Consider the following 576,716-nt stretch of genomic DNA (forward strand, 5'->3'; position numbering starts at 1 on the left):
CCTCACATGCGCGTGCAAGCGTACACTCATACACACATGTGCACAGACACGAATGCACACTTCCTCACACACACATGCGCAAACAAGCCTACACTCAAATACACACGTACGCTTGCACACACGAATGTGCACTCCCCGCATTCCCCCTCTCCACGTGCACACTCAGACATGCAAACAGTCTCATTTGCCCTCTCCCTGCTCCCTGCCCCCTCCCTCGCTTTGCATCTGTGCCTCCATTTCTAAAACTCCTTCTGGGTTGGGTGTACCTCTACATCTGTTCACCCCTCATGCCAACAGGGGTGCACAGATGTAAAAATACACCCAACCCAAAACGATTTTTAAAAATTGAGGGACAGATTCAAACCAAGAGCCTCTTGCTTTGCATCCAACCCACAATTTCTAAACATGCTTTTTCCCCGGCTTTCACCCGGGTCTCCAGAGAGAGACACAGTATGGATGGAACAAAGGGCCATCCATACTGTGTCTCTTCTCTCCGGCCGGGGGGGGGGGGGCGCAGCCCCTCGTACTCGGCGCCCCTGCAAGGGTCAGTGGGTCTTGCCGAGGAGAGAGTTGATTTCTTTATCAATCATTGAAAGGGTGGAATGTGCCAAGTAAACGAGGGAGGGGCCGGGTGATTGGGTAACTACTGCCAGGTGGAGGCACTACCTAGAAGTGTGTGACGCTGCTCGGACAGCACCCCGCATTAATACACCAGGGGGATCAGAGCACCCCTTTATACCGCCCTTCTGCGGGTCGCAGGTCAGGGCAGGGTGTTCCCCCACAGTACTGGGAGTGTGTGTAACATCTCACGTGATGGTAAACGCAATGTGGTGTGGCTTATGACGTCACGACTCACCTGCAAATGGCGGGGCGTGGGGTTAGGCCTGATAAGGGGCTTTAGTGGGCTGCTAGTAGGCTGAGCGGGTTCGCAGGAGTGTGTCGGCAGGGAGTCTAGGAAGGGAGGCGTTCCTGTGTTATCTGGGAACACCACAGCAGGGCACCTGTTTCCTGGCGTCCAGCTGAGCAGCAAACCAATAGGGTAAGGGGCAGCCCAACGTTAATGCCATTCAGGCTGGGGTCCGACATCACTCCCATAGTTGTGTGATATTCATCCATGGCTTGGGCAAAGCAACCTCATAAGCAGAAAGGCAACCGTGGTCTAGTTCTCCTTACAGAGGAAGGGGCTGGGTGATAGCACACTAATCAAGTAATAGGGCAGCAGTGGCTGAAATGGCCGCCATACGCGCCCAAGGGGATACATAGCACGGTGGGTTTATGCAATCAGCGCTTCTACATAAAGGCTGCGCTAATGTTGAGGAGGGGCCACGGTCTCTGGCTGCTGCAGGATGTAGTTAGGAATGACAGGGGTCACCCCCGGACAGGGAGCAATACAGTTAACAAATGAAATAACAGGTCATTTACGTAGAGGGAGGGCTGGTGCTGGAAGGAGGCAAAAGGGGGCAACTTCAGTCTGGCTGAAGGGAATGTGAGATGGCCATATGAATGCGTGCATTGTATGGACAATAAAGAGAATGTAAGCAATGGGCAGCACTGTGACAAATCAACTTCCGGGGCACCAGTGGTCCAGAGATGAATATTGGTTTCTAAACCATCATTCAGCCCCACACCTCTAGTGCCACCAGAAGGGATCCACACAGATTGCAAACACAAGCAAATTATAAACATACTTGTCCAATTTTGGTAACATGGACAGAACGGCAGGCTTAACTCCCAAAGGTCGTGGATCGTTGGTTAGTTACAACACAGCAAAAATACAGTTATTACCCAATGATAAAAGCGACTGTCCAGTCAAGATTGTATAAAAATATCGACTTTATTATTATCACAACAGACAGTTCTAGAAACACAACGAAGTACAATCCACCCTGTAAAGGAATTGAGAGGACCAACAGTTTCACGAAGGAACGGGAAGCACTCTGGATACTGACAGGAGGGTAGTCAGTATATTAAATAATCACAACAGTTCAAGGATTCTTGGTTTCAGCACAAAGGGAGCAATGGGTCGTCAAATGTCTCTAGGCTCCTTTGGAGAAAAACCAAGGCGACAGAACCATAATGTACTTTGTCTGTAGATGTTCTTGGTGCCCGATAGGGTCGCGTCAGTTTCAGGGCGCTTTGCAGCTTCTGAGACAGAGTTCAAGATGGGAGACAGCTGTGGATATTGTCAGAAACCTGAAGCTGTCTCACCCGCCAGTCCCTGGGAATCTGTCATCCAGGCAGCCAGGACACGGCCATCGCTATTAGATCCAGTTCCTGGGGGTACACCAGAGCGGGAGGATCACCTCCATGAGGGATCTTCGGGGAGTGGAATTGGGACACCCAAGAGTAAGACGCAGTATCCCCTTCCCTGTAACACCTTTTCCCCATTTTACCATGTAGGATACCTAGAAGCTCAACCCCCTCCCCCCTTTACCGACACAAACACTTTCTCATAGGCAATTAATCGTGAGTGACAACGGACTAACACAAGAGCTGTATGCCGGACATGTCCCAACACAAGGGTCAGGCAGAGTCAAGCAAATATTGATAATTATACACACCTGACTTCCATCACACCAGCTCACATGGATAAAATGGCGGAGCACAAAAAAAGCACACTCTGAGCAAGGCAAAACGTACAAGGAAGCAGCATTCCAAGATGGCAGTTTAAACCGAGGAGGAAGACGGCGAGACCAGAGAGGGCTGCAAGGAGGGAACTACCCTTGACATTTTCGGAGAAAGACCAGGTATTACCACTGATGAAGAGTGCAGTGTGTGTGGAAGGTACACAGGGCCCTCCTGCATTGATAGCCAAGGCGGAAAGAAGCGATTGCCGCTGTGGTACTGTCGTTGGCTTCAACAACAAAGCACCAGTGAATTCAGCACAGACCGGACTGAAGATTGCAAGCGGCAACATTGTATGAGGGAAGATGACTCAGATGTGAGTGAACTTTATGAAACCAAAATATCTACCAAATATCGAGTGGTCCGGCGCCACGTGGGTGCTCACTCGAAGCTCTCCGGATGATATCCAACTAAGCGTGTGAGTATCATGGAACTGTGAAATGGAAGTGGTCCTGCAGCGGGTCAAGCTAAATCCCGTGCACATTCGAAAGTCTTCAATAACTTACAAACTGAAATTGGTCTGAGCCCGGCTGAGGCAGAATAATTATATAAAAGGGGATGTGAGCGCGGAAGAGGGGGATCTGGGGTGAACCATGAGTCACCCGAGAAGATATTGCCATTTCAAATGTGAACCCGACTGAGGGATGCCTGCCAACTAAAATTGGTCTGAGCCCGGCTGAGAGAGGCTAATTGTATAAATGCAGGATCTGAGCCCGGCTGCGGGGGATCCGGGTGGCGAGTGAATCGTCCGACTTGAATATTTGGAAAGGAGCTTTTTGTGTTGCTTTTGGTACATCAGGCCTTCGGAATCAACAGACTTTGTATGTAAGAGACTTTGAACATAAGAAACTTGGGCACAGACGGCCTTGATGTTGGTAAAAGGACTTGTATCCTTGTGCAGAAGAGGCCCAAGAGTGTGCTATGCTCGAGTGAATTGTCTTGTCCTGCGCTAAAAACGTGGGGAAGGGAGGCCAACGGCCTGAACATCCTGACTTATCATTTTGTGAACACTTCTGTCTTTTTTTCATGAACATTTCGCCACACTATTTGTAACTTAGCTGTAAGGATTGGCAATGGGTTTCTTTTAGTATAGGCCCTTTTATGTTGACAAGACTCGAATAGGGCTGCATTATTATCATTTTGATGGTCGTAGCTTGCGTCTATCTTAGATTCAGGTTTAGATAGGCGTTTTTCACACCCTTGATAACGTACGAGGAAGCAGCACCCTTGAACTGTGATAACTTGTGTCTGTCTTACTTTGATACCATGATTTCCTTACAGTACCAGGCGGCAGGCAGTTTGGCGGGCAAGGCTGGACGGACGGCTGCAGGCTGGTCTACATGGCGGCTTGGGGTCAGGAACCGCTGTCTCAGTGCTGGTCGGCAGTTCTGAAGCACTGGTCGAGGCATCTCATATGGCGTTAACGACAGCGGCTAACAACAGTCAGTGGTGAAGTCGGTTGCAGCTCGAGGGGCTTGACTGGCTCACAAATGTTCTTTGATGCGGATGCTGGTTGATGCTTGTCGATGCACTTCTAGCTTCTTCACTGGGCTCGAGTCATCCTTTAAGGCTGACTAGCCCAAAGCTGAGGAGAGTGATGCACGCAGCTGCCTTGTCCTTGGTTTGGTGCAGAGATTCTCTGGCACTTCCCACCTAGGAAGCTTGCTGCAGAGACTAGCAGGGCACGCTGTTTCCTGGCTGGGTACCTGTTCTAGAGCTGACTGCTGAATGCTTGTAGGCTGTGTCCACCCAGAGTACACAGGTCTATGCATATGTCATGTGGTGAGGATATGAAAATGTGTGCAGATTAGCCAAACACATTTTTACAGAGGCTGGTCTACCATTATTCAATTTTATTTAAAATTTCCAAAAAGCCGAGGCGAGCGCACACACTGTGCGGATGGTCAACTTCCTCACAGGCTCACTATGCAATAACTTCTCAGGAAGTTGCGAGGTGGAGTAGCTCAGCAATTAAAGTCTGGTCTTAATGAGCAAAACATGCAAGGTAAATCCCCACATGGACTGGAAAATACCGAAGCGAGAAGGTGGAGATGATCATGGTGAGTAAACGTGTCTGGGTCAATTAAGAAAAGGAGCAGGAAGGGAGATGAATGGTTTGTCAAACGTGAAGTCGAAAAACCTGAGGCCTTTGGGGTAACACGGACAGCAGAATGGTAAAATTTGAAATGAGGAGAAAGCAAATCCAACTAGTCAGAAATGCTGTGATCGGGCAACAGGGAATTAGATGGGCAGAACACGTGACTGCAGTAAAGGCAGGACTGGCTGAAGAAGTACCTCCAGAGGCGATGATAAGACAGCTCATGTGGGCAGATCTTACCATTGCCTATCACCATTAGTAAGTAATGGAAGCCCTCGGAGAGGGTAATGGCAAATGTTCTCTCATTGTGTTAAACCTGGGAGGACCGGGTAATTACCATAAAGAGGGGTTCACCCTTCGAACGTGCGTAGGGCCCGCCCATCACCCGACATAGAGGAAGCCCTAATACGCCCCTTGGGGTGCCTGGTACGGCGGAGCGGAGAGGAAATAACCATGAATGATCAGCCCCTTGGATAGCCTGGCACAGCGGGGGCAGTGAGGAATGACCATGAATGATCTGCCCCTTGGATAGCCTGGCACAGCGGGGCCAGCGAGGAATAACCATGAATGATCAGCCCCTTAGATAGCCTGGCACGGTGGGGGCGGAGAGGAAATAACCATGAATGTTCAGCCCCTTGGATAGCCTGGCACGACGGGGACGGATGGGAAATAACCATGAATGATCAGCCCCTTGGATAGCCTGGCACAGCGGGGGCAGTGAGGAATACCCATGAATCATCAGCCCTTTGGATAGCCTGGCACGGCGGGGGCAGTGAGGAATACCCATGAATCATCAGCCCCTTGGATAGCCTGGCACAGCGGGGGCAGAGAGGAAATAACCATGAATGATCAGTCCCTTGGATAGCCTGGCACAGCGGGGCGGAGAGGAAATAACCATGAATGATCAGTCCCTTGGATAGCCTGGCACAGCGGGGGCAGTGAGGAATAACCATGAGTGATCAGCCCCTTGTATAGCCTGGCACAGCGAGGGCAGTGAGAAATAACCATGAATGATGAGCCCCTTAAATCGCCTGGCACAGCGGGGGCGGTGAGAAATATCCATGAATGATCAGCCCCTTGGATAGCCTGGCACAGCGGGGGCAGAAATGTCTCTAAAGAGGGCATCCCCGTTTTCAGCTTCCAGCCCCAGCTGGCAAAATTAAGGAAGTCACAGTTCTTCCCATAGCCAAACTCGTCGTGAGTGGGAATCTTAGGAATGTTCGGGGAGCGGGACCTGGATTATGGAAGATGCAATGAGGTGCATTGAGAAACTATAGCTGAGGGGTGCAGGAAAGAAAGAAATGTGCAAGGGAACATTGCCACATTTTATTGAATTTAGAAGACACTTAAAGAGAGTGAGGTTGTGAATAGAAAGCACATTTTTACATTGATGGGGCAGCAAAGAGCCCATTTTTTTTTTTACCCTACCTCCTGACAGAGGCACGGTGACCAGGAGTAAATAGCCCCCTGTTAGCCCAGCACGGCGGGGCCAGAAAGGTTGGCTAAAGGGAGCACCCCCCACAGCTTGGTCGTCAATTTCCAGCCTTGGCTGGTGGAAAGGAAAGCATAACAGCGCTCCCCGCAGCCCAACAGCGGTGGCTGCCAATGTGTTTCGCCCTGAGCGGGAGGCTCCGGGAGGTTTGGGGATTGAGACCCTAAAATGCTTCCCAAAAAGTTGATAAGAACAGAAAGAGCTGTCTGTGTTATTAAAATGAATGTGTGTTTATGGATGTAGATATGTGATAGGAAGCCGCAGCCTTGTTGTGCCGCAGTAAGAAGCGTTTGGTCTGGCCCCAGTTATTCAAACAAAATAAGCTACAGAGGAATGGGGAATATGTTGGAGGGTGGCAGCAGGCAGTGCCCGACTGCCCACATTGAAGATATTGAGAATGGAAGCAAGAAACAGAGAAGCTGCCTGACCACAGAACAGGTCACTAGCCAACCATCATTGAAGGGAGATGGCTGTGAGGGTCTCAATGATTCAGGCCGGCTGATGGCATCTCTCTGGGTTACCCTGCAGACCATAGTGTGCCAGCCTGCTAAGCCATTACATGAAGGAGAAGACCACAAGCCATTCAGGCCTGGTCCTTCCCCAAAGGGAGCCCACCTGCTGAGTCACAATCCTTCTGCACAAGACCACAGGCAACCCCAGACATGTTGCAGCCTCATTGGGCATCACCAGTGGGCCCCATTCCGGATGTCACAAGCACAACGGAATCTATTTCTCTATTGGACATTTGGTTACTTTGGGCATCGTCAGTAAGATGTAGCTTGGGGTGCCAGGCAAGGCAAGCTCTGGACCCGTGTCTGGCCATGCCTGTCCCACTTGGGCTGCAGGAAAGGAGGCAGCTTAAACTGGAGACATTCACGTTCCTAAAGTTAATAGCACAGCACGCGAGCTTGCCTTTCTGAATGGAGCGCCTCTCCTAAAAGCTAAGACTGCAATCAAAGACTAGGGATTGGATATGAAATGTGTTTATTTTAAAGTTTGTATATAGCACAGACCAGGCCCTAAGGGGCACTAGAGCGATATATTGCCAGGTGTGAACCTTTGATGGACGATAGAGGAGAGGGATTCTTTGTGGGATTGCCTGGGTTCTCCTTCGGGGGGGGTTCTCCTTTCCTTGAAAAGGTATGGTCTGCCACGAGGGGAAGCCACTATGCCAGACTCTGAAACTGTCTACGCCAGGGGCTCCTCCCCCGCAACAACCGAGATAGGGAAAAAAGCCTGGATGGCTCAAAAAACCCTGTGACTGATATGATATGATATGATATGGCATTTATAACGCGCCTCTACACAAGTGTTTCAAGGCGCGACCAGGCAAGGGAGGGGGAACAGAGGGAAGACATAGACAACGATCCTACTAGGCCAGGTGTCATTCAGATCGCGTAAGTGCATGGGAAGGGGGAAGGAGAAAAGTGCGGGGGGGAAGAGGGGACAGTGCAGTACATGAGATACATTGAATAAATAAAACAATAATACAAAATATGGCCTGGCCAGCTGCTGGCAAGTGCAAAGGGTAAGTGCAAACGTCAGGTGTCAAGTGCTGGAAGAGGGACTGTAGGGATACAGATAAACAGTCCCCAAGTGCGGGGGTTGCCAGGGAGGCAGTGCAGGTGGCCAACTGGTGGGGGAGGTGACCTGGGCCTGAGACCAGAAGGGGCCAGGTAACCAGTGCAGTCTCAGTATCAGCCAGGAAATCTGCAGGGGGGAGGAGGAGAAAAAGCAGAAGAAAAGAGGAAGCATTTGAGGGGCTTCCGGAACTAGAGATGGTCCTCCTCAAGTTTCAGGGGGGCAGGGAGGCTGTTCCAGAGGGAGGCCCCAGCGAAGAAAGAGATCTACCACCAACCTGTTGCTTGGAGAGCGACTGACCCTGAGGGAGTTGGAGGTGGATGAGCGAAGAGTTCGAGAAGGAAGACATTTAGGAAGAGAGAGTTGAAGGTCCAAGTGCAGTAGAATGTTGGTTCCCAAAGCTGCAGAGTGGATTCCATGAGGAATATAATGCACGGGTACGAGAAGGTCAATCACGGCCAAATGGTGTCCCCCCCTGAGAGCCCCTCCCCCACAATCACCTGCAACAGGGCCTCCATTCAGAAAGTCCACTTTCACCTTCACATCTAGTCCACGTTTTTCAAAACATGGATTTCCTGCTTTGCACCTAAATTCTGCAGCATATATTGACTTTGGCCTATTCATTAACTGGTTGGGTTAAACTCCAGACTGTGAACTGTCCCTTTCCAGTAATGTCCAGCCCACTGTAAACAGTGACTGTTTAAAAGTGCTCAGAGGGTCAGGCACAGGCTGGGACCGTGTGCTGTGTAGGACAGCTCTCCTCATCTTGCTCTTATCTGTGAGAAAGGCACCCGTCTCACCTCTCTCCTGTCCGTGAGTAAGGCAGCTCTCCTCACCTCTCTCTTGTATGTGGGTAGGGAAGCTCTCCTTTCCTCTCTCTGGGTAGTGCAGCTTTCCTCACCTCTCTCCTGTGTGTGCATAGGGCAGCTCTCCTCACCTCTCTCCTGTCTGTGCATAGGGCAGCTCTCCTCACCACTGTCTTGTATGTGAGTAAGGAAGCTCTCCTTTCCTCTCTCCTGTGTCTGGGCAGGGCATCTCCCCTCACCTCTCTCCTGTCTGTGCATAGGGCAGCTCGGCTCACCTCTCTCCTGTTTGTGCAAAGGGTGCTCCCCTCAACTCTAGCTTGTCTGTTGGTAGGGCAGTTCTCTCATCCCTCTTGTCTGTGGGTATGCCAGCCTTCCTCCCCTCTCTCCTGTCTGCATAGGGCAGCTCTCTTCACCTCTCTCCTGTCTGTGCATAGGATATCTCTCCTGACCTCTCTCCTGTCTGTGCATAGGGCAGCTGTCCTCCCCTCTCTCCTGTCTGTGCATAGGATGGCTCTCCTCACCCCTCACCTGTCTCTGGGTAGGGCAGCTCTACTCACCTCTCTCTTGTCTGCACGTAGGGCAGCTCTCATCTCATCTGTGCATAGGGCAGCTCTCATCACTTCTGTACTATCTGTGCATAGGGAAGCTCCCTTCACCTCCCTTCTGTCTGTGCATAGAGAAGCTCTCACCTCTGTAATGTATGTGGAAAGGGCAGCTCCCCTTGCCATCCTCTTGCCTGTGCATAGGGCAGCTCTCTACACCTCTCTCCTGTCTCTGGGTAGGGCAGCTCTCCTCACCTCTCTCTTGTATGTGGGTAGGGAAGCTCTCCTTTCCTCTCTCTGGGTAGTGCAGCTTTCCTCACCTCTCTCCTGTGTGTGCATAGGGCAGCTCACCTCACCACTCTCCTGCCTGGGCATGGGGCAGCTCTCCTCACTTCTCTCCTGTCTGTGCATAGGGCAGCTCTCCTCACCTCTAGCTTGTCTGTTGGTAGGGCAGTTCTCTTCTCCCTCTTGTCTGTGGGTATGCCAGCCTTCCTCCCCTCTCTCCTGTCTGCATAGGGCAGCTCTCTTCACCTCTCTCCTGTCTGTGCATAGGATATCTCTCCTGACCTCTCTCCTGTCTGTGCATAGGGCAGCTGTCCTCACTTCTCTCCTGTCTGTGCACAGGATGGCTCTCCTCATCCCTCACCTGTCTCTGGGTAGGGCAGCTCTACTCACCTCTCTCTTGTCTGCACGTAGGGCAGCTCTCATCTCATCTGTGCATAGGGCAGCTCTCATCACTTCTGTACTATCTGTGCATAGGGAAGCTCTCCTCACCTCTCTCTTGTATGTGCGTAAGGAAGCGTTCCTTTCCTCTCTCCTGTCTCTGGGCAGGGCATCTCCCCTCACCTCTCTCCTGTCTGTGCTTAGGGCATCTCTCCTGACCTTCTCTTGTCTGTGCATAGGGCAGTTGTCCTCACCTTTCTCCTGTCTGTGCATAGGGCATTTCTCACTTCCCTCATGTCTGTGGTATTCCAGTCTTCCTCACCTTTCTCCTGTCTGTACATAGGGCAGCTCTCTACACCTCTCTCCTGTCTCTGGGTAGGGCAGCTCCCTCAACTCTCTCTTGTCTGTGCATAGGCTATCTCTCCTCACCTCTCTGCTGTCTGGGCATGGGGCAGCTCTCCTCACCTCTCTCCTATCTCTGGATAGAGTAGCTTTCATCTTCTCTGTTTGTGCATGGGGCCGCTCACTTCACTTCTCTCCTGTCTGTTCATACGATAGCTCTCCTCACCTTCTGTCAGTGTAGGGCAGCTCTCCTCACCTCTCTCCTGTCTGTGGGTAGAGCAGTTCTCACCTCCCTCTTGTCTGTGGGTAAGGCAGCTCTGATCACCCCTCACCTATCTCTGGGTAGGGCAGCTCCTCTCGCTTTTCTGTGTATAGGGCACCTCCCCTCACCTCTCTCCTGTCTGTGCATAGGGCGGCTCTCCTCACCTCTATCCTGTCTGTGCATAGGGCGGCTCTCCTCACTTCTCTCCTGTCTGTGCAGAGGGCAGCTCTCCTCACCTTCTGTCTGTGTAGGGCAGCTCTCCTCACCTCTCTCCTGTCTGTTGGTAGGGCAGTTCTCACCTCCGTCTTGTCTGTGGGTAAGGCAGCTCTCATCACCCCTCACTTATCTCTGGGTAGGGCAGCTCCCCTCACCTCTCTCCTGTCTGTGCAGAGGGCAGCTCTCCTCACCTTCTGTCTGTGTAGGGCAGCTCTCCTCACCTCTCACCGGGCTGTGCATAGGGCAGATCTCTTCACCCCTCTCTTGACTGTGGATAGGATATCTCACCTCACCTGTCTCCTGTCTGTGCATAGGGCAGTTCTCACCTCCCTCATGTCTCTGGTATGCCCGCTTTCTCACTTCTCTCTTGTCCGTGCATAGTGCAGCTCCCATCACCTCTCTCATGTCTGTGCATAGGTAAGCTCTCCTCATCTCCCTTCTTTGTCTGGCTAGGACAGCTCTCATCTCCTCTGTGCATAGGGCAGCTCGCCTCACCTCTCTCTTTTCTGTGGGTAGTGCGGTTCTCACGTCCCTCTTGTCTGTGGGTATGCCAGCCTTCCTCACCTCTCTCCCGTCTGTGCAAAGGGCAGCTCTTGTCACCTCTCTTGTGTCTGTGGGTAAGGCTGCTCTCATCACTCCTCGCCTCTCTCTGGGGAGGGCAGCTCCCCTTACCTCTCTCTTGTCTGTGCATAGGATATCTCACCTCACCTCTCTCCTGTCTGGGCATAGAGCAGCTCTCCTCACCTGCCTCCTCTATGTGGGTAGGGAAGCTCACCTTTCTTCTCCCCTGTCTCTGGGTAGGGCAGGTCTCCTCACCTCTCTCATATCTGTGCATACAACAGCTCTCCTCACCTCTCTCTATCTCTTGTCTGTGCATAGGGCAGCTCTTCTCACCTCTCTCCTGTCTGTGCTTAGGGCAGCTCACCTCTCTCTTGTCTATGGGTAGAGCACCTCTCATCACCCCTTGCCTGTCTGTGGGTAGGGAAGCTCCTCTTACCCCTCTCTTGTCTGTGCATAGGATATCTCACCTCACCTCTCTCCTGTCTGGGCATAGAGCAGCTCTCCTCACCTGCCTCCTCTATGTGGGTAGGGAGGCTCACCTTTCTTCTCCCCTGTCTCTGGGTAGGGCAGGTCTCCTCACCTCTCTCATATCTGTGCATACAACAGCTCTCCTCACCTCTCTCTATCTCTTGTCTGTACATAGGGCAGTTCGCCTCACCTCTCTCTTTTCTGTGGGTAGTGCGGTTCTCACCTCCCTCTTGTCTGTGGGTATGCCAGCCTTCCTCACCTCTCTCCTGTCTGTGCAAAGGGCAGCTGCCCTCACCTCTCTCGTGTCTGTGGGTAAGGCTGCTCTCATCACTCCTCGCCTCTCTCTGGGTAGGGCAGCTCCCCTTACCTCTCTCTTGTCTGTGCATAGGATATCTCACCTCACCTCTCTCCTGTCTGGGCATAGAGCAGTTCTCCTCACCTGCCTCCTCTATGTGGGTAGGGAAGCTCACCTTTCTTCTCCCCTGTCTCTGGGTAGGGCAGGTCTCCTCACCTCTCTCATATCTGTGCATACAACAGCTCTCCTCACCTCTCTCTATCTCTTGTCTGTGCATAGGGCAGCTCTCCTCTCCTCGCTCCTGTGTATTCATGGGAAGCTCTCCTCAACTCTCACCAGTCTGTGCATAGGAAAGCTCCTCTCACCCCTCTCTTGTCTGCGCATAGAGCAGCTCTCCTCACTGCACCCCCTTCTGTGCATAGGGCAGCTCTCGTCACCGGTCTCCCGTGTGTGCATGGGACGGCCCTCAACTCTCTCTACTCTGTGCATAGGAAAGCTCTCCTTACATCTCTCCTTTCCGTGGGTAGGGTAGCCCTCTTCTGTCTGTGCATATGTCAGCTCACCTAACCTTTCTCCTGTCTGTGCATAGGGCAGATCTCTTCACCTCTCTCTTGTCTGGGTAGGGCAGCTCTCATCTTCTCTGTGCATAGGGCAGCGCTCACCACCTCTCTACTGTCTGTGCATAGGGCAGCTCTCACCTCTCTTCAGTCTCTGGGTAGGGCAGCTCTCATCCTCTCTGTCTTTGCATAGGGAAGCTCTTGTCACCTCTCTCCTGCATGTGGATAGGGCTGCTCCCCTCACCTCTCTCTTGTCTGTCTCTCCTCACCTCTCTCCTGTCTGTGCATAGGGCAGCTACCCTCACCTCTATCTTGTCTTATCATAGGGCAGCTCTCCTCACCTCTCTCCTGTCTGTGCATAGGGCAGCTCCCCTCGCCTCTCTCCTGTCTGTGCATAGGATATCTCTCCTCCCCTCCCCCTGTCTGGGCATAGGGCAGCTCTCCTCACCTTTCCCCTCTATGTGGGTAGGGAAGCTCTCCTTTCTTCTCTCCTGTCTCTGGGTAGGGCAGCTCTCCTCACCTCTCTCCTGTCTGCGCATAGGGCAGCTCCCCTCGCCTCTCTCTTATCTGTGCATAGGATATCTCTCCTCCCCTCTCCCCTGTCTGAGCATAGGGCAGCTCTCCTCACCTTTCCCCTCTATGTGGGTAGGGAAGCTCTCCTTTCTTCTCTCCTGTCTCTGTGCATGGAGCAGCTCACGTCACCTCTCCTCTGTCTTTGCATAGGGCAGCTCTCCTCAGCTCTCTCCTGTCTGTGGGTAAGGCCGCTCTCATCACTCCTTGCCTGTCTCTGGGTAGGGCGGCTTCCCTCACATCTCTCTTCTCTGGGCATAGGATATCTATCCTCACCTCTCTCCTGTCTGGGCCTAGGGCAGCTCTCCTCACCTTTCCCCTCTATGTAGGTAGGGAAGCTCTCCTTTCTTCTCTCCTGTCTCTGGGTAGGGCAGCTACCCTCGCCTTTCCCCTGCCTGTGCTTAGAGCTGCTCTCCTCACCTCACTTGTTTGTGGGTAAGGACACTCTCCTTTCCTTTCTCCTGTCTCTGGGCAGGGCATCTCCCCTAACCTCTCTCCTGTCTGTGCATAGGGCAGCTCTCTTCACCTCTCTCCTGTCTTTGCATAGGGCAGCTCTCCTCGCCTCTCTCCTGTCTGTGCATAGGGAAGCTCTCCTCAACTTTCTCCTGTCTCTGCATAGGACAGCTTTCTTCACCTCTCTCTTGTCTGCTGGTAGGGCAGCTCCCCTCACCTCTCTCTTGTCGTTGCATAGGGCACCTCTCATCACACTCGCCTGTCTCTGGGTAGGACAGCTCTCCTCACCTCTCTCCTGTCTGTGGGTAGAGCAGCTCTCCTCACCTCTCTCCTGTCTGTGGGTAGGGCAGCTCTCCTCACCTCTCTCCTGTCTCGGGTAGGGCAGCTCCCCTCACCTCTCTCCTGTCTGTGGGCTGGGCAGCTCTCCTCACCTCTCTCCTGTCTGTGGGTAGGACAGCTCCCCTCACCTCTCTCCCGTCTGTGGGAAGGGCAGCTCCCCTCACCCATTTCCTCTGGGGCAGGGCAGCTCCCCTCACCTCTCTCCTGTCTGTGGGCAGGGCAGCTCTCCTCATCTCTCTCCTGTCTGTGGGCAGGGCAGCTCTCCTCACCTCTCTCCTGAATGTGGGCAGGGCAGCTCTCCTCACCTCTCTCCTGTCCGTGGGCAGGGCAGCTCTCCTCACCTCTCTCCTATCTGTGGGCAGGGCAGGTCTCCTCACCTCTCTCCTGTCTGCGAATAGGGCAGCTCCCCTCGCCTCTCTCTTATCTGTGCATAGGATATCTCTCCTCCCCTCTCCCCTGTCTGGGCATAGGGCAGCTCTCCTCACCTTTCCCCTCTATGTGGGTAGGGAAGCTCTCCTTTCTTCTCTCCTGTCTCAGGGTAGGGCAGCTCTCCTCACCTCTCTCCTGTCTGTGCATAGGGCAGCTCTCATCACCTCTTTCCTGTGTGTTGGTAGGGAAGCTATCCTCACCTCCCTCCTCTCTCTGGCTAGGGCAGCTCTCATTTCCTCTGTGCATGGAGCAGCTCACGTCACCTCTCCTCTGTCTTTGCATAGGGCAGCTCTCCTGAACTCTCTCCTGTCTGTGGGTAAGGCCGCTCTCATCACTCCTTGCCTGTCTCTGGGTAGGGCAGCTTCCCTCGCATCTCTCTTGTCTGGGCATAGGATATCTATCCTCACCTCTCTCCTGTCTGGGCTTAGGTCAGCTCTCCTCACCTTTTCCCTCTATGTAGGTAGGGAAGCTCTCCTTTCTTCTTTCCTGTCTCTGGGTAGGGCAGCTACCCTCGCCTTTCCCCTGCCTGTGCTTAGAGCTGCTCTCCTCACCTCACTTGTTTGTGGGTAAGGACACTCTCCTTTCCTTTCTCCTGTCTCTGGGCAGGGCATCTCCCCTAACCTCTCTCCTGTCTGTGCATAGGGCAGCTCTCTTCACCTCTCTCCTGTCTTTGCATAGATCAGCTCTTCTCGCCTCTCTCCTGTTTGTGCATAGGGAAGCTCTCCCCAACTTTCTCCTGTCTCTGCATACGACAGCTTTATTCACCTCTCTCTTGTCTGCTGGTAGGGCAGCTCCCCTCACCTCTCTCTTGTCGTTGCATAGGGCAGCTCTCCTCACTTCTCTTCTGTCTGTGCATAGGGCACCTCTCATCACCCCTCGCCTGTCTCTGGGTAGGACAGCTCTCCTCACCTCTCTCCTGTCTGTGGGTAGAGCAGCTCTCCTCGCCTCTCTCCTGTCTGTGGGTAGGGCACCTCTCATCACCCCTCGCCTGTCTCTGGGTAGAACAGCTCTCCTCACCTCTCTCCTGTCTGTGGGTAGAGCAGCTCTCCTCACCTCAATCCTGTCTGTGGGTAGGGCAGCTCTCCTCACCTCTCTCCTGTCTCGGGTAGGGCAGCTCCCCTCACCTCTCTCCTGTCTGTGGGCTGGGCAGCTCTCCTCACCTCTCTCCTGTCTGTGGGTAGGACAGCTCCCCTCACCTCTCTCCCGTCTGTGGGAAGGGCAGCTCCCCTCACCCATCTCCTCTGAGGCAGGGCAGCTCCCCTCACCTCTCTCCTGTCTGTGGGCAGGGCAGCTCTCCTCACCTCTCTCCCATCTGTGGGAAGGGCAGCTCCCCTCACACATCTCCTCCCGGGAAGGGCAGCTCCCCTCATCTCTCTCCTGTCTGTGGGCCGGGCAGCTCTCCTCACCTCTCTCCTGTCTGTGGGCAGGGCAGCTCTCCTCACCTCTCTCCTGTCCGTGGGCAGGGCAGCTCTCCTCACCTCTCTCCTGTCTGTGGGCAGGGCAGGTCTCCTCACCTCTCTCCTGTCAGTGGGCAGGGCAGCTCTCCTCACCTCTCTCCTGTCTGTGGACAGGGCAGCTCTCCTCACCTCTCTCCTGTCTGTGGACAGGGCAGCTCTCCTCACATCTCTCCTGTCTGTGGGCTGGGCAGCTCTCCTCACCTCTCTCCTGTCTGTGGGTAGGAAAGCTCCCCTCACCTCTCTCCTCTTAGGCCGGGCAGCTCTCCTCACGTCTCTCCTCTGTGGGCAGGGCAGCTCTCATCACCTCTCTCCTGTCATGGGTATGCCAGCCTTCCTCACCTCTCTCCTGTCTGTGGGCATGGCATCTCTCAACACCTCTCTCCTGTCTGTTGGTAGGGAAGCTCCCCTCACCTCTCTCCTCTGTGGGAAGGGCTGCTCTCCTCACCTCTCTCCTGTCTCGGGGCAGGGCAGCTCTCCTCACCTCTCTCCTGTCTCAGGGCAGGGCAGCTCTCCTCACCTCTCTCCTGTCTCGGGGCAGGGCAGCTCTCCTCACCTCTCTCCTGTCTGTGGGTAGGGCTGCTCTCCTGACCTCTCTCTTGTCTGTGGGCAGGGCAGCTCCCCTCACCTCTCTCCTCTGTGGGCAGGGCAGCTCTCCTCACCTCTCGCCTATCTGTGGGTAGGGTGCCTCCTCTCACTTCTCTCCTCTTTGGGCAGGGAAGATCCCCTCACCTCTCTCCTTTTAGGCCGGGCAGCTCCCCTCACCTCTCTCCTCTGTGGTCAGGGAAGCTGCCGCAACTCTCTCCTCTGTGGTCAGGCTGATCTCCTCACCTCTCTCCTGTCTGTTGGTAGGACATCTCCCCTCACCTCTCTCCTCTTAGGCCGGGCAGCTCTCCTCACCCCTCTCCTCTGTGGGCAGGGCAGCCCCCCTCACTTCTTCCCTCTGTGGTCAGTCTGCTCGCCTCACCTCTCTCCTTTCTGTTGGCCGGGTAGCTCTCCTCACCTCTCTCCTGTCTGTGGGAAGGGCAGCTCCCCTCACCTCTTCCTTCTGGGAGCAGGGCAGCTCTCCTCACCTCTCTCCTGTCTGTGGGCCGGGCAGCTCTCCTCACCTCTCTCCTGTCTGTGGGAAGGGCAGCTCCCCTCACCTCTTCCCTCTGTGGGCAGGGCAGCTCTACTTACCTCTCTCTTGTCTGTTGGTAGGACAGCTCCCCTCACCTCTCTCCTGTCTGTGGGTAGGGCAACTCCCCTCACCTCTCTCCTGTCTGTGGGTAGGGCAGCTCCCCTCACCTTTTCCCTCTGTGGGCAGGGAAGCTACCCTCACCTCTCTCCTGTCTGTGGGCATGGCAGCTCTCCTCACCTCTCTCCTGTCTGTTGGTAGGGCAGCTCTCCTCACCTCTCACCTCTGTGGGCAGGGAAGCTCTCCTCACCTCTCTCCTCTGTGATCAGGGCTGCTCTCCTCACCTCTCTCCTGTCTGTGGGTAGGGCGCCTCCCCTCACCTCTCTCCTCTGCGGGCAGGGCTGCTCTCCTCACCTTTCTCCCGTCTGTGGGTAGGGCGCCTCCCCTCACCTCTTCCCTCTGTGGGCAGGGCAGCTCTACTTACCTCTCTCCTGTCTGTTGGTAGGACAGCTCCCCTCACCTCTCTCCTGTCTGTGGGTAGGGCAACTCCCCTCACCTCTCTCCTGTCTGTGGGTAGGGCAGCTCCCCTCACCTCTTCCCTCTGTGGGCAGGGAAGCTCCCCTCACCTCTCTCCTGACTGTGGGCAGGGCAGCTCTCTACACCTCTCTCCTGTCTGTGGGTAGGGCAGCTCTCCTCACCTCTCACCTCTGTGGGCAGGGAAGCTCTCTTCACCTCTCTCCTCTGTGATCAGGGCTGCTCTCCTCACCTCTCTCCTGTCTGTGGGTAGGGCGCCTCCCCTCACCTCTCTCCTCTGCGGGCAGGGCTGCTCTCCTCACCTCTCTCCTGTCTGTTGGCTGGGCAGCTCTCCTCACCTCTCTCCTGTCTGTGGTTAGGGCAGCTCCCTTCACTTCTCTCCTGTCTGTGGGCCGAGCAGCTCTCCTCACCTCTCTCCTCTGTGGTCAGGGCAGCTCTCCTCACCTCTCTCCTGTCTGTGGGTAGGGAAGCTCCCCTCACCTCTCTCCTCTTAGGCCAGGCAGCTCCCCTCACCTCTCTCCTGTCTGTGGGCAGGGCAGCTCTCCTCACCTCTCTCCTGTATGTTGGTAGGGCAGCTCTCTTCACCTCTCTCATGTCTCTGTCACCTCTCTCTTGTATGTGGGTTAGGAAGCTTTCCTTTCCTGTCTCCAGTCTCTGGGTAGGGCAGCTCTCCTCACCTCTTCTTGTCTGTGGAGAGAACAGCTCTCCTCACCTCTCTCCTATCTGTGGGTAGGGCAGCTCTCCTCACCTCTCTCCTGTCTGTGGGTAGGGCAGCTCCCCTCACCTCTTTCCTGTCTGTGGGCTGGGCAGCTCTCCTCACCTTCTCCTTTCTGTGGGTAGGGCAGCTCTCCTCACCTCTCTCCTCTGTGGGTAGGGCAGCTCCCCTCACCTCTCTCCTGTCTGTGGGCTGGGCAGCTCTCCTCACCTCTCTCCTGTCTGTGGTTAGGGCAGCTCCCCTCACCTCTCTCATGTCTTCGGGCAGGGCAGCTCTCCTCACCTCTCTCCTGTCTGTGGTCAGGGCTGCTCTCCTCACCTCTCTCCTGTCTGTTGGTAGGACATCTCCCCTCACCTCTCTCCTCTTAGGCCAGGCAGCTCTCCTCACCTCTCTCCTGTCTGTGGGAAGGGCTGCTCCCCTCACCTCTCTCCTGTCTTCGGGCAGGGCAGCTCTCCTCACCTCTCTCCTCTTAGGCCAGGCAGCTCTCCTCACCTCTCTCCTGTCTGTGGGCAGGACAGCTCTCCTCACCTCTCTCCTCTGTGGTCAGGGCTGCTCCCCTCACCTCTCTCCTGTCTTCGGGCAGGGCAGCTCTCCTCACCTCTCTCCTGTCTGTGGGTAGGGCAGCTCCCCCCACCTCTTTCCTATGCGGTTAGGGCAGCTCTCCTCACCTCTCTCCTGTCTGTGGGTAGGACATCTCCTCTCACCTCTTTCCTATGTGGTTAGGGCAGCTCTCCTCACCTCTCTCCTCTGTGGTCAGGGCAGCTCTCCTCACCTCTCTCCTGTCTGTGGGTAGGGAAGCTCCCCTCACCTCTCTCCTCTTAGGCCAGGCAGCTCCCCTCACCTCTCTCCTGTCTGTGGGCAGGGCAGCTCTCCTCACCTCTCTCCTGTCTGTGGTCAGGGCTGCTCTCCTCACCTCTCTCCTGTCTGTTGGTAGGACATCTCCCCTGACCTCTCTGCTCTTAGGCCAGACAGCTCTCCTCACCTCTCTCCTGTCTGTGGGAAGGGCTGATCCCCTCACCTCTCTCCTGTCTTCGGGCAGGGCAGCTCTCCTCACCTCTCTCCTCTTAGGCCAGGCAGCTCTCCTCACCTCTCTCCTGTATGTGGGCAGGACAGCTCTCCTCACCTCTCTCCTCTGTGGTCAGGGCTGCTCCCCTCACCTCTCTCCTGTCTTCGGGCAGGGCAGCTCTCCTCACCTCTCTCCTGTCTGTGGGTAGGACATCTCCTCTCACCTCTTTCCTATGTGGTTAGGGCAGCTCTCCTCACCTCTCTCCTCTGTGGGCAGGGCAGCTCCCCTCACCTCTCTCCTCTGTGGTCAGGGCTGCTCTCCTCACCTCTCTCCTGTCTGTGGGTATTCATATCTTTCACAGCTCTCCCGTGTTTGTGCTCAATGCTCCTCTCATAAGGCTCCCATCTGTGGATTGAAAACACCTGACACCACTCTCCCATCTGTGACCCTTCACTGACCCCTTATCCTGATAGGCAGCGGAGGAGGCAGGCTCGCAGCCGCATTATAACAGGCATGTTCTCTCTCTCTGGCAGGAGGGCAGTCGCAGGCATGGCTCTCAGGTGCCTCACGCTCCATCTACTTGCCCTGCTAGTCTTGGTGCCCAGAGGGAGCCTGCAGCCACCGGGTGATGGCCAGGAAGGAGGTAATGTGGATCTAAAGCCTCTCCCCAACCCTCAGAGTCACACAGAGACCTTGGCCTGAGGTGGCCCCTTGAACAGTGGGGGCCCCCTGCATTGTGGGCTCTCCTAGGGTGTGCACCTAGTGTATTTCCTTTGCCTCGCTCCCATGGAGTGAGTGTGCAGCTGCTGGGTTGGAGTGTCTGAGTGAGTGAATGTTGGAGCCCTTTTGTGAACCTGAATATTTATAGATGGCGATGCACACTAGATTCCTACCACTTCGAAGCGCTTTAATAATACATGATATTATTACCCAATTGCATGCCATGGAATGTATTTGTCTAGGAAGGCTGGAGTAGCCCAACATGAATCGGTGCCATACAGCATGAACACATGTATGTGAGTCAAGTGCTCAACTCACTGAGCTATCTTATTGCACAATCTTAACATCCTGGCAGGGGCTGGTTATTCTGTGTCCTACCACCTGTTGCATCCACTGTGGTGGAGCTGCATGGCCACCCTCTCCTGCAGCTCACCTGCACTTGCATGCAGACACAGAATGCTCATGGATAAGGACGCTGGTGGGGTCTTTGCATCACTATCGGGCACTGCTGCGCCACCCCCTCGCTGTGCAGACCATTGAAACCTTTGACCGGGGCAAGACTAGTATATTAGTGTGGCACTTTCAGCATAAAACAGTATTTTACTGGGCAATAGTTGCATATATTTTGGGCACTTGAATTATGAAAATATGTCAAACAGTGGCAAAGGTGGCATATATTAGGGGAACAGGTATCATGAAAATGTGCTAAACATTTGCAAAACTGGCATATATTACGGAAACAGGTATCATGAAAATGTGCTAAACAGTTGCAAAGCTGGCATATATTAGGGGAACAGGTACCATGAAAATGTGCTAAACATTTGCAAAACTGACATATATTATGGGAACAGGTATCATGAAAATGTGCTAAACATTTGCAAAACTGGCATATATTACGGAAACAGGTATCATGAAAATGTGCTAAACAGTTGCAAAACTGGCATATATTACGGAAACAGGTATCATGAAAATGTGCTAAACAGTTGCAAAGCTGGCATATATTACGGGAACAGGTATCATGAAAATGTGCTAAACATTTGCAAAGCTGGCATATATTACGGGAACAGGTATCACGAAAATGTGCTAAACAGTTGCAAAGCTGGCATATATTACGGGAACAGGTATCACGAAAATGTGCTAAACCGTTGCAAAGCTGGCATATATTAGGGGAACAGGTATCATGAAAATGTGCTAAACATTTGCAAAACTGGCATATATTATGGGAGCAGGTATTGTGAAAATATTCTGAACAGTGGTAAAGGTGGCAAATGTTGAGGTCCCGGGCATCATGAACATTTTTTGTAAAATGCTTCAATGCACTATTGGTAACTTGGTATCGGTTGGATGTTTTCATGCAGGACTCCACGGAACAGATTGTAATTTGGAGGCACCGTTTGAACACATTGGGGGTCATTACGTCTTCCCTGGTCCGGAATAAATGCCGGAATCAACAGCACCAGTGATTGTGGCAATTCTATCCCATGGAGTCCTATCAAACTCCATGGGAATGGGATCTTACCGGCTCTCCGCTGCTCATGATAGCGCATATCGGGCGGCAAAGACGGTAAGAGCAGTTTACCGGTATCCTGCCAGTACTACCGCAGGATACTAGCAAACTCGTAATGGGACCATTATCTTAAAAATAGTCTTGGAGGAAAAGCCACCCAAAACCCCTAAATTAGGTCGGGCCTGGTCACTGCGCTTGCTCAGCAAATTTGGGAAAACACTTACAAACCTCCACGACTGTAGCATGGGGGCTAACCTAACCCCATTGAGTTCGGGACGCAAAACAGATGGGTTGAAATGCATCATGCATCTGGCTAGGATTGTGTGTTTGATGAAGGAACTTGTATGTGTGCATGAATGTGTGGGATTGCTAAAACCCAAGACTAGCTGGAAAGCAAGGCCGTGGAGAATAGGGGAAGCACCCAGGGTGATACAGGTAGGGTGCGGAGTAGGGGAGGAGGGGATCTCTGGAGGGAGGGAAGTAGGGTTTGAGTGATAAGCAAGAGTAGGGAGGAGCATGCCCTTTATGCATTTGTTACTGTTTCCATAGGAGGAAAAGGCCTGTTGTCTTGTGGTTTTCCTTCTTGCAATTCATTGTTTTCAGTCTAGCCATACTGAGACTTCTGGTGATGCCCTGGCCCCCGGAGATGGTGAGTTTCTCACCCCTCTAGAGTGGGCTTTGGTTTTGTAGTGATGCCCTGACCTCTGGAGATGGTGAGTTTCTCATCCCTCTAGAGTGGGTTTTTGTTTTCTACTGAGGCTCTGGCCTCCGGAGATGATGAGTTTCTCACCCCTCTAGAGTGAGCTTTGCTTACTAGTGATGAACTGGCCTCTGGAGATAGTGAGTTCTCTCCCCTGTAGAGTGGGTTTTGGTTTTCTAGTGAGGCTCTTGACTCCAGAGATGGTGAGTTTCTAACCTGTAGAGTGGGGTTTGGTTTTCTATTGAGGCTCTTGACTCGAGAGATGGTGAGTTTCTAACCTGTAGAGTGGGTTTTGGTTTTCTAGTGATGCTCTGGCCTCCGGAGATGGTGAGTTTCTCAGGCCTGTATAGTGGGCTTTGGTTTTCTAGTAATGCCCTGGCCTCCGGAGATGGTGAGCTTCTCAGGCCTGTAGAGTGGGCTTTGGTTTTTGTTAGGAAAGATTTCGTAATTGTAGGTAATTTTCCTTCCATGTGGCAACCCCTAAACTTTTTGCTGTTGTTTTTCACCTTGTTCTCGACTTTGCCAGAGAAGTGCAGCCTTCTGCCGCACTCCTCTGGGCTTTCGCTCCATTCTTACGGGGAAACTGACATGCCCTTAAGACAGTCAGTACCAGGAAACGCTGTTTTCCGTAGTTTCTCTTATCATGTTGCGGCTTTCGTGCAACATGACACAAGAGGGCACTGTAAGCTATGTTACTGCTCTCTTGGGTCTCTAGCCTTCTACAGGCCCTAGATACTCTTTTAGGATTGTAACTGATCGGTGCAAGTGATTCACGGACGGGAATGGTGGTAGCGATCGTTTCTTGTGTTTTGAGCTCCTTTTGGCATTTTAAGCGCGTTTCTCGCGCTTAACCCAAAATGGTGGCCTGGCTCCCAAAATGACCAGACCACGAGGCTCCTTTGTCCTGTCCGCTGACCGTCTTGCTCCCTTCACCTTCCCCAGGTCGAGCCGACCCGGGGCCTTCCTTCTTTGGGCATGTACTTTCCCGCGAAACACGGATGCTTTCGCGGGCTTCTACATGCCTGGTGTGTGCCTCCAGGATGTGGGCTGGGATGTCTGGTCCCAATACACATCCTGGGTGCCAGAGAGTCTAGGATGGTGTGAATGACTGGGACCACCGTGGTCCGTGATAGGTCCACGTATGGTGGAAGTGTTGATGAGCGGATCTCCCATTGGGTCCCCTCCGTTTTGGCGCGAAGGGAACCGTGGATAAGAGGGGGCTGGAAACACCACTACCATGTCGATCTCCTGAGTTCTCACGAACAAAGGAATACAGGGGCCAAGTATCCTGCAACCAAGAGGCTGAACCGAGGAATCGCTGGTGACTCGCTGAAGGACTGCTCCTCTACACTGCTGTCGCCTTGTGAAACCCTTTTCACCTTTGATCGAACCAGAAGGCCTGTACTGGTACTTCGACCCTTGGAATAGCGGGAACAGCTATTCTCGGCATCTTCACCATCTCCTGCTAGTAAGCCTTCGGAAGCGTCTCTGGGCCATCCAGCAGACTGACCAGCCTACACAGGAGTCTTGCTCTGTAACCGCCGCCAGGTTGTGTAGTATTTCGAGTCCTTGTCACTCTCACACGATTCGTACACTTGGCGTTCCCAGGTCTGAAGTGAGTAGTGTACATTTGGCTCAGATACACACGGCCGCTCCGTTGCCCTGCTGTGGTAACAAACTGTGCGGGTTCCTTCGTTTGGGATGTCTTTTACTCAACTCTGCTGCTGCAGACTCAACACGACAACAAGACGTCTCCTGCTCTTCTGAACCTGCCAGCGACTGAAACTGACGCGGAGAAGCCTGGGTCTGCTTGCATCGGGGATCGGTGAGTAGCATAGCTAGGAACTGGTCGCCCTCCTGCAGGAGCCCATAGCTTTTCCCCGCTGTGTCAAAACAGCACCCTTTTCCGTACTCGCGCTCTGCTTCTGCCCACAGTAGAGGCTGCACTTGAGTCGCGGAACTTTGTTCTTCTTCATTTGTGCACTAAACTGAACTGCCTGATTTCCCTCGAAGAGACCCCCCTTTTGCCCGTTGGCACCAGCGTGTGCAGGTACTTTTGAGCACAAGGCTCCACTCTTCATAGGGCTCGGACTTCCTTTTAGTTAGGTGCCTCGGAAGGCGGACTGGGTGTAAGCATTATTTCGCACTGCCTGTTTTCCTTCCCTTTTAGGTGGACTACACATTTCGTGCATCTAACGCTTGAGACTTGTTGTATTTGTATATATATATTGTATTGGTATGGTATGTGTTGGTTTACTAGAGTTGTATTGTGATTTCTCGCTACGGTCATTGTTTTAAAGGCCTTGGAATAAATGTGTATATATTTTTAATATAGCACCTGTTTGGAGTAGTTTGTAAGTGTCCTTGCTTTGTGTGCTCATTGCGGGCTTTCAGTCACCCTCACCCTCTTGAGACCTAGTCTTGACTGCCGCGATCGCTACCTTGATTGGTCTGGCTTGTCCAGAGGTTACCCTGTTCCAAGTAATTAGGTTGGCCTTCTGAACTTCTGCGCCACCAGGACAGAGTTCAGAAATCCGTTTTAACAAATTGGTGTACAGCGGTGGGATACGACTGAAGGTATCCAGTGTTGCGCATGAACTAAGGCATTTCAAGTTATTCCTAACAGGACACGTAGTGAATTGTTATAGTATAACTTTAAAAAGGCCATAGTCCTATCTAACAGTATGGAAACAAATACCTTGTTAACTTTAAATGCTTCCAAATCAGAAACATTGAAAAAGATGTGTGCGGAGAGAGGTGTTTCCTCTCAAGGCACGAAATTGGATATGATAAAAAGAAGCGTGGCGTGGCAAGAAGTGCAGCTTGACGCTATAACTTCTGAGGACAGTGCGGAAGGAGGTGGGGCTGCTCTCACTGGTAGAACCGACGGTTCTGCCGCTGCGCTGATCCATCGCGACCACGAGGACAGGGAGGATGAGATGTCTAATGTTTCCTCTGCCAGTGCTGATGGGAAGGCTATGCTTGAATTCAAGAAGCAAGAGCTGCGGTTTAGGCAGCAGGAGCTTGAATTCAGCATAGCTAAAATCGAACAGGCAGAAAAACAGAAAGACAGGGATCACCAGTTGGAACTGGCCAAGCTTCAGGTTGCAAATGGGTCCAAGGGTCCTGGACATGGGTCTGGGGCTTCCTCTTATCCATGTTTTCCGAAAGATCTGCTCAGTGTGTATGAGGAAAGGAATGACATTATGGACTGGCTGAATGCGTTTGAATATGCATGCGAAGTTCAACAAGTTGACAATGCTGATAAGATTGCTTGGTTACTCAGCAGACTGCCCCATTCTGGCTGTAGTGCCATTATGGAAATGTCGAAGGCTGAGCGAGCTGATTTCGCAATGTTATAGCAAACTCTCATTTTAAAGTTTGGGAAGACTCCGGCCCAATATTTGAAACGATTCAGAGAGTATAAGAAAAAGGAAGGTGGTACTTGGGTATCTTATGTCACTGAATCCTTGAAAAACTTAACTGGCTGGGTCGAAGGTTATAAGGTTTCTACCTTCGAAGGCATGATAAATCTTGTCATGCTGGAACACATTTTTGCTTCTTCTTCCCCGGAGCTTAAGCAGCATTTGGCCGATTCGAAGGAGATAGATCCTAAGAAGCTGGCCATTGCAGCAGACTTATGGGTGTCACATCGAGTGTCCCATAAGGACAAAACTCATCCTGGTAAGCAGGAGGAAGGGAAAAAGTCCAAAGATAAGGAGGGTGGAGAATCTGATAAATCTTCTTCTCATAAGGGCCACAAAAAGAAAAATAAGGGTAAGACACAAGAGAACTCACAGGGTAGTGGAGGTCAGCCTCCGAAACAGAACTCTGGTTACAATAAGCCTCCCTATGTAAACAGACCCAATGGATCTTGTTTTGCTTGTGGAGCAACTGACCACGTGAAGGGGGATCCCCGCTGTAAGGTTAGACCTTTGGGGGTCCACTCCGCTAATCTGGCCTTCTCCTCCTACGAGGAAGAAGAGATTACAGGAGCATCCTTCTCCTCAGACTCCTTCCCCAGCGGGATAGAAGCTGAGGTAGTTTTAGTGTCCCTGGGTTCCTGGGAGCCTAAAGTCGCAGAGGCTTATGCTAGGATTCCGGATAATACCAAGCACTACTTTAAAGACAGTGTGCTGATCAATGGAGTAGATACTCCAGCTCTTAGGGATAGTGGGTGCAGCCGCACTGTAGTGGATTCTACCTTGGTAGACTCAGAGGAAGTTGCCAGAGCTACTCTGATGCCCACTAAGTTGGCTGACGGCCCACTCCGTATGTTCCCAGTAATACCTGTAAATCTTACTTTAAATGGTACAGCAGTCAGGATTCCAGTGAGCATTCAGAGAAACGTCCCAGGAAAGGTCTTGTTAGGTAATGATCTCAGAGCTTTAGGGCTCGTGGGAGACACTGCCGAAAGACCCTACACACGGTCTCAAGCACGGGCAGCATTGGCCAAGACCAATACGCCGCCCCAGCCGAAGGGGAAACCCAAGGCGAAATGAGTCAACAAGTCAAGACGAGGGAAAGAGAATATTCCCCCGAGTTCGCCTACCACTGCGGTGGAGGAAGTTGGTCAATCGCCCGGGCCTGACGAGGAGGTGGCGATGCCTGAAGTATTTGACCACAACGACCATTCTGAACTAAAAGACTTGTTAGTTGAAGGAGGTCCTGATAGGGACGAATTCAGTAAAGGCCAACGTGAGTGCCCATCTCTGGAAGGCCTAAGGAGACAGGCCTGCTCCCAGCTTGAGGGTGAACCTCCTGGGACACATCAGATTTATTGGGAAGGTGGACTCCTGTATAGTGAGCCCACAGAGTCTACAGAAGGAGACCATAGGAGGTTGGTGGTTCCCCTTGCTGTTAGGCCCTTCCTCCTGCAGTTGGCGCATGAAGTACCCCTTGCTGGTCACCTTGGTATTAAGAGGACCAAGCAAAGGTTATCCATGCATTTCTACTGGCCCAAGATGGGGGTGCAAGTAGAAAGTCACTGCAGGAGTTGTGCCTCCTGCCAGTTATCTGGTAAGGTTGGCTCGACAATCCAAGCTCCATTGATACCACTCCCAGTTGTGGGAGTACCATTCGAAAGGGTAGGGATTGACATCGTTGGTCCCCTTGACCCGCAAACATCCTCAGGCAATAGGTTTATCCTGGTGCTGGTCGACCATGCAACCAGATATCCTGAGGCCATCCCATTGAAAACTGTAACTGCCAAGTCAGTTGCAAAAGCGTTGCTTGGCATATTTACTAGGGTTGGCTTCCCTAAAGAAGTTGTGTCGGATCGTGGCAGCAACTTTATGTCGAAGTATATGCAGGCTATGTGGAAAGAATGTGGGGTCACCTACAAGTTCTCTTCTGCATACCACCCCCAGACCAATGGTCTGGTGGAACGTTTCAACAGAACGTTAAAGAGCATGATTGGGGCCCTGGAAGAACCTCAGAGAAGAAAATGGGATCTTCTATTACCATGCTTACTGTTTGCCTACCGAGAGGTACCACAGGAGGGTGTTGGCTTCAGCCCCTTCGAACTTCTGTTTGGTCATCCTGTACGGGGACCCTTAGCCATAGTCAAAGAGGGATGGGAGATGCCCACTCCCACTGTTACTACCAAAGTAGTTGATTATGTGCTATGGCTCAGAAAATGGATGGTACTTCTGATGGGCTTGGCTAGTGATAAATTGAAGGCAGGACAAGCGCTGGTGAAATATTGGTACGACCAGAAAGCTTCCCTCATCAACTTTACACCTGGTCAGCAAGTCCTGATCATGAATCCCATAAGGCCTCAAGCTTTACAGGACAAATGGTCAGGCCCTTACACAGTGGTGGAGCCCCTGGGTGAGGTTAACTATTTAGTGGACCTTGGAAGGCCTGGACAGGCTCCAAAAGTGTTTCACGTGAATAGGCTGAAGGCTTTCGTCCCAAGAGTCGAAATCGCAGCACTGCTACTGGCTTCAGATGTTGAGGAAGAGGAGTCTGAACCTCTCCCCGACCTGTTCCAAAGCGGTCCTTCAGATAGCTCCTTTGAGGGTGTCCGAGTGGCCCCTCACCTAACTTCTGATCAGCAGGGTGAGGTGAAAAGTTTGCTTAGGCAGTTTTCCCCCCTGTTTTCACAGTCGCCTGGTTTGACACCTTGGTGCAAACATAACATAGACACAAGAGACAGTGTACCTACCAAAAGTAGGGGATATCGGATGTCAGACAAAGTACGGTCTTATATTAAGACCGAGGTCAACAAGATGTTAGACCTTGGGGTGATTGAACCCTCTAGTAGTCCTTGGTCCAGCCCTGTGGTTTTGGTTCCAAAGGCAGGCACTTCTGAATTGAGGTTCTGCGTGGATTACAGGGCTCTGAATGCTGTCACCAAGACAGATGCACACCCCTTGCCTCGAACAGATGAGCTGGTGGATACTTTGGGTGCCTCCAAATACCTCAGCATGTTTGACCTCACTGCTGGCTATTGGCAAATAGCTTTAGCAGAACATGCCAAGGAGAAGACAGCATTTTCTACTCCAGACGGACTTTACCAATTCCGGGTAATGCCATTCGGGTTGAAGAATGCACCTGCCACTTTCCAGAGGCTTGTGAATCATGTGTTGAATGGGTTGGACGAATTCTGTCTTGCATATCTAGATGATATAGCAGTTTTCAGTACCACCTGGGAAGACCATGTGAAACACCTCGGGATTGTGCTCCAGGCTCTTCAGAAAGCCCACTTGACCATAAAGGCTAGTAAATGCCACATTGGACAAGGCTCAGTGGTTTACCTTGGACATGAAGTAGGTGGAGGGAGGATACAGCCTCTTCCCAGTAAAGTACAAGCAGTACAAGACTGGCCTACCCCCACTACACAAACCCAAGTGGGAGCCTTCTTAGGACTCACGGGGTATTACCAAAACTTCGTGGCAGACTATGGCACCATAGCTGCCCCTCTGACTGCCCTCACAACTCCGAAGAAACCCAAGAAGGTAACTTGGACCGACGAGTGTGAGAAGGCCTTCAATGGCTTAAAAGACGCCGTGTGCCAGGCCCCTGTCCTAAGGGCCCCTGATTATCAAAGACCTTTTATCGTGCAGACGGACGCCTCTGACACTGGGATAGGAGCTGTACTATCACAAGTAGATGAGAAGGGTAAGGAACACCCTATTGGTTTTATTAGCCGCCAGTTTAAGGACAGAGGGCTCAGATGGTCCACGGTAGAGAAAGAATGTTTCTCTGTTGTGTGGGCCCTAAGGGAGCTGAGGCCCTACCTCTGTGGGACCCACTTCACTGTGCAAATTGACCTTAAGCCCTAAAGTGGCTAATGAGCATGCAGGGGGAGAATCCAAAGTTGCTTAGGTGGTCCATAAGTCTACAAGGCTTCGACTTCACTATTGAGCATAGGCCAGGTGTCCAACATAGCAATGCTGATGGGTTGTCCAGAATGTTTAACCGACCTGAACAAGAGACTCATCCAGGGGTGGATTAGTTCCCCCTGTCCATAGTCTGGGAGGAGCGAGTGTTAGGAAAGATTTCGTAATTGTAGGTAATTTTCCTTCCATGTGGCAACCCCTAAACTTTTTGCAGTTGTTTTTCACCTTGTTCTTGACTTTGCCAGAGAAGTGCAGCCTTCTGCCGCACTCCTCTGGGCTTTCGCTCCATTCTTACGGGGAAACTGACATGCCCTTAAGACAGTCGGTACCGGGAAACGCTGTTTTCTGTAGTTTCTTTTATCATGTTGCGGCTTTCGTGCAACATGACACAAGAGGGCACTGTAAGCTAAGTTACTGCTCTCTTGGGTCTCTAGCCTTCTACAGGCCCTAGATACTCTTTTAGGATTGTAACTGATCGGTGCAAGTGATTCACGGACGGGAATGGTGGCAGCGATCGTTTCTTGTGTTTTGAGCTCCTTTTGGCATTTTAAGCGCGTTTCTCGCGCTTAACCCAAAATGGTGGCCTGGCTCCCAAAATGACCAGACCACGAGGCTCCTTTGTCCTGTCCGCTGACCGTCTTGCTCCCTTCATCTTCCCCAGGTCGAGCCGACCCGGGGCCTTCCTTCTTTGGGCATGTACTTTCCCGCGAAACACGGATGCTTTCGCGGGCTTCTACATGCCTGGTGTGTGCCTCCAGGATGTGGGCTGGGATGTCTGGTCCCAATACACATCCTGGGTGCCAGAGAGTCTAGGGTGGTGTGAATGCCTGGGACCACCGTGGTCCGTGATAGGTCCACGTATGGTGTGAGTGTTGATGAGCGGATCTCCCATTGGGTCCCCTCCGTTTTGGCGCGAAGGGAACCGTGGATAAGAGGGGGCTGGAAACACCACTACCAGGTCGATCTCCTGAGTTCTCACAAACGAAGGAATACAGGAGCCAAGTATCCTGCAACCAAGAGGCTGAACCGAGGAATCGCTGGTGACCCGCTGAAGGACTTCTCCTCTGCACTGCTGTCGCCTTGTGAAACCCTTTTCACCTTTGATCGAACCAGAAGGCCTGTACTGGTACTTCGACCCTTGGAATAGTGGGAAGAGCTATTCTCGGCATCTTCACCATCTCCTGCTAGTAAGCTTTCGGAAGCGTCTCTGGGCCATCCAGTAGACTGACCAGCCTACACAGGAGTCTTGCTCTGTAACCGCTGCCAGGTTGTGTAGTATTTCGAGTCCTTGTCACTCACACACTTCGTACACTTGGCGTTCCCAGGTCTGAAGTGAGTAGTGTACATTTGGCTCAGATACACACGGCCGCTCCGTTGCCCTGCTGTGGTAACAAACTGTGCGGGTTTCTTCGTTTGGGACGTCTTTTACTCAACTCTGCTGCTGCAGACTCAACACGACGACGAGACGTTCCCTGCTCCTCTGAACCTGCCAGCGACTGAAACGGACGCGGAGGAGCCTGGGTCTGCTTGCATCGGGGACCGGTGAGTAGCATAGCTAGGAACTGGTCGCCCTCCTGCAGGAGCCCATAGCTTTTCCCCGCTGTGTCAAAGCAGCATCCTTTTCCGTACTCGCGCTCTGCTTCTGCCCACAGTGGAGGCTGCGCTTGAGTCGCGGAACTTGTTCTTCTTCATTTGTGCACTAAACTGAACTGCCTGATTTCCTTCAAAGAGACTCCCCTTTTGCCCGTTGGCACCAGCGTGTGCAGGTACTTTTGAGCACAAGGCTCCACTCTTCGCAGGGCTCGGACTTCCTTTTAGTTAGGTGCCTCTGAAGGCGGACTGGGTCTAAGCATTATTTCGCACTGCCTGTTTTCCTTCCCTTTTAGGTGGACTACACATTTCGTGCATCTAACGCTTGAGACTTGTTGTATTTGTATATATATTGTATTGGTATGGTATGTGTTGGTTTACTAGAGTTGTATTGTGATTTCTCGCTACGGTCATTGTTTTAAAGGCCTTGGAAAAAATGTGTATATATTTTTAATATAGCACCTGTTTGGAGTAGTTTGTAAGTGTCCTTGCTTTGTGTGCTCGGGCTTTCAGTCACCCTCACCCCTCTTGAGACCTAGTCTTGACCGCCGCGAACGCTACCTTGATTGGTCTGGCTTGTCCAGAGGTTACCCTGTTCCAAGTAATTAGGTTGGCCTTCTGAACTTCTGCGCCACCAGGACAGAGTTCAGAAATCCGTCTTAACAGTTTTCTAGTGAGGCTCTTGACTACAGAGATGGTGAGTTTCTAACCTGTAGAGTGGGCTTTGGTTTTGTAGTGATGCTCTGGCCTCCGCAGATGGTGAGATTCTCAGCCTTGTAGAGTGGGTTTTGGTTTTCTAGTGATGACCTGGCTTCCGGAGATGGTGAGTTTCACAGCCCTGTAGAGTGGGTTTTGGTTTTGTAGTTATGACCTGGCCCAGGGAGATGGTGAGTTTCTCAGCCATGTAGAGTGGGTTTCGGTTTCGTAGTGAACCTCTGGCCTCCGGAGATTGTGAGTTTCTCACGTGTATAGAGTGGGTTTTGGTTTTCTAGTGATGACCTGGCCTCCGGAGATGGTGAGTTTCACAGCCCTGTAGAGTGGGCTTTGGTTTTGTAGTGATGACCTGGCCCCGGAGATGGTGAGTTTCTCAGGTGTGTAGAGTGGGCTTTGGTTTTCTAGTGATGCCCTGGCCTCCGGAGATGGTGAGTTTCTCACCCCTGTAGAGTGGGTTTTGGTTTTCTAGTGATGACCTGGCCTCCGGAGATGATGAATTTCTCAGCTCTGTGAAGTGGGTTTTGCTTTTGGAGTGATGCTCTGGTCTCCGGAGATGGTGAGTTTCTCACCCCTCAAGAGTGGGTTTTGGTTTTGTGTTAGGAAAGATTTCGTAATTGTAGGTAGTTTTCCTTCCATGTGGCAACCCCTAAACTTTTTGCTGTTGTTTTTCACCTTGTTCTTGACTTTGCCAGAGAAGTGCAGCCTTCTGCTGCACTCCTCTGGGCTTTCGCTCCTTTACTTATGGGGAAACTGACATGCCCTTAAGACAGTCAGTACCGGGGAACGCTGTTTCCCGTAGTTTCTTTTATCATGTTGCGGCTTTAGTGCAACATGACACAAGAGGGCACTGTAAGCTAAGTTACAGCTCTCTTGGGTCTCTAGCCTTCTACAGGCCCTAGATACTCGTTTAGGATGGTATTTGATCGGTGCAAGTCATTCAGGGACTGGAATGGTGGCAGCGATCGATTTGTGTATTTTGAGCTCCTTTTGGCGTTCTGAGAGCGTTTTTCGCACTGAACCCAAAATGGTGGCCTGGCTCCCAAAATGGCCAGACCACGAGGCTCCTTTGTCTTGTCCACTGACCGTCTTGCTCCCTTCACCTTCCCCAGGTCGAGCGACCCGGGGCCTTCCTTATTTGGGCATGTACTTTCCCGCGAAACGTGGTTGCTTTCGCGGGCTTATACATGTCTTTTGTGTGCCTCCAGGGTGTGGGCTGGGATGTCTGGTCCCAATACACATCCTGGGTGCCAGAGAGTCTAGGGTGGTGTGAATGCCTGGGACCACCGTGGTCCGTGATTGGTCCACGTATGGTATGTGTGTTGATGAGCGGATCTCCCATTGGCTCCCCTCCGTTTTGGCACGAAGGGAACCGTGGATAAGAGGGGGCTGGAAACACCACTACCATGTCGATCTCCTGAGTTCTCATGAACGAAGGAATACAGGAGCCACGTATCCTGCAACCAAGAGGCTGGACCGAGGAATCGCTGGTGACCCGCTGAAGGACTCCTCCTTTGCACTGCTGTCGTCCTGTGAAACCCTTTCCTCCTTTGATCGAACCAGAAGGCCTGTACTGCTGCTTCGACCTTTGGAATAGCAGGAACAGCTATTCTCGGCGATTTCATCATCTCCCGCCAGTAAGCCTTCGGAAGCGTCTCTGGGCCATCCAGTTGACTGACCAGCTTACAAGGGAGCCTTGCTCTGTAACCGCCGCCAGGTTGTGTGGTATTTCGAGTCCTTGTCACTCTCACACGCTTAGTACACTTGGCGTTCCGAAGTCTGAAGTGAGTAGTGTACATTTGGCTCAGATACACACGGCCGCTCCGTTGCCCTGCTGTGGTGACAAAACTGTGCAGGTTTCTTCGATTGGGACGTCTTTTTTCTCTACACGACGACGAGGCATTCCCGGCTCTTCTGAACCTGCCAGCTGCTGCAACTAACGTGGAGAAGCCTGGGTCTGCTTGCATCGGGGACCGGTGAGTAGTATAGCTAGGATCTGGTCGCCCTCCTGCAGTAGCCCATTGCTTTTCCCCGCTGTGTAAAAACAGCACCCTTTTGTCCGTACTCGCGCTCTGCTTCTGCTCACTGTGGAGGCTGCGCTTGAGTCGCGGAACCTGTTCTTCTTCTGTTGTGCACTAACCCGAATTGCCTGACTTCCTCCGAAGAGCTTCTCCTTTTGCCCGTTGGCACCAGCGTGTGCAGGTACTTTGAGCACAAGGCTCCACTCTTCGCAGGGCTCGGACTTCCATCTAGTTAGGTTCCTCTGAAGGCGAACTGAGTCTAAAGCATTATCGCACTGCCTGTTTTCCTTCCCTTGCAGGTGGACTACACATTTCGTGCCTCTAATGCTTGAGACTGTCGTATTTGTATATATATTGTGTTGATATGGTATGTGTTGGCTTAATATTGTGATATTGTGATTTTCTCACTACGGTCATTGTTTTAAAGGCCTTAAAATAAATGTGTATATATTTTTGATATAACAACTGTTTGGAGTAGTTTGTAAGCGCTCTTGCTTTGTGTGCTCATTGCGGGCTTTCAGTCAGCCTCACCCCTCTTGAGACCTAGTCTTGACCGCCGCGATCGCTACCTTGATTGGTCTGGCTCGTCCAGAGGTTACCCTGTTCCAAGTAATTAGGTTGGTCTTCTGCGCCACCAGGACAGAGTTCAGAAATCCGTCTTAACAAATTGGTGTACAGCGGTGGGATATGACTGAAGGTATCCAGTGTTGCGCACGAACTAGGGCATTTCAGGTTATTCCAACCAGGACACGTAGTGAATTGTTGTAGTATAACTTTAAAAAGGCCATAGTCCTATCAAACAGTATGGAAACAAATACCTTGTTAACTTTAAATGCTTCCAAATCAGAAACATTGAAAAAGATGTGTGCGGAGAGAGGTGTTTCCTCTCAAGGCACGAAATTGGAAATGATCCAAAGAATCGTGGCGTGGCAAGAAGCGCAGCTTGACGCTATAACTTCTGAGGACAGTGCGGAAGGTGGTGGGGCTGCTCTCACTGGTAGAACCGACGGTTCTGCCGCCGCACTGATCCATCGCGACCACGAGGACAGGGAGGACGAGATGTCTAATGTTTCCTCTGCCAGTGTTGATGGGGATGCTATGCTTGAATTCAAGAAGCAAGAGCTGCGGTTTAGGCAGCAGGAGCTTGAATTCAGCATAGCCAAACTAAAAATCGAACAGGCAGAAAAACAGAAAGACAGGGATCACCAGTTGGAACTGGCCAAGCTTCAGGTTGCAAATGGGTCCAAGGGTCCTGGACATGGGTCTGGGGCTTCCTCTCATCCACGGTTTCCGAAAGATCTGCTCAGTGTGTATGAAGAAAGGAATGACATTATGGACTGGCTGAATGTGTTTGAGTATGCATGCGAGGTTCAACAAGTTGACAATGCTGATAAGATTGCGTGGTTGCTCAGTAGACTGCCCCATTCTGGCTGTAGTGCCATTATGGAAATGTCGAAGGCTGAGCGAGCTGATTTCGCAATGTTAAAGCAAACTCTCATTTTAAAGTTTGGGAAGACTCCGGCCCAATATTTAAAGCGTTTTCGAGAGTATAAGTAAAAGGAAGGTGGTACTTGGGTATCTTATGTCGCTGAATCTTTGAAAAACTTAACTGGCTGGGTCGAAGGTTATAAGGTTTCTACCTTCGAAGGCATGATAAATCTTGTCATGCTGGAACACATTTTTGCTTCTTCTTCCCCGGAGCTTAAGCAGCATTTGGCCGATTCGAAGGAGATAGATCCTAAGAAGCTGGCCATTGCAGCAGACTTATGGGTGTCACATCGAGTGTCCCATAAGGACAAAACTCATCCTGGTAAGCAGGAGGAAGGGAAAAAGTCCAAAGATATGGAGGGTGGGGAATCTGCTAAATCTTCTTCCCATAAGGGCCACAAAAAGAAAAACAAGGGTAAGACATAAGAGAACTCACAGGGTAGTGGAGGTCAGCCTCCGAAACAGAACTCGGGTTACAATAAGCCTCCCTATGTAAACAGACCCACTGGGGCTTGTTTTTCTTGTGGAGCAACTGACCACGTGAAGGGGGATCCCCGTTGTAAGGTTAGACCTTTGGGGGTCCACTCCGCTAATCTGGCCTTCTCCTCCTACAAGGAAGAAGAGATTACAGGAGCATCCTTCTCCTCAGACTCATTTCCCAGCGGGATAGAGGCTGAGGTAGTTTTAGTGTCCCTGGGTTCCTGGGAGCCTAAAGTCACAGAGGCTTATGCTAGGATTCCGGATAATACCAAGCACTACTTTAAAGACAGTGTGCTGATCAATGGAGTGGATACTCCAGCTCTTAGGGATAGTGGGTGCAGTCGCACTGTAGTGGATTCTACCTTGGTAGACTCAGAGGAAGTTGCCAGAGCTACTCTGATGCCCACTAAGTTGGCTGACGGCCCCCTCCGTATGTTTCCAGTAATACCTGTAAATCTTACTTTAAATGGTACAGCAGTCAGGATTCCAGTGAGCATTCAGAGAAACGTCCCGGGAAAGGTCTTGTTAGGTAATGATCTCAGAGCTTTAGGGCTCGTAGGAGACACTGCCGAAAGACCCTACACACGGTCTCAAGCACGGGCAGCATTGGCCAAGTCCAATATGCCGCCCCAGCCGAAGGGGAAACCCAAGGCGAAAGGAGTCAACAAGTCACGACGAGGGAAAGAGAATATTCCCCCGAGCTCGCCTACCACTGCGGTGGAGGAAGTTGGTCAATCGCCCGGGCCTGACGAGGAAGTGGCGATGCCTGAATTATTCGACCCCAACGATCATCCTGAACTAAAAGACTTGTTAGTTGAAGGAGGTCCTGATAGGGACGAATTCAGTAAAGGCCAACGTGAGTGCCCATCTCTGGAAGGCCTAAGGAGACAGGCCTTCTCCCAGCTTGACGGTGAACCTCCTGGGAAGCATAGGATTTATTGGGAAGGTGGACTCCTGTATAGTGAGCCCACAGAGTCTACAGAAGGAGACCATAGGAGGTTGGTGGTTCCCCTTGCTGTTAGGCCCTTCCTCCTGCAGTTGGCGCATGAAGTTCCCCTTGCTGGTCATCTTGGTATGAAGAGGACCAAGCAAAGGTTATCCATGCACTTCTACTGGCCCAAGATGGGGGTGCAAGTAGAAAGTCACTGCAGGAGTTGTGCCTCCTGCCAGTTGTCTGGTAAGGTTGGCGCGACAATCCAAGCTCCGTTGGTACCGCTCCCATTTGTGGGGGTACCATTTGAAAGGGTAGGGATCGACATCGTTGGTCCCCTTGACCCGCAAACATCCTCGGGCAATAGGTTTATCCTGGTGCTGGTCGACCATGCACCCAGGTATCCTGAGGCCATCCCGTTGAAAACGGTAACTGCCAAGTCAGTTGCAAAAGCTTTACTCGGCATATTTACTAGGGTTGGCTTCCCTAAAGAAGTTGTGTCAGATCGTGGCAGCAACTTTATGTCGAAGTATATGCAGGCTATGTGGAAAGAATGTGGGGTCACCTACAAGTTCTCTTCTGCATACCACCCCCAGACCAATGGTCTGGTGGAACGTTTCAACAGAACGTTAAAGAGCATGATTGGGGCTCTGGAGGAGCCTCAGAGAAGAAAATGGGATCTTCTGTTACCATGCTTACTGTTTGCCTACCGAGAGGTACCACAGGAGGGTGTTGGCTTCAGCCCCTTCGAACTTCTGTTCGGTCATCCCGTACGGGGACCCTTAGCCATCGTCAAAGAGGGATGGGAGATGCCCACTCCCCCTGTTACTACCAATGTAGTTGATTATGTGCTAGGGCTCAGAAAACGGATGGTACTTCTGATGGGCTTGGCTAGTGATAAATTGAAGGCAGGGCAAGCGCTGGTGAAACATTGGTACGACCAGAAAGCTTCGCTCATCAACTTTACACCTGGTCAGCAAGTCCTGATCATGAATCCCATAAGGCCTCGAGCTTTACAGGACAAATGGTCAAGCCCTTACACAGTGGTGGAGCCCCTGGGTGAGGTCAACTATTTAGTGGACCTTGGAAGGCCTCGACAGGCTCCAAAAGTGTTTCACGTGAATAGGCTGAAGGCTTTCGTCCCAAGAGTCGAAATCGCAGCACTGCTACTGGCTTCAGATGTTGAGGAAGAGGAGTCTGAACCTCTCCCTGACCTGTTCCAGAGCGGTCCTTCAGATAGCTCCTTTGAGGGTGTCCGAGTGGCCCCTCACCTGACTTCTGATCAGCAGGCTGAGGTGAAAAGTTTGCTTAGGCAGTTTTCCCCCCTGTTTTCACAGTCGCCTGGTTTGACACCTTGGTGCAAACATAACATTGACACAGGAGACAGTGTACCTACCAAAAGTAGGGGATACAGGATGTCAGAAAAAGTACGGTCTTATATTAAGACCGAGGTCAACAAGATGTTAGACCTTGGGGTGATTGAACCCTCTAGTAGTCCTTGGTCCAGCCCAGTGGTGTTGGTTCCAAAAGCAGGCACTTCTGAATTGAGGTTCTGCGTGGATTACAGGGCTCTGAATGCTGTCACCAAGACAGATGCACACCCCTTGCCTCGAACAGATGAGCTGGTGGATACTTTGGGTGCCTCCAAATACCTCAGCATGTTTGACCTCACTGCTGGCTATTGGCAAATAGCTTTAGCAGAACATGCCAAGGAGAAGACAGCATTTTCTACTCCAGATGGCCTTTACCAATTCCGGGTAATGCCGTTCGGATTGAAGAATGCACCTGCCACTTTCCAGAGGCTTGTGAATCATGTGTTGAATGGGTTGGATGAATTCTGTCTTGCATATCTGGACGATATAGCAGTTTTCAGTACCACCTGGGAAGACCATGTGAAACACCTCGGGATTGTGCTCCAGGCTCTTCAGAAAGCCCACTTGACCATAAAGGCTAGTAAATGCCAGATTGGACAAGGCTCAGTGGTTTACCTTGGACATGAAGTAGGTGGAGGGAGGATACAGCCTCTACCCAGTAAAGTACAAGCAGTACAAGACTGGCCTACCCCCACTACGCAAACCCAAGTGAGAGCCTTCTTAGGACTCACGGGGTATTACCGCAATTTTGTGGCAGACTATGGCACCATAGCTGCTCCTCTGACTGCCCTCACAACTCCGAAGAAACCCAAGAAGGTAACTTGGACCGACGAGTGTGAGAAGGCCTTCAATGGCTTAAAAGACTCCTTGTGCCAGGCCCCTGTCCTTAGGGCCCCTGATTATCAAAGACCTTTTATCGTGCAGACGGACGCCTCTGACACTGGGATAGGAGCTGTACTATCACAAGTAGATGAGAAGGGTAAGGAACACCCTATCGGTTTTATTAGTCGCCAGCTTAAGGACAGAGAGCTCAGATGGTCCACGGTAGAGAAAGAATGTTTCTCTGTTGTGTGGGCCCTAAGGAAGCTGAGGCCCTACCTCTATGGGACCCACTTCACTGTGCAGACTGACCATAAGCCGTTAAAGTGGCTAATGAACATGAAGGGGGAGAATCCAAAGTTGCTTAGGTGGTCCATAAGTCTACAAGGCTTCGACTTCACTATTGAGCATAGGCCAGGTGTCCAACATAGCAATGCTGATGGGTTGTCCAGAATGTTTTACCGACCTGAACAAGAGACTCATCCAGGGGTGGATTAGTTCCCCCTGTCCACAGTCTGGGAGGGGCGAGTGTTAGGAAAGATTTCGTAATTGTAGGTAATTTTCCTTCCATGTGGCAACCCCTAAACTTTTTGCTGCTGTTTTTCACCTTGTTCTTGACTTTGCCAGAGAAGTGCAGCCTTCTGCTGCACTCCTCTGGGCTTTCGCTCCTTTTCTTATGGGGAAACTGACATGCCCTTAAGACAGTCAGTACCGGGGAACGCTGTTTCCCGTAGTTTCTTTTATCATGTTGCGGCTTTAGTGCAACATGACACAAGAGGGCACTGTAAGCTAAATTACAGCTCTCTTGAGTCTCTAGCCTTCTACAGGCCCTAGATACTCGTTTAGGATGGTATTTGATCGGTGCAAGTCATTCAGGGACTGGATTGGTGGCAGCGATCGATTTGTGTATTTTGAGCTCCTTTTGGCGTTCTGAGCGCGTTTTTTGCACTGAACCCAAAATGGTGGCCTGGCTCCCAAAATGGCCAGACCACGAGGCTCCTTTGTCTTGTCCACTGACCGTCTTGCTCCCTTCACCTTCCCCAGGTCGAGCGAAACGTGGTTGCTTTCGCGGGCTTCTACATGTCTTTTGTGTGCCTCCAGGGTGTGGGCTGGGATGTCTGGTCCCAATACACATCCTGGGTGCCAGAGAGTCTAGGGTGGTGTGAATGCCTGGGACCACCGTGGTCTGTGATTGGTCCATGTATGGTATGTGTGTTGATGAGCGGATCTCCCATTGGCTCCCCTCCGTTTTGGCGCGAAGGGAACCGTGGATAAGAGGGGGCTGGAAACACCACTACCATGTCGATCTCCTGAGTTCTCACGAACGAAGGAATACAGGAGCCAAGTATCCTGCAACCAAGAGGCTGGACCGAGGAATCGCTGGTGACCCGCTGAAGGACTCCTCCTTTGCACTGCTGTCGTCCTGTGAAACCCTTTCCTCCTTTGATCGAACCAGAAGGCCTGTACTGGTGCTTCGACCTTTGGAATAGCAGGAACAGCTATTCTCGGCGACTTCATCATCTCCCGCCAGTAAGCCTTCGGAAGCGTCTCTGGGCCATCCAGTTGACTGACCAGCTTACAAGGGAGCCTTGCTCTGTAACCGCCGCCAGGTTGTGTGGTATTTCGAGTCCTTGTCACTCTCACACGCTTAGTACACTTGGCGTTCCCAAGTCTGAAGTGAGTAGTGTACATTTGGCTCAGATACACACGGCCGCTCCGTTGCCCTGCTGTGGTGACAAAACTGTGCAGGTTTCTTCGATTGGGACGTCTTTTTTCTCTACACGACGACGAGGCATTCCCGGCTCTTCTGAACCTGCCAGCTGCTGCAACTAACGTGGAGAAGCCTGGGTCTGCTTGCATCGGGGACCGGTGAGTAGTATAGCTAGGATCTGGTCGCCCTCCTGCAGTAGCCCATTGCTTTTCCCCGCTGTGTAAAAACAGCACCCTTTTGTCCGTACTCGCGCTCTGCTTCTGCTCACTGTGGAGGCTGCGCTTGAGTCGCGGAACCTGTTCTTCTTCTGTTGTGCACTAACCCGAACTGCCTGACTTCCTCCGAAGAGCTTCTCCTTTTGCCCGTTGGCACCAGCGTGTGCAGGTACTTTGAGCACAAGGCTCCACTCTTCGCAGGGCTCGGACTTCCGTCTAGTTAGGTGCCTCTGAAGGCGAATTGAGTCTAAAGCATTATCGCACTGCCTGTTTTCCTTCCCTTGCAGGTGGACTACACATTTCGTGCCTCTAATGCTTGAGACTGTCGTATTTGTATATATATTGTGTTGATATGGTATGTGTTGGCTTAATATTGTGATATTGTGATTTTCTCGCTACGGTCATTGTTTTAAAGGCCTTAAAATAAATGTGTATATATTTTTGATATAACAACTGTTTGGAGTAGTTTGTAAGCGCTCTTGCTTTGTGTGCTCATTGCGGGCTTTCAGTCACCCTCACCCCTCTTGAGACCTAGCCTTGACCGCCGCGATCGCTACCTTGATTGGTCTGGCTCGTCCAGAGTTTACCCTGTTCCAAGTAATTAGGTTGGCCTTCTGAACTTCTGCGCCACCAGGACAGAGTTCAGAAATCCGTCTTAACATTTTGTAGTGATGCTCTGGCCTCCGGAAATGGTGAGTTTCTCAGCCGTGTAGAGTGGGTTGGTTTACTAGAGTTGTATTGTGATTTCTCGCTACGGTCATTGTTTTAAAGGCATTGGAAAAAATGTGTATATATTTTTAATATAGCACCTGTTTGGAGTATTTTGTAAGTGTCCTTGCTTTGTGTGCTCACTGCGGGCTTTCAGTCACCCTAACCCCTCTTGAGACCTAGTCTTGACCGCCGCGATCGCTACCTTGTTTGGTCTGGCTTGTCCAGAGGTTACCCTGTTCCAAGTAATTAGGTTGGCCTTCTGAACTTCTGCGCCACCAGGACAGAGTTCAGAAATCCGTCTTAACAGTTTTCTAGTGAGGCTCTTGACTACAGAGATGGTGAGTTTCTAACCTGTAGAGTGGGCTTTGGTTTTGTAGTGATGCTCTGGCCTCCGCAGATGGTGAGATTCTCAGCCTTGTAGAGTGGGTTTTGGTTTTCTAGTGATGACCTGGCCTCCGGAGATGGTGAGTTTCACAGCCCTGTAGAGTGGGTTTTGGTTTTGTAGTTATGACCTGGCCCCGGAGATGGTGAGTTTCTCAGGTGTGTAGAGTGGGCTTTGGTTTTCTAGTGATGCCCTGGCCTCCGGAGATGGTGAGTTTCTCACCCCTGTAGAGTGGGTTTTGGTTTTCTAGTGATGACCTGGCCTCCGGAGATGATGAATTTCTCAGCTCTGTGAAGTGGGTTTTGCTTTTGGAGTGATGCTCTGGTCTCCGGAGATGGTGAGTTTCTCACCCCTCAAGAGTGGGTTTTGGTTTTGTAGTGATGCTCTGGCCTCCGGAGATGGTGAGTTTCTCAGCCGTGTAGAGTGGGTTTTGGTTTTGTAGTGATGCTCTGGTCTCCGGAGATGGTGAGTTTCTACATCTGTAGAGTGGGCTTTGGTTTTGTAGTGATGCTCTGGCCTCCGGAGATGGTGAGTTTCTCAGCCTTGTAGAGTGGGTTTTGGTTTTGTAGTGAAGCTCGGGCCTCCAGAGATGGTGAGTTTCTCAACTCTGTAGAGTGGGTTTGGATTTTCTAGTGATGCTCTCGCCTCCGGAGATGGTGAGTTTCTCACCCCTCTAGAGTGGGTTTTGATTTTATAGTGAAGCTCTGGCCTCCAGAGATGGTGAGTTTCTCAGCCCTGTAGAGTGGGTTTCGGTTTCGTAGTGAAGCTCTGGCCTCAGAAGATGGTGAGTTTCTCAGGTTTATAGAGTGGGTTTTGGTTTTTTTAGTGATGCTCTGGCCTCCAGAGATGGTGAGTTTCTCAACCCTCTAGAGTGGGGTTTGGTTTTGTAGTGAAGCTCTGGCCTCCGGAGATAGTGAGTGAACTGAGCCTAGGTAATATCAGAGTGCAACCAATGCATTAAACCCAATGCATCTAGAGAGTAGCCATGTACTGAATCTAGATCGTATCAGAGTGGAACTAATGCTTTAAACCTTGTGCATCTAGAGTGTAGCCATGTACTGAATCCAGGGAATATCAGAGTGCAACTAATGATTTAAACCTAGTGCACCTAGAGAGTAGCCATATACTGAATCTAGCGAATATCAGAGTTCAACCAGTGCATTTAACCTTGCACACCTAGGGTGTAGCCATGAACTAAATCTAGGGACAATCAGAGTACAACCAATGCATTAAAACTGGTGCAGCCAGAGTGTAGCCATGTACTGAATCCAGGGAATATCAGAGTGCAACTAATGCTTTAAACCTAGTGCATCTAGAGAGTATCCATGTACTGAATCTAGGGAATATCAGAGTGCAACCAATGCATTAAACCTAGTGCATTCACTGTAGCCATGTACTGAATCTAGGGAATATCAAAGTGCAACCAATGCATTAAACCTTGTGTATCTAGACAGTAGCCATGTACGGAACCTAGGGAAAATCAGACTGCAACCAATACATTAAACCTAGTGCATCTAGAGTGTAGCCATGAACTGAATCTTGGGAATATCAGAGTTCAACCAATGCTTTAAACCTAGTGCATCTAGAGGTTAGCCATGTACTGAGTCTAGGCAATATCAGAGTGCAACCAATGCATTAAACCTAGTGCATCTAGAGTGTAGCCATGAACTAAATCTAGGGAATATCAGAGCGCAACAAATGCATTAAAACTAGTGCATCGAGAGTGTAGCCATGTGCTCAATCTAGGGCATATCAGAGCGCAACCAATGCATTAAACCTAGTGCATCTAGAGTGTAGCCATGTACTGAATCTAAGGAATATCAGAGTGCAGCCAATGCATTAAACCTAATGAATTTAGAGTGCAGCCATGTACTGAATCTAGCTATTATCAGAGAGCAGCCAATGCATTAATTTATTGCATCTAGAGAGTAGCTATGTACTTAATCTAGGGAATATCAGAGTGCAACCAATGTATTAAACCTAGTGCATCAAGGGGTAGCCATGTACTGAATCTAGGGAATATCAGAGTACAATCAATGCATTCAAACTAATGCATCTAGAGAGTAGCCATGTACTGAATCTAGGGAATGTCAGTCTGCAACCAATGCATTAAACCTAGTGCATCTAGAGAGTAGCCATGTACTGAATCTAGGGATAATCAGAGTACAACCAATGCATTAAACGTAGTGCATCCAGAGTCTAGCCAATGCATTTAACCTTGGGAATATCAGAGTGCAACCAATGCATTAAAACTAGTGCATCTAGAGTGTAGCCATGTACTGAATCTAGAGAATATCAGAGTGCAACCAATGCATTAAAACTATTGCATCTAGAGTGTAGCCATGTACTGAATCTAGGGAATATCAGAGTGCAGCCAATGCATTAACTTAGTGCATCTAGAGAGTAGCTATGTACTGAACCTAGGGAATATCAGAGTGCAACCAATGCATAAAAATTAGTGCATCTAGAGTGTAGCCATGTACTGAAACTAGGGAATATCAGAGTACAACCAATGCATTAAACCTTGTACATCTAGAGAGTAGCCAAGTACTGAATCTAGGGAATATCAGAGTACAGCCAATGCATTAATCCTAGTGCATCCAGAGTGTAGCCATGTGCTGAATCTAGGGCATATCAGAGTGGAACTAATGCTTTAAACCTTGTGCATCTAGAGAGTATCCATGTACTGAATCTAGGTAGTATCAGAGTGCAACCAATGATTTAACCTAGTACATCTAGTGTGTAACCATGTGCTCAATCTAGGGCATATCAGAGTCCTACCAATGCATTAAACCTAGTGCATCCACTGTAGCCATGTACTGAATCTAGGGAATATCAGAGTGCAACCAATGCATTAAACCTTGTGCATCTAGACTGTAGCCATGTACGGAACCTAGGGAAAATCAGGCTGCAACCAATCCATTAAACCTAGTGCATCTAGAGTGTAGCCATGAACTGAATCTTGGGAATATCAGAGGTCAACCAATGCTTTACACCTAGTGCATCGAGAGTGTAGCCATGTACTGAGTCTAGGTAATATCAGAGTGCAACCATTGCATTAAACCTAGTGCATCTAGAGTGTAGCCATGAACTAAATCTAGGGAATATCAGAGCACAACAAATGCATTAAAACTAGTGCATCGAGAGTGTAGCCATATGCTCAATCTAGGGCATATCAGAGCGCAACCAATGCATTAAACCTAGTGCATCTAGAGTGTAGCCATGTACTGAATCTAAGGAATATCAGAGTGCAGCCAATGCATTAAACCTAATGAATTTAGAGTGCAGCCATGTACTGAATCTAGCTATTATCAGAGTGCAGCCAATGCATTAATTTAGTGCATCTAGAGAGTAGCTACGTACTGAATCTAGGGAATATCAGAGCGCAATCAATGTATTAAACCTAGTGCATCAAGGGGTAGCCATGTACTGAATCTAGGCAATATCAGAGTGCAGCCAATGCATTAAACCTTGTGCATCTAGAGAGTAGCCATGTACTGAATCTAGGGAATGTCAGTCTGCAACCAATGCATTAAACCAAGTGCATCTAGAGAGTAGCCATGTACTGAATCTAGGGATAATCAGAGTGCAGCCAATGCATTAACTTAGTGCATCTAGAGAGTAGCTATGTACTGAATCTAGGGAATATCAGAGTGCAACCAATGCATTAAAACTATTGCATCTAGAGTGTAGCTATGTACTGAATCTAGGGAATATCAGAGTGCAGCCAATGCATTAACTTAGTGCATCTAGAGTGTAGCCATGTACTGAATCTAGGGAATATCAGACTGCAACCAGTGCATTAAAACTACTGAATCTAGAATGAACCCATGTACTGAATCGAGGGAATATCAGAGTACAACCAATGCATTCAACCTTGTGCATCTATACTGTAGCCATGTACTGAACCTAGGGAATATCAGACAGCAGCCAATGCATTAAGCAGAGTCCATCCTGACGGTAGCCATGTACTGAATCTAGGGAATATCAGACTGCAACCAATGCATTAAACCTTGTGCATCTAGAGAGTAGCCATGTACTGAATCTAGGGAATATCAGAGTACAACAAATGCATTAAACCAAGTGCATCCAGAGTCTTGTCAATGCATTTAACCGTGGGAATATCAGAGTACAACCAATGCATTAAAACTAGTGCATCTAGACTGTACCCATGTACTGAATCTAGGGAATATCAGAGTACAACCAATGCATTCAACCTTCTGCATTTAGACTGTAGCCATGTACTGAACGTAGGGAATATCAGACAGCAGCCAATACACTAAGCCGAGTCCATCCAGACGGTAGCCATGTACTGAATCTAGGGAATATCAGACTGCAACCAATGCATTAAACCTTGTGCATCTAGACTGTAGCCATGTACTGAATCTAGGGAATATCAGAGTGCAACCGACACATTAAATCTAGTGCATCTAGAGAGTAGCCATGTACTGAATCTAGGGAATATCAGAGCACAACCAATGCGTTACACCTTGTGCATCTAGAGTGTAGCCATCTACTGAATCTAGGGAATATCAGAGTGCAACCAATGCATTAAACCTAGTGCATCTAGAGAGTAGCCATGTACTAAATCTAGGGAATATGAGAGTGCAATCAAGGCTTTAAACCTGGTGCATCTAGAGTGTAGCCATGTACTGAATCTTTGGAATATCAGAGTTCAACCAATGCTTTCAACCTAGTGCATCTCGAGTGCAGCCATGAGCATTATCTAGGGCATATCAAAGTGCAAGCAATGCATTAAACATAGTGCATGTAGAGTGTAGCCATGAACTTAATCTAGGGAATATCAAAGCGCAACTAATGCATTAAAACTAGTATATCTAGAGTGTAGCCATGAGCTCAATCTAGGGCATATCAGAGCACAACCAATGCATTAAACCTTGCGAATCTAGAGTGCAGCCATGTACTGAACCTTGGGAATATCAGAGTGCAACCAATGCATTAAACCTAGTGCATCTAGAGAGTAGCCATATACTGAATCTAGGTAATATCAGGTGCAACCAATGCATTAAACCTTGTGCATCTAGAGAGTAGCCAAGTACTGAATCTAGGGAATATCAGAGTACAGCCAATGCATTAATCCTAGTGCATCCAGAGTGTAGCCATGTGCTGAATCTAGGTAGTATCATAGTGCAAGTAATGCTTTAAACCTAGTGCATATAGAGAGTAGCCATGTACTGAATCTAGGGAATACCAGAGTACAACCAATGCATTAAACCTAGTGCATCTAGACTGTAGCCATGCACTGAGTCTAGGTAATATCAGAGTGCAACCAATGCATTAAACCTAGTGCATCTAGACTGTAGCCATGCACTGAGTCTAGGTAATATCAGAGTGCAACCAATGAATTAAACCTAGTGCATCTAGACTGTAGCCATGCACTGAGTCTAGGTAATATCAGAGTGCAACCAATGCATTAAACCTAGTGCATCTAGACTGTAGCCATGCACTGAGTCTAGGTAATATCAGAGTGCAACCAATGAATTAAACCTAGTGCATCTAGACTGTAGCCATGCACTGAGTCTAGGTATTATCAGAGTGCAACCAATGCATTAAACCTAGTGCATCTACAGAGTAGCCATGTACTGAATCTAGGGAATATCAGAGAGAAACCAATGCATCTAGAGGGTAGCCATGAACTAAATCTAGGGAATATCAGAGACAACCATTGCATTAAACCTAGTGCAGCTAGAGAAAACAATGTACTGAATCTAAGGAATATCAGAGAGCAACCAATGCATTAAACCTATTGAATTTAGAGAGCATCCATGTACTGAACCCAGTGAATATCAGAGTGCAACCAATGCATTGAACCTAGTGCATCTAGACTGTAGCCATGCACTGAGTCTAGGTAATATCAGAGTGCAACCAATGCATTAAACCTAGTGCATCCCGAGTCTTGCCAATGCATTTAACCATGGGAATATCAGAGTACAACCAATGCATTAAAACTAGTGCATCTAGACTGTACCCATGTACTGAATCTAGGGAATATCAGAGTACAACCAATGCATTCAACCTTGTGCATTTAGACTGTAGCCATGTACTGAACCTAGGGAATATCAGCAGCAGCCAATGCATTAAGCCGAGTCCATCTAGAAGGTAGCCATTGTTAGGAAAGATTTCATAATTGTGGGGAATTTTCCTTCCATGTGGCAACCCCTAAACTTTTTGCTATTGTTTTTAACCTTGTTCTTGACTTTGCCAGAGAAGTACAGCCTTCTGCCGCACTTCTCTGGGCTTTCGCTCCTTTCTTACGGGGAAACTGACATGCCCTTAAGACAGTCAGTACCATTTACTGGTAGTTTCTTCTATCGTGTCGCAGCTTTAGTGCAACACGACACAAGAGGGCACTGTAAGCTAAGTTACAGCTCTCTTGGGTCTCTAGCCTTCTACAGGCCCTAGATACACTTTTAGGAATGTATTTGATCGGTGCAAGTCATTCAGGGACTCGAATGGTGGCAGCGATCGTATTGTTTATTTTGAGCTCCTTTTGGCGTTCTGAGCACGTTTTTGCACTGAACCCAAAATGGTGGCCTGGCTCCCAAAATGGCCAGGCCGCGAGGCTCCTTTGTCTTGTCCACTGACCGTCTTGCTCCCTTCACCTTCCCCAGGTCCGGCGACCCGGGGCCTTCCTTATTTGGGCATGTACTTTCCCGCGAAACGTGGTTGCTTTCGCGGGCTTCTACATGTCGTTTGTGTGCCTCCAGGGTGTGGGCTGGGATGTCTGGTCCCAATACACATCCTGGGTGCCAGAGAGTCTAGGGTGGTGTGAATGCCTGGGACCACCGTGGTCCGTGATTGGTCCACGTATGGTATGTGTGTTGATGAGCGGATCTCCCATTGGCTCCCCTCCGTTTTGGCGCGAAGGGAACCGTGGATAAGAGGGGGCTGGAAACACCACTACCATGTCGATCTCCTGAGTTCTCACGAACGAAGGAATACAGGAGCCAAGTATCCTGCAACTACGAGGCTGGACCGAGGAATCGCTGGTGACCCGCTGAAGGAATCCTCCTTTGCACTGCTGTCGTCCGGAGAGCCCCTGTCCTCCTTTGATCGAACCAGAAGGCCTGTATTGGTGCTTCGACCTTTGGAATAGCAGGAACAGCTATTCCCGGCATCTTCAACCATCTCCTGCCAAGTAAGCCTTCGGAAGCGTCTCTGGGCCATCCAGTTGACTGACCAGCTTACCAAGGAGGTTGGCTCTGCAACCGCCGCCAGGTTGTGTTGTATTGCGAGTCCTTGTCCCTCTCCCACGCTTCGTACGCTTGGCGTTCCCAGGTCTGAAGGGAGGAGGGTTCATTTGGCTCGAATACACACGGCCGCTCCGTTGTCCTGTGCGGCAACAAAACTGTGCCGGTTTCGTCGATTGGGACGTCTTTTTGCTCTACACGACTACAAAGCGTCTCCTGCTCTTCTGAACCTGCCAGCTGCTGAAACTATCGTGGAGAAGCCTGGGTCTGCTTGCTTCGGGGACCGGTGAGTAGTATATCTAGGATCTGGTCGCCCTCCTGCAGTATCCCATTGCTTTTCCCTGCTGTGTAAAAACAGCACCCTTTTGCCGCGCTCGCGCTCTGCTTCTGCCCGCTGTGGAGGCTGCGCTTGAGTTGCGGAACCTGTTCTCCTTCTGCTGTGCACTAACCCGAACTGCCTGACTTCCTCCGAAGAGCTTCCCCTTTGGCCCGTTGGCACCGGCGTGGCAGGTACTTTGAGCACAAGGCTCCACTCTTCGCAGGGCTCGGACTTCCATCTAGTTAGGTGCCTATGAAGGCGAACTGAGTCGAAAGCATTATCGCACTGCCTGTTTTCCTTCCCTGGCAGGTGGACTACATATTTCGTGCTTTAAACGCTTGCGACTGTGTATTTGTATATATATTGTGTTGATATGGTATGTGTTGGTTTAATATTGTGATATTGTGATTTTCTCGCTACGGTCATTATTTTAAAGGCCTTAAAATAAATGTGTATCTATTTTTGATATAACAACTGTTTGGAGTAGTTTGTTAGCGCTCTTGCTTTGTGTGCTCATTGCGGGCTTTCAGTCACCCTCACCCCTCTTGAGACCTAGTCTTGACCGCCGCGATCGCTACCTTGATTGGTCTGGCTTGTCCAGAGGTTACCCTGTTCCAAGTAATTAGGTTGGCCTTCTGAACTTCTGCGCCACCAGGACAGAGTTCAGAAATCCGTCTTAAAAAATTGGTGTACAGCGGTGGGATACGACTGAAGGTATCCAGTGTTGCGCTCGAACTAAGGCATTTCAGGTTATTCCAAACAGTACACGTAGTGAATTGTTATAGTATAACTTTAAAAAGGCCATAGTCCTATCAAACAGTATGGAAACAAGTACGTTGTTAACTTTAAATGCTTCCAAATCAGAAACGCTGAAAAAGATGTGTGCGGAGAGAGGTGTTTCCTCTCAAGGCACGAAATTGGAAATGATCCAAAGAATCGTGGCGTGGCAAGAAGCGCAGCTTGACGCTATTACTTCTGAGGACAGTGCGGAAGGTGGTGGGGCTGCTCTCACTGGTAGAACCAACGGTTCTGCCGCCGCACTGTTCCACCGCGACCACGAGGACAGGGAGGACGAGCTGTCTAATGTTTCCTCTGCCAGTGCTGATGGGGAGGCTATGCTTGAATTCAAGAAGCAAGAGCTGCGGTTTAGGCAGCAGGAGCTTGAATTCAGCATAGCCAAACTAAAAATCGAACAGGCAGAAAAACAAAAAGACAGGGATCACCAGTTGGAACTGGCCAAGCTTCAGGTTGCAAATGGATCCAAGGGTCCTGGACATGGGTCTGGGGCTTCCTCTCATCCACGGTTTCCGAAAGATCTGCTCAGTGTGTATGAAGAGAGGAATGACATTATGGACTGGCTGAATGCGTTTGAGTATGCATGCGAGGTCCAGGAAGTTGACAATGCTGATAAGATTGCGTGGTTGCTCAGTAGACTGCCCCATTCTGGCTGCAGTGCCATTATGGAAATGTCGAAGGCTGAGCGGGCTGATTTCGCAATGTTAAAGCAAACTCTCATTTTAAAGTTTGGGAAGACTCCGGCCCAATATTTAAAGCGTTTTCGAGAGTATAAGAAAAAGGAAGGTGGTACTTGGGTATCTTATGTCGCTGAATCTTTGAAAAACTTAACTGGCTGGGTCGAAGGCTATAAGGTTTCTACCTTCGACGGCATGATAAATCTTGTCATGCTGGAACACATTTTTGCTTCTTCTTCCCCGGAGCTTAAGCAGCATTTGGCCGATTCGAAGGAGATAGATCCTAAGAAGCTGGCCATTGCAGCAGACTTATGGGTGTCACATCGAGTGTCCCATAAGGACAAAACTCATCCTGGTAAGCAGGAGGAGGGGAAAAAGTCCAAAGATATGGAGGGTGGGGAATCTGCTAAATCTTCTTCCCAAAAGGGCCACAAAAAGAAAAACAAGGGTAAGACACAAGAGAACTCACAGGGTAGTGGAGGTGCGCCTCCGAAACAGAACTCTGGTTACAATAAGCCTCCCTACATAAACAGACCCTCTGGGGCTTGTTTTTCTTGTGGAGCAACTGACCATGTGAAGGGGGATCCCCGTTGTAAGGTTAAACCTTTGGGGGTCCACTCCGCTAATCTGGCCTTCTCCTCCTACGAGGAAGAAGAGATTACAGGAGCATCCTTCTCCTCGGACTCATTTCCCAGCGGAATAGAGGCCGAGGTAGTTTTAGTGTCCCTGGGTTCCTGGGAGCCTAAAGTCGCAGAGGCGTATGCTAGGATTCCGGATAATACCAAGCACTACTTTAAAGACAGTGTGCTGATCAATGGAGTGGATACTCCAGCTCTTAGGGATAGTGGGTGCAGTCGAACTGTAGTGGATTCTACCTTGGTAGACTCAGAGGAAGTTGCCAGAGCTACTCTGATGCCCACTAAGTTGGCTGACGGCCCCCTCCGTATGTTTCCCGTGATCCCTGTAAATCTTACTTTAAATGGTACAGCAGTCAGGATTCCAGTGAGCATTCAGAGAAACGTCCCGGGAAAGGTCTTGTTGGGCAATGATCTCAGAGCTTTAGGGCTCGTAGGAGACACTGCCGAACGACCCTACACACGGTCTCAAGCACGGGCAGCATTGGCCAAGTCCAATACGCCGCCCCAGCCGAAGGGGAAACCCAAGGCGAAAGGAGTCTACAAGTCAAGACGGGGGAAAGAGAATATTCCCCCGAGCTCGCCTACCACTGCGGTGGAGGAAGTTGGTCAATCGCCCGGGCCTGACGAGGAGGTGGCGATGCCTGAAGTATTCGACCCCAACGATCATCATGAACTAAAAGACTTGTTAGTTGAAGGAGGTCCTGATAGGGACGAATTCAGTAAAGGCCAACGTGAGTGCCCATCTCTGGAAGGCCTAAGGAGACAGGCCTGCTCCCAGCTTGAGGGTGAACCTCCTGGGAAGCATAGGATTTACTGGGAAGGTGGACTCCTGTATAGTGAGCCCACAGAGTCTACAGAAGGAGACCATAGGAGGTTGGTGGTTCCCCTTGCTGTTAGGCCCTTCCTCCTGCAGTTGGCGCATGAAGTTCCCCTTGCTGGTCACCTTGGTATGAAGAGGACCAAGCAAAGGTTATCCATGCACTTCTACTGGCCCAAGATGGGGGTGCAAGTAGAAAGTCACTGCAGGAGTTGTGCCTCCTGCCAGTTGTCTGGTAAGGTTGGCGCGACAATCCAAGCTCCGTTGGTACCGCTCCCAGTTGTGGGGGTACCATTTGAAAGGGTAGGGATCGACATCGTTGGTCCCCTTGACCCGCAAACATCCTCGGGCAATAGGTTTATCCTGGTGCTGGTCGACCATGCAACCAGGTATCCTGAGGCCATCCCATTGAAAACTGTAACTGCCAAGTCAGTTGCAAAAGCTTTACTCGGCATATTTACTAGGGTTGGCTTCCCTAAAGAAGTTGTGTCAGATTGTGGCAGCAACTTTATGTCGAAGTATATGCAGGCTATGTGGAAAGAATGTGGGGTCACCTACAAGTTCTCTTCTGCATACCACCCCCAGACCAATGGTCTGGTGGAACGTTTCAACAGAACGTTAAAGAGCATGATTGGGGATCTGGAGGAGCCCCAGAGAAGAAAATGGGATCTTCTTTTACCATGCTTGCTGTTTGCCTACCGAGAGGTACCACAGGAGGGTGTTGGCTTCAGCCCCTTCGAACTTCTGTTCGGTCATCCCGTACGGGGACCCTTAGCCATTGTCAAGGAGGGATGGGAGATGCCCACTCCCCCTGTTACTACCAATGTAGTTGACTATGTGCTAGGGCTCAGAAAACGGATGGTACTTCTGATGGGCTTGGCTAGTGATAAATTGAAGGCAGGGCAAGCGCTGGTGAAACATTGGTACGACCAGAAAGCTTCCCTCATCAACTTTACACCTGGTCAGCAAGTCCTGATCATGAATCCAATAAGGCCTCGCGCTTTACAGGACAAATGGTCAGGCCCTTACACAGTGGTGGAGCCCCTGGGTGAGGTGAACTATTTAGTGGACCTTGGAAGGCCTGGACAGGCTCCAAAAGTGTTCCACGTGAATAGGCTGAAGGCATTCGTCCCAAGAGTCGAAATCGCAGCACTGCTACTGGCTTCAGATGTTGAGGAAGAGGAGTCAGAACCTCTCCCCGACCTGTTCCAAAGCGGTCCTTCAGATAGCTCCGTTGAGGGTGTCCGAGTGGCCCCTCACCTGACTTCTGATCAGCAGGCTGAGGTGAAAAGTTTGCTTCGGCAGTTTTCCCCCCTGTTTTCACAGTCCCCTGGTTTGACACCTTGGTGCAAACATAACATTGACACAGGAGACAGTGTACCTACCAAAAGTAGGGGATACAGGATGTCAGATAAAGTACGGTCTTATATTAAGACCGAGGTCAACAAAATGTTAGACCTTGGGGTGATTGAACCCTCTAGTAGTCCTTGGTCCAGTCCTGTGGTTCTGGTTCCAAAGGCAGGCACTTCTGAATTGAGGTTCTGCGTGGATTACAGGGCTCTGAATGCTGTCACCAAGACAGATGCCCACCCCTTGCCTCGAACAGATGAGCTGGTGGATACTTTGGGTGCCTCCAAGTACCTCAGCACGTTTGACCTCACTGCTGGCTATTGGCAAATAGCGTTAGCAGAACATGCCAGGGAGAAGACAGCATTTTCTACACCAGACGGCCTTTACCAATTCTGGGTAATGCCGTTCGGGTTGAAGAATGCACCTGCCACTTTCCAGAGGCTTGTGAATCATGTGTTGAATGGGTTGGACGAATTCTGTCTTGCATATCTGGGCGATATAGCAGTTTTCAGTGCCACCTGGGAAGACCATGTGAAACACCTCAGGATTGTGCTCCAGGCTCTTCAGAAAGCCCACTTGACCATAAAGGCTAGTAAATGCCAGATTGGACAAGGCTCAGTGGTTTACCTTGGACATGAAGTAGGTGGAGGGAGGATACAGCCTCTACCCAGTAAAGTACAAGCAGTACAAGACTGGCCTACCCCCACTACGCAAACCCAAGTGAGAGCCTTTTTAGGACTCACGGGGTATTACCGCAATTTGGTGGCAGACTATGGCACCATAGCTGCTCCTCTGACTGCCCTCACAACTCCGAAGAAACCCAAGAAGGTAACTTGGACCGACGAGTGTGAGAAGGCCTTCAATGGCTTAAAAGACTCCTTGTGCCAGGCACCTGTGCTCAGGGCCCCTGATTACCAAAGACCTTTTATCGTGCAGACGGATGCCTCTGACACTGGGATAGGAGCTGTACTATCACAAGTAGATGAGAAGGGTAAGGAACACCCTATCGGTTTTATTAGTCGCCAGCTTAAGGACAGAGAGCTCAGGTGGTCCACGGTAGAGAAAGAATGTTTCTCTGTTGTGTGGGCCCTAAGGAAGCTGAGGCCCTACCTCTATGGGACCCACTTCACTGTGCAGACTGACCATAAGCCGTTAAAGTGGCTAATGAACATGAAGGGGGAGAATCCAAAGTTGCTTAGGTGGTCCATAAGTCTTCAAGGCTTCGACTTCACTATTGAGCATAGACCAGGTGTCCAACATAGCAATGCTGATGGGTTGTCCAGAATGTTTAACCGACCTGAACAAGAGACTCATCCAGGGGTGGATTAGTTCCCCCTGTCCATAGTCTGGGAGGGGCGAGTGTTAGGAAAGATTTCATAATTGTGGGGAATTTTCCTTCCATGTGGCAACCCCTAAACTTTTTGCTATTGTTTTTAACCTTGTTCTTGACTTTGCCAGAGAAGTACAGCCTTCTGCCGCACTTCTCTGGGCTTTCGCTCCTTTCTTACGGGGAAACTGACATGCCCTTAAGACAGTCAGTACCGGGGAACGTGGTTTCCCGTAGTTTCTTCTATCGTGTCGCAGCTTTAGTGCAACACGACACAAGAGGGCACTGTAAGCTAAGTTACAGCTCTCTTGGGTCTCTAGCCTTCTACAGGCCCTAGATACACTTTTAGGAATGTATTTGATCGGTGCAAGTCATTCAGGGACTCGAATGGTGGCAGCGATCGTATTGTTTATTTTGAGCTCCTTTTGGCGTTCTAAGCACGTTTTTGCACTGAACCCAAAATGGTGGCCTGGCTCCCAAAATGGCCAGGCCGCGAGGCTCCTTTGTCTTGTCCACTGACCGTCTTGCTCCCTTCACCTTCCCCAGGTCCGGCGACCCGGGGCCTTCCTTATTTGGGCATGTACTTTCCCGCGAAACGTGGTTGCTTTCGCGGGCTTCTACATGTCGTTTGTGTGCCTCCAGGGTGTGGGCTGGGATGTCTGGTCCCAATACACATCCTGGGTGCCAGAGAGTCTAGGGTGGTGTGAATGCCTGGGACCACCGTGGTCCGTGATTGGTCCACGTATGGTATGTGTGTTGATGAGCGGATCTCCCATTGGCTCCCCTCCGTTTTGGCGCGAAGGGAACCGTGGATAAGAGGGGGCTGGAAACACCACTACCATGTCGATCTCCTGAGTTCTCACGAACGAAGGAATACAGGAGCCAAGTATCCTGCAACTACGAGGCTGGACCGAGGAATCGCTGGTGACCCGCTGAAGGAATCCTCCTTTGCACTGCTGTCGTCCGGAGAGCCCCTGTCCTCCTTTGATCGAACCAGAAGGCCTGTATTGGTGCTTCGACCTTTGGAATAGCAGGAACAGCTATTCCCGGCATCTTCAACCATCTCCTGCCAAGTAAGCCTTCGGAAGCGTCTCTGGGCCATCCAGTTGACTGACCAGCTTACCAAGGAGGTTGGCTCTGCAACCGCCGCCAGGTTGTGTTGTATTGCGAGTCCTTGTCCCTCTCCCACGCTTTGTACGCTTGGCGTTCCCAGGTCTGAAGGGAGGAGGGTTCATTTGGCTCGAATACACACGGCCGCTCCGTTGTCCTGTGCGGCAACAAAACTGTGCCGGTTTCGTCGATTGGGACGTCTTTTTGCTCTACACGACTACAAAGCGTCTCCTGCTCTTCTGAACCTGCCAGCTGCTGAAACTATCGTGGAGAAGCCTGGGTCTGCTTGCTTCGGGGACCGGTGAGTAGTATATCTAGGATCTGGTCGCCCTCCTGCAGTATCCCATTGCTTTTCCCTGCTGTGTAAAAACAGCACCCTTTTGCCGCGCTCGCGCTCTGCTTCTGCCCGCTGTGGAGGCTGCGCTTGAGTTGCGGAACCTGTTCTCCTTCTGCTGTGCACTAACCCGAACTGCCTGACTTCCTCCGAAGAGCTTCCCCTTTTGCCCGTTGGCACCGGCGTGGCAGGTACTTTGAGCACAAGGCTCCACTCTTCGCAGGGCTCGGACTTCCATCTAGTTAGGTGCCTATGAAGGCGAACTGAGTCGAAAGCATTATCGCACTGCCTGTTTTCCTTCCCTGGCAGGTGGACTACATATTTCGTGCTTTAAACGCTTGCGACTGTGTATTTGTATATATATTGTGTTGATATGGTATGTGTTGGTTTAATATTGTGATATTGTGATTTTCTCGCTACGGTCATTATTTTAAAGGCCTTAAAATAAATGTGTATCTATTTTTGATATAACAACTGTTTGGAGTAGTTTGTTAGCGCTCTTGCTTTGTGTGCTCATTGCGGGCTTTCAGTCACCCTCACCCCTCTTGAGACCTAGTCTTGACCGCCGCGATCGCTACCTTGATTGGTCTGGCTTGTCCAGAGGTTACCCTGTTCCAAGTAATTAGGTTGGCCTTCTGAACTTCTGCGCCACCAGGACAGAGTTCAGAAATCCGTCTTAACAGCCATGTATTGAATCTAGTGAATATCAGACAGCAACGAATGCATTAAACCTTGTGCATCTAGACTGTACCCATGTACTGAATCTAGGGAATATCAGAGTGCAACCGACACATTAAATCTAGTGCATCTAGAGAGTAGCCATTTACTGAATCTAGGGAATATCAGAGCACAACCAATGCATTACACCTTGTGCATCTAGAGTGTAGCCATCTACTGAATCTAGGGAATATCAGAGTGCAACCAATGCATTAAACCTAGTGCATCTAGAGAGTAGCCATGTACTGAATCTAGGGAATATGAGAGTGCAACCAATGCTTTAAACCTAGTGCATCTCGAGTGTAGCCATGAGCATTATCTAGGGCATATCAAAGTGCAAGCAATGCATTAAACATAGTGCATGTAGAGTGTAGCCATGAACTTAATCTAGGGAATATCAGAGTGCAACTAATGCATTAAAACTAGTATATCTAGAGTGTAGCCATGAACTGAATCTAGGGCATATCAGAGTGCAACCAATGCATTAAACCTAGTGCATCTAGAGTGTAGCCATGAACTAAATCTAGGGAATATCAGAGCGCAACAAATGCATTAAAACTAGTGCATCGAGAGTGCAGCCATGTACAGAACCTAGGGAATATCAGAGTGCAACCAATGCATTAAACCTAGTGCATCTAGAGAGTAGCCATATACTGAATCTAGGCAATATCAGGTGCAACCAATGCATTAAACCTTGTGCATCTAGAGAGTAGCCAAGAACTGAATCTAGGGAATATCAGAGTACAGCCAATGCATTAATCCTAGAGCACCCAGAGTGTAGCCATGTGCTGAATCTAGGTAGTATCAGAGTGCAAGTAATGCTTTAAACCTAGTGCATGTAGAGAGTAGCCATGTACTGAATATAGGGAATACCAGAGTACAACCAATGCATTAAACCTGGTGCATCTAGACAGTAGCCATGCACTAAGTCTAGGTAATATCAGAGTGCAACCAATGCATTAAACCTAGTGCATCTAGACTGTAGCCATGCACTGAGTTTAGGTAATATCAGAGTGCAACCAATGCATTAATCCTAGTGCATCCAGAGTGTAGCCATGTGCTGAATCTAGTGAATATCAGAATGCAACCAATGCATTAAACGTAGTGCATCTAGAGTGTAGCCATGAACTAAATCTATGTAATATCAGAGTACAACCAATGCATTAAACCTAGTGCATCTAGACTGTAGCCATGCACTGAGTCTAGGTAATATCAGAGTGCAACCAATGCATTAAACCTAGTGCATCTAGACTGTAGCCATGCACTGAGTCTAGGTAATATCAGAGTGCAACCAATGCATTGAACCTAGTGCATCTACAGAGTAGCCATGTACTGAATCTAGGGAATATCAGAGAGAAACCAATGCATTAAACATAGTGCATCTAGAGGGTAGCCATGAACTAAATGTAGGGAATATCAGAGACAACCATTGCATTAAACCTAGTGCATCTAGATAAAACAATGTACTGAATCTAAGGAATATCAGAGTGCAACCAATGCATTAAACCTAGTGAATTTAGAGAGCATCCACGTACTGAACCCAGTGAATATCAGAGTGCAACCAATGCATTGAACCTAGTGCATCTAGACTGTAGCCATGCACTGAGTCTAAGTAATATCAGAGTGCAACCAATGCATTAAACCTAGTGCATCCCGAGTCTTGCCAATGCATTTAACCATGGGAATATCAGAGTACAATCAATGCATTAAAACTAGTGCATCTAGACTGTACCCATGTACTGAATCTAGGGAATATCAGAGTACAACCAATGCATTCAACCTTGTGCATCTAGACTGTAGCCATGTACTGAATCTAGGGAATATCAGACAGCAGCCAATGCATTAAGCCGAGTCCATCCAGACAGTAGCCATGTATTGAATCTAGGGAATATCAGACAGCAACGAATGCATTAAGCCTAGTGCATCTAGAGAGTAGCCATGTACTGAACCTAGGGAATATCAGAGTGCAATCAATGCATTAAACCTAGTGCATCTAGAGAGTAGCCATGTACTGAATCTAGGGAATATCAGAGCACAACCAATGCATTACTGTTAAGACGGATTTCTGAACTCTGTCCTGGTGGCGCAGAAGTTCAGAAGGCCAACCTAATTACTTTCTTACATCTTTTTCAATGTTTCTGATTTGGAAGCATTTAAAGTTATCAAGGTATTTGTTTCCATACTGTTAGATAGGAGTATGGCCTTTTTAAAGTTATACTACAACAATTCACTACTTGTCCTGGTTGGAATAACCTGAAATGCCTTAGTTCGTGCGCAACACTGGATACCTTCGGTCGTATCCCACCGCTGTACACCAATTTGTTAAGACGGATTTCTGAACTCTGTCCTGGTGGCGCAGAAGTTCAGAAGGCCAACCTAATTACTTGGAACAGGGTAACCTCTGGACGAGCCAGACCAATTAAGGTAGCGATCGCGGCGGTCAAGACTAGGTCTCAAGAGGGGTGAGGGTGACTGAAAGCCCGCAATGAGCACACAAAGCAAGAGCGCTTACAAACTACTCCAAACAGTTGTTATATCAAAAATAGATACACATTTATTTTAAGGCCTTTAAAATAATGACCGTAGCGAGAAAATCACAATATCACAATATTAAACCAACACATACCATATCAACACAATATATATACAAATACACAGTCGCAAGCGTTTAAAGCACGAAATATGTAGTCCACCTGAAAGGAAAGGAAAACAGGCAGTGCGATAATGCTTTAGACTCAGTTCGCCTTTAGAGGCACCTAACTAGATGGAAGTCCGAGCCCTGCGAAGAGTGGAGCCTTGTGCTCAAAGTACCTGCCACGCCGGTGCCAACGGGCAAAAGGGGAAGCTCTTCGGAGGAAGTCAGGCAGTTCGGGTTAGTGCACAGCAGAAGGAGAACAGGTTCCGCAACTCAAGCGCAGCCTCCACAGCGAGCAGAAGCAGAGCGCGAGTACGGCAAAAGGGTGCTGTTTTTACACAGCAGGGAAAAGCAATGGGATACTGCAGGAGGGCGACCAGATCCTAGCTAAACTACTCACCGGTCCCCGAAGCAAGCAGACCCAGGCTTCTCCACGTTAGTTTCAGCAGCTGGCAGGTTCAGAAGAGCAGGGAACGCCTCGTAGTCGTGTAGAGCAAAAAGACGTCCCAATCGACGAAACCAGCACAGTTTTGTTGCCGCAGCAGGACAACGGAGCGGCTGTGTGTATTCAAGCCAAATGTACACTCCTCCCTTCAGACCTGGGGACGCCAAGCGTACGAAGCGTGGGAGAGTGACAAGGACTCGAAATACAACACAACCTGGCGGCAGTTGCAGAGCAGGACTCCCTTGTAAGCTGGTCAGTCAGCTGGATGGCCCAGAGACACTTCCGAAGGCTTACTTGCCAGGAGATGATGAAGTCGCCGGGAATAGCTGTTCCTGCTATTCCAAAGGTCGAAGCACCAGTACAGGCCTTCTGGTTCGATCCAAGGAGGAAAGGGTTTCACAGGACGACAGCAGTGCAAAGGAGGATTCCTTCAGCGGGTCACCAGCGATTCCTCGGTCCAGCCTCGTAGTTGCAGGATACTTGGCTCCTGTATTCCTTCGTTCGTGAGAACTCAGGAGATCGACATGGCAGTGGTGTTTCCAGCTCCCTCTTATCCACGGTTCCCTTCGCGCCAAAACGGAGGGGAGCCAATGGGAGATCCGCTCATCAACACACATACCATACGTGGACCAATCACGGACCACGGTGGTCCCAGGCATTCACACCACCCCAGACTCTCTGGCACCCAGGATGTGTATTGGGACCAGACATCCCAGCCCACACCCTGGAGGCACACAAACGACATGTAGAAGCCCGCGAAAGCAACCACGTTTCGCGGGAAAGTACATGCCCAAATAAGGAAGGCCCCGGGTCGTCTGACCTGGGGAAGGTGAAGGGAGCAAGACGGTCAGTGGACAAGACAAAGGAGCCTCGCGGCCTGGCCATTTTGGGAGCCAGGCCACCATTTTGGGTTCAGTGCAAAAACGTGCTCAGAACGCCAAAAGGAGCTCAAAATAAACAAAACGATCGCTGCCACCATTCGAGTCCCTGAATGACTTGCACCGATCAAATACCATCCTAAAAGAGTATCTAGGGTCTGTAGAAGGCTAGAGACCCAAGAGAGCTGTAACTTAGCTTACAGTGCCCTCTTGTGTCGTGTTGCACTAAAGCTGCGACACGATAAAAGAAACTACGGGAAACCACGTTCCCCGGTACTGACTGTCTTAAGGGCATGTCAGTTTCCCCGTAAGAAAGGAGCGAAAGCCCAGAGAAGTGCGGCAGAAGGCTGTACTTCTCTGGCAAAGTCAACAACAAGGTTAAAAAGAATAGCAAAAAGTTTAGGGGTTGCCACATGGAAGGAAAATTCCCTACAATTACGAAATATTTCCTAACACTCGCCCCTCCCAGACTATGGACAGGGGGAACTAATCCACCCCTGGATGAGTCTCTTGTTCAGGTCGGTAAAACATTCTGGACAACCCATCAGCATTGCTATGTTGGACACCTGGCCTATGCTCAATAGTGAAGTCGAAGCCTTGTAGACTTATGGACCACCTAAGCAACTTTGGATTCTCCCCCTTCATGTTCATTAGCCACTTTAACGGCTTATGGTCAGTCTGCACAGTGAAGTGGGTCCCATAGAGGTAGGGCCTCAGCTTCCTTAGGGCCCACACAACAGAGAAACATTCTTTCTCTACCGTGGACCATCTGAGCTCTCTGTCCTTAAGCTGGCGACTAATAAAACCGATAGGGTGTTCCTTACCCTTCTCATCTACTTGTGATAGTACAGCTCCTATCCCAGTGTCAGAGGCATCCGTCTGCACGATAAAAGGTATTTGATAATCAGGGGCCCTTAGGACAGGGGCCTGGCACAAGGAGTCTTTTAAGCCATTGAAGGCCTTCTCACACTCGTCGGTCCAAGTTACCTTCTTGGGTTTCTTCGGAGTTGTGAGGGCAGTCAGAGGAGCAGCTATGGTGCCATAGTCTGCCACAAAATTGCGGTAATACCCCGTGAGTCCTAAAAAGGCTCTCACTTGGGTTTGCGTAGTGGGGGTAGGCCAGTCTTGTACTGCTTGTACCTGACTGAGTAGAGGCTGTCTCCTCCCTCCACCTACTTCATGTCCAAGGTAAACCACTGAGCCTTGTCCATTTTGGTGAGGGGCCACTCGGACACCCTCAAAAGAGCTATCTGAAGGACTGCTCGGGAACAGGTCGGGGAGAGGTTCAGACTCCTCTCCCGCAACGTCTGAAGCCAATAGCAGTGCTGCGATTTCGCCGCTTGGGACGAAAGCCTTCAGCCTATTCACGTGAAACACTTTTGGAGCCTGTCCAGGCCTTCCAAGGTCCACTGAATAGTTAACCTCACCCAGGGGCTCCACCACTGGGCAAGGACCTGACCATTTATCCTGTAAAGCTCGAGGCCTTATGAGATTCATGATCAGGACTTGCTGACCAAGTGTAAAGTTGATGAGGGAAGCTTTCTGGTCGTACCAATGTTTCACCAGCGCTTGCCCTGCCTTCAATTTATCACTGGCCAAGCCCATCAGAAGTACCATCCGTTTTCTGAGCCCTAGCACATAATCAACTACATTGGTAGTAACAGGGGGAGTGGGCATCTCCCATCCCTCTTTGACGATGGCTAAGGGTCCCCGTACGGGATGACCGAACAGAAGTTCGAAGGGGCTGAAGCCAACACCCTCCTGTGGTACCTCTCGGTAGGCAAACAGTAAGCATGAAACAAAAAGATCCCATTTTCTTCTCTGAGGCTCCTCCAGAGCCCCAATCATGCTCGTTAACGTCCTGTTGAAACGCCGCCCCAGACCATCGGTCTGGGGGCGGTATGCAGAAGAGAACCTGTAGGTGACCCCACATTCTTTCCACATAGCCTGCCTATACTTCGACATAAAGTTGCTGCCATCATCCGGCACAACTTCTTTAGGGAAGCCAACCCTAGTAAACATGCCGAGTAAAGCTTCTGCAACTGGCTTGGCAGTTACAGTTGTAAATGGGACGGCCTCAGGATACCTGGTTGCATGGTCGACCAGCACCAGGATAAACCTATTGCCTGAGGATGTTTGCGGGTCAAGGGGACCAACCATGTCGATCCCTACCCTTTCAAATGGTACCCCCACAACTGGGAGCGGTACCAACGGAGCTTGGATTGTCGCGCCAACCTTACCAGGCATCTGGCAGGCGGCACAACTCCTGCAGTGACTTTCTACTTGCTCCCCCATCTTGGGCCAGTAGAAGTGCATGGATAACCTTTGCTTGGTCCTCGTCATACCAATGTGACCAGCAAGGGGAACTTCATGCGCCAACTGCAGGAGGAAGGGCCTAACAGCAAGGGGAACCACCAACCTCCTATGGTCTCCTTCTGTAGACTCTGTGGGCTCACTATACAGGAGTCCACCTTCCCAATAAATCCTATGCTTCCCAGGAGGTTCACCCTCAAGCTGGGAGCAGGCCTGTCTCCTTAGGCCTTCAAGAGATGGGCACTCACGTTGGCCTTTACTGAATTCGTCCCTATCAGGACCTCCTTCAACTAACAAGTCTTTTAGTTCAGGATGATCGTTGGGGTCGAATACTTCAGGCATCACCACCTCCTCGTCAGGCTCGGGCGATTGACCAACTTCCTCCACCGCAGTGGTAGGCGAGCTCGGGGGAATATTCTCTTTCCCCCGTCTTGACTTGTAGACTCCTTTCGCCTTGGGTTTCCCCTTCGGCTGGGGCGGCGTATTGGACTTGGCCAATGCTGCCCGTGCTTGAGACCGTGTGTAGGGTCTTTCGGCAGTGTCTCCTACGAGCCCTAAAGCTCTGAGATCATTACCTAATAAGACCTTTCCCGGGACGTTTCTCTGAATGCTCACTGGAATCCTGACTGCTGTACCATTTAAAGTTAGATTAACAGGGATCACGGGAAACATACGGAGGGGGCCGCCAGCCAACTTAGTGGGCATCAGAGTAGCTCTGGCAACTTCCTCTGAGTCTACCAAGGTAGAATCCACTACAGTTCGACTGCACCCACTATCCCTAAGAGCTGGAGTATCCACTCCATTGATCAGCACACTGTCTTTAAAGTAGTGCTTGGTATTATCCGGAATCCTAGCATACGCCTCTGCGACTTTAGGCTCCCAGGAACCCAGGGACACTAAAATTACCTCGGCCTCTATTCCGCTGGGAAATGAGTCCGAGGAGAAGGATGCTCCTGTAATCTCTTCTTCCTCGTAGGAGGAGAAGGCCAGATTAGCGGAGTGGACCCCCAAAGGTCTAACCTTACAACGGGGATCCCCCTTCACATGGTCAGTTGCTCCACAAGAAAAACAAGCCCCAGAGGGTCTGTTTACGTAGGGAGGCTTATTGTAACCAGAGTTCTGTTTCGGAGGCGCAACTCCACTACCCTGTGAGTTCTCTTGTGTCTTACCCTTGTTTTTCTTTTTGTGGCCCTTTTGGGAAGAAGATTTAGCAGATTCCCCACCCTCCATATCTTTGGACTTTTTCCCCTCCTCCTGCTTACCAGGATGAGTTTTGTCCTTATGGGACACTCGATGTGACACCCATAAGTCTGCTGCAATGGCCAGCTTCTTAGGATCTATCTCCTTCGAATCGGCCAAATGCTGCTTAAGCTCCGGGGAAGAAGAAGCAAAAATGTGTTCCAGCATGACAAGATTTATCATGCCGTCGAAGGTAGAAACCTTATAGCCTTCGACCCAGCCAGTTAAGTTTTTCAAAGATTCAGCGACATAAGATACCCAAGTAGCACCTTCCTTTTTCTTATACTCTCGAAAACGCTTTAAATATTGGGCCGGAGTCTTCCCAAACTTTAAAATGAGAGTCTGCTTTAACATTGCGAAATCAGCCCGCTCAGCCTTCGACATTTCCATAATGGCACTACAGCCAGAATGGGGCAGTCTACTGAGCAACCACGCAATCTTATCAGCATTGTCAACTTCCTGGACCTCGCATGCATACTCAAACGCATTCAGCCAGTCCATAATGTCATTCCTCTCCTCATACACACTGAGCAGATCTTTTGGAAACCGTGGATGAGAGGAAGCCCCAGAACCATGTCCAGGACCCTTGGATCCATTTGCAACCTGAAGCTTGGCCAGTTCCAACTGGTGATCCCTGTCTTTCTGTTTTTCTGCCTGTTCGATTTTTAGTTTGGCTATGCTGAATTCAAGCTCCTGCTGCCTAAACCGCAGCTCTTGCTTCTTGAATTCAAGCATAGCCTCCCCATCAGCACTGGCAGAGGAAACATTAGACAGCTCGTCCTCCCTGTCCTCGTGGTCGCGGTGGAACAGTGCGGCGGCAGAACCGTCGGTTCTACCATTGAGAGCAGCCCCACCACCTTCCGCACTGTCCTCAGAAGTAATAGCGTCAAGCTGTGCTTCTTGCCACGCCACGATTCTTTGGATCATTTCCAATTTCGTGCCTTGAGAGGAAACACCTCTCTCCGCACACATCTTTTTCAGCGTTTCTGATTTGGAAGCATTTAAAGTTAACAACGTACTTGTTTCCATACTGTTTGATAGGACTATGGCCTTTTTAAAGTTATACTATAACAATTCACTACGTGTACTGTTTGGAATAACCTGAAATGCCTTAGTTCGAGCGCAACACTGGATACCTTCAGTCGTATCCCACCGCTGTACACCAATTTGTTAAGACGGATTTCTGAACTCTGTCCTGGTGGCGCAGAAGTTCAGAAGGCCAACCTAATTACTTGGAACAGGGTAACCTCTGGACAAGCCAGACCAATCAAGGTAGCGATCGCGGCGGTCAAGACTAGGTCTCAAGAGGGGTGAGGGTGACTGAAAGCCCGCAATGAGCACACAAAGCAAGAGCGCTAACAAACTACTCCAAACAGTTGTTATATCAAAAATAGATACACATTTATTTTAAGGCCTTTAAAATAATGACCGTAGCGAGAAAATCACAATATCACAATATTAAACCAACACATACCATATCAACACAATATATATACAAATACACAGTCGCAAGCGTTTAAAGCACGAAATATGTAGTCCACCTGAAAGGAAAGGAAAACAGGCAGTGCGATAACGCTTTAGACTCAGTTCGCCTTTAGAGGCACCTAACTAGATGGAAGTCCGAGCCCTGCGAAGAGTGGAGCCTTGTGCTCAAAGTACCTGCCACGCCGGTGCCAACGGGCAAAAGGGGAAGCTCTTCGGAGGAAGTCAGGCAGTTCGGGTTAGTGCACAGCAGAAGGAGAACAGGTTCCGCAACTCAAGCGCAGCCTCCACAGCGAGCAGAAGCAGAGCGCGAGTACGGCAAAAGGGTGCTGTTTTTACACAGCAGGGAAAAGCAATGGGATACTGCAGGAGGGCGACCAGATCCTAGCTAAACTACTCACCGGTCCCCGAAGCAAGCAGACCCAGGCTTCTCCACGTTAGTTTCAGCAGCTGGCAGGTTCAGAAGAGCAGGGAACGCCTCGTAGTCGTGTAGAGCAAAAAGACGTCCCAATCGACGAAACCAGCACAGTTTTGTTGCCGCAGCAGGACAACGGAGCGGCTGTGTGTATTCAAGCCAAATGTACACTCCTCCCTTCAGACCTGGGGACGCCAAGCGTACGAAGCGTGGGAGAGTGACAAGGACTCGAAATACAACACAACCTGGCGGCAGTTGCAGAGCAGGACTCCCTTGTAAGCTGGTCAGTCAGCTGGATGGCCCAGAGACACTTCCGAAGGCTTACTTGCCAGGAGATGATGAAGTCGCCGGGAATAGCTGTTCCTGCTATTCCAAAGGTCGAAGCACCAGTACAGGCCTTCTGGTTCGATCCAAGGAGGAAAGGGTTTCACAGGACGACAGCAGTGCAAAGGAGGATTCCTTCAGCGGGTCACCAGCGATTCCTCGGTCCAGCCTCGTAGTTGCAGGATACTTGGCTCCTGTATTCCTTCGTTCGTGAGAACTCAGGAGATCGACATGGCAGTGGTGTTTCCAGCTCCCTCTTATCCACGGTTCCCTTCGCGCCAAAACGGAGGGGAGCCAATGGGAGATCCGCTCATCAACACACATACCATACGTGGACCAATCACGGACCACGGTGGTCCCAGGCATTCACACCACCCCAGACTCTCTGGCACCCAGGATGTGTATTGGGACCAGACATCCCAGCCCACACCCTGGAGGCACACAAACGACATGTAGAAGCCCGCGAAAGCAACCACGTTTCGCGGGAAAGTACATGCCCAAATAAGGAAGGCCCCGGGTCGTCTGACCTGGGGAAGGTGAAGGGAGCAAGACGGTCAGTGGACAAGACAAAGGAGCCTCGCGGCCTGGCCATTTTGGGAGCCAGGCCACCATTTTGGGTTCAGTGCAAAAACGTGCTCAGAACGCCAAAAGGAGCTCAAAATAAACAAAACGATCGCTGCCACCATTCGAGTCCCTGAATGACTTGCACCGATCAAATACCATCCTAAAAGAGTATCTAGGGTCTGTAGAAGGCTAGAGACCCAAGAGAGCTGTAACTTAGCTTACAGTGCCCTCTTGTGTCGTGTTGCACTAAAGCTGCGACACGATAAAAGAAACTACGGGAAACCACGTTCCCCGGTACTGACTGTCTTAAGGGCATGTCAGTTTCCCCGTAAGAAAGGAGCGAAAGCCCAGAGAAGTGCGGCAAAAGGCTGTACTTCTCTGGCAAAGTCAACAACAAGGTTAAAAACAATAGCAAAAAGTTTAGGGGTTGCCACATGGAAGGAAAATTCCCTACAATTACGAAATATTTCCTAACAATTACACCTCGTGACTCTAGAGTGTAGCCATCTACTGAATCTAGGGAATATCAGAGTGCAACCAATGCATTAAACCTAGTGCATCTAGAGAGTAGCCATGTACTGAATCTTGGGAATATCAGAGTGCAACCAATGCATTAAACCTAGTGCATCTAGAGAGTAGCCATATACTGAATCTAGGTAGTATCAGAGTGCAAGTAATGCTTTAAACCTAGTGCATGTAGAGGGTAGCCATGTGCTGAAATTAGGGAATATCAGAGTGCAACCAATGCATTAAACCAGGGCATCTAGAATGTAGCCAATACATTTAACCTAGGGAATATCAGAGTGCAACCAATGCATTAAACCTAGTGCATCCAGACTGTAGCCATGTACCTGACCTAGGGAATATCAGAGAGTAACCAATGCATTAAGCCTTGTACATCTAGACTGTAGCCTTGTACTTGACCTAGGGAATATCATACTGCAACCAACGCATTAAACCTAGTGCATCTAGAGTGTAGCCATGTACGGAACCTAGTTAATATCAGAGTACAGCCAGTGAATTAAACCTAGTGCATCTAGAGAGCAGCAATGTACCGAATCTAGGGAATCTCAGAGTGGAAACAATGCATTAAACCTAGTGCATCTAGAGTGTAGCCATGTACTGAATCTAGGGAATATCAGAGTGCAACCAATGCATTAAACCTAGTGAATTTAGAGTGCATCCATGTACTGAATCTAGGGAATATCAGAGTGCAACCAATGCATTAAACCTAGTGAATTTAGAGTGCAGCCATGTACTGAACCTCGGGAATATCAGAGTACAACCAATGCATTGAACCTAGTGCATCTAGACTGTAGCCATGCACTGAATCTAGGTAATATCAGGTGCCACCAATGCATTAAACCTAATGCATCGAGAGAATAGCCATGTTCTGAATCTAGGGAATATCAGAGTGCAACCAATGCAGTAAACCTAGTCCACCCAGAATGTAGCCATGTACTGAATCTAGGGAATATCAGAGAGTAACCAATGCATTACACCTTGTGCATCTAGACTGTAGCCTTGTACTTGACCTAGGGAATATCAGACTGCAACCAATGCATTAAACCTAGCGCATCTACAGTGTAGCCAATACATTTAACCTAGGGAATATCAGAGTGCAACCAATGCAGTAAACCTAGTGCATCCAGAATGTAGCCATGTGCTGAATCTAGGGAATATCAGAGAGTAACCAATGCATTAAACCTTGTGCATCTAGACTGTAGCCTTGTACTTGACCTAGGGAATATCAGACTGCAAACAATGCATTAAAAATAGTGCATCTAGAGTGTAGCCATTGTTAGGAAAGATTTCGTAATTGTAGGTAATTTTCCTTCCATGTGGCAACCCCTAAACTTTTTGCTGTTGTTTTTCACCTTGTTCTTGACTTTGCCAGAGAAGTGCAGCCTTCTGCCGCACTCCTCTGGGCTTTCGCTCCTTTCTTACGGGGAAACTGACATGCCCTTAAGACAGTCAGTACCGGGGAACGCTGTTTCCCGTAGTTTCTTTTATCATGTTGCGGCTTTCGTGCAACATGACACAAGAGGGCACTGTAAGCTAAGTAACAGCTCTCTTGGGTCTCTAGCCTTCTACAGGCCCTATATACTCGTTTAGGATTGTATTTGATCGGTGCAAGTCATTCAGGGACTGGAATGGTGGCAGCGATCGTTTTGTGTATTTTGAGCTCCTTTTGGCGTTCTAAGCGCGTTTTTCGCGCTGAACCCAAAATGGTGGCCTGGCTCCCAAAATGGCCAGACCACGAGGCTCCTTTGTCCTGTCCGCTGACCGTCTTGCTCCCTTCACCTTCCAAAGGTCGAGCCGACCCGGGGCCTTCCTTATTTGGGCATGTACTTTCCCACGAAACACGGATGCTTTCGCGGGCTTCTACATGTCTTTTGTGTGCCTCCAGGGTGTGGGCTGGGATGTCTGGTCCCAATACACATCCTGGGTGCCAGAGAGTCTAGGGTGGTGTGAATGCCTGGGACCACCGTGGTCCATGATTGGTCCACGAATGGTGTGTGTGTGTTGATGAGCAGATCTCCCATTGGCTCCCCTCCGTTTTGGCGCGAAGGGAACCGTGGATAAGAGGGGGCTGGAAACACCACTACCAGGTCGATCTCCTGAGTTCTCACGAACAAAGGAATACAGGAGCCAAGTATCCTGCAACCAAGAGGCTGGACCGAGGAATCGCTGGTGACCCGCTGAAGGACTCCTCCTTTGCACTGCTGTCGTCCTGTGAAACCCTTTCCTCCTTTGATCGAACCAGAAGGCCTGTACTGGTGCTTCGACCTTTGGAATAGCAGGAACAGCTATTCTCGGCGACTTCATCATCTCCTGACAGTAAGCCTTCGGAAGCGTCTCTGGGCCATCCAGTTGACTGACCAGCTTACACGGGAGTCCTGCTCTGTAACCGCCGCCAGGTTGTGTTGTATTTCGAGTCCTGGTCACTCTCACACGCTTCGTACACTTGGCGTTCCCAAGTCTGAAGTGAGTAGTGTACATTTGGCTCAGATACACACGGCCGCTCTGTTGCCCTGCTGTGGTGACAAAACTGTGCAGGTTTCTTCGATTGGGACGTCTTTTTTTTCTACACGATGACGAGGCATTCCCGGCTCTTCTGAACCTGCCAGCTGCTGAAACTAATGTGGAGAAGCCTGGGTCTGCTTGCATCGGGGACCGGTGAGTAGTATAGCTAGGATCTGGTCGCCCTCCTGCAGTAGCCCATTGCTTTTCCACGCTGTGTAAAAACAGCACCCTTTTGTCCGTACTCGCGCTCTGCTTCTGCTCCCTGTGGAGGCTGCGCTTGAGTGGCGGAACCTGTTCTTCTTCGGTTGTGCACTAACCCGAACTGCCTGACTTCCTCTGAAGAGCTTCTCCTTTTGCCCGTTGGCACCAGCGTGTGCAGGTACTTTGAGCACAAGGCTCCACTCTTCGCAGGGCTCGGACTTCCATCTAGTTAGGTGCCTCTGAAGGCGAACTGAGTCTAAAGAATTATCGCACTGCCTGTTTTCCTTCCCTTTCAGGTGGACTACACATTTCGTGCATATAACGCTTGCGACTGTCGTATTTGTATATATATTGTGTTGATATGGTATGTGTTGGCTTAATATTGTGATATTGTGATTTTCCCGCTACGGTCATTATTTTAAAGGCCTTAAAATAAATGTGTATATATTTTTGATATAACAACTGTTTGGAGTAGTTTGTAAGCGCTCTTGCTTTGTGTGCTCATTGCGGGCTTTCAGTCACCCTCACCCCTCTTGAGACCTAGTCTTGACCGCCGCGATCGCTACCTTGATTGGTCTGGCTCGTCCAGAGGTTACCCTGTTCCAAGTAATTAGGTTGGCCTTCTGAACTTCTGCGCCACCAGGACAGAGTTCAGAAATCCGTCTTAACAGCCATGAACTAAATGTAGGGAATATCAGAGTACAACCATTGCATTAAACCTAGTGCATCTAGAGAGCAGCAATGTACTGAATCTAGGGAATATCAGAGTGCAACCAATGCATTAAACCTAGTGCATCTAGAGTGTAGCCCTGTACTGAATCTAAGGAATATCAGAGTGCAACCAATGCATTAAACCTAGCGAATTTCGAGTGCATCCATGTACTGAATCTAGTGAATATCAGAGTGCAACCAATGCATTAAACCCAGTGCATCTACAGTGTAGCCATGTACTGAATCTAAGGAATATCAGAGTTCAACCAATGCATTAAACCTAGTGAATTTAGAGTGCTGCCATGTACTGAACCCAGGGAATATCAGAGTGCAACCAATGCATTGAATCTAGTGCATCTAGACTGCAGCCATGCACTGAGTCTAGGTAATATCAGAGTGCAACCAATGCATTAAACCTAGTGCATCTAGAGAGTAGCCATATGCTGAATCTAGGTAATATCAGGTGCAACCAATGCATTAAACCGTGTGCATCTAGAGAGTAGCCATATACTGAATCTAGGGAATATCAGACAGCAACAAATGCAATAAACCTAATGGATCTAGAGAGTAGCCACATACTGAATCTAGCTATTATCAGAGTGCAGCCAATGCATTAATCCTATTGTATCTAGAGTGTAGCCATGTACTGAATCTAGCTATTATCAGAGTGCAACCAATGGATTAAACCTAGTGCATGTAGAGTGTAGCCAAGAACCTAATCTAGGGAATATCAGAGTGTAACTAATGCATTAAAACGAGTGCATCTAGAGTGTAGCTATGTGCTCAATCTAGGGCATATCAGAGTGCAACCAATGCATTTGACCTAGTGCATCTAGAGTTTAGCCATGTACTGAATCTAAGGAATATCAGAGTGCAACCAATGCATTAAACCTTGTGCATTTAGACTGTAGACATGTACTGAACCTAGGGAATATCAGACTGCGACCAATGCATTAAACCTAGTGCATCTAGAGTGTAGCCATGTACTGAATCTTGGGAATATCAAAGTTCAACCAATGCTTTAAACCTAGTGCATCTAGAGTGTAGCCATGTACTGAATCTTGGGAATATCAGAGTGCAATCATTGCATTGAATGTAGTGCATCTAGAGTGTAGCCATGTACTGAATCTTGGGAATATCAGAGTGCAACGAATGCATTAAACCGTGTGCATCTAGAGAGTAGCCATGTACTGAATCTAGGGAATATCAGATAGCAACCAATGCAATAAACCTAATGGATCTAGAGAGTAGCCATGTACTGAATCCAGCTATTATCAGAGTGCAGCCAATGAATTAATCCTATTGTATCTAGAGTGTTGCCATGTACTGAATCCAGCTATTATCAGAGTGCAACCAATGCATTAAACCTAGTGAATATAGAGTGCAGCCATGTACTGAACCTCGGGAATATCAGAGTGCAACCAATGTATTGAACCTAGTGCATCTAGACTGTAGCCATGCACTGAGTCTAGGTAATATCAGAGTGCAACCAATGCATTGAACCTAGTGCATCATGACTGTAGCCATGCACTGAATCTATGTAATATCAGGTGCAACCAATGCATTAAACTGTGTGCATCTAGAGAGGGGCCATGTACTGAATCTAGGGAATATCAGATTGCAACTAATGCATTAAACCTAGTGCATCAAGGGAGTAGCCATGTACTGAATCTAAGGAATATCAGACTGCAACCAATGCATTAAACCTAGTGCATCTAGAGAGAGCCATGTACTGAATCTAGGGGTAATCAGAGTACAACCAATGCATTAAAACTAGTGCATCCAGAGTCTAGCCATTGCATTGAACCTTGGGAATATCAGAGTGCAACCAATGCATTAAAACTAGTGCATCTAGACTGTAGCCATGTACTGAATCTAGGGAATATCAGAGTGCAACCAATACATTAAACCTTGTGCATCTAGACTGTAGCCATGTACTGAATCTAGGGAATATCAGACAGCAACCAATGCAATAAACCTAATGGATCTAGAGAGTAGCCATGTACTGGATCTAGCTATCATCAGAGTGCAGCCAATGCATTAAACATAGTGTATCTAGAGTGCAGCCATGTGCTGAATCTAGGTAGTATCAGAGTGCAAGTAATGCTTTAAACATAGTGCATCTAGATAGCAGTCATGTCCTGAATCTTGGGAATATCAGAGTGCAACCAGTGCATTAAACCTAGTGCATCTAGATAGTGGCCATGCACTGAATCTAGGGAATATCAGAGTGCAACCAATGTATTAAACCTAGTGCATCCAGAGTGTAGCCATGTACTGAATCCAGGGAATATCTGAGTGCAACCAATGCATTAAACCTAGTGTATCTAGAGTGTAGCCATGTACTGAATCTAGATAGTATCAGAGTGCAACTAATGCTTTAAACCTTGTGCATCTAGAGAGTGGCCATGTACTGAATCTAGGGAATATCACAGTGCAACCAATGCATTAAACATAGTGCATCTAGACTGTAGCCATGTACCGAGTCTAGGTAATATCTAGTGCAACCAATGCATTAAACCTAGTGCATCTAGAGAGTAGCCATGTACTGAATCTAGATAGTATCAGAGTGCAACTAATGCTTTAAACCCTGTGCATCTAGAGAGTAGCCATGTACTGAATCTAGGGAATATCAGAGTGCAACCAATGCATTAAACCTAGTGAATTTATATTGCAGCCATGTACTGAACCTAGGGAATATCACAGTGCAACCAATGCATTAAACATAGTGCATCTAGACTGTAGCCATGTACCGAGTCTAGGTAATATCTAGTGCAACCAATACATTAAACCTAGTGCATCTGGAGAGTAGCCATGTACTGAATCTAGATAGTATCAGAGTGCAACTAATGCTTTAAACCTTGTGCATATAGAAAGTAGCCATGCACTGAATCTAGGGAATATCAGAGTGCAACCAATGCATTAAACCTAGTGAATTTATATTGCAGCCATATACTGAACCTAGGGAATATTACAGTGCAACCAATGCATTAAACATAGTGCATCTAGACTGTAGCCATGTACTGAGTCTAGGTAATATCTAGTGCAACCAATGCATTACACCTAGTGCATCTAGAGAGTAGCCATGTACTGAATCTAGATAGTATCAGAGTGCAACTAATGCTTTAAACCTTGTGCATCTAGAGAGTAGCCATGTACTGAATCTAGGGAATATCAGAGTGCAACAAATGCATTAAACCTAGTGAATTTATATTGCAGCCATGTACTGAACCTAGGGAATATCACAGTGCAACCAATGCATTAAACATAGTGCATCTAGACTGTAGCCATGTACCGAGTCTAGGTAATATCTAGTGCAACCAATGCATTAGACCTAGTGCATCTAGAGAGTAGCCATATGCTGGATCTATGTAATATCAGGTGCAACCAATGCATTAAACCTTGTGCATCTAGAGTGTAGCCATGTACTGAATATAGGGAATATCAGAGTGCAACCAATGCATTAAACCTTGTGCATCTAGAGAGTAGCCATGTACTGAATCTAGGGATGATCAGAGTACAACCAATGCATTAAACGTAGTGCATCCAGAGTCTAGCCAATGCATTTAACCTTGTGAATATCAGAGTGCAACCAATGCATTAAACCTAGTGCATCTAAAGTGTAGCCATGTACTGAATCTAGGGAATATCAGAGTGCAACAAATGCATTAAACCTTGTGCATCTAGACTGTAGCCATGTACTGAATCTAGGGAATATCAGAGTACAACCAATGCATTCAACCTTGTGCATCTAGACGGTAGACATCTACTGAATCTAGGGAATATCAGACTGCAAAAAATGCATTATACCTATTGCATCTAGAGCGCATCCAATGTATCGAACCTATGGAATATCAGACAGCAGCCAATGCATTAAGCCTAGTGCATCCAGACGGTAGCCATGTACTGAATCTAGAGAATATCAGACAGCAACCAATGCATTAACCCTAGTGCATCTAGATTGTAGCCATGTACTGAACCTAGGGAATATCAGACGCAAACAATGCATTAAACCTATTGCATATAGAGCGTATACAATGTATCGAACCTATGGAATATCAGACAGCAGCCAATGCATTAAGCCTAGTGCATCCAGACGGTAGCCATGTACCGAATCTAGGGAATATCAGACAGCAACCAATGTATTAAGCCTAGTGCATCTAGACTGGAGCCATGTACTGGGTCTAGGGAATATCAGAGTGCAACTAATGCATTAAACCTATTGCATATAGAGCGTATCCAATGTATCGAACCTATGGAATATCAGACAGCAGCCAATGCATTAAGCCTAGTGCATCCATACGGTAGCCATGTACTGAATCTAGGGAATATCAGACAGCAACCAATGCATTAACCCTAGTGCATCTAGATTGTAGCCATGAACTGAACCTAGGGAATATCAGACGGCAAACAATGCATTAAACCTATTGCATATAGAGCGTATCCAATGTATCGAACCTATGGAATATCAGACAGCAGCCATTGCCTTAAGCCTAGTGCATCCAGACGGTAGCCATGTACTGAATCTAGGGAATATCAGAGAACAACCAATGCATTACACCTTGTGCATCTAGAGTGTAGTCATCTACTGAATCTAGGGAATATCAGAGTGCAACCAATGCATTAAACCTAGTGCATCTAGAGAGTAGCCATGTACTGAACCTAGGGAATATCAGACAGCAGCCAATGCATTAAGCCGAGTCCATCCAGACGGTAGCCATGTACTGAATCTAGGGAATATCAGACTGCAACCAATGCATTAAACCTTGTGCATCTAGAGAGTAGCCATGTACTGAATCTAGGGAATATCAGAGTACAACAAATGCATTAAACCAAGTGCATCCAGAGTCTTGCCAATGCATTTAACCGTGGGAATATCAGATTGCAACCAATGCATTAAAACTAGTGCATCTAGACTGTACCCATGCACTGAATCTAGGGAATATCAGAGTACAACCAATGCATTCAACCTTGTGTATTTAGACCGTAGCCATGTACTGAACCTAGGGAATATCAGACAGCAGCCAATGCATTAAGCCGAGTCCATCCGGACGGTAGCCATGTACTGAATCTAGGGAATATCAGACTGCAACCAATGCATTAAACCTTGTGCATCTAGAGTGTAGCCATGCACTGAATCTAGGGAATATCAGAGTGCAACCGACACATTAAATCTAGTGCATCTAGAGAGTAGCCATGTACTGAATTTAGCGAATATCAGAGTGCAACCAATGCATTAAACCTTGTGCATCTAGAGAGTAGCCATGTACTGAATTTAGCGAATATCAGAGTGCAACCAATGCATTAAACCTTGTGCATCTAGAGAGTAGCCATGTACTGAATCTAGGGATGATCAGAGTACAACCAATGCATTAAACGTAGTGCATCCAGAGTCTAGCCAATGCATTTAACCTTGTGAATATCAGAGTGCAACCAATGCATTAAACCTAGTGCATCTAAAGCGTAGCCATGTACTGAATCTAGGGAATATCAGAGTGCAACAAATGCATTAAACCTTGTGCATCTAGACTGTAGCCATGTACTGAATCTAGGGAATATCAGAGTACAACCAATGCATTCAACCTTGTGCATCTAGACGGTAGACATCTACTGAATCTAGGGAATATCAGACTGCAAACAATGCATTATACCTATTGCATCTAGAGCGCATCCAATGTATCGAACCTATGGAATATCAGACAGCAGCCAATGCATTAAGCCTAGTGCATCCAGACGGTAGCCATGTACTGAATCTAGAGAATATCAGACAGCAACCAATGCATTAACCCTAGTGCATCTAGATTGTAGCCATGTACTGAACCTAGGGAATATCAGACGCAAACAATGCATTAAACCTATTGCATTTAGAGCGTATACAATGTATCGAACCTATGGAATATCAGACAGCAGCCAATGCATTAAGCCTAGTGCATCCAGACGGTAGCCATGTACCGAATCTAGGGAATATCAGACAGCAACCAATGTATTAAGCCTAGTGCATCTAGACTGGAGCCATGTACTGGGTCTAGGGAATATCAGAGTGCAACTAATGCATTAAACCTTGTGCATCTAGAGAGTAGCCATGTACTGAATCTAGGGAATATCAGAGTACAACAAATGCATTAAACCAAGTGCATCCAGAGTCTTGCCAATGCATTTAACCGTGGGAATATCAGATTGCAACCAATGCATTAAAACTAGTGCATCTAGACTGTACCCATGCACTGAATCTAGGGAATATCAGAGTACAACCAATGCATTCAACCTTGTGTATTTAGACCGTAGCCATGTACTGAACCTAGGGAATATCAGACAGCAGCCAATGCATTAAGCCGAGTCCATCCGGACGGTAGCCATGTACTGAATCTAGGGAATATCAGACTGCAACCAATGCATTAAACCTTGTGCATCTAGAGTGTAGCCATGCACTGAATCTAGAGAATATCAGAGTGCAACCGACACATTAAATCTAGTGCATCTAGAGAGTAGCCATGTACTGAATTTAGCGAATATCAGAGTGCAACCAATGCATTAAACCTTGTGCATCTAGAGAGTAGCCATGTACTGAATCTAGGGATGATCAGAGTACAACCAATGCATTAAACGTAGTGCATCCAGAGTCTAGCCAATGCATTTAACCTTGTGAATATCAGAGTGCAACCAATGCATTAAACCTAGTGCATCTAAAGCGTAGCCATGTACTGAATCTAGGGAATATCAGAGTGCAACAAATGCATTAAACCTTGTGCATCTAGACTGTAGCCATGTACTGAATCTAGGGAATATCAGAGTACAACCAATGCATTCAACCTTGTGCATCTAGACGGTAGACATCTACTGAATCTAGGGAATATCAGACTGCAAACAATGCATTATACCTATTGCATCTAGAGCGCATCCAATGTATCGAACCTATGGAATATCAGACAGCAGCCAATGCATTAAGCCTAGTGCATCCAGACGGTAGCCATGTACTGAATCTAGAGAATATCAGACAGCAACCAATGCATTAACCCTAGTGCATCTAGATTGTAGCCATGTACTGAACCTAGGGAATATCAGACGCAAACAATGCATTAAACCTATTGCATTTAGAGCGTATCCAATGTATCGAACCTATGGAATATCAGACAGCAGCCAATGCATTAAGCCTAGTGCATCCATACGGTAGCCATGTACTGAATCTAGGGAATATCAGACAGCAACCAATGCATTAACCCTAGTGCATCTAGAGCGCATCCAATGTATGGAACCTATGGAATTTCAGACAGCAGCCAATGCATTAAGCCTAGGACATCCAGACGGTAGCCATATACTGAATCTAGGGACTATCAGACAGCAACCAATGCATTAACCCTAGTGCATCTAGATTGTAGCCATGAACTGAACCTAGGGAATATCAGACGGCAAACAATGCATTAAACCTAGTGCATCCAGACGGTAGCCATGTACTGAATCTAGGGAATATCAGAGAACAACCAATGCATTACACCTTGTGCATCTAGAGTGTAGCCATGTACTGAATCTAGGGAATATCAGACTGCAACCAATGCATTAAACCTTGTGCATCTAGAGTGTAGCCATGCACTGAATCTAGGGAATATCAGAGTGCAACCGACACATTAAATCTAGTGCATCTAGAGAGTAGCCATGTACTGAATTTAGCGAATATCAGAGAACAACCAATGCATTACACCTTGTGCATCTAGAGTGTAGTCATCTACTGAATCTAGAGAATATCAGAGTGCAACCAATGCATTAAACCTAGTGCATCTACAGAGTAGCCATGTACTGAATCTAGGGAATATGAGAGTGCAATCAAGGCTTTAAACCTAGTGCATCTAGAGTGTAGCCATGAGCATTATCTAGGGCATATCAAAGTGCAGGCAATGCATTAAACATAGTGCATGTAGAGTGTAGCCATGAACTTAATCTAGGGAATATCAGAGCGCAACTAATGCATTAAAACTAGTATATCTAGAGTGTAGCCATGAGCTCAATCTAGGGCATATCAGAGCACAACCAATGTATTAAACCTAGGGAATCCAGAGTGCAGCCATGTACTGAACCTAGGGAATATCAGAGTGCAACCAATGCATTAAACTTAGTGCATCTAGAGAGTAGCCATATACTGAATCTAGGTAATATCAGGTGCAACCAATGCATTAAACCTTGTGCATCTAGAGAGTAGCCAAGTACTGAATCTAGGGAATATCAGAGTACAGCCAATGCATTAATCCTAGTGCATCCAGAGTGTAGCCATGTGCTGAATCTAGGTAGTATCAGAGTGCAAGTAATGCTTTAAACCTAGGGCATGTAGAGAGTAGCCATGTACTGAATCTAGGGATACCAGAGTACAACCAATGCATTAAACCTAGTGCATCTAGACTGTAGCCATGCACTGAGTCTAGGTAATATCAGAGTGCAACCAATGCATTAAACCTAGTGCATCTAGACTGTAGCCATGCACTGAGTCTAGGTAATATCAGAGTGCAACCAATGCATTAATCCTAATCCATGTACTGAACCTAGGGAATATCAGACAGCAGCCAATGCATTAAGCCGAGTCCATCCAGACGGTAGCCATGTACTGAATCTAGGGAATATCAGACTGCAACCAATGCATTAAATCTTGTGTATCTAGAGAGTAGCCATGTACTGAATCTAGGGAATATCAGAGTACAACAAATGCATGAAACCAAGTGCATCCAGAGTCTTGCCAATGCATTTAACCGTGGGAATATCGGAGTGCAACCAATGCATTAAAACTAGTGCATCTAGAGAGTAGCACGTGCTGAATCTAGGGAATATCAGAGTGCAACGACACATTGAATCTAGTGCATCTAGAGAGTAGCCATGTACTGAATCTAGGGAATATCAGAGCACAACCAATGCATTACACCTCGTGCATCTAGAGTGTAGCCATCTACTGAATCTAGGGAATATCAGAGTGCAACCAATGCATTAAACCTAGTGCATCTAGAGAGTAGCCATGTACTGAATCTAGGGAATATGAGAGTGCAATCAAGGCTTTAAACCTAGTGCATCTAGAGTGTAGCCATGTACTGAATCTTGGGAATATCAGAGTGCAACCAATGCATTAAACCTAGTGCATCTAGAGAGTAGCCATATACTGAACCTAGGTAGTATCAGAGTGCAAGTAATGCTTTAAACCTAGTGCATGTAGAGGGTAGCCATGTGCTGAAATTAGGGAATATCAGAGTGCAACCAATGCATTAAACCTAGGGCATCTAGAATGTAGCCAATACATTTAACCTAGGGAATATCAGAGTGCAACCAATGCATTAAACCTAGTGCATCCAGACTGTAGCCATGTACTTGACCTAGGGAATATCAGAGAGTAACCAATGCATTAAGCCTTGTACATCTAGACTGTAGCCATGTACTTGAACTAGGGAATATCATACTGCAATCAACGCATTAAACCTAGTGCATCTAGAGTGTAGCCATGTATGGAACCTAGTTAATATCAGAGTACAGTCAGTGAATTAAACCTAGTGCATCTAGAGAGCAGCAATGTACCGAATCTAGGGAATATCAGAGTACAACCATTGCATTAAACCTAGTGCATCTAGAGAGCAGCAATGTACTGAATCTAGGGAATATCAGAGTGCAACCAATGCATTAAACCTAGTGCATCTAGAGTGTAGCCCTGTACTAAATCTAAGGAATATCAGAGTGCAACCATTGCATTAAACCTAGCGAATTTCGAGTGCATCCATGTACTGAATCTAGTGAATATCAGAGTACAACCAATGCATTAAACCCAGTGCATCTAGACTGTAGCCATGTACTGAATCTAAGGAATATCAGAGTGCAACCAATGCATTAAACCTAGTGAATTTAGAGTGCTGCCATGTACTGAACCCAGGGAATATCAGAGTGCAACCAATGCATTGAATCTAGTGCATCTAGACTGCAGCCATGCACTGAGTCTAGGTAATATCAGAGTGCAACCAATGCATTAAACCTAGTGCATCTAGAGAGTAGCCATATGCTGAATCTAGGTAATATCAGGTGCAACCAATGCATTAATCCTTGTGCATCTAGAGAATAGCCATATACTGAATCTAGGGAATATCAGACAGCAACCAATGCAATAAACCTAATGGATCTAGAGAGTAGCCACGTAGTGAATCTAGCTATTATCAGAGTGCAGCCAATGCATTAATCCTATTGTATCTAGAGTGTAGCCATGTACTGAATCTAGCTATTATCAGAGTGCAACCAATGGATTAAACCTAGTGCATGTAGAGTGTAGCCAAGAACCTAATCTAGGGAATATCAGAGTGTAACTAATGCATTAAAACGAGTGCATCTAGAGTGTAGCTATGTGCTCAATCTAGGGCATATCAGAGTGCAACCAATGCATTTAACCTAGTGCATCTAGAGTGTAGCCATGTACTGAATCTAAGGAATATCAGAGTGCAACCAATGCATTAAACCGTGTGCATTTAGACTGTAGACATGTACTAAACCTAGGGAATATCAGACTGCGACCAATGCATTAAACCTAGTGCATCTAGAGTGTAGCCATGGACTGAATCTTGGGAATATCAGAGTTCAACCAATGCTTTAAACCTAGTGCATCTAGAGTGTAGCCATGTACTGAATCTTGGGAATATCAGAGTGCAACCATTGCATTGAATGTAGTGCATCTAGACTGTAGGCATGCACTGAGTCTTGGTAATATCAGAGTGCAACCAATGAATTAAACCTAGAGCATCTAGAGAGTAGCCATGAACTAAATCTAGGGAATATCAGAGTGCAACTAATGCAATAAAACTAGTGCATCTAGAGTGTAGCCATGTGCTCAATCTAGGGCATATCAGAGTGCAACCAATGCATTCAACCTTGTGCATTTAGACTGTAGCCATGTACTGAACCTAGGGAATATCAGACAGCAGCCAATGCATTAAGCCGAGTCCATCCAGACGGTAGCCATGTACTGAATCTAGGGAATATCAGACTGCAACCAATGCATTAAACCTTGTGCATCTAGACTGTACCCATGTACTGAATCTAGGGAATATCAGAGTACAACCAATGCATTCAACCTTGTGCATCTAGAGAGTAGCCATGTACTGAATCTAGGGAATATCAGAGCACAACCAATGCATTACACCTCGTGAATCTAGAGTGTAGCCATCTACTGAATCTAGGGAATATCAGAGTGCAACCAATGCATTAAACCTAGTGCATCTCGAGTGTAGCCCTGAGCATGATCTAGGGCATATCAAAGTGCAGGCAATGCATTAAACATAGTGCATGTAGAGTGTAGCCATGAACTTAATCTAGGGAATATCAGAGCGCAACTAATGCATTAAAACTAGTATATCTAGAGTGTAGCCATGAGCTCAATCTAGGGCATATCAGAGCACAACCAATGCATTAAACCTAGCGAATCTAGAGAGTAGCCATATACTGAATCTAGGTAATATCAGGTGCAACCAATGCATTAAACCTTGTGCATCTAGAGAGTAGCCAAGTACTGAATCTAGGGAATATCAGAGTACAGCCAATGCATTAATCCTAGTGCATCCAGAGTGTAGCCATGTGCTGAATCTAGGTAGTATCAGAGTGCAAGTAATGCTTTAAACCTAGTGCATGTAGAGAGTAGCCATGTACTGAATCTAGGGAATACCAGATTACAACCAATGCATTAAACCTAGTGCATCTAGACTGTAGCCATGCACTGAGTCTAGGTAATATCAGAGTGCAACCAATGCATTAAACCTAGTGCATCTAGACTGTAGCCATGCACTGAGTCTAGGTAATATCAGAGTGCAACCAATGCTTTAATCCTAGTGCATCCAGAGTGTAGCCATGTACTGAATCTAGGGAATATCAGAGTCCAACCAATGCATTAAACGTAGTGCATCTAGAGTGTAGCCATGAACTAAATCTAGGTAATATCAGAGTACAACCAATGCATTAAACCTAGTGCATCTAGACTGTAGCCATGCACTGAGTCTAGGTAATATCAGAGTGCAACCAATGCATTAAATCTAGTGCATCTAGACTGTAGCCATGCACTGAGTCTAGGTAATATCAGAGTGCAACCAATGCATTAAACCTAGTGCATCTACAGAGTAGCCATGTACTGAATCTAGGGAATATCAGAGAGAAACCAATGCATTAAACATAGTGCATCTAGAGGGTAGCCATGAACTAAATCTAGGGAATATCAGAGACAACCATTGCATTAAACCTAGTACATGTAGAGAAAACAATGTACTGAATCTAAGGAATATCAGAGTGCAACCAATGCATTAAACCTAGTGAATTTAGAGAGAATCCATGTACTGAACCCAGTGAATATCAGAGTGCAACCAATGCATTGAACCTAGTGCATCTAGACTGTAGCCATGCACTGAGTCTAGGTAATATCAGAGTGCAACCAATGCATTAAACCTAGTGCACCCAGAGTCTTGCCAATGCATTTAACCGTGGGAATATCAGAGTACAACCAATGCATTAAAACTGGTGCACCCAGAGTCTTGCCAATGCATTTAACCGTGGGAATATCAGAGTACAACCAATGCATTAAAACTGGTGCATCTAGACTGTACCCATGTACTGAATCTAGGGAATATCAGAGTACAACCAATGCATTCAACCTTGTGCATTTAGACTGTAGCCATGTACTGAACCTAGGGAATATCAGACAGCAGCCAATGCATTAAGCCGAGTCCATCCAGACGGTAGCCATGTATTGAATCTAGGGAATATCAGACAGCAACGAATGCATTAAGCCTAGTGCATCTAGAGAGTAGCCATGTACTGAACCTAGGGAATATCAGAGTGCAATCAATGCATTAAACCTAGGGCATCATGAGAGTAGCATGTGCTGAATCTAGGGAATATCAGAGTGCAACGACAAATTGAATCTAGTGCATCTAGAGAGTAGCCATGTACTGAATCTAGGGAATATCAGAGCACAACCAATGCATTACACCTCGTGCATCTAGAGTGTAGCCATCTACTGAATCTAGGGAATATCAGAGTGCAACCAATGCATTAAACCTAGTGCATCTAGAGAGTAGCCATGTACTGAATCTAGGGAATATGAGAGTGCAATCAAGGCTTTAAACCTAGTGCATCTAGAGTGTAGCCATGTACTGAATCTTGGAAATATCAGAGTGCAACCAATGCATTAAACCTAGTGCATCTAGAGAGTAGCCATATACTGAATCTAGGTAGTATCAGAGTGCAAGTAATGCTTTAAACCTAGTGCATGTAGAGGATAGCCATGTGCTGAAATTAGGGAATATCAGAGTGCAACGAAAGCATTAAACCTAGGGCATCTAGAAAGTAGCCAATACATTTAACCTAGGGAATATCAGAGTGCAACCAATGCATTAAACCTAGTGCATCCAGACTGTAGCCATGTACTTGACCTAGGGAATATCAGAGAGTAACCAATGCATTAAGCCTTGTACATCTAGACTGTAGCCTTGTACTTGAACTAGGGAATATCATACTGCAACCAACGCATTAAACCTAGTGCATCTAGAGTGTAGCCATGTAGGGAACCTAGTTAATATCAGAGTACAGCCAGTGAATTAAACCTAGTGCATCTAGAGAGCAGCAATGTACCGAATCTAGGGAATCTCAGAGTGGAAACAATGCATTAAACCTAGTGCATCTAGGGTGTAGCCATGTACTGAATCTAGGGAATATCAGAGTGCAACCAATGCATTAAACCTAGTGAATTTAGAGTGCATCCATGTACTCAATCTAGGGAATATCAGAGTGCAACCAATGCATTAAACCTAGTGAATTTAGAGTGCAGCCATGTACTGAACCTCGGGAATATCAGAGTACAACCAATGCATTGAACCTAGTGCATCTAGACTGTAGCCATGCACTGAATCTAGGTAATATCAGGTGCCACCAATGCATTAAACCTAATGCATTGAGAGAATAGCCATGTACTGAATCTAGGGAATATCAGAGAGTAACCAATGCATCACACCTTGTGCATCTAGGCTGTAGCCTTGTACTTGACCTAGGGAATATCAGACTGCAATCAATGCATTAAACCTAGGGCATCTACAGTGTAGCCAATACATTTAACCTAGGGAATATCAGAGTGCAACCAATGCAGTAAACCGAGTGCATCCAGAATGTAGCCATGTACTGAATCTAGGGAATATCAGAGAGTAACCAATGCATTAAACCTTGTGCATCTAGACTGTAGCCTTGTACTTGACCTAGGGAATATCAGACTGCAACCAATGCATTAAACATAGTGCATCTAGAGTGTAGCCATGAACTAAATCTAGGGAATATCAGAGTACAACCATTGCATTAAACCTAGTGCATCTAGAGAGCAGCAATGTACTGAATCTAGGGAATATCAGAGTGCAACCAATGCATTAAACCTAGTGCATCTAGAGTGTAGCCCTGTACTGAATCTAAGGAATATCAGAGTGCAACCAATACATTAAACCTAGCGAATTTCGAGTGCATCCATGTACTGAATCTAGTGAATATCAGAGTACAACCAATGCATTAAACCCAGTGCATCTAGAGTGTAGCCATGTACTGAATCTAAGGAATATCAGAGTGCAACCAATGCATTAAACCTAGTGAATTTAGAGTGCTGCCATGTACTGAAACCCAGGGAATATCAGAGTGCAACCAATGCATTGAATCTAGTGCATCTAGACTGCAGCCATGCACTGAGTCTAGGTAATATCAGAGTGCAACCAATGCATTAAACCTAGTGCATCTAGAGAGTAGCCATATGCTGAATCTAAGTAATATCAGGTGCAACCAATGCATTAATCCTTGTGCATCTAGAGAGTAGCCATATACTGAATCTAGGGAATATCAGACAGCAACCAATGCAATAAACCTAATGGATCTAGAGAGTAGCCACGTACTGAATCTAGCTATTATCAGAGTGCAGCCAATGCATTAATCCTATTGTATCTAGAGAGTAGCCATGTACTGAATCTAGCTATTATCAGAGTGCAACCAATGGATTAAACCTAGTGCATGTAGAGTGTAGCCAAGAACCTAATCTAGGGAATATCAGAGTGTAACTAATGCATTAAAACTAGTGCATCTAGAGTGTAGCTATGTGCTCAATCTAGGGCATATCAGAGTGCAACCAATGCATTCAACCTAGTGCATCTAGAGTGTAGCCATGTACTGAATCTAAGGAATATCAGAGTGCAACCAATGGATTAAACCTTGTGCATTTAGACTGTAGACATGTACTGAACCTAGGGAATATCAGACTGCGACCAATGCATTAAACCTAGTGCATCTAGAGTGTAGCCATGTACTAAATCCTGGGAATATCAGAGTTCAACCAATGCTTTAAACCTAGTGCATCTAGAGTGTAGCCATGTACTGAATCTTGGGAATATCAGAGTGCAACCATTGCATTGAATGTAGTGCATCTAGACTGTAGGCATGCACTGAGTCTTGGTAATATCAGAGTGCAACCAATGCATTAAACCTAGAGCATCTAGAGAGTAGAAATGAACTAAATCTAGGGAATATCAGAGTGCAACCAATGCATTAAACCGTGTGCATCTAGGGAGTAGCCATATACTGAATCTAGGGAATATCAGATAGCAACCAATGCAATAAACCTAATGGATCTAGAGAGTAGCCATGTACTGAATCCAGCTATTATCAGAGTGCAACCATTGGATTAAACCTAGTGCATGTAGAGTGTAGCCAATAACCTAATCTAGGGAATATCAGAGTGCAACCAATGCATTCAACCTAGTGCATCTAGAGTGTAGCCATGTACTGAATCAAAGGAATATCAGAGTGCAACCAATGCATTAAACCTAGTGAATATAGAGTGCAGCCATGTACTGAACCTCGGGAATATCAGAGTGCAACCAATGTATTGAACCTAGTGCATCTAGACTGTAGCCATGCACTGAGTCTAGGTAATATCAGAGTGCAACCAATGCATTGAACCTAGTGCATCTTGACTGTAGCCATGCACTGAATCTATGTAATATCAGGTGCAACGAATGCATTAAACTGTGTGCATCTAGAGAGTAGCCATGTACTGAATCTAGGGAATATCAGATTGCAACTAATGCATTAAACCTAGTGCATCAAGGGGGTAGCCATGTACTGAATCTAAGGAATATCAGACTGCAACCAATGCATTAAACCTAGTGCATCTAGAGAGTAGCCATGTACTGAATCTAGGGATAATCAGAGTACAACCAATGCATTAAAACTAGTGCATCCAGAGTCTAGCCATTGCATTGAACCTTGGGAATATCAGAGTGCAACCAATGCATTAAAACTAGTGCATCTAGACTGTAGCCATGTACTGAATCTAGGGAATATCAGAGTGCAACCAATACATTAAACCCTGTGCATCTAGACTGTAGCCATGTACTGAATCTAGGGAATATCAGACAGCAACCAATGCAATAAACCTAATGGATCTAGAGAGTAGCCATGTACTGGATCGAGCTATCATCAGAGTGCAGCCAATGCATTAATCCTAGTGCATCCAGAGTGTAGCCATGAACTAAATCTAGGGAATATCAGAGTACAAGTAATGCTTTAAACCTAGTGCATCTAGAGAGCAGCAATGTACTGAATCTAGGGAATACCAGAGTACAACCAATGCATTAAACCTAGTGCATCTAGACTGTAGCCATGCACTGAGTCTAGGTAATATCAGAGTGCAACCATGCATTAAACCTAGTGCATCTAGACTGTAGCCATGCACTGAGTCTAGGTAATATCAGAGTGCAACCAATGCATTAATCCTAGTGCATCCAGAGTGTAGCCATTTGCTGAATCTAGGGAATATCAGAGTGCAACCAATGCATTAAACGTAGTGCATCTAGAGTGTAGCCATGAACTAAATCTAGGTAATATCAGAGTACAACCAATGCATTAAACCTAGTGCATCTAGACTGTAGCCATGCACTGAGTCTAGGTAATATCAGAGTGCAACCAATACATTAAACCTAGTGCATCTAGACTGTAGCCATGCACTGAGTCTAGGTAATATCAGAGTGCAATCAATGCATTAAACCTAGTGCATCTACAGAGCAGCCATGTACTGAATCTAGGGAATATCAGAGAGAAACCAATGCATTAAACATAGTGCATCTAGAAGGTAGCCATGAACTAAATCTAGGGAATATCAGAGACAACCATTGCATTAAACCTAGTGCATCTAGAGAAAACATTGTACTGAATCTAAGGAATATCAGAGTGCAACCAATGCATTAAACCCAGTGAATTTAGAGAACATCCATGTACTGAACCCAGTGAATATCAGAGTGTTAAGACGGATTTCTGAACTCTGTCCTGGTGGCGCAGAAGTTCAGAAGGCCAACCTAATTACTTGGAACAGGGTAACCTCTGGACGAGCCAGACCAATCAAGGTAGCGATCGCGGCGGTCAAGACTAGGGGCCTCATTACAAGTACTCCGGTCCGGAATTAACACTGCCGGTAAAACCATACCGGCACCTTTTGCATGTCCGCGCAATCATGACCCGCGGCCCCGGTAATAGCACCACCCTAAACCGCCACCGCGGAAATAGGGTTCCCCTTAATTCCGCCTGCACGGAAACCCCTCCGTTACCGGCAACACGAAACACCGTGAGCATCACAACTAGCGCGGACACGGAAATACCGGGAAAAAAATGGCGGAAATACCGTGATCACGGTGGCGGAACCGCCGCCACCGCGAACATGGCGTTATACACTGCCGGCTGAACTGAATCAGGGCACAGGTGCACCAAATCAGCCCAGCTGGACCTAGCAGGCCACTGGGAGCCTACAAAAGGGCCACACCCAGCCCAACACAACACAGAACCATGCAGGCAGCAGGGCTAGTAGCACTGGGACTGGGCCTACTCAACCAACAGGCAGTACTGCACATGGTGGCAGCAATGGCGCAGAGGAGGAGGCGTAGGCGGAGGAGGCGCAGGCGGCAACCAGCCAACCCTGCAGCTATGGCAAACCCCATTGCCCAGCCAGCCCGACCCCGCCGCCAGCCACCAATACCACGCATCAGGGCCTCACCCTGGAACCTCACCCCAGGACAGATCCACACCCTATACCGGCTGGACCGTGCAACAATCATGCACATCACCGCCATGATTGAGGACAACATCAGCAGCCTAATTGACACCCCCACTGCCATCCCCCCCCTCTTGAAGGTTGTCTCAGTTCTGCATTTCCTTGGCACTGGCACCTATCAACACACGGTTGGTGAGCTGCACGGCATATCACAACCGTGTTTCTCAAAAGTCCTGGTACAGGTACTGGATGCCATGTTGCGCCATGTGTCGGAACACATAGCCCTACCCCGCACCCTCCCCGGGGTCATTGCCACCAAGTTGGCCTTCCATGCCATAGCAGGCATGCCAAATTGCATAGGCGCAGTTGACTGCACCCACGTCGAGCTGACAGTACCACATGCAATTGAGGCGGTGTTCCGCAATAGGAAACAGTATCACTCTTTGAATGTCCAGATGGTTTGTGATGCCATGCAACTGATTACACACTGCTGCGCACGTTTCCCAGGCTCATCACATGACTCAATGGTACTGCGGAATTCCACGTTGCCACGGTACATGGAACGCTATGCCGGACAAAGCACGTGGCTATTGGGTGAGTACAGCTGACGATGCTACAACCCTGTCGGAGTGGTGTGTGTGTGTCCAGGCAATGAGCATTGTGAGTGTGCCGCTGTGACCGCACATGCATCACCCCCCTTCCATCTACCAAATACACAGCGGATGCCAGACATCATGAAGGAAGACATGACAGGGCACCACAATGTGCCCGTGCACACGCTGCCACAGCCAATCCCGTCACTGTCCCATGAACCCTGTGCCACTGCAGACACCCACCCTCAATTGAAACACTGCCCCAAAAAGCACGAGAGGCGTGTAAATGATACGACGAGTATTTACTACTTCCGTACAGTGGAGTCACTCTGCCATGTGTGGACAGCACTGCACCATGACATGCACACAATCAAATGTCACCCGCAGGGCACAGCAAACATGCAAGTTAATGTGTAGGCCCATATGCAGTCAGCGACATTCCTCGTGATGGCCAAAACATACCTCCAGACACTGCATGGTTCATATGCATGAATGAATGATGATACAAGAATGCACAGCAGCAGATGAGGACATGATGCCACAAACACTGACATGTTCCCCCATCTACATCCCATGTAGGTGATGCGGGATATGCACTCACGCCATGGTTGATGACACCTGTACGGAGACCAAGGAACAGGCATGAAGAGGCATACAATAGGGCACATATCCGCACACGTGGAATGATTGAGAGGACATTTGGACTGCTGAAGGCCCGTTTCCGCTGTCTGAGCAGATCTGGCGGATCACTGCTGTACAGCCCAGTGAAGACGGGCAAAATCACGCTGGTATGTGCCATGCTGCACAATATATGCCTGCGCAGGAACATCCCAATGCCACCAGACGCAGATGAGGAAGATGGGGATGGGGATGGAGATGGGGATGGGGATGGGGATGGGGATGGAGATGGGGATGGAGATGGAGATGTGGATGGGATGGCACCGCCTCCCCCTGGGGGTGCACATGATGGCCAGAGAGCACGGGATGCCCTGATTCACATTTACTTTTGAGTCACAGCACATTCACAGTAATGCACAAACATGGTGACGACAATGAATTAATAGTTGCACTGCAAAATAAATGATCAATGTCCACACATGTATGTCTTGATTTGAAATGGTGATGTATTGATGTAATAACAACAGGGAAGAAGGTGCATTGGTTAGGGAAGCTGTACACCCGGGGCCACCCACCACCCAAACGTGCCCACCCCCACCCAGAGCCCATTGTCCAAACCCCCAAAACTACCTACCCCACCACCCAAACGTGACCACCCCTCTCACACCCTTGTAGTCCACATGTGTCCTGCACTGCCCCACACACATGCCATCACTTCCGTGTGCGCTTCTGTGCAACCTTGCCCAAGGGACCCGTTAGCCTACTCGAGCGCCTCCTTGGACTGGCAGTAGTGGAGCTGGATGGGGTGGTAGTGTTTGATTGGCCAGAATCAGGGATTGAGGGCATCCGTGCCAGATTTGCCTGTTGGCCAACCAACATGGCCTCCACAAGCCTGGAGGTGTGGTCATTGCCCTCCCGCACATGGTGTGCAAGGGTCACTATGGTGCTCGCAAAGCGTCCAATGGACCTCGACAGGCGACGCACTGAGGCGCTGTAGCTCTCCCTCTGCAGCCTGGATTCCTCTAGCTGCCTCTCCACCAGCTGGGTGAGGGTAGCCTGCTGGTCCTCCATCCGCTGCATGCGGGCATTCAGTTCGGCCATGGATGGGGTGGGCGACCTCATGGGACTCCCCAGTGAAGTGGGGCTGAACCCCAGCTCATGGAAGGAGCCCAGGTCTTCCAATGTGGGCATCTCCCCCTGTGGCCCCGTTTCCGAGTGCTCTTGCGGGGCACTGTTATCACTGCAGACCGCCCCCTCTGCAGTGCTGCTGCCTTCGGTGTTTTGTTGGGTGGCCATGATAGGTTCCTGTGGCACCTGTCTGGACTCAGCCAGTGTGGAGATGGTGGGGATGTTGGTGGTGGTGGTGGTGTGATGCACATCTGTAGTGGCTGGTAATGTGGCCAGAGGTGCAGAACTGCCGGCAGCATCCTCCTGTGTGGTGGCGGTGGCTAGTGTACTTGCCGATGCTGATTGGCTGGCCTGTTGTGCAGTATCACTGTCACTTGAAACGGCTGTGGGGACACAAAGGGCATGCAATTAGTGTTGTTGTGGTGGCAGATGGGTGCATCACATGCGTCATTAAGATTGTACATTGAATAGTGTTAGTCACATGCATCTGATTGCTGGTGTCTGCATTCAGTGATATTGGTTGCCATACGGATCATAATGGGTCCTTTGGCCCACACATGCACTGCCTGGGGGGGGGGGGTTGTTAATGGGTCCTTTGGCCCACACATGCACTGCCTGGGGGGGGGATTGTTAATGGGTCCTTTGGCCCACACATGCACTGCCTGGGGGGGGGGATTGTTAATGGGTCCTTTGCCCCACACATGCACTGCCTGGGGGGGGGGTTGTTAATGGGTCCTTTGGCCCAGTACTCACAACTGCATATTTACATGTGGCATTCATGTTTGGGCACTTACCGGCATCTGCAGGTGGGCTCACTCCTGCCTCAGCCTGCCCAATCCCATGGATTCCCTCTAGGTGGAGGACGCTGCTGCAACGCTCCTCCCATGCTTGCAGCCTCAGTGGGGAAGGGGGTCCTCCGCCTGTCCCACTGCTGCGTTGGCGGTGCGTGGAAATGAGGTTGCGTACCCTCAGCCTCAGGTCGTCCCAACGCTTGTGGCAGTCCTTCACGCTCCTCACTGCCACGCCCACAGCGGTGCACTTGCGTGCAGCTTCGGCCCACACCTCCTTCCTCCGCTGCTGTGTGGCACGCCGTTGGTCGGCGCTGAACAGCATCTCAGCATTGTCCACAATGTGCTCCACCAAGACGGTTAGCTCCGCCTCGCTGAAGCGCTGTTTGCGCTGCCTCTGAGCAGGAATCCTGGCAGACATGCTGGTGGTCCCTTTTGGCTTCTCAGAGTCAGGATTGTGCTTGTGCTGGCTCTGGATGGCAATGGATTGTGCTTTTATATGATGGCCGCCTCTCTGTTTCCTGTTTTGGCGATCATGGTATTTCCGGTTCCGTGTCCGTGGCGGCGGAGGCGGAAACGGGTTTTGCGCCACTTGTGGCTTCGTTATTTCCATTTCCGTGGGGTATTCCGTGACGGCGGTAACAACGTTTCCGAGTCCGTGTGGTGCGCGCGACCGACAGCGTGTAATCGTGCGGTTTTTCCGCACCCTTGCGGACACGGAAACGTTTTTACCGCCATCACGGATTTTGCACGGTCCCGGACTGGCAGGTTGTAATGAGGCCCTAGGTCTCAAGAGGGGTGAGGGTGACTGAAAGCCCGCAATGAGCACACAAAGCAAGAGCGCTTACAAACTACTCCAAACAGTTGTTATATCAAAAATATATACACATTTATTTTAAGGCCTTTAAAATAATGACCGTAGCAAGAAAATCACAATATCACAATATTAAGCCAACCCATACCATATCAACACACTATATATACAAATACGACAGTCTCAAGCATTAGAGGCACGAAATGTGTAGTCCACCTGCAAGGGAAGGAAAACAGGCAGTGCGATAATGCTTTAGACTCAGTTCGCCTTCAAAGGCACCTAACTAGATGGAAGTCCGAGCCCTGCGAAGAGTGGAGCCTTGTGCTCAAAGTACCTGCACACGCTGGTGCCAACGGGCAAAAGGAGAAGCTCTTCGGAGGAAGTCAGGCAGTTCGGGTTAGTGCACAACAGAAGAAGAACAGGTTCTGCGACTCAACCGCAGCCTCCACAGTGAGCAGAAGCAGAGCGCGAGTACGGACAAAAGGGTGCTGTTTTTACACAGCGAGGAAAAGCAATGGGCTACTGCAGGAGGGCGACCAGATCCTAGCTGTACTACTCACTGGTCCCCGATGCAAGCAGACCCAGGCTTCTCCACGTTAGTTTCAGCAGCTGGCAGGTTCAGAAGAGCCGGCAATGCCTCGTCGTCGTGTAGAGAAAAAAGGCGTCCCAATCGAAGAAACCTGCACAGTTTTGTCACCACAGCCGGGCAACGGAGCGGCCGTGTGTATCTGAGCCAAATGTACACTACTCACTTCAGACTTGGGAACGCCAAGTGTACGAAGCGTGTGAGAGTGACCAGGACTCGAAATACAACACATCCTGGCGGCGGTTACAGAGCAGGACTCCCTTGTAAGCTGGTCAGTCAACTGGATGGCCCAGAGACGCTTCCGAAGGCTTACTGGCAGGAGATGATGAAGTCGCCGAGAATAGCTGTTCCTGCTATTCCAAAGGTCGAAGCACCAGTACAGGCCTTCTGGTTCGATCAAAAGAGGAAAGGGTTTCACAGGACGACAGCAGTGCAAAGGAGGAGTCCTTCAGCGGGTCACCAGCGATTCCTCGGTCCAGCCTCTTGGTTGCAGGATGCTTGGCTCCTGTATTCCTTCGTTCGTGAGAACTCAGGAGATCGACATGGTAGTGGTGTTTCCAGCCCCCTCTTATCCACGGTTCCCTTCGCGCCAAAACGGAGGGGAGCCAATGCGAGATCCGCTCATTAACACTCACACCATACGTGGACCAATCACGGACGACGGTGGTCCCAGGCATTCACACCACCCTAGACTCTCTGGCACCCAGGATGTGTATTGGGACCAGACATCCCAGCCCACACCCTGGAGGCACACAAAAGACATGTAGAAGCCCGCGAAAGCATCTGTGTTTCGCGGGAAAGTACATGCCCAAATAAGGAAGGCCCCGGGTCGCTCGACCTGGGGAAGGTGAAGGGAGCAAGACGGTCAGTGGACAGGACAGAGGAGCCTCGTGGTCTGGCCATTTTGGGAGCCAGGCCACCATTTTGGGTTCAGCGCGAAAAACGCGCTTAGAACGCCAAAAGGAGCTCAAAATACACAAAACGATCGCTGCCACCATTCCAGTCCCTGAATGACTTGCACCGATCAAATACAATCCTAAACGAGTATCTCGGGCCTGTAGAAGGCTAGAGACCCAAGAGAGCTCTAACTTAGCTTACAGTGCCCTCTTGTGTCATGTTGCACTAAAGCCGCAACATGATAAAAGAAATTATGGGAAACAGCGTTCCCCGGTTCTGACTGTCTTAAGGGCATGTCAGTTTCCCCATAAGAAAAGGAGCGAAAGCCCAGAGGAGTGCGGCAGAAGGCTGCACTTCTCTGGCAAAGTCAAGAACAAGGTGAAAAACAACAGCAAAAAGTTTAGGGGTTGCCACATGGAAGGAAAATTACTTACAATTACGAAATCTTTCCTAACACTCGCCCCTCCCAGACTATGGACAGGGGGAACTTATCCACCCCTGGATGAGTCTCTTGTTCAGGTCGGTTAAACATTCTGGACAACCCATCTGCATTGCTATGTTGGGCACCTGGCCTATGCTCAATAGTGAAGTCGAAGCCTTGTAGACTTATGGACCACCTAAGCAACTTTGGATTCTCCCCCTTCATGTTCATTAGCCACTTTAACGGCTTATGGTCAGTCTGCACAGTGAAGTGGGTCCCATAGAGGTAGTGCCTCAACTTCCTTAGGGCCCACACAACAGAGAAACATTCTTTCTCTACCGTGGACCATCTGAGCTCTCTGTCCTTAAGCTGGCGACTAATAAAACCAATAGGGTGTTCCTTACCCTTCTCATCTACTTGTGATAGTACAGCTCCTATCCCAGTGTCAGAGGCGTCCGTCTGCACGATAAAAGGTCTTTGATAATCAGGGGCCCTGAGGACAGGGGCCTGGCACAAGGAGTCTTTTAAGCCATTGAAGGCCTTCTCACACTCGTCGGTCCAAGTTACCTTCTTGGGTTTCTTCGGAGTTGTGAGGGCAGTCAGAGGAGCAGCTATGGTGCCATAGTCTGCCACAAAATTGCGGTAATACCCCGTGAGTCCTAAGAAGGCTCTCACTTGGGTTTGCGTAGTGGGGGTAGGCCAGTCTTGTACTGCTTGTACTTTACTGGGTAGAGGCTGTATCCTCCCTCCACCTACTTCATGTCCAAGGTAAACCACTGAGCCTTGTCCAATCTGGCATTTACTAGCCTTTATGGTCAAGTGGGCTTTCTGAAGAGCCTGGAGCACAATCCCGAGGTGTTTCACATGGTCTTCCCAGGTGGCACTGAAAACTGCTATATCGTCCAGATATGCAAGACAGAATTCGTCCAACCCATTCAACACATGATTCACAAGCCTCTGGAAAGTGGCAGGTGCATTCTTCAACCCGAACGGCATTACCCGGAATTGGTAAAGGCCGTCTGGAGTAGAAAATGCTGTCTTCTCCTTGGCATGTTCTGCGAAAGCTATTTGCCAATAGCCAGCAGTGAGGTCAAACGTGCTGAGGTACTTGGAGGCACCCAAAGTATCCACCAGCTCATCTGTTCGAGGCAAGGGGTGTGCGTCTGTCTTGGTGACAGCATTCAGAGCCCTGTAATCCACGCAGAACCTCAATTCAGAAGTGCCTGCCTTTGGAACCAACACCACAGGGCTGGACCAAGGACTACTGGAGGGTTCAATCACCCCAAGGTCTAACATCTTGTTGACCTCGGTCTTAATATAAGACCGTACTTTGTCCGACATCCTGTATCCCCTACTTTTGGTAGGTACACTGTCTCCTGTGTCTATGTTATGTTTGCACCAAGGTGTCAAACCAGGCGACTGTGAAAACAGGGGGGAAAACTGCCTGAGCAAACTTTTCACCTCAGCCTGCTGATCAGAAGTCAGGTGAGGGGCCACTCGGACACCCTCAAAGGAGCTATCTGAAGGACCGCTTTGGAACAGGTCGGGGAGAGGTTCAGACTCCTCTTCCTCAACGTCTGACGCCAGTAGCAGTGCTGCGATTTCGACTCTTGGGACGAAAGCCTTCAGCCTATTCACGTGAAACACTTTTGGAGCCTGTCCAGGCCTTCCAAGGTCCACTAAATAGTTAACCTCACCCAGGGGCTTCACCACTGTGTAAGGACCTGACCATTTGTCCTGTAAAGCTCGAGGCCTTATGGGATTCATGATCAGGACTTGCTGACCAGGTGTAAAGTTGATGAGGGAAGCTTTCTGGTCGTACCAATGTTTCACCAGCGCTTGCCCTGCCTTCAATTTATCACTAGCCAAGCCCATCATGAGTACCATCTGTTTTCTGAGCCCTAGCACATAATCAACTACGTTGGTAGTAACAGGGGGAGTGGGCATCTCCCATCCCTCTTTGACGATGGCTAAGGGTCCCCGTACGGGATGACCGAACAGAAGTTCGAAGGGGCTGAAGCCAACACCTTCCTGTGGTACCTCTCGGTAGGCAAACAGCAAGCATGGTAACAGAAGATCCCATTTTCTTCTCTGAGGCTCTTCCAGAGCCCCAATCATGCTCTTTAACGTTCTGTTGAAACGTTCCACCAGACCATTGGTCTGGGGGTGGTATGCAGAAGAGAACTTGTAGGTGACCCCACATTCTTTCCACGTAGCCTGCATATACTTCGACATAAAGTTGCTGCCACGATCTGACACAACTTCTTTAGGGAAGCCAACCCTAGTAAATATGCCGAGTAAAGCTTTTGCAACTGACTTGGCAGTTACAGTTTTCAATGGGATGGCCTCAGGATACCTGGTTGCATGGTCGACCAGCACCAGAATAAACCTATTGCCTGAGGATGTTTGCGGGTCAAGGGGACCAACGATGTCGGTCTCTACCCTTTCAAATGGTACCCCCACAACTGGGAGCGGTACCAACGGAGCTTGGATTGTCGCGCCAACCTTACCAGACAACTGGCAGGAGGTACAACTCCTGCAATGACTTTCTACTTGCACCCCCATCTTGGGCCAGTAGAAGTGCATGGATAACCTTTGCTTGGTCCTCTTCATACCAAGGTGACCAGCAAGGGGAACTTCATGCGCCAACTGCAGGCGGAAGGGCCTAACAGCAAGGCGAACCACCAACCTCCTATGGTCTCCTTCTGTAGACTCTGTGGGCTCACTATACAGGAGTCCACCTTCCCAATAAATCCTATGCTTCCCAGGAGGTTCACCCTTAAACTGGGAGCAGGCCTGTCTCCTTAGGCCTTCCAGAGATGGGCACTCACGTTGGCCTTTACTGAATTCGTCCCTATCAGGACCTCCTTCAACTAACAAGTCTTTTAGTTCAGGATGATCGTTGGGGTCGAATACTTCAGGCATCGCCACCTCCTCGTCAGGCCCGGGTGATTGACCAACTTCCTCCACCGCAGTGGTAGGCGAGCTCGGGGGAATATTCTCTTTCCCTCGTCTTGACTTGTCGACTCCTTTCGCCTTGGGTTTCCCCTTCGGCTGGGGCGGCGTATTGGACTTGGCCAATTCTGCCCGTGCTTGAGACCGTGTGTAGGGTCTTTCGGCAGTGTCTCCTACGAGCCCTAAAGCTCTGAGATCATTACCTAACAAGACCTTTCCCGGGACGTTTCTCTGAATGCTCACTGGAATCCTGACTGCTGTACCATTTAAAGTAAGATTTACAGGTATTACTGGAAACATACGGAGGGGCCCGTCAGCCAACTTAGTGGGCATCAGAGTAGCTCTGGCAACTTCCTCTGAGTCTACCAAGGTAGAATCCACTACAGTGCGACTGCACCCACTATCCCTAAGAGCTGGAGTATCTACTCCATTGATCAGCACACTGTCTTTAAAGTAGTGCTTGGTATTATCCGGAATCCTAGCATAAGCCTCTGCGACTTTAGGCTCCCAGGAACCCAGGGACACTAAAACTACCTCAGCCTCTATCCCGCTGGGAAATGAGTCTGAGGAGAAGGATGCTCCTGTAATCTCTTCTTCCTCGTAGGAGGAGAAGGCCAGATTAGCGGAGTGGACCCCCAAAGGTCTAACCTTACAACGGGGATCCCCCTTCACGTGGTCAGTTGCTCCACAAGCAAAACAAGATCCATTGGGTCTGTTTACATAGGGAGGCTTATTGTAACCCGAGTTTTGTTTCGGAGGCTGACCTCCACTACCCTGTGAGTTCTCTTGTGTCCTACCCTTATTTTTCTTTTTGTGGCCCTTATGGGAAGAAGATTTAGCAGATTCTCCACCCTCCATATCTTTGGACTTTTTCCTTTCCTCCTGCTTACCAGGATGAGTTTTGTCCTTATGGGACACTCGATGTGACACCCATAAGTCTGCTGCAATGGCCAGCTTCTTAGGATCTATCTCCTTCGAATCGGCCAAATGCTGCTTAAGCTCCGGGGAAGAAGAAGCAAAAATGTGTTCCAGCATGACAAGAATTATCATGCCTTCGAAGGTAGAAACCTTATAACCTTCGACCCAGCCAGTTAAGTTTCTCAAGGATTCAGTGACATAAGATACCCAAGTACCACCTTCCTTTTTCTTATACTCTCGAAAACGCTTTAAATATTGGGCCGGAGTCTTCCCAAACTTTAAAATGAGAGTTTGCTTTAACATTGCGAAATCAGCTCGCTCAGCCTTCGACATTTCCATAATGGCACTACAGCCAGGATGGGGCAGTCTACTGAGCAACCATGCAATCTTATCAGCATTGTCAACTTGTTGAACTTCGCATGCATACTCAAACGCATTCAGCCAGTCCATAATGTCATTCCTTTCTTCATACACACTGAGCAGATCTTTCGGAAACCGTGGATGAGAGGAGGCCCCAGACCCATGTCCAGGACCCTTGAACCCATTTGCAAACTGAAGCTTGGCCAGTTCCAACTGGTGATCCCTGTCTTTTTGTTTTTCTGCCTGTTCGATTTTTAGTTTGGCTATGCTGAATTCAAGCTCCTGCTGCCTAGACCGCAGCTCTTGCTTCTTGAATTCAAGCATAGCCTCCCCATCAGCACTGGCAGAGGAAACATTAGACATCTCGTCTCCCTGTCCTCGTGGTCGCGGTGGACCAGTGCGGCGGCAGAACCGGCGGTTCTACCAGTGAGAGCAGCCCCACCTCCTTCCGCACTGTCCTCAGAAGTTATAGCGTCAAGCTGCGCTTCTTGCCACGCCACGATTCTTTGGATCATTTCCAATTTCGTGCCTTGAGAGGAAACACCTCTCTCCGCACACATCTTTTTTTAGTGTTTCTGATTTAGAAGCATTTAAAGTTGACAAGGTACTTGTTTCCATACTGTTAGATAGGACTATGGCCTTTTTAAAGTTATACTACAACAATTCACTACGTGTCCTGGTTGGAATAACCTGAAATGCCTTAGTTCGAGCGCAACACTGGATACCTTCAGTCGTATCCCACCGCTGTACACCAATTTGTTAAGACGGATTTCTGAACTCTGTCCTGGTGGCGCAGAAGTTCAGAAGGCCAACCTAATTACTTGGAACAGGGTAACCTCTGGACCAGCCAGACCAATCAAGGTAGCGATCGTGGCGGTCAAGACTAGGTCTCAAGAGGGGTGAGGGTGACTGAAAGCCCGCAATGAGCACACAAAGCAAGAGCGCTTACAAACTACTCCAAACAGTTGTTATATCAAAAATATATACACATTTATTTTAAGGCCTTTAAAATAATGACCGTAGCGAGAAAATCACAATATCACAATATTAAGCCAACACATACCATATCAACACAATATATATACAAATACGACAGTCTCAAGCATTAGAGGCACGAAATGTGTAGTCCACCTGCAAGGGAAGGAAAACAGGCAGTGCGATAATGCTTTAGACTCAGTTCGCCTTCAAAGGCACCTAACTAGATGGAAGTCCGAGCCCTGCGAAGAGTGGAGCCTTGTGCTCAAAGTACCTGCACACGCTGGTGCCAACGGGCAAAAGGAGAAGCTCTTCGGAGGAAGTCAGGCAGTTCGGGTTAGTGCACAACAGAAGAAGAACAGGTTCCGCGACTCAAGCGCAGCCTCCACAGTGAGCAGAAGCAGAGCGCGAGTACGGACAAAAGGGTGCTGTTTTTACACAGCGGGGAAAAGCAATGGGCTACTGCAGGAGGGCGACCAGATCCTAGCTATACTACTCACCGGTCCCCGATGCAAGCAGACCCAGGCTTCTCCACGTTAGTTTCAGCAGCTGGCAGGTTCAGAAGAGCCGGGAATGCCTCGTCGTCGTGTAGAGAAAAAAGACGTCCCAATCGAAGAAACCTGCACAGTTTTGTCACCACAGCCAGGCAACGGAGCGGCCGTGTGTATCCGAGCCAAATGTACACTACTCACTTCAGACTTGGGAACGCCAAGTGTACGAAGCGTGTGAGAGTGACCAGGACTGGAAATACAACACAACCTGGCGGCGGTTACAGAGCAGGACTCCCTTGTAAGCTGGTCAGTCAACTGGATGGCCCAGAGACACTTCCGAAGGCTTACTGGCAGGAGATGATGAAGTCGCCGAGAATAGCTGTTCCTGCTATTCCAAAGGTCGAAGCACCAGTACAGGCCTTCTGGTTCGATCAAAAGAGGAAAGGGTTTCACAGGACGACAGCAGTGCAAAGGAGGAGTCCTTCAGCGGGTCACCAGCGATTCCTCGGTCCAGCCTCTTGGTTGCAGGATACTTGGCTCCTGTATTCCTTCGTTCGTGAGAACTCAGGAGATCGACATGGTAGTGGTGTTTCCAGCCCCCTCTTATCCACGGTTCCCTTCGCGCCAAAACGGAGGGGAGCCAATGGGAGATCCGCTCATTAACACTCACACCATACGTGGACCAATCACGGACCACGGTGGTCCCAGGCATTCACACCACCCTAGACTCTCTGGCACCCAGGATGTGTATTGGGACCAGACATCCCAGCCCACACCCTGGAGGCACACAAAAGACATGTAGAAGCCCGCGAAAGCATCTGTGTTTCGCTGGAAAGTACATGCCCAAATAAGGAAGGCCCCGGGTCGCTCGACCTGGGGAAGGTGAAGGGAGCAAGACGGTCAGTGGACAGGACAAAGGAGCCTCGTGGTCTGGCTATTTTGGGAGCCAGGCCACCATTTTGGGTTCAGCGCGAAAAACGCGCTTAGAACGACAAAAGGAGCTCAAAATACACAAAACGATCGCTGCCACCATTCCAGTCCCTGAATGACTTGCACCGATCAAATACAATCCTAAACGAGTATCTAGGGCCTGTAGAAGGCTAGAGACCCAAGAGAGCTGTAACTTAGCTTACAGTGCCCTCTTGTGTCATGTTGCACTAAAGCCGCAACATGATAAAAGAAACTACGGGAAACAGCGTTCCCCGGTACTGACTGTCTTAAGGGCATGTCAGTTTCCCCATAAGAAAAGGAGCGAAAGCCCAGAGGAGTGCGGCAGAAGGCTGCACTTCTCTGGCAAAGTCAAGAACAAGGTGAAAAACAACAGCAAAAAGTTTAGGGGTTGCCACATGGAAGGAAAATTACTTACAATTACGAAATCTTTCCTAACACAGAGTGCAACCAATGCATTGACCCTAGTGCATCTAGACTGTAGCCATGCACTGAGTCTAGGTAATATCAGAGTGCAACCAATGCATTAAACCTAGTGCATCCAGAGTCTTGCAAATGCATTTAACTGTGGGAATATCAGAGTACAACCAATGCATTAAAACTAGTGCATCTAGACTGTAACCATGTACTGAATCTAGGGAATATCAGAGTACAACCAATGCATTCAACCTTGTGCATTTAGACTGTAGCCATGTACTGAACCTAGGGAATATCAGACAGCAGCCAATGCATTAAGCCGAGTCCATCCAGACGGTAGCCATGTATTGAATCTAGGGAATATCAGACAGCAACGAATGCATTAAACCTTGTGCATCTAGACTGTACCCATGTACTGAATCTAGGGAATATCAGAGCACAACCAATGCATTACACCTTGTTCGTCTAGAGTGTAGCCATCTACTGAATCTAGGGAATATCAGAGTGCAACCAATGCATTAAACCTAGTGCATCTAGAGAGTAGCCATATACTGAATCTAGGGAATATGAGAGTGCAATCAAGGCTTTAAACCTAGTGCATCTAGACTGTAGCCATGCACTGAGTCTAGGTAATATCAGAGTGCAACCAATGCATTAAACCTAGTGCATCTAGACTGTAGCCATGCACTGAGTCTAGGTAATATCAGAGTGCAACCAATGCATTAACCCTAGTGCATCCAGAGTGTAGCCATGTGCTGAATCTAGGGAATATCAGAGTGCAACCAATGCATTAAACGTAGTGCATCTAGAGTGTAGCTATGAACTAAATCTAGGTAATATCAGAGTACAACCAATGCATTAAACCTAGTGCATCTAGACTGTAGCCATGCACTGAGTCTAGGTAATATCAGAGTGCAACCAATGCATTAAACCTAGTGCATCTACAGAGTAGCTAGCCATGTACTGAATCTAGGGAATATCAGAGAGAAACCAATGCATTAAACATAGTGCATCTAGAGGGTAGCCATGAACTAAATCCAGGGAATATCAGAGACAACCATTGCATTAAAACTAGTGCATCTAGAGAAAACAATGTACTGAATCTAAGGAATATCAGAGTGCAACCAATGCATTAAACCTAGTGAATTTAGAGAGCATCCATGTACTGAACCCAGTGAATATCATAGTGCAACCAATGCATTGAACCTAGTGCATCTAGACTGTAGCCATGCACTGAGTCTAGGTAATATCAGAGTGCAACCAATGCATTAAACCTAGTGCATCCAGAGTCTTGCCAATGCATTTAACCATGGGAATATCAGAGTACAACCAATGCATTAAAACTAGTGCATCTAGACTGTACCCATGTTCTGAATCTAGGGGATATCAGAGTACAACCAATGCATTCAACCTTGTGCATCTAGACTGTAGCCATGTACTGAATCTAGGGAATATCAGACAGCAGCCAATGCATTAAGCCGAGTCCATCCAGACGGTAGCCATGTATTGAATCTAGGGAATATCAGACAGCAACGAATGCATTAAGCCTAGTGCATCTAGAGAGTAGCCATGTACTGAACCTAGGGAATATCAGAGTGCAATCAATGCATTAAACCTAGGGCATCTAGAGAGTAGCATGTGCTGAATCTAGGGAATATCAGAGTGCAACGACACATTGAATCTAGTGCATCTAGAGAGTAGCCATGTACTGAATCTAGGGAATATCAGAGCACAACCAATGCATTACACCTCGTGCATCTAGAGTGTAGCCATCTACTGAATCTAGGGAATATCAGAGTGCAACCAATGCATTAAACCTAGTGCATCTAGAGAGTAGCCATGTACTGAATCTAGGGAATATGAGAGTGCAATCAAGGCTTTAAACCTAGTGCACCTAGAGTGTAGCCATGTACTGAATCTTGGGAATATCAGAGTGCAACCAATGCATTAAACCTAGTGCATCTAGAGAGTAGCCATATACTGAATCTAGGTAGTATCAGAGTGCAAGTAATGCTTTAAACCTAGTGCATGTAGAGGGTAGCCATGTGCTGAAATTAGGGAATATCAGAGTGCAACCAATGCATTAAACCTAGGGCATCTAGAATGTAGCCAATACATTTAACCTAGGGAATATCAGAGTGCAACCAATGCATTAAACCTAGTGCATCCAGACTGTAGCCATGTACTTGACCTAGGGAATATCAGAGAGTAACCAATGCATTAAGCCTTGTACATCTAGACTGTAGCCTTGTACTTGACCTAGGGAATATCATACTGCAACCAACGCATTAAACCTAGTGCATCTAGAGTGTAGCCATGTACAGAACCTAGTTAATATCAGAGTACAGCCAGTGAATTAAACCTAGTGCATCTAGAGAGCAGCAATGTACCGAATCTAGGGAATCTCAGAGTGGAAACAATGCATTAAACCTAGTGCATCTAGAGTGTAGCCATGTACTGAATCTAGGGAATATCAGAGTGCAACCAATGCATTAAACCTAGTGCATCTAGACTGTAGCCTTGTACTTGACCTAGGGAATATCAGATTGCAACCAATGCATTAAACCTAGGGCATCTACAGTGTAGCCAATACATTTAACCTAGGGAATATCAGAGTGCAACCAATGCAGTAAACCTAGTGCACCCAGAATGTAGCCATGTACTGAATCTAGGGAATATCAGAGAGTAACCAATGCATTAAACCTTGTGCACCTAGACTGTAGCCTTGTACTTGACCTAGGGAATATCAGACTGCAACCAATGCATTAAACATAGTGCATCTAGAGTGTAGCCATGAACTAAATCTATGGAATATCAGAGTACAACCATTGCATTAAACCTAGTGCATTTAGAGAGCAGCAATGTACTGAATCTAGGGAATATCAGAGTGCAACCAATGCATTAAACCTAGTGCATCTAGAGTGTAGCCCTGTACTGAATCTAAGGAATATCAGAGTGCAACCAATGCATTAAACCTTGCGAATTTCGAGTGCATCCATGTACTGAATCTAGTGAATATCAGAGTGCAACCAATGCATTAAACCCAGTGCATCTAGATTGTAGCCATATACTGAATCTAAGGAATATCAGAGTGCAACCAATGCATTAAACCTAGTGAATTTAGAGTGCTGCCATGTACTGAACCCAGGGAATATCAGAGTGCAACCAATGCATTGAATCTAGTGCATCTAGACTGCAGCCATGCACTGAGTCTAGGTAATATCAGAGTGCAACCAATGCATTAAACCTAGTGCATTTAGAGAGTGGCCATATGCTGAATCTAGGTAATATCAGGTGCAACCAATGCATTAATCCTTGTGCATCTAGAGAGTAGCCATATACTGAATCTAGGGAATATCAGACAGCAACCAATGCAATAAACCTAATGGATCTAGAGAGTAGCCACATACTGAATGTAGCTATTATCAGAGTGCAACCAATGGATTAAACCTAGTGCATGTAGAGTGTAGCCAAGAACCTAATCTAGGGAATATCAGAGTGTAACTAATGCATTAAAACTAGTGCATCTAGAGTGTAGCTATGTGCTCAATCTAGGGCATATCAGAGTGCAACCAATGCATTCAACCTAGTGCATCTAGAGTGTAGCCATGTACCGAATCTAAGGAATATCAGAGTGCAAGCAATGCATTAAACCTTGTGCATTTAGACTAGACATGTACTGAACCTAGGGAATATCAGACTGCGACCAATGCATTAAACCTAGTGCATCTAGAGTGTAGCCATGTACTGAATCTTGGGAATATCAGAGTTCAACCAATGCTTTAAACCTAGTGCATCTAGAGTGTAGCCATGTACTGAATCTTGGGAATATCAGAGTGCAACCATTGCATTGAATGTAGTGCATCTAGACTGTAGCCATGCACTGAGTCTTAGTAATATCAGAGTGCAACCAATGCATTAAACCTAGAGCATCTAGAGAGTAGCCATGAACTAAATCTAGGGAATATCAGAGTGCAACCAATGCATTAAACCGTGTGCATCTAGAGAGTAGCCATGTACTGAATCTAGGGAATATCAGATAGCAACCAATGCAATAAACCTAATGGATCTAGAGAGTAGCCATGTACTGAATCCAGCTATTATCAGAGTGCAGCCAATGCATTAATCCTATTGTATCTAGAGTGTAGCCATGTACTGAATCTAGCTATTATCAGAGTGCAACCAATGGATTAAACCTACTGCATGTAGAGTGTAGCCAAGAACCTAATCTAGGGAATATCAGAGTGCAACTAATGCAATAAAACTAGTGCATCTAGAGGTTAGCCATGTGCTCAATCTAGGGCATATCAGAGTGCAACCAATGCATTCAACCTAGTGAATATAGAGTGCAGCCATGTACTGAACCTCGGAAATATCAGAGTGCAACCAATGTATTGAACCTTGTGCATCTAGACTGTAGCCATGCACTGAGTCTAGGTAATATCAGAGTGCAACCAATGCATTGAACCTAGTGCATCTTGACTGTAGCCATGCACTGAATCTATGAAATATCAGGTGCAACCAATGCATTAAACTGTGTGCATCTAGAGAGTAGCCATGTACTGAATCTAGGGAATATCAGATTGCAACTAATGCATTAATCCTAGTGCATCAAGGGGGTAGCCATGTACTGAATCTAAGGAATATCAGACTGCAACCAATGCATTAAACCTAGTGCATCTAGAGAGTAGCCATGTACTGAATCTAGGGATAATCAGAGTACAACCAATGCATTAAAACTAGTGCATCCAGAGTCTAGCCATTGCATTGAACCTTGGGAATATCAGAGTGCAACCAATGCATTAAAACTAGTGCATCTAGACTGTAGCCATGTACTGGATCTAGCTATCATCAGAGTGCAGCCAATGCATTAATCCTAGTGCATCCAGAGTGTAGCCATGAACCTAATCTAGGGAATATCAGAGTGTAACTAATGCATTAAAACTAGTGCATCTAGAGTGTAGCTATGTGCTCAATCTAGGGCATATCAGAGTGCAACCAATGCATTCAACCTAGTGCATCTAGAGTGTAGCCATGTACCGAATCTAAGGAATATCAGAGTGCAAGCAATGCATTAAACCTTGTGCATTTAGACTAGACATGTACTGAACCTAGGGAATATCAGACTGCGACCAATGCATTAAACCTAGTGCATCTAGAGTGTAGCCATGTACTGAATCTTGGGAATATCAGAGTTCAACCAATGCTTTAAACCTAGTGCATCTAGAGTGTAGCCATGTACTGAATCTTGGGAATATCAGAGTGCAACCATTGCATTGAATGTAGTGCATCTAGACTGTAGCCATGCACTGAGTCTTAGTAATATCAGAGTGCAACCAATGCATTAAACCTAGAGCATCTAGAGAGTAGCCATGAACTAAATCTAGGGAATATCAGAGTGCAACCAATGCATTAAACCGTGTGCATCTAGAGAGTAGCCATGTACTGAATCTAGGGAATATCAGATAGCAACCAATGCAATAAACCTAATGGATCTAGAGAGTAGCCATGTACTGAATCCAGCTATTATCAGAGTGCAGCCAATGCATTAATCCTATTGTATCTAGAGTGTAGCCATGTACTGAATCTAGCTATTATCAGAGTGCAACCAATGGATTAAACCTACTGCATGTAGAGTGTAGCCAAGAACCTAATCTAGGGAATATCAGAGTGCAACTAATGCAATAAAACTAGTGCATCTAGAGGTTAGCCATGTGCTCAATCTAGGGCATATCAGAGTGCAACCAATGCATTCAACCTAGTGAATATAGAGTGCAGCCATGTACTGAACCTCGGAAATATCAGAGTGCAACCAATGTATTGAACCTTGTGCATCTAGACTGTAGCCATGCACTGAGTCTAGGTAATATCAGAGTGCAACCAATGCATTGAACCTAGTGCATCTTGACTGTAGCCATGCACTGAATCTATGAAATATCAGGTGCAACCAATGCATTAAACTGTGTGCATCTAGAGAGTAGCCATGTACTGAATCTAGGGAATATCAGATTGCAACTAATGCATTAATCCTAGTGCATCAAGGGGGTAGCCATGTACTGAATCTAAGGAATATCAGACTGCAACCAATGCATTAAACCTAGTGCATCTAGAGAGTAGCCATGTACTGAATCTAGGGATAATCAGAGTACAACCAATGCATTAAAACTAGTGCATCCAGAGTCTAGCCATTGCATTGAACCTTGGGAATATCAGAGTGCAACCAATGCATTAAAACTAGTGCATCTAGACTGTAGCCATGTACTGGATCTAGCTATCATCAGAGTGCAGCCAATGCATTAATCCTAGTGCATCCAGAGTGTAGCCATGAACTAAATCTAGGGAATATCAGAGTACAAGTAATGCTTTAAACCTAGTGCATCTAGAGAGCAGCAATGTACTGAATCTAGGGAATACCAGAGTACAACCAATGCATTAAACCTAGTGCATCTAGACTGTAGCCATGCACTGAGTCTAGGTAATATCAGAGTGCAACCATGCATTAAACCTAGTGCATCTAGACTGTAGCCATGCACTGAGTCTAGGTAATATCAGAGTGCAACCAATGCATTAATCCTAGTGCATCCAGAGTGTAGCCATTTGCTGAATCTAGGGAATATCAGAGTGCAACCAATGCATTAAACGTAGTGCATCTAGAGTGTAGCCATGAACTAAATCTAGGTAATATCAGAGTACAACCAATGCATTAAACCTAGTGCATCTAGACTGTAGCCATGCACTGAGTCTAGGTAATATCAGAGTGCAACCAATACATTAAACCTAGTGCATCTAGACTGTAGCCATGCACTGAGTCTAGGTAATATCAGAGTGCAATCAATGCATTAAACCTAGTGCATCTACAGAGCAGCCATGTACTGAATCTAGGGAATATCAGAGAGAAACCAATGCATTAGACATAGTGCATCTAGAAGGTAGCCATGAACTAAATCTAGGGAATATCAGAGACAACCATTGCATTAAACCTAGTGCATCTAGAGAAAACATTGTACTGAATCTAAGGAATATCAGAGTGCAACCAATGCATTAAACCCAGTGAATTTAGAGAACATCCATGTACTGAACCCAGTGAATATCAGAGTGTTAAGACGGATTTCTGAACTCTGTCCTGGTGGCGCAGAAGTTCAGAAGGCCAACCTAATTACTTGGAACAGGGTAACCTCTGGACAAGCCAGACCAATCAAGGTAGCGATCGCGGCGGTCAAGACTAGGTCTCAAGAGGGGTGAGGGTGACTGAAAGCCCGCAATGAGCACACAAAGCAAGAGCGCTTACAAACTACTCCAAACAGTTGTTATATCAAAAATAGATACACATTTATTTTAAGGCCTTTAAAATAATGACCGCAGCGAGAAAATCACAATATCACAATATTAAACCAACACACACCATATCAACACAATATATATACAAATACACAGTCGCAAGCGTTTAAAGCACGAAATATGTAGTCCACCTGCCAGGGAAGGAAAACAGGCAGTGCGATAATGCTTTCGACTCAGTTCGCCTTCAGAGGCACCTAACTAGATGGAAGTCCGAGCCCTGCGAAGAGTGGAGCCTTGTGCTCAAAGTACCTGCCACGCCGGTGCCAACGGGCAAAAGGGGAAGCTCTTCGGAGGAAGTCAGGCAGTTCACGTTAGTGCACAGCAGAAGAAGAACAGGTTCCGCAACTCAAGCGCAGCCTCCACAGCGGGCAGAAGCAGAGCGCGAGTACGGCAAAAGGGTGCTGTTTTTACACAGCAGGGAAAAGCAATGGGATACTGCAGGAGGGCGACCAGATCCTAGCTAAACTACTCACCGGTCCCCGAAGCAAGCAGACCCAGGCTTCTCCACGATAGTTTCAGCAGCTGGCAGGTTCAGAAGAGCAGGGAACGCCTCGTAGTCGTGTAGAGCAAAAAGACGTCCCAATCGACGAAACCAGCACAGTTTTGTTGCCGCACAGGACAACGGAGCGGCCGTGTGTATTCGAGCCAAATGAACCCTCCTCCCTTCAGACCTGGGGACGCCAAGCGTACGAAGCGTGGGAGAGGGACAAGGACTCGCAATACAACACAACCTGGCGGCGGTTGCAGAGCCAACCTCCTTTGTAAGCTGGTCAGTCAACTGGATGGCCCAGAGACGCTTCCGAAGGCTTACTTGGCAGGAGATGGTTGAAGATGCCGGGAATAGCTGTTCCTGCTATTCCAAAGGTCGAAGCACCAGTACAGGACTTCTGGTTCGATCAAAGGAGGACAGGGGCTCTCCGGACGACAGCAGTGCAAAGGAGGATTCCTTCAGCGGGTCACCAGCGATTCCTCGGTCCAGCCTCGTAGTTGCAGGATACTTGGCTCCTGTATTCCTTCGTTCGTGAGAACTCAGGAGATCGACATGGTAGTGGTGTTTCCAGCTCCCTCTTATCCACGGTTCCCTTCGCGCCAAAACGGAGGGGAGCCAATGGGAGATCCGCTCATCAACACACATACCATACGTGGACCAATCACGGACCACGGTGGTCCCAGGCATTCACACCACCCTAGACTCTCTGGCACCCCGGATGTGTATTGGGACCAGACATCCCAGCCCACACCCTGGAGGCACACAAAAGACATGTAGAAGCCCGCGAAAGCAACCACGTTTCGCGGGAAAGTACATGCCCAAATAAGGAAGGCCCCGGGTCGCCCGACCTGGGGAAGGTGAAGGGAGCAAGACGGTCAGTGGACAGGACAAAGGAGCCTCGTGGTCTGGCCATTTTGGGAGCCAGGCCACCATTTTGGGTTCAGTGCAAAAAACGTGCTCAGAACGCCAAAAGGAGCTCAAAATAAACAAAACGATCGCTGCCACCATTCCAGTCCCTGAATGACTTGCACAGATCAAATACCATCCTAAAAGAGTATCTAGGGCCTGTAGAAGGCTAGAGACCCAAGAGAGCTGTAACTTAGCTTACAGTGCCCTCTTGTGTCATGTTGCACTAAAGCCGCAACATGATAAAAGAAACTACGGGAAACAGCGTTCCCCGGTACTGACTGTCTTAAGGGCATGTCAGTTTCCCCGTAAGAAAGGAGCGAAAGCCTAGAGGAGTGCGGCAGAAGGCTGCATTTCTCTGGCAAAGTCAAGAACAAGGTGTAAAACAACAGCAAAAAGTTTAGGGGTTGCCACATGGAAGGAAAATTACCTACAATTACGAAATCTTTCCTAACACTTCTAGAGAGTAGTCAAGTACTGAATCTAGGGAATATCAGAGTGCATCCAATGCATTAATCCTAGGGCATCTAGAGTGTAGCCATGTGCTGAATCTAGGTAGTACCAGAGTGCAATTATTGCTTTAAACCTAGTGCATCTAGAGAGTAGACATTTACTGAATCTAGGGAATATCAGAGTGCAACCAATGCATTAAACCTAGTGCATCTAGAGTGTAGCCGATGCATTTAACCTAGGGAATATCAGAGTGCAACCAATGCATTAAACCTTGTGCATCTAGACTGTAGCCTTCTACTGAACCTAGGGAATATCAGACTGCAAACAATGCATTAAACCTAGTGCATCTAGAGTGTAGCCATGTACTGAACCTAGTTAATATCAGAGTACAACTAATGCATTAAACCTAGTGCATCTAGAGTGTAGCCATGTGCTGAATCTATGGCATATCAAAGTGTAACCAATGCATTAAACATAGTGCATCTAGAATGTAGCCATGAACTATATCTAGGGAATATCAGAGCACAACTAATGCATTATCCCTAGTGCATCCAGACTGTAGCCATTTACTGAATCTAGGTAATATCAGAGCACAACCAATGCATTACACCTTGTGCATCTAGAGTGTTGCCATGTACTGAGTCTAGGGAATATCAGAGTGCAACCAATGCATTAAACCTAGTGCATCTAGAGTGTAGCCGTGTACTGAGTCTAGGTAATATCAGAGTGCAACCAATGAATGACACCTAGTGCATCTAGAGAGTAGCCATATACTGAATTTAGGTAATATCAGGTGCAACCAATGCATTGAACCTTGTGCTTCTAGAGAGCAACCAAGTACTGAATCTAGGGAATATCAGAGAGCAGCCAATGCATTAATCCTAGGGCATCTAGAGTGTAGCCATGTGCTGAATCTAGGTAGTACCAGAGTGCAAGTATTGCTTTAAACCTATTGCATCTAGAGTGTAGCCATGTACTGAATCTAGGGAATATCAGAGTACAACGAATGCTTTATACCTAGTGCATCTAGAGTGTAGTCATGTACTGAATCTAGGGAATATCAGAGTACAACGAATGCTTTGAACCTAGTGCATCTAGAATGTGGCCATGAACTAAATCTAGGGAATATCAGAACACAACTAATGCATTAACCCTAGTGCATCTAGAGAGTAGCCATGTACTGAATCCAGGGATAATCAGAGTACAACCAATGCATTAAACCTAGTGCATCTAGAGAGTAGAAATGCACTGAATCTATGGAATATCAGAGTGCATCCAATGCATTAAACCATGCGCATCTAGAGAGTAGCCATGTACTGAATCTAGGGAATATGAGACTGAAACCTATACATTAAACCTAGTGCATCTAGAGCCCGGCCAATGCATTTAACCTAGTGAATATCAGAGTGCAACCAGTGCATTAAACCTATTGCATCTAGAGTGTAGCCATATACTGAATCTACGTAATATCAGTTGCAACCAATACATTAAACCTTGTGCATCTAGAGTGAAACCATGTACTGAACCTAGGGAATATCAGAGAGCATCCAATGCATTAAACATAATGCACCTAGAGAGTAGCCATGTACTGAATCTAGGGAATATCAGAGTGCAACCAATGTATTAAACCTAGTCCATCTAGAGAGTAGCCATGTACTGAATCTAGGGAATATCAGAGTACAGCCAATGCATTAAACCTTGTGCATCTAGACTGTAGCCTTGTACTGAACCTAGGGAATATCCGACATCAACCAATGCATTAAACCTAGTGCATCTAGAGTGTAGCCATGTACTGAACCTAGTTAATACCAGAGTATAACCAGTGCATTAAACCTAGTGCATTTGGAGTGTAGCCAAGTACTGAATCTAGGGAATATTAGAGTATAACCAATGTTTAAACCTAGTGCATCTAGAGTGTAGCCATGTGCTGAATCTAGGGCATATCAAAGTGCAACCAGTGCATTAAACATAGTGCATCTAGAGTGTAGTCATGAACTAAATCTAGGGAATATCAGAGTGCAACCAATGCATTAAACCTAGTGAATCTAGAGTGTAGCCATGTACTGAATCTTGGGAATATCAGAGTGCAACCAATGCATTAAACCATGCGCATCTAGAGAGTAGCCATGTACTGAATCTAGGGAATATGAGACTGAAACCTATACATTAAACCTAGTGCATCTAGAGCCCGGCCAATGCATTTAACCTAGTGAATATCAGAGTGCAACCAGTGCATTAAACCTATTGCATCTAGAGTGTAGCCATATACTGAATCTACGTAATATCAGTTGCAACCAATACATTAAACCTTGTGCATCTAGAGTGAAACCATGTACTGAACCTAGGGAATATCAGAGAGCATCCAATGCATTAAACATAATGCACCTAGAGAGTAGCCATGTACTGAATCTAGGGAATATCAGAGTGCAACCAATGTATTAAACCTAGTCCATCTAGAGAGTAGCCATGTACTGAATCTAGGGAATATCAGAGTACAGCCAATGCATTAAACCTTGTGCATCTAGACTGTAGCCTTGTACTGAACCTAGGGAATATCCGACATCAACCAATGCATTAAACCTAGTGCATCTAGAGTGTAGCCATGTACTGAACCTAGTTAATACCAGAGTATAACCAGTGCATTAAACCTAGTGCATTTGGAGTGTAGCCAAGTACTGAATCTAGGGAATATTAGAGTATAACCAATGTTTAAACCTAGTGCATCTAGAGTGTAGCCATGTGCTGAATCTAGGGCATATCAAAGTGCAACCAGTGCATTAAACATAGTGCATCTAGAGTGTAGTCATGAACTAAATCTAGGGAATATCAGAGTGCAACCAATGCATTAAACCTAGTGAATCTAGAGTGTAGCCATGTACTGAATCTTGGGAATATCAGAGTGCAACCAATGCATTAAACTTAGTGCATCTAGAGAATAGCCATGCACTGAATCTAGGGAATATCAGAGCACAACTAATGCATTAACCCCAGTGCATCTAGTGAGTAGCCATGTACGGAAGCCAGGGAATATCAGACTGCAACCAATGCATTAAACCTGGTGCATCTAGAGTGTAGCTATGAGCTATATCTAGGGAATATCAGAGCACAACTAATGCATTATCCCTAGTGCATCCAGACTGTAACCATTTACTGATTCTAGGGAATATCAGAGCACAACCAATGCATTACACCTTGTCCATCTAGAGTGTTGCCATGTACTGAATCTACGGAATATCAGAGTGCAACCAATGCATTAAACCTAGTGCATCTAGAGAGTAGCCATATACTGAATCTAGGGAATATCAGAGTGCAACCAATGCATTAAACCTAGTGCATCTAGAGTGTAGCCATGAGCCTTATCTAGGGCATATCAAAGTGCAAACAATACATTAAACATAGTGCATCTAGAGTGTAATCATGAACTAAATCTAGGGAACATCAGAGGGCAACTAATGCATTAAACCAAGTGCATCTAGAGTGTAGACATGTGCTTAATCTAGGGCATATCAGAGAGCAACCAATGCATTAAAACTAGTGCATCTAGAGTGTAGCCGCGCACTGAGTCTAGGTAATATCAGAGTGCAATCATTGAATGACACCTAGTGCATCTAGAGAGTAGCCATGTACTGAAGCTGGGGAATATCAGAGTGCATCCAATGCATTAAACCTTGTACTTCTAGAGAGTAGCCAACTACTGAATCTAGGGAATATCAGAGTGAATACAATGCATTAATCCTAGGGCATCTAGAGTGTAGCCATGTGCTGAATCTAGGGAGTACCAGAGTGCAAGTATTGCTTTAAACCTAGTGCATCTAGAGAGTAGACATTTACTGAATCTATGGAATATAAGAGTGCAACCAATGCATTAAACGTAGTGCATCTAGCGTGTAGCCAATGCATTTAACCTAGGGAATATCAGAGTGCAACCAATGCATTAAACCTTGTGCATCTAGACTGTAGCCTTCTACTGAACCTAGGGAATATCAGACTGCACACAATGCATTAAACCTAGTGCATCTAGAGAGTATCCATGTACTGAATCCAGGGATAATCAGAGTACAACCAATGCATTAAACCTAGTGCATCTAGAGAGTAGATATGCACTGAATCTAGGGAATATCAGACAGCATCCAATGCATTAAACCTAATGCACCTAGAGAGTAGCCATGTACTGAATCTAGGGAATATCAGCGTGCAACCAATGCATTAAACCTAGTCCATCTAGAGAGTAGTCATGTACTGAATCTAGGGAATATCAGAGTACAACCAATGCATTAAACCTAGTGCATCTAGAGTGTAGCCATGTACTGAACCTAGTTAATACCAGAGTATAACCAGTGCATTAAACCTAGTGCATCTGGAGTGTAGCCAAGTACTGAATCTAGGGAATATTAGAGTATAACCAATGTTTAAACCTAGTGCATCTAGAGTGTAGCCATGTGCTGAATCTAGGGCATATCAAAGTGCAACCAGTGCATTAAACATAGTGCATCTAGAGTGTAGCCATGAACTAAATCTAGGGAATATCAGAGCACAACTAATGCATTAACCCCAGTGCATCTAGAGAGTAGCCATGTACGGAAGCCAGGGAATATCAGACTGCAACCAATGCATTAAACCTAGTGCATCTAGAGTGTAGCTATGAGCTATATCTAGGGCATATCAGAGCACAACTAATGCATTATCCCTAGTGCATCCAGACTGTAGCCATTTACTGATTCTAGGGAATATCAGAGCACAACCAATGCATTACACCTTGTCCATCTAGAGTGTTGCCATGTACTGAATCTAGGGAATATCAGAGTGCAACCAATGCATTAAACCTAGTGCATCTAGAGAGTAGCCATGTACTGAATCCAGGGAATATCAGAGTGCAACCAATGCATTAAACCTAGTGAATCTAGAGTGTAGCCATGTACTGAATCTTGGGAATATCAGAGTGCAACCAATGCATTAAACTTAGTGCATCTAGAGAATAGCCATGTACTGAATCTAGGGAATATCAGAGTGCAACCAATGCATAAACCTAGTGCATCTAGAGTGTAGCCATGAGCCTTATCTAGGGCATATCAAAGTGCAAACAATGCATTAAACATAGTGCATCTAGAGTGTAATCAGGAACTAAATCTAAGGAACATCAGAGCGCAACTAATGCATTAAACCAAGTGCATCTAGAGTGTAGACATGTGCTTAATCTAGGGCATATCAAAGAGCAACCAATGCATTAAACCTTGTACTTCTAGAGAGTAGCCATGTACTGAACCTGGGGAATATCAGAGTGCATCCAATGCATTAAACCTTGTACTTCTAGAGAGTAGCCAAGTACTGAATCTAGGGAATATCAGAGTGAATACAATGCATTAATCCTAGGGCATCTAGAGTGTAGCCATGTGCTGAATCTAGGTAGTACCAGAGTGCAAGTATTGGTTTAAACCTAGTGCATCTAGAGAGTAGACATTTACTGAATCTAGGGAATATCAGAGTGCAACCAATGCATTAAACGTAGTGCATCTAGAGTGTAGCCAATGCATTTAACCTAGGGAATATCAGAGTGCAACCAATGCATTAAACCTTGTGCATCTAGACTGTAGCCTTCTACTGAACCTAGGGAATATCAGACTGCAAACAATGCATTAAACCTAGTGCATCTAGAGTGTAGCCATGTACTGAACCTAGTTAATATCAGAGTACAACTAATGCATTAAACCTAGTGCATCTAGAGTGTAGCCATGTGCTGAACTATTTGTTTCCATACTGTTTGATAGGACTATGGCCTTTTTAAAGTTATACTACAACAATTCACTACGTGTACTGGTTGGAATAACCTGAAATGCCTTAGTTCGTGCGCAACACTGGATACCCTCAGTCGTATCCCACCGCTGTACACCAATTTGTTAAGACGGATTTCTGAACTCTGTCCTGGTGGCGCAGAAGTTCAGAAGGCCAACCTAATTACTTGGAACAGGGTAACCTCTGGACGAGCCAGACCAATCAAGGTAGCGATCGCGGCGGTCAAGACTAGGTCTCAAGAGGGGTGAGGGTGACTGAAAGCCCGCAATGAGCACACAAAGCAAGAGCGCTTACAAACTACTCCAAACAGTTGTTATATCAAAAATATATACACATTTATTTTAAGGCCTTTAAAATAATGACCGTAGCGAGAAAATCACAATATCACAATATTAAGCCAACACATACCATATCAACACAATATATATACAAATACGACAGTCTTAAGCATTAGGGGCACGAAATGTGTAGTCCACCTGCAAGGGAAGGAAAACAGGCAGTGCGATAACGCTTTAGACTCAGTTCGCCTTCAGAGGCACCTAACTAGATGGAAGTCCGAGCCCTGCGAAGAGTGGAGCCTTGTGCTCAAAGTACCTGCCACGCCGGTGCCAACGGGCAAAAGGGGAAGCTCTTCGGAGGAAGTCAGGCAGTTCGGGTTAGTGCACAGCAGAAGGAGAACAGGTTCCGCAACTCAAGCGCAGCCTCCACAGCGAGTAGAAGCAGAGCGCGAGTACGGCCAAAAGGGTGCTGTTTTTACACAGCAGGGAAAAGCAATGGAATACTGCAGGAGGGCGACCAGATCCTAGCTAAACTACTCACCGGTCCCCGAAGCAAGCAGACCCAGGCTTCTCCACGTTAGTTTCAGCAGCTGGCAGGTTCAGAAGAGCCGGGAATGCCTCGTCGTCGTGTAGAGCAAAAAGACGTCCGAATCGAAGAAACCTGCACAGTTTTGTCACCACCGCAGGGCAACGGAGCGGCCGTGTGTATCCGAGCCAAATGTACACTCCTCCCTTCAGACTTGGGAACGCCAAGTGTACGAAGCGTGGGAGAGTGACAAGGACTCGAAATACAACACAACCTGGCGGCGGTTACAGAGCAGGACTCCCTTGTAAGCTGGTCAGTCAACTGGATGGCCCAGAGACACTTCCGAAGGCTTACTTGGCAGGAGATGATGAAGTCGCCGGGAATAGCTGTTCCTGCTATTCCAAAGGTCGAAGCACCAGTACAGGCCTTCTGGTTCGATCCAAGGAGGAAAGGGTTTCACAGGACGACAGAAGTGCAAAGGAGGATTCTTCAGCGGGTCACCAGCGATTCCTCGGTCCAGCCTCTTGGTTGCAGGATACTTGGCTCCTGTATTCCTTCGTTCGTGAGAACTCAGGAGATCGACATGGTAGTGGTGTTTCTAGCCCCCTCTTATCCACGGTTCCCTTCGCGCCAAAACGGAGGGGAGCCAATGGGAGATCCGCTCATCAACACACATACCATACGTGGACCAATCACGGACCACGGTGGTCCCAGGCATTCACACCACCCTAGACTCTCTGGCACCCAGGATGTGTATTGGGACCAGACATCCCAGCCCACACCCTGGAGGCACACAAAAGACATGTAGAAGCCCGCGAAAGCAACCACGTTTCGCGGGAAAGTACATGCCCAAATAAGGAAGGCCCCGGGTCGCCCGACCTGGGGAAGGTGAAGGGAGCAAGACGGTCAGTGGACAGGACAAAGGAGCCTCGTGGTCTGGCCATTTTGGGAGCCAGGCCACCATTTTGGGTTCAGTGCAAAAAACGTGCTCAGAACGCCAAAAGGAGCTCAAAATAAACAAAACGATCGCTGCCACCATTCCAGTCCCTGAATGACTTGCACCGATCAAATACCATCCTAAAAGAGTATCTAGGGCCTGTAGAAGGCTAGAGACCCAAGAGAGCTGTAACTTAGCTTACAGTGCCCTCTTGTGTCATGTTGCACTAAAGCCGCAACATGATAAAAGAAACTACGGGAAACAGCGTACCCCGGTACTGACTGTCTTAAGGGCATGTCAGTTTCCCCGTAAGAAAGGAGCGAAAGCCCAGAGGAGTGAGGCAGAAGGCTGCATTTCTCTGGCAAAGTCAAGAACAAGGTGTAAAACAACAGCAAAAAGTTTAGGGGTTGCCACATGGAAGGAAAATTACCTACAATTACGAAATCTTTCCTAACACTTCTAGAGAGTAGTCAAGTACTGAATCTAGGGAATATCAGAGTGCATCCAATGCATTAATCCTAGGGCATCTAGAGTGTAGCCATGTGCTGAATCTAGGTAGTACCAGAGTGCAATTATTGCTTTAAACCTAGTGCATCTAGAGAGTAGACATTTACTGAATCTAGGGAATATCAGAGTGCAACCAATGCATTAAACCTAGTGCATCTAGAGTGTAGCCGATGCATTTAACCTAGGGAATATCAGAGTGCAACCAATGCATTAAACCTTGTGCATCAAGACTGTAGCCTTCTACTGAACCTAGGGAATATCAGACTGCAAACAATGCATTAAACCTAGTGCATCTAGAGTGTAGCCATGTACTGAACCTAGTTAATATCAGAGTACAACTAATGCATTAAACCTAGTGCATCTAGAGTGTAGCCATGTGCTGAATCTATGGCATATCAAAGTGTAACCAATGCATTAAACATAGTGCATCTAGAATGTAGCCATGAACTATATCTAGGGAATATCAGAGCACAACTAATGCATTATCCCTAGTGCATCCAGACTGTAGCCATTTACTGAATCTAGGTAATATCAGAGCACAACCAATGCATTACACCTTGTGCATCTAGAGTGTTGCCATGTACTGAGTCTAGGGAATATCAGAGTGCAACCAATGCAGTAAACCTAGTGCATCTAGAGAGTAGCCATGTACTGAATCTAGGGAATATCAGAGCACAACCAATGCATTACACCTTGTGCATCTAGAGTGTTGCCATGCACTGAATCTAGGGAATATCAGAGTGCACCCAATGCATTAAACCTAGTGCATCTAGAGAGTAGCCATGTACTGAATCTAGGGAATATGAGAGTGCAACCAATGCATTAAACCTAGTGGATCCACTGTAGCCATGTATTGAATCTAGGGACTATCAGAGTGCAACCAATGCATTAAACCTAGTGAATCTAGAGTGTAGCCATGTACTGAATCTTGGAAATATCAGAGTTCAACCAATGCTTTGAACCTAGTGCATCTAGAGTGTAGCCATGAGCCTTATCTAGGGCATATCAAAGTGCAAACAATGCATTAAACATAGTGCATCTAGAGTGTAGTCTGAACTAAATCTAGGGAATATCAGAGCACAACTAATGCATTGAACCAAGTGCATCTAGAGTGTAGCCATGTGCTTAATCTAGGGCATATCAGAGCGCAACCAATACATTAAACCTAGTGCATCTGGAGTGTAGCCGTGTACTGAGTCTAGGTAATATCAGAATGCAACCAATGAATGACACCTAGTGCATCTAGGGAGTAGCCATGTACTGAGTCTAGGAAATATCAGGTGCAACCAATGCATTAAACCTTGTTCTTCTAGAGAGTAGCCAAGTACTGAATCTAGGGAATATCAGAGTGCAGCCAATGCATTAAACCTAGTGCATCTAGAGAGTAGCCATGTACTGAATCTAGGGAATATGAGAGTGCAACCAATGCATTAAACCTAGTGGATCCACTGTAGCCATGTGCTTAATCTAGGGCATATCAGAGCGCAATCAATGCATTAAACCTAGTGCATCTAGAGTGTAGCCGTGTACTGAGTCTAGGTAATATCAGAGTGCAACCAATGAATGACACCTAGTGCATCTAGGGAGTAGCCATGTACTGAGTCTAGGTAATATCAGGTGCAACCAATGAATTAAACCTTGTTCTTCTAGAGAGTGGCCAAGTACTGAATCTAGGGAATATCAGAGTGCAGCCAATGCATTAATCCTAGGGCATCTAGAGTGTAGCCATGTGCTGAATCGAGGGAATATCAGAGTACAACGAATGCTTTAAACCTAGTGCATCTAGAGTGTAGCCATGTGCTGAATCTAGGGCATATCAAAGTGCAACCAATGCATTAAACATAGTGCATCTAGAATGTAGCCATGAACTAAATCTAGGGAATATCAGAGCACAACTAATGAATTAACCCTAGTGCATCTAGAGAGTAGCCATGTACTTAATCCAGGGAATATCAGAGTGCAACCAATGCATTAAACCTAGTGAATCTAGAGAGTAGCCATGAGCCTTATCTAGGGCATATCAAAGTGCAAACAATGCATTAAACATAGTGCATCTAGAGTGTAGTCATGAACTAAATCTAGGGAACATCAGAGCGCAAATAATGCATTAAACCTAGTGCATCTAGAGTGTAGCCGTGTAGTGAGTCTAGGTAATATCAGAGTGCAACCAATGAATGACACCTAGTGCATCTAGAGAGTAGCTATGTACTGAACCTGGTGAATATCAGAGTGCATCCAATGCATTAAACCTTGTACTTCTAGAGAGTAGCCAAGTACTGAATCTAGGGAGTATCAGAGTGCAGCCAATGCATTAAACCTTGTACTTCTAGAGAGTAGCCAAGTACTGAATCTAGGTAATATCAGGTGCAACCAATGCATTAAACCTTGTACTTCTAGAGAGTAGCCAAGTACTGAATCTAGGGAATATCAGAGTGCAGCCAATGCATTAAACCTAGTGCATCTAGAGTGTAGCCAATGCATTTAACCTAGGGAATATCAGAGTGCATCCAATGCATTAAACCTTGTACTTCTAGAGAGTAGCCAAGTATTGAATCTAGGGAATATCAGAGTGCATCCAATGCATTAAACCTTGTACTTCTAGAGAGTAGCCAAGTACTGAATCTAGGGAATATCAGAGTGCAGCCAATGCATTAAATCTAGTGCATCTAGAGTGTAACCAATGCATTTAACCTAGGGAATATCAGAGTGCAACCAATGCATTAAACTTAGTGCATCTAGAGAATAGCCATGTACTGAATCTAGGGAATATCAGAGTGCAACCAATGCATAAACCTAGTGCATCTAGAGTGTAGCCATGAGCCTTATCTAGGGCATATCAAAGTGCAAACAATGCATTAAACATAGTGCATCTAGAGTGTAATCAGGAACTAAATCTAAGGAACATCAGAGCGCAACTAATGCATTAAACCAAGTGCATCTAGAGTGTAGACATGTGCTTAATCTAGGGCATATCAAAGAGCAACCAATGCATTAAACCTTGTACTTCTAGAGAGTAGCCATGTACTGAACCTGGGGAATATCAGAGTGCATCCAATGCATTAAACCTTGTACTTCTAGAGAGTAGCCAAGTACTGAATCTAGGGAATATCAGAGTGAATACAATGCATTAATCCTAGGGCATCTAGAGTGTAGCCATGTGCTGAATCTAGGTAGTACCAGAGTGCAAGTATTGGTTTAAACCTAGTGCATCTAGAGAGTAGACATTTACTGAATCTAGGGAATATCAGAGTGCAACCAATGCATTAAACGTAGTGCATCTAGAGTGTAGCCAATGCATTTAACCTAGGGAATATCAGAGTGCAACCAATGCATTAAACCTTGTGCATCTAGATTGTAGCCTTCTACTGAACCTAGGGAATATCAGACTGCAACCAATGCATTAAACCTAGTGCATCTAGAGTGTAGCCATGTACTGAACCTAGTTAATATCAGAGTACAACTAATGCATTAAACCTAGTGCATCTAGAGTGTAGCCATGTGCTGAACTATTTGTTTCCATACTGTTTGATAGGACTATGGCCTTTTTAAAGTTATACTACAACAATTCACTACGTGTACTGGTTGGAATAACCTGAAATGCCTTAGTTCGTGCGCAACACTGGATACCCTCAGTCGTATCCCACCGCTGTACACCAATTTGTTAAGACGGATTTCTGAACTCTGTCCTGGTGGCGCAGAAGTTCAGAAGGCCAACCTAATTACTTGGAACAGGGTAACCTCTGGACGAGCCAGACCAATCAAGGTAGCGATCGCGGCGGTCAAGACTAGGTCTCAAGAGGGGTGAGGGTGACTGAAAGCCCGCAATGAGCACACAAAGCAAGAGCGCTTACAAACTACTCCAAACAGTTGTTATATCAAAAATATATACACATTTATTTTAAGGCCTTTAAAATAATGACCGTAGCGAGAAAATCACAATATCACAATATTAAGCCAACACATACCATATCAACACAATATATATACAAATACGACAGTCTTAAGCATTAGGGGCACGAAATGTGTAGTCCACCTGCAAGGGAAGGAAAACAGGCAGTGCGATAACGCTTTAGACTCAGTTCGCCTTCAGAGGCACCTAACTAGATGGAAGTCCGAGCCCTGCGAAGAGTGGAGCCTTGTGCTCAAAGTACCTGCCACGCCGGTGCCAACGGGCAAAAGGGGAAGCTCTTCGGAGGAAGTCAGGCAGTTCGGGTTAGTGCACAGCAGAAGGAGAACAGGTTCCGCAACTCAAGCGCAGCCTCCACAGCGAGTAGAAGCAGAGCGCGAGTACGGCCAAAAGGGTGCTGTTTTTACACAGCAGGGAAAAGCAATGGAATACTGCAGGAGGGCGACCAGATCCTAGCTAAACTACTCACCGGTCCCCGAAGCAAGCAGACCCAGGCTTCTCCACGTTAGTTTCAGCAGCTGGCAGGTTCAGAAGAGCCGGGAATGCCTCGTCGTCGTGTAGAGCAAAAAGACGTCCGAATCGAAGAAACCTGCACAGTTTTGTCACCACCGCAGGGCAACGGAGCGGCCGTGTGTATCCGAGCCAAATGTACACTCCTCCCTTCAGACTTGGGAACGCCAAGTGTACGAAGCGTGGGAGAGTGACAAGGACTCGAAATACAACACAACCTGGCGGCGGTTACAGAGCAGGACTCCCTTGTAAGCTGGTCAGTCAACTGGATGGCCCAGAGACACTTCCGAAGGCTTACTTGGCAGGAGATGATGAAGTCGCCGGGAATAGCTGTTCCTGCTATTCCAAAGGTCGAAGCACCAGTACAGGCCTTCTGGTTCGATCCAAGGAGGAAAGGGTTTCACAGGACGACAGAAGTGCAAAGGAGGATTCTTCAGCGGGTCACCAGCGATTCCTCGGTCCAGCCTCTTGGTTGCAGGATACTTGGCTCCTGTATTCCTTCGTTCGTGAGAACTCAGGAGATCGACATGGTAGTGGTGTTTCTAGCCCCCTCTTATCCACGGTTCCCTTCGCGCCAAAACGGAGGGGAGCCAATGGGAGATCCGCTCATCAACACACATACCATACGTGGACCAATCACGGACCACGGTGGTCCCAGGCATTCACACCACCCTAGACTCTCTGGCACCCAGGATGTGTATTGGGACCAGACATCCCAGCCCACACCCTGGAGGCACACAAAAGACATGTAGAAGCCCGCGAAAGCAACCACGTTTCGCGGGAAAGTACATGCCCAAATAAGGAAGGCCCCGGGTCGCCCGACCTGGGGAAGGTGAAGGGAGCAAGACGGTCAGTGGACAGGACAAAGGAGCCTCGTGGTCTGGCCATTTTGGGAGCCAGGCCACCATTTTGGGTTCAGTGCAAAAAACGTGCTCAGAACGCCAAAAGGAGCTCAAAATAAACAAAACGATCGCTGCCACCATTCCAGTCCCTGAATGACTTGCACCGATCAAATACCATCCTAAAAGAGTATCTAGGGCCTGTAGAAGGCTAGAGACCCAAGAGAGCTGTAACTTAGCTTACAGTGCCCTCTTGTGTCATGTTGCACTAAAGCCGCAACATGATAAAAGAAACTACGGGAAACAGCGTTCCCCGGTATTGACTGTCTTAAGGGCATGTCAGTTTCCCCGTAAGAAAGGAGCGAAAGCCCAGAGGAGTGCGGCAGAAGGCTGCATTTCTCTGGCAAAGTCAAGAACAAGGTGTAAAACAACAGCAAAAAGTTTAGGGGTTGCCACATGGAAGGAAAATTACCTACAATTACGAAATCTTTCCTAACACTTCTAGAGAGTAGTCAAGTACTGAATCTAGGGAATATCAGAGTGCATCCAATGCATTAATCCTAGGGCATCTAGAGTGTAGCCATGTGCTGAATCTAGGTAGTACCAGAGTGCAATTATTGCTTTAAACCTAGTGCATCTAGAGAGTAGACATTTACTGAATCTAGGGAATATCAGAGTGCAACCAATGCAATAAACCTAGTGCATCTAGAGTGTAGCCGATGCATTTAACCTAGGGAATATCAGAGTGCAACCAATGCATTAAACCTTGTGCATCTAGACTGTAGCCTTCTACTGAACCTAGGGAATATCAGACTGCAAACAATGCATTAAACCTAGTGCATCTAGAGTGTAGCCATGTACTGAACCTAGTTAATATCAGAGTACAACTAATGCATTAAACCTAGTGCATCTAGAGTGTAGCCATGTGCTGAATCTATGGCATATCAAAGTGTAACCAATGCATTAAACATAGTGCATCTAGAATGTAGCCATGAACTATATCTAGGGAATATCAGAGCACAACTAATGCATTATCCCTAGTGCATCCAGACTGTAGCCATTTACTGAATCTAGGTAATATCAGAGCACAACCAATGCATTACACCTTGTGCATCTAGAGTGTTGCCATGTACTGAGTCTAGGGAATATCAGAGTGCAACCAATGCATTAAACCTAGTGCATCTAGAGAGTAGCCATGTACTGAATCTAGGGAATATCAGAGCACAACCAATGCATTACACCTTGTGCATCTAGAGTGTTGCCATGCACTGAATCTAGGGAATATCAGAGTGCACCCAATGCATTAAACCTAGTGCATCTAGAGAGTAGCCATGTACTGAATCTAGGGAATATGAGAGTGCAACCAATGCATTAAACCTAGTGGATCCACTGTAGCCATGTATTGAATCTAGGGACTATCAGAGTGCAACCAATTCATTACACCTAGTGAATCTAGAGTGTAGCCATGTACTGAATCTTGGAAATATCAGAGTTCAACCAATGCTTTGAACCTAGTGCATCTAGAGTGTAGCCATGAGCCTTATCTAGGGCATATCAAAGTGCAAACAATGCATTAAACATAGTGCATCTAGAGTGTAGTCTGAACTAAATCTAGGGAATATCAGAGCACAACTAATGCATTGAACCAAGTGCATCTAGAGTGTAGCCATGTGCTTAATCTAGGGCATATCAGAGCGCAACCAATACATTAAACCTAGTGCATCTGGAGTGTAGCCGTGTACTGAGTCTAGGTAATATCAGAATGCAACCAATGAATGACACCTAGTGCATCTAGGGAGTAGCCTTGTACTGAGTCTAGGAAATATCAGGTGCAACCAATGCATTAAACCTTGTTCTTCTAGAGAGTAGCCAAGTACTGAATCTAGGGAATATCAGAGTGCAGCCAATGCATTAAACCTAGTGCATCTAGAGAGTAGCCATGTACTGAATCTAGGGAATATGAGAGTGCAACCAATGCATTAAACCTAGTGGATCCACTGTAGCCATGTGCTTAATCTAGGGCATATCACAGCGCAACCAATGCATTAAACCTAGTGCATCTAGAGTGTAGCCATGTACTGAGTCTAGGTAATATCAGAGTGCAACCAATGAATGACACCTAGTGCATCTAGGGAGTAGCCATGTACTGAGTCTAGGTAATATCAGGTGCAACCAATGAATTAAACCTTGTTCTTCTAGAGAGTAGCCAAGTACTGAATCTAGGGAATATCAGAGTGCCGCCAATGCATTAATCCTAGGGCATCTAGAGTGTAGCCATGTGCTGAATCGAGGGAATATCAGAGTACAACGAATGCTTTAAACCTAGTGCATCTAGAGTGTAGCCATGTGCTGAATCTAGGGCATATCAAAGTGCAACCAATGCATTAAACATAGTGCATCTAGAATGTAGCCATGAACTAAATCTAGGGAATATCAGAGCACAACTAATGCATTAACCCTAGTGCATCTAGAGAGTAGCCATGTACTTAATCCAGGGAATATCAGAGTGCAACCAATGCATTAAACCTAGTGGATCCACTGTAGCCATGTACTGAATCTAGGGAATATCAGAGTGCAACCAATGCATTAAACCTAGTGAATCTAGAGAGTAGCCATGAGCCTTATCTAGGGCATATCAAAGTGCAAACAATGCATTAAACATAGTGCATCTAGAGTGTAGTCATGAACTAAATCTAGGGAACATCAGAGCGCAAATAATGCATTAAACCAAGTGCATCTAGAATATAGCCATGTGCTTAATCTAGGGTATATCAGAGCGCAACCAATGCATTAAACCTAGTGCATCTAGAGTGTAGCCGTGTAGTGAGTCTAGGTAATATCAGAGTGCAACCAATGAATGACACCTAGTGCATCTAGAGAGTAGCCATGTACTGAACCTGGTGAATATCAGAGTGCATCCAATGCATTAAACCTTGTACTTCTAGAGAGTAGCCAAGTACTGAATCTAGGGAGTATCAGAGTGCAGCCAATGCATTAAACCTTGTACTTCTAGAGAGTAGCCAAGTATTGAATCTAGGGAATATCAGAGTGCATCCAATGCATTAAACCTTGTACTTCTAGAGAGTAGCCAAGTACTGAATCTAGGGAATATCAGAGTGCAGCCAATGCATTAAATCTAGTGCATCTAGAGTGTAACCAATGCATTTAACCTAGGGAATATCAGAGTGCAACCAATGCATTAAACTTTGTGCATCTAGACTGTAGCCTGCTACTGAACCTAGGGAATATGAGACTGCAAACAATGCATTAAACCTAGTGCATCTAGAGTGTAGCCATGTACTGAATCTAGGGAATATCAGAGTACAACAAATGCTTTAAACCTAGTGCATCTAGAGTGTAGCCATGTGCTGAATCTAGGGCATATCAAAGTGCAACAATGCATTAAACATAGTGCATCTAGAATGTAGCCATGAACTAAATCTAGGGAATATCAGAGCACAACTAATGCATTAACCCGAGTGCATCTAGAGAGTAGCCATGTACGTAATACAGGGATAATCAGAGTACAACCAATGCATTAAACCTAGTGCATCTAGAGAGGAGATATGCACTGAATCTAGGGAATATCAGAGTGCATCCAATGCATTAAACCTTGTGCATCTAGACTGAAGCCATGTACTGGACCTAGGGAATATCAGACAGCATCCAATGCATTAAACCTAATGCACCTAGAGAGTAACCATGTACTGAATCTAGGGAATATCAGAGTGCAACCAATGCATTAAACCTAGTGCATCTAGAGAGTAGCCATGTACTGAATCTAGGGAATATCAGAGTACAACCAATGCATTAAACCTTGTGCATCTAGACTGTAGCCTTGTTCGGAACCTAGGGAATATCCGACTGCAACCAATGCATTAAACCTAGTGCATCTAGAGTGTAGCCATGTACTGAATCTTGGGAATATCAGAGTGCAACCAATGCATTAAACCGAATGAATCTAGAGTCTAGCCATGTACTGAATCTTGGGAATATCAGAGTTCAACCAATGCTTTAAACCTAGTGCATCTAGAGTGTAGCCATGAGCCTTATCTATGATATATCAAAGTGCAAACAATGCATTAAAAATAGTGCATCTAGAGTGTAGTCATGAACTAAATCTAGGGAATATCAGAGCGCAACTAATGCATTAAACAAAGTGCATCTAGAGTGTAGCCATGTGCTTAATCTAGGGTATATCAGAGCACAACCAATGCATTAAACCTAGTGCATCTAGAGTGTAGCCGTGTACTGAGTCTAGGTAATATCAGAGTGCAACCAATGAATGACACCTAGTGCATCTAGAGAGTAGCCATATACTGAATTTAGGTAATATCAGGTGCAACCAATGCATTGAACCTTGTGCTTCTAGAGAGCAACCAAGTACTGAATCTAGGGAATATCAGAGAGCAGCCAATGCATTAATCCTAGGGCATCTAGAGTGTAGCCATGTGCTGAATCTAGGTAGTACCAGAGTGCAAGTATTGCTTTAAACCTATTGCATCTAGAGTGTAGCCATGTACTGAATCTAGGGAATATCAGAGTACAACGAATGCTTTATACCTAGTGCATCTAGAGTGTAGTCATGTACTGAATATAGGGAATATCAGAGTACAACGAATGCTTTGAACCTAGTGCATCTAGAATGTGGCCATGAACTAAATCTAGGGAATATCAGAACACAACTGATGCATTAACCCTAGTGCATCTAGAGAGTAGCCATGTACTGAATCCAGGGATAATCAGAGTACAACCAATGCATTAAACCTAGTGCATCTAGAGAGTAGAAATGCACTGAATCTATGGAATATCAGAGTGCATCCAATGCATTAAACCATGCGCATCTAGAGAGTAGCTATGTACTGAATCTAGGGAATATGAGACTGAAACCTATACATTAAACCTAGTGCATCTAGAGCCTGGCCAATGCATTTAACCTAGGGAATATCAGAGTGCAACCAGTGCATTAAACCTATTGCATCTAGAGTGTAGCCATATACTGAATCTACGTAATATCAGTTGCAACCAATACATTAAACCTTGTGCATCTAGAGTGAAACCATGTACTGAACCTAGGGAATATCAGAGAGCATCCAATGCATTAAACATAATGCACCTAGAGAGTAGCCATGTACTGAATCTAGGGAATATCAGAGTGCAACCAATGTATTAAACCTAGTCCATCTAGAGAGTAGCCATGTACTGAATCTAGGGAATATCAGAGTACAGCCAATGCATTAAACCTTGTGCATCTAGACTGTAGCCTTGTACTGAACCTAGGGAATATCCGACATCAACCAATGCATTATACCTAGTGCATCTAGAGTGTAGCCATGTACTGAACCTAGTTAATACCAGAGTATAACCAGTGCATTAAACCTAGTGCATTTGGAGTGTAGCCAAGTACTGAATCTAGGGAATATTAGAGTATAACCAATGTTTAAACCTAGTGCATCTAGAGTGTAGCCATGTGCTGAATCTAGGGCATATCAAAGTGCAACCAGTGCATTAGACATAGTGCATCTAGAGTGTAGTCATGAACTAAATCTAGGGAATATCAGAGTGCAACCAATGCATTAAACCTAGTGAATCTAGAGTGTAGCCATGTACTGAATCCTGGGAATATCAGAGTGCAACCAATGCATTAAACTTAGTGCATCTAGAGAATAGCCATGCACTGAATCTAGGGAATATCAGAGCATAACTAATGCATTAACCCCAGTGCATCTAGTGAGTAGCCATGTACGGAAGCCAGGGAATATCAGACTGCAACCAATGCATTAAACCTGGTGCATCTAGAGTGTAGCTATGAGCTATATCTAGGGAATATCAGAGCACAACTAATGCATTATCCCTAGTGCATCCAGACTGTAACCATTTACTGATTCTAGGGAATATCAGAGCACAACCAATGCATTACACCTTGTCCATCTAGAGTGTTGCCATGTACTGAATCTACGGAATATCAGAGTGCAACCAATGCATTAAACCTAGTGCATCTAGAGTGTAGCCATGAGCCTTATCTAGGGCATATCAAAGTGCAAACAATGCATTAAACATAGTGCATCTAGAGTGTAATCATGAACTAAATCTAGGGAACATCAGAGGGCAACTAATGCATTAAACCAAGTGCATCTAGAGTGTAGACATGTGCTTAATCTAGGGCATATCAGAGAGCAACCAATGCATTAAACCTAGTGCATCTAGAGTGTAGCCGCGCACTGAGTCTAGGTAATATCAGAGTGCAATCATTGAATGACACCTAGTGCATCTAGAGAGTAGCCATGTACTGAAGCTGGGGAATATCAGAGTGCATCCAATGCATTAAACCTTGTACTTCTAGAGAGTAGCCAACTACTGAATCTAGGGAATATCAGAGTGAATACAATGCATTAATCCTAGGGCATCTAGAGTGTAGCCATGTGCTGAATCTAGGGAGTACCAGAGTGCAAGTATTGCTTTAAACCTAGTGCATCTAGAGAGTAGACATTTACTGAATCTATGGAATATAAGAGTGCAACCAATGCATTAAACGTAGTGCATCTAGCGTGTAGCCAATGCATTTAACCTAGGGAATATCAGAGTGCAACCAATGCATTAAACCTTGTGCATCTAGACTGTAGCCTTCTACTGAACCTAGGGAATATCAGACTGCAAACAATGCATTAAACCTAGTGCATCTAGAGAGTAGCCATGTACTGAATCCAGGGATAATCAGAGTACAACCAATGCATTAAACCTAGTGCATCTAGAGAGTAGATATGCACTGAATCTAGGGAATATCAGACAGCATCCAATGCATTAAACCTAATGCACCTAGAGAGTAGCCATGTACTGAATCTAGGGAATATCAGCGTGCAACCAATGCATTAAACCTAGTCCATCTAGAGAGTAGCCATGTACTGAATCTAGGGAATATCAGAGTACAACCAATGCATTAAACCTTGTGCATCTAGACTGTAGCCTTGTACTGAACCTAGGGAATATCCGACATCAACCAATGCATTAAACCTAGTGCATCTAGAGTGTAGCCATGTACTGAACCTAGTTAATACCAGAGTATAACCAGTGCATTAAACCTAGTGCATCTGGAGTGTAGCCAAGTACTGAATCTAGGGAATATTAGAGTATAACCAATGTTTAAACCTAGTGCATCTAGAGTGTAGCCATGTGCTGAATCTAGGGCATATCAAAGTGCAACCAGTGCATTAAACATAGTGCATCTAGAGTGTAGCCATGAACTAAATCTAGGGAATATCAGAGCACAACTAATGCATTAACCCCAGTGCATCTAGAGAGTAGCCATGTACGGAAGCCAGGGAATATCAGACTGCAACCAATGCATTAAACCTAGTGCATCTAGAGTGTAGCTATGAGCTATATCTAGGGCATATCAGAGCACAACTAATGCATTATCCCTAGTGCATCCAGACTGTAGCCATTTACTGATTCTAGGGAATATCAGAGCACAACCAATGCATTACACCTTGTCCATCTAGAGTGTTGCCATGTACTGAATCTAGGGAATATCAGAGTGCAACCAATGCATTAAACCTAGTGCATCTAGAGAGTAGCCATGTACTGAATCCAGGGAATATCAGAGTGCAACCAATGCATTAAACCTAGTGAATCTAGAGTGTAGCCATGTACTGAATCTTGGGAATATCAGAGTGCAACCAATGCATTAAACTTATTGCATCTAGAGAATAGCCATGTACTGAATCTAGGGAATATCAGAGTGCAACCAATGCATTAAACCTAGTGCATCTAGAGTGTAGCCATGAGCCTTATCTAGGGCATATCAAAGTGCAAACAATGCATTAAACATAGTGCATCTAGAGTGTAATCAGGAACTAAATCTAGGGAACATCAGAGCGCAACTAATGCATTAAATCAAGTGCATCTAGAGTGTAGACATGTGCTTAATCTAGGGCATATCAGAGAGCAACCAATGCATTAAACCTTGTACTTCTAGAGAGTAGCCAAGTACTGAATCTAGGTAATATCAGAGTGCAATCATTGAATGACACCTAGTGCATCTAGAGAGTAGCCATGTACTGAACCTGGGGAATATCAGAGTGCATCCAATGCATTAAACCTTGTACTTCTAGAGAGTAGCCAAGTACTGAATCTAGGGAATATCAGAGTGAATACAATGCATTAATCCTAGGGCATCTAGAGTGTAGCCATGTGCTGAATCTAGGTAGTACCAGAGTGCAAGTATTGCTTTAAACCTAGTGCATCTAGAGAGTAGACATTTACTGAATCTAGGGAATATCAGAGTGCAACCAATGCATTAAACGTAGTGCATCTAGAGTGTAGCCAATGCATTTAACCTAGGGAATATCAGAGTGCAACCAATGCATTAAACCTTGTGCATCTAGACTGTAGCCTTCTACTGAACCTAGGGAATATCAGACTGCAAACAATGCATTAAACCTAGTGCATCTAGAGTGTAGCCATGTACTGAACCTAGTTAATATCAGAGTACAACTAATGCATTAAACCTAGTGCATCTAGAGTGTAGCCATGTGCTGAACTATTTGTTTCCATACTGTTTGATAGGACTATGGCCTTTTTAAAGTTATACTACAACAATTCACTACGTGTACTGGTTGGAATAACCTGAAATGCCTTAGTTTGTGCGCAACACTGGATACCCTCAGTCGTATCCCACCGCTGTACACCAATTTGGTAAGACGGATTTCTGAACTCTGTCCTGGTGGCGCAGAAGTTCAGAAGGCCAACCTAATTACTTGGAACAGGGTAACCTCTGGACGAGCCAGACCAATCAAGGTAGCGATCGCGGCGGTCAAGACTAGGTCTCAAGAGGGGTGAGGGTGACTGAAAGCCCGCAATGAGCACACAAAGCAAGAGCGCTTACAAACTACTCCAAACAGTTGTTATATCAAAAATATATACACATTTATTTTAAGGCCTTTAAAATAATGACCGTAACGAGAAAATCACAATATCACAATATTAAGCCAACACATACCATATCAACACAATATATATACAAATACGACAGTCTTAAGCATTAGGGGCACGAAATGTGTAGTCCACCTGCAAGGGAAGGAAAACAGGCAGTGCGATAACGCTTTAGACTCAGTTCGCCTTCAGAGGCACCTAACTAGATGGAAGTCCGAGCCCTGCGAAGAGTGGAGCCTTGTGCTCAAAGTACCTGCCACGCCAGTGCCAACGGGCAAAAGGGGAAGCTCTTCGGAGGAAGTCAGGCAGTTCACAGCAGAAGGAGAACAGGTTCCGCAACTCAAGCGCAGCCTCCACAGCGAGCAGAAGCAGAGCGCGAGTACGGCCAAAAGGGTGCTGTTTTTACACAGCAGGGAAAAGCAATGGAATACTGCAGGAGGGCGACCAGATCCTAGCTAAACTACTCACCGGTCCCCGAAGCAAGCAGACCCAGGCTTCTCCACGTTAGTTTCAGCAGCTGGCAGGTTCAGAAGAGCCGGGAATGCCTCGTCGTCGTGTAGAGCAAAAAGACGTCCGAATCGAAGAAACCTGCACAGTTTTGTCACCACCGCAGGGCAACGGAGCGGCCGTGTGTATCCGAGCCAAATGTACACTCCTCCCTTCAGACTTGGGAACGCCAAGTGTACGAAGCGTGGGAGAGTGACAAGGACTCGAAATACAACACAACCTGGCGGCGGTTACAGAGCAGGACTCCCTTGTAAGCTGGTCAGTCAACTGGATGGCCCAGAGACACTTCCGAAGGCTTACTTGGCAGGAGATGATGAAGTCGCCGGGAATAGCTGTTCCTGCTATTCCAAAGGTCGAAGCACCAGTACAGGCCTTCTGGTTCGATCCAAGGAGGAAAGGGTTTCACAGGACGACAGCAGTGCAAAGGAGGATTCTTCAGCGGGTCACCAGCGATTCCTCGGTCCAGCCTCTTGGTTGCAGGATACTTGGCTCCTGTATTCCTTCGTTCGTGAGAACTCAGGAGATCGACATGGTAGTGGTGTTTCCAGCCCCCTCTTATCCACGGTTCCCTTCGCGCCAAAACGGAGGGGAGCCAATGGGAGATCCGCTCATCAACACACATACCATACGTGGACCAATCACGGACCACGGTGGTCCCAGGCATTCACACCACCCTAGACTCTCTGGCACCCAGGATGTGTATTGGGACCAGACATCCCAGCCCACACCCTGGAGGCACACAAAAGACATGTAGAAGCCCGCGAAAGCAACCACGTTTCGCGGGAAAGTACATGCCCAAATAAGGAAGGCCCCGGGTCGCCCGACCTGGGGAAGGTGAAGGGAGCAAGACGGTCAGTGGACAGGACAAAGGAGCCTCGTGGTCTGGCCATTTTGGGAGCCAGGCCACCATTTTGGGTTCAGTGCAAAAAACGTGCTCAGAACGCCAAAAGGAGCTCAAAATAAACAAAACGATCGCTGCCACCATTCCAGTCCCTGAATGACTTGCACCGATCAAATACCATCCTAAAAGAGTATCTAGGGCCTGTAGAAGGCTAGAGACCCAAGAGAGCTGTAACTTAGCTTACAGTGCCCTCTTGTGTCATGTTGCACTAAAGCCGCAACATGATAAAAGAAACTACGGGAAACAGCGTTCCCCGGTACTGACTGTCTTAAGGGCATGTCAGTTTCCCCGTAAGAAAGGAGCGAAAGCCCAGAGGAGTGAGGCAGAAGGCTGCATTTCTCTGGCAAAGTCAAGAACAAGGTGTAAAACAACAGCAAAAAGTTTAGGGGTTGCCACATGGAAGGAAAATTACCTGCAATTACGAAATCTTTCCTAACACTTCTAGAGAGTAGTCAAGTACTGAATCTAGGGAATATCAGAGTGCATCCAATGCATTAATCCTAGGGCATCTAGAGTGTAGCCATGTGCTGAATCTAGGTAGTACCAGAGTGCAATTATTGCTTTAAACCTAGTGCATCTAGAGAGTAGACATTTACTGAATCTAGGGAATATCAGAGTGCAACCAATGCATTAAACCTAGTGCATCTAGAGTGTAGCCGATGCATTTAACCTAGGGAATATCAGAGTGCAACCAATGCATTAAACCTTGTGCATCAAGACTGTAGCCTTCTACTGAACCTAGGGAATATCAGACTGCAAACAATGCATTAAACCTAGTGCATCTAGAGTGTAGCCATGTACTGAACCTAGTTAATATCAGAGTACAACTAATGCATTAAACCTAGTGCATCTAGAGTGTAGCCATGTGCTGAATCTATGGCATATCAAAGTGTAACCAATGCATTAAACATAGTGCATCTAGAATGTAGCCATGAACTATATCTAGGGAATATCAGAGCACAACTAATGCATTATCCCTAGTGCATCCAGACTGTAGCCATTTACTGAATCTAGGTAATATCAGAGCACAACCAATGCATTACACCTTGTGCATCTAGAGTGTTGCCATGTACTGAGTCTAGGGAATATCAGAGTGCAACCAATGCAGTAAACCTAGTGCATCTAGAGAGTAGCCATGTACTGAATCTAGGGAATATCAGAGCACAACCAATGCATTACACCTTGTGCATCTAGAGTGTTGCCATGCACTGAATCTAGGGAATATCAGAGTGCACCCAATGCATTAAACCTAGTGCATCTAGAGAGTAGCCATGTACTGAATCTAGGGAATATGAGAGTGCAACCAATGCATTAAACCTAGTGGATCCACTGTAGCCATGTATTGAATCTAGGGACTATCAGAGTGCAACCAATGCATTAAACCTAGTGAATCTAGAGTGTAGCCATGTACTGAATCTTGGAAATATCAGAGTTCAACCAATGCTTTGAACCTAGTGCATCTAGAGTGTAGCCATGAGCCTTATCTAGGGCATATCAAAGTGCAAACAATGCATTAAACATAGTGCATCTAGAGTGTAGTCTGAACTAAATCTAGGGAATATCAGAGCACAACTAATGCATTGAACCAAGTGCATCTAGAGTGTAGCCATGTGCTTAATCTAGGGCATATCAGAGCGCAACCAATACATTAAACCTAGTGCATCTGGAGTGTAGCCGTGTACTGAGTCTAGGTAATATCAGAATGCAACCAATGAATGACACCTAGTGCATCTAGGGAGTAGCCATGTACTGAGTCTAGGAAATATCAGGTGCAACCAATGCATTAAACCTTGTTCTTCTAGAGAGTAGCCAAGTACTGAATCTAGGGAATATCAGAGTGCAGCCAATGCATTAAACCTAGTGCATCTAGAGAGTAGCCATGTACTGAATCTAGGGAATATGAGAGTGCAACCAATGCATTAAACCTAGTGGATCCACTGTAGCCATGTGCTTAATCTAGGGCATATCAGAGCGCAATCAATGCATTAAACCTAGTGCATCTAGAGTGTAGCCGTGTACTGAGTCTAGGTAATATCAGAGTGCAACCAATGAATGACACCTAGTGCATCTAGGGAGTAGCCATGTACTGAGTCTAGGTAATATCAGGTGCAACCAATGAATTAAACCTTGTTCTTCTAGAGAGTGGCCAAGTACTGAATCTAGGGAATATCAGAGTGCAGCCAATGCATTAATCCTAGGGCATCTAGAGTGTAGCCATGTGCTGAATCGAGGGAATATCAGAGTACAACGAATGCTTTAAACCTAGTGCATCTAGAGTGTAGCCATGTGCTGAATCTAGGGCATATCAAAGTGCAACCAATGCATTAAACATAGTGCATCTAGAATGTAGCCATGAACTAAATCTAGGGAATATCAGAGCACAACTAATGAATTAACCCTAGTGCATCTAGAGAGTAGCCATGTACTTAATCCAGGGAATATCAGAGTGCAACCAATGCATTAAACCTAGTGAATCTAGAGAGTAGCCATGAGCCTTATCTAGGGCATATCAAAGTGCAAACAATGCATTAAACATAGTGCATCTAGAGTGTAGTCATGAACTAAATCTAGGGAACATCAGAGCGCAAATAATGCATTAAACCTAGTGCATCTAGAGTGTAGCCGTGTAGTGAGTCTAGGTAATATCAGAGTGCAACCAATGAATGACACCTAGTGCATCTAGAGAGTAGCTATGTACTGAACCTGGTGAATATCAGAGTGCATCCAATGCATTAAACCTTGTACTTCTAGAGAGTAGCCAAGTACTGAATCTAGGGAGTATCAGAGTGCAGCCAATGCATTAAACCTTGTACTTCTAGAGAGTAGCCAAGTACTGAATCTAGGTAATATCAGGTGCAACCAATGCATTAAACCTTGTACTTCTAGAGAGTAGCCAAGTACTGAATCTAGGGAATATCAGAGTGCAGCCAATGCATTAAACCTAGTGCATCTAGAGTGTAGCCAATGCATTTAACCTAGGGAATATCAGAGTGCATCCAATGCATTAAACCTTGTACTTCTAGAGAGTAGCCAAGTATTGAATCTAGGGAATATCAGAGTGCATCCAATGCATTAAACCTTGTACTTCTAGAGAGTAGCCAAGTACTGAATCTAGGGAATATCAGAGTGCAGCCAATGCATTAAATCTAGTGCATCTAGAGTGTAACCAATGCATTTAACCTAGGGAATATCAGAGTGCAACCAATGCATTAAACCTTGTGCATCTAGACTGTAGCCTTCTACTGAACCTAGGGAATATGAGACTGCAAACAATGCATTAAACCTAGTGCATCTAGAGTGTAGCCATGTACTGAATCTAGGGCATAACAAAGTGCAACAATGCATTAAACATAGTGCATCTAGAATGTAGCCATGAACTAAATCTAGGGAATATCAGAGCACAACTAATGCATTAACCCGAGTGCATCTAGAGAGTAGCCATGTACGTAATACAGGGATAATCAGAGTACAACCAATGCATTAAACCTAGTGCATCTAGAGAGGAGATATGCACTGAATCTAGGGAATATCAGAGTGCATCCAATGCATTAAACCTTGTGCATCTAGACTGAAGCCATGTACTGGACCTAGGGAATATCAGACAGCATCCAATGCATTAAACCTAATGCACCTAGAGAGTAGCCATGTACTGAATCTAGGAAATATCAGAGTGCAACCAATGCATTAAACCTAGCGCATCTAGAGAGTAGCCATGTACTGAATCTAGGGAATATCAGAGTACAACCAATGCATTAAACCTTGTGCATCTAGACTGTAGCCTTGTTTGGAACCTAGGGAATATCCGACTGCAACCAATGCATTAAACCTAGTGCATCTAGAGTGTAGCCATGTACTGAATCTTGGGAATATCAGAGTGCAACCAATGCATTAAACCGAATGAATCTAGAGTCTAGCCATGTACTGAATCTTGGGAATATCAGAGTTCAACCAATGCTTTAAACCTAGTGCATCTAGAGTGTAGCCATGAGCCTTATCTATGATATATCAAAGTGCAAACAATGCATTAAACATAGTGCATCTAGAGTGTAGTCATGAACTAAATCTAGGGAATATCAGAGCGCAACTAATGCATTAAACAAAGTGCATCTAGAGTGTAGCCATGTGCTTAATGTAGGGCATATCAGAGCACAACCAATGCATTAAACCTAGTGCATCTAGAGTGTAGCCGTGTACTGAGTCTAGGTAATATCAGAGTGCAACCAATGAATGACACCTAGTGCATCTAGAGAGTAGCCATATACTGAATTTAGGTAATATCAGGTGCAACCAATGCATTGAACCTTGTGCTTCTAGAGAGCAACCAAGTACTGAATCTAGGGAATATCAGAGAGCAGCCAATGCATTAATCCTAGGGCATCTAGAGTGTAGCCATGTGCTGAATCTAGGTAGTACCAGAGTGCAAGTATTGCTTTAAACCTATTGCATCTAGAGTGTAGCCATGTACTTAATCTAGGGAATATCAGAGTACTACGAATGCTTTATACCTATTGCATCTAGAGTGTAGTCATGTACTGAATCTAGGGAATATCAGAGTACAACGAATGCTTTTAACCTAGTGCATCTAGAATGTGGCCATGAACTAAATCTAGGGAATATCAGAACACAACTAATGCATTAACCCTAGTGCATCTAGAGAGTAGCCATGTACTGAATCCAGGGATAATCAGAGTACAACCAATGCATTAAACCTAGTGCATCTAGAGAGTAGAAATGCACTGAATCTATGGAATATCAGAGTGCATCCAATGCGTTAAACCATGCGCATCTAGAGAGTAGCCATGTACTGAATCTAGGGAATATGAGACTGAAACCTATACATTAAACCTAGTGCATCTAGAGCCCGGCCAATGCATTTAACCTAGGGAATATCAGAGTGCAACCAGTGCATTAAACCTATTGCATCTAGAGTGTAGCCATATACTGAATCTACGTAATATCAGTTGCAACCAATACATTAAACCTTGTGCATCTAGAGTGAAACCATGTACTGAACCTAGGGAATATCAGAGAGCATCCAATGCATTAAACATAATGCACCTAGAGAGTAGCCATGTACTGAATCTAGGGAATATCAGAGTGCAACCAATGTATTAAACCTAGTCCATCTAGAGAGTAGCCATGTACTGAATCTAGGGAATATCAGAGTACAGCCAATGCATTAAACCTTGTGCATCTAGACTGTAGCCTTGTACTGAACCTAGGGAATATCCGACATCAACCAATGCATTAAACCTAGTGCATCTAGAGTGTAGCCATGTACTGAACCTAGTTAATACCAGAGTATAACCAGTGCATTAAACCTAGTGCATTTGGAGTGTAGCCAAGTACTGAATCTAGGGAATATTAGAGTATAACCAATGTTTAAACCTAGTGCATCTAGAGTGTAGCCATGTGCTGAATCTAGGGCATATCAAAGTGCAAACGTTGCATTAAACATAGTGCATCTAGAGTGTAGCCATGAACTAAATCTAGGGAATATAAGAGCACAACTAATGCATTAACCCCAGTACATCTAGTGAGTAGCCATGTACGGAAGCCAGGGAATATCAGACTGCAACCAATGCATTAAACCTGGTGCATCTAGAGTGTAGCTATGAGCTATATCTAGGGAATATCAGAGCACAACTAATGCATTATCCCTAGTGCATCCAGACTGTAACCATTTACTGATTCTAGGGAATATCAGAGCACAACCAATGCATTACACCATGTCCATCTAGAGTGTTGCCATGTACTGAATCTACGGAATATCAGAGTGCAACCAATGCATTAAACCTAGTGCATCTAGAGAGTAGCCATATACTGAATCTAGGGAATATCAGAGTGCAACCAATGCATTAAACCTAGTGAATCTAGAGTGTAGCCATGTACTGAATCTTGGGAATATCAGAGTGCAACCAATGCATTAAACTTAGTGCATCTAGAGAATAGCCATGCACTGAATCTAGGGAATATCAGAGTGCAACCAATGCATTAAACCTAGTGCATCTAGAGTGTAGCCATGAGCCTTATCTAGGGCATATCAAAGTGCAAACAATGCATTAAACATAGTGCATCTAGAGTGTAATCATGAACTAAATCTAGGGAACATCAGAGGGCAACTAATGCATTAAACCAAGTGCATCTAGAGTGTAGACATGTGCTTAATCTAGGGCATATCAGAGAGCAACCAATGCATTAAACCTAGTGCATCTAGAGTGTAGCCACGCACTGAGTCTAGGTAATATCAGAGTGCAATCATTGAATGACACCTAGTGCATCTAGAGAGTAGCCATGTACTGAAGCTGGGGAATATCAGAGTGCATCCAATGCATTAAACCTTGTACTTCTAGAGAGTAGCCAACTACTGAATCTAGGGAATATCAGAGTGAATACAATGCATTAATCCTAGGGCATCTAGAGTGTACCCATGTGCTGAATCTAGGTAGTACCAGAGTGCAAGTATTGCTTTAAACCTAGTGCATCTAGAGAGTAGACATTTACTGAATCTATGGAATATAAGAGTGCAACCAATGCATTAAACGTAGTGCATCTAGCGTGTAGCCAATGCATTTAACCTAGGGAATATCAGAGTGCAACCAATGCATTAAACCTTGTGCATCTAGACTGTAGCCTTCTACTGAACCTAGGGAATATCAGACTGCAAACAATGCATTAAACCTAGTGCATCTAGAGAGTAGCCATGTACTGAATCCAGGGATAATCAGAGTACAACCAATGCATTAAACCTAGTGCATCTAGAGAGTAGATATGCACTGAATCTAGGGAATATCAGACAGCATCCAATGCATTAAACCTAATGCACCTAGAGAGTAGCCATGTACTGAATCTAGGGAATATCAGCGTGCAACCAATGCATTAAACCTAGTCCATCTAGAGAGTAGCCATGTACTGAATCTAGGGAATATCAGAGTACAACCAATGCATTAAACCTTGTGCATCTAGACTGTAGCCTTGTACTGAACCTAGGGAATATCCGACATCAACCAATGCATTAAACCTAGTGCATCTAGAGTGTAGCCATGTACTGAACCTAGTTAATACCAGAGTATAACCAGTGCATTAAACCTAGTGCATCTGGAGTGTAGCCAAGTACTGAATCTAGGGAATATTAGAGTATAACCAATGTTTAAACCTAGTGCATCTAGAGTGTAGCCATGTGCTGAATCTAGGGCATATCAAAGTGCAACCAGTGCATTAAACATAGTGCATCTAGAGTGTAGCCATGAACTAAATCTAGGGAATATCAGAGGACAACTAATGCATTAACCCTAGTGCATCTAGAGAGTAGCCATGTACTGAATCCGGGGATAATCAGAGTACAACCAATGCATTAAACCTAGTGCATCTAGAGAGTAGATATGCACTGAATCTAGGGAATATCAGAGTGCATCCAATGCATTAAACGTAGTGCATCTAGCGTGTAGCCAATGCATTTAACCTAGGGAATATCAGAGTGCAACCAATGCATTAAACCTTGTGCATCTAGACTGTAGCCTTCTACTGAACCTAGGGAATATCAGACTGCAAACAATGCATTAAACCTAGTGCATCTAGAGTGTAGCCATGTACTGAACCTAGTTAATATCAGAGTACAACTAATGCATTAAACCTAGTGCATCTAGAGTGTAGCCATGTGCTGAATCTAGGGCATATCAAAGTGCAACCAATGCATTAAACATAGTGCATCTAGAATGTAGCCATGAACTAAATCTAGGGAATATCAGAGGACAACTAATGCATTAACCCTAGTGCATCTAGAGAGTAGCCATGTACTGAATCCGGGGATAGTCAGAGTACAACCAATGCATTAAACCTAGTGCATCTAGAGAGTAGATATGCACTGAATCTAGGGAATATCAGAGTGCATCCAATGCATTAAACCATGCGCATCTAGAGAGTAGCCATGTACTGAATCTAGGGAATATTAGACTGAAACCAATGCATTAAACCTAGTGCATCTAGAGCCTAGCCAATGCATTTAACCTAGGGAATATCAGAGTGCAACCAGTGCATTAAACCTATTGCATCTAGAGTGTAGCCATATATTGAATCTACGTAATATCAGTTGCAATCAATGCATTAAACCTGTGCATCTAGAGTGAAGCCATCTACTGAACTTAGGAAATATCAGACAGCATCCAATGCATTACATCTAATGCACCTAGAGAGTAGCCATGTACTGAATCTAGGGAATATCAGAGTGCAAACAATGCATTAAACCTAGTGCATCTAGAGAGTAGCCATGTGCTGAATCTAGGGCATATCAAAGTGCAACCAATGCATTAAACATAGTCCATCTAGAATGTAGCCATGAACTAAATCTAGGGAATATCAGAGCACAACTAATGCATTAACCCTAGTGCATCTAGAGAGTAGCCATGTACTGAATCCAGGGATAATCAGAGTACAACCAATGCATTAAACCTAGTGCATCTAGAGAGTAGATATGCACTGAATCTAGGGAATATCAGACAGCATCCAATGCATTAAACCTAATGCACCTAGAGAGTAGCCATGGACTGAATCTAGGGAATATCAGAGTGCAACCAATGCATTAAACCTAGTGCATCTAGAGAGTAGCCATGTACTGAATCTAGGGAATATCAGAGTACAACCAATGCATTAAACCTTGTGCATCTAGACTGTAGCCTTGTACTGAACCTAAGGAATATCCGACTGCAACCAATGCACTAAACCTAGTGCATCTAGAGTGTAGCCATGTACTGAACCTAGTTAATATCAGAGTACAACCAGTGCATTAAACCTAGTGCATCTGGAGTGTGGCCAGGTACTGAATCTAGGGAATATCAGAGCACAACCAATGCATTACACCTTGGCATCTAGAGTGTTGCCATGTACTGAATCTAGGGAATATCAGAGTGCACCCAATGCATTAAACCTAGTGCATCTAGAGAGTAGCCATGTGCTGAATCTAGGGCATATCAAAGCGCAACCAGTGCATTAAACATAGTGCATCTAGAGTGTAGCCATGAACTAAATCTAGGGAATAGCAGAGCACAACTAATGCATTAACCCTAGTGCATCTAGTGAGTAGCCATGTACGGAAGCCAGGGAATATCAGACTGCAATCAATGCATTAAACCTAGTGCATCTAGAGTGTAGCTATGAACTATATCTAGGGAATATCAGAGCACAACTAATGCATTATCCCTAGTGCATCCAGACTGTAGCCATTTACTGAATCTAGGGAATATCAGAGCACAACCAATGCATTAAAGCTAGTGCATCTAGAGAGTAGCCATGTACTGAATCTAGGGAATATCAGAGCACAACCAATGCATTACACCTTGGCATCTAGAGTGTTGCCATGTACTGAATCTAGGGAATATCAGAGTGCACCCAATGCATTAAACCTAGTGCATCTAGAGAGTAGCCATGTACTGAATCTAGGGAATATGAGAGTGCAACCAATGCATTCAACCTAGTGGATCCACTGTAGCCATGTACTGAATCTAGGGAATATCAGAGTGCAACCAATGCATTAAACCTAGCGAATCTAGTGTGTAGCCATGTACTGAATCTTGGGAATATCAGAGTTCAAACAATGCATTAAACATAGTGCATCTAGAGTGTAGTCATGAACTAAATCTAGGGAATATCAGAGCACAACTAATGTATTGAACCAAGAGCATCTAGAGTGTAGCCATGTGCTTAATCTAGGGCATATCAAAGCGCAACCAATGCATTAAAACTAGTGCATCTAGACTGTAGCCGTGTACTGAGTCTAGGTAATATCAGAGTGCAACCAATGAATGACACCTAGTGCATCTAGGGAGTAGCCATGTACTGAGTCTAGGTAATATCAGGTGCAACCAATGCATTAAATCCTGTGCTTCTAGAGAGTAGGCAAGTACTGAATCTAGGGAATATCAGAGTGCAGCCAAAGCATTAATCCTAGGGCATCTAGAGTGTAGCCATGTGCTGAATCTAGGTAGTACCAGAGTGCAAGTATTGCTTTAAACCTAGTGCATCTAGAGAGTAGCCAATGCATTTACCCTAGGGAATATCGAGTGCAACCAATGCATTAAACCTTGTGCATCTAGACAGTAGCCATGTACTGAATCTAGGGAATATCAGAGTGCACCCAATGCCTTAAACCTAGTGCATCTAGAGAGTAGCCATGTACTGAATCTAGGGAATATGAGAGTGCAACCAATGCATTAAACCTAGTGGATCCACTGTAGCCATGTACTGAATCTAGGGAATATCAGAGTGCAACCAATGCATTAAACCTTGTGCATCTAGACAGTAGCCATGTACTGAATCTAGGGAATATCAGAGTGCAACCAATGCATTAAACCTTGTGCATCTAGACAGTAGCCATGTACTGAATCTAGGGAATATCAGAGTGCAACCAATGCATTAAACCTTGTGCATCTGGACAGTAGCCATGTACTGAATCTAGGGAATATCATGCAACCAATGCATTAAACCTAGTGCATCTATAGTGTAGTCATGAACTAAATCTAGGGAACAGCAGAGCACAACTAATGCATTAAACCAAGTGCATCTAGAGTGTAGCCATGTGCTTAATCTAGGGCATATCAGAGCGCAACCAATGCATTAAACCTAGTGCATCTAGAGTGTAGCCGTGTAGTGAGTCTAGGTAATATCAGAGTGCAACCAATGAATGACACCTAGTGCATCTAGAGAGTAGCCATGTACTGAACCTGGCGAATATCAGAGTGCATCCAATGCATTAAACCTTGTACTTCTAGAGAGTAGCCAAGTACTGAATCTAGGGAGTAGCAGAGTGCAGCCAATGCATTAAACCTTGTACTTCTAGAGAGTAGCCAAGTACTGAATCTAGGTAATATCAGGTGCAACCAATGCATTAAACCTTGTACTTCTAGAGAGTAGCCAAGTACTGAATCTAGGGAATATCAGAGTGCAGCCAATGCATTAAACCTAGTGCATCTAGAGTGTAGCCAATGCATTTAACCTAGGGAATATCTGAGTGCATCCAATGCATTAAACCTTGTTCTTCTAGAGAGTAGCCAAGTATTGAATCTAGGGAATATCAGAGTGCATCCAATGCATTAAACCTTGTACTTCTAGAGAGTAGCCAAGTACTGAATCTAGGGAATATCAGAGTGCAGCCAATGCATTAAACCTAGTGCATCTAGAGTGTAGCCAATGCATTTAACCTAGGGAATATCTGAGTGCATCCAATGCATTAAACCTTGTTCTTCTAGAGAGTAGCCAAGTATTGAATCTAGGGAATATCAGAGTGCAGCCAATGCATTAAACCTAGTGCATCTAGAGTGCAACCAATGCATTTAACCTAGGGAATATCAGAGTGCAACCAATGCATTAAACCTTGTGCATCTAGACTGTAGCCTTCTACTGAACCTAGGGAATATGAGACTGCAAACAATGCATTAAACCTAGTGCATCTAGAGTGTAGCCATGTACTGAATCTAGGGAATATCAGAGTACAACGAATGCTTTAAACCTAGTGCATCTAGAGTGTAGCCATGTGCTGAATCTAGGGCATATCAAAGTGCAACAATGCATTAAACATAGTGCATCTAGAATGTAGCCATGAACTAAATCTAGGGAATATCAGAGCACAACTAATGCATTAACCCTAGTGCATCTAGAGAGTAGCCATGTATGGAATCTAGGGAATATCAGAGTGCATCCAATGCATTAAACCTTGTGCATCTAGAGTGAAGCCATGTACTGGACCTAGGGAATATCAGACAGCATCCAATGCATTAAACCTAATGCATCTAGAGAGTAGCCATGTACTGAATCTAGGGAATATCAGAGTGCAACCAATGCATTAAACCTAGTGCATCTAGAGAGTAGCCATGTTCTGAACCTAGTTAATATCAGAGTACAACCAGTGCATTAAACCTAGTGCATCTGGAGTGTAGCCAAGTACGGAATCTAGGGAATATTAGAGTATAACCAATGTTTAAACCTAGTGCATCTAGCGTGTAGCCTTGTACTGAACCTAGGTTATATCCCACTGCAACCAATGCACTAAATCTAGTGCATCTAGAGTGTAGCCATCTACTGAACCTAGTTAATATCAGAGTACAACCAGTGCATTAAACATAGTGCATCTAGAGAGTAGCCATGTACGGAAGCCAGGGAATATCAGACTGCAACCAATGCATTAAACCTAGTGCATCCAGAGTGTAGCCATGCAGTGAATCTGGGGAATATCAGAGTACAACCAATGATTTAAACCTAGTGCATCCAGAGTGTAGCCATGAACTAAATCTAGGGAATATCAGAGCACAATTAGTGCATTAACCATAGTGCATCTAGAGAGTAGCCATGTACTGAATCCAGGGAAAATCAGAGTGCAACCAATGCAATAAACCTAGTGCATCTAGAAAGTAGACATGTACTGAATTTAGGGAATATCAGAGTGCAACCAATGCATTAAACCTTGTGCATCTAGAGAGTAGGCATGTACTGAATCTAGGGAATATCAGAGTGCAACCAATGCATTAAACCTTGTGCATCTAGAGAGTAGGCATGTACTGAATTTAGGGAATATCAGAGTGCAACCAATGCATTAAACCTTGTGCATCTAGAGAGTAGGCATGTACTGAATCTGGGGAATATGGGACTGTAGCCAATGCATTAAACCTACTGCTTCTAGAGAGTAGCCACGTACTGAATGTAGGGATAATCAGAGTGCAACCAATGCATTAAACCTAGTGCATCTAGAGTCTAGCAATGGATTTAACCTTGTGAATATCAGAGTGCAACCCATGCATTAAACCTAGTGCATCTAGAGTGTAGCCATGTACTGAATCTAGGGAATTTCAGAGTGCAACCAATGCATTAAACATAGTGAATGTAGAGTTTATCCAATGCATTTAACCTAGGGAATATCAGAGTGCAACCAATGCATTAAACCGACTGCATCCAGACTGTAGCCATGTGCAGAATTTAGGGAATATCAGAGTGTAACCAATGTATTAAAGCTTGTGCATCTAGAGTGTAGCCTTGTACTGAACATATGGAATATCAGACTACAACCAATGCATTAAACCTTGTGCATCTAGAGTGTAGCCATGTACTGAACCTAGTCAATATCAGAGTACAACCAATACATTATACCTAGTGCAGCTAGATTGTAGCCATGCACTGAATCTAGGGAATATCAGAGTACAACCAATGCTTTAAACCTAGTGCATCTGGAGTGTAGCCATGTGCTGAATCTAGGGCATATCAAAGTGCAACCAAAGCATTAAACCTTGTGCATCTACAGTGTAGCCATGTAGTGAATCTAGGTACTATCAGAGTGCAACCAATGCATCAAACCTAGAGCATCTAGAGTGTAGCCATGAACAAACTAGGGAATATCAGAGTGAAAAGAATGCATTAAACCTAGTGCATCTAGAGTGTAGCCATGAACTAAATCTAGGGAATATCAGAGTGCAACCAATGCATTAAACCTTGTGCATCTAGAGAGTAGGCATGTACTGAATTTAGGGAATATCAGAGTGCAACCAATGCATTAAACCTAGTGCATCAAGGGGTAGCCATGTACTGAATCTAGGGAATATCAGAGTACAACCAAGGCATTAAACCTAGTGCATCAAGGGGTAGCCATGTACTGAACCTAGGGAATATCCGGCTGCAACCAATGCATTAAACCTTGTGCATCTAGAGTGTAGCCATGTACTGAACCTAGTTAATATCAGAGTACAACCAGTGCATTAAACCTAGTGCATCTAGTGTGTAGCCATGTGCTGAATCTAGGGCATATCAAAGTGCAACCAGTACATTAAACATAGTGCATCTAGAGTGTAGCCATAAACTAAATCTAGGGAACATCAGAGCAGAACTAATGCATTAACCCTACTACATCTAGAGAGTAGCCATGTACTGAATCTAGGGAATATCAGAGTGCAACCAATGCATTAAACCTAGTGCATCTAGAGAGTAGCTATGTACGAGTGTAGCCATGTACTGAACCTAGGGAATATCAGAGTGCAACCCATGCATTAAACGTAGTGCATCTAGATAGTAGCCATGTACTGAATCTAGGGAATATCAGAGTGCAACTGATGCATTAAACCTAGTGCATCTAGTGTGTATTCATGTGCTGAATCTAGGCAATATCAGAGTGCAACACATGTATTAAACCTAGTGTATCTAGAGAGTAGCCATATACTGAATATAGGTGATATCAGAGTGACACCAATGCATTCAAACGTGTACATCTAGAGAGTAGCCATATACTGAATATAGGGAATATCAGAGTGCATCCAATGCTTGAATGTTAGTGATTCTAGAGTGTAGCCATGTGCTAAATCTAGGTAGTATCAGAGTGCAACTAATGTGTCCAACCTAGTGCATCTAGAGAGTAGCCATGTACTGAATCTAGGGAATATAGGAGTGCAACTAATGCTTTAAACCTAGTGCATCTTCAGTGTAGCCATGTACTGAATCTAGGGAATATCAGAGTGCAATCAATGCATTAAAACGTGTGCATCTAGAGTGTAGCCATCTACTGAATCTAGCAAATATCAGAGTGCAACCAATGCATTACGCCTTGTGCATCTAGAGAGTAGCCATATACTGTTCTACGTAATATCAGAGTGCAACCATTGCATTAAACCTTGTGCATCTAGAGTGTCGCCATGTACTGAACCTAGGGAATATCAGACTGCAACCAATGCATTAAACCTAGTGCATCTAGAGTGTAGCCATGTACTGAATCTAGGGAATATCAGATTACAATCGATGCATTAAACCTAGTGAATCTAGAGTGTAGCAATGTGCTGAATATAGGCAATATCAGAGTGCAACCAATGCATTAAACCTAGTGTATCTTGAGAGTAGCCATATACTGAATCTAGGGAATATCCGAGTGCATCCAATTCATTAATGTTAGTGATTCTAGAGTGTTGCCATTTGCCGAATCTAGAGAATATCAGAGTGCACCCAATGCATTAAACCTAGTGCATCTAGAGAGTAGCCATGTACTGAATCTAGGGAATATGAGAGTGCAACCAATGCATTCAACCTAGTGGATCCACTGTAGCCATGTACTGAATCTTGGGAATATCAGAGTTCAAACAATGCATTAAACATAGTGCATCTAGAGTGTACTCATGAACTAAATCTAGGGAATATCAGAGCACAACTAATGTATTGAACCAAGTGCATCTAGAGTGTAGCCATGTGCTTAATCTAGGGCATATCAAAGCGCAACCAATGCATTAAAACTAGTGCATCTAGACTGTAGCCGTGTACTGAGTCTAGGTAATATCAGAGTGCAACCAATGAATGACACCTAGTGCATCTAGGGAGTAGCCATGTACTGAGTCTAGGTAATATCAGGTGCAACCAATGCATTAAATCTTGTGCTTCTAGAGAGTAGGCAAGTACTGAATCTAGGGAATATCAGAGTGCAGCCAAAGCATTAATCCTAGGGCATCTAGAGTGTAGCCATGTGCTGAATCTAGGTAGTACCAGAGTGCAAGTATTGCTTTAAACCTAGTGCATCTAGAGAGTAGCCAATGCATTTACCCTAGGGAATATCGAGTGCAACCAATGCATTAAACCTTGTGCATCTAGACAGTAGCCATGTACTGAATCTAGGGAATATCAGAGTGCACCCAATGCCTTAAACCTAGTGCATCCAGAGAGTAGCCATGTACTGAATCTAGGGAATATGAGAGTGCAACCAATGCATTAAACCTCGTGGATCCACTGTAGCCATGTACTGAATCTAGGGAATATCAGAGTGCAACCAATGCATTAAACCTTGTGCATCTAGACAGTAGCCATGTACTGAATCTAGGGAATATCAGAGTGCAACCAATGCATTAAACCTAGTGCATCTATAGTGTAGTAATGAACTAAATCTAGGGAACAGCAGAGCGCAACTAATGCATTAAACCAAGTGCATCTAGAGTGTAGACATGTGCTTAATCTAGGGCATATCAGAGAGCACCCAATGCATTAAACCTAGTGCATCTAGAGTGTAGCCGCGTACTGAGTCTAGGTAATATGAGAGTGCAACCAATGCATTCAACCTGGTGGATCCACTGTAGCCATGTACTGAATCTAGGGAATATCAGAGTGCAACCAATGCATTAAACCTAGTGAATCTAGTGTGTAGCCATGTACTGAATCTTGGGAATATCAGAGTTCAAACAATGCATTAAACATAGTGCATCTAGAGTGTAGTCATGAACTAAATCTAGGGAATATCAGAGCACAACTAATGTATTGAACCAAGTGCATCTAGAGTGTAGCCATGTGCTTAATCTAGGGCATATCAGAGCGCAACCAATGCATTAAACCTAGTGCATCTAGACTGTAGCCGTGTACTGAGTCTAGGTAATATCAGAGTGCAACCAATGAATGACACCTAGTGCATCTAGGGAGTAGCCATGTACTGAGTCTAGGTGATATTAGGTGCAACCAATGCATTAAATCTTGTTCTTCTAGAGAGTAGGCAAGTACTGAATCTAGGGAATATCAGAGTGCAGCCAAAGCATTAATCCTAGGGCATCTAGAGTGTAGCCATGTGCTGAATCTAGGTAGTACCAGAGTGCAAGTATTGCTTTAAACCTAGTGCATCTAGAGAGTAGCCAATGCATTTACCCTAGGGAATATCAGAGTGCAACCAATGCATTAAACCTTGTGCATCTAGACAGTAGCCATGTACTGAATCTAGGGAATATCAGAGTCCACCCAATGCATTAAACCTAGTGCATCTAGAGAGTAGCCATGTACTGAATCTAGGGAATATGAGAGTGCAACCAATGCATTAAACCTAGTGGTTCCACTGTAGTCATGTACTGAATCTAGGGAATATCAGAGTGCAACCAATGCATTAAACCTTGTGCATCTGGACAGTAGCCATGTACTGAATCTAGGGAATATCATGCAACCAATGCATTAAACCTAGTGCATCTATAGTGTAGTCATGAACTAAATCTAGGGAACAGCAGAGCGCAACTAATGCATTAAACCAAGTGCATCTAGAGTGTAGCCATGTGCTTAATCTAGGGCATAACAGAGCGCAACCAATGCATTAAACCTAGTGCATCTAGAGTGTAGCCGTGTAGTGAGTCTAGGTAATATCAGAGTGCAACCAATGAATGACACCTAGTGCATCTAGAGAGTAGCCATGTACTGAACCTGGCAAATATCAGAGTGCATCCAATGCATTAAACCTTGTACTTCTAGAGAGTAGCCAAGTACTGAATCTAGGGAGTATCAGAGTGCAGCCAATGCATTAAACCTAGTGCATCTAGAGTGTAGCCAATGCATTTAACCTAGGGAATATCTGAGTGCATCCAATGCATTAAACCTTGTACTTCTAGAGAGTAGCCAAGTATTGAATCTAGGGAATATCAGAGTGCATCCAATGCATTAAACCTTGTACTTCTAGAGAGTAGCCAAGTACTGAATCTAGGGAATATCAGAGTGCAGCCAATGCATTAAACCTAGTGCATCTAGAGTGCAACCAATGCATTTAACCTAGGGAATATCAGAGTGCAACCAATGCATTAAACCTTGTGCATCTAGACTGTAGCCTTCTACTGAACCTAGGGAATATGAGACTGCAAACAACGCATTAAACCTAGTGCATCTAGAGTGTAGCCATGTACTGAATCTAGGGAATATCAGAGTACAACGAATGCTTTAAACCTAGTGCATCTAGAGTGTAGCCATGTGCTGAATCTAGGGCATATCAAAGTGCAACAATGCATTAAACCTAGTGCATCTAGAGAGTAGCCATGTATGGAATCTAGGGATTATCAGAGTGCATCCAATGCATTAAACCTTGTGCATCTAGAGTGAAGCCATGTACTGGACCTAGGGAATATCAGACAGCATCCAATGCATTAAACCTAATGCATCTAGAGAGTAGCCATGTACTGAATCTAGGGAATATCAGAGTGCAACCAATGCATTAAACCTAGTGCATCTAGAGGGTAGCCATGTACTGAACCTAGTTAATATCAGAGTACAACCAGTGCATTAAACCTAGTGCATCTGGAGTGTAGCCAAGTACGGAATCTAGGGAATATTAGAGTATAACCAATGTTTAAACCTAGTGCATCTAGCGTGTAGCCTTGTACTGAACCTAGGTTATATCCCACTGCAACCAATGCATTAAATCTAGTGCATCTAGAGTGTAGCCATCTACTGAACCTAGTTAATATCAGAGTACAACCAGTGCATTAAACATAGTGCATCTAGAGAGTAGCCATGTACGGAAGCCAGGGAATATCAGACTGCAACCAATGCATTAAACCTAGTGCATCCAGAGTGTAGCCATGCAGTGAATCTAGGGAATATCAGAGTACAACCAATGCTTTAAACCTAGTGCATCCAGAGTGTAGCCATGAACTAAATCTAGGGAATATCAGAGCACAATTAGTGCATTAACCATAGTGCATCTAGAGAGTAGCCATGTACTGAATCCAGGGAATATCAGAGTGCAACCAATGCATTAAACCTAGTGCATCTAGAAAGTAGACATGTACTGAATTTAGGGAATATCAGAGTGCAACCAATGCATTACACCTTGTGCATCTAGAGAGTAGGCATGTACTGAATCTAGGGAATATCAGAGTGCAACCAATGCATTAAACCTTGTGCATCTAGAGAGTAGGCATGTACTGAATCTGGGGAATATGGGACTGTAGCCAATGCATTAAACCTAGTGCTTCTAGAGAGTAGCCACGTACTGAATGTAGGGATAATCAGAGTGCAACCAATGCATTAAACTTAGTGCATCTAGAGTCTAGCAATGCATTTAACCTTGTGAATATCAGAGTGCAACCCATGCATTAAACCTAGTGCATCTAGAGTGTAGCCATGTACTGAATCTAGGGAATTTCAGAGTGCAACCAATGCATTAAACATAGTGAATGTAGAGTGTATCCAATGCATTTAACCTAGGGAATATCAGAGTGCAACCAATGCATTAAACCAACTGCATCCAGACTGTAGCCATGTGCAGAATTTAGGGAATATCAGAGTGTAACCAATGTATTAAAGCTTGTGCATCTAGAGTGTAGCCTTGTACTGAACATATGGAATATCAGACTACAACCAATGCATTAAACCTTGTGCATCTAGAGTGTAGCCATGTACTGAACCTAGTCAATATCAGAGTACAACCAATACATTATACCTAGTGCAGCTAGATTGTAGCCATGCACTGAATCTAGGGAATATCAGAGTACAACCAATGCTTTAAACCTAGTGCATCTGGAGTGTAGCCATGTGCTGAATCTAGGGCATATCAAAGTGCAACCAAAGCATTAAACCTTGTGCATCTACAGTGTAGCCATGTAGTGAATCTAGGTACTATCAGAGTGCAACCAATGCATCAAACCTAGAGCATCTAGAGTGTAGCCATGAACAAACTAGGGAATATCAGAGTGCAAAGAATGCATTAAACCTAGTGCATCTAGAGTGTAGCCATGAACTAAATCTAGGGAATATCAGAGTGCAACTAATGCATTAAACCTAGTGCATCAAGGGGGTAGCTATGTACTGAATCTAGTGAATATCAAAGTGCAACCAATGCATTAAACCTAGTGCATCAAGGGGTAGCCATGTACTGAATCTAGGGAATATCAGAGTACAACCAAGGCATTAAACCTAGTGCATCAAGGGGTAGCCATGTACTGAACCTAGGGAATATCCGGCTGCAACCAATGCATTAAACCTAGTGCATCTAGAGTGTAGCCATGTACTGAACCTAGTTAATATCAGAGTACAACCAGTGCATTAAACCTAGTGCATCTAGTGTGTAGCCATGTGCTGAATCTAGGGCATATCAAAGTGCAACCAGTACATTAAACATAGTGCATCTAGAGTGTAGCCATAAACTAAATCTAGGGAACATCAGAGCAGAACTAATGCATTAACCCTACTACATCTAGAGAGTAGCCATGTACTGAATCTAGGGAATATCAGAGTGCAACCAATGCATTAAACCTAGTGCATCTAGAGAGTAGCTATGTACGAGTGTAGCCATGTACTGAACCTAGGGAATATCAGAGTGCAACCCATGCATTAAACGTAGTGCATCTAGATAGTAGCCATGTACTGAATCTAGGGAATATCAGAGTGCAACTGATGCATTAAACCTAGTGCATCTAGACTGTATCCATGTGCTGAATCTAGGCAATATCAGAGTGCAACACATGTATTAAACCTAGTGTATCTAGAGAGTAGCCATATACTGAATATAGGTGATATCAGAGTGACACCAATGCATTCAAACGTGTACATCTAGAGAGTAGCCATATACTGAATATAGGGAATATCAGAGTGCATCCAATGCTTGAATGTTAGTGATTCTAGAGTGTAGCCATGTGCTGAATCTAGGTAGTATCAGAGTGCAACTAATGCGTCCAACCTAGTGCATCTAGAGAGTAGCCATGTACTGAATCTAGGGAATATAGGAGTGCAACTAATGCTTTAAATGTAGTGAATCTATAGTGTAGCCATGAACTAAACCTAGGGAATATCAGAGTACAACTAATGCTTTAAACCTAGTGCATCTTCAGTGTAGCTATGTACTGAATCTAGGGAATATCAGAGTGCAATCAATGCATTAAAACGTGTGCATCTAGAGTGTAGCCATCTACTGAATCTAGCAAATATCAGAGTGCAACCAATGCATTACGCCTTGTGCATCTAGAGAGTAGCCATATACTGTTCTACGTAATATCAGAGTGCAATCATTGCATTAAACCTTGTGCATCTAGAGTGTCGCCATGTACTGAACCTAGGGAATATCAGACTGCAACCAATGCATTAAACCTAGTGCATCTAGAGTGTAGCCATGTACTGAATCTAGGGAATATCAGATTACAATCGATGCATTAAACCTAGTGAATCTAGAGTGTAGCAATGTGCTGAATATAGGCAATATCAGAGTGCAACCAATGCATTAAACCTAGTGTATCTTGAGAGTAGCCATATACTGAATCTAGGTAATATCAGAATGCAACCAATGCATTAAACCTTGTGCATCTAGAGAGTAGCTATATACTGAATCTAGGGAATATCCGAGTGCATCCAATTCATTAATGTTAGTGATTCTAGAGTGTTGCCATTTGCCGAATCTAGAGAATATCAGAGTACAACCAATGCATTAAATCTTGTATATCTAGAGAGTCGTCATGCACTGAATCTAGGTATTATCAGAGTGCAACCAGTGCATTAAACCTTGACCATCTCGAGAGTAGCTATGTTCTGAATCTAGGGAATACCAGAATGCAACCAATGCATTAAACCTTGTTCATCTAGAGAGTAGCCATGTACTGAATCTAGGGAATATCAGAGTACAACCAATGCATTATACCTAGTGCATCTAGTCTGTAGACATGTACTGAATCAAGGGAATATCAGACTACAACCAATGCATTAAACCTAGTGCATACAGAGTGTAGCCATGTAGTGAATCTAGGTAGTATCAGAGTGCAACTAATGCTTTAAACCTAGGGCACCTAGAGTGTTGCCATTTGCCGAATATAGGGAATATCAGAGTACAACCAATGCATTAAACCTTGTATATCTAGAGAGTCGTCATGCACTAATCTAGGTATTATCAGAGTGCAACCAGTGCATTAAACCTTGACCATCTCGAGAGTAGCTATGTTCTGAATCTAGGGAATACCAGAGTGCAACCAATGCATTAAACCTTGTTCAGTAGCCATGTACTGAATATAGGTAATATTATTAGAGTGCAACCAATGCATTAAACCTAATGCATCTAGCCTGTAGCCATGTACTGATTCTAGGTAATATCAGGGTGCAACCAATGCATTAAACCTAGTGCATCTAGAGAGTAGACATGCACTGAATCTAGGGATTATCAGAGTGCAACCAATGCATTAAACCTTGCACATCTAGAGTGTAGCTATGTACTGAATCCAGGGAATATCAGAGTGTAGGCAATGCATTCAACCTAGTGCATCTAGCAATTAGTCATGTTCTGAATCTATGTAATATCAGAGTGCAACTAATGGTTTAAACCTAGTGCATCTAGAGTGTAGCCATGTACCGAATCTAGGGCATATCAGAGTGCAACCTATGCATTAAACGTAGTGCATCCAAAGTGTAGCCACGTTCTGCATCTAGGGAATATCAGAGTATAACCAATGCATTAAACCTAGTGCATCTAGATTGTAGCCATGAACTAAATCTATGGAATATCAGAGTACAACCAATGCATTAAACCTAGTGCATCCAAAGTGTAGCCACGTACTGCATCTAGGGAATATCAGAGTACAACCAATGCATTCAACCTAGTGCATCTAGATTGTAGCCATGTACTGAATCCAGGGAATATCAGCCAGCAAACAATGCATTAAACCTAATGCATCTATAGGGTAGCCATGTACTGAATCTATGGAATATCAGAGTGCAACCAATGCATTAACCCTAGTGCATCTAGAGAGTAGCCATGTACTGAATCTAGGGACAATCAGAGTACAACCAATGCATTAAACCTTTTGCATCTCGAGTGTAACCATGTACTGAATCTAGGTAATATCAGGGTGCAACTAATGATTTAAACCTAGTGCATCTAGAGAGTAGCCATGTACTGAATCTAGGTAATATCAGAGTACAGCCAATGCATTAAACCTAGTGCATCTAGAGAGTTGCCATATACTGAATCTTGGGAATATCAGAGTGCAACCAATGCATTAAACCTTGTGCATCTAGCGTTTAGCCATGTACTGAATCTAGGTAATATCAGAGTACAACCAATGCTTTAAACCTAGTGCATCCAGAGTGTAGCCATGAACTAAATCTAGGGAATATCAGAGCACAATTAGTGCATTAACCATAGTGCATCTAGAGAGTAGCCATGTACTGAATCCAGGGAATATCAGAGTGCAACCAATGCATTAAACCTAGTGCATCTAGAAAGTAGACATGTACTGAATTTAGGGAATATCAGAGTGCAACCAATGCATTAAACCTTGTGCATCTAGAGAGTAGGCATGTACTGAATCTAGGGAATATCAGAGTGCAACCAATGCATTAAACCTTGTGCATCTAGAGAGTAGGCATGTACTGAATTTAGGGAATATCAGAGTGCAACCAATGCATTAAACCTTGTGCATCTAGAGAGTGGGCATGTACTGAATCTGGGGAATATGGGACTGTAGCCAATGCATTAAACCTAGTGCTTCTAGAGAGTAGCCACGTACTGAATGTAGGGATAATCAGAGTGCAACCAATGCATTAAACCTAGTGAATCTAGAGTCTAGCAATGCATTTAACCTTGTGAATATCAGAGTGCAACCCATGCATTAAACCTAGTGCATCTAGAGTGTAGCCATGTACTGAATCTAGGGAATTTCAGAGTGCAACCAATGCATTAAACATAGTGAATGTAGAGTGTATCCAATGCATTTAACCTAGGGAATATCAGAGTGCAACCAATGCATTAAACCAACTGCATCCAGACTGTAGCCATGTGCAGAATTTAGGGAATATCAGAGTGTACCCAATGTATTAAAGCGTGTGCATCTAGAGTGTAGCCTTGTACTGAACATATGGAATATCAGACTACAACCAATGCATTACACCTTGTGCATCTAGAGTGTAGCCATGTACTGAACCTAGTCAATATCAGAGTACAACCAATACATTATACCTAGTGCAGCTAGATTGTAGCCATGCACTGAATCTAGGGAATATCAGAGTACAACCAATGCTTTAAACCTAGTGCATCTGGAGTGTAGCCATGTGCTGAATCTAGGGCATATCAAAGTGCAACCAAAGCATTAAACCTTGTGCATCTACAGTGTAGCCATGTAGTGAATCTAGGTACTATCAGAGTGCAACCAATGCATCAAACCTAGAGCATCTAGAGTGTAGCCATGAACAAACTAGGGAATATCAGAGTGCAAAGAATGCATTAAACCTAGTGCATCTAGAGTGTAGCCATGAACTAAATCTAGGGAATATCAGAGTGCAACTAATGCATTAAACCTAGTGCATCAAGGGGGTAGCTATGTACTGAATCTAGTGAATATCAAAGTGCAACCAATGCATTAAACCTAGTGCATCAAGGGGTAGCCATGTACTGAATCTAGGGAATATCAGAGTACAACCAAGGCATTAAACCTAGTGCATCAAGGGGTAGCCATGTACTGAACCTAGGGAATATCCAGCTGCAACCAATGCATTAAACCTAGTGCATCTAGAGTGTAGCCATGTACTGAACCTAGTTAATATCAGAGTACAACCAGTGCATTAAACCTAGTGCATCTAGTGTGTAGCCATGTGCTGAATCTAGGGAATATCAGACTACAACCAATGCATTAAACCTAGTGCATACAGAGTGTAGCCATGTAGTGAATCTAGGTAGTATCAGAGTGCAACTAATGCTTTAAACCTAGTGCACCTAGAGTGTTGCCATTTGCCGAATATAGGGAATATCAGAGTACAACCAATGCATTAAACCTTGTATATCTAGAGAGTCGTCATGCACTAATCTAGGTATTATCAGAGTGCAACCAGTGCATTAAACCTTGACCATCTCGAGAGTAGCTATGTTCTGAATCTAGGGAATACCAGAGTGCAACCAATGCATTAAACCTTGTTCAGTAGCCATGTACTGAATATAGGTAATATTATTAGAGTGCAACCAATGCATTAAACCTAATGCATCTAGCCTGTAGCCATGTACTGATTCTAGGTAATATCAGGGTGCAACCAATGCATTAAACCTAGTGCATCTAGAGAGTAGACATGCACTGAATCTAGGGATTATCAGAGTGCAACCAATGCATTAAACCTTGCACATCTAGAGTGTAGCTATGTACTGAATCCAGGGAATATCAGAGTGCAGGCAATGCATTCAACCTAGTGCATCTAGCAATTAGTCATGTTCTGAATCTATGTAATATCAGAGTGCAACTAATGGTTTAAACCTAGTGCATCTAGAGTGTAGCCATGTACCGAATCTAGGGCATATCAGAGTGCAACCTATGCATTAAACGTAGTGCATCCAAAGTGTAGCCACGTTCTGCATCTAGGGAATATCAGAGTATAACCAATGCATTAAACCTAGTGCATCTAGATTGTAGCCATGAACTAAATCTATGGAATATCAGAGTACAACCAATGCATTAAACCTAGTGCATCCAAAGTGTAGCCACGTACTGCATCTAGGGAATATCAGAGTACAACCAATGCATTAAACCTAGTGCATCTAGATTGTAGCCATGTACTGAATCCAGGGAATATCAGCCAGCAAACAATGCATTAAACCTAATGCATCTATAGGGTAGCCATGTACTGAATCTATGGAATATCAGAGTGCAACCAATGCATTAACCCTAGTGCATCTAGAGAGTAGCCATGTACTGAATCTAGGGACAATCAGAGTACAACCAATGCATTAAACCTTTTGCATCTCGAGTGTAACCATGTACTGAATCTAGGTAATATCAGGGTGCAACTAATGATTTAAACCTAGTGCATCTAGAGAGTAGTCATGTACTGAATCTAGGTAATATCAGAGTACAGCCAATGCATTAAACCTAGTGCATCTAGAGAGTTGCCATATACTGAATCTTGGGAATATCAGAGTGCAACCAATGCATTAAACCTTGTGCATCTAGAGAGTAGGCATGTACTGAATCTAGGGAATATCAGAGTGCAACCAATGCATTAAACCTTGTGCATCTAGAGAGTAGGCATGTACTGAATTTAGGGAATATCAGAGTGCAACCAATGCATTATACCTTGTGCATCTAGAGAGTGGGCATGTACTGAATCTGGGGAATATGGGACTGTAGCCAATGCATTAAACCTAGTGCTTCTAGAGAGTAGCCACGTACTGAATGTAGGGATAATCAGAGTGCAACCAATGCATTAAACCTAGTGCATCTAGAGTCTAGCAATGCATTTAACCTTGTGAATATCAGAGTGCAACCCATGCATTAAACCTAGTGCATCTAGAGTGTAGCCATGTACTGAATCTAGGGAATTTCAGAGTGCAACCAATGCATTAAACATAGTGAATGTAGAGTGTATCCAATGCATTTAACCTAGGGAATATCAGAGTGCAACCAATGCATTAAACCAACTGCATCCAGACTGTAGCCATGTGCAGAATTTAGGGAATATCAGAGTGTAACCAATGTATTAAAGCTTGTGCATCTAGAGTGTAGCCTTGTACTGAACATATGGAATATCAGACTACAACCAATGCATTACACCTTGTGCATCTAGAGTGTAGCCATGTACTGAACCTAGTCAATATCAGAGTACAACCAATACATTATACCTAATGCAGCTAGATTGTAGCCATGCACTGAATCTAGGGAATATCAGAGTACAACCAATGCTTTAAACCTAGTGCATCTGGAGTGTAGCCATGTGCTGAATCTAGGGCATATCAAAGTGCAACCAAAGCATTAAACCTTGTGCATCTACAGTGTAGCCATGTAGTGAATTTAGGTACTATCAGAGTGCAACCAATGCATCAAATCTAGAGCATCTAGAGTGTAGCCATGAACAAACTAGGGAATATCAGAGTGCAAAGAATGCATTAAACCTAGTGCATCTAGAGTGTAGCCATGAACTAAATCTAGGGAATATCAGAGTGCAACTAATGCATTAAACCTAGTGCATCAAGGGGGTAGCTATGTACTGAATCTAGTGAATATCAAAGTGCAACCAATGCATTAAACCTAGTGCATCAAGGGGTAGCCATGTACTGAATCTAGGGAATATCAGAGTACAACCAAGGCATTAAACCTAGTGCATCAAGCGGTAGCCATGTACTGAACCTAGGGAATATCCGGCTGCAACCAATGCATTAAACCTAGTGCATCTAGAGTGTAGCCATGTACTGAACCTAGTTAATATCAGAGTACAACCAGTGCATTAAACCTAGTGCATCTAGTGTGTAGCCATGTGCTGAATCTAGGGCATATCAAAGTGCAACCAGTACATTAAACATAGTGCATCTAGAGTGTAGCCATAAACTAAATCTAGGGAACATCAGAGCAGAAATAATGCATTAACCCTACTACATCTAGAGAGTAGCCATGTACTGAATCTAGGGAATATCAGAGTGCAACCAATGCATTAATCCTAGTGCATCTAGAGAGTAGCTATGTACGAGTGTAGCCATGTACTGAACCTAGGGAATATCAGAGTGCAACCCATGCATTAAACGTAGTGCATCTAGATAGTAGCCATGTACTGAATCTAGGGAATATCAGAGTGCAACTGATGCATTAAACCTAGTGCATCTAGAGTGTATCCATGTGCTGAATCTAGGCAATATCAGAGTGCAACACATGTATTAAACCTAGTGTATCTAGAGAGTAGCCATATACTGAATATAGGTGATATCAGAGTGACACCAATGCATTCAAACGTGTACATCTAGAGAGTAGCCATATACTGAATATAGGGAATATCAGAGTGCATCCAATGCTTGAATGTTAGTGATTCTAGAGAGTAGCCATGTACTGAATCTAGGGAATATAGGAGTGCAACTAATGCTTTAAATGTAGTGAATCTATAGTGTAGCCATGAACTAAACCTAGGGAATATCAGAGTACAACTAATGCTTTAAACCTAGTGCATCTTCAGTGTAGCCATGTACTGAATCTAGGGAATATCAGAGTGCAATCAATGCATTAAAACGTGTGCATCTAGAGTGTAACCATCTACTGAATCTAGCAAATATCAGAGTGCAACCAATGCATTACGCCTTGTGCATCTAGAGAGTAGCCATATACTGTTCTACGTAATATCAGAGTGCAACCAATGCATTAAACCTAGTGTATCTTGAGAGTAGCCATATACTGAATCTAGGGAATATCCGAGTGCATCCAATTCATTAATGTTAGTGATTCTAGAGTGTTGCCATTTGCCGAATCTAGAGAATATCAGAGTACAACCAATGCATTAAATCTTGTATATCTAGAGAGTTGTCATGCACTGAATCTAGGTATTATCAGAGTGCAACCAGTGCATTAAACCTTGACTATCTCGAGAGTAGCTATGTTCTGAATCTAGGGAATACCAGAATGCAACCAATGCATTAAACCTTGTGCATCTAGAGAGTAGCCATGTACTGAATCTAGGGAATATCAGAGTACAACCAATGCATTATACCTAGTGCATCTAGTCTGTAGACATGTACTGAATCAAGGGAATATCAGACTACAACCAATGCATTAAACCTAGTGCATACAGAGTGTAGCCATGTAGTGAATCTAGGTAGTATCAGAGTGCAACTAATGCTTTAAACCTAGTGCACCTAGAGTGTTGCCATTTGCCGAATATAGGGAATATCAGAATACAACCAATGCATTAAACCTTGTATATCTAGAGAGTCGTCATGCACTAATCTAGGTATTATCAGAGTGCAACCAGTGCATTAAACCTTGACCATCTCGAGAGTAGCTATGTTCTGAATCTAGGGAATACCAGAGTGCAACCAATGCATTAAACCTTGTTCAGTAGCCATGTACTGAATATAGGTAATATTATTAGAGTGCAACCAATGCATTAAACCTAATGCATCTAGCCTGTAGCCATGTACTGATTCTAGGTAATATCAGGGTGCAACCAATGCATTAAACCTAGTGCATCTAGAGAGTAGACATGCACTGAATCTAGGGATTATCAGAGTGCAACCAATGCATTAAACCTTGCACATCTAGAGTGTAGCTATGTACTGAATCCAGGGAATATCAGAGTGCAGGCAATGCATTCAACCTAGTGCATCTAGCAATTAGTCATGTTCTGAATCTATGTAATATCAGAGTGCAACTAATGGTTTAAACCTAGTGCATCTAGAGTGTAGCCATGTACCGAATCTAGGGCATATCAGAGTGCAACCTATGCATTAAACGTAGTGCATCCAAAGTGTAGCCACGTACTGCATCTAGGGAATATCAGAGTATAACCAATGCATTAAACCTAATGCATCTAGATTGTAGCCATGAACTAAATCTATGGAATATCAGAGTACAACCAATGCATTAAACCTAGTGCATCCAAAGTGTAGCCACGTACTGCATCTAGGGAATATCAGAGTACAACCAATGCATTAAACCTAGTGCATCTAGATTGTAGCCATGTACTGAATCCAGGGAATATCAGCCAGCAAACAATGCATTAAACCTAATGCATCTATAGGGTAGCCATGTACTGAATCTATGGAATATCAGAGTGCAACCAATGCATTAACCCTAGTGCATCTAGAGAGTAGCCATGTACTGAATCTAGGGACAATCAGAGTACAACCAATGCATTAAACCTTTTGCATCTTGAGTGTAACCATGTACTGAATCTAGTTAATATCAGGGTGCAACTAATGATTTAAACCTAGTGCATCTAGAGAGTAGCCATGTACTGAATCTTGGGAATATCAGAGTGCAACCAATGCATTAAACCTTGTGCATCTAGCGTTTAGCCATGTACTGAATCTAGGTAATATCAGAGTGCAGCCAATGCATTTAACCTTGTGCATCTCGAGTGTTGCCATGAATTAAATATAGGGACTATCAGAGTGCAACCAATGCATTAAACCTAGTGCATCTAGAGAGTAGCCATGTACTGAATCTAGGGAATATCAGAGTGCAACCAATGCATTAAACCTAGTGCATCTATAGTGTAGTAATGAACTAAATCTAGGGAACAGCAGAGCGCAACTAATGCATTAAACCAAGTGCATCTAGAGTGTAGACATGTGCTTAATCTAGGGCATATCAGAGAGCACCCAATGCATTAAACCTAGTGCATCTAGAGTGTAGCCGCGTACTGAGTCTAGGTAATATGAGAGTGCAACCAATGCATTCAACCTGGTGGATCCACTGTAGCCATGTACTGAATCTAGGGAATATCAGAGTGCAACCAATGCATTAAACCTTGTGCATCTGGACAGTAGCCATGTACTGAATCTAGGGAATATCATGCAACCAATGCATTAAACCTAGTGCATCTATAGTGTAGTCATGAACTAAATCTAGGGAACAGCAGAGCACAACTAATGCATTAAACCAAGTGCATCTAGAGTGTAGCCATGTGCTTAATCTAGGGCATATCAGAGCGCAACCAATGCATTAAACCTAGTGCATCTAGAGTGTAGCCGTGTAGTGAGTCTAGGTAATATCAGAGTGCAACCAATGAATGACACCTAGTGCATCTAGAGAGTAGCCATGTACTGAACCTGGCGAATATCAGAGTGCATCCAATGCATTAAACCTTGTACTTCTAGAGAGTAGCCAAGTACTGAATCTAGGGAGTAGCAGAGTGCAGCCAATGCATTAAACCTTGTACTTCTAGAGAGTAGCCAAGTACTGAATCTAGGTAATATCAGGTGCAACCAATGCATTAAACCTTGTACTTCTAGAGAGTAGCCAAGTACTGAATCTAGGGAATATCAGAGTGCAGCCAATGCATTAAACCTAGTGCATCTAGAGTGTAGCCAATGCATTTAACCTAGGGAATATCTGAGTGCATCCAATGCATTAAACCTTGTTCTTCTAGAGAGTAGCCAAGTATTGAATCTAGGGAATATCAGAGTGCATCCAATGCATTAAACCTTGTACTTCTAGAGAGTAGCCAAGTACTGAATCTAGGGAATATCAGAGTGCAGCCAATGCATTAAACCTAGTGCATCTAGAGTGCAACCAATGCATTTAACCTAGGGAATATCAGAGTGCAACCAATGCATTAAACCTTGTGCATCTAGACTGTAGCCTTCTACTGAACCTAGGGAATATGAGACTGCAAACAATGCATTAAACCTAGTGCATCTAGAGTGTAGCCATGTACTGAATCTAGGGAATATCAGAGTACAACGAATGCTTTAAACCTAGTGCATCTAGAGTGTAGCCATGTGCTGAATCTAGGGCATATCAAAGTGCAACAATGCATTAAACATAGTGCATCTAGAATGTAGCCATGAACTAAATCTAGGGAATATCAGAGCACAACTAATGCATTAACCCTAGTGCATCTAGAGAGTAGCCATGTATGGAATCTAGGGAATATCAGAGTGCATCCAATGCATTAAACCTTGTGCATCTAGAGTGAAGCCATGTACTGGACCTAGGGAATATCAGACAGCATCCAATGCATTAAACCTAATGCATCTAGAGAGTAGCCATGTACTGAATCTAGGGAATATCAGAGTGCAACCAATGCATTAAACCTAGTGCATCTAGAGAGTAGCCATGTTCTGAACCTAGTTAATATCAGAGTACAACCAGTGCATTAAACCTAGTGCATCTGGAGTGTAGCCAAGTACGCAATCTAGGGAATATTAGAGTATAACCAATGTTTAAACCTAGTGCATCTAGCGTGTAGCCTTGTACTGAACCTAGGTTATATCCCACTGCAACCAATGCACTAAATCTAGTGCATCTAGAGTGTAGCCATCTACTGAACCTAGTTAATATCAGAGTACAACCAGTGCATTAAACATAGTGCATCTAGAGAGTAGCCATGTACGGAAGCCAGGGAATATCAGACTGCAACCAATGCATTAAACCTAGTGCATCCAGAGTGTAGCCATGCAGTGAATCTGGGGAATATCAGAGTACAACCAATGATTTAAACCTAGTGCATCCAGAGTGTAGCCATGAACTAAATCTAGGGAATATCAGAGCACAATTAGTGCATTAACCATAGTGCATCTAGAGAGTAGCCATGTACTGAATCCAGGGAAAATCAGAGTGCAACCAATGCATTAAACCTAGTGCATCTAGAAAGTAGACATGTACTGAATTTAGGGAATATCAGAGTGCAACCAATGCATTAAACCTTGTGCATCTAGAGAGTAGGCATGTACTGAATCTAGGGAATATCAGAGTGCAACCAATGCATTAAACCTTGTGCATCTAGAGAGTAGGCATGTACTGAATTTAGGGAATATCAGAGTGCAACCAATGCATTAAACCTTGTGCATCTAGAGAGTAGGCATGTACTGAATCTGGGGAATATGGGACTGTAGCCAATGCATTAAACCTACTGCTTCTAGAGAGTAGCCACGTACTGAATGTAGGGATAATCAGAGTGCAACCAATGCATTAAACCTAGTGCATCTAGAGTCTAGCAATGGATTTAACCTTGTGAATATCAGAGTGCAACCCATGCATTAAACCTAGTGCATCTAGAGTGTAGCCATGTACTGAATCTAGGGAATTTCAGAGTGCAACCAATGCATTAAACATAGTGAATGTAGAGTTTATCCAATGCATTTAACCTAGGGAATATCAGAGTGCAACCAATGCATTAAACCGACTGCATCCAGACTGTAGCCATGTGCAGAATTTAGGGAATATCAGAGTGTAACCAATGTATTAAAGCTTGTGCATCTAGAGTGTAGCCTTGTACTGAACATATGGAATATCAGACTACAACCAATGCATTAAACCTTGTGCATCTAGAGTGTAGCCATGTACTGAACCTAGTCAATATCAGAGTACAACCAATACATTATACCTAGTGCAGCTAGATTGTAGCCATGCACTGAATCTAGGGAATATCAGAGTACAACCAATGCTTTAAACCTAGTGCATCTGGAGTGTAGCCATGTGCTGAATCTAGGGCATATCAAAGTGCAACCAAAGCATTAAACCTTGTGCATCTACAGTGTAGCCATGTAGTGAATCTAGGTACTATCAGAGTGCAACCAATGCATCAAACCTAGAGCATCTAGAGTGTAGCCATGAACAAACTAGGGAATATCAGAGTGAAAAGAATGCATTAAACCTAGTGCATCTAGAGTGTAGCCATGAACTAAATCTAGGGAATATCAGAGTGCAACCAATGCATTAAACCTTGTGCATCTAGAGAGTAGGCATGTACTGAATTTAGGGAATATCAGAGTGCAACCAATGCATTAAACCTAGTGCATCAAGGGGTAGCCATGTACTGAATCTAGGGAATATCAGAGTACAACCAAGGCATTAAACCTAGTGCATCAAGGGGTAGCCATGTACTGAACCTAGGGAATATCCGGCTGCAACCAATGCATTAAACCTTGTGCATCTAGAGTGTAGCCATGTACTGAACCTAGTTAATATCAGAGTACAACCAGTGCATTAAACCTAGTGCATCTAGTGTGTAGCCATGTGCTGAATCTAGGGCATATCAAAGTGCAACCAGTACATTAAACATAGTGCATCTAGAGTGTAGCCATAAACTAAATCTAGGGAACATCAGAGCAGAACTAATGCATTAACCCTACTACATCTAGAGAGTAGCCATGTACTGAATCTAGGGAATATCAGAGTGCAACCAATGCATTAAACCTAGTGCATCTAGAGAGTAGCTATGTACGAGTGTAGCCATGTACTGAACCTAGGGAATATCAGAGTGCAACCCATGCATTAAACGTAGTGCATCTAGATAGTAGCCATGTACTGAATCTAGGGAATATCAGAGTGCAACTGATGCATTAAACCTAGTGCATCTAGTGTGTATTCATGTGCTGAATCTAGGCAATATCAGAGTGCAACACATGTATTAAACCTAGTGTATCTAGAGAGTAGCCATATACTGAATATAGGTGATATCAGAGTGACACCAATGCATTCAAACGTGTACATCTAGAGAGTAGCCATATACTGAATATAGGGAATATCAGAGTGCATCCAATGCTTGAATGTTAGTGATTCTAGAGTGTAGCCATGTGCTAAATCTAGGTAGTATCAGAGTGCAACTAATGTGTCCAACCTAGTGCATCTAGAGAGTAGCCATGTACTGAATCTAGGGAATATAGGAGTGCAACTAATGCTTTAAACCTAGTGCATCTTCAGTGTAGCCATGTACTGAATCTAGGGAATATCAGAGTGCAATCAATGCATTAAAACGTGTGCATCTAGAGTGTAGCCATCTACTGAATCTAGCAAATATCAGAGTGCAACCAATGCATTACGCCTTGTGCATCTAGAGAGTAGCCATATACTGTTCTACGTAATATCAGAGTGCAACCATTGCATTAAACCTTGTGCATCTAGAGTGTCGCCATGTACTGAACCTAGGGAATATCAGACTGCAACCAATGCATTAAACCTAGTGCATCTAGAGTGTAGCCATGTACTGAATCTAGGGAATATCAGATTACAATCGATGCATTAAACCTAGTGAATCTAGAGTGTAGCAATGTGCTGAATATAGGCAATATCAGAGTGCAACCAATACATTAAACCTAGTGTATCTTGAGAGTAGCCATATACTGAATCTAGGGAATATCCGAGTGCATCCAATTCATTAATGTTAGTGATTCTAGAGTGTTGCCATTTGCCGAATCTAGAGAATATCAGAGTGCACCCAATGCATTAAACCTAGTGCATCTAGAGAGTAGCCATGTACTGAATCTAGGGAATATGAGAGTGCAACCAATGCATTCAACCTAGTGGATCCACTGTAGCCATGTACTGAATCTTGGGAATATCAGAGTTCAAACAATGCATTAAACATAGTGCATCTAGAGTGTACTCATGAACTAAATCTAGGGAATATCAGAGCACAACTAATGTATTGAACCAAGTGCATCTAGAGTGTAGCCATGTGCTTAATCTAGGGCATATCAAAGCGCAACCAATGCATTAAAACTAGTGCATCTAGACTGTAGCCGTGTACTGAGTCTAGGTAATATCAGAGTGCAACCAATGAATGACACCTAGTGCATCTAGGGAGTAGCCATGTACTGAGTCTAGGTAATATCAGGTGCAACCAATGCATTAAATCTTGTGCTTCTAGAGAGTAGGCAAGTACTGAATCTAGGGAATATCAGAGTGCAGCCAAAGCATTAATCCTAGGGCATCTAGAGTGTAGCCATGTGCTGAATCTAGGTAGTACCAGAGTGCAAGTATTGCTTTAAACCTAGTGCATCTAGAGAGTAGCCAATGCATTTACCCTAGGGAATATCGAGTGCAACCAATGCATTAAACCTTGTGCATCTAGACAGTAGCCATGTACTGAATCTAGGGAATATCAGAGTGCACCCAATGCCTTAAACCTAGTGCATCCAGAGAGTAGCCATGTACTGAATCTAGGGAATATGAGAGTGCAACCAATGCATTAAACCTCGTGGATCCACTGTAGCCATGTACTGAATCTAGGGAATATCAGAGTGCAACCAATGCATTAAACCTTGTGCATCTAGACAGTAGCCATGTACTGAATCTAGGGAATATCAGAGTGCAACCAATGCATTAAACCTAGTGCATCTATAGTGTAGTAATGAACTAAATCTAGGGAACAGCAGAGCGCAACTAATGCATTAAACCAAGTGCATCTAGAGTGTAGACATGTGCTTAATCTAGGGCATATCAGAGAGCACCCAATGCATTAAACCTAGTGCATCTAGAGTGTAGCCGCGTACTGAGTCTAGGTAATATGAGAGTGCAACCAATGCATTCAACCTGGTGGATCCACTGTAGCCATGTACTGAATCTAGGGAATATCAGAGTGCAACCAATGCATTAAACCTAGTGAATCTAGTGTGTAGCCATGTACTGAATCTTGGGAATATCAGAGTTCAAACAATGCATTAAACATAGTGCATCTAGAGTGTAGTCATGAACTAAATCTAGGGAATATCAGAGCACAACTAATGTATTGAACCAAGTGCATCTAGAGTGTAGCCATGTGCTTAATCTAGGGCATATCAGAGCGCAACCAATGCATTAAACCTAGTGCATCTAGACTGTAGCCGTGTACTGAGTCTAGGTAATATCAGAGTGCAACCAATGAATGACACCTAGTGCATCTAGGGAGTAGCCATGTACTGAGTCTAGGTGATATTAGGTGCAACCAATGCATTAAATCTTGTTCTTCTAGAGAGTAGGCAAGTACTGAATCTAGGGAATATCAGAGTGCAGCCAAAGCATTAATCCTAGGGCATCTAGAGTGTAGCCATGTGCTGAATCTAGGTAGTACCAGAGTGCAAGTATTGCTTTAAACCTAGTGCATCTAGAGAGTAGCCAATGCATTTACCCTAGGGAATATCAGAGTGCAACCAATGCATTAAACCTTGTGCATCTAGACAGTAGCCATGTACTGAATCTAGGGAATATCAGAGTCCACCCAATGCATTAAACCTAGTGCATCTAGAGAGTAGCCATGTACTGAATCTAGGGAATATGAGAGTGCAACCAATGCATTAAACCTAGTGGTTCCACTGTAGTCATGTACTGAATCTAGGGAATATCAGAGTGCAACCAATGCATTAAACCTTGTGCATCTGGACAGTAGCCATGTACTGAATCTAGGGAATATCATGCAACCAATGCATTAAACCTAGTGCATCTATAGTGTAGTCATGAACTAAATCTAGGGAACAGCAGAGCGCAACTAATGCATTAAACCAAGTGCATCTAGAGTGTAGCCATGTGCTTAATCTAGGGCATAACAGAGCGCAACCAATGCATTAAACCTAGTGCATCTAGAGTGTAGCCGTGTAGTGAGTCTAGGTAATATCAGAGTGCAACCAATGAATGACACCTAGTGCATCTAGAGAGTAGCCATGTACTGAACCTGGCAAATATCAGAGTGCATCCAATGCATTAAACCTTGTACTTCTAGAGAGTAGCCAAGTACTGAATCTAGGGAGTATCAGAGTGCAGCCAATGCATTAAACCTAGTGCATCTAGAGTGTAGCCAATGCATTTAACCTAGGGAATATCTGAGTGCATCCAATGCATTAAACCTTGTACTTCTAGAGAGTAGCCAAGTATTGAATCTAGGGAATATCAGAGTGCATCCAATGCATTAAACCTTGTACTTCTAGAGAGTAGCCAAGTACTGAATCTAGGGAATATCAGAGTGCAGCCAATGCATTAAACCTAGTGCATCTAGAGTGCAACCAATGCATTTAACCTAGGGAATATCAGAGTGCAACCAATGCATTAAACCTTGTGCATCTAGACTGTAGCCTTCTACTGAACCTAGGGAATATGAGACTGCAAACAACGCATTAAACCTAGTGCATCTAGAGTGTAGCCATGTACTGAATCTAGGGAATATCAGAGTACAACGAATGCTTTAAACCTAGTGCATCTAGAGTGTAGCCATGTGCTGAATCTAGGGCATATCAAAGTGCAACAATGCATTAAACCTAGTGCATCTAGAGAGTAGCCATGTATGGAATCTAGGGATTATCAGAGTGCATCCAATGCATTAAACCTTGTGCATCTAGAGTGAAGCCATGTACTGGACCTAGGGAATATCAGACAGCATCCAATGCATTAAACCTAATGCATCTAGAGAGTAGCCATGTACTGAATCTAGGGAATATCAGAGTGCAACCAATGCATTAAACCTAGTGCATCTAGAGAGTAGCCATGTACTGAACCTAGTTAATATCAGAGTACAACCAGTGCATTAAACCTAGTGCATCTGGAGTGTAGCCAAGTACGGAATCTAGGGAATATTAGAGTATAACCAATGTTTAAACCTAGTGCATCTAGCGTGTAGCCTTGTACTGAACCTAGGTTATATCCCACTGCAACCAATGCATTAAATCTAGTGCATCTAGAGTGTAGCCATCTACTGAACCTAGTTAATATCAGAGTACAACCAGTGCATTAAACATAGTGCATCTAGAGAGTAGCCATGTACGGAAGCCAGGGAATATCAGACTGCAACCAATGCATTAAACCTAGTGCATCCAGAGTGTAGCCATGCAGTGAATCTAGGGAATATCAGAGTACAACCAATGCTTTAAACCTAGTGCATCCAGAGTGTAGCCATGAACTAAATCTAGGGAATATCAGAGCACAATTAGTGCATTAACCATAGTGCATCTAGAGAGTAGCCATGTACTGAATCCAGGGAATATCAGAGTGCAACCAATGCATTAAACCTAGTGCATCTAGAAAGTAGACATGTACTGAATTTAGGGAATATCAGAGTGCAACCAATGCATTACACCTTGTGCATCTAGAGAGTAGGCATGTACTGAATCTAGGGAATATCAGAGTGCAACCAATGCATTAAACCTTGTGCATCTAGAGAGTAGGCATGTACTGAATCTGGGGAATATGGGACTGTAGCCAATGCATTAAACCTAGTGCTTCTAGAGAGTAGCCACGTACTGAATGTAGGGATAATCAGAGTGCAACCAATGCATTAAACTTAGTGCATCTAGAGTCTAGCAATGCATTTAACCTTGTGAATATCAGAGTGCAACCCATGCATTAAACCTAGTGCATCTAGAGTGTAGCCATGTACTGAATCTAGGGAATTTCAGAGTGCAACCAATGCATTAAACATAGTGAATGTAGAGTGTATCCAATGCATTTAACCTAGGGAATATCAGAGTGCAACCAATGCATTAAACCAACTGCATCCAGACTGTAGCCATGTGCAGAATTTAGGGAATATCAGAGTGTAACCAATGTATTAAAGCTTGTGCATCTAGAGTGTAGCCTTGTACTGAACATATGGAATATCAGACTACAACCAATGCATTAAACCTTGTGCATCTAGAGTGTAGCCATGTACTGAACCTAGTCAATATCAGAGTACAACCAATACATTATACCTAGTGCAGCTAGATTGTAGCCATGCACTGAATCTAGGGAATATCAGAGTACAACCAATGCTTTAAACCTAGTGCATCTGGAGTGTAGCCATGTGCTGAATCTAGGGCATATCAAAGTGCAACCAAAGCATTAAACCTTGTGCATCTACAGTGTAGCCATGTAGTGAATCTAGGTACTATCAGAGTGCAACCAATGCATCAAACCTAGAGCATCTAGAGTGTAGCCATGAACAAACTAGGGAATATCAGAGTGCAAAGAATGCATTAAACCTAGTGCATCTAGAGTGTAGCCATGAACTAAATCTAGGGAATATCAGAGTGCAACTAATGCATTAAACCTAGTGCATCAAGGGGGTAGCTATGTACTGAATCTAGTGAATATCAAAGTGCAACCAATGCATTAAACCTAGTGCATCAAGGGGTAGCCATGTACTGAATCTAGGGAATATCAGAGTACAACCAAGGCATTAAACCTAGTGCATCAAGGGGTAGCCATGTACTGAACCTAGGGAATATCCGGCTGCAACCAATGCATTAAACCTAGTGCATCTAGAGTGTAGCCATGTACTGAACCTAGTTAATATCAGAGTACAACCAGTGCATTAAACCTAGTGCATCTAGTGTGTAGCCATGTGCTGAATCTAGGGCATATCAAAGTGCAACCAGTACATTAAACATAGTGCATCTAGAGTGTAGCCATAAACTAAATCTAGGGAACATCAGAGCAGAACTAATGCATTAACCCTACTACATCTAGAGAGTAGCCATGTACTGAATCTAGGGAATATCAGAGTGCAACCAATGCATTAAACCTAGTGCATCTAGAGAGTAGCTATGTACGAGTGTAGCCATGTACTGAACCTAGGGAATATCAGAGTGCAATCAATGCATTAAAACGTGTGCATCTAGAGTGTAGCCATCTACTGAATCTAGCAAATATCAGAGTGCAACCAATGCATTACGCCTTGTGCATCTAGAGAGTAGCCATATACTGTTCTACGTAATATCAGAGTGCAACCATTGCATTAAACCTTGTGCATCTAGAGTGTCGCCATGTACTGAACCTAGGGAATATCAGACTGCAACCAATGCATTAAACCTAGTGCATCTAGAGTGTAGCCATGTACTGAATCTAGGGAATATCAGATTACAATCGATGCATTAAACCTAGTGAATCTAGAGTGTAGCAATGTGCTGAATATAGGCAATATCAGAGTGCAACCAATGCATTAAACCTAGTGTATCTTGAGAGTAGCCATATACTGAATCTAGGGAATATCCGAGTGCATCCAATTCATTAATGTTAGTGATTCTAGAGTGTTGCCATTTGCCGAATCTAGAGAATATCAGAGTGCACCCAATGCATTAAACCTAGTGCATCTAGAGAGTAGCCATGTACTGAATCTAGGGAATATGAGAGTGCAACCAATGCATTCAACCTAGTGGATCCACTGTAGCCATGTACTGAATCTTGGGAATATCAGAGTTCAAACAATGCATTAAACATAGTGCATCTAGAGTGTACTCATGAACTAAATCTAGGGAATATCAGAGCACAACTAATGTATTGAACCAAGTGCATCTAGAGTGTAGCCATGTGCTTAATCTAGGGCATATCAAAGCGCAACCAATGCATTAAAACTAGTGCATCTAGACTGTAGCCGTGTACTGAGTCTAGGTAATATCAGAGTGCAACCAATGAATGACACCTAGTGCATCTAGGGAGTAGCCATGTACTGAGTCTAGGTAATATCAGGTGCAACCAATGCATTAAATCTTGTGCTTCTAGAGAGTAGGCAAGTACTGAATCTAGGGAATATCAGAGTGCAGCCAAAGCATTAATCCTAGGGCATCTAGAGTGTAGCCATGTGCTGAATCTAGGTAGTACCAGAGTGCAAGTATTGCTTTAAACCTAGTGCATCTAGAGAGTAGCCAATGCATTTACCCTAGGGAATATCGAGTGCAACCAATGCATTAAACCTTGTGCATCTAGACAGTAGCCATGTACTGAATCTAGGGAATATCAGAGTGCACCCAATGCCTTAAACCTAGTGCATCCAGAGAGTAGCCATGTACTGAATCTAGGGAATATGAGAGTGCAACCAATGCATTAAACCTCGTGGATCCACTGTAGCCATGTACTGAATCTAGGGAATATCAGAGTGCAACCAATGCATTAAACCTTGTGCATCTAGACAGTAGCCATGTACTGAATCTAGGGAATATCAGAGTGCAACCAATGCATTAAACCTAGTGCATCTATAGTGTAGTAATGAACTAAATCTAGGGAACAGCAGAGCGCAACTAATGCATTAAACCAAGTGCATCTAGAGTGTAGACATGTGCTTAATCTAGGGCATATCAGAGAGCACCCAATGCATTAAACCTAGTGCATCTAGAGTGTAGCCGCGTACTGAGTCTAGGTAATATGAGAGTGCAACCAATGCATTCAACCTGGTGGATCCACTGTAGCCATGTACTGAATCTAGGGAATATCAGAGTGCAACCAATGCATTAAACCTAGTGAATCTAGTGTGTAGCCATGTACTGAATCTTGGGAATATCAGAGTTCAAACAATGCATTAAACATAGTGCATCTAGAGTGTAGTCATGAACTAAATCTAGGGAATATCAGAGCACAACTAATGTATTGAACCAAGTGCATCTAGAGTGTAGCCATGTGCTTAATCTAGGGCATATCAGAGCGCAACCAATGCATTAAACCTAGTGCATCTAGACTGTAGCCGTGTACTGAGTCTAGGTAATATCAGAGTGCAACCAATGAATGACACCTAGTGCATCTAGGGAGTAGCCATGTACTGAGTCTAGGTGATATTAGGTGCAACCAATGCATTAAATCTTGTTCTTCTAGAGAGTAGGCAAGTACTGAATCTAGGGAATATCAGAGTGCAGCCAAAGCATTAATCCTAGGGCATCTAGAGTGTAGCCATGTGCTGAATCTAGGTAGTACCAGAGTGCAAGTATTGCTTTAAACCTAGTGCATCTAGAGAGTAGCCAATGCATTTACCCTAGGGAATATCAGAGTGCAACCAATGCATTAAACCTTGTGCATCTAGACAGTAGCCATGTACTGAATCTAGGGAATATCAGAGTCCACCCAATGCATTAAACCTAGTGCATCTAGAGAGTAGCCATGTACTGAATCTAGGGAATATGAGAGTGCAACCAATGCATTAAACCTAGTGGTTCCACTGTAGTCATGTACTGAATCTAGGGAATATCAGAGTGCAACCAATGCATTAAACCTTGTGCATCTGGACAGTAGCCATGTACTGAATCTAGGGAATATCATGCAACCAATGCATTAAACCTAGTGCATCTATAGTGTAGTCATGAACTAAATCTAGGGAACAGCAGAGCGCAACTAATGCATTAAACCAAGTGCATCTAGAGTGTAGCCATGTGCTTAATCTAGGGCATAACAGAGCGCAACCAATGCATTAAACCTAGTGCATCTAGAGTGTAGCCGTGTAGTGAGTCTAGGTAATATCAGAGTGCAACCAATGAATGACACCTAGTGCATCTAGAGAGTAGCCATGTACTGAACCTGGCAAATATCAGAGTGCATCCAATGCATTAAACCTTGTACTTCTAGAGAGTAGCCAAGTACTGAATCTAGGGAGTATCAGAGTGCAGCCAATGCATTAAACCTAGTGCATCTAGAGTGTAGCCAATGCATTTAACCTAGGGAATATCTGAGTGCATCCAATGCATTAAACCTTGTACTTCTAGAGAGTAGCCAAGTATTGAATCTAGGGAATATCAGAGTGCATCCAATGCATTAAACCTTGTACTTCTAGAGAGTAGCCAAGTACTGAATCTAGGGAATATCAGAGTGCAGCCAATGCATTAAACCTAGTGCATCTAGAGTGCAACCAATGCATTTAACCTAGGGAATATCAGAGTGCAACCAATGCATTAAACCTTGTGCATCTAGACTGTAGCCTTCTACTGAACCTAGGGAATATGAGACTGCAAACAACGCATTAAACCTAGTGCATCTAGAGTGTAGCCATGTACTGAATCTAGGGAATATCAGAGTACAACGAATGCTTTAAACCTAGTGCATCTAGAGTGTAGCCATGTGCTGAATCTAGGGCATATCAAAGTGCAACAATGCATTAAACCTAGTGCATCTAGAGAGTAGCCATGTATGGAATCTAGGGATTATCAGAGTGCATCCAATGCATTAAACCTTGTGCATCTAGAGTGAAGCCATGTACTGGACCTAGGGAATATCAGACAGCATCCAATGCATTAAACCTAATGCATCTAGAGAGTAGCCATGTACTGAATCTAGGGAATATCAGAGTGCAACCAATGCATTAAACCTAGTGCATCTAGAGAGTAGCCATGTACTGAACCTAGTTAATATCAGAGTACAACCAGTGCATTAAACCTAGTGCATCTGGAGTGTAGCCAAGTACGGAATCTAGGGAATATTAGAGTATAACCAATGTTTAAACCTAGTGCATCTAGCGTGTAGCCTTGTACTGAACCTAGGTTATATCCCACTGCAACCAATGCATTAAATCTAGTGCATCTAGAGTGTAGCCATCTACTGAACCTAGTTAATATCAGAGTACAACCAGTGCATTAAACATAGTGCATCTAGAGAGTAGCCATGTACGGAAGCCAGGGAATATCAGACTGCAACCAATGCATTAAACCTAGTGCATCCAGAGTGTAGCCATGCAGTGAATCTAGGGAATATCAGAGTACAACCAATGCTTTAAACCTAGTGCATCCAGAGTGTAGCCATGAACTAAATCTAGGGAATATCAGAGCACAATTAGTGCATTAACCATAGTGCATCTAGAGAGTAGCCATGTACTGAATCCAGGGAATATCAGAGTGCAACCAATGCATTAAACCTAGTGCATCTAGAAAGTAGACATGTACTGAATTTAGGGAATATCAGAGTGCAACCAATGCATTACACCTTGTGCATCTAGAGAGTAGGCATGTACTGAATCTAGGGAATATCAGAGTGCAACCAATGCATTAAACCTTGTGCATCTAGAGAGTAGGCATGTACTGAATCTGGGGAATATGGGACTGTAGCCAATGCATTAAACCTAGTGCTTCTAGAGAGTAGCCACGTACTGAATGTAGGGATAATCAGAGTGCAACCAATGCATTAAACTTAGTGCATCTAGAGTCTAGCAATGCATTTAACCTTGTGAATATCAGAGTGCAACCCATGCATTAAACCTAGTGCATCTAGAGTGTAGCCATGTACTGAATCTAGGGAATTTCAGAGTGCAACCAATGCATTAAACATAGTGAATGTAGAGTGTATCCAATGCATTTAACCTAGGGAATATCAGAGTGCAACCAATGCATTAAACCAACTGCATCCAGACTGTAGCCATGTGCAGAATTTAGGGAATATCAGAGTGTAACCAATGTATTAAAGCTTGTGCATCTAGAGTGTAGCCTTGTACTGAACATATGGAATATCAGACTACAACCAATGCATTAAACCTTGTGCATCTAGAGTGTAGCCATGTACTGAACCTAGTCAATATCAGAGTACAACCAATACATTATACCTAGTGCAGCTAGATTGTAGCCATGCACTGAATCTAGGGAATATCAGAGTACAACCAATGCTTTAAACCTAGTGCATCTGGAGTGTAGCCATGTGCTGAATCTAGGGCATATCAAAGTGCAACCAAAGCATTAAACCTTGTGCATCTACAGTGTAGCCATGTAGTGAATCTAGGTACTATCAGAGTGCAACCAATGCATCAAACCTAGAGCATCTAGAGTGTAGCCATGAACAAACTAGGGAATATCAGAGTGCAAAGAATGCATTAAACCTAGTGCATCTAGAGTGTAGCCATGAACTAAATCTAGGGAATATCAGAGTGCAACTAATGCATTAAACCTAGTGCATCAAGGGGGTAGCTATGTACTGAATCTAGTGAATATCAAAGTGCAACCAATGCATTAAACCTAGTGCATCAAGGGGTAGCCATGTACTGAATCTAGGGAATATCAGAGTACAACCAAGGCATTAAACCTAGTGCATCAAGGGGTAGCCATGTACTGAACCTAGGGAATATCCGGCTGCAACCAATGCATTAAACCTAGTGCATCTAGAGTGTAGCCATGTACTGAACCTAGTTAATATCAGAGTACAACCAGTGCATTAAACCTAGTGCATCTAGTGTGTAGCCATGTGCTGAATCTAGGGCATATCAAAGTGCAACCAGTACATTAAACATAGTGCATCTAGAGTGTAGCCATAAACTAAATCTAGGGAACATCAGAGCAGAACTAATGCATTAACCCTACTACATCTAGAGAGTAGCCATGTACTGAATCTAGGGAATATCAGAGTGCAACCAATGCATTAAACCTAGTGCATCTAGAGAGTAGCTATGTACGAGTGTAGCCATGTACTGAACCTAGGGAATATCAGAGTGCAACCCATGCATTAAACGTAGTGCATCTAGATAGTAGCCATGTACTGAATCTAGGGAATATCAGAGTGCAACTGATGCATTAAACCTAGTGCATCTAGACTGTATCCATGTGCTGAATCTAGGCAATATCAGAGTGCAACACATGTATTAAACCTAGTGTATCTAGAGAGTAGCCATATACTGAATATAGGTGATATCAGAGTGACACCAATGCATTCAAACGTGTACATCTAGAGAGTAGCCATATACTGAATATAGGGAATATCAGAGTGCATCCAATGCTTGAATGTTAGTGATTCTAGAGTGTAGCCATGTGCTGAATCTAGGTAGTATCAGAGTGCAACTAATGCGTCCAACCTAGTGCATCTAGAGAGTAGCCATGTACTGAATCTAGGGAATATAGGAGTGCAACTAATGCTTTAAATGTAGTGAATCTATAGTGTAGCCATGAACTAAACCTAGGGAATATCAGAGTACAACTAATGCTTTAAACCTAGTGCATCTTCAGTGTAGCTATGTACTGAATCTAGGGAATATCAGAGTGCAATCAATGCATTAAAACGTGTGCATCTAGAGTGTAGCCATCTACTGAATCTAGCAAATATCAGAGTGCAACCAATGCATTACGCCTTGTGCATCTAGAGAGTAGCCATATACTGTTCTACGTAATATCAGAGTGCAATCATTGCATTAAACCTTGTGCATCTAGAGTGTCGCCATGTACTGAACCTAGGGAATATCAGACTGCAACCAATGCATTAAACCTAGTGCATCTAGAGTGTAGCCATGTACTGAATCTAGGGAATATCAGATTACAATCGATGCATTAAACCTAGTGAATCTAGAGTGTAGCAATGTGCTGAATATAGGCAATATCAGAGTGCAACCAATGCATTAAACCTAGTGTATCTTGAGAGTAGCCATATACTGAATCTAGGTAATATCAGAATGCAACCAATGCATTAAACCTTGTGCATCTAGAGAGTAGCTATATACTGAATCTAGGGAATATCCGAGTGCATCCAATTCATTAATGTTAGTGATTCTAGAGTGTTGCCATTTGCCGAATCTAGAGAATATCAGAGTACAACCAATGCATTAAATCTTGTATATCTAGAGAGTCGTCATGCACTGAATCTAGGTATTATCAGAGTGCAACCAGTGCATTAAACCTTGACCATCTCGAGAGTAGCTATGTTCTGAATCTAGGGAATACCAGAATGCAACCAATGCATTAAACCTTGTTCATCTAGAGAGTAGCCATGTACTGAATCTAGGGAATATCAGAGTACAACCAATGCATTATACCTAGTGCATCTAGTCTGTAGACATGTACTGAATCAAGGGAATATCAGACTACAACCAATGCATTAAACCTAGTGCATACAGAGTGTAGCCATGTAGTGAATCTAGGTAGTATCAGAGTGCAACTAATGCTTTAAACCTAGGGCACCTAGAGTGTTGCCATTTGCCGAATATAGGGAATATCAGAGTACAACCAATGCATTAAACCTTGTATATCTAGAGAGTCGTCATGCACTAATCTAGGTATTATCAGAGTGCAACCAGTGCATTAAACCTTGACCATCTCGAGAGTAGCTATGTTCTGAATCTAGGGAATACCAGAGTGCAACCAATGCATTAAACCTTGTTCAGTAGCCATGTACTGAATATAGGTAATATTATTAGAGTGCAACCAATGCATTAAACCTAATGCATCTAGCCTATAGCCATGTACTGATTCTAGGTAATATCAGGGTGCAACCAATGCATTAAACCTAGTGCATCTAGAGAGTAGACATGCACTGAATCTAGGGATTATCAGAGTGCAACCAATGCATTAAACCTTGCACATCTAGAGTGTAGCTATGTACTGAATCCAGGGAATATCAGAGTGTAGGCAATGCATTCAACCTAGTGCATCTAGCAATTAGTCATGTTCTGAATCTATGTAATATCAGAGTGCAACTAATGGTTTAAACCTAGTGCATCTAGAGTGTAGCCATGTACCGAATCTAGGGCATATCAGAGTGCAACCTATGCATTAAACGTAGTGCATCCAAAGTGTAGCCACGTTCTGCATCTAGGGAATATCAGAGTATAACCAATGCATTAAACCTAGTGCATCTAGATTGTAGCCATGAACTAAATCTATGGAATATCAGAGTACAACCAATGCATTAAACCTAGTGCATCCAAAGTGTAGCCACGTACTGCATCTAGGGAATATCAGAGTACAACCAATGCATTCAACCTAGTGCATCTAGATTGTAGCCATGTACTGAATCCAGGGAATATCAGCCAGCAAACAATGCATTAAACCTAATGCATCTATAGGGTAGCCATGTACTGAATCTATGGAATATCAGAGTGCAACCAATGCATTAACCCTAGTGCATCTAGAGAGTAGCCATGTACTGAATCTAGGGACAATCAGAGTACAACCAATGCATTAAACCTTTTGCATCTCGAGTGTAACCATGTACTGAATCTAGGTAATATCAGGGTGCAACTAATGATTTAAACCTAGTGCATCTAGAGAGTAGCCATGTACTGAATCTAGGTAATATCAGAGTACAGCCAATGCATTAAACCTAGTGCATCTAGAGAGTTGCCATATACTGAATCTTGGGAATATCAGAGTGCAACCAATGCATTAAACCTTGTGCATCTAGCGTTTAGCCATGTACTGAATCTAGGTAATATCAGAGTACAACCAATGCTTTAAACCTAGTGCATCCAGAGTGTAGCCATGAACTAAATCTAGGGAATATCAGAGCACAATTAGTGCATTAACCATAGTGCATCTAGAGAGTAGCCATGTACTGAATCCAGGGAATATCAGAGTGCAACCAATGCATTAAACCTAGTGCATCTAGAAAGTAGACATGTACTGAATTTAGGGAATATCAGAGTGCAACCAATGCATTAAACCTTGTGCATCTAGAGAGTAGGCATGTACTGAATCTAGGGAATATCAGAGTGCAACCAATGCATTAAACCTTGTGCATCTAGAGAGTAGGCATGTACTGAATTTAGGGAATATCAGAGTGCAACCAATGCATTAAACCTTGTGCATCTAGAGAGTGGGCATGTACTGAATCTGGGGAATATGGGACTGTAGCCAATGCATTAAACCTAGTGCTTCTAGAGAGTAGCCACGTACTGAATGTAGGGATAATCAGAGTGCAACCAATGCATTAAACCTAGTGAATCTAGAGTCTAGCAATGCATTTAACCTTGTGAATATCAGAGTGCAACCCATGCATTAAACCTAGTGCATCTAGAGTGTAGCCATGTACTGAATCTAGGGAATTTCAGAGTGCAACCAATGCATTAAACATAGTGAATGTAGAGTGTATCCAATGCATTTAACCTAGGGAATATCAGAGTGCAACCAATGCATTAAACCAACTGCATCCAGACTGTAGCCATGTGCAGAATTTAGGGAATATCAGAGTGTACCCAATGTATTAAAGCGTGTGCATCTAGAGTGTAGCCTTGTACTGAACATATGGAATATCAGACTACAACCAATGCATTACACCTTGTGCATCTAGAGTGTAGCCATGTACTGAACCTAGTCAATATCAGAGTACAACCAATACATTATACCTAGTGCAGCTAGATTGTAGCCATGCACTGAATCTAGGGAATATCAGAGTACAACCAATGCTTTAAACCTAGTGCATCTGGAGTGTAGCCATGTGCTGAATCTAGGGCATATCAAAGTGCAACCAAAGCATTAAACCTTGTGCATCTACAGTGTAGCCATGTAGTGAATCTAGGTACTATCAGAGTGCAACCAATGCATCAAACCTAGAGCATCTAGAGTGTAGCCATGAACAAACTAGGGAATATCAGAGTGCAAAGAATGCATTAAACCTAGTGCATCTAGAGTGTAGCCATGAACTAAATCTAGGGAATATCAGAGTGCAACTAATGCATTAAACCTAGTGCATCAAGGGGGTAGCTATGTACTGAATCTAGTGAATATCAAAGTGCAACCAATGCATTAAACCTAGTGCATCAAGGGGTAGCCATGTACTGAATCTAGGGAATATCAGAGTACAACCAAGGCATTAAACCTAGTGCATCAAGGGGTAGCCATGTACTGAACCTAGGGAATATCCAGCTGCAACCAATGCATTAAACCTAGTGCATCTAGAGTGTAGCCATGTACTGAACCTAGTTAATATCAGAGTACAACCAGTGCATTAAACCTAGTGCATCTAGTGTGTAGCCATGTGCTGAATCTAGGGAATATCAGACTACAACCAATGCATTAAACCTAGTGCATACAGAGTGCAGCCATGTAGTGAATCTAGGTAGTATCAGAGTGCAACTAATGCTTTAAACCTAGTGCACCTAGAGTGTTGCCATTTGCCGAATATAGGGAATATCAGAGTACAACCAATGCATTAAACCTTGTATATCTAGAGAGTCGTCATGCACTAATCTAGGTATTATCAGAGTGCAACCAGTGCATTAAACCTTGACCATCTCGAGAGTAGCTATGTTCTGAATCTAGGGAATACCAGAGTGCAACCAATGCATTAAACCTTGTTCAGTAGCCATGTACTGAATATAGGTAATATTATTAGAGTGCAACCAATGCATTAAACCTAATGCATCTAGCCTGTAGCCATGTACTGATTCTAGGTAATATCAGGGTGCAACCAATGCATTAAACCTAGTGCATCTAGAGAGTAGACATGCACTGAATCTAGGGATTATCAGAGTGCAACCAATGCATTAAACCTTGCACATCTAGAGTGTAGCTATGTACTGAATCCAGGGAATATCAGAGTGCAGGCAATGCATTCAACCTAGTGCATCTAGCAATTAGTCATGTTCTGAATCTATGTAATATCAGAGTGCAACTAATGGTTTAAACCTAGTGCATCTAGAGTGTAGCCATGTACCGAATCTAGGGCATATCAGAGTGCAACCTATGCATTAAACGTAGTGCATCCAAAGTGTAGCCACGTTCTGCATCTAGGGAATATCAGAGTATAACCAATGCATTAAACCTAGTGCATCTAGATTGTAGCCATGAACTAAATCTATGGAATATCAGAGTACAACCAATGCATTAAACCTAGTGCATCCAAAGTGTAGCCACGTACTGCATCTAGGGAATATCAGAGTACAACCAATGCATTAAACCTAGTGCATCTAGATTGTAGCCATGTACTGAATCCAGGGAATATCAGCCAGCAAACAATGCATTAAACCTAATGCATCTATAGGGTAGCCATGTACTGAATCTATGGAATATCAGAGTGCAACCAATGCATTAACCCTAGTGCATCTAGAGAGTAGCCATGTACTGAATCTAGGGACAATCAGAGTACAACCAATGCATTAAACCTTTTGCATCTCGAGTGTAACCATGTACTGAATCTAGGTAATATCAGGGTGCAACTAATGATTTAAACCTAGTGCATCTAGAGAGTAGTCATGTACTGAATCTAGGTAATATCAGAGTACAGCCAATGCATTAAACCTAGTGCATCTAGAGAGTTGCCATATACTGAATCTTGGGAATATCAGAGTGCAACCAATGCATTAAACCTTGTGCATCTAGAGAGTAGGCATGTACTGAATCTAGGGAATATCAGAGTGCAACCAATGCATTAAACCTTGTGCATCTAGAGAGTAGGCATGTACTGAATTTAGGGAATATCAGAGTGCAACCAATGCATTATACCTTGTGCATCTAGAGAGTGGGCATGTACTGAATCTGGGGAATATGGGACTGTAGCCAATGCATTAAACCTAGTGCTTCTAGAGAGTAGCCACGTACTGAATGTAGGGATAATCAGAGTGCAACCAATGCATTAAACCTAGTGCATCTAGAGTCTAGCAATGCATTTAACCTTGTGAATATCAGAGTGCAACCCATGCATTAAACCTAGTGCATCTAGAGTGTAGCCATGTACTGAATCTAGGGAATTTCAGAGTGCAACCAATGCATTAAACATAGTGAATGTAGAGTGTATCCAATGCATTTAACCTAGGGAATATCAGAGTGCAACCAATGCATTAAACCAACTGCATCCAGACTGTAGCCATGTGCAGAATTTAGGGAATATCAGAGTGTAACCAATGTATTAAAGCTTGTGCATCTAGAGTGTAGCCTTGTACTGAACATATGGAATATCAGACTACAACCAATGCATTACACCTTGTGCATCTAGAGTGTAGCCATGTACTGAACCTAGTCAATATCAGAGTACAACCAATACATTATACCTAATGCAGCTAGATTGTAGCCATGCACTGAATCTAGGGAATATCAGAGTACAACCAATGCTTTAAACCTAGTGCATCTGGAGTGTAGCCATGTGCTGAATCTAGGGCATATCAAAGTGCAACCAAAGCATTAAACCTTGTGCATCTACAGTGTAGCCATGTAGTGAATTTAGGTACTATCAGAGTGCAACCAATGCATCAAACCTAGAGCATCTAGAGTGTAGCCATGAACAAACTAGGGAATATCAGAGTGCAAAGAATGCATTAAACCTAGTGCATCTAGAGTGTAGCCATGAACTAAATCTAGGGAATATCAGAGTGCAACTAATGCATTAAACCTAGTGCATCAAGGGGGTAGCTATGTACTGAATCTAGTGAATATCAAAGTGCAACCAATGCATTAAACCTAGTGCATCAAGGGGTAGCCATGTACTGAATCTAGGGAATATCAGAGTACAACCAAGGCATTAAACCTAGTGCATCAAGCGGTAGCCATGTACTGAACCTAGGGAATATCTGGCTGCAACCAATGCATTAAACCTAGTGCATCTAGAGTGTAGCCATGTACTGAACCTAGTTAATATCAGAGTACAACCAGTGCATTAAACCTAGTGCATCTAGTGTGTAGCCATGTGCTGAATCTAGGGCATATCAAAGTGCAACCAGTACATTAAACATAGTGCATCTAGAGTGTAGCCATAAACTAAATCTAGGGAACATCAGAGCAGAAATAATGCATTAACCCTACTACATCTAGAGAGTAGCCATGTACTGAATCTAGGGAATATCAGAGTGCAACCAATGCATTAATCCTAGTGCATCTAGAGAGTAGCTATGTACGAGTGTAGCCATGTACTGAACCTAGGGAATATCAGAGTGCAACCCATGCATTAAACGTAGTGCATCTAGATAGTAGCCATGTACTGAATCTAGGGAATATCAGAGTGCAACTGATGCATTAAACCTAGTGCATCTAGAGTGTATCCATGTGCTGAATCTAGGCAATATCAGAGTGCAACACATGTATTAAACCTAGTGTATCTAGAGAGTAGCCATATACTGAATATAGGTGATATCAGAGTGACACCAATGCATTCAAACGTGTACATCTAGAGAGTAGCCATATACTGAATATAGGGAATATCAGAGTGCATCCAATGCTTGAATGTTAGTGATTCTAGAGAGTAGCCATGTACTGAATCTAGGGAATATAGGAGTGCAACTAATGCTTTAAATGTAGTGAATCTATAGTGTAGCCATGAACTAAACCTAGGGAATATCAGAGTACAACTAATGCTTTAAACCTAGTGCATCTTCAGTGTAGCCATGTACTGAATCTAGGGAATATCAGAGTGCAATCAATGCATTAAAACGTGTGCATCTAGAGTGTAACCATCTACTGAATCTAGCAAATATCAGAGTGCAACCAATGCATTACGCCTTGTGCATCTAGAGAGTAGCCATATACTGTTCTACGTAATATCAGAGTGCAACCAATGCATTAAACCTAGTGTATCTTGAGAGTAGCCATATACTGAATCTAGGGAATATCCGAGTGCATCCAATTCATTAATGTTAGTGATTCTAGAGTGTTGCCATTTGCCGAATCTAGAGAATATCAGAGTACAACCAATGCATTAAATCTTGTATATCTAGAGAGTTGTCATGCACTGAATCTAGGTATTATCAGAGTGCAACCAGTGCATTAAACCTTGACTATCTCGAGAGTAGCTATGTTCTGAATCTAGGGAATACCAGAATGCAACCAATGCATTAAACCTTGTGCATCTAGAGAGTAGCCATGTACTGAATCTAGGGAATATCAGAGTACAACCAATGCATTATACCTAGTGCATCTAGTCTGTAGACATGTACTGAATCAAGGGAATATCAGACTACAACCAATGCATTAAACCTAGTGCATACAGAGTGTAGCCATGTAGTGAATCTAGGTAGTATCAGAGTGCAACTAATGCTTTAAACCTAGTGCACCTAGAGTGTTGCCATTTGCCGAATATAGGGAATATCAGAATACAACCAATGCATTAAACCTTGTATATCTAGAGAGTCGTCATGCACTAATCTAGGTATTATCAGAGTGCAACCAATGCATTAAACCTTGTTCAGTAGCCATGTACTGAATATAGGTAATATTATTAGAGTGCAACCAATGCATTAAACCTAATGCATCTAGCCTGTAGCCATGTACTGATTCTAGGTAATATCAGGGTGCAACCAATGCATTAAACCTAGTGCATCTAGAGAGTAGACATGCACTGAATCTAGGGATTATCAGAGTGCAACCAATGCATTAAACCTTGCACATCTAGAGTGTAGCTATGTACTGAATCCAGGGAATATCAGAGTGCAGGCAATGCATTCAACCTAGTGCATCTAGCAATTAGTCATGTTCTGAATCTATGTAATATCAGAGTGCAACTAATGGTTTAAACCTAGTGCATCTAGAGTGTAGCCATGTACCGAATCTAGGGCATATCAGAGTGCAACCTATGCATTAAACGTAGTGCATCCAGAGTGTAGCCACGTACTGCATCTAGGGAATATCAGAGTATAACCAATGCATTAAACCTAATGCATCTAGATTGTAGCCATGAACTAAATCTATGGAATATCAGAGTACAACCAATGCATTAAACCTAGTGCATCCAAAGTGTAGCCACGTACTGCATCTAGGGAAGATCAGAGTACAACCAATGCATTAAACCTAGTGCATCTAGATTGTAGCCATGTACTGAATCCAGGGAATATCAGCCAGCAAACAATGCATTAAACCTAATGCATCTATAGGGTAGCCATGTACTGAATCTATGGAATATCAGAGTGCAACCAATGCATTAACCCTAGTGTATCTAGAGAGTAGCCATGTACTGAATCTAGGGACAATCAGAGTACAACCAATGCATTAAACCTTTTGCATCTTGAGTGTAACCATGTACTGAATCTAGTTAATATCAGGGTGCAACTAATGATTTAAACCTAGTGCATCTAGAGAGTAGCCATGTACTGAATCTTGGGAATATCAGAGTGCAACCAATGCATTAAACCTTGTGCATCTAGCGTTTAGCCATGTACTGAATCTAGGTAATATCAGAGTGCAGCCAATGCATTTAACCTTGTGCATCTCGAGTGTTGCCATGAATTAAATATAGGGACTATCAGAGTGCAACCAATGCATTAAACCTAGTGCATCTAGAGAGTAGCCATGTACTGAATCTAGGGAATATCAGAGTACAACCAATGCATTAAACCTTGTGCATCTAGACTGTAGCCTTGTACTGAACCTAGGGAATATCCGACTGCAACCAATGCATAAAACCTAGTGCATCTAGAGTGTAGCCATGTACTGAACCTAGTTAATATCAGAGTACAACCAGTGCATTAAACCTAGTGCATCTGGAGTGTAGCCAAGTACTGAATCTAGGGAATATTAGAGTATAGCCAATGTTTAAACCTAGTGCATCTAGCGTGTTGCCATGTGCTGAATCTAGGGCATATCAAAGTGCAACCAGTGCATTAAACATAGTGTATCTAGAGAGTAGCCATGTACGGAAGCCAGGGAATATCAGACTGCAACCGATGCATTAAACCTAGTGCATCCAGAGTGTAGCCATGAACTAAATCTAGGGAATATCAGAGCACAACTAGTGCATTAACCATAGTGCATCTAGAGAGTAGCCATGTACTGAATCCAGGGAATATCAGAGTGCAACCAATGCATTAGACCTAGTGCATCTAGAAAGTAGACATGTACTGAATTTAGGGAATATCAGAGTGCAACCAATGCATTAAACCTTGTGCATCTAGAGAGTAGCCATGTACTGAATCTAGGTAATATCAGAGTGCAACCAATGCATTAAACCTAATGCATCTAGAGTGTAGCCATGTACTGAATCTTGGGAATATCAGAGTGCAACCAATGCATTAAACCTTGTGCATCTAGAGAGTAGCCATGTACTGAATCTAGGTAATATCAGAGTGCAACCAATGCATTATGCCTTGTGCATCTAGAGAGTAGCCATATACTGTTCTAGGTAATATCAGAGTGCAACCATTGCATTAAACCTTGTGCATCTAGAGTGTAGCCATGTACTGAACCTAGGGAATATCAGACTGCAACCAATGCATTAAACCTAGTGCATCTAGAGTGTAGCCATGTACTGAATCTAGGGAATATCAGATTACAACCGATGCATTAAACCTAGTGAATCTAGAGTGTAGCAATGTGCTGAATATAGGCAATATCAGAGTGCAACCAATGCATTAAACCTAGTGTATCTTGAGAGTAGCCATTTACTGGATCTAGGTAATATCAGAATGCAACCAATGCATTAAACCTAGTGCATCTAGAGTGTAGCCATGTACTGAATCTAGGGAATATCAGATTACAACCGATGCATTAAACCTAGTGAATCTAGAGTGTAGCAATGTGCTGAATATAGGCAATATCAGAGTGCAACCAATGCATTAAACCTTGTGCATCTAGAGAGTAGCTATATACTGAATCTAGGGAATATCCGTGTGCATCCAATTCATTAATGTTAGTGATTCTAGAGTGTAGCCATGTGCTTAATCTAGGGAATATCAGAATGCAACCAATGCATTAAACCTTGTGCATCTAGAGAGTGGCCATGTACTGAATCTAGGGAATATCAGAGTATAACCAATGCATTAAACCTAGTGCATCTAGTCTGTAGCCATGTACTGAATCAAGGGAATATCAGACTGCAACCAATACATTAAACCTAGTGCATCCAGAGTGTAGCCATGTAGTGAATCTAGGTAGTATAAGAGTGCAACTAATGGCTTAAACCTAGTGCCATTTGCCGAATCTAGGGAATATCAGAGTACAACCAATGCATTAAATCTTGTATATCTAGAGAGTCGTCATGCACTGAATCTAGGTATTTTCAGAGTGCAACCAGTGTATTAAACCTTGACCATCTCGAGAGTAGCTATGTTCTGAATCTAGGGAATATCAGAGTACAACCAATGCATTAAACCTAGTGCATCTAGTCTGTAGACAAGTACTGAATCAAGGGAATATCAGACTGCAACCAATGCATTAAACCTAATGCATACAGAGTGTAGCCATGTAGTGAATCTAGGTAGTATCAGAGTGCAACTAATGCTTTAAACCTAGTGCACCTAGAGTGTTGCCATTTGCCGAATCTAGGGAATATGAGAGTACAACCAATGCATTAAACCTTGTATATCTAGAGAGTCATCATGCACTGAATCTAGGTATTATCAGAGTGCAACCAGTGCATTAAACCTTGACCATCTCGAGAGTAGCTATGTTCTGAATCTAGGGAATACCAGAGTGCAACCAATCCATTAAACCTTGTTCAGTAGCCATGTACTGAATATAGGTAATATCAGAGTGCAACCAATGCATTAAACCTAATGCATCTAGAGTGTAGCCATGTACTGAATCTAGGCTATATCATAATGCAACCAAAGCATTAAACCTAGTGCATCTAGCCTGTAGCCATGTACTGATTCTAGGTAATGTCAGAGTGCAACCAATGCATTAAACCTAGTGCATCTAGAGAGTAGACATGCACTGAATCTAGGGATTATCAGAGTGCAACCAATGCATTAAACCTGGCACATCTAGAGAGTAGGCATGTACTGAATCTAGGGATAATCAGAGTGCAGCCAAGGCTTTAGACCTTGTGCATCTAGAGTGTAGCTATGTACTGAATCCAGGGAATATCAGAGTGCAGGCAATGCATTCAACCTAGTGCATCTAGAATGTAGCCATGTACCAAATCTAGGGCATATCAGAGTGCAACCTATGCATTAAACGTAGTGCATCCAAAGTGTAGCCACGTACTGCATCTAGGGAATATCAGAGTATAACCAATGCATTAAACCTAGTGCATCTAGATTGTAGCCATGAACTAAATCTATGGAATATCAGAGTACAACCAATGCATTAAACCTAGTGCATCCAAAGTGTAGCCACCTACTGCATCTAGGGAATATCAGAGTACAACCAATGCATTAAACCTAGTGCATCTAGATTGTAGCCATGTACTGAATCTAGGGAATATCAGCCAGCAAACAATGCATTAAACCTAATGCATCTATAGGGTAGCCATGTACTGAATCTATGGAATATCAGAGTGCAACCAATGCATTAACCCTAGTGCATCTAGAGAGTAGCCATGTACTGAATCTAGGGACAATCAGAGTACAACCAATGCATTAAACCTTGTGCATCTTGAGTGTAACCATGTACTGAATCTAGGTAATATCAGAGTGCAACTAATGATTTAAACCTAGTGCATCTAGAGAGTAGCCATGTACTGAATCTATGGAATATCAGAGTACAACCAATGCATTATACCTTGTGCATCTAGACTGTAGCCTTGTACTGAACCTAGGGAATATCCGACTGAAACCAATGCATAAAACCTAGTGCATCTAGAGTGTAGCCATGTACTGAACCTAGTTAATATCAGAGTACAACCAGTGCATTAAACCTAGTGCTGAATCTAAGGAATATTAGAGTATAGCCAATGTTTAAACCTAGTGCATCTAGCGTGTAGCCATGTGCTGAATCTAGGGCATATCAAAGTGCAACCAGTGCATTAAACATAGTGCATCTAGAGAGTAGCCATGTACGGAAGCCAGGGAAAATCAGACTTCAACCAATGCATTAAACCTAGTGCATCCAGAGTGTAGCCATGCAGTGAATCTGGGGAATATCAGAGTACAACCAATGCTTTAAGCCTAGTTCATCTAGAGGGTAGCCATTAACTAAATCTAGGGAATATCAGAGCACAACCAATGCATTAAACCTTGTGCATCTAGACTGTAGCCTTGTACTGAACCTAGGGAATATCCGACTGCAACCAATGCATAAAACCTAGTGCATCTAGAGTGTAGCCATGTACTGAACCTAGTTACTATCAGAGTACAACCAGTGCATTAAACCTAGTGCATCTGGAGTGTAGCCAAGTACTGAATCTAGGGAATATTAGAGTATAGCCAATGTTTAAACCTAGTGCATCTAGCGTGTTGCCATGTGCTGAATCTAGGGCATATCAAAGTGCAACCAGTGCATTAAACATAGTGTATCTAGAGAGTAGCCATGTACGGAAGCCAGGGAATATCAGACAGCAACCGATGCATTAAACCTAGTGCATCCAGAGTGTAGCCATGAACTAAATCTAGGGAATATCAGAGCACAACTAGTGCATTAACCATAGTGCATCTAGAGAGTAGCCATGCACTGAATCCAGGGAATATCAGAGTGCAACCAATGCATTAGACCTAGTGCATCTAGAAAGTAGACATGTACTGAATTTAGGGAATATCAGAGTGCAACCAATGCATTAAACCTTGTGCATCTAGATAGTAGCCATGTACTGATTCTAGGTAATATCAGAGTGCAACCAATGCATTAAACCTAATGCATCTAGAGTGTAGCCATGTACTGAATCTTGGGAATATCAGAGTGCAACCAATGCATTAAACCTTGTGCATCTAGAGAGTAGCCATGTACTGAATCTAGGTAATATCAGAGTGCAACCAATGCATTATGCCTTGTGCATCTAGAGAGTAGCCATATACTGTTCTAGGTAATATCAGAGTGCAACCATTGCATTAAACCTTGTGCATCTAGAGTGTAGCCATGTACTGAACCTAGGGAATATCAGACTGCAACCAATGCATTAAACCTAGTGCATCTAGAGTGTAGCCATGTACTGAATCTAGGGAATATCAGATTACAACCGATGCATTAAACCTAGTGAATCTAGAGTGTAGCAATGTGCTGAATATAGGCAATATCAGAGTGCAACCAATGCATTAAACCTAGTGTATCTTGAGAGTAGCCATATACTGGATCTAGGTAATATCAGAATGCAACCAATGCATTAAACCTAGTGCATCTAGAGTGTAGCCATGTACTGAATCTAGGGAATATCAGATTACAACCGATGCATTAAACCTAGTGAATCTAGAGTGTAGCAATGTGCTGAATATAGGCAATATCAGAGTGCAACCAATGCATTAAACCTTGTGCATCTAGAGAGTAGCTATATACTGAATCTAGGGAATATCCGAGTGCATCCAATTCATTAATGTTAGTGATTCTAGAGTGTAGCCATGTGCTTAATCTGGGGAATATCAGAATGCAACCAATGCATTAAACCTTGTGCATCTAGAGAGTAGCCATGTACTGAATCTAGGGAATATCAGAGTATAACCAATGCATTAAACCTAGTGCATCTAGTCTGTAGCCATGTACTGAATCAAGGGAATATCAGACTGCAACCAATGCATTAAACCTAGTGCATCCAGAGTGTAGCCATGTAGTGAATCTAGGTAGTATAAGAGTGCAACTAATGGTTTAAACCTAGTGCACCTAGAGTGTTGCCATTTGCCGAATCTAGGGAATATCAGAGTACAACCAATGCATTAAATCTTGTATATCTAGAGAGTCATCATGCACTGAATCTAGGTATTTTCAGAGTGCAACCAGTGTATTAAACCTTGACCATCTCGAGAGTAGCTATGTACTGAATCTAGGGAATACCAGAGTGCAACCAATGCATTAAACCTTGTGCATCTAGAGAGTAGCCATATACTGAATATAGGGAATATCAGAGTACAACCAATGCATTAAACCTAGTGCATCTAGTCTGTAGACAAGTACTGAATCAAGGGAATATCAGACTGCAACCAATGCATTAAACCTTATGCATACAGAGTATAGCTATGTAGTGAATCTAGGTAGTATCAGAGTGCAACTAATGCTTAAAACCTAGTGCACCTAGAGTGTTGCCATTTGCCGAATCTAGGGAATATCAGAGTACAACCAATGCATTAAACCTTGTATATCTAGAGAGTCATCATGCACTGAATCTAGGTATTATCAGAGTGCAACCAGTGCATTAAACCTTGACCATCTCGAGAGTAGCTATGTTCTGAATCTAGGGAATACCAGAGTGCAACCAATCCATTAAACCTTGTTCAGTAGCCATGTACTGAATATAGGTAATATCAGAGTGCAACCAATGCATTAAACCTAATGCATCTAGAGTGTAGCCATGTACTGAATCTAGGCTATATCAGAATGCAACCAAAGCATTAAACCTAGTGCATCTAGCCTGTAGCCATGTACTGATTCTAGGTAATGTCAGAGTGCAACCAATGCATTAAACCTAGTGCATCTAGAGAGTAGACATGCACTGAATCTAGGGATTATCAGAGTGCAACCAATGCATTAAACCTTGCACATCTAGAGAGTAGGCATGTACTGAATCTAGGGATAATCAGAGTGCAGCCAAGGCATTAAACCTTGTGCATCTAGAGCGTAGCTATGTACTGAATCCAGGGAATATCAGAGTGCAGGCAATGCATTCAACCTAGTGCATCTAGCGATTAGTCATGTTCTGAATCTATGTAATATCAGAGTGCAACTAATGCTTTAAACCTAGTGCATCTAGAATGTAGCCATGTACCAAATCTAGGGCATATCAGAGTGCAACCTATGCATTAAACGTAGTGCATCCAAAGTGTAGCCACGTACTGCATCTAGGGAATATCAGAGTATAACCAATGCATTAAACCTAGTGCATCTAGATTGTAGCCATGAACTAAATCTATGGAATATCAGAGTACAACCAATGCATTAAACCTAGTGCATCCAAAGTGTAGCCACCTACTGCATCTAGGGAATATCAGAGTACAACCAATGCATTAAACCTAGTGCATCTAGATTGTAGCCATGTACTGAATCTAGGGAATATCAGCCAGCAAACAATGCATTAAACCTAATGCATCTATAGGGTAGCCATGTACTGAATCTATGGAATATCAGAGTGCAACCAATGCATTAACCCTAGTGCATCTAGAGAGTAGCCTTGTACTGAATCTAGGGACAATCAGAGTACAACCAATGCATTAAACCTTGTGCATCTTGAGTGTAACCATGTACTGAATCTAGGTAATATCAGAGTGCAACTAATGATTTAAACCTAGTGCATCTAGAGAGTAGCCATGTACTGAATCTATGGAATATCAGAGTACAACCAATGCATTATACATTGTGCATCTAGACTGTAGCCTTGTACTGAACCTAGGGAATATCCAACTGAAACCAATGCATAAAACCTAGTGCATCTAGAGTGTAGCCATGTACTGAACCTAGTTAATATCAGAGTACAACCAGTGCATTAAACCTAGTGCTGAATCTAAGGAATATTAGAGTATAGCCAATGTTTAAACCTAGTGCATCTAGCGTGTAGCCATGTGCTGAATCTAGGGCATATCAAAGTGCAACCAGTGCATTAAACATAGTGCATCTAGAGAGTAGCCATGTACGGAAGCCAGGGAATATCAGACTTCAACCAATGCATTAAACCTAGTGCATCCAGAGTGTAGCCATGCAGTGAATCTGGGGAATATCAGAGTACAACCAATGCTTTAAACCTAGTGCATCTAGAGGGTAGCCATTAACTAAATCTAGGGAATATCAGAGCACAACTAGTGCATTAACCATAGTGCATCTAGAGAGTAGCCATGTACTGAATCCAGGGAATATCAGAGTGCAACCAATGCATTAGACCTAGTGCATCTAGAAAGTAGACATGTACTGAATTTAGGGAATATCAGAGTGCAACCAATGCATTAAACCTTGTGCATCTAGAGAGTAGCCATGTACTGAATCTGGGGAATATGAGACTGTTAAGACGGATTTCTGAACTCTGTCCTGGTGGCGCAGAAGTTCAGAAGGCCAACCTAATTACTTGGAACAGGGTAACCTCTGGACGAGCCAGACCAATCAAGGTAGCGATCGCGACGGTCAAGACTAGGTCTCAAGAGGGGTGAGGGTGACTGAAAGCCCGCAATGAGCACACAAAGCAAGATCACTTACAAACTACTCCAAACAGTTGTTATATTAAAAATATATACACATTTATTCCAAGGCCTTTAAAAGAATGACCGTAGCGAGAAAATCACAATATAACGATAGTAAACCAACACATACCATATCAACACAATATATATACAAATACAACAAGTCTCAAGCGTTATATGCACGAAATGTGTAGTCCACCTAAAATGGAGGGAAAACAGGGAGTGCGCAATAATGCTTAGACCCAGTTCGCCTTCAGAGGCACCTAACTAGATGGAAGTCAGAGCCCTGCGAAGAGTGGAGCCTTGTGCTCAAAAGTACCTGCACGCGCTGGTGCCAACGGGCAAAAGGAGAAGCTCTTCGAGGGAAATCAGGCAGTTCAGTTTAGTGCACAAAAGAAGAAGAACAAGTTCCGTGACTCAAGCGCAGCCTCCACAGTGGGCAGAAGCAGAGCGCGAGTACAGAAAAGGGTGCTGTTTGACACAGCGGGGAAAAGCCATGGGCTCCTGCAGGAGGGCGACCAGATCCTAGCTATGCTACTCACCGGTCCCCGATGCAAGCAGACCCAGGCTTCTCCGCGTCAGTTTCAGCAGCTGGCAGGTTCAGAAGAGCAGGGAACGCCTCGTCGTCGTGTTGAGTAAAAAGACGTCCCAATCGAAGAAACCGGCACAGTTTGTGACCACAGCAGGGCAACGGAGCGGCCGTGTGTATCTGAGCCAAATGTACACTACTCACTTCAGACCTGGGAACGCCAAGTGTACGAAGCGTGTGAGAGTGACAAGGACTCGAAACACAACACAACCTGGCAGCGGTTACAGAGCAAGACTCCCGTGTAAGCTGGTCAGTCAACTGGATGGCCCAGAGACGCTTCCGAAGGCTTACTGGCAGGAGATGGTGAAGATGCCGAGAATAGTTGTTCCCGCTATTCCAAGGGTCGAAGTACCAGTACAGGCCTTCTGGTTCGATCAAAGGTGAAAAGGGTTTCACAAGGCGACAGCAGTGCAGAGGAGAAGTCCTTCAGCGGGTCACCAGCGATTCCTCGGTCCAGCCTCTTGGTTGCAGGATACTTGGCTCCTGTATTCCTTCGTTCGTGAGAACTCAGGAGATCGACATGGTAGTGGTGTTTCCAGCCCCCTCTTATCCACGGTTCCCTTCGCGCCAAAACGGAAGGGACCCAATGGGAGATCCGCTCATCAACACTCACACCATTCGTGGACCAATCACGGACCACGGTGGTCCCAGGCATTCACACCACCCTAGACTCTCTGGCACCCAGGATGTGTATTGGGACCAGACATCCCAGCCCACATCCTGGAGGCACACACAAGACATGTAGAAGCCCGCGAAAGCATCCGTGTTTTGCGGGAAAGTACATGCCCAAATAAGGAAGGCCCTGGGTCGGCTCGACCGGGGGAAGGTGAAGGAAGCAAGACGGTCAGCGGAAAGGACAAAGGAGCCTAGTGGTCTGGCCATTTTGGGAGCCAGGCCACCATTTTGGGTTAAGCGCGAGAAACGCCCTTAGAACGCCAAAAGGAGCTCAAAACACAAGAAACGATCGCTGCCACCATTCCCGTCCCTGAATCACTTGCACCGATCAGATACAATCCTAAACGAGTATCTAGGGCCTGTAGAAGGCTAGAGACCCAAGAGAGCTGTAACTTAGCTTACAGCGCCCTCTTGTGTCATGTTGCACGAAAGCCGCAACATGATAAAAGAAACTACGGGAAACAGCGTTCCCCGGTACTGACTGTCTTAAAGGCATGTCAGTTTCCCCATAAGAAAGGAGCGAAAGCCCAGAGGAGTGCGGCAGAAGGCTGCACTTCTCTGGCAAGGTCAAAACAAGGTGAAAAACAACAGCAAAAAGTTTAGGGGTTGCCACATGGAAGGAAAATTACCTACAATTACGTAATCCTTCCTAACAGAGACTGTAGCCAATGCATTAAACCTAGTGCTTCTAGAGAGTAGCCATGTACTGAATGTAGGGATAATCAGAGTGCAACCCATGCATTAAACCTAGTGCATCTAGAGTGTAGCCATGTACTGAATCTAGGGAATTTCAGAGTGCAACCAATGCATTAAACGTAGTGAATGTAGAGTGTATCCAATGCATTTAACCTAGGGAATATCAGAGTGCAACCAATGCATTAAACCGACTGCATCGAGACTGTATCCATGTGCAGAATTTTGGGAATATCAGAGTGTAACCAATGTATTAAACCTTGTGCATCTAGAGTGTAGCCTTGTACTGAACATGTTGAATATCAGACTGCAACCAATGCATTAAACCTAGTGCATCTAGAGTGTAGACATGTACTGAACCTAGTCAATATCAGAGTACAACCAATACATTAAACCTAGTGCAGCTAGATTGTAGCCATGCACTGAATCTAGAGAATATCAGAGTACAACCAATGCTTTAAACCTAGTACATCTGGAGTGTAGCCATGTGCTGAATCTAGGGCATATCAAAGTGCAACCAAAGCATTAAACCTTGTGCATCTACAGTGTAGCCATGTAGTGAATCTAGGTACTATCAGAGTGCAACCAATGCATCAAACCTAGAGCATCTAGAGTGTAGCCTAAGGAGACAGGCCTGCTCCCAGCTTGAGGGTGAACCTCCTGGGACGCATAGGATTTATTGGGAAGGTGGACTCCTGTATAGTGAGCCCACAGAGTCTACAGAAGGAGAACATAGGAGGTTGGTGGTTCCCCTTGCTGTTAGGCCCTTCCTCCTGCAGTTGGCGCATGAAGTTCCCCTTGCTGGTCACCTTGGTATGAAGAGGACCAAGCAAAGGTTATCCATGCACTTCTACTGGCCCAAGATGGGGGTGCAAGTAGAAAGTCACTGCAGGAGTTGTGCCTCCTGCCAGTTGTCTGGTAAGGTTGGCGCGACAATCCAAGCTCCGTTGGTACCACTCCCAGTTGTGGGGGTACCATTTGAAAGGGTAGGGATCGACATCGTTGGTCCCCTTGACCCGCAAACATCCTCGGGCAATAGGTTTATCCTGGTGCTGGTCGAGCATGCAACCAGGTATCCTGAAGCCATCCCATTGAAAACTGTAACTGCCAAGTCAGTTGCAAAAGCTTTACTCGGCATATTTACTAGGGTTGGCTTCCCTAAAGAAGTTGTGTCGGATCATGGCAGCAACTTTATGTCAAAGTATAGGCATGCTATGTGGAAAGAATGTGGGGTCACCTACAGGTTCTCTTCTGCATACCACCCCCAGACCAATGGTCTGGTGGAACGTTTCAACAGAACGTAAAAGAGCATGATTGGGGCTCTGGAAGAACCTCAGAGAATAAAATGGGATCTTCTTTTACCATGCTTACTGTTTGCCTACTGAGAGGTACCACAGGAGGGTGTTGGCTTCAGCCCCTTCGAACTTCTGTTCGGTCATCCTGTATGGGGACCCTTAGCCATAGTCAAAGAGGGATGGGAGATGCCCACTCCCCCTGTTACTACCAACGTAGTAGATTATGTGCTGGGGCTCAGAAAACGGATGGTACTTCTGATGGGCTTGGCTAGTGATAAATTGAAGGCAGGACAAGCGCTGGTGAAACATTGGTACGACCAGAAAGCTTCCCTCATCAACTTTACACCTGGTCAGCAAGTCCTGATCATGAATCCCATAAGGCCTCGAGCTTTACAGGACAAATGGTCAGGCCCTTACCCAGTGGTGGAGCCCCTGGGTGAGGTTAACTATTCAGTGGACCTTGGAAGGCCAGGACAGGCTCCAAAAGTGTTTCACATGAATAGGCTGAAGGCTTTCGTCCCAAGCGTCGAAATCGCAGCACTTCTACTGGCTTCAGACGTTGAGGAAGAGGAGTCTGAACCTCTCCCCGACCTGTTCCAAAGCAGTCCTTCAGATAGCTCTTTTGAGGGTGTCCGAGTGGCCCCTCACCAAAATGGACAAGGCTCAGTGGTTTACCTTGGACATGAAGTAGGTGGAGGGAGGAGACAGCCTCTACCCAGTAAGGTACAAGCAGTACAAGACGGGCCTACCCCCACTACGCAAACCCAAGTGAGAGCCTTCTTAGGACTCACGGGGTATTACCGCAATTTTGTGGCAGACTATGGCACCATAGCTGCCCCTCTGACTGCCCTCACAACTCCAAAGAAACCCAAGAAGGTAACTTGGACCGACGAGTGTGAGAAGGCCTTCAATGGCTTAAAAGACTCCTTGTGCCAGGCCCCTGTCCTCAGGGCCCCTGATTATCAAAGACCTTTTATCGTACAGACGGACGCCTCTGACACTGGGATAGGAGCTGTACTATCACAAGTAGATGAGAAGGGTAAGGAACACCCTATCGGTTTTATTAGTCGCCAGCTTAAGGACAGAGAGCTCAGATGGTCCACGGTAGAGAAAGAATGTTTCTCTGTTGTGTGGGCCCTAAGGAAGCTGAGGCCCTACCTCTATGGGACCCACTTCACTGTGCAAACTGACCATAAGCCGTTAAAGTGGCTAATGAACATGAAGGGGGAGAATCCAAAGTTGCTTAGGTGGTCCATAAGTCTACAAGGCTTCGACTTCACTATTGAGCATAGGCCAGGTGTCCAACATAGCAATGCTGATGGGTTGTCCAGAATGTTTAACCGACCTGAACAAGAGACTCATCCAGGGGTGGACTAGTTCCCCCTGTCCATAGTCTGGGAGGGGCGAGTGTTAGGAAAGATTTCGTAATTGTAGGTAATTTTCCTTCCATGTGGCAACCCCTAAACTTTTTGCTGTTGTTTTTCACCTTGTTCTTGACTTTGCCAGAGAAGTGCAGCCTTCTGCCGCACTCCTCTGGGCTTTCGCTCCTTTCGTACGGGGAAACTGACATGCCCTTAAGACAGTCAGTACCGGGGAACGCTGTTTCCCGTAGTTTCTTTTATCATGTTGCGGCCTTAGTGCAACATGACACAAGAGGGCACTGTAAGCTAAGTTACAGCTCTCTTGGGTCTCTAGCCTTCGACAGGCCCTAGATACTCGTTTAGGATTGTATTTGATCGGTGCAAGTGATTCAGGGACGGGAATGGTGGCAGCGATCGTTTCTTTGTATTTTGAGCTCCTTTTGGCGTTCTAAGCGCGTTTTCTGCGCTTAACCCAAAATGGTGGCCTGGCTCCCAAAATGGCCAGACCACGAGGCTCCTTTGTCCTGTCCGCTGACCGTCTTGCTCCCTTCACCTTCCCCAGGTCGAGCCGACCCGGGGCCTTCCTTATTTGGGCATGTACTTTCCCGCGAAACACGGATGCTTTCGCGGGCTTCTACATGTCTTTTGTATGCCTCCAGGATGTGGGCTGGGATGTCTGGTCCCAATACACATCCTGGGTGCCAGAGAGTCTAGGGTGGTGTGAATGCCTGGGACCACAGTGGTCCGTGATTGGTCCACGAATGGTGTGAGTGTTGATGAGCGGATCTCCCATTGGGTCCCCTCCGTTTTGGCGCGAAGGCAACCGTGGATAAGAGGGGGCTGGAAACACCACTACCCTGTCGATCTCCTGAGTTCTCACGAACGAAGGAATACAGGAGCCAAGTATCCTGCAACCAAGAGGCTGGACCGAGGAATCGCTGGTGACCCGCTGAAGGACTCCTCCTCTGCACTGCTGTCGCCTTGTGAAACCCTTTTCACCTTTGATCGAACCAGAAGGCCTGTACTGGTGCTTCGTCCCTTGGAATAGCGGGAACAGCTATTCTCGGCATCTTCATCATCTCCTGCCAGTAAGCCTTCGGAAGCGTCTCTGGGCCATCCAGCTGACTGACCAGCTTACACGGGAGTCTTGCTCTGTAACCGCCGCCAGGTTGTGTTGTATTTCGAGTCCTTGTCACTCTCACACGCTTCGTACACTTGGCGTTCCCAGGTCGGAAGTGAGTAGTGTACATTTGGCTCAGATACACACGGCCGCTCCGCTGCCCTGCTGTGGTGACAAAACTGTGTAGGTTTCTTCGATTGGGACGTCTTTTTACTCAACACAACAACGAGGCGTTCCCTGCTCTTCTGAACCTGCCAGCTGCTGAAAGTGACGCGGAGAAGCCTGGTCCTGCTTGCATCGGGGACCGGTGAGTAGTATAGCTAGGATCTGGTCGCCCTCCTGCAGGAGCCCATTGCTTTTCCCCGCTGTGTAAAACAGCACCCTTTTGCCGTACTCGCGCTCTGCTTCTGCCCACAGTGGAGGCTGCGCTTGAGTCGCGGAACTTGTTCTTCTTCATTTGTGCACTGAACTGAACTGCCTGATTTCCTTAGAAGAGACTCCCCTTTTGCCCGTTGGCACCAGCGTGTGCAGGTACTTTTGAGCACAAGGCTCCACTCTTCGCAGGGCTCGGACTCCCATCTAGTTAGGTGCCTCTGAAGGCGAACTGGGTCTAAGCATTATCTCGCACTGCCTGTTTTCCTTCCCTTTTAGGTGGACTACATATTTCGTGCATATAACGCTTGAGACTTGTTGTATTTGTATATATATTGTGTTGATATGGTATGTGTTGGTTTAATATTGTGATATTGTGACTTTCTCGCTACGGTCATTGTTTTAAAGGCCTTAAAATAAATGTGTATATATTTTTGATATAACAACTGTTTGGAGTAGTTTGTAAGTGATCTTGCTTTGTGTGCTCATTGCAGGCTTTCAGTCACCCTCACCCCTCTTGAGACCTAGTCTTGACCGCCGCAATCGCTACCTTGATTGGTCTGGCTCGTCCAGAGGTTACCCTGTTCCAAGTAATTAGGTTGGCCTTCTGAACTTCTGCGCCACCAGGACAGAGTTCAGAAATTCGTCTTAACAGCCTTGTACTGAACATATTGAATATCAGACTGCAACCAATGCATTACACCTAGTGCATCTAGAGTGTAGACATGTACTGAACCTAGTCAATATCAGAGTACAACCAATACATTAAACCTAGTGCAGCTAGATTGTAGCCATGCACTGAATCTAGAGAATATCAGAGTACAACCAATGCTTTAAACCTAGTGCATCTGGAGTGTAGCCATGTGCTGAATCTAGGGCATATCAAAGTGCAACCAAAGCATGAAACCTTGTGCATCTACAGTGTAGCCATGTAGTGAATCTAGGTACTATCAGAGTGCAACCAATGCATCAAACCTAGAGCATCTAGAGTGTAGCCATGAACAATCTAGGGAATATCAGAGTGCAAAGAATGCACAAAACCTAGTGCATCTAGAGTGTAGCCATGAACTAAATCTAGGGAATATCAGAGCGCAACTAATGCATTAAACCTAGTGCATCAAGGGGGTAGCTATGTACTGAATCTAGGGAATATCAAAGTGTAACCAATGCATTAAAGCTTGTGTATCTAGACTGTAGCCTTGTACTGAACCTAGGGAATATCCGACTGCAACCAATGCATTAAACCTAGTGCATCTAGAGTGTAGCCATGTACTGAACCTAGTTAATATCAGAGTGCAACCAGTGCATTAAACCTATTGCATCTAGAGTGTAGCCATGTACTGAATTCAAGGAATATCAGAATACAACCAATGCATTCAACCTAGTGCATCTAGAGTGTAGCCATCTGCTGAATCTAGGGCATATCAGACAGCAACCAATACATTATACCTAATGCATCTAGAGAGTAGCCATGTACTGAATCTATGGAATATCAAAGTGTAACCAATGCATTAAAGCTTGTGTATCTAGACTGTAGCCTTGTACTGAACCTAGGGAATATCCGACTGCAACCAATGCATTAAACCTAGTGCATCAAGAGTGTAGCCATGTACTGAACCTAGTTAATATCAGAGTACAACCAGTGCATTAAACCTAGTGCATCTAGAGTGTAGCCATGTGCTGAATCTAGGGCATATCAAAGTGCAACCAGTACATTAAACATAGTGCATCTAGAGTGTAGCCATAAACTAAATCTAGGGAATATCAGAGCAGAACTAATGCATTAACCCTACTACATCTAGAGAGTAGCCATGAACTAAATCTAGGGAATATCAGAGTGCAACCAAGGCATTAAACCTATTGCATCAAGGGGTAGCCATGTACTGAATCTAGGGAATATCAGAGTACAACCAATGCATTAAACCTTGTGCATCTAGACTGTAGCCTTGTACTGAACCTAGGGAATATCCGTCTGCAACCAATGCATTAAACCTAGTGCATCTAGGGTGTAGCCATGTACTGAACCTAGTTAATATCAGAGTACAACCAGTGCATTAAACCTAGTGCATCTAGAGTGTAGCCATGTGCTGAATCTAGGGCATATCAAAGTGCAACCAGTACATTAAACATAGTGCATCTAGAGTGTAGCCATAAACTAAATCTAGGGAATATCAGAGCAGAACTAATGCATTAACCCTACTACATCTAGAGAGTAGCCATGTACTGAATCTAGGGAATATCAGAGTGCAACCAAGGCATTAAACCTAGTGCATCAAGGGGTAGCCATGTACTGAATCTAGGGAATATCAGAGTACAACCAATGCATTAAACCTTGTGCATCTAGACTGTAGCCTTGTACTGAACCTAGGGAATATCTGTCCGCAACCAATGCATTAAACCTAGTGCATCTAGGGTGTAGCCATGTACTGAACCTAGTTAATATCAGAGTACAACCAGTGCATTAAACCTAGTGCATCTAGAGTGTAGCCATGTGCTGAATCTAGGGCATATCAAAGTGCAACCAGTACATTAAACATAGTGCATCTAGAGTGTAGCCATAAACTAAATCTAGGGAATATCAGAGCAGAACTAATGCATTAACCCTACTACATCTAGAGAGTAGCCATGTACTGAATCTAGGGAATATCAGAGTGCAACCAAGGCATTAAACCTAGTGCATCAAGGGGTAGCCATGTACTGAATCTAGGGAATATCAGAGTACAACCAATGCATTAAACCTTGTGCATCTAGACTGTAGCCTTGTACTGAACCTAGGGAATATCCATCTGCAACCAATGCATTAAACCTAGTGCATCTAGGGTGTAGCCATGTACTGAACCTAGTTAATATCAGAGTACAACCAGTGCATGAAACCTAGTGCATCTAGAGTGTAGCCATGTGCTGAATCTAGGGCATATCAAAGTGCAACCAGTACATTAAACATAGTGCATCTAGAGTGTAGCCATAAACTAAATCTAGGGAATATCAGAGCAGAACTAATGCATTAACCCTACTACATCTAGAGAGTAGCCATGTACTGAATCTAGGGAATATCAGAGTGCAACCAAGGCATTAAACCTAGTGCATCAAGGGGTAGCCATGTACTGAATCTAGGGAATATCAGAGTACAACCAATGCATTAAACCTTGTGCATCTAGACTGTAGCCTTGTACTGAACCTAGGGAATATCTGTCCGCAACCAATGCATTAAACCTAGTGCATCTAGGGTGTAGCCATGTACTGAACCTAGTTAATATCAGAGTACAACCAGTGCATTAAACCTAGTGCATCTAGAGTGTAGCCATGTGCTGAATCTAGGGCATATCAAAGTGCAACCAGTACATTAAACATAGTGCATCTAGAGTGTAGCCATAAACTAAATCTAGGGAATATCAGAGCAGAACTAATGCATTAACCCTACTACATCTAGAGAGTAGCCATGTACTGAATCTAGGGAATATCAGAGTGCAACCAAGGCATTAAACCTAGTGCATCAAGGGGTAGCCATGTACTGAATCTAGGGAATATCAGAGTACAACCAATGCATTAAACCTTGTGCATCTAGACTGTAGCCTTGTACTGAACCTAGGGAATATCCATCTGCAACCAATGCATTAAACCTAGTGCATCTAGGGTGTAGCCATGTACTGAACCTAGTTAATATCAGAGTACAACCAGTGCATGAAACCTAGTGCATCTAGAGTGTAGCCATGTGCTGAATCTAGGGCATATCAAAGTGCAACCAGTACATTAAACATAGTGCATCTAGAGTGTAGCCATAAACTAAATCTAGGGAATATCAGAGCAGAACTAATGCATTAACCCTACTACATCTAGAGAGTAGCCATGTACTGAATCTAGGGAATATCAGAGTGCAACCAATGCAGTAAACCTAGTGCATCTAGAGAGTAGCTATGTACGAGTGTAGCCATGTACTGAACCTAGGGAATATCAGAGTGCAACCCATGCATTAAACGTAGTGCATCTAGAGAGTAGCCATGTACTGAATCTGGGGAATATCAGAGTGCAACTGATGCATTAAACCTAGTGCATCTAGAGTGTATCCATGTGCTGAATCTAGGCAATATCAGAGTGCAACAAATGCATTAAACCTAGGGTATCTAGAGAGTAGCCATATACTGAATGTAGGTGATATCAGAGTGACACCAATGCATTAAAACGTGTGCATCTAGAGAGTAGCCATATACTGAATCTAGGGAATATTGAGTGCATCCAATGCATTAACCCTAGTGCATCTAGAGAGTAGCCATGTACTGAATCTAGGGAATATAGTAGTGCAACTAATGCTTTAAATGTAGTGAATCTATAGTATAGCCATGAACTAAACCTAGGGAATATCAGAGTGCAAGTAATGCTTTAAACCTAGTGCATCTTGAGTGTAGCCATGTACTGAATCTAGGCAATATCAGAATGCAAACAATGCATTAATCCTAGTGCATCTAGATTGTAGCCATGTCCTGAATCTAGGGAATATCAGAGTGCAACCAATGCATTAAAACGTGTGCATCTAGAGTGTAGCCATTGTTAGGAAAGATTTCGTAATAGTAGGTAATTTTCCTTCCATGTGGCAACCCCTAAACTTTTTGCTGTTGTTTTTCATCTTGTTCTCGACTTTGCCAGAGAAGTGCAGCCTTCTGCCGCACTCCTCTGGGCTTTCGCTCCTTTCTTACAGGGAAACTGACATGCCCTTAAGACAGTCAGAACCAGGAAACGCTGTTTTCCGTAGTTTCTTTTATCATGTTGCGGCTTACGTGCAACATGACACAAGAGGGCACTGTAAGCTAAGTTACAGCTCTCTTGGGTCTCTAGCCTTCTACGGGCTCTAGATACTCTTTTAGGATTGTAACTGATCGGTGCAAGTGATTCACGGACGGGAATGGTGGCAGCGATTGTTTCTTGTGTTTGGAGCTCCTTTTGGCGTTCAAAGCGCGTTTCTCGCGCTTAACCCAAAATGGTGGCCTGGCTCCCAAAATGGCCAGACCACGAGGCTCCTTTGTCCTGTCCGCTGACCGTCTTGCTCCCTTCACCTTCCCCAGGTCGAGCCGACCCGGGGCCTTCCTTATTTGGGCATGTACTTTCCCACGAAACACGGATGCTTTCGCGGGCTTCTACATGCCTGGTGTGTGCCTCCAGGATGTGGGCTGGGATGTCTGGTCCCAATACACATCCTGGGTGCCAGAGAGTCTAGGGTGGTATGAATGCCTGGGACCACTGTGGTCCATGATTGGTCCACGAATGGTGTGAGTGTTGATGAGCGGATCTCCCATTGGGTCCCCTCCGTTTTGGCGCGAAGGGAATCGTGGATAAGAGGGGGCTGGAAACACCACTACCATGTCGATCTCCTGAGTTCTCACGAACAAAGGAATACAGGAGCCAAGTATCCTGCAACCAAGAGGCTGGACCGAGGAATCGCTGGTGACCCGCTGAAGGACTGCTCCTCTGCACTACTGTCGCCTTGTGAAATCCTTTTCACCTTTGATCCAACTAGAAGGCCTGTACTGGTACTTCGACCCTTGGAATAGCGGGAGCTATTCTCGGCATTTTCACCATCTCCTGCCAGTAAGCCTTCGGAAGCGTCTCTGGGCCATCCAGCAGACTGACCAGCTTACACAGAAGTCTCTGTAACCGCCGCCAGGTTGTGTAGTATATCGAGTCCTTGTCACTCTCACACGCTTCGTACACTTGGCGTTCCCAGGTCTGAAGTGTGAAGTGTACATTTGGCTCAGATACACACGGCCGCTCTGTTGCCCTGCTGTGGTAACAAACTGTGCGGGTTCCTTCGTTTGGGACGCCTTTTACTCATCTCTGCTGCTGCAGACTCAACACGACGACGAGACGTCCCCTGCTCTTCTGAACCTGCCAGCGACTGAAACTGACGCGGAGAAGCCTGGGTCTGGTTGCATCGGGGACCGGTGAGTAGCATAGCTAGGAACTGGTCGCCCTCCTACAGGAGCCCATAGCTTTTCCCCGCTGTGTCAAAACAGCACCCTTTTCCGTACTCGCGCTCTGCTTCTGCCCACAGTGGAGGCTGCGCGCTCTGCTTCTGCCCACAGTGGAGGCTGCGCTTGAGTCACGGAACTTGATCTTCTTCATTTGTGCACTAAACTGAACTGCCTGATTTCCCTCGAAGAGACTCCCCTTTTGCCCGTTGGCACCAGGGTGTGCAGGTACTTTTGAGCACAAGGCTCCACTCTTCGTAGGGCTCGGACTTCCTTCTAGTTAGGTGCCTCTGAAGGCGGACTGGGTCTAAGCATTATTTCGCACTGCCTGTTTTCCATCCCTTTTAGGTGGACTACACATTTCGTGCATTTAACGCTTGAGACTTGTTGTATCTGTATATATATTGTATTGGTATGGTATGTGTTGGTTTACTAGAGTTGTATTGTGATTTCTCGCTACAGTCATTGTTTTAAAGGCCTTGGAATAAATGTGTATATATTTTTCATATAACACCTGTTTGCAGAAGTTTGTAAGTGTCCTTGCTTTGTGTGCTCATTGCGGGCTTTCAGTCACCCTCACCCCTCTTGAGACCTGGTCTAGACCGCCGCGATCGCTACCTTGATTGGTCTGGCTCGTCCAGAGGTTACCCTGTTCCAAGTAATTAGGTTGGCCTTCTGAACTTCTGCGCCAGCAGGACAGAGTTCAGAAATCCGTCTTCACAGCCATCTACTGAATATAGCAAATATCATAGTACAACCAATGAATTAATGCTAGTGCATCTAGAGTGTAGCAATGTACTGAATCCAGGGAATATCAGGCTGCAACCAATGCATTAAACCTAGTGCATCCAGAGAGTAGCCATGTACTGAATCTACGTAGTATCAGAGTGCAACTAATGCTTTAAACCTAGTGCACCTAGAGTGTTGCCATGTGCTGAATCTATGGAATATCAGAGTGCAACTAACGATTTAAATCTAGTGCATCTAGAGAGTAGCTATTTACTGAATCTAGGTATTACCAGAGTGCAACCAGTGCATTAAACCTTGTGCATCTAGAGAGTAGCCATGTACTGAATCTAGGTAATATCAGAGTGCAACCATTGCATTAAACCTAATGCATCTAGAGTGTAGCCATGTACTGAATCTAGGGAATATCAGAGTGCAACCAATGCATTAAACCTTGTGCATCTAGAGAGTAGCCATGTACTGAATCTAGGTAACATCAGAGTGCAACCAACGCATTACACCTTGTGCATCTAGAGAGTAGCCATATACTGTTCTAGGTAATATCAGAGTGCAACCATTGCATTAAACCTAGTGCATCTAGAGTGTAGCCATGTACTGAACCTAGGGAATATCAGACTGCAACCAATGCATTAAACCTAGTGCATTTAGAGTGTAGCCATGTACTGAACCTAGGGAATATCAGAGTACAACCGATGCATTAAACATAGTGAATCTAGAGTGTAGTCATGTGCTGAATATAGGCAATATCAGAGTGCAACCAATGCATTAAACCTAGTGTATCTTGAGAGTAGCCATATACTGAATCTAGGTAATATCAGAGTGCAACCAATGCATAAAACCTTGTGCATCTAGAGAGTAGCTATATACTGAATCTAGGGAATATCCGAGTGCATCCAATGCATTCATGTTAGTGATTCTAGAGTGTAGCCATGTGATTAATCTAGGGAATATCAGCATGCAACCAATGCATTAAACCTAGTGCATCTAGAGAGTAGTCATGTACTGAATCTAGGGAATATCAGAGTACAACCAATGCATTAAACCTAGTGCATCTAGTCTGTAGCCATGTACTGAATCAAGGGAATATCAGACTGCAACCAATGCATTAAACCTAGTGCATCTAGAGTGTAGCCATGTAGTGAATCTAGGTAGTATCAGAGTGCAACTAATGCTTTAAACCTAGTGCACCTAGAGTGTTGCCATGTGCCGAATCTAGGGAATATCAGAATACAACCAATGCATTAAACCTTGTATATCTAGAGAGTCGTCATGCACTGAATCTAGGTATTATCAGAGTGCAACCAATGCATTAAACCTTGTGCATCTAGAGAGTAGCCATGTACTCAATATAGGTAATATCGGAGTGCAACCAATGCATTAAACCTAATGCATCTAGAGTGTAGCCATGTACTGAATATAGGCTATATCAGAGTGCAACCAAAGCATTAAACCTTGTGCATCTAGCCTGTAGCCATGTACTGATTCAAGGTAATATCAGAGTGCAACCAATGCATTAAACCTAGTGCATCTAGAGAGTAGACATGCACTGAATCTAGGGATTATGAGAGTGCAACCAATGCATTAAACCTTGCACATCTAGAGAGTAGGCATGTACTGAATCTAGGGATAATCAGAGTGCAGCCAAGGCATTAAACCTTGTGCATCTAGAGTGTAGCTATGTGCTGAATCTTGGTAATATCAGAGTGCAGGCAATGCATTCAACCTAGTGCATCTAGCGATTAGTCATGTTCTGAATCTATGTAATATCAGAGTACAACTAATGCTTTAAACCTAGTGCATCTAGAGTGTAGCCATGTACCGAATCTAGGGAATATCAGAGTGCAACCAATGCATTAAACCTAGTGCATCCAAAGTGTAGCCACGTACTGCATCTAGGGAATATCAGAGTACAACCAATGCATTAAAACTAGTGCATCTAGATTGTAGCCATGAACTAAATCTATGGAATATCAGAGAACAGCCAATGCATTAAACCTAGTGCATCCAAAGTGTAGCCACGTACTGCATCTAGGGAATATCAGAGTACAACCAATTTATTAAACATAGTGCTGTGTTGTGCCACATGGTCGCTCCAGACTACATCTGAACTGTGTTGTGCCCTATGGTCGCCCTGTTAGGAAAGATTTCGTAATTGTAGGGAATTTTCCTTCCATGTGGCAACCCCTAAACTTTTTGCTATTGTTTTTAACCTTGTTCTTGACTTTGCCAGAGAAGTACAGCCTTCTGCCGCACTTCTCTGGGCTTTCGCTCCTTTTCTTATGGGGAAACTGACATGCCCTTAAGACAGTCAGTACCGGGGAACGCTATTTCCCGTAGTTTCCTTTATCATGTTGCGGCTTTAGTGCAACATGACACAAGAGGGCACTGTAAGCTAAGTTACAGCTCTCTTGGGTCTCTAGCCTTCTACAGACCCTAGATACTCTTTTAGGATGGTATTTGATCGGTGCAAGTCATTCAGGGACTCGAATGGTGGCAGCGATCGTTTTGTTTATTTTGAGCTCCTTTTGGCGTTCTGAGCACGTTTTTGCCCTGAACCCAAAATGGTGGCCTGGCTCTCCCTAAATGGCTAGACCACGAGGCTCCTTTGTCTTGTCCACTGACCGTCTTGCTCCCTTCACCTTCCCCAGGTCGGGCGACCCGGGGCCTTCCTTATTTGGGCATGTACTTTCCCGCGAAACGTGGTTGCTTTCGCGGGCTTCTACATGTCGTTTGTGTGCCTCCAGGGTGTGGGCTGGGATGTCTGGTCCCAATACACATCCTGGGTGCCAGAGAGTCTGGGGTGGTGTGAATGCCTGGGACCACCGTGGTCCGTGATTGGTCCACGTATGGTGTGTGTGTTGAGGAGCGGATCTCCCATTGGCTCCCCTCCGTTTTGGCGCGAAGGGAACTGTGGATAAGAGGGAGCTGGAAACACCACTACCATGTCGATCTCCTGAGTTCTCACGAACGAAGGAATACAGGAGCCAAGTATCCTGCAACCAAGAGGCTGGACCGAGGAATCGCTGGTGACCCGCTGAAGGAATCCTCCTTTGCACTGCTGTCGTCCTGTGAAGCCCTTTCCTCCTTGGATCGAACCAGAAGGCCTGTGCTGGTGCTTCGACCTTTGGAATAGCAGGAACAGCTATTCCCGGCGACTTCATCTTCTCCTGCCAAGTAAGCCTTCGGAAGTGTCTCTGGGCCATCCAGTTGACTGACCAGCTTACAAGGGAGTCCTGCTCTGTAACTGCCGCAAGGTTGTGTTGTATTTCGAGTCCTTGTCACTCTCCCACGCTTCGTACACTTGGCGTTCCCAAGTCTGAAGGGAGGAGTGTACATTTGGCTTGAATACACACGGCCGCTCCGTTGTCCTGCTGCGGCAATAAAACTGTGCTGGTTTCGTCGATTGGGATGTCTTTTTGCTCTACACGACTACGAGGCGTTCCCTGCTCTTCTGAACCTGCCAGCTGCTGAAACTAACGTGGAGAAGCCTGGGCCTGCTTGCTTCGGGGACCGGTGAGTAGCTTAGCTAGGATCTGGTCGCCCTCCTGCAGTATCCCATTGCTTTTCCCTGCTGTGTAAAAACAGCACCCTTTTGGCCATACTCGCGCTCTGCTTCTGCTCGCTGTGGAGGCTGCGCTTGAGTTTCGGAACCTGTTCTCCTTCTGCTGTGCACTAACCCGAACTGCCTGACTTCCTCCGAAGAGCTTCCCCTTTTGCCCGTTGGCACCGGCGTGGCAGGTACTTTGAGCACAAGGCTCCACTCTTCGCAGGGCTCGGACTTCCATCTAGTTAGGTGCCTCTGAAGGCGAACTGAGTCTAAAGCGTTATCGCACTGCCTGTTTTCCTTTCCTTTCAGGTGGACTACATATTTCGTGCTTTAAACGCTTGCGACTGTGTATTTGTATATATATTGTGTTGATATGGTATGTGTTGGTTTAATATTGTGATATTGTGATTTTCTCGCTACGGTCATTGTTTTAAAGGCCTTAAAATAAATGTGTATCTATTTTTGATATAACAACTGTTTGGAGTAGTTTGTAAGCGCTCTTGCTTTGTGTGCTCATTGCGGGCTTTCAGTCACCCTCACCCCTCTTGAGACCTAGTCTTGACCGCCGCGATCGCTACCTTGATTGGTCTGGCTTGTCCAGAGGTTACCCTGTTCCAAGTAATTAGGTTGGCCTTCTGAACTTCTGCGCCACCAGGACAGAGTTCAGAAATCCGTCTTAACAAATTGGTGTACAGCGGTGGGATACGACTGAAGGTATCCAGTGTTGCGCTCGAACTAAGGCATTTCAGGTTATTCCAAACAGTACACGTAGTGAATTGTTGTAATATAACTTTAAAAAGGCCATAGTCCTATCAAACAGTATGGAAACAAATACGTTGTTAACTTTAAATGCTTCCAAATCAGAAACGCTGAAAAAGATGTGTGCGGAGAGAGGTGTTTCCTCTCAAGGCACAAAATTGGAAATGATCCAGAGAATCGTGGCGTGGCAAGAAGCGCAGCTTGACGCTATAACTTCCGAGGACAGTGCAGAAGGTGGTGGGGCTGCTCTCACTGGTAGAACCGACGGTTCTGCCGCTGCACTGATCCATCGCGACCACGAGGACAGGGAGGATGTAATGTCTAATGTTTCCTCTGCCAGTGCTGATTGGGAGGCTATGCTTGAATTCAAGAAGCAAGAGCTGCGGTTTAGGCAGCAGGAGCTTGAATTCAGCATAGCCAAACTAAAAATCGAACAGGCAGAAAAACAGAAAGACAGGGATCACCAGTTGGAACTGGCCAAGCTTCAGGTTGCAAATGGATCCAAGGGTCCTAGACATGGGTCTGGGGCTTCCTCTCATCCACGGTTTCCGAAAGATCTGCTCAGTGTGTATGAAGAAAGGAATGACATTATGGACTGGCTGAATGCGTTTGAGTATGCATGCGAGGTCCAGGAAGTTGACAATGCTGATAAGATTGCGTGGTTGCTCAGTAGACTGCCCCATTCTGGCTGCAGTGCCATTATGGAAATGTCGAAGGCTGAGCGGGCTGATTACGCAATGTTAAAGCAAACTCTCATTTTAAAGTTTGGGAAGACTCCGGCCCAATATTTAAAGCGTTTTCGAGAGTATAAGAAAAAGGAAGGTGGTACTTGGGTATCTTATGTCGCTGAATCTTTGAAAAACTTAACTGGCTGGGTTGAAGGTTATAAGGTTTCTACCTTCGAAGGCATGATCAATCTGGTCATGCTGGAACACATTTTTGCTTCTTCTTCCCCGGAGCTTAAGCAGCATTTGGCCGATTCGAAGGAGATAGATCCTAAGAAGCTGGCCATTGCAGCAGACTTATGGGTGTCACATCGAGTGTCCCATAAGGACAAAACTCATCCTGGTAAGCAGGAGGAAGGGAAAAAGTCCAAAGATATGGAGGGTGGGGAATCTGCTAAATCTTCTTCCCATAAGGGCCACAAAAAGAAAAACAAGGGTAAGACACAAGAGAACTCACAGGGTAGTGGAGGTCAGCCTCCAAAACAGAACTCTGGTTACAATAAGCCTCCCTACGTAAACAGACCCACTGGGGCTTGTTTTTCTTGTGGAGCAACTGACCATGTGAAGGGGGATCCCCGTTGTAAGGTTAGACCTTTGGGGGTCCACTCCGCTAATCTGGCCTTCTCCTCCTACGAGGAAGAAGAGATTACAGGAGCATCCTTCTCCTCAGACTCATTTCCCAGCGGAATAGAGGCTGAGGTAGTTTTAGTGTCCCTGGGTTCCTGGGAGCCTAAAGTCGCAGAGGCTTATGCTAGGATTCCAGATAATACCAAGCACTACTTTAAGGACAGTGTGCTGATCAATGGAGTGGATACTCCAGCTCTTAGGGATAGTGGGTGCAGTCGAACTGTAGTGGATTCTACCTTGGTAGACTCAGAGGAAGTTGCCAGAGCTACTCTGATGCCCACTAAGTTGGCTGACGGCCCCCTCCGTATGTTTCCCGTGATCCCTGTAAATCTTACTTTAAATGGTACAGCAGTCAGGATTCCAGTGAGCATTCAGAGAAACGTCCCGGGAAAGGTCTTGTTGGGTAATGATCTCAGAGCTTTAGGGCTCGTAGGAGACACTGCCGAAAGACCCTACACACGGTCTCAAGCACGGGCAGCATTGGCCAAGCCCAATACGCCGCCCCAGCCAAAGGGGAAACCCAAGGCGAAAGGAGTCTACAAGTCAAGACGAGGGAAAGAGAATATTCCCCCGAGCTCGCCTACCACTGCGGTGGAGGAAGTTGGTCAATCGCCCGGGCCTGACGAGGAGGTGGCGATGCCTGAAGTATTCGACCCCAACGATCATCCTGAACTAAAAGACTTGTTAGTTGAAGGAGGTCCTGATAGGGACGAATTCAGTAAAGGCCAACGTGAGTGCCCATCTCTGGAAGGCCTAAGGAGACAGGCCTGCTCCCAGCTTGAGGGTGAACCTCCTGGGAAGCATAGGATTTATTGGGAAGGTGGACTCCTGTATAGTGAGCCCACAGAGTCTACAGAAGGAGACCATAGGAGGTTGGTGGTTCCCCTTGCTGTTAGGCCCTTCCTCCTGCAGTTGGCGCATGAAGTTCCCCTTGCTGGTCACCTTGGTATGAAGAGGACCAAGCAAAGGTTATCCATGCACTTCTACTGGCCCAAGATGGGGGTGCAAGTAGAAAGTCACTGCAGGAGTTGTGCCTCCTGCCAGTTGTCTGGTAAGGTTGGCGCGACAATCCAAGCTCCGTTGGTACCGCTCCCAGTTGTGGGGGTACCATTTGAAAGGGTAGGGATCGACATCGTTGGTCCCCTTGACCCACAAACATCCTCGGGCAATAGGTTTATCCTGGTGCTGGTCGACCATGCAACCAGGTATCCTGAGGCCATCCCATTGAAAACTGTAACTGCCAAGTCAGTTGCAAAAGCTTTACTCGGCATATTTACTAGGGTTGGCTTCCCTAAAGAAGTTGTGTCAGATCGTGGCAGCAACTTTATGTCGAAGTATATGCAGGCTATGTGGAAAGAATGTGGGGTCACCTACAAGTTCTCTTCTGCATACCACCCCCAGACCAATGGTCTGGTGGAACGTTTCAACAGAACGTTAAAGAGCATGATTGGGGCTCTGGAGGAGCCCCAGAGAAGAAAATGGGATCTTCTTTTACCATGCCTACTGTTTGCCTACCGAGAGGTACCACAGGAGGGTGTTGGTTTCAGCCCCTTCGAACTTCTGTTCGGTCATCCCGTACGGGGACCCTTAGCCATCGTCAAAGAGGGATGGGAGATGCCCACTCCCCCTGTTACTACCAATGTAGTTGACTATGTGCTAGGGCTCAGAAAACGGATGGTACTTCTGATGGGCTTGGCTAGTGATAAATTGAAGGCAGGGCAAGCGCTGGTGAAACATTGGTACGACCAGAAAGCTTCCCTCATCAACTTTACACCTGGTCAGCAAGTCCTGATCATGAATCCAATAAGGCCTCGAGCTTTACAGGACAAATGGTCAGGCCCTTACACCGTGGTGGAGCCCCTGGGTGAGGTGAACTATTTAGTGGACCTTGGAAGGCCTGGACAGGCTCCAAAAGTGTTCCACGTGAATAGGCTGAAGGCTTTCGTCCCAAGAGTCGAAATCGCAGCAGTGCTACTGGCTTCAGATGTTGAGGAAGAGGAGTCAGAACCTCTCCCCGACCTGTTCCAAAGCGGTCCTTCAGATAGCTCCGTTGAGGGTGTCCGAGTGGCCCCTCACCTGACTTCTGATCAGCAGGCTGAGGTGAAAAGTTTGCTTAGGCAGTTTTCCCCCCTGTTTTCACAGTCCCCTGGTTTGACACCTTGGTGCAAACATAACATTGACACAGGAGACAGTGTACCTACCAAAAGTAGGGGATACAGGATGTCAGATAAAGTACGGTCTTATATTAAGACCGAGGTCAACAAGATGTTAGACCTTGGGGTGATTGAACCCTCTTGTAGTCCTTGGTCCAGTCCTATGGTGTTGGTTCCAAAAGCAGGCACTTCTGAATTGAGGTTCTGCGTGGATTACAGGGCTCTGAATGCTGTCACCAAGACAGACGCACACCCCTTGCCTCGAACAGATGAGCTGGTGGATACTTTGGGTGCCTCCAAGTACCTCAGCACGTTTGACCTCACTGCTGGCTATTGGCAAATAGCTTTAGCAGAACATGCCAAGGAGAAGACAGCATTTTCTACTCCAGACGGCCTTTACCAATTCCGGGTAATGCCGTTCGGGTTGAAGAATGCACCTGCCACTTTCCAGAGGCTTGTGAATCATGTGTTGAATGGGTTGGACGAATTCTGTCTTGCATATCTGGACGATATAGCAGTTTTCAGTGCCACCTGGGAAGACCATGTGAAACACCTCAGGATTGTGCTCCAGGCTCTTCAGAAAGCCCACTTGACCATAAAGGCTAGTAAATGCCAGATTGGACAAGGCTCAGTGGTTTACCTTGGACATGATGTAGGTGGAGGGAGGATACAGCCTCTACCCAGTAAAGTACAAGCAGTACAAGACTGGCCTACCCCCACTACGCAAACCCAAGTGAGAGCCTTTTTAGGACTCACGGGGTATTACCGCAATTTTGTGGCAGACTATGGTACCATAGCTGCTCCTCTGACTGCCCTCACAACTCCGAAGAAACCCAAGAAGGTAACTTGGACCGACGAGTGTGAGAAGGCCTTCAATGGCTTAAAAGACTCCTTGTGCCAGGCCCCTGTGCTAAGGGCACCTGATTATCAAAGACCTTTTATCGTGTAGACAGATGCCTCCGACACTGGGATAGGAGCTGTACTATCACAAGTAGATGAGAAGGGTAAGGAACACCCTATCGGTTTTATTAGTCGCCAGCTTAAGGACAGAGAGCTCAGATGGTCCACGGTAGAGAAAGAATGTTTCTCTGTTGTGTGGGCCCTAAGGAAGCTGAGGCCCTACCTCTATGGGACCCACTTCACTGTGCAGACTGACCATAAGCCGTTAAAGTGGCTAATGAACATGAAGGGGGAGAATCCAAAGTTGCTTAGGTGGTCCATAAGTCTACAAGGCTTCGACTTCACTATTGAGCATAGGCCAGGTGTTCAACATAGCAATGCTGATGGGTTGTCCAGAATGTTTAACCGACCTGAACAAGAGACTCATCCAGGGGTGGATTAGTTCCCCCTGTCCATAGTCTGGGAGGGGCGAGTGTTAGGAAAGATTTCGTAATTGTAGGGAATTTTCCTTCCATGTGGCAACCCCTAAACTTTTTGCTATTGTTTTTAACCTTGTTCTTGACTTTGCCAGAGAAGTACAGCCTTCTGCCGCACTTCTCTGGGCTTTCGCTCCTTTTCTTATGGGGAAACTGACATGCCCTTAAGACAGTCAGTACCGGGGAACGCTATTTCCCGTAGTTTCCTTTATCATGTTGCGGCTTTAGTGCAACATGACACAAGAGGGCACTGTAAGCTAAGTTACAGCTCTCTTGGGTCTCTAGCCTTCTACAGACCCTAGATACTCTTTTAGGATGGTATTTGATCGGTGCAAGTCATTCAGGGACTCGAATGGTGGCAGCGATCGTTTTGTTTATTTTGAGCTCCTTTTGGCGTTCTGAGCACGTTTTTGCCCTGAACCCAAAATGGTGGCCTGGCTCTCCCAAAATGGCTAGACCACGAGGCTCCTTTGTCTTGTCCACTGACCGTCTTGCTCCCTTCACCTTCCCCAGGTCGGGCGACCCGGGGCCTTCCTTATTTGGGCATGTACTTTCCCGCGAAACGTGGTTGCTTTCGCGGGCTTCTACATGTCGTTTGTGTGCCTCCAGGGTGTGGGCTGGGATGTCTGGTCCCAATACACATCCTGGGTGCCAGAGAGTCTGGGGTGGTGTGAATGCCTGGGACCACCGTGGTCCGTGATTGGTCCACGTATGGTGTGTGTGTTGAGGAGCGGATCTCCCATTGGCTCCCCTCCGTTTTGGCGCGAAGGGAACTGTGGATAAGAGGGAGCTGGAAACACCACTACCATGTCGATCTCCTGAGTTCTCACGAACGAAGGAATACAGGAGCCAAGTATCCTGCAACCAAGAGGCTGGACCGAGGAATCGCTGGTGACCCGCTGAAGGAATCCTCCTTTGCACTGCTGTCGTCCTGTGAAGCCCTTTCCTCCTTGGATCGAACCAGAAGGCCTGTGCTGGTGCTTCGACCTTTGGAATAGCAGGAACAGCTATTCCCGGCGACTTCATCTTCTCCTGCCAAGTAAGCCTTCGGAAGTGTCTCTGGGCCATCCAGTTGACTGACCAGCTTACAAGGGAGTCCTGCTCTGTAACTGCCGCCAGGTTGTGTTGTATTTCGAGTCCTTGTCACTCTCCCACGCTTCGTACACTTGGCGTTCCCAAGTCTGAAGGGAGGAGTGTACATTTGGCTTGAATACACACGGCCGCTCCGTTGTCCTGCTGCGGCAATAAAACTGTGCTGGTTTCGTCGATTGGGATGTCTTTTTGCTCTACACGACTACGAGGCGTTCCCTGCTCTTCTGAACCTGCCAGCTGCTGAAACTAACGTGGAGAAGCCTGGGCCTGCTTGCTTCGGGGACCGGTGAGTAGCTTAGCTAGGATCTGGTCGCCCTCCTGCAGTATCCCATTGCTTTTCCCTGCTGTGTAAAAACAGCACCCTTTTGGCCGTACTCGCGCTCTGCTTCTGCTCGCTGTGGAGGCTGCGCTTGAGTTTCGGAACCTGTTCTCCTTCTGCTGTGCACTAACCCGAACTGCCTGACTTCCTCCGAAGAGCTTCCCCTTTTGCCCGTTGGCACCGGCGTGGCAGGTACTTTGAGCACAAGGCTCCACTCTTCGCAGGGCTCGGACTTCCATCTAGTTAGGTGCCTCTGAAGGCGAACTGAGTCTAAAGCGTTATCGCACTGCCTGTTTTCCTTTCCTTTCAGGTGGACTACATATTTCGTGCTTTAAACGCTTGCGACTGTGTATTTGTATATATATTGTGTTGATATGGTATGTGTTGGTTTAATATTGTGATATTGTGATTTTCTCGCTACGGTCATTGTTTTAAAGGCCTTAAAATAAATGTGTATCTATTTTTGATATAACAACTGTTTGGAGTAGTTTGTAAGCGCTCTTGCTTTGTGTGCTCATTGCGGGCTTTCAGTCACCCTCACCCCTCTTGAGACCTAGTCTTGACCGCCGCGATCGCTACCTTGATTGGTCTGGCTTGTCCAGAGGTTACCCTGTTCCAAGTAATTAGGTTGGCCTTCTGAACTTCTGCGCCACCAGGACAGAGTTCAGAAATCCGTCTTAACACGCCCCAGACCATATCTGAACTGTGTTGTGCCCTATGGTCGCCCCAGACTACATTTGAACTGTGTTGTGCCCTATGGTCGCCCCAGACCACATTTGAACTGTGTTGTGCACTATGGTCGCCCCAGACCACATTTGAACTGTGTTGTGCCCTATGGTCGCCCCAGACCACATTTGAACTGTGTTGTGCACTATGGTCGCCCCAGACCACATTTGAACTGTGTTGTGCACTATGGTCGCCCCAGACCACATTTGAACTGTGTTGTGCACTATGGTCGCCCCCAGACCACAGTGCACTTAGCCTGTCCCTGACGGCATTTAACCTGTCTCTGATTGCATTTAGCCTACATATGATTGCTCCGTCTAGCCTAGAGGTACCCGACTCTTGCAAACCAACTGCTCGAGCCTAAAACCAGGCCACAATGATACTAACTTTTATTTACCTGTCAGCCTTTTGGACCACAATGCCTAAAGTAAACCACTATCCGAGGCCCACACTACAGGGCATACTGCCCGTGGATGAAGGACTCTTAACCCCCCCCCCCTAGAGCCCAGCCTTCAACTTTCACACTCACTTATTACCCACCAATCACTAACATACCTTCCCTGTGACATTGCAAATAGAAACGCAAAACTACGTTCAAGACTACCTAAAATTTACGAACCATTAGCTAGACTCAATACCTCTTGCAATAGAAGTAACGCTAACATCCGAAATACTCCTCCTGTAAAAATTGACCTCCATCGCAACAACCGCCTAAATAAGCAGCCCAACGCTAATAATAGCATACCAAAAACGAAAAGTAATGCCACCCAGGCCACAGCAAAGCCGAAAATCCAACTGAAGTGCGCCCTTATTAATGCCAGGTCACTAATAGCACACGCTACCGAAATTGCGGATCTCATTCAAATAGGAGACTATGACATCTTCGCCATAACAGAAACTTGGCTGCACCAATCTGCAGGACCTGCCCTAATGCTTGCCTTACCCCATAATTACACCATACTTAGAGAAGACAGAGTCAACTCTCGAGGAGGTGGCCTAGCTATTATTGCTAAAAATAATCTCACCCTAAAAACTGAATCAAGTTCAACGACTAACTCGTGCGAATCATTAACTGCTAAACTCCTCGCATCTCCCTCTCGAACTATTACTATTCACCTTATCTATAGACCACCAGGCCCTATTGGCACGTTCGAGGAGGACATTTCCACAATCCTCTCAAACAACCTAAAAACTTCATCCCAAGCTATCCTTCTGGGAGACCTAAACCTAGGCTACAATGACCCTAAAGACCTGCAAGCAACTAATATCACTAATGTCATCTCAGAATTAGGCTTCTCCCAAAAAATCCTGCAACCCACACACGAAAAAGGCCGTATACTTGACTGGGTTGCTGACTATAACTGCAATACAACGATTGTCGATATCACCTCACAAATCTGGACTGATCATGCACTGATAACTTTCCTCCTAAATGTTAACCTGGCCCTACCTATTGAAAATGCTCTGGCTCCCCCCTTGCCAACCAGAAACAAAAAACTTATAACTACAGAAAAACTGCTACCACTCATCCTCCCCAGATTAAACTCTCTACCTGACTTATTGGACACCTCATCACTAGTAAATGAATTCAACTCTTCCATGGCTACTGCTCTAGATACTATTGCCCCACTGAAACTGAGAAAGAGCAAGCCCAGAGCCCACCTAAACACCTGGTTTACTCCTCACCTCAAATCTCTAAGACTTGAAAAACATAAATGCGAATCTGCTTGGCGACTAACCCCAACAGAGACAAATAAAATTACACTCATCAATGCCTCCAAGATTTACAAAAATGAAATAAAGAAAGCAAAAAGAGATAATTTCAACAACAGAATACTGCAGGCCAAATCTGGAACGAAAGAACTATTCCTTATACTAAAGGAACTAGAAAACCCTATTCCTGTCCAAGATAACTGTGACAAAAATAAAATATGGTGCTCGAACATCCAAAAAGCACTAAATGACAAAATTGCCACACTCCAAACAAAAATTGAGACAAAGAAACAGAATATTCCACCCTCAACTAACCCAAGAGGCAAACCACCAATCAGCACTAAACTAGACCATAAATTTAACTTCTCGAAAGTAACTATACTCGAAACTGAAAAGATAATACTTTCACTCAAGCCATCCAATTGCCGAGGCGACCTATGCCCAGCCCAACTAATAAAGGACGCGGCCAGAGACCTCTCCCCATTCATTTCTAAGCTTATTAATGCCTCCTTTGCTTCAGGCACTATACCAGATAACCTCAAGCAATCCTGGGTCCTCCCCCTCCTAAAAAAACAAACACTGGACCCATCCATCCCGACTAACTACAGGCCTATCACAACGGTACCCTTCCTGTTAAAAATCCTAGACAGGGTAGCCTACCTGCAGATCCAAAAACATCTGGAGCTGCACCACCTTTTAGGCACAAGACAATCAGGCTTCAGACCCCAGCACGGAACTGAAACCGCGCTCATCGATCTTAAAACTCAGGTTGATGAGCTGAGAGACTCTGGAAAGATGGCCCTACTCCTCTTACTGGACCTCTCTGCAGCCTTCGACCTAGTGGATCATGATGTGCTATGCACCCACCTAGAAACAGCTGCCCACTTCTCCACGCATGCCATCGCATGGATCAAATCATTCCTAACCGGTAGAACTATGAGAGTCTTCTCTACTTCGGCTGCTGCTGACCCTGTATCCATCACATGTGGAGTCCCACAAGGTTCTTGTGTCTCCCCCACTATGTACAACATCTTCACGAAGCCCGTGTTCGATGATCTAGATGATCTGGGTGTTACCTACACTAACTATGCGGATGACACTCAGATTCTCATACCACTTTCAGGGGATTATGAACAAGATTTGGCCTTGGTGAACAAGACCTATCTCATCATTCAGGCATGGATGGCCACCCACGGGCTATGCCTGAATGATGACAAAACAGAACTTATCATACTGGGGAACAAACAAAACATCAATAGATTAAAAGAAGAATACTCCTCCTTCGTCATAGACGGCAACACTATCAAGGTGGCAAAAGAGGTAAAAACATTAGGGTTTTACCTTGATTCCCACCTCTCCCTAACCAAACAGGTGAGCGCAATGGCATCCAGCACCGCATATACCTGCAAGCTGATTAGAGCCGCAAAACCATACCTATCCACTGCCAACTGCCTAACCCTTGCTCGAGCATTAGTGCTGTCGAAATTGGACTATTGCAACGCACTATACTTAGGGGCCAATAAACATACGCTGCAAAAGATTCAAACACTACAGAACAATGCTCTTAGAGCTGCCTTAGGAATTCCAAGAAGGGAGCATATTTCAGAGGCTAGAAGACAATCCAACTGGCTCTCCACAGCGGACAAAATCAAACTCAAGACAGCTTCTCTAACTTTCAAAAGTATCAACCATCTAGCACCCAAATACCTAGCTGCTAAATTCAACAGAAAAATCTCCACTAGACCCACCAGAGAAGCATACTCCAACCAGTTAGTGATACCCCCATTTAAACTAAGTACGGCCGGAGGAAACAGCTTCCCGGTCAAAGCTGCCCAGCTTTGGAACTCCCTCCCGCCCGGCCTGAGATCTACCCAATCCTACGCCCTCTTCAGATCTAACTGTATCAACTGGATCAAAGAAAATGACCGATAGTCCCGCCCTACACTAGCATAACTACTGTCCTACAGACGTACTATGCACATAATTATATACTCTCTATCTTCCTACTGCATATTTCCTGTACATATTATGTTATATGTTTATATTATGCACAATGTATATTCTCCTTACTGTCCTGCATTATGTAATTTCTACGATGTATAACCACCACTTGTAAGCATGCGTAACCTGTAAACTTTAAAGTATCCTTGAACAACGCGCCCGGTTACCCTCGGGTTTGGTGCGCGCTATAAATAATAAACAAACAAGCATCTAGATTGTAGCCATGTACTGAATCTAGGAAATATCAGCCAGCAAACAATGCATTAAACCTAATGCATCTATAGAGTAGCCATGTACTGAATCTATGGAATATCAGAGTGAAACCAATGCATTTAACCTTGTGCATCTCGAGTGTAGCCATGAACTAAATCTAGGGACTATCAGAGTGCAACCAATGCATTAAACCTAGTGCATCCAGAGTATCGCCTGTACTGAATCTAGATACGATCGTAGTGCAACTAATGCTTTAAACCTTGTGCATCTAGGGAGTAGCTATGTGCTGAATCTAGGTAATATCAGAGTGCAACCAATGCACTAAACCTTGTGCATCCAGAGTATCGCCTGTACTGAATCTAGATACGATCGTAGTGCAACTAATGCTTTAAACCTTGTGCATCTAGGGAGTAGCCATGTACTGAATCTAGGTAATATCAGAGTGCAACCAATGCATTTAACCTTGTGCATCTCGAGTGTAGCCATGAACTAAATCTAGGGACTATCAGAGTGCAGCCAATGCATTAAACCTAGTGCATCCAGAGTATAGCCATGTACTGTATCTAGGGAATATCAGAAAGCACCCAATGCATTACACCTCGCGCAATTAGAGTATAGCCATGAACTAAATCTAGGGAATATCAAGCACAACCAATGCATTAAACCTAATGCATCTAGAGTGTAGCCATGTACTGAATCTAGGTATTATCAGAGTGCAACCAGTGCATTAAACCTTGACCATCTCGAGAGTAGCTATGCTCTGAATCTAGGGAATATCAGAGTGCAACCAATGCATTAAAACTAATGCATCTAGAGTGTAGCCATGTACTGAATCTAGGCTTTATCAGAGTGCAACCAAAGCATTAAAACTTGTGCATCTCTCCTGTAGCCATGTACTGATTCTAGGTAATATCAGAGTGCAACCAATGCAATAAACCTAGTGCATATAGAGAGTAGACATGCACTGAATCTAGGGAATATCAGAGTGCAACCAATGCATTAAACCTTGCACATTTAGAGAGTAGGCATGTACTGAATCTAGGGATAATCAGAGTGCAGGCAATGCATTCAACCAAGTGCAACTAGCGATTAGTCATGTTCTGAATCTGTGTAATATCAGAGTGCAACTAATGCTTTAAACCTAGTGCCTCTAGAGTGTAGCCATGTACCGAATCTAGGGCATATCAGAGTGCAACCAATGCATTAAACGTAGTGCATCCAAAGTGTAGCCACGTAGTGCATCTAGGGAATATCAGAGTATAACCAATGCATTAAACCTAGTGCATCTATATTGTAGCCATGAACTAAATCTATGGGATATCAGAGTACAACCAATGCATTAAACCTAGTGCATCCAAAGTGTAGCCACGTACTGCATCTAGGGAATATCAGAGTACAACGAATGCATTAAACCTAGTGCATCTAGATTGTAGCCATGTACTGAATCTAGGGAATATCAGCCAGCAAAAAATGCATTAAACCTAATGCATCTATAGGGTAGCCATGTACTGAATCTATGGAATATCAGAGTGCAACCAATGCATTAACCCTACTGCATCTAGAGAGTAGCCATGTACTGAATCTAGGGACAATCAGAGTACAACCAATGCATTAAACCTTGTGCATCTTGAGTGTAACCATGTATTGAAACTAGGTAATATCAGAGTGCATCTAATGATTTAAACCTAGTGCATCTAGAGAGTAGCCACGTACTGAATCTAGGTAATATCATAGTACAACCAATGCATTAAACCTAGTGCATCTAGAGAGTAGCCATGTACTGAATCTAGGTAATATCAGAGTGCAACCAATGCATTAAACCTTGTGCATCTAGCGTTTAGCCATGTACTGAATCTAGGTAATATCAGAGTGCAACCAATGCATTTAACCTTGTGCATCTCGAATGTAGCCATGAACTGAATCTAGGTAATATCAGAGTGCAACCAATGCATTAAACCTTGTGCATCTAGCGTTTAGCCATGTACTGAATCTAGGTAATATCAGAGTGCAACCAATGCATTTAACCTTGTGCATCTCGAGTGTAGCCATGAACTAAATCTAGGGACTATCAGAGTGCAACCAATGCATTAAACCTTGTGCATCTTGAGTGTAACCATGTACTGAATCTAGGTAATATCAGAGTGCAACCAATGCATTAAACCTTGTGCATCTAGCGTTTAGCCATGTACTTAATCTAGGTAATATCAGAGTGCAACCAATGCATTTAACCTTGTGCATCTCGAGTGCAGCCATGAACTAAATCTAGGGACTATCAGAGTGCAACCAATGCATTAAAACTAGTGCATCCAGAGTATCGCCTGTACTGAATCTAGATATGATCGCAGTGCAACCAATGCTTTAAACCTTGTGCATCTAGAGAGTAGCTATGTGCTGAATCTAGGTAATATCAGAGTGCAACCAATGCACTTAACCTTGTGCATCTAGAGTTTAGCCATGTACTGAATCTAGGTAATATCAGAGTGCAACCAATGCATTTAACCTTGTGCATCTCGAGTGTAGCCATGAACTAAATCTAGGCACTATCAGAGTGCAACCAATGCATTAAACCTAGTGCATCCAGAGTATAGCCATGTACTGTATCTAGGGAATATCAGACAGCACCCAGTGCATTACACCTCGCGCATCTAGAGTGTAGCCATGAACTAAATCTAGGGAATATCAGAGCACAACCAATGCATTAAACCTAATGCATCTAGAGTGTAGCCACGTACTGAATCTAGGTATTATCAGAGTGCAACCAGTGCATTAAACATTGACCATCTCGAGAGTAGCTATGTTCTGAATCTAGGGAATACCAGAGTGCAACCAATGCATTAAACCTTGTGCATCTAGAGAGTAGCCATGTACTGAGTATAGGTAATATCAGAGTGCAACCAATGCATTAAACCTAATGCATCTAGAGTGTAGCCATGTACTGAATCTAGGCTATATCAGAGTGCAACCAAAGCATTAAACCTTGTGCATCTCTCCTGTAGCCATGTACTGATTCTAGGTAATATCAGAGTGCAACCAATGCATTAAACCTTGTGCATCTAGAGAGAAGACATGCACTGAATCTAGGAAATATCAGAGTGCAACCAATGCATTAAACCTTGCACATCTAGAGAGTAGTCATGTACTGAATCTAGGGATAATCAGAGTGCAGCCAAAGCATTAAACCTTGTGCATCTAGAGTGTAGATATGTGCTGAATCTTGGTAATATCAGAGTGCAGGCAATTCATTCAACCTAGTGCATCTAGCGATTAGTCATGTTCTGAATCTATGTAATATCAGAGTGCAACCAATGCATTAAACCTAGTACATCCAAAGTGAAGCCACATACTGTCTCTAGGGAATATCAAAGTACAACCAATGCATTAAACCTAGTGCATCTAGATTGTAGCCATGTACTGAATCTAGGGAATATCAGCCAGCAAAAAATGCATTAAACCTAATGCATCTATAGGGTAGCCATGTACTGAATCTATGGAATATCAGAGTGCAACCAATGCATTAACCCTACTGCATCTAGAGAGTAGCCATGTACTGAATCTAGGGACAATCAGAGTACAACCAATGCATTAAACCTTGTGCATCTTGAGTGTAACCATGTATTGAAACTAGGTAATATCAGAGTGCAACTAATGATTTAAACCTAGTGCATCTAGAGAGTAGCCACGTACTGAATCTAGGTAATATCATAGTACAACCAATGCATTAAACCTAGTGCATCTAGAGAGTAGCCATGTACTGAATCTAGGTAATATCAGAGTGGAACCAATGCATTAAACCTTGTGCATCTAGCGTTTAGCCATGTACTGAATCTAGGTAATATCAGAGTGCAACCAATGCATTTAACCTTGTGCATCTCGAATGTAGCCATGAACTAAATCTAGGGACTATCAGAGTGCAACCAATGCATTAAACCTTGTGCATCTTGAGTGTAACCATGTACTGAATCTAGGTAATATCAGAGTGCAACCAATGCATTAAACCTTGTGCATCTAGCGTTTAGCCATGTACTGAATCTAGGTAATATCAGAGTGCAACCAATGCATTTAACCTTGTGCATCTCGAGTGTAGCCTTGAACTAAATCTAGGGACTATCAGTGTGCAACCAATGCATTAAACCTTGTGCATCTTGAGTGTAACCATGTACTGAATCTAGGTAATATCAGAGTCTAACCAATGCATTAAACCTTGTGCATCTAGCGTTTAGCCATGTACTTAATCTAGGTAATATCAGAGTGTAACCAATGCATTTAACCTTGTGCATCTCGAGTGTAGCCTTGAACTAAATCTAGGGACTATCAGTGTGCAACCAATGCATTAAACCTTGTGCATCTTGAGTGTAACCATGTACTGAATCTAGGTAATATCAGAGTCTAACCAATGCATTAAACCTTGTGCATCTAGCGTTTAGCCATGTACTTAATCTAGGTAATATCAGAGTGCAACCAATGCATTTAACCTTGTGCATCTCGAGTGCAGCCATGAACTAAATCTAGGGACTATCAGAGTGCAACCAATGCATTAAAACTAGTGCATCCAGAGTATCGCCTGTACTGAATCTAGATATGATCGCAGTGCAACCAATGCTTTAAACCTTGTGCATCTAGAGAGTAGCTATGTGCTGAATCTAGGTAATATCAGAGTGCAACCAATGCACTTAACCTTGTGCATCTAGAGTTTAGCCATGTACTGAATCTAGGTAATATCAGAGTGCAACCAATGCATTTAACCTTGTGCATCTCGAGTGTAGCCATGAACTAAATCTAGGGACTATCAGAGTGCAACCAATGCATTAAACCTAGTGCATCCAGAGTATAGCCATGTACTGTATCTAGGGAATATCAGACAGCACCCAGTGCATTACACCTCGCGCATCTAGGGTGTAGCCATGAACTAAATCTAGGGAATATCAGAGCACAACCAATGCATTAAACCTAATGCATCTAGAGTGTAGTCACGTACTGAATCTAGGTATTATTAGAGTGCAACCAGTGCATTAAACATTGACCATCTCGAGAGTAGCTATGTTCTGAATCTAGGGATTACCAGAGTGCAACCAATGCATTAAACCTTGTGCATCTAGAGAGTAGCCATGTACTGAGTATAGGTAATATCAAAGTGCAACCAATGCATTAAACCTAATGCATCTAGAGTGTAGCCATGTACTGAATCTAGGCTATATCAGAGTGCAACCAAAGCATTAAACCTTGTGCATCTCTCCTGTAGCCATGTACTGATTCTAGGTAATATCAGAGTGCAACCAATGCATTAAACCTTGTGCATCTAGAGAGAAGACATGCACTGAATCTAGGAAATATCAGAGTGCAACCAATGCATTAAACCTTGCACATCTAGAGAGTAGTCATGTACTGAATCTAGGGATAATCAGAGTGCAGCCAAAGCATTAAACCTTGTGCATCTAGAGTGTAGCTATGTGCTGAATCTTGGTAATATCAGAGTGCAGGCAATTCATTCAACCTAGTGCATCTAGCGATTAGTCATGTTCTGAATCTATGTAATATCAGAGTGCAACCAATGCATTAAACCTAGTACATCCAAAGTGAAGCCACATACTGCGTCTAGGGAATATCAAAGTACAACCAATGCATTAAACCTAGTGCATCTAGATTGTAGCCATGAACTAAATCTATGGAATATCAGAATACAACCAATGCATTAAACCTAGTACATCCAAAGTGTAGCCACATACTGCATCTAGGGAATATCAGAGTGCAACCAATGCATTAAACCTTGTGCATCTAGCGTTTAGCCATGTACTGAATCTAGGTAATATCATAGTGCAACCAATGCATTTAACCTTGTGCATCTCGAGTGTAGCCATGAACTAAATCTAGGGACTATCAGAGTGCAACCAATGCATTAGACCTAGTGCATCCAGAGTATAGCCATGTACTGTATCTAGGGAATATCAGACAGCACCCAATGCATTACACCTCGCGCATCTAGAGTGTAGCCATGAACTAAATCTAGGGAATATCAGAGCACAACCAATGCATTAAACCTAATGTATCTAGAGTGTAGCCATGTACTGAATCTGGGCTATATCAGAGTGTAACCAAAACATTAAACCTTGTACATCTAGCCTGTAGCCATGTACTGATTCTAGGTAATATCAGAGTGCAACCAATGCATTAAACCTAGTGCATCTAGAGAGTAGACATGCACTGAATCTAGGGAATATCAGAGTGCAACCAATGCATTAAACCTTGCACATCTAGATAGAAGGCATGTACTGAATCTAGGGATAATCAGAGTGCAAAGAATGCATTAAACCGTGTGCATCTAGAGAGTAGCCATGGACTGAATCTAGTTAATATCAGGGTGCAACCAATGCATTAAACCTTTTGCGTCTAGAGTGTAGCCATGTACTGAATCTAGGTAATATCAGACTGCAACCAATACATTAAACCTTTTGCATATAGAGAGTAGCCATGTACTGAATCTATGGAATACCAGAGTACAACCAATGCATTAAACCTTGTGCATATAGAGAGTAGCCATGTACTGAATCTAGGGAATATCAGACTGCAACCAATGCATTAAACCGTGTGCATCTAGAGAGTAGCCATTTACTGAATCTAGTGAATATCAAACTGCAACTAATGCATTAAACATTGTGCATCTAGACAGTAGCCATGTACTGAATCTAGTGAATATCAAACTGCAACTAATGCATTAAACCTTGTGCATCTAAGGAATAGCCATGTACTGAATCTAGGGATTATCAGACTGCAACCAATGCATTAAACCTTGTGCATCTAGAGAGTAGCCATGTACTGAATCTAAGGAATATTAGAGTGCAACCAATGCATTACACTTAATGCATCTAGAGTGTAGCCATGTACTGAATCTACGGAACATAAGAGTGCAACCAATGCATTAAACCTAGTGCATCTAGAGAGCAGCCATGTGCTGAATCTAGGGAATATCAGAGTGCAAGCATGCATTAAACCTAGTGCAGCTAGAGTGTAGCCATGTGCTAAATCTAGGTAATATCAGAGTGCAACCCATGCATCAAACCTAGTGCAAGTAGAGTGTAGCCATGTACTGAATCTAGGTAATATCAGAGTACAACCAATGCATTAAACCTAGTGCATCTATAGTATAGCCGTGTGCTGAATCTAGGAAATATCAGAGTACAACGGATGCATTAAACCTAGTGAATCTAGAGTGTAGCCATGTGCTGAATCTAGGCAATATCAGAGTGCAAACAATGCATTAAACCTAGTGTATCTGGAGAGTAGCCATATACTGAAACTAGGTAATATCAGAGTCCAACCAATGCATTTAACCTTGTGCATCTTGAGTGTAGCCATGCACTAAATCTAGGGACTATCAGAGTGCAACCAATGCATTAAACCTAGTGCATCCAGAGTATCGCCTGTACTGAATCTAGATACAATCGTAGTGCAACTAATGCTTTAACCCTTGTGCATCTAGAGAGTAGCTATGTGCTGAATCTAGGTAATATCAGAGTGCAACCAATGCACTAAACCTTGTGCATCTAGAGTTTAGCCATGTACTGAATCTAGGTAATATCAGAGTGCAACCAATGCATTTAACCTTGTGCATCTCGAGTGTAGCCATGAACTAAATCTAGGGACTATCAGAGTACAGCCAATGCATTAAACCTAGTGCATCCAGAGTATAGCCATGTACTGTATCTAGGGAATATCAGACAGCACCCAATGCATTACACCTCGCGCATCTAGAGTATAGCCATGATCTAAATCTAGGGAATATCAAGCACAACCAATGCATTAAACCTAATGCATTTAGAGTGTAGCCATGTACTGAATCTAGGTATTATCGGAGTGCAACCAGTGCATTAAACCTTGACCATCTCGAGAGTAGCTATGTTCTGAATCTAGGGAATATCAGAGTGCAACCAATGCATTAAACCTAATGCATCTAGAGTGTAGCCATGTACTGAATCTAGGCTATATCAGAGTACAACCAAAGCATTAAACCTTGTGCATCTCTCCTGTAGCCATGTACTGATTCTAGGTAATATCAGAGTGCAACCAATGCATTAAACCTAGTGCATCTAGAGAGTAGAAATGCACTGAATCTAGGGAATATCAGAGTGCAACCAATGCATTAAACCTTGCACATCTAGAGAGTAGGCATGTACTCAATCTAGGGATAATCGGAGTGCAGCCAAGGCATTAAACCTTGTGCATCTAGAGTGTAGCTATGTGCTGAATCTTGGTAAGATCAGAGTGCAGGCAATGCATTCAACCTAGTGCAACTAGCGATTAGTCATGTTCTGAATCTATGTAATATCAGAGTGCAACTAATGCTTTAAACCTAGTGCCTCTAGAATGTAGCCATGTACTGAATCTAGGGCATATCAGAGTGCAACCAATGCATTAAACGTAGTGCATCCAAAGTGTAGCCACATACTGCATCTAGGGAATATCAGAGTATAACCAATGCATTAAACCTAGTGCATCTAGATTGTAGCCATGAACTAAATCTATGGGATATCAGAGTACAACCAATGCATTAAACCTAGTGCATCTAGAGAGTAGAAATGCACTGAATCTAGGGAATATCAGAGTGCAACCAATGCATTAAACCTTGCACATCTAGAGAGTAGGCATGTACTGAATCTAGGGATAATCAGAGTGCAGCCAAGGCATTAAACCTTGTGCATCTAGAGTGTAGCTATGTGCTGAATCTTGGTAAGATCAGAGTGCAGGCAATGCATTCAACCTAGTGCAACTAGCGATTAGTCATGTTCTGAATCTATGTAATATCAGAGTGCAACTAATGCTTTAAACCTAGTGCCTCTAGAGTGTAGCCATGTACTGAATCTAGGGCATATCAGAGTGCAACCAATGCATTAAACGTAGTGCATCCAAAGTGTAGCCACATACTGCATCTAGGGAATATCAGAGTATAACCAATGCATTAAACCTAGTGCATCTAGATTGTAGCCATGAACTAAATCTATGGGATATCAGAGTACAACCAATGCATTAAACCTAGTGCATCCAAAGTGTAGCCACGTACTGCATCTAGGGAATATCAGAGTACAGCCAATGCATTAAACCTAGCACATCTAGATTGTAGCCATGTACTAAATCTAGGGAATATCAGCCAGCAAACAATTCATTAAACCCAATGCATCTATAGGGTAGCCATGTACTGAATCTATGGAATATCAGAGTGCAACCAATGCATTAACCCTAGTGCATCTAGAGAGTAGCCATGTACTGAATCTAGGGACAATCAGAGTACAACCAATGCATTACACCTTGGCATCTAGAGTGTTGCCATGTACTGAATCTAGGTAATATCAGAGTGCAACCAATGCATTAAACCTTGTGCATCTAGCGTTTAGCCATGTACTGAATCTATGGAATATCAGAGTGCAACCAATGCATTAACCCTAGTGCATCTAGAGAGTAGCCATGTACTGAATCTAGGGACAATCAGAGTACAACCAATGCATTACACCTTGGCATCTAGAGTGTTGCCATGTACTGAATCTAGGTAATATCAGAGTGCAACCAATGCATTAAACCTTGTGCATCTAGCGTTTAGCCATGTACTGAATCTAGGTAATAACAGAGTGCAACCAATGCATTAACCCTAGTGCATCTAGAGAGTAGCCATGTACTGAATCTAGGGACAATCAGAGTACAACCAATGCATTACACCTTGGCATCTAGAGTGTTGCCATGTACTGAATCTAGGTAATATCAGAGTGCAACTAATGCTTTAAACCTAGTGCCTCTAGAGTGTAGCCATGTACTGAATCTAGGGCATATCAGAGTGCAACCAATGCATTAAACGTAGTGCATCCAAAGTGTAGCCACATACTGCATCTAGGGAATATCAGAGTATAACCAATGCATTAAACCTAGTGCATCTAGATTGTAGCCATGAACTAAATCTATGGGATATCAGAGTACAACCAATGCATTAAACCTAGTGCATCTAGAGAGTAGACATGCACTGAATCTAGGGAATATCAGAGTGCAACCAATGCATTAAACCTTGCACATCTAGAGAGTAGGCATGTACTGAATCTAGGGATAATCAGAGTGCAGCCAAGGCATTAAACCTTGTGCATCTAGAGTGTAGCTATGTGCTGAATCTTGGTAAGATCAGAGTGCAGGCAATGCATTCAACCTAGTGCAACTAGCGATTAGTCATGTTCTGAATCTATGTAATATCAGAGTGCAACTAATGCTTTAAACCTAGTGCCTCTAGAGTGTAGCCATGTACTGAATCTAGGGCATATCAGAGTGCAACCAATGCATTAAACGTAGTGCATCCAAAGTGTAGCCACATACTGCATCTAGGGAATATCAGAGTATAACCAATGCATTAAACCTAGTGCATCTAGATTGTAGCCATGAACTAAATCTATGGGATATCAGAGTACAACCAATGCATTAAACCTAGTGCATCCAAAGTGTAGCCACGTACTGCATCTAGGGAATATCAGAGTACAGCCAATGCATTAAACCTAGCACATCTAGATTGTAGCCATGTACTAAATCTAGGGAATATCAGCCAGCAAACAATTCATTAAACCCAATGCATCTATAGGGTAGCCATGTACTGAATCTATGGAATATCAGAGTGCAACCAATGCATTAACCCTAGTGCATCTAGAGAGTAGCCATGTACTGAATCTAGGGACAATCAGAGTACAACCAATGCATTACACCTTGGCATCTAGAGTGTTGCCATGTACTGAATCTAGGTAATATCAGAGTGCAACCAATGCATTAAACCTTGTGCATCTAGCGTTTAGCCATGTACTGAATCTATGGAATATCAGAGTGCAACCAATGCATTAACCCTAGTGCATCTAGAGAGTAGCCATGTACTGAATCTAGGGACAATCAGAGTACAACCAATGCATTACACCTTGGCATCTAGAGTGTTGCCATGTACTGAATCAAGGTAATATCAGAGTGCAAACAATTCATTAAACCTAGTGCATCTAGCGTTTAGTCATGTACTTTATCTAGGGAATATCAGACAGCACCCAATGCATTACACCTCGCGCATCTAGAGTGTAGCCATGACCTAAATCTAGGGAATATCAGAGCACAACCAATGCATTATACCTAATGCATCTAGAGTGTAGCCATGTACTGAATCTAGGCTATATCAGAGTGCAACCAAAGCATTAAACCTTGTACATCTAGCCTGTAGCCACGTACTGATTCTAGGTAATATCAGAGTGCAACCAATGCATTAACCCTAGTGCATCTAGAGAGTAGACATGCACTGAATCTAGGGACAATCAGAGTACAACCAATGCATTAAACCTAGTGCATCTAGAGAGTAGCCATGTACTGAATCTAGGTAATATCAGAGTGCAACCAATCCATTAAACCTTGTGCATCTAGCGTTTAGCCATGTACTGAATCTAGGTAATATCAGAGTGCAACCAATGCATTTAACCTTGTGCATCTCGAGTGTAGCCATGAACTAAATCTAGGGACTATCAGAGTGCAACCAATGCATTAAAACTAGTGCATCCAGAGTATCGCCTGTACTGAATCTAGATACGATCGCAGTGCAACCAATGCTTTAAACCTTGTGCATCTAGAGAGTAGCCATGTACTGAATCTAGGTAATATCAGAGTGCAACCAATGCATTTAACCTTGTGCATCTCGAGTGTAGCCATGAACTAAATCTAGGGACTATCAGAGTGCAACAAATGCATTAAAACTAGTGCATCCAGAGTATCACCTGTACTGAATCTAGATACGATCACAGTGCAACCAATGCTTTAAACCTTGTGCATCTAGAGTTTAGCCATGTACTTAATCTAGGTAATATCAGAGTGCAACCAATGCATTTAACCTTGTGCATCTCGAGTGTAGCCATGAACTAAATCTAGGGACTATCAGAGTGCAACCAATGCATTAAACCTAGTGCATCCAGAGTATAGCCATGTACTGTATCTAGGGAATATCAGACAGCACCCAATGCATTACACCTCACACATCTAGGATGTAGCCATGAACTAAATCTAGGGAATATCAGAGCACAACCAATGCATTAAACCTAATGCATCTAGAGTGTAGCCATGTACTGAATCTAGGTATTATCAGAGTGCAACCAGTGCATTAAACCTTGACCATCTCGAGAGTAGCTATGTTCTGAATCTAGGGAATACCAGAGTGCAACCAATGCATTAAACCTTGTGCATCTAGAGAGTAGCCATGTACTGAGTATAGGTAATATTGAGTGCAACCAATGCATTAAACCTAATGCATCTAGAGTGTAGCCATGTACTGAATCTAGGGCATATCAGAGTGCAACCAATGCATTAAACGTAGTGCATCCAAAGTGTAGCCACATACTGCATCTAGGGAATATCAGAGTATAACCAATGCATTAAACCTAGTGCATCTAGATTGTTGCCATGAACTAAATCTATGGGATATCAGAGTACAACCAATGCATTAAACCTAGTGCATCCAAAGTGTAGCCACGTACTGCATCTAGGGAATATCAGAGTACAACCAATACATTAAACCTAGTGCATCTAGATTGTAGCCATGTACCGAATCTAGGGAATATCAGCCAGCAAACAATTCATTAAACCCAATGCATCTATAGGGTAGCCATGTACTGAATCTATGGAATATCAGAGTGCAACCAATGCATTAACCCTAGTGCATCTTGAGTGTAACCATGTACTGAATCTAGGTAATATCAGAGTGCAACTAATGATTTTAACCTAGTGCATCTAGAGAGTAGCCATGTACTGAATCTAGGGAATATCAGAGTGCAACCAATGCATTAAACCTTGCACATCTAGAGAGTAGGCATGTACTGAATCTAGGGATAATCAGAGTGCAGCCAAGGCATTAAACCTAGTGCATCTAGAGTGTAGTTATGTGCTGAATCTTGGTAAGATCAGAGTGCAGGCAATGCATTCAACCTAGTGCAACTAGCGATTAGTCATGTTCTGAATCTATGTAATATCAGAGTGCAACTAATGCTTTAAACCTAGTGCCTCTAGAGTGTAGCCATGTACCGAATCTAGGGCATATCAGAGTGCAACCAATGCATTAAACGTAGTGCATCCAAAGTGTAGCGACATACTGCATCTAGGGAATATCAGAGTATAACCAATGCATTAAACCTAGTGCATCTAGATTGTTGCCATGAACTAAATCTATGGGATATCAGAGTACAACCAATGCATTAAACCTAGTGCATCCAAAGTGTAGCCACGTACTGCATCTAGGGAATATCAGAGTACAACCAATGCATTAAACCTAGTGCATCTAGATTGTAGCCATGTACCGAATCTAGGGAATATCAGCCAGCAAATAATTCATTAAACCCAATGCATCTATAGGGTAGCCATGTACTGAATCTATGGAATATCAGAGTGCAACCAATGCATTAACCCTAGTGCATCTTGAGTGTAACCATGTACTGAATCTAGGTAATATCAGAGTGCAACTAATGATTGTTAGGAAAGATTTCGTAATTGTAGGGAATTTTCCTTCCATGTGGCAACCCCTAAACTTTTTGCTATTGTCTTTAACCTTGTTCTTGACTTTGCCAGAGAAGTACAGCCTTCTGCCGCACTTCTCTGGGCTTTCGCTCCTTTCTTACGGGGAAACTGACATGCCCTTAAGACAGTCAGTACCGGGGAACGTGGTTTCCCGTAGTTTCTTTTATCGTGTCGCAGCTTTAGTGCAACACGACACAAGAGGGCACTGTAAGCTAAGTTACAGCTCTCTTGGGTCTCTAGCCTTCTACAGGCCCTAGATACTCTTTTAGGATGGTATTTGATCGGTGCAAGTCATTCAGGGACTGGAATGGTGGCAGCGATCGTTTTGTTTATTTTGAGCTCCTTTTGGCGTTCTGAGCACGTTTTTGCACTGAACCCAAAATGGTGGCCTGGCTCCCAAAATGGCCAGGCCGCGAGGCTCCTTTGTCCTGTCCACTGTCCGTCTTGCTCCCTTCACCTTCCCCAGGTCCGGCGACCCGGGGCCTTCCTTATTTGGGCATGTACTTTCCCGCGAAACGTGGTTGCTTTCGCGGGCTTCTACATGTCGTTTGTGTGCCTCCAGGGTGTGGGCTGGGATGTCTGGTCCCAATACACATCCTGGGTGCCAGAGAGTCTAGGGTGGTGTGAATGCCTGGGACCACCGTGGTCCGTGATTGGTCCACGTATGGTATGTGTTTTGATGAGCGGATCTCCCATTGGCTCCCCTCCGTTTTGGCGCGAAGGGAACCGTGGATAAGAGGGGGCTGGAAACACCACTACCATGTCGATCTCCTGAGTTCTCACGAACAAAGGAATACAGGAGCCAAGTATCCTGCAACTACGAGGCTGGACCGAGGAATCGCTGGTGACCCGCTGAAGGAATCCTCCTTTGCACTGCTGTCGTCCGGAGAGCCCCTGTCCTCCTTTGATCGAACCAGAAGGCCTGTACTGGTGCTTCGACCTTTGGAATAGCAGGAACAGCTATTCCCGGCATCTTCAACCACCTCCTGCCAAGTAAGCCTTCGGAAGCGTCTCTGGGCCATCCAGTTGACTGACCAGCTTACAAAGGAGTTTGGCTCTGCAACCGCCGCCAGGTTGTGTTGTATTGCGAGTCCTTGTCCCTCTCCCACGCTTCGTTCGCTTGGCGTCCCCAGGTCTGAAGGGAGGAGGGTTCATTTGGCTCGAATACACACGGCCGCTCCGTTGTCCTGTGCGGCAACAAAACTGTGCCGGTTTCGTCGATTGGGACGTCTTTTTGCTCTACACGACTACAAAGCGTTCCCTGCTCTTCTGAACCTGCCAGCTGCTGAAACTATCGTGGAGAAGCCTGGGTCTGCTTGCTTCGGGGACCGGTGAGTAGTATATCTAGGATCTGGTCGCCCTCCTGCAGTATCCCATTGCTTTTCCCTGCTGTGTAAAAACAGCATCCTTTTGCCGCGCTCGCGCTCTGCTTCTGCCCGCTGTGGAGGCTGCGCTTGAGTTGCGGAACCTGTTCTTCTTCTGCTGTGCACTAACGTGAACCGCCTGACTTCCTCCAAAGAGCTTCCCCTTGTGCCCGTCGGCACCGGCGTGGCATGTACTTTGAGCACAAGGCTCCACTCTTCGCAGGGCTCGGACTTCCATCTAGTTAGGTGCCTCTGAAGGCGAACTGAGTCTAAAGCGTTATCGCACTGCCTGTTTTCCTTTCCTTTCAGGTGGACTACATATTTCGTGCTTTAAACGCTTGCGACTGTGTATTTGTATATATATTTTGTTGATATGGTATGTGTTGGTTTAATATTGTGATATTGTGATTTTCTCGCTACGGTCGTTGTTTTAAAGGCCTTAAAATAAATGTGTTTATATTTTTGATATAATAACTGTTTGGAGTAGTTTGTAAGCGCTCTTGCTTTGTGTGCTCATTGCGGGCTTTCAGTCACCCTCACCCCTCTTGAGACCTAGTCTTGACCGCCGCGATCGCTACCTTGATTGGTCTGGCTTGTCCAGAGGTTACCCTGTTCCAAGTAATTAGGTTGGCCTTCTGAACTTCTGCGCCACCAGGACAGAGTTCAGAAATCCGTCTTAACAAATTGGTGTACAGCGGTGGGATACGACTGAAGGTATCCAGTGTTGCTCTCGAACTAAGGCATTTCAGGTTATTCCAAACAGTACACGTAGTGAATTGTTGTAATATAACTTTAAAAAGGCCATAGTCCTATCGAACAGTATGGAAGCAAATACCTTGTTAACTTTAAATGCTTCCAAATCAGAAACGCTGAAAAAGATGTGTGCGGAGAGAGGTGTTTCCTCTCAAGGCACAAAATTGGAAATGATCCAGAGAATCGTGGCGTGGCAAGAAGCGCAGCTTGACGCTATAACTTCCGAGGACAGTGCAGAAGGTGGTGGGGCTGCTCTCACTGGTAGAACCGACGGTTCTGCCGCTGCACTGATCCATCGCGACCACGAGGACAGGGAGGATGTAATGTCTAATGTTTCCTCTGCCAGTGTTGATGGGGAGGCTATGCTTGAATTCAAGAAGCAAGAGCTGCGGTTTAGGCAGCAGGAGCTTGAATTCAGCATAGCCAAACTAAAAATCGAACAGGCAGAAAAACAGAAAGACAGGGATCACCAGTTGGAACTGGCCAAGCTTCAGGTTGCAAATGGGTCCAAGGGTCCTGGACATGAGTCTGGGGCTTCCTCTCATCCACGGTTTCCAAAAGATCTGCTCAGTGTGTATGAAGAAAGGAATGACATTATGGACTGGCTGAATGCGTTTGAGTATGCATGCGAGGTTCAAAAAGTTGACAGTGCTGATAAGATTGCGTGGTTGCTCAGTAGACTGCCCCATTCTGGCTGCAGTGCCATTATGGAAATGTCGAAGGCTGAGCAGGCTGATTTCGCAATGTTAAAGCAAACTCTCATTTTAAAGTTTGGGAAGACTCCGGCCCAATATTTAAAGCGTTTTCGAGAGTATAAGAAAAAGGAAGGTGGTACTTGGGTATCTTATGTCGCTGAATCTTTGAAAAACTTAACTGGCTGGGTTGAAGGTTATAAGGTTTCTACCTTCGAAGGCATGATAAATCTTGTCATGCTGGAACATATTTTTGCTTCTTCTTCCCCGGAGCTTAAGCAGCATTTGGCCGATTCGAAGGAGATAGATCCTAAGAAGCTGGCCATTGCAGCAGACTTATGGGTGTCCCATCGAGTGTCCCATAAGGACAAAACTCATCCTGGTAAGCAGGAGGAAGGGAAAAAGTCCAAAGATATGGAGGGTGGGGAGTCTGCTAAATCTTCTTCCCATAAGGGCCACAAAAAGAAAAACAAGGGTAAGACACAAGAGAACTCACAGGGTAGTGGAGGTCAGCCTCCGAAACAGAACTCTGGTTACAATAAGCCTCCCTACGTAAACAGACCCACTGGGGCTTGTTTTTCTTGTGGAGCAACTGACCATGTGAAGGGGGATCCCCGGTGTAAGGTTAGACCTTTGGGGGTCCACTCCGCTAATCTGGCCTTCTCCTCCTACGAGGAAGAAGAGATTACAGGAGCATCCTTCTCCTCAGACTCATTTCCCAGCGGAATAGAGGCTGAGGTAGTTTTAGTGTCCCTGGGTTCCTGGGAGCCTAAAGTCGCAGAGGCTTATGCTAGGATTCCGGATAATACCAAGCACTACTTTAAAGACAGTGTGCTGATCAATGGAGTGGATACTCCAGCTCTTAGGGATAGTGGGTGCAGTCGAACTGTAGTGGATTCTACCTTGGTAGACTCAGAGGAAGTTGCCAGAGCTACTCTGATGCCCACTAAGTTGGCTGACGGCCCCCTTCGTATGTTTCCCGTGATCCCTGTTAATCTAACTTTAAATGGTACAGCAGTCAGGATTCCAGTGAGCATTCAGAGAAACGTCCCGGGAAAGGTCTTATTAGGTAATGATCTCAGAGCTTTAGGGCTCGTAGGAGACACTGCCGAACGACCCTACACACGGTCTCAAGCACGGGCAGCATTGGCCAAGTCCAATACGCCGCCCCAGCCGAAGGGGCAACCCAAGGCGAAAGGAGTCTACAAGTCAAGACGGGGGAAAGAGAATATTCCCCCGAGCTCGCCTACCACTGCGGTGGAGGAAGTTGGTCAATCGCCCGGGCCTGACGAGGAGGTGGCGATGCCTGAAGTATTCGACCCCAACGATCATCCTGAACTAAAAGACTTGTTAGTTGAAGGAGGTCCTGATAGGGACGAATTCAGTAAAGGCCAACGTGAGTGCCCATCTCTGGAAGGCCTAAGGAGACAGGCCTGCTCCCAGCTTGAGGGTGAACCTCCTGGGAAGCATAGGATTTACTGGGAAGGTGGACTCCTGTATAGTGAGCCCACAGAGTCTACAGAAGGAGACCATAGGAGGTTGGTGGTTCCCCTTGCTGTTAGGCCCTTCCTCCTGCAGTTGGCGCATGAAGTTCCCCTTGCTGGTCACCTTGGTATGAAGAGGACCAAGCAAAGGTTATCCATGCACTTCTACTGGCCCAAGATGGGGGTGCAAGTAGAAAGTCACTGCAGGAGTTGTGCCTCCTGCCAGTTGTCTGGTAAGGTTGGCGCGACAATCCAAGCTCCGTTGGTACCGCTCCCAGTTGTGGGGGTACCATTTGAAAGGGTAGGGATCGACATCGTTGGTCCCCTTGACCCGCAAACATCCTCGGGCAATAGGTTTATCCTGGTGCTGGTCGACCATGCAACCAGGTATCCTGAGGCCATCCCATTGAAGACTGTAACTGCCAAGTCAGTTGCAAAAGCTTTACTCGGCATATTTACTAGGGTTGGCTTCCCTAAAGAAGTTGTGTCAGATCGTGGCAGCAACTTTATGTCGAAGTATATGCAGGCTATGTGGAAAGAATGTGGGGTCACCTACAAGTTCTCTTCTGCATACCACCCCCAGACCAATGGTCTGGTGGAACGTTTCAACAGAACGTTAAAGAGCATGATTGGGGCTCTGGAGGAGCCTCAGAGAAGAAAATGGGATCTTCTTTTACCATGCTTGCTGTTTGCCTACCGAGAGGTACCACAGGAGGGTGTTGGCTTCAGCCCCTTCGAACTTCTGTTCGGTCATCCCGTACGGGGACCCTTAGCCATTGTCAAGGAGGGATGGGAGATGCCCACTCCCCCTGTTACTACCAATGTAGTTGACTATGTGCTAGGGCTCAGAAAATGGATGGTACTTCTGATGGGCTTGGCTAGTGATAAATTGAAGGCAGGGCAAGCGCTGGTGAAACATTGGTACGACCAGAAAGCTTCCCTCATCAACTTTACACCTGGTCAGCAAGTCCTGATCATGAATCCAATAAGGCCTCGCGCTTTACAGGACAAATGGTCAGGCCCTTACACAGTGGTGGAGCCCCTGGGTGAGGTGAACTATTTAGTGGACCTTGGAAGGCCTGGACAGGCTCCAAAAGTGTTTCACGTGAATAGGCTGAAGGCTTTCGTCCCAAGAGTCGAAATCGCAGCACTGCTACTGGCGTCAGACGTTGAGGAAGAGGAGTCTGAACCTCTCCCCGACCTGTTCCAGAGCGGTCCTTCAGATAGCTCCGTTGAGGGTGTCCGAGTGGCCCCTCACCTGACTTCTGATCAGCAGGCTGAGGTGAAAAGTTTGCTTAGGCAGTTTTCCCCCCTGTTTTCACAGTCCCCTGGTTTGACACCTTGGTGCAAACATAACATTGACACAGGAGACAGTGTACCTACCAAAAGTAGGGGATACAGGATGTCGGATAAAGTACGGTCTTATATTAAGACCGAGGTCAACAAAATGTTAGACCTTGGGGTGATTGAACCCTCTAGTAGTCCTTGGTCCAGTCCTGTGGTTCTGGTTCCAAAGGCAGGCACTTCTGAATTGAGGTTCTGCGTGGATTACAGGGCTCTGAATGCTGTCACCAAGACAGATGCCCACCCCTTGCCTCGAACAGATGAGCTGGTGGATACTTTGGGTGCCTCCAAGTACCTCAGCACGTTTGACCTCACTGCTGGCTATTGGCAAATAGCGTTAGCAGAACATGCCAGGGAGAAGACAGCATTTTCGACGCCAGACGGCCTTTACCAATTCCGGGTAATGCCGTTCGGGTTGAAGAATGCACCTGCCACTTTCCAGAGGCATGTGAATCATGTGTTGAATGGGTTGGACGAATTCTGTCTTGCATATCTGGACGATATAGCAGTTTTCAGTGCCACCTGGGAAGACCATGTGAAACACCTCGGGATTGTGCTCCAGGCTCTTCAGAAAGCCCACTTGACCATAAAGGCTAGTAAGTGCCAGATTGGACAAGGCTCAGTGGTTTACCTTGGACATGAAGTAGGTGGAGGGAGGATACGGCCTCTTCCCAGTAAAGTACAAGCAGTACAAGACTGGCCTACCCCCACTACGCAAACCCAAGTGAGAGCCTTTTTAGGACTCACGGGGTATTACCGCAATTTTGTGGCAGACTATGGTACCATAGCTGCTCCTCTGACTGCCCTCACAACTCCGAAGAAACCCAAGAAGGTAACTTGGACCGACGAGTGTGAGAAGGCCTTCAATGGCTTAAAAGACTCCTTGTGCCAGGCTCCTGTGCTCAGGGCCCCTGATTATCAAAGACCTTTTATCGTGCAGACGGATGCCTCTGACACTGGGATAGGAGCTGTACTATCACAAGTAGATGAGAAGGGTAAGGAACATCCTATCGGTTTTATTAGTCGCCAGCTTAAGGACAGAGAGCTCAGGTGGTCCACGGTAGAGAAAGAATGTTTCTCTGTTGTGTGGGCCCTAAGGAAGCTGAGGCCCTACCTCTATGGGACCCACTTCACTGTGCAGACTGACCATAAGCCGTTAAAGTGGCTAATGAACATGAAGGGGGAGAATCCAAAGTTGCTTAGGTGGTCCATAAGTCTTCAAGGCTTCGACTTCACTATTGAGCATAGACCAGGTGTCCAACATAGCAATGCTGATGGGTTGTCCAGAATGTTTAACCGACCTGAACAAGAAACTCATCCAGGGGTGGATTAGTTCCCCCTGTCCATAGTCTGGGAGGGGCGAGTGTTAGGAAAGATTTCGTAATTGTAGGGAATTTTCCTTCCATGTGGCAACCCCTAAACTTTTTGCTATTGTTTTTAACCTTGTTCTTGACTTTGCCAGAGAAGTACAGCCTTCTGCCGCACTTCTCTGGGCTTTCGCTCCTTTCTTACGGGGAAACTGACATGCCCTTAAGACAGTCAGTACCGGGGAACGTGGTTTCCCGTAGTTTCTTTTATCGTGTCGCAGCTTTAGTGCAACACGACACAAGAGGGCACTGTAAGCTAAGTTACAGCTCTCTTGGGTCTCTAGCCTTCTACAGGCCCTAGATACTCTTTTAGGATGGTATTTGATCGGTGCAAGTCATTCAGGGACTGGAATGGTGGCAGCGATCGTTTTGTTTATTTTGAGCTCCTTTTGGCGTTCTGAGCACGTTTTTGCACTGAACCCAAAATGGTGGCCTGGCTCCCAAAATGGCCAGGCCGCGAGGCTCCTTTGTCCTGTCCACTGTCCGTCTTGCTCCCTTCACCTTCCCCAGGTCCGGCGACCCGGGGCCTTCCTTATTTGGGCATGTACTTTCCCGCGAAACGTGGTTGCTTTCGCGGGCTTCTACATGTCGTTTGTGTGCCTCCAGGGTGTGGGCTGGGATGTCTGGTCCCAATACACATCCTAGGTGCCAGAGAGTCTAGGGTGGTGTGAATGCCTGGGACCACCGTGGTCCGTGATTGGTCCACGTATGGTATGTGTTTTGATGAGCGGATCTCCCATTGGCTCCCCTCCGTTTTGGCGCGAAGGGAACCGTGGATAAGAGGGGGCTGGAAACACCACTACCATGTCGATCTCCTGAGTTCTCACGAACGAAGGAATACAGGAGCCAAGTATCCTGCAACTACGAGGCTGGACCGAGGAATCGCTGGTGACCCGCTGAAGGAATCCTCCTTTGCACTGCTGTCGTCCGGAGAGCCCCTGTCCTCCTTTGATCGAACCAGAAGGCCTGTACTGGTGCTTCGACCTTTGGAATAGCAGGAACAGCTATTCCCGGCATCTTCAACCACCTCCTGCCAAGTAAGCCTTCGGAAGCGTCTCTGGGCCATCCAGTTGACTGACCAGCTTACAAAGGAGTTTGGCTCTGCAACCGCCGCCAGGTTGTGTTGTATTGCGAGTCCTTGTCCCTCTCCCACGCTTCGTACGCTTGGCGTCCCCAGGTCTGAAGGGAGGAGGGTTCATTTGGCTCGAATACACACGGCCGCTCCGTTGTCCTGTGCGGCAACAAAACTGTGCCGGTTTCGTCGATTGGGACGTCTTTTTGCTCTATACGACTACAAAGTGGTCCCTGCTCTTCTGAACCTGCCAGCTGCTGAAAGTATCGTGGAGAAGCCTGGGTCTGCTTGCTTCGGGGACCGGTGAGTAGTATATCTAGGATCTGGTCGCCCTCCTGCAGTATCCCATTGCTTTTCCCTGCTGTGTAAAAACAGCACCCTTTTGCCGCGCTCGCGCTCTGCTTCTGCCCGCTGTGGAGGCAGCGCTTGAGTTGCGGAACCTGTTCTTCTTCTGCTGTGCACTAACGTGAACCGCCTGACTTCCTCCAAAGAGCTTCCCCTTGTGCCCGTCGGCACCGGCGTGGCAGGTACTTTGAGCACAAGGCTCCACTCTTCGCAGAGCTCGGACTTCCATCTAGTTAGGTGCCTCTGAAGGCGAACTGAGTCTAAAGCGTTATCGCACTGCCTGTTTTCCTTTCCTTTCAGGTGGACTACATATTTCGTGCTTTAAACGCTTGCGACTGTGTATTTGTATATATATTGTGTTGATATGGTATGTGTTGGTTTAATATTGTGATATTGTGATTTTCTCGCTACGGTCGTTGTTTTAAAGGCCTTAAAATAAATGTGTTTATATTTTTGATATAACAACTGTTTGGAGTAGTTTGTAAGCGCTCTTGCTTTGTGTGCTCATTGCGGGCTTTCAGTCACCCTCACCCCTCTTGAGACCTAGTCTTGACCGCCGCGATCGCTACCTTGATTGGTCTGGCTTGTCCAGAGGTTACCCTGTTCCAAGTAATTAGGTTGGCCTTCTGAACTTCTGCGCCACCAGGACAGAGTTCAGAAATCCGTCTTAACAATGATTTAAACCTAGTGCATCTAGAGAGTAGCCATGTACTGAATCTAGGTAATATCATAGTACAACCAATGCATTAAACCTAGTGCATCTAGAGAGTAGCCATGTACTGAATCTAGGTAATATCATAGTACAACCAGTGCATTAAACCTAGTGCATCTAGAGAGTAGCCATGTACTGAATATAGGGACAATCAGAGTACAACTAATGCATTAAACCTTGTGCATCCTAAGTGTAGCCACGTACTGCATCTAGGGAATATCAGAGTACAACCAATGCATTAAACCTAGTGCATCTAGATTGTAGCCATGTACTGAATCTAGGGAATATCAGCCAGCAAACAATTCATTAAACCCAATGCATCTATAGGGTAGCCATGTACTGAATCTATGGAATATCAGAGTGCAACCAATGCATTAAACCTAGTGCATCTAGATTGTAGCCATTGTTAGGAAAGATTTCGTTATTGTAGGGAACTTTCCTTCCATGTGGCAACCCCTAAACTTTTTGCTATTGTTATCAACCTGTTTTCTTGACTTTGCCAGAGAAGTGCAGCCTTCTGCTGTACTCCTCTGGGCTTTCGCTCCTTTCTTACGGGGAAACTGACATGCCCTTAAGACAGTCAGTACCGGGGAACGCTGTTTCCCGTAGTTTCTTTTATCGTGTCGCCATTTTAGTGCAACACGACACAAGAGGGCACTGTAAGCTAAGTTACAGCTCTCTTGGGTCTCTAGCCTTCTACAGACCCTAGACACTCTTATAGGATGGTTTTTGGATCGGTGCAAGTCATTCAGGGACTGGGCTGGTGGCAGCGATCATTTGGTTTATTTTGAGCTCCTTTTGCCGTTCTGAGCACGTTTTTGCCGCGAACACAAAAGGGTGGCCCGGCTACACAAAATGGCCGGACCACGAGGCTCCTTTGTCTAGTCCACTGTCCGTCTTGCTCCCTTTACCTTCCCCCGGGTCAGGCGACCCGGGGCCTTCCTTATTTGGGCATGTAGTTTCCCGCGAAACACGGTTGCTTTCGCGGGCTTCTACATGTCGTTTGAGTGCCCCCAGGATGTGGGCTGGGCTGTCTGGTCCCAATACACATCCTGGGTGCCAGAGAGTCTAGGGTGGTGTGAATGCCTGGGACCACGGTGGTCCGTGATTGGTCCACGTATGGTATGTGTGTTGATGAGCGGATCTCCCATTGGCTCCCCTCCGTTTTGGCGCGAAGGGAACCGTGGATAAGAGGGAGCTGGAAACACCACTACCAAGTCGATCTCCTGAGTTCTTACGAACCCAGGGATACAGGAGCCAAGTATCCTGCGAACACGAGGCTGGACCGAGGAATCGCTGGTGACCCCCTGAAGAACTTCTGCTCCTCATTGCTGTCGTCCGGTGAAGCCCTTTCCACCTAAGATCGAACAAGAAGGCCTGTACTGGCGCTTCGACCTATTGGAATAGCAGGACCAGCTATTCCCGGCACCTTCATCAACTCCTGCTGTAAGCCTTCGGAAGTGTCTCTGGGCCATCCAGTTGACTGACCAGCTTACTAAGGAGGCCTGCTCTGTAATCGCCGACAGGTTGGGTGGTATTCCGAGTCCGGGGCATGCTCACACGCTTCGTTTGCTTAGCAGTCCTAAGCTAGAGGTGAGCAGTGCTCGTTTGGCTTGAATACACCCGGCCGTTCCGTTGCCCTGCTGTGGCGACAAAACTGTGCTTGTTTCTTCGATCGGGACGTCTTTTTACTCTGCACGACGACGAGACGTTCCCTGCTCTTCAGAACCTGCCAGAAGCTGTATCTATCGAGGAGAAGCTCGGGCCTGCTTGCTTCGGGGACCGGTGAGTAGATTAGCTAGGATCTGGTCGCCCTCCTGCAGTGCCCTTTGCTTTTCCCCGCTGTGAATACAGCACCCCTTGTCCGTACTCGCGCCCGGCTTCTGCCTCACAGTGGAGGCTGCGCTAGAGTCGCGGACCGTGTTCTCCTTCATTAGAGCTCCCTACAGAGCTGTTCAACGTCCTCCGAAGAGCTTCACCTTCTGCCCATTGGCACCGGCGTGTGCAGGTACTTTTGAGCGCTAGGCTCCACTCTTCGTAGGGATTGGACTACCATCCAGTTAGGGGCCTCAGAAGGCGGACATATCACTCGCATTGGTTCGCACTGCCTGTTTTCCTTCCCCTGCAGGTGGATAACATATTTCGTGCTGCTAATGCTGTGAAACTGTGTATTCTGTATATATATTGGGTGGATAGTGTATGTGTTGGTTTAATATCGTTGTATATTGCTGCTTTTACTGTAGTTATTAGTTTCAAGGCCTTATAATAAATGTGTATCTATTTTTGATATAAACAACTGTTTGGAGTAGTTTGTAAGCGCTCTTGCTTTGTGTGCTCATTGCGGGCTTTCAGTCACCCTCACCCCTCTTGAGACCTAGTCTTGACCGCCGCGATCGCTACCTTGATTGGTCTGGCTTGTCCAGAGGTTACCCTGTTCCAAGTAATTAGGTTGGCCTTCTGAACCTCTGCGCCACCAGGACAGAGTTCAGAAATCCGTCTTAACAAATTGGTGTACAGCGGTGGGATACGACTGAAGGTATCCAGTGTTGCGCACGAGCTAAGGCGTTTTCAGGTTATTCCAACCAGGACACGCAGTAAAGTATTGAATATAACGTTAAAAAGGCCATAGTCCTATCGACAGTATGGAAACGAATACTTTATTAACCTTAAATGCTTCGAAATCTGAAACATTGAAGAAGATGTGTGCGGAGAGAGGGGTTTCCTCTCAAGGCACTAAATTGGAAATGATCCAGAGAATCGTGGCGTGGCAAGAAGCGCAGCTTGACGCTATAACTTCCGAGGACAGTGCAGAAGGTGGTGGGGCTGCTCTCACTGGCAGAACCGACGGTTCTGCCGCTGCACTGATCCATCACGACCACGAGGACAGGGAGGATGTAATGTCTAACGTTTCCTCTGCCAGTGTTGATGGGGAGGCTATGCTTGAATTCAAGAAGCAAGAGCTGCGGTTTAGGCAGCAGGAGCTTGAATTCAGCATAGCCAAACTGAAAATCGACCAGGCAGAAAAACAAAAAGACAGGGATCACCAGTTGGAACTGGCCAAGCTTCAGTTCGCAAATGGGTCCAAGGGTCCTGGACATGGTTCTGGGGCTTCCTCTCATCCACGGTTTCCAAAAGATCTGCTCAGTGTGTATGAGGAACGAAATGACATTATGGACTGGTTAAATGCGTTTGAGTATGCATGCGAGGTTCAAGAGGTTGATAATGCGGATAAGATTGCATGGTTACTCAGCAGACTGCCCCATTCTGGTTGCAGTGCCATTATGGAAATGTCGAAGGCTGAGCGCGCTGATTTTGCAATGTTGAAGCAGACTCTCATTTTAAAGTTTGGGAAGACTCCGACCCAATATTTGAAAAGGTTTAGAGAGTATAAGAAAAAGGAAGGTGGTACTTGGGTGTCGTATGTAGCTGAGTCCCTGAAAAACTTGACTGGCTGGGTTGAAGGTTATAAGGTTTCTACCTTCGAAGGCATGATCAATCTGGTCATGCTGGAACACATTTTTGCTTCTTCTTCCCCGGAGCTTAAGCAGCATTTGGCCGATTCGAAGGAGATAGATCCTAAGAAGCTGGCCATTGCAGCAGATTTATGGGTGTCACATCGAGTGTCCCATAAGGACAAAACTCATCCTGGTAAGCAGGAGGAAGGGAAAAAGTCCAAAGATGTGGAGGGTGGGGAATCTGCTAAATCTTCTTCCCATAAGGGCCACAAAAAGAAAAATAAGGGTAAGCCATCCGAGAACTCACAGGGTAGTGGAGGTTCGCCTCCGAAACAGAACTCTGGTTATAATAAGCCTCCCTACGTAAACAGACCCAATGGGGCTTGTTTTTCTTGTGGAGCAACTGACCATGTGAAGGGGGATCCCCGTTGTAAGGTTAGACCTTTGGGGGTCCACTCCGCTAATCTGGCCTTCTCCTCCTACGAGGAAGAAGAGATTACAGGAGCATCCTTCTCCTCAGACTCATTTCCCAGCGGAATAGAGGCTGAGGTAGTTTTAGTGTCCCTGGGTTCCTGGGAGCCTAAAGTCGCAGAGGCGTATGCTAGGATTCCGGATAATACCAAGCACTACTTTAAAGACAGTGTGCTGATCAATGGAGTGGATACTCCAGCTCTTAGGGATAGTGGGTGCAGTCGAACTGTAGTGGATTCTACCTTGGTAGACTCAGAGGAAGTTGCCAGAGCTACTCTGATGCCCACTAAGTTGGCTGACGGCCCCCTCCGTATGTTTCCCGTGATCCCTGTTAATCTAACTTTAAATGGTACAGCAGTTAGGATTCCAGTGAGCATTCAGAGAAACGTCCCGGGAAAGGTCTTGTTGGGCAATGATCTCAGAGCTCTAGGGCTCGTAGGAGACACTGCCGAAAGACCCTACACACGGTCTCAAGCACGGGCAGCATTGGCCAAGTCCAATACGCCGCCCCAGCCGAAGGGGAAACCCAAGGCGAAAGGAGTCAACAAGTCCCGACGGGGGAAAGAGAATATTCCCCCGAGCTCGCCTACCACTGCGGTGGAGGGAGTTGGTCAATCGCCCGAGCCTGACGAGGAGGTGGCGATGCCTGAAGTGTTCGACCCCAACGACCATCCTGAACTAAAAGACTTGTTAGTTGAAGGAGGTCCTGATAGGGACGACTTCAGTAAGGGCCAACGTGAGTGCCCATCTCTGGAAGGCCTAAGGAGACAGGCCTGCTCCCAGCTTGAGGGTGAACCTCCTGGGTTGCAAAGGATTTACCAGGAAGGTGGACTCCTTTATAGTGAGCCCACAGAGTCTACAGAAGGAGACCATAGGAGGTTGGTGGTTTCCCTTGCTGTTAGGCCCTTCCTCCTGCAGTTGGCGCATGTCGTTCCCCTTGCTGGTCACCTTGGTATGAGGAGGACCAAGCAAAGGTTATCCATGCACTTCTACTGGCCCAAGATGGGGGAGCAAGTAGAAAGTCACTGCAGGAGTTGTGCCGCCTGCCAGTTGTCTGGTAAGGTTGGTGCGACAATCCAAGCTCCGTTGGTACCGCTCCCAGTTGTGGGGGTACCATTTGAAAGGGTAGGGATCGACATGGTTGGTCCCCTTGACCCGCAAACATCCTCAGGCAATAGGTTTATCCTGGTGCTGGTCGACCATGCAACCAGGTATCCTGAGGCCGTCCCATTTACAACTGTAACTGCCAAGCCAGTTGCAGAAGCTTTACTCGGCATGTTTACTAGGGTTGGCTTCCCTAAAGAAGTTGTGCCGGATGATGGCAGCAACTTTATGTCGAAGTATAGGCAGGCTATGTGGAAAGAATGTGGGGTCACCTACAGGTTCTCTTCTGCATACCGCCCCCAGACCGATGGTCTGGGGGGGCGTCTTAACAGGACGTTAAAAAGCATGATTGGGGCTCTGGAGGAGCCTCAGAGAAGAAAATGGGATCTTCTTGTTTCATGCTTGCTGTTTGCCTACCGAGAGGTACCACAGGAGGGTGTTGGCTTCAGCCCCTTCAAACTTCTGTTCGGTCATCCCGTACGGGGACCCTTAGCCATCATCAAAGAGGGATGGGAGATGCCCACTCCCCCTGTTACTACCAATGTAGTTGATTATGTGCTAGGGCTCAGAAAACGGATGGTACTTCTGATAGGCTTGACTAGTGATAAATTGAAGGCAGGGCAAGCGCTGGTGAAACCTTGGTACGACCAGAAAGCTTCCCTCATCAACTTTACACTTGGTCAGCAAGTCCTGATCATGAATCTCATAAGGCCTCGAGCTTTACAGGACAAATGGTCAGGCCCTTACCCAGTGGTGGAGCCCCTGGGTGAGGTTAACTATTCAGTGGACCTTGGAAGGCCTGGACAGGCTCCCAAAGTGCTTCCTGTGAATAGGCTGAAGGCTTTCGGCCCAAGCGTCGAAATCGCAGCACTGCTACTGGCTTCAGATGTTGAGGAAGAGGAGTCTGAACCTCTCCCCGACCTGTTCCCAAGCAGTCCTTCAGTTAGCTCTTTTGAGGGTGTCCAAGTGGCCCCTCACCAAAATGGACAAGGCTCAGTGGTTTACCTTGGACATGAAGTAGTTGGAGGGAGGAGACAGCCTCTATCCAGTAAGGTACCAGCGGTACAAGACTGGCCTACCCCCACTACGCAAACCCAAGTGAGAGCCTTCTTAGGACTCACGGGTTATTACCGCAATTTTGTAGCAGACTATGGCACCATAGCTGCTCCTCTGACTGCCCTCACAACTCCGAAGAAACCCAAGAAGGTAACTTGGACTGACGAGTGTGAGAAGGCCTTCAATGGCTTGAAAGACTCCTTGTGCCAGGCCCCTGTGCTCAGGGCCCCTGATTATCAAAGACCTTTTATCGTGCAGACGGATGCCTCTGACACTGGGATAGGAGCTGTACTATCACAAGTAGATGAGAAGGGTAAGGAACACCCTATCGGTTTTATTAGTCGCCAGCTTAAGGACAGAGAGCTCAGATGGTCCACGGTAGAGAAAGAATGTTTCTCTGTTGTGTGGGCCCTAAGGAAGCTGCGGCCCTACCTCTATGGGACCCACTTCACTGTGCAGACTGACCATAAGCCGTTAATGTGGCTAATGAACATGAAGGGGGAGAATCCAAAGTTGCTTAGGTGGTCCATAAGTCTACAAGGCTTCGACTTCACTATTGAGCATAGGCCAGGTGTCCAACATAGCAATGCTGATGGGTTGTCCAGAATGTTTTACCGACCTGAACAAGAGACTCATCCAGGGGTGGATTAGTTCCCCCTGTCCATAGTCTGGGAGGGGCGAGTGTTAGGAAAGATTTCGTTATTGTAGGGAACTTTCCTTCCATGTGGCAACCCCTAAACTTTTTGCTATTGTTATCAACCTGTTTTCTTGACTTTGCCAGAGAAGTGCAGCCTTCTGCTGTACTCCTCTGGGCTTTCGCTCCTTTCTTACGGGGAAACTGACATGCCCTTAAGACAGTCAGTACCGGGGAACGCTGTTTCCCGTAGTTTCTTTTATCGTGTCGCCATTTTAGTGCAACACGACACAAGAGGGCACTGTAAGCTAAGTTACAGCTCTCTTGGGTCTCTAGCCTTCTACAGACCCTAGACACTCTTATAGGATGGTTTTTGGATCGGTGCAAGTCATTCAGGGACTGGGCTGGTGGCAGCGATCATTTGGTTTATTTTGAGCTCCTTTTGCCGTTCTGAGCACGTTTTTGCCGCGAACACAAAAGGGTGGCCCGGCTACACAAAATGGCCGGACCACGAGGCTCCTTTGTCTAGTCCACTGTCCGTCTTGCTCCCTTTACCTTCCCCCGGGTCAGGCGACCCGGGGCCTTCCTTATTTGGGCATGTAGTTTCCCGCGAAACACGGTTGCTTTCGCGGGCTTCTACATGTCGTTTGAGTGCCCCCAGGATGTGGGCTGGGCTGTCTGGTCCCAATACACATCCTGGGTGCCAGAGAGTCTAGGGTGGTGTGAATGCCTGGGACCACGGTGGTCCGTGATTGGTCCACGTATGGTATGTGTGTTGATGAGCGGATCTCCCATTGGCTCCCCTCCGTTTTGGCGCGAAGGGAACCGTGGATAAGAGGGAGCTGGAAACACCACTACCAAGTCGATCTCCTGAGTTCTTACGAACCCAGGGATACAGGAGCCAAGTATCCTGCGAACACGAGGCTGGACCGAGGAATCGCTGGTGACCCCCTGAAGAACTTCTGCTCCTCATTGCTGTCGTCCGGTGAAGCCCTTTCCACCTAAGATCGAACAAGAAGGCCTGTACTGGCGCTTCGACCTATTGGAATAGCAGGACCAGCTATTCCCGGCACCTTCATCAACTCCTGCTGTAAGCCTTCGGAAGTGTCTCTGGGCCATCCAGTTGACTGACCAGCTTACTAAGGAGGCCTGCTCTGTAATCGCCGACAGGTTGGGTGGTATTCCGAGTCCGGGGCATGCTCACACGCTTCGTTTGCTTAGCAGTCCTAAGCTAGAGGTGAGCAGTGCTCGTTTGGCTTGAATACACCCGGCCGTTCCGTTGCCCTGCTGTGGCGACAAAACTGTGCTTGTTTCTTCGATCGGGACGTCTTTTTACTCTGCACGACGACGAGACGTTCCCTGCTCTTCAGAACCTGCCAGAAGCTGTATCTATCGAGGAGAAGCTCGGGCCTGCTTGCTTCGGGGACCGGTGAGTAGATTAGCTAGGATCTGGTCGCCCTCCTGCAGTGCCCTTTGCTTTTCCCCGCTGTGAATACAGCACCCCTTGTCCGTACTCGCGCCCGGCTTCTGCCTCACAGTGGAGGCTGCGCTAGAGTCGCGGACCGTGTTCTCCTTCATTAGAGCTCCCTACAGAGCTGTTCAACGTCCTCCGAAGAGCTTCACCTTCTGCCCATTGGCACCGGCGTGTGCAGGTACTTTTGAGCGCTAGGCTCCACTCTTCGTAGGGATTGGACTACCATCCAGTTAGGGGCCTCAGAAGGCGGACATATCACTCGCATTGGTTCGCACTGCCTGTTTTCCTTCCCCTGCAGGTGGATAACATATTTCGTGCTGCTAATGCTGTGAAACTGTGTATTCTGTATATATATTGGGTGGATAGTGTATGTGTTGGTTTAATATCGTTGTATATTGCTGCTTTTACTGTAGTTATTAGTTTCAAGGCCTTATAATAAATGTGTATCTATTTTTGATATAAACAACTGTTTGGAGTAGTTTGTAAGCGCTCTTGCTTTGTGTGCTCATTGCGGGCTTTCAGTCACCCTCACCCCTCTTGAGACCTAGTCTTGACCGCCGCGATCGCTACCTTGATTGGTCTGGCTTGTCCAGAGGTTACCCTGTTCCAAGTAATTAGGTTGGCCTTCTGAACCTCTGCGCCACCAGGACAGAGTTCAGAAATCCGTCTTAACAGCCATGTACTGAATCTAGGGAATATCAGCCAGCAAACAATTCATTAAACCCAATGCATCTATAGGGTAGCCATGTACTGAATCTATGGAATATCATAGTACAACCAATGCATTAAACCTAGTGCATCTAGAGAGTTGCCATGTACTGAATCTAGGTAATATCAGAGTGCAACCAATGCATTTAACCTTGTGCATCTCGAGTGTAGCCATGAACTAAATCTAGGGACTATCAGAGTGCAACCAATGCATTAAAACTAGTGCATCCAGAGTATCGCCTGTACTGAATATAGATACGATCGCAGTGCAACCAATGCTTTAAACCTTGTGCATCTAGAGAGTAGCTATGTGCTGAATCTAGGTTATATCAGAGTGCAACCAATGCACTAAACCTTGTGCATCTAGAGTTTAGCCATGTACTGAATCTAGGTAATATCAGAGTGCAACCAATGCATTTAACCTTGTGCATCTCGAGTGTAGCCATGAACTAAATCTAGGGACTATCAGAGTGCAACAAATGCATTAAACCTAGTGCATCCAGAGTATAGCCATGCACTGTATCTAGGGAATATCAGACAGCACCCAATGCATTACTCCTCGCGCATCTAGGGTGTAGCCATTAACTAAATCTAGGGAATATCAGAGCACAACCATTGCATTAAACCTAATGCATCTAGAGTGTAGCCATGTACTGAATCTAGGTATTATCAGAGTGCAACCAGTGCATTAAACCTTGACCATCTCGAGAGTAGCTATGTTCTGAATCTAGGGAATACCAGAGTGCAACCAATGCATTAAACCTTGTGCATCTAGAGAGTAGCCATGTACTGAGTATAGGTAATATCAGAGTGCAACCAATGCATTAAACCTAATGCATCTAGAGTGTAGCCATGTACTGAATCTAGGCTATATCAGAGTGCAACCAAAGCATTAAACTTTGTGCATCTCTCCTGTAGCCATGTACTGATTCTAGGTAATATCAGAGTGCAACCAATGCATGAAACCTATTGCATCTAGAGAGTAGACATGCACTGAATCTAGGAAATATCAGAGTGCAACCAATGCATGAAACCTAGTGCATCTAGAGAGTAGACATGCACTGAATCTAGGAAATATCAGAGTGCAACTAATGCATTAAACCTTGCACATCTAGAGAGTAGGCATGTACTGAATCTAGGGATAATCAGAGTGCAGCCAAAGCATTAAACCTTGTGCATCTAGAGTGTAGCTATGTGCTGAATCTTGGTAATATCAGAGTGCAGGCAATGCATTCAACCTAGTGCATCTAGCGATTAGTCATGTTCTGAATCTATGTAATATCAGAGTGCAACTAATGCTTTAAACATAGTGCATCTAGAGTGTAGCCATGTACCTAATCTAGGGAATATCAGAGTGCAACCAATGCATTAAACCTAGTACATCCAAAGTGAAGCCACATACTGCGTCTAGGGAATATCAAAGTACAACCAATGCATTAAACCTAGTGCATCTAGATTGTAGCCATGAACTAAATCTATGGAATATCAGAATACAACCAATGCATTAAACCTAGTACATCCAAAGTGTAGCCACATATTGCATCTAGGGAATATCAGAGCGCAACCAATGCATTAACCCTAGTGCATCTAGAGAGTAGCCATGTACTGAATCGAGGGAATATCAGAGTGCAAACAATGCATTAAACCTAGTGCATCTAGAGAGTGGCCATGTACTGAATCTAGGTAATATCATAGTGCAACCAATGCATTAAACCTAGTGCATCTAGAGAGTAGCCATGTACTGAATCTAGGTAATATCAGAGTGCAACCAATGCATTAAACCTTGTGCATCTAGCGTTTAGCCATGTACCGAATCTAGGTAATATCAGAGTGCAACCAATGCATTTAACCTTGTGCATCTCGAGTGTAGCCATGAACTAAATCTAGGGACTATCAGAGTGCAACCAATGCATTAAACCTAGTGCATCCAGAGTATCGCCTGTACTGAATCTAGATACGATCGCAGTGCAACTAATGCTTTAAACCTTGTGCATCTAGAGAGTAGCTATGTGCTGAATCTAGGTAATATCAGAGTGCAACCAATGCACTAAACCTTGTGCATCTAGAGTTTAGCCATGTACTGAATGTAGGTAATATCAGAGTGCAACCGATGCATTTAACCTTGTGCATCTGGAGTGTAGCCATGAACTAAATCTAGGGACTATCAGAGTGCAACCAATGCATTAAACCTAGTGCATCCAGAGTATAGCCATGTACTGTATCTAGGGAATATCAGACAGCACCCAATGCATTACACCTCGCGCATCTAGAGTGTAGCCATGAACTAAATCTAGGGAATATCAGAGCACAACCAATGCATTAAACCTAATGCATCTAGAGTGTAGCCATGTACTGAATCTAGGCTATATCAGAGTGCAACCAAAGCATTAAACCTTGTGCATCTAGCCTGTAGCCATGTACTGATTCTAGGTAATATCAGAGTGCAACCAATGCATTAAACCTTGCACATCTAGAGAGAAGGCATGTACTGAATCTAGGGATAATCAGAGTGCAACCAATGCATTAAACCATGTGCATCTAGAGAGTAGCCATGGACTGAATCTAGTTAATATCAGAGTGCAACCAATGCATTAAATCTTTTGCATCTAGAGTGTAGCCATGTACTGAATCTAGGTAATATCAGACTGCAACCAATACATCAAACCTTTTGCATATAGAGAGTAGCCATGTACTGAATCTATGGAATACCAGCGTACAACCAATGCATTAAACCTTGTGCATATAGAGAGTAGCCATGTACTGAATATAGGGAATATCAGACTGCAACCAATGCATTAAACATTGTGCATCTAGAGAGTAGCCATGTACTGAATCTAGTGAATATCAAACTGAAACTAATGCATTAAACATTGTGCATCTAGACAGTAGCCATGTACTGAATCTAGTGAATATCAAACTGCAACTAATGCATTAAACCTTGTGCATCTAAGGAGTAACCATGTACTGAATCTAGGGATTATCAGACTGCAACCAATGCATTAAACCTTGTGCATCTAGAGAGTAGCCATGTACTGAATCTAAGGAATATTAGAGTGCAACCAATGCATTACACTTAATGCATCTAGAGTGTAGCCATGTACTGAATCTACGGAACATAAGAGTTCAACCAATGCATTAAACCTAGTGCATCTAGAGAGCAGCCATGTGCTGAATCTAGGGAATATCAGAGTGCAAGCATGCATTAAACCTAGTGCAGCTAGAGTGTAGCCATGTGCTAAATCTAGGTAATATCAGAGTGCAACCCATGCATCAAACCTAGTGCAAGTAGAGTGTAGCCATGTACTGAATCTAGGTAATATCAGAGTGCAACCAATGCATTTAACCTTGTGCATCTCGAGTGTAGCCATGAACTAAATCTAGGGACTATCAGAGTGCAACCAATGCATTAAACCTAGTGCATCCAGAGTATAGCCCTGTACTGTATCTAGGGAATATCAGACAGCACCCAATGCATTACACCTCGTGCATCTAGAGTGTAGCCATGAACTAAATCTAGGGAATATCAGAGCACAACCAATGCATTAAACCTAATGCATCTAGAGTGTAGCCATGTACTGAATCTAGGCTATATCAGAGTGCAACTAAAGCATTAAACCTTGTGCATCTAGCCTGTAGCCATGTACTGATTCTAGGTAATATCAGAGTGCAACCAATGCATTAAACCTAGTGCATCTAGAGAGTAGACATGCACTGAATCTAGGGAATATCAGAGTGCAACCAATGCATTAAACCTTGCACATCTAGAGAGAAGGCATGTACTGAATCTAGGGATAATCAGAGTGCAACCAATGCATTAAACCATGTGCATCTAGAGAGTAGCCATGGACTGAATCTAGTTAATATCAGAGTGCAACCAATGCATTAAACCTTTTGCGTCTAGAGTGTAGCCATGTACTGAATCTAGGTAATATCAGACTGCAACCAATACATCAAACCTTTTGCATATAGAGAGTAGCCATGTACTGAATCTATGGAATACCAGAGTACGACCAATGCATTAAACCTTGTGCATCTAGATAGTAGCCATGTACTGAATCTAGTGAATATCAAACTGCAACTAATGCATTAAACATTGTGCATCTAGACAGTAGCCATGTACTGAATCTAGTGAATATCAGACTGCAACTAATGCAATAAACCTTGTGCATCTAAGGAGTAGCCATGTACTGAATCTAGGGATTATCAGACTGCAACCAATGCATTAAACCTTGTGCATCTAGAGAGTAGCCATGTACTGAATCTAAGGAATATTAGAGTGCAACCAATGCATTACACTTAATGCATCTAGAGTGTAGCCATGTACTGAATCTACGGAACATAAGAGTGCAAACAATGCATTAAACCTAGTGCATCTAGAGAGCAGCCATGTGCTGAATCTAGGGAATATCAGAGTGCAAGCATGCATTAAACCTAGTGCAGCTAGAGTGTAGCCATATGCTAAATCTAGGTAAAATCAGAGTGCAACCCATGCATCAAACCTAGTGCAAGTAGAGTGTAGCCATGTACTGAATCTAGGTAATATCAGAGTGCAACCAAAGCATTTAACCTTGTGCATCTCGAGTGTATCCATGCACTAAATCTAGGTACTATCAGAGTGCAACCAATGCATTAAACCTAGTGCATCCAGAGTATCGCCTGTACTGAATCTAGATACGATCGTAGTGCAACTAATGCTTTAAACCTTGTGCATCTAGAGAGTAGCTATGTGCCGAATCTAGGTAATATCAGAGTGCAACCAATGCACTAAACCTTGTGCATCTAGAGTTTAGCCATGTACTGAATCTAGGGACTATCAGGTGCAGCCAATGCATTAAACCTAGTGCATCCAGAGTATAGCCATGTACTAAATGTAGGGAATATCAAGCACAACCAATGCGTTAAACCTAATGCATCTAGAGTGTAGCCATGTACTGAATCTAGGTATTATCAGAGTGCAACCAGTGCATTAAACCTTGACCATTTCGAGAATAGCTATGTTCTGAATCTAGGGAATACCAGAGTGCAACCAATGCATTAAACCTAATGCATCTAGAGTGTAGCCATGTACTGAATCTTGGTAATATCAGAGTGCAGGCCATGCATTCAACCTAGTGCATCTAGCGATTAGTCATGTTCTGAATCTATGTACTTTCAGAGTGCAACTAATGCTTTAAACCTAGTGCATCTAGAGTGTAGCCATGTACTGAATCTAGGTAATATCAGAGTGCAACTAATGATTGAAACCTAGTGCATCTAGAGCGTAGCCATGTATTGAATCTAGGTAATATCAGAGTGCAACCAATGCATTAAACCTTGTGCATCTAGCGTTTAGCCATGTACTGAATCTAGGTAATATCAGAGTGCAACCAATGCATTTAACCTTGTGCATCTCGAGTGTAGCCATTGTTAGGAAAGATTTCGTAATTGTAGGTAATTTTCCTTCCATGTGGCAACCCCTAAAACTTTTTGCTGTTGTTTTTCACCTTGTTCTTGACTTTGCCAGAGAAGTGCAGCCTTCTGCTGCACCCCTCTGGGCTTTCGCTCCTTTTCTTACGGGGAAACTGACATGCCCTTAAGACAGTCAGTACCGGGGAACGCTGTTTCCCGTAATTTCTTTTATCATGTTGCGGCCTTCGTGCAACATGACACAAGAGGGCACTGTAAGCTAAGTTACAGCTCTCTTGGGTCTCTAGCCTTCTACAGGCCCTAGATACTCGTTTAGAATTGTATCTGATCGGTGCAAGTAATTCAGGGACGGGAATGGTGGCAGCGATCGTTTCTTTGTATTTTGAGCTCCTTTTGGCGTTCTAAGCGCGTTTTCCGCGCTTAACCCAAAATGGTGGCCTGGCTCCCAAAATGGCAAGACCACGAGGCTCCTTTGTCCTGTCCGCTGACCGTCTTGCTCCCTTCACCTTCCCCAGATCGAGCCGACCCAGGGCCTTCCTTATTTGGGCATGTACTTTCCCGCGAAACACGGATGCTTTTGCGGGCTTCTACATGTCTTGTGTGTGCCTCCAGGATGTGGGCTGGGATGTCTGGTCCCAATACACATCCTGGGTGCCAGAGAGTCTAGGGTGGTGTGAATGCCTGGGACCACCGTGGTCCGTGATTGGTCCACGTATGGTGTGAGTGTTGATGAGCGGATCTCCCATTGGGTCCCCTCCGTTTTGGCGCAAAGGGAACCGTGGATAAGAGGGGGCTGGAAACACCACTACCAGGTCGATCTCCTGAGTTCTCACGAACGAAGGACTACAGGAGCCAAGTATCCTGCAACCAAGAGGCTGGACCGAGGAATCGCTGGTGACCCGCTGAAGGACTCCTCCTCTGCACTGCTGTCGCCTTGTGAAACCCTTTTCACCTTTGATCGAACCAGAAGGCCTGTACTGGTACTTCGACCCTTGGAATAGCGGGAACAGCTATTCTCAGCATCTTCACCATCTCCTGCCAGTAAGCCTTCGGAAGCGTCTCTGGGCCATCCAGTTGACTGACCAGCTTACACGGGAGTCTTGCTCTGTAACCGCCGCCAGGTTGTGTAGTATTTTGAGTCCTTGTCACTCTCACACGCTTCGTACACTTGGCGTTCCCAGGTCTGAAGTTTGTTTGTTTGTTTGTTTATTTATTTATTGTGCGCACCAGACCCTAGGGTAGCAGGGCGCAAGAGAACAAGGAGGTTTACAGCTTAGTTAACGTTTACAGGTTACAGATTAGTTAACGTTACAGGTTACAGGCATAGTGGACATTTCGAATCTGCAGGGTAGGGCAAGTGCAAGTGCAGATAAGGCGTAGCTAAACAGTCAAATCTATGGCGATCAAACAGTAAAAGCAGGTTAGTACAAACATTATAAGAAGACGTTACGTATAAAGTGACATACGCTATGTCGCATTCTCAATAAGCCATTTTATGGTGTTCTTTCTGAAGTTATTGAAGGTTTGGTCAGATCTGAGTGCAAGGGGTAGGGAGTTCCATAACTGTGCTGCCTTAACTGGGAAGCTGGAACCTCCAATGGTGGCTAGTTTGAATCTGGGCACTAGGAGGCAGTTGGGGCTGGCTGTCCTTGTGAGTCTCGTTGGATTTTTCCTGTTGAAGCGTTCTGAGAGGTATCGGGGAGCTTTGTTGTTTAGGCATTTGTGGATAAGGGACGCAGATTTAAGGTTGATTTTTTCTTGGGTGGAAAGCCATTTGTGTTTTCGTCTTATTTCTGAAATGTGTGCACTTCTAGGGATACTTAGGGCCGCTCTAAGTGCATTGTTTGGAGCACTTGGATTCTGTGGATGATTTGTTTGGTAGTCCCTATGTAGAGGGCGTTGCAATAATCTAGTTTCGATAAAATGAGGGCTCTAGCTAGAATAAGACAGCTGTCCTCTGAAAGGAATGGTTTCCCAGCTCGTATTAACTTGCATGTATAGGCAGTGGATGATGACAGTGAGTTCACCTGTTTGGTGAAAGATAGTGTCGCATCAAGGTAAAAACCTAGGGTTTTTACTTCTCTGGCGACCTTGATAGTGTTGCCATCGATGATGAAGGCGGAGTAGTTTTGGTTAAGTTTGGAGATACGGGCTGCCGTGCCCAGGATGATGAGCTCTGTTTTGTCATCGTTCAAGCATAGGCCATGGTTGGCCATCCATGCCTGAACGATGCTGTAGACTCTATTCACCAGAGCCAGATCTTCGACGTAATCCCCAGTAAGTGGTAAGAGAATCTGAGTATCATCTGCATAGTTAGTGTAGGTGATACCCAGATTATCAAGATCGTCAAAGAGTGGCTTGGTGAAGATGTTATAGAGTGTCGGCGAGACGCAGGATCCCTGGGGCACTCCGCAGGTGATTGGGATAGGGTCTGCTGCCGCTGCGGGGGAGAACACCCTCATGGTCCTGTCACTAAGAAATGATTGAATCCAGACTATAGCCTCCTCTGAGAAGTGGGCAGCCGAGTCCAAGTGATTACATAGGACTTTATGGTCCACCAGATCAAAGGCGGCTGAGAGGTCTAGAAGGAGGAGGAGAGCTAGTTTTCCCTCGTCTCTGAGTGAATCTATTTGGGCTTTTAGGTCGATAAGGGCAGTCTCTGTGCCGTGTTGCGGACGGAAACCGGATTGGCGGGTGCCGAGGAGATGGTTCATCTCAAGGAAGTTCTGGATTTGGGTGTATGCTACCTTGTCTAATATTTTTAGTAGGAAGGGAACCGTGGTGATGGGCCTGTAGTTAGTAGGAATGTTGGGGTCCAATGTTTGCTTTTTTAGGAGGGGGAGTACCCAAGATTCCTTTAGATTGTGGGGGATGGTGCCCGTAGTAAAGGAGGCATTGATAAGTTTTGTGATAAAGGGGGCTAAATCCCTAGCCGCATCCTTGATCAGTTGTGCGGGGCATTGGTCGCCTTTGCAATTAGAAGGTTTGAGAGTCAAAATGGTCTTCTCTACCTCAATTACTGAGACCTTGGAGAAACGGAATTGGGTGGATTCTGGGTTGTTGTGAGAAGTGAGTAGTGTACATTTGGCTCAGATACACACAGCCGCTCCGTTGCCCTGCTGTGGTAACAAACTGTGCAGGTTTCTTCGATTGGGACGTCTTTTTACTCAACACGACGACGAGGCGTTCCCTGCTCTTCTGAACCTGCCAGCTGCTGAAACTGACGCGGAGAAGCCTGGGTCTGCTTGCATCGGGGACCGGTGAGTAGCATAGCTAGGATCTGGTCGCCCTCCTGCAGGAGCCCATTGCTTTTCCCCGCTGTGTCAAACAGCACTCTTTTCCGTACTCGCGCTCTGCTTCTGCCCACTGTGGAGGCTGCGCTTGAGTCGCAGAACTTGTTCTCCTTCATTTGTGCACTGAACTGAACTGCCTGATTTCCTTAGAAGAGACTCCCCTTTTGCCCGTTGGCACCAGCGTGTGCAGGTACTATTGAGCACAAGGCTCCACTCTTCGCAGGACTCGGACTTCCATCTAGTTAGGTGCCTCTGAAGGCGAACTGGGTCTAAGCATTATTTCGCACTGCCTGTTTTCCTTCCCTTTTAGGTGGACTACATATTTCGTGCATATAACGCTTGAGACTTGTTGTATTTGTATATATATTGTGTTGATATGGTATGTGTTGGTTTAATATTGTGATATTGTGATTTTCTCGCTACGGTCATTGTTTTAAAGGCCTTAAAATAAATGTGTATATATTTTTTATATAACACCTGTTTGGAGTAATTTGTATGTGATCTTGCTTTGTGTGCTCATTGCAGGCTTTCAGTCACCCTCACCCCTCTTGAGACCTAGTCTTGACCGCCGCGATCGCTACCTTGATTGGTCTGGCTCGTCCAGAGGTTACCCTGTTCCAAGTAATTAGGTTGGCCTTCTGAACTTCTGCGCCACCAGGACAGAGTTCAGAAATCCGTCTTAAGAGCCATGAACTAAATGTAGGGACTATCAGAGTGCAACCAATGCATTAAACCTAGTGCATCCAGAGTATCACCTGTACTGAATCTAGATATGATCGTAGTGCAACTAATGCTTTAAACCTTGTGCATCTAGAGAGTAGCTATGTGCTGAATCTAGGTAATATCAGAGTGCAACCAATGCATTTAACCGTGTGCATCTCGAGTGTAGCCATGAACTAAATCTAGGGACTATCAGAGTGCAGCCAATGCATTAAACCTAGTGCATCCAGAGTATACCCATGTACTGTATCTAGGGAATATCAGACAGCACCCAATGCATTACACCTCGCGCATCTAGAGTATAGCCATGAACTAAATCTAGGGAATATAAAGCACAACCAATGCATTAAACCTAATGCATCTAGAGTGTAGCCATGTACTGAATCTAGGTATTATCAGAGTGCAACCAGTTCATTAAACCTTGACCATCTCGAGAGTAGCTATGTTCTGAATCTAGGGAATACCAGAGTGCAACCAATGCATTAAACCTTGTACATCTAGAGTGTAGCCATGTACTGAATCTAGGCTATATCAGAGTGCAACCAAAGCATTAAACCTTGTGCATCTCTCCTGTAGCCATGTACTGATTCTAGGTAATATCAGAGTGCAACCAATGCATTAAACCTAGTGCATCTAGAGAGTAGACATGCACTGAATCTAGGGAATATCAGAGTGCAACCAATGCATTAAACCTTGCACATCTAGAGAGTAGGCATGTACTGAATCTAGGGATAATCAGAGTGCAGCCAAGGCTTTAAACCTTGTGCATCTAGAGTGTAGCTATGTGCTGAATCTTGGTAATATCAGAGTGCAGGCAATGCATTCAACCTAGTGCATCTAGCGATTAGTCATGTTCCGGATCTATGTAATATCAGAGTGCAACTAATGCTTTAAACCTAGTGCATCTAGAGTGTAGCCATGTACCGAATCTAGGGCATATCAGAGTGCAACCAATGCATTAAAAGTAGTGCATCCAAAGTGTAGCCACATACTGCATCTAGGGAATATCAGAGTATGACCAATGCATTAAACCTAGTGCATCTAGATTGTAGCCATGAACTAAATCTATAGAATATCAGAGTACAACCAATACATTAAACCTAGTGCATCCAAAGTATAGCCACGTACTGCATCTAGGGAATATAAGAGTACAACCAATGCATTAAACCTAGTGCATCTAGTTTGTAGCCATGTACTGAATCTAGGGAATATCAGCCAGCAAACAATGCATTAAACATAATGCATCTATAGGGTAGCAATGTACTGAATCGATGGAATATCAGAGTGCAACCAATGCATTAACCCTAGTGCATCTAGAGAGTAGCCATGTACTGAATCTAGGGACAATCAGAGTACAACCAATGCATTAAACCTTGTATATCTTGAGTGTAACCATGTACTGAATCTAGGTAATATCAGAGTGCAACTAATGATGTAAACCTAGTGCATCTAGAGAGTAGCCTTGTACTGAATCTAGGTAATATCAGAGTGCAACCAATGCATTAAACCTTGTGCATCTAGCGTTTAGCCATGTACTGAATCTAGGTAATATCAGAGTGCAACCAATGCATTTAACCTTGTGCATCTCGAGTGTAGCCATGAACTAAATCTAGGGACTATCCGAGTGCAACCAATGCATTAAACCTAGTGCATCCAGAGTATCGCCTGTACTGAATCTAGACATGATCGTAGTGCAACTAATGCTTTAAACCTTGTGCATCTAGAGAGTAGCTATGTGCTGAATCTAGGTAATATCAGAGTGCAACCAATGCATTAACCCTTGTGCATCTAGAGTTTAGCCATGTACTGAATCTAGGTAATATCAGAGTGCAACCAATGCATTTAACCTTGTGCATCTCAAGTGTAGCCATGAACTAAATCTAGGGACTATCAGAGTGCAGCCAATGCATTAAACCTAGTGCACCCAGAGTATAGCCATGTACTGTATCTAGGGAATATCAGACAGCACCCAGTGCATTACACCTCGCGCATCTAGAGTATAGCCATGAACTAAATCTAGGGAATATCAAGCACAACCAATGCATTAAACCTAATGCATCTAGAGTGTAGCCATGTACTGAATCTAGGTATTATCAGAGTGCAACCAGTGCATTAAACCTTGACCATCTCGAGAGTAGCTATGTTCTGAATCTAGGGAATACCAGAGTGCAACCAATGCATTAAACCTTGTACATCTAGAGTGTAGCCATGTACTGAATCTAGGCTATATCAGAGTGCAACCAAAGCATTAAACCTTGTGCATCTCTCCTGTAGCCATGTACTGATTCTAGGTAATATCAGAGTGCAACCAATGCATTAAACCTAGTGCATCTAGAGAGTAGACATGCACTGAATCTAGGGAATATCAGAGTGCAACCAATGCATTAAACCTTGCACATCTAGAGAGTAGGCATGTACTGAATCTAGGGATATTCAGAGTGCAGCCAAGGCTTTAAACCTTGTGCATCTAGAGTGTAGCTATGTGCTGAATCTTGGTAATATCAGAGTGCAGGCAATGCATTCAACCTAGTGCATCTAGCGATTAGTCATGTTCCGGATCTATGTAATATCAGAGTGCAACTAATGCTTTAAACCTAGTGCATCTAGAGTGTAGCCATGTACCGAATCTAGGGCATATCAGAGTGCAACCAATGCATTAAAAGTAGTGCATCCAAAGTGTAGCCACATACTGCATCTAGGGAATATCAGAGTATGACCAATGCATTAAACCTAGTGCATCTAGATTGTAGCCATGAACTAAATCTATAGAATATCAGAGTACAACCAATACATTAAACCTAGTGCATCCAGAGTGTAGCCACGTACTGCATCTAGGGAATATAAGAGTACAACCAATGCATTAAACCTAGTGCATCTAGTTTGTAGCCATGTACTGAATCTAGGGAATATCAGAGTGCAACCAATGCATTAACCCTAGTGCATCTAGAGAGTAGCCATGTACTGAATCTAGGGACAATCAGAGTACAACCAATGCATTAAACCTTGTACATCTTGAGTGTAACCATGTACTGAATATAGGTAATATCAGAGTGCAACTAATGATTTAAACCTAGTGCATCTAGAGAGTAGCCTTGTACTGAATCTAGGTAATATCAGAGTGCAGCCAATGCATTAAACCTTGTGCATCTAGCGTTTAGCCATGTACTGAATCTAGGTAATATCAGAGTGCAACCAATGCATTTAACCTTGTGCATCTCGAGTGTAGCCATGAACTAAATCTAGGGACTATCAGAGTGCAACCAATGCATTAAACCTAGTGCATCCAGAGTATCGCCTGTACTGAATCTAGATATGATCGTAGTGCAACTAATGCTTTAAACCTTGTGCATCTAGAGAGTAGCTATGTGCTGAATCTAGGTAATATCAGAGTGCAACCAATGCACTAAACCTTGTGCATCTAGAGTTTAGCCATGTACTGAATCTAGGTAATATCAGAGTACAACCAATCCATTTAACCATGTGCATCTCGAGTGTAGCCATGAACTAAATCTAGGGACTATCAGAGTGCAGCCAATGCATTAAACCTAGTGCACCCAGAGTATAGCCATGTACTGTATCTAGGGAATATCAGACAGCACCCAATGCATTACACCTCGCGCATCTAGAGTATAGCCATGAACTAAATCTAGGGAATATCAAGCACAACCAATACATTAAACCTAATGCATCTACAGTGTAGCCATGTACTGAATCTAGGTATTATCAGAGTGCAACCAGTGCATTAAACCTTGACCATCTCGAGAGTAGCTATGTTCTGAATCTAGGGAATACCAGAGTGCAACCAATGCATTAAACCTTGTACATCTAGAGTGTAGCCATGTACTCAATCTAGGCTATATCAGAGTGTAACCAAAGCATTAAACCTTGTGCATCTCTCCTGTAGCCATGTACTGATTCTAGGTAATATCAGAGTGCAACCAATGCATTAAACCTAGTGCATCTAGAGAGTAGACATACACTGAATCTAGGGAATATCAGAGTGCAACCAATGCATTAAACCTTGCACATCTAGAGAGTAGGCATGTACTGAATCTAGGGATAATCAGAGTGCAGGCAATGCATTCAACCTAGTGCATCTAGCGATTAGTCATGTTCCGAATCTATGTAATATCAGAGTGCAACTAATGCTTTAAACCTAGTGCATCTAGAGTGTAGCCATGTACCGAATCTAGGGCATATCAGAGTGCAACCAATGCATTAAACGTAGTGCATCCAAAGTGTAGCCACGTACTGCATCTAGGGAATATCAGAGTATGACCAATGCATTAAACCTAGTGCATCTAGATTGTAGCCATGAACTAAATCTATGGAATATCAGAGTACAACCAATACATTAAACCTAGTACATCCAAAGTGTAGCCACGTACTGCATCTAGGGAATATCAGAGTACAACCAATGCATTAAACCTACTGCATCTAGATTGTAGCCATGTACTGAATCTAGGGAATATCAGCCAGCAAACAATGCATTAAACATAATGCATCTATAGGGTAGCCATGTACTGAATCGATGTAATATCAGAGTGCAACCAATGCATTAACCCTAGTGCATCTAGAGAGTAGCCATGTACTGAATCTAGGGACAATCAGAGTACAACCAATGCATTAAACCTTGTACATCTTGAGTGTAACCATGTACTGAATCTAGGTATTATCAGAGTGCAACTAATGATTTAAACCTAGTGCATCTAGAGAGTAGCCTTTTACTGAATCTAGGTAATATCAGAGTGCAACCAATGCATTAAACCTTGTGCATCTAGCGTATAGCCATGTACTGAATCTAGGTAATATCAGAGTGCATCCAATGCATTTAACCTTGTGCATCTCGAGTGTAGCCATGAACTAAATCTAGGGACTATCAGGGTGCAATCAATGCATTAAACCTAGTGCATCCAGAGTATCGCCTGTACTGAATATAGATACGATCGCAGTGCAACTAATGCTTTAAACCTTGTGCATCTAGAGAGTAGCTATGTGCTGAATCTAGGTAATATCAGAGTGCAGCCAATGCACTAAACCTTGTGCATCTAGAGTTTAGCCATGTACTGAATCTAGGTAATATAAGAGTGCAACCAATGCATTTAACCTTGTGCATCTCGAGTGTAGCCATGAACTAAATCTAGGGACTATCAGAGTGCAACCAATGCATTAAACCTAGTGAATCCAGAGTATAGCCATGTACTGAATCTAGGGAATATCAGCCAGGAAACAATGCATTAAACCTAATGCATCTGTAGGGTAGCCATGTACTGAATCTATGGAATATCAGAGTGCAACCAATGCATTAACCCTAGTGCATCTAGAGAGTAGCCATGTACTGAATCTAGGGACAATCAGAGTACAACCAGTGCATTAAACCTTGTGCATCTTGAGTGTAACCATGTACTGAATCTAGGTAATATCAGAGTGCAACTAATGATTTAAACCTAGTGCATCTAGAGAGTAGCCATGTACTGAATCTAAGTAATATCAGAGTGCAACCAATGCATTAAACCTTGTGCATCTAGCGTTTAGCCATGTACTGAATCTAGGTAATATCAGAGTGCAACCAATGCATTTAACCTTGTGCATCTCAAGTGTAGCCATGAACTAAATCTAGGGACTATCAGAGTGCAACCAATGCATTAAACCTAGTGCATCCAGAGTATCTCCTGTACTGAATCTAGATATGATCGTAGTGCAACTAATGCTTTAAACCTTGTGCATCTAGAGAGTAGCTATGTGCTGAATCTAGGTAATATCAGAGTGCAACCAATGCACTAAACCTTGTGCATCTAGAGTTTAGCCATGTACTGAATCTAGGTAATATCAGAGTGCAACCAATGCATTTAACCTTGTGCATCTCGAGTGTAGCCATGAACTAAATCTAGGGACTATCAGAGTGCAGCCAATGCATTAAACCTAGTGCATCCAGAGTATAGCCATGCACTGTATCTAGGGAATATCAGACAGCACCCAATGCATTACACCTCGTGCATCTAGAGTATAGCCATGAACTAAATCTAGGGAATATCAAGCACAACCAATGCATTAAACCTAATGCATCTAGAGTGTAGCCATGTACTGAATCTAGGTATTATCAGAGTGCAACCAGTGCATTAAACCTTGACCATCTCGAGAGTAGCTATGTTCTGAATCTAGGGAATACCGGAGTGCAACCAATGCATTAAACCTTGTACATCTAGAGAGTAGCCATTTACTGAATATAGGTAATATCAGAGTGCAACCAATGCATTAAACCTAATGCATCTAGAGTGTAGCCATGTACTGAATCTAGGCTATATCAGAGTGCAACCAAAGCATTAAACCTTGTGCATCTCTCCTGTAGCCATGTACTGATTCTAGGTAATATCAGAGTGCAACCAATGCATTAAACCTTGCACATCTAGAGAGTAGGCATGTACTGAATCTAGGGATAATCAGAGTGCAACCAATGCATTTAACCTTGTGCATCTCGAGTGTAGCCATGAACTAAATCTAGGGAATATCAGAGTGCAACCAATGCATTAAACCTAGTGAATCCAGAGTATAGCCATGTACTGAATCTAGGGAATATCAGCCAGGAAACAATGCATTAAACCTAATGCATCTGTAGGGTAGCCATGTACTGAATCTATGGAATATCAGAGTGCAAACAATGCATTAACCCTAGTGCATCTAGAGAGTAGCCATGTACTGAATCTAGGGACAATCAGAGTACAACCAGTGCATTAAACCTTGTGCATCTTGAGTGTAACCATGTACTGAATCTAGGTAATATCAGAGTGCAACTAATGATTTAAACCTAGTGCATCTAGAGAGTAGCCATGTACTGAATCTAAGTAATATCAGAGTGCAACCAATGCATTAAACCTTGTGCATCTAGCGTTTAGCCATGTACTGAATCTAGGTAATATCAGAGTGCAACCAATGCATTTAACCTTGTGCATCTCAAGTGTAGCCATGAACTAAATCTAGGGACTATCAGAGTGCAACCAATGCATTAAACCTAGTGCATCCAGAGTATCTCCTGTACTGAATCTAGATATGATCGTAGTGCAACTAATGCTTTAAACCTTGTGCATCTAGAGAGTAGCTATGTGCTGAATCTAGGTAATATCAGAGTGCAACCAATGCACTAAACCTTGTGCATCTAGAGTTTAGCCATGTACTGAATCTAGGTAATATCAGAGTGCAACCAATGCATTTAACCTTGTGCATCTCGAGTGTAGCCATGAACTAAATCTAGGGACTATCAGAGTGCAGCCAATGCATTAAACCTAGTGCATCCAGAGTATAGCCATGCACTGTATCTAGGGAATATCAGACAGCACCCAATGCATTACACCTCGTGCATCTAGAGTATAGCCATGAACTAAATCTAGGGAATATCAAGCACAACCAATGCATTAAACCTAATGCATCTAGAGTGTAGCCATGTACTGAATCTAGGTATTATCAGAGTGCAACCAGTGCATTAAACCTTGACCATCTCGAGAGTAGCTATGTTCTGAATCTAGGGAATACCAGAGTGCAACCAATGCATTAAACCTTGTACATCTAGAGAGTAGCCATGTACTGAATATAGGTAATATCAGAGTGCAACCAATGCATTAAACCTAATGCATCTAGAGTGTAGCCATGTACTGAATCTAGGCTATATCAGAGTGCAACCAAAGCATTAAACCTTGTGCATCTCTCCTGTAGCCATGTACTGATTCTAGGTAATATCAGAGTGCAACCAATGCATTAAACCTTGCACATCTAGAGAGTAGGCATGTACTGAATCTAGGGATAATCAGAGTGCAACCAATGCATTTAACCTTGTGCATCTCGAGTGTAGCCATGAACTAAATCTAGGGAATATCAGAGTGCAACCAATGCATTAAACCTAGTGAATCCAGAGTATAGCCATGTACTGAATCTAGGGAATATCAGCCAGGAAACAATGCATTAAACCTAATGCATCTGTAGGGTAGCCATGTACTGAATCTATGGAATATCAGAGTGCAAACAATGCATTAACCCTAGTGCATCTAGAGAGTAGCCATGTACTGAATCTAGGGACAATCAGAGTACAACCAGTGCATTAAACCTTGTGCATCTTGAGTGTAACCATGTACTGAATCTAGGTAATATCAGAGTGCAACTAATGATTTAAACCTAGTGCATCTAGAGAGTAGCCATGTACTGAATCTAAGTAATATCAGAGTGCAACCAATGCATTAAACCTTGTGCATCTAGCGTTTAGCCATGTACTGAATCTAGGTAATATCAGAGTGCAACCAATGCATTTAACCTTGTGCATCTCGAGTGTAGCCATGAACTAAATCTAGGGACTATCAGAGTGCAACCAATGCATTAAACCTAGTGCATCCAGAGTATCGCCTGTACTGAATCTAGATATGATCGTAGTGCAACTAATGCTTTAAACCTTGTGCATCTAGAGAGTAGCTATGTGCTGAATCTAGGTAATATCAGAGTGCAACCAATGCACTAAACCTTGGGCATCTAGAGTTTAGCCATGTACTGAATCTAGGTAATATCAGAGTACAACCAATGCATTTAACCTTGTGCATCTCGAGTGTAGCCATGAACTAAATCTAGGGACTATCAGAGTGCAGCCAATGCATTAAACCTAGTGCATCCAGAGTATAGCCATGCACTGTATCTAGGGAATATCAGACAGCACCCAATGCATTACACCTCGTGCATCTAGAGTATAGCCATGAACTAAATCTAGGGAATATCAAGCACAACCAATGCATTAAACCTAATGCATCTAGAGTGTAACCATGTACTGAATCTAGGTATTATCAGAGTGCAACCAGTGCATTAAACCTTGACCATCTCGAGAGTAGCTATGTTCTGAATCTAGGGAATACCAGAGTGCAACCAATGCATTAAACCTTGTACATCTAGAGAGTAGCCATGTACTGAATATAGGTAATATCAGAGTGCAACCAATGCATTAAACCTAATGCATCTAGAGTGTAGCCATGTACTGAATCTAGGCTATATCAGAGTGCAACCAAAGCATTAAACCTTGTGCATCTCTCCTGTAGCCATGTACTGATTCTAGGTAATATCAGAGTGCAACCAATGCATTAAACCTTGCACATCTAGAGAGTAGGCATGTACTGAATCTAGGGATAATCAGAGTGCAGCCAAGGCATTAAACCCTGTGCATCTAGAGTGTATCTATGTGCTGAATCTTGGTAATATCAGAGTGCAGGCAATGCATTCAACCTAGTGCATCTAGCGATTAGTCATGTTCTGAATCTATGTAATATCAGAGTGCAACTAATGCTTTAAACCTAGTGCATCTAGAGTGTAGCCATGTACCGAATCTTGGGCATATCAGAGTGCAACCAATGCATTAAACGTAGTGCATCCAAAGTGTAGCCACGTACTGCATCTAGGGAATATCAGAGTACAACCAATACATTAAACCTAGTGCATCCAAAGTGTAGCCATGTACTGCATCTAGGAAATATCAGAGTACAACCAATGCATTAAACCTAGTGCATCTAGATTGTAGCCATGTACTGAATCTAGGGAATATCAGCCAGCAAACAATGCATTAAACATAATGCATCTATAGGGTAGCCATGTACTGAATCGATGGAATATCAGAGTGCAATCAATGCATTAACCTTAGTGCATCTAGAGAGTATCCATGTACTGAATCTAGGGACAATCAGAGTACAACCAATGCATTAAACCTTGTACATCTTGAGTGTAACCATGTACTGAATCTAGGTAATATCAGAGTGCAACTAACGATTTAAACCTAGTGCATCTAGAGAGTAGCCTTGTACTGAATCTAGGTAATATCAGACTGCAACCAATGCATTAAACCGTGTGCATCTAGCGTTTAGCCATGTACTGAATCTAGGTAATATCAGAGTGCAACCAATGCATTTAACCTTGTGCATCTCGAGTATAGCCATGAACTAAATCTAGGGACTATCAGAGTGCAACCAATGCATTAAACCTAGTGCATCCAGAGTATCGCCTGTACTGAATCTAGATACGATCGCAGTGCAACTAATGCTTTAAACCTTGAGCATCTAGAGAGTAGCTATGTGCTGAATCTAGGGAATATCAGAGTGCAACCAATGCACTAAACCATGTGCATCTAGAGTTTAGCCATGTACTGAATCTAGGTAATATCAGAGTGCAACCAATGCATTTAACCTTGTTCATCTCGAGTGTAGCCATGAACTAAATCTAGGGACTATCAGAGTGCAACCAATGCATTAAACCTGGTGCATCCAGAGTATAGCCATGTACTGTATCTAGGGAATATCAGACAGCACTCAATGCATCACACCTCGCGCATCTAGAGTGTAGCCATGAACTAAATCTAGGGAATATCAGAGCACAACCAATGCATTAAACCTAATGCATCTAGAGTGTAGCCATGTACTGAATCTAGGTGTTAGCAGAGTGCAACCAGAGCATTAAACCTTGACCATCTCGAGAGTAGCTATGTTCTGAATCTAGGGAATACCAGAGTGCAACCAATGCATTAAACCTTGTGCATCTAGAGAGTAGCCATGTACTGAGTATAGGTAATATCAGAGTGCAACCAATGCATTAAACCTAATGCATCTAGACTGTAGCCATGTACTGAATCTAGGCTATATCAGAGTGCAACCAAAGCATTAAACCTTGTGCATCTCTCTTGTAGCCATGTACTGATTCTAGGTAATATCAGAGTGCAACCAATGCATTAAACCTAGTGCATCTAGAAAGTAGACATGCACTGAATCTAGGGAATATCAGAGTGCAACCAATGCATTAAACCTTGCACATCTATAGAATAGGCATGTATTGAATCTAGGGATAATCAGAGTGCAGCCAAGGCATTAAACCTTGTGCATCTAGAGTGTAGCTATGTGCTGAATCTTGGTAATATCAGAGTGCAGGCAATGCATTCAACCTAGTGCATCTGGAGTGTAGCCATGTACCGAATCTAGGGAATATCAGAGTGCAACCACTGCATTAAACCTAGTACATCCAAAGTGTAGCCACATACTGCATCTAGGGAATATCAGAGTACAACCAATGCATTAAACCTAGTGCATCTAGATTGTAGCCATGAACTAATTCTATGGAATATCAGAGTACAACTAATGCATTAAACCTAGTGCATCCAAAGTGTAGCCACGTACTGCATCTAGGGAATATCAGAGTACAACCAATGCATTAAACCTAGTGCATCTAGATTGCAGCCATGTACTGAATCTAGGGAATATCAGCCAGCAAACAATGCATTAAACCTAATGCATCTATAGGGTAGCCATGTACTGAATCTATGGAATATCAGAGTGCAACCAATGCATTAACCTTAGTGCATCTAGAGAGTAGCCATGTACTGAATCGAGGGAATATCAGAGTGCAACCAATGCATTAAACCTAGTGCATCTAGAGAGTAGCCATGTACTGAATCTAGGTAATATCAGAGTGCAACCAATGCATTAAACCTTGTGCATCTAGCGTTTAGCCATGTACTGAATCTAGGTTATATCAGAGTGCAACCAATGCTTTTAACCTTGTGCATCTTGAGTGTAGCCATGAACTAAATCTAGGGACTATCAGAGTGCAACCAATGCATTAAACCTAGTGCATCCAGAGTATCTCCTGTACTGAATCTAGATATGATCGTAGTGCAACTAATGCTTTAAACCTTGTGCATCTAGAGAGTAGCTATGTGCTGAATCTAGGTAATATCAGAGTGCAACCAATGCACTAAACCTTGTGCATCTAGAGTTTAGCCATGTACTGAATCTAGGTAATATCAGAGTGCAACCAATGCATTTAACCTTGTGCATCTCGAGTGTAGCCATGAACTAAATCTAGGGACTATCAGAGTGCAGCCAATGCATTAAACCTAGTGCATCCAGAGTATAGCCATGCACTGTATCTAGGGAATATCAGACAGCACCCAATGCATTACACCTCGTGCATCTAGAGTATAGCCATGAACTAAATCTAGGGAATATCAAGCACAACCAATGCATTAAACCTAATGCATCTAGAGTGTAGCCATGTACTGAATCTAGGTATTATCAGAGTGCAACCAGTGCATTAAACCTTGACCATCTCGAGAGTAGCTATGTTCTGAATCTAGGGAATACCAGAGTGCAACCAATGCATTAAACCTTGTACATCTAGAGAGTAGCCATGTACTGAATATAGGTAATATCAGAGTGCAACCAATGCATTAAACCTAATGCATCTAGAGTGTAGCCATGTACTGAATCTAGGCTATATCAGAGTGCAACCAAAGCATTAAACCTTGTGCATCTCTCCTGTAGCCATGTACTGATTCTAGGTAATATCAGAGTGCAACCAATGCATTAAACCTTGCACATCTAGAGAGTAGGCATGTACTGAATCTAGGGATAATCAGAGTGCAACCAATGCATTTAACCTTGTGCATCTCGAGTGTAGCCATGAACTAAATCTAGGGAATATCAGAGTGCAACCAATGCATTAAACCTAGTGAATCCAGAGTATAGCCATGTACTGAATCTAGGGAATATCAGCCAGGAAACAATGCATTAAACCTAATGCATCTGTAGGGTAGCCATGTACTGAATCTATGGAATATCAGAGTGCAAACAATGCATTAACCCTAGTGCATCTAGAGAGTAGCCATGTACTGAATCTAGGGACAATCAGAGTACAACCAGTGCATTAAACCTTGTGCATCTTGAGTGTAACCATGTACTGAATCTAGGTAATATCAGAGTGCAACTAATGATTTAAACCTAGTGCATCTAGAGAGTAGCCATGTACTGAATCTAAGTAATATCAGAGTGCAACCAATGCATTAAACCTTGTGCATCTAGCGTTTAGCCATGTACTGAATCTAGGTAATATCAGAGTGCAACCAATGCATTTAACCTTGTGCATCTCGAGTGTAGCCATGAACTAAATCTAGGGACTATCAGAGTGCAACCAATGCATTAAACCTAGTGCATCCAGAGTATCGCCTGTACTGAATCTAGATATGATCGTAGTGCAACTAATGCTTTAAACCTTGTGCATCTAGAGAGTAGCTATGTGCTGAATCTAGGTAATATCAGAGTGCAACCAATGCACTAAACCTTGGGCATCTAGAGTTTAGCCATGTACTGAATCTAGGTAATATCAGAGTACAACCAATGCATTTAACCTTGTGCATCTCGAGTGTAGCCATGAACTAAATCTAGGGACTATCAGAGTGCAGCCAATGCATTAAACCTAGTGCATCCAGAGTATAGCCATGCACTGTATCTAGGGAATATCAGACAGCACCCAATGCATTACACCTCGTGCATCTAGAGTATAGCCATGAACTAAATCTAGGGAATATCAAGCACAACCAATGCATTAAACCTAATGCATCTAGAGTGTAACCATGTACTGAATCTAGGTATTATCAGAGTGCAACCAGTGCATTAAACCTTGACCATCTCGAGAGTAGCTATGTTCTGAATCTAGGGAATACCGGAGTGCAACCAATGCATTAAACCTTGTACATCTAGAGAGTAGCCATGTACTGAATATAGGTAATATCAGAGTGCAACCAATGCATTCAACCTAATGCATCTAGAGTGTAGCCATGTACTGAATCTAGGCTATATCAGAGTGCAACCAAAGCATTAAACCTTGTGCATCTCTCCTGTAGCCATGTACTGATTCTAGGTAATATCAGAGTGCAACCAATGCATTAAACCTTGCACATCTAGAGAGTAGGCATGTACTGAATCTAGGGATAATCAGAGTGCAGCCAAGGCATTAAACCCTGTGCATCTAGAGTGTATCTATGTGCTGAATCTTGGTAATATCAGAGTGCAGGCAATGCATTCAACCTAGTGCATCTAGCGATTAGTCATGTTCTGAATCTATGTAATATCAGAGTGCAACTAATGCTTTAAACCTAGTGCATCTAGAGTGTAGCCATGTACCGAATCTAGGGCATATCAGAGTGCAACCAATGCATTAAACGTAGTGCATCCAAAGTGTAGCCACGTACTGCATCTAGGGAATATCAGAGTATGACCAATGCATTAAATCTAGTGCATCTAGATTATAGCCATGAACTAAATCTATGTAATATCAGAGTACAACCAATACATTAAACCTAGTGCATCCAAAGTGTAGCCATGTACTGCATCTAGGAAATATCAGAGTACAACCAATGCATTAAACCTAGTGCATCTAGATTGTAGCCATGTACTGAATCTAGGGAATATCAGCCAGCAAACAATGCATTAAACATAATGCATCTATAGGGTAGCCATGTACTGAATCGATGGAATATCAGAGTGCAACCAATGCATTAACCTTAGTGCATCTAGAGAGTATCCATGTACTGAATCTAGGGACAATCAGAGTACAACCAATGCATTAAACCTTGTACATCTTGAGTGTAACCATGTACTGAATCTAGGTAATATCAGAGTGCAACTAACGATTTAAACCTAGTGCATCTAGAGAGTAGCCTTGTACTGAATCTAGGTAATATCAGACTGCAACCAATGCATTAAACCGTGTGCATCTAGCGTTTAGCCATGTACTGAATCTAGGTAATATCAGAGTGCAACCAATGCATTTAACCTTGTGCATCTCGAGTATAGCCATGAACTAAATCTAGGGACTATCAGAGTGCAACCAATGCATTAAACCTAGTGCATCCAGAGTATCGCCTGTACTGAATCTAGATACGATCGCAGTGCAACTAATGCTTTAAACCTTGAGCATCTAGAGAGTAGCTATGTGCTGAATCTAGGGAATATCAGAGTGCAACCAATGCACTAAACCATGTGCATCTAGAGTTTAGCCATGTACTGAATCTAGGTAATATCAGAGTGCAACCAATGCATTTAACCTTGTTCATCTCGAGTGTAGCCATGAACTAAATCTAGGGACTATCAGAGTGCAACCAATGCATTAAACCTGGTGCATCCAGAGTATAGCCATGTACTGTATCTAGGGAATATCAGACAGCACTCAATGCATCACACCTCGCGCATCTAGAGTGTAGCCATGAACTAAATCTAGGGAATATCAGAGCACAACCAATGCATTAAACCTAATGCATCTAGAGTGTAGCCATGTACTGAATCTAGGTGTTAGCAGAGTGCAACCAGAGCATTAAACCTTGACCATCTCGAGAGTAGCTATGTTCTGAATCTAGGGAATACCAGAGTGCAACCAATGCATTAAACCTTGTGCATCTAGAGAGTAGCCATGTACTGAGTATAGGTAATATCAGAGTGCAACCAATGCATTAAACCTAATGCATCTAGACTGTAGCCATGTACTGAATCTAGGCTATATCAGAGTGCAACCAAAGCATTAAACCTTGTGCATCTCTCTTGTAGCCATGTACTGATTCTAGGTAATATCAGAGTGCAACCAATGCATTAAACCTAGTGCATCTAGAAAGTAGACATGCACTGAATCTAGGGAATATCAGAGTGCAACCAATGCATTAAACCTTGCACATCTATAGAATAGGCATGTACTGAATCTAGGGATAATCAGAGTGCAGCCAAGGCATTAAACCTTGTGCATCTAGAGTGTAGCTATGTGCTGGATCTTGGTAATATCAGAGTGCAGGCAATGCATTCAACCTAGTGCATCTGGAGTGTAGCCATGTACCGAATCTAGGGAATATCAGAGTGCAACCAATGCATTAAACCTAGTACATCCAAAGTGTAGCCACATACTGCATCTAGGGAATATCAGAGTACAACCAATGCATTAAACCTAGTGCATCTAGATTGTAGCCATGAACTAATTCTATGGAATATCAGAGTACAACCAATGCATTAAACCTAGTGCATCCAAAGTGTAGCCACGTACTGCATCTAGGGAATATCAGAGTACAACCAATGCATTAAACCTAGTGCATCTAGATTGCAGCCATGTACTGAATCTAGGGAATATCAGCCAGCAAACAATGCATTAAACCTAATGCATCTATAGGGTAGCCATGTACTGAATCTATGGAATATCAGAGTGCAACCAATGCATTAACCTTAGTGCATCTAGAGAGTAGCCATGTACTGAATCGAGGGAATATCAGAGTGCAACCAATGCATTAAACCTAGTGCATCTAGAGAGTAGCCATGTACTGAATCTAGGTAATATCAGAGTGCAACCAATGCTTTTAACCTTGTGCATCTTGAGTGTAGCCATGAACTAAATCTAGGGACTATCAGAGTGCAACCAATGCATTAAACCTAGTGCATCCAGAGTATCGCCTGTACTGAATCTAGATACGATTGCAGTGCAACTAATGCTTTAAAACTTGTGCATCTAGAGAGTAGCTATGTGCTGAATCTAGGTAATATCAGAGTGCAACCTATGCACTAAACCCTGTGCATCTAGAGTTTAGCCATGTACTGAATCTAGGTAATATCAGAGTGCAACCAATGGATTTAACCTTGTGCATCTCGAGTGTAGCCATGCACTAAATCTATGGACTATCAGAGTGCAACCAATGCATTAAACCTAGTGCATCCAGAGTATAGCCATGTAATGTATCTAGGGAATATCAGACAGCACCCAATGCATTACACCTCACGCATCTAGAGTGTAGCCATGAACTAAATCTAGGGAATATCAGAGCACAACCAATGCATTACACCTAATGCATCTAGAGTGTAGCCATGTACTGAATCTAGGCTATATCAGAGTGCAACCAAAGCATTAAACCTTGTGCATCTCTCCTGTAGCCATGTACTGATTCTAGGTAATATCAGAGTGCAACCAATGCATTAAACCTAGTGCATCTAGAGAGTAGACATGCACTGAATCTAGGGAATATCAGAGTGCAACCAATGCATTAAACCTTGCACATCTAGAGAGTAGGCATGTACTGAATCTAGGATAATCAGAGTGCAGCCAAGGCATTAAACCTTGTGCATCTAGAGTGTAGCTATGTGCTGAATCTTGGTAATATCAGAGTGCAGGCAACACATTCAACCTAGTGCATCTAGTGATTAGTCATGTTCTGAATCTATGTAATATCAGAGTGCAACTAATGCTTTAAACCTAGTGCATCTAGAGTGCAGCCATGTACCGAATCTAGGGAATATCAGAGTGCAACCAATGCATTAAACCTAGTACATCCAAAGTGTAGCCACATACTGCATCTAGGGAATATCAGAGTACAACCAATGCATTAAACCTAGTGCATCTAGATTGTAGCCATGAACTAAATCTACGGAATATCAGAGTACAACCAATGCATTAAACCTAGTGCATCCAAAGTGTAGCCACGTACTGCATCTAGGGAATATCAGAGTACAACCAATGCATTAAACCTAGTGCATCTAGATTGTAGCCATGTACTGAATCTAGGGAATATCAGCCAGCAAACAATGCATTAAACCTAATGCATCTATAGGGTAGCCATGGACTGAATCTATGGAATATCAGAGTTCAACCAATGCATTAACCCTAGTGCATCTAGAGAGTAGCCATGTACTGAATCGAGGGAATATCAGAGTGCAACCAATGCATTAAACCTTGTGCATCTAGCGTTTAGCCATGTACTGAATCTAGGTAATATCAGAGTGCAACCAATGCATTTAACCTTGTGCATCTCAAATGTAGCCATGAACTAAATCTAGGGACTATCAGAGTGCAACCAATGCATTAAACCTAGTGCATCCAGAGTATCGCCTGTACTGAATCTAGATACGATCGCAGTGCAACTAATGCATTAAACCTGGTGCATCCAGAGTATAGCCATGTACTGTATCTAGGGAATATCAGACAGCACCCAATGCATTACACTTCGCGCATCTAGAGTGTAGCCATGAACTAAATCTAGGGAATATCAGAGCACAACCAATGCATTAAACCTACTGCATCTAGAGTGTAGCCATGTACTGAATCTAGGCTATATCAGAGTGCAACCAAAGAATTAAACCTTGTGCATCTAGCCTGTAGCCATGTACTTATTCTAGGTAATATCAGAGTGCAACCAATGCATTGAACCTAGTGCATCTAGAGAGTAGACATGCACTGAATCTAGGGAATATCAGAGTGCAACCAATGCATTAAACCTTGCATATTGTTAAGGCGGATTTCTGAACTCTGTCCTGGCGGCGCAGAAGTTCAGAAGGCCAACCTAAATACTTGGAACAGGGTGACCTCTGGACAAGCCAGACCAATCAGGGTAGCGATCGCGGCGGTCAAGACTAGGTCTCAAGAGGGGTGAGGGTGACTGAAAGCCCGCAATGAGCACACAAAGCAAGGACACTTACAAACTACTCCAAACAGGTGTTATATTAAAAATATATACACATTTATTCCAAGGCCTTTAAAACAATGACCGTAGCGAGAAATCACAATACAACTCTAGTAAACCAACACATACCATACCAATCCAATATATATACAAATACAGACAAGTCTCTAGCGTTAGATGCACGAAATGTGTAGTCCGCCTAAAAGGGAAGGAAAACAGGCAGTGCGAAATAATGCTTAGACCCAGTCTGCCTTCAAAGGCACCCAACTAAAGGAAGTCCGAGCCCTACGAAGAGTAGAGCCTTGTGCTCAAAAGTACCTGCACACGCTGGTGCCAACGGGCAAAAAGGGCAGTCTCTTCGAGGGAATCAGGCAGTTCAGTTTAGTGCACAAATGAAGAAGAACAGAGTTCCGCGATTCAAGCGCAGCCTCCACTGTGGGCAGAAGCAGAGCGCGAGTACGGAAAGGCGTGCTGTTTTGACACAGCAGGGAAAAGCTATGGGCTCCTGCAGGAGGATGACCAGTTCCTAGCTATGCTACTCACCGGTCCCCGATGCAAGGAGACCCAGGCTTCTCCGCATCAGTTTCAGTGCTGGCAGGTTCAGGAGAGCAGGGGACGTCTCGTCGTCATGTTGATTGTGCAGCAGCAGAGTTGAGTTAAAGATGTCCCAAACGAAGTGAACCCGGACAGTTTGTTACCACAGCAGGGCAACGGAGCGGCCGTGTGTATCTCAGTCAAATGTACACTACTCACTTCAGACCTGGGAACGGCAAGTGTACGAATCGTGTGAGAGTGACCAGGACTAGAAATACAAGACAACCTGGCGGCGGTTACAGAGCAAGACTTCTGTGTAGGCTGGTCAGTCTGCTGGATGGCCCAGAGACACTTCCGAAGATGCAGAGAATAGCTGTCCCCGCTATTCCAAGGGTCGAAGTATCAGTACAGGCCTTCTGGTTCGATCAGAGGTAAAAAGGGTTTCACAAGGCGACAGCAGTGCAGAGGAGCAGTCCTTCAGCGGGTCACCAGCGATTCGTCGGTTCAGCCTCTTGGTTGCAGTATACTTGGCTCCTGTATTCTTTGGTTCGTGAGAACTCAGGAGATCGACACGGTAGTGGCGTTTCCAGCCCCCTATTATCCACGGTTCCCTTCGCGCCAAAACGGAGGGACCCAATGGGAGATCCGCTCATCAACACTCACACCATTCGTGGACCTATCACGGACCACGGTGGTCCCAGGCATTCAGACCACCCTAGACTCTCTGGCACCCAGGATGTGTATTGGGACCAGACATCCCAGCCCACATCCTGGAGGCACACACAAGGCCTGTAGAAGCCCACGAAAGCATCCGTGTTTCGCGGGAAAGTACATGCCCAAATAAGGAAGGCCCCAGGTCGGCTCGACCTGGGGAAGGTGAAGGGAGCAAGACGGTCAGCGGACAGGACAAAGGAGCCTCGTGGTCTGGCCATTTTGGGAGCCAGGCCACCATTTTGGGCTAAGCACGAGAAACGCGCATAAAATGCCAAAAGGAGCTCAAAACACAAGAAACGATCGCTGCCACCATTCCCGTCCGTGATTCACTTGCACCGATCAGTTACAATCCAAAAAGAGTATCTAGGGCCTGTAGAAGGCTAGAGACCCAAGAGAGCAGTAACTTAGCTTACAGTGCCCTCTTGTGTCATGTTGCACGAAAGCCGCAACATGATAAAAGAAACTACGGAAAACAGCGTTTTCTTAAGGGCATGTCTTAAGGGCATGTCAGTTTCCCCGTAAGAATGGAGCGAAAGCCCAGAGGAGTGCGGCAGAAGGCTGCACTTCTCTGGCAAAGTCGAGAACAAGGTGAAAAACCACAGCAAAAAGTTTAGGGGTTGCCACATGGAAGGAAAATTACCCACAATTACGAAATCTTTCCTAACACTCGCCCTTCCCAGACTATGGACAAGGGGAACTAATCCACCCCTGGATGAGTCTCTTGTTCAGGTCGGTTAAACATTCTGGACAACCCATCAGCATTGCTATGTTGGACACCTGGCCTATGCTCAATAGTGAAGTCGAAGCCTTGTAGACTTATGGACCACCTAAACAACTTTGGATTCTCCCCCTTAATGTTCATTAGCCACTTTAAGGGCTTATGGTCAGTTTGCACAGTGAAGTGGGTCCCATAGAGGTAGGGCTTCAGCTTCCGTAGGGCCCACACTACAGAGAAACATTCTTTCTCTACTGTGGACCATCTGAGCTCTCTGTCCTTAAACTGGCGACTAATAAAACCAATAGGGTGTTCCTTACCCTTCGCATCTACTTGCGATAGTACAGCTCCTATCCCAGTGTCAGAGGCGTCCGTCTGCACAATAAAAGGTCTTTGATAATCAGGGGCCCTGAGGACAGGGGCCTGGCACAAGGAGTTTTTTAAGCCGTTGAAGGCCTTCTCACACTCGTCGGTCCAAGTTACCTTCTTGGGTTTCTTCGGAGTGGTGAGGGCAGTCAGAGGGGCAGCTATGGTGCCATAGTCTGCCACGAAGTTTCGGTAATACCCCGTGAGTCCTAACAAGGCTCTCACTTGGGTCTGTGTACTGGGGGTAGGCCAGTCTTGTACTGCTTGTACTTTACTGGGAAGAGGCTGTATCCTCCCTCCACTTACTTCATGTCCAAGGTAAACCACTGAGCTTTGTCCATTCTGGCATTTACTAGCCTTTATGGTCAAGTGTGCTTTCTGAAGAGCCTATAGCACAATCCCGAGGTGTTTCACATGGTCTTCCTGGGTGGCACTGAAAACTGCTATATCGTCCAGATATGCAAGACAGAATTCGTCCAACCCATTCAAAACATGATTCAAAAGCCTCTGGAAAGTGGCAGGTGCATTTTTCGACCCAAACGGCATTACCCTGAATTGGTAAAGGCCGTCTGGAGTAGAAAACACTGTCTTCTCCTTGGCATGTTCTGCTAAAGCTATTTGCCAATAGCCAGCACTGAGGTCAAACGTGCTGAGGTACTTGGAGGCACCCAAAGTATCCACCAGCTCATCTGTTCGAGGCAAGGGGTGTGCATTTGTCTTGGTGACAGCATTCAGAGCCCTGTAATCCACGCAGCACCTAAATTCAGAAGTGCCTGCCTTTGGAACCAAAACCACAGGGCTGGACCAAGGACTACTAGAGGGTTAAATCACCCCAAGGTCTAACATCTTGTTGACCTCGGTCTTAATATAAGACCGTACTCTGTCTGACATCCTGTATCCCCTACTTTTGGTAGGTACACTGTCTCCTGTGTCTATTTTATGTTTGCACCAAGGTGTCAAACCAGGCAACTGTGAAAACAGGGGGGAAAACTGCCTAAGCAAACTTTTCACCTCAGCCTGCTGATCAGAAGTCAGGTGAGGGGCAACTAGGACACCCTCAAAGGAGCTATCTGAAGGACCGCTTTGGAACAGGTCGGGGAGAGGTTCGGACTCCTCTTCCTCAACATCTGAAGCCAGTAGCAGTGCTGCGATTTCGACTCTTGGGACGAAAGCCTTCAGCCTATTTACGTGAAACACTTTTGGATCCTGTCCAGGCCTTCCAAGGTCCACTAAATAGTGAACCTCACCCAGGGGCTCCACCACTGTGTAAGGGCCTGACCATTTGTCCTGTAAAGCTCGAGGGCTTATGGGATTCATGATCAGGACTTGTTGACCAGGTGTAAAGTTGATGAGGGAAGCTTTCTGGTCGTACCAATGTTTCACCAGCGCTTGACCTGCCTTCAATTTATCACTAGCCAAGCCCATCAGAAGTACCATCTGTTTTCTGAGCCCCAGCACATAATCTACTACGTTGGTAGTAACAGGGGGAGTGGGCATCTCCTATCCCTCTTTGACTATGGCTAAGGGTCCCCGTATAGGATGACCGAACATAGGTTCGAAGGGGCTGAAGCCAACACCCTCCTCTGGTACCTCTCGGTAGGCAAACAGTAAGCATGGTAAAAGAAGATCCCATTTTCTTCTCTGAGGTTCTTCCAGAGCCCCAATCATGCTCTTTAACGTTCTGTTGAAACGTTCCACCAGACCATTGGTCTGGGGTGGTATGCAGAAGAGAACTTATAGGTGACCCCACATTCTTTCCACATACCCTGCATATACTTCGACATAAAGTTGCTGCCACGTTCCGACACAACTTCTTTAGGGAAGCCAACCCTAGTAAATATGCCAATTAACGCTTTTGCAACTGACTTGGCAATTACAGTTTTCAATGGGATGGCCTCAGGATATCTGGTTGCATGGTCGACCAGCACCAGGATAAACCTATTGCCTGAGGATGTTTGCGGGTCAAGGGGACCAACAATGTCGATCCCTACCCTTTCAAATGGTATTCCCACAACTGGGAGTGGTACCAATGGAGCTTGGATTGTCGAGCCAACCTTACCAGATAACTGTCAGGAGGCACAACTCCTGCAGTGACTTTCTACTTGCACCTCCATCTTGGGCCAGTAGAAGTGCATGGATAACCTTTTCTTGGTCCTCTTAATACCAAGGTGACCAGCAAGGGGCACTTCATGCGCCAACTGCAGGAGGAAGGTCGTAACAGCAAGGGGAACCACCAACCTCCTATGGTCTCCTTCTGTAGACTCTGTGGGCTCACTATACAGGAGTCCACCTTCCCAATAAATCCTATGCGTCCCAGGAGGTTCACCCTCAAGCTGGGAGCAGGCCTGTCTCCTTAGGCCTTCCAGAGATGGGCACTCACGTTGGCCTTTACTGAATTCGTCGCTATCAGGACCACCTTCTACTAACAAGTCTTTTAGTTCAGATGGTCGTTGGGGTCAAATACTTCAGGCATCGCCACCTCCTCGTCAGGCCCGGGCGACTGACCAACTTCCTCCACCGCAGTGGTAGGCGAGCTCGGGGGAATATTCTCTTTCCCTCGACTTGACTTGTTTACTCCTTTCGCCTTGGGTTTCCCCTTCGGCTGGGGCAGCGTATTGGTCTTGGCCAATGCTGCCCGTGCTTGAGACCGTGTGTAGGGTCTTTCGCCAGTGTCTCCTATGAGCCCTAAAGCTCTGAGATCATTACCTAACAAGACCTTTCCTGGGACGTTTCTCCGAATGCTGACTGGAATCCTGACTGCTGTACCATTTAAAGTAAGATTTACAGGTATTACTGGGAACATACGGAGTGGGCCTTCAGCCAACTTAGTGGGCATCAGAGTAGCTCTGGAAACTTCCTCTGAGTCTACCAAGGTTGAATCCACTACAGTTCGACTGCACCCACTATCCCTAAGAGCTGGAGTATCTACTCCATTGATCAGCACACTGTCTTTAAAGTAGTGCTTGGTATTATCTGGAATCCTAGCATAAGCCTCTGCGACTTTAGGCTCCCAGGAACCCAGGGAAACTAAAACTACCTCAGCTTTTATCCCGCTGGGAAATGAGTCTGAGGAGAAGGATGCTCCTGTAATCTCTTCTTCCTCGTAGGAGGAGAAGGCCCGATTAGCGGAGTGGACACCCAAATGTCTAACCTTACACCGGGGATCCCCCTTCACGTAGCCAGTTGCTCCACAAGCAAAACAAGATCCATTGGGTCTGTTTACATAGGGAGGCTTATTGTAACCAGAGTTCTGTTTCGGATGATGACCTCCACTACACTGTGAGTTCTCTTGTGTCTTACCCTTATTTTTCTTTTTGTGGCCCTTATGAGAAGAAGATTTATCAGATTCTCCACCCTCCTTATCTTTGGACTTTTTCCCTTCCTCCTGCTTACCAGGATGAGTTTTGTCCTTATGGGACACTCGATGTGACACCCATAAGTCTGCTGCAATGGCCAGCTTCTTAGGATCTATCTCCTTCGAATCAGCCAAATGCTGCTTAAACTCTTGGGAAGAAGATGCAAAAATGTGTTCCAGCATGACAAGATTTATCATGCCTTCGAAAGTAGAAACCTTATAACCTTCGACCCAGCCAGTTAAGTTTTTTAAGGATTCAGTTACATAAGATACCCAAGTACCACCTTCTTTTTTCTTGTACTCTCAGAATCGTTTTAAATATTGGGCCGGAGTCTTTCCAAACTTTAAAATGAGAGTTTGCTTTAACATTGCGAAATACGTTCGCTCAGCCTTCGACATTTCCATAATGGCACTACAGCCAGAATGGGGCAGTCTGCTGAGTAACCAGGCAATCTTATCAGCATTGTCAACTTGTTGAACTTCGCATGCATACTCAAACGCATTCAGCTAGTCCATAATGTCATTCCTTTCCTCATACACACTGAGCAGATCTTTCGGAAACCATGGATGAGAGGAGGCCCAAGACCCATGTCCAGGACCCTTGGACCCATTTGCAACCTGAAGCTTGGCCAGTTCCAACTGGTGATCCCTGTCTTTCTGTTTTTCTGCCTGTTCGATTTTTAGTTTGGCTATGCTGAATTCAAGCTCCTTCTGCCTAAACCGCAGCTCTTGCTTCTTGAATTCAAGCATAGCCTCCCCATCAGCACTGGCAGAGGAAACATTAGACATCTCATCCTCCCTGTCCTCGTGGTCGCGGTGGATCAGTGCAGCGGGCAAAACCGTCGGTTCTACCAGTGAGAGCAGCCCCACCTCCTTCTGCACTGTCCTCAGAAAATATAGCGTCAAGCTACGCTTCTTGCCACGCCACGATTCTTTGGGTCATATCCAATTTCGTGCCTTGAGAGGAAACACCTCTCTCCGCACACATCTTTTTCAATGTTTCTGATTTGGAAGCATTTAAAGTTAACAAGGTATTTGTTTCCATACTGTTAGATAGGACTATGGCCTTTTTAAAGTTATACTCTAACAATTCACTACGTGTCCTGGTAGGAATAACTTGAAATGCCTTAGTTCGTGCGCAACACTGGATACCTTCAGTCGTATCCCACCGCTGTACACCAATTTGTTAAGACGGATTTCTGAACTCTGTCCTGGCGGCGCAGAAGTTCAGAAGGCCAACCTAATTACTTGGAACAGGGTAACCTGTGGACAAGCCAGACCAATCAGGGTAGCGATTGCGGCAGTCAAGACTAGGTCTCAAGAGGGGGGAGGGTGACTGAAAGCCCGCAATGAACACACAAAGCAAGGACACTTACAAACTACCCCAAACAGGTGTTATATTAAAAATATATACACATTTATTCCAAGGCCTTTAAAACAATGACCGTAGCGAGAAATCACAATATAACGATAGTAAACCAACACATACCATATCAACACAATATATATACAAATACAACAAGTCTCAAGCGTTATATGCACGAAATGTGTAGTCCACCTAAAAGGGAGGGAAAACAGGCAGTGCGCAATAATGCTTAGACCCAGTTCACCTTCAGAGGCTTACGAGCAGGAGATGGTGAAGATGCCGAGAATAGCTGTCCCCGCTATTCCTATGGTCGAAGTACCAGTACAGGACTTCTGGTTCGATCAGAGGTAAAAAGGGTTTCACAAGGCGACAGCAGTGCAGAGGAGCAGTCCTTCAGCGGGTCACCAGCGATTCCGCGGTTCAGCCTCTTGGTTGCAGGATACTTGGCTCCGGTATTCCTTTGTTCGTGAGAACTCAGGAGATCGACATGGTAGTGGCGTTTCCAGCCCCCTCTTATCCACGGTTCCCTTCGCGCCAAAACGGAGGGGACCCAATGGGAGATCCGCTCATCAACACTTACACCATTCGTGGACCTATCACGGACCACGGTGGTCCCAGGCATTCACACCACCCTAGACTCTCTGGCACCCAGGATGTGTATTGGGACCAGACATCCCAGCCCACATCCTGGAGGCACACACAAGGCCTGTAGAAGCCCGCGAAAGCATCCGTGTGTCGTGGGAAAGTACATGCCCAAATAAGGAAGGCCCCGGGTCGGCTCGTCCTGGGGAAGGTGAAGGGAGCAAGACGGTCAGCGGACAGGACAAAGGAGCCTCGTGGTCTGGCCATTTTGGGAGTCAGGCCACCATTTTGGGCTAAGCGCGAGAAACGCGCTTAGAACGCCAAAAGGAGCTCAAAACACAAGAAACGATCGCTGCCACCATTCCCGTCCGTGATTCACTTGCACCGATCAGTTACAATCCAAAAAGAGTATCTAGGGCCTGTAGAAGGCTAGAGACCCAAGAGAGCAGTAACTTAGCTTACAGTGCCCTCTTGTGTCATGTTGCACGAAAGCCGCAACATGATAAAAGAAACTACGGAAAACAGCGTTTCCCGGTACTGACTGTCTTAAGGGCATGTCAGTTTCCCCGTAAGAATGGAGCGAAAGCCCAGAGGAGTGCGGCAGAAGGCTGCACTTCTCTGGCAAAGTCGAGAACAAGGTGAAAAACAACAGCAAAAAGTTTAGGGGTTGCCACATGGAAGGAAAATTACCCACAATTACGAAATCTTTCCTAACACACATCTAGAGAGAAGGCATGTACTGAATCTAGGGATAATCAGAGTGCAACCAATGCATTAAACCTTTTGCATCTAGAGTGTAGCCATGTACTGAATCTAGGTAATATCAGACTGCAACCAATACATTAAACCTTTTGCATATAGAGAGTAGCCATGTACTGAATCTATGGAATACCAGAGTGCAACCAATACATTAAACCTTGTGCATATAGAGAGTAGCCATGTACTGAATCTAGGGAATATCAGACTGCAACCAATGCATTAAACCTTGTGCATCTAGAGAGAAGCCATGTACTGAATCTAGTGAATATCAAACTGCAACTAATGCATCAAACATTGTGCATCTAGAGAGTAGCCATGTACTGAATCTAGTGAATATCAAACTGCAACTAATGCATTAAACCTTGTGCATCTAAGGAGTAGCCATGTACTGAATCTAGGGATTATCAGACTGCAACCAATGCATTAAACCTTGTGCATCTAGAGAGTAGCCATGTACTGAATCTAAGGAATATTAGAGTGCAACCAATGCATTACACCTAATGCATCTAGGGTGTAGCCATGTACTGAATCTACGGAACATAAGAGTGCAACCAATGCATTAAACCTAGTGCATCTAGAGAGCAGCCATGTGCTGAATCTAGGGAATATCACAGTAAAACCGATGCATTAAACCTAGTGAATCTAGAGTGTAGCCATGTGCTGAATCTAGGCAATATCAGAGTGCAAACAATGCATTAAACCTAGTGTATCTGGAGAGTAGCCATATACTGAAACTAGGTAATATCAGAGTGCAACCAATGCATTAAACCTTGTGCATCTAGAGAGTAGCCATATGCTGAATCTAGGGAATTTCAGAGTGCATCCAATGCATTAATGTTAGTGATTCTAGAGAGTAGCCATGTACTGAATCTAGGGAATATCAGAGTGCAACTAATGCTTTAAATGTAGTGCATCTATAGTGTAGCCATGAACTAAATCTAGGGAATATCAGAGTTCAACTAATGCTTCAAACCTTGTGCATCTAGATTGTAGCCATGAACTAAATCTAGGGACTATCAGAATGCAACCAATGCATTAAACCTAGTGCATCTAGATTGTAGCCATGTACTGAATCTAGGTAATATCAGAGTACAACCAATGTATTAAACCTAGTGTATCTATAGTGTAGCCATGTACTGAATCTAGGGAATATCAGAGTACAACCAATGCATTAAACCTAGTGCATCTAGAGTGTAGCCATGTACTGAATCTAGGGAATATCAGAGTGCAACTAATGCTTTAAACCGAGTGCATCTAGAGTGTAGCCATGAACTAAATCTAGGGACTATCAGAATGCAACCAATGCATTCAACCTAGTGCATCTAGCAATTAGTCATGTTCTGAATCTATGTAATATCAGAGTGCAACTAATGCTTTAAACCTAGTGCATCTAGAGTGTAGCCATGTACCGAATCTAGGGAATATCAGAGTGCAACCAATGCATTAAACGTAGTGCATCCAAAGTGTAGCCACGTACTGCATCTAGGGAATATCAGAGTACAACCAATGCATTAAACCTAGTGCATCTAGATTGTAGCCATGAACTAAATCTATGGAATATCAGAGTACAACCAATGCATTAAACCTAGTGCATCCAAAGTGTAGCCACGTACTGCATCTAGGGAATATCAGAGTACAAACAATGCATTAAACCTAGTGCATCTAGATTGTAGCCATGTACTGAATCTAGGGAATATCAGCCAGCAAACAATGCATTAAACCTAATGCATCTAGAGAGTAGCTATGTGCTGAATCTAGATAATATCAGAGTGCAACCAATGCTCTAAACCTTGTGCATCTAGAGTTTAGCCATGTACTCAATCTAGGTAATATCAGAGTGCAACCAATGCATTTAACCTTGTGCATCTCGAGTGTAGCCATGAACTAAATCTAGGGACTATCAGAGTGCAACCAATGCATTAAACCTAATGCATCCAGAGTATAGTGTCAGAATCGGAAACTACCACCCCCGAAGACTCCTCATCTGACTCCTTAGAGGAATACTCCTTAGTAGATGTCTTTGGTCTTCTTCTCTCCTCCTTCTTGATCTCCTGCGGGTCTTCGTCTGTCTTGGTGCTCTTCCTTCCCTTCTTGTCCTTCTTACGCTCGTAGAGATAGGGACGAGCTCCGCTTAAGGCCACCCTGACAGTGGTAGGAACAAGCTGTCAGGTGGACCCAGGGGAGCCAGTCCCGTAACGTCAGGGAAAAAGCCAGTGACGGCAGAAAAAACCCTGTTAGATGGTGAGTCATTGCTGGCAGGGAGTGTTTCGGAAGTGGAGGGCTGATGTCGAAAAGGATTGGAAGAGAGTCCACTGCGATCCGAGGAAGGCAAAGCGGAGGCTGTACACGAGTAGTCCGGAGGAATGGTAAGGCTATAATGCTGGTAAGAGTGAGAGAGAAAGAAAGAGAGAGAGAGAGAGAGAGAGAGAGAGAAAGAGAGAGAGAGAGAGAGAGAGAGAGAGAAGAAGGAGAGCGTGATCAGAAGCGGGAGCGAGCAAGGAGGGGAGAGAGCGAAATAGTAAGGAGAGTGAGCGGGAGCGAAGGCGTATGCACAAGAGTCAGGTATCTAGCGAAAGCGAGAGAGAGAGCAAGCGGGAGCGAAAGCGTATGCCCAAGAGTCAGGTATCTAGCGAAAGCGAGAGAGAGAGAGCAAGCGGGAGCGAAAGCGTATGCACAAGAGTCAGGTATCTAGCGAAAGCGAGAGAGAGAGCAAGCGGGAGCGAAAGCGTATGCACAGGAGTCAGGTATCTGGCGAAAGTGAGAGAGAGAGCAACAGAGGGGCAACAAGGATGGCTTTACAGTACAGAGCCTGAACAAAGGGAAAGAGCTGAGAAAACAGGGAAGCTAAGGCGGGCTGAGTACTAGGTAGATAAAGTATCAAGGGACCGAGCTCAAAGAGCGGCACTGCAGGCGAAGTTAGCGAAAGGCTGACAATGCGAGTTGCAACGCACAGCATTGTGGGCGTGGTTACCTGTAAAAGAAAAGGGACCTAAAAGACTAGAACGGTAAGGCCCGCAAGGTGCCTAAGTAAGCCTCCATCTTTTCCACAGTGTCCAAGGTCGCGTTGTGACATATAGCCATGTACTGTATCTAGGGAATATCAGACAGCACCCAATGCATTACACCTTGTGCATCTAGAGTGTAGCCATGAACTAAATCTAGGGAATATCAGAGCACAACCAATGCATTAAACCTAATGTATCTAGAGTGTAGCCATGTACTGAATCTAGGTATTATCAGAGTGCAACCAGTGCATTAAACCTTGACCATCTCGAGAGTAGCTATGTTCTGAATCTAGGGAATACCAGCGTGCAACCAATGCATTAAACCTTGTGCATCTCTCCTGTAGCCATGTACTGATTCTAGGTAATATCAGAGTGCAACTAATGCTTTAAACCTAGTGCATCTAGAGTGTAGCCATGTACCGAATCTAGGGAATATCAGAGTGCAACCAATGCATTAAACCTAGTACATCCAAAGTGTAGCCACATACTGCATCTAGGGAATATCAGAGTACAACCAATGAATTAAACCTAGTGCATCTAGATTGTAGCCATGAACTAAATCTATGGAATATCAGAATACAATCAATGCATTTAACCTAGTGCATCCAAAGTGTAGCCACGTACTGCATCTAGGGAATATCAGAGTGCAACCAATGCATTAACCCTAGTGCATCTAGAGAGTAGCCATGTACTGAATCGAGGGAATATCAGAGTGCAACCAATGCATTAAACCTAATGTATCCATAGGGTAGCCATGTAGTGAATCTATGGAATATCAGAGTGCAACCAATGCATTAACCCTAGTGCATCTAGAGAGTAGCCATGTACTGAATCGAGGGAATATCAGAGTGCAACGAATGCATTAAACCTAGTGCATCTAGAGAGTAGCCATGTACTGAATCTAGGTAATATCGGAGTGCAACCAATGCATTTAACCTTGTGCATCTCGAGTGTAGCCATGGACTAAATCTAGGGACTATCAGAGTGTAACCAATGCATTAAACCTAGTGCATCCAGAGTATCACCTGTACTGAATCTAGATACGATCGCAGTGCAACTAATGCTTTAAACCTTGTGCATCTAGAGAGTAGCTATGTGCTCAATCTAGGTAATATCAGAGTGCAGCCAATCCACTTAACCTTGTGCATCTAGAGTTTAGCCATGTACTGAATCTAGGTAATATCAGAGTTTAACCAATGCATTTAACCTTGTGCATCTCGAGTGTAGCCATGAACTAAATCTAGGGACTATCAGAGTGCAACCAATGCATTAAACCTAGTGCATCCAGAGTATAGCCATGTACTGTATCTAGGGAATATCAGACAGCACCCAATGCATTACACCTCGCGCATCTAGAGTGTAGCCATGAACTAAATCTAGGGACTATCAGAGTGCAACCAATCCACTAAACCTTGTGCATCTAGAGTTTAGCCATGTACTGAATCTAGGTAATATCAGAGCACAACCAATGCATTAAACCTAGTGCATCTAGAGAGTAGACATGCACTGAATCTAGGGAATATCAGAGTGCAACCAATGCATTAAACCTTGCACATCTAGAGAGAAGGCATGTACTGAATCTAGGGATAATCAGAGTGCAACCAATGCATTAAACCTTTTGCATCTAGAGTGTAGCCATGTACTGAATCTAGGTAATATCAGACTGCAACCAATACATTAAACCTTTTGCATATAGAGAGTAGCCATGTACTGAATCTATGGAATACCAGAGTGCAACCAATGCATTAAACCTTGTGCATATAGAGAGTAGCCATGTACTGAATCTAGGGAATATCAGACTGCAACCAATGCAATAAACCTTGTGCATCTAGAGAGAAGCCATGTACTGAATCTAGTGAATATCAAACTGCAACTAATGCATCAAACATTGTGCATCTAGAGAGTAGCCATGTACTGAATCTAAGGAATATTAGAGTGCAACCAATGCATTAAACCTTGTGCATCTAGAGAGTAGCCATGTACTGAATCTAAGGAATATTAGAGTGCAACCAATGCATTACACCTAATACATCTAGAGTGTAGCCATGTACTGCATCTACGGAACATAAGAGTGCAACCAATGCATTAAACCTAGTGCATCTAGAGAGCAGCCATGTGCTGAATCTAGGGAATATCACAGTAAAACCGATGCATTAAACCTAGTGAATCTAGAGTGTAGCCATGTGCTGAAACTAGGCAATATCAGAGTGCAAACAATGCATTAAACCTAGTGTATCTGGAGAGTAGCCATATACTGAAACTAGGTAATATCAGAGTGCAACCAATGCATTAAACCTTGTGCATCTAGAGAGTAGCCATATACTGAATCTAGGGAATTTCAGAGTGCATCCAATGCATTAATGTTAGTGATTCTAGAGAGTAGCCATGTACTGAATCTAGGGAATATCAGAGTGCAACTAATGCTTTAAATGTAGTGCATCTATAGTGTAGCCATGAACTAAATCTAGGGAATATCGGAGTTCAACTAATGCTTCAAACCTAGTGCATCTAGATTGTAGACATGAACTAAATCTAGGGACTATCAGAATGCAACCAATGCATTAAACCTAGTGCATCTAGATTGTAGCCATGTACTGAATCTAGGTAATATCAGAGTACAACCAATGTATTAAACCTATTGTATCTATAGTGTAAAGGGAGCAAGATGGTCAGCGGACAGGACAAAGGAGCCTCGTGGTCTGGCCATTTTGGGAGCCAGGCCACCATTTTTGGCTAAGCGCGAGAAACGCGCTTAAAGCGCCAAAAGGAGCTCAAAACATAAGAAACGATCGCTGCCACCATTCCCGTCCGTGATTCACTTGCACCGATCAGTTACAATCCAAAAAGAGTATCTACGGCCTGTAGAAGGCTAGAGACCCAAGAGAGCAGTAACTTAGCTTACAGTGCCCTCTTGTGTCATGTTGCACGAAAGCCGCAACATGATAAAAGAAACTACGGAAAACAGAGTTTCCCGGTACTGACAGTCTTAAGGGCATGTCAGTTTCCGCGTAAGAATGGAGCGAAAGCCCAGAGGAGTGCGGCAGAAGGCTGCACTTCTCTGGCAAAGTCGAGAACAAGGTAAAAAACAACAGCAAAAAGTTTAGGGGTTGCCACATGGAAGGAAAATTACCCACAATTACGAAATCTTTCCTAACACACATCTAAAGAGAAGGCATGTACTGAATCTAGGGATAATCAGAGTGCAACCAATGCATTAAACCTTTTGCATCTAGAGTGTAGCCATGTACTGAATCGAGGTAATATCAGACTGCAACCAATACATTAAACCTTTTGCATATAGAGAGTAGCCATGTACTGAATCTATGGAATACCAGAGTGCAACCAATGCATTAAACCTTGTGCATATAGAGTGTAGCCATGTACTGAATCTACGGAACATAAGAGTGCAACCAATGCATTAAACCTAGTGCATCTAGAGAGCAGCCATGTGCTGAATCTAGGGAATATCAGAGTGCAGGCATGCATTAAACCTAGTGCAGCTAGAGTGTAGCCATGTGCTAAATCTAGGTAATATCAGAGTGCAACCCATGCATCAAACCTAGTGCAAGTAGAGTGTAGCCATGTACTGAATCTAGGTAATATCAGACTGCAACCAATGCATTAAACCTAGTGCATCTATAGTATAGCCATGTGCTGAATCTAGGGAATATCAGAGTACAACCGATGCATTAAACCGAGTGAATCTAGAGAGTAGCCATATACTGAAACTAGGTAATATCACAGTGCAACCAATGCATTAAACCTTGTGCATCTAGAGAGTAGCCATATACTGAATCTAGGGAATTTCAGAGTGCATCCAATGCATTAATGTTAGTGATTCTAGAGAGTAGCCATGTACTGAATCTAGGGAATATCAGAGTGCAACTAATGCTTTAAATGTAGTGCATCTATAGTGTAGCCATGAACTAAATCTAGGGAATATCAGAGTGCAACTAATGCTTCAAACCTAGTGCATCTAGAGTGTAGCCATGTACTGGATCTAGGGAATATCAGAGTGCAACTAATGCTTTAAACCGAGTGCATCTAGAGTGTAACCATGAACTAAATCTAGGGACTATCAGAATGAAACCAATGCATTCATTCCAGTGCATCTAGCGATTAGTCATGTTCTGAATCTATGTAATATCAGAATGCAACTAATGCTTTAAACCTAGTGCATCTAGAGTGTAGCCATGTACTGAATCTAGGTAATATCAGAGTGCAACCAATGCATTAAACCTAATGCATCTATAGGGTAGCCATGTACTGAATCTATGGAATATCAGAGTGCAACCAATGCATTAACCCTAGTGCATCTAGAGAGTAGCCATGTACTGAATCTAGGGAATATCAGAGTGCAACCAATGCATTTAACCTTGTGCATCTCGAGTGTAGCCATGAACTTAATCTAGGCACTATCAGAGTGCAATCAATGCATTAAACCTAGTGCATCCAGAGTATAGCCATGTACTGTATCTAGGGAATATCAGACAGCACCCAATGCATTACACCTCGCGCATCTAGAGTGTAGCCATGAACTAAATCTAGGGAATATCAGAGCACAACCAATGCATTAAACCTAATGCATATAGAGTGTAGCATGTACTGAATCTAGGCTATATCAGAGTGCAACCAAAGCATTAAACCTTGTGCATCTAGCCTGTAGCCATGTACTGATTCTAGGTAATATCAGAGTGCAACCAATGCATTAAACCTAGTGCATCTAGAGAGTAGACATGCACTGAATCTAGGGAATATCAGAGTGCAACCAATGCATTAAACCTTGCACATCTAGAGACAAGACATGTACTGAATCTAGGGATAATCAGAGTGCAACCTATGCATTAAACCATGTGCATCTAGAGAGTAGCCATGGACTGAATCTAGTTAATATCAGAGTGCAACCAATGCATTAAACCTTTTGAATCTAGAGTGTAGCCATGTAATGAATCTAGGTAATATGAGACTGCAACCAATACATTAAACCTTTTGTATATAGAGAGTAGCCATGTACTGAATCTATGGAATAGCAGAGTGCAACCAATGCATTAAACCTTGTGCATATAGAGAGTAGCCATGTACTGAATCTAGGGAATATCAGACTGCAACCAATGCATTAAACCTTGTGCATCTAGAGAGTAGCCATGTACTGAATCTAGTGAATATCAAACTGCAACTAATGCATTAAACATTGTGCATCTAGAGAGCAGCCATGTACTAAATCTAGTGAATATCAAACTGCAACTAATGCATTTAACCTTGTGCATCTAGAGAGTAGCCATGTACTGAATCTAAGGTATATTATAGTGCAACCAATGCATTACACCTAATGCATCTAGAGTGTAGCCATGTACTGAATCTACGGAACATAAGAGTGCAACCAATGCATTAAACCTAGTGCATCTGGAGAGCAGCCATGTGCTGAATCTAGGGAATATCAGAGTGCAAGCATGCATTAAACCTAGTGCAGCTAGAGTGTAGCCATGTGCTAAATCTAGGTAATATCAGAGTGCAACCAATGCATTAAACCTAGTGCATCTATAGTATAGCCATGTGCTGAATCTAGGGAATATCAGAGTACAACCGATGCATTAAACCTAGTGAATCTAGAGTGTAGCCATGTGCTGAATCTAGGCATTATCAGAGTGCAGACAATGCATTAAACCTAGTGTATCTGGAGAGTAGCCATATACTGAAACTAGGTGTTAAGACGGATTTCTGAACTCTGTCCTGGTGGCGCACAAGTTCAGAAGGCCAACCTAATTACTTGGAACAGGGTAACCTCTGGACGAGCCAGACCAATCAAGGTAGCGATCGCGGCGGTCAAGACTAGGTCTCAAGAGGGGTGAGGGTGACTGAAAGCCCGCAATGAGCACGCAAAGCAAGAACACTTACAAACTACTCCAAACAGTTGTTATATTAAAAATATATACACATTTATTTCAAGGCCTTTAAAACAATGACCGTAGCGAGAAAATCACAATATAACGATAGTAAACCAACACATACCATATCAACACAATATATATACAAATACAACAAGTCTCAAGCGTTATATGCACAAAATGTGTAGTCCACCTAAAAAGGGAGGGAAAACAGGCAGTGCGCAATAATGCTTAGACCCAGTTCGCCTTCAGAGGCACCTAACTTGATGGAAGTCCGAGCCCTGCGAAGAGTGGAGCCTTGTGCTCAAAAGTACCTGCACGCGCTGGTGCCAACGGGCAAAAGGAGAAGCTCTTCGAGGGAAATCAGGCAGTTCAGTTTAGTGCACAAAAGAAGAAGAACAAGTTCCGTGACTCAAGCGCAGCCTCCACAGTGGGCAGAAGCAGAGCGCGAGTACGGAAAAGGGTGCTGTTTGGCACAGCGGGGAAAAGCAATGGGCTCCTGCAGGAGGGCGACCAGATCCTAGCTATGCTACTCACCGGTCCCCGATGCAAGCAGACCCAGGCTTCTCCGCGTCAGTTTCAGCAGCTGGCAGGTTCAGAAGAGCAGGGAACGCCTCGTCGTCGTGTTGAGTAAAAAGACGTCCCAATCGAAGAAACCGGCACAGTTTGTTACCACAGCAGGGCAACGGAGCGGCCGTGTGTATCTGAGCCAAATATACACTACTCACTTCAGACCTGAGAACGCCAAGTGTACGAAGCGTGTGAGAGTGACAAGGACTCGAAATACTACACAACCTGGCGGCGGTTACAGAGCAAGACTCCCGTGTAAGCTAGTCAGTCAGCTGGATGGCCCAGAGACGCTTCCGAAGGCTTACTGGCAGGAGATGGTGAAGATGCCGAGAATAGCTGTTCCCGCTATTCCAAGGGTCAAAGTACCAGTACAGGCCTTCTGGTTCGATCAAAGGTGAAAAGGGTTTCACAAGGCGACAGCAGTGCAGAGGAGAAGTCCTTCAGCGGGTCACCAGCGATTCCTCGGTCCAGCCTCTTAGTTGCAGGATACTTGGCTCCTGTATTCCTTCGTTCGTGAGAACTCAGGAGATCGACATGGTAGTGGTGTTTCCAGCCCCCTCTTATCCACGGTTCCCTTCGCGCCAAAACGGAGGGGACCCAATGGGAGATCCGCTCATCAACACTCACACCATTCGTGGACCAATCACGGACCACGGTGGTCCCAGGCATTCACACCACCCTAGACTCTCTGGCACCCAGGATGTGTATTGGGACCAGACATCCCAGCCCACATCCTGGAGGCACACACAAGACATGTGGAAGCCCGCAAAAGCATCCGTGTTTCGCGGGAAAGTACATGCCCAAATAAGGAAGGCTCCGGGTCGGCTCGACCTGGGGAAGGTGAAGGGAGCAAGACGGTCAGCGGACAGGACAAAGGAGCCTCGTGGTCTGGCCATTTTGGGAGCCAGGCCACCATTTTGGGTTAAGCGCGGAAAACCCGCTTAGAACGCCAAAAGGAGCTCAAAACACAAGAAACGATAGCTGCCACCATTCCCGTCCCTGTATCACTTGCACCGATCAGATACAATCCTAAACGAGTATCTAGGGCCTGTAGAAGGCTAGAGACCCAAGAGAGCTGTAACTTAGCTTACAGTGCCCTCTTGTGTCATGTTGCACGAAAGCCGCAACATGATAAAAGAAACTACGGGAAACAGCGTTCCCCGGTACTGACTGTCTTAAGGGCATGTCAGTTTCCCCGTAAGAAAGGAGCGAAAGCCCAGAGGAGTGCAGCAGAAGGCTGCACCTCTCTGGCAAAGTCAAGAACAAGGTGAAAAACAACAGCAAAAAGTTTAGGGGTTGCCACATGGAAGGAAAATTACCTACAATTACGAAATCTTTCCTAACACTAGGTAATATCAGAGTGCAACCAATGCATTAAACCTTGTGCATCTAGAGAGTAGCCATATACTGAGTCTAGGGAATTTCAGAGTGCATCCAATGCATTAATGTTAGTGATTCTAGAGAGTAGCCATGTACTGAATCTAGGGAATATCAGAGTGCAACTAATGCTTTAAATGTAGTGCATCTATAGTGTAGCCATGAACTAAATCTAGGGAATATCAGAGTTCAACTAATGCTTCATACCTAGTGCATCTAGATTGTAGCCATGAACTAAATCTAGGGACTATCAGAATGCAACCAATGCATTAAACCTAGTGCATCTAGATTGTAGCCATGTACTGAATCTAGGTAATATCAGAGTACAACCAATGTATTAAACCTAGTGTATCTATAGTGTAGCCATGTACTGAATCTAGGGAATATCAGAGTACAACCAATGCATTAAACCTAGTGCATCTAGAGTGTAGCCATGTACTGAATCTAGGGAATATCAGAGTGCAACTAATGCTTTAAACCGAGTGCATCTAGAGTGTAGCCATGAACTAAATCTAGGGACTATCAGAATGCAACCAATGCATTCAACCTAGTGCATCTAGCAATTAGTCATGTTCTGAATCTATGTAATATCAGAGTGCAACTAATGCTTTAAACCTAGTGCATCTAGAGTGTAGCCATGTACCGAATCTAGGGAATATCAGAGTGCAACCAATGTATTAAACGTAGTGCATCCAAAGTGTAGCCACGTACTGCATCTAGGGAATATCAGAGTACAACCAATGCATTAAACCTAGTGCATCTAGATTGTAGCCATGAACTAAATCTATGGAATATCAGAGTACAACCAATGCATTAAACCTAGTGCATCCAAAGTGTAGCCACGTATTGCATCTAGGGAATATCAGAGTACAAACAATGCATTAAACCTAGTGCATCTAGATTGTAGCCATGTACTGAATCTAGGGAATATCAGCCAGCAAACAATGCATTAAACCTACTGCATCTATAGGGTAGCCATGTACTGAATCTAGGTAATATCAGAGTGCAACCAATGCATTAAACCTTGTGCATCTAGAGTTTAGCCATGTACTGAATCTAGGTAATATCAGAGTGCAACCAATGCATTTAACCTTGTGCATCTCGAGTGTAGCCATGAACTAAATCTAGGGACTATCAGAGTGCAACCAATGCATTAAACCTAATGCATCCAGAGTACAGCCATCTACTGTATCTAGGGAATATCAGACAGCACCCAATGCATTGCACCATGCGCATCTAGAGTGTAGCCATGAACTAAATCTAGGAAATATCAGAGCACAACCAATGCATTAAACCTAATGCATCTATAGTGTAGCCATGTACTGAATCTAGGTATTATCAGAGTGCAACCAGTGCATTAAACCTTGACCATCTCGAGAGTAGCTATGTTCTGAATCTAGGGAATACCAGAGTGCAACCAATGCATTAAACCTTGTGCATCTCTCCTGTAGCCATGTACTGATTCTAGGTAATATCAGAGTGCAACTAATGCTTTAAACCTAGTGCATCTAGAGTGTAGCCATGTACCGAATCTAGGGAATATCAGAGTGCAACCAATGCATTAAGCCTAGTACATCCAAAGTGTAGCCACATACTGCATCTAGGGAATATCAGAGTACAACCAATGCATTAAACCTAGTGCATCTAGATTGTAGCCATGAACTAAATCTATGGAATATCAGAGTACAACCAATGCATTTAACCTAGTGCATCCAAAGTGTAGCCACGTACTGCATCTAGGGAATATCAGAGTACAACCAATGCATTAAACCTAGTGCATCTAGATTGTAGCCATGAACTAAATCTATGGAATATCAGAGTACAACCAATGCATTTAACCTAGTGCATCCAAAGTGTAGCCACGTACTGCATCTAGGGAATATCAGAGTACAACCAATGCATTAAACCTAGTGCATCTAGATTGTAGCCATGTACTGAATCTAGGGAATATTAGCCAGCAAACAATGCATTAAACCTAATGCATCTATAGGGTAGCCATGTACTGAATCTATGGAATATCAGAGTGCAACCAATGCATTAACCCTAGTGCATCTAGAGAGTAGCCATGTACTGAATCGAGGGAATATCAGAGTGCAACCAATGCATTAAACCTAATGCATCTATAGGGTAGCCATGTACTGAATCTATGGAATATCAGAGTGCAACCAATGCATTAACCCTAGTGCATCTAGAGAGTAGCCATGTACTGAATCGAGGGAATATCACAGTGCAACCAATGCATTAAACCTAGTGCATCTAGAGAGTAGCCATGTACTGAATCTAGGTAATATCAGAGTGCAACCAATGCATTTAACCTTGTGCATCTCGAGTGTAGCCATGGACTAAATCTAGGGACTATCAGAGTGTAACCAATGCATTAAACCTAGTGCATCCAGAGTATCACCTGCACTGAATCTAGATACGATCGCAGTGCAACTAATGCTTTAAACCTTGTGCATCTAGAGAGTAGCTATGTGCTGAATCTAGGTAATATCAGAGTGCAGCCAAAGCACTAAACCTTGTGCATCTAGAGTTTAGCCATGTACTGAATCTAGGTAATATCAGAGTGCAACCAATGCATTTAACCTTGTGCATCTCGAGTGTAGCCATGAACTAAATCTAGGGACTATCAGAGTGCAACCAATGCATTAAACCTAGTGCATCCAGAGTATAGCCATGTACTGTATCTAGGGAATATCAGACAGCACCCAATGCATTACACCTCGCGCATCTAGAGTGTAGCCATGAACTAAATCTAGGGAATATCAGAGCACAACCAATGCATTAAACCTAGTGCATCTAGAGAGTAGACATGCACTGAATCTAGGGAATATCAGAGTGCAACCAATGCATTAAACCTTGCACATCTAGAGAGAAGGCATGTACTGAATCTAGAGATAATCAGAGTGCAACCAATGCATTAAACCTTGTGCATCTAGAGAGTAGCCATGGACTGAATCTAGTTAATATCAGAGCGCAACCAATGCATTAAACCTTTTGCATCTAGAGAGTAGCCATGTACTGAATCTATGGAATACCAGAGTGCAACCAATGCATTAAACCTCGTGCATATAGAGAGTAGCCATGTACTGAATCTAGGGAATATCAGACTGCAACCAATGCATTAAACCTTGTGCATCTAGAGAGTAGCCGTGTACTGAATCTAGTGACTATCAGAGTGCAACCAATGCATTAAACCTAGTGCATCCAGAGTATAGCCATGTACTGTATCTAGGGAATATCAGACAGCACCCAATGCATTACACCTCGCGCATCTAGAGTGTAGCCATGAACTAAATCTAGGGAATATCAGAGCACAACCAATGCATTAAACCTAGTGCATCTGGAGAGTAGACATGCACTGAATCTAGGGAATATCAGAGTGCAACCAATGCATTAAACCTTGCACATCTAGAGAGAAGGCATGTACTGAATCTAGAGATAATCAGAGTGCAACCAATGCATTAAACCTTGTGCATCTAGAGAGTAGCCATGGACTGAATCTAGTTAATATCAGAGCGCAACCAATGCATTAAACCTTTTGCATCTAGAGAGTAGCCATGTACTGAATCTATGGAATGCCAGAGTGCAACCAATGAATTAAACCTTGTGCATATAGAGAGTAGCCATGTACTGAATCTAGGGAATATCAGACTGCAACCAATGCATTAAACCTTGTGCATCTAAGGAGTAGACATGTACTGAATCTAGGGATTATCAGACTGCAACCAATGCATTAAACCTTGTGCATCCAGAGAGTAGCCATGTACTGAATCTAAGGAATATTAGAGTGCAACCAATGCATTACACCTAATGCATCCAGAGTGTAGCCATGTACTGAATCTACAGAACATAAGAGTGCAACCAATGCATTAAACCTAGTGCATCTAGAGAGCAGCCATGTGCTGAATATAGGGAATATCAGAGTGCAAGCATGCATTAAACCTAGTGCAGCTAAAGTGTAGCCATGTGCTAAATCTAGGTAATATCAGAGTGCAACCCATGCATCAAACCTAGTGCAAGTAGAGTGTAGCCATGTACTGAATCTAGGTAATATCAGAGTGCAACCAATGCATTAAACCTAGTTCATCTATAGTATAGCCATGTGCTGAATCTAGGGAATATCAGAGTACAATCGATGCATTACACCTAGTGAATCTAGACTGTAGCCATGTGCTGAATCTAGGCAATATCAGAGTGCAAACAATGAATTAAACCTAGTGTACCTGGAGAGTAGCCATATACTGAATCTAGTTAATATCGGAGTGCAACCAATGCATTAAACTTTGTGCATCTAGAGAGTAGCCATATACTGAATCTAGGGAATATCAGAGTGCAACTAATGCTTTAAATGTAGTGCATCTATAGTGTAGCCATGAACTAAATCTAGGGACTATCAGAATGCAACCAATGCATTAAACCTAGTGCATCTAGATTGTAGCCATGTACTGAATGTAGGTAATATCAGAGTACAACAAATGTATTAAACCTAGTGCATCTATAGTGTAGCCATGTACTGAATCTAGGGAATATCAGAGTACAACTAATGCATTAAACCTAGTGCATCTAGAGTGTAGCCATGTACTGAATCTAGGGAATATCAGAGTGCAACTAATGCTTTAAACCGAGTGCATCTAGAGTGTAGCCATGAACTAAATCTAGGGACTATCAGAATGCAACCAATGCATTAAACCTAGTGCATCTGGATTGTAGCCATGTACTGAATCTAGGTAATATCAGAGTACAACCAATGCATTAAACCTTGTGCATCTAGAGAGTAGCCATATACTGAATCTAGGGAATATCAGAGTGCATCCAATGCATTAATGTTAGTGATTCTAGAGAGTAGCCATGTACTGAATCTAGGGAATATCAGAGTGCAACTAATGCTTTAAATGTAGTGCATCTATAGAGTAGCCATGAACTAAATCTAGGGAATATCAGAGTGCAACTAATGCTTCAAACCTAGTGCATCTAGATTGTAGCCATGAACTAAATCTAGGGACTATCAGAATGCAACCAATGCATTAAACCTAGTGCATCTAGATTGTAGCCATGTACTGTATCTAGGTGATATCAGAGTACAACCAATGTATTAAACCTAGTGCATCTATAGTGTAGCCATGTACTGAATCTAGGGAATATCAGAGTACAGCCAATGCATTAAACCTAGTGCATCTAGAGTGTAGCCATGTACTGAATCGAGGGAATATCAGAGTGCAACTAAAGCTTTAAACCGAGTGCATCTGGAGTGTAGCCATGACCTATATCTAGGGACTATCAGAATGCAACCAATGCATTAAACCTAGTGCATCTGGATTGTAGCCATGTACTGAATCTAGGTAATATCAGAGTACAACCAATGCATTAAACCTTGTGCATCTAGACAGTAGCCATATACTGAATCTAGGGAATATCAGAGTGCATCCAATGCATTAATGTTAGTGATTCTAGAGTGTAACCATGTGCTTAATCTAGGTAGTATCAGAGTGCAACTAATGCTTCTAACCTAGTGCATCTAGAGAATAGCCATGTACTGAATCTAGGGAATATCAGAGTGCAAACAATGCATTAAACCTAGTGTACCTGGAGAGTAGCCATATACTGAATCTAGTTAATATCGGAGTGCAACCAATGCATTAAACTTTGTGCATCTAGAGAGTAGCCATATACTGAATCTAGGGAATATCAGAGTGCAACTAATGCTTTAAATGTAGTGCATCTATAGTGTAGCCATGAACTAAATCTAGGGAATATCAGAGTGCAACTAATGCTTCAAACCTAGTGTACCTAGATTGTAGCCATGAACTAAATCTAGGGACTATCAGAATGCAACCAATGCATTAAACCTAGTGCATCTAGATTGTAGCCATGTACTGAATGTAGGTAATATCAGAGTACAACAAATGTATTAAACCTAGTGCATCTATAGTGTAGCCATGTACTGAATCTAGGGAATATCAGAGTACAACTAATGCATTAAACCTAGTGCATCTAGAGTGTAGCCATGTACTGAATCTAGGGAATATCAGAGTGCAACTAATGCTTTAAACCGAGTGCATCTAGAGTGTAGCCATGAACTAAATCTAGGGACTATCAGAATGCAACCAATGCATTAAACCTAGTGCATCTGGATTGTAGCCATGTACTGAATCTAGGTAATATCAGAGTACAACCAATGCATTAAACCTTGTGCATCTAGAGAGTAGCCATATACTGAATCTAGGGAATATCAGAGTGCATCCAATGCATTAATGTTAGTGATTCTAGAGAGTAGCCATGTACTGAATCTAGGGAATATCAGAGTGCAACTAATGCTTTAAATGTAGTGCATCTATAGAGTAGCCATGAACTAAATCTAGGGAATATCAGAGTGCAACTAATGCTTCAAACCTAGTGCATCTAGATTGTAGCCATGAACTAAATCTAGGGACTATCAGAATGCAACCAATGCATTAAACCTAGTGCATCTAGATTGTAGCCATGTACTGTATCTAGGTGATATCAGAGTACAACCAATGTATTAAACCTAGTGCATCTATAGTGTAGCCATGTACTGAATCTAGGGAATATCAGAGTACAGCCAATGCATTAAACCTAGTGCATCTAGAGTGTAGCCATGTACTGAATCGAGGGAATATCAGAGTGCAACTAAAGCTTTAAACCGAGTGCATCTGGAGTGTAGCCATGACCTATATCTAGGGACTATCAGAATGCAACCAATGCATTAAACCTAGTGCATCTGGATTGTAGCCATGTACTGAATCTAGGTAATATCAGAGTACAACCAATGCATTAAACCTAGTGCATCTAGAGAGCAGCCATGTGCTGAATATAGGGAATATCAGAGTGCAAGCATGCATTAAACCTAGTGCAGCTAAAGTGTAGCCATGTGCTAAATCTAGGTAATATCAGAGTGCAACCCATGCATCAAACCTAGTGCAAGTAGAGTGTAGCCATGTACTGAATCTAGGTAATATCAGAGTGCAACCAATGCATTAAACCTAGTTCATCTATAGTATAGCCATGTGCTGAATCTAGGGAATATCAGAGTACAATCGATGCATTACACCTAGTGAATCTAGACTGTAGCCATGTGCTGAATCTAGGCAATATCAGAGTGCAAACAATGCATTAAACCTAGTGTACCTGGAGAGTAGCCATATACTGAATCTAGTTAATATCGGAGTGCAACCAATGCATTAAACTTTGTGCATCTAGAGAGTAGCCATATACTGAATCTAGGGAATATCAGAGTGCAACTAATGCTTTAAATGTAGTGCATCTATAGTGTAGCCATGAACTAAATCTAGGGAATATCAGAGTGCAACTAATGCTTCAAACCTAGTGTACCTAGATTGTAGCCATGAACTAAATCTAGGGACTATCAGAATGCAACCAATGCATTAAACCTAGTGCATCTAGATTGTAGCCATGTACTGAATGTAGGTAATATCAGAGTACAACAAATGTATTAAACCTAGTGCATCTATAGTGTAGCCATGTACTGAATCTAGGGAATATCAGAGTACAACTAATGCATTAAACCTAGTGCATCTAGAGTGTAGCCATGTACTGAATCTAGGGAATATCAGAGTGCAACTAATGCTTTAAACCGAGTGCATCTAGAGTGTAGCCATGAACTAAATCTAGGGACTATCAGAATGCAACCAATGCATTAAACCTAGTGCATCTGGATTGTAGCCATGTACTGAATCTAGGTAATATCAGAGTACAACCAATGCATTAAACCTTGTGCATCTAGAGAGTAGCCATATACTGAATCTAGGGAATATCAGAGTGCATCCAATGCATTAATGTTAGTGATTCTAGAGAGTAGCCATGTACTGAATCTAGGGAATATCAGAGTGCAACTAATGCTTTAAATGTAGTGCATCTATAGAGTAGCCATGAACTAAATCTAGGGAATATCAGAGTGCAACTAATGCTTCAAACCTAGTGCATCTAGATTGTAGCCATGAACTAAATCTAGGGACTATCAGAATGCAACCAATGCATTAAACCTAGTGCATCTAGATTGTAGCCATGTACTGTATCTAGGTGATATCAGAGTACAACCAATGTATTAAACCTAGTGCATCTATAGTGTAGCCATGTACTGAATCTAGGGAATATCAGAGTACAGCCAATGCATTAAACCTAGTGCATCTAGAGTGTAGCCATGTACTGAATCGAGGGAATATCAGAGTGCAACTAAAGCTTTAAACCGAGTGCATCTGGAGTGTAGCCATGACCTATATCTAGGGACTATCAGAATGCAACCAATGCATTAAACCTAGTGCATCTGGATTGTAGCCATGTACTGAATCTAGGTAATATCAGAGTACAACCAATGCATTAAACCTTGTGCATCTAGACAGTAGCCATATACTGAATCTAGGGAATATCAGAGTGCATCCAATGCATTAATGTTAGTGATTCTAGAGTGTAACCATGTGCTTAATCTAGGTAGTATCAGAGTGCAACTAATGCTTCTAACCTAGTGCATCTAGAGAATAGCCATGTACTGAATCTAGGGAATATCAGAGTGCAAACAATGCATTAAACCTAGTGTACCTGGAGAGTAGCCATATACTGAATCTAGTTAATATCGGAGTGCAACCAATGCATTAAACTTTGTGCATCTAGAGAGTAGCCATATACTGAATCTAGGGAATATCAGAGTGCAACTAATGCTTTAAATGTAGTGCATCTATAGTGTAGCCATGAACTAAATCTAGGGAATATCAGAGTGCAACTAATGCTTCAAACCTAGTGTACCTAGATTGTAGCCATGAACTAAATCTAGGGACTATCAGAATGCAACCAATGCATTAAACCTAGTGCATCTAGATTGTAGCCATGTACTGAATGTAGGTAATATCAGAGTACAACAAATGTATTAAACCTAGTGCATCTATAGTGTAGCCATGTACTGAATCTAGGGAATATCAGAGTACAACTAATGCATTAAACCTAGTGCATCTAGAGTGTAGCCATGTACTGAATCTAGGGAATATCAGAGTGCAACTAATGCTTTAAACCGAGTGCATCTAGAGTGTAGCCATGCACTAAATCTAGGGACTATCAGAATGCAACCAATGCATTAAACCTAGTGCATCTGGATTGTAGCCATGTACTGAATCTAGGTAATATCAGAGTACAACCAATGCATTAAACCTTGTGCATCTAGAGAGTAGCCATATACTGAATCTAGGGAATATCAGAGTGCATCCAATGCATTAATGTTAGTGATTCTAGAGAGTAGCCATGTACTGAATCTAGGGAATATCAGAGTGCAACTAATGCTTTAAATGTAGTGCATCTATAGAGTAGCCATGAACTAAATCTAGGGAATATCAGAGTGCAACTAATGCTTCAAACCTAGTGCATCTAGATTGTAGCCATGAACTAAATCTAGGGACTATCAGAATGCAACCAATGCATTAAACCTAGTGCATCTAGATTGTAGCCATGTACTGTATCTAGGTGATATCAGAGTACAACCAATGTATTAAACCTAGTGCATCTATAGTGTAGCCATGTACTGAATCTAGGGAATATCAGAGTACAGCCAATGCATTAAACCTAGTGCATCTAGAGTGTAGCCATGTACTGAATCGAGGTAATATCAGAGTGCAACTAAAGCTTTAAACCGAGTGCATCTGGAGTGTAGCCATGACCTATATCTAGGGACTATCAGAATGCAACCAATGCATTAAACCTAGTGCATCTGGATTGTAGCCATATACTGAATCTAGGTAATATCAGAGTACAACCAATGCATTAAACCTTGTGCATCTAGACAGTAGCCATATACTGAATCTAGGGAATATCAGAGTGCATCCAATGCATTAATGTTAGTGATTCTAGAGTGTAACCATGTGCTTAATCTAGGTAGTATCAGAGTGCAACTAATGCTTCTAACCTAGTGCATCTAGAGAATAGCCATGTACTGAATCTAGGGAATATCAGAGTGCTACCAATGCATTAAACCTAATGCATCTAGGGAGTAGCCATGCACTGAATCTAGGGAATATCAGAGTGCATCCAATGCATTAATGTTAGTGATTCTAGAGTGTAGCCATGAACTAAATCTAGGGAATATCAGAGTGAAACTAATGCTTTAAACAGAATGCATCCAGAGTGTAGCCATGAACTAAATCTAGGTAATATCAGAATGCAACCAATGCATTAAACCTAGTGCATCTAGAGTGTAGCCATGTACTGAATCTAGGGAATATCAGAGTACAACCAATGCATTAAACCTAGTGCATCTAGAGTGTAGCCATGTACTGAATCCAGGGAATATCAGACTGCAACCAATGCATTAAACCTAGTGCATCCAGTGTGTAGCCATGTACTGAATCTAGGTAATATCAGAGTACAACCAATGCATTAAACCTTGTATATCTAGCGAGTCGCCATGCACTGAATCTAGGTATTATCAGAGTACAACCAATGCATTAAACCTAGTGCATCTCGAGTGTAGCCATGTACTGAATCCAGGGAATATCAGACTGCAAAAAATGCATTAAACCTAGTGCATCCGGTGTGTAGCCATGCACTGAATCTAGGTAATATCAGAGTGCAACTAATGCTTTAAACCTAGTGCATCCAGAGTGTAGCCATGTACTGAATCTAGGTAATATCAGAGTACAACCAATGCATTAAACCTTGTGCATGTAGGAAGTAGCCATATACTGAATTTAGGGAATATCAGAGTGCATCCAATGCATTCAGGTTAGTGATTCTAGAGTGTATCCATGTGCTTAATCTAGGTAGTATCAGAGTGCAACTAATGGTTCTAACCTAGTGCATCTAGAGTGCAGCCATTAACTAAGTCTAGGGACTATCTGAATGCAACCAATGCATTAAACCTAGTGCATCTGGATTGTAGCCATGTACTGAATCTAGGTAAAATCAGAGTACAACCAATGCATTAAACCTAGTGCATCTAGAGTGTAGCCATGTACTGAATCTAGGGAATATCAGAGTACAACCAATGCATTAAACCTAGTGCATCTAGAGTGTAGCCATGTACTGAATCCAGGGAATATCAGAGTGCAACTAATGCTTTAAACCTAGTGCATCCAGAGTGTAGCCATGTACTGAATCTAGCTAATATCACAGTACAACCAATGCATTAAACCTTGTGCATCTAGAGAGTAGCCATATACTGAATCTAGGGAATATCAGAGTGCGTCCAATGCATTAATGTTAATGCTTCTAGAGTGTAGCCATGTGCTTAATATAGGTAGTATCAGAGTGCAACTAATGCTTCTAACCTAGTGCATCTAGAGAGTAGCCATGTACTGAATCTAGGGAATATCAGTGTGAAACTTATGCTTTAAATGTAGTGCATCTATAGGGTAGCCATGAACTAAATCTAGGGACTGTCAGAATGCAACCAATGCATTAGACCTAGTGCATCTGGATTGTAGCCTTGTACTGAATCTAGGTAATATCAGAGTACAACCAATGCATTAAACCTAGTGCATCCAGTGTGTAGCCATGTACTGAATCTAGGGAATATCAGAGTGCAACTAATGCTTTAAACCTAGTGCATCCAGAGTGTAGCCATGTACTGAATCTAGGTAATATCAGAGTACAACCAATGCATTAAACCTAGTGCATCTAGAGTGTAGCCATGTACTGAATCCAGGGAATATCAGACTGCAACCAATGCATTAAACCTAGTGCATCCAGTGTGTAGCCATGTACTGAATCTAGGTAATATCAGAGTACAACCAATGCATTAAACCTTGTATATCTAGAGAGTCGCCATGCACTGAATCTAGGTATTATCAGAGTACAACCAATGCATTAAACCTAGTGCATCTCGAGTGTAGCCATGTACTGAATCCAGGGAATATCAGACTGCAACCAATGCATTAAACCTAGTGCATCCGGTGTGTAGCCATGTACTGAATCTAGGTAATATAAGAGTGCAATTAATGCTTTAAACCTAGTGCATCCAGAGTGTAGCCATGTACTGAATCTAGGTAATATCAGAGTACAACCAACGCATCAAACCTTGTGCATGTAGAAAGTAGCCATATACTGAATCTAGGGAATATCAGAGTGCATCCAATGCATTCAGGTTAGTGATTCTAGAGTGTAGCCATGTGCTTAATCTAGGTAGTATCAGAGTGTAACTAATGCTTCTAACCTAGTGCATCTAGAGTGCAGCCATGAACTAAATCTAGGGACTATCAGAATGCAACAAATGCATTAAACCTAGTGCATCTGGAGTGTAGCCATGTACTGAATCTAGGGAATATCAGAGTACAACCAATGCATTAAACCTAGTGCATCTAGAGTGTAGCCATGTACTGAATCCAGGGAATATCAGAGTGCAACTAATGCTTTAAACCTAGTGCATCCAGAGTGTAGCCATGTACTGACTCTAGCTACTATCACAGTACAACCAATGCATTAAACCTTGTGCATCTAGAGAGTAGCCATATACTGAATCTAGGGAATAGCAGAGTGCTTCCAATGCATTAATGTTAATGATTCTAGAGTGTAGATATGTGCTTAATATAGGTAGTATCAGAGTGCAACTAATGCTTCTAACCTAGTGCATCTAGAGAGTAGCCATGTACTGAATCTAGGGAATATCAGTGTGAAACTAATGCTTTAAATGTAGTGCATCTATAGTGTAGCCATGAACTAAATCTAGGGACTGTCAGAATGCAACAAATGCATTAGACCTAGTGCATCTGGATTGTAGCCTTGTACTGAATCTAGGTAATATCAGAGTACAACCAATGCATTAAACCTAGTGCATCCAGTGTGTAGCCATGTACTGAATCTAGGGAATATCAGAGTGCAACTAATGCTTTAAACCTAGTGCATCCAGAGTGTAGCCATGTACTGAATCTAGGTAATATCAGAGTACAACTAATGCATTAAACCTAGTGCATCCAGAGTGTAGCCATGGACTGAATCTAGGTAATATCAGAGTACAACAAATGCATTAAACCTAGTGCATCTAGAGTGTATCCATGTACTGAATCTAGGGAATATCAGAGTACAACCAATGCATTAAAGCTAGTGTATCTAGAGTGTAGCCATGTACTGAATCTAGGGAATATCAGAGTGCAACTAGTGATTTAAACCTAGTGCACCTAGAGTGTTGCCATGTGCCGAATCTAGGGAATATCAGAGTGCAACCAGTGCAGTAAACCTTGTGCATCTCGAGAGTAGCTATGTTCTGAATCTAGGGAATATCAGAGTGCAACCAGTGCATTAAACCGTGTGCATCTAGAGAGTAGCCATGTACTGAATATAGGGAATATCAGAGTGCAACCAAAGCATTAAACCTTGTGCATCTAGCCTGTAGCCATGTACTGAGTCTAGGTAATATCAGAGTGCAACCAATGCATTAAACCTAGTGCATCTAGAGAGGAGATATGCACTGAATCTAGGGAATATCAGAGTGCAACCAATGCATTAAACCTAGTGCATCTAGAGAGTAGACATGTACTAAATTTAGGGATAATCAGAGTGCAGCCAAGGCTTTAAACCTAGTGCATCTAGAGAGAAGCCATGAACTAAATCTATGGAATATCGGAGTACAACTAATGCATTAAACCTAGTGCATCTAGAGTGTAGCCATGTACTGAATCTAGGGAATATCAGAGTGCAACTAATGCTTTAAACCGAGTGCATCTAGAGTGTAGCCATGAACTAAATCTAGGGACTATCAGAATGCAACCATTGCATTAAACCTAGTGCATCTGGATTGTAGCCATGTACTGAATCTAGGTAATATCAGAGTACAACCAATGCATTAAACCTTGTGCATCTAGAGAGTGGCCATGTACTGAATCTAGGGAATATCAGAGTGCATCCAATGCATTAATGTTAGTGATTCTAGAGAGTAGCCATGTACTGAATCTAGGGAATATCAGATTGCAACTAATGCTTTAAATGTAGTGCATCTATAGTGTAGCCATGAACTAAATCTAGGGAATATCAGAGTGCAACTAATGCTTCAAACCTAGTGCATCTAGATTGTAGCCATGAACTACATCTAGGAACTATCAGAATGCAACCAATGCATTAAACCTAGCTCATCTAGATTGTAGCCATGTACTGAATCTAGGTAATATCAGAGTACAACCAATGTATTAAACCTAGTGCATCTATAGTGTAGCCATGTACTGAATCTAGGGAATATCAGAGTACAACCAATGCATTAAACCTAGTGCATCTAGAGTGTAGCCATGTACTGAATCTAGGGAATATCAGAGTGCAACTAAAGCTTTAAACCGAGTGCATCTAGAGTGTAGCCATGACCTAAATCTAGGGCTATCAGAATGCAACCAATGCATTAAACCTAGTGCATCTGGATTGTAGCCATGTACTGAATCTAGGTAATATCAGAGTACAACCAATGCATTAAACCTTGTGCATCTATAGAGTAGCCATATACTGAATCTAGGGAATACCAGAGTGCATCCAATGCAATAATGTTAGTGATTCTAGAGTGTAGCCATGGCTTAATCTAGGTAGTATCAGAGTGCAACTAATGCTTCTAACCTAGTGCATCTAGAGAATAGCCATGTACTGAATCTAGGGAATATTAGAGTGCTACCAATGCATTAAACCTAGTGCATCTAGAGAGTAGCCATGCACTGAATTTAGGGAATATCAGAGTGCATCCAATGCATTAATGTTAGTGATTCTAGAGTGTAGCCATGAACTAAATCTAGGGAATATCAGAGTGAAACCAATGCTTTAAACCGAGTGCATCCAGGGTGTAGCCATGAACTGAATCTAGGTAATATCAGAGTACAAACAATGCATTAAACCTAGTGCATCTAGAGTGTAGCCATGTACTGAATCCAGGGAATATCAGACTGCAACCAATGCATTAAACCTAGTGCATCCGGTGTGTAGCCATGTACTGAATCTAGGTAATATCAGAGTACAACCATTGCATTAAACCTTGTGCACGTAGAAAGTAGCCATATACTGAATCTAGGGAATATCAGAGTGCATCCAATGCATTCAGGTTAGTGATTCTAGAGTGTAGCCATGTGCTTAATCTAGGTAGTATCAGAGTGCAACTAATGCTTCTAACCTAGTGCATCTAGAGTGCAGCCATGAACTAAATCTAGGGACTATCAGAATGCAACCAATGCATTAAACCTAGTGCATCTAGAGTGTAGCCATGTACTGAATCTAGGGAATATCAGAGTACAACCAATGCATTAAACCTAGTGCATCTAGAGTGTAGCCATGTACTGAATCCAGGGAATTTCAGAGTGCAACTAATGCTTTAAACCTAGTGCATCCAGAGTGTAGCCATGTACTGAATCTAGCTAATATCACAGTACAACCAATGCATTAAACCTTGTGCATCTAGAGAGTAGCCATATACTGAATCTAGGGAATATCAGAGTGCATCCAATGCATTAATGTTAATGCTTCTAGAGTGTAGCCATGTGCTTAATATAGGTAGTATCAGAGTGCAACTAATGCTTCTAACCTAGTCCATCTAGAGAGTAGCCATGTACTGAATCTAGGGAATATCAGTGTGAAACTTATGCTTTAAATGTAGTGCATCTATAGTGTAGCCATGAACTAAATCTAGGGACTGTCAGAATGCAACCAATGCATTAGACCTAGTGCATCTGGATTGTAGCCTTGTACTGAATCTAGGTAATATCAGAGTACAACCAATGCATTAAACCTAGTGCATCCAGTGTGTAGCCATGTACTGAATCTAGGGAATATCAGAGTGCAACTAATGCTTTAAACCTAGTGCATCCAGAGTGTAGCCATGTACTGAATCTAGGTAATATCAGAGTACAACCAATGCATTAAACCTAGTGCATCCAGAGTGTAGCCATGGACTGAATCTAGGGAATATCAGAGTGCAACTAATGCTTTAAATGTAGTGCATCTATAGAGTACCTATGAACTAAATCTAGGGAATATCAGAGTGCAACTAATGCTTCAAACCTAGTGCATCTAGATTGTAGCCATGAACTAAATCTAGGGACTATCAGAATGCAACCAATGCATTAAACCTAGTGCATCTAGATTGTGGCCATGTACTGAATCTAGGTAATATTAGAGTACAACCAATGTATTAAACCTAGTGCATCTATAGTGTAGCCATGTACTGAATCTAGGGAATATCAGAGTACAACCAATGCATTAAACCTAGTGCATCTAGAGTGTAGCCATGTACTGAATCTAGGGAATATCAGAGTGCAACTAAAGCTTTAAACCGAGTGCATCTAGAGTGTAGCCATGACCTAAATCTAGGGACTATCAGAATGCAACCAATGCATTAAACCTAGTGCATCTGGATTGTAGCCATGTACTGAATCTAGGTAATATCAGAGTACAACCAATGCATTAAACCTTGTGCATCTAGAGAGTAGCCATATACTGAATCTAGGGAATATCAGAGTGCATCCAATGCATTAATGTTAGTGATTCTAGAGTGTAGCCATGTGCTTAATCTAGGTAGTATCAGAGTGCAACTAATGCTTCTAACCTAGTGCATCTAGAGAATAGGCATGTACTGAATCTAGGGAATATCAGTGTGAAACTTATGCTTTAAATGTAGTGCATCTATAGTGTAGCCATGAACTAAATCTAGGGACTGTCAGAATGCAACCAATGCATTAGACCTAGTGCATCTGGATTGTAGCCTTGTACTGAATCTAGGTAATATCAGAGTACAACCAATGCATTAAACCTAGTGCATCCAGTGTGTAGCCATGTACTGAATCTAGGGAATATCAGAGTGCAACTAATGCTTTAAACCTAGTGCATCCAGAGTGTAGCCATGTACTGAATCTAGGTAATATCAGAGTACAACCAATGCATTAAACCTAGTGCATCCAGAGTGTAGCCATGGACTGAATCTAGGGAATATCAGAGTGCAACTAATGCTTTAAATGTAGTGCATCTATAGAGTACCTATGAACTAAATCTAGGGAATATCAGAGTGCAACTAATGCTTCAAACCTAGTGCATCTAGATTGTAGCCATGAACTAAATCTAGGGACTATCAGAATGCAACCAATGCATTAAACCTAGTGCATCTAGATTGTGGCCATGTACTGAATCTAGGTAATATTAGAGTACAACCAATGTATTAAACCTAGTGCATCTATAGTGTAGCCATGTACTGAATCTAGGGAATATCAGAGTACAACCAATGCATTAAACCTAGTGCATCTAGAGTGTAGCCATGTACTGATTCTAGGGAATATCAGAGTGCAACTAAAGCTTTAAACCGAGTGCATCTAGAGTGTAGCCATGACCTAAAGCTAGGGACTATCAGAATGCAACCAATGCATTAAACCTAGTGCATCTGGATTGTAGCCATGTACTGAATCTAGGTAATATCAGAGTACAACCAATGCATTAAACCTTGTGCATCTAGAGAGTAGCCATATACTGAATCTAGGGAATATCAGAGTGCATCCAATGCATTAATGTTAGTGATTCTAGAGTGTAGCCATGTGCTTAATCTAGGTAGTATCAGAGTGCAACTAATGCTTCTAACCTAGTGCATCTAGAGAATAGGCATGTACTGAATCTAGGGAATATCAGAGTGCTACCAATGCATTAAACCTAGTGCATCTAGAGAGTAGCCATGCACTGAATCTAGGAAATATCAGAGTGCATCCAATGCATTAATGTTAGCGATTCTAGAGTGTAGCCATGAACTAAATCTAGGGAATATCAGAGTGAAACTAATGCTTTAAACCGAGTGCATCCAGAGTGTAGCCATGAACTAAATCTAGGGACTATCAGAAAGCAACCAATTCATTAAACCTAGTGCATCTGGATTGTAGCCATGTACTGAATCTAGGTAATATCAGAGTGCAACCAATGCATTAAACCTAGTGCATCTAGAGTGTAGCCATGTACTGAATCTAGGGAATATCAGAGTACAACCAATGCATTAAACCTTGTGCATCTAGAGTGTAGCCATGTACTGAATCCAGGGAATATCAGATTGCAACCAATGCATTAAACCTAGTGCATCCAGTGTGTAGCCATTGTTAGGAAAGATTTCGTAATTGTAGGGAATTTTCCTTCCATGTGGCAACCCCTAAACTTTTTGCTATTGTTTTTAACCTTGCTCTTGACTTTGCCAGAGAAGTACAGCCTTCGGCCGCACTTCTCTGGGCTTTCGCTCCTTTCTTACTGGGAAACTGACATGCCCTTAAGACAGTCAGTACCGGGGAACGTGGTTTCCCGTAGTTTCTTTTATCGTGTCGCAGCTTTAGTGCAACACGACACAAGAGGGCACTGTAAGCTAAGTTACAGCTCTCTTGGGTCTCTAGCCTTCTACAGGCCCTAGATACTCTTTTAGGATGGTATTTGATCGGTGCAAGTCATTCAGGGACTCGAATGGTGGCAGCGATCGTTTTGTTTATTTTGAGCTCCTTTTGGCGTTCTGAGCACGTTTTTGCACTGAACCCAAAATGGTGGCCTGGCTCCCAAAATGGCCAGGCCGCGAGGCTCCTTTGTCTTGTCCACTGACCGTCTTGCTCCCTTCACCTTCCCCAGGTCCGGCGACCCGGGGCCTTCCTTATTTGGGCATGTACTTTCCCGCGAAACGTGGTTGCTTTCGCGGGCTTCTACATGTCGTTTGTGTGCCTCCAGGGTGTGGGCTGGGATGTCTGGTCCCAATACACATCCTGGGTGCCAGAGAGTCTAGGGTGGTGTGAATGCCTGGGACCACCGTGGTCCGTGATTGGTCCACGTATGGTATGTGTTTTGATGAGCGGATCTCCCATTGGCTCCCCTCCGTTTTGGCGCGAAGGGAACCGTGGATAAGAGGGGGCTGGAAACACCACTACCATGTCGATCTCCTGAGTTCTCACGAACGAAGGAATACAGGAGCCAAGTATCCTGCAACTACGAGGCTGGACCGAGGAATCGCTGGTGACCCGCTGAAGGAATCCTCCTTTGCACTGCTGTCGTCCGGAGAGCCCCTGTCCTCCTTTGATCGAACCAGAAGGCCTGTACTGGTGCTTCGACCTTTGGAATAGCAGGAACAGCTATTCCCGGCATCTTCAACCATCTCCTGCCAAGTAAGCCTTTGGAAGTGTCTCTGGGCCATCCAGTTGACTGACCAGCTTACAAAGGAGTTTGGCTCTGCAACCGCCGCCAGGTTGTGTTGTATTGCGAGTCCTTGTCCCTCTCCCACGCTTCGTACGCTTGGCGTTCCCAGGTCTGAAGGGAGGAGGGTTCATTTGGCTCGAATACACACGGCCGCTCCGTTGTCCTGTGCGGCAACAAAACTGTGCCGGTTTCGTCGATTGGGACGTCTTTTTGCTCTACACGACTACAAAGCGTTCCCTGCTCTTCTGAACCTGCCAGCTGCTGAAACTAACGTGGAGAAGCCTGGGTCTGCTTGCTTCGGGGACCGGTGAGTAGTTTAGCTAGGATCTGGTCGCCCTCCTGCAGTATCCCATTGCTTTTCCCTGCTGTGTAAAAACAGCACCCTTTTGGCCGTACTCGCGCTCTGCTTCTGCCCGCTGTGGAGGCTGCGCTTGAGTTGCGGAACCTGTTCTCCTTCTGCTGTGCACTAACCCGAACTGCCTGACTTCTTCCGAAGAGCTTCCCCTTTTGCCCGTTGGCACCGGCGTGGCAGGTACTTTGAGCACAAGGCTCCACTCTTCGCAGGGCTCGGACTTCCATCTAGTTAGGTTCCTCTGAAGGCGAACTAAGTCTAAAGCGTTATCGCACTGCCTGTTTTCCTTTCCTTTCAGGTGGACTACATATTTCGTGCTTTAAACGCTTGCGACTGTGTATTTGTATATATATTGTGTTGATATGGTATGTGTTGGTTTAGTATTGTGATATTGTGATTTTCTCGCTACAGTCATTATTTTAAAGGCCTTAAAATAAATGTGTATCTATTTTTGATATAACAACTGTTTGGAGTAGTTTGTTAGCGCTCTTGCTTTGTGTGCTCATTGCGGGCTTTCAGTCACCCTCACCCCTCTTGAGACCTAGTCTTGACCGCCGCAATCGCTACCTTGATTGGTCTGGCTTGTCCAGAGGTTACCCTGTTCCAAGTAATTAGGTTGGCCTTCTGAACTTCTGCGCCACCAGGACAGAGTTCGGAAATCCGTCTTAACAAATTGGTGTACAGCGGTGGGATACGACTGAAGGTATCCAGTGTTGCGCTCGAACTAAGGCATTTCAGGTTATTCCAAACAGTACACGTAGTGAATTGTTATAGTATAACTTTAAAAAGGCCATAGTCCTATCAAACAGTATGGAAGCAAATACCTTGTTAACTTTAAATGCTTCCAAATCAGAAACGCTGAAAAAGATGTGTGCGGAGAGAGGTGTTTCCTCTCAAGGCACAAAATTGGAAATGATCCAGAGAATCGTGGCGTGGCAAGAAGCGCAGCTTGACGCTATAACTTCCGAGGACAGTGCAGAAGGTGGTGGGGCTGCTCTCACTGGCAGAACCGACGGTTCTGCCGCTGCACTGATCCATCGCGACCACGAGGACAGGGAGGATGTAATGTCTAATGTTTCCTCTGCCAGTGTTGATGGGGAGGCTATGCTTGAATTCAAGAAGGAAGAGCTGCGGTTTAGGCAGCAGGAGCTTGAATTCAGCATAGCCAAACTAAAAATCGAACAGGCAGAAAAACAGAAAGACAGGGATCACCAGTTGGAACTGGCCAAGCTTCAGGTTGCAAATGGATCCAAGGGTCCTAGACATGGGTCTGGGGCTTCCTCTCATCCACGGTTTCCAAAAGATCTGCTCAGTGTGTATGAAGAGCGGAATGACATTATGGACTGGCTGAATGCGTTTGAGTATGCATGCGAGGTCCAGGAAGTTGACAATGCTGATAAGATTGCGTGGTTGCTCAGTAGACTGCCCCATTCTGGCTGTAGTGCCATTATGGAAATGTCGAAGGCTGAGCGGGCTGATTTCGCAATGTTAAAGCAGACTCTCATTTTAAAGTTTGGGAAGACTCCGTCCCAATATTTAAAGCGTTTTCGAGAGTATAAGAAAAAGGAAGGTGGTACTTGGGTATCTTATGTCGCTGAATCTTTGAAAAACTTAACTGGCTGGGTCGAAGGCTATAAGGTTTCTACCTTCGACGGCATGATAAATCTTGTCATGCTGGAACACATTTTTGCTTCTTCTTCCCCGGAGCTTAAGCAGCATTTGGCCGATTCGAAGGAGATAGATCCTAAGAAGCTGGCCATTGCAGCAGACTTATGGGTGTCACATCGAGTGTCCCATAAGGACAAAACTCATTCTGGTAAGCAGGAGGAGGGGAAAAAGTCCAAAGATATGGAGGGTGGGGAATCTGCTAAATCTTCTTCCCAAAAGGGCCACAAAAAGAAAAACAAGGGTAAGACACAAGAGAACTCACAGGGTAGTGGAGGTGCGCCTCCGAAACAGAACTCTGGTTACAATAAGCCTCCCTACGTAAACAGACCCACTGGGGCTTGTTTTTCTTGTGGAGCAACTGACCATGTGAAGGGGGATCCCCGTTGTAAGGTTAGACCTTTGGGGGTCCACTCCGCTAATCTGGCCTTCTCCTCCTACGAGGAAGAAGAGATTACAGGAGCATCCTTCTCCTCTGACTCATTTCCCAGCGGAATAGAGGCTGAGGTAGTTTTAGTGTCCCTGGGTTCCTGGGAGCCTAAAGTCGCAGAGGCGTATGCTAGGATTCCGGATAATACCAAGCACTACTTTAAAGACAGTGTGCTGATCAATGGAGTGGATACTCCAGCTCTTAGGGATAGTGGGTGCAGCCGCACTGTAGTGGATTCTACCTTGGTAGACTCAGAGGAAGTTGCCAGAGCTACTCTGATGCCCACTAAGTTGGCTGACGGCCCCCTCCGTATGTTTCCAGTAATACCTGTAAATCTTACTTTAAATGGTACAGCAGTCAGGATTCCAGTGAGCATTCAGAGAAACGTCCCGGGGAAGGTCTTGTTGGGTAATGATCTCAGAGCTTTAGGGCTCGTAGGAGACACTGCCGAAAGACCCTACACACGGTCTCAAGCACGGGCAGCATTGGCCAAGTCCAATACGCCGCCCCAGCCAAAGGGGAAACCCAAGGCGAAAGGAGTCTACAAGTCAAAACGAGGGAAAGAGAATATTCCCCCGAGCTCGCCTACCACTGCGGTGGAGGAAGTTGGTCAATCGCCCGGGCCTGACGAGGAGGTGGCGATGCCTGAAGTATTCGACCCCAACGATCATCCTGAACTAAAAGACTTGTTAGTTGAAGGTGGTCCTGATAGGGACGAATTCAGTAAAGGCCAACGTGAGTGCCCATCTCTGGAAGGCCTAAGGAGACAGGCCTGCTCCCAGCTTGAGGGTGAACCTCCTGGGATGCATAGGATTTACCAGGAAGGTGGACTCCTGTATAGTGAGCCCACAGAGTCTACAGAAGGAGACCATAGGAGGTTGGTGGTTCCCCTTGCTGTTAGGCCCTTCCTCCTGCAGTTGGCGCATGTCGTTCCCCTTGCTGGTCACCTTGGTATGAGGAGGACCAAGCAAAGGTTATCCATGCACTTCTACTGGCCCAAGATGGGGGAGCAAGTAGAAAGTCACTGCAGGAGTTGTGCCGCCTGCCAGTTGTCTGGTAAGGTTGGCGCGACAATCCAAGCTCCGTTGGTACCGCTCCCAGTTGTGGGGGTACCATTTGAAAGGGTAGGGATCGACATGGTTGGTCCCCTTGACCCGCAAACATCCTCAGGCAATAGGTTTATCCTGGTGCTGGTCGACCATGCAACCCGGTATCCTGAGGCCGTCCCATTGACAACTGTAACTGCCAAGCCAGTTGCAGAAGCTTTACTCGGCATGTTTACTAGGGTTGGCTTCCCTAAAGAAGTTGTGTCGGATCATGGCAGCAACTTTATGTCGAAGTATAGGCAGGCTATGTGGAAAGAATGTGGGGTCACCTACAGGTTCTCTTCTGCATACCGCCCCCAGACAGATGGTCTGGGGGGGCGTTTCAACAGGACGTTAACGAGCATGATTGGGGCTCTGGAGGAGCCTCAGAGAAGAGAATGGGATCTTCTTGTTTCATGCTTACTGTTTGCCTACCGGGAGGTACCACAGGAGGGTGTTGCCTACAGCCCCTTCGAACCTCTGTTCGGTCATCCCGTACGGGGACCCTTAGCCATCGTCAAAGAGGGATGGGAGATGCCCACTCCCCCTGTTACTACCAATGTAGTTGATTATGTGCTAGGGCTCAGAAAACGGATGGTACTTCTGATGGGCTTGGCTAGTGATAAATTGAAGGCAGGGCAAGCGCTGGTGAAACATCGGTACGACCAGAAAGCTTCCCTCATCAACTTTACACTTGGTCAGCAAGTCCTGATCATGAATCTCATAAGGCCTCGAGCTTTACAGGACAAATGGTCAGGCCCTTACCCAGTGGTGGAGCCCCTGGGTGAGGTTAGCTATTCAGTGAACCTTGGAAGGCCTGGACAGGCTCTAAAAGTGTTTCACGTGAATAGGCTGAAGGCTTTCGGCCCAAGCGGCGAAATCGCAGCACTGCTAGTGGCTTCAGACGTTGAGGAAGAGGAGTCTGAACCTCTCCCCGACCTGTTCAAAAGCAGTCCTTCAGAAAGCTCTTTTGAGGGTGTCCGAGTGGCCCCTCACCAAAATGGACAAGGCTCAGTGGTTTACCTTGGACATGAAGTAGGTGGAGGGAGGAGACAGCCTCTACTCAGTCAGGTACAAGCAGTACAAGACTGGCCTACCCCCACTACGCAAACCCAAGTGAGAGCCTTTTTAGGACTCACGGGGTATTACCGCACTTTTGTGGCAGACTATGGCACCATAGCTGCTCCTCTGACTGCCCTCACAACTCCGAAGAAACCCAAGAAGGTAACTTGGACCGACGAGTGTGAGAAGGCCTTCAATGGCTTAAAAGACTCCTTGTGCCAGGCCCCTGTGCTCAGGGCCCCTGATTATCAAAGACCTTTTATCGTGCAGACGGATGCCTCTGACACTGGGATAGGAGCTGTACTATCACAAGTAGATGATAAGGGTAAGGAACACCCTATCGGTTTTATTAGTCGCCAGCTTAAGGACAGAGAGCTCAGGTGGTCCACGGTAGAGAAAGAATGTTTCTCTGTTGTGTGGGCCCTAAGGAAGCTGAGGCCCTACCTCTATGGGACCCACTTCACTGTGCAGACTGACCATAAGCCGTTAAAGTGGCTAATGAACATGAAGGGGGAGAATCCAAAGTTGCTTAGGTGGTCCATAAGTCTACAAGGCTTCGACTTCACTATTGAGCATAGGCCAGGTGTCCAACATAGCAATGCTGATGGGTTGTCCAGAATGTTTAACCGACCTGAACAAGAGACTCATCCAGGGGTGGATTAGTTCCCCCTGTCCATAGTCTGGGAGGGGCGAGTGTTAGGAAAGATTTCGTAATTGTAGGGAATTTTCCTTCCATGTGGCAACCCCTAAACTTTTTGCTATTGTTTTTAACCTTGCTCTTGACTTTGCCAGAGAAGTACAGCCTTCGGCCGCACTTCTCTGGGCTTTCGCTCCTTTCTTACGGGGAAACTGACATGCCCTTAAGACAGTTAGTACCGGGGAACGTGGTTTCCCGTAGTTTCTTTTATCGTGTCGCAGCTTTAGTGCAACACGACACAAGAGGGCACTGTAAGCTAAGTTACAGCTCTCTTGGGTCTCTAGCCTTCTACAGGCCCTAGATACTCTTTTAGGATGGTATTTGATCGGTGCAAGTCATTCAGGGACTCGAATGGTGGCAGCGATCGTTTTGTTTATTTTGAGCTCCTTTTGGCGTTCTGAGCACGTTTTTGCACTGAACCCAAAATGGTGGCCTGGCTCCCAAAATGGCCAGACCGCGAGGCTCCTTTGTCTTGTCCACTGACCGTCTTGCTCCCTTCACCTTCCCCAGGTCCGGCGACCCGGGGCCTTCCTTATTTGGGCATGTACTTTCCCGCGAAACGTGGTTGCTTTCGCGGGCTTCTACATGTCGTTTGTGTGCCTCCAGGGTGTGGGCTGGGATGTCTGGTCCCAATACACATCCTGGGTGCCAGAGAGTCTAGGGTGGTGTGAATGCCTGGGACCACCGTGGTCCGTGATTGGTCCACGTATGGTATGTGTTTTGATGAGCGGATCTCCCATTGGCTCCCCTCCGTTTTGGCGCGAAGGGAACCGTGGATAAGAGGGGGCTGGAAACACCACTACCATGTCGATCTCCTGAGTTCTCACGAACGAAGGAATACAGGAGCCAAGTATCCTGCAACTACGAGGCTGGACCGAGGAATCGCTGGTGACCCGCTGAAGGAATCCTCCTTTGCACTGCTGTCGTCCGGAGAGCCCCTGTCCTCCTTTGATCGAACCAGAAGGCCTGTACTGGTGCTTCGACCTTTGGAATAGCAGGAACAGCTATTCCCGGCATCTTCAACCATCTCCTGCCAAGTAAGCCTTCGGAAGTGTCTCTGGGCCATCCAGTTGACTGACCAGCTTACAAAGGAGTTTGGCTCTGCAACCGCCGCCAGGTTGTGTTGTATTGCGAGTCCTTGTCCCTCTCCCACGCTTCGTACGCTTGGCGTTCCCAGGTCTGAAGGGAGGAGGGTTCATTTGGCTCGAATACACACGGCCGCTCCGTTGTCCTGTGCGGCAACAAAACTGTGCCGGTTTCGTCGATTGGGACGTCTTTTTGCTCTACACGACTACAAAGCGTTCCCTGCTCTTCTGAACCTGCCAGCTGCTGAAACTAACGTGGAGAAGCCTGGGTCTGCTTGCTTCGGGGACCGGTGAGTAGTTTAGCTAGGATCTGGTCGCCCTCCTGCAGTATCCCATTGCTTTTCCCTGCTGTGTAAAAACAGCACCCTTTTGGCCGTACTCGCGCTCTGCTTCTGCCCGCTGTGGAGGCTGCGCTTGAGTTGCGGAACCTGTTCTCCTTCTGCTGTGCACTAACCCGAACTGCCTGACTTCTTCCGAAGAGCTTCCCCTTTTGCCTGTTGGCACCGGCGTGGCAGGTACTTTGAGCACAAGGCTCCACTCTTCGCAGGGCTTGGACTTCCATCTAGTTAGGTTCCTCTGAAGGCGAACTAAGTCTAAAGCGTTATCGCACTGCCTGTTTTCCTTTCCTTTCAGGTGGACTACATATTTCGTGCTTTAAACGCTTGCGACTGTGTATTTGTATATATATTGTGTTGATATGGTATGTGTTGGTTTAGTATTGTGATATTGTGATTTTCTCGCTACAGTCATTATTTTAAAGGCCTTAAAATAAATGTGTATCTATTTTTGATATAACAACTGTTTGGAGTAGTTTGTTAGCGCTCTTGCTTTGTGTGCTCATTGCGGGCTTTCAGTCACCCTCACCCCTCTTGAGACCTAGACTTGACCGCCGCGATCGCTACCTTGATTGGTCTGGCTTGTCCAGAGGTTACCCTGTTCCAAGTAATTAGGTTGGCCTTCTGAACTTCTGCGTCACCAGGACAGAGTTCGGAAATCCGTCTTAACAGCCATGTACTGAATCTAGGTAATATCAGAGTACAACCAATGCATTACACCTTGTATATCTAGAGAGTCGCCATGCACTGAATCTAGGTATTATCAGAGTACAACCAATGCATTAAACCTAGTGCATCTCGAGTGTAGCCAAGTACTGAATCCAGGGAATATCAGACTGCAACCAATGCATTAAACCTAGTGCATCCGGTGTGTAGCCATGTACTGAATCTAGGTAATATAAGAGTGCAATTAATGCTTTAAAACTAGTGCATCCAGAGTGTAGCCATGTACTGAATCTAGGTAATATCAGAGTACAACCAATGCATTAAACCTAGTGCATGTAGAAAGTAGCCATATACTGAATCTAGGGAATATCAGAGTGCATCCAATGCATTCAGGTTAGTGATTCTAGAGTGTAGCCATGTGCTTAATCTAGGTAGTATCAGAGTGCAACTAATGCTTCTAACCTAGTGCATCTAGAGTGCAGCCATGAACTAAATCTAGGGACTATCAGAATGCAACCAATGCATTAAACCTAGTGCATCTGGATTGTAGCCATGTACTGAATCTAGGTAAAATCAGAGTACAACCAATGCATTAAACCTAGTGCATCTAGAGTGTAGCCATGTACTGAATCTAGGGAATATCAGAGTACAACCAATGCATTAAACCTAGTGCATCTAGAGTGTAGCCATGTACTGAATCCAGGGAATATCAGAGTGCAACTAATGCTTTTAACCTAGTGCATCCAGAGTGTAGCCATGTACTGACTCTAGCTACTATCACAGTACAACCAATGCATTAAACCTTGTGCATCTAGAGAGTAGCCATATACTGAATCTAGGGAATAGCAGAGTGCTTCCAATGCATTAATGTTAATGATTCTAGAGTGTAGATATGTGCTTAATATAGATAGTATCAGAGTGCAACTAATGCTTCTAACCTAGTGCATCTAGAGAGTAGCCATGTACTGAATCTAGGGAATATCAGTGTGAAACTAATGCTTTAAATGTAGTGCATCTATAGTGTAGCCATGAACTAAATCTAGGGACTGTCAGAATGCAACCAATGCATTAGACCTAGTGCATCTGGATTGTAGCCTTGTACTGAATCTAGGTAATATCAGAGTACAACCAATGCATTAAACCTAGTGCATCCAGTGTGTAGCCATGTACTGAATCTAGGGAATATCAGAGTGCAACTAATGCTTTAAACCTAGTGCATCCAGAGTGTAGCCATGTACTGAATCTAGGTAATATCAGAGTACAACCAATGCATTAAACCTAGTGCATCCAGAGTGTAGCCATGGACTGAATCTATGTAATATCAGAGTACAACCAATGCATTAAACCTAGTGCATCTAGAGTGTATCCATGTACTGAATCTAGGGAATATCAGAGTACAACCAATGCATTAAAGCTAGTGTATCTAGAGTGTAGCCATGTACTGAATCTAGGGAATATCAGAGTGCAACTAGTGATTTAAACCTAGTGCACCTAGAGTGTTGCCATGTGCCGAATCTAGAGAATATCAGAGTGCAACCAGTGCAGTAAACCTTGTGCATCTCGAGAGTAGCTATGTTCTGAATCTAGGGAATATCAGAGTGCAACCAGTGCATTAAACCTTGTGCATCTAGAGAGTAGCCATGTACTGAATATAGGGAATATCAGAGTGCAACCAAAGCATTAAACCTTGTGCATCTAGCCTGTAGCCATGTACTGAGTCTAGGTAATATCAGAGTGCAACCAATGCATTAAACCTAGTGCATCTAGAGAGTAGATATGCACTGAATCTAGGGAATATCAGAGTGCAACCAATGCATTAAACCTAGTGCATCTAGAGAGTAGACATGTACTAAATTTAGGGAATATCAGAGTGCAACTAATGCTTTAAACCTAGTGCATCCAGAGTGTAGCCATGTACTGACTCTAGCTACTATCACAGTACAACCAATGCATTAAACCTTGTGCATCTAGAGAGTAGCCATATACTGAATCTAGGGAATAGCAGAGTGCTTCCAATGCATTAATGTTAATGATTCTAGAGTGTAGATATGTGCTTAATATAGGTAGTATCAGAGTGCAACTAATGCTTCTAACCTAGTGCATCTAGAGAGTAGCCATGTACTGAATCTAGGGAATATCAGTGTGAAACTAATGCTTTAAATGTAGTGCATCTATAGTGTAGCCATGAACTAAATCTAGGGACTGTCAGAATGCAACCAATGCATTAGACCTAGTGCATCTGGATTGTAGCCTTGTACTGAATCTAGGTAATATCAGAGTACAACCAATGCATTAAACCTAGTGCATCCAGTGTGTAGCCATGTAGTGAATCTAGGGAATATCAGAGTGCAACTAATGCTTTAAACCTAGTGCATCCAGAGTGTAGCCATGTACTGAATCTAGGTAATATCAGAGTACAACCAATGCATTAAACCTAGTGCATCCAGAGTGTAGCCATGGACTGAATCTAGGTAATATCAGAGTACAACCAATGCATTAAACCTAGTGCATCTAGAGTGTATCCATGTACTGAATCTAGGGAATATCAGAGTACAACCAATGCATTAAAGCTAGTGTATCTAGAGTGTAGCCATGTACTGAATCTAGGGAATATCAGAGTGCAACTAGTGATTTAAACCTAGTGCACCTAGAGTGTTGCCATGTGCCGAATCTAGAGAATATCAGAGTGCAACCAGTGCAGTAAACCTTGTGCATCTCGAGAGTAGCTATGTTCTGAATCTAGGGAATATCAGAGTGCAACCAGTGCATTAAACCTTGTGCATCTAGAGAGTAGCCATGTACTGAATATAGGGAATATCAGAGTGCAACCAAAGCATTAAACCTTGTGCATCTAGCCTGTAGCCATGTACTGAGTCTAGGTAATATCAGAGTGCAACCAATGCATTAAACCTAGTGCATCTAGAGAGTAGATATGCACTGAATCTAGGGAATATCAGAGTGCAACCAATGCATTAAACCTAGTGCATCTAGAGAGTAGACATGTACTAAATTTAGGGATAATCAGAGTGCAGCCAAGGCTTTAAACCTAGTGCATCTAGAGAGAAGCCATGAACTAAATCTATGGAATATCGGAGTACAACTAATGCATTAAACCTAGTGCATCTAGAGTGTAGCCATGTATTGAATCTAGGGAATATCAGAGTGCAACTAATGCTTTAAACCGAGTGCATCTAGAGTGTAGCCATGAACTAAATCTAGGGACTATCAGAATGCAACCAATGCATTAAACCTAGTGCATCTGGATTGTAGCCATGTACTGAATCTAGGTAATATCAGAGTACAACCAATGCATTAAACCTTGTGCATCTAGAGAGTGGCCATGTACTGAATCTAGGGAATATCAGAGTGCATCCAATGCATTAATGTTAGTGATTCTAGAGAGTACCCATGTACTGAATCTAGGGAATATCAGATTGCAACTAATGCTTTAAATGTAGTGCATCTATAGAGTAGCCATGAACTAAATCTAGGGAATATCAGAGTGCAACTAATGCTTCAAACCTAGTGCATCTAGATTGTAGCCATGAACTAAATCTAGGAACTATCAGAATGCAACCAATGCATTAAACCTAGCGCATCTAGATTGTAGCCATGTACTGAATCTAGGTAATATCAGAGTACAACCAATGTATTAAACCTAGTGCATCTATAGTGTAGCCATGTACTGAATCTAGGGAATATCAGAGTACAACCAATGCATTAAACCTAGTGCATCTAGAGTGTAGCCATGCACTGAATCTAGGGAATATCAGAGTGCATCCAATGCATTAATGTTAGTGATTCTAGAGTGTAGCCATGAACTAAATCTAGGGAATATCAGAGTGAAACCAATGCTTTAAACCGAGTGCATCCAGAGTGTAGCCATGAACTGAATCTAGGTAATATCAGAGTACAAACAATGCATTAAACCTAGTGCATCTAGAGTGTAGCCATGTACTGAATCCAGGGAATATCAGACTGCAACCAATGCATTAAACCTAGTGCATCCGGTGTGTAGCCATGTACTGAATCTAGGTAATATCAGAGTACAACCATTGCATTAAACCTTGTGCACGTAGAAAGTAGCCATATACTGAATCTAGGGAATATCAGAGTGCATCCAATGCATTCAGGTTAGTGATTCTAGAGTGTAGCCATGTGCTTAATCTAGGTAGTATCAGAGTGCAACTAATGCTTCTAACCTAGTGCATCTAGAGTGCAGCCATGAACTAAATCTAGGGACTATCAGAATGCAACCAATGCATTAAACCTAGTGCATCTGGATTGTAGCCATGTACTGAATCTAGGTAAAATCAGAGTACAACCAATGCATTAAACCTAGTGCATCTAGAGTGTAGCCATGAACTAAATCTAGGGACTATCAGAATGCAACCAATGCATTAAACCTAGTGCATCTGGATTGTAGCCATGTACTGAATCTAGGTAATATCAGAGTACAAACAATGCATTAAACCTAGTGCATCTAGAGTGTAGCCATGTACTGAATCCAGGGAATATCAGACTGCAACCAATGCATTAAACCTAGTGCATCCGGTGTGTAGCCATGTACTGAATCTAGGTAATATCAGAGTACAACCATTGCATTAAACCTTGTGCACGTGGAAAGTAGCCATATACTGAATCTAGGGAATATCAGAGTGCATCCAATGCATTCAGGTTAGTGATTCTAGAGTGTAGCCATGTGCTTAATCTAGATAGTATCAGGTTGCAACTAATGCTTCTAACCTATTGCATCTAGAGTGCAGCCATGAACTAAATCTAGGGACTATCAGAATGCAACCAATGCATTAAACCTAGTGCATCTGGATTGTAGCCATGTACTGAATCTAGGTAAAATCAGAGTACAACCAATGCATTAAACCTAGTGCATCTAGAGTGTAGCCATGTACTGAATCTAGGGAATATCAGAGTACAACCAATGCATTAAACCTAGTGCATCTAGAGTGTAGCCATGTACTGAATCCAGGGAATATCAGAGTGCAACTAATGCTTTAAACCTAGTGCATCCAGAGTGTAGCCATGTACTGAATCTAGGGAATATCAGTGTGAAACTAATGCTTTAAACCTAGTGCATCTAGAGTGTAGCCATGTACTGAATCCAGGGAATATCAGAGTGCAACTAATGCTTTAAACCTAGTGCATTCAGAGTGTAGCCATGTACTGAATCTAGGGAATATCAGAGTGCATCCAATGCATTAATGTTAATGATTCTAGATTGTAGCCATGTGCTTAATATAGGTAGTATCAGAGTGCAACTAATGCTTCTAACCTAGTGCATCTAGAGAGTAGCCATGTACTGAATCTAGGGAATATCAGTGTGAAACTAATGCTTTAAATGTAGTGCATCTATAGTGTAGCCATGAACTAAATATAGGGACTGTCAGAATGCAACCAATGCATTAGACCTAGTGCATCTGAATTGTAGCCTTGTACTGAATCTAGGTAATATCAGAGTACAACCAATGCATTAAACCTAGTGCATCTAGTTTGTAGCCATGTACTGAATCTAGGGAATATCAGAGTGCAACTAATGCTTTAAACCTAGTGCATCCAGAGTGTAGCCATGTACTGAATCTAGGTAATATCAGAGTACAACCAATGCATTAAACCTAGTGCATCCAGAGTGTAGCCATGGACTGAATCTAGGTAATATCAGAGTACAACCAATGCATTAAACCTAGTGCATCTAGAGTGTAGCCATGTACTGAATCTAGGGAATATCAGAGTACAACCAATGCATTAAACCTAGTGCATCTAGAGTGTAGCCATGTACTGAATCCAGGGAATATCAGACTGCAACCAATGCATTAAACCTAGTGCATCCGGTGTGTAGCCATGTACTGAATATAGGGAATATCAGAGTGCAACTAATGCTTTAAACCTAGTGCACCTAGAGTGTTGCCATGTGCCGAATCTAGGGAATATCAGAGTGCAACCAGTGCATTAAACCTTGTGCATCTCGAGAGTAGCTATGTTCTGAATCTAGGGAATATCAGAGTGCAACCAATGCATTAAACCTTGTGCATCTAGAGAGTAGCCATGTACTGGATATAGATAATATCAGAGTGCAACCAAAGCATTAAACCTTGTGCATCTAGCCTGTAGCCATGTACTGAGTCTAGGTAATATCAGAGTGCAACCAATGCATTAAATCTAGTGCATCTAGAGAGTAGACATGCACTGAATCTAGGGAATATCAGAGTGCAACCAATGCATTAAACTTACTTAGTGCATCTAGAGAGTAGACATGTACTAAATTTAGGGATAATCAGAGTGCAGCCAAGGCTTTAAACCTAGTGCATCTAGAGAGAAGCCATGAACTAAATCTATGGAATATCGGAGTACAACCAATGCATTAAACCTAGTGCATACAGAGTGTAGCCACGTACTGCATCTAGGGAATATCAGAGTACAACCAATGCATTAAACCTAGTGCATCTAGATTGTAGCCATGTCCTGAATCTAGGGAATATCAGCCAGCAACCAATGCATTAAACCTAATGCATCTATTGAGTAGCCATGTACTGAATCTATGGAATATCAGAGTGCAACTAATGATTTAAACCTAGTGCATCTAGAGAGTAGCCATGTACTGAATCTAGGTAATATCAGAGTACAACCAATGCATTAAACCTAGTGCATCCAGAGTGTAGCCATGAACTAAATCTAGGGACTATCAGAATGCAACCAATGCATTAAACCTAGTGCATCTGGATTGTAGCCATGTACTGAATCTAGGTAATATCAGAGTACAACCAATGCATTAAACCTAGTGCATCTAGAGTGTAGCCATGTACTGAATCCAGGGAATATCAGGCTGCAACCAATGCATTAAACCTAGTGCATCCAGTGTGTAGCCATGTACTGAATCTAGGGAATATCACAGTGCAACTAATGCTTTAAACCTTGTGCATCTAGAGAGTAGCCATGTGCTGAATCTAGGTATTATCAGAGTGCAACCAATACATTAAACCTAATGCATCTAGAGCATGGATGCAGCCCGCCAGGGTTGAAGACTTTCCTAATGGAAGGCGGCCCGCAAGCAGCAACGGTCGCACTCCATTAAGAAAGTCTTTGTTTTCCTTGCCGGGCCGTGACACTACGTGACTCCTGTGAGTCACGTAGTGTGTGTGTATGCTGCACCAATGGGGGGCCAGCAGTGCGGATGACGTGGCCAATAAGGCTTGATGCCGGAAGGCATTTCAGCCTTGCCATGCCAGCCGCATAAGAAGTCATCCCCCATGCCTGCCTGCACGTCTTCCCTCTGCCCTGCAGCTCGCCCGCCCACCCGGTGAGTTCATAAAAAACATGCTGTGTGGACTACAGCCGGGTGAGCGGGCAGCAGCATGGCAGCTCGCCCCCTACCCCATGATTCATCCATCACTGGATCCCGTCCTGCCAGGCTTTACCGAGCCCCAGCTTCACAGAGGGAAGCTGGGGCTCGGTGATCTAAACTGCCCTGGAAGGGGCGCCGAGTAAGGGGGGCAGCGGGGCCCGGTCCACCCTCCCCCCGGCAGAATGAAGTCGGGGCTGAGCCCCCCCCCACGGACCGCACAGAAGAGACGCAGTATGGATGGCCCTTTGTTCCATCCATACTGTGTCTCTCTCTGGCGGCCCGGGGAAAAACGATATTTAAGAATGGAGGGACGGATGCAAAGCAAGAGGCTCTTGTTTTGCATCTGTTCCTCCATTTCTAAAAATCGTTTTGGGTTGGGTATACTTCTGTAGAGGTACACCTGTTAGGAAAGATTTCTTAATTGTGGCTAATTTTCCTTCCATGTGGCAACCCCTAAACTTTTTTGCTGTTGTTTTCACCAAGATCTAGACTCTGCCAGAGAAGTGCAGCCTTCTGCCGCACTCCTCTGGGCTTCCGCTCCATTCTTACAGGGAAACTGACATGCCCTTAAGACAGTCAGTACCCGGAAACACTGTTTTCCGTAGTTTCTTTATCATGTTGCAGCTTTCGTGCAACATGGCACAGGAGGGCACTGTAAGCTAAGTTACTGCTATCTTGGGTCTCTAGTCTTCTACAGGCCCTAGATACTCTCTTTGGATTATAAATGAACGGTGCAAGTGAATCACGGACGGGATTGGTGGCAGCGATCGTTTCTTGTGTTTTTGAGCTCCTTTTGGCATTTTAAGCGTGTTTCTCGCGCTTAGCCCTAAATGGTGGCCTGGCTCCCAAAATGGCCAGACCACGAGGCTCTTTGTCCTGTCCGCTGACCATCTTGCCCCCTTGACCTCCCCCAGGTCTAGCCGACCCAGGGCCTTCCTTATTTGGGCATGTACTTTCCTGCGAAACACAGATGCTTTTGCGGGCTTCTACAGGCTTGTGTGTGCCTCCAGGATGGGGGCTGGGATGTCTGGTCCCAATACACATCCTGGGCGCCAGAGAGTCTAGGGTGGTGTGAATGCCTGGGACCCCAGTAGTCCGTGATGAGGTCCACAGATGTTTTGAGTGTTTTATGAGCGGATCTCCCATTGGGTCCCCTTCGTTTTGGCGCGAAGGGAACCGTGGATAAGAGGGGGCTGGAAACGCCACTACCATGTCGATCTCCTGAGTTCTCACGAACAAAGGGATACAGGAGCCAAGTATCCTGCAACTACGAGGCTCAACCGGGGAATCGCTGGCGACCCGCTGAAGGACTGCTCCTCTGCACTGCGGTCGCTCTGTGAAACTCTTTCTACCTCGGATCGAACGAGAAGGCCTGTACTGGTACTTCGACCCATTGGAATAGTGGGAACAACTATTCTAGGCATCTTCACCATCTCCTGCAAGTAAGCCTTCGGAAGCATCCCTGGGCCATCCAGTGGACTGACCAGCCTACACAGGAGTCTTGCACTGTTACCGCCGTCAGGCTGTGTTGTATTCCGAGTCCGCGACACTCTCACCCGCTTCGTATACTTGGCGCTCCCAGGTCTGAAGTGACAGTGTTCACTGGGCTGAAATACACACGGCCGCATCGTTGCCCTGCTGAGGTAACAATCTGTGCGGGTTCACTTCGTTTGGGACATCTTTAACTCAACTTCTGCTGCCGCGGAATCTACATGACGCTGAGAGTCCCCTGCTCCTATCTGAACCTGCCAGCACTCAAACGGACGTGGAGAAGCCTGGGTCTGCTTGCATCGGGGACCGGTGAGTAGCATAGCTAGGAACTGGTCGCCCTCCTGCAGGAGCCCATAGCTTTTCCCCGCTGTGTCAAACAGCACGCCTTTCCGTACTCGCGCTCTGCTTTTGCCCACAGTGGAGGCTGCGCTTGAGTCGCGGATCTGTGTCCTTCTTCATTTGTTCACCGATCTGAACTGCCTGACGTCCTCTCATAGACTTCCTTTTGCCCATTGGCACCCGCGTGTGCAGGTACTTTTGAGCACAAGGCTCCACTCTTCGTAGGGCTCGGACTTCCTTCTAGTTAGGTGCCTCTGAAGGCGGACTGGGTCTAACTTGTATTTGAACTGCCTGTTTTCCTCCCCATCTAGGTGGTCTGCATATTTCGTGTGTCTCTCTCGTTAGACTCTTTGTTATTGTATATATATTGTATTGAGTGTGATGTCTTGGTTTACTGGAGTTTTATTGTGATTTCTCGCTACGGTCAATGTTACAAAGGCCTTGTAATAAATGTGTATATATTTTTAATATAACACCTGTTTGGAGTAATTTGTAAGTATCCTTGCTTTGTGTGCTCATTGCGGGCTTTCAGTCACCCTCACCCCTCTTGAGACCTAGTCTTGACCGCCGTGATCGCTACCCTGATTGGTCTGGCTTGTCCAGAGGTTACCGTGTTCCAAGAAACTAGGCTGGCCTTCTGAACCTCTGCGCCTCCAGGACAGAGTTCAGAAATCCGTCTTAACAAATTGGTGTACAGCGGTGGGATACGACTGAAGGTATCCAGTGTTGCGCACGAGCAAAGGCATTTCAAGTTATTCCTACCAGGACAAGTAGTGAATTGTCGTAGTAGAACTTTAAAAAGGCCATAGACCTATCTAACAGTATGGAAACAAATACCTTGTTAACTTTAAATGCTTCTAAATCCGAAACATTGAAAAAGATGTATGCGGAGAGAGGGGTCTCCTCTCAAGGCACCACATTGGATATGATCCAAAGAATCGTGGCGTGGCAAGAAGCGCAACTTGATGTTATAACTTCTGAGGACAGTGCGTAAGGAGGTGGGGCTGCTCTCACTGGTAGAACCGACGGTTCTGCCGCTGCACTGATCCACCGCGACCACGAGGAAAGGGAGGATGAGATGTCTAATTTTTCCTCTGCCAGTGTCGATGGGGAGGCCATGCTTGAATTCAAGAGGCAAGAGCTGCGGTTTAGGCAGAAGGAGCTTGAGTTCAACATAACCAAACTAAGAATCGAACAGGCCGAAAAACAGAAAGACAGGGATCACCAGTTGGAACTGGCCAATCTTCAGGTTGTAAATGGATCCAAGGGTCCTGGACATGGGTCGGGGGCCTCCTCTCATCCACGGTTTCCAAAAGATCTGCTCAGTGTGTATGAGGAAAAGAATGACATTATGGACTGGCTGAATACGTTTGAGTATGCATGCGAAGTTCAACAAGTTGACAATGCTGATAAGATTGCCTGGTTACTCAGCAGACTGCCCCATTCTGGCTGTAGTGCCATTATGGAAATGTCGAAGGCTGAGCGAACGTATTTCGCAATGTTAAAGCAAACTCTCATTTTAAAGTTTGGGAAGACTCCGGCCCAATATTTAAAACTATTCCGAGAGTATAAGAAAAAAGAAGGTGGTACTTGGGTATCTCATGTAACCGAATCCTTAAAAAACTTAACTGGCTGGGTCGAAGGTTATAAGGTTTCTACCTTTGAAGGCATGATAAGTCTTGTCATGCTGGAACACATTTTTGCATCTTCTTCCCCAGAGCTTAAGCAGCATTTGGCCGATTCGAAGGAGATAGATCCTAAGAAGCTGGCTATTGCCGCAGACTTATGGGTGTCACATCGAGTGTCCCATAAGGACAAAACTCATCCTGGTAAGCAGGAGGAAGGGAAAAAGTCTAAAGATAAGGAGGGTGGAGAATCTGATAAATCTTCTTCTCAAAAGGGCCACAAAAAGAAAAATAAGGGTAAGACACAAGAGAACTCACAGGGTAGTGGAGGTCAGCCTCCGAAACTGAACTCTGGTTACAATAAACCTCCCTATGTAAACAGACCCAATGGATCTTGTTTTGCTTGTGGAGCAACTGACCACGTGAAGGGGGATCCCCGGTGTAAGGTTAAACCTTTGGGGGTCCACTCCGCTAATCTGGCTTTCTCCTCCTACGAGGAAGAAGAGATTACAGGAGCATCCTTCTCCTCAGACTCCTTCCCCAGCGGGATAGAAGCTGAGGTAGTTTTAGTTTCCCTGGGTTCCTGGGAGCCTAAAGTCGCAGAGGCTTATGCTAGGATTCCAGATAATACCAAGCACTACTTTAAAGACAGTGGGCCTCATTACGACCCAGGCGGTAAGTTACCGCCTGGGCCGTGACTTTACCACCATGGCGTAAACTACGTTTACGCCATGGTGGTTGGCGGACTTACCGCCCCATTCCGAGGTCGGCGGGGCGGTAAGTCCCCAATCCCCATTTACCCTTCCCCATTCCCATTTTTGCCCCATAGGGCATAATGGGAGTGGGGAAGGCGTTAATTACGCCACCGTAAATTACGGTGGCGTAATTAACTCCATGGTCCCTTAGCGCCATGGATTTTAACACCTGCTAAAAGCAGGTGTTAAAAGCGCCATGGCGCTAAGGGACCTCGTAGTTGGCGGTAAGGGGTCGGCGCAGCTAACGCTGCCGTTAACCCCTTACCGCCAGGGTCGTAATGAGGCCCAGTGTGCTGATCAATGGAGTGGATACTCCAGCTCTTATGGATAGTGGGTGCAGTCGGACTGTAGTGGATTCTACATTGGTAGACTCAGAGGAAGTTGCCAGAGCTACTCTGATGCCCACTAAGTTGGCTGACGGCCCACCTCGCATGTTTCCAGTAATACCTGTAAATCTTACTTTAAATGGTACAGCAGTCAGGATTCCAGTGAGCATTCAAAGAAACGTCCCAGGAAAGGTCTTGTTAGGCAACGATCTCAGAGCTTTAGGGCTCATAGGAGACACTGCCGACAGACCCTGCACACGGTCTCAAACACGGGCAGCATTTGCCAAGACCAATACGCTGCCCCCGCCGATGGGGAAACCCAAGGCGAAAGGAGTAAGAAAGTCAAGACGAGGTAAAGAGAACATTCCCCCGAGCTCGCCTACCACTTCGGTGGAGGAAGTTGGTCAATCGCCCGGGCCTGACGAGGAGGTGGCGATGCCTGAAGTATTTGATCCCAACGACCATCCGGAACTAAGAGATTTGTTAGTAGAAGGTGGTCCTGACAGGGAAGAATTCAGTAAAGGCCAACGTGAGTGCCCATCTCTGGAAGGCCTAAGGAGACAGGCCTGCTCCCAGCTTGAGGGTGAACCTCCTGGGACGCACCGGATTTATTGGGAAGGTGGACTCCTGTATAGTGAGCCCACAGAGTCTACAGAAGGAGACCATAGGAGGTTGGTGGTTCCCCTTGCTGTAAGACCCTTCCTCCTGCAGCTGGCGCATGAAGTGCCCCTTGCTGGTCACCTTGGTATTAAGAGGAGCAAGCAAAGGTTATCCATGCACTTCTACTGGCCCAAGATGGGGGTGCAAGTAGAAAGTCACTGCAGGAGTTGTGCCTCCTGCCAGTTATCTGGTAAGGTTGGCTCGACAATCAAAGCTCCATTGGTACCACTTCCAGTTGTGGGAGTACCATACGAAAGGGTAGGGATCGACATCGTTGGTCCCCTTGACCCACAAACATCCTCAGGCAATAGGTTTATCCTGGTGCTGGTCGACCATGCAACCAGATATCCTGAGGCCATCCCATTGAAAACTGTAACTGCCAAGTTAGTTGCAGAAGCGTTGCTTGGCATATTTACTAGGGTTGGCCTCCCTAAAGAAGTTGTGTCGGATCGTGGCAGCAACTTTATGTCGAAGTATATGCAGGCTATGTGGAAAGAATGTGGGGTCACCTACAAGTTCTCTTCTGCATACCACCCCCAGACCAATGGTCTGGTGGAACGTTTCAACAGAACGTTAAAGAGCATGATTGGGGCTCTGGAAGAACCTCAGAGAAGAAAATGGAATCTTCTTTTACCATGCTTACTGTTTGCCTACCGAGAGGTACCACAGGAGGTTGTTGGCTTCGGCCCCTTCGAACTTCTGTTCGGTCATCCTGTACGGGGACCCTTAGCCATAGTCAAAGAGGGATGGGAGATCCCCACTCCCCCTGTTACTACCAACGTAGTAGATTATGTGCTGGGGCTCAGAAAACGGATGGTACTTCTGATGGGCTTGGCTAGTGATAAATTGAAGGCAGGACAAGCACTGGTGAAACATTGGTACGACCAGAAAGCTTCCCTCATCAACTTTACACCTGGTCAGCAAGTCCTGATCATGAATCCCATAAGGCCTTGAGCTTTACAGGACAAATGGTCAGTCCCTTACACAGTGGTGGAGCCCCTGGGTGAGGTTAACTATTTAGTGGACCTTGGAAGGCCTGGGCAGGCTCCAAAAGTGTTTCACGTGAATAGGCTGAAGGCTTTCATCCCAAGAGTCGAAATCGCAGCACTGCTACTGGCTTCAGATGTTGAGGAAGAGGAGTCTGAGCCTCTCCCCGACCTGTTCCAAAGCGGTCCTTCAGATAGCTCCTTTGAGGGTGTCCAAGTGGCCCCTCACCTGACTTCTAATCAGCAGGCTGAGGTGAAAAGTTTGCTTAGGCAGTTTTCCCCCCTGTTTTCACAGTCCCCTGGTTTGACACCTTGGTGCAAACATAACATAGACACAGGAGACAGTGTACCTACCAAAAGTAGGGGGTACAGGATGTCAGACAAAGTACAGTCTTATATTAAGACCGAGGTCAACAAGATGTTAGACCTTGGGGTGATTGAACCCTCTAGTAGTCCTTGGTTCAGCCCTGTGGTTTTGGTTCCAAAGGCAGGCACTTCTGAATTGAGGTTCTGCGTGGATTACAGGGCTCTGAATGCTGTCACCAAGACAGATGCACACCCCTTGCCTCAAACAGATGAGCTGGTGGATACTTTGGGTGCCTCCAAGTACCTCAGCACGTTTGACCTGACTGCTGGCTATTGGCAAATAGCTTTAGCAGAACATGCCAAGGAGAAGACAGCATTTTCTACTCCAGACGGCCTTTACCAATTCAGGTTAATGCCGTTCGGGTTGAAAAATGCACCTGCCACTTTCTAGAGGCTGGTGAATCATGTGTTGAATGGGTTGGACGAATTCTGTCTTGCAAATCTGGACGATATAGCAGTTTTCAGTGCCACCTGGGAAGACCATGTGAAACACCTCAGGATTGTGCTCCAGGCTCTTCAGAAAGCACACTTGACCATAAAGGCCAGTAAATGCCAGATTGGACAAGGCTCAATGGTTTACCTTGGACATGAAGTAGGTGGAGGGAGGATACAGCCTCTTCCCAGTAAAGTACAAGCAGTACAAGACTGGCCTACCCCCACTACGCAAACCCAAGTGAGAGCCTTCTTAGGACTCACGGGTTATTATCGCAATTTTGTGGCAGACTATGGCACCATAGCTGCCCCTCTGACTGCCCTTACCACTCCGAAGAAACCCAAGAAGGTAACTTGGACCGACGAGTGTGAGAAGGCCTTCAATGGCTTAAAAGACTCCTTGTGCCAGGCCCCTGTCCTCAGGGCCCCTGATTATCAAGGACCTTTTATTGTGCAGGCGGACGCCTCTGACACTGGGATAGGAGCTGTACTATCGCAAGTAGATGAGAAGGGTAAGGAACACCCTATTGGTTTTATTAGTCGCCAGCTTAAGGACAGAGAGCTCAGATGGTCCACGGTAGAGAAAGCATGTTTCTCTGTTGTGTGGGCCCTACGGAAGCTGAGGCCCTACCTCGAGGGGACCCACTTCACTGTGTAAACTGACCATAAGCCCTTAAAGTGGCTAATGAACATGAAGGGGGAGAATCCAAAGTTGCTTAGGTGGTCCATAAGTCTACAAGGCTTCGACTTCACTATTGAGCATAGGCCAGGTGTCCAACATAGCAATGCTGATGGGTTGTCCAGAATGTTTAACCGACCTGAACACGAGACTCATCCAGGGGTGGATTAGTTCCCCCTGTCCATAGTCTGGGAGGGGCGAGTGTTAGGAAAGATTTCTTAATTGTGGGTAATTTTCCTTCCATGTGGCAACCCCTAAACTTTTTTGCTGTTGTTTTCACCAAGATCTAGACTTTGCCAGAGAAGTGCAGCCTTCTGCCGCACTCCTCTGGGCTTTCGCTCCATTCTTACGGGGAAACTGACATGCCCTTAAGACAGTCAGTACTGGGAAACGCTGTTTTCCGTAGTTTCTTTATCATGTTGCAGCTTTCGTGCAACATGGCACAAGAGGGCACTGTAAGCTAAGTTACTGCTCTCTTGGGTCTCTAGTCTTCTACAGGCCCTAGATACTCTCTTTGGATTGTAAATGAACGGTGCAAGTGAATCACGGACGGGATATGTGGCAGCGATCGTTTCTTGTGTTTTTGAGCTCCTTTTGGCATTTTAAGCGCGTTTCTCGTGCTTAGTCCAAAATGGTGGCCTGGCTCCCAAAATGGCCAGACCAGGAGGCTCTTTGTCCTGTCCGCTGACCGTCTTTCCCCCTTCAACTCCCCCAGGTCGAGCCGACCCGGGGCCTTCCTTATTTGGGCATGTACTTTCCTGCAAAACACAGATGCTTTTGCGGGCTTCTACAGGCCTGTGTGTGCCTCCAGCATGGGGGTTGGGATGTCTGGTCCCAATACACATCCTGGGCGCCAAAGAGTCTAGGGTGGTGTGAATGCCTGGGACCCCTGTGGTCTGTGATGAGGTCCACAGATGGTGTGAGTGTTTTATGAGCGGATCTCCCATTGGGTCCCCTTCGTTTTGGCGCAAAGGGAACCGTGGATAAGAGGAGGCTGGAAACGCCACTACCATGTCGATCTCCTGAGTTCTCACGAACAAAGGGATACAGGAGCCAATGTTAAGACGGATTTCTGAACTCTGCCCTGGTGGCCCAGAAGTTCAGAAGGCCAACCTAATTACTTGGAACAGGGTAACCTCTGGACGAGCCAGACCAATCAAGGTAGCGATCGCGGCGGTCAAGACTAGGTCTCAAGAGGGGTGAGGGTGACTGAAAGCCCGCAATGAGCACACAAAGCAAGATCACTTACAAACTACTCCAAACAGTTGTTATATCAAAAATATATACACATTTATTTTAAGGCCTTTAAAACAATGACCGTAGCGAGAAAATCACAATATAACGATAGTAAACCAACACATACCATATCAACACAATATATATACAAATACGACAGTCGCAAGCGTTATATGCACGAAATGTGTAGTCCACCTGCAAGGGAAGGAAAACAGGCAGTGCAATACAATGCTTTAGACTCAGTTCGCCTTTAGAGGCACCTAACTAGATGGAAGTCCGAGCCCTGCGAAGAGTGGAGCCTTGTGCTCAAAAGTACCTGCACACGCTGGTGCCAACGGGCAAAAGGAGAGTCTCTTCTAAGGAACTCAGGCAGTTCAGTGCACAAATGAAGGAGAACAAGTTCCGCGACTCAAGCGCAGCCTCCACAGTGGGCAGAAGCAGAGCGCGAGTACGGCAAAAGGGTGCTGTTTTACACAGCGGGGAAAAGCAATGGGCTCCTGCAGGAGGGCGACCAGATCCTAGCTAAACTACTCACCGGTCCCCGATGCAAGCAGACCCAGGCTTCTCCGCGTCAGTTTCAGCAGCTGGCAGGTTCAGAAGAGCAGGGAACGCCTCGTTGTCGTGTTGAGTAAAAAGACGTCCCAATCGAAGAAACCCGCACAGTTTTGTCACTACAGCAGGGCAACGGAGCGGCCGTGTGTATCTGAGCCAAATGTACACTACTTACTTCCGACCTGGGAACGCCAAGTGTACGAAGCGTGTGAGAGTGACAAGGACTCGAAGTACTACACAACCTGGCGGCGGTTACAGAGCAAGACTCATGTGTAAGCTGGTCAGTCAACTGGATGGCCCAGAGACGCTTCCGAAGGCTTACTGGCAGGAGATGGTGAAGATGCCGAGAATAGCTGTTCCCGCTATTCCAAAGGGTCTCTACAGGCCTTCTGGTTCGATCAAAGGTGAAAAGGGTTTCACAAGGCGACAGCAGTGCAGAGGAGGAGTCCTTCAGCGGGTCACCAGCGATTCCTCGGTCCAGCCTCTTGGTAGCAGGATACTTGGCTCATGTATTCCTTCGTTCGTGAGAACTCAGGAGATCGACATGGTAGTGGTGTTTCCAGCCCCCTCTTATCCACGGTTCCCTTCGCGCCAAAACGGAGGGGACCCAATGGGAGATCCGCTCATTAACACTCACACCATTTGTGGACCAATCACGGACCACGGTGGTCCCAGGCATTCACACCACCCTAGACTCTCTGGCACCCAGGATGTGTATTGGGACCAGACATCCCAGCTCACACCCTGGAGGCACACAAAAGACATGTAGAAGCCCGCGAAAGCATCCGTGTTTGGCGGGAAAGTACACGCCCAAATAAGGAAGGCCCTGGGTCGGCTCGACCTGGGGAAGGTGAAGGGAGCAAGACGGTCAGCGGACAGGACAACGGAGCCTCGTGGTCTGGCCATTTTGGGAGCCAGGCCACCATTTTGGGTTAGGCGCAGAAAACGCGCCTAGAACGCCAAAAGGAGCTCAAAATACAAAGAAACGATCGCTGCCACCATTCCCGTCCCTGAATCACTTGCACCGATCAAATACAATCCTAAACGAGTATCTAGGGCCTGTAGAAGGCTAGAGACCCAAGAGAGCTGTAACTTAGTTTACAGTGCCCTCTTGTGTCATGTTGCACTAAAGCCGCAACATGATAAAAGAAACTACGGGAAACAGCGTTCCCCGGTACTGACTGTCTTAAGGGCATGTCAGTTTCCCCATAAGAAAGGAGCGAAAGCCCAGAGGAGTGCGGCAGAAGGCTGCACTTCTCTGGCAAAGTCAAGAACAAGGTGAAAAACAACAGCAAAAAGTTTAGGGGTTGCCACATGGAAGGAAAATTACCTACAATTACGAATTCTTTCCTAACAGCCAAGTATCCTGCAACTACGAGGCTGAACCGGGGAATCGCTGGCGACCCGCTGAAGGACTGCTCCTCTGCACTGCGGTCGCTCTGTGAAACTCTTTCTACCTCGGATCGAACGAGAAGGCCTGTACTGGTACTTCGACCCATTGGAATAGTGGGAACAACTATTCTCGGCATCTTCACCATCTCTTGCAAGTAAGCCTTCGGAAGCGTCCCTGGGCCATCCAGTGGACTGACCAGCCTACACAAGAGTCTTGCTCTGTTACCGCCGTCCGAGTCCGCGACACTCTCACCCGCTTCGTACACTTGGCGTTCCCAGGTCTGAAGTGACAGTGTGCACTAGGCTGAAATACACACGGCCGCATCGTTGCCCTGCTGAGGTAACAATCTGTGCGGGTTCACTTAGTTTGGGACATCTTTAACTCAACTTCTGCTGCCGCGGAATCTACACGACGCCCAGAGTCCCCTGCTCCTATCTGAACCTGCCAGCACTGAAACGGACGCAGAGAAGCCTGGGTCTGCTTGCATCGGGGACCGGTGAGTAGCATAGCTAGGAACTGGTCGCCCTCCTGCAGGAGCCCATAGCTTTTCCCCGCTGTGTCAAACAGCACGCCTTTCCGTACTCGCGCTCTGCTTCTGCCCACAGTGGAGGCTGCGCTTGAGTCATGGATCTTTGTCCTTCTTCATTTGTTCACCGATCTGAACTGCCTGACGCATACATGCCAACATTCTGTGACCAAAAATCTGTAGGAATCTTAAAGTTTCAAAAACAGTCAGGCGAGGAGGTAATGATAGGAATAGGGCGCGTCAGCAGCCCATTGTCATTGAATGAGCCCGCCGCCGCGGGTGCATTCAATGACAATGAGGCGCCTGCCACGCCTTCTGCCATCACGCCAGCTCGGGGGAGCCCTTGAAAGACTCACCGGAGTTGACGTGGTGGGGGGCTAATGGCGCCTTTTGTGAAAGGCACTCGCGGCGGAGGGGCGCCTTTAGCCCACCGCCGTGGGCGCCTTTTACATCAAAGGCCTGCATGCTGCGCCTTCTCCCGCTACGCCAGCTCGGGGAAGTCCTTGAAAGACTCCCCGAGCTGGCGTGGTGGGGGGCTAATGGAGCCTTTGGCCAAAAGGCACCCGCGGTGGAGGGGCGCTTTTAGGCCACCACCGTGGGTGCCTTTGACATTAAAAGCCTGCATGCTGCGCCTTCTCCCGCTACGCCAGCTCGGGGAAGTCCTTGAAAGACTCCCCCGAGTTGGCGTGGTGGGGGGCTAATGGCGCCTTTTGCCAAAGGCACCAGCGGCGGAGGGGCGCTTTTAGCCCACCGCCATGGGTGCCTTTGACATTAACAGCCTGCATGCCACGCCTTCTCCCGCTACACCAGCTCGGGGAAGTCCTTGAAAGTCTCCCCCAAGCTGGCGTGGTGGGGGACTAATGGCGCCTTTTGCCAAAGGCACCCGCGGCGGAGGGGCGCTTTAGCACATCGCCGTGGGTGCCTTTGACATTAAAAGCCTGCATGCCGGGCATTCTCCCGGTACGCCAGCTCGGGGAAGTCCTTGAAAGACTCCCCCCGAGTTGGCGTGGTGGGGGGCTAATGGTGCCTTTTGCCAAAGGCACCTGCGGTGGAGGGGCGCTTTTAGCCCACCGCCGTGGGTGCCTTTGACATTAACAGCCTGCATGCCACGCCTTCTCCCGCTACGCCAGCTCAGGGAAGTCCTTGAAAGTCCCCCCAAGCTGGCGTGGTGGGGGACTAATGGCGCCTTTGCCAAAGGCACCCGTGGCGGAGGGCTGCTTTAGCCCACTGCCGTGGGTGCCTTTGACATTAAAAGCCTGCATGCCGGGCATTCTCCCGGTACGCCAGCTCGGGGAAGTCCTTGAAAGACTCCCCCGAGTTGGCGTGCTGGGGGGCTAATGGCGCCTTTTGCCAAAGGCACCTGCGGCGGAGGGGCGCTTTTAGCCCACCGCCGTGGGTGCCTTTGACATTAACAGCCTGCATGCCATGCCTTCTCCCGCTACGTCAGCTCGGGGAAGTCCTTGAAAGTCTCCCCCAAGCTGGCGTGGTGGGGGACTAATGGCGCCTTTGCCAAAGGCACCCGCGGCGGAGGGGTGCTTTAGCCCACTGCCGTGGGTGCCTTTGACATTAACAGCCTGCATGCCGCGTCTTCTCCCGCTACGCCAGCTCGGGGAAGTCCTTGAAAGACTCCCCCGAGTTGGCGTGGTGGGGGGCTAATGGTGCCTTTTGCCAAAGGCACCTGCGGCGGAGGGGCGCTTTTAGCCCACCGCCGTGGGTGCCTTTGACATTAACAGCCTGCATGCCACGCCTTCTCCCGCTACGCCAGCTCGGGGAAGTCCTTGAAAGTCTCCCCCAAGCTGGCGTTGTGGGGGACTAATGGCGCTTTTGCCAAAGGCACCCGCGGCGGAGGGGTGCTTTAGCCCACCGCCGTGGGTGCCTTTGACATTAAAAGCCTGCATGCCGGGCATTCTCCCGGTACGCCAGCTCGGGGGAGCGCTTGAAAGACTCCCCCGAGCTGGCGTGGGCAAAAAAAAAAAAAAAAATGTAAAAAAATTTTTTTTTTTTTTTTTTTTTTTTAACAAAAAAAAAATCGGTATTTGGTGTCAAAAAATCGGTAGGCGGTAGGACTGCTTAAAAAGCGGTATCCTACCGCCTAAATCGGTAGGGTTGGCAAGTATGCTGACGTCCTCGCAGAGACTTCCTTTTGCCCATTGGCACCCGCATGTGCAGGTACTTTTGAGCACAAGGCTCCACTCTTCGTAGGGCTCAGACTTCATTCTAGTTAGGTGCCTCTGAAGGCGGACTGGGTCTAACTTGTATTCGCACTGCCTGTTTTCCTCCCCATCTAGGTGGTCTGCATATTTCGTGCGTCTCTCTCGTTAGACTCTTTGGTATTGTATATATATTGTATTCAGTGTGATGTATTGGTTAACTGGAGTTTTATTGTGATTTCTCGCTACGGTCAATGTTACAAAGGCCTTGTAATAAATGTGTATATATTTTTAATATAACACCTGTTTGGAGTAATTTGTAAGTATCCTGGCTTTGTGTGCTCATTGCGGGCTTTCAGTCACCCTCACCCCTCTTGAGACCTAGTCTTGACCGCTGCGATCGCTACCCTGATTGGTCTGGCTTGTCCAGAGGTTACCCTATTCCAAGAAACTAGGCTGGCCTTCTGAACCTCTGCGCCTCCAGGACAGAGTTCAGAAATCCGTCTTAACAACAACCAACCCAAAACGATTTGGGTAGTGCCAGAAGCCTCGCCAGCGTTCCAGCACGTCTGGGTAAGTACATGGTGTGGGGAAGGGAAAAGCTGTATGTTTGTGTGTGTGTCTGTCTCGGGTCCGTCCTGTTTTTCGTTTTTGTATGTATGTTGAGATGCGGAGGTGGGGGTGTGTGTCGGGTGTGTATGGGTGTGTTTGTATTTGTATGTCTGCAGTGTATAATAATAATAATTTGGCATTTATATAGCGCTACGAACCCTCAGGTATCTGAGCGCTGCTTATTATTACCCACGGTGTGTGGTGCTCATTTATCGACCTCGGAAGGATGAAACGCTGAGTTTGGCGCTGCCGGGATTCGAACCTGCGTTCGCAGGCTCTGCACCGATGTCAAAGCGAGCGATCTACTCGCTGTGCCACTTGACCGGCACTTGTATGTTGAGATGCGGAGGTGGGGGTGTGTCGTGTATGTATGGGTGTGTTTTTATTTGTATGTCTGCAGTGTATCTTGAGATGCGGAGGTGGGGGGTGTGTCGGGTGTGTATGGGTGTGTTTGTATTTGTATGTCCGCAGTGTATGTTGAGATGCGGGGGTGGGGTGTGTGTCGGGTCTGCTTGAATGTGTTTGTGTGCAAGTGCAGTGTATGTTGAGATGGTGGGGGGTGGTGGGGTCGAGTCGGCCTGAATGTTTGTTGCTGTTGTGTGCACGTTCAGTGTATTTTGAGATGTGGGGGTTGGGGGTCTGGGTCTGTATGCGTGCATGGTGTATGCTTGTGGGTTTGTGTGCTGAGTTGGGGGGTGGGGGTTCGGGTCTGTATGGGTGCATGGTGTATACTTGTTAGTTTGTATGCAGGGGTGGGGGGTTGGGGTCTGTATGAGTATGTATGCATGGTGCATGCTTGGTGGCATGGGGCATAGTGTTTGCATGAGGGGTGGGTGTCTTGGGGCATATTGTTTGCATGAGGGGTGGGTTTCTTGGGGCATAGTGTTTGCATGAGGGGTGGGTGTCTTGGGGCATAGTGTTTGCATGAGGGGTGGGTGTCATGGGGCTTGGGGCATAGTGTTTGCATGAGGGGTGGGTGTCATGGGACATAGTGTTTGGTTGAGGGGCGGGTGTCTTGGGGCATAGTGTTTGGTTGAGGGGTGGGTGTCTTGGGGCATAGTGTTTGCATGACGGGTGGGTGTCTTGGGGCATAGTGTTTGCATGAGGGGCGGGTTTCATGGGGCATAGTGTTTGCATGAGGGGTGGGTGTCATGGGGCATAGTGTTTGCATGAGGGGTGGGTGTCAAGGGGCATAGTGTTTGGTTGAGGGGTGGGTGTCTTGGGGCATAGTATTTGCATGAGGGGTGGGTGTCTTGGGGCATAGTGTTTGCATGAGGGGTGGGTGTCTTGGGGCATAGTGTTTGCATGAGGGGTGGGTGTCATGGGGCATAGTATTTGCATGAGGGGTGGGTGTCTTGGGGCACAGTGTTTGCATGATGTGTCAGTGTCTTGGGGCATAGTGTTTGCATGAGGGGTGGGTGTCATGGGGCATAGTGTTTGCATGAGGGGTGGGTGTCATGGGGCATAGTGTTTGGTTGAGGGGTGGGTGTCATGGGGCATAGTGTTTGCATGAGGGGTGGGTGTCTTGGGGCATAGTGTTTGCATGAGGGGTGGGTGTCTTGGGGCATAGGGTTTGCATGAGGGGTGGGTGTCATGGGGCATAGTTTTTCATGAGGGGTGGGGCCATGGGGCATAGTGTTTGCTTGAGGGGTGGGTGCCTTGGGTATAGTGTTTGCCTGAGGGGTGGGTGTCATGGGGCATTGTGTTTGGTTAAGGGGTGGGAGCCATGGGGCATAGTGTTTGCTTGAGGGGTGGGGGCTATGGGGCATAGTGTTTAATAAAAATTGGGGGTTGAAAAAGCCTCCTGCCATGCCACGCCCCACCGCGCCTACCGCCCCACCCACATTTACTTTTCGGCCCACAATAGCCATCATGTAAGGTACTTTCAGCCCTCTGTCAAAATCAGTTGTGCACCCCTGATCTAGATAGTAGCCATGTACTGAATCTAGGGAATATCAGAGTACAACCAATGCATTAAACCTTGTGCATCTAGAGAGTAGCCATGTACTGAATCTATAGACTGTCAGAGTGCAAGGAATGCATTAAACCTTGTGCATCTAGAGAGTAGCCATGGACTGAATCTAGTTAATATCAGAGTGCAACCAATTCATTAAACCTTGTGCATCTAGAGTGTAGCCATGTACTGAATATAGGGAATATCAGAGTACAACCAATGCATTAAACCTAGTGCATCTAGAGAGTAGCCATGTACTGAATCTAGGGAATTTCAGAGCGCAACAAATGCATTAAACCTTGTGCATCTAGAGAGTAGCCATGGACTGAATCTAGTTAATATCAGATTGCAACCAATTCATTAAACCTTGTGCATCTAGAGTGTAGCCATGTACTAAATCTAGGGAATATCAGAGTGCAACCAATGCATTAAACCTTGTGCATCTAGAGAGTAGCCATGTACTGAATCTAGGGAATTTCAGAGTGCAACAAATGCATTAAACCTAGTGCATCTAGAGAGTAGCCATGGACTGAATCTAGTTAATATCAGAGTGCAACCAATTCATTAAAACTTGTGCATCTGGAGTGTAGCCATGTACTGAATCTAGGGAATATCAGAGTGCAACCAATGCATTAAACCTTGTGCATCTAGAGAGTAGCCATGTACTGAATCTAGGGAATATCAGACTGCAACCAATGCATTAAACCTTGTGCATCTAGAGAGTAGCCATGTACTGAATCTAGTGAATATCAGATTGCAACTAATACATTAAACCTTGTGCATCTAGAGAGTAGCCATGTACTGAATCTAAGGAATATCAGAGTGCAACCAATGCATTAAACCTAGTGAATCCAGAGAGTAGCCATGTGCTGAATCTAGGGAATATCAGAGTGCAATCATGCATTAAACCTAGTGCATGTAGAGTGTAGCCATGTACTGAATCTAGGGAATGTCAGAGTGCAACCCATGCATCAAATCTAGTGCATGTAGAGTGTAGCCATTTACTGAATCTAGGGAGTATCAGACTGCAACCAATGCATTAAACCTTGTGCATCTAGAGAGTAGCCATGTACTGAATCTAGGTAACCCTTTTGGATGGATGTGCTCCTTTGATGCCTGGGTGCAGGAGAGATGCCTGCTCTGCCTCTGTCTCACGGGGAGGGTATCACCGGCCCTGACAGAAAGGACCAAAGAGGAGGCTCGGTCCTCTGGGTTATGGTTCTGCCTGTTGGCAATATCAACCAGTTTGACCTGAATACACATCCCGTTCCACAGCAGAACTGACTCACGGGGCTGACATATGTTATGGCCTCCATGATCATAAGTAGTGCCCTGCACTATGCCTAATCTCAGGCATGGCTTTATCTTTAGAGTTTACCCTGCCACCATCAGGTGCTATTCGTGATCTTGATAGTTTTGGTACATTTGTGCATTTCTTAAATGCATTCCCTGAGCCACCGAGACTGTGGCTGTTGCTGCTGCCATCAAGTTGGAATCTTCTGGCCCTTTTCTACGCCACGAGCAGAGCAGGCGCTGTGGATCAGGCTACTGAGGTGGCGGGGCACAAGTACGCTATGATTTTAGCATGGAGTTGACGGAAAAGTTGTATCTGGTTAGGAGGTTGACCTTTTGGAGACGGAACTACTCGTTTCATTTTATCTACCAAAAATAATTCACAACCGCTAGGGCTTTGCCGCCGTGCCAGAGGGCAATTCCTCACAGTTGGAACAGTGCAATGTTTTGCTCAAAAGTAAAAAGATCATTTGTTATCGAACAATTTGGTGGGAGACCCACCACAACCACCTCCCCTCACCTACCTAACCCCAACCCACTATCTACTTATCTGGCTACGCCATCTTTCGCGACTCACCACTCCCACGCCAGCTCCCATTGAGCCAGGCCCTCCAGTAGACTCCTAATTTGACATTTTTTCATATGTTTCAAACAGTTCGCTTTAATAACATTAAAATAAATCAAAAACAAGATGAGCACTAGCAAAGACAGCTGAAACTATTTCACAAGGCCGATCAATTTATCTTTCAATTCTTTCTGTTTATTTCTTGGTTTTGAGCAAGTGCTTTTGTTTTAGTTGTAAGCCATCGAATTACATTTTAGGTCATGCCAGTGTTATGACAGCTCACAGTGTGGGACTCTTTTTTTCAAGGTTGATTGTCTTACCCTGTAGTCTAACAATGCATTCCTCACAAAGCACACAAGAGTGTGTGTATTTATGAGCACAAGCATGGCACAGCACATCACTGTGGCTTGACTATGGCTATGCCTTGCGCATGGGGAGTGAGGTTAATGTCTAACATAACACTGTGGAGAGAGTGGAGATGTGCAGTTAGGCATAGCACTGATGGGGAAAGAAATGTGTAGGCGGAGTGTGAGGAATTAGACCATCCGCACGGTGGGTGCGCGCTCACCTGGGCTATTTTTGACATTTTAAATGAAATTGAATGATGGTAGATCAACCTCCAGAAAATGTGTGGGCCTAATCCGCACACATTCGCCTATGCTCACAGCATGTGTATTCTAGGTGGACACAGTCTACAGGTGCTATCCCCCTGTGATATTTAGTTGGCATCTGACAGGTGGAGTACACAAGGCATCTGAAGAAGGGGAGGGCCACACCTCATACCAGCCATGGCCAGCCTGATTAACTAACAAAAGCTCCATGGATCCACCCTGTCCTTTTGTTGAGCCCTGCTGTTGGTGGCAGTGATTAACATTATTAACATGCAAATTCAATGTACTTCAAACAGGCCCACATGGGGCCTGCCTGCAGAGGCTACCAAAGGAGACAGGAAACCCCCAACACCCTTTCATGCACTGGGTCAACCTGATGCCAGCTACCGCCTTCATAATCCATTGACAGGGAAATGTCATGTCTGGGACTGCATGTTTACAGTAGTCATCCCCGCAGGTAGACCCCATTCAGAAGGTAGGATTATGTGGTTTGACAAAGACAGAAAGTCTGGTCTCGCTGCAGCTTCAAAGGAGACCTGCCACTTTAATCAGGAACCACAGATAGCTCCATTAACCAGAGAGACCCTATGATCCACAACAGACAGGAAGATGGGTTGGATTTAGGATTACATGTTTTTACCCCTTTACCCTTTTTTGTTTCAAATCACTCTAGTTATGACCTCATGCATACAGGAGATTGATGGTGGGGACCCAGGCTTGGTTCATTAATGTAGGCTTAGCCTACACCAATCACTGTGGCCCATTTGGCTTTAAAAGAGTGCTGAGCCCCTCTTTTGGCAGATCATCTGAAGACTTTGCATGGAGTAGCAAGAAGAACTCAGTATTGGACACTGGCTGAACGAACGTCTGCATTCCATCTTCCACAAACGAAGGAAGACCAGGACCTCCAAAGAGAGAAGCAAGATCCCTCCCCTAAACATCTCCCAGGGAACAGAGGGAGATACTGGATCCAGAGGACCCTACAGCAGCTCCAGAACTGGTACCCAACCAGCTCAAAGCATGCCTTGCTACGCTTCCTAGGTTGGAAGTGACAGAGAGTCGCTGAACCAAAACAATGACAAGGCAGCTGCCTGTAACACTTTGCTCAGTTTTGGCCTGTCCGCCTTAAAGGACGACATGAGCCCAGTGAAGAAGCTAGGAGGAGTGTATGGTCAGTAATCTAACGACCTCCAACCATAAAGGACATATTTGAACCAGTTGTGCCCCTCGATCTGCAACTGAATGCACCACAGACCGTTGTTACACCGCAGTCGGTAAAGCCGGCCGAGCTGCCTCGACCATTGCTTCAGAATCACCCACCAGCACTGAGACAACTATTCCTGATCCTGAGCCGCCATGCAGACCAGCCTGCAGCCATCCGTCCCGTCTTGCTCTCCGAACTGCCTGCCGCCTGATACCAACAGCTGTCTCCCATCTTGAACTCTGTCGCAGAAGTTGCACCCTGAAACTGACTTGACCTTGTCGAGTACCAAGAACATCTACAGCACAAGATACTTTGTGGTTCTGTTCCCCCCTGGTCCTTCTCCGAAGGCCCTAGTGGCATTTTACGATCCATTGCTCCCTTTGTGTTGAAACAAGTAGTATCTGTAGTCTGATATCAAAGTATCCTTGAACAATTGCAATGAATTACTATACCAACGACCCTCCTGTCAGTATCCAGAGTGCATCCCTTTGCCTTTTTTGAAACTGTCTGTCCTCTGCATTCCTTTACAGGGTGGGTTATATTTTATAGTGTGTTAGAACTGTTTGTTGCAGTAATAATAAATTAGATATTTGTATAAAACCTTGACTGGACAGTCCCTTTTATCATTGGGTAATAATTGTATTGTTGCTGTGTTGCAACTAGCCAGCAATCCACAACCTTGTGGAGATAAGCCTGCCGTTCCGTCCACGTTACCAAAATTGGGCAAGGAGGTTTATAATTTACCTGTGTTTCCAATCTGTTTGAAATTATGAGGGCAACCTTTTGGCCCATTACCTTCTGGTGTACTGGAGGTGTGGGGCTCATTAATGGTTTTCAAACCTATATTCATCCCTTGACCACTGATGCCTGGGAAGTTGATTCATCGCAAGGAGGTTTGCGCTAGGCACAGGGTATCGTCTTGCCACCAAGTTCACATCAAGTGTCCATTGATATTACAAACGTATACCAGTAATATACCTATTTGCTGCTACAGTGCATTTTGTGTGTATTTATTTGGAGAACATGGATGGCAATTTCTATCAGAAATGACTTGCACTATCACATTTACAGATAGAGGAAGCACTCCCTAAAAGGTTGCTTGTATAAGAGCACACAGGTGAGCACAAGTGGTGAGCCAGTTCATGAGGGTTTGAAGAAAGTGGGGTATGGACCAGAGATTAAACAAAACAACACAAAACTATAAACATATATTAAGAGGGTAAACATAACCTAGAGAAGCGAGTGCTTCAAACTAAAGGGAAGTACACTGTGCTGATGGGTTCAAGTGGAGCAGTTGGGGTAGAAGGTGAGGAGGACCTCTCTCTTTGGCAAGTAGTTGATGTTTAAGCTGATCTTTGAAGAGATCCACACTCAGGCAGGCTATGGTTGTGATGGGCAGTGGGTTCTAATAGAACAGGCAAGTGAGGAGAAATCCAACTGTGATGGAGGAGCCCAAACAAGTAAGAGAGAATACTCATCACAGAGAGAGAAAAGACTTTGATGTTACGTTAGGGGAGGACCCCGAACTCAGACATAAAATGAGAAGAGGGACTGAAGATGGACAGTCAAGCCCAGGAAGTTCGAACCGGGGAAGAGCTTGAAACTGCTGAGAACCTCGATCGTGAGAACCTGGCTAGTGGGTGTACTGAAGAGACACAGGGAAAACAGAGGTTTGTGTCGTGCCACAGAACAGAAACACGAGGAAAGGAGAAATGAGGGAGCAGTGGTGTGATCTGGGAAAGGTGGACTGTTCAATCTACGGGTGTCACAGGCACTGCTGCAGTCATAGCTACACAGAGACACAACGAAAAACCAAGACGAGTCGGCGTGACCTCCAAAGTTGGTCTGATGTCAAAAGTTATTTAGATCCCAAAGAGAGATCCGGTAATGCTAGCCCATGAGCAAAAAAGTAACGGATAGGCGGGAGACCCGGAGAGGTATACGGTGAGCAGGGACACACTAAGACAACTCATCCCAGTGACACAAGAAGTGTACACAAGTGTGAGAATAACTACAAGACCCAGTCTACTCGCCCCAGTGACACACAAAGGGTACCTATGTGTGAATAACTACGGGACACAGCCTACTCGTCCCAGTGACACATAAGTGTAAAAAGTTTGAGAATAACTATGGGACACAGCCTACTCGTCCCAGTGACACAAGAAGTGTTTATAAGAGTGAGAAAAACTATGAGACGCAGCCTACTCGTCCCAGTGACGCATGAAGTGTTTATAAGAGTGAGAAAAACTATGAGACGCATCCTACTCGTCCCAGTGACACATGAAGTGTTTATGAAGACCAGAGAAGATTTGTGTAAAGCACATTGGTTTTGAGTAAGGAAGCACAGTAGTACATAGAGACAAGATCAAGAGAAAGGACATTTGGGTCCCTTTAAAGTGTTGAGAAAAGGGAACCTTGCAGAGACACTTCAAGAGGACGTAGCCCAAAGGGATGAACATGCAAATATCGCAGGGAGAAAAGGGGCATCTCTAAAAGGAAAGGGGATGCTGGGAGGGTGGGAAGGTCCCTGAGAAGAACTAAAAGAATGAATCCAAGAGCTAGCCAAGAACTATTTGAGAATCATCTGTTAGGCCTGAACAGCATATCCACGAGAAGGGAGTCATTCTCCTGGACATTCATTCTCCTGTACATTCTATATTAAGGCAGGGAAAGCCTATCCAGGAGAAGGGAGCCATTCTCCTGGACATTCTATACTGAGGCTGGGGAAGCTTACCCAGGAGAAGGGAGCCATTCTCCACGACATTCTATACCAAGGCAAGGAAAGCCTATCCAGGAGAAGGGAGCCGTTCTACAGAACATTCTATATTAAGGCAGGGAAAGCCTATCCAGGAGAAGGGAGCCATTCTCCAGAACATTATATACTAAGGCAGGGGAACGCTATCCAGGAGTGGTGTGTGAGTGGAAGCAGTCATTGCAGTCTCCAACCTCTTCACTTCAATTCCTGTGCAGCTGCCTTGTTTTGGAGTCCTACCTTACTGTCTACTATTTGCTGGAGGAGAAGCAGTTAAAAACTCCTAGGACCGCAGAGCGGAGTGGTATGTGAGTGGAAGCAGTCATTGCAGTCTGTGTAGTCGGCGGAGGCAAGGCGGGGAGCTTTGATTTGCCTCTCACATTACCAGGTAAATCTGTGCTGAACTGAACTGTGGTCGCTATACTGCCTTGACATTTAATACCGGTAAACTGAACTACATCGCGGCCGTTATCTCGGCGGAACATTGGAAGATTGGTAGCACGCACAGTTCATTCAGCTCAACACAACTGTAACCTCCTCTTTGCGGCTGCTGGGGCTCTTTGTTCTTGTGCTCCGTGTCATAATTGTTGTTATCGGGGGCGGGGAGTAAGTGGAGCTCCGAGCGGCGACTGCAGACTTTTAGCCTTTGAGCCGCTCGGCTGCCACGCGTTTTGAATACACACGCGTTTGAACTAACAGACGAGCATTCCTTCGTAAACGGGTGCTCTGTCTAAAAAAACCTGTGCGGTGCCTGTGGGCTCATAGCCTTTGAGCTGCACGGGTCCTGCTCTTTATCTCTTCCCCCCGTCTTCCTCCTCCCTCTATTTCTCTCGTCCCCCCGCCTTTCGGATCAGTGTGTTCCTTTTGGTTCATACGCAGGATCCAACGAACCTATGAAACTAAGGAGCAATTCGTTACATGATGATCCCAGAGCTCCGGAATGGGAGGAGCCCAAAATAGCAAAGTGCCATTCTAGTATGGGCGTTAGAGGCCCTGTGGAGGACATCAGTGCAGGTTAGCCTACGGGGGTGGGGGTGCAGCAGACTCAGATTCAGGCTCTAGTGCATGCAGACTCTTGACTCCCCTCTGTTTCCACTCCGGTGAGATGTGTTGGGGTCCTGGACACTGAATTGTCTCTAGCTGACAATTGGAAAAAGGGACTTGAATACATAATAACAACAACAAAAATTCAGAAAAACATCGAGGAGCAATTTGGGGAAAACAAAGTGGCACATGAAAGAGCAACTCACAGAGACATTGATATGTCATCAAGCCCCTTAAGAAATAATAGACAACCTAATGAGACCATCAAGCCCCCACTTGTTTTGGATACAAGTATCCTTATTTTGAGCAATTTGAATCTGTCGAGTAGAGAAACCAATCAAGAGTCTGGTGCAGGATGATCCGCCAACTGAAACATCATCAGTTATAATTGCACGTGAAACTCAGGAGGCAATGATGGTTGAGGGCACCCAGCCGAATGCTAACACATTAAGTGCGCTCAGTTATGTGTTGAATTTGCTGGTCTCTGTCTTCGAGCTTTTGAAAGCTGAAGTACAAATCCAATCTGGCTCCTTAATGGAATTGACGAAAGAGGTGGCTGCACTGGATGGCTCTATAGTGGGTTCTTGCAATGTTGTCAATTCAAACGTGTTGCCAAAATTACAGATGATGCAGCTCAAGTCCGTCAAACAAGGGCTGGATATCTCTGCAATTCAGCGGTCCATTGCAAACATAAATAAATCAGAAGAGGCTGACAGATCCCTAAACAAAGCTCTACTAGCCCAATTGCAATTGTACAATTTGAACCCACAAGAACAGGCGGTGCCAGAGCATAAAGAGGGAGTCCCTCAACAAATGGATGATACATCTCTCTCGGCGTCAACTTTAGAAGAATTCATGAGATTGGCCAATGTGGAAGAGGGTCTTTTTCATGTGGTCCCAGTGGAGAAATCCCCCATGGTAAATATTGACGATCAGTTGGACCCCCAAGAGGGAGCCATTGAAGAAGTCAGTTTCATAAATCCAAACATAGGTGGGAAAAAACTCCGAAAGAGGGAAGCAAGACGGATAAAAAGACTCAAAGAAAAAAGATCTTAAAAGAAATAAATCTGGAGAAAAAGTCAAAGAACCAACAGAGAGTAAAACAAAATAATTCAGAGACTAGCTAATTCCTAAAAAAAATTGGAACCTCTCATCCTTCAGTGGCGGAGGAGGACCAAGCAATTATTGAATTGGCATCTCCGGATAGACCACAGGAAAAGAAGGGGGGCGCAAAGAAGAAAGATATTCAAGAAAGACCTCTACAAGTTACTCACAAAGCCAAAATAAAACCCTGTTCCAACAGAAAAGAGGCGAATTACAGTATGTTCTCAAAAGGATCACAAACAGAAAAGCCTCTGGAGAAACAAGATATGGTCCAAATACTGTCAAATCCCAAGAAGGGAGTTACTTTGGCTCCTATTTTTCTGAAAGTTAGATCAAATACGGGCCCTAACACATCATCGAATGAGGTTGAGCTCGCGGTAGCACCAAAATCTAACATGAGATCGCCCCAATCTTTGTGAAAAAGCATCCGGTGCAAAAAAAACTCTTATTATCAAATGATTCCGAGTTGAAAAAGTCTCTGAATGTGCACAAGAAAGTTGTAACTCCACCTTATTCACCTTTAGATGCATTGGTGAATGAAATTTCGCAGATCAAGCCACAGAGGTTGCAACATCAAACTGCAATGCCTGTAATTAGAACAAGTAATCCCAGTGAAAGGGTGGACACAACCCCAGACTGTAGGGGGGAGGCTGGGTCCCATAGATCTGAAATAAGGAAGGCAGTAGATGCCTCCACTTGTATTACCAGTTCCGACTACTTTGCCTTGCAGATCTATAAATAGTGACAACAAAATTGTGGGCTCTTGGGAGCAAGCCTCGAGGGACATTGAAACTGGGGGGACTGTCTCTGTGAACCCCGTAGTTTTGACAGCTGACATTGCTTCTGTAAGTCCGGGAAGAGACCTTCCGGTGGTGGTCACTCCTGCGGCTGCTTCTAAATTGGCTTCACGATCACAAATGAGCTTACCTAATGATTTCTCTAAAGAAGTATTATCGCTCATCAAAGATGCTCTTGGTGAATTGGGTCAGAATTTGAAAGATAAGAGTACTGTTGCCTCTGGTAAGCCATTAAAAGTAGGGAATTGAAAAAGTTATTCCTCGGCCGGCTTTGTGTTTCATGATTCTGAAATGTAGGCCCGCCCCATGCACTCAATATGAATTGAACCAAACAGCCATTTTGGCAATTTTATCTGATATTCAACTATTAGAAGATATTACATCTGCAGATTTGACTCTGGTTGAATTCACATCTAATCAAAATTTGAATGCAGTACGGGTGTGGATGCAATCTAAAGTGATTCGCAATCTTGTATGGCAGGCTAAAAATTCTCTGTTCGATCTGGGCTTTCTGCTTAGTTTAGAGGTGGATAGTGTAATAGATCCAGTCATGGCAAATAGTATGGAATCTGTGGCAAAAGCTGAACCTATGACTCTGAATGTTCTAGAAACAAAACAACGATCGCAGGAGAGTAATTTTTGTGCTTGTAATTGTAATGCAAATTTGAACTAGCTAATGAGCCCTTCAAACTCTATTCCCCTTGCTTTGGTCAGTTGGAACTCGTGGGGATTTAAACACCTGTTGAATAATGATGAGAGTGGTTTAGGCAAGTTTGATGTCATTTTACTCCAAGAGACCTGGTTAATAAGCCCTATAGTTTGGTCAGGGTACCAGATACATCTGAACCCAGCCCGGAAAGCTGTAGCAGGTAGACCTTCAGCGGGTCTTGTGGTGGCCTTGAAAGATGGACCAGGATCCTCATCAAAACTTGTTAGGGTGGTGATCCATGGTGTTGTGTATGCGTTTTTGAACATATACTGGAACCCGGTAGCCATCTCATCTGAATGTTTTTTTAGGGATCTCAACAATCTATTTGATATAGTGTCTGCCGATGAAAATATTGTTTACTTCATCCTAGCGGGAGATCTGAATATGAATTGTCGGTAAATAACGGTGTGCAAAAGAATGAAAGACTATTGCAATGGAAATCGGTAGTTGCTCTTAGAAATGTGCAAGTTTTGAATGGAGCGTTTAAGTCAGATATTCCGCCAGCGCCGACTTGGAAGAGAGGAAATTCCTCCTCAACAATTGACTTCATTTATGTAAATTCTGTGCTATGGACAGCGATGCGATCTTTTTGTGTGACTCCAACCATGGCAAGTGATCATAATATGTTGTGTGCCAGTTGGCAAGTAGTGGTAGAAGCCATTGACAATAAGCCAAAGACATCGAAGGGTGGATGTTTAGTGGTAAATGGTGGGAAGAACCATTTATGATGGACGGAGAATGCCTTGATGCACTTTAATCAAATTTTATATGACTCAAACAACTTGAATAATTGGCAACCGTCTGACATAGGCCTAATATATAGTAATGTCATGCAAACGTTCAGTCAACAAAAGATATCTAATTTGCAAAGAGAAAGGCATCTTCATACTTTCGATAGAGCCATATATATGAGGAAAAGAGCATATTGTGCCGAAGTGAGAAGTCTATCAAGTTCTCATTAAAAAAACGGGCGTTTGGCCTATAATAACTGGCTGAAAGGACATTGAGCCTCACTCTACCAAAAAGATGGAGCTATTATGTTATCACCTTTAGCTGAGAAAAATATATCACAAATGTGGGCTTTACTAAATCAAGCGAACAACGTCCACCAATTGGATTGACAAACAACAGCAGTTGAGGTGCACCAGTGGGTGGAACACTTCCAACAACCGTATGCATTACCTACAAACATGAAGTCCATGCTAAACCCTCAAGAAGAGTTGAGTTTTTGGCTCAGCTTTGATCAGAATGAAATAAGGCAACTAATTATGACCTCAAGTAATTCACGCGCTGTGGGCCCTGACGGGATCTCAAACTCCGTGATGAAAAAGCACCTTGAAGTGTGGAGTTCCATTCTTTGTAAAATATTTTCTGTCATAAATAAACATCAAAAATTGCCTAAGTCGTGGACTGAAGCAATTACAGTTCCTATTTACAAAAAAGGTGACCGTCAACTTCCGATGAGTTACCGTCCAATCTCCTTATTGGATGCTCCTGCTAAGATATTCTGTAGAATCATATTAAAAGAGCTTAATGAGTGGGTGGATAGAAATCGGCTAAGGGACCCTTTCCAGTCTGATTTTGTGAAGGGCATGGGCACGATACCAAACATCTTGGCCCTGACAATGATACAGTCTGAACAAGTTGATGGTGGACTCCCTCTATACTTAGGGTTCATTGATTTTAAATCTGCCTTTGATTCTATAGATAGATCCATGCTCCTAGCTAAACTTAGGCAACATCAGTGTCCCACATCTCTAGTAAATATAGTGATGGTACTACATTCAACCACATCTATGCGAGAGAAACTAAATATGGAAGGAAAATTATCTCCAGCCATCCTTACCCATAGAGGGGTGAAACAGGGTTGTGCTCTCGCATCGTTCCTGTTTAATTTCTTCATCCTTGATTTAGGTCCTGCCTTAATGAACTGTGTGGTAGATGCGCCTCGTATAGGTCGCCAAAAGGTTGCCTATTTACTATACGCAGATGATTTGGTTTTGCTGTCTCGTACACCTATTGGCTTACAAAATATGCTAAACCAACTAGGTTCTTACGCAGTGGCAAATAACTTAGTCATCAATGCAATACTAATTAGCAATAACAATACCTCTAAAGAATACCATTTAAAATGGTCTCTTCAAAACTGTGAACTTGCCGAAGTTGTGAAATACAAGTATCTTGGAGTGTACATTGAACACAAGAAAACTTTAAGCACGATGACGAGTAAAATTAGGGGAAAATTGAGTGCCTTGATATCTCAATCGAAAATTCTCCTAAGAAAATTTGGGAAGTTCTCATTGAAACACATTGTGTCTTTTTATAAGTCCAAGGTAATACCAATTATTTTGTATGGAGTTGAGGCGTTCGTGCCGCAAAATCGCAAGTTTTGGGACAGCTTAGAAGCTAGATATTGGAAAGCTGTCCTATCACTTTCGCCTGGAACACCATTGGCAATATTACGATTCGAATTGGGATTGGTGTCTCTGTATGCTCACTTGGTATGGAAGCAGTGCGCCCTTTTATGAAAAATGCTCGATGGTTTAGGGAAGCCCGGCTTCTTGAATGTACTGGGCCAAAATCTATTAACAGCAAAAAATGGCATATCAACGAAGTGGAGAAATCACATTCTAAATGCGGCATCCGATGCCTCGGTATCGATTGAGCTCCTTCTGACCAATCCTGATTGCGCAAAAAGTAAAATCTATCAAGCTGATTGGATTGGTAACATGGAACTTTGTACAAGATTTAAAGAGTTCAATTATGATGCATTTGGTATTAAAAGATATGGTGTTATATCTGATTATCTGTTGAAATTTCCATCACATGCATGCCGACAGAAATATCTAAGATTTAGACTAAATCAGTGTGAAACAAATGGCATCTTGTTCAGAAGGAAAGTAATATCAAAGGAACAGAACTTCTGTCGATATTGTCAAATTAAGGACCAAAGAGAAACATTACAACATCTTGTAATTGAGTGCACTGTATTGCATGATATGAGAGTTAAATGTTTTGGGAAGAAATTGTCTGTTCAGAGCAATACAGATCATACACAAATATGGAATCTTTTATTCTCTAACCCGAGAATGACTATACAGATTGCAATTGTACAATTTTAAAATATAATATTTCCTGAAACTAAAACTTGATAACTGTTAAGAGTAACCAACATGTGACATGTAAATTGAGAGAGGCTATGTATGCATATTTGTTGTCTCAATTTCGTACAATTAGGTTTAAGCCATTTGTAAGTATAGATGTCTGATTATGTTTTATGAAAATGAACGGAGTATTTGAAAAGTTGGTTTACCAGCTATAACAAATAAAAACATTTAAAAAAAGAAGAAAAAGAAGGGAGCCATTCTCCTGGACATTCTATACCAAGGCAGGGAATGCCTAACCTGGGGAAGGGAGACGTTCTCCTGGACATTCTATACTAAGGCAGGGAAAGCCTACCAAGGAGAAGGGAGCCATTATCATGGACATTCTATACTAAGGCAAGATAGAATTGGATGGCATCGGAAGCGGCCTCTTGCAGAGTCTCCCAGTACGATTCAGCACGACTCACGTGAGGCGCGGCTTGATGCAAGGTCCTTTCCTCGGATTTTTGGCCCAGACGCGGACGCGGGCTATGCGACACCTGGAGCAACGCCTGGAGCTGCTGGGATCGAGGCAGTGAGCGAGAGAAGCCACCAGCTGATTCCGACGCGGACCGAGAGCGGTGCATTGCGACCCGGCGTGGAGCAACGAACGGCCGAGGTTGCGTGGGAGAGAGGCTGCCTGCTGACCCATATCCTGCTGCGGGAGGTACGGGGTATCTAGCGGTCTCGCGGCCTGGTCTGCAACGGGAGCAGCAGGGAGTGGCTTGGAGCAGCGATGGCCGACGTAGTGCTTAGAGCGTCCGCCTTGCCGGCTCATGATCGTGTGAGCAAGGCTAGTTGTGGCGAAGCCGAGCAAGCAGCCCAGCTGAAATAGAGAAGGCAGTGGAAGTAAGTTATTAAGCTCCTGGGGGCAGGTGGGCTGCGCTATCTGCAAGGAGCCATTGGTGAACTTGGCTGCCTATTAGTGAGGGTGTATTGGATGAGATTTCTGTGCACTCTCACTACGGTTACAGGAGGCGCTCTTGTGATACAGGAGGGCGATCTAAGTGCCCCTGTAACTACTCTTTGCTGTTGATCTCGATACAGAGGGGTTTGTGGCAGGGGTGGCTAGTCTGTTAGACACATATTTGGGCTCATTGGGCTTATCCGTAGTCACTACTGCCTACGCCCCATTTATTCTATAATATAGATTGATGCTGGGTCTCGGAGATCTGGAGTAGTATCGGCTGCTGGCCCAAAATACCGATTTATCAGGAGACTGCGGGGATCTATTCCCTTTGATCTTGAAATCGGAGTGATCTAGCCTTGTTGGCCTGAAGACAGCCTGACGACAGCATACATCGACTAGAGTGGATGGCACCCTACAAAAAATCTGTAACATCTAAATACAATTTAAGAAAAAAGAAACAGGAGTCAGCTATGGGGCCCATAATGGAAGAAACCAAAAGTAACAGGAATGAAGCCAAGAAGGGAATCCCTGTTGGTCAAGGAAAGATTACGGGTTTCTTCCCCTCAAATATGCCAGCGGAAATCAACTCCACAGCCCTTGAGATACCTATGGAACTAGAGTCTAACATCTCTAACCTGGGCAGCTCGCTGAATTTTGAGGACATCGACAATAATTCTTTATTGGATTTATGTCTGAATATCCAGAGAGGCATGAATCCTCAGACAGCGGTCCCTTCGGAAAATATGAATTTCTCAATGGTGGAGAGTCAGGCTAAAGATCATGGCAAACCATCCAACCAAGTTGGGTCATCGGCGAGATTATCAGCTTCACTCAATTTAATCATTGACACTTCCTCGGTCATTGAATCAGAGAAAGCTAACAGTAATTATCCGGGTGCGCCGGAAATTGCTGAATTACAAGCATCTGTGGCATCCCTACAGTTTGCACTAAAAATATTTCTGGACGAATATTGGCAAACACAGATACATTGATCCGTCACTACGCGAAAAGGCAGAACCTGGCTGAGGAGGTGGAAGGTAATTTATCTGAAGCCATTTTAATAGCAAATGAGATACATGAACAACAAACTCCAGTCCCAAATACAGTTACATCGGTACATTCAGATGAACCACCTTCACGTAAACAGCGTAAGCAACGCAGGATGGCCGAGCAAGCACCCTGTGGGACCAGAGCTAGTAGCCATGGGCCTTCACCATCGGTGATTGGGAAGACTATTCACCGTTCTAAAAAAGCAAAAAAAAGAGCTGCTCGGTCAAAGAAGCGGAAGGATGTAGGGAATGGCCGCCTAACGAGCTGGTTGATCGCTGAGAATGTAGAAGCCCCAGAGGGGGTAGAAGATCTAGAAAATCTAACGATTGAGTCTTTACTCGAAGCCGATATTATACCAGCGAATACCTCTAAGTCAGCGAGCGACCTAAGGCAGTCCACATAATTCCGCTCCCTCTATATCAGATTCCATAAAAGATAAAGATGCAGTCTGGGGAAATGGCACTTGCATTATCAAAAATCTATACCAATCTGACAAATGTGCCTGGCTCTCTCGCTCTGAATTCCTGAAGAGACTGTTCTCTGTTCCTCAATTAAGAGTTTTGCAATCTGAAGACTTCCAATTTTTAGAGCACCTGTCAGGGTCTTATCCCAAGGTGTCAGCCTTGGATTGTAAATTTATATCTACTGCCCATCTATTAAGGACATATAAAACAGAACTAACAATGGTTGATATTGAGATAGATGCCGAACTGAAGCATAATGAGCCATGCGGTTCAGAGACAGAAACTGCGATAGATAGTCCTGCTGCTAATTTGCCAACTGGGAAGAAGGTGGACATGACAGAAGTGCAATCTGTATTGAAATGGCTGACGGAGGCTCTGCCCAAGGTTTCAGCTAGCCATTGAAAATTACCGTTGGCTTCATGGAATTGCAGGGGCTTCGCCCATCTTTTAAATGGAGAGGGGCCGATTGCTCTACTATCTCAGTACAATTGTATTTGCCTACAAGAAACTTTGGCGATGAATTCCTTATTTTTGGACGGTTACAAGGGTCACCAGGTATTAGCTAAAAGAGGAGAAAGGGGATGGCCCTATGGGGGACTTTGGATCGGGGTATCCAACAGCTTTTGGTCGAGGAGGATTGACGTGAGACAAGACGAACAAATGGTAGCAGTCGAAATAGTTTATAAAGGCAAGGAGCTTACTGGAAAACTGCTAGTTGTTTGTCTGTATAATCCTCCGGGGGCAGTGTTTAGAGAGTCCATACAGGAAGCGCTGCATGAGTTACTGGCCAACTGGCTAACTATTGAAGGGAATATTGATGTTTGTGTAGCGGGAGATTTTAATACCCATATGTCAGGGGGAGAATGGAGAACGACTAATCCAAAGCTATATTCTAAATGTGAAATGGAGCATCAGAAACTAGAGGGTGAAGGATTAGATTGGGTTTACTTTTTTTGCAATTGGGACTTCGAGGTGTTAAATGGTCGCACCAAAAGCGATCATCCGGGCAGATGTATATGGAAGAATGGATCAGCGGTTAGCACCTTGGATTATATTTTTGTTTCTCTAAGGATGCTGCTCCTGGTTGATGATATGACAGTAACATTAAATAATTGGAGTGATCAGGCTATCCTGGCATGTTCGTTTGACATATCAGAAGCTCACGCTCACTTTTGCACTTTAGGGGATCTAAAAGTTAACCATGCAGGGACTTGTATTCGATGGTCCGAGAGGAATGTGCTAAGAGCAGGTGAAACCCTCTATAAAAATCGCTACCCCAATCTAGAAGAATTTAAAAAGATGTCCATTGACGAAGTAGAGAATTGGATCCACCTGTTCTCAGATAAACATGCTTCAGCTTCTGTTGGAGTCATGATTAGTGAGCAAGTGAAATGCCCTACTTATGACAGATATATCCGAGATGCCAAAAGATCAATGAGGGCGGATCTAAGACAGGCCAAGAAAACCAGCACTACCTGGGAGATATATAATTCTACTTCCAAGAAACTAAAGAATAAATATATGGCAGATATCAAGGCAAAAAGAAGATTTGATAGAAATAAATCCTGGCAAAGGTTAGTGCTGACTATTTGCTCTCGGAAAACCAGTAGCCTCAATGAAGCCAAGGGGAATAAGTCACGGCAGTTGGCTAACCCTGTCTCTAGTGGTAAGTGGTCCAGGTTCCTGGAGAATCGAAACGTAGCATTTAAAGGTGAGGAGATGGGTAACATACCATCTGATCCCACCATAGACATCTCCCATGACTCCATCTTGTCCGCGATCAAACTATTGAAATCCACCAGGGCACCTGGCCCTAATGGGCTGGCTGTTAAGACGGATTTCTGAACTCTGTCCTGGTGGCGCAGAAGTTCAGAAGGCCAACCTAATTACTTGGAACAGGGTAACCTCTGGACAAGCCAGACCAATCAAGGTAGCGATCGCGGCGGTCAAGACTAGGTCTCAAGAGGGGTGAGGGTGACTGAAAGCCCGCAGTGAGCACACAAAGCAAGAGCGCTTACAAACTACTCCAAACAGGTGTTATATCAAAAATATAAACACATTTATTTTAAGGCCTTTAAAACAACGACCGTAGCGAGAAAATCACAATAACACAGTATTAAGCCAACACATACCAAATCAACACAATATATATACAAATACACAGTCGCAAGCGTTTAAAGCACGAAATATGTAGTCCACCTGCCAGGGAAGGAAAACAGGCAGTGCGATAACGCTTTAGACTCAGTTCGCCTTTAGAGGCACCTAACTAGATGGAAGTCCGAGCCCTGCGAAGAGTGGAGCCTTGTGCTCAAAGTACCTGCCACGCCGGTGCCAACGGGCAAAAGGGGAAGCTCTTCGGAGGAAGTCAGGCAGTTCGGGTTAGTGCACAGCAGAAGGAGAACAGGTTCCGCAACTCAAGCGCAGCCTCCACAGCGGGCAGAAGCAGAGCGCGAGTACGGCCAAAAGGGTGCTGTTTTTACACAGCAGGGAAAAGCAATGGGATACTGCAGGAGGGCGACCAGATCCTAGCTAAGCTACTCACCGGTCCCCGAAGCAAGCAGGCCCAGGCTTCTCCACGTTAGTTTCAGCAGCTGGCAGGTTCAGAAGAGCAGGGAACGCCTCGTAGTCGTGTAGAGCAAAAAGACGTCCCAATCGACGAAACCAGCACAGTTTTGTTGCCGCACAGGACAACGGAGCGGCCGTGTGTATTCGAGCCAAATGAACCCTCCTCCCTTCAGACCTGGGGACGCCAAGCGTACGAAGCGTGGGAGAGGGACAAGGACTCGCAATACAACACAACCTGGCGGCGGTTGCAGAGCCAAACTCCTTGGTAAGCTGGTCAGTCAACTGGATGGCCCAGAGACGCTTCCGAAGGCTTACTTGGCAGGAGATGGTTGAAGATGCCGGGAATAGCTGTTCCTGCTATTCCAAAGGTCGAAGCACCAGTACAGGCCTTCTGGTTCGATCAAAGGAGGACAGGGGCTCTCCGGACGACAGCAGTGCAAAGGAGGATTCCTTCAGCGGGTCACCAGCGATTCCTCGGTCCAGCCTCGTAGTTGCAGGATACTTGGCTCCTGTATTCCTTCGTTCGTGAGAACTCAGGAGATCGACATGGTAGTGGTGTTTCCAGCCCCCTCTTATCCACGGTTCCCTTCGCGCCAAAACGGAGGGGAGCCAATGGGAGATCCGCTCATCAAAACACATACCATACGTGGACCAATCACGGACCACAGTGGTCCCAGGCATTCACACCACCCTAGACTCTCTGGCACCCAGGATGTGTATTGGGACCAGACATCCCAGCCCACACCCTGGAGGCACACAAACGACATGTAGAAGCCCGCGAAAGCAACCACGTTTCGCGGGAAAGTACATGCCCAAATAAGGAAGGCCCCGGGTCGCCGGACCTGGGGAAGGTGACGGGAGCAAGACGGTCAATGGACAAGACAAAGGAGCCTCGCGGCCTGGCCATTTTGGGAGCCAGGCCACCATTTTGGGTTCAGTGCAAAAACGTGCTCAGAACGACAAAAGGAGCTCAAAATAAACAAAACGATCGCTGCCACCATTCGAGTCCCAGAATGACTTGCACCGATCAAATACCATCCTAAAAGAGTATCTAGGGCCTGTAGAAGGCTAGAGACCCAAGAGAGCTGTAACTTAGCTTACAGTGCCCTCTTGTGTCGTGTTGCACTAAAGCTGCGACACGATAGAAGAAACTACGGGAAACAGTGTTCCCCGGTACTGACTGTCTTAAGGGCATGTCAGTTTCCCCGTAAGAAAAGGAGCGAAAGCCCAGAGAAGTGCGGCAGAAGGCTGTACTTCTCTGGCAAAGTCAAGAACAAGGTTAAAAACAATAGCAAAAAGTTTAGGGGTTGCCACATGGAAGGAAAATTCCCTACAATTATGAAATCTTTCCTAACACTCGCCCCTCCCAGACTATGGACAGGGGGAACTAATCCACCCCTGGATGAGTCTCTTGTTCAGGTCGGTTAAACATTCTGGACAACCCATCAGCATTGCTATGTTGGACACCTGGCCTATGCTCAATAGTGAAGTCGAAGCCTTGTAGACTTATGGACCACCTAAGCAACTTTGGATTCTCCCCCTTCATGTTCATTAGCCACTTTAACGGCTTATGGTCAGTCTGCACAGTGAAGTGGGTCCCATAGAGGTAGGGCCTCAGCTTCCTTAGGGCCCACACAACAGAGAAACATTCTTTCTCTACCGTGGACCATCTGAGCTCTCTGTCCTTAAGCTGGCGACTAATAAAACCGATAGGGTGTTCCTTACCCTTCTCATCTACTTGTGATAGTACAGCTCCTATCCCAGTGTCAGAGGCATCCGTCTGCACGATAAAAGGTCTTTGATAATCAGGGGCCCTGAGCACAGGCGCCTGGCACAAGGAGTCTTTTAAGCCATTGAAGGCCTTCTCACACTCGTCAGTCCAAGTTACCTTCTTGGGTTTCTTCGGAGTTGTGAGGGCAGTCAGAGGAGCAGCTATGGTGCCATAGTCTGCCACAAAATTGCGATAATAACCCGTGAGTCCTAAGAAGGCTCTCACTTGGGTTTGCGTAGTGGGGGTAGGCCAGTCTTGTACTGCTTGTACTTTACTGGGTAGAGGCTGTATCCTCCCTCCACCTACTTCATGTCCAAGGTAAACCACTGAGCCTTGTCCAATCTGGCATTTACTAGCCTTTATGGTCAAGTGGGCTTTCTGAAGAGCCTGGAGCACAATCCTGAGGTGTTTCACATGGTCTTCCCAGGTGGCACTGAAAACTGCTATATCGTCCAGATATGCAAGGCAGAATTCGTCCAACCCATTCAACACATGATTCACAAGCCTCTGGAAAGTGGCAGGTGCATTCTTCAACCCGAACGGCATTACCCGGAATTGGTAAAGGCCGTCTGGAGTAGAAAATGCTGTCTTCTCCTTGGCATGTTCTGCTAAAGCTATTTGCCAATAGCCAGCAGTGAGGTCAAACGTGCTGAGGTACTTGGAGGCACCCAAAGTATCCACCAGCTCATCTGTTCGAGGCAAGGGGTGTGCATCTGTCTTGGTGACAGCATTCAGAGCCCTGTAATCCACGCAGAACCTCAATTCAGAAGTGCCTGCTTTTGGAACCAAAACCACAGGACTGGACCAAGGACTACTAGAGGGTTCAATCACCCCAAGGTCTAACATCTTGTTGACCTCGGTCTTGATATAAGACCGTACTTTATCTGACATCCTGTATCCCCTACTTTTGGTAGGTACACTGTCTCCTGTGTCAATGTTATGTTTGCACCAAGGTGTCAAACCAGGGGACTGTGAGAACAGGGGGGAAAACTGCCTAAGCAAACTTTTCACCTCAGCCTGCTGATCAGAAGTCAGGTGAGGGGCCACTCGGACACCCTCAACGGAGCTATCTGAAGGACCGCTTTGGAACAGGTCGGGAAGAGGTTCAGACTCCTCTTCCTCAACATCTGAAGCCAGTAGCAGTGCTGCGATTTTGACTCTTGGGACGAAAGCCTTCAGCCTATTCACGTGGAACACTTTTGGAGCCTGTCCAGGCCTTCCAAGGTCCACTAAATAGTTTACCTCACCCAGGGGCTCCACCACTGTGTAAGGGCCTGACCATTTGTCCTGTAAAGCGCGAGGCCTTATTGGATTCATGATCAGGACTTGCTGACCAGGTGTAAAGTTGATGAGGGAAGCTTTCTGGTCGTACCAATGTTTCACCAGCACTTGCCCTGCCTTCAATTTATCACTAGCCAAGCCCATCAGAAGTACCATCCGTTTTCTGAGCCCTAGCACATAGTCAACTACATTGGTAGTAACAGGGGGAGTGGGCATCTCCCATCCCTCTTTGACGATGGCTAAGGGTCCCCGTACGGGATGACCGAACAGAAGTTCGAAGGGGCTGAAGCCAACACCCTCCTGTGGTACCTCTCGGTAGGCAAACAGTAGGCATGGTAAAAGAAGATCCCATTTTCTTCTCTGAGGCTCCTCCAGAGCCCCAATCATGCTCTTTAACGTTCTGTTGAAACGTTCCACCAGACCATTGGTCTGGGGGTGATATGCAGAAGAGAACTTGTAGGTGACCCCACATTCTTTCCACATAGCCTGCATATACTTCGACATAAAGTTGCTGCCACGATCTGACACAACTTCTTTAGGGAAGCCAACCCTAGTAAATATGCCGAGTAAAGCTTTTGCAACTGACTTGGCAGTTACAGTTTTCAATGGGATGGCCTCAGGGTACCTGGTTGCATGGTCGACCAGCACCAGGATAAACCTATTGCCCGAGGATGTTTGCGGGTCAAGGGGACCAACGATGTCGATCCCTACCCTTTCAAATGGTACCCCCACAACTGGGAGCGGTACCAACGGAGCTTGGATTGTCGTGCCAACCTTACCAGACAACTGGCAGGAGGCACAACTCCTGCAGTGACTTTCTACTTGCACCCCCATCTTGGGCCAGTAGAAGTGCATGGATAACCTTTGCTTGGTCCTCTTCATACCAAGGTGACCAGCAAGGGGAACTTCATGCGCCAACTGCAGGAGGAAGGGCCTAACAGCAAGGGGAACCACCAACCTCCTATGGTCTCCTTCTGTAGACTCTGTGGGCTCACTATACAGGAGTCCACCTTCCCAATAAATCCTATGCTTCCCAGGAGGTTCACCCTCAAGCTGGGAGCAGGCCTGTCTCCTTAGGCCTTCCAGAGATGGGCACTCACGTTGGCCTTTACTGAATTCGTCCCTATCAGGACCTCCTTCAACTAACAAGTCTTTTAGTTCAGGATGATCGTTGGGGTCGAATACTTCAGGCATCGCCACCTCCTCGTCAGGCCCGGGCGATTGACCAACTTCCTCCACCGCAGTGGTAGGCGAGCTCGGGGGAATATTCTCTTTCCCTCGTCTTGACTTGTAGACTCCTTTCGCCTTGGGTTTCCCCTTCGGCTGGGGCGGCGTATTGGACTTGGCCAATGCTGCCCGTGCTTGAGACCGTGTGTAGGGTCTTTCGGCAGTGTCTCCTACGAGCCCTAAAGCTCTGAGATCATTGCCCAACAAGACCTTTCCCGGGACGTTTCTCTGAATGCTCACTGGAATCCTGACTGCTGTACCATTTAAAGTAAGATTTACAGGGATCACGGGAAACATACGGAGGGGGCCGTCAGCCAACTTAGTGGGCATCAGAGTAGCTCTGGCAACTTCCTCTGAGTCTACCAAGGTAGAATCCACTACAGTTCGACTGCACCCACTATCCCTAAGAGCTGGAGTATCCACTCCATTGATCAGCACACTGTCTTTAAAGTAGTGCTTGGTATTATCCGGAATCCTAGCATAAGCCTCTGCGACTTTAGGCTCCCAGGAACCCAGGGACACTAAAACTACCTCAGCCTCTATCCCGCTGGGAAATGAGTCTGAGGAGAAGGATGCTCCTGTAATCTCTTCTTCCTCGTAGGAGGAGAAGGCCAGATTAGCGGAGTGGACCCCCAAAGGTCTAACCTTACAACGGGGATCCCCCTTCACATGGTCAGTTGCTCCACAAGAAAAACAAGCCCCATTGGGTCTGTTTACATAGGGAGGCTTATTGTAACCAGAGTTCTGTTTCGGAGGCTGACCTCCACTACCCTGTGAGTTCTCTTGTGTCTTACCCTTGTTTTTCTTTTTGTGGCCCTTATGGGAAGAAGATTTTGCAGATTCCCCACCCTCCATATCTTTGGACTTTTTCCCTTCCTCCTGCTTACCAGGATGAGTTTTGTCCTTATGGGACACTCGATGTGACACCCATAAGTCTGCTGCAATGGCCAGCTTCTTAGGATCTATCTCCTTCGAATCGGCCAAATGCTGCTTAAGCTCCGGGGAAGAAGAAGCAAAAATATGTTCCAGCATGACAAGATTTATCATGCCTTCGAAGGTAGAAACCTTATAACCTTCGACCCAGCCAGTTAAGTTTTTCAAAGATTCAGCGACATAAGATACCCAAGTACCACCTTCCTTTTTCTTATACTCTCGAAAACGCTTTAAATATTGGGCCGGAGTCTTCCCAAACTTTAAAATGAGAGTTTGCTTTAACATTGCGAAATCAGCCCGCTCAGCCTTCGACATTTCCATAATGGCACTGCAGCCAGAATGGGGCAGTCTACTGAGCAACCACGCAATCTTATCAGCATTGTCAACTTCCTGGACCTCGCATGCATACTCAAACGCATTCAGCCAGTCCATAATGTCATTCCTCTCTTCATACACACTGAGCAGATCTTTTGGAAACCGTGGATGAGAGGAAGCCCCAGACCCATGTCTAGGACCCTTGGACCCATTTGCAACCTGAAGCTTGGCCAGTTCCAACTGGTGATACCTGTCTTTCTGTTTTTCTGCCTGTTCGATTTTTAGTTTGGCTATGCTGAATTCAAGCTCCTGCTGCCTAAACCGCAGCTCTTGCTTCTTGAATTCAAGCATAGCCTCCCCATCAGCACTGGCAGAGGAAACATTAGACATTACATCCTCCCTGTCCTCGTGGTCGCGATGGATCAGTGCAGCGGCAGAACCGTCGGTTCTACCAGTGAGAGCAGCCCCACCACCTTCTGCACTGTCCTCGGAAGTTATAGCGTCAAGCTGCGCTTCTTGCCACGCCACGATTCTCTGGATCATTTCCAATTTTGTGCCTTGAGAGGAAACACCTCTCTCTGCACACATCTTTTTCAGCGTTTCTGATTTGGAAGCATTTAAAGTTAACAACGTATTTGTTTCCATACTGTTTGATAGGACTATGGCCTTTTAAAAGTTATATTACAACAATTCACTACGTGTACTGTTTGGAATAACCTGAAATGCCTTAGTTCGAGCGCAACACTGGATACCTTCAGTCGTATCCCACCGCTGTACACCAATTTGTTAAGACGGATTTCTGAACTCTGTCCTGGTGGCGCAGAAGTTCAGAAGGCCAACCTAATTACTTGGAACAGGGTAACCTCTGGACAAGCCAGACCAATCAAGGTAGCGATCGCGGCGGTCAAGACTAGGTCTCAAGAGGGGTGAGGGTGACTGAAAGCCCGCAGTGAGCACACAAAGCAAGAGCGCTTACAAACTACTCCAAACAGGTGTTATATCAAAAATATAAACACATTTATTTTAAGGCCTTTAAAACAACGACCGTAGCGAGAAAATCACAATAACACAGTATTAAGCCAACACATACCAAATCAACACAATATATATACAAATACACAGTCGCAAGCGTTTAAAGCACGAAATATGTAGTCCACCTGCCAGGGAAGGAAAACAGGCAGTGCGATAACGCTTTAGACTCAGTTCGCCTTTAGAGGCACCTAACTAGATGGAAGTCCGAGCCCTGCGAAGAGTGGAGCCTTGTGCTCAAAGTACCTGCCACGCCGGTGCCAACGGGCAAAAGGGGAAGCTCTTCGGAGGAAGTCAGGCAGTTCGGGTTAGTGCACAGCAGAAGGAGAACAGGTTCCGCAACTCAAGCGCAGCCTCCACAGCGGGCAGAAGCAGAGCGCGAGTACGGCCAAAAGGGTGCTGTTTTTACACAGCAGGGAAAAGCAATGGGATACTGCAGGAGGGCGACCAGATCCTAGCTAAGCTACTCACCGGTCCCCGAAGCAAGCAGGCCCAGGCTTCTCCACGTTAGTTTCAGCAGCTGGCAGGTTCAGAAGAGCAGGGAACGCCTCGTAGTCGTGTAGAGCAAAAAGACGTCCCAATCGACGAAACCAGCACAGTTTTGTTGCCGCACAGGACAACGGAGCGGCCGTGTGTATTCGAGCCAAATTAACCCTCCTCCCTTCAGACCTGGGGACGCCAAGCGTACGAAGCGTGGGAGAGGGACAAGGACTCGCAATACAACACAACCTGGCGGCGGTTGCAGAGCCAAACTCCTTGGTAAGATGGTCAGTCAACTGGATGGCCCAGAGACGCTTCCGAAGGCTTACTTGGCAGGAGATGGTTGAAGATGCCGGGAATAGCTGTTCCTGCTATTCCAAAGGTCGAAGCACCAGTACAGGCCTTCTGGTTCGATCAAAGGAGGACAGGGGCTCTCCGGACGACAGCAGTGCAAAGGAGGATTCCTTCAGCGGGTCACCAGCGATTCCTCGGTCCAGCCTCGTAGTTGCAGGATACTTGGCTCCTGTATTCCTTCGTTCGTGAGAACTCAGGAGATCGACATGGTAGTGGTGTTTCCAGCCCCCTCTTATCCACGGTTCCCTTCGCGCCAAAACGGAGGGGAGCCAATGGGAGATCCGCTCATCAAAACACATACCATACGTGGACCAATCACGGACCACAGTGGTCCCAGGCATTCACACCACCCTAGACTCTCTGGCACCCAGGATGTGTATTGGGACCAGACATCCCAGCCCACACCCTGGAGGCACACAAACGACATGTAGAAGCCCGCGAAAGCAACCACGTTTCGCGGGAAAGTACATGCCCAAATAAGGAAGGCCCCGGGTCGCCGGACCTGGGGAAGGTGACGGGAGCAAGACGGTCAATGGACAAGACAAAGGAGCCTCGCGGCCTGGCCATTTTGGGAGCCAGGCCACCATTTTGGGTTCAGTGCAAAAACGTGCTCAGAACGCCAAAAGGAGCTCAAAATAAACAAAACGATCGCTGCCACCATTCGAGTCCCTGAATGACTTGCACCGATCAAATACCATCCTAAAAGAGTATCTAGGGCCTGTAGAAGGCTAGAGACCCAAGAGAGCTGTAACTTAGCTTACAGTGCCCTCTTGTGTCGTGTTGCACTAAAGCTGCGACACGATAGAAGAAACTACGGGAAACAGTGTTCCCCGGTACTGACTGTCTTAAGGGCATGTCAGTTTCCCCGTAAGAAAAGGAGCGAAAGCCCAGAGAAGTGCGGCAGAAGGCTGTACTTCTCTGGCAAAGTCAAGAACAAGGTTAAAAACAATAGCAAAAAGTTTAGGGGTTGCCACATGGAAGGAAAATTCCCTACAATTATGAAATCTTTCCTAACACTGGCCAACATTGTAATAAAGAGCAATCCGGATTTTTGGGCCACTCTAATGAACATCTTGTTTTTGAAAATCATGAGTGCAGGAAAAATCCCGAGTTCTTGGCAATCGGCCATATTAATACCTATATTTAAAAAGGGAAATCGAATGGATCCTAATAACTACAGACTACTCTCTATGCCAGATGTCACAAGCAAAATATTCGCCTCACTTCTATTGAAAAAACTTCAGCTATGGGTTGATAAGGCCAACATCCTATGTAAGTTTCAATGCGGCTTTAGACAAGGGTAGTCTACAACCCACAACCTTTTGGTTATGGATTGTATGCGCATAAGTGTTAGGAAAGATTTCTTAATTGTGGGTAATTTTCCTTCCAACCCCTAAACTTTTTGCTGTTGTATTCACCATGATCTAGACTTTGCCAGAGAAGTGCAGCCTTCTGCCGCACTCCTCTGGGCTTTCGCTCCATTCTTACGGGGAAACTGACATGCCCTTAAGACAGTCAGTACCGGGATACGCTGTTTTCCGTAGTTTCTTTATCATGTTGCAGCTTTCGTGCAACATGACACAAGAGGGCACTGTAAGCTAAGTTACTGCTCTCTTGGGTCTCTAGCCTTCTACAGGCCTTAGATACTCTTTTTGGAGTGTAACTGATCGGTGCAAGTGAATCACGGACGGGAATGGTGGCAGCGATCGTTTCTTGTGTTTTGAGCTCCTTTTGGCGTTTTAAGCGCGTTTCTCGCGCTTAGCCCAAAATGGTGGCCTGGCTCACAAAATGGCCAGACCAAGAGGCTCCTTTGTCCTGTCCGCTGACGGTCTTGCTCCCTTCACCATCTGCCAGCACTGAAACTGACGCGGAGAAGCCTGGGTCTGCTTCCATCGGGGACCGGTGAGTAGCATAGCTAGGAACTGGTCGCCCTCCTGCAGGAGCCCATAGCTTTTCCCCGCTGTGTCAAAACAGCATGCCTTTCCGTACTCGCGCTCTGCTTCTGCCCACAGTGGAGGCTACGCTTGAGTCACGGAACTCTGTTCTTCTTCATTTGTGCACCAAACTGAACTGCCTGATTCCCTTGAAGAGACTCCCCTTTTTGCCCGTTGGCACCAGCGTGTGCAGGTACTTTTGAGCACAAGGCTTCACTCTTCGTAGGGCTTGGACTTCCTTTTAGTTAGGTGCCTCTGAAGGCGGACTGGGTCTAATCATTATTTCGCACTGCCTGTTTTACTTCCCTTCTAGGTGGACTACACATTTCGTGCATCTAACGCTTTAGACTCGTTGGTATTTGTATATATATTGTATTGGTTTGGTATGTGTTGGTTTACTAGATTTTTATTTTGATTTCTCGCTACGGTCATTATTGCAGAGGCCTTGGAATAAATGTGTATATATTTTTAATATAACACCTGTTTGGAGTAGTTTGTAAGTGTCCTTGCTTTGTGTGCTCATTGCAGGCTTTCAGTCACCCTCACCGCTCTTGAGACCTAGTCTTGGCCGCCGCGATCGCTACCCTGATTGGTCTGGCTTGTCCAGAGGTTACCCTGTTTCAAGTAATTAGGTTGGCCTTCTGAACTTCTGCGCCGCCAGGACAGAGTTCAGAAATCCGTCTTAACAAATTGGTGGCAGCGGTGGGATACGACTGAAGGTATCCAGTGTTGCGCACGAACTAAGGCATTTCAAGTTATTCCTACCAGGACACCTAGTGAATTGTTATAGTATTACTTTAAAAAGGTCATAATCCTATCTAACAGTATGGGAACAAATACCTTGTTAACTTTAAATGCTTCCAAATCAGAAACATTGAAAAAGATGTGTGCGGAGAGAGGTGTTTCCTCTCAAGGCACCAAATTGGATATGATCCAAAGAATCGTGGCGTGGCAAGAAGCGCAGCTTGACGCTATAACTTCTGAGGACAGTGCGGAAGGAGGTGGGGCTGCTCTTACTGGTAGAACCGACGGTTCTGCCGCTGCACTGATCCACTGCGACCACGAGGACAGGGAGGATGAGATGTCTAATGTTTCCTCTGCCAGTGCTGATGGGGAGGCTATGCTTGAATTCAAGAAGCAAGAGCTGCGGTTTAGGCAGAAGGAGCTTGAGTTCAGCATAGCCAAACTAAAATTTGAACAGGCTGAAAAACAGAAAGACAGGGATCACCAGTTGGAACTGGCCAAGCTTCAGGTTGCAAATGGGTCCAAGGGTCCTGGACATGGTTCTGGGGCCTCCTCTCATCCACGGTTTCCGAAAGATCTGCTCAGTGTGTATGAGGAAAGGAATGACATTATGGACTGGCTGAATACGTTTGAGTATGCATGTGAAGTTCAAGAAGTTGACAATGCTGATAAGATTGCCTGGTTACTCAGCAGACTGCCCCATTCTGGCTGTAGTGCCATTATGGAAATGTCGAAGGCTGAGCGAGCTGATTTCGCAATGTTAAAGCAAACTCTCATTTTAAAGTTTGGAAAGACTCCGGCCCAATATTTAAAACGATTCTGAGAGTACAAGAAAAAAGAAGGTGGTACTTGGGTATCTTATGTCACCGAATCCTTAAAAAACTTGACTGGCTGGGTCGAAGGTTATAAGGTTTCTACCTTTGAAGGCATGATAAATCTTGTCATGCTGGAACACATTTTTGCATCTTCTTCCCCGGAGCTTAAGCAGCATTTGGCCGATTCGAAGGAGATAGATCCTAAGAAGCCGGCCATTGCAGCAGACTTATGGGTGCCACATCGAGTGTCCCATAAGGACAAAACTCATCCTGGTAAGCAGGGGGAAGGGAAAAAGTCCAAAGATAAGGGGGGTGGAGAATCTGATAAATCTTCTTCTCAAAAGGGCCACAAAAAGAAAAATAAGGGTAAGACACAAGAGAACTCACAGGGTAGTGGAGGTCAGCCTCCGAAACAGAACTCTGGTTACAATAAGCCTCCCTATGTAAACAGACCCAATGGATCTTGTTTTGCTTGTGGAGCAACTGACCACGTGAAAGGGGATCCCCGGTGTAAGGTTAAATCTTTGGGGGTCCACTCCGCTAATGTGGCCTTCTCCTCCTACGAGGAAGAAGAGATTACAGGAGCATCCTTCTCCTCAGACTCATTCCCCAGTGGAATAGAAGCTGAGGTAGTTTTAGTTTCCCTGGGTTCCTGGGAGCCTAAAGTCGCAGAGGCTTATGCTAGGATTCCAGATAATACCAAGCACTACTTTAAAGACAGTGTGCTGATCAATGGAGTAGATACTCCAGCTCTTAGGGATAGTGGGTGCAGTCGAACTGTAGTGGATTCTACCTTGGTAGACTCAGAGGAAGTTGCCAGAGCTACTCTGATGCCCATTAAGTTGGCTGACGGCCCATCTCGCATGTTCCCAGTAATACCTGTAAATCTTACTTTAAATGGTACAGCAGTCAGGATTCCAGTGAGCATTCAGAGAAACGTCCCAGGAAAGGTCTTGTTAGGCATGGATCTCGGAGCTTTAGGGCTCGTAGGAGACACTGCCGACAGACCCTGCACACGGTCTCAAACATGGGCAGCATTGGCCAAGACCAATACGCCGCCCCAGCTGAAGGGGAAACCCAAGGCGAAAGGAGTAAACAAGTCAAGAAGAGGGAAAGAGAATATTCCCCGAGCTCGCCTACCACTGCGGTGGAGGAAGTTGGTCAATCGCCCGGGCCTGACGAGGAGGTGGTGATGCCTGAAGTATTTGACCCCAACGACCATCCTGAACTAAAACACTTGTTAGTAGAAGGTGGTCCTGATAGGGACGAATTCAGTAAAGGCCAACGTGAGTGCCCATCTCTGGAAGGCTTAAGGAGACAGGCCTGCTCCCAGCTTGAGGGTAAACCTCCTGGGACGCATCGGATTTATTGGGAAGGTGGACTCCTGTATAGTAAACCCACAGAGTCTACAAAAGGAGACCATAGGAGGTTGGTGGTTCCCCTTGCTGTTAGACCCTTCCTCCTGCAGTTGGCGCATGAAGTGCCCCTTGCTGGTCACCTTGGTATTAAGAGGACCAAGCAACGGTTATCCATGTACTTCTACTGGCCCAAGGTGGGGGTGCAAGTAGAAAGTCACTGCAGGAGTTGTGCCTCCTGCCAGTTATCTGGGAAGGTTGGCTCGACAATCCAAGCTCCATTGGTACCACTGCCAGTTGTGGGAATACCATTCGAAAGGGTAGGGATCGACATTGTTGGTCCCCTTGACCCGCAAACATCCTCAGGCAATAGGTTTATCCTGGTGCTGGTCGACCATGCAACCAGATATCCTGAGGCCATCCCATTGAAAACTGTAACTGCCAAGTCAGTTGCAAAAGCAAGCGTTACTTGGCATATTTACTAGGGTTGGCTTCCCTAAAGAAGTTGTGTCGGATCGTGGCAGCAACTTTATGTCGAAGTATATGCAGGCTATGTGGAAAGAATGTGGGGTCACCTACAAGTTCTCTTCTGCATACCACCCCCAGACCAATGGTCTGGTGGAACGTTTCAACAGAACGTTAAAAAGCATGATTGGGGCTCTGGAAGAACCTCAGAGAAGAAAATGGGATCTTCTTTTACCATGCTTACTGTTTGCCTACCGAGAGGTACCACAGGAAGGGTGTTGGCTTCAGCCCCTTCAGCCCCTTCGAACTTCTGTTTGGTCATCCTGTACAGGGACCCTTACCCATCGTCAAAGAGGGATGGGAGATGCCCACTCCCCCTGTTACGACCAACATAGTAGATTATGTGCTAGGGCTCAGAAAACGGATGGTACTTCTGATGGGCTTGGCTAGTGATAAATTGAAGGCAGGACAAGCGCTGGTGAAACATTGGTACGAAAAGAAGGCTTCCCTCATCAACTTTACACCTGGTCAGCAAGTCCTGATCATGAATCCTATAAGGCCTCGAGCTTTACAGGACAAATGGTCAGGCCCTTACACAGTGGTGGAGCCCCTGGGTGAGGTTAACTATTTAGTGGACCTTGGAAGGCCTGGACAGGCTCCAAAGTTGTTTCACGTAATTAGGCTGAAGGCTTTCGTCCCAAGAGTCGAAAACGCAGCACTGCTACTGGCTTCAGATTTTGAGGAAGAGGAGTCTGAACCTCTCCCCGACCTGTTCCAAAGCGGTCCTTCAGATAGCTCCTTTGAGGGTGTCCGAGTGGCCCCTCACCTGACTTCTGACCATCAGGCTGAGGTGAAAAGTTTGCTTGGGCAGTTTTCCCCCCTGTTTTCACAGTCGCCTGGTTTGACACCTTGGTGCAAACATAACATAGACACAGGAGACAGTTTACCTACCACAAGTAGGGGATGCAGGATGTCAGACAAAGTACAGTCTTATATTAAGACCGAGGTCAACAAGATGTTAGACCTTGGGGTGATTGAACCCTCTAGTAGTCCTTGGTCCAGCCCTGTGGTTTTGGTTCCAAAGGCAGGCACTTCTGAATTGAGGTTCTGCGTGGATTACAGGGCTCTGAATGCTGTCACCAAGACAGATGCACACCCCTTGCCTCGAACAGATGAGCGGGTGGATACTTTGGGTGCCTCCAAGTACCTCAGCACGTTTGACCTCACTGCTGGCTATTGGCAAATAGCTTTAGCAGAACATGCCAAGGAGAAGACGGCGTTTTCAACGTCAGACGGCCTTTACCAGTTCAGGGTAATGCCGTTCGGGTTGAAAAATGCACCTGCCACTTTCCAGAGGCTTGTGAATCATGTGTTGAATGGGTTGGACGAATTCTGTCTTGCATATCTGGACGATATAGCAGTTTTCAGTGCCACCTGGGAAGACCATGTGAAACACCTCGGGATTGTGCTCCAGGCTCTTCAGAAAGCACACTTGACCATAAAGGCTAGTAAATGCCAGATTGGACAAGGCTCCATGGTTTACCTTGGACATGAAGTAGGTGGAGGGAGGATACAGCCTATTCCCAGTAAAGTACAAGCAGTACAAGACTGGCCTACCCCCACTACACAGACCCAAGTGAGAGCCTTCTTAGGACTCACGGGGTATTACCGCAACTTTGTGGCAGACTATGGCATCATAGCTGCCCCTCTGACTGCCCTCACCACTCCGAAGAAACCCAAGAAGGTAACTTGGACCGACGAGTGTGAGAAGGCCTTCAATGGCTTAAAAAGGCTCCTTGTGCCAGGCCCCTGTCCTCAGGGCCCCTGATTATCAAAGACCTTTTATTGTGCAGACGGACGCCTCTGACACTGGGATAGGAGCTGTACTATCACAAGTAGATGAGAAGGGTAAGGAACACCCTATTGGTTTTATTAGTCGCCAGTTTAAGGACAGAGAGCTCAGATGGTCCACGGTAGAGAAAGAATGTTTCTCTGTTGTGTGGGCCCTACGGAAGCTGAGGCCCTACCTCTATGGGACGCACTTCACTGTGCAAACTGACCATAAGCCCTTAAATTGGCTAATGAACATGAAGGGGGAGAATCCAAAGTTGCTCAGGTGGTCCATAAGTCTACAAGGCTTCGAGTTAACTATTGAGCATAGGCCAGGTGTCCAACATAGCAATGCTGATGGGTTGTCCAGAATGTTTAACCGACCTGAACAAGAGACTCATCCAGGGGTGGATTAGTTCCCCCTGTCCATAGTCTGGGAAGGGCGAGTGTTAGGAAAGATTTCTTAATTGTGGGTAATTTTCCTTCCATGTGGCAACCCCTAAACTTTGTTGCTGTTGTTTTCACCATGATCTAGACTTTGCCAGAGAAGTGCAGCCTTCTGCCGCACTCCTCTGGGCTTTCGCTCCATTCTTACGGGGAAACTGACATGCCCTTAAGACAGTCAGTACCGGGAAACGCTGTTTTCCTTAGTTTCTTTATCATGTTGCGGCTTTCGTGCAACATGACACAAGAGGGCACTGTAAGCTAAGTTACTGCTCTCTTGGGTCTCTAGCCTTCTACAGGCCCTAGATACTCTTTTTGGATTGTAACTGATCGGTGCAAGTGAATCACGGACGGGAATGGTGGCAGCGATCGTTTCTTGTGTTTTGAGCTCCTTTTGGCGTTCTAAGCGCGTTTCTCGTGCTTAGCCCAAAATGGTGGCCTGGCTCCCAAAATGGCCAGACCACGAGGCTCCTTTGTCCTGTCCGCTGACCGTCTTGCTCCCTTCACCTTCCCCAGGTCGAGCCGACCCGGGGCCTTCCTTATTTGGGCATGTACTTTCCCGCGAAACACAGATGCTTTAGCGAGCTTCTACAGGCCTTGTGTGTGCCTCCAGGATGTGGGCTGGGATGTCTGGTCCCAATACACATCCTGGGTGCCAGAGAGTCTAGGGTGGTGTGAATGCCTGGGACCACCATGGTCCGTGATAGGTCCACGTATGGTGTGAGTGTTGATGAGCGGATCTCCCATTGGGTCCCCTCCGTTTTGGCGCGAAGGGAACCGTGGATAAGAGGGGGCTGGAAACGCCACTACCATGTCGATCTCCTGAGTTCTCACGAACAAAGGAATACAGGAGCCAAGTATCCTGCAACCACGAGGCTGAACCGAGGAATCGCTGGTGACCCGCTGAAGGACTGCTCCTCTGCACTGCTGTCGTCCTTTGAAACCCTTTCTACCTCTGATCGAACCAGAAGGCCTATACTGGTACTTCGACCCTTGGAATAGTGGGGACAGCTATTCTCGGCATCTTCACCATCTCCTGCACGTAAGCCTTCGGAAGTGTCTCTGGGCCATCCAGCAGACTGACCAGCCTACCCAGGAGTCTTGCTCTGTAACCGCCGCCAGGTTGTGTTGTATTTCGAGTCCTTGTCACTCTCACACGATTCGTACACTTGGCATTCCCAGGTCTGAAGTGAGTAGTGTACATTTGGCTGAGATACACACGGCCGCTCCATTGCCCTGCTGTGGTAACAATCTGTGCGGGTTCACTTCATTTGGGACATCTTTAACTCAGCTCTGCTGCTGCAGAATCTACACGACGACGAGACGTCCCCTGCTCCCCTGAACCTGCCAGCACTGAAACTGACGCGGAGAAGCCTGGGTCTGCTTGCATCGGGGACTGAAGGCGGACTAGGTCTAATAATTATTTCGCACTGCCTGTTTTCCTTCCCTTTTAGGTGGACTAAACATTTCGTGCATCTAACGCTTTAGACTTGTTTGTATTTGTATATATATTGTATTGGTTTGGTATGTGTTGGTTTACTAGAGTTTTATTGTGATTTCTCACTACGGGCATTATTGCGTGACTGCCCCCTTAGTATACAATTTATATGTGCAGGACATCCCCTCGAAAATAGTTTTGGCAAAAAATTGCCCTCCTAGCATAGGTAAAACCCCCTGTCTGGTTCTCGCATATGCTGATGATCTGGTTATATTCGATCATGCTATTAGTGGCCTACGTCGATCAGCTACAGCCCTCTGGGAATATTCTGAACATAACGGGCTCACTATTAATGTTGAGAAAACACACGTGATGAGTTATACAAGCAAAAGATCTGCACGTGTCTTACTTCGCATTGATAGTGTTGAAATCTCCTGTGTCCCAGTATATAAATACCTCGGGATAGGGTTTGAACCCAAAGGTGACTATTCCATATGCAACGCAATCAGAAAATAAGAGCAGCACAAACTACTGCCCTTTTTAAAAGCTTCACAACTAAACAGGGAGGTTGTACCCTTTGGGGAACCCGCCATCTCTACATCCAAGTTCTTTCTCCCATGATGGTATATGGCCTTGAATCCTTGATTAAAATGGAACTAAACTGGCTCCAACTTATAGAGGGAACATTTTGGAGGAAGATATTGCGACTCCCGGCATGTATCCCTATGTCCCTGCTAAGATTGGAGCTGGGACTAATATCGCTAAAAGTGCAGGTACTGAAGAAGAGAGCTGGGCTTTATTTAAAAATGATGAATGATATGGGAAATGCCTTATTAACATCATTTGCTCTGAAAAGCAACAAAGAAAGCACCATTAGTGAATTTAAAAATAAATGGAACAGCTGTTTAAGGATATATGCTGGAGACATCGAGAAGGGCTTTATACGGAAGCTATGCATGGGGAGTCGAGTAGAGCTATGGGACTGGCTCGAGAATTACAAACATCTTCGTAAGCTAAAAAGGTATGACTTTGTACAAACTAGGTTATACTCATTTAAGAAACCACAGAAATATCTGTTGTTTTGCCCGTCCCATAGGCTCAGGAGATTTATACTACTATTAAGACTTGCACATCTTCCCATAAAGATGTCTACGGGGGTGATAGATAAGATACCCAAAGAACAACGCTACTGTCGACTTTGTAAGAATCAGGATTTCCTCGAGACAGCTAAGCATGTGCTTACGGAATGTCTGGCAATGATGGAAGACATAACATTACATCTGGGAAAGCATGTACATAATTGGGAGACCATAGGGAATATGCTTTTTTGGAATCATTGTGTTAACACCAATAGTATGCGCTTGTTAACTACACTGTATACTATCTGGTTAAGAGTGGAAGTGAAGCTGGGCATATCTATATGAGGACTCCTAGGATCTGGTTAGGCCCTTGCCTCAATATGGAATCCGAGCCACTGTTAAGGAAGCTACATCGTGCGATATAATTTTATGACCATGAGGCAAGGATGATCAGTACGTGTGGCTCAAACTGAGGATGACAAAGCTAAGAGACAATGAATGACTTATTTTTTTTATGTAATTATATTGTTTTGTTTTTATATGAAGATTTTTATATTGTACTGTAAATTTATTTACCACACGGTCTATATTGACAATATGTATGTGTGTAAAGTTTATTATGTAAACTAAATCACATTAAAGATATTATTATTATTACTAAGGCAGGGAAAGCCTATCCAGGAAGGGAGCCGTTCTCCTGGGCATTCTATACTAAGGCAGGGAAAGCCTATCCAGGAAGGGAGCCGTTCTCCTGGACATTCTATACTAAGGCAGGGAAAGCCTATCCAGGAAAAGGGAGCCGTTCTCCTGGACATTCTATACTAAGGCAGGGAAAGCCTATCCAGGAGAAGGGAGCCGTTCTCCTGGACATTCTATACTAAGGCAGGGAAAGCCTATCCAGGAGAAGGGAGCCGTTCTCCTGGACATTCTATACTAAGGCAGGGAAAGCCTATCCAGGAGAAGGGAGCCGTTCTCCTGGACATTCTATACTAAGGCAGGGAAAGCATATCCAGGAGAAGGGAGCCGTTCTCCTGGACATTCTATACTAAGGCAGGGAAAGCCTATCCAGGAAGGGAGCCATTCTCCTGGACATTCATTTCTAAGGCAGGGAAAGCCTATCCAGGAAGGGAGCCATTCTCCTGGGCATTCATTTCTAAGGCAGGGAAAGCCTATCCAGGAGAAGGGAGCCATTCTCCTGGACATTCATTTCTAAGGCAGGGAAAGCCTATCCAGGAGAAGGGAGCCATTCTCCTGGGCATTCATTTCTAAGGCAGGGAAAGCCTATCCAGGAAGGGAGCCATTCTCCTGGACATTCATTTCTAAGGCAGGGAAAGCCTATCCAGGAGAAGGGAGCCATTCTCCTGGACATTCATTTCTAAGGCAGGGAAAGCCTATCCAGGAGAAGGGAGCCATTCTCCTGGACATTCATTTCTAAGGCAGGGAAAGCCTACCCAGGTGAAGGGAGCCATTCTCCTGGACATTCATTTCTAAGGCAGGGAAAGCCTATCCAGGAGAAGGGAGCCATTCTCCTGGACATTCATTTCTAAGGCAGGGAAAGCCTACCCAGGTGAAGGGAGCCATTCTCCTGGACATTCATTTCTAAGGCAGGGAAAGCCTACCCAGGTGAAGGGAGCCATTCTCCTGCACATTCTATACTCAGTCTGGGGAAGCTTACCCAGGTGAAGGGAGCCGTTCTCCTGGACATTGATTTCTAAGCAGGGAAAGCCTACCCAGGAGAAGGGCGCCATTCTCCTGGACATTTATTTCTAAGGCAGGGAAAGCCTACCCAGGTGAAGGGAGCCATTCTCCTGGACATTCATTCTCCCGTACATTCTATATTAAGGCAGGGAAAGCCTATCCAGGAGAAGGGAGCCATTCTCCTGGACAAATTCTATACTAAGGAAGGGAAAGTCAACCCATGAGAAGGGAGCCATTCTCCTGGACATTCTATACTAAGGCAGGGAAAGCCTATCCTGGATATTCTATGCTAAGGCAGTGAAAGCCTATCCAGGGGAAGGGAGCCGTTCTCCTGGACATTCTATACTAAGGAAGGGAAAGTCAACCCATGAGAAGGGAGCCATTCTCCTGGACATTCTATACTCAGTCTGGGGAAGCTTACCCAGGTGAAGGGAGCCGTTCTCCTGGACATTGATTTCTAAGCAGGGAAAGCCTACCCAGGAGAAGGGAGCCATTCTCCTGGACATTCATTTCTAAGGCAGGGAAAGCCTACCCAGGTGAAGGGAGCCATTCTCCTGGACATTCATTCTCCCGTACATTCTATATTAAGGCAGGGAAAGCCTATCCAGGAGAAGGGAGCCATTCTCCTGGACAAATTCTATACTAAGGAAGGGCAAGTCAACCCATGAGAAGGGAGCCATTCTCCTGGACATTCTATACTAAGGCAGGGAAAGCCTATCCTGGATATTCTATGCTAAGGCAGTGAAAGCCTATCCAGGAGAAGGGAGCCGTTCTCCTGGACATTCTATACTAAGGAAGGGAAAGTCAACCCATGAGAAGGGAGCCATTCTCCTGGACATTCTATACTAAGGCAGGGAAAGTCTCTCCAGGAGAAGGGAGTCATTTTCCTGGACATTCTATACTAAGGCAGGGAAAGCCTATCCAGGAGAAGGGAGTCATTCTCCTGGACATTTTATACTAAGGCAGGGAAAGCCTAGCCGTATTACAGCCTTGGAAATTAGCGCAAGAGAGAAATCAAATGTCATTTAAGTAAGTTTGGCCAGATGACTAATCTGGCTCTCTGCTCCTTCTGCAGTGCCCTTGACTTGAGAATAAGTCTAATCTCAACATTGTTAAAATGTGAGAGTTGTCCAAGGCCCAACTTTTTATCAGGGGAGGACCTCGTTTTATCCACGAAACTGTGTTATATATGTATATATCACAATCTCTCCAACTGCCTTTTTTATGTTGGGGTTCGCAATGTTTTCCAAATGTGCTTAAACAAAAAAATCTAAGAATCTTGGTTTTGCCAATATTGATATGCTTTGGGCTCCGAGGTTTAGTCTTAGTGCGTCCTCAGGAGTACAAAGCGGGAGGCAAACAGTTTTACGTAGAAACTGATTTTGGGTAGTATCAGGGCCTGCACAATCCTTAGCTCCCCAAATCTCACTACCATACAAAATGAATGTGTATTCCTTTGTCTCACTACCTCAAGGCACTTATCCAATCGTTTACCTCCAAAATGATGACAGAACCTTACAAGGCCCTTCAAACCTGCGACCGCTGTTTCCGTTGCCCTTCTGGCATGTGGGTGCCAACGGCCATCTCTTGCAAACCATAAGCCAAGAAAGTTTGGTTGGTGAGCATCAGAGAGAAAGTTGGAGAAATGCTTGAATGCTGTCTCGGCGGAGTCTTTGCTACGAAAGGCAGATTGAAGTGGAATCCCAAGACTGCTGTCTTCAAGGTATGGAGTCAGACAGTTGAAGACCCCCTGCTCAAGAGCATTTGAATAGGAGGGAAACACGGCACGGGATGCATGGGTCAGGAGAGGGTTTCTTTCAAATGAGTAGGACAGTTGCTGATTTTAAAGGACGAGGCAAGAGTCCAGTGGCGAGATAGATTTTAAAGATCTCATAGAAGTATTGGAAATGGTAAATAAGTTTGGTGCAATCTCTGCGGATTTAAATGTAGTCCCCAAGTCTTTGACAGGCTGAAGAGCAAACGGGTGGATAGGAGCACACGATTTGACCGAGGGTGAATAGGAGGAGGAGGGCGGTAATAAAGTCAAGGTGCATGAGCGAGGGTAGAAGAAAAAGGGAAGTAAAGATGGCGGAGGAAGATTGCAGCTCAAAAGAGAGGGTAGGCAGAGAGCAGAAAGAGAAGGGGGAGGCTAGGCTTGGAAGGAGCAGGTATACTTTTTACTTCAGTTGTATATATTTTATTTATATGCACAGCAATCAGAAAGACACCTGCATGACACAGTGGAGCTTGAAACTCAGTGCAGCCTAACCCTGGCTTCCACATTCGTCAGTGTCCTCAATCCGTGGTCTACTTCTATCAGTGAATGATTCATGAAATGGGTGATTTAACACAGAGGAATTTCCAAGCATGAGTTCATGGAACAGCATCCCTCGTGTGAACCAACACTCCACACATTTCAATCACAGGCCACCTGTTGCGTAGGTGAGATGAGTAGAAGAATCAGTAAAGAAAGTGAGAAGAGGGACGGGGTAGAGAAAGGTATCTAGCAGAAGAGGGAAGGGGTAGAGAAAGGTATCTAGCTGAAGAGGGAAGGGGTAGAGAAAGGTATCTAGCAGAAGAGGGAAAGGTTAGAGAAAGGTATCTAGCAGAAGAGGGAAAGGTTAGAGAAAGGTATCTAGCAGAAGAGGGAAAGGTTAGAGAAAGTTATCTAGCAGAAGAGGGTAGGGGTAGAGAAAGGTATCTAGCAGAAGAGGGTAAGGTTAGAGAAAGGTATCTAGCAGAAGAGGGAAAGGGTAGAGAAAGGGATCTAGCAGAAGAGGGAAAGGTTAGAGAAAGGTATCTAGCAGAAGAGGGAAAGGTTAGAGAAAGGTATCTAGCAGAAGAGGGAAGGGGTAGAGAAAGGTATCTAGCAGAAGAGGGAAAGGTTAGAGAAAGGTATCTAGCAGAAGAGGAAAGGGGTAGAGAAAGGTATCTAGCAGAAGAGGGAAGGGGTAGAGAAAGGTATCTAGCAGAAGAGTGAAGGGGTAGAGAAAGGTATCTAGCAGAAGAGGGAAGGGGTAGAGAAAGTTATCTAGCAGAAGAGGGTAGGGGTAAAGAAAGGCATCTAGCAGAAGAGGGAAGGGGTAGAGAAAGGTATCTAGCAGAAGAGGGAAGGGGTAGAGAAAGGTATCTAGCAGAAGAGGGTAGGGGTAGAGAAAGGTATCTAGCAGAAGAGGGTAGGTGTAGAGAAAGGTATCTAGCAGAAGAGGGAAGGGGTAGAGAAAGGTATCTAGCAGAAGAGGGTAGGGGTAGAGAAAGGTATCTAGCAGAAGAGGGAAGGGGTAGAGAAAGGTATCTTACAGAAGAGGGTAGAGCGCATCCTGTGATGGCACACCAGGGTAGTGGGGCATTATGTGTGTCGTCGTCAAGTCAAAAGGTTGATAATTTTGTGATTTGAAATATGGGAGGCAAGGCTCTGTTATGCAATGTGACCAGTTGTTGGTTACTCTCTGGGGGTGCCGTCTAAGGAGACTCACATGACTGCTCACATAAGAGCCTCTGGTGTGAAGGATTCCTGTGGTGGAAGCAGAAGCCAGGCGAAGGCTGAGCTCCACAAAGCCCTTGCTTGCTTAGGGGCTCCGGCCCATCGCCCTTTCCAAAGCTAACAGGCCCAGGCAGGGAGTTTAGCCTTTGCTGCTTGTCTCCCTTAGTTGCAGATGACTGGAGTTGGTGCCCTGGAGAGACCCAATAACAATGGAAGCAGTGTGACACGTGTCCTTCTGAGAGCCAATCAGAGTACTCAAGATGGCTTCCACCACCTCCTGGCAGCAGGCCGACAGGGTCCTGGCTGTTGTAGGCCCAGGGAGCTTAGTTTTGGAGGCAAGACCTGGGGATTGTGTGTTGGATATAGAGCAGACATTGCAGAACGCGTCTGAGATGTCACACACCGTGTTCACATCTGTGTAACAGGCTAATGTACGTGCATGCCTTCTTGCTTTTTCTGAACATACTCAATAGTGCTATTTAAATGTAACTATGTCTTCCCATGTGTTTTGTGCAGTGCCAGCAGAGTTCCAGCATCTCCAGGACGTAGAGGATCACATCGCCCAAGCGGAGTGGAGACCAGGAGATCGCAGGTTTGTGTTGAGGCTTGCGGAGGCCTTGGGCAAGTTTACAAACACATCTATAGACACATGTGGTGGTAAGAAAGGAAGGTAAATGGGCAGGATTCAGCAGATGCAATATGGCAGGCAAAACAACCATAGAGATTAGCCAGTTTGGTATAGGGAATAGAAAAGGGAATATTGGAGCTAATGGGAAAACATAATCGTACTAGACCTTGATTACGTCACGGAGAGACAGAGAGCCAACCCTCCTCTCTTATAGAGTGAGGATCTCATGAACAAATGGCCAGGACACACAACTTATGGAGAGGTGAAAGAATTGCTCATTCTTGAAGTTTCCCGATTCCTTACCTCCCGATCTACAATGATTTATCTACCAGCGCCACAAACCCACACTCGAGGAGGCGATCCAAACAGCGACTATCCATCAAAGAGCTATACACTTTGGAGAACCGTTGGAAGGAGGAAAGAGATCAAGACAGGCGAAAACCGTGAACAGATCGAGAAAAAGAAGCATTCAGGGAAATACACTTTCCCAAATTCAGGCCAGTGGTGAAAGAAAGACAGACCTTCTCCTCTGCGAATATCGGATTAGATCGAGACCCGGATCTCGCCCAGAAGAAGGAATCCGATGCTATGCCTACAGGACACCCTACCATATAACACTGTTAACAGAAATATGAACCTATGGAGCTAAGATGATCAACCCCCGATTACAGGAATAATGCTCCCAGGAGTCAACGCTAGAGCCCGAAGAAGAACCAGTAAGCCTGGGGTGCATCCCAGATTAATTCCTGGGTAAAGATGAGCCCCTGAAATTGCTGTCTTGGACCCTATATCCAACAGGGGAAACAGACCAAACATTTCCCCTATCAATACTGGTCTAAGGAAAACACACAAAAGCCCTATTGAATTCCAGAAGGAAAGGAACTGTGATTAAGGCAGATCTGGTATCCAGCAAAGAATTTAACCCAGACCTGATAAGACACACCGTCTGTCTTCATGGGGAAATGGACCAATAACCCCAAGAACAAGTGAAGTCTGGGTACTGGGGCAACTAATTACAGTATCCATGAAGAAGTACTCCTAGGAACAGACTTCCCCCTCATTCCATCAAGCAGCAGGGGCGGAAAGGTATAAGCTCCTACCCCTTGGTAGTTGGCATACTCCAAGAGGAGAGGCGAGTTGGAAGAAGGGGCAGAGGCATGTGACATGGTCAGGGACTTGACCTTGTCAGGGGGAACAGGAGCCCCTCCCAAGCTGAGGTAGGAGGCCTACCAAGGCATATCCCAGAGCCAATTCTGGTGGAGGTATTGAGGCTGCCCACACGAAATAGAAAGCCGGTGGGATATCAGTAGGAGGAGCTTCTTGGATAAAGGCAGCCACTGAACCAATTGACAGGGATACCCAGGAATTGGAATTCCTTACCCTGAAGCACCTGCGAAAGGATCAAGCAACTCCTTATCGAAGTGGAGGACCTGAAAAGCTCTAGCACCCTTGCATAGAGACAAGGGAGTCACCTAAGAAAGCAGACCAAGGAGGCTTGCATAGAGACAAGGGAGTCACCTAAGAAAGCAGACCAAGGAGGCTTGCATAGAGACAAGGGAGTCACCTAAGAAAGCAGACCCAAGAGGCTTGCATAGAGACATGGGAGTCACCTAAGAAAGCAGACCCAAGAGGCTTGCAGAGAGATAAGGGAGTCACCTAAGAAAGCAGACCAGGAGGCTTGCATAGAGACAAGGGAGTCACCTAAGAAAGCAGACCCAAGAGGCTTGCATAGAGACAAGGGAGTCACCTAAGAAAGCAGACCCAGGAGGCTTGCATAGTGACAAGGGAGTCACCTAAGAAAGCAGACCCAAGAGGCTTGCATAGAGACAAGGGAGTCACCTAAGAAAGCAGACCCAAGAGGCTTGCAGAGAGATAAGGGAGTCACCTAAGAAAGCAGACCAGGAGGCTTGCATAGTGACAAGGGAGTCACCTAAGAAAGCAGAGCCAAGAGGCTTGCATAAAGATAAGGGAGTCACCTAAGAAAGCAGACCCAGGAGGCTTGCATAGAGACAAGGGAGTCACCTGAGAAAGCAGACCCAGGAGGCTTGCATAGAGACAAGGGAGTCACCTAAGAAAGCAGACCCAAGAGGCTTGCAGAGAGACAAGGGAGTCACCTAAGAAAGCAGACCCAGGAGGCTTGCATAGAGACAAGGGAGTCACCTAAGAAAGCAGACCCTGGAGGCTTGCATAGAGACAAGGGAGTCACCTAAGAAAGCAGACCCGGGAGGCTTGCATAGAGACAAGGGAGCCACCTAAGAAAGCAGACCCACAAGGCTTGGCAAAAATTGAAATAGTTGAGACGAGGTCAGTGTAATGGGGTGGACTCCGGGTCCAAGTAATCAGACATTTCAGGGGTAGAAAAAACCCAGTTCAACTGAGGAGGAAGAAGGAGAGTCCAAAACCGCAAGTGATCGCCAGGAAGAACCTAACTCCCGGAACGCCAAACAGAATAGCCTTATTATAGAGGATATATTGAGTGCCCTAATGGAAGGGCAACCAGTGATGCCCACTGCAGTCCTACAGAAAGAAAGCAAACATTATAATTGTTCTTTTATAACACACTCAATGCCGAGACCAGTTTGTAAGCATGAGTCCGGGATTCCAGCCTGTGTTGCTTCCAAGACTAATGCGTTGCCCCTGAGCTATCCGCCTCAGCTTCGCCAATTAGAGAGAGTGGCTGAAACAGCAGGATGTGATCAGGAGAGATGGGCATGACATGTGGCACCGATGTTTACGGGAACGTCCCAGCAAGCCTTCAAGACCGTAAACACAGATGTCCATGAGCTAGCACATGATACCACCAGTTGAGGCCAGAGGTTGCAGAAACGCAGTGCAAGGCGTCCCAACGGTATTGGGGAGCTGCTGCATATGGATCTTTAAAAGACAGACCAGCAGGATAGTACTGGAAAAGGGAAGACTGGATTGGTCCCAGGGAGGCGCAGCTCAACAGGGAGGCACAGCTGTACAGGGAGGCGCAGCTCAACAGGGAGGCGCAGCTCTACAAGGAGGCACAGTATATTGGGTGCACAAAGCAGGCCGTCGTGCACTGGCAGTGCCAGATGCTAAATCTAGGGAGTAGAAGAAGGTGGGGTGCAAGGTGTAGGGTAAACAGAGCATGATATATGGGCCCACCAACCTTTCAAGGGAATTGGCATGCAATGGTACTTGCACCCCTCACAGTGCTACCCCTTGTCTCCGTGCCCGATGGGCTCCATTACCGTAGGGAAGTCCCTCAGATGGGTGAAGGCCCTCTTGAATGTCTACATAATTGTTAGGCCTAAGGAAGGGGGGAGCCTGGAAACAACATCTGTTACTTTGATGAACCTTGGAGGGGCGACTGGATATGGAGACCAGATACTCAGTTCTTTGAAGAAGGTCTTGGAATTGCCACTTAAAAAGTAAAGTGTGCGCCTTAGCAGAGCCAATGTTAAGCCCTTTAGATTGAACCACTTCTGGGCATGTGCAGCCCTGGAACCTCTGCCCCACAGCTGATCCCAGTGAAGGATATTTCCCATGGATCTTCCGTAACTTTGCAGAGAACTTTGTACAATACTTGGAATATAGATTTATTTGCCTCAAATACCTATGCCTATCACTCACACTAGCATTCTGCTCACGCAGGACCATCATGTTGCTGTATCTTAGTAAAACCTCTTCATAGTTGGGCCTACTAGCAAAGCAAGACCTGATTTCTCAGCCATACTCAGGAAATGAAGCTCCAAGGAGCCCAGTGAGTCTTCCGCACCCATGGACTCCCTTAGACAGGCTCCTAACTGTACTATGCCATCACAGGTGCTCAGAGCAGGAGGCGGTCCACAGTGAGCAGGATGCGGGGTGCACAGAGCAGGAGGCGGTCCACAGTGAGCAGGAGGTGGGGTGCACAGAGCAGGAGGTGGTCCACAGTGAGCAGGATGCAGGGTGATCAGAGCAGGAGGTGGTCCACAGTGAGCAGGATGCAGGGTGCGCAGAGCAGGAGGTGGTCCACAGCGAGCAGGATGTGGGGTGCACAGAGCAGGAGGCGGTCCACAGTGACCAGGATGTGGGGTGCACAGAGCAGGCGGTGGTCCACAGTGAGCAGGATGTGGGGTGCACAGAGCATGAGGTGGTCCACAGTGAGCAGGATGTGGGGTGCACAGAGCAGGTGGTGGTCCACAGTGAGCAGGATGTGGGGTGCACAGAGCAGGAGACGGTCCACAGTGAGCAGGAGGCGGGGAGCACAGAGCAGGAGGTGGTCCACAGTGAGCAGGATGCGGGGTGCTCCGAGCAGGAGGTGGTCCACAGTGAGCAGGATGCCGGGTGCACAGAGCAGGAGGTGCTCCACAGTGAGCAGGATGCGGGGTGCACAGAGTAGGAGGCGGTCCACAGTGAGCAGGATGTGGGATGCACAGAGCAGGAGGTGGTCTACAGTGAGCAGGATGCAGGGTGCACAGAGCAGGCGGTGGTCCACAGTGAGCAGGATGCGGGGTGCACAGAGCAGGAGGCGGTCCACATTGAGCAGGATGTGGGGTGCACAGTGAGCAGGATGCAGCGGTGGTCCACAGTGAGCAGGATGCGGGGTACACAGAGCAGGAGGCGGTCCACAGTGAGCAGGATGTGGGGTGCACAGAGGGTATACACGCATTTCGCCGAATGGATTTTCATCATGGGACATTTCATCGCCGAATTTTTCATCGCCGAATACCCTTTTTTTAAAAAAATAAATTTGTGGGGGGTGTTTTTTAGGGGTTGGGGCATGATTATTAAAGTAGGGGGGCTCTTGGGAGGAACCCCCCCAGAAATAAAATTAAAAAAACAGGGTTTTTAGCGATGAAAAATCAGCGATGAAATGTCCCACGATGAAAATTAATTCGGCAAAATAACGTAGAACCGCACAGAGCAGGTGGTGGTCCACAGTGAGCAGGATGCAGGGTGTACAGAGCAAGCAATGGTCCACAGTGAGCAGGATGTGAGGTGCTCAGAGCAGGAGGCGTCCACAGTGAGAAGGATGCGGGGTGCACAGAGCAGGAGGTGGTCCACAGTGAGCAGGATGCAGGGTGCGCAGAGCAGGAGGTGGTCCACAGTGAGCAGGCTGTGGGGTGCACAGAGCAGGCGGTGGTCCACAGTGAGCAGGATGTGGGGTGCACAGAGCACGAGGCAGTCCACAGTGAGCAGGATGTGGGGTGCACAGAGCAGGTGGTGGTCCACAGTGAGCAGGATGTGGGGTGCACAGAGCAGGAGACGGTCCACAGTGAGCAGGAGGCGGGGAGCACAGAGCAGGAGGTGGTCCACAGTGAGCAGGATGCGGGGTGCTCCGAGCAGGAGGTTGTCCACAGTGAGCAGGATGCCGGGTGCACAGAGCAGGAGGTGCTCCACAGTGAGCAGGATGCGGGGTGCTCAGAGCAGGAGGCGGTCCACAGTGAGCAGGATGTGGGATGCACAGAGCAGGAGGTGGTCTACAGTGAGCAGGATGCAGGGTGCACAGAGCAGGAGGTGGTCCACAGTGAGCAGGATGCGGGGTGCACAGAGCAGGAGGCGGTCCACATTGAGCAGCATGTGGGGTGCACAGTGAGCAGGATGCAGCGGTGGTCCACAGTGAGCAGGATGCGGGGTACACAGAGCAGGAGGCGGTCCACAGTGAGCAGGATGTGGGGTGCACAGAGGGTATACACGCATTTCGCCGAATGGATTTTCATCGTGGGACATTTCATCGCCGAATTTTTCATCGCCGAAAACCCTTTTTTAAAAAAAATAAATTTGTGGGGGGTGTTTTGTAGGGGTTGGGGCATGATTATTAAAGTAGGGGGGCTCTTGGGAGGAACCCCCCCAGAAATAAAATTTTTAAAAAAACAGGGTTTTTGGCGATGAAAAATCAGCGATGAAATGTCCCACGATGAAAATTCATTCGGCGAAATAACGTAGAACCGCACAGAGCAGGTGGTGGTCCACAGTGAGCAGGATGCGGGGTGTACAGAGCAAGCAGTGGTCCACAGTGAGCAGGATGCGAGGTGCTCAGAGCAGGAGGCGGTCCACAGTGAGAAGGATGCGGGGTGCACAGAGCAGGAAGCGGTCCACAGTGAGCAGGATGCGGGGTGCACAGAGCAGAACTTGCCTCTAAAGCACAGGGTAGATGTGAGATACAAGAGCTGGTTGGAGAACACTTGGAGCAGGATATTGGACACAAATTAAGTAAGATCTGTGGTTCATATTCTGCTGAAGGTGGGGTTCACAGAGCAGGATCCGGGATACACAGTGTAGAGTTCATTGCACATAAATATCAAGCATGGACAAGAAATTCTGGTACCTAGAGTAGGTTTCTTGGTATTCAAAGCAAGTTGAGTTACACAGAGCAGGGAGCTTCACGGAACTGGAATTGGCATGCACGAGTTTTGAAGTGGTGCACACAGTGCAGGCCCAGTATGACATTTGACTTCTATTTTTAGGTCTGCAGCAGGACAGTTGGAGCAGTTGGGGAGAGCAGACCAGCCCCTCAACTTGCAAAGCAGGTTGCAGGTCAGTAGTTGGCGTGTTCTTTGTCTCAGTCCCACCCATGTGTTTTCATTATTATCACCCACCTCTCTGCAAGAATATCCACCATCTTCTGGCTGCTTACAAGACTATAATGTGTAGTCTACAAGATTTGTAATAACTAGAGCACATATACCCAGTTACAAGACGTGGTTGTATCCACAATGCACACTTTTCAAGTGATCACACTTATTTTACACTCCTCAGTCTACTCCACACTCCCCCAGCAATGTGGATGCATGTTTATGTTTTTATGTTTATTTTATCTATTTATCAAAATCAGAGGGAAATCAATGCATTTGTGGCACAATAACAATTACTACATTTCACATTGATAACAGAGCGCAGGACATGGGTCCTTTACAATGGGGTGAGAGACTGTGACTTGAAAACCAGATGTTTCAGGGGAAGGCGGAAACATAAAGCAGGGACCAGGACAGGACAGAATGACATAGGAACGGGATGGTGGAGGAAGTGCAGAAACAAGGATGGAGGGGTGACGGAAAAGTGCTGTGGGGTTGTCCATGAAGGGTAGGGAGAGAGTAAAATAGGGTGATGAGGTAGCATAGAGTGATAGGAAACAGGCTCTTCAGTAAGAAGAAGCACTTTGAGGTTGGATTTAAATAGTGGTAGAGTTGGAGTAGTACAGAGAGGGAGAGCATTTTGGAGTAGGCGAGCGAGGTAAGAGAGCACAGGGGGCTTAAGTGGTGGCAAGGAGCTGAGCCTGGGATGAGTGTAACGAGCGAGGAGGAGAGCACGGAGTGAGATGAGCGATAGGTACGGTGGGGCGAGAAGCCGTTTGTACTTAACCCTTCGTTTGATAGAGTTGATGGAGTTGGTATTCCCTACACTCCCGATGATGATCCATCGAAGCCTAAAACAACTTCTTATTTCTAGGAAACAAAGCAAAATGTTAAAGTAGCCCTTTGATGCCACCAGAGTCTCAAGGAAGCCTCAATGCTCCAGACGCCAGATTGTATAACTGGGCCACTAAACTGGCGCAACTAACTAGAGCCAAAATAGAAGGCACGGAGCAGCCACTATGGATATTTTTTTTTTTTTAAATAATTTTCATTACTTTTTTTGCAATGTAAGTTAACAACAACTTAACTTATTCCCAAGTCCACCACCCTAACCCTCCCGAAAACCCTCAACTACAGGTGCAAGCACTAATATGAACGTTATATGAAATTAAGATAAATGCAAGGCTAAACAGGACATACATGGTTGCGCATATTGGGATCTTTCGCAATGTCTATACCAGAGAAGTCATGCCGGGAGGTCAACTTGTAAAAAAACATTGATAGCGTTCCCGCTTTGCATTGTGATTTTCTGATCACTCCAGATCATCAAGGACTCTTCATTGCAAGACAGGGTCGTCGCTACTAAGGATGTACGACCGTAAGGGATCCCAGTAATCAACTGGTCTGACTTCAGCTGGGAGAGAGGAAAAATACGAGGTTTATCGGCATTCGCAGATTTTCATCACATGCATCCATTCCTTCACCGAAGGAGGTCTTAATCTCTTCCATGTTTTCGCTATTAGGGCTCTGGACACTGCGGAGGACATGGCCAAAGGTTCCTATACTCCAAAATATGCCAGTAGCCAAGCCACAGGAGTATCCTGTGGATAGCGAGGGACCATTCTGACCATTGCCCCACACACACACGCTCCCAAAAGAACAGCATATGACCACAATTCCAAACCACGTGCATGTAGTTAGTCGGGTCAACATTACACCGTGGGCAAGCAGCTGTTCTCTCAGGAAAGTACTTTTGAAGTTGTGCAGGTAAGTGATAGATCTGATGTAGGAATTTAAAATGTGCTAGGTGGAGTCTAGAGTTCAGGGATTTCTTCTGGGCCGTCCTACAAATGACCTTCCATTGCGACTCTGAAAAGGGCATGTCCAGCGACCTCTCCCACCTGTCCTTAAATAACACTCGAGGAACAGGACAAGGGCTTTAATACGTTTATATAGGGCTGATACCACACCATGAGTTGGGGGGGGTTCCTCACAAACCGGGCCAGTAGGGTAGGGACAGGAGCCAAAGGACACTCACCCAACACCTCTCGCAGAGTCTCTCGCAACCTGAACTATAACAGCATGGAAACAGCTTTTCAGGGGCCCGGTTCTTAAAGCAGTTCCATTGAATGAAGTTGCCATCCTGTAACACATCGCCCAAAAAATGCAAGTCTAATTTCTCAAATTGTGTTTTAAAGACCCCTTCATGAGTGAGTTCTATTCCATGAACAGAGTACAGTGCAAAGTAAGCGTGGTAGCTACCCACTATGCCAGCCCCTGAGCAGGCCTGATCCCACGCCCAGCGTGTAACATCAATTGGGTGTATCTCACCTCTGGGTATTCGTCTGGGTGTTCCCCACAATATGCCTTTCAGGTCATCTGGCCATGTGACGGCTCTTTCGAGTTTAATGTGTGGCAGTTCCTTGGAGGGGTGCCACCACCAAATGGCATACTGAATCTGAGAGGCGAGAAAGTTCACAAATAAATCTGGGTAGTCCACGCCCCCACCTCATATGGTAGCGGTAGGGTGTCCAGTGCGAGCCTCACCTGCCCTCCCCCATACAATGGACAATAATGACCGAGCACGCTTCCAGAACCAAGAAGGCGGGATGAGTGGAACATTGTTACAAATATAAAACATCTTGGGGATCACAACCATCTTGGCCAAAGTGAACTGTTCAGCCTGGTAAAGCGGGATACAGATCCGGATGCCAACCGTGCACTCTAGCTGTTCAAGGGCGGCCAAGTAGTTATCTTCAAAGAGCTTAGATGGAGTGGTAGACACCATAATGCCCAGATATCACATTCCCTTGGAGCACCAGCGAACATCTGCTGCAATATCCATTGCAATTACCCCAGAGGTAAGGGTTAAAATCTCAGATTTAGACCAGTTGATTCGTAACACCAAGAACCTACCAAATAATGATATATCCTGCACTAATGGTTGCAAGTTTTGTCTGGGGTTCTTGACATACAGAAGCATATCACCCGCATAGAGGAAGATAGTTGAGATGTGGGAGTAGACCTTAAACCCCCTATGAGAGCCAAATTCCCTTATGGCACATGCCAAAGGTTCAATCATTATGGCAAAAAGGATATGGGGAAGGGGACACCCCTTTCTCGTACCTCTGGAAGGAAAGATACGGTCCGAGGTCAGCTGGTTTGCTGTGGCCCGTGGGACAGTGTGTAGCAACCGCATCCATTGAATATAGTGGAGTCCAATACTGAATCTGCATAGGATTTCCAAGAGAAAAGGCCATTTGACAGAATCAAAGGCCTTTTTAGCATCGAGGGCCGCCACTGCAATGGGAACCTCATCTTTGATATTATACATCAGGGAAAATAACCGCCTCAAATTGTTTTGCGTAAACTTACCCAGGATGACCCTGGCTTGGTCAAGGAGTACTAAGGCATTCATATAAGGGAAGAGTCTATTGGCAAGTAATTTACCAAGAATGTTATCATCTGTATTGATCAATGAAAGGGGCCTATATGATGCAGAGCAGTGGGGTGTCTTTATGAGGTTTTAACAGCAGTGTAAGAAGGCCTGTGGTCATGGATAATTCATACATACAACAAAGGTATGCAACAAGAATGTTGCCATAATCTTTGCAGAATTCTATGGAAATACCATCCTGACCCGTGGCCTTGCCGCTAGGGAGCTCCCGGATGACCTTACGGATCTCCTCCTCAGAGGGGGGTGAATTCCGTAGATATGCCTGTGCGAGGTCCACCCACCTCGGGGCTACCCGGTCAACGTACGATCTGATTTCCTAGGAGGATACTGTTAATTGGGATGAGTATAGTTGGTTATAATAGTCACAGAATATGTTATTAATACCATTTGGAATCTCATACTGGATTCCCGCTTGGGCCATCTACCTCCAATATCCCTCCCTGAATCCTGTCCTTTCGGATCGCCCAAGCAAGGGTACGGTTGGGTCTATCACCTTCTGCGTATTTCATCGCTCGAACCGGGTCACCCAGATATTTGTCTTCTCTATTCACCGTTTCCAAGTGCTCACGTCTTTTCCCAGCTAATAACTTCCCAACCAACAAGTTTCCGCCCAGTGTCTGTTTTTGTTCCAGTTCTTTAATTTCCTTTTCTTAGTGCTGCAGGGTCGATCTTAGGGATTTGTAGACTCCGCCCTCCCATGAAATACAACCTCATAGGAACACCTTAAAGGCCTCGCAGATTATTCTATAGTCCACAACCAAATCTTTGTGGGTTTGAAAGTATTCCAAAATAGGCCCCTTGATCCCCTCCCGGAACACAGCATCCTAAAGGGTATAAGGGTAAAAATGCCATTGAGGGGTGTGTGGTACCGCGTTAGGAATATTAATGGCAACCAGCAACGGGGAGCGGTCGGAAAGCATCCTCGATAACATTCTGGTGAGTTCTCTTGCACCAACTAAGGGAATGGTTAGCATAATATAATGTATCCTGAGGCACTGCCATGAGCTTCCAAGTAGAATGAGAACTCTCTAGTGTCGGGGTGCGTATATCTCCATATATCCACCAGTCCAAATGATTTGGTTATGTCGCCACAAGCAGTGACTGCCCTAGGTAAAGTTGTTTTTGTCTAAGTTGAGCGGTCCAGGTCAAGGGACATCGCTAGGTTAAAGTCACCAGCTCAAACCATTTCATTTGTAGGGAATTTGTGAATCATAGCCGCACAGTTTTGAAAACATTCAGGAGAATCAACATTGGTCGCATATATATTAATGAAAAGAAGTTTCAACCTAGGACATTCGCCTGCAAGAAAGATACAACATCCCTCCTTATCACATATTTTTATCATGCAAACAAAATGTCAATGACTGATGTAGATATATTGCAATTCCTCTAGATTGTGACGAGTAGGAAGACCCATATCAATGTACCCCCAGCCCCTTGCCAATGGGAGCGGTCCATCCTTAGGGAGGTGTGTCTCTTGCAAGCTGTTAGGTAAGAATTCCACAGAGCTAGTACATCTTCCTTTCCTGGTTCAACTCCAGGACTTTTTGCTTTTCTAGTGGGATATTTTTCATTAATACCTCAGTGAGTGGGAACCTTTTTCCACACTCACCTAATCTTTAACGCTTTTGATGGGTGTCATTTCTAAGACTCTCCATAGAGTCTTTTTAAAGTTATCATGTCCAGCAACTTATTGGCAATAAGTGCCTGTTGTTGCTGGGTTGCCCTAGGGGCTCCCCATTTAACTTTCTTGTGCTGACCTTGAGTGAACTACAGTTCCCATGGGTAGAAAGGATCTTGGGATCCCTTATACATTTTATTCTGTGAGGCCAGCACACCCCACCTTATGTGGAGTGCTGGGGAGATACAATGCAATTCTGTTACAGGGACACGCTTACCTTTAATGGCTGGTGGCAGGGATACCTTTTACTAATCTGGTGCACCTTTACCATGGGCTGTAATCACAGCTGCAGTAAAGGCACCTACGGGTGCTCATTTTACCAAAATGGCCCCTGTCTTCTTTTTCTGCCATTTTAGTGTTTCTTGTCGTTTCCTGTTCCTTCCCCTGACATCCAGGGTGGGAAATTCCTTTGTTTGAGTTGTGTCTTTGGCGGGAGTCCCCTGGACACCCCGCCCAGGCTCCAGTCAGTCTGTAAGCACAGGAAGTGGGGAAGGAGTCCAAAACGTACCCCTCCTTTCGCTTACCCCTTCCTTCAACTGGGACAAACCCCAGTGGGGGGGCTGGCTGTCCTGATTGGACAACCAGACGCCCCTTTTCTTGTAAAATGCGGGGAGAGAATATAGAGGTTGTCCTGTAGTTCCTGATAAATACTGGAAACCTGGAAGCTGAAGTCATGTCGAGCACTGAAACAGAAAACCAGAGAGGATGTTGAAGGAAAAGTGGCAGAGTTGATTTCCAGTGACCGGAGAGCCTGCTTTGTAACCGGAGCCTGCTGCAGCCCTTCCTTCCGATCGACCTGGGGTCTCCGAAAAACAACGACTCGAACCCAGAGTATGGTGAGACCCACTAGACTCAAGACGACCTGCATTTTGAGCCATCCCACGTTCTTGCAATATCCCAATACCCTGGGACCTCCAGGCACTGTGCGGTGCGCGGTCTTCCGAATTCCAAATCTCGCTGAAACTTCGTAGGCATCTTGGTGTATCTTCAGAGACAAGAATCGAGTCCAAAAACTCCCCTCACAAGAGTGCTGGACCTTTTAAACAATGAGAATTCAACTGTGATTTTTCTGTCTTATTCTGTGCTCCTTGAAAAGGCTCCAAATCCGCAGAACCGCATTCATCCATGAGAGAAATCTTGCCTGAGGTCTTGTGTTCCATTTCCAGGACAAGGAATCCACTGACCGGGTAGTTGGCTGCAGTCCCTGAAGTTCTCCTGCTGCCTACTCTTCTTCATTGCTGAGGTACTGTGTTGGCTTGGGTATGTGCTTACCTTAAACCTGTTGGGATTTCTATGTAGTCCTGGGCTGTTTACTGTGATTGGGAGGTCCCTCATCCAGCGCACCCAGTCCCACTGCTAGAATCCTGCTGGGGTGTCTTCTGTGAAGCCCCTGGACCCTCTTCTAACCCTAGAAGTAAAGTACTCACCTGTTTGTCAGGTTTCTACTAAATAACTTATTCTAACACTCTCCTGTGATTAGGTTGTGCCTCTTTACAAAAGTAATGAGCTGGTTTCACCAGATTATTCCTGAAGGGTAATTGTATGAGTGTCCTCCAACTGTTGGTATCACCAGGTTAGTCCTGTTAGAATAACTGTATGAGTGTCCCCCAGGGGGGCGTGGCTTGGCGTCGATGGCGAGCGGTAGCTGATCTGCCGAGCTCCGGCCGAGACGCCGTTCCCTGATCCTTTCTCTCCGGCTCACGTGCGGCCCCAGCCCTTGCAGAGGGATGTGCAGTTGGGGGAAGCGGTTCTGCATCCGAATAACCATTGGGCCTGCCGAATTAGACCCCCCAGACGCAGCTGCGGCCCTAAAACGGCTCTCCCCCCTCCCGCTCTGATCGGATCCAAGATGGCCCCTCGCATTGCATAGCGGAGCCTACGAGGGGTATCCCTCCCCCAACGGACTTCCAGGCCTGGTGGGGAGAAGCGGAAGCACGAGAAAGGAAAACGACTCCCCCGGGTGCCGCCCGTCTAACAGAGGACTGGCCTGGCTCGGGTCACTCTACCGATCCAGCCCCACAAGATAAGGTGCGCGAGATCCCGCTTCACCCGCGAGAGGGGCCTCCCGCCCACCCTTACTCTTCTGAAACTTGCCTCTGTGGGCCGCACAACCAGACACGGGGGCAAAACACAGCTCACGGCCCGAAATTCGGCAAAGCAGAGGGCCTCACTAGCAACCCCGCAAGCGATCTATCTATTGAGGCCTAGGACATCCGCAACCATCACCTCAAGATGGCCGCCAAGAATAAGACCAGAGCCGCCACCATGGACTCCTTTGTTTCGGGTAAGGTGAAGACCCCCACTCTAGCCAGGGCCGGCTCCTCTGAAGTCGTCCAGACGAGCGAGGGGGTGGCCGCCGATAACCACTCGCAGATACTTGATGCCATAGCCTCACTAAAAACGCATATAGACTCTAAGATCGACAAATTCAAAGTTGATATTCAACTGATCCGCCAAGACGCTCGCAACTTAGCGGAGAGGGTTGCGACCGTCGAACAGTCGACGGAGGAAACATCCACGGCCACCACAGCCATGAAGTCAGAAGTTGCCCTCCTGAAGAGGAAAGTTGCCTTCCTGGAGGAAAGGGCGGAGGAGGCCGAAGGTCGGGCCAGACGGAGCAACATCAGGATCCTGGGTGTCCCGGAGGGGAACGAGGGGGCAAATACCACATCCTTCGTTGAAACCCTTCTGCTGCAAGAAATAGGGGCCGGCAAACTGACCCAGGGATTCTCAGTCGAGAGGGCCCACAGATCCCTCCAGAGGCGCCCTCCCCCTGGATCGCACCCCAGACCTATAATCGCTAAGATACTGAACTTTCAGGATAGAGAAACTATCTTACGGCGATCCAGGGAGGGGGGCCCCATCGAAAGAGGGGACTCCAAAATCTCTATCTATCCGGACTACACGCAGAAGGTTCAGAGAGAGCGGAATTCATTTGTCCCGATAAAAGCTAGGCTCCGACAACTGAACCTAAAATATAGATTGCTATATCCATCACGCCTCAGGGTCGTCTACAAAGAGCGGCTGGTATTCCTCGATAATCCAGAGGCTATAGACGATAATGTGGCTAGAGGATAATAACCTGGCGGATGGCAAGGACAACTCACGGAATGAGGCCTAACCCCCCCTGATCCCACAAGCGACCCCTGAGTAACAGTAAGAACCATCGTACATGACGCTGGAACACAGAAGGTAATCCAACTTCAGTTTTTCACTCGGAAACGGCCTCGCTCGGCTCCGCCGCCAGGCCCTCGCCCCACCCCCAGCGTAGAATTCACCCGGTCTAGGCACCCGCCTGACCCAGCTCGCGCCCGACTCCCGGATGGGCTCCGATGGCTCGAGAGCGCCTGAGCACCGCGACAATGTTGTAGTCGCTGGGCGCACCAGTTTGAGTTCTGTTATTAGTTTTATTAGTTGCACAGTCTTCATGCTTCCTTCGCCAACAAAGACCGAGATGGGTCCAGGACGTGACCCCGACGACCGGAATTCAGTGATATTCCCCCCGCAGCCCACCTACGGAGGACTAAAGCAGAGCCGGACTCCGGAGACCGAGTCCCGCATTAAATCCGAAACTCAGACCCGATGGCGGCACAGTTCACTGTGATGACATGGAATGTGAGGGGTATGGGCTCATACCTCAGACGCAACCGTATACAATCCTATCTCAAAAGGAAGAAAGTTTCGATTGCACTCCTTCAAGAGACTCACCTCACGACGGAGGCCATGTCCAAGATTGCAGACCGATGGGCTGGGACTGTGAGAGGGTCCCCCTACTCCAAATACGCTAGAGGGGTGCTAATATGGATAAGCCCGGATGTGCCCTTCCAGATGGAGGGGAGTGAACAAGATAAAGAAGCGAGATACGTAGTGATTTGGGGCACAATGGAACAGACCCCAGTCTGCTTGGTCAACTCCTACTTCCCACACCACGGAATACCGGCGTTCCTCGCCACAATGATTACAAAGCTGATTCGGCACCGGGACCGCACCTTCATATGGGGAGGGTACTTCAATTGTGTTGCTGACGCAAGCGCGGACAGATCGCTGCCTCCCCCACACCCGAGCAACCTTGCATCCCGTGCCCTGAGGGAAACTCTGGAGCAGCTCAATTTAGTGGACATCTGGACGGGACACCATCCGGCTGACAGGATTTACTCCCACTACTCAGCCCCTCACGGAGTCCATACAAGAATTGACTACCTGTTCATCAACAAGGAGCTCGCCCCACATGCTGCAGCTACAGAGTACCTGGGGCGAACGATCTCCGACCACTCCCCACTGACCATGCTATGGCAGTTGAGGGGCCCCAGACCCCCGATCCCCATGTGGAGGAGGCCGACTGCAGCACTTGAAGATCTCGAGTTCAGGGAAGACCTTGCCGAAAAATTGGAAGATTACCTGGAAATCAACATGGGGTCGGTATCCTCCTGGGGCACATTATGGGAAGCTATGAAGGTGGTGACCAGAGGTGAAATTATATCGAGAGCCGGTGGTACTCGCAGGCAATTGCAGAGAACCCTCGAAGCACGAGAAGCTGAGATCTCCCGGCTAGAGTCTGCTCACGACAACTCCACAGAGGCCGAGAATAAATTGAAGGAAGCCCGCGCAGAATGTCAACAAGCATGGGAAAGACTGGAGAAATTTGATTTCACCACGCATACCACGCGATCCCACAAAGAATCGCATAAACCAGGGAGATTACTGGCCTGGCTCTGCAAGCGGGAACACCCCAAACACCTCCCAGTGGAGATACGGGACACCGATGGGACATCCCACACGACCCAGCTGGGGATCAATGAAGCCTTTGCCAAATTTTACACCGAACTGTATGCTCACAAGACGCAAATTCCTACTGAAGATTATAGACACACTTGAGGAGATAGAACTTCCCCGCATCTCGCTCGAGCAGAGAGAGGAACTGGAGATGGAGATCACTCTTGAGGAAGTACAAGGGGCGATCAGGTCCCTCTCTAACAACAAAGCCCCTGGCATCGACGGCCTCCCACCTGAGTTTTACAAGACGTATGAGTCCATCCTCACCCCAGTTCTCCACGAGGTCTACCAGGAGGCATACACAAATGGGATTCTCCCCAACACCATGAAAGAAACCATAATCGTCCCTATGCTCAAGCCGCACAAATCGCCCACCGATTGTGAGTCCTACCACCCTCTGGCCATGCTAAACTACGATGCCAAGATCCTCACATCCATATTGGCCCGCAAGCTGGCCAGAGTGGTGGGATCCATCGTCCATGAAGACCAGAACGGATTTGTACCTGGGCGCAACACCACTGCTAACCTCAGGAGGCTGCAGCATGTAATGGCTGAAACACACGAGAGGGACGAGGACCTGGCGGTGTTGTCGCTCGATGCTATCAAGGCCTTCGACTCCATATACTGGGAATGGATCAGGGAGGTCCTGAGAAGATTTGGCTTCGGAGGGGGCTTCATTAGGTGGATCGAGGTACTCTATAATTCCCCAATGGCGAGAGTGAAAACGGGAAGAACGGTATCAGCAGCCTGGGAAATACAAAGGGGAACGAGACAGGGGTGTCCGCTATCGCCCATGCTGTACATACTGGGCCTGGAACCGATTGCATTGTACTTCAGGCAGCAGCTTTTCGACGCTGGTATCAAGGTGGGCACTGTACACCACATAATATCTCTATACGCAGACGACGTCCTCCTTTACCTAAGCACTCCCGAAGTTAACGCACCGACAGCACTGGAGGTACTAGATAATTACGCGAAGTACTCGGGGATCCGATTCAGCAGAAGCAAGTCCTCCGCCTTCCCCCTGGCGGGCCTACGCAACATTCCAGAAAGCAATCTTCCAGTGATAGGAATAGGTTGGCAACTGGTCAAGTTTTGTTATCTGGGGATCAACGTAAGCCATAACCCGCTACGCATGAACACAACACTGAGGTCGCCATCATGAGTCTTCGACGCTCTATAAAATTCTGGTCCAAGCTCCCATTGGCCATGGTGGGCAGGGCAGCGATAGTCAAGATGATCGTACTCCCCCGATTCCTATATTTCTTCGTGAACATTTGCCATTACGTTCGACCGCCCTTCTTCAAGAAGCTGGAGGCTATCATCAGGGACTTCCTTTGGGGCCCCCACAGGCACAAACTGTCGCTATCTGTTCTCTCCCTGCCACATAAAGAGGGTGGAATAAAGCTACCGGATCTCCAGTTATACTATCTGGCCGCCCAGCTGAGTCACATAACGAAATGGCTCTCGGACGAACCTTCGGCTGAGACGGAACTACTGAGGCAATCCTCGAACAATGTGATCCCCAAGGAAACCCTGTGGCACCCTACACGGCAATCCCTGGTCACCTCACAAGTGATTGACCTGGGAAGGAAGATATGGGCCAGGTCCTGCTACATCAGGAGAGTACAACACCCATATTCTCCGGATAACCCCATCTTAGCAGACACCTGCCGAACGGATGCAGACCTCTCCACGGCAAGGAGATGGGAAGAAGCCGGCATACACACATGGGGCGACATGTACGAGGAAGGGGAATTCAGGGACTTTGAATCTCTTAAGGCCGCCGAAGGAATACCCCCGGGCCAGTTCCTCTGGTACTACCGCCTTAAACAGACTGCCAAGAAACAATGGACCGGCTGGCCGGAGGAACCCTCCCCTGACCCTCTACTTCAAGAAATGCATGACCTCTCGGATGGCTGGAGAACAGTCTCCAGGCTCTACAGCAGACTATGCGACAAACCTAACCCTAAAGGCGAAGATCTGAGGGCGAAATGGGAAGCGGACTTTGGGACCCCGATCACGGATAAAGAATGGGAGAGAGCGCTAATATTTCCCAAAAAAGTGTCCAGGAATACCAGATTCGGCCAGATTCAGCTGAACGTCCTGTATAGGACATACATGACCCCACATAGGGTCGCCTCCTTCAATAAGACATCCTCCCCTGCATGCCCATGGTGTGGGAATGATAAAGCGGACATGATCCACATGTTCTGGACTTGCACTAAGGCGATGACAATATGGTCCAAAGCCAAACAGACTTGCATGGACGCCGGAATGACGAGGTACAAATGGACCCCCGGCGAGTGCCTCCTGGGGAATTACCCCAGACCTAGCAAGTCCAAGCATGCTGTCAGACTAATGGACATCTCATGCATCCTGGCTAAGAGAACAATTGCAATGGCCTGGAAGACGTCGTCGGGCCCCAGGCATGAACGATGGCTCAAAGAGATGGACAGTAGCTGAAACCAGGGCCTGGCAAGAAGGAATCACGTCAAGCGGCGAAACCGAATGCGGCACCCTGGAATCATGGAAGGCCCTCCTCAGAGACATACGCTTCAGCGCCGACTACAAACCCCCCTTAAATCTCGCAGCATCACACTGACACTATCCCCTGATGCCAGCACTGGAAGGACAGCCCTTGTATGCGACCCCTCCTGCATCCTGAAACTCTGGGTCGCAGGCCCTAACCCATCCATCCACTGTAAGTTCGCTGTAACATGAAGACTGTTGTTGATTTGTTTGTTCCCTCCCCCTCCCCTGTCCCCCTTGCACCGTCCCCTCCTTTGTTTGAACCACCGTTTGATTTCTCGTTGTATTGCACGTTTTTTTTCCCACCAAAATCAATAAAATACGTTATAAAAAAAAATGAGTGTCCCCCAACTGGGTCTTGCTTCCCCCGACTTGCTGTTGGCCTGTCCTTAATAAGTCTACATTAGGTTGTTGCCTGCCTAGAATAACTATTCAGTAAAGTGTGACATTGGGTTTTACTTTCCCCTTCATAGTGAAGTTAAAGTAATTGGTTTTACTTACCTTGTGTTAGCTGTGTGCCATCCAAAACAAGTTACCAGAGTTATTGCTCACCTCAATCTGGGGTTCCCTGATTTCCAAAGCATCTGTAATTGTATATTACATCCTTAGGTTTTACTCACCTGGTATAACTGTGTGTTATGACAAAAGTAGTTATAGGTTTCTACTGCACCTAGAATAAGTATTTCACTATTCACCAAAATGTATATTGTCCAGTTAACTGTTTATGTGATTTGTTCCAAGAGTCACTGTACAACTGGAAGGGCCTACTGTCCTTGTATTACCAAAAGGAATCTGAAAGTAACCATTGGTCTTTTACTCCCAAAGAATAGGCTTGACCTATACTAAATGTGTATAACAAGGTTTTGACTCCCCTAGAACTACTGTTAGGTATTCCAAATACGGTTTATACTTGGATCTGTGTACTTTCAAGTATAGTGTTGTGTTTTATATTTATATAATGTGTTAGTACTTACTTAACCCCTAGATTTATCTGGGATTACCTGTATTTAAATAAATCCTTTATTTTTACAATACATAGTATTTCAGTGTTTCTTTGGATCATTTGTATTACAATTTTCACTTGTACTGCTTCTACTGCCCTTTCTCCCTCCTAAAATAAGCCTGGCTGCTCTGTCTACGCTACCCCGAACTCAGGTGGTACAGCCTTGTACTAAGAGTGGAGTCCTGTACTGCCTCAGTTGAATGGTTTTCCTAAGCCCTTAGTTGGACTTCAGAAAAACTGTCCTAACACAAGCACAGCGAATTAACCTTATGTAGCTTTGCTTGGTTAATCACCAGTCCAAATTTCTTACCATTAGTGACCCCCTAACGTTCCAAGACATTATATTTAGGGATTCAGACCCTGTGGTAACATTGATACAGGTCAGGTGGTGCGACACCCCACCCAACCGGGGCACCACACATTGTTTTATACCCAGAGAAACAGCACAACCATATACCATACATTTTTTAAACAGGTAGTGGCAATCATGAAAGCATCATAAACACAAAACAGCAAACTTTACCTCCCCCCACCCATGCCAGAAACACCAACATATGATATGATATGGCATTTATAACGCACCTATACACAAGTGTTTCAAGGCGCGACGAGGCAAGAGAGGGGGAACAGATGGAAGACAGATGGCGATCCGACTAGGCCAGGAGTCATTCAGCTCGTGCAAGTGCATGGGAAGGGGCAAGGGGGAGAGTGCAGGGCGAATGGGGATGGGACAGTGGAGTACATGGAATAAAATAATAAATAACAATAAGTAGAAGTACGGCCAGTAGGTGGCAAGGGTAAGTGCAGACAACATGTGTCAAGTGCTGGTGGTGGAACTTTAGGGATACAGAAAACAGTCCCCAAGTGCGGGGGTTGCCAGGAAGGCAGTGCAGGTGTGCGGCTGGCGGGGGAGGGCACCTGGGCCCGAGATCAGAGGGTTGTCAGGTAACCAGTGCAATTTTGGTTTCAGCCAGGTAGTTTGCAAGGGAGAGGAGAAGAAAAAGCAGAAGCAAAGAAAAAGGTTTTGAGGTGCTTCCGGAACAAGAGATGATACTCCGAACAAGAGATGATACTCCTCAAGTTTCAGGGAGGCAGGGAGGCTGTTCCAGAGGTAGGCCCCAGCCGAAGAAAGAGATCTACTGCCAACTCATTGCTTGGAGAAGCGGCTGACCTGGAGGGAGTTGGAGGCGGATGAGCGAAGAGCTTGAGAAGGAAGACATTTAGGAAAAGAGAATTGAAGGTATTGAGGCCCCAGAAGACCTTGTGGACAATGCAGAGGGTTTTGAACTTAATCCTCGCAGCCACTGGGAGCCGGTGCAGATATTTAAGTCCTGGAGAGATATGATCCTTGGGCATACCAGCATATTACCCACCCCGATCTAACCACAACTAAGAAGGAGCCAGATGCAGTGACTGCACTGATTGGGAACTGGCTGTGGCCAGCATCAGGACTATAATCCCTCTATTGTGGAGCAGGCGTGACCCCTTTCAAATCCACAGTTGTGAGGAAAGACATGGAGGACATTGTGGATGCAGGGGCAAGGCACAACAGTCCAAAAGAAGGCAATCATGGCAACAGATCTCCAATGGTCACAGCAGCATTGCAAGAAGAGGAGCAAGTGCTGGGCTTAGCGATTAGGGTCTCTTGGGACATCAGTGGGGTCAGATAGAACAGAGGCGAAGCGGTCAGTGGAGGAGGAGCTGGTGAAAAAACAAGTTTTCCCATTGTGAACTACCCTGAGTGTACAGGGGTAAGGATAGCATAGCAGACTCCCTTCTCCCTGACTTTATTTTTAACTGCCTGAATTGACTTTCTCTGCTCTAGTTCCTGTCGACTGAAGTCTGGAAATAGTCGGATGGTCGAGGAGCCATATTGCAGTTCGCCTTTGACCCTAGCGGTTCTGAGAAGAGTGTCCCTTTCCCTATAATTAAATATCCTAGCAATGATGGGGTTGGTTTTGGGGTGTGGGAGCGATGCGCCCTTTCGACTAGGAACATATTAGACATCAGAGGTTGCTTGAGCATTTCCATTAAGAGCTTTTCCATAAACAGTTCCATGTTGTCGATCTGAGTGGATTCGGGAATGCCCACGATGTGAATATCGTTCCTGTGCGATCTCCCCTCCAGATCATCGTTCTTGGCCTCCACCCCACTCACCGACTGTTGCAGGTATACCACTTCTCTCTGTAGGGAGGCCACTCTGTCCTCGTTGTCCCCAATACATTGCTCCACAGCCGTCATACGGCCACATAGCTTGTCGATCGGGATAGCTAATGTTTCAACCTTGCATGTTAGCATTTCAATTTTAGAACCAAGGTTGTCTGTACTATTTTTCAAGGCGAGCAGAGTCTGAGTCAGGGTGCTTACATCAGTTGTAGCAGAGCTTGAGGCAACTGCAGGTGGACGGGAGAGCTGGTCATGCCGTACCAACTGGTCCATTTTTACTTGTCTCTTTGGATTCCTCATATTATGATATAGAAAAAAAAACAGTTGAAAAGAGCACTCAAGGAAGGTGGGAACATGGGGAAAACATCAGTCGCTCAGAGCGCTTGAAATTCTGAGACGATAATAGTCTGCACAGGCAGAGCAAGTGCATATGATACAACTAACAGGTGAGACACAGCAAATATGCATGATGGTTATTCTGCAGTTTTAGCATTGCACTTAAGGGGTAAGACAAGTGAGAACAGACAGACGGTCTTCAGGCAATGGTGCATTTGAATTGTGAAAGTGCAGAGACGATCACAGGGAGTGGGAGGTCTAAGTACACCCAGTCGATGGAGACTGGGTAAGTGCAGAGACAGCCACTCTCTTGGGTTATTTCTCTAGTGCAATGAGGGAGGGTGGGATGCGGGGCCGTGAGGCAAGTGCAGAGAGGACTGGCGGTGGTGCCCGGGACCTGTGAGACTTGGCGGTACACCATGTGGCCAGTCAGCAAGCTGTAAGGAAGAGGAGGGAGAGAGGGAAAGAGCAAATAGCTAGGTTAGCAGGTTAGAGGGAGAGAGAGAAGGGAGAGGAGAAAGGGAAGGTATTGAGGAGGTTCCGGAACTTAAGAAGATCAGGCTTAAGACAGAGGGTGTCAGGGAGGTTATTCCATTGGGAGGAACCTGCTGAGGATAAGGATCTCCCTCCAAATCTCTGCTTGGAGAACCACCGCCTCACTCGCAGAAGGTTGGAGGTAGATGAATGGAGGGCTCTTGAGGGACAGAATTTGGGTTGGCAGCGTTGTAGATAGGTGGGTCCCGGGCCCCAGAAAGCCTTGTGGACAATGCAGAGGGTCTTGAACTTCATCCCTGCAGCCACGGGGAGCCAGTGAAGGGATTTCAGCGCCAGAGAGATGCTGTCCCTGGGCTTGAGGCCACAGATAAGTCTAACGGTTCTGTTCTGGATGAGTTGCAGAGGGCGCAGGGCAGAAGCAGGGAGGTTGAGGAAGAGGCTGTGGCAGTAGTTCAGCCTGGAGATAACCAGGGCTCTGGAGACAATGAGCATCTGGGGAAAGGTGAGAAACTGTAGAGTGTCTCTGAGGAGGTGTAGATGATAGTTAAACTTTTTTTAGATGTCTGAAATGTGAGAGAAGGAGAGAGTGGAGTAGAAGATGACCCCAAGGTTTTTGGCCTTGCAGGTGGGAGCGGGCGAAGGGCCAAGGGAGGCCGGCCAGAGTGAGAATGGGAAAGTGTCTACTGGGGTCCCAATGCAAACGATCTCAGTCTTACTGCTGTTGAGGCAGAGGTCGTTTTCAGCACACCATGACTGAGGGTAGCCTGAAAGATAGTTGCATTTCATCCGCGGAACACTGGAATTTAGAGGTGAAAGTGGCAATCACACGTGCCAAGGTAGTCATATAGACGTTGAAGAACCAGGGGGATAGGTTAGATCCCTGGGGAACGCCACAGGTTGAGGGAGCGATAGTCGAGAGAAAGGCTCTGAGTTCCACCTGGGATGGGCAGTGGTTGGAGAGAAAGGAGGTTAACCACGTCAGAGACTAACCTGTGATTCCTAGGTTGTCACGGAGACGTGCAATCAGGATGTTGTTGTTTACCAGGTCAAAGGGAGAGGGGAGGTCGAAGAGGATGAGGACAGATGGAGTATTAGTGTCAAAGTTTGAAAGCTGGTCTTCAGTGGTGTTTCCGACAAGCAGTTTCCATGCCTTTGGATGCTCTAAAGCCAGACTGATGGTCATGGAAGCAACCAATAGATTCAATATGGAGAGTCAGCTGAGTGACAGCCAACGTCTCCAGGAGATTACCCAGGAAAGGAGTGATGGAGATAGGGCAGTAGTTTCCCAGAGTGGAGGAGTCGGCAGGGGGTTTCTTGAGCAGAGGGTGCACAAGGGAGTGCTTAAGTGAAGTAGGGAAAACTCCAGTGGCAAAAGAGAGATTGCAGAGGTCAGCCAAGACTGGAGTGAGAGAGTCAATATTGTCCTTAATGGTTTTGGAGGGGCAGGGGTCCACCTATTTGGATGAGGCCTTCATAGAACAGACTTGTCTGGTGACCTCATCGGGTGTGATGGGTGAGAGAGAAGAGAGGGGAAGTGGATGGGGGGCCATAGCAGGCTCCAGTGTTGGTGTATGCTATGGTGTTTAAGAGAGGGAGGAAAGGATGCCTTGAGTTTTTGTGGTGAAATGTGCAGCCAGGGCCGAGCAAAGGTCCTGGGTGGGTGTGACAGAAGAAGAGGCAGTATTGGCAAGTTTCTTGCAGACTTTGAAAAGTTTGGCCATGTTTTTTGATGCTGCAGAGATGCAGGCTTGAATAAAGACTCTTTTCTTGGAGCAGATGCAGAGTCAATATTGTCTTTGAAGGAGCTGGCAGACCAGTTTGTCAGATAGTCTGCCCGATGAATTCCATTTCTGCTCAGCCTCACTACACTTGCATTTAAGGGCAGCCAGGTCAGAGTCATACCAAGATTTGCACTTTTTGGAAGGCTTCAGTCGGACCCTCATGACAAGGGTAAGAGTATCAAGACTGTTGGAGATAGACAGATTGACGTTAGCGAGGGCTGTGTCAGGGTGGGAGTCAGCCGCAGGAATGGGAGGTGGAGAGTAGGTGGAGGCAAAAGCAGCCGCTGTCACTTTTTTCATGGGTCTGGTGATTTTGAAGCCGAGTGGCTGTGCAGGGTGTGCCATTGCAAGAGGAGAGGAGAGATTCAGGTGTATTGAGAGAAGAGAGTGGTCAGTCCAAGAGAGAGAGGTAGTGAGAGGAATAGAGAGAGGGATGCCAGTAGAGATGAGAAGGCAAGAGCTCAAGACTCAGAAACAAGACCGATCAGGATGCCAGCGCCAGCAATGATAAACACGGGAGGAGTGGTGCCTATCCCAGCATCACCAGCAGCACCTCCATACTGGGCAACGTCAGGCCACCCGGGGTACTTGGTGACTGAGGCCATAAAATGTGGGGAAGCAGTAGCATCCGACGCACTCTACAATGTGACAGAGCGTTTGATGCTGCAACAGGGAAGAGGTGGCGTAGTCCAGAGCAATGCACAGAATAATAAAGCGCCGTCCCTGCACTTCTCAAATTGTGCTGATCCTGAGGTTTTAGCCCTCAGGGTTGTCAGGAACACACCCCAAAGGTTTCATGGGCCATAGTCCGGCCAGAGTCCCAGCAGTTCATGAAGCCCCATGCTGCATAGTGGGCCAAAAAGTAAAGCCAATCCCCAGTATGGGGCAGGGATGCAGAGCCAGAGGCAGCCGCCGAGTTGGGGCCGGAGGGCAGGTATATACGGCACCCCGGAAATAGGACACCGAGCCACGGAGCCACAAAAAGGCATGATTTGGAGTGCCAATCCACTTCAATCGATTTCGCCCCGGGAGCCACTCCTCTATCTGCAGGTGCCCCCACGCTCTATGATGGAGCCTCAGCTGATCCAGCGGCAGCACAGGTGGGATGCCTAGGACCAGTACTCACCAAGCCAGGAGGTATAGGGAAGGTCCAAGCCCCGCAGGGTTGAGCCTGGATCCGAACAACCACGGCTGGGGGAAGCTATGTGGCAGCCCCACACCCCCACTAGTCGAGTCCAGCAATGAAGACAAGCCACTGAGCCCAGAAAGAAAGTGGCAGGGCCCCAGAATCCTAGGGTGCGCGTCGATCGAGTTGCAGGTAGGGTCAAACTATGCCTCTTGCGTTCAATGAGCACAATGCTGGCACTTTCCTCACATAACAGCTACCATAGAGGAGATGTTTTAGGATATTTATGTTGCTGGGTGCAAGCTCTTTCAGGCAGCGGCCATCTTGCAGCCACGCAACAGCGCCCACAGCCACCATGGTATAGATCTAAAGCTCACTTGAGATTCCAGAATGTTGGCTGGACAGGCAGCAGCTTAATCTTGGAGCTCCTGTCTCCCTGATCTCTGATAATCAAAAGAGAGATCTCCAATGAATACTAATTCAAAAAAAGAAGATTGACGATCAAGAAAAGCAGTCCCTAAGAAATCCAAGGCAGACATGGAAGAGGCTCCTAGTTGTCAATATATTTACTCCCTGCTTCAGAAAGTGACTCAAGATGTAAGTGAGATGAAATCTTCTGTGGCAGAAATAAACCTCAAGGTCTCGAATCTAGAAGGGAGGGTTTGCCAAATAGAAAAAAAAAGTCTACGGGTTTATCTTCTGAGATTGCGGGCAGCTACAGAGCCTATAACGATTTAAAAATGGAACTGTCAAAAATGAAAATCGAAAACAGGGAGTTAGATCTGAGATCAAGAATGCACAACCTGAGACTCATGGGTCTTCCTGAAAACGTAAAAAAGGATGATCAGTTATAAGATGTTTTATTATGAGTCTTCTCTGAGGTTTATGGCCATGGGGTGTTACTCCCTGGAGATCTGGACTATGCCTTCATATTTGGAAAAAATTGTTACCAATAGAACCGGACAGATCCTATAGGTTTTTACAAAAGCAAATGCAAAAGAAAGAGTATTAAAAGCTGCCTGAGAAAAAGGTCTTAATTGTTATTAAAAAAATCACAAATTGTCATATTCACGGGTTACCCAAAGAAAATGGTAAAAGAAAGAAAGGCTTGCACAGAGGCAAAGAAACAAGCAAGAGATAAAAACTTGAAGGCAACATTGGTCAAATCAGCCATTTTTAAACTCCATCTACCAGAAGGGATTAGGTCCACAGAAAACCCAGAGGAAGCCCTAGATTGGATTAAACATCCAGGGAAACAAAGGAAATAATTGCACACAGGTATTTAAAATGATAAATATAGGGCATTTTTGGTTATGGTTTGACTGGGTTTGTAAACTAGCTTTCTGGTGTGATATAGATTGCAAAGAGTGTTTGTGACACATGACTTTTACACATTATTATTCATACTTCATTAGTTGCATATGGGGAAAGATGGCGCACAGTAACGGTCATGCTTAGCTTAGAACTCCTTGCAGGATTCAAGGTTTTCCCTTAGTTCAATCTCCAGACACAATTATAATTTCGATGCTCAAGGGCACGTTTCACACAATTGTAGGTGCCTCACTCTAAGGATTTTGGGAACTATTAGCAGGAAGTGGTTTGTGTGCGTATTCGGCGGAGAATGTCTGATTTCGTGAATGGATGAGCTCGGCGGCGGCGGTGGGTCTTGCCAAATGACTGAATGCTGAACAACAATTGAGCATGGTTTCTGGTCGACCACGGTTATTCCCCTTATTGAATGACGGGGTGGCGCATGGAGCTGAGAATGAGGGATGAAGCTCTGATTTTAGGAGAACGGATTGGGGTAGGTGGTCTGGCCGCTTCTATTTTAGTAAGATCTGTGGTGTTGGGAGTTACTGGACTCGCCGCTGCCATGTGCCCAGGTGGTTTGCGTGAGCCCATAGCTGATATATGGAACTGGTAGGGAAGCAGGCAATCTGGTATAATTGTTTTATATTGGGACAGGATTGGTTCGTCTGGATGATCACATCTGCCAACGGTTGCCATATTGGGCCGCCTGGGTCCTTTGACATGGTACGTCTGGGAGGACTTCTGACGGTCTGTTTTTTAGACTTCATAATTCCATTTGCTGGTGACGTCATGATGATATAGGGCACGTGCCATTGACCTCATCTCCCAAACTCAATTGGCATAGTTGTGCTCGTCGATAAGAAAGTCTTAATTTGCTTGTCCTGAGAGTAGCATGTGGGTTGAATCAGCCACTCATGGACAAGCGCCACTCTTTCACTGTCGCATGTTCTTTGGGGCAACTTGCCAGAGTTAATAGCCAGCTTTGCTCCGGGATGACCAAAGCACCCCAGAGTGTCCCACCCATGTCATGTCATCCCATCTTCATCTACTACTCATTTTAAAGTTTGAAAGGGGCCAGGAATCATTGATCTCAATCCTCACCATGAAAATTGAAAATTGAACGTCAACATTGTCTGGGGGTAATTGGCAGGTGCTGGAGGGTGGCTAGACTCACATTTATTCTGGAGAATAGGGGCCACGCATTATTTTAAGTTGCTGAACAATTGTTTGTCCAAACTAAATGGCTAAAGGAAAAGGTCTCGTGTCTTTGGGATGCATTTTTTTAGTTGGCCGTCAGGTAGGAGGGCGTCATCTCTAGATCTACCAGTCTGAGAGGTGTGGAGACCAAGAGCTGGAAGCACGTGGCCCTGTCTCATTTAACCTTATTTCCTGCTCTACACAATCCTTCCCTCTCTTTGATTAAGAAGAACCCCTGATTACCAGCCATTTCTTCTGACAGGTTCACTTAATCAATAGGCATTTTGCAGTGAGGCATCATTTCACTAAGCAACAGTAAGACTGGGGGAAAAGCAAAGATCCACATCAGATGGCAAAAAGGTTTTGATGGGTGGGTGGAGCTAAATTGTCATGCCTCTCTGTGTTGTAACCGTCCATATATCACCTCTACTTATGAGAGGAAGATAACTTCGCACATGACCTTGGCTCTGGGTCCACTTCTTTGACGGAAAAAGGAGCCTTGGATTGCGCTAGTTTTCTGTTCCGTATTGTTGTAAGGCGGGGCGTGCTTGACTGTTATTCGAGTAATTGAAATGGTGGTTCTGCTTACCTCATGGCCATCTCAGACGTGCAGAAACTCTGTTGGAGCTTCATGGAGTGGCTCCATTGCATCAGTTTAGATTGGAGACCTCGTGCTGTGGGGTGGGGGGGCTCAAGGGACCTATAGACGTGTAGATGGTGGACTACTCCCTTACAACATTATAGAAGCTATTGCTTGCCTTATACACAGCTCATTACCTGCAATACCCGTGAGCATCGGACCAGGCATGTTATCCAATGGACCCTGTAACATTCAAAATGTATATAATTAAAGGGCACTAACGATTGATCGACCAAAAAATTGTGATAAAATTACTGCTTGGCTTATAATGTAAGGCCACACAACTGACAGTTTGAAGGTTGTCTGTGACTGGTGTTTTAGGGCAGGTTTTTCTTAGGCTAGGATAATCCAAGGATACAGGGAGGGGAGAGCTTAATAGCATCTATTATTTAGTTATTGTTAGGCTACTGACTCCTCAGTTTTACTCCGAGGTGTGGTTCGACTTATGAGTTGTTGTTTTTGTTTTTTGTTGTTATTATTATTTATTTATTTATTACATGTTTTGGCTTCCTTTTGTCAGCGGTCTTCTTGCGAGAGATTAAGGGAATGTCCGGCACTGGATTATGCAACTCTGATTCTACAAACATTCTGTCATGGAATGTGAATGGTTTGAATAACCCGATATTGGCTGGCATGGCAGACAAGGGTCATCTTGCCCTGCTGATGCTCTTAGACCTCTCTGCTGCCTTTGATATTGTTGATCGCGCACTATTAGTGACCAGAGTCGGAGAGGTCGCCCATTGCTCCACCTCATTTTTGGGTCCTCGCATTGTGCAGGTATATGTTGGGAATTAACATTCTTCTCCCATTACACAAACGTGCAGTGTTCCACAGGGCTCCTGTTTATCTCCGCTTTTGGTTACTATCTATATGTGGCCTTTGCTTGACCTGTTGACAGACTGGGAGCCCAATATACCAACTACGCTGATGATACCCAGGTTGTCCTTCAGCTCAGCGGGCACTACAAACAGGACCTTAGCACCCTCAATAACAACAACAATGCCATTCAGAACTGGATGGCCTGTAATTCCTTGGCACTCGATTGTAAAAAGACTGAGCTTATGATTGTTGCCACCAAAGTAGGTCGGAGTAAACTTACATCTGACTATTCCAGCTTTTCAATTGCGAGTCACGATATGATTGTCTCTAAGAAGGTTAAAACCTTGGGAGTAGTTCTGGATGATGAACTATCCATGAAGCCTCACGTATCATGTATCTCACATCCGTTCTACACGCGGGCTTATCACTAAATGCATTCACTACATCCGTCCCTTTAGTTCTACAGAAAATTGTGCCCAGCTCTCCACTGCTTTAATCAATTCCAGGCTTGATTACTGCGACAGTCTGTTGGCCGGTACCACCAATCTCAACATTCGAGCTCTGCAAGTCACCCGGAATAACGCGGTACGGGCAACCTTTGATCTCGACCGTCGAACACACGTTTCAATATCCAGAAAAGCCTTGCATTGGCTTCCCATAAAACAAAGAATTTCACAGAGAATCCTCACATTTGCCTACAAATGTTTATCTCACTCTTGTCCTGCATACTTATCTGATCATGCCAAGCGTAGTATGCCCACTAGAAATCTTCGGCCATCCTTGGCACCCACAATTGTTCAACCAAGAGTTAAACTGGTGCACTTTGGCGGCACTCGTTTTGATGCTCCGGCACGCCTTCTTTGGAATTCTCTTCCTGCCTCCATTCGTCTTATCAAAAACCTTACTTCATTCAAAAAAGCCATTAAAATACATCCTTTTAATCTTAGCCCTGAAAAATTTGCCACAATCTTTCACCGCTGTGTTCTTGGTGTAACTGTTTCCTGCATTAGTAGTTTGTCTTGTCTTGTTTTATGTGCACCCTGAGGCCCCACGGGCATGTGGCGCCGTGCAAGAATTAAAATAAATAAATAAATAAATAAATAAATAGATAAATAAATAAGAAGGAAAAACATGTTCTCACAACTGCAGCATTTGAAGACCGATATTGCATTATTACAAGAGACACATTTAATTGAGTATGAAGCAGAAAGATCATGCAAAGGCCGGGTTGATCAAGTCTTTCATTCGTCTTACTTAACAGCATCTTGTGATGTTTTGATTTTAATAAGAACATTTGTTCCCGGATAGGTATTAAATTCAAAAGCGTTCAGAAAACTGAAATGACAATATGTAATATCTACGCCCCAATTATGAACAGTGGCCCCCTTCCTTAGTAAAGTAGGTACACATTTGCTTGATACGAAGGGGGAAAATATTGTTCTTGGAGACAATTTCAATTTTACCCTCAACCCTGTTTTGGATAGGAGTAGCCTGAGGCTCAGAGATGGCATAAGAAAGGACAGGGACATGCTAGGTATGCTCATGAAAGACGTCAATCCATCAGATGTTTGGAGACTGGAACAACCCACAAACAAGGAATACCCTTTTCATTCTGGGGCAGATGACAATTACTCCAGGATAGATAATATTATGACTTCTGGAAAGGTGACAGAGAATGTTAATAAATGTAGTATTGAGAGTATAATAATCTCGGATCATGCTCCCATTAAATTGTGTTCAGCTTAGAATTTTGCAATGAACAGAACGCGAACTTGGAGAATGAACACTGCAATCCTAAATGATGATGCAATGAGGGAGCCTTTAGTTAGAGAAGCACTGGAATATGTCACATGGTGATGTGGATCTTGACATGATGTGGGAAGGTTTCAAATGTGTGATGAGGGGAGTACTCATGAGATTATCAAGAATTCAGCGGAAGGGAAAAGATAAAGAGCTGTTAACACCAACCATGAAGGTGAAAGATTTGGAAAAGGAAGTTATGAGTTCACCAGATGCTGGGAAAAGACAAAAACGTTTAAAGATGAAATATGATTTAAACAAAAACTTGAGTGAAAAAGCTGAACATGCTCTTTTTAGGGTACAATGTAATTATTACAAGGGCGGGGGAAGTGTGTTTGATTACTGGCTCATCGTTTGCATGTGAGAGCGGAAGAAGGCGCGATTGGTGTTATTGAAAGGCATGGAGGTTGTGTGTACTGTAATCCTCAGGAAATGAATGATGTCTTTAGAGAATATGATGAAAATCTGTTCAAAGAGACACATGTCTCCAATTCTATACAGAGTGACACATTTTTGATGAGTGGAGGAACGTTTGGAATTGGAAAGAGAGATAACGATGGATGAGATATGAAGAGCTGTGTTTGGTCTGAATGTAGGGAAATATCCGCGACCGGATGGTTTGCCTGCTGAATTTTACAGAGAATTGCTAGTAGAAATTTTGAGTTTGCTCAAAGACACCTTTAGGCATTGTAGAGATAAAGGCAGGCTAGCTCCCACACTTAGACATGCTACAATTTCACTAATATTGAAGCCTGGAAGACCCCCTCTGAATCTGGGCAGCTATAGACCGATCGGTCCAATTAATTCAGGTTGTAAAATCCTTTCAAAGATCGTGGCATACCAACAAAGTTAATTCCCCCAAATCAAGCTGGGTTTATAAAAGGTAGAATCTCAGCAACAAACATGAGGAAACTCTTATTAACAATATCAGAATCCAAAAAACAGGGAATGGAATCAGTGGCTCTGCCTTTGGATGCAGAAAAGGCATTCGATCGAGTGAGATGGGAGTTTCTATTTAAGACTATGGAAAGAATGAATTTTGGTCCTGAATTCATGAGCTGGGTGAAATTGCTCTACTTGAGCCCATCGGCAGAGGCGACAACTATTGGTAAGATCTTATCCAAATTCAAATTAAATCGTGCAACAAGACAAGGTTGTCCATTGTCACCCTTCCCCGTTGTGATCTCCTTGGAACCGCTGTCCGTGGCTATTAGAACCTCTCTATTAGAGAGGATTGCAGGAGTTAATTCTTTTGGATGTACACAAAAAATCATTGGCTTAATGCAGATGACTTACTTGTAGTACATGGTTTATCACCATCCGTTCCGTCTTAACAGAGCTTATTGAGGAATTTGGAGGGATCTTAAAATTACAAAATGAATTGGTCTAAGTCAGAAGCCTTGCCTTGCTCCGATTTATGTAATGGTTATTTGCTGAAAAACCTAGGTTGCAAGTGGTGCACAGAAACATTAAATACTTGGGTATATGGATTACAAAAGACCTGGATGATATGATGAAGATGAACCTGAGGTTGTCACTGGATAAATTGATCACCACAGATCTCCAACGTTGTCAATGGGAGGAAGAGTAAATGCAATCAAGATGACAGCGGCTCCTAAAATAATGCATGTCATGAGCATGATTCCACTTCCAGTTCAGAAGTCTTTGCTAAAAGAGCTTGACTCTATGATGATCCAATCATTCCTTTGGGAATATAAAAAGCCAAGATTGAAGCTCTGGAAATTGCAACTCCAGAATGAAAAAGGAGGTTTGAATGGCCCTCGTTTGGAAAAGATACCATCAGCTTTCACAGCAAGACACTTCCTGCCATTCATTGGAGAAGAATTAGATGAATGGGCCGTCGCTGAGACTGGTTTGGCTGGCCCGTTACATCCATCAGCACTTCTATCCACACCTAATAAGGATTGGGGCAAGAAGTCCACATTGACTGACTTCTTGAGATTAACCTGGCATGGAATAGACTCCTCCCTCAATATGTCGCCAGGATTGATGAGGTCTTCATCGATTTGGTTTAATCTTGCGATCAAAATCGGCATAAAACTTTGTCCTGGCCCAACTGGTTTATGGCAGAGATTGAGACATTAGATATCCTATTTGAAAAAGGTTCATGGGTATCATATTAAGGATTAAAGGCAACATTTCAGATTAGAAGCTGTCAATATGGAGACTACAGGAAACTCAGATCTGCTGTGAACCTGGAAAAATTTGACTCAACCGATCTGTTGAACTTTATGAAATCCATAGGAGGTCAGGATCATCTGGGAATGTAGTCACTCGAGAGGTACTCTTGAACATATGCTCTGGGAATGTCACAGAGTAAGACCATTTTGGTCTGGGATCAGGGAAGTGATAAACAAGATGCTGAACGATGAAAGAGAATTTAGTTTTGAAACAATGATTCTGGGCAAAGATACAGATCTGGAAGATCTGTCATATCATCAAGTTGCTTGGATTTTGAAGACCTCGTTGACAGCAAAACAGTTAATCCTGTGCAGCTGGAAATCGAATGAGGCACCAACAAACAACTTGTGGATGTCAGAAATGTACGCAATGTTGAAAGAGTTATGTTGAACTTGCTAAAAAAGAAAAGTTGTTTAACAGACTCTGGAGCAGCTTCCTAAATATCGGTTAAAAAAGACTATGTTAGAAGACGAATAATACGAGGGACAACTCCAAAAATAAGATAAGTCTGTATTTATATATTTATATAGATAGTTTAATTATATTTTGTATACAGTGACATCTCTGGCATTTGGTGGATGTCTTAAATTATATGCTGAATTTATTATTTTATCTGTTGTTTTTGTATTTTATTTTTTGTTTTAGGTTATTTTATTTTTAACTCATTTACGTCAGCTATTAACTTTTACAATGGCAATCTGTGTATTGTTTTTTCAAATGTGAATAAATTAGTCTCAATAGATAGAAAGCACCCTTACTCAATCCTCTTGTTGTGACAGGCAGACCATCTTGAAAGGTGATTGTCTTCCCATGAATGAAATGGGAAGCGTGGTCTAGTTTCTCAAGTCTGTCTCAATCTCTTGTTTAACCGTCTTAGTTTAGCCTCCAGCATGGGGTCTAGTGTTCCCTTCACCCTAATCCCAGGGATGGTTATGGTATTTCTCACTTGTTTTGCAAGAGTGGCCTATAAGTCCAATGGAAAGGTCACACTGCCCTGTTGGAGCACTTCTGTTTTGTTCCAGTTTATTTTGTACCCCGAGAGTTTGTCATTTTCTTCTCTAAGGGATGATACATGTGATAAAGCAGGCTCTGGGCGAGTCAAGGTCAGGAGAATGTCATCTACATAGGTAGAGGGATAGTTTGCTTTTGTTATCTCCCAGGGAAGTGCCCATGCTTTGCGAGTCTGCTCTGATATCTCAAGCTTGCGGTTACAAGCCGGCCTCCTTGTCGTGTGCTGCTAATGGTGCAGATGTGGATCATCCTGTTTCAATGCAAGTGTCATGGAATCCAAATTCTTTGAGTGTCCTTGTAAGAAAAAGCCATTAAACTCTATAGAAGGCTTTTTGTCATTAATTGAAATGAATGCCGGCCTCCTTGCCGAGCTGATCATATAAGGGCATTTTCTAAGATGAACAGTGGACGATCTGTGTGCTTTGATGCCCACTTGGTCTGCTTGTATGACGTGCTGCATTGAGTGTTGGACTCGGTCTGCTTGTGTGGATTTTAAAGTCAGTATTAAGGAGAGATATTGGTTGATTACTTCCTCTCTCGGGTGTCATCTCCTGTTTTAGGGATACAGTAAATTGATGCTCGGTACATGGTGTGTGGCAGAGCTTTCTGTTCTAGGAAATACACAAGACTTCTCCGACCAAAATCAACAACGACATTCAACATGTAGCACGATTTTATAATATACTACAGATATTCGTAAAAGAGAGGAAATGAAAATAGGCTTTATCGAACTAAGACCATGTTGGCTAAGCAATCACTTTGTAATATACAAGAAACCGTTTTACTGGAAGCATTGGGGTTAGGATATCTAGGGCAATACTACAAAGAGGGGACCTTAGACTTGTTTCAACTTCTTTCACTGAAATGTGATTTAAAGAGAAATTACTTTTGGAAATATTTATAACTCTGTAAATGCTTACACTCCCACTTAGTGAGACAAACTAACATCTCTATTCCTTGCCCCCTACACTGGAGGCTTAACATATTCGGCAGGAGCACAAAAAGCTATCACAGTGGCATACCCATTACTACAGAGGAAATGTAAAGACATCACAACGCCTCTCAATGAGAACTGACCAACAGATTTAAATATTGAAGAGAGATTTTGGGGAGATAGACTATAGGCCACAGGGATGCTAATACTAAACTAATCTCTTACAGAATTTTGCATAGAGCATACTGGCACCCAGCCCATGCACACAGCATACTGGTACCCAGACCATGTGTCAAACTGGAAATTATATCGTGCCTCCTATTGCTATGAATATATTTATATTGGCCTACGCCAAGCTGCTAACAAGCTACATGTGAAGAAATTCGTGTTGCAAGGTCCTGACCCTAGAATCAATGTAAACCGCCATTTTAGGATCTCTCTCCCTGTAAAGTCACCCTATGAGTTAAAATGGTGGACGAAGCCATTCAGAATAGAAAATGGTCGTCATGACCTCTGTGTACAGCTAATATGTAACTTGCCTGCAGGCCACTTGTTGGGGTCATGAACTGAGACCTTGTCCTTCACTGACCTGTGTGTAATGAATTACCTGTGTCAATGAAGCTAATCCACAAACATATGTTAAACACAATGTATTCAAATACTGAACTGAGAACACTTTTTTGAACTGCATTGTATTAACGATTGAGAAAGACTCTATGTGGAATCCTAAAGTACGTTGTTACCGGGTAGACGTGTTGGAGAATGTATTTAAGGTAAAGCCCTAGGCATATAGTTATATGAACCTGGCATGAACCCTAGATTAGTGATGTATTTATGGAATAGTTAACCCGCAGTAGGGATGGACATCAGGCTGAAAATTGTATAAAAGCCTGACTGTTTCAATTAATATTTGCACTCCACTGAGCACACCGAACCACGCTGGAGTTCGCTGTATTGTACTGAGGGCCGATAGCTATCTGATTTGTCTTTGACTTTTTGTAACTGTTTAGCATAAGATAAAGACCTTTGTATGTTCCTTTGTAACCTGTTTTTGGTGTATTTCCTTTTGGGCTACCCAGCCCATGCACAGAGCATACTGGTACCCGGCCCATGCACAGAGCATACTGGTACCCGGCCCATGCACAGAGCATACTGGTACCCAGCCTGTGCACAGAGCATACTGGTACCCAGCCCATGCACAGAGTATACTGGTACCCAGCCCGTGCACAGAGTAGACTGGTACCCAGCCCATGCACAGAGCATAGTGGTACCCAGCCCATGCACAGAGCATAGTGGTACCCAGCCCATGCACAGAGCATACTGGTACCTGGCCCATGCACAGAGCATACTGGTACCTGGCCCGTGCACAGAGCATACTGGTACCCAGCCCGTGCACAGAGCATACTGGTACCCAGCCCATGCACACAGCATACTGGTACCCAGCCTGTGCACAGAGCATACTGGTACGCAACCCGTGCACTGAGCATAATGGTACCCAGCCCGTGCACACAGCATACTGCTACCCAGCCCGTGCACAGAGCATACTGCTACCCAGCCTGTGCACAGAGCATACTGGTACCCGGCCCATGCACATAGCATACTGGTACCCAGCCCATGCACAGAGTATACTGGTACCCAGCCCATGCACAGTGCATTCTGGTGCAAAGCCTGTGCACAGAGCATACTGGTACCCAGCCCGTGCACAGAGCATACTGGTACCCGGCCCGTGCACACAGTATACTGGTACCTAGCCTGTGCACAGAGCATAGTGGTACCCAGCCAGTGCACAGAGCATACTGGTGCCCAGCCCGTGCACAGAGCATACTGGTACCCAGCCCGTGCACAGAGCATACTGGTACCTGGCCCATGCACACAGCATACTGGTACCCAGCCCATGCACAGAGTATACTGGTACCCAGCCCGTGCACAGAACATACTGGTGCCCAGCCCGTGCACAGAGCATACTGGTACCCAGCCCGTGCACAGAGCATACTGGTACCCGGCCAGTGCACACAGTATACTGGTACCCAGCCCGTGCACAGTGCATACTGGTACCCAGCCCGTGCACAGAGCATACTGGTGCCCAGCCGGTGCACAGAGCATACTGGTACCCAGCCCTTGCACAGAGCATACTGGTGCCCAGCCCGTGCACAGAGCATACTGGTACCCAGCCCGTGCACAGAGCATACTGGTACCCGGCCCGTGCACAGAGCATACTGGTACCCGGCCCGTGCACAGAGCATACTGGTACCCGGCCCGTGCACAGAGCATACTGGTACCCGGCCCGTGCACAGAGCATACTGTTACCCAGCCCGTGCACAGAGCATACTGGTACCCAGCCCGTGCACAGAGCATACTGGTACCCAGCCCGTGCACAGAGCATACTGGTGTCCAGCCCGTGCACAGAGCATACTGGTACCCAGCCCATGCACAGAGTATACTGGTACCCGGCCCGTGCACAGAGCATACTGGTACCCGGCCCGTGCACAGAGCATACTGGTACCCGGCCCGTGCACAGAGCATACTGGTACCCAGCCCCCAGTCCATGCACAGAGCATACTGGTACCCGGCCCGTGCACAGAGCATACTGGTACCCAGCCCGTGCACAGAGCATACTGGTACCCGGCCAGTGCACAGAACATACTGGTACCCAGCCCGTGCACAGAAAGCTAATGCCCTCACACGTGCCCTGTGTTGGAGAGGTTACCCCAGAGACTGTACACATGATATCTGCATCTCCCTTAATAGCAGGATTCTGGGGAAAGTTGGTGGGAAAATTCTGTTCTGTTTCAGAGATACCGTGCAGCAACTCCTTCGCGTAGTCTCTAGCATTTGTGCTATCTGTGAACAGATGCAATTCACCACTTCTCTGATGAAAAACACAGAGAAAGCTTGTTTTGCTTCCTTTTGTTCACTTATGTAAAAAGTGTTTGACCAAAAGATTATTAAAAAGAGATGCTTGCGACAGGCAGCGCCACCTCTATGTTATCATCAGTGATGTGGAGAGTGCTTCTGCTTGGTGCTGCCGCTCTTTTTTTCCGCTCTGATTCTGGCTGCGTTGGGTGCTCATAGTTTGCGCGGGGCATTTCAGGATAAAGCAGTACAATGAAAATAGTCACAAGATTCCTCCTACCGTCCAGCACATAGTAATATAACATTACAAAGGCAAACTACACAGTTGTATAGCTCCAAGATGGGGGTTATAAAGGTGAAAAGTATAGCCAACAACACAAAGAGGACTACCACAATTTCAGATCTATTTAGCTTTACTTGGGAGGTTGAAAGCGCGTCTAAGGGCGTTATTTTGCAAGATTTGGAGTCTGTTCAAATTTTTGGAGGTGGTGCCGAGGAAGAGTGCCGAGGAAGCGTTATATCACCCAATCATAATACACTCTAAAAAACAGAAACACAAGTAGCCAGTAATAATACACTGTAACTAAAAACATTTCAATGATGGGCAGAAGTGAAACCGACAATTTACAATTGAATAATGAATCAGGGCTAGACCCTACCCTTTCTGGGAAACCCAGGGGCACAAGGTGTGCCCAGGAAAAATGTCACAGATAAGGTGAGTACATTATGTGTATGAGTTCTCAATGTTGCTAAAGGAGTCAGTGGGACAAAGTGTGTCGGCAGACCCACGCTCATGGGAAAAAGCAAGGCAAGTCTGAGTTCTATCCCACTCAACGTGCGGACAAAGCAGAAACACACCACAAAGGGACACCAGAAGAGGCCCTCTTAAAATGTTTTAATGCCAAGTGCAAACCCCAGCAGCCACAGGAAGGGAAGGTAGCACAGCAGGATTTGGGCCAATAAAGGCCAATGGCAAATAGGTTGAAGGGAGCTTCAGAAAACCTCAACAACAAACTGCATGGACCCCTCGGGGTATGTTTCTTGAAGAACCCACCAACCCAGGGCCCAGAGGTAAGGTCTCATTGTGACAGTTCCCGAAACACATCCTAAAGAGTAAAATATCTTCTCTTGCAGAGCTTATTGCAGGTTCTAATCCCCCCAAAGAGTCCATCCTGGACCAATGAAAACCCAGACAAACCAAGGAAAGAGCAATAATGACAGTAATGGGACCAACCAGCCAGGAGTTAGAACGACCACCAAGATGACTTCAAGATGCTGGCGGAATACGACCTAGCAGAGTCTAGTGTCTCGGTGGACAAGATGGGGAAGCCAGCGAACACGGAAATGGTGCACAACAGGAAAAATAGTGGGGGAACCCCAGGGTGCGCCAAACAAGCAACAACAGTGGGGTAGTGGTATCTGTGAGGACTCAGTAATGCCAGATATACAACTGCTTGTGGTTTTCTCAGTGTTAAACATTTAATTGATAACAAAAAGTGCAACAAAATCCTAACTGAACCTGCTCTTCCAGAGGGTTCCTTACCTAGTGTAGGTCCTAAGGGAAATTCTCCTAGCATATACAGAAAACTGGCCCTCACACTAAACAACAAAACATTCAACGTAAATCATAAACAACATAACCAAACAATTACCAAATGACCCGTGACTTGGAACAACATTCACCTGTCCTGGGTAGATCTCTTTCCCAGGAGGGTCCAAAGTGAATCTCTCCAAGTGTTCACAGAGAAAAGTAAAGTCTTGAACCAGTTCTTGAGCGTTCAAAAGAAACAAAAGTTCACCCAAACAAAATTCCACTGGTAACAGTTCTTAATCCGTTGGTTGAAAACTTCACCTTCCAATTCCAGCAAAGAAAACAGCACCAATGGTAATCCTGGAGATCCTCTTTCCAGGATGGACATGGTACAGTTCAAAGACAAAAGTACCACTTCTACTTCAACAACTGTCCATATGTTTGTAATCCCTGCAGCGTCTTTAGTATAACTTGTCAGGATGCTTCTTAGGGTGTTGCCTACCTCTCGACAACCTTCTTCTACTACTGTCACTGTGGAGGCAGGCTTCTTTGCTTCACAGTGTTTCAGTGTGTACCGCTTCAACCACCTTCAATACAACAATCTCTGATAATATTATAGACAACCACAGTTCTGTTACCTCTGCTTCAACCTCAGACTTAATAATTGTTAGGCAACTTAAAGAAAATAATGTTCGACCTCCACAGGTAGGCAAGACACTCTCTTTCCTATGCTATAAGAAAAGGGCAGCCTCTCTGCCTCTTCTGTCTGTCTTACTGCCAGCAGCATAGCATACTCTGCCTTTGCTTCCATGCTGCTTCTCTCTCAGCCTCAACAGTCTCAGTATTACGGATTGACTTAGTCATTTTTACAAGCACCCAGTTCCCTTCCCCAGATTTATACACACCTTCTTGGTTCCAGCAGCTACTCTCCCAGCTTTGGATAACCCTGTCACCCTTGTATCAGAGGATACTGAACCTTTAACAACTTCAACAATTTTCAAAACATAGGTGGCTAGATCTTAATAAGGGCTGGTTTCACTGTAGAAGGGTTTGCCTACTGGCTTGGGTACTACTTGCTCTTCTCTTTACTTCAGCAACTTCAAAAATTACAGAATACTTGTTCTGGATGTTACAAGCTTCAGGTTTCACCAAGGAAACAGACTTAGGTATATGCGGTTGATCTTTGATGGTGATGTTTAACTTCAAACAACTTCATGGATTTGCGTTCCCTTTCATTCATACGGAATGATACTTTGACTCTGGTTGGAACCATAATTATCCATACATGGCCTCTCTTTGATGTACTTGGTCTTGTAATAATATGTGAAAGTCAGCTTCAACCTTCCGAGTGATTTAGAACAGCGTTCTGCCTCCTAATTGGAGATATGTGACCACTCTGCTAAAGGTATATCTGTCACGCCCCTTCGGAGACGCTGGGCTTTGTGGCATCGATGGACCATAGGACGGCGGGTGTCAGCCATTTCTACTACCAAGATGGCCGCCGTAACTGGAGTTGCGAGTCTAGCCTCAGCACACCTTGATTTCCCGGAAGTACTGCCTCCCTACCCGAGGGTGGGTATATCAGTCCCGGAGATCAACACGGCATTGCGTTGCTACTCCTCATTAACAACGCTACGTAAGTTCGTTCCTAGGTCTTAGAATTTGACTTGCGAAATACTGTCTTCAGCTTCTAAACTTCCTGTTTTCAAATTCTAGCGTCTCTCCAACTACCTCTTTGTTTTCCGAGTTCGCGGTCTCCTCCTCTTCATCAACCAAGTTTGCCATCCGGTCCCATTCCGGACCGTGGTAAGCCTCATCCCAATCCCATATAACCAATTACCTCCAATCCCGCTTATTCTAACATTCACAACTCACTATTATCCTCTTCTTCGCTTAGTAACAGGCACATCACGCACCGGCATTTCAAACACACTGGCAAGACTCTGCACCATCAAAACAGATCTTAGCTCCGCCTCGATTGCTTCTCAGAGGTTTTCGGAAGATTCTGACTACCATCATCTTCCCCCTATTGTTCCGGTTTAAGGGTAATCCACATTCCTCTTACCTTACATTCTATCCCTCTGTTACACTCTGATACTTACCAGTCTCTTTCTTCTTCTCAAAGACGAACGCCCTCCTGACTTCGCCGAAATCCCCGACTGCAACGGAGGACAACACACCGCTACCTTCGGAACAGGGTTTTCTTCCCCAGAGGGTTTCCCTGGGACTTCTTCTTCTACCTGGTTTATCCGGGAGGGGGAAGAGGTACTTGGGAGGCTTTCATTATCTTCTCTCCATTCGGAACAAGAAGAGCCTTCCACTACCGAAAGGGGGTCTGTCGGAGGAAGAGGTAACGGTGAGTCCTTGGGATAACCTGCCAATTGATTGATTGGATATGCATATAACTTGTCTCATTTATTAATATATGACAGTTAGCAACGCCTAAAAATATAAAGTATATCTGAGCAGGTTGTCTCAGGGATTCAGGGTTACTAAGAAACATGGACGCCTCACAACAACAGCAATTAGTCACTGCAGTACAGGCTCTGACAGATGAAGTGCATTCTTTAAAACAAGAGAATGCTTACCTCCGACAACAGGCAGGCAGAGTCCCTAGCTGGTCCGAAGTGCCTCCTGGCCCTATCCCAGGAGGTTTATACGATGGTAATCCTCATAAACTCAAGACTTTTATCGAGGCTTGTACCGTTCAGTTCTCTTTCAAGACAGCCTTTTTTCAAAGCGACCGTGATAAGGTAGGACACATGATTGCAAACTTGACGGGGTCCGCGTTAGCATGGGCCACGCCTCTTGTTACTACCAATAATGTCTTATTAGATTCTTATCCTGCCTTTTTGAATAGTCTTCGAGCCATGTTCAGCCGTCAGGAGATCACGATTTCAGCCCAAGAGCAGTTATTAGATTACAAACAAGGATCTCAAGATCTATTGTCTTATATCACCAATTTCAAGCAGTTAGCAGCTGGTACGTCATGGGCGGACGATGCTCTAATCACAATATTCCGCAGAGGATTAAACGAAGAGCTAAAGGATGAGATCTCCCGAGTACCCAGACCTCCGAATTTGGCAGAGATGATCACCATGGTTATGCAGATGGATTACCGACTGCAAGAAAGAGTGAAGGAACGTCGTCGTGGCCGCTCCATGAGACCACCTATGACATACCCTCCTAGTGTAGGAAGATCACAAACAGATGAACCTATGCAGATAGGGACTACCAGAGGTCGCCTTACTCCAGAGGAGCGTCATAGACGTCGAGTCAAGGGCCTGTGTATGTATTGTGGTTCCAAAGAACACGCAATTCGAGATTGTCCTCTCATCCCAGCCAAAAGTCAGGGAAACGCCATCTCCCAACCGCCAGGGGAACCGCGGCTAGGGAGTCAGTAAACGGTTCCTCATCTTATCTGATACCTTCCCAAGTTACGGAGATCCCCGATCTTACTATGTTGGCCTTACATGTCCAGATCAAATGGGGAGATACAGACCCCATTCCGGTCACGGCCTTAATAGATTGTGGGGCCGCAGGGAACTTTGTTGATACCCTCTGGAAGACCGCTCATAATATACCATGTTCAGTCAAGACAATGGCAATCCCAGTTGAGTCCGTGGATGGTAGTCCGTTAACATCAGGTCCCATAAAGGAACAAACTATACCTTTGCGGATGAATATCTCCTCCCATCAAGAATCCATTATCTTTGATGTAATCCGTACAGCCCACTATCCAGTTATTCTAGGACTACCCTGGCTTCGTGCTCATAACCCATACATCAATTGGAAGGCGGGCACGGTTTTTCTGGGATCTGAACATTGTTTGACGCACTGTCTTTCGGACGGTGCGGTTGGGTTTCGTCCCACTATCTCCATGTTGGAAAATCCGGGTTCCATCTCTGTATTGAACCATATCCAGGAATTACCCATTGAATACAAACAGTATCAGACAGTGTTCTCCGAATCTCAATATGCTGAACTACCCCCACATCGGAGAGACGACTGCGCCCTGGAACTAGTTCCAGATGCACCGATTCCTTTCGGTCGCATGTATGTCCTATCTGGACGGGAACGTGAAGTTCTTAAAGAATATCTTCAAAAGAATCTTTGCAATGGACTTATTCAAGAATCCACCTCACCAGCGGGGGCTTCTTTGTTCTTCATCCCAAAGAAAGACTCTACGGAACTCAGACCGTGTATAGATTACCGAGGCTTAAATAAGATCACCATCCCGGATCGCTATCCTATGCCTCTCATCCCAGATATACTAGAAGCCGTTAAAGGAGCTACCATCTTTACAAAACTGGACCTCCGCGGGGCTTATCATCTCATTCGTATACGAGCTGGCGATGAATGGAAGACAGCTTTCCGTACTCCTTTGGGACACTATGAATATAAAGTAATGCCTTTTGGCCTATCCAACGCCCCCGCAGTCTTCCAACGCTTTATGGACCACCTCTTTTCAGACATTCTTCTTCACACCGTTATTGTCTATTTAGATGATATTCTGGTCTTTTCTTCATCACCATCAGAACACTGTCAGCACGTGAAAGAAGTACTACGGAGACTATTCAACAACCACCTTTATTGCAAACTAGAGAAATGTGAGTTTCACAGAAACCAGGTTGCCTACCTAGGGTACATAATCTCTGCAAATGGGGTATCCATGGACCCTAAAAAAGTATCAGCTATTACAGATTGGCCTATACCAATCTGCATTAAGGATCTGCAGAGATTTCTGGGGTTCTCCAATTTCTACAGACGTTTCATCCCACACTATTCGCAAGAGATACTTCCACTGACGACACTTCTTAAAAAGAATGTAAAATTCCTTTGGTCCGGGGAGGCACACATTGCCTTTGAGAACCTGAAGAAACATTTTCTCACAGGACCCATACTGATTACTCCAGATCAAACCAAGAAGTTCATTGTGGAATCGGATGCGTCTCATCAGGCCCTTGGGGCCGTTTTGCTTCAAGAAAATGATCAAGGAATAGAATGTCCTATAGCTTACCTTTCTAAAACACTGTCTCCCTCTGAAATCAATTATTCAGTGCTAGAAAAAGAACTATTAGCTATAAAAAAGGCATTCGAAGAGTGGAGACATCTTCTCCTGGGGGCAAGACACCCAGTTGAGGTCAGGACTGATCACAGTAATTTACGCGTCCTACAGTATGCTCAGACCCGAAATAGCAGGCAGGCACGTTGGGCACACTTCTTTTCACCGTATGAGATTGTTTTCACCTTCATTCCCGGGAGAGTCAATCTCAAGGCTGATGCATTGTCCAGAAAGGATTATACCTCTTCTACGCCTTTTCGATCGGAACCTCTGTTTCCCAGAGCCACATTCGTGCAAGTAGTTACCACGTTTTTACAGAACGTGGCTAACTCCACTTTGCAATTTATTCAGTTGAATCCACAGTTACTGGCGACCTGGAAACTCAACTTGGTCCAAGGATGTGCTTATAAGGACAAGAAGCTCTTCCTCCCTTCGAGTGAACTGCAAAAGACAGTTCTAAATCTCTGTCACGACTCATACCTAGCGGGTCACCGAGGGGTGGCTAATACTAAAGAGTTGATCCAACGTAACTTCTGGTGGCCGGAAATGACTCAAGACATCATAGACTATGTGTCCGCTTGTGCTATCTGTTTGCAGTCAAAATGCCCTCGAAACGCCCCTTCAGGACTCCTCTCAGTAATGCCGATCCCGGACCGTCCTTGGCAAATGATTTCCACTGATTTCATAGTTGATTTGCCACCATCAGACGGTTGTACAGTAATCATGGTCACAATCGATTACTTCACAAAATTGGCACATTTCGTTCCACTTCCGCGGATTCCCACCGCAGCTCAGATGGCAAGAGTTTTTCTTTCACAGATTTTTTCCCTTCATGGATTACCTGAGACCATTGTTTCTGATCGAGGTTCACAATATACATCTCGCTATTGGCAGCAAGTCTGCAAGAGTTTGCATATCTCCCGGGCATTGAGTTCAGGTTTCCATCCGCAGACAAATGGTCAGACGGAACGCCTAAATCAGACCCTTGAGGGATATTTGCGTTGTTACATCTCCTCCTCACAAGATAACTGGTGTTCCTTGTTGCCTTTGGCTGAATTCGCGTATAATAACTCTCGACATTCAGCCTTGAGATTCAGCCCTTTTTTTTGCTCCTACGGATACCATCCTCAGTGTTTTCCCAGCGGACCGGTCTCCACTTCAAAATTTCCCGATGTGGATCTTCTCGTTGATGCCATCCAGTTGGGACATCGAACAGCCAAGACCTCTCTTCGGGAGGCCCAGATCCGGGTCAAACGCTCTGCTGACAGACATCGTACTCCGGCTCCGCGGTTGGTACCAGGAGACTTGGTTTGGTTGGCATCTCGATTTCTGCCTCGTCATCTGGTACCATCCAAATTGTCCCCGAAATATTTCGGCCCTTTCTGCGTTTTGAAGCGTATAGGGTCATCAGCTTTCAAGCTCAATCTCCCTTCATCCTGGTCCAGGATTCATCCTGTGTTTCATGTCTCGCAGTTGAAGAAAGACGTGGCGGATCGTTTCTCCCGTGCACGGAAAGGATTACCCTCTCCTGTCATCACCCCGACAGGTCCCGAGTATGAAGTGGCGGGAATTTGCGATTCACGCATTTTCCGGGGTCGTCTACAGTTCTTGATTGACTGGAAGGGTTATTCTCCGGCGGATCGCTCTTGGGAACCGGCATCGGCGGTTCATGCTCCTACTTTGGTCCGCCGGTTCTTTTTGTCCCATCCGTCCAAACCGGGAGGCCCGGGGCATTTGAGGGGGCATACTGTCACGCCCCTTCGGAGACGCTGGGCTTTGTGGCATCGATGGACCATAGGACGGCGGGTGTCAGCCATTTCTACTACCAAGATGGCCGCCGTAACTGGAGTTGCGAGTCTAGCCTCAGCACACCTTGATTTCCCGGAAGTACTGCCTCCCTACCCGAGGGTGGGTATATCAGTCCCGGAGATCAACACGGCATTGCGTTGCTACTCCTCATTAACAACGCTACGTAAGTTCGTTCCTAGGTCTTAGAATTTGACTTGCGAAATACTGTCTTCAGCTTCTAAACTTCCTGTTTTCAAATTCTAGCGTCTCTCCAACTACCTCTTTGTTTTCCGAGTTCGCGGTCTCCTCCTCTTCATCAACCAAGTTTGCCATCCGGTCCCATTCCGGACCGTGGTAAGCCTCATCCCAATCCCATATAACCAATTACCTCCAATCCCGCTTATTCTAACATTCACAACTCACTATTATCCTCTTCTTCGCTTAGTAACAGGCACATCACGCACCGGCATTTCAAACACACTGGCAAGACTCTGCACCATCAAAACAGATCTTAGCTCCGCCTCGATTGCTTCTCAGAGGTTTTCGGAAGATTCTGACTACCATCATCTTCCCCCTATTGTTCCGGTTTAAGGGTAATCCACATTCCTCTTACCTTACATTCTATCCCTCTGTTACACTCTGATACTTACCAGTCTCTTTCTTCTTCTCAAAGACGAACGCCCTCCTGACTTCGCCGAAATCCCCGACTGCAACGGAGGACAACACACCGCTACCTTCGGAACAGGGTTTTCTTCCCCAGAGGGTTTCCCTGGGACTTCTTCTTCTACCTGGTTTATCCGGGAGGGGGAAGAGGTACTTGGGAGGCTTTCATTATCTTCTCTCCATTCGGAACAAGAAGAGCCTTCCACTACCGAAAGGGGGTCTGTCGGAGGAAGAGGTAACGGTGAGTCCTTGGGATAACCTGCCAATTGATTGATTGGATATGCATATAACTTGTCTCATTTATTAATATATGACAGTATCACTACTCGCTATCACTTCTACAGACACTATAATTGAGCTGGTTATAGTTACCGGCAAGGGGTTTTCAGTGAATCTGAGTACAGATATTCACTCAACGGCTCCAAAAACACTGGGTGTGAGCTGCTTCCACTTTACAACTTTTCTTCCTGCCACTACTACTTGAGGCTCTCGTGGGACCCACACCACTCTGAAGCATGGGTGTCTCTGGTCCAGCCTCGACCACAGGGAGTCTCCTCCTATCCCCTGTCCCTCAGTTTACTTCTGCACACCAGCCTCAGGTTGCAGCACGATCTCAGCTCTGGAGTCACAGCTACTAGCTGCACCATGGAAGACTTCAACTTCAGCACGTCTCTCTCAGTGCAGCCACGGCAAAGCAGGATTTGTGAACACAGGACCAACTCAGAACCTGCAGGTGAAATCTGCTCTTCTCTTGTCCTGGTATCACACTTCCTTGTGAACCGCCAGCCTTGTGCTCTTCCCCTTCTGCTACTACTGCCAACCTTCCAGCTCCTGTTCCAGCTCCATCTATCTTCAGGCGCAGGCCCTTAATGTTAATTTCCTGGCCCTGGCAAAGGCTATTATGCCTACTTGCCTGTCCTTTACTCCTGTATGCCTCTTCAGCCCTCTTCTTTGTTTTGTTCCCTGTGGGACTGTGGGAAATGTAGTTAGTTTTAAGGGAATTAGGGGTTTCCAATCCTTTTGCAGGTGATTTTAATTCCCTTGATATTTTTAGAAGAGGGATTGTTTTTTTTAATCCCATTAGAGACAGAAGATGTAAAAAAGGCTACATTTCCATCCCTCCCTTTGGTAGACCTTTGGCATTGAGGAAGATGTTTATTTTTAGGGATGCAAAAGACCTGTTCTTTTGATGTAATATCTTATGTGATCACAACCGTTTACCACTCGCCTGGCTGGCTGTCGGTAGCTCCGCGCTAAGGCCTGACTAGAGTGGATACTTGAACAGTGACCTGCCTCAAGAGGGAACCACAGATGGCTGACCAAGACTCAGGTCTGACATAACAGCTGTTAGGAGGAGGAATGGAGGGTGGAACCTCGCGCTCCATGAGGCAGAAGAGGTATGCATACAGCAAGGCAGTAACCAGGATGAGGGGGCCAGCTACAAGCATCCCTACAGGATAGCTACCGACAGCCAGCCAGGCGAGCCCATCCCTGTGGCCGCTGCTCACCCATATCAACAGATGAAAGTGCCAACAGTGTGAACACAGCACCACCATGAACCACGCGGAGTGGAGTTTTTTTGCCCTCACCAGTTTGTCACAAGTCTAATCACTAAAGATACAGTGCATGAAAATAAATTGAATGTGTGGCATCCGTTTAGGAGCCGGATGAAAATGCCGAATAAGTTAGCATATACGTCCCAAAGAAATTGAGAAACACTAAGATGTTCTACTAATGGGAAAGTATCTATTACTGAAAACAACAAAATTGTTTCTGTCCTAAAGACGACCACTATTACCATCAGAACCAACGGCACCAAGAGAGAGTTCCGTATGAGTCAGAAAGGCCGAAACATATGTCGACTTGCTAATAGGAACTTTTTCACTTTTTTGATTCCTATCCCTCATTTTCAGTAAATTGCAAAAAGGGTAGCTGATATGTATTAAGCAACTCTCAGTCACCCTACATCAACGCAGATAAATCAGCACAGAGCGGCTATTAAATAAAGCACAGAACTAGCAGACCCGCTCTGGTCATAAAACCTTTGAGGCATACATCACAGTTGGGAGACTTTAATATATCTTGATTCTTCCCTGAAACTACATGTGTCCACGCTTGCGGTAATATACACTGTTTTTCCCGTTACCTTTCTCCATGTAATTTGGCATTTTGAAAGGTATGGTGTGTCTACACCAGTTAGATTGTAAGGGACTAGCACAGTGTTTTTACAGATTTAGGCGCTTGCACGCCTGTTTTATTTTAGGCATGTGTTGTCTGAACAATAAAAATAAAAAGAAAATATTTTTGATAATCACGTGTGGTATGAGTAATCCTAAAATTAGATGAGATTACCTTGGATCTAACCTGGTGTGACTCAGGGTCGTAAGGTAGGGGTAGGCGACCTATTATCCTTTGCTTTCAGCTTATCAGTCTCCCATTGGTAGCGTCGTCCCCCGATAACAAAAAACTGGGAGTACCCAATTTTGAAATACTACTTGTATGAAAGTGTCAGGAATGTCGGAACACTGCCTGCATCAGAGCACATACAGAATTCCCTGCGACATGTTCCTTTTGCGTTGTTGGAGGTTGCCATGGAAACTGGGGCAGCGCACGCACATGTGTAACAATCCCTCCCGGCCGTCGGTCAACACGTTGCGTGCCCTATGGAAACACAGCGCCGAAAGCCTAACAAATACAGGCTCTGCTGCATTTTCGGCACTTCCTATTGAAATTTTCTTCGCCTCTGCAATCTTTGTCTTTGCCTGCTTTTGGATACCTGGATTATCGAACTTTGGTATGCTACCGGTTTTGCCTAAGGATTGCCCTTTGGTTACCTCCTCCTGTGCCATTCTGAGTTTATGGCCCTTGGAACGTGTATCTGTTATTGGATGGGATTACACCACAATAATTCCTAATAACAGGACAAACACAAGCAGATTGCAAGTTGTTGTTTTATTAGCAATTATCTAAAACGGGAGTTTACAACGAACATCAATGGACGGAGGCTCATTCTCTCAGCGATTTCCTCAAAGAATTCAATTATATACTTCTTTATGCGTCAGGATGACAGCATAGTATGTGGCAATAGTGAAAAACCTGTAAAGGGTAGGGATTTCTTAAGGGAAACATCATACACAATCATATATGAGCTAGGTTTGTTATTGGCTGTCCAATATCAGGTGGACAACTTATGCCTACCTCTTCATATGTGTCATTTAAGAAAAATCTGTTACACAGTGTTTCATTGATTTCTTAAAGCTATAAGGTCCTTTGTTATATGGACTAATACACTTGCTTTGGCATGCTTGTGCCATGTCTGGAACATTTGGTTCAATTAGAAGCACATAAGCCAAGAGCCAGGTGCAAGCAGATAGGACATGAAGCTACCCTACCACCCAATTAGCCCAACATCTCTCATCATCCATGCCTTCTGCCATGAAATACTCTTTGGACTTGGCCTTGTAGAATATTCTTGTCCTGTGAATGCAACGGGAGAGAGTGCACTCACTATCGTGACTGGAACTCCAAGTTCAAGCCGTATTTCCTTCCTCGACTCACGTGACCAGAGACCACGATTCTGTTCATTCTGCAAGCTTTTAAATGTTTAATGAATTAAGACTTGGCATTTTCTGTGTTCTTTCTTGCACCTTAACGTGAGAGGATTCATCCTCCACACAGATGTTCCTCGTCAGCGTAGATAGCTGACCTCGACTTCTCAGTTCTTGACTTCAGGCCAGACAGCCTCCCAATGCAGCTCCAACAACCTGCTATTCTACTGCAACGCAGCCTTTCTCAAATTGCTCAAATTTGACAAGAATATGTTCAATAAGAGCACTATGTGGAAAAGCGACACAAGCAAAAAGTCTTACTATTGCTCCATTCAACTGACCAAGCCCACATTTAAGGTACATCTTATCTTAACTCAACATTTCAAACAAAGTCTTAAATCAGATTCTAAAATGGCTGTTTCGGATATGGACTTTTCTTATTGTAGTTTATGCTTCTTTGGGAATGCCAGAGTTCAAATTACCTTTACACAAAAACTTCAGGAAGCAATGACTGTTAAAGGTTGTTTGTTCTGACAAAGTTTCTGCTCTACAAATATCTTGGATTTCCCACCTTTTGATCTCTGACCATGATGCCCCCATTCTCCTCGTCGACATCCCCTTGATAGACCCTGGCCTGGGAATCATCTGCTGAAGAGTACAGCATTGCAATAGTTTGTCAAATCCACCTGCTGATTGTGGGAACAGAAGCCGTTCTCCTTTGGCCCGGAACTGTTTAATGCCATGAACAAGTTTGATTGCACAGCAGCTGCTGTCCTGTTCAAGTGTTAACACAGGTCTTTTGACTTCTAAATTGTGCCAAAACTCATCTTCAGGAGAAGCAGGAGAAGCAGAATTTTCTAAAAAGGTCCGTAGAACAATATTCTAGGCCTGATGAAACTTTGGGGCAACCATGGTATAATTGGCATAATGCAACATTTTCCTTGAACTTAGGAGCCAACGTAATGGGGACCAAAATAAAAGATTTAAAAGTCAGATGTTTGATATCAATAGTCTCCATAGGTTCAAAAGGAGGTACTTGAAATGCCTTTAATATCAACCTCAGGCTCCAGGGAAGGAACCGTGTGCCACCTACAGGTTTTTGAAGCCTAAAACACCTAAAGAGTTGCAGATCTCAAACCTGCAGATGCCAGCTCCCAGCCTGCTTGTACTTATTCATAAACATGTGTCATTTAAACAAACCCTGCAAGAAATCGAAATAATGCACTCCTTAGTTTTGAAAATCATACTAATCAGGGTGTGTGCTCTATAAAAAATACTCCTTTGACCTAATGGCACACTCGTTTACATGTTCAGGCCTTCACAATACTAGTGTGAATTATTTTGTGTCTTCATAACTAATCCCTAAACTAGTGCATGTTATCTCCTTAGTTATTTACTGAGGTGTCTACTCAATACAACTGTTAAATATATTATGTTTTTTCTCTATATTGTGTGTAACCTTAGCCTTGGTGCGTTTGAGAGTGCTTCCTCTCATTACTTACTGCTTCCCCAGTCTGAATACAAATGTGTGCATCAATACATGCACCTTTAACATTGTTTCTGAAAAAACGTATTTTATCTCCTTAATTCTTGCTATTCCCCATAAATATTTACTGGGCTTAATCTAGTATCATTTACTATTGTGTTAACCTACTTTTTAATGTAATTTGCACTTATAATTACATTTTTATTCTCAGCGCATGTTTTCACAAATTGTATGATTTTAGGCATATATTTTTTTAATGCCTTTATGCTGTGCAGTGGGGGAGATGATATCCCCCCTCTTGAATCTTGTCTAATTTGTTGTGGCTTTGGTGCATATGCTTGAGTCTGCATGTGTAATAATATCCTTATGACTAAGTATTGTATTGTGGTGCCTATCCCAATCCTCCTCTGTCTGCCCTTAATTACCAATATTCTCACTGTTTTGGTTACTTATAGCACTCGCCTGTGCTTTCATTTGTAATCTCTGTCTTACTTTTGCACTCCTAATCATTTTGTGTCCCTTTCCCATTCTGCTTCTGTTGACATATTTCTTTGCTTTTTGTTTCAAATTCTATGAAAATAAACTGTGTGTGTCTGCTCTTCCTTTTGGTAGCGCACTGAAACTTTTTAGTGAAGCACCTTTCCTTTTTTCCCAATTATTTTCCATTACTGCGGCTAGATTCTTTTTTTTAAAACGGTTTCTTTCCATTATCTTTTCCTCATCTGTGTGATTGACCCATGCTTGCTTTATGATATATGCTTTTTCAAAATGTCCTATTTATCACTAATAAGAAATGTCTATATTGTTTTAAAATTATATTAAGAAATCAGGGGTACTCTAGTGTGTGCCTAACAGACAAAGTAGCTAACATTAAATTAATAATGCCTGCATATCTCCCACTTGTCTTATCTGTTCCTTTGTTCTTGTGTTCCGCTAGTCGGATTTCTATTGTTCAAAGTTTTTCAATCTGTCAAGAGCTTTATCTTTGTAAGTATATAATTTTTATTTCTCTTTAACCCTTTACTTTATTTTACTCCTTTGTTAATAAAGTGCAGAGGAGAGTCACAACTGACTGCCTATGTTTACCAGACCCTTATATAAAGCCTCCATTCTTTGGACTTAAATCATCATTGTTAACATTTTAAAACAACAAATATAAGCAATCACCATCAATCACTGCTCAAGCCTCCAATTTCAATAGTCTATTTATTCTGTTGATTGGCACCAATCACTTTGCTATGCTCAATCACTGTAGCTCCTCAATTTTTTACCAATTACTTCACAATTTATATTGCTCTTTGATATTTCAACTCTCCAAACAACACACAGACTAGTCCACTTTTCACATTAATAAACACCGTGATCACCTTGTTCTCTCCCTCGCCTCTTCTATAGACCCTGTACTGGGTTTAAGATGTCACCTTACATGAGCCTGTTCGTGATTTATATGTTTCTGGTCTACTCCCGTTGGAGTTTGAGGCATCTTCTACTGAACTCCCTTGAGTTAGGATTCTCTAGGAGCTATAATTCTCTTCACACAATATTTCCTATTACTTAAAAATCATCACAATCCCCTTAATATGTACATGAACATGTTTTATTTTCTGTTGCCTCTGTCCCTCATAAAACATATCATTATTCATAGATGCCAGGTCTGCTGTGATGATGGTCATGAAGAGATGCCCCTGACAGAAGTGAGACCATGCTGCAGTATGCCACTCACCTTATCATCTTTTTTAGGCGTCTCCCCCTGTCTACTAGCACATCACCATAAAGCCTGGGTCCTTGTCCCTGAATCTTATGAAAGACTTTGAGAGCCCCACATTTGGGTGCCAAATGAACTGGGGGTCCCCTTCTCATCAGAGACAAGAGAAAATCAGGCACCTGGAAGGGTCTCAGCAGTTTCTATTGGCTGTAGTTTCAAGACACGCTTTAGACACACTGAATGACATTATGTCTTTCCCCTGCTTTTATAGTCTGGTGAATACCAAGCCCACATTAGTCATAGTTGGCAACCACAATTTTCTCTTATCCACTAAACTGATAAGCTTATTTTAGACCTGGCTGGACACATTTATGACATTTCTCAACTTCTGCCAAAAACAACTTCATCACATCAATGTCAATTCTTTATCTAATTTGCGAGGACCTACCAAGTTAGTTAGTGCCTTATACTGTGGAGAAATGGATAAACTCAATTATATGGTGCCAACTAATACAGCTGGTCTCTGAAAATGGTCTGCATGAAGCACATTGCTCCTTACTCATTCATTATCATAGATAAATGTATTCAAGGTCCCTTGCTTTATCTAACTTCATCACTAATCTTGTCTGCTTTTCCTGCCAAGTTGCATTTTCAACTCAACAACCCCAATTATCTCACTGTGAAATGCTGCCAAAGAGTGTCTCTATTATATCAGCCTCTGTTGCTGTCGGAAAACTCTTGGCATGAGTCATAGTTTTTCCACACCTGCCTTAAAACGGGACACCATTTTGTACTTGAGTCATCCATTTTGAAATATATCTCTGTCTGATATTTAAAGCACTCTTCACTTCCTGGGTCATTCTAACCCAAATATGCGCTGTGCCTTGTGCACTTTTTACATTAAATAAAGGCACTATAATCCTTATTTCTGCAATAATAGAACCATTTGATCTGCCTATCATGTTATCTATACTCAGTTAAGGGGGAGGGGTTGACACCCCCTATACAGTATCAACATGGTGGTGTTGCCCACATTTCTGTTCCTATTCCAAATGCTCCCGGTGATGATCCCGCCTGCATTCTTCGTTGAAGTGAGGGCGGCCATGCTGAAATTCCTCTGGGTAGGTTCAAAGCACAGGGTTGCCTACAGGACATTGATTTTACCAAAGGAGGAGGGGGCGTTTGATTCCTGGATCTTGAGACCTACCATAAGGCAACCTAACTTCATGTCTTGGTGAATCATCTGGACTCGCTCTCCGACAAGCAGTGGGTGCTGTTGGATAATGCGATTCTGGCCCCGGTCTCCCTGGGTGAATGGTTGTGGGTGCCCAGACCCTGTATCACAAGAAGGGTGCTGCACTACCCGGTTCTGGACTTGTGGTCTATTTGGAAAGATAGGGAGAGAATAGGTGGCTCACAATGTGGCCGTCACCTCTGCGGGATAGGATTGAGGACCTGCTAGCATTTCAGATTTGGTACGACGCAATGCTGAGCAGGGCCAGACAAATGTGGCAACGGAGGACTTTCATCTTGTTAAGTAGGATGGAGGAGTGTTTGGGCCTTGGGAAACTGTAGATATTCTGCTACTGACAGCTGAAGACCTGGGGAAAGACATTGATGATACATTATGGATTTGGATGTGTAGGATGGTCACGCTTGATGGTTTCCCTGCACTAGAGATACCAGGCACTGAAACTGATACACAGATGGCATTATCCACCGGCTGTGATAGCTAAAATGTGCAAGAGGTATGAGCCGCATTGCTGGAAGTGCCACCGGGTGCGGGGGGATTATAACCATATGTGGTGTGGATGTCCTAGAGTGAAATCATACTGGAAGGAGGTTCCATCGTGGATAAAAGGGGTAGATGGGATCCACAGGAAGCTCGTGCTGTGGCTTCTCCTTTTTGGGGTATGGTTAGAGGAGGAGAACAAGGCAGAAAATGGACATATGCTGCAGGTCATCTTGGTTGCCACGAGATGTTTCCTAGCCCAATTGTGGAATAGTCTGTGCATGTCTGTGGAAAGGGAGTGGGTGGAGAAGATCGAGTAATATATGATATGGAATAGCTCAGAAACGTTTTGGATGAGTCCCGGTCCAACATTGAAAGTCTATGGCTCCCCTTTTTTGAGAAGTATTGGTAGTGAGTGGGGGTGGGCAGGGGCTCCAGATCTGGGGAGGATGGGATGTACTCACTGGGTTGGGGCTGCCATGTTGTAATTGACCATTTGGGTGCTTAAATGGGAAAAGGGACTCACTGTGGGACAGCTGTAATGCTGGCCTGAAGGCCTTGGAACTGCCCTGCTCGAAAGGGGGTAACACCCTTGGTTTGAACTTTCTGAAGTCGATTAGAACATGCTGCATGAGGGGGAAGGGGGTGGTTGGAGGGACGAGGGTTGGGCGGGAGGGAGACAAGTGTGGGGTTGGGTGATTAAGTTGGATTGGTTCTTGAGCAAGGGTTTTATGATGGTTTGTAATGCAGTACTTGAAATGCCAATAATGTGTAATTTTGAAGAAATTCAAACCAATCATTTACTGGAAGGCAGGGACAAGTTGGAAGAAATATTATACGCCAGAGGAAGACAAAAGAGAGTACTTACTGCATAATGTGGGACAGGATGCAATGGAAGAATGGAGTAGTTGGGAAGTCTTAAAAGAACAATAGTTTCCAAAAGAATTTGAGTAGGAGCAAAATCCAAGAGAGGTCATATTTTACTAATATCAAAAAGATGAAAGTGACACGATCAAGCAACAGAGCAAATTTGGGGCTCAAGAGGAAGAAATGAATCTAAGATGTACCCAAGGTTACATGCTGGCTGATTCACAGAAAGCTGACGGGGGTAAAGAAATGGACACAGGAGGAGAAAGGCAGGCAGGGAAAACAAACTGTCATTCTTTTGCTGAGGAATACAATAATTGAATGAGGAGCATGAAAGGAAAGTCTTATGAAAGGTTTCCCTGTGATGTGCACTGTCAATCTCTTTAAATCTGGCACCAATCTGAATTTTCCATTTGGTTCTGGCCCTAGAAAAATGAGTGAGTAAAAACATCTACCCTATTTCTTTCCGGGATACCTTTGTGAATCCCCTTTGCGCGACAAGTCCTTGCTTTGTGTATGGGCTGGTGTCGTATGGAGCACGACTGATGACGTGGGCTTTGATCCAAATTCTATTTTATAACCCGAACGGGTGAAACTATTCACCCAGGCATCTGTTAAGAGATTGCTCCATTTGTCTGATGACGACCAAAGCTTGGCCCCGCTTATCTGGCTTCAGATTTTCTGCCTCATTGACAAGGAGGAGGACTTCCCTGATCTCTGTGGAAACTTTGACCTTCAGCTGTAGATAGATTGTTTAATCAACACTTTTCGTGGAACCAGGTATTCGTTTTATCTGTAAGGGGTGCTCTTCTTGCAGAGTTTGTTGACAGATTTATCTGCCTTAAACACGCTACTAACCTCATCTTCCAAGAACTCTTCAGAGGAAAAGGAATCAATGATGTGCATTGCGGTGGCGCTCCGGATGCCAGCCCCGGATGGGCAATTCGGCAGCACCCTGAGATCACGGCCCCATAATCATAGGTTGATTTTCATAAATGTTCCATCTGGGACTTCCTAGCCTTCCAAATAGGGGCACAATCCGAGACCTCTTCAAATAAATGCTTTGGTGAATTTCTCAAAGTCTGCCAGCACTGTTTCTGTCATGTATGATGTGCATGTGCTGGCCAGCACGGTCCTGTAAAATCCCTCTTTTGATCTCAGTCAGCATTTTTGTCCACCTTGTCTGACACTGCTTCCTCTGGGGCCATGAACAAGCAACCCACCAGACAGGGTGGAATAGTGCCAACCTGTGCACACTACGGCTGGGACTGTACCTCCTCTTCCATATCATATAACTTCATCATGACTCTTCGGACGTTCATCCTCTATGGCTCAACCCCTTGTTTCAGGACTTCTCCCTTCGTCTCGGTTATCAAGGGAAGTCCCATCTTGAGGACACGCTTGAACCGTCTGTGGGAGATCTCTTGACAGGCTCTCCTGCCATGTTGGGTGCCTATGAACTCGAGACCTGGCCCAGTACTTTCACCAGCACTTCCTTGTCCAGGCACTTCTTCCTGGGATCCTCCTTATCCCAAGTGCATGAAGAAGAAGATGGGCTGGAACCAGTAAAAGACGATGGCGTAGTCACATGCATCAGCTCGACATCTGTCTTCTTCTGTTTCCTGGCCTCCTTCTCAAGGCCATCTGAAATATGTGCATCGTCTTTTCCTCAGACATACCATGCCAGGATGCATTTCTTTTTCCACATTTTCCTCCGTTTAACATATTAAGGGGAAGAGGAGCTTCATGACTCTGTCCCTTTCTCCACATGCCTCGTCTTTTCTGAGGTTTACTCTGAGCTCATAACTGCATCAGACCACCAAACAGTACTGCCGGAAAGTGGAACGCAACAAGTTACTGGGTTCCCGGAATAGTTCAAGTAGTGCACTTCCCAAGACAATATGGCGTCTGCTAATGGCCCAGAAACACTTGTTGGGGGCCTGGATAACAAGGTCCCCACCCGCTCTGCACTCATAAAAATGGGCAGACCATAGAGGGCACCCTATGGCATCCAGAGCACTGGATCAAACATTCCATTGGAGGCAGACTGCACGGGGCACCCTGCGGCCTCCTGAACTCTGGGGCACCAGAGCCACCTACCTTGGCTGGGGGCACCCAGCATACATCAGCCCCGGCCCTGGGGGCACACAGGACGGGGACATCCCAGTCGCCATGATCACATGGCATCAACATTCATTGGATGTGGTGTTGCCCAGCAGGGGCACCGTCCTCATGCCGGGCCACGTGGCTGACCCTCAGTATGCTGCACCGCACCAGCATGGTGCACAGAAACACAAGAGTCAGTTTGGGATTGACTGACGAGCCGGAAATGGCTCATCCTATTTATTAGGTTGGTCAAATGGCTAGCACCATGTGACCATTACACCCATCCTGGGAGCTAACTTGCTCCCAGGAGGGGTGACAGACAATACTCCTCACACCCGTCATGCCACTCCAGTTGTTACTGCCTGCCAGGATTATCAATAGTGATCTGTTGCCAGTGGACCCCCAGCCCTCCTACCATACTGTATATGGCTTCCAAATGGAGGTACAATTTGTACCTGCTTTTCTGGGAGCCTCGAAGGACCCTGCGACCTTCTTCTGCATAAGGCTTCATATGTTTCCGGGTGTCGAGCAAGTCTCTGTCCCTGACCCGAAGCAGATGAATACCAGTCGGGCCCTAAAGCAAGGGGCTGTTTGTGAGATCACTAATCCCTCACCCCGAAGACTCCTCGCTCAGTAGGGACTCCCTGGAGAGTCCCCCAGCTTCTCTTCTAGCTCTGTAGGGAGTGACTGGTGAAGGGAGTCACGTTCAGTTGCTCCCAAAAAGGCAAAGAGAAAGTTGCTAGTCGTGGCATGGGGTGTAGCCGCACACCTGAAACAGGAAAACAGGAAACTGTATCCTAAGGGGGCACTGGGGTCTTATACTGTTAATGAAAGAAGGAAGACACCAAAGCAGTAGAAATGGGTTCTTGTCTTGGAGGTTGGTGTATCAGAAGTAAGAGGTGGGAAGGGAAGGGGGGCGTGGAGGTTAGGTGCTTTTTTTGCAGGTCCAGTGGATGGGATATTGGGAATAGTATATTGGGTTCTGTACCCCTTCTTCAACCATCAAAAAAAGTGACATTTCCCAGATAAGAAAAAAACTTATTAAAAACAGCCTTACAACCTTGTCTTGAGCCCCCATTTGTGTGATCCATGGGACCTTAAATTGAGCCGCAATGCAGTCTACTGGGACACAAACCTACATTCCAGACAGTTTCGCAAAGTATGCAGAATAAGCCTTTGTGCTGTAAAATCCATGTGTGTGCCTGTGTGTGTGTGACACTGTAACACAGTCTGCTTTCTAATGTAGTTAGACATGCAAGGGTGAACCTCCCCTGTACCTCCAAATGGGAGCACCCACCGCACCACTGGTAGCAGTAATGTGAAAGACCAGCTGGCACCTTGTTAGGTATTTTGGATATAGTTGAACAGGAAATGCTGGGAAGAGTTCCAAGCAGGATAAGCATTGTAATGTCAGGGAGAGTGGCTGGTTTTTGCTAGACAGACGAGTGATACCTTACCTATACTTTGTTTTCTTCTGCAGACTGCCAGAGAAGTTCTCGAGACAAGCCAGCCTGAGGTAGATCGAAGCTTGCCTTCATTTGAACCTGCGGATAAGAACGTCATCCTGATGCTGCAGTATGATGAGGCAGTAGTGGCAAGCGGATACGCCCTACTAGGGAAGGCAACGCCCAGGCCCAAGTTTCTCCTGCAGTGGAGGGAGGACCATTTTCAACTGAAGGCACCAAAAGAGGTCACATCTGTCACAATAACTGCACGCACAAAGCTTGTCGTCGTAGGTCACGGGGTTGTGGAGAATGGACGCATCACACTTGGTGGCATGAGCGCAGGTGAGCTTGCACAAGCCATCGGCACCCTTTCAAAAAGAGGGAAAGGGATTCACATGGACAAAAGCACAAAATTCCTTCAAGAAGTGAGCTTGGTGTCCTGTGATGTTGGCAGCGGAGCCGAAGGCAAGGGGTTTGTGAAAGAGCTTTTGGTGCAAATGAGAAATATTGGACTGAAAGTGGGTTACGTCTCAGCGCGAACCATCACAACCTATGTCTTACCTGATGGGACAAAGAGAACAGCGGAGTCAGTGGACTCAGAGTTCTGGAGCAAAGGCGACCCAAGCCACAAGAGAAAATTCCACTTGGAGGAAGATGGCACTCTTCGGGAGAGAGAATACACCCCAAAGGAACTGCACATGGAACGAAAAGCCCCACTGGAAGGTTACAGGGTGCAGCACCCGTACCAGAAAATCCTGTCCTGGAAAGACGGAGCTAAGTATTACAAGATTGAAGATACGTTAGTTGAAAACATCATTGAAGCCATAACAAACAAGATTTTTTCCGAGTTGCCTGGGCCCAATTTGCGGGATACAGAAATGCAGAAATTGTTGATACACACAACAGATGGAAGAACACATTTGTATCCTGTGAGAAAAATAACAAGTCTTAAAGGATTGGAGGATAATATTAAAGAGATCATCCAAAGGACCCTCGATATTCGAAGTACGACGAAGGCACAAGATGTTGACAGAACCTTAAATAGAGAATTTCGATATTTCCGTTTTAAAGACTTTGTTTATAAAATGAATCTTTTCAATTTTTATGTTAAATTACATGGGACAACATCAAATGTGCCTCTAGATCAAAGCCTAAACAAGCTAGACTACGACTCAATGGCCAACATGAAGGAGAAAGAACATTTTGTAGAAATGGCCAAAAACTGGGTCCAGGGAGACCATGATGCAATCTCCAACAATGTCAATGTTTACGATGGCATGGCTGTTATCGCAACTCACATCTCTGAGGCTGTTCGCAATCCCAGAGTGTTTATAACCAACAGGCTGATGTGGGATGTGACTTCATCCTGGTTGGATTTTAGAAGAAATTGTCCAATGGCAGGGGGCGGAACTTGGCCGAAGAAAGAATTGATAGGCCTGGATCATACAGCTACTGATAACGTACGTGATAGAACCCTGGCCACAATGAAGCTATGGCTCACAAGAAAGTACAGAAACACTTACACTACTATGAATGTTAATGCTGACGCCAAACCCTTACCAAAAGAAGGAGCTGAGAAGCTTCAAGAGGTGCTTACAGAGCTCCCCTTACAAGACACTGCGATTGATTACAGCTGCAGGCCACAAATAGGACCTCTTTCTGACACGCAACTCAGCAAGCTGCAGGGGTTTGAGGAGGCAGTGCGGGGGAAGAGTCTTCAGCCACAGCTACTTCTAAAGTCCGCCGAAGATCAGCAACGTGTACAGGGAAAGATCCGACAAGTAATGAAGGACCAAAGCTCCGTAGATCGCTCAGACTATCAGAAGATAAACTCACTTGAGAAATACAATGACGGCTTGAAGCTGTGATTGGAGAGCAAAACAGACCCCTCCAAAATCAGGGAGATCGTCATTCCTGGTGAAACCGGTGCTGCCAAATCTGAAGAGCTTCTCCATTCCTACTTCAGTGATGTGCACAGTACATCGAGTAAGATTAACCATGGTTTAGGCATTTATGGTACCCTTATGGGCTTCCAAGCTGCCAGTCAAATGTTCTCCCAAGGGCGGGAATGGGAGGGTGGAATCAGTTTGGCTCAGGGCGTTCATGGTGTAACAGAACTCTCAGGTGTTAATGCAGCTGTTAATGATTTTATTGGAAGCGCTACAAAGCAAGCAGTTACCAAAATCTCAGAGAGATTAGAAGGGGCTGCGGTTTCTAAATTTACAAGTTCTGTGTTTAAAATAGGTGTAGTAGCAGAAACTATTCCGGTCCTTTCAATTGCATTCACTGCATTTAATATTTATGAGGATATTAATCAGAAAAGCGCCATTGGGTATGTTGATGCCGCCTTAGATGGGACGATATTAATTACTAACTTGATGGGGCCTGAAATGCTGCCGGTCACTGTCGCTCTTACAATAATACGCTTGGGTTTAGACCCCTTGTACTATGAAATCAAGCATGAGCTTCACTCATTGCCTCCAGGCGCCAGTGCCGGACAACACATAGTGGCAGTGCTGAAGGGAATAGGGCTTGCTTTCAGGGATATTTTCAATACTTTTGTGGAAATAGCTAACCAGTTCAACATTTTCCATACACTCAGTAAGATAGAGGACCTAATCGAAGAGCATAGAACAAGTATGCAACTAGGGAACGATCTGCGGACCGCTGATAACTACTATAAGGTTAAAGAACTGGGTGATGAGGATGGCTGCCACACAGTTATTGACTTCACCCAGGGGAAAGATTCGGCCTATGGGGGTAATTTGTATGTAGAGTTGACAGATCATAATTCCATGATCATTACCATCGATGACCCGCTTACTTCTGGAAGACTGCACAAAGAGTATCCTTTTCAGAGAGGGTGTGAAACAATGGACATTATTTTAGGATTTGGGGAAACAGTCAAAGTCACCCTTGTACGAAAGGCAGCCACATTTCTGTGGATACCGGTTAAGAAAGAAGACGTTATTGGCTCTGTTGCATCAGACGAAGGCTCTTTGCATGGCACCTACTCTGGCAATTCCAAACCAAACCGCTTTTATGCCATCCAGCAAAAGAAACCTGAGGGGCTTCATTACTCTCTGGATAAATACTTTTATAAACTATATGGGAACAATGGAAATGATGTTTTCTTCCTGGGTCCTCAGAGAAGCTTGGTTCATGGTGGAAATGGTCAAGATGTGTACTTTGTACCTGAAGACGGGGGTGAGGCAGACATTTGTAACGAGGCAGATGACCAGGCCATGGACCTGCTTGTGATCAACATTTCCTTCAGCCAAATATCAGCGAGGAAAGAAAACAATGACCTGAAGCTGTTCTACGACAACAGCCTCCGAATAGTGGTCAGGAGTTGGTTTTTGGGAGATTCGTTTAGACACCTGAACTTCAAAAGCAGCGATGGTGCCTTGTTTAAGGTGGGGAAGGTTAATTTGAATGGCAAAGTCATGCTAGAAGTGAGAATGCTAGATTACTCCAGAGAGTCTGCAGGGTGCACTGTAGACTTGAAAGTCTCACCCTGGGAGAAGGTTGTAACTGTTAGAGGAAGCGATCACAATGATTTCATTTCAGGTAATGACATCGGCAATGTACTCCATGGAGGGAAGGGAACCAATTTTCTGGCAGGTTTTAACGGCAAAGACATGTATATCATAGAGGAGAAAGACACCTGCGACACAATCAGTAACAGTGCCTCGGATGGTGAAATTGACATAGTTCAAATGGCAGTTGAGTACAAGAATGTCAAAGTAACGAGTATTAGCACATCATCCATCAAGGTGTGGGATTCCACCTCTTCGACTTGTGTGATAATCAAGAGTTGGAAGTTGGGGTGGCCATGGCAGCATATCATCTTCCAAACCAGGGATTTTGTGGTTTTCCAGGTGGCAAACACAACAGCTGACCCAGAAGTGGTGCCTTTAATCATGGACTTCCGTAGTTCCGAAGCTGCAGTGTCCATTGACCTGAACACAATTCCTGGAAATGATAACATAATGACGATCATCGGGTCCCCATTCCGAGATCACATCATTGGAAACAGAAAATCAAATTTTATTAGCGGGGGCGAAGGGGATTACTTAAAGGGAGGGGATGGCTGTGACACTTACAACCTTGATTGCAAAACAAAGACCCCGGCTATTATCAATAACTATGCAGAAGACAGGGTGACTGATATTTTAGTTTTGAAAGAGAAATTTAGTGTACTGAGATTTCTAAATCCTATAGTTCCATCTGACCTCATCATCAAAGGGGAAAAATGTGAGGTGCGTTTGCAAAACTGGCACGTTTCTGAAAATAACCGGCACCTCTGCATGCAGACCCAGGATGGAATTACTTTCGAAATTAACAATAAAAATGTGCCCCTTGTCTATGCAGTGGATTATTCGTCATCAAGTATCGATCATCAGATCATTGACACAAGGTCTGGTGTCCTCTTAGGTGCAACAAAGATAATTGGCTCCCCAAATTTTGTAAGAATTTGGGGAAATGCGAAGGACAATTTCATCGATCCCGGGAGTGGCGGTGGTTGGATGAGCGGTCTCGATGGTAAAGATACATACACCCTTAGAAAGGAATATCAAGGAAAATACATTCTTGAGAATTTTGCAGAAGACCAAAATGTAGATTTCCTTTTACTGGATGTTGAATTTAAAGATATCAGAATATCAAATTCTGCAAACCGGAATTTACTCCTCAGTGCACCGTCTTCAGCCAATTGGACCTGTGAATTCAATCAATACACAACGAACAAGCAATATAGACATCTGATAATGCGAAGCAGAGATCAAGTATGGTTCACAGTGTCCGAAGAGACATTCAAGATCCAGCCTCTATTCCTGGATAGGAAATCCTTTCCCACAGATCTCCACGTGGACCTCTCGGCCGGTAATTCTCTCACCGTTCCAACTGTTTTTGGGTCACTTCGAGGCAGGAACACAATCCTAGGCAATGACCTGAACAATGTTCTGATAGGTGGGAAGGAAACTGACATTCTCTCTGGGCTTGGAGGGAATGATGTTCTACAGGGGTCTGACGGAGAGGACTACCTCTCAGGGGGAGCTGGAGATGATGAGATCCACGGAGGAGCGGGGGATGACAATATCTTGGGAGGCACAGGGGATGATGTTATATATCCAGGGCCCGGCTCTGATACAGTCTTTGGGGGGTCTGGTTCAGATACTGTGCTCTTTTGGGGGAACCATGTAAATCTTACTGGAGTGTTTGTAAACTTGAATTTGGGCTATGGCTCAGGTGCTGATGCAGAAGGGGATCTCTACTTCAGTGTTGAAAATGTGCTTGGAACTAGCTATGACGATATCCTCATCGGGAGTGATGATGACAACTACCTGGGTGGCGACGGTGGGAAGGACCTCATTCTGACAATGGGGGGTTATGATGTCCTTCAAGGGGGGGAAGGAAGTGACATTTACTACCTGCAGCAGGCAACAGGTGTTAAAAGAATAGACAATTTCTCCAAAGACCAGGCAAGGGATTTGATCTACTTTGGATCTGTTGATAATGAAGAGGAAAAGGACGTGCAATTCAGAAAGCTGGAAAACGACCTGGAGATCACGTTTCCTAATGGCACCGAGACCCACTTCCTAGAGGGGGTTCTGCTGAAAAACTGGTTCAAATCAATGGAATACAGAAATGTTTCAATGATGTTCGGACCAATGATTGTCTTAGAGTCTTTGCTGTATACCGTGGAAACCTTGGGTACATGTGTGATCACAGTGACATCATCGACATTTAAAATAAAAATGTAACAATTGATAGGAAAAACAAAAACACATTTTAACCCTGAGAAATCTTTTTCAAATAGAGTGTGCATGAAATAATCTGTGTGTTTCCAATGCAAATGGGTCTTGCCTGGACAAAATAGCTAAATCATTTTAGTTACAATTTAATAACAAATATCTTTACCCTTTGAGTGTGATTGCCTAAAATGTGATTAAGACATGTCATTTCTGTTTTTAGAAGCATATGAATTGAAGCAAGAGAAGGGCTACATCCTATTTCATAATACCATATTATACCTTTGACAACATTTCCCAAATATTATCAATATTAACTCCTCCCACCCTCCCAAGCCATTTGAGGAGCCGTCTGTATCTCCATACTCACTATGGATGAATGTTATAAAACCATGACTGCAGGCTTGGCCGTTCGTGTCTCTGGCTTCCCCTAAATCACCCTCTCCATTCACTATTCCTCTCATAAACTCATGGATTGTTACTTAGACCCATTCCCTCTATTCCATCCGAATGCTTTGCCCTGTCTCAAAAGCTGGGTCTGCATTAGCAGATCATTCCATTGCCACCTCTTGGCTCCTATTAATATTGCTGGGAGTTCTGGGCTCAGTGTCGCCATATCATGGTCGGTCCATGATAGGGGAACAATAGAAGAAGCTTTACTGAGCCTTATTTGGTTCTTCTCGAGGAACACATAGCCTAATATCGAATATGACCCATATAGATTAGATAGAAGTTGAAGTTCTTTTCCGAGGGTTGGAGACCTTCCACACATAAACCAGCTCATAGTTTCTTATTTGCTCACCAAGTATAGAACTTGTATTCGGCTTGCCGCCTTCCCTTTAGAGTATCACTGTTAAACGATCCATTGTTTCATCCAGTACACAATTAAAGTCTCGCCCTTATTTCCATCGCCATTGGTCTTACCCACTCCACAGCATCTTCTAATACCTGCTTAAGAGACTCTCCTTGCCCTTGGTTAGGTGCACAGAAAACACATAGCCTCACCTCCCTCCCCCTTATCCTTCACAGAACCATTAATAATCTGCCCTCTCGGGGGGCTTCCACTTCTGGTTGGGTCATCTCAAAGGTTCTAGACAAGATTATTCCAACTGCTGCTTTTTTCTTTGACCCTGACACCCAAACATCTGACCTACGGGGGGTGGGGAGACTAGGACATTTCCTTCTCCCCCCTTTTATGAAGTGATTCCTGTATAGATAACACACCTTCATAGTTTCTATTAAACCACTTAGTGAGGAGGGGGAGTTCCGAGTGCTAATTGAATCCCTGAACATGAAGGGGTGGCTACTGTCCACCCATGGACGTCCCCGTGACACATTGTGACATTTAGTGAAGGGCAAGCTGGTACTGAATGCATATATCTCTAAAACGTAAAATATGCTTCAAGGAAAATATGGTTAGAAAATATTGTTAGTAACTCAGAAGTGTCCAAGGATCTTCTTTGGTGCAGATTCATGTGGGGCACTCGTATTTCTTTGGTCCGAGCCTTAAATGTCTTAATAATTTTCATTACAACTGAACTGGATAAGATACATCTGAAAAGTATATAATGACTATATCGTGACATGTAGATTCCTTGAAATTGAATTGAATTTCTTTTCTTTTTCATTTTATATTTTTATTAATACTGATTTTCTTCTTCTTTTACACTGGTTTTATGTGAGAAAAATGTTTTTCATGGTATTGTTTACTTCTGTTGTGTTGTGTAAGGTTTCATGTAAACTATGTATGCAACAATAAAAATACATAAATAAAAAGCTCTGGTATTTGACCCTCTTTCACCTTTCAGTGCCCCTATGAGTTGCTGCACCTCTGACTACATTGCATTCATCTTGAAGAGTATATTTTCTATGTCTGTTGTTGTTGCAGCTCGGAGGTGTCCCCTCTGCCCCCATAACTGCCATTATGCCTACTTGGTTGGTTGATTTGCTCCCTTAATGGGCACTGGCTGGCAAAAGCCTTCAGCTACAAATGCCAAGGGATTGACATATAGTTTTAAACTCAGTTGTGTCTTTTCAGAAGTCTTTGCTGGGTGTCTTCCTGCCCTCCCCCCTCCCATCCTCCACACACTTCCCCTCAGAGTCCTTTGTTTTCGGATAGAGAGCTATTTCATTATCCTGTTGAGGCCACAGGCCAACATGGGTACAGATGTATTGTGGGAGCAGAATGGGTACATATGTATTGTAGAAGCAGAATAGGTACAGGTGTATTGTGGGAGCAGAATGGGTACATATGTATTGTGGGAGCAGAATGGGTACAGATGTATTGTGCGAGCAGAATGGGTACACATGTATTGTGGGAGTAGAATGGGTTCAGATGTATTGTGGGAGCAGAATGGGTACAGATGTATTGTGCGAGCAGAATGGGTACACATGTATTGTGGGAGTAGAATGGGTTCAGATGTATTGTCGGAGCAGAATGGGTACAGATGTTGATAGGGAGCAGAATGGGTACAGATGTATTGTGGGCTCACAATGGGTACAGATGTTTTGTGGGAACAGAATGATTACAGATGTATTTTTGGAGCAGAATGGGTACAGATATATTGTGGGAGGAAAATGGGTACAGATGTATTGTGGCAGAAGAATGGGTACATATTTATTGTGGGAGCAGAATGGGTACAGCTGTATTGTGGGAGCATAATGGGTGCAAATGTATTGTGGAAGGAGAATGGGTATAGTTGTAATCCGGGAGGAGAATAGGTACAGATGTATTGTGGGAGAAGAATGGGTGCAGATGTATTGTGGAAGGAGAATGGGTACAGATGTATTGTGGAAGGCCAATGGGTACAGCTGTATTGTGGAAGCAGAATGAGTACAGATGTATTCTGGAAGCAGAATGAGTACAGATGTATTGAGGGAGGCGAATGGGTATAGATGTATTGTGGGAGAAAAATGGCTACAGATGCATTGTGGCAGCAGAATGGGTGCAGATGTATTGTGTAAGGAGAATGGATATAGTTGTATTTTGGGAGGAGAATAGGTACAGATTTATTGTGGGAGGAGAATGGGTATAGATGTATTGTGGGAGAAGAATGGGTACATATGTCTTTTCGAAGCAGAATGGGTGCAGATGTCTTTTCGAAGCAGAATGGGTGCAGTTGTATTGTTGGAGGAAAATAGGTACCAATGTATTGTGGTAGGAGAATGGGGATTGATGTATTGTGGCAGAGGAATGGGTACATATGTCTTGTGAAAGCAGACTGAGTACAGATGTATTGTTGGTGTGGAATGGGTACAGATATATTGTGGGAGCAGAATAGGTGCAGATGTTTTATGGGAGCAGAATGGGTACAGATGTATTGTGGGAGCAGAATGCGAACAGATGTATTGTGGGAGCAGAATTGGTACAGATGTATTGTGGGAGCAGAATGGGTACATATTTTTTGTGGGAGGAGAATGGGTATAGTTGTATTGTGGGAGGAGAATAGGTACAGCTGTATTGTGGTAGGAGATTGAGTACAGATGTATTGTGGAAGCAGCATGGGTTCAGATGTATTGTGGAAGGAGAATGGCTACAGATGTATTGTGGCTACAGAATGAGAACAGATGTATTGTGGGAGCAGAACGGGTACAGATTTTTTGCGGGAGCAGAATGGGTACCCATGTATTGTAAAAACAGAATGGCTACGGATAAATTGCGGGAGCATAATGGGTACAGATGTATTGTGGGAGGAGAATGGGTACAGATGTATTGTGGGAGCAGAATGGGTACAGCTGTTTTGGGGGAGCAGAATGGGTACAGATGTATTTTGGAAGCAGACTGGGTACAGATGTATTATTGCAGCAGAATGGGTACAGATGTATTGTGGGAGCAGAATGGGTACAGCTGTATTGTGGGAGCATAATAAGTACAGATATATTGTGGGAGCAGAATAGGTGCAGATGTTTTATGGGAGCAGAATGGGTACAGATGTATTGTGGGAGCAGAATGCGAACAGATGTATTGTGGGAGCAGAATTGGTACAGATGTATTGTGGGAGCAGAATGGGTACATATTTTTTGTGGGAGGAGAATGGGTATAGTTGTATTGTGGGAGGAGAATAGGTACAGCTGTATTGTGGTAGGAGATTGAGTACAGATGTATTGTGGAAGCAGCATGGGTTCAGATGTATTGTGGAAGGAGAATGGCTACAGATGTATTGTGGCTACAGAATGAGAACAGATGTTTTGTGGGAGCAGAACGGGTACAGATTTTTTGTGGGTGCAGAATAGGTACCAATGTATTGTAAAAGCAGAATGGGTACAGATGTATTGTGGGAGGAGAATGGGTACAGATGTATTTTGGGAGCAGAATGGGTACAGCTGTTTTGGGGGAGCAGAATGGGTACAGATGTATTTTGGAAGCAGACTGGGTACAGATGTATTATTGCAGCACAATGGGTACAGATGTATTGTGGGAGCAGAATGGGTACAGCTGTATTGTGGGAGCATAATAGGTACAGATATATTGTGTGAGAAGAATAGGTGCAGATGTTTTATGGGAGCAGAATGGGTACAGATGTATTGTGGGAGCAGAATGCGAACAGATGTATTGTGGGAGCAGAATTGGTACAGATGTATTTTGGGAGCAGAATGGGTACATATTTTTTGTGGGAGGAGAATGGGTATAGTTGTATTGTGGGAGGAGAATAGGTACAGCTGTATTGTGGTACGAGATTGAGTACAGATGTATTGTGGAAGCAGCATGGGTTCAGATGTATTGTGGAAGGAGAATGGCTACAGATGTATTGTGGCTACAGAATGAGAACAGATGTTTTGTGGGAGCAGAACGGGTACAGACTTTTTGTGGGTGCAGAATAGGTACCCATGTATTGTAAAAACAGAATGGCTACGGATAAATTGCGGGAGCATAATGGGTACAGATGTATTGTAGGAGGAGAATGGTTACAGATGTATTGTGGGAGCAGAATGGGTACAGCTGTTTTGGGGGAGCAGAATGGGTACAGATGTATTTTGGAAGCAGACTGGGTACAGATGTATTATTGCAGCAGAATGGGTACAGATGTATTGTGGGAGCAGAATTGGTACAGCTGTATTGTGGGAGCATAATAGGTACAGATGTGTTGTGGGAGCCTAATGGGTACAGATTTAATGTGGGAGCAGAATAGGTAAAGATGTATTGTGAGAGCATAATGCTTACAGATGTGATGTGGGGGCAGAATGGGTCCAGATGTATTGTGGGAGCATAATAGGTACAGATGTATTGTGGGAGGAGATGGGTGCAGATGTATTGTGGGAGCAGAACGGGTACAGATTTTTTGCGGGAGCAGAATGGGTACCCATGTATTGTAAAAACAGAATGGCTACGGATAAATTGCGGGAGCATAATGGGTACAGATGTATTGTGGGAGCAGAATGGGTACAGCTGTATTGTGGGAGCATAATAGGTACAGATATATTGTGGGAGCAGAATAGGTGCAGATGTTTTATGGGAGCAGAATGGGTACATATGTATTGTGGGAGCAGAATGCGAACAGATGTATTGTGGGAGCAGAATCGGTACAGATGTATTGTGGGAGCAGAATGGGTACATATTTTTTGTGGGAGGAGAATGGGTATAGTTGTATTGTGGGAGGAGAATAGGTACAGCTTTATTGTGGTAGGAGATTGAGTACAGATGTATTGTGGAAGCAGCATGGGTTCAGATGTATTGTGGAAGGAGAATGGCTACAGATGTATTGTGGCTACAGAATGAGAACAGATGTTTTGTGGGAGCAGAACGGGTACAGATTTTTTGTGGGTGCAAAATAGATACCGATGTATTGTAAAAGCAGAATGGCTACGGATAAATTGCGGGAGCATAATGGGTACAGATGTATTGTGGGAGGAGAATGGGTACAGATGTATTTTGGGAGCAGAATGGGTACAGCTGTTTTGGGGGAGCAGAATGGGTACAGATCTATTTTGGAAGCAGACTGGGTACAGATGTATTATTGCAGCAGAATGGGTACAGATGTATTGTGGGAGCAGAATGGGTACAGCTGTATTGTGGGAGCATAATAGGTACAGATATATTGTGGGAGCAGAATAGGTGCAGATGTTTTATGGGAGCAGAATGGGTACAGATGTATTGTGGGAGCAGAATGCGAACAGATGTATTGTGGGAGCAGAATTGGTACAGATGTATTGTGGGAGCAGAATGGGTACATATTTTTTGTGGGAGGAGAATGGGTATAGTTGTATTGTGGGAGGAGAATAGGTACAGCTGTATTGTGGTAGGAGATTGAGTACAGATGTATTGTGGAAGCAGCATGGGTTCAGATGTATTGTGGAAGGAGAATGGCTACAGATGTATTGTGGCTACAGAATGAGAACAGATGTTTTGTGGGAGCAGAACGGGTACAGATTTTTTGTGGGTGCAGAATAGGTACCAATGTATTGTAAAAGCAGAATGGGTACAGATGTATTGTGGGAGGAGAATGGGTACAGATGTATTTTGGGAGCAGAATGGGTACAGCTGTTTTGGGGGAGCAGAATGGGTACAGATGTATTTTGGAAGCAGACTGGGTACAGATGTATTATTGCAGCAGAATGGGTACAGATGTATTGTGGGAGCAGAATGGGTGCAGCTGTATTGTGGGAGCATAATAGGTACAGATATATTGTGGGAGAAGAATAGGTGCAGATGTTTTATGGGAGCAGAATGGGTAGAGATGTATTGTGGGAGCAGAATGCGAACAGATGTATTGTGGGAGCAGAATTGGTACAGATGTATTGTGGGAGCAGAATGGGTACATATTTTTTGTGGGAGGAGAATGGGTATAGTTGTATTGTGGGAGGAGAATAGGTACAGCTGTATTGTGGTACGAGATTGAGTACAGATGTATTGTGGAAGCAGCATGGGTTCAGATGTATTGTGGAAGGAGAATGGCTACAGATGTATTGTGGCTACAGAATGAGAACAGATGTTTTGTGGGAGCAGAACGGGTACAGATTTTTTGTGGGTGCAGAATAGGTACCCATGTATTGTAAAAACAGAATGGCTATGGATAAATTGCGGGAGCATAATGGGTACAGATGTATTGTAGGAGGAGAATGGGTACAGATGTATTGTGGGAGCAGAATGGGTACAGCTGTTTTGGGGGAGCAGAATGGGTACAGATGTATTTTGGAAGCAGACTGGGTACAGATGTATTATTGCAGCAGAATGGGTACAGATGTATTGTGGGAGCAGAATGGGTACAGCTGTATTGTGGGAGCATAATAGGTACAGATGTGTTGTGGGAGCCTAATGGGTACAGATTTAATGTGGGAGCAGAATAGGTAAAGATGTATTGTGAGAGCATAATGCTTACAGATGTGATGTGGGGGCAGAATGGGTCCAGATGTATTGTGGGAGCATAATAGGTACAGATGTATTGTGGGAGGAGATGGGTGCAGATGTATTGTGGGAGCAGAACGGGTACAGATTTTTTGCGGGAGCAGAATGGGTACCCATGTATTGTAAAAACAGAATGGCTACGGATAAATTGCGGGAGCATAATGGGTACAGATGTATTGTAGGAGGAGAATGGGTACAGATGTATTGTGGGAGCAGAATGGGTACAGCTGTTTCGGGGGAGCAGAATGGGTACAGACAATCTGTAATAGGTACAGATGTGTTGTGGGAGCCTAATGGGTACAGATTTAATGTGGGAGCAGAATAGGTAAAGATGTATTGTGAGAGCATAATGCTTACAGATGTGATGTGGGGGCAGAATGGGTCCAGATGTATTGTGGGAGCATAATAGGTACAGATGTATTGTGGGAGGAGATGGGTGCAGATGTATTGTGGGAGCAGAACGGGTACAGATTTATTGCGGGAGCAGAATGGGTACAGATGTATCGTGGGAGAAGAGTGGTTTTGAGATGTCTTTCTTTAGACCCCAGCCAGAAGCTTGCAATACATTGCAAACATTATACACGTTTTGTGAAATTTACAGCAATGCTGTGAGTGGTGCAATACGCCAGGAATATGTGCTCACTACACTGTAGAAGCAGAATGGGTTTGGACATTGGACGTGTTGCCATAGATACTTGTTTAGAACCCATTGCAAGAATTACCTGGTTTTTTAACTAAACATGATGTTTTGTCATCTTCAACAGATGTTAAGATGAGAGAATTGAGAATTGATTAATACTGAAACACTGCTTGTACATTGCATCGTAGATATTTAGATAAACTATAACATATATTTTTAATAAATATTTTAAAATACTAAATCAAGCAATGGTATTTGAGTTTTTCCGATGCCCGTTGTCAATTTAATGTGCGACTTTGTGTCCTAAATTTGCATATGATATTCTAACAGTCAGTATGGAGACGACTGATGAGTCATTTCACTTATTCCAGTTACCTACAGAAGGTTGAGTGGACAGAAACCATGCACCCAGGGAATGCAGACCTTTGAGTTGTATAATAATTACCTCCATTCTTTAAGTTTGGTATGAAGATTAAGTTCAATATTGTCCAGGCCTGTGACGATTTAAACCAAAAGAATTAAAATTGTACCCAATGTGAGAGAGGCATGGTATCAAGAGAGACACAGACTCAAGAGCAACAATGTGAAGTATTTGGGGTTGGCGTAATGCCAAACTTGCCCTATCTCTAACTTGCGATTTCCCCTAACTGGTGCTTCTGAGGACTGTCAAGTTCTGTAAGTCCCAAAACAAAAAACGGGCAGTGTTTAACCTGTGTTAAACCTATGCTTGCCCTCACTCTGTTGGATGACGCTAAAAGACAAATAGTGTGAGAAAGACATATATCCAAGACGGGATTCAGATGGCCTTCTTGACAGGATTGGTGCTGCTAGTAGGCAATAAGGTTCAACTAACACAGACCCTTGGAATCTCCCGGGAATTTTTTTTGAAATGTCAATACAACTTAGTTCACAAAATCCTCTTAGGTTTCCTCGGCTTCCCTTCTCCAAGCTTCTTAACGTAAACAGTTCCTGTAGGCCTCTCAGGGTTCCCTTCCCCAAGCTTCTTAAAGTACACAGTTCTTGTAGGCTTCTCAGGGTTCCTTTCCCCATGCTTAGACCCTCTTGTTCAAGAGAAAATGTTCACAACTTCCTTAGGCCTCTCGGGATTCCCTTCCCCAAGCATACGCCCCTCTTGTTTCAAAGCAAAGGTTCTCAGTTTCTTAAGCCTCTCAGGGATCCCTTCCCCAGGCGCAGGCCCCTCTAGTTTCGAAGCAAAAGTTCACTAACACAAATGTTCGTAAAACACAAAAGTTCCACTTGCCAGGATGCACCTCTCAACATACAGTTCCTTCGACCAGCCTTTCTTATTTTGGGGATTTCTCTCCCACTTCACTCTCAGTGTAGGTCCCCTTTCCAACTTGGCGCTGTACAACTCCTCTTTGTAACACTGGGGCAATATCAGAGACATCTATATAGATGACGGGCTGGGAGCGGTAGAAGGAGGAGTAAAGGAAGAGCTGTCGAAGTTACATAGAGGGAAAGGAGAGAGAGCAACTGGAAGAGAGAAAGGTGCTGGGTGCACAATACTGATAATCTTTCATCTGATCAGGGGGGTAAGAGGATAGGAAATCCCTTAGAAGAATCCCAGAGGGAGTCGGCTAGTGAAGGCCATGGTCTATTGTGCCTCACCGTAGCCAGATGTCTAGAAAGTAGGGGTTACATATCACTAGTCCCATTGGGAGTGAGGGACACCGTGGCTAGGGAGGTGGGAGCCCAAGGGAGGATTTGAGAGGTACCCTAGCCTGGGCACATTACCTTACAAATAGGAATACTTTATTTTGTTTCCTAATAACAACTGTTGAATCAGACCTTGGAGTCTGAGAGTTTGTGAGGCCATCTGTGACATGCAGTGTCATGTGGGATTCCTTTGGATCCCTATACAGAGGAGCCCACCACAGAGAAAGATGTTAAGGGTAGTCTATATTAAAGGAACTGCTTGATTGCCTATGAGGAGTACCCCAAGAGCAGCTGGTTGTGTTTTATATGGAGATAAAAGAGATGGTGGTCCCGACAAGGTGGAAAGCATTGGCCAAGAACGATCTTTGAGTGGACCGCTCTGTAGTCGTGTCTGGCTCACAAATGCTCACTAGATGTGGGTGCCGGAGGTATCGACTGAGACTATCGAGGAAAGATGAAAGTGATCCTTCTCAATATTCAGAGGCGTGCCTATGCCCATCAAACTTCACCAGTCCATCTCCCAACTGGTGTGTGAGGAAATCCCGGTCGCCGAGACGGAGTAAGAGGAAGATCACGAAGGCACAGAGAGGAGCTGATGTCGATTTCAGAGAGCTGAATAAAACCCAAAAAGAAAACCAGAATCTACAGGGGGCTCCTGCACCCACATGGGTAGAGTTCACATAAGCTCACCAATGGACCCCTTGCTGGAATAGGCCCAGAAGTACACAGAGAGCTTAAACTGAAATCTCCACACTTAGAAAGAAGGGACCGATTATTATCAATTGATGGTTCTAAAGACGATCCAAGACGCTGCAGTGGAGCTCACACAACCTCAGTGAAGATCATTTGGGACTCGAGAAGACTCATAAAACTTGCTCAATCACTTTTACTGGCCAGGAGTTTAGGCTCACAAAAAGCAGCTGTGTGCAACCTTACCCATTTGCCAAAAGATGTCGCTCGACAATGTACCAAGAGTCCAGTTAGAGTTGCTACCTATCACCAAGATACCTTTTTATAGATTTTTTATTGAGATTGTTGGAACCATGGTACGCTCCGAGACAGAAAGCAAGTGCATAGTAGTTATCAAGGACTAAACAAACCGGTATCACAAGGCCTTCCCTTGAAGGAGCTACCACACAAAAGACATTCTAAAGGTGTTAATCCCGTTCTTCACTGGAGTGGGATGTCCTAAATCAATCTTAATGGACCAGGGTAGGAGCGTCATGTCCAGGTTAATGGGTACAATGAAGGAGCTCATTCATATATTAAGCCCCTATGAGCCTCAGAATACCACACCCAGAAGGGAGGACTTGTCGAAAGGTTTAACCAAACACTCAAGAGGATCCTAAGATCCATTGGTGGATGAGGAATTATGACTTTCGTATGAAAATGTCGTGAGGATGGAGGGGTATCTTTTGTACTTGATTGTAGGCCTCCAGGAGGCAAGTGGTTTACACACTTCTCTTGAGCTGGGAATACTTCCAGAACATGGAAATCCCCACTGCTCTTTTCAGAGGGCCATTGCCAAGGTTGTGAAGACTTTGGGTTTGGCACTCTTAAAAAGTCCACTATGAACAGATGAACATCTTGGACAAGGGTCCCCATGGAAAACCCCTCTGCTCTTCCACCCAGCAGTGGCCGATCCTTTTTTGGTGGCTTGCATGCAGCTATAGTTGCACTCAAAGCATTGAACAAGGGTGGTAAACGGATCTCAGCATTGCATCAAGGTCTCTGTCCAAAAAGTGAGCGAGGTGACATTGTAAAGCAGAGGTAAGTGGGACAGAGATCTAGGCAAAGTCATAGTGGATGCTGAGTGGGCAAGAATGTGTTGCCACACAAAAGAAGAGCCAGTAAATACACGCTTTAAACTGATCCACTCTAAGTGTTTTTCTATAATGTACATGTGCCCATTAGTTGTACATAGACTTGCCTCAGATAGAAGTGCAGCATGGCCTAGGTGCTCACACACAACCGCAGACTTTTTACATATCGTATGCGACTGTGATGCTACACGAGAACTTTGGTGCAAGACACTGTAATACCTCACGGAAGGGACCAGATGTGATGCTACATGAGAACTTTGGTGCAAGACACTGGAATACCTCACAGAAGGGACCGGATATGATGCTACACGAGAACTTTGGTGCAAGGCACTGGAATACCTCAGGGAAGGGACCGGATGTGATGCAACATTAGAACTTTGGTGCAAGACACTGGAATATCTCATGGAAGGGACCGGATGTGATGCTGCATGAGAACTTTGGTGCAAGACACTGGAATAACTCACGGAATGGACCGGGTGTGATGCTACAAGAGAATTTTGGGCAAAGACACTGGAATATCTGACGGAAGGGACCAGATGTGATGCTAAACAAGAACTTTGGTGCAAGACACTGGAATACCTCACGGAAGGGACCGGATGTGATGCTACACGAGAACTTTGGTGCAAGACACTGAAATATCTGATGGAAGGGACCGGATGTGATGCTACACGAGAACTTTGGTGCAAGACACTGGAATACCTCACGGAAGGGACTGGATGTGATGCTACATGAGAACTTTAGTACAAGACACTGGAATATCTGATGGAAGGGACCGGATGTGATGCTACATGAGAACTTTGGTACAAGACTCTGGAATATCTGATGGAAGGGACCGGATGTGATGCTACATGAGAACTTTGGTGCAAGACACCAGAATACCTCAGGGAAGGGATGTGATGCTACACGAGAACTTTGGTGCAAGACACTGAAATATCTGATGGAAGGGACCGGATGTGATGCTACACAAGAACTTTGGTGCAAGACACTGGAATACCTCACGGAAGGGACTGGATGTGATGCTACATGAGAACTTTAGTACAAGACACTGGAATATCTGATGGAAGGGACCGGATGTGATGCTGCACGAGAACTGTGGTGCAAGACACTGGAATACCTCACGGAAGGGACCGGATGTGATGCTATACGAGAACTTTGGTGCAAGACACTGGAATAGCTCACAGAAGGGACCTGATGTGATGCTACATGAGAACTTTGGTGCAATACACTGGAATATCTGACGGAAGGGACCGGATGTGATGCTACACGAGAACTTTGGTGCAAGACACTGGAATATCTAATGGAAGGAACTGGATGTGATGCTACACAAGAACGTTGGTGCAAGGCACTGGAATACCTCATGGAAGGGACCGGATGTGATGCTGCATGAGAACTTTGGTGCAAGAAACTGGAATATGTCATGGAAGGGACTGGATGTGATACTACACGAGAACTTTGGTGCAAGACACTGGAATACCTCACGGAAGGGACCGGATGTGATGCTACACGAGAACTTTGGTACAAGACAATGGAATACCTCACGGAAGGGATGTGATGCTACACGAGAACTTTGGTGCAAGACACTGGAATACCTCACGGAAGGGATCAGATGTGATGCTACACGAGAACTTTGGTGCAAGACACTGGAATACCTCACAGAAGGGATGTGATGCTACACTGTCGCCTAAGAGGTGCTTATTGGGCACAATCCCTAAGCCCAGAAAGGGCACGCTTGTCACTACATTCCTGTCCCTTGGCACTGTAGTGTTGAAGCGCTTAATAGTACTTCACTGAAGGGACACAGTGGTCCCTGCATCCAGCCTATGGCTGAAGGAGTTAATCAAGTGGGCCACCGCTGAAAAGGAGCCTGGCAGGGCAGAACGCCAGTGTGAAGAACGCAGTGATACGTTTTACTCCATCTGGGATGGGGTTCTCCTTACTGCCAATTTCCCCTCTGATTTAATACCACAGTGAAATGACTCAGTCATTGCTCATGTTACTTACCAAGTATGTAATACTGTTAATGTTCGTGGCTACTCCCAGTTGCATAGTGTGATGTGTATGATGTATTGTAGCTTACACCTCAGATGTGTATCTACTATGAGCAAAAGAGTTACATAATTAACACACACGAAGATACGTGTAGAAATGTAGTATAAATATGCGTTCGTAGCGGAAATTGAACTATGTTGGTCGCCAACTGTTGTAAACTTGTCATTAGAGGACAAAGGCAATGGATATGGCAAGGGAAATGTGCACAAGAACACACAGTGAACTGCTTTGTGTCAAGTAACAGGCACTCAGGAACCAAGATGCATGTACACTAAAACCCAGGATGTGCAAGTAGTGCGTGATAACAATACAAATATATGAAAAGGGATGTGGGGTAAGAACTTAGAAACTCTTTATGATTACAAAGAAAGTCATCAAGCTCCTCCCCCATAATTTCTATTACAGCTTTAAACCCACATACAGGACAAGTAACAACCGGATCTGTGAGCTAGCATCCTTTAATGGTATTGCATAAGGTAACAAACACAATACTCACTAGGATGAGAAACACCACCTGGAATGTCAACAAAGCCCACAAACCCTGCTGATCAAATGGGGACTCAGATTAATTGGATTCTGCTGCGCAGGAGTACAAGGGTGAGCCAGGGTAAAATGGACCACTCAGCTCTCACACTACTGCAAACCAAAACACAACACAATCATAAAGGTAAAATAAGGACAATGAAGAGATATACCTTTTTTGCCTTTTGTGGTAGTGCAGGCTGAGGGAAGGCTATGCTCTCAAGAGGGGAGTGAATTTATAGACCTACAAATTTATCTGGAGACTTTACTGTTAATCCTCTGAGTTTTCTATTATCATCCCTGAAATCCAACTCTACGTATTTGATTATGGGGGATATTAACCTATGGTTAGAGCACAAGGATGATCCCATTGCACAGGAGTTACGCCTAGCATTAAATGAATTAGGTTTTGAACAACTCGTCCATAATCCGACTCACCTCTTAGGGAACACCCTTGATTGGGTTGCCTGTCATAAAGTGGAAACCAGTGACGTAGTATTCTCCCCATGTCCCTGGTCTTATCACTAATATTTCTAGCTTTACTGATAAAAAGAAACCTAATAAGGATAAAGAATTCTCTGCCCGTAACCTAAAAAACTTAACAGCCACCAAGCTTGATCCCTTACTTACATCACTAAACAAACTTTCTAAAAGGGATACTCCCGAAGCACAGCCGCCAATATTTTAGTACCATGAAAAATTAAAAAACGGAAGGAAGGCACCAACACATAGGCTCAATCAAATTGTAAAGAACCTTTTAAAATATTGAAGGAGCAGGAATGCCGTGGTTGCATGAATGAAGATCTGGTTAACATGGACAGTGCTTGGTGTAACACCATGCAAAAAGCTTTGCAAGATAAACTTGACAACATCCTTAAGGACATAAATACTAAAATATCCAACTTAGACGATAAGACCATAGGAATTCAAGAGTCCTATATAAGATGCCCTGACATTCCCTTTTTTGATTTCTCACCCATTACCACAACCGAATTGGCTAGAATAATCAATCAACTCAAAACTACTAAATGCAAAAATGATATTCATACAGCCATGATGATCAAATCATGGCCACCCACATTGCTTAATGTGATTTGCATGTTCATTAATGCTTCCTTGGCCACTGGAAATGTCCCTCAGGAATTTAAAGATGCCTGGGTTATGCCGATCCTAAAAAAACCTGGCCTTGATGTGAATCTCGCATAAAATCATAGGCCTATTACTAACACCAGCTTTCTTCTGAAAATTGTGGATTGTGTAACCTATGAACAAATAGCTAAGCATCTTGATAAATATTCAGTCCTTCATGACCATCAGTCGGGCTTTTGAGTGGGCTTCGGCACGTAGATGGCTCTATTAGAACTTAAATCTAAGCTCCTAGCGTGCCTGGACAAACAGGAAGCCTCCCTGCTGATGCTACTCGACCTTTTGGCCGCTTTCGACCTGGTGGACCATTCCATCATGTCCACCAAGTTGAGGGAAGTAGCTAACTTCTCCCCTCTAGCGGTCCACTGGATTTCTTCTTTTCTTAGCAACCGAGAAAGTAGGGTATTCTTTTAGGAAGCTGAATCGATTCCATCAATGTTGCCATGGGTGTGCCACAGGGTGCTTGTACATCACCATGCTTAGATACTATATTTACTGCTCCCTTATTTGCCACGCTGACCCAAGAGGGAGTGATATTTACGAACTCTGCTGATGACACACAATGTGTCATCCCATTAACTGGCAACTATGATGCAGACATTCTCCTGATCAATAAGATCTATTCCCTAGTGGAGTCATGGATGATCTCTAATAAGTTAGTACTTAAGAGAGAGAAAACTGAATTATTGGTAATCGGTTCTCCTCATATTATACAGAAACTGGGCCCTAACTACGAGAACTTTGCACTAGGAGCTATACAAATCACCCCTCTGAAAAAAGTCAAAACCTTGGGAGTAGTGTGTGATCAACACCTCACCGTAAAACCACATGTGAGCAGTCTGATATCATCCTGTGCCTATTATATAAAATGACTTGCCCATCTTAGATCATTCATATCAGAAAAAGAGCGCAGAAACAATTGCGCAAGCAATAATAGGCGCAAAGATTGAATAGTGCTCTAGCCTTTTGATATGCATTGACAAAACCACATGCAATAAACTGCAAGTACTCCAAAATGGTGCGGTGAGAGTGGTAAAGAGGCTTAACCAGAGAGATCATGTCACTGATGCTAGGCCGAGCCTGCATTGGTTACCCATCCAATCACAAATCCTCTTTCGTATCCTCACCATTACGCAGACGTGTTTTCAGGGAAAAATGGCCCTTTACCTGCAAGAACTTCTAAACAATAAAACTCATGCTAGACTACTTAGATCCAACCAGCAAAACTATCTGGCTATTCCAAGATGTAGGACGGTGTAGGCCGCCAATGCTGCCTTCTATGCTATTGCACCGAAGGCCTGGAATGACCTTCCCCTAGAAATACGCTGCATTGAGTCCCTTGATATTTTCAAAGGGAAACTCAAGACTCACCTCTTTGCATAGTTATTTGCACGAATGTTCTCTCTTTCCTCGCCTGTTACTCATGCCTATCTGTTACTTGTTGTCTCTGTCTTGTTGCGCCCTTAAGCCTAAGGGTCAATGGCCGTGCAGTATAAATTTAATAAAGTAAAGTAAAGTAAGGTGAGCCCGCAGTGACCCAAACAAAACAATATCCAATCAAGGTTCTATAAAGATAGAAACACTTTAATAAAACACACCATCTGCATGCAGAATGAAAAGGAAAGAACCAAGGAGGTGCAACAGACTGGAGAAAGTGGCACTCTATGTGTAGTTCCAGGAGTGGCAGGTAAGGTACTACAATGAAAGGATATTATGGTGAACACAGGAACAATCTTGAACTAGCCAGTCCTAGGGCCCAAATGGACTGTGGCTGCAGCTCAGTGTCACAGTACCTGAATTCCGTTCTTGGTGGGCTGACGCATCACCCCTGGGTTCCAACGAAGATGGCAACTGATCAGGCTCAGTCAGGCATGTAGGAACGTTGTGGTCCTGGCAGAAAATGGTTGTCGAGAAGGGTTGAATGCGGGTGCTTCGCGCGTTTTGAATGGCGGCGGTTCAAGTGATGCACGTCAGCGTGGTCCTGAGATCGCTTCACAGTTGGCTAGGCTGAGTCAAGTTGTAGCCGCTGGCAGATGTCGGCGAATGACACACCAGTGGTTCCAGTCGGAGGGCAACAGTCGATGAAGTGGAGATTGCGGGTGTGTTGATGTGCAGTGAATAAGGTGGTGCTTATCGGGTTAGCTGGCCCGAACTGTGTTGTAACACCTGGTTAGAGTTGGCAAGTAACCCTCCAGAGATTTGGTTCAGGATTATGCATCGAGCAGCCGCTTCAGGCCTAGCAAGTGACATGCTTTGGAGGACATGTAGATGTAGCTGATGTAGATGCAGTGTAATAGTTCAGCTGGTTGGAGGAACACAGCGACCTGCACCAGCACTTTTCCTATTGTTCAGGATGCCGGGAATATGGAGGGACTGGTTTGGTGTGGGAGAACAGGAACGTTCGGCTGGTCTGGCACTCCTGCATCAGTGAGACCTCCACAAAGGACTTGATGATAGGATGCTCCAGTTCAGGGTCTGCTCTTCTGGCACAGAAGATCCATTGCAGAATGTTTGGTCCTGGCCCACAGCACTGGTCACTCCCGATGTTCCCTGGGAGTGATTAGGCAAAAGATTTTCCTTCTGTCTTGGACGGCTCCCCCTTCACCTTGGTTGGATGGCTTTGGACAGTGCAACTATCCCAAAAGAAGTCCAAATGAGAATCCTCAGAACATCTCACCGGCCTGATAGGATCCTCAAGAAACTGAGGGAATTCTGCAAAAGGGGTGCAAAATCCCATCTTTTAAAGGTACAAGCCCTCAGGTGATTGGTCTGAAGCTAGCCTGCTTTACGGGACCAATCCCTGCTCCTGGCTAGAGTGGACTTTGACCTCTTGATCTTGCACCCAAAGTGCTTTGCACCAGAGGAAGTGGAGGAGACAGGAAAGGGAAAGAGAGACAGTGAGAAACAAGATGGTGGGAGACTTCTTCCAGTGGCCAGAGTACTCCCGTCTATCCTAGTCCCACACCCTTCCCTCTGTGAGAACCTCATGGTGACAATAAGTAAGACAGACACAAGTGATCACAGTTCAAGGGTCTTTATTGAACAATGAAAGTGGTATTCAGGTTAGAAAAACACCTAATCTAAACCTAAATCTAAGGTGGGGACAGGTGTCAACCATCAAATGAAAATAAGGCAGTCCTAGTGATGTTGTGTCAAACAAAAGAGCCTATGCCAAGAACACCTATTGCCAATTCCTTATGCTAAATACAAAGGGTGTGGGGTTAAGTTTCAAGAAAGGAGGAAGTCTTCTCAAATTATAAGTCAGGAGGCAGTAGCCTGGGTCTCCCTTCCCTACGTTTTAGAGACAGGACAAGACAGGAGCTTGGAGCACAGTACAGTCTCCAGCTTCCCCAGCACGGGACGACAGTTCCAATGGCCGCTCTCAGGACCGTCAATGGCCAAGTCTCGTTTCCTCTGAAAGTCTCATGCCTTCGGGGCCTGATGTATTCAAACAACAAAAACAAAAGTTCCTTTTACAAATGAACATTTGTTCCCAATATTTGCTGGGTGATGTGTTCACCCCTGGGTCCCCTTCTTCTGGGCTGACCCTTGTCAATTGTAATCCAAAGTTCAGATAGGGTAATGACTTCACCCCTGGGCCCCCCTCTTCTGGGCTGACCCTTTTCGTATCGTATTTCACAATTACAATAGGGTGACGGCTTCACCCCCCCTGGGTCACCCTCTTCTGGGCTGACCCTTCTCAGTTATACTCCACAGTTCAGATAGGGTGATAGCTTCACCCTTGGGTCCCCTAGTTTTGAGCTGGCCCTTCACAATCGTATTCCTAATATTATTAAACTTTGGGTGATAGCTTCACTCCTTGGATTGCCCTCATTCGGGCTCGGACCTCTTTCGACTGCCAGTGTTGTGAGTATTAGCTTCACCCCGATATCCCTCGTCCGGGCTCGGACCCTTCTCAGTTCTTTGTCTCCCTCCTCCGGGTTCACGATGGCTTTCTCCTCTCTTCAGCAAGATTCAGTTCCCTTAGTTTCTTAATGGCTTTGTCAAACCGTGTACTGCCCCTCCCTTTGGGTTCACTTTAACACTCTGTTTCTGTTAATAATAATACATTTATTGTGAATTAGTTCAAATTTGGCTTTACACAAAAAATACAAGTGCATAAAAAACACATAAAACTTAATACAAACATAACAATCAATACATACATTAAATATGGAAGTTATATAAAAATTACGTAAAATTGAGTAAAGTTACACATATGTATATATATATATATATATATATATATATATATATATATATATATATATATATATATATATACGCAATCAGACACAATACAGTACAAGGATAATACAGTGCATGCAGGAATGGAATACAGAGGTAAAGTGTAACATACTCCGTACATATCCTATTCAACTCTGCACACAAAGTGAATAACATAGTTGAACGCTTACTACCAAGTGCCAGATATCGATGGTAATGATCCAACCTTAAACTACAATCGGCAAGCAACAAGCATCAAGCATAGGGACTAAATCCTAAAGGTTCCTAAAAAGGAGCCCCGCACATTTCCTCTGAAGCCACCTGGTTGGGTAATAAGCTTTTAACTTTAACCCAGACCCTGTATAGTGCCAGTTGAGTCCTAATTGAGACCGAGTTTAAGCAATAATCCCAAAAGGACTCACCCTTAATAGTCTCATAATTGTTTACCAGCTTTCCCAGCATGCACATATACAACGGGCCCAAACGAGGGCACATAGTCAAGACATGCCTAGTGGTTTCTAAGTGTTCTCCCTTTGCACAGATACGACAACTCCTGTCCTTAGATGGAATGCCCAGCCGAGGCCCAGTGACTGCAAGCACCTGTAACTGGTTTGTCCGCAGCCTTAGCATAAATTGACGTACCTCGGGATCTGGGCATAATAACAGATATTGTTGGGGCTTTCTATATCGATGGATTACACAAGATACGGCTTCGTACCCCTTCAAAGTTGACAAATGTATATAGTTCTGAGTCCAGTCCCATCTATTCAATTTTTGTATAAAAGATTTTTTTGGATGAATAAATGGCATTAGCCGCTTCTTGTCATGGGACCAGACTATGTCAGCAAAGAGAGATTCATTTATCTGTTTATAGCTTTTTCCTTGAGGTGACCTTTCATTATCAAAATTAGTGCCACCCAGACTAAGCAGTTTACAAGATAAGGGGGACATAGCTTTCAGATAAAACACACCTCGGGCTCGCAATGCCATGCCTTACAAGGATGTTAAACCCAGTTCTAACCTAATATACTGGACAGAGCAACCCGGGCCCAAACCCAGGACTGCTCGCCAGTACTGGCCCTCAAGTATATTGAGCCAGTTCATGTCTTGTATAGCTAATGCCTCTAAGCCATACAGAACAGCGGGGACAAAACACTGTTGGTAGAGTTTAATGATCCCCGCAATGCTAAACCCCGCTGTTCCTTTGGCAAATTTACAGGCCTGCAATGTAAGAAGTTTTGCCCGCCTCTTTTTTTGCGAGATGATCAAATTGTAGTTGGGATGAGTGTCAAATTCTAACCTGGGGTATGGATATGATTGGTCAATACTTAAACTCCCTAGGCTAGACTCTACTCCTAACCGGCAAGGGCCACTTTTGGCAAATACCAATATCTTGGTTTTCCTTAGATTGATGGTAAATCCCAACTCCGCAGAATAAAGAGACAGCTCCTCAAGCATGCTCTTTACTCCAGACAACGTGCGGTCGAACAAAATTAGATCATCCGCGTAGAGCATCCCAACGATAGCAGTGTCCCCCAATTTTGGGGGGCAATTTGCTTTAGCAGCCATCCGGGGTAACAAATCGGCTATGTACAAATTATAGCACATAGGCGCGCCAACACAACCCTGTTTTACACCCGTGTTGATACTGATGGAATCAGTGGCCTCTTCCTCATTGCTGAGCCTAACCCTGGCACTGTTGTTAACTATGAAAGCTCACCAATACATGGAGTATCCAACCGGGGCACTTCAAGTTCCTTAACTTGTCCCACAGGGTCTCCCCCTTGACTTGGTCAAATGCACTACAAAATTCAACAAAGAGTACGTACAGGGTACCGTTTTTATTGCTCCGGGTGTTGTTAATCAGCATGTCCAAAACCCTGATATTATGGGATGTCCCAGAACCAGGTCTAAACCCCGTCTGGGCAAAGTTCAAGATGTTATTTCTAGTGACCCAAGATTCAAGTTCCTTAAGGACAAGTGTCACAAAGATTTTACTGGTTACATCGAGCATGGAGAGAAGTCGGTAGTTGCTAGCATTGCCTCGGTCTCCCTTTTTATACACTGGTATGAACACCGACCTTCTCCATGAGGCAGGAAGTACGGCCGAGCTACAGATGCGAGAAAATAATGTTAAGATTACATGTGCCCAGTTGTCCGGGTTGCTTTTTAGTACCACGTTTGACAACCCATTCGGGCCGGGGGCTTTGGAAGATTTGAGTGTTATAATAATCTGTTTTATCACTTTATGGCTTAGAGGCAAGGGCCAAGAAGATGTATTTAATACCATAGTAGAGGCGGGGGTATTTACATTAAAAAACGTATGCTTGATATATACTACCCACTGTTCCTCACCGATAGGATTGACAATTCTTAGTCCCTGGTCCCCGCCAGCCTCACCTAATAGCTGCCAGATTCTACGGGTATTTCTGCTCATAAGTGTCTGAATAAAACACTCCCATTGTTCTGTTTCTGTTAATGCTTTCTACTGGTTTCAAATGTTTGTGGGATTCTCGTCCCCTTCCTTCATTCACAATTCGGGACTCACTTCCCTTGCTTTCAGCCAACTTACGGATCAAAGTCTTTCGATTGTACGGGGCTTCTGCTCGACCCTCACGTATGACCACTTTGAGTTCCTTTGGCGGCCTTCCTACGATCTTCTTGTTTCTGTAGTTCTGTTCTGGTGGGGAGTAACCAGCGCTTCGCGACTTAGCACCCACATGGTACCGGTTTCCCTCTTCAGCTGGTCTCTCCTTTACACCTTTTACAGTTCAATTATAGTTCAATTAAATATGTTCAAACTTGCCACTTTGCGATTCTCACTCAACACATCCGGCTTCCATCTATTCTCTCATCGACTCACCAGCTGTGCTTTACCGCCTGGATTTCTGCTTCTTTGGAGTCAAGGTACCACAGGTGCGGGAGCCTCCTCTTCTCTGCCTCATCAAGAAGCCTTCCCTTGACCCCGCTTGGCCAGGCAACTATAGGCCCATTACCACTGTAACATTTCTACTGAAAATACTGGATAAAGCAGCCTACCTGCAAATTCAGAAATTCCTAGAGGAAAACCACATCCTTGGACTCAGACAATCAGGGTTCAGGCTTTGTCATGGGACCCAAACGGCTCTCCTTGACCTCAAAAACCAAATCTATGACCTCAGAGACACCGGCAAACCCACGCTGCTCCTGCTCCTCGACCTGTAAGCCGCATTTGACTTGGTCAATTACAAAACCCTATGGCAACACTTCTCCTTTGTTGCTAACTTCTCGGACAAGGCTTGCAAATGAATTGACTCTTTTATTAAAGATAGAGCTATGAAGGTCTTTTCTGCCTCCGCCTGCGCCGACTGGAGTATTATCAAATGCGGGGTTCCGCAAGGATCCTGCATAGCCCCCACCCTCTACAACCTCTTCACGAGGCCCTTGTTTCAAATCTTGGACTCCCTGGGCATGTCATACACGAACTATGCTGATGACACCCAGGTACTGATCCCCCTCTCGGGTGACTACCTGTCCGACCAGAATACCCTGAACTCTGTCTACTCAACAATCCAATCCTGGATGGCAGAAAACTGGCTATGCCTCAACAGTGAAAAGACTGAGCTTCTTCTGGTGGGTTCGCCCTCCACCCTGACTAAAATGGGCACTGAATACTCCTCCTTCACCATTGACAACATTCCCATCCCCATCTCACCCTCCATCAAAACTCTAGGGGTCTTCTTAGAACCTGACGTGACCATGAACAAGCAGGTTAATGCCACAGCCGCCACGTCAGCCTACCACTCAAAACTTATCAACGCAGTACGACCTTTCCTTTCCCAACAAAACTGCCTAACCATCCCCAGGGCCATCATTGGATCAAGGATCGACTACTGCAATGCCCTATTCATAGGCACCTCTGCCAAGAATGTTGCCAAACTCCAAGTTGCTCAAAACAACGCTCTCAGAGCCGCCACGGGTCTCTCGCGTAAAGAACACATTTCAGAACTCAGGAGACAGGTCCATTGGCTCCCAGTTAAGCAAAGGATCACTTTCAAAGCCCTAGCTCTGACTCACAAGTGTCTCCAAGACCTCGCTCCTCCTAATCTTGCACAAAGAATCACCAAATCCTCTACCTACAAACCATCCAGATCTCAATACTCTAACCTGCTATCTATCCCTAGAACACGCAAAGCCCGTGCAGGCAGCTCTAGTTTCCCTTCAGTCGCACCCACTTTGTGGAATGCCCTCCCTCCACACATCAGGCTCATTGCTTCTCACTCAGCGTTTCGCAAAGCAATCAAAACTAACCTCTTTGTCTGATGTACTCTGTTAAGTAACATACTATATTCTAAAAAACTTGTGACCCTGTAAAATTAACAAGTTATTTCATGGGCGGCTTCATTGTAACCCTCAAGTAAGCCTCCTTTAGCCATTTTACAGCGCCTCGATGCCCTTGGGCTGCTAGCGCGCGCTACAAATCAAAATAAATAAATAAACATAGGCTGGCTCTGCGTAGCGTTGACATCTGCAAGATGACACTGGGGCTATTGTCCGCTGTCTTAGATTCCCCTCGACGAAGGTTCCGCAGGTCTGGGACAAAAAGGACAAGGCCACTTTCGGTCTCACCACTCTCTCACTTCCTGCCGCCTTTCTCCTTCTTGTGAACTGCCGCTTGGTAGCCATCTCAACGTGCTTGCCTTTCTCGCCTGTCTCGCCTTGCTCATACTGCACTCTTCTACTCCACCTTTTATCCCTGTGGGGAAAAGGAAGGGCTGTCAGGTGTGCGTAATTCGAGTTAATTGCCTGACTGGGCCTGACCCTCGGGTTGGGACATGTCAGGTACATATTTTTATTACCAATCCATTGTTTTCTATATTGGAGAAAAGTATGAGTGTCGGAAAAGGGAAGAGATAGAGGTTGTACATGTCCAATAGGGTAGAAGGGGGATAAGGAAGGTTTGTGAAATAAGCTCGGGGGTTTGTGAGAGTTCGGAAAATGGTAGGGTTTCAGAAGTAGCTGGGATCGTAATATGAACAAAGGGAATTGTGGGAATTGTAGTGTTTTGTCTGATCAGGTTGGAGTGCAGAAAATAATAATCAGGGATAACAGAAGAAGAAGGATGCAGAGTATTCCCATGGAGACCGGTGAAACAAGGATTCTGGGATCTATGCTTTTTGGGTGTAATGGGGTGTTGGTTCAGTAAGGAGGGATCATTGGATCTGGGCCGGAGAGATTGGCTGGAAGGAAGCGGGGCAGATGTATGATAGCCTAGCAGGCTATTACAGAGTTTGCCTTCTCTACTTCTCCCCTGGCTTGTGCGATAATGTGTCTCCCTTGGGTTGTTCCCTCAAGCATAACCCCAGGCTCCCCATCCCGGTAAGCCTTTCTCACTCTTTTACCTTTAGGGTTGGGATCAGAGCGGATCTGCTCTTCGTTGGCCACCTGAATGAGAGCCTCTCAAGGTTCGCTATCTGGGATACCCTCAGGTATTACATACCTCCCATTGCCAACAAAGACCTTTGAATATGCAGCACTCTTGTGTGAGGCTACTCCTCCTGAATGAGTGTGCTCCTTTGATGCCTGGGTCCAGGACAGCTGCCTGCTGTGTGGCTGTCTCTGGGGTAGGGGTTGTCTGGCCCTCACAAAGAGAATCAAAGAGAGGCTCGGTCCTCAGAGTTTTTCTCCTGCCGTGTGGCAGTGTATGCCTGTGTGACCCGAATGCACATCCCCTTCCACGCAGGGCTGACACATGTGCAATATCAATTGGGACGTGGTGGCCATGGTCATAAGTATCGCCATGCTCTACGCCTAAGCCCAGGCATAGCTTACTCTTAGAGATTACCCTGCCACCAGCATGGGGGACTCATGGTCATAAGTATCGCCATGCTCTACGCCTAAACCCAGGCATAGCTTACTCTTAGAGATGACCCTGCCACCAGCATGGGGGACTCATGGTCATAAGTATCGCCATGCTCTACGCCTAAACCCAGGCATAGCTTACTCTTAGAGATGACCCTGCCACCAGCATGGGGGACTCATGGTCATAAGTATCGCCATGCTCTACGCCTAAACCCAGGCATAGCTTACTCTTAGAGATGACCCTGCCACCAGCATGGGGGACTCATGGTCATAAGTATCGCCATGCTCTACGCCTAAGCCCAGGCATAGCTTACTCTTAGAGATGACCCTGCCACCAGCATGGGGGACTCATGGTCATAAGTATCGCCATGCACTACGCCTAAGCTCAGGCATAGCTTACTCTTAGAGATGACCCTGCCACCAGCATGGGGGACTCATGGTCATAAGTATCGCCATGCTCTATGCCTAAACCCAGGCATAGCTTACTCTTAGAGATGACCCTGCCACCAGCATGGGGGACTCATGGTCATAAGTATCGCCATGCTCTACGCCTAAACCCAGGCATAGCTTACTCTTAGAGATGACCCTGCCACCACCATGGGGGACTCATGGTCATAAGTATCGCCATGCTCTATGCCTAAGCTCAGGCATAGCTTACTCTTAGAGATGACCCTGCCACCAGCATGGGGGACTCATGGTCATAAGTATCGCCATGCTCTACGCCTAAACCCAGGCATAGCTTACTCTTAGAGATGACCCTGCCACCAGCATGGGGGACTCATGGTCATAAGTATCGCCATGCTCTACGCCTAAACCCAGGCATAGCTTACTCTTAGAGATGACCCTGCCACCAGCATGGGGGACTCATGGTCATAAGTATCGCCATGCTCTACGCCTAAACCCAGGCATAGCTTACTCTTAAAGATGACCCTGCCACCAGCATGGGGGACTCATGGTCATAAGTATCGCCATGCTCTACGCCTAAGCCCAGGCATAGCTTACTCTTAGAGATGACCCTGCCACCAGCATGGGGGACTCATGGTCATAAGTATCGCCATGCACTACGCCTAAGCTCAGGCATAGCTTACTCTTAGAGATGACCCTGCCACCAGCATGGGGGACTCATGGTCATAAGTATCGCCATGCTCTACGCCTAAACCCAGGCATAGCTTACTCTTAGAGATGACCCTGCCACCAGCATGGGGGACTCATGGTCATAAGTATCGCCATGCTCTACGCCTAAACCCAGGCATAGCTTACTCTTAGAGATGACCCTGCCACCACCATGGGGGACTCATGGTCATAAGTATCGCCATGCTCTATGCCTAAGCTCAGGCATAGCTTACTCTTAGAGATGACCCTGCCACCAGCATGGGGGACTCATGGTCATAAGTATCGCCATGCTCTACGCCTAAACCCAGGCATAGCTTACTCTTAGAGATGACCCTGCCACCAGCATGGGGGACTCATGGTCATAAGTATCGCCATGCACTACACCTAAACCCAGGTATAGCTTACTCTTAGAGATGACCCTGCCACCAGCATGGGGGACTCATGGTCATAAGTATCGCCATGCTCTACGCCTAAGCTCAGGCATAGCTTACTCTTAGAGATGACCCTGCCACCAGCATGGGGGACTCATGGTCATAAGTATCGCCATGCACTACGCCTAAACTCAGGCATAGCTTACTCTTAGAGATGACCCTGCCACCAGCATGGGGGACTCATGGTCATAAGTATCGCCATGCTCTACGCCTAAACCCAGGCATAGCTTACTCTTAGAGATGACCCTGCCACCAGCATGGGGGACTCATGGTCATACGTATCGCCATGCTCTACGCCTAAGCTCAGGCATAGCTTACTCTTAGAGATGACCCTGCCACCAGCATGGGGGACTCATGGTCATAAGTATCGCCATGCTCTACGCCTAAACCCAGGCATAGCTTACTCTTAGAGATGACCCTGCCACCAGCATGGGGGACTCATGGTCATAAGTATCGCCATGCTCTACGCCTAAACCCAGGCATAGCTTACTCTTAGAGATGACCCTGCCACCAGCATGGGGGACTCATGGTCATAAGTATCGCCATGCTCTACGCCTAAACCCAGGCATAGCTTACTCTTAGAGATGACCCTGCCACCAGCATGGGGGACTCATGGTCATAAGTATCGTATCGCCATGCTCTACGCCTAAACCCAGGCATAGCTTATTCTTAGAGATGACCCTGCCACCAGCATGGGGGACTCATCGTAGTTTTGGGGACTGAGAGGCATATCTTAAATGCTACCTCTGCACTGCAGGGACTTGGGTGTCTCTGCAGCTGTCAAGTGAGCATCTCATGAGCGTGGAACCCGCTCTGCGTCACAAGTAGAGCGGGTGCCGCTGATCAAGGTACTAATGCAGCAAGGCACTAGTGCACTGTGCTTTTGGCATGGAGTTGCAACAAAATGGGGTCTGGTTAGCAGATTGCCCCTTTGAAGACAGAGTCGCCTGCATCATTGTATGTACTAAAAATCAAGAAAGCCAAAGCTTTGCACTCTTGCCAGATGGCAATTCCTCAGAGGGACCCAGAAAGGCTATAACAGCAAAGGGCGTATAACGTAATCCACATAAGACTTCTGACAAGGGAAAAGTAGGAACAGCGCTTGCAGAACAGTGAGGAAAACCTAGGCATTCACACAGGCGCTGGATACAACAGCACACCACACCTTACAATCAATAGGGCACAAAGGGAGAAGTGCAAGGGAAAATCACAAACAGACTCTAAGAGAAGGTAATGGAATAGGGGCAGGGAAAACAAAATTACAAGTGCAAAACCTCCCCCCTTCCCACCCAGAGAAGGAAAGACAAATGGTACAAATGGGTACATTTCTAAATGAGGGGTGACTAAAGGATCAAGGTCACACTGCAGAATAGGGAAAAGTCAAAGGAATAAAGAACACAGACATGTGTACTAAAAATTAAAGAAGCCAGGGCTTTGCACCCTTGCACGATGGCAATTCCTCACATGCCCCCCGCTAAAAACGTTGACACTCACCCTTCCAAGGGCATAGCTCATCCTCCTTCTGTAAGTACCTACTGAGGCCATCTGCACCCCGTTTTGCGTTGGATGTCCATGCCCAATCCTGGAGGGATATGGCCCAATGCAGTAACTTGAGGTTCTCTCGCTGCATAGCCATAAGCCACCTCAGAGGTCTGTGGTTAGTTGGACAGTGAAGTGAGACACATGAATGAGGGCTTCAGCTTGCATACTGCCCGAACTACCGCAAATGCCTCCTTTTCAATGGAGACCCAGTTGCGCTGTATCTTTGTCAAGCGCCTGCTCAGGTACTCATAACGTTGTTCTACCCCCTCAGAGTTCAGTTGTGCTAACACTGCACCAATGCCAAATTCGCAAGCATTTGTCTGTATGATAAACTATTTACCCAAATCCAGGATCTTCAGAACATGGGCACAGTGTGAGCAATTCGACCATCCGCACGGGGAATGTGCGTTCGCATAGGCTTTTTTGATTTTTTGATACTGGAAATGAATGATGGGAGGTCAACCTCCGGACATGTTATTTTATGTTATGTTATGTAATTTGGCATTTATAGAGCGCTCTATTTATGATTGGTATGGTCTCAAAGCGCTGGTAGGTTGAATGCCCTTGGGAACCGCAGTTCAGGTCAGTAGAGATAGATGGTGTCATGCGGTGCATGGGTGCACCAGTTATGTGCGCAGCTGGTGTAATTGCCGGATGGTAGCTGCACCCTAGCGTTAGGTGAGTTGTAGAAGATATCAGTTGGATATGTGCAGTCTGGTGGTTGGACATCCAGACTGGGTTTGTCTGCGTTAGGCCTGAAGGACGCCTATGTGAGCGGCTAGGCCGGAAAGTCATGGGATAGCTGCGTTTTATTAGGGTGATGAGGCGTTCATGGGATAGTGTTCGTAAGTGAACAGCTAGGCCGAATTGATCTGGGGTATAGCTGTGTTCTAGTTGTGTGATGTTGTATAGAAGAGAGTAGGCATAGTGATGAAGCGGCCAAGACCAGGCACGTGAACAGGATGGAAGGGAACGCATCGACACATGGACACACAGTGACAGTGGGTTGGTCTTATGGTGAGAGGAGGGGGCATACAGATATGTAACAGCGTGGGGGACAAGAAAGCAGAGTACAACAGTGACACATGGGCACGGTGGGCACATAAGTGACGAGAGGGTTGGGTGATACATTGGGATACAAAGCGACATCACGGGAACAGGATGGCAGGGAACGCATCGACACACGGACACACAGTGACAGTGGGTTGGTCTTATGGTGAGAGGAGGGGGCATACAGATATATGACAGCGTGGGGACAAGAAAGCAGAGTACAACAGTGACACATGGGCACGGTGGGCACTTATGGCGACGAGAGGGTTGGGTGATACATTGGGATACAAAGCGACATCACGGGAACTGGATGCCAAGGAGCGCAGCGACACATGGACACACAGTGACAGTGGGTTGGTCTTATGGTGAGAGGAGGCGGCATACAGATATATAACAGCGTGGGGGACAAGAAAGCAGAGTACAACAGTGACACATGGGCACGGTGGGCACATAAGGTGACGAGAGGGTTGGGTGATACATTGGGATACAAAGCGACATCACGGGAACTGGATGGCCAGGAGTGCAGCGACACATGGACACACAGTGACAGGGGGCTGGGACTACAGCGATAGGGTAGGACATAGGGATGTTCAACAGCCATATGGGGAATAGGAAAGCAGGGTACACAGAGACACGTGCATGGGGGCACACGGGAGCGAGAGGGTAGGGTAATTTCATCCATTCCATCCATTCAATCCATCCATCCATTTCATCACTGCATCATCTATTTCTTCATCAATTCATTCCAGCAACCATCCATTCCATTGATGCATCAATCCATTTCTATCCTATCTTCTATTCATTCAATGTATCCATTCAGTCAGTGCATCCATCTGTTTCTTCCATTTCTTCATCCACTCATTCCATCCTTTTGTTCCATCCATCTGATGCCTTCCTTCACTTCCATCACTCCTATCTCTTCCATTCTATCCACCCCATCCATCCATTCCATCCATCAATTCCATGTACATACATTCCAATCATTCCATTCATTTCATCAAGCACTTCCATATACATACATTCTATTAATTATGCATGCATCCATGCCCTCCATTTCATCCATTTATTCCACATGCATCCATCCATTCCATCCATTCCATCCATTTTATCCATCTATTTCGTCCATCTGTTCCATCAATCCATTCCATCTGTCAATCTTATCCATCACCTCCATCCATTTCATCTCATCCATTCCATCCGATTCTTTCATTCTATCTATTTCATCCATTTTATACATTTCATCCATGCTATTCATTTCATCCAATTCATCTATTCCATCCATTTCATCCATGCTATCCATTTCATCCATTTTACACATTTCATCCGTGCTATCCATTTCATCCATTCTATCTATTTCATCCAATTCATCAATATCATCCATTCTATCAATTCCATCCATGCATTCATCCATCCCTTTCATCAAGCCATTCAATCCTTCCATTCCATCCATATATTCCATCCATCCATTCTATCCATTTCATCCATTCCATCTATTTTATCTATTTTATCTATTTTATCCATCCGTTTCATCCATCTATTCCATTCATTCCATACATTCCGTCTACTCCATCCATTCCATCCACCCATCAATTCCATATACATATATTCCATCCATTCCATCCACCCCATTCATCCATTTCATCTATTCTATCAATTCATCCATTTCATCAAGTCTATCTATTCTATCCATTCCATCCATTCTATCCATTCATTCCATCCATTCCGTCTACTCCATCCGTTCCATCCATCCATCATCCATCCATTCTGTATACATATATTCCATCCATTCCATCCACCTCATTCACCCATTTCATCCATTCCATCAATTCATCCATTCCATCAATTCTATCTATTCTATCGATTCTAGCTGTTCTATCCATTTCATCCATTCTATCTATTTCATCCATTTCATCCGTTCCATCGATGTCATCCGTTCCATCGATTTCATCCGGTCCATCCATTCCATCGTTCCATCCATTCCATTCTATCCATTAATTTCATCCATTCGTTTCATCCATCTATTCCATTCCATCCAATTTCATCCACACCATCCATTCCATTCATTCTATCTATAAATTCCATATACATGTATTCTATCCATTGCATTCATCAATTCCCTATACATACCTTCCAATTGTTCCATATGCATCCATGCCATCCATTTGTTCCACATGCGTCCATACATTCTATCCACTGCATCCATCCCTTCCATCCATCAATCCATCCATCTATGTCACGACCCTCGCCCAAAACCCCCTCTGGCAAACCCATTGGCCAGGTGGAGTCAGGACTCAGCCCTCTAGAGCCTGGCATCCTCTTCCAAAACCCTCTTGGGGCCAGTCCTGGCCCTATTGCCTATGGCGCCAGGCTCATACACCATGAAAAACAATGTGCTTGGGAACTACTTTATTGTGTTGTCAGCCAATATGGAGGCATCCACATAGCTTGGTTCCTGAGAACCAAGCTATGGGGTCTAGTGTTTTGGGTGTGGCAGCCTAGGGACTACTTTACCTGGACTATTTTGTTGGGGCTATTTAAACCACACCCGGGCAAGACAACATGCTTCGCGTTACTTTGCAGCTTGCAACGTGACGTTCACCGTGTCCAGCTATACTCCCGAACCTCGGAGAGGCAGAACCAGCAAGGAGAGAAAAGGAACATCATTAGCAGCAGCATTTTACCTGCAGTCTTCATCTTTAGTTACTCGCAGCTCCTGAGAACAGCTTTCCTTGGATCTGCACGCCTCCCAGAGTGCACGACCTGAAAGAGGAAGATAGAGGCAACATTAAGAAAGCAGAAGAGACATTGCAAATTACGAACTGCTCAAAAGGCTTACCTGTCTGGTCGCCTCTCGGCTGGCACCACTCTGGAAAATTCCACACGTGCTGAAGAACACCGCGACCTGCAAGGAAAGAAGACAAAACAGGTTATCAAAGGCAAGCCATTGCAGCGCTGCGCATAGCGCTTACTTACCGCATCATAGCGCTCTTAAAGCGCCATCATTTACCAGCAGGGCTCAACCAAGCCAGCTCGCCGTGCTTAAGCTCCGCATACCTAAGGGAGAAAAAGAGACATTATTAAACAAGAGAGGCATGCAGGATAGCAACAATACTAAAGAACAGCAATAAGACGTACCTGAACGATATCAAACGGGCCGGCGTCAGTGAAGTAACTGGACCGCACACGCCCACGAAAGACAACGCGCCCCTGCAAGAAGGCAGGACGGAGAGCACGCCTAACTCTACCACAAGGTGAGGAGAGGGCCCCTGAGGGGCTGAAATCATACGGGCGTGGAGGGAGGATACTTGCCCCGGTCGACCAGTCCTGAACACAGTCCTCCTGTATTTTCAGGCAGAACCTTCCCCGCAGACCACATCTGGGAAAAACTGAGAAGCATACCAGCGAGTAACCCGGCTGGGTGGCGTCCCTGTGGATACCAGGTGAGCGTAACAGAATGCGAAGCCTAACATAACAAATCCACCTGGGCGCCATGGAGACATCAGAAATGGACCAATTGGCCCAATTACTAGGAGAGCTTCGTGCTGAGGTTCATTCTGCCCGACAAGAGACTAATGCTCTCCAGAGGGACTTGCTAGTGACCAAAGATCGTACGGAGGAGATCAGTAGGCAGATCCTGCAATCACAGGCAGGGCAGACTCCTCTGCCTGGGAGCAACCCACTGATGCAAAACCCCACCTTACCATCTACTACCCCCACTCCACTACAGATCACGTTACCTGGAACAGTTCCCCTGGCACCACTGGAAAGGTTCTCAGGCGACCCACGGAAGTATGCAGCATTCATCAATCAGTGTCGCCTTCATTTTCTTTCTAGGCCTGGAGCATTTCCAAACGACCAAGCTCGGGTAGCCTTTGTCTTATCATACCTGAGTGTTAGTGCAGCAGATTGGTCGGTGCCGTTGCTGACCCATGACGATCCTCTATTACATGACTTTGGGGGGTTCTAGAGAGAAATGGAAAAACATTTTGCTCGCCATACCCATGAACAAGCAGTAGATAATGAACTCTTGTCCCTCCGACAGGGGAATCAGGACTTGTTAATGTACATTGCTACCTTCAACAGACTGGTTGCTGAAGCTAGGTGGCTAGAAAACAAAAGAACCACGTTATTCCATCGAGACTTACGAGGCGAATTAAAGGACGTCTTAGCCCAGGTGGTTGATCCACCCAGAGACTGTGCCGAGTTCATAAATCTGGTCGTGCAGCTAGACCACCGGTTGCAGGACCGAAAAGCAGACCGGTCTAAGACGGACCCTTGGACCGCATATGTTCGACCAAGGGAAAACACACCCCGTGTACCTGAAAATGCTGTAGAACCCATGCAGATTGGAGGGATACTGCCTCCATTAACAAAACAAGAGCGGAACAAAAGAAGACAACAACAACTTTGTTTGTTTGGTGGGAAACCAGGACATTTCCTGAAGGACTGTCCAGTAAAACCCCCAAGAAGAACAGTCGGGGCCACAGAGAAGGTTGAAGCTAAGGAATCGGAAAACTACCAAGCTCGACAAATGTAGAGGTCAGTTTGTCGAGTGAGAAGAAAAGTTACTGACCTCGTACTTTGTAATACCAGTGATCTTAATTAACCACCAACAGTCGTCAAGAATGCATGCCGTTGAAGCATACATCGATAGCGGAGCAGTTGGAAATTATATTGATCAAGAACTGGCAGCAGAGATGGGGCTTCCTTTGTGTTCAAAGCCAACTATGGACAAGGTAACTACCGTGGATGGGACAGAAATCGCTTCCGGACCCGTAACCCAGTGCACAGCCAGGGTAACCTTGCTGTGCCAGGACGGACATCGGGAGTCTATTTCATTTGATCTCATCAAGGCACCTCAGTTCAGGCTTATACTACGGATGTCATGGTTGGTTGCTCACAACCCTTTGATAGACTGGCGGGCACGAACATTAACCTTCCCTGGTGACTGCTCCCCTGCCTGCTATTACCAAGAGGAAAAACCCAACGTCTGTATCCCCATGACTCCCGAAGCGACAGTATCAACCCTGGGAGCAACTAATACCTTGCCAAGTGAATACCATGATTTCCACGATGTATTCCGAAAGGACCAAGCCAATACATTGCCGCCGGACAGGCCCTATGACTGTCAGATCGACCTTGTTCCTGGTGCACAAATCCCTTGCGGTAGGATCTACGCTCTCACAGAACCGGAAAACCTTCATTTGAAATCCTATTTAGACCAGAACCTTGCAAATGGATTTGTCCGTCCTTCAGAGTCCTCCCCGGCCAGTCCTTTGTTCTTCATACCGAAAAAGGAAGGGGACTTGAGAACCTGTATTGACTACTGCGTATTGAACCAGATCACCGTGAAGAACCGCTACCCCTTGCCTCTGATCCCTGAGATGCTAGACCAAGTTAAAGATGCCCAGATTTTTACCAAATTGGACCTTCGAGAAGCGTACCACCTGGTCCGAGTCAGAAAAGGAGATGAATGGAAAACCGCCTTCCCTACTAAGTACGGCTTGTTTGAATATCAAGTCATGCCCTTCAGATTATTCAACGCTCCTGCAGCATTCTAATATTGCAAGAATTACGTCTTAAGGGAGTTAATTGATGTGTGCGCCTTAGTGTACATAGACGACATCCTAGTATACTCAGCCTCGAAACAAGATCACGTCAGGCACGTTCGTTCAGTCCTCACCAAGCTCCGTCAACATCGCTTGTTTGCAAAGCTTGAAAAATGCTTTTTTCACGTCACCGAAGTAGAGTTTCTTGGTTTTATCCTTACTCCAGGAGGCATCAGAATGGACGTGCACAAGGTAGATGCCATTCTGAAATGGCCTTCACCGACGTCTCTGAAAGGGGTACAAAGCATGCTGGGCTTTGCGAACTTCTACCGCCGGTTCATCCCAGACTTCTCTCAGTTTGTGCACCCAATCACAGTACAGTTACGAAAAAACAATAAAAAGTTTGCTTGGACCGAAGAAGCAGAAGAAGCCTTTCAGGAACTTAAACAAAGGTTTACCTCCGCTCCAATCCTGCGACATCCTCGTCCAGACCTCCCTTATGTCGTTGAAACTGATGCGTCCAGTCTCGCAATGGGGGCTGTCCTTTCACAGAGAAACCCGGAAACCGGCCAGCTACATCCTGTGGCCTTCTGGTCGAAAAAGTTCTCACGCCCAGAGATTAATTATGCCATCACTGACAAGGAACTCCTGGCTATCAAATCCGTCTTTAAGCCTGGAGGCACTACCTTCTGGGGGCCAGACACACCATTACAGTTATCACAGACCACCCATCCATTCCACCGAAACCTGCAATATCTCAAAACAGCCAAGGCCCAGTCCTCGCGCCAATTACGGTGGGCCCTTTTCTTCGCTGAATATGATTATGTAATCACATTTCAACCAGGAGTCAGAAACGGAAAGGCGGATGCCTTATCTCGCATGGGCATAGATGAAATGGTATATACAACTCCAGACCCAGTACCTATTATACCTGAAGACAAACTCTTGGGTATTATGACAGCCTTAACACAAGCAGAACTACAAAATGAAATCCAACGGACAATGAATCCTGATGCCTTCCTCGCATGGCAAACTCAAGGAGAACAATATACCATCAAGGACCATCTACCCTTTTTTAGGGATCGCCTATATGTACCCAAGAAGGAATTACAACAGCATATTATTTCAAACTATCATGATTCACTGAACGAAGGGCATCCTGGGATCGCCAAAACCCTAGCTAAGGTGAAAGAGAACTTTTGGTGGCCTACCTGGCGTAAGGACATCATTCAGTATATTCAGTCCTGCGGTGTCTGCGCACAAAATAAATCACAGAAACAAAAACCATCTGGTCTCCTACAACCATTGGACATTCCTCCAGTTCAATAGCACACTCTTTCCCTTGACTTCATCACTGATCTACCTCCAAGCCAAGGGTTCAACACCATCCTTGTAGTTGTGGACTTATTCTCGATGATAGCCCATTTTATTCCTCTCAAAGGCCTCCCAGACGCAGCCACTTCAGCAAAAGTGTTCCTGGAGGGCATGGTTAAGCTACATGGTTTCCCTTCGGTTATGTTCTCCGATCGAGGCAGCCAGTTTGTTTCTAACGTCTGGAAAAAATGTTGTGCAATGGCGCAGATCGACATTCGGGTATCTACCAGTCACCACCCCCAAACGGACGGCCAAACCGAGAGAACCAATCAGACACTCGAGCAATATTTACGGTGCATGCTGCACCACGAACAAAGGAATTGGAAAGACCTACTATGGATAGCCGAATATGCATATAACAATTCTTTGCATTCAAGCACGGGACAAACGCCCTTCTATACCCTTTATGGCAGAAATCCACGTACCTCTGAAATAGACCTTCCAGCTAGCTTGGAAATGCCAGCAGTAAAGACTCTACACACAACCATTACTCAGGCTTTCAAAAGGGCCAAGGAACATCTTATTCATGCCAAAGAAAAACAAAAGAGATTTGCCGACCAACACTGGAAAAAGGCCCCTGATTATCAAGTAGGAGACAAAGTTTGGTTAGCCGCTAAATTCGTACCCATCAAGGGAACCCGGACCTTTCATCCCAGATTCTTAGGACCCTATACCATTAAGGCAATTATAAACCCAGTAGCCGTGAAACTGGATTTACCACCTAATCTACAAATCCACCCGGTATTTCATGTGTCCCTCCTGAAACCAATACAACCCGGCACACGGATTGGGACACCACCTAAGCCCATTCTTGTTGACGGAGAACCAGAATTCGAAGTCAAAGATATCTTGGACTCTAAATACTCTAGGACCAAGCTATATTATCTCGTCGATTGGAAAGGATTTGGACCACAAGATAGATCCTGGGAGCCCAGTGAATATATCCACGCACCATGTCTAATCAGGAAATTCCATCGGAACTTCCCAACCAAACTTGGGCCAGACAGAAGGAATACCATCGGAGGGGCCTTAGGGGGGAGTGCTGTCACGCTGAAGCTCCGCATACCTTAGGGAGAAAAAGAGACATTATTAAACAAGAGAGGCATGCAGGATAGCAACAATACTAAAGAACAGCAATAAGACATACCTGAACGATATCAAACGGGCCGGCGTCAGTGAAGTAACTGGACTGCACACGCCCACGAAAGGCAACGTGCCCCTGCAAGAAGGCAGGACGGAGAGCATGCCTGACTCTACCACAAGGTGAGGAGAGGGCCCCTGAGGGGCTGAAATCATACGGGGGTGGAGGGAGGATGCTTGCCCCGGTCGGCCAGTCCTGAACACAGTCCGCCTTTATTTTCAGGCAGAACCTTCCCCACAGACCACATCTGGGCAAAACTGAGAATCATACCAGTGAGTAACCTGGCTGGGTGGCGTCCCTGTGGATACCAGGTGAGCGTAACAATCTATCCATCCATCCATCCATCCATCCATCCATCCATCCATCCATCCATCATTCTATCCATCCAATCTATCTATCCATTCCATCCACCCATCCATTCCATCCATCCGTTCTCTTGATTTCATCCATTCTCTCTATTTCATCCATTCTATCCATTCCATATACCTACCTTCCATTCATTCCACATACATCAGTGCCATACATTTGATCCATTCATTTCAAATACGTCCATCCGTTCCATCCCTGTCATCTATTCCATCCGTTTATTCCATCCATCATTCTATCCATCCATCCCTTCCATCGATTCACACCTTCCATTCCATCCATCAGTTTCTTCAATCCATTCCCTCCATCATTCCATCTATCCATTCCCTCCATCCATTCCATCCATCCTTCCTATCCTGTGGGTAGGATCGGAGGTCATTGTTCAGTGTTCATATATGGTTGTCTAGAGCCGAGTCAGTGGGCGTATTCATTGAAGACGTGGTAGAGCGTCCCATTGTGTATGTAGTCATTGGGTTGTTGGGAGTTCAGACACATCTTTAAGGTTGCTGTTGGAGTTATGGAAAGAGCCATGTCTTTAGTAATTTGCGGAATGTCATATAGTCTTGGGTGTGTCGCATATGGGGTGGAAGTGAGTTCCACAGAGTCGGGGCCAATGCTGAGAAAGAGAATCCTCCGATCATGATGGAGTTAGTGGTTGGGATCACTAAAAGGAGGGCAGAGCTTGATCTTAGGGTGGGGGATGGGAGGTAAGGTTTTAACTTATCTTACAGGTATAGAGGGCCGGTCTTGTGTACTGCACGATGAGGGATGCACATGGTCTTGAGAGTTGCCCTTCGACTGACTGGGAGTCAGTGGAGGGTTCTGAGAGTTGGAGAGGTGTGGTCTCTGGGACCCAGGGCGAGGGGAAGTTATGCATCAGCATTTTGCGCTCTTTGGAGTTTATTAAGGTGGTATGCCGAAACTCCTAGGTAAAGAGAGTTGGCATAGTCCAGTCTTGACATTGCAATAGACATAACAGTGGCGAGTCTATTCGGGAAGGAGAGGTATTGAAAAATGCGCCTACGAATTTTTAGATGGTAGTGACAAGATTAAGATATGTTGTTGATCTGTCGGGTGAGGATTAGGCCAGAGTCCATAGTGCATCCAAGGTTTTTTAATGTGATGGAGGGGGTGGGGTGTTGGCCCATGGAACGGGGGCAAGGAAATGGACGAGGTAGAAGCTCAGTGTTGCCGCACACCATGATTTCGGTTTTAGTCGGGTTTAGGAGGAGGTGGTTTATAGTCATCCGACAGTCGATATCTAGGAGGCAGGCTGCTAGGTCTGGCTTAGAGTTGGAGTCTGAGTTGTGGAGTTTGAGGATGATTTGGGTATCGTCGGCGTAGTTGTGGCTCAAGATATTGTGCAGGCGAATGAATCCAGGGAGGGTGGACATATAGAGGTTGAATAGGAGAGCTGATAGACATGCACCTTCCAGTACTCCAGTATTAACTGGGTGAACAGCCGAGACTAAGGGAGTTGAGGGTTATTTGTTTCCTGTTGTTGCGGAAGGAGGCAATCCATTTGAGAACTGTTCCACGTATTCCCAGGGAGTGGAGGTGGTCAAGGAGGATTGAGTGGTTAATTGTGTCGAAGGCTGCAGACAGGTCGAGGAGAATTAGTGCAGTCAACCTGCAGAGTCTGCAGTGATGTTAAGATCATCCCAGATTAATGCCAGAGTGGTTTTGGTTCCATGGCACGGTCTGAAGCCTGATTGGGCGGGGTCAAGGAGGTTGTTGGATTGGACAAAAGTGTTTAGTTGGGAGTATGCTGTTCAGGCAATGAGTTTTGCAAGGAATCTGGTGTTCGAGATGGGACGGTAACTTTTGGGGTCAAGGGGGTCATGGGATGGTTTTTTAAGAAGAGGCTTGACATGTGCAATTTTGAAGGCATCGGGAAAGATCCAGAGCTGAGGGATTCATTTAGGATGGATCTTGCATGCTCTCCTGCACAGGTGGACGGGAATATTTCTTTGAGGACTGAGGCGGGGCAGGAGTCTAGGGAGGAACCTGAAGGTATGCGAGCAGCTAGAAGGGCAAGAAATGATTCTCTGGAGATCGGTTTGAAGAAGTCAAAGGTGGATAAGGTGGGGTTTGCGGCGGCGGGGGGTGGTTGTAGGATTGGTCTGTATTTGGGGTGGGGGGAGGAGGGACAGTTTGTTGTTAAGGGAAGTCGTTCTGTCGAGAGCAGTGGTGTAGAAGTGGAGGGAGAGAGAGTTGCAAAGCGAATGTGATGGGGTAGATTGGGAGGAGGTGCAAGTGGGTTTAACGAATTCAGATATGATTCTGTGGAGTTCTTTGCTGCAGTTTCCACAATGGAGAATCCGATTGTTGTAGTGGGCTTTTTTGGCTTTCCGGATTTCTGCTTTGTGGTTGCGATGGTACAAGGCGAAAGTGGATCTGCTGAGACTGGTTTTACCTGTTCACCATTTGCATTCCATGGAATTATTTAGTTTTTTGGCATTCCTCAGTTCAGGAGTAAACTATTTGGGAAATGGTCCGAGGCGTGAGGAAGAGGGGTGCAAAGGGGTGAGCGGAATTAGTGAATCATTGAGCCATGAGTCAAAGGAGTCGATGGTCAAATATCTGTCGGGGGAGTTTGTGGGGGGTCTGAGAAGCAGGGCATTGGCTAGGTCAGGGATGATCTTTAGTTTGTTGCAGCATGTGTGGTGAAGGGGGAGGCGGGTTGGGGGATAGGGGCAGGAGGGGGGATGGGATGGAGAAAGGGACGACAAAGTGGTCAGACCATATGAGTGGTAAGGAGGGGATAGATGTATCGGGTCATGGGAGCTGAAGATAGCATCTAGGTTGTGCCCTTTAGAATGGGTTGGACCGTTCATGTGAAGGGAGAGGGTGAGAGCGTCAAGATTGTCGACCACTGAATGGGTCATGAGTTCAAACCTGGAGTCCCGGACACGATAGTGAGTGCCCTCACGCCCGTGCATTCTCAAAGACAAGGATATTTTGCAACACCAAGTACAAAGACAATCTTCATGGCAGAAGGCATGGGAGATGAGAGATGCTGGGCTAATTGGATGAGGAGGTAGAGTCAAGCCCCATCTCATTTCACCTGGGTCTGGGCTTATGTACTTCTAAATGAACCACATTTATAAGACATGGCACAAGCGTGCGAACCAATTATATTAGTCCATATAACGAAGGATCTTATAGTTTCAAGAAGAATGATAAACTGTGTATCTAATGTTTCTGAAGAAGACATGTGTTAGATGTAGACAGATGCTGTCCACATGATAGTGGGCAACCAATCACTATCCTAGCTCCTATAGAAAAGCATACTTAGATGTTTCCTTTAGCCAATAGGTTTTTCACTATTGCCATGTAGTATGATGTCACCTCTGATGTATTTCTATTATAAAAACAATGTTTTATGCACAGATCACTGAGAGACTGGGCGTCCGTCCGTTGATGTTCATTGTAACCTCCCTGTTTTAGATAATTGTTAATAAAACAGTACTTTACCATCTTCCTGAGTTGGATCTGTTATTTGGACTCGGAATCCTTCTGTATGATCCCATCCATTACATATGCACGTTCATAAAGGGCCCTAAACTCAGAGTTGCTTTTGCTGGTTAATTCCAGAAAGTTGCAAATGATCAAAACACTTTGAGAGTCGGTCTGATTCTGTTTGCAGTTATTTATTTTGACCCAATCTATTTTCTCAGACACACAGCAGAAATCTTTGCCAGTAAATTCTCCCTTGTCTGGGCAAATCCTGTCCCTACCCCCTGGTCCTGAGAGGGCCACCCACTGGCAAAACCCAATAGGCATTATTACTCCCATCAGTTGATGCATATCTGCTGAAGAGGGGCTGTAACAATGCACTACAGTTTTCATCTTCTCAGTACCTTTTCCTGGCTACTCCCTAATATTCTGAAAAGGTTTGGACAAATCCCTATAACCCTCTGGAGACCATGCCGCATGAATTGCTGCCAAATTGCCACCACCATCCGTGGCACCGTGGGCCTGCATGTGCCTGCATGTGCCTGCTTGCTGTGCCATACACAGTGCCTGTACTGGTATGCGAGGGGCTGGTAGTGGATGTGGAAGTGCTTTCTTCTTTGGCTAGTATGTGCCCTGATTGCTGTCACTGCCGTGTTTGTGCACTCCGCTATGCTGGGGTGTGGAAGTGCGCATGCTGATCTGTTGCGGTTTGGGAGTGCGCCGTTGCTGCTGCGGGAGTTTGCCCTGCATTGTGGCTTTCCTCTGAAGTGCACATCTCACCCTTCCTTCTCCCCCTCTTCCACCTTAACCTACAACGTCTGCTGTGGATACAAAAGGCTCCAATAGGGTCCTGTACTCCTTTAGTAAGAAGTGGACAAAAAATGGCCGCTTTGTGGAAAACTAGATTCCTTTGTTCTGTTCTCATTTAGAAAAGACTCTGTATCACTCTTCAGGAGTTCAAGAGGTTAAAACATAAATTGCATACATCACCCATTCAGAGCAAAGAGACCTCTCCTTGCCAGAGTGTATCTGCATTATTCTCCCACTTCTCGAGACATCTCAGCATAACCCCGCCCTCGGCTCCCCTCTTCATTCTGGCACTGCCCACAGTTCCTCTCTGTCTCCATTATATTAATTAGTTAATCATATACTTGTCCCCTTCCGATTGCTTTCCTCCACAATTCTTCATCTTAACGGGTCTGCTCTGCTGCCGTTCCAGTTATATAAAATGGTGTTTGTGGAGCCCGAGAAAAGACACCAACCTTCACCGGCGGCCCTAGGAGTTTCAATGTGGCCTCTTCCTGGTCCTTTTGTGTGTATTGGACCTTGAGAGAGAGCTCTCCCTCTCAGCTGGGCATAATAAGGATGGTCCATGGCACCCGTTCAATAGATCCAATATGGCTACCGTGGCAGCAGCCACAGTGTCAGCTTTTATTTCCATCCAGAGAAACTGGCAGAGTCTCCCAGTCCCAGAAATAGGGACCACAAATACAGGGTTCTCTGGGTTTCTTATAGGTTTTACACCATGAGAATCATACAGGAGACAGCAAGATGAATTTAATTGGTAAGATGTGAGCAATATACCTTTTAAGGGATCATCCAACGGCTTTGAGGGTCGTGTCTTAACATCACCATGCCGCTCGTTCTAGTCATGTGACACTACCTCCACTCTCCCATCATACGTAAAGAGCCACGGTCTGATGACCAGAACCCAGATGTGTGCTGTGTCATGTGTCACGGGGTGTGCCTTCTTGGCTTTTTAATTCTCCGTCAGCCATGCCGCGTCACTACTCATGGCTGCAGTGCTGCTCTTGTTGCAGCGACTCAACCAGTGCTCAGGAGTTGTCCCTTACTTACTGACCTACATCTGCCATATAGCGAGGCTAAGGGCGGTAGCCGGGGTTCACCATTCACTACCTCTGGGAGGCAAGTAGCCCCCCTAATGTCCTCTCGACCCAGGCTGGCGGCCTCATCACATATCCTACACCCTCTAGTGTCTCATCCACTCAGTACTGACTGAAGAATCGATGTTCGTTTGTCGGTGGTCTTCAAGATACAATCCAGAAAAACGGTATATCTGGTCGTCAATGGGCCATTTAACCACCCTGTGATTAGTTTTCTAAGTTTGTGTTTACTCTAGAGCAACCTGATAAAAAAATATTCAAGAACACCTCTGCACCAGTATCCCGATTGGTATTGGGACAATGTTCTCATCTTACTGCTGGGGATACCAAGTGTGGTGACCAAAGAGGCCCGGTACCTAGCCAACGGAAGGGGTGACCTAAGGAGGCCTGATAGATCACCCACCCCTTTGAGAAAGGTTGCTGCCTTAGAGGGGGGCTTAATGGGTCCAAGACAGGGACGTTGGGGATCCCCGTCCCCATAGGAACCCTGTGGCACTTTCTTTGGGGACTGGAGGTATACACCTGGGAAGCATAGACTATCTAGGAGATGATAAATCAGGCTCTCCCCAAAACATAGTATTTTCAATTTCACTGATACTGGGGACCGTGCAGTTACTGCCCCTCTAAGAGGAGGAGGAACAGTGGCCCCACAGAATCGACACTGCCTATACATGTGCATGACTTCCATCCAAATCACAGTCCGCTCAAGGCCTCAACTCTGATACAGCCAAGAATGGATAGACTAAGGAGACCCACCTGGGGGCAGGGACAGCGTGTGACATCCAGAGAGTAGACCACCCAAGAGGAGGTACTTCCAGCCCAAAGTCCTACATAAGAAACAGAAGCCAACCTATGGGGTAGGGCCCAACAGCAAATCCCGACACCAGCTACCTAAAGAGACATGTCTAAGTTCCTTTAATCCAGAGGAAAGCTGGAAGGCTGGGCCAGGGTGTGGCAGGCAGAGAGAAGACCACCAAAGATGAGGGGAAAGCCAATCCTGAGCCGTATTTCCAGGCTGTGAACCACAGGAGCACCTGCTAACTTTTTTTGAAATATTTGCAAGGACCTTGGGGTTGGTCACCTGGAGTCACCTGGGGGCAACCAGACGTGGACTCCCTGCTCACTGTGCTCAGAGAGGCACAGCTTCACCTCACTGATGAGGCCCAACAAGGCTGAAACACGTGTATGGGCAGGGACATCATTTAGGGGTAGCCAGAGGTTGCAACTGCGACCTCTGAAGTCTCCCTTGCGACCTCTGTGGTCTCCCTGGTGACCTCTAAAAAAACAAAAACTTTTTTTAATTTATTTTTTTGTAATACAAGCTCCTGGGCTGTGGCCAGCACCATGTGGCTATGTACTTCTTGAGTGAATGGCTTTCTTGTTCAGACCCCTTAAAAAAAGAAGAAAAATAAGAACAGGAGTGCTACAAGCCTAACACTTTCAGCACTGACCCTAAATAAGAAAGAATAGGAAACCAAATAATGTGTCTTTCTGGAAATCTATACAGTAATTGCTAGACTCATTAAAGGTTTATTTCAGGCACACCTCAGGGGTGACTCACTGATTTAGTCTGTTCTTAAATGCCTCAACTCAGCCTTTCATTCTTCTGAGGTTGATAAATGAGTACCAACGCAGGTTGGGTGATATTGGGTATATATTTTTTCTATATAAAGCGCTGAAGCGTAAGTGCTATATTATAACACATCATTATCATTTGGTCATGGACATCTGATTGCATTCACAGTAATTTGGTAATATGGGCCTATACACACTGATCTTAACGATACATATGGCGATCCATTCTTGTATGAAATGTACATCACATTATAGTGATATCGTAACCTTATTTTTTGTAGTGTACAATGCTATGTGATGCCACTTCCTTTTTTGTCAACGGGTGAAAGGTTGTGTTCCATCGCTTCTTGCAATATCACTTCGGGGTGGGGTCAAATGACATCACTTCCTGTGAAGTCATCCGGGGTTCAAAGGTCACGTGATGTCACTTCCGCTACCCCTGGCATTTTGGTGAAATGACGTCCCTGTGTCTGGGGTTGCTGTTGGTACTCTTGTTCAGAGAGGAATTGCCATAGCATTTCGGTGCTGGACTGCCCATGTGGGCAGGACAAAGACTGATATGGAAATGGGTATTTCCCATCTGTGAAAGGTACAGTGAGCAAAAAGCCTGTGCTGCAAACTCTCATCTCAAAACAGGTTATCATGCCAAGCCCCATCCCAAATAGCACATCTGAATATCTTTTCACCAGAGAGAGGCTGAAAGGCGTAACCATAGCAATATGAAAGCACACGGCCCCAGTATATATGTCTTTAGTAGGACCTGGAGACCAGAAAGTGGAAACAAGAGCTTATTTGAAGACACTTTGAGGATAGCGCAGGGGAGTGACTGTTCAAGGCCCAGAGCACTGGAGGATAGGGGCATGAGAGAGGGCCTCACATCACCCTGTGAGCTAGAGGAGAGACCCATGAGACCAGACCAAGGAGTCTGGAGAGCATGACGGAAGGAGATGGAGAGTCTGCAATGAGGAGGACAATAATGGTGTGGAGAAGGGTGGAGATCAGAGGAGCAAAGCAGGTGCACAGAATTTGGGGAGTGATAGCCGTGTGCAGTTGAGGGTTTGTCAGCAAGGTGAAGATCTGGAGGGTGACAATGGTGTAATTGAGGGTAGTACTCAGATGAGTGAAAAAGGCCCAAAGAGGTGGAGAGTGTGAGGAGGGCGATCACAGTGAACAACTTGGAGTAGATAAAACCAGACTGGGAGGAGAGCACATACTGAGATTGTCTATAGGAAGAACCCTGGAATAGAAGCATAGGAAGGGGGAGTGTACCAGTGAAGAAAGAGAAAAGGGGTGTGTGTGAGAAGAGAGAAGGAGGAGGAATAAGCAGAGATGAACAAATCGAAAGACGCCGCCCATGGTGAGGAGGAAGCCTGGGCATTACAGTGGCAACAGCAGACTGAGGAGAATAGGAGTCAGGTCGGACCAATGGAGATCAGGGTTGGAGGCCAAGCTACCAAAAAGGCTACAGAGTAGTTGGCCACCCTCATAACTTACCCAGCTCTGATTGGCCCCAAGCCAGCCTTTGGGGTTTACATTGACCTTAACCCAGGCCTCTCCCTTTAATGAAATGGTACCCTAAATTATCGGCTGCGGTCCCCAATCTTGGATCAATGGTGGGAAATCCAACAAAGAACAAATAACAACCTCACCAGACCCAGACCGTCATTACGAGTGAGCCGGAATAATGCTGGTAATTCCGTCATTCTGGTAGTACCGTATCTGGCTAACCATGAGATGGATTCACTGGCACACTCCAACTACACGCACCCCGCAATTCCAGAAACGCTGTTACCGGTTTGACTGAAAGACAGGCAAAAGAGAGAAATACAGGTGTTTCAGTGGAAAAACATGTCAGGAACAGCCATTGCGGCATGCTCTATGACAGCAACACTGGCAGTGTTGCATCCGATGTCAGAAACACCGGCAATCATACTACCAGCACCGGAAACAGCGTCATCACAGGAAATGGAAGTTCACCGGCAGCCATTTTGGAGAACTCAACCCATTTAAAATCAGGTATTTGCTTTTGCCATTCATTGATGCAAAGACCGACAGGATGTCTGGAGGCTCAAAGTCAAGGGCACGCAAGCCCTGCTTCACCGATACAGAACTAACAGCCCAAACGAATAACATAGTGGCCAATACAGATGCATTGTTTTGGAGGGTCAACCGCCGTACAAGCCAGCGGCGCAAGACAGCAAATATGGAGCCTGCCACAAAAGGTGGAGCGATCTGCACATACGAGTGCACAACCTTTTGGAGGCACGCTATAGGAAATCCCCGGCCACTGGAGGTGGGACAGCCTCACCCCTCAAGCTGATGCCGTGGGAAGATACCTGCAGTTCCATCATGCATCTTGAGGAGATTGAGGGTGTCAGATTTGCAGAGGTCAGAGCAGGGATCCAAGGAGACGGCAGTGAGTAAAATTCACACCTGAATGCCTAGCATGACACACATTGTGAACCCACCTAACAGTTTAGGGAAACATGCCCAAGGAAAGGGGTACAAAATGTGATGTCATAATCAAAATGTACCGTGCACACATAGATACTAGGGTTCATAAACCAAATGCATAGACTCACATGAGCACTGGCCACGTACACAATGTCATAACAAGACAATTAGCACATCCTCAAAGCACAGACAACATACCACCGTGCCATAACAACTAATGTGTACTCACACCACACATATATGCATGTCTGCATCAGAGCACAATTGACCCCCAGACATCATGTCCAGGCCAGGGAACATACAATGTGGTATTTGTGTAATGCACACAAATATCTAACTGCTTGCTCATCTCACCCTAACAGACACATCCACTGACAGTGACACAGCTGGACCCTCCACAGCCTGTGCAAATTCACGCAGGACGTCCCAACCATCCCCCGGCCCCACCACTTCCCGGGCAACGCCTGCTCCACCAACTCAGACAGTGGCCCAAGCCGCACAGCCTGCTCTTCCTACACTGCCAGTGGCCCAAGCCGCACAGCCTGCTCTTCCTACACTGCCAGTGGCCCAAGCCACACTGCCAGTGGCCCAAGCCGCACAGCCTGCTCTTCCTACACTGCCAGTGGCCCAAGCCACACTGCCAGTGGCCCAAGACGCACAGCCTGCTCTTCCTACACTGCCAGTGGCCCAAGCCGCACAGCCTGCTCTTCCTACACTGCCAGTGGCCCAAGCCACACTGCCAGTGGCCCAAGCCGCACAGCCTGCTCTTCCTACACTGCCAGTGGCCCAAGCCACACTGCCAGTGGCCCAAGACGCACAGCCTGCTCTTCCTACACTGCCAGTGGTGCAGCCAAGGCGCACCTTCTATGCGCCAAATCTACATCAGCCCACAACCTATCACAGCACCTTCTCTGATGAGGGCAAGGCAGTGGATGGAGGGAAAGGCACTGATGCCTCACCGGGTCACACCCCATATCCTACACCCACCTTCAGTCCCTCTACCTTCCACAGCCATCCACACCCACCTATATCCATCATAAGGGAAATAGACGCACAAATCCATTCTATGGCGGCTCGTTATGCAGAAATGGCGGACATTGTCCAGCAGCAACTAACCGAATCCAGGCTGATGTGGGAGCGCGCTCAAGCTAGCAGCCGGCGCTGTAAACGTGCCCTGGGCCGCACAACATCTGCCCATGTACTCCTTGCAGAGAGGCACCAGGAGGGCATCAAGGGGGTGTCTGCACTTGCAGGGTCTGTAGTGAACTACCTGCAGTCCAACCAGGAGTGCGTGGGGGCAAAGGGACCTGACCCCCCTCCAGTGCAAACACCCCTGCAAGCTCAATCCAGGGCAGTCCAAGACGCCACTCCCATCGGCTTATGGGCACAACCGCCCATGGGAAGGGCTGTGCAGGGGAGTTGCTAGGTCTGGAAAAGACCCGGGGCTAAGCTGATGTCGGTACTGTTAGGACTGGGGGCTAGCTAGTCTTTTGGCTGTGGCTCCTGAGATTCTATCCGGGTCTACAACCAAAAGATCAGGGGCTATAGCCCCCTTAGCCCCCCCCAAGCAACGCCCCTGGGGCTGTGCCATCGAAAGGCACAGGCAGTGACAATGTGGGCGTGAACATAAGGCAATTTGTATTTGGGGGTGTGTGAGGACAGGGTGTGTGGGGAGGGCGAAGTGGCTGTCTAGGGAGGGCTAGGTGGGTGAGTGGGGAAGGGCTCGAAGATGGTAGTTTAATTTAATACATTTCAATCAACACAATGAGCACACAAGGCGAAGGAGCCTACAAATTACTCTCAGTCAGCTTTATATATCAAAAATACGAGTATATTGGAATGAGTAGTGCTCTGTATGTTTTGCATTGTAGCCCTGGACATCTCTCATACTCGTCTCGAGTATATGCTTTGCTGGCCACTGGAATGCGTAGTGCTCTGTGTGTGTTGCATTGTAGCCCCGGACATCTCTCATACTCGTCTCGAGTATATGCTTTGCTGCGCCACTGGAATGCGTAGTGCTCTGTGTGTGTTGCATTGTAGCCCCGGACATCTCTCATACTCGTCTCGAGTATATGCTTTGCTGCTCCACTGGAATGAGTAGTGCTCTGTAGCCCTGGACATCTCTCATACTCGTCTCGAGTATATGCTTTGCTGCGCCACTGGAATGCGTAGTGCTCTGTGTGTGTTGCATTGTAGCCCCGGACATCTCTCATACTCGTCTCGAGTATATGCTTTGCTGCGCCACTGGAATGCGTAGTGCTCTGTGTGTGTTGCATTGTAGCCCCGGACATCTCTCATACTCGTCTCGAGTATATGCTTTGCTGCGCCACTGGAATGCGTAGTGCTCTGTGTGTGTTGCATTGTAGCCCCGGACATCTCTCATACTCGTCTCGAGTATATGCTTTGCTGCTCCACTGGAATGAGTAGTGCTCTGTAGCCCTGGACATCTCTCATACTCGTCTCGAGTATATGCTTTGCTGCGCCACTGGAATGCGTAGTGCTCTGTGTGTGTTGCATTGTAGCCCCGGACATCTCTCATACTCGTCTCGAGTATATGCTTTGCTGCGCCACTGGAATGCGTAGTGCTCTGTGTGTGTTGCATTGTAGCCCCGGACATCTCTCATACTCGTCTCGAGTATATGCTTTGCTGCTCCACTGGAATGAGTAGTGCTCTGTGTGTGTTGCATTGTAGCCCCGGACATCTCTCATACTCGTCTCGAGTATATGCTTTGCTGCTCCACTGGAATGCGTAGTGCTCTGTGTGTGTTGCATTGTAGCCCCGGACATCTCTCATACTCGTCTCGAGTATATGCTTTGCTGCTCCACTGGAATGAGTAGTGCTCTGTGTGTTTTGCATTGTAGCCCCGGACATCTCTCATACTCGTCTCGAATATATGCTTTGCTGCTCCACTGGAATGCGTAGTGCTCTGTGTGTGTTGCATTGTAGCCCCGGACATCTCTCATACTCGTCCCGAGTATATGCTTTGCTGCTCCACTGGAATGCGTAGTGCTCTGTGTGTGTTGCATTGTAGCCCCGGACATCTCTCATACTCGTCTCGAGTATATGCTTTGCTGCACCACTGGAATGCGTAGTGCTCTGTGTGTGTTGCATTGTAGCCCCGGACATCTCTCATACTCGTCTCGAGTATATGCTTTACTGCTCCACTGGAATGCGTAGTGCTCTGTGTGTGTTGCATTGTAGCCCCGGACATCTCTCATACTCGTCTCGAGTATATGCTTTGCTGCTCCACTGGAATGCGTAGTGCTCTGTGTGTGTTGCATTGTAGCCCCGGACATCTCTCATACTCTTCTTGAGTATATGCTTTGCTGCTCCACTGGAATGAGTAGTGCTCTGTAGCCCTGGACATCTCTCATACTCGTCTCGATTATATGCTTTGCTGCGCCACTGGAATGCGTAGTGCTCTGTGTGTGTTGCATTGTAGCCCCGGACATCTCTCATACTCGTCTCGAGTATATGCTTTGCTGCGCCACTGGAATGCGTAGTGCTCTGTATGTGTTGCATTGTAGCCCCGGACATCTCTCATACTCGTCTCGAGTATATGCTTTGCTGCTCCACTGGAATGAGTAGTGCTCTGTAGCCCTGGACATCTCTCATACTCGTCTCGAGTATATGCTTTGCTGCGCCACTGGAATGCGTAGTGCTCTGTGTGTGTTGCATTGTAGCCCCGGACATCTCTCATACTCGTCTCGAGTATATGCTTTGCTGCGCCACTGGAATGCGTAGTGCTCTGTATGTGTTGCATTGTAGCCCCGGACATCTCTCATACTCGTCTCGAGTATATGCTTTGCTGCTCCACTGGAATGAGTAGTGCTCTGTAGCCCTGGACATCTCTCATACTCGTCTCGAGTATATGCTTTGCTGCGCCACTGGAATGCGTAGTGCTCTGTGTGTGTTGCATTGTAGCCCCGGACATCTCTCATACTCGTCTCGAGTATATGCTTTGCTGCGCCACTGGAATGCGTAGTGCTCTGTGTGTGTTGCATTGTAGCCCCGGACATCTCTCATACTCGTCTCGAGTATATGCTTTGCTGCTCCACTGGAATGAGTAGTGCTCTGTGTGTGTTGCATTGTAGCCCCGGACATCTCTCATACTCGTCTCGAGTATATGCTTTGCTGCTCCACTGGAATGCGTAGTGCTCTGTGTGTGTTGCATTGTAGCCCCGGACATCTCTCATACTCGTCTCGAGTATATGCTTTGCTGCTCCACTGGAATGAGTAGTGCTCTGTGTGTTTTGCATTGTAGCCCCGGACATCTCTCATACTCGTCTCGAATATATGCTTTGCTGCTCCACTGGAATGCGTAGTGCTCTGTGTGTGTTGCATTGTAGCCCCGGACATCTCTCATACTCGTCCCGAGTATATGCTTTGCTGCTCCACTGGAATGCGTAGTGCTCTGTGTGTGTTGCATTGTAGCCCCGGACATCTCTCATACTCGTCTCGAGTATATGCTTTGCTGCACCACTGGAATGCGTAGTGCTCTGTGTGTGTTGCATTGTAGCCCCGGACATCTCTCATACTCGTCTCGAGTATATGCTTTGCTGCTCCACTGGAATGCGTAGTGCTCTGTGTGTGTTGCATTGTAGCCCCGGACATCTCTCATACTCGTCTCGAGTATATGCTTTACTGCTCCACTGGAATGCGTAGTGCTCTGTGTGTGTTGCATTGTAGCCCCAGACATCTCTCATACTCGTCTCGAGTATATGCTTTGCTGCTCCACTGGAATGCGTAGTGCTCTGTGTGTGTTGCATTGTAGCCCCGGACATCTCTCATACTCGTCTCGAGTATATGCTTTACTGCTCCACTGGAATGCGTAGTGCTCTGTGTGTGTTGCATTGTAGCCCCGGACATCTCTCATACTCTTCTTGAGTATATGCTTTGCTGCTCCACTGGAATGAGTAGTGCTCTGTAGCCCTGGACATCTCTCATACTCGTCTCGAGTATATGCTTTGCTGCGCCACTGGAATGCGTAGTGCTCTGTGTGTGTTGCATTGTAGCCCCGGACATCTCTCATACTCGTCTCGAGTATATGCTTTGCTGCGCCACTGGAATGCGTAGTGCTCTGTGTGTGTTGCATTGTAGCCCCGGACATCTCTCATACTCGTCTCGAGTATATGCTTTGCTGCTCCACTGGAATGCATAGTGCTCTGTGTGTGTTGCATTGTAGCCCCGGACATCTCTCATACTCGTCTCGAGTATATGCTTTGCTGCTCCACTGGAATGCGTAGTGCTCTGTGTGTGTTGCATTGTAGCCCCGGACATCTCTCATACTCTTCTTGAGTATATGCTTTGCTGCTCCACTGGAATGAGTAGTGCTCTGTAGCCCTGGACATCTCTCATACTCGTCTCGAGTATATGCTTTGCTGCGCCACTGGAATGCGTAGTGCTCTGTGTGTGTTGCATTGTAGCCCCGGACATCTCTCATACTCGTCTCGAGTATATGCTTTGCTGCGCCACTGGAATGCGTAGTGCTCTGTGTGTGTTGCATTGTAGCCCCGGACATCTCTCATACTCGTCTCGAGTATATGCTTTGCTGCTCCACTGGAATGAGTAGTGCTCTGTAGCCCTGGACATCTCTCATACTCGTCTCGAGTATATGCTTTGCTGCGCCACTGGAATGCGTAGTGCTCTGTGTGTGTTGCATTGTAGCCCCGGACATCTCTCATACTCGTCTCGAGTATATGCTTTGCTGCGCCACTGGAATGCGTAGTGCTCTGTGTGTGTTGCATTGTAGCCCCGGACATCTCTCATACTCGTCTCGAGTATATGCTTTGCTGCTCCACTGGAATGAGTAGTGCTCTGTGTGTGTTGCATTGTAGCCTCGGACATCTCTCATACTCGTCTCGAGTATATGCTTTGCTGCTCCACTGGAATGCGTAGTGCTCTGTGTGTGTTGCATTGTAGCCCCGGACATCTCTCATACTCGTCTCGAGTATATGCTTTGCTGCTCCACTGGAATGAGTAGTGCTCTGTGTGTTTTGCATTGTAGCCCCGGACATCTCTCATACTCGTCTCGAATATATGCTTTGCTGCTCTACTGGAATGCGTAGTGCTCTGTGTGTGTTGCATTGTAGCCCCGGACATCTCTCATACTCGTCCCGAGTATATGCTTTGCTGCTCCACTGGAATGCGTAGTGCTCTGTGTGTGTTGCATTGTAGCCCCGGACATCTCTCATACTCGTCTCGAGTATATGCTTTGCTGCACCACTGGAATGCGTAGTGCTCTGTGTGTTGCATTGTAGCCCCGGACATCTCTCATACTCGTCTCGAGTATATGCTTTGCTGCTCCACTGGAATGCGTAGTGCTCTGTGTGTGTTGCATTGTAGCCCCGGACATCTCTCATACTCGTCTCGAGTATATGCTTTGCTGCTCCACTGGAATGCGTAGTGCTCTGTGTGTGTTGCATTGTAGCCCCGGACATCTCTCATACTCGTCTCGAGTATATGCTTTGCTGCTCCACTGGAATGCGTAGTGCTCTGTGTGTGTTGCATTGTAGCCCCGGACATCTCTCATACTCGTCTCGAGTATATGCTTTGCTGCTCCACTGGAATGCGTAGTGCTCTGTGTGTGTTGCATTGTAGCCCCGGACATCTCTCATACTCTTCTTGAGTATATGCTTTGCTGCTCCACTGGAATGCGTAGTGCTCTGTGTGTGTTGCATTGTAGCCCCAGACATCTCTCATACTCTTCTCGAGTATATGCTTTGCTGCGCCACTGGAATGCGTAGTGCTCTGTGTGTGTTGCATTGTAGCCCCGGACATCTCTCATACTCGTCTTGAGTATATGCTTTGCTGCTCCACTACTACAAAATCCACCAGAGGGTTGACTATGGCAATCCACATTACCATATGCCTGAACCAAACATAGAGGGTGACCCCATCCTAATATCAAAGATGCATGTACCATTCACACGTTTGGCCATCAGCCAATCAGTGCTGGTTGCCAACATACAAACTGTCGGGGACATGGGAATGTGTATTCCTGAAGAATCCCAGACATGTGACTCACAAGCACACCCACTCAAGCCCCTGGGTACTCGTGCGAAGCTCAGGACAGAGCGGACCCTGCAATATATTATGAATAGAAGGGAGACCCCATTCCGGAGGTAGGCAATCAGCCCAGGCAGGATCAAGACCTGACAGGGAGATCTCAGAGGTAGTGTGCGGGGGCACAGATATACGCAATGGAGGTTAATAAAAGTGCTACATACAGTTGGAGTGTTAAAGCACCTCCTGGTGGAGCAGCAGATATGTATAATGCTCACCTCACAATGCCACAAAGGAAAACAACAAAAGGATTAGTACACAAAAGACAATTAGGGGGTTACAGCCAGCCTGTCCGATTGTTGGTTCTTGTGTCTATCATTCCCATAGCAAGGATGTCACACACACTGCTGAGCCAATGGGGAAAGCCCTGTTCAGAACACCAACACATGTTGTTCAGTAGTATCCCGGAGCAGGGTCTTGTTGGGATAAACTGCGAATAATGTGGATTGCCCAAATAGAACTGTTTTGCATTCTCCCTGGGAGTTGCGCCTCCCTCTCTTCAGCACTGTTCTAGTTCTCTGCAAGTCATAGAAGTGATCCCGGATGCCGCCTGCTGCCACAAATCAGGGAAGTTGAATCTGGGGGCTTCACATTTCTGCTGTGCTTAAAAAACGAGACATTTTTCCCCCCTTTTAGGAAAGTTGAATCTGGGTGCTTCACATCGCTGCTGTGCTTAAAAATGATTAGGCCTCCCCCCCCATTTTTTAGGAAAGTTGAATCTGGATGCTTCATCTTGCTGCTGTGCTTAAAAAACTAGGCCTAGCCCCCCACCTATCCCCTTTTCAGAAATTTGAATCTGGGTGCTTTACATTGCTGCTGTGCTTATAAAACAGGCCTTTTCCCCCCTGTTTAGGAAAGTTGAATCTGGGTGTTTTATATCGCTGCTGTGCTGAACAAACTAGGCCTAGCCCCCCCTTTTTCAGAAAGTTGAATCTTGGAGCTTTACATTGCTGTTGTGCTTAAAAAACGAGGCCTTTTCCCCCCATTTTTTGGAAAGTTGAATCTGGGTGCTTCATATCGCTGCTGTGCTTAAAAAACGAGGCCTCCCCCCACTCTTTATAGGAAAGTTGAATCTGGATGCTTCATATTGCTGCTGTGCTTAAAAAACTAGGCCTAGTCCCCCATCCATTTTTCGGAAAGTTGAATCTGGGTGCTTTACATTGCTGCTGTGCTTAAAAAAACGAGGCCTTTGCCCCCCTTTTTGGGAAAGTTAAATCTGGGTGCTTCACATCGATGCTGTGCTTAAAAAACGAGGCCTTTTCCCCCCATTTTTTGGAAAGTTGAATCTGGATGCTTCATAGTGCTGCTGTGCTTAAAAAAGGACCCCCCCTTTTTAGGAAAGTTTAATCTGGGTGCTTCACATTGCTGCTGTGCTTAATAAACAAGGCATTTTCCCCCCATTTTTTGGGAAAGTTGAATCTGGGGCCTTCACATCGCTGCTGTGCATAAAAAAGATTAGGCCTTTTCCCCCTTTTTAGGAAAGTTGAATCTGGGTGTTTTACATTGCTACTGTGCTTAAGAAACTAGGCCTTTTTCCCCTTTTTAGGAAAGTTGAATCTGGGGCTTCACATTAGTGCTGTGCTTAAAAAACGAGGCATTTTTCCTCTTTTTGGGAAAGTTGAATCTGGGTGTTTTCATTGTGGTAACTGTGTATTGTTAACTATGTCCCATGAGGATCTCTCCCACTCGCCCTCTCTCCAGGTCCCACACCTCGCAAGGGGTGAGGTTGTACAGGTGTGAGTCTCTTGTTTCACCTCCTGTGTCTTCCACTGGTTGGGACCCCAGCGCCCCCCTTGTGTATTCTGCGTTGTGCGGCACTGGGCTGTGCGTCTCTATCTCCTCTCCCACCATTCTCATCCCACCTTCCTACTTCACACCCTCTATTTTGCTCTCTGTTTCCCCCATCTTCTCCATCTGCTACTCTATCTCCTATCCTAGCCCTCTCACTAAGTCCGGAAGGAAGAAGTTCAAGAGGGATATCTCGGTCTGCAACTCAGGCCTCCCAATCGCTGATACCTACATCAGTACCTCCGCCAGACAGACTCTCACCGACATCATCTTTGTCGTTCTTTCACCAGACATATGGACCCGTCATATGGTCTCGACTCTCCCTCCTATCTGTTCCTCTCCCATTAATGGGGGCGCTTGGTGGAGGCCCTCTTGGGTTCCTCCCACTTCTCCAAGCTCATCGTAAATGTCTATCTGAATGCCACCATCTTGGTCCAGAGCCCTCAGCCCAATCTCCTCCTGTTTGATAGGCATCTCCCACGTCTTATCAATTTCCTTTCTTCTCACACTATTACTATTAGCACCCGCTTGCTCCCCCACCACCTCTCGTGTCCAACTCTGTGCACCCTCAGACTCCTCTTCCACTTCCGCTGGGTGCACCTCATTCCTGTACCCCTCCCTGGAAGTCCTTCAAATGTGGCAACCTGCTCCACATCGCTACTCTCAAGTCTTGCTCTGCTGTCAAACATTCCTCTTAAATCTGTCACCACCTTGAAGAACTTGACCTGGATGTTCTTGCTCTTACCAAGATATGGTGCACGGACAGCTGTGTCACAAGTTTTGACACTCCCCCAACCCCCCCACGCTACAACATCCTCTCTGCCCAGAACCAACTGACCCGGAGGTGGAGTAGCTCTGATCATGCCTGAGTGGCTCCCTGCTTCTTTCATTCCTATGCAGGCCTACTTCTCCTTTGAAGGACTGGGCTGCAGGCTCTCTATCTCTCCTGGCCTCTCTCCGGCTGTGGCCACTATCTACAGGCCAGGTTGCCCTGTTCCTCTCAGAATGGGCCGACCTCTCCTCTTCTCTCCTTGCCTCTACCTCTCAAATTCTCCTCCTCGGAGACCTCAACATCCACCTGGATGCTTCGAATCCCTCGCCTAGACTCTTCCACGTCTGCGGCACGCTCTCTCTCTCCAGCCTGCCCTCTGGTCCGACACACTCTGCCTGACATGCTTTGGATGTTCTCAACTCATAAGGCACCCCCCCTCTCTAACCCTCTCACCACTCCTCTCTCTTGGACTGACCACTTTTTACTTTCCTCTCACCTGACACTCTCTATCCCTCAGGCAAAGCCAACCCAGCACTGTCACCTACTTCTGCTATCATTCAGCCCATGGAGTGTGTGTCAGAGGATGCCTTTGCCTCTACCTTCTCTGCTCCTACTCCTGTGGCTGACTCACATTGTGACACCACAGCCAACAGCCCTCTCTAATCTGCATCTTTCTATTTCCAACACTCTGGACATCCATGCCCCTGCCATGAGTATCTGTCTGAAGCCTACCCCAAGTTCAACTCTTGGTATGACTCTGACTTTGCCGCCCTGAAGCGCAAGTGCAGGGTGGCTGAGGGGAAGTGGAGGGCTTTGGGTGCATCCTCTGACAAACTGGCCTGCCGCTTGCTCCAAAGGCAATACAGACTCTCTGTCCTGTCTAAGAAGAGACCACATCCAAGCCCACGTCTCTGCAGCCTCTAACAACACGACTGAACTTTTTAAAATCTGCACGGAGCTGGTCAATCCTCCTGCAGTCTCCACCTCTCCTGTGCCCTCCGAGGCACTCTGTATGGCTGTTTTCTCTTCACCACTAAAACTCAGGACACCCTGTCCTCTCTCTCATCCTCTCCCTCTCCCTCTCTTGGCCCCCATCCGGCGGCCTCTCCCTCTCCTCCTCCTTTACTCTCTTTCTCTCTGACTAGTACTACACCTAACGAGGTTTCTAGACAAGTCCGATCTATGATATGATACAGCATTTGTAATGCGCCTATACACAAGTGTTTCAAGGTGCGATGAGGCAAGGAAGGGGGAACAGAGGGAGGACAGAGACAATGAGCTTACTAGGCCAAGTGATATTCAGATCGCGCAAGTGCATGCAAGGGGGAGAGGAAAAGTGCCAGGGGAAAGGGGAGGGGCAGTGTAATACATGGGATAAAAACAATAACAAGAAGTGCGGTCAGTAGTTTTTAGGTGCAACGGTAAGTGCAGACAGCAGGTGTCCAAAAGTGCATGTAGGGGGACTGTAGGGCTACAGATACAGACCCAAGTGTAATGGTTCCCGGGAGGCAGTGCAGGTGTGCCACTCGGCATGCACGGACTTGGGCCCAAAATCAGAGGGTAGCCAGGTGACCAGTGTAGTATCAGACAGGAAATCAGCAGGGGAGAGGAAAAGAGAAGGCAGAAGCAAGGAGGAAGGTCTTGAGGTGCTTCCAGAACCGGAGGTGAAGTTTCAGAGAGGCAGGGAGGCTGTTCCAGAGGGAGGCCGCAGCCGAAGAAAGAGATCTACCACCAACTTGTTGCTTGGAGAAGCGACTGACCCTGAGGGAGTGGGAGGTGGAGGAGCGAAGAGCTTGAGTAGGAAGACATTTACGAAGAGAGATTTGGGGGTATTGAGGACCCAGGCCCCAGAAGACCTTGTGGACAATGCAGAGGGTCTTGAACTTAATCCTTGCAGCCACTGGAAGCCAATGCAGAGATTTCAGTGCTGGAGAGATATGATCCCTGGTCTTGAGGCCAAGGACAAGTCTCGCAGGCCTGTTCTGGATGAGTTGCAGAGGGTAGAAGCAGGCAGATTTAGAAAGATGCTGTTGCAATAGTCCAGCCTAGAGAGAACCAGAGCTCTAGAGACAGTGAGCTTCTGGGAGAAGGAGAGGAAATAAAGAATACCTCTGAGGAGGTGCAGTTTATAGTTTGACTACTTAGAGATGTCAGAGATGTAAGGAGAAAAGGAGAGTGTGGAGTCGAAGATGACCCCGAGGTTCTTAGCCTCACAGGTGGGAATAGGAAGAGAGCCAAGGGAGGCCAGCCAGAGAGTGACAGGAAAGTAGGGTGCAGGTGTGTCGATGAGGAGAATCTCTGTCTTACTGGCATTAAGGCAGAGATCTTTGGTGGCACACCACTCCTGGATAGCAGACAGACAGTCAGAGAGGAGAGATGGTGAAGTGGTGACAGAGGGGAGCCTGAAAAAGTGTCATCCGCATAGCACTGAAAGTTGGAGCCGAGGGCGGCAATGCAGTGGGCAAGAGTTGCCATGTATTGGTTGAACAGCCAGGGAGAGTCGTTCAATTCCTGAGGAACTCCACAGGTAGAGAGTGAGATAGAGGGAAGGACGGACTGAAGTTGGACCTGGGAGGGTCAATCAGAGAGGAACAGAGTCAACCAGGCCAGGACCTGATCGGTGATACCCAGTGTTAGGCAGAATCCCCTGCAGTATCCTTTGGGAACACTACAGGCAATTAAGACTACAAGTGTAAGCACCATTTCACCTTTGGTACAGGCCTGTACTACACAGTAAAGTGGTAGCGATGGCTGATCAGCCAGACTTATCTCAAGAGATTAAGTGAGCAGTAGAACAAGTTACACAAAGGTCCACTAATACAGTGATTCAAGTAAGCACTTACTCAAGGTTTCTTAGTAAAAGAATATACATTTATTTACTCAGTCAGTTAAAAAAACATTAGACTATCATAAGCAGCTCAATATCACACACTAATAAACCACAAAAATCCAACCGGTAAGTAAATGAACAAGTTTAGCTCCTATGAAGTGGGATCAAAATGACACTTCAAATACTTATTAAAGGGATAAAAGGACAAGGTTATAAGAATAAACAGCCCAAATACATTCATAGGCAGGGCAAAGGGTTTCAGTTAAATACAACCAGCAATACCTCTCTTAGGCCTGGGCCAAAATCAATGGTTCAGAGTCTTTGTATAGGATAGCACAGTTCTGGTAGATAACGGTTAAGTGTTTGCCACAGAGTTTAGAAGAATTTGGCTAGGCGAAAAGTTTGACAAATGTTTAGGTAAGGACAAGCCTTCGGAGTTGAGGAAAGTTTCACGCACTTTCTCGATGGCTGAAAATAGTTCCTGGCAGTTTGAGCAGATCTCGCTGTTCCTGAGCTTCAGTCGTGGGGACAAGAAAGAGGACGTCTGGAGGTTCCTGCACTGCCCAGGAATGAGGCCAAAAGATGTAGCAAGACATTGGTTTAAGGTGTGAGTGCCTTAAAGTCCACAAGATGGTTTCCTCCCACTGGCTATCTGGTTTTCAACAGCACTCTGATGAAAATTCGACCAGTTGGGGATGGTGTGCAGGTGGCTTATGAGGTGGTTGTTCCCACCAAACTCAAGAGAAGAAGTTAACCTTGAAGGGCTTCCCTGTCAATTGGAGTTTCAGGCAATTCGGACCTGCAGCAGGGCTTCACCGGTGGTCCAGGAGTTGCAGCAGTCCTCTTCCTTCAGCTCATCTTCAGTTCTTTCGTTCCAGTGGTGGACTCTGCTTTCCAAGTCCCAGAGACCTGCTTTTAAACAGTTTTCCCCCATTCATTCCAGCCTGGATGTCACTCACATAGCAGGATGGCTGTCCTTGCCGGACAGCCAGCGGGCCAGTCACGCCATAGTGCATTCAGGTCTCCTAGGAAACTAAGCACAGGGAGTTTCGGGCACCTCCCTCACATCCTGTCCATCCCAGACACTCAGGCCCCAGAAGTGGGCTTCAGCACTGAAGCCCGCCAAAGGCCAATGAACAAAGGGACCAAACCTGGAGACAACCACAAGAAGGACTTTTCCTAAAAGAAATGGTGAAAAAAGATGACCGGAGTCTGTTTTTATAGACAGGCCTGGGGCGCAATATTGAAAAACATGGCTGACCCGATTTTTGGCTACCCTTGTTAGCGTTCGGGAAAAATCATGGTAGTTGATCTAAACCACTGCCACCAGCCAGTAGGAAAAGGTAACATTTTACTGTTACATGAGATTGTTTTTACTCAGGGGAAGCTAAGCAACCCTTCCAGCACTCTATAGGAAGATAGTGTGTGCTGGGTCAGTAAATTTAAAAAGATTAGTGAAGCCAATTTTACTTTACATACTCTCGGAGATGGTAGTCAGTCCCAGAGAAGGTATTTAAACCTTGGGGAGTCTGAAAGACACCACTATGTCACTGCACTGAAGGTGACACACAGAAAAAGATGATGCCACTGGAGTTGTTTTAAAACTCCATAACCAAAGACCACAAAAGTAAAACACAGACAAAATACATGGAAGCGTGGGAAAAAAAGGCTCACACTCTTCCCAGGTAAAAATATCAAATCCTAGAAATCCAGTAAAGTTGCTGGGGGTCTCAAAAGGTAAGGGAAATTAGCACACATTGAGAATTCTCCCTAACACCCAGTTTATCACGGAGACGGTTGAGCAGGATAGCATGGTTGACCATGTCAAAGGCAGAAGAGAGATTGAGTAAGATGGGGACAGAGGGGAGATTAGAATCAAGGTTAGAGAGCAGGTCTTCAATTATATGAAAATGTCATCCAAACAGGTTCTCCCCTGCTCCTCCAGAACCATCCAGGACCACATTGACACCCTCGCTCCAGCCTTGGCCGATTTCTGCAATCACTCTTTCGCCACTGGATCTTTACCCTCTCTCCTCAAGCACTCCCTTGTGCACCCCCTCCTTATAAAGCCTTCTGCCAATCCTACCTGTCTGGCAATCTATTGCCCGATCTCCATCACTCCTTTCCTGGACAAACTCCTGGAAAAGCTGGCCATCTCCCAGCTTACTCTCCACACTGAATCTGTTGGTAGTCTCCATGACCATCAGGTTGGCTTCAGAGCAGCTGGAGGCATGGAAAAGTCTCTCCTGAACACCCGTGAAGATCTGCCCAATAATCTTGATTCCATTGTTCCTTCTGTCCTCATCCTCCTAGACATTTCCTCTGCTTTTGACATGGTCTATCATGCCACCCTGATCAATCGACTCCGTGAGCACCTGGGCATTATGTATCAGGTCCTGGATTGGTTGCCCTCCTTCCTCCTGGATTGACCCTCCCACATCTAACTTGGGTCTCTAACTTGGGTCCTTTCTCGCCACCACCACCTCTCTCTCCACATGTGGTGTTCCCCAGGGCTCTAAACTCTCACCCTGGCTCTTCAATGTCTACTTGGCCCCTTTGGCCAACCTGATCTCTACCTTCTCCTCTAACTTTCAGTGTTATGCAAATGAGACTCAGCCCCTCACCCTCCTCTCCTTTCATACTCATACCTGACTCTATCTGTGATTCAGGATTGGTGCACCTCATAAATCTCTTCCTTAATGCCAGTAAGACTGAGATCCTTCTCAATGGGACCCCTTCCCTCATTTTCCATCTCAATCTGGCTGCCCTCATTGGGCCATCTTCCTTCGCCTTCCTGTGAGGTAAAAAACCTTGGTGTCATCTTTGACTCCACTCTCTTCGTCTCTCCTCATATCATGGACCTTGTCATGAAGGACAACTACCAGCTACACCTCCTCAGAGTTATTCTTCCTTTTCTCACTTTCCCCCAGAAGCTCACTGTCTCCGGAGCCCTGGTGCTCTCTAGGCTGGACTACTGCAACAACCTCTTTCTCAATCTGCCTTCCCCTACTCTCCGCCCTCTGCAACTCATCCAGAACAGGACTGCAAGACTTGTCCTTGGCCTTAAGCCCAGGGACCGTATCTCTCCAGCCCTGAAATCTCTCCACTGGCTCCCTGTGGCTGCAAGGATCAAGTTCAAGACCCTCTGCAATGCCCACATGGCTTTCTGGGGCCAGGACCCGCACTACATCCAACTCTCTCTTCCAAAATACCTACTTTACTGATCCCTTCCGTCAACTACTTCAAACTCTGTGAAGGTCAGACACTTCTCCAGGCAGAGAGTGAGGGTTAGAGCTCTCTCTCCTCTACTGGTGCCTCCCTCTGGAATGACCTCCATGCCTCTCTGAAACATGAGCCAGACCACCTGAATTTCCGGAAACAGCTCAAGACCTTCCTTTTCTCCTCTGTCTTCTCTCTCTCTCCCCTGCTGACCTACATGCTTGCTGCACCGACTGGGTACTTGGCTATCCTCAGAGTCTCACTGGGTATCAGGCTCCTCCATGATCAGCCTCCCCTGCGCTGCCTCTGGGCCTACCATGCACTTAGGGGCTGTAACTGTAACTGCCTCCTTGGACTTACCCAGAGCCATGATGCCCTGGGTGCAATTACTCGGAGCAATGCTGCCCTGATTACACTACACCCTTTCCCTCTCCCTGGCACTTCTCCCTTCCTTCCCCCTTGCGCTTCACCTTTACCTTCCCCCTGCACTTTGCGCTGTCGCACTTGCACAATCTGAATGACACAAGGCCTAGTAAGATTGTTTGTCTTGTCCTCCCTCTGTCTTCCCTCCCTTGTCTTGTTGCGCCTTGAAAAACCTGTGTACAGGCACGTTATAAATGACATATCATATCATATACCAACCTGGTTGGTTAAGGCATTCAAAATATTAGTGGCCCTAGTGGTTCTAGTACTAGTAGGTTTCTCTGTTCTAAAACTAGGAATAAGCCAATGCAAAAAGACTGCCAAAAAGGCAGAAGGAATGAAAATAGTGATAAGCCTGGAGACTCACGTGCATGAGTATTATGAGGAACCACGAATGAGACACGGGCACAGAGACTCATGATTTTGACCATAAACGTTTATTAACAAAAGAAAAGGGGTTGGGAAATGCCTATCTGTACCTGCTCTAAGAGGTGTTTCCTTGCCTAAAACAAAACTAAGGGCCTGTCAATGTCAGAATGTCTGTAGCAAAACATCCTGTGTCTAAAGTACTATTCTGGCCCTCACATTCTAAACATCAACTCTAAGGTGGAAAGGGGAAATGTCTTTGGATTTTAGTAGTGTACACATGTTCAAAAAGGTAAAGTGGAACTCCAGCACCAAAGGTACCAGGAGGATGGAGTTCCTCGTTCCAGGGGGTGGTTCCCTTCCCCCGGATTTCTCTGAACCCTGTTTTATATTTAAGAAGATCAGTTTAAGTTTCTCTTGATCAGCAACACAATGGGTATACAAAGCAATTTAGCGGTTAGTCTGTATCTTGTTAGGATACCTTGTTTACTCTGCTGCCAGGTTTCCTCTATTCTTTAATATGTTTCCATAGCCTTTTGCTAGTCCTGGTGTATCCTTCTCAGGACTTCCTTGGGTACTGTATATGACACAATGGTCAACTTGACTGTGCCTGGTGTGCTTTATTGCCAGGGTCTTCTCCCATAAACATGCTTACAACTTGCATCTGCCTGGTATACTCTCCTGCCAGGGATTTTTATATATGTATATTTCAGGGCCTGCAGTAGCAGCCCTGTAGTTATGGTTACGTTTCTCAACCCACAGGAAGAGCATTTTTTGGGTGGCTTATACCTTTCACCCCCCACACCCCCTGAATGTATCCTCACGAAACTTTACAAAAGAAATATATTGGCCCTTTCAGATTGATCCTGAGAGGTCTGGTGAGGTTTCATCAAGGGGGAGCAAAGTTACAGGGGTGTGCCAAAATGTTTGTTTTTCCTATAGATGCAATGGGAAAAAAGATCTGCTCATGCCTACAGCCCAAACAGCTGGACGGATTTTCAACAAATTTGCAGCAGGAGCGGCAGCTTGGTCCCGAAAGCGTGTTTTTGTAAATTTTGTATAAATTCATCCAGTAGTTTTTTTTTAGACGACCAAAAAGTAGGTAAAAACACATTTGTGATATCTGGATTCGGACCACGGACTCACTTCCCTGTTTGGTCCGCAGACGGGGCCCCTATTGGTCCAGAGGATGACATAATGTCCATGGACATCGGACGTGCCCGCTAATTGGTCAATAAGAAACGTGAGGTGCGTCAGATTTTTGGAAACGCCTGCCATTTTGGATCCGCGGACAGCCGCCGGTGTCCGCAAACACAGCGCTGGGAAATAAGTCTGTAAAATACATTTCTGGTCATTTAGTGGTGGGAAGAGAGGCTGGGAAGTGAGGGGGAGTGGAAAAAAGATGATATGGGGCGATTTTTGTAGGTTGAAAAAAGTTGGTCATGTTGAAATAACTGTCTACGGATACCGGTAGTTCGCGGACATCTCTGTAAACGGGTGGCTTGCAAAAGACATTGGGGTTATTTGATGGCTGGAAGAGGGCACAGAGAAGGTAGTGAAGTGGAATGAGGGTTTCGAAATGCAGCTGAGTCAGCCGTCAATAGTGGTGTCCGCGAACATCATCTCAATTGCAGGGGGGTCAAGATGATCAGCATTTCATGAGTTCACTGGAGGATGATGCCAAAAAGGGGAGATATGTGCCAGAGAGTATGTATCCAATGTAGATACAGTAATGTACAGACACTGTGGATGTTTGCACCAATCAAAGGTTTGCCCACACCAAATTTAATTCATGCAAAATGTGGGGAGCAGGGAGGGAAATCAGAGACTTTTTCAGTCCTCTCAGAGCAGATGCTGTTTCCAAATTAATCGCCCCAGTTGAACTGGAGATTAAATAAAAATGTCTGCTTCCTGCACAATGGTGTGTTTACTTTGGAGTGTGCTTGAAAAATGGCACCACTTGAACACTGGCCATGGCTGCAAACCACGAGCACTGGCTATTGGTAACATTATGAGGGTATAGTGGACACTGAACTAGGATGTTGGGTAGGTGCAGTGGATAATTAGGGTATGATATGATAGGTTACTTATAACACGCTTAATACCCAGAGGTTTCTAAGCATGGACACAGGGATCGAACCTGTGTTGCTTCTTGTCGTCTTGTTTTCAAGGAGAGCACGTTGCCCCTGAGCTATCCTCCCAAGACTAGGTGGGTGGTTTTGTAGAGCTGGGGATATGGTGGAGCCTCATGTCGTAGGTAATTTGACCATGACTTGCACCTCCAGCATGCGCTGCTGATAACGATACTCATCAGTATGGGATGCAAAAATTATTTTTCTTAAAGAAGGTTTATGGGCCACAGTGTTAGCCAACATTCAAACAACGAGCGATAGAGTATGTCATTTAAATGCATACTTTGTCGATGTTCACTATGAAAATGCGCCTGTGGCCTTTGCTCATTTTCATCTTACTGTGGAGGCCCACATGTGGGGAACACCCACGTGTGCCTGCAACATTGCAGAAATCAAGATGGTTGATGAAAAAGATCTACACGGAAGACAGCAAGCCTTTGAAAACTCAGGTCACTCTATACATGCTGGATTTTGTTGTGATTTTATGTTCTTTTTTTTTATTTGCACTTTGCACTTGTGCCCTGGGAGCAAGGGCACACCCAGACTGGTGGGCAATTGCCCTTTTATCCCCTTTCTCGGTCCCTCCACGCTTTCTCCATATATTAACGCACTGTTTTCATCCATCTATATCCATGCATCTGTAATCATCTCTAGGTATGCAATATGATTTCTGTAATGAGTTTGTGTATTTTAAAACCGCCCATGAAGATGGGTAGGAAATAGCTAGTTAGCTAACAGCATTACATACTCTTAATGCGTTGGACAGTCAGTTCATTGAGTAACGTTCAGAGTCCCACCTGTGAAATAATTTACCCACTGGACACCATTTATGACGAGGTTATATTGGGGTCAAGGTGGAAACCCCTGTTTTCATGGTGTTTTTTGAGAAGTGAGGCAATGGCTTGGACGTCTGCAGGCACGATATGATTAGGTATTTTTGTGATGTTGTTGCTTGACTTTACATTGAAGAAAGACTGGCACTTGTTTGTAAAAACTCTTTTGACAGTAATACAATCACCACCAAGCCCGATATGAACTCTATGGGCAAACAGATTTGCATCCCAGCCACACTGGTGCAGAATGGCCTCCCTTATGTGCATCCATATGAAACAATGCATACACACCCAGGCAGGGCTTTAAGTGGCCAGGGCCAGCGTGGGCCAAGCCCTGACAGGATCCAGAAAAGGCTCCCGAGACGAAGTCCTGCCGGGGCCCACTCGACTAGCCCTAGCCATGCCGACACCTCGGGCAGCAGTGTAGCTGAAGCACTGCACAGTTACACAGAGTGCCTGCAGGTGTGAACACTTGTGAAGCACTGATGACTGCAAACCGCCAGTTAAACCATGGCTTCGGCTACACGGCTGCCAGATGACTCTGCACTATGAAACAGGAGGAGGGTGGGAGGGCCCGGGTGGGAGGGCCCAGTCTCTCCTTTTGTTTCCGAGTAAAGAGTCATCATACAGCATGAAGCCTTTTAGTGATGACTCTTTACTCTGAAACAAAAAGAGACTGGGTGCTCCGGCCCTTCTCTTGTTTCGGAGTACAGAGATGTTACGCAACAGGCAGCATTTTAATTCATGAAGCCCTTGGTTTTTACCAAGCAGCGCCTTGAATGAAAGGGCTGCCTACTGCTTGTCAGAGCTGGGACACACTGGTGTCACATCTTTGGTTCCCCCAAGGGGCTGGGGGCACCAAAGGTTATAATGCCAGTGCGCCCCATCTCCCCTACTTTCACCAGCATCACTGCCCCCACTTTGGCGATGGGGGGGAGGCTCTTGTTAGGGGCGTGGCCTAAGTACACACATACTTAGGCCAGGCCCCTAATGAGAGGTCCCCCTGGATTTAGCATCCCACTTAATCAACTGTGTCCAGGGCAGAAATGCTTGTTTGTGAACTCCAGCAAACAGCAATGTCTGGTGTGCGCGTTCTGCCACTAAGGTCGGACTGGGGCTTTGTTAGGGTTGGCCTTCCTTCCTGTTTGTATGAGGTGTGTTTGGACTGAGGTCATCTGTAGAATGCAGGCTGTGAGCATGGAATGGTGAGCATGGAATGGTGAGCATGGAATGGTGAGCGTGGAATGGTGAGCATGGAATGGTGAGCATGGAATGTTTGTGCATGAATATGTTCCAGCCCAGGCAGTTTGACGGTGTAGCCCTGGGCGCTGGGAGCCAGTGGGCTCTCGTCCTGATTCCTCTTACTCTCCTGATAATCTGATGACATCTGATTGTAACTGAAGACAGCATAAAAGCAACCCTGAAGAGTACCTGACAGCGTGTCCAGTGTATCCTTTCATGAACCTAATGACTGAGAGGCTGACATAACATTTGGCGACGAGCTATGGTCTCAAGGAGGACCCTTGAGTGAGCAACAAGAAAGCAGGTACCTGTTTTGTGTTTATGAGAGGAGAGAAGAGACACTGCTGGGGGTGGTGCAGGCACGAGGAACAAGAGTGTCTGTCAGAAGAGAGGGAGAGCCCACTGCCCCCCATGGTCTGCAGAGCCCCACCACCCAGGGCTGAGTAAAGCAAGAGCAAAGGCGGTTACAACCTGACAGGCGGGGAGAGAAGCTTGGTGCCAGTTGCCTTAGTCATCTGTATGCGCACCTGCCCTGGTGTCCTATGAAATGGGGGACTTCAAATGGGGGACTTCAGCTAAGCTTGAGCGGCATTGTTTTGACATCATTGTGTTGTTGGCAGTCCGATATGAAGTCGGTTTCACAGTGTGCTGGAATCAAAGTGTTGTAGAGTGAGCGCTCGCAGGTGTTAAGAGCTGCAAACTGTAAGGGGGCATTAGTGACGGTTGGGCCATGGAGATCTATGCAGCTCTGCTCCTTCTGCCCCAATGGTGACGTCACCGGATCTGCAAGTGGATTCAGCGATTGAATAGAATGCCGGATGATTTGTCACGCACTGCTTGTTGATGTTTGAAAATGTTCGCAGCAGTTCTCTGAGTGCAGTGAGAGTGTGAAAGTAAAGCACCCTTCAGAATGTACGGCGAAGTCAACTGGAAAGGGTTTCGTTTGGTCACGGGTTGTGGAGGGCCGTGACGCTCCTTACTGCTGCGTGAACGGCATGCAGTTCACCGAGACTTTGTGAAAGGGTTCTAAAACATGGAGGCACAAGGAACAAGGGGAATTTCATGCCCACAGTGCCTTTGAAGAGGCGACTGTCCGTAGTCAAGCTTCTGGGTTTTTCGCTGTCGTATGAGACTGGGACAGCAACAGGTTTGGAGGCGTAAGGGTGTCATTTGGTAGACTGTTTCAAAAAGTATTTTAAAATGGCAACATGGGTTTAACCGTTTGCGGAATTGCAACAAGGTCAAGTTGCAAGAATGCAACAGAAACCTTTTGCATGGGCCTTAATATGTTTGCATATTTTTAGTCTTGAAACAAACAGGGAAAGCTTGAAAAAGCTAAAGAGCACGGATTAACCGTGGTTGTCCTTTTAACCGTTAACGAGGAAACATGTGGTAGCACAAAAACAAAGGTTTTCTAGGAAGGTAGTCATTCAATGAACATGTCAAAAATGCAAAAATAGGGTCAAGCGAGTGCTCACACTCTAACACAAAAAAGGGGCCACCCGGCTCAGCGTATCTCACCCTAAAGAAGAACACTCTGTCCTTGGCAGGGGTGCCTGTCCCTGGGTATCGCGTGATGTATCGCCTATCTAACAGATATAGAGGAGAGAACTATCCCTCAACCTTCTATACTAGTGGCAGCGTCTGTAGGCAGACAAAATGATCCAATTGTCGTAAAAACTAAAAATGGTGTTCTCCAGAGTGGTATAGCAGTATTCCACAGAACTGTGGATTAGATTCTGTGACTGCTGGGTCTTAGACATGGGTACAACCTGAGAAGCAGGTCAACTGTTTTTATTCCATCCAAAGTGTACACATTTAATACAGCCCGTAGGACACTGTGGTTTAGGGTTCGAAACAGTACAGCTGGAGAAACCACTGGCGGGTTATGCAGTAAAAGGCAGCCAAAGGGCTGAAGGGCTAAAAGTTGGCTCTTATGAAACCAGCTCACTCGGTGGTAATGAGTGTGCTAAAGCAAACAATTTCCAGAAAGCAAAGTCTCTTTGTTGATGTAAGAGAGATCAAAGGTGGGTCATGAGAGCCCTCATGACCGAAAAAGGGTCTACCGGTTTCAATGGCGTAAATGATTGGAGCCATCTTCGTCAGGACCGTGATTAAAGATACAAGCTGAATTGTCTGAGTTCAAGAATGCTGAACTGAAGTGAAGTGCTGGTGTCTTGAATGGCATCCAAATAAGGAGCAAGGAGGCGATCAAATGTCAGAGGACACTCAGGTGACAAAAGCCAATGGGAGGCAGCAACCAATGCACGCCCCTATGCCATCTGAATGGTAGTTGCTGCTGGCCTCCGTACGCGTGCGTGCTGTAGCGAAGTGTACAGCTCCGGACTTGCGAGTGTGCATATTTTTAGTACCATGCACAGGTGGTGTCATTTGGATGAGTGAGTGTTAAGGAGAATGTTCACCATAGTGTTAATTCCCTCTACCTTAGAGCCCTCCAGCTCTTTTCCTATATTGTGGGACTTTGAACTGTCCTTTTCAATGTGTTTTCTGTGTTTGTTTCTTTGGTTATGGAGTTTTAGACAACTCCAGAGGCATCATCTTTTGCTTGTGTGTCACACAGCACCCTCAGTGCAGTGGCACAGAGATGTCTTTTAGACTTCCTAAGGCTTAAATACCTTCTCTCTGACAGACTCCTGTCTCTCATTGAATGTAAAGTTAAATTGACTTTACTAGTCTTTTTAAATGACTAGACCCAGCACACACTGCCTTACAGCAGAGTGCTGGAGGGAATACCTGTATTCCCTATGCCTAGAAAACTCATGTAGCCCTCAAAAGCTATCCTTTCCTCTTAGAATGGCTGGTGGCAGTGCTATTACCATGAATTTCCCGACCGCGACCCATTTAAATGCTCCGGTAGCTAAAGTCCACCGGAGCCATGTTTTTCAAGATGGCGTTTGAGCCCCCTCTGTAAAAACAGGTTCCGATCGACTTTTTTCACCATTTCTTTTTTTTTTTTTTTTGTAAATTTGGTTTTTGTTTTACAGATACGAGTCATGCAAAGAAAGGATACATAAAGTACACAATTAGCTATCTCATAATGAAGAAGCGAACCCTTACATTTTCGGCGTATTTAGTGTCTGTCCTGCAAACGGTTTATGGTCATAATACCGAATTAATAAATCTCGAAAAAATAAATCTCGAAAAAAAAGGCCGAAAAAAAAAATATCAAATTTCTTTTTATGACGTTTTTTTTTTCGAAATGGGGGGGTTCCCCCCAACCAGCCTTTTTTCTTTTTTTTTATTTTAACCCTTTTTTTTACTTACCTGACCCAAAAAATACATATATAAAAAAAAAAAAAAATTGGATATTTTTTTTTCGGCCTTTTTTTTCGGGATTTTTGTTATTCGAGATTTTTTTTCCGCCCTTTTGACCAACCACCCCTGCAAACACATTCTTCATGCATAGGGTTCGTGCAAAAACATGACCTTGCCCCCCTCCCTTTTCCCGCCCCCTCCCTCCTGGTCAGAACCTGTATTGCAGGTCAAGCAGCGCTCATCGTGTGGCGAGCAGAGTCAGTGTACAATGCTGAGATTGCGTTGGTTATGTGAGTGTCTGTTGTCGCTCAATTTATATATTGCCTAGGTCAATTCTTGACGCTCTATCGTCATGGTAGGAGCACTGTTACGAGATAAGCCAGTGGGCAGATATATACTTTTATATTCCATCCATAAGACTTCAGTCTCAGACAATTTTCCATGTAGCGATGCCGTTATATGTTCCATTATGCATATATTAGTGGAAACATGGATCCATTCGTTTTTGGTGGGAGTTGTAGGCGCTTTCCAACAAACTTCTACTGTTGCCCAAGCGGCTAATAGCAGTTGTGGTGCTAGATCCTTGATCTTGACCCAGTCATCCTCATCTTTCTCGAGGCCAAACAATATGAGGTAGGGAAAAGGTGTTCTGTCGATACCATCGACTTCTTTGATCCAGCCTAGGACCACTGACCAGAACACTTGTATTCTGGGACATCCCCACCACATGTGCCAGTAGTCTGCTCTGTTCCCGCATCCATGCCAGCATTCCGGGCTTGTAGTCTGAAACATTTTAGATAATGTGACTGGATCATATTGCCATCTATGCAATAATTTGATTGCATGGAGTTTGTATTGGTTCGAAATGGATATCCATGTGGCTGCCTGGCATATGGTATCCCATAGGTCTGGAGTGAACTGTTCGGCGAAATCTGTTTCCCATCTGCTTTCCAATGAGTCTGTGGTCACCCCCTCTCTTTCTATCAGTGTTTTGTACATATCAGATATTAGGCCTTTCATTACAGTTCTTGAGCCCAGTATTTTCTCAAAAGGGGTGAGTTCTCTCATTAATTTGGGTTTCCACATGGCTCTTGTCAAAACCCCTTTTATCTGCAAGTATTGAAAGGTGGATAATGGGCCTATTCCGAGGGCTTCAGTTAGTTCAGGGAGCGAGATGAAGGAGTCTTTCCGTTGCAGTTGCCCTACTCTCTCCAATCCAGCCTCATACCACGATTGGAACCTTCCGACTTCTGGGATATGGTCGTTGATTCCTGGGGACCATAAGTGGCTGAGGGTAGCCGGCCAGGTAGTAATGTTTTGCATGTTCTTGCCATGTGTCCAGATATCCCAGATGGCCATTAGTATCGGGTGGTCTTTGAGTTTTCTACAGATTCTTTTTTTAGGTGCCCATAACCATTCAGATACTGTGGCTGGTGTAAAATAATGGTTGTCCATATTGACCCACTGGGTGTCTGTTTGATTACGCAGGTGTGGAATCAATACTCTAAGTTGGGAGGCTTCGTAATATTTTTGAAAATTGGGAAGCCCAACTCCACCTTTATCTTTAGGGAGCGTTAGGGTCTTATATGGAATTCTTGCTTTTTTCCCTTGCCATAGGAATTGCAGCATGGCCCTTTTGATCTCAGTAAAAAAGCTTTTTAGAATCCGAATGGGTATCGCTTTGAAAGGATATAAGAACCGGGGAAGGGATGTCATCTTCATTGCATTGAGCCGGCCTAGCGAGGATATTGTGAGCTTATCCCATCTTGTCAAGTCTAACCTAAATTGCTTCAATGGGGGAGGGAATTTTGCTTCAAATAAGTCACTTAGATTCTTCATTATTTGTATCCCCAGCTATTGTAGTTGTGAGTGTTTGATATTGAGACCGAATGGGCAGAATCTGATGGTATTCTCGTATTTTTGACCTTGGAGGGGAAAGAGTGTGGATTTTGTCTTATTTATTTTGAACCCTGAGAGTTTACCATATTCTTCTATCATGCAGGGATGGCGACGGAGGGGATTGCGATGTGGAGGAGGATGTCGTCTGCATAGAGGGCAATTTTGTATTCTGTTGTGCCCAGTCGAATACCTTCTAGTGTAGGGTCTGCCCTTATTGCGATTGCCAGGGGTTCTAAGGAGAGGGCAAAGAGAATCGCCGAGAGGGGGCATCCTTGTCGGGTTCCACACTGCAGGTTGAACCACCGTGAGTATTCTCCGTTCACAGATATAGATGCCTTGGGGTCTGTATAAACTGCGTGTATCGCTCTCCTAAATCTAGTGCCCATTCCCACCTTTCGTAGTACTGCATCAAGGAACCCCCATTCCACCCTATGAAAGGCCTTTTCCGCGTCGATGGAAAGTAGGGCCGGGTCATTCTCCATGGTCTCGGATGCGTGGATCAGGTATAAGGTTTTGCGGATTGTGTCTGCCCCTTGCTGCCCAGTATGAACCCGACCTGATCGGAGTGTATAAGTTGAGGAATGAGGGTTTCAAGCCTCGCTGCCAAGATTCTGGTGTATATCTTTGCATCAAGGTTGAGTAGTGAGATGGGGCGGTAAGAGGAACATTTTCGTAGGATCCCTCCAGCCTTGGGGATAATAGTGATCAATGCCTTGGTAAAGGAGTCTGGGGGCTTCCCCGTGTCCATTATTTCATTGAAGAGGAGTGTCAGGAAGGGGGCCAGCGCGGTGATGAAGGTTTTATAAAATCCGGCGGTGTAGCCGTCTTCGCCTGGGGACTTGCCCAATGTTAACCTTTTTATGGCGGCTTGGACCTCGAGTTCTGTAATAGGGGATTCTAGTGATTCGACCTCTAAGTCAGGAATACGGGGTACATCTATTGAGGACAGATAGGACTCTGTCGGTGATCGCTCAGGGTCTACCTCAGAGCAATATAAAGTTTCATAAAAGTCTGCAAAATGTTCTGGGATGGTGGTGTGGGCGAGTGATGTAGGGGAGGAATCGTCTTTAATTTCTAATACTCTTCGCTCAGCTCTTTGTTCTCGCAGCCTGGCGGCGAGAAGTGCGTCGGCCTTATCGCCTTTCTCATAGAATTTCTTTTAAAAAATCTCAGTTCACGCACGACCTGTTCATGCTCCAGTAGTTTCAGTTCATTTCTTTTCTCTCTGGCTTTGTTCATTTTCTGAGGATCTACTTCTTCGCCTATTTTGGGTGTGCTTTCTAATTGAAAAATTTCAATTCGGAGCTTCTTTTCAATAAGATTACGTTCTCTCTTCTTTGATGAGCCTTCCCTTATCAAAATCCCCCTCCAGGTGGCCTTCCCGGCCTCCCACAATTTTTGTTTGGATACCTCTCTATTGTCGTTTGTTTTGAAGAATTTGGAGATTTCTGTCTCAATTTCAGTTCTGAAAACGACATCCCTCAAAAGGCTCTCATTGCAGCGCCATTTTCCACTATTTATAGGTAGGTCGGCCCACTGAATGTCTGTGAGGACCATGTCATGGTCGGACCAAGTGATCGGGGTTATCTTTGCCTGTGATATTACCTCAGAGAGCTCTCTAGAGAGATACATGTAATCTATGTGGGTGTACGTATTATGGGGAGCTGAATAGAAAGTGTAGCCTTGTTCTTCCGGGTGAAGAGCTCTCCATGCGTCAACCATGTTATATAGTTCATCATATGAGCTAGTTTAGTCGGTTCAGGTCTATTCTGATGAGCTGTGGTAGGGTTCCCAGGATTCTGGTCTGTGGCCGGGTTCGCTCATTAATTAAACCCCCCCCCCCCAAGATGATGTGCCCAGTGGCTTCCAGTAGTATCTTAGGGATTGTTCTGGAGAGAAATCTAGACTGGCCTATGTTCGGAGAGTACAAGGTGGCAATTGTGACGTTCAGATTACCTAGTTGCCCATTTACTAACATTGCTCGTCCTTCAACATCTGACCATGTCTTGGTTAGCACAAACACTATGTCTTTTCTAATGAGAATTCCCACCCCTCCCTTTCTGAGTGGGTCAGAGCCCCAAAATTCAGTTCCCACTCGTTTCCCAAGGTTCCGTCGTTCATCTCCGTTTATGTATTTTGTTTCCTGGAGTAGGAGAATATCTAATCCGCTTCTACGAAATTCTCTGGCTACAAGGGACCGTTTCGACAGGGAATTGAGCCCTTTAACATTGAGTGTTCCAACTCTTAAGGAGACCGGTTCCCTTATATTAATGTTCGTAGCCATAGTTCTTTCTCGCTGGGAGTTGTCTCTTTTTATACGACGATGCTCTATGCCCACAAGTCGCAGGCTGCATTGACTGTTGTGGTTCATTATGTTTGCTGCTCTGACCTCATTTGTTTCCTTAACTTTTCCTTTACCCTCCCCCCCCCCTCCTTCCTAATTGATGGCGTCCGATCGAGCCCGATCTGTTGTTCCAGGTCGACATCGGACCACTTCCGGGGGTCGTTACTTCACGCCCCTTGACCAGAGTAAGTCATCTTAGTCCAGAATGAGCCCCCTGGTGGTTCCCCCCTAATTATCTTCATTAGAGTCCAGGGAATGTGTGTGCGTTAGTGCATCCATATCACACTATTTACATACTTTGATTGGAATTGTCTTACCGGTATCACCTGATGTCAGTTGTCCGTTTCTGGGGAGAGATTGCCTCTCCTGAATTTTCGCGACCCTTTCACTCTCCTTCTCAGGGGGCCTTGGAGTCGCCATTCTCTTCCTTCCTTATTTGTCGCTTCTTGATTAGCGTCTTCTCCTTGTGTTCCTAAGCGGTCAGATATGCATGATTTTATTTCTTTCTCTGATCGCAGTCTGAATCTGGTCCCCTCGTATTGGAACGTGAGGGAGAAGGGGTAACCCCATCTATATCGAACGTTCTTTTCCTTGAGCATCTTCGTCAGAGGGCCGCACATTTTTCTGAGGACTAGGGTCAAGGAGGAGAGATCTTGGAAAATGGAGATTTGCGCTCCGCATAGCGTAATCATCCCGCTCATCCTGGCTTTCTCAAGAATTCTAGCTTTGTCCCTGAATCAATGAAATCGGGCGAGGACTGAGCATGGTCCACTTGCTGGGCCTCCTGCTCTATGAATTCGTTCTGTTACCGGTTCATCCAACTCATCATCCGTTGTCAGAACTTTGATGATGTTGTGAAGTGTCTTCTTAAGGTCCGCTTCCGTTTCCCCCTCTCTCTCAGGAATACCAAAAATTTGTATATTATTCCTCCTTTCTCTATTTTCCAAATCATCAAGTTTAAGTTTAAACTAGTATTTGCGTCGTTCCAGTTCCGTCATTCTTTGGTCGAGTTGCCTTTCCAGTGTGTCAATGGAGGCCTGATTGTTTTCAACTCCCTCGAGTCTGTCCTCCATGCTATCGAGCCGTTGAGTGATCCTATCTATCTATTTTGCCACCTGCGTTTGTTCCCAGGTTCTTAATCTCCCCCAGTAGGGCAGCTATGTCTCCTTTCGTAGCTGCAGCCAGGTCGTCTCCTGTAGTGGCGCAGTTTGCCATCTTGGCGTCAGAGGTTGGGGTGTAGGCGAAGTGAGCTAGCTTATGCTTAGTACTCATACAGATCACAGATGGTGGGCCTGGGTAGAAACTGCGTGTGCTGTGATAATCCACGCCTCACTTGTTCTAAAGGTGGATGATGACGGCGGCGAGACCTGAGTGCGACCGTAGAGTGGTAGGTAATTTCACAGGGAGAGTGGTTTATGTCGCAGGTTGGGAGCCCCTATTCAAGTACTTCCTTTGGTTCGACGTGTATGCGTTGTCCCTTCGGTCTCCTAAGGGCTTTTGAAGGGAGGTGCGCACCACAGTAGGGTTATTAAAGTGTTTATGCACGAGGACTGTTGCGGGAGCACAGTGTGCTATGGCGCCGTGAGGGTTCAGCTGGTTGGTAACTGTTGCAGCCGGCGGAGGGTAGATATGTGTTCCTCATAGGGTCGCTGGGTTCGCAACATGCGAGTGGAGGTGGTACTTTTTATGGCCGGTAGGCAAGATGTTTATATCCACGTGCGGTCACTGCAGGACAAGAATGGGGTGCAATTACGTTTGTTACACCACCCTTTCAGTTCTCTCACCTTGTACATAGATGCTGGTGCTCCCTGGTGATGATGTAGTGGTAGAATGCTGTTGTGAGACCGGAGGGTGGCAGGGTCTGTCACAGGCAGGCCAATCGCGTCCCCGTCAGAGAGATGCGGGTTCTCCGTGCCCGGATAGAGTATTAGACTTCAGTCCGTGGGAGCCTCGTACCCAGATGCATGGGTCAGCGAAGTCACGATAGGCTCCAGCTGTTCGTCTGCAGGTTGTTAGCACTAAACGCCCATGCGTTATGGAGTGATTGTAGCGGTTTGCGTCCTACTCCCTCGAGTTGCGCTGCGGGTAGATTGCGGATGAGGCGGCGCAGGTTCTTGTGTGGGCCTGGGGTGGTGCTGTGGGTGGGTGGGGAGTCGTGCTGGGCAACCGGCCCCTGGGGGGGTAGGCGCTGTCCCCTGTCGGGTTCAATTATGGATTCTGCCTCTGGTGGGGTTCGCGCACAATTTTCGGCCCAGACAACTCCGCCGTTGGGTTCACCCGGGAAGTCGCAGGTCTGTGTGGGCTCCACTCGGCAGCTTTCCCCAACGTCACTCCGGCATGAGTTGGTATGTTCGCGATCCGCAGTTCGCTCCTTCGTGCTGCCATTATTCGTGCTCACCGGGTCGGCTGGCTGATCTCACGTCCTCGTGTGAGGGTGTTTCACTTCGGGAGCCGCACACACGCCTTCCGGGCCTTCTAACAGCGAGAGACACGTAGTAGGTTTCAAATTCCACGTGTCTCAGAGGCTCCACTTTTTCCTTGCGTTTTCTGAGGCCGTGGAGGGCCGATTTACATCGGGATTTTTCCAAAAGATGAAGGCTCATTCCATCTTCCGGGGTGCTGGTTACGGAGCTCACAGAGAGAGCATGCTGATCTCTGCGCCCCCTGGTGGCCGACCGCCATTTCGTTTTTGAAAGGTCCTTCTAGTGTCTGGGTGCCAAACCAGGTTTGGTCCCTTTGTCAGTTGGCCTTTGGCGGGCTTTAGTGCTGAAGCCCTCCTCTGGCACCTGAGTATCTGGGGTTTAGTTTAGTTTAGTTTATTCATTTGTATTGCGCACCAGACCCGAGGGTATGAGGGCGCATGAGCAGCATGGTTATTCAAAGCTTGGTTACAGGTTGCTTTTACATTGCATTACATAATTACAGTGTGACAATGGAGGACATGTGTACAATTTGGCAGGAAGGAGATAATGCAGTACATATATTTAAAGATTTACATATATTTTACAAATTTACATATAGGCATACAATGCGGAAAGCAGCTGTGTGGTGTTAGAGGTGTTAATGGTTCGTGTTCTTTATCCAGTGGATGTAATTGCGTCTGAAGTGTGAGTAGGATTGGAGTGTTCTGAGAGATGGTGGTAAGGAGTTCCAGTCTTGAGGTGCTTTCACCTAGAAGCTGTTGCCGCCCATTTTGGTGCGTTTAAACCTGGGGACAGTGAGCAGGTTAGCGTTGGAGGTTCTGGTGGGTCTGTTGGGGGAGTGTTTGCATATTCTGTCTGCCAGGTAGTGTGGGGCAGCGTTGTTCAGGCATTTGTGGGTGAGCGATGCTACTTTGGGCAGGATTTTGTCTGTTGTGCTGAGCCAGTTGTGGAATTTCCCGATATTGGAAATGTGTGTCCCTCCTGGGAATGTTGAACGCTGCCCTAAGAGCGTTGTTTTGTAGTGTCTGAATTTTGTTGGTGATATGCTTGCTGGCTCCTATGTTGAGGGCATTAAAATAGTCCAATTTGGATAATACCAGGGCTCTGGCTAGTGTAATGCAACTCTGGGTGGAAAGGAAAGGTTTGGCTGCTCTTATAAGCTTACATGTGTAGGCCGTGGCGGATGCCATCGAGCTAACCAGTTTGTGGAACTGTCGAGGTATATTCCTAGAGTTTCCACTTCTTTGGAAACCTTGATTAGGTTCCCGTCTATGATGAAGTTGGCGTAGTTGTGGTCGAGTTTGGTTAGGTTGGGGGTGGAACCAAGGATGATGAGTTCAGTTTTGTCATCATTCAGGCATAGACGTTGGAAAGGATGTTAAGGAGGTGGCCGAAACTCCCTGTGGTTAGTCTCCGAGGAGACCTAAATGCACTCTGGCGTGATTGGCTGGCTGACTGTCCGGCAAGTATAGCCACCCTTCTGGGTGAGTGACAGCTAGGCTGGAATGAATGGGAGAAAACTGTTTAAAAGCAGGTATCTGGGACTTGGAAGGCAGAGTCGACCAATGGAACGAAAGAACCAAAGATGAGCTGAAGGAAGACGACTGCTGCAACTCCTGGACCGTTGGTTTGCCTGGCGAAGCCCTGCAGCAGGTCCGAATTGCCTGAAACTCCCTCGACAGAGAAGTTCTTCAAGGACGACATCTTCCCTTGAGCTGGTGGGAACAACCAACTTGCAGCCACCTGGAAACCATCTCCATAGTGGTCGAATTTTCATCAGAGTGCTGTTGAAAACCGGATAGCCAGTGAGAGGATACCAGATTGAGGACTTTAAGGCACTCACACCTTAAACTGACATTTTGCCAAGCTGTGCGGTGCAGGAACCTCCCAACGTCCACCCTCTTGTCCCCACGACCGAGGCAAAGGAACAGCGAGATCTGCAGGAACTGCCAGGAACAGCAGCCTCAGCTGCAGCTTTTCTTCATCCATAAGGTACTGTGCAAATGCAGTAGAGAAATCCTCTTTGCCTCAGTGAAAGTTGGTGAAACTTTTCTAACTTTGGAGTCTTGTTCGCTCCTAATCCGACATATAACTCTTTTCCTTGCAAACTAGTCCAAGAACATTGGCAAAGACTTAACTGTTTACTACCAGAACTGTGCTATCCTATCCAAGACACTGAACCATTGACTTTGGGCCAGGCCTATTGAATTGAATTGCCTCTTGTAGTGAACTGAAACTATTTGCCCTGCCTATGAAAGTAACTGTGTCTTGATTCTTATAACCTTTGTCTTTCAACCCCTTTTGAAAGGTACTGAAGTGCCATTTTGCTCCCACTTTAGGGGAGCCTAACTTGTTCAGAAAAGTAGTGGTTGAGTACTGTAGTGTATTATAGTGTGATGTTGAGCTGCTTATTACTAGTGGAATGTTTCTAACTAAATGTGTAAATAAATGTATATTCCTTTACCAAGAAACCTTGAGTAAGTGTTGGTTTGAACTACTGTGATTGCAAGTCCTTTGTGTAACATCTTGTACTGCTCACATCCCTCTTGAGATAAGTCTGGCTGCACACCCACTGCTACCACATAACTGGGTAGTACGGGCTTGTGCTGTTAGGCAGAATCACATGCAGTACCCTTTGGGAACAGTGCACACAATTAAGACTACAAGTGTAAGTACAAGCCTGTACTACACAGTAATGTGGCAGCAGTGGCTGAGCAGCCAGACTTATCTCAAGATTATAGTGAGCAGTACAAGAGGTTACACAAAGGGGCAGCAATCACAGTGGTTCAAACAAACACGTACTCAAGGCTTCTTGGTAAAAGAATATACATTTATTTACACAGTCAGTTGAAAAACATTCCACTTGTAAGAGCAGCTCAATATCACAATCTAGTATACTACAATACACAACCAATCAGTTTCTGAACACGTTCAGCTCCCCTGAAGTGTGAGCAAAATGGCACATCAGATACTTTAAAAAGGCGATAAAAAGACAAGGTTAAAAAAAAGTAAAGCACAAATATTTTTAGAGGTAGGGCAAAAAGTTTCAGTTCACTACAACCAGCAATAATTCAATTCAATAGGCCTGGGCCAAAGTCAAGGATTCAGCGTCTTGGATAGGATAGCACAGCTCTGGTAGTAAACGGTTATGTCTTTGCCACAGTTTTTAGAAGTAGTTGGTCGGTTTAGGGAAGGGCATGCCTTTAAAGTTGGGAAAGTTTCACAAACTTTCATCGAGGCAAAAGGATTTCTTGACCGCACTTGCACAGTACCTTTTAACCTGCCATTATGTGTGACATTCTCCTCCAGAGACCTATCACCTAGTCAGTGACTTTCACTGGCTTGGGGGGAGGAACACTCTCCAACCCCTCCTTAATCAGGGCCAAGGGGCCTCTAACTGGATGGCCATAGAGAAGCTCAAAGGGACTAAATCCAACTCCCTCCTGAGGGACTTCTCTATAAGCAAACAGAAGGCATGGCAGTAGAGGGTCCCACTTTCTTTTAAGGGGTTCTTCTAAAGCACCTATCGTGCTCTTCATTGTACGGTTAAACCTCTCTACCCATCCATTTGTCTGTGGATGGAAGGCAGTTGAGAACTTTTATGTTACTCCACAATTCTTCCACATGGACTTTGTGTAGTGGGACATAAAATTGGATCCCCTGTCAGAGATAACTTCCTTAGGAAAACCTACCCTGGTAAAAATACCAAGTAGGGCCTTAGCCACAGCCTGAGCCGTAACAGTCCTCATAGGTATTGCTTCAGGATACCTAGTAGCATGGTCTACTAAAACCAGGATAAACCTGTTTTCTGAAGAGGTTGGCGGGTCTAAGGGACCAACAATGTTGATTCCTACCCTCTCAAAAGGGACTCCCACTACTGGGAGAGGCACCAAGGGTGCCACATTCTTGGCTCCACTCTTGCCAGATGTCTGACAGGTGTGATAGCTCCTATAGAATATATCTACATCAGACTCCAACTTAGGCCAGTAAAAATACAGAAAGAGACTTTCTTTGGTTTTCTTGAAACTCAAGTGACCAGCTAAAGGAATCTCATGGGCTAATCGTAGGAACTGGAGTCTGCTTTTCAGGCACTGGTGTAACAGGGGCCCCCGCAGCCCCTACGGTGCAGGGGCCCCGCAACCATATGTTCTGGGAGGGGGCCCCACTTAGAGTAAAAAAAAAAGTTTTTTTTTAATTCACTCTGCATTTATAAAGAAATTATTTCTGTAACAGAAATAATTTCTTTATGAAGACAGAGTGAATACAAAAATAAACTTTCTGTTTGAAGTCCGGGGGCTACCCCCACCCCATGACATGAAGAACCTAGGCTGGAGGCCTCCATGTCATGGGGTGGGGAAAGCCCTATGACTTCAATAATAAATAGTTTATTTTTGAAGTCACTCTGCTGTCAGTGAAGTATTATGGCTCCCTTCAACCCCATGGCATTTGCGTGTGTGAGTGTATGGTGAAAGAGTGCACACAAATGTATGGGTGGCTGGGTATGCATGTGAGCGTGTACTGTGAAAGGATGCACACTTAAATCTATGGGTGGCTGCCTGGGTCTGCCTATATGGTAAAAGTGTCCACACTTAAATGTATAGGTGGCTGCCTGTGTGAGTATATGGTGAAAGGATGCACACTTAAATGTATGGGTGGCTGCCTGGGTGTGCCTGTATGGTGAAAGGGCGCACATTTAAATGCATGAGTGGCCGCCTGGGTGGGCCTGTATCGTGAAAGAGTGTGCTCCTAAATATATGGATGGCTGGGTGTGCGTGTCTATATATGGTGAATGGTGTGTGTGCTTGTGTTCAGGGGTGCAACAAAACCTACATTTCAGGGGGGCTAACCCTTCAAATGTTGGGAAAGGCGCTAACTTCATGTGTGGTGGGGAGGAGCAAACGTATTTGTGTGGGGGCATCTAACTTCTTTACACATTTTAATGAGACTATTCTAGTGCAGCTTCAATGTTACAAGCAGTTACCTCTCTTCTTTAAGTCTGAAAGCACCCACTTATGGTCTACTGTGAGAATGGCTGGTCTCCTATTCCCTCTCTACCCTTCCAATCACTCCCCTGGCAGGCAAGTACTAAACCCATATCACAATTTCAATTGCTTAAAAAATGTGGCATTTGAATGCAGGTACTAACAGTGAAATGCTGTACATTAGTAATTGCTGGGCCGGGCCCTTGTTAACAGCGAAACCCAGGTGCTGTTTAACATCTGTGTCCTTTTCTGTCCAGCAACTACTCTGTAGGTCAGCCAGTTAAGTCAACATAGCCCACAATTTCAGTGGGGGGAGTGCTGAAGCCCAGTCAGCTCACTACTACTTGTGTTTAATGCCTTGATTACTTATTGGTAATCTTCATTACTCCTAGCCATATTCTTCCTCATTACAGTACTTGTTTATGAGGCAGTACTTGTGTATGAGGCACCATGCCTCAGACACAAGTACTGAGATGAGGTAGAGGTGCATGAAGGTAATGCCTGACTTAGCTACATGCAATCTTCATTACTCCTAGTCCCACTCTTCCTCAACCCAGTACTTACCAGTGAGGCAAGGAGCCTCATACGTAAGCACTGGGACAAGGAAGAGGGACATGGAGGTAATTCTGGGCCAATGGCCATATTATGGAGGTTGTGGTAGGGGATGGTAGGGAGAAGGGATGTTTGGGGGTAAGATTGTGTAATAAATCATAATGGTTGTCCATGTCTAGGCTAAGCAGGCATGGTATGTGGTATTAGTGGCTAGAGAGGCATTTTGGTGCAGCTAGTCTAATCATTCCTCAGTTTGGTATGACTTTTTTTAACTGGGCATTTCTGATAAAGTAGTCCTGCTAAGTGTAAATACCTGGCTAGACTGGAATTTGGGTTCTGGAAGTCTCGCTGTTTCTTACTGCGGCACTGTATATTTTTCTGGGCATCTGTGATAAATTGATATGATATGATATGATAAGTCATATGTAACGCACCTGTACACAAGTGTTTTAGGCACGACAAGAGAAGGGAAGGAAAACAAAGGGAGGACAAGACAATGATCTTACTAAGCCTTGTGTCATTCAGATCGTGCAAGTGCAAGAACGAGAAGTGGAAGGGGAAAGGGAGAGGGGAATTGCAAGGGAGAAGGGAGGGGAAAACAGGGCAGCAATGCTCTGAGTAAGTGCGACCAGGGCAGCGCGGCTCTGGGTAGAGTGGTAGGCCCGGAGGCAGTGCAAGGGTGACTGATCAAGAAAGAGCCTGGACTCAGTGAGACTGAGGGTAGCCAAACAACCAGTTGGTACAGCAGACAGGTAGGTCAGGTAGGTCAGCAGAGGAGAAGAGGAACTTTTGAACTGCTTCCGGAACTTCAGGTGGTCCGGCTCAAGTTTCAGAAGGGAAGGGAGGCCATTTCAGAGGGAGTCACCTGCAGGGGAAAAGGATTTACCCCACCCCCCAATCTCTGCCTGGAGAAGCCTCTAAAACCTAGGGCTCAAGAAGGAAGGTATTTTGGAAGATAGCGTTGGATGTAGTGCTGATCCCAGCACCAGAAAGCCTTGTGGACAATGCAAAGGGTCTTGAACTTGATCCTTGCAGCCACCAAGAGCCAGTGGAGAGATTTCATGGCGAGATAGATATAGTCCCTGGGCTTGAGGCCAAGGATAAGTCTTGAAGTCCGGTTCTGGATTAGTTGCAGAGGGCGGAGAGTAGAGGAAGGCAGACTGAGAAAGTGACTGTTGCAGTAGTTCAGTGTAACGCTCACCTGATTCCCGCAGAGGCGCCGGTCTTGACTGGGTGAATGCCGTATCTTCAAAGGTGATGTGTAACACACGGTTGGCTCTTTGGGCTGGACCTCTGTGCACTGTATGTCTGACTCGAAGAGTAAGATGTCTGCAGATAGAAAATATGGGATTAATGAACTGGGGTTATTGGGTGCCTCTCTCCTCTTCCCTTTCTCTTCTCCTGTAGAACCCCAAAGGTTAACGCCCTCACCTTAGGTAAGTGAACGCCGAGCTCTCCATCTGCCTCGGGGCAGGGTGCCGTAACCAGTTTCTTCACTGGATAAGGGTGCAGGCCTCTTGACCTCAGAGGACTGCTGTCCGTCGTTAACTGCACGAACGGTAAGTTCTGGGCACTTCAAATGTCTTAAAAGTCTTTTGTAATGCTATCTCTTGTTTTGCAGGGTCCCGGCGATGGCGGATGGCGGGCTGATGAGAGTTGAGGATCGAACCCGCGTGAGGAATAGAAGCGCCTGGAAGCACGTAAGTAAGCGCTTGTAGCCTGCTTCACGATGCGCACTAACTGTCCCTTTTATCTTGCAGGTACAAGTTCGGAGCTTTAGAGAAGCTGAAGGGTGCTGGAATACCCACTGGATTCGGCGTGGAAAGGAGTAATGGCACGTGAGTAATAAAGTTGCCCAATGTCTTTAAACGCACCTTCTTTTGTCTTTCAGATGCGGGATGCAGCACCGAAGGCCTCCGGAGCGTGCGAAGAGCTGGTAAGCTTTTGTCTTTCAGATGCCGGAATGCAGTGTGAAGACCTCCGGAGCATGCGAAGAGTAGGTAAGCCTTTGTCTTTCAGATGCCGGAATGCAGCGCGAGGCGTTGGTGACAGCCGATGGACCAGGTAAGAGATGCGCTGCCACTGAAGACCGTAGTGCTAACCTGTTCTTTCTTTGTCTTTACAGGTGCTGCTGAAGACTGGATTCCAGGATGGTAAGCCTTTGTTCCCTTAGGCCCAGGATCAGAAGCAGAAGACACGATGAGCGTTCTGCTGCAGAGAATGCAGAATAACGCAAAGCAAGATTCATCCATCGGGTGTGGTTTAAATAGCCTGCTGTAGTGCTTAGGTGTCTCCTTCCACAGCCACGCCTAGGTAAGAAAAGAGTTCCTGCTTTCCAGAAGAGTTCCAGTGTTCTGAACCTAGGGAGTGGCTCCTGCCCCACCCAACAGGAAAAGTAGTCCCAAACAGAAGAGGATCAGGGGTTCAATTGGCAGGTAAGTAAGCAGCATGGTCTGCTGCAGGTAAGTCCACCCAAGCATTATGAGCCCGGCGCTTCCAGCGCTGGGACTGGGCATCTTTATTAACCTGGTGCCACTGGCGCCAGGACAGGGTCCAAAAGGTCCCAATTGGGACTGGCTGGCACTCGGAACCGGGGTTATGGGTCTGCTTCCAAGGGAGTCGGGCAAGTCCTGATCTTTTGGAAGCAGAGATCATGACATTCAGCCTAGAGAGAACCAGAGGTCTGGAGACAGTGAGCTTCTGGGGGAAAGTGAAAAAGGCAAGAGTCCCTTTGAGGAGGTGTAGTTGGTAGTGGGACTTCTTGGCGACATCCGAGATATGAGGAAAGAAGGAGAGAGAGTGGAGTTGAAGATGACACCAGGGATGAGCGAGAGAGGAGAGTAGGCTGAGGGGAGCCTGAAGGAAAGCTGAGTGTCATCTGCATAACACTGTAAGTTAGAGGAGAAGGTAGAGATCCGGTGGGCCATAGGGGCCAGGTAGAGGTTGAAAGACCAGGGTGAGAGGACAGAGCCCTGGAGAACGCCACATGTAGGGAGAGGTGGCGGAGTGAAAGGGACCAAGTTGGACCTAGGAGGGGCAGTCCAATAGGAAGGAGGTCAGCCACTCCAGGGCCTGATCCATGATGACCAGGTTCTCATGGAGTCAATTGATCAGGATGGTGTGGTTGATCGTGTCGAAATCAGGGGAAAGTTCAAAGAGGATGAGGACAGCAGGAATGCTGAAATCAAGGTTAGAGATCAGATCTTGACAGGTGTTCATGAGACCAGTTTCCATGCCTCTGGCAGCTCTTAAGCCAGACTGATGGTCATGGAGACAACCAACCGATTCAGTGTGCAGAGTAAGCTGGCAGTTGGCCAGCTTTTCCAAGAGTTTGGGAGAGGGGAAAGTTCCAGTGGCAAAAGAATGATTACAGAAATTGGCCAAAGCTGGATCAAGGGTGTCAAATTGGTCCTTGATGGATCTGGAGGAACAGGCGAGCACCTGTTTCGACGACACTTCCATAGATGGGACTTGTCTAGAAACCTCGTCAGGTGTTAGAGCGAAAGAGGAGAAAGGAGGAGGAGAGGGAGAGATGGCCAAAGGGGGCCGAGAGAGGAAGAGGAGATAGTGGACAGGATGTCCTTAGTTTTAGCGGAGAAGTGAGAGGCCAAAGCCGTACAGAGGGTCTGTTGAGGGAACAGGAGAGGTAGAGACTGCAACAGGATTGGCCCGTTCCTTGCAGATAAGAGTTTGGATGTGTTGTTAGAGGCCACAGAGACGTAGGCTTGAATGTGTGCTCTCTTCCTGATGAGTGTTATTGCTTTGACTGGCATTTTGGTGCAACCAGTCTAGGTATGTCTTAATGTGGCCTGGCATGCTTTACTGTAATGTTATTACACTGGTCTACATTGTGCAGCCAGTTGGACATGTTTTCATTGTGGCATGGCATTTTTAATAGCAAAGCATTAATGTTCCTGTGCACTGTTGGTGACTTGCATCTATTGGATTGGTGTTACCCTACGCAACAATAGCAAACACTGTGGCTTTTTAGCCAATTTTTCTCAGACAGTGTGCTGTATATTGCATTAAAACACATATTTATATCTTTCTCCTAATGCAGTGTGTGGCATACCCCTTCAGCAACACGTTTGTGCGTATTACACAAGCGTGGTAATCCAGGCTGGCCCAGAGTGTGACGCGACTCTTGATTTGTTGGCGAGTTGAGGGGGGCCCCCTCAGCATGGCTCGCAGGGGGGCCCCCAGATCATGTGTTACACCACTGTTTGCAGGGGCACTACAAGTCTTCTGTAGTCCCCTCGGATAGACTCAGTCGGTTCACTGTAGAAGAGGCCATCTTCCCAGTACAACCTATGCTTCCCTGGCTCTTGCCCATCCTACTGGGTAGCTGCCTGTTGGCGAAGACCTTCAAGAGTAGGACACTCTCTTTGACCTCTGCTGAAGTCTGCCCTAAAGGGTCCACCTTCTGCCAGTAAAGACTGCAGCTCAGGATGGTCTGCAGGATCCAGATCTCCAACAGGAGCAAGGTCCTCTTCCAGCTCTGATTCCTCAGCAGCTTATTCAACCACACTAGGTGGTCCCTCACACTCAGCCTCAGCTGATGGAGGATTCACAGGTGCGACTTTGGACAGTCCTCTCGGGGATGTCCTTGTTGGTTGCACAGGAGTCCGGCTAGTTTCTTCATGGAGGTTTTAGGTTTCCCTTTTTCCTCTTTTTTCTTAGAAATTCCAGTCAGTGGGCCTCATTACACGGTAGGCGGTAACCATGGTGCTACTAGCGCCATGGTTGCCGCCGGTATTTTACCATGTCCGCCTTGGTGGATGGCAGAATTACCGCCCTACTCCAAGGTGAGCGGGGGCGGTAATTCCCCATTGACCAAGGCACTTCGCCATTCCCATTTCTGCCCCCATAGGGCATAATGGGAATGGGGAAGGTGCTAATTAAGGTACCGCAAATTGCAGTACTGTAATTAGCACCAAGGTCCCTTTGCGGCACCCTACTTTAACGGCTGGTAAACCCAGCCGTTAAGGTCGGGTCCCGCAAAGGGAACTCGTAGTGAGGCAGTAAAGGTTTACCGGTGCCCTTACCGGTACCGGTAAACCCTTACCGCCTACCGTGTAATGAGGCCCAGTATGTCCTGTGGACTGGGGGTTATAGTTTCCTCTACACGTTCCCCTACAGAGCCTCTTAAGGTGCTCTCTCTGGCTTTCCAAGTCTGCTCCTGGTTCCTTTTGCTGGGAGGCCTGGGGCTGCTTGATACAACTCCAAGAGTGTTTAAGTCATTCCCAAACAGGACTCTCCCCGGTACTTCACTCTGCACACTAACAGGTATCTTGACAGTCATGTCATTGCACTGGATGACAGCTGGTAACTGTGGAATCATTTGGATAGGGCCTCCAGCATGCTTAGTTAGGAACGTGGGTGCCTTAGCAACATCCTCTTCCTTGACAAAAGATTCATCAACTACAGTAATGCTGGCCCCAGTGTCTCTGATGGCAGGCGTCTCCTGACCATTCACAAGAATTGTCTGGAATAGAATTTAAGACAACAAAGTTCTGCTGTTCCCACAGACCCAGGGATACTAAAGAAACACTGGCTGAGACTTTCATCAGTTCCTCAGCCAGTAAGTGAAAGTTTCCACTTGCCATTGGTACTTCATCCGCTGGGGAGAAGGCTAAGGAGACAGTGTGGATCCCTGAAGGTTTACCCTTACATCTGGGATCCCTTTCACATGGTCAGTTGACCCACAAGCATAACATTTTACAAATGTCTTTATGAATGGTGGCTTGTTCTGACCACCTTCTGGATTAGCACCAGGAGGTACACTAGCCTGATTCAGTTTCCCTTGTGGCGTATCCTTGTTATGTTTGGGGCCCTCTTTTGGATTGGAGGTATTGGAATTCTCTTTGTTATCTTCCTTGTGCTGCTTCCCCTCATCCATCTTCTGAGTTACCCCAGAATCCTTGTGAGTAGCCCTGTTGGCAACCCACAAGTCAGCAGCCCTTGCTAACTTCTTTGGATCAATTTCCTTAGAATCAGCCAAGTGCTGTCTGAGCTCAGGAGAGCAGGCATCAAAAATAGATTCCAGCATTAACAGATTTCTCATACCTTCATAAGTGTTAACTCTGTAACCCTTAACCCAACCATCTAATTTTTTCAAACATTCACACACCGAGGTAGCCCAATGGGTACCATTATGCTTTTTGAGGGTTCTAAACCTCTTAAGATACTGGGAAGGAGTTTTCCCAAACCTAGCTACCAAAGCTGGTTTCACATATTCATACTCCATTCTGTCTACTTCTCCCATCTCCATTACAACATCAGTTGCAACAGGGGGGGGGGGCTAGAAAAGAGCCAAGGAATCAGCTGATTCCCTGAAATGTTCTGAATCCCATGGTTATATTCAAAAGTAGCCAGCCAATCCAAAATATCAAGCCTAACCTCATACATGCTCACTGCATCCTTGGGCATGCAAGGCCTCTTGGGACTGGAAGACCTAGAGGACTCTGGGAGAGAACCATTCTCAAGACACATCTTTTTCATTTCAAGTGCATGATTGCACTCCATTGCTCTGAGCTTAAGTTCTTGATGCTTACTTTCAGTTTGGGCTTGGATTCTTTTGAGTTCCAATTCAAGTCTCATTCTTTCCAGAGAGACACATTCAGGACTTAGTGTTGGACCCAATGGGGTCCCTGTGGTCAAAGGTTGACCCCTGTGAGCAGGTAGAGGTAAAACAGGGCCTACATTTTGAGACTTTTCTGTCTCATCTAAGTCATCAATAACATTTGAGTTGGACTCTGAAATACGATCATCCTCGTCATCATTTTCCACATTTGCTGCAGGGGTGGACATTTAAGACCCACTCCTCAGACTTTGATATTCCAACAACTTTTCTATCAATTCAACCTTTTTGCCTTTTACCATGAGGTTCCTAGCTTTACACATTTTTCTCAATTGATCAGCTGTTAAAGTGACTAGGGTCTCCTGTCTGTAGCTTTCCATATCAGTCAAGATAAAACAATTGCTTCTCTAGTGGTGCTTAGCCTTGTGAGGGTTATTTGAACAAAGGTAAGATCAGCACTCAGTGTAACAACTATACTTTATCCTCACCACTGTACACCAGTGTTAGGCATAATCACATGCAGTACCCTTAGAGAACACTACACACAATTAAGACTGCATGTGTAAGCACAATCTCACCTTTGGGACAAGTCTTTACTACACAGTTATGTGGTAGCAGTGGCTGAGCAGCCAGACATATCTCAAGAGTAAAGTGAGCAGTACAAGAGGTTACACAAAGGGGCAGCAATCACAGTGGTTCAAACACACACTCAAGGTTTCTTGGTAAAAGAATATGCATTTATTTACACAGTCAGTTGGACAACATTCCACTAGTAAGAGCAGCTCAATGTCACAATCTAATATACTACAATACACAACCAATTCGTTTCTGAAGTTCAGCTCCACTGAAGTGGGAGCAAAATGGTACTTCAGATACTTTAAAAAGGGGTAAAAAGACAAGGTTAAAAGAACTAAAGCACAAATACTTTCAGAGGGAGGGCAAATAGTTTCCGTTCACTACAACCAGCAATTCAATTCAATAGGCCTGGGCCAAAGTCAATGGTTCAGGGTCTTGGATAGGATAGCACAGTTCTGGTAGTAAACGGTTAAGTCTTTGCCACGGTTTTTAGAAGTAGTTGGTCAGGCGAAAAGTTATATGTCGGTTTAGGGAAGGACCAGCCTTCAAAGCTGGGAACGTTTCACAAACTTTCACCGCGGCAGAAATGATTTCTTGACCGCACTTGCACATTAATTTTTAAATGAAGAAGAGCTGTAGCTGAGGCAGTTGTTCCTGGCAGTTCCTGCAGATCTTGCTGTTCCTGAGCTTCAATTGTGTGGACAAGAAGGATGACTTTGGGAGGTTCCTGCACTGCCCAGGGAAGAGGCTACAAGCTTGGAAAAACATCGGTTTAAGGTGTGAGTGCCTTAAAGACTACAAACTGGTATCCTTCTCACTGGCTATCCGGTTTTCAACAGCACTCTGAAGAAAATTCGACCAGTATAGAGACGGTGTCCAGGTGGCTTGTGAGTTGGTTGTTCCCACCAAACTCAAGGGAAGAAGTTAACCTTGAAGGGCTTCTCTGTCGATGGAGTATCAGGCAATTCGGACCTACAGCAGGGCTTCACCGGTGGACCAGTAGTTGCAGTAGTCGTCTTCCTTCAGCTCGTCTTCGGTTCTTTCGTTCCAGTGGTCAACTCTGCTTTCCAGTCCCAGAGGCCTGCTTTTAAACTGTTTTCCCCCATTCATTCCAGCCTAGCTGTCACTAACCCCGCATGGTAGCTGTTCTTGCCGGACAGATAGCCGGCCAATCACACCAGAGTGCATTCAGGTCTCCTAGGAGACTAAACACAGGGAGTTTCGTGCATCTCCCTCACATCCTGTCCATCCCAGACACTCAGGTGCCAGAGTAGGGCTTCAGCACTGAAGCCCGTCAAATGCCAATGAACAAAGGGATCAAACCTGGTTTGGCAGGCATAGACAAACACTAGAAGGACCTTTCCAAAAAGAAACGGCAAAAGAAGTTGACCGGAGTCTGTTTTTACAGATAGGTCTTGGGTGCCATATTGAAAAATATGGCTGCCCCGATTTTAACTACTGGTGTTCGTGGGTGGGAATAATCATGGTAGTTTGTTCTAAACCACTGCCACCAGCCATTTCAAGAGGGACAGGGTAACATTTGACTGTTACATGAGTGTTTAGATCAGGGAATGCTAGGCAACCCCTCCAGCACTCCATAGGAAGATAATGCCTGCTGGGTGTGTACATTTGAACAGACTAGTAAAGTCAATTTAACATGACATGCTTTGGGAGACAGTAGTCAATCCCAGAGAAGGTATTTAAACCTTGGGAAGTCTGAAAGACATCCCTGTGCCACTGCACTGAAGGTGCTGTGTGACACACAAGAAAAAGATGATGCCACTGGAGTTGTTTTAAAACTTCATATCCAAAGAACACAAAGGTAAAACACACATCAAAATACATGAAAGTGTGGGGAAAAAGGCTCACACTCTTTCCAGGTAAAAATTAAAATCCTAGAAATCCAGAAAAGTTTCTGGGTGTCTCAAAAGGTAAGGGAAATTAGCACATTCTTGAGAATTCTCCCTAACATGTACAGAAGGCGAGATTGTGCTTACACCTGTAGTCTTAATTGTGTGTAGTGTTCCCAAAGGGTACTGCATGTAATTCTGCCTAACAGTGAGTTTCGTCTGTGTGTGGATTGATTTGAACTGTGTTTGTAAGGTGCATTGGAAACACATTATTTACATGATGCAGAACATGTTAGTTTGTTTGTTTGTTTATTGATTTATAATGCGCGCCAGACCCAGCGGTAACCGGGCGCAGCAGAAAAAGAATGTGCGAAGCTTACAATGTTACAAGAATTAGAGTTTACAATGTTACAGAATTGTCAAAGGTTCATAGATATACAGTTTACATACTCACACTGGTGCCGGTATAGGCAAAGGTTAGGGGTCATTAATATACAAGATGCAGAATGGTTTACAGATTTATGTTTAAGTCATGTACCAATGTTAATCGACTTCTAGTAATACGTATGTACAGTCCAGTCAGGTTAGGGATACAGAAGGATCTGGGTGACTACAGATTATTAGAGTTGATGTGATTGATAAAGTTCCTTCTAGTGGTAACAACGTTTAAGGATTTGCAGATTCTAGTGTTGTTTCTTTAATAACCGCTAATCTATCGTGGAGCAAAACAAGTGTTATTGACGGGCAAGGTGCGCTGGTGTTGTATTACCCACAATAAGCGACACGCTGTAAGATTTGTATTTGGTGGTAGTGTTTCTCATGAAAATACAATGCTCTGTGGGATTAGGGTTGGTGCCAATAAACTCAGTGGGTTACCCACGAAATATAGTACGTTGCAAACTTTAGAATCAGTTGCTTTGAACACAAAGGAATTGGCAGGCAAGTGTATGGGAAAGGTTTCTAGGACCCCCCGTGCCCCTACATTTCTCACCTTCGTGAGGCCTATGACTCGCCGGCAGCCATCTATGCACCTTGGCCCGGGATGCGGGATGGCTGCGGGTTGACGCATGAGGCTGCACGGCTCACCCTGTAGCATGATACAGACTCCATTTTGTGATACACTTAGACTCCATTTTGACCATAATAATCTAGGCCTCAGTAGCAGAAGTGGTCTGCAGAGCTGCGCTCTCCCCACCCAACCGCATACAGCAAGCTAGCACCTCCCTCACCCTCTTCCCCATGGCGGCTCAGCTGATGGCCTGTTCTCCCGGGAGACTAGGCGCGAACAAGCTACATTACAAAAACTGTATCTTTCACCTTCCGCAGTACATCATTGACCTGACGATGACCGGACTAAAGCTGGGATCTGAGAAAAACAAAGCTGCCTCTATAAAACTTGTAAATAAGACCTTTGTTGATAGAAGTTATTACGCAAACATGGTACTCATGATATACAAAAATGTGTAATACATATAATGCCCTATATTGGTTTGGATAAAAAATGTTACTTCACCAGCACTTGGTCTTGGTCTCATTCCCTGCTGGGGTGAGTCCATTATTGACTCTCATTGTGGAGTTTTAAATGCCTTTTGGGGGACGCTCACTTTCACAAGGACAGACAAATCAAGGTCTTACCCAACAAGGGTGCATTGTGCTACAAGATTAGGGCTAGCTAGCAAAGTACATAATGAGAATAAAGTGATGGAGTCACTCGGGTATACTTAACCTGACATGATTTATTAGTGTTGAGAGGGTGTACATAAAGGTGAATGTAGCGAGCATTGTTCGCATAAACAATGAAATACAGCCGGTTGCATGATCAGTATTAGTCCACGGTTGGAATACATTGCGGACGCCACACAGACATGAGAGGTGAACAGTCTTCTGTGCGGGCCTCAGGAGGGCTCAGAGTTAAGACAACTCGGAGCCAAGGGCGGATGAGGCATGAGGGAGTTCACGATATTTTTTTTTCTTTTAGCATGGTTACTTAATCGGAAACTATGGGGGTATGTTGGGATTCTACTGAGAGTTGAGGTACGATTGATGGTTACCCAGCAGTAAGTGGAATGTATACAATATGCCGTTGCGCAATGTCTTACCGGATAGACTTCACTAATGTACACTGGGCTGGTGATGCATAATTCGCCCGTGCTCCAGGCTGCTCCCGGTCTGACAGACTCGGACATGAGTCTTAGTTGTATGGCCTTTGTTGCGGGGGCCGGCTTTCGCCTGCCAGCGTTTGCTGATTGGTAGATGTAGAACAAAACAACCAATCCACTTCAGGTAGTCAGATTCTTGGTGAGGAGAGGTGCGAATAATTACTCTGAGGCCATCTTTGATGATGCTAATCCTCGCAGTTCACTTTAAGAATATTATGAACAAAGATGGAGTTCAGCTTTAGCACGTAAGCGGTGCAGCTAATCTAATATAGATGAAATGAATGGAGGAGCTGCAGGCTCTGACAAGTTAGTGATAAAACAGCTATTCCAGGTGAATGCTTCGTAAAGCCAACAGGCTTACCCCTGAGACAGATGAGTATCTGGAATGGTGAAAGCACTGCTCCTGCAGTGCGCGACGGCGAGCAAGCTCCTGCCCCTAGGATCACTGAATCTGCTGGAGATGAGACTCGGATGAGGCTCCTTTCTTCTCTCTAACTGAACACTATATGCGTTGATCAATCATCGGTGATGGAACATAAGCACATTAAATTTAACTGCACAGAACTTTGAGTAAAGAATGGAAATCCCAGGATTAAACGATCGATGAATGCATTCGGCATTATATCTCCAAAGTTGACAGGTATAGAACAAAATGCAAAGCATGCAGTGTTTTTAGCTATAACCTCTATTGGGAAAAGATATCAATGTTTTCGTGGATATAATCTTCTCTTTTGAGCATTATGTGAAAAATAAAAGTACTTGTTATATTCCCGACTATTGCTGTTTCCTCCAAAATATGTTTTTTTCTCCTTTTTGTGAAAAAAAAATATACTTTCATGTTGTGGATGTGTGTGTTTATGTTCTTGGTTCTTCGTTAGGTAATGTTATGACGTGGGTGATGACAGGGTATGTTTGGCTACGCTGCCCAGGAACGTCATGGAAATAGGTCAAGCGTATTGTTTTGACTACTGATGTCAGCTTTAGGTGCGGGTGATCTGAATAACTGTGGCGGGGGCACTTGAAGTTGGGGGAATGGATGACCGGATAAAATAGCAGAAGAGAAAAAGTAAGGTAAGATGCATTGACATTTTTTTTTGAAGATCGATCGATGTATGTTCACAAATACATGCTTGATCAATTGGGTCAATAACAGTTCCCCTTTAATAACGTATATACAGTGATGCAACCATAACTCACACCACCACCATGCACTGTTAAGACTAACACCCATGACATCACAAATGGCATCATTGATGACATCGCTGATGACATCACATATCCATGCCGGTTGTTTACGTGCAGTGACCATGAGAAGGTTCTGTCTATCTAGACGTTAACCTTGTTGTATGTTCCTAGGTCCTTTCCTTATGGTTTGGTCAGACAATCCATTTTTATACATGATAATGAACTCTAATCTTATTGTCATTTTTTGTTCATGGTGTTTCTTTCCTCTTTACTAGAGTTTCCCTGTATGTGCCTCAGATTTGTATGCATTGATGCTCTTTATATGTATTTTTTCCTAACACGTGTGTAATAATTCTTGTATTGTTAGCTGTTAACTCCAAGTTTAACATTACTCAAGATTCTGATAAGCTTGGATTGATGAGTCTACTGGCCAATATTACCAGAGTAAAAATACTGTACTTCAATGGTCCATGCTGCAGCCATTGCCTATGTGTATGTATTATTGCATTGCTGTATTAACAAGAACACTTTAATATAATGTTTTGTTTTAAATAGGTAAATTATTTCATACATGGAGTAGTTCATGAGTGGTCTCCTGATCACCCTTGATATGTTGCTAGCAACATACCCTTTCTAGGGACTTTTCATCACAGTTGATATGATTTGTGATGTCATCAATGATGCCATTTGTGAAGCCATTTTTTGATGTCCTGGGTGTTAGACTTAGCATTGCATGACAGTGTTGTGTGTAATGGTTGCATAGCTTACAGAATAGAAGGAAGAAAGGAAGATAGAAATCGAACAAGGACAGAGAACCATAGAGCAATTTTATCAATCAACTTTATCAACAATTATAAAATCAATAAATAGTAATCCTCAAACTTTGAATATAAATGACATTGCAATATTATGAATCATTTTCAGAGACACTACATCCTGAATAAGGATTTGAATTTATCCGTAGACCTTGAGGAAACTATTCCCAATGTCCCAGAATTTCTCAATGTCACCAGCATTCTTGTAAATGGCTTTCTGGTAGGTGGACACCGTTAGAAGTTCATCCACCCATTCGTCGGCGTTAAAGGAGTTGCTTGACTTTCCCAGATCTCAATATCATCCTCTTAGCAATCATACTGGCACCGAGTAGCCAAGTCATCTGCCCAAAAGAGATGTCATCCATCACTGATACGTCCCCTAGAACTAGTAAAGTGGCTGAGAGGGGGACACTCTCCCAGATCTTCCTCGTCTTAGGACAAAGCCAAATCAGATGACTGAGGGACCCTCGTGCCCCCTTGCATTTCCAACAGAGTTTGTTGTCCATGATTTGCCTCTTAAATAACCTAACAGGTGGCCAGTAGGATCTAAAGAGCAATTTTGTTTGTGATGCCCTAAGACCCCAATCCAGACTCACCAGCCGGGTATTCTCACAGCAATGCTGCCAACAGATATGGTCAATGTCTTCTCCGCCCAAATTGCTGCCATCCTTTGATCTGCTTATCTGAAATGTTTTTAAGGATCCGTACATTGTAGCAGCCAGATGAGAAGCGCTCCCACATGTCTGTAGTGCAGACCAGGCAATATTCTGACTCGGAAAATCAAACGCACCAAGGCAAGCAGTAACAGCAGCCTTCAATTTCCTGGACTCAGCAAATGAACGATCAGTCAAGTCATGAGTTTGACTCAGCTGCGTGTAAGGGATGCAAATTCCTCCATCTATCAGATCACCGAAGTATTTTATACTTGCCAAGAACCATTCTGACCGGAATAAAATGTTTCCTTGACTTTTCAAGGCCGGATTGAGGTAAATGGAGTCAGTCATGTGCAAGTAAGGATCCGCATTCATGCATTTTGAGATATCACATCAGCAATCTTGCAAATCTTACAAAAAACTGGTCATAGGATTTGCTTCTCTCGATGTATTTTTCCTAGAAATTGGGAAACAGTACCACACTCCCATGTCACACATTGCGAATGCTCATTATCTGAATGAATGATTTTACAGAGCTGTCGAGTGGAGAATGAGAGATGGTACTCAATGAAGTTTGGTAGGTTCATCCCTCCTTTTTTCAATGGGATTTGTAATTCCCAGATTGCGAGCCTTAAAGGCTTTCCATTCCAAATAAACCTTTGCATAAGTTTATTTATTTCAATGAAAAAATGGCCGGTAATCCTGATTGGCAACATGGATAAAAGATAGTTTACTCGAGGCGCCAGGTTCATCTTTATACAGTTAATTTTCCCCCATGTGGTCAGATGTAAGAGTCCCCACCTCTCCAGGTCAGAACTTAATTTCGGGAGGAGCATTCCAAAATTCATCACTGGCAGTTTTACCACCTCTGCACCAACCAGATGCCTAAGTATTTGATTCTATGCCTACACCATCTGAACTGGAAACGTGCACATGCGTTATGTTGACACAGATTATTGAGTGGTAAAATTTCAGACTTAACCCCAGTTAATTTTATAGCCTGAGACAGATGAGAATTGCTGAATGTCTTGCATCATGTGGGGTATACCATTAGCTGGATATTGGAGGGCGACCAATAGATTGTCTGCATATAACCAGAGCAAATTTTCTCGCTTGCTACCAATTATCGGCTTAAGATTGACATCCGCTCTCAGACATAATGCCAGCGGTTCCATAGATAGGATAAATAACAAAGCAGAGAGAGGACAACCCAGCCTCGTGTCTCTGCGGAGTATAAAAGCGTCAGAAATGAGGCCATTGCTGAGCACACTAGCGGATGGGTATCTGTACAGTAGCTGCACCCATTGTTGCAAATTTGCAAAAGGGGAATGGACCAACTCAAGGGTTTTCAGATAATATGAGCACTGGCGGGCGGGCTGATGGGGGACGAGTGGTTACTCTGCAGGCCCTTTACATTTATGTCACCCACAAGAAAAGGGGCTGCAGATGCTGACACATCATGCCACTGTGTGTCCATTGTGGCATGTAAGGGTTCAGTCTGTGTGTTTCCAGATGGATCATATACATTTATTATCAAGCTAGGAGCTGTTTTTCCATTTTCGAGGGAACTGCAGTAGTGAGTGTTTTCATTTTGCACCCATAGCGAGACCACCACTGGCACGGCCTCTACTTGAGGGGAGCGCTGAGTGTTGAATTATCTGGAAACCCTTTATACCAAAAGATTTAGGACACTAAGGGGCCAATTCATAGAATTCGGCGCACAAGTGGCGCACGCGGCTGGCGCACAGTGTGCGCGTGCGGTAGTCTGCGCCAGCCGCGTGCGCCGAAACACATTCAGGCGCACAGCGTATTCAGGGATTCCAACATCCACAACCAGCCGTGGCGCAGAGTGGCGCAGCGACCCTGCAGCAGCGTCAGTTACGCCCCCAAGAACGCCCCTCGCGCAGGGAAAAGCCATCAAAATCCCCAATCCAGCGCAAAGGGCAGCAGCAAACGCAGAGCGGGGAGCGTGTATTTCAGGGGTGTGCGGGTGTCCCCACACGCGATAGGCCTGGGTACGTGTATTACAGGGGTGCGCGAGAAAATCTACACGCGATAGGCCTGGGTACGTGTATTACAGGGGTGCGCGAGAAAATCTACACGCGATTGGCCTGGGTACGTGGATTTCAGGGGTGCGCGAGAAATTCTACACGCGATTGGCCTGGGTACGTGGATTACAGGGGTGCGCGAGAAATTCTAAACGCGATTGGCCTGGGTACGTGCATTACAGGGGTGCGTGAGAAAATCTACACGCGATTGGCCTGGGTACGTGGATTTCAGGGGTGCGCGAGAAATTCTACACGCGATTGGCCTGGGTACGTGGATTACAGGGGTGCGCGAGAAAATCTACACGCGATTGGCCTGGGTACGTGGATTTCAGGGGTGCGCGAGAAATTCTACACGCGATTGGCCTGGGTACGTGGATTACAGGGGTGCGCGAGAAATTCTACACGCGATTGGCCTGGGTACGTGGATTACAGGGGTGCGCGAGAAAATCTACACGCGATTGGCGTGGGTACGTGGATTTCAGGGGTGCGCGAGAAATTCTACACGCGATTAGCCTGGGTACGTGTGTTTCCGGGTGCGCGGGTAGTTCCTCACGCGATTAGCCTGGGTACGTGTTTTTCCGGGTGCGCGGGTAGTTCCACACGCGATTAGCCTGGGTACGTGTGTTCCGGGGTGGCGTGAACTTTCACACGCGATTGGTTGAAATCCATGTGTGTTCTGTCATCACGTGCAATGAGGGATACACCCTCGCACGACACGTCACAGACGCGCTCACGCGCTGAGGGCCTTTGGTCCAATGAAAATGCGTATGCGTGCAGACGCGCTTACGCGCTAAGGGCCTTTCCTCGAATTACACGCTGACGTGCAGATTTTTCACGTGCCAAATCACTCCGTATCAAGCTGGCCACGCGAATACACACGGAAGACCACGCTCCTGCCCAGAAGGCCGAATCACTGCCCCCCAGTGCCCCGAGCAGCCTCCCACGTGCCATCTGCTGCTGCCTGCCTGCCTGCCTGCCTGCTGCCACCGTGCCCTGCCATTTGGTGCCTGCACATCAGCCATCTGCAGGGGTCCAGTTGCTGTGTCCACCCCTGCTGGAACAGTAGACTCCCGACTGGGATACCATTGCTCCACAGCCCAGCCCCAGGACCCAGTTGCCCACCCACGCCTGCCTCGGGGGTCGCCATGTCGGGGCAAGCACCATCTGAGACCAGTGGCGACCCCCAGCCAGAGAGGCAGAGGGCCACCAGCTTCAGTGAGAAGGAAGTTGGTGTCCTGGTGGAGCATGTCCTGGGGCATTATGATGCCCTCTTCGGAAGACCACGCGCCAACAAGGAAGGACGGGAGAGGATCTGGGACGATGTAGTGGTTGCCATCAACGCGGAGGGGGTGGCAACCCGCGACATCAAGCACATCAGGAAGCGTTGGGAGGACTTGAGGTCCAGGACCCTCAATAAGGCCCGGCGCCTCACGGAGGGGGGCCGGGCACGCCTGAGTGACATCCAGATGAGGGTCCTGGAACGCGTAGGCCCAGCGCTCCACGCCCAGATCCTTCGGAGGCAGACCCATCTGGAGTTGGCCGGTAAGTGGCCAAGCATTACTGTGTGAGACAGGGCATGTTGCAGTGTGCTGGTTGTCTGATACCTGCCTGTATGTGTGACATAGGCCATGTACGTATGTGTGTGTGCAGGGACATCATGGTCAGGCATGTGAGTACAGTGATGTGTGAACCACATGGTTGGTGCATGTGTTCTATTGCAACATGGGGGGCTCTGTGCGGAATGGACACATGGAAGCATGGCAGTCTCTGTTCCTGGACATGGGTGGGGGTGAGGGATGGGTGCTGGTCCCATGTACACGTATGGTGTCCATGTGTGTGTGTCTGACCTGCGTGTCTGTGACTTGTAACTGCCATGGATGCATGACACATGTCTGTGACAATGTTCAGATTCACTGATGCAGCCTAGTCATCCTTGTATCCACTGCGTCTGTGGTGTACGAGGCCAGATGGATGGAACTACGGTGAGGTGTGTGCATGTGATGGCAAGACCCATGATGCATGTGAGTTTAAAACCAACATTGTATGAATCATGAGTCCCTTGGTCATGTATGCCAATGTCCATGGCATGCGCCATGCCTGTTACTGTATGTGTTTTGCCTGCACTGACCCATGTGTTGTGGAGGGACATGATGGAAGTGATGTATGACAGTGCCACTCATCTGCTGTTGCTTCCTGTCTAGGGGACCATTGTACAGTACCCTGATGCTTGTGTTCTATGTCTCCCTCTACACAGTGGCAAGTGAAGAAGAGGGCGGAGAAGGCGCTGTGGAGCAGAGCGGCGGGGATGCCGCCACGGCTGCAGGCTGCAGCGGAAGGGGTGGGTGAGCCCCCACAGGGGCTTGCACCGGCGGAAGACGGCGTGGAGACATCCAGGTTGGTGGTTTCCACAGAGGGGGAGGAGGCCGCTACTGAGCCACACATGGGGCCTGGTGGGGGCATCCCCGCTGGTGCAAGTGGTGCAGTCCAGGGCCAGGGGCAGGAGGCAGCACAGGTCGCCGTGGAGGTGCCTGTGCATGTCACTGTCCCTGACACTGTGACTGCACCACCATGCACCAGCAGGGATGCCCCATCCCAGGCCCGTCCGCAGGTAGGGGAGATGTCCATGTCATCTGACACTCCTCTACCTGCGGACGAGGTGACCCCTGGCCGTGTGGAGCGGGTCCTGATTGGTGTCGCGTTGCGCACGGCTGGCATTCGTGATGAGGTGCATGCTTCCCGGGAGGAGCGGCTCACCATGGTCAGGGCGGAGTTCTCCATGCGTCGGGCGTTGAGGCGGGCTGAGTGCCTCGAGGAAGCTCGCAGGGAGTTTGAGGTGGACACGGGGTTGTCCCTGCGAGACCTCGGGGCCAGGACAGAGTCCCGCCTCCGGGACATCGACATGGAGTTCGATGATGCCCTGGCCGGCAACATCACAGAGTGAGCCGCAGGACTTGCCCGCTGCCATTGTATATAGTTCTTTAGTTAGTTAGTGTTAGGTTTCCTTTATTTTTTAAGTTTTTTTTGGACCGCTCGGACAATGGCCACTTTTCTGTATATATTTTTTTTATTAGTTAGTAGTAGTAGGTTTCATTTATGGTGTTGGGCTCATGGACCCTGGGATATTCTTGTACATAGTTTGATGTTTGGAAAACATTTGTTGGATTTATATTTGTGTTCACCATGAGGCAATGGTTTTTCCTTATTTTTTCCCCCCCATTATTTTGCTTTGGACTACATTAGTTTTTGGATTCCTTTGTTTTTTGATTTTTTCTATTAGTTCTCGGACATGGACCATTTGTTTTGTCATCCCCATTGTTGTGTGTTTTATTTCTTTACTTCATTTTCATCTTTAATACATATATTTATTACTTACATTTGTGGTATTTTCTCATTGGTTTCATGCATGTCATGATATGGGTTTTGACATTCACTTGCACCCATTGTGTATGTGTGTGTGACGGACATGTGTTCATTTACATACTTGCCATTGGGGTTGTATCCTGTAATTGCATCTACTATGTGGGTGGATGCAATCCTTGGCTGGGTGTTTGTGCTGGGTATGCTGCCCATTACTGCCATGATTGCGTTTCGTCAGGACCTGGGGGCAGGGGGACATGAGTGGGGGCCTGCAGGGGGGTGGGGGTGCAAGGGGACATGAGTGGGGGCCTGCTGGGGGGTGGGGGTGCAAGGGGACATGAGTGGGACATGGTTGGGGGCCTGCTGGCAGGTGCCCCACAGTGCTGGGGGGTGGGGGTGCAGGGGGACATGGTTGGGGGCCTGGTGGAGGCTGCCCCTGGTGGCTGGGGGGTGGGGGTGGTGGGAGACATGAGTGGGGGCCTGGTGGAGGGTGCCCCTGCACTGCTGGGGGGTGGGGGTGGTGGGAGACATGGGTGGGGGCCTGGTGGAGGCTGCCCCTGGTGACTGGGGGGTGGGGGTGGTGGGAGACATGGGTGGGGGCCTTGTGGAGGCTGCCCCTGGTGACTGGGGGGTGGGGGTGGTGGGAGACATGGGTGGGGGCCTTGTGGAGGCTGCCCCTGGGGGGTGGGGGTGGTGGGAGACATGGGTGGGGGCCTTGTGGAGGCTGCCCCTGGTGACTGGGGGGTGGGGGTGGTGGGAGACATGGGTGGGGGCCTTGTGGAGGCTGCCCCTGGTGACTGGAGGGGTGGGGGTGGTGGGAGACATGGGTGGGGGCCTGGTGGAGGCTGCCCCTGGTGACTGGGGGTGGGGGTGCTGGGAGACATGGTTGGGGGCCTGCTGGCAGGTGCCCCACAGTGCTGGGGGGTGGGGGTGGTGGGAGACATGGGTGGGGGCCTTGTGGAGGCTGCCCCTGGTGACTGGGGGGTGGGGGTGGTGGGAGACATGGGTGGGGGCCTTGTGGAGGCTGCCCCTGGGGGGTGGGGGGTGGGGTGGTGGGAGACATGGGTGGGGGCCTTGTGGCGGCTGCCCCTGGTGACTGGGGGGTGGGGGTGGTGGGAGACATGGGTGGGGGCCTTGTGGAGGCTGCCCCTGGGGGGTGGGGGGTGGGGGTGGTGGGAGACATGGGTGGGGGCCTTGTGGAGGCTGCCCCTGGTGACTGGGGGGTGGGGGTGGTGGGAGACATGGGTGGGGGCCTTGTGGAGGCTGCCCCTGGTGACTGGAGGGGTGGGGGTGGTGGGAGACATGGGTGGGGGCCTTGTGGAGGCTGCCCCTGGTGACTGGGGGGTGGGGGTGGTGGGAGACATGGGTGGGGGCCTTGTGGAGGCTGCCCCTGGTGACTGGGGGGTGGGGGTGGTGTGAGACATGGGTGGGGGCCTTGTGGAGGCTGCCCCTGGTGACTGGGGGGTGGGGGTGGTGGAAGACATGGGTGGGGGCCTTGTGGAGGCTGCCCCTGGTGACTGGAGGGGTGGGGGTGGTGGGAGACATGGTTGGGGGCCTGCTGGCAGGTGCCCCACAGTGCTGGGGGGTGGGGGTGCAGGGGGACATGAGTGGGGGCCTGCTGGGGGGTGGGGGTGCAAGGGGACATGGTTGGGGGCCTGCTGGCAGGTGCCCCACAGTGCTGGGGGGTGGGGTGCAAGGGGACATGAGTGGGACATGGTTGGGGGCCTGCTGGCAGGTGCCCCACGGTGCTGGGGGGTGGGGGTGCAAGGGGACATGTGGCTTGGCTGGGGGGCATGCCCATGGTGGATGGGCGGCCTGCGGGACATGACCAGGGGTGCAGGGTAGTCCCCTGTGGTGTGGGCTGCCTGCAGAGGTCGTGGACGGGGGTAGAGGGGAGACCTGGGAGGACCCACACTGGCAATTCACCTCTTCAACTTCCCGCACACCCACGTAATACACTGCCCCACTCGCACAGGCCCAATCGCGTGTAGGATTTCTCGCGCACCCCTGTAATACACGTACCCAGGCCAATCGCGTGTAGAATTTCTCGCGCACCCCTGAAATCCACGTACCCAGCCCAATCGCGTGTAGATTTTCTCGCGCACCCCTGAAATCCACGTACCCAGGCCAATCGCGTGTAGAATTTCTCGCGCACCCCTGAAATCCACGTACCCAGCCCAATCGCGTGTAGATTTTCTCGCGCACCCCTGTAATCCACGTACCCAGGCCAATCGCGTGTAGAATTTCTCACGCACCCCTGAAATCCACGTACCCAGGCCAATCGCGTGTAGATTTTCTCACGCACCCCTGTAATACACGTACCCAGGCCAATCGCGTGTAGAATTTCTCGCGCACCCCTGTAATCCACGTACCCAGGCCAATCGCGTGTAGAATTTCTCGCGCACCCCTGAAATCCACGTACCCAGGCCAATCGCGTGTAGATTTTCTCGCGCACCCCTGTAATACACGTACCCAGGCCAATCGCGTGTAGAATTTCTCGCACACCCCTGTAATCCACGTACCCAGGGCAATCGCGTGTAGAATTTCTCGCGCACCCCTGAAATCCACGTACCCAGGCCAATCGCGTGTAGATTTTCTCGCGCACCCCTGTAATACACGTACCCAGGCCAATCGCGTGTAGATTTTCTCGCGCACCCCTGTAATACACGTACCCAGGTCAATCGCGTGTAGAATTTCTCGCGCACCCCTGAAATCCACGTACCCCGCTCAATCGCGTATTTAACTTCCCGCGCGCCACTTTTTTGATGCGCTGGGACTCTACTGCTGCTTGGTCATTGATCATGGCTTGGTCCATGTTTGTTTGTAAATCCCGCAGAATAGATCTCTCTGATTTGTTGCTTCCTTTCGAGGAAGCAGGGGTCTTATCTGTTTTTGATGTCGCCCCGAATGATCCTTGTATTTGGCTTTACAGCAAATAATAAGGGTTAGGCCAATAGCAGCCAAACCTGGCGCACATGATTTAAGTAGTGACACTACCAAAGGTGAAGAGAGTACAATTGAGGCTTACTTTGTGCAGCTGCCCATGAAGGGCAGTTCAATGGCAACAATATCAATGGAGCTGAGTAGTGCAAGTTGCAGCAATTGCTGAAAAATAGAAAAAAAGTGGAAGCGATTCAGTAAAGGGCTAAAGTTAGTAGGCTGCAGCTCCTCCAAAATGACCCATTTCCCCAAAGATTGAACATTGCTGGGTCGTTCAGGATCTTAATTGTCTCTTGATGTGGTTTGTTGCACACAGATTTAGGAGGAGACTCCCTAAAACACACATATATATATATATATATATATATATATATATATATATATATATATATATATATATATATAGTACCCTACACTGTAGGAATTGAGAACATGACTTTTTGTCATGTTTGAAAATACACTTTTTAAATATGGATGTAGGTATGAAAGATAGGCCTGACTGGAGTATGTATGACTAGGCGTTGTATTGCAGGCATATCAGGTATTTTGATTATCTTTTCATGAGTGATGTATTTTTTAGATATACGACGTTTTATGTGACAATGCATCTCTATAATTTAACATTTTTTTAAAATGGTATAAGTTCAGTGTTCAATGGTTTGTGTCAATGTCACCTTTATATGGTGGCAAGAAAAAGGTTGATCACAGGGATTATAGAAATGCTTTTATTGATCATCCCTTGTGAGAAACCTGAGGGTAGCCTCACACCTACTCCCCCTGACTCCTCTTCTCAGGTGACCAGGGAAAGGCCATCGCTTTTGGATCCTGACCCTGGGGGTGGAGATGGGAGGCAGGACCACCAAGGTGGAGGGTCCTTGGGGGATTGGGGAGAGGATGCCCGCAGGCGAGACATGGTATCCCCTTTTTTCTTGTGATGACCAACCTTACCCTCCCCACTGCCTTTATACACTATTGTCAATCACTTCACTTCATTTCCCCTCATTCATGCCACTATAGTACTGGGACAAGGAAGAGGCGACTAGAAGTGGTACACACTAACAAGTCATTTCACCACTCTGATACTGAGACGAGGAAGAGACCTGAAGACTGTTGTGAGGGTCAGGCATGTCCAGAGAACACCACTAACTATGGTCAGGCAACTGGACTTGAGAACTCACACCTGCAACCTGTTAAATGGTTGCAGGTGTATAAAAGGTGGAGCCGATAATCAGGAAGGGGAGACTAGCAGGAGAGAAGCCGGGCCGAGCATGTCGGGCCTGCGAGGAGAGAAATCCCGTCAAGTCTGGCGAAGAGGGTCCTGCCTGGAGGTTAGTAGGCCGGCAAAGACCCCAGAGAATCTGCGACGCTGAGTCCCGAGCGAGCCGTGGGAGGGTAACACCGGTCAGAGCCTCCCTGGTTGGGTGCCCACAGCAGGAGCTGTGGGGCACGGAAGAGACCCTATTGCTGCAAGCTATCGGCAGCGTCCGTGAGAGGCAAGGGGTGCTGATCGCCACCCACAGAGAGAATTCTAAGGTGTGAGAGCATCTCGCAATACTACGGAGACGAGTATGCAGAGCAGAAGAGGAAAGAAGCCGCCTGGAGGAGCTGCCGGGGACCGGTGAGTGAGCAAAAGGGAACACTTGTACCAGGGCGCTCCTGGGGGCTACTACACGTCAAATGTAATTGCAGAATACATTTTATTAAATATGAAAGTTTAAGTGAACCCAACATGTGAATGACAAGGAAACATACAGATCATAAAGCCGCATGTATGGAAGAGATTGCTGAAGTGAAGCAGAAGAAAGCAATCTGTGTAAACTGGCAAGGAATCAGAAGGAATCAGAAGGAATCAGAAGGAATCAGAAGTTGGCCCGGAACTAGTTTTGAATATTAAGAGTCTGAAACTAAGTGTGAGTTGCCAAGCTGGACAAGCTGACGTCTTAGGGAAGTAAAACCTAAGACCTTGTTAACTTTGTTGTTGCCTTGGGGAAGGGAAACCAGAGACTTTGTGGAACTGTCTTGAACTTGAGGAAGGGGAGCTGGAGCGCAAGCCGAGAGCTGTAAGAGCTCAGAACTTTACATTGAAACACTTTTTGATTTGTTGTTGACATCCCTACACATTATTTAGCTTTACTTGTGAGGGGAAGCATAGGTAATGGACACATACAGACAGACTTTTAAGTTGTACTGACTCAGACTATCCTTAGTTTATTTAGGTAGGGCAAGTTAGGCCTTCTACCATTCTGGCATTTAAGGTAATCAACTATTTTTGTTTGAACTTGAAATCTGTTTGTGTCTTGCTTCATGGTGCCTTCACATCCTAGAAAACGTTTTTGTTAATATAGTTCTGAAAACCATTTGCAACATATTCTAAGACTGGGTTAAATTACTAATCTAACTCCGGTCCTGGAATATTGGGGGACGGTGCCGGGTGGTGGTCAGGGAGCCATTACGAATAAATATTGTTTCAAAAATAGCATATATGTCATTAATATTTTCATTAGTCGCTGAATTTGACAGCAGGTTGATGCACTATTAAAGGTTCTGTCTCCATTCACACTCTAAAGCCAATCCCTGCTGGGAGATGTGAAGAATTCCAAACCCACCCCCATTTTACTCCACTTGCTACATCTTCCTCCTGCAGTCCAGTTTACACTAACATGCAATACTTCCATAGCACTTGCACATGCAGAGAAAATGTATCAGGCTCATTATCCCTGGAGATGGAGAGAAATCATAGAAAGTCCATATTTAGACTCTGTAGCCATTCTTTTAAACATGCCGAATTCCCCAATCAGACTCAGCCTCTGCTCCGTGGCTGTGAGTATCTGTCGCGTAGCATTCTTCTCTCCAAAGGAATTTAAAAACATATATTTTCTGTGTTGATTTCCCTTCATTTGAGAACTGATTTCAATAGTTTGGTTCTAATGGGTTTTCCTTTTCTCAATCGTTTGTCAAGAATACTTCTATGAATTGCTGTATGCCTGCTTTCCATCCTTTCATTTACTTTTCCCTTTGCTTTTGGTCATCTATTCAATGATCTCATTTTGCAAATTGTCATTTTATTCTTAAATACTTTACAGTTCCCAATTACCATTTGACTGTCAGGATGCCCTCTATACACTTGATAAATATGAAGACTTTAACGTTGGTCCTCATCTTCAGCTGCCCCTGAGTTTAGAGACCCAACATCACAACTATGACCTGAAAGAGGGAAACATAGGGCCACCAGGGAAAGGGGCTCTGTGCTGCCAGACACAGACATCAGCTGAAGTAGAAACTAGTGGACAACCAAGGCCTCCATGTAGAAGCAGAGTGGGTGAAGTGAGCCCCCCCCCCCTCATCTGTTCCACCATATCACCATGGAGGGATTCTGGGGACATAAATATGTAGGAACTAGAGTGTAATAAAGTGAGATGTTGGGGACACTGGCTTTTTCAGCACAAGTCTCTTTAGCCATTTCCCTGCCTAGGAAAGGAAATTGGTCAGTTTTCACCTAAAAAGAAACTTGTCCACCTTGAGGTGAATTCAGCGGATATGGAGTGGCCGCAAGATGGTGCTTGGAATTGGCTTCAAGGTCCGGATGTGAGCTCATCCTCCCCCTAGTGTTGCCAGTGCACTAGTGCCAAGAGGCTGATTAGGTGCACAAGAGCTTTAGGAATAGGTTTTATAGAAAACTGCCAAAAAGTCAGTACATGTGAAAGAAATGGACAGGGCAGAAACTGAATTTTGGATTTTCTGTGCATGGTTCACTTTTCTTTTATAAATGTAGGCACAAAGGTGTGGGATTCAGGAAGGATCACTGCTGGGCAAGCTGCATTGAGGTGCCCAGGACCAATGACCTGAAGAGGGCAAAGGGTGGGGGGGGCAAGGGGAAGAAGGTAAGTGTATAAACACACTGAACCAAATGGAACTGAACTGAATACCAAACTGAAACCTCCTTTGAAACCTACCCTGAAATCCTGCTCCCACTGAATCCTCGTAATCCCCTTACCTACCCCTCTTTCAGTATTGTCTTTCTAAATCCAACGTTTAATCCTCAATTCTCACATTTCAACCATTTTTAAACTCTCCCATTCTGAATTTTGACTTTTTCCTTCCCACCCCATTTCTCCAATCCTATCACTACCCTAATTCTTTCCTCTCTCCCTCAACCTCGTCCCCTCCAACTCAACCTTCTGCCTCCCTCTCCCCATTCTACCCTCTTCTTACCCTCCTCATCCTGCTGCTCTACTCCACTCTGACCCTTCCCACTACCTACCTAACCCATTGGACCATATCCACTCATGTTCTTGTATCCCCCTCCCCAATCTTTTCCTCTTGCCCCCACCTTCCAATGTGCCTCTTCCAATTCCTCGCCCCATTCATTTTTGCCATTAATTGCTTCCACCCTATGCCTACCCAACCCCACCCCTGTTCCCGAACCCCCACACACCCACCCCCTCCTTTCCCTACACCCACCGCCCACCCTTTCCCTGGCCCTCACACCATCTGCCCCCCTACCCCCATCCCCCACCTTTCTCTACCCCGACCCACCTACCCCCCTCACTTTCTCTACCCCACCGACACCTCCTTTCCCTACCCCTCACCCACTCCCCTCCTTTCCCTAGCCCCCTCCTTTCTCTAGCCCATCCTTTCCCTACCCCCACCCTTTCCCTACCAAACCAACCCACCCACCTCCTCCTTTCCCTACCCCCTCCTATCCCTACCCCCTCCTTTCCCTACTCTCTCCTTTCCCTACCCCTCCTTTCCTACCCCCTAACCACCCACCCACCCCCTGTTTTCCCTACCCCCAACCCACCCACCCTCCGCCCTCCTTTTCCTAACCCCAACCCACCCCCTTCTTTCCCTACCCCCGTCCTTTCCCTACCCCCTTCATTCCCTACCGCCACCTAGCCCCCGCCTTTCCCCACCCACCCCTCCTTTCCCCACCCTCACCCATTCACCTCTACCCACCCTCCCTCCTTTCCCCACCCCTCCAACCCTACCCCCTCCTTTCCCCACCCCTGTCCTTTCCCTACCCCGCACCCACCCACCCCCTCTCCTTTCCCTTCCCCACACCCACCCACCCCCACCCCTTTCCCTACCCGTCACCCACCCACCCCCTCTCCTTTCCCTACCCCCTCACTCAACCACCCCCTCTCCTTTCCTACCTCCCCACCCACCCACCCCCCTCCTTTCCCTAACCCCCACCCACCCCCTCCTTTCCCTGTAACCCCACCCAAAACCCACCCACCCCCCTCCTTTCCCTATCCCGACCTACCCAACCCCACATTTCTCTACGAACACCTACACCCCCTTTCCCTACCCCCACCCACCCCCTCCTTTTCCTACCCTCTTCCCACCCCCTCCTTTTCCTACTCCCTTCCCACCCACCCCCCTTTCCCTAACTCAAATCCACCCACCCCCCTTCTGTACCCCCACCCCTCCTTTCCCTACTGAGCTTCCCACCCACCCCTTCCTTTCCCTACCCCCTCCAACCCCCCCCTTCCCCTACCCCCTCCTTTCACTACCCCCTCGCACCCACCCCCCTCCTTTCCCTACCCCCCTTCCACCCTCCCCTCCTTTCCCTAAACTACCCCTCCTTTCCCTAAAGCCCCCATCCCACCCACCCCCCTCCTTTCCCTACCCCCCTCCGACCCCCTCCTTTCCAATACCCCCCACCTTTCCCTAAGCCCCCACTCACCCACCCCTACCTTCACCTACCCGCCCCCTCCTTTCCCTACCGTCCACCCACCTGCCCCCCTCTTTTCCTGTACCCGCCACCCACCCGCCCCCTCCTTTACTGTACCTCCAAACACCCCCCTCCTGTCTCTAACACCCACCCACCCCCTCCTGTCCCTGCCCCCTCCTTTCCCTACCCCCACCCTCCCTCCTTTCCCTACCCCCACCCAGCCCCCCTCCTTTCACCGCCCCCACCCACTCACCCCAGTCATTTCACCAACAAACCAATCCCCCCTTTCTTCCCACTCCTTTCTCCTCCCCCACCCATCCCCTCCTTTCCCTACTCCACACCCACCCTACACCTTTCCCTACCCCCCACCTTTCCCTTAATCCCACCCACCCCCTCCTTTCCCTACCCACCCCCTCCTTTCCCATCCCCCCACCAACCCTACCCCTCTCCTTTCCCTGCCCCCACCCCCTCTCCTTTCCCTACCCTCCACCAAAGCACCCCCTCTCCTTTCCCTATCACCCACCCTCCTTTCCCTAGTGCCCCACCCACCCACCCCCTCTCCTTTCCCTATCCATCACCCACCCCCCTATCCTTTTCCTACACCCACCCACCCCCTATCCTTTCCCTACCCCCTACCCACCTACCCCCTCTTCTTTCCCTATCCCCCACCCACCCAACCTCTCTCCTTTCCCTACCCTGCCCACCCACCTCCTTTCCCTACGTCCAGCCATCCTCTCCTTTCACTGTACCCACCACCTTTCCCTACCCCCACCCAGTCCCTACCCCCCTCCTTTCCCTAACCCCCACTTTTTCCTAACCCCCAATGCACCCACCGCCCTCCTTTCCCTATTCCCCACCCACCCACTCCCCTACTTTCCCTACCCCACACCCACCCCCTAGCCTTTCCCTACTACCCCCACCCACCCACCTCCTCTCCTTTCCCTATCCATCACCCACCTACCCCCTCTCCATTCCCTACCCCCCACCCACCCAACCCCTCTCCTTTTCCTAACCCCATCCACCTCCTTTCCATACCCACACCCACCCCTCCTATCCCTGTAACCACACCCACCCACCACCGTCTGTCCCTGGATACCCCACCCGTCCACCCACCTCATATCCCTACCCACCCCATCCCTCCTTTCCCTTCTATGAAAGCCTCATCAAAACAGGCTCATCCCTGATCTTCTAAAACCATCAATGACCACATTGGCACCCTCGCTCCGGCCCTTGCTGATTTGTGCAGCCACTCCTTTACCTCAGGATCCTTTCCCTCCCCTCTGAAGCACTCCCTTGTGCATCCTCTTCTCAAGAAACCCACGGCTGATCCTTCTTGTCCGGCTAACTATCACCTAATTTCCATTACTCCCTTTCTTGGCAAACTCCTGGAAAAGTTGGCCATCTCTCAGCTTAACCTTCATTCCAATTCTGCTGGCTGTCTCCATGACAACCAGTCTGTCTTCAGGGCTGCCAGAAGCACAGAAACTGCTCTCCTGAAAATGCATGAAGATCTGCTCTCCAACCTTGACTCTAACATTCCCTCTGTTCTCATCCTCCTCGAACTCTCTTCTGCCTTCAACACGGTCAACCATACCATCCTGCTCAACCGTCTCCGTGAAAACCTGGGTATCACTGATCAGGCTCTGGCCTGGTTGACCTCTTTCCTCTCAGATCGATCCTCCCAGGTCCAACTTGGGTCCTTCATTTCATCTATCTTCCTCTCTGCCTGTGGTGTTCCCCAGGGGTCTAACCTCTCGCCCTGGCTTTTCAACCAATACCTGGCAACTCTCGCCCACTGCATTGCCACTTTCTGCTCAAATTTCCAGTGCTTCGCTGGCGGCACTTAACTCATTTTCAGGCTACCCTCTGCCACCTCCTCCCTCTCTCATCTCTGATTGCCTAACTGCCATTCAAGATTAGTGTGCCGCCAATGATCTTTGTCTGAATGCCAGCAAGACGGAGATCCTCCTCATCGGCCCACCTTCACCATCCTTTACCCTCACTCTCTGGCCGGCCTCCCTCTGGAACAGCCTCCCTCCTCCTACCCCCACCTGCGAGGCTGCAAGGATAAGAACCTCGGGGTCATCTTTGACTCCACCCTTTCCTTCTCCGTCCACATTTCTGAGGTCTCTAAAAAGTCACATTTCCAACTGCACCTCCTCAGAGGTTCTCTCTAGCTTGGACTATTGCAACAGCTTCTTTCTAAATCTACCTACCTCTACTCTCCGCCCTCTGCAACTAATCCAGAACAGGACTGCGAGACTTGTCCTTGGCCTCAAGCCCTGGGATCGTATGCAAGGATTAAATTCAAAACCCTATGCATTGTCCACAAGGCTTTCTGGGGCCTGGGTCCAAAATACCTTCAGCTATCCCTCCGCAAATACCTCCCCTCTCGAGCTCTTCGCTCCTCTACCTCCAACTCCCTCAGGGTCAGTCGTTTTTCAAAGAAACAAGCTGGCGGTAGATCTCTGTTTTCAGCTGGGGCCTCCCTCTGGAACAGCCTCCTTGCCACTCTAAAACCTGAGGAGAACCATCGCCAGTTCGAGAAGCACCTCAAGACCTTCCTCTTTTCTTCTGCCTTCACTCCCCCTCTACCCTGCTGATCTGTTCTCTCTTGGCACCATGCACCTGGCCACCCTCTGTCCTCGAGGCCCAGGTACCTGCTCACCCTGCCACCCTGCCACACTGCCTCCAGGCCACCCCTTGCACTGGGGTGCTGGTGTACCCATACACCCCCCCCCCTTTTCCTCCTGCACTTGTCAGACCTACCCTGTCTGCTGCCTTAAAACTAGCACTTGCAAATTGCTGGCTGCACTAAAACTGTTTGTTGCCTTTATTATTTATTTATTGTTATTTATCTGTTTCTCCTCTGCTTTGCACTTTCCACTTCTCCCCCCTTCCATGCACTTTCCCCCTCCCCCTCTCCCAAGCACTTGCGCGTTCTCACTGTCACTGGGCCTAGTAAGATCGCTGTTTTGTTCTCCCCTGTTCCCCTCCCTTGCCTTGTCGCGCTCTGAAACACTTGTGTACGAGTGCGATAGAAATAAAATATCAATATCAATACCACTTCCTTTCCCTACACCCACCCACTGACCCCCCTCCTTTCCCTACCCACCATCCACCCTCCCCTTCCTTTCCCTAAACCCCCACCCACCCCCCCTCCTTTCCCTACCCCCACCCACCCACCCTCTATCCTTTCCCTACCCCCACCCACCCACCCACCCTCTCTCCTTTTCCTATCCCCCACCTACCCATCCCCTATACTTTCCCTACCCATCACCCACCCACCCCCTTTTCTTTCCCTACCCCCCAAAAGCCACCTACCCCCTGTGTTAGGGAGAATTATCTTAAAAGGCTAATTTCCCTTACCTATAGAGTCCCCCAGAAGCTTTGCTGGATTTGAAGGGTTTATTCTTTTCTCCTGCTAAGAGTGAGACTCTTTCCCACTCTTAGGCATATTTTTGGTGTGTGTTTGAGGCTATTTTTGTGCATATGGTCTATGGGGTTTTTCTCACCCCCATAGGTATCATCTTATTTTATGTGTGTTACACTGCACCCTCAGTGCAGTGACACAGGGGTGTCATAGTGACCCCCAAACATAGACTTCATACCCTGGGACTGACTCCTGTCTCCCAGGGCATGCACAGTTACCATTGACTTTGCTAGTCAATAGTTATGAACAAAACCAGTGCACACCATCTTACTATGGAGGTACTGGGAAGGGTTAATAGTTTTTCCCTGGTGTTCATTTTCGAGAGGGTAATGCCCAGCCCCTCTCTCCAAAGTTTCTGGCTGGTGGATGTGGTTACTACCCTTAATATTCAACCGCGAATAGTTCCCTATGTGATTTTCCCATTGTTCGA

At 46.1% G+C, this 576,716-nt stretch overlaps 1 protein-coding gene across 2 annotated transcripts; it reads left to right on the forward strand.

The window, feature by feature from the left end:
- The first annotated feature begins 8,527 nt into the window (after positions 1 to 8,527).
- On the forward strand, positions 8,528 to 457,765 carry LOC138452975 (uncharacterized). Of its 2 annotated transcripts, none has more exons than XM_069605345.1 (5): positions 8,528 to 8,613; positions 19,659 to 19,768; positions 395,200 to 395,275; positions 401,731 to 401,800; positions 455,927 to 457,765. In XM_069605345.1, the coding sequence occupies exons 2-5, from the start codon at positions 19,675 to 19,677 to the stop codon at positions 457,757 to 457,759; spliced, it is 2,073 nt and encodes a 690-aa protein (XP_069461446.1). In that variant the 5' UTR covers positions 8,528 to 8,613; positions 19,659 to 19,674; the 3' UTR covers positions 457,760 to 457,765. The 2 variants fall into 2 exon arrangements, with proteins under 2 accessions (XP_069461446.1, XP_069461445.1); XM_069605344.1 differs by having other exon boundaries at positions 8,532 to 8,609.
- Positions 457,766 to 576,716: the final 118,951 nt, after the last annotated feature.

The sequence above is a fragment of the Ambystoma mexicanum genome, chromosome 4p (genome assembly GCF_040938575.1).
Source record: "Ambystoma mexicanum isolate Mex_15411 chromosome 4p, UKY_AmexF1_1, whole genome shotgun sequence".
Taxonomy (NCBI): Eukaryota; Metazoa; Chordata; class Amphibia; order Caudata; family Ambystomatidae; genus Ambystoma; species Ambystoma mexicanum.

What these genes read in the sequence shown, in the direction of transcription:
- LOC138452975 (XM_069605345.1), top strand. Translation starts at nt 19,675, where the DNA reads ATGGCTCTCAGGTGCCTCACGCTCCATCTACTTGCCCTGCTAGTCTTG. An exon ending in GGGTGATGGCCAGGAAGGAG is followed by an intron (nt 19,769 to 395,199) that starts GTAATGTGGATC and finishes TGTTTTGTGCAG; the next exon opens with TGCCAGCAGAGTTCCAGCAT. An exon ending in ACTTGCAAAGCAGGTTGCAG is followed by an intron (nt 401,801 to 455,926) that starts GTCAGTAGTTGG and finishes TTTCTTCTGCAG; the next exon opens with ACTGCCAGAGAAGTTCTCGA.